Below are 576,716 nucleotides of genomic sequence, written 5' to 3' on the forward strand. Positions count from 1 at the left end.
TATAAGGATATTTATCAAGGATTGCTGTGTTAGGGAAAAATTGGAAATAATGCAAATATCAACGGCAGGGGACATTGAGATCAGTTAAGGTCCATTCCCAGAAGGAAATCCTCCATGGCTCTCAGAAACGATGTGTAGAAAACTATGAATGACAATTCACTTGGGAAACCAAGCAGATAAAAGCAAAAAGTGGACTGATAAAAGCAGTGAGTAAATGCTAAGTCCCTTGCAAACAGGAGCAACAGTAAGTGTAGTTTTCAGGAACACAATCGTTTCTCCAAGTTACCTCGGCTATTAAATACTTCAAAGGCGACGGCAAATGACAGGGCAAACCTGCTTGGTTCTGGAAAATGGACCATTCTATACAGTTATTTTCAAAATAAATTGTTTGATCTTGGATTAGGGTAGAGCTTTTATGAAAGAAAAACATACATGTGCTTCAGATGTCAGTCTCAGTAATAAAGGGACTCAAAAGTCAATTCCACCAAGGCGCAGGCTTGGGGATTCCTTTGTCGGAGAACGATTGTCTAGGTCCCCATCGCGCAGAGGAAGTTTGTCCTTGGCCGGCTGTGTGAGACTTCGTGCAGCGCACTGTCTTTCTCCAGCCTCCAGGGTGTCCGGAGGCATCCTGGTGTCAGCCGCCCATCCAAAAGTCGGCTCTCAAAGCTCTAGGGGAGGGAAAGAGAGGCAGGAGGTGCATGGCTGAAATCAGGATGAGTGACAGCAGTTCGGGCAGATCGGACAGGGGAATGGCTCAAAGTTAGTTCTGATAAAACAGAGCACGAGGAGAAAATCATGATACCACAGTTAATAATTTTTAGCAAGTTAAAACAAAATTTTTAAAAGGCTGTCATTTATTCATTTGTAAATATTGGCCACCCATTTTGGGACAAGCACAGTTTAGTGGTACGGCAGTGTGTGTGTGTGTGTGTGTGTGTGTGTGTGTGTGAGAGAGAGAGAGAGGGTTCATATAAAGATTAATATTTACCTAAATAGAAGAAGGAGGACCCTATTCCTGTTTGATAGCTCCCTGTGCTTAGAGGAAAACATAGCTAACTCAGCAGGGGTGGTGTGAGGATCCAGTGATATAATTTTCTGTGAATTACCAGACCTTACATTTGCATGACAATTAGTAGGCAATCAGTAAATGACATTATTATTGTTATTGTTATTACCCTTGTTAGTACAGGAAAAGACAACAGGTAGGGTCTCCTTGCAGTCTCTTCTGTTTTGAGCCAAATCAGCCTCTTTGTGGTTGGATAACAGAGGCTTTGCATGCAGAACCCATATCCATTCTCTATTAGTTTGCTAAGGTTGCTGTAACAAAGTACCACAGACTCAGTGGCTTAAATAATCAGAAATGTATTCGCTTACAGTTCTAGAGGCTAGGGGTCCAAGATCAAGGTCTTGGCAGCCCACGCCCCCTCTGAAGGCTCTAAGGTAGACTTCATTCCTGCCTCTTCCCAGCTTCGGGTGGTTTCTGGCTGTCCTTGGTGTTCCTTGGCTTGTAGCTGTGTCGCTCTAGCTTCTGCCTCCCTCTTCATGTGTGTGTCTGTGTGTCTGTGTCTCTCCTTGTAAGAACGTTAATCATCAGATTTAGGGCTCGCCCTAATCCAGTATGACTTCATCTTAATTTGATTACATCTACAAAGACCCTATTTACAAATAATCTCACATTCACAGGTACTAAGGGTTAGGACTTGAATGTATATTTTGTGGGTGGCTGTACCCCTAAATGCACTCACCTTCTGGTCACAGAACCCTGCCATTTTGTTGGGTCCCTGGATTTAGGAGGGCCAAACTGCCCCGGGCTGGGGGAGTGGGCATGTGACCCAGGACTGGCCACTCTCTTGGCTGCAGAGATTGGTTTTTATGTCCGAATCAGGCAAGGAGACACAAAGCTGGGATTTTTGTTGGAACTCTTGGAAAAGAAATCTCTCTTTCTGCTGGGCTAAATTGGGAGAATATGAACCCAGCCTTACCCACGGTCATCACATGGGCAGAGTCTACCAGCAAGTGAAGAAAGCCTGCCTACAGGGGCAGCCACAGGTTCCAAGTCCTGGTGATGTAATTTGGGCGCCTGGATCCTACTGAACCTGAGCTCAAATGCTTCTGACTTTTCCAATTAGATAAGCAAATAAATTCACTTTTTTTTCTTTTTTGCTTAAGACTTTTGGAGTGTTTTTTTTTCTACAAGCAGAAGAATCTTGAATGATACTGTCTTCATTCTCTCATTTATATTTTTCTTCTTTCATGAAAAACATGTGTCACCTGCCCTCAAGCAGCTCACAATTGAGTGTGGAGATGAACAGAGACTGTGGACCCTCTGAGAGCATCAACGAGGGGAGCCAGAAGCCCCTCATTCCACTCCCATTCCACCAGCTACTACCTGTGCGACCCATGGCAAGTTGCTCAGACTCTCTGAGCGTCTGTTTCCTCACCTAGAGAGTGGGAACAAAATAGTCTTTTTCTTATGGGATTGTGGTAAAGATTCAATGAATCAATATTTATAAAATGCTTGGAACAATGCTTGACACTTTGTAACAGCTACTGGCTATTAGGGGCGGAAAATATTCCTCAATTCCCATAACGGCCCTATGAAGCTAGTGCTATTATCTGCATCTTGCAAATATGGAAACTCAAGCTAACTGCAGTGATATGACTTACCCACTTGTCACAGTGAGAAAGGTTCAAAGCTGGATAGAGAATACAGTGTCCTTGACATTTGGCTGCATGGTCTCCCATAGGTCAGAAGTGGATCACAGAAGTCTCAGTAGCAGCTCTGAGGTCTTCTGGATATGAAATAATTAATGATAACAAAAGGCTTTCTAGGGAATTGGTTCCTGGAAAGGGAGCCTCTCAAGTTATCAAATTCGCCCAGTTTGGTTTTCCCAGTACCTGACTTGTAGTAAGTACCCAACTGCATTAATAAATGAACAAAAATAGCCTTTATACATCACTGTTATATGAATAGCTCAGCCTGGAATTAAGGGATATAATTTGCCAGGACAGCTCCGGGGATGCATTCAGATATTTCACCTATTTATTTTCAAAAGATATACTGAGCTCCTGCATGTGCCAGACCTTATGCGAAATTCTGAGTGTACAGAATTTTTTATACATTGGTGTATAAAACCAGCACATCGTCAGCCCTTGTGGAATTTATAATCTCATAGGAAACACAGGCACAGGCAATATACAAGTAAATAACAAATGAAGATGTAATTACAGATGGTGATCTGCGTCAGAGACCTAACAGAATTCAATGAGAGAAAGTAATGGAGCATGGATAAATTATTTCTATAACTTGGTCATGGATGGCCTCTTTGAACAGGTAACATCTTGAGCTGAGAAGGAGTTAGCCATGCCAAGGCCAAGAGAGGAGTGTTCTGCAATCTAGAAGAAAGAATCTGACATATACTAGGAATGAAGTAGAAGTGTCATGGAGGGTGGTGTTGGCTGGGCGAATACAGGCACTGATGTGGTTGGAAAGGTAAGAGGTCAGAGAGGATCTGATCCCACAGAGTTCAAAAGAGGAGGGTCCAGCACATTGCAGGTACTCAGGGATGACCTGTTTAATAATTAAATGAACGTTAAATGGTCCATGCTATGGGGTTGGATTTCACTGTTGATACTCTTGAAATAAGCTGTTCTCAATGGCTATGGCCTTTCTTAGTCATTATAATTTCTTACTATATTTGGCTTAGTCAGGAAGACATTACAGCCAGGTGTGGTGGCTCACGCCGGTAATCCCAGCACTTTGTGAGGCCAAGGTGGGTGGATCGCCTGAGGTCAGGAGTTCCAGACCAGCCTGGCCAACATGGTGAAAACCCATCTCCACTAAAAATACAAAAATTGCTGGGCATGGTGCATACCTGTAATCCCAGCTACTTGGGAGGCTGAGAATCGCTTGAACCTAGGAGGCAGAGGTTGCAGTGAGCAAAGATCACACCACTACACTCCAGCCTGGGCAACAGAGTGAGACTCCACCTCAGGAAAAAAAGAAAAAGAAAAAGAAAGAAAAGAAAAGAAAAAAGACATTAGAAAATGACAGCAAACACCTCAATAAAGGAAATCCAAGACAATTCTAAGACTGCAGGGTAGAGACAGATTTCCAAGCTCTTTGATGTACTCAGCAATGCCCTTCTCAACTCTGAATTCAATTTATAAACTTTAAACGCCTGGACAATGACTACTGGTGCTGTTTAGAAGATGGCCTTGAAGAATTCCACAAAATCATAAAAGATTTTAATTCTAGGTGGTAGCCAAGAACAATGAGAACTTTTTCAATCTCTGTTCTGGGTCTTCTGTTTCATGTGCTCTGAGAGAGTTTTCTGAACAGTTGTATGCTGGGGACTTTATTGATCAAAATCAACTTCCCAAAGCATAGTTCAGTTCTTGAGTCGCTCTGAATCTAATTTATCCTCCTTGTATTAGCAAGTCATCTTGCTTGAACAAACCACTTGTTGGCTTCCCAGTGCCCAGGCGATAAACTGCAAATTCCTTCAGATGGCACTTTCAGGTCTCCTGGAATTGAACTTCATCATCTTTTTACTCTCTGCCTTCATCAAGTTGCTTGACTTTGCTTGATGTCAAATATGTTCATTTCCATGGTGTCCCCTTTGCTTGGCATGAACTTTCTCAAACTTTCATCTTAGTCTTGTGACTGATCCCATGAGGCTAAATACAAATACCAACTCCTCTGTGAAGCCTTCCTTGATTTCACTAGTTTGAATGAATCCCTCCTTATTTCAAGGCTCTGTAAATTAGCATTTTGTTTATTATTATGGAGATGTCTATCATATTATGCCTTAGACTTTTTTTTTTTGACCGCATCTCTACTGCTCATGCGTCCTCCTTATCCCAGCCTGTCTTCTATACTTCACAGTGTCACTTTACATGTGCTTCTGATATTGGTTAATGCCTGTTGCCTCTTCTAATAATAACTAATAATTATGAGGACTTACTAAATGCCAGGCACTGTTCTAATCAACATATATGCATTAACTTATTTTATCCTCATAAGAATCATAGGGTTGCTATTAGGTCCACTTTACAGATGAGATGAGAAAACTGAGGCAGAGACAGATGAAATGCCAACGTCATACAGCTAAATGCAGGAGTCACGATTCAAGCCAAGGCAGTGAGGCTCCAAAGTTCATCATTGACAACATTATTCTAGACCACCTGTCTCCTGGAGGAGGGGATTAGTTCTGTGTTTCCTTTGGTTTGGTTGTTGGAGCAATATTACCAGCACTTGGCATGGTGCTTAGTACATAGTAGGGGCTCAGTATATACCTTGTTGAATGAAGGAAGCATAGTTTTGCATGTCTGCTAAGTTGCCTGAAGGCAGACACTAGATGGCAAGGGGCAGGAAGGCAGGTAGCCTGTGTGCCACATCACCTTGGCCTCCCAATGATCCCTAGCACCTAAGCAGATGTCAGGTACCTAATATTCATGTTATTATTTGAGCGTTTAGATGTGAGGGTTCTAATGCTGTCAGATGTATTTGCTAATCCTTAGCAACAATCTTATAGACTAGTTTTTATCATTGTCCCCATCTTGCAATGAGATGACTGAGGTGCAGAGAGACTGAGTCATTTGCTCAGGTTCACGTGACAACTAAGCGGTGGCACCAGGGTTGAAATCTGCCACGCCTTCTGTGTTTTCATTTATCTGTATTCCTCACCACATCTCAGCTCTACCTTGCCTTTACCTATTAGTGAAATGCTTATTGACCAAAAAAGCAGAAATTGTATAGGGCATAGAAATAGGTAAGGAAGGGTTGGGTGCGGTGGCTCACGCCTGTAATCCTAGCTTTTTGGGAGGCCAAGGTGGGTAGATCACCTGAGGTCAGGAGTTCGAGACCAGCCTGGCCAACGTGGTGAAACCCTGTCTCTACTAAAAATACAAAAATTAGCCAGGCATGGTCGTGGGCACCTATAATCCCAGCTACCCGGGAGGCCGAGGCAGGAGAATCGCTTGAACCCAGGAGGTAGAGGTTGCAGTGAGCCAGGATTGCACTACTGCACTCCAGCCTGGGCAACAGAGCAAAAACTCCATCAAAAAAAAGAGAAAGAAATAGGTAAGGAAGGACAGAGAAGGGGAATTGAAGAGTGGTAAGAAAGCTGGCTGTCTGAAGCAAACAGTGCTTAGTTGAAGGATTTGGAAAGGATGTAATTGATAGATTAAGAAAAAGGACAATGTTTCAAATACTTGGAAGAACCAGGCAGGTAAATGGAAATTAGGGATGTTGGAGGGGACGGCTGTAGAGTGACAGAGACCATGGTGAACGGACGAGCACAAAGAGGCCGGCCCCACTGCACACTGCCATGCAGCAGGGATGGGGCCAAGGATGGTCAGGGCTTATAATTTTTCAGAGAAGAGGAAAATCTGGATTGCATGTGAAATTCTTCACTTTTTAAACTGTGGGTAGGTATTTCCACTTAAAGGAACAATAATCATTCTGTGGGTTAAACCTAAGGTGAATGCAGCTAAATGAGGTCCCGAGTGTAAAGGACAGGCCAGCTTTTAGAGCACCCTGATCGTCCGCATGAGGACTTTGGGAACTCGTTTATACTCAACACACCAAATGATGTGTAAATGAGCAAGGCTTAATCTTTGGGGGTAATAGAACTGCTGTGTTGGGGGGTTAGACTTGTTTATTCTTTGCTAGGGTACAAATACTGCATACTTGCGATTCTCTATGGTTTTCTGAAGGAGTTGATTTACAATCTTAAAATAAGCACTTTGTTTTCTTCACTTCTTAGCTCATCCTTGACCCAGAAGAAGACCAGTCATAGCTGATCCTTCAAGAAGCAAGAAAGAAGACAAACAGATGAATGACAAAGACAACCAGGTAACCTGGCGCGGTGCAAAGGATTCAACTCCTATCTTGTTGATTTAGGAATCTATGCTGGGAGATCTGGGACAATAACAAAGATGGGAGTGGTGATTTGCAGGGCAGGGCTTCAGGGGCAGGGGTCAGAGCGAGGCAGGGGGCATTGAGTGTCTGAAACTAAGCAAGACAACGTAGAATAAAATTCAAGTCAGGGGAGCCACTTTATCCTTTGCTTCTTCTTCCATTTAGTCAGGTCCATGTGTCCTGAGCATCTACTATGGGCTCAGCACCAAGCTGGCCACCGGGGACAAAGAACAGAAATGCCCTCGACATGAGGATGGACCTGACCTCTGAGCAGCAAAATGCTTAAGTCACAAGCAGTCAGGCAAACTGGATGTGAATCTTGTCTCTGTCACTTATTCACTGCATGACTTCAAAGAACTTTCTTAGCCTCTCATAGCCTCAGTTTCCCGTTAGGTAAAATGGGAATAGTAATCAAATCAATTCCATAGATTTATTGCGAGATAAACTAAGAGTAATTGTGTAGACCACTCAGCACAGTGGCTGGCACATAGCAAGTACTGAACAAGTGACAGTATTTGTTCCTTTTACGTATTAATATAAGTCCTCTGATAGAAGAATATAGAAACTACACTGATGGCACCAAGGGGGGGGATTTTTTTTTTTTTTTTTTTTGAGACGGAGTCTCACTCTGTTGCCCAGGCTGGAGCGAGGTGGCGCGATCTCAGCTCACTGCAACCTCCACCTCCCAGGTTCATGTGATTCTTCTGCCTCAGCCTCCTGAGTAGCTGGGATTACAGGCACCTGCCACTATGCGTGGTTAATATTTTGTATTTTTAGTAGAGATGGGGTTTCACTGTATTGGCCAGGCTGGTCTCAAACTCCTGACCTCCCGATTCACCTGCCTCAGCCTCCCAAAGTGCTGGGATTACAGGTGTGAGCCACCGTACCAGGCCCAATTTTTTTTTATCTCTTCTTTTTATTTTATTTATTTCCAACAGAGCATGCACTATAGTTTAAAATTATGTCCCCAAATATTTACTAGCTCTTCTACACTGTCTTTCCCTTGCCCTTACTAGATGACAAGGGGGCAGGAAGGCAGGTAGCCTGTGTGCTACGTCACCTTGGCCTCCCAATGATCCCTAGGACCTAAGCAGATATCAGGTACCTAATAATCATGTTATTATTATTATTTTTATTATTATTTGAGACAAAGTCTTGCTCTGTTGCCTGGGATGGAGTGCAGTGGTGTGATCTCAGCTCACTGCAACCTCCACTTCCCAGGTTCAAGCGATTCTCCTGCCTCAGCCTCCTGAGTAGCTGGGATTACAGGCACCCGCCACCATGCCCAGCTATTTTTTTTCATTTTTTTTTTTTTTTTTTTTTTTTTTGAGACGGAGTCTCTGTCTGTCACTCAGGCTGGAGTGCAATTGCACGATCTTGGCTCAATGCAACCTCCGCCTCCCAGGTTCAAGCAATTCTCCTGCCTCAGCCTCCTGGGTAGCTGGGCAGGCGCACGCCACCACACCCGGCTAATTTTTGTATTTTTAGTAGAGACGGGGTTTCACCATGTTGGTCAGGCTGGTCTCCAACTCCTGACCTCGTGATCCGCCTGCCTCGGCCTCCCAAAGTGCTGGGATTACAGGCGTGAGCCACCGCGCCCGGCCTATCATGTTATTATTTGAGCGTTTAGATGACAGGGTTCTAATGCATTTGGATTTATTGGCTAATCCTTAGCAACAATCTTATAGACTAGTTTCTATCATTGTCCTCATCTTGCAATGAGATAACTGAGTTGCAGAGAGACTGTGTCATTTGCTCAGGTTCACGTGACAACTAGGTGGTGGAGCTAGGGTTGAAATGTGCTCTGGCCATGATATTGGCTCTGCCTCTATCTACTGTGAATGGAATATCTGTTGAATAAATAAACAAATGAATGTGTAATTTTAAAAGGTTTATAGAGGAGACAATTTAATTTAATAGAAGGATAAGTAGCAGTTTGTAGGTAAACTAGGAACAGAAGTACAAATGTGGCCATGCATAAGAAAGATTGCAAGTTTAGGAAGATCAAATATAGCAAGTAAATAAATGAATGAACACACAAATGAGTAAATGAATGAGTGTGTGTGAGTGTGTGTGTGTGTGTGTGTGACAGAGGGAGAAAGAGAGAGCACAGAAGTGCGGGTCTTACCAAGTCCTGTATGCCATGTTCCTAAGGAACTTGCACATTTTCCTACTGGCAGCAGGGAAACACTGAGGCGGAAAACATGGGACCTGATCGCTTTCACTTATCTGAAATCCACATTCTGATTTGAATAAGGACAGACCACAATTTAGAAGAGAACTGTGAATCTGTGGGCAGAGGGACCAGTTCGGAGACTCCTGAAATAGCGGGGATAAGAATCAGGGATATGGATCAGCATTATCAAGTTTCAGATAGTTCTGAAATGAGAGTCTTTTGCTATTAATGGCAAGAAATATTTCCAATTATAATTTGCAATGGTCTGCAGAAACAAATGAGAGCAAACCGGAACCTTATTCAGAGAGGGATTCCCTTCCTAAATGGATTTTTGAACTGTTTCATTTTTTTATTACTATTGGCCTGCACACGCCTGCCTAGGTGTTACTTTCATTCTTGCACTGAAATGGTCACATTCACACAAACTCAGCCAGACACTAAACTTTCAGAATGTCTTTAGTTTGAGAGTTTAAACATGAGGAACCATTAGGTTTTGCAGTGGCTGCCATACCAAAACGTAAATCATGCCAAAATTGTTTGAAATCCTGTCTTTAGAAGGTTGTGTGTTTTGACAAACCTTGCAGCAAATTTGGTCCAGCTTTTGGATTTGTAATGAAACCTGAAACCAAGCATTCTCGCCTGCCTTGGGGTCTCCTAGCGCAAGTTCCAAGCAGCCTTAGTGTAATACCTACCCTAATCTCATCCTGGCAAGCGACATGAGTGTGTTGGGCTGCGCTGCTGGAAGTTTGGGGTGGACTCAGCAAATATTTCATGCAATTATGAAGGACTGATCAAGACAGCAATACACTTTTCTGTGTCTGAGTATTTTTAGGAGTGTAAATTGCAGAATTAGCAATACCTTATCCCCTGTTGGCTAGTGACTTGGAGATACCCAAGCCATGATTGGGGCAGAAAGTTAATTAATCTGCTTATTAAAAAGAAGAAATGTCTCATTTGCATGCGTTTGCATTCAGGTCTTGAATTCATTATGCTTTTTGGTGGTCCTTTGCTTTATTTCCTTAATACCACTGACCTACCTAGGTGTTAGCTCAATACATTTAAATTTTCTGTGGCTGGGCTTTGTTTAAGTGTCGTATCTCTGGTTATAGTTGGTTCTAGCAGAATTTGATTATTTTATAGATCGCTTAATTCTCTATAGAGATTTTCCCCTTCCATGGGCTGTTGGGGTTTCTTATGGTTCTCATATACCACAGCTGGGAAAAGATTTGTTTACTTGACCAATCTTGGAAAATACAGACTTTGTCTCCATAGGAGTTGGACATGTTATCTGGGGATGATCCATTCAATTATTTGCAATTTCCTTCTCAACCGAATTTTCCATGGTCATTTTTGTGGCAGTTTTCTCCTTCTTTGCTTTTCCTGTCTTATTGGGAGGTCTGCTTTGGGTTGTTTTTTTTTTTTTTTTGTTTTGTTTTGTTTTTCCTTTCTAGGAAAAAAGACCATTGCTCTCCTTAAGTGTATTTTATACATTCCACATTCAGAACGATTGTTTTTACCTGAAAATGCCCAGGCACCTTAAGGGCCTAAATGAAGTCTTGGGAGAAGAGGGAGGTGGCTGGGAAGATGGGTGAGTGGGGAGAGATGGGGGTGAGATGGAGTGGAGGGCAAAGAATATAACAGCCCTTGGAACAACAGCAAGTAAAGCAAAACTACATAGGGAGATTAGTGCTGAAATAAATCTCTGCATGTGAGTGAATCACCGGTCCCAATTCGGGGCACCACAGTGCCCGTGTTTCTGTATTTTGTAGTAATCAACATTTCTGATACATTACAACAGTGTGGTTGTCAGGGGTGAGCGGCTCGTGTAGCGGTTAGACCACCTCTATGCTAACAAGCTTAGCAATCAGGTTGTGAAGGGTCCTGGCTGGAGGAAAAAAATTAAAACCAAACCTTAGACCTCTTGTCAGACTGTGAGGAGAATTATATTTGTGAACTAGTCTACAGTGTGGACAGGAAATGACCTCTCCACAAACTGCTTCTTTAAAAACAAGCAGTGGTGCCTAAAGCTATCCAGCTCCTCTCTCTCTCTCTCTCTCTCTCTCTCTCTCTCTCTCTCCCTCCCTCCCTCCCTCCTCCCTCCCTTCTTCCCTCCCTTCCTCCATACCAACCTCCCTCCCTCTCTGGAGCTCCTGCTCTCTCCCTCTCCCTCCTCTCCCGTGCTCCCTCCCTCTCTCCCTCCCTCTTTCCCTCCCTCCTCTCCTCTCCCTCTCCTCTCCTGCTATAGAGGGCTCCGACAGCAGTTCCCAGCCAGCGTGTTCAGCCTGCCTGCCTGCCTGCCTCTGTGTGTGTGTGAGCGTGTGTGCGTGCGTCTACTTTGTACTGGGAAGAACACAGCCCATGTGCTCTGCATGGACGTTACTGATACTCTGTTTAGCTTGATTTTCGAAAAGCAGGCAAGATGTCCAGCACACCACATGACCCCTTCTATTCTTCTCCTTTCGGCCCATTTTATAGGAGGCATACACCATACATGGTACAGCCAGAGTACCGAATCTATGAGATGAACAAGAGACTGCAGTCTCGCACAGAGGTAAGTACTTCAACCTTGGGGATGTGTTTGTGTATTTTTGTTAAGCCATGCGTGAGCTTTTCCTAGGGTTTCTGGCTGAATTCTATGGGAAGTGTCCCACTTGATACTACCACGTACGTGGAAATGAGCGCCAGGATGAATCCACGAGTTTGAACGCTGGGTTTCTAGGCACAGCAACTCTTGTTTCAGAAGACAGTTTCTGCCGGAATTTTGAGACAACCCAGCACTTCATTCACGTACCGGGTTTCCAGAAATGTTGCTCTTCCAGAACTCTGGTGTTTTACAGGCTCTGAGTCAGTCCTGTTGGTGTTTCTTGAGATATAATTCCAGGGAATTTTGTGGTTGTTTGCATCTGGCTATATATATATATATATATATATACATATGTATTTTTTTTTTGGTAACAAATCCTAGAGGAAGTCTGCTTTGACCTGTATTTGCTTTTCAAAGTCACCAAAATCGAGGTAAAAAGGGGCAGAAGAGTAACCCTGCCTACTTCTCAGAACTAGCCCTGGAGGGACACATGTTTGTATATTTCAGTGTTAAAATCAGAAACCAGTTGCTTGGGGCAAGGGGATTCTAGACTTCATCCTATTGCTGTCGGCCGTGCCCCCCTGATCACTCTACCTTAGGACAGGAGCTGGTTCAGCTTTCAAGTCAGCTCTAGTTTTTGCATATTCGAGATCTTGTGCCTGAGAGAGGGAGACTCAGCCTCCTAGGCAGCCAGCAACTCTGGGAGCAGAGAGAACAGGACTTTCAGAACTTTTTAAATGCAAAACTCCAGACTCGCCTCCTGCAATTTAAATATTTTATGTCAGTTGACTTTTTCTCTGTGCTAGCTCAGCTGGCAGGTTTTGCTGCTGGATTGTCCATCTGCCTGTAAGTTGGGGCTTTGTGTGGAAGTGTTCGGAAAAGGAGTTTGTTATAGGTGCACCAAAGTCACTTTAGGAAGTGGAAATTGCTAGGAATTTAGTCTTCTCTGCAGAGTACAAATACCAGAAGATTTATGCCAAAGAGCTTTTAGGGAATAGCTTTGGTGGAATTTTAGATTGAAGATTGACTTTTAACTCTAGGAAGGGACTCACATTAAGTTTGTATTATAGGATAAAACACACTTGCTTGAATTGTCAACAGAGCCACAGAGAATTCATGACGTTTCGTGTATTTAATACAGCTAACAAGATGTGACCTGCTTTCTGATTGGCTAACTGCTGGACAAGGACTTATATGCATTTTAAAAGCTGGGTTGTCTTTAATGACTGCTATTTTCTTTGTATGTTAATACACCATAGATGCTAAATATGACTGCTGGTACTCATGCTCTTTCTAGAAGCTAGTAGCTTCTATAGAAGTGCAAACTATGTTTTGCTTAGGATGGTGAACTGTTGGCAGTGACTGATATTTGTGCTTGCTGTTTTGTGTATGTTGCTTTGTGTGTGTTCGTTTGTATATTTCCTTCAGATCTTTGCAACTGCGTGTTGGAATCTTAAATCTCTGCATAAACTATTGGTTGACATAGGCTGCTTTCAGAATTAGGAGGATAGAAAATGTCTTATAGTTCAGGCACACATTAATTGCAATACAAATTTGGAAAAGATAGTCCTTTAAAAGTATGATTAGTTATAAAAAAGAGGCCAGGGACCATTATGGCTCAATTCTTGAACAGCAACAATATTTAAAAGTGACCTGTCCACCTTACATTTTAGAAAGTTTTTGAGGAATTGCAGAGATTCTTCTCCATCCTCCTGCAGTTAGGAACACAGGCAGCTTTCTCTGATATCTGCCTACCCTCCTGCCCATTACTGAGCACTTGGCCAGGTCTGAGCTAGGAGACTTATCTGCAAGATTTCCCTACTCTTGCCCTCATAAAAAAAACCTGCAGGATTCAGAGCAGGTTTTTTTCCCATTTGAGACAAGACATTTGAAAAGACCTCCTTTCACAGTATGCTTTGCAAAGATGGCACATTATTTTTTGTGAGAGCTAAACTCAGGAATTCGTAACTTTTGGATTATGGGGTATTACTTTTAAAGATTTAGCTCTGAGTAGAAAAAGACTACTTCATAGCTCAAGAACCAAGAGAAGAAAGCTTGCTATGACAAATCTTAAAGATTTGTTTAAGCCTCCCTGCCTGTAACAGTAAAGTGCTATGAACTATTTTCTGGTGTATCCTAGAGCTAACCGTTTACATTTTTCCCTCCTTAATTAGATAATTTTTCAAACAATTATTCAAATAATTGCCTCAATACTTTTTTTTCTTTGCTAAGCAGTAAATACTGTCATGAACGCAATGCCATGCATTTGTTTTTATTTCATATGAAAAGGGGAGAGAATCAAAGAATTGCTCCTAAGATATTTAAATATTTACATTAAATATTAAATTTTGATCATGATGTATGTACTTTGAAAAAAATAGCTTTCATGTAAAGTTACACTATACCTTTACCAATAATTGTTATTTATGATAAAGCTGCTCTGAGTTCTGGAGAGGGATTGGTTGGAATAAAATACAATGATACTCAGCAAAAGTTATTAGTTTATTCACATGCAAAATCAAATATGCCTTTGAGTGACTACTTTGAGAATTTAGCCAAAGCTTACAACCATTTTGGGCAAGACTGACTCACCCATCCCTCTTCCTTCTCTCTCTCCCTCTCTCTCTTCTGGTCCCACTCCTATAATATATAGTATTATTTCACTAAGTCCTAATATCTCTCTCTCTCTCTCTCACACACACACACACACACACACACACACACACACACACAAACACACCCCACCGGGTAATACTCTCAAGTCTTCACCCCTTTTGGAACATGGACCAGGCTAGAAAAAAAAATATATAGCAAATCAGTATGTGATGAAGAAATTGTAATCAAGTTTCTGGAAATTTCCTAGAAACCTCCTTTTTTATATGGAAAGAAATTGGTAAAGAACCATTATGTTTACCTACTCTCCTTCCATGGCTGATCCCAGGGCATTTTCTCATGGGGATCGATGCATTTCTTCCAATTAAATTAAATCAAAGTTCTTCAGAAGCTGGGAAGTTTTAGTTTAAAGAGGATGGCATTGGGAGGTAATATTATTTCTAACTCTTACAAACTAGTTGGCATGGGTCTTGGTCCCTCATTTGCAAATTACCAACAGTGTCCCTTTAGTTGAAAATTCAGATTTTCTTTTTTTTTTTTTTTTAGCATGAGAAAGTATTATGAAGTAAAGAGTGCAGACATTATTTCTTTCCTCATGGTATTTAGTTCAAAATCACAAATAGTTCTTCATGTTGGCACCATGCTAATTAAAAAAAAAAAATACCATAAACACCAGAAAAGTGTGAGTTCCATTATGTATTTTTCCTGTTTTGAGGTTTTTTTTTCTTTTATCAATATTACACATCCAATAATGAAATAATTGGGTAATGGTGAAGAAAACTTGAAGGTCCAGTCTGGTTTTAAAGCAAGCACTTAGAGCAAGTAGTTCCTGGACCAAGTAGGTACTCATTAAACATTTGCTGACTAGCCAATCAATCAATCAGTAGACAAAAGGAGAGAATTTGAAAAGCAATGCATTTAAATTAGCACCTTCCCTGAGAAATACAATTGTGAAGTTTTTGGGGGCCTGGTATCTTCTATTGAGCTGAAGCAGCTTTGGGCCTCTGCTTCTCGCTCTCCCTAAAGTGTTCATTTCACATCCCCCACATTTATTTTATGTGAGGTCATTTAGATCCATAATCTTTGTGGCAAAGGAAAGCAAGTGACTTAAGTACTGACCGGACCTCACCTCTCTGTAAAGGAATAGGCATGCATTGAAAAGCAAACAGCAACAACAACAACAAAAGTATATTTTAAATGCTGCTAGCTGTTCTGGGAAATAAATTTTTTTTTCAACATAAGAATCTCAGTGGAATTTAATAAAGAAATGTGTGGGTGCTCTTCCCACCCTTTAAAATGAAATTAAGAAAAATTCTGAGGTTGGCATCACTGTTGTTCACTGTAATTCCCAGGCAGCAGAAAGGAGTTTACATTTTCCGTTGTGTATGCTGTCAAAAATTGACCCAATGTCTTCCAAAATTCATATATTTGAATGGTTTGGCAGTGCCAAATGTATTTTGGAAGAATACAACTGCACAATTATATAGCTTTAACACTGCACACACAATACAGTCAGATAGGATATAAAAATATGTTCTGAAGACTTCGGAATTTGTTCTGTGAAAAGCTTCAATAAAAGGAAAAACAATGTATTTTTTCATTTTTAGGTCTCAGCCCTGAGATGAAAATATAGGTAAAATATATGAGAAACATTATAGTAGACATCATTGTAAGTGAAGGGATTTAACTAATGTTAGATTATTATAAAATTTAAGAAAGTTCATCAAGTAAAGTTCACAAATCTCTGTTAGAGTAGATAACTTTTCTATACCTTGTTTTGTCATTCAAATGACCAAAAATGTCTGCATTTAAGTGAAGATACTTTTAAGTATACGTAGTTCTTCATGTTGGCACCATGCTAATTAAAAAAAAAAATACCATAAACACCAGAAAAGTGTGAGTTCCGTTATGTATTTTTCCTGTTTTGAGGTTTTCTTCTTTTATCAATATTACACATCTTCTTCCAAAAGAGAAAACTGTGATTACAATCGGAAGCCGTACGCACAAGGATTTTATTAGAATTACAGTTTTGAGTTTTACAGGATTTAATATGAAGGTTACAAATGTTCGAAGACCTGGAAATTTAAATCTGCTGGTTTTCACCCTTTCTCAGTTCAACTCTAAAACTCCCTGGGGAGGGGGTGGGGAGGAGGGGGATTCTTAGTCCTCTTTTCTTTCAGCTACATTTTTATATACTTTAGTCACAGGGTTTCACGTTGTAACATCATGTTTATTCATGGAATAGCTTGGTATCATTGATGTTCAGATGGAATCTAGTTAAAATGAGATTAGTTATTTTGGATAGGTGGAGAAAAAGAAAAAATGCTTTGTGATAACTTGGAGGTTTCTCCCCCCTAGAAATTTAGAAAGAAAAATGTTGCTGCTCCTCTGAGATATATGAATGATTTTCAGTGTTAAAAACAGAACTTTGCAAGTTGTTTGAAGAGGGTTGGTGAGGTGGGGGAGGGGCTGGGTGGTGAAGGAAAGCTATTTTGAAAATGTTAAATGAAACCAAAAGTGCAGTTTTGAAAATGAGAACTTCCAAACTCTCTTATTTTTCAGGATCTCTACATGGCCTCAGAAAACAAATTGTAGGACTCTTATACTGATTTTATTTTCTTGAAGTCTTTTTTTCCCCCCATTTTCTTACTATGGGAACTGTTTTTAATTAAAAATTGCTGCAAACTAACTATTCATAGGAGGCCAAGAAGAAAAAAAAAAAAAGAACTTTCAACTCACATTCAACACAGATTCTTATCAGCCTAAAATCAATGCACATTTAAATTTCTCTCTTTTTGGTGTGTAAATTATGATGTAGAATTTAAACGCTATGCATTTTTTAAACATTTAGCTTTTTGTTTGGGGTTCAGAAAGAAATTAATTTAAAGTATATGGAGAACAGGGCCATAAATCTCTTTTTATTACAATCGTCCACATTAACTCATTTTTCATGAGGAACACAGAGCACCCGCTTTCTGAACAAGCAAATGAAACGTAAAACAACCCCAAACATCCAACTTTATAAATGATCAAGAACAAAATTCATAAACTTACTTATTTGGATTTGGTTGGTGGACCTCAAAATATAACTGACCTGGGAAAACAATGTCTTTTTGAAGTGTCAGAACGTAGCATTTAAAAAAATGTCCAAAGGATGTAGATTTGACCTTCGTCATTTTTTGACAAGGCGTTTTCCTTCTTTTTAAATTTTAAAAAATCAATATGAGCCTAGATTTTTTTAAAAATTTAAATTCTGGCAGCGTGCATTTGAACCTAGGCAACTATTAATGCTTAAAACAAAATTCAGGCATTCCTTCAAGAATTTCCATACTTCAGGCAATGACAGTCTCAGGGTCTGGAAATATAAACATGATTAAGATATTTTCTGTCTTTTAGAAGCTTACAATTTGATAATGAGGGGAGACATACAAACCACACTTACAATAGAGAGCCGTGATAGGTTAATACATAGTGTATCGTGGGCATATTCCTGTAGTGAAAGGTATATACACCTTTCTGAAAGGCAGTCATAGAATAGCATCTATGGAGTTTTCAGTGTTTGTTGGGCAAGTATCAATACTAGGTGCTTTTTGTATGTCGGCTCAAGTAATCCTCATGATCACATCATATGATACTAATATCTACTAACATCTGTACTTTCACTAATGAGGAAACTGGAAACTGACAGGTTACATAAATTGTCCAAGGTCAAATAGATGGTAGTTTAGCTTCGGAGGTTGTAACTACTCTGCCATAGCACCTCTTGAAATAGGAAACACGAGCTAGGAATCTAGTTTTACCTATAGAAATTTTTAATGTGAATATATTCATTTTTGTTTTCTAAGACAAATTGACTTTGGAGGTGACTTGGAAATTGATCCCATTCACTAACTTGATTCTGCTAAATGTGTCTCAACTGCCTGACTTAATTTCCAAAGGAACCAAGTGAAATTCCAAGGGATGGATCCAGGGATGGAAAATATACCCTGGTTACTGAACAAAAAAACCCAAATTACACTCCTTATTAAAGAATACTTAAGGCCGGGCGCGGTGGCTCACGGCTGTAATCCCAGCACTTTGGGAAGCTGGGGTGGGCGGATCATGAGGTCAGAAGTTTAAGACCAGCCTGATCAACATGCTGAAACCCTGCCTCTACTAAAAATACAAAAATTAACCAGGCATGGTGGCACACGCCTGTAGTCTCAGCTACTTGGGAGGCTGAGGCAGGAGAATTGTTTGAACCGGGGAGACGGAGGCTGCAGTGAGCCGAGATTGTCCCACCGCACTCCACCCTGGGCGACAGAGCGAGACTCCATCTCAAAAAAAAAAAAAAAAAAAAAAAGAATACTTAAGATTCCCACTTTATCTGAAGAGTCATTGAAACTGTTATGGAATATAATGCATAGTCATCTAAAAGGTTTTTTTTTTACTTAAAAATATTTAAATTTCCATTCAATGCTTCTTCTTAGTTGTGCCCTGGGAAAGATGGTGTTTTTATTGTTTTAAACAGTAGTGAATGAGTATGAAAGCTATCTCATTTTTTGGTGGAAACAATGACCAAAATAAATGTTAGGAAATTAAATTACAATTCAAATTGGGCATAGTATTGGCTCCCTTTGCAGGTAATCAGTTAGGAATCTTAGGGAAAATAAAGACATAAAGGGGAAAGAACTTCCAACATGTTTGGCTTCTGAGGATCTTAGTTTAATCTGCTCCTGAGAGGAAGTCAGTCTCCCCACTTCCTGTCTGTCTGCAGAAGTTCTTTGTGGGAGGTGATATTTCCTTCCTACCCTTGCAGACCACTTTAGCTACCTGCAAAGCCATTGTCGTTAGAGTAAATGCCTGCCAGTTGTTGAAGACAAGATAGATCTCCTCATTTGATCCACCCCCAAAGCCTGAGATGCACGCATTCTGGTTCTCCTTTACCAGACCAGCAACCGAGGCCTCAGTTCATGCATGGCCATCCTGACATTTGAGAGCCCAGGGGCTGGATCATCTAACCTTTCACTGTATGGGCTGTCCTGGAGCATACTGGTGAAGGGACATTGTCTCCTAGCTGCCCACCTCCTCTTGGAGGCCCTGGTAGCCACACCCTTCTCTCACGTCAGTACCACGTTGTATCAGCCTAATTTGAAGTCTTAGTCTTCCAGTTCACAATAGGAGGCTTAGCATTAAGGATTTGGCAGACCCCTCGGAAGAAGAGGAATCTACCCTGTTCTGGTGACATTACAAGCCCCCAGCCTCTCTTTTTGGAATCAAGACGGCCTCTTAACAGCTCTCTCTGCCCCCTTTCCACCTTATAATCTGATCCCCACAAACAGCCAAGGTGATATTTTTAAAGCGTAAATCAGATCATATGACTCTCCTGCTTCCCCTCAAACCTAGAACAAGCTCTAAACTCCTTGCTGTGGTTTTAAGAATCTATTGATCTTTTCCTTCCTGATGGTCCATTCTTATCTCCTACCAAGTGTTCACTGGACTGGAGCCAGGGAGGGCTTCTTTAGGATCCATTAGCTTGCCAAGCTGATTCACAATGCAGGACCTTTGCCCTCGGTCAGGGGACACCGAATATATGGCTTTCTCTGTAATAACTCAGCTAAGTATTAGGAGACCTCAGTTGAGTTAGGATTTGGCATAGTGCTGGCTTTATTTGCAGGTAATCAATTAGATATCTCGAAGAAAAGAAGGACAATAAAGGAAAAGAGTCCCAGCAATTGGGAGCTCCTGTACTGAGCAACTTAAATGTTCTCTTCCTAGAGAGCCCTTCCTCAAACAATTAAAATTAACCCCCAATCACTTTCTATCACATGCCTTCTTCATAGGAATTATCGGAAGCCTATGTTTTCTTGCCTCTTGTTTATTTCTTAAGTATTTGCTTGTCCTTGATAGAAAATAAGCCCCATGAGGGCAGGGACCTGATTGTCTTATACATCACTGCATCCCCAGTGCCCTATATAGCATATGGCTGATGTGCAAAATATATCTATTGAATAAAGAAAATTAAGTGTTCCAGCACTGGCCATCCTGACGCTAAAATTTTCCCTGAGTCTTACCAACAATTGCCTACAGTTCCAGTAGGAGAAGAATCTGTGAGCCTAATAGCCCAATGAGCATTCACTGCTAGAATGCACAGCCAGCCCAAAGGGAAAAGAAGCCCTGAGAAAACAAAATTTCTTCTATGAAGGGAGTGTTGACCTGACTATTTTGCCCTCTGGATAGTGCAAATCTGTTGGGAATCTCCTGACTTCTGATTAAAAATATTTATACTTATCCTAGTGTTTCTTTTCTCATTTGATATTTCTGCTACTTCTCTCTTTCTGTATCTACCTGGGGGCCCACAGCCATGAATTACGGTATGAATCATGATAATATGTTACATTTCCTGGAGCACTTTGCATTTTAGGTAAGTGCTTTCAGGGCCATTAATTAGCTTATTTGAAGTGATTTGCACAACAGAAAATATGGGAAGTTCTATCAGTATATGATGCTGTGGTCTGTAATAACTTTGTGTTTGCTAACTGGTGTATGTGTGTGTGTGTGTGTGAGAGAGAGAGAGAGACATTTGTCCTAATCAGATTGTGTTTGTGTATGTGTGCAGCTTTTGATTAGGGAATATGAACAATTTTTTTCACCAACAGTTTTTTCTTCTGGAATGAAAAGAGTGACCAGCCTTGAACATAAAGGCTTCAACCTTAGTATGACTTATAATAAGACAGATTTGGGTCCAAACTCTGAGTTTGTCTTCTATTTGCTGTGTAATATTCAGGAAGTTTCTTAAATTTTCTGAGCCTCAGTTTCCATAGCCTGAGTGTTACATTGTGAAGTAAAGAATGAATGCATGTATAATGCCTGGTACATGATAGGTGTCACATCAACGGGAACTATGATGATGATGATGACGACAATACCCTTATTCTGGATTCTGTCAGCAAATTAAATTGTGTAAGTAATGCCAAATATTGCTTCATTTCTTAAAAGTATCTTTAAAAATACTTTTTACATGCCTGCACTAGCATATTTCAATTTAGTAAACAAAACTTTCAATAACATGATCTAGGATTCTTGAGTTTGGTTGTTCTTGTGTGATAATGCCAAGGGGGCTTTTCACTGTTATGTGGCAGGGATGACATAATATTCATATACCTTGTTATGTGAGAGTAATGGCAGAGTAGTCACAATCTCCTGCAAATTCAAGGCTAGAATTATGTCTTAGGCATACCTATGGTTAAGTAGTAAGGGTTGACCAATGTATGAGACCATGTGTACTCTGTTTTATTGGGAAAAAGCTGTGATTGGGGTTTTCTCCATTTAAGAACTCAGTGGAGACAACAAAACATTAAAAGGTTCCCTCTCATCAGTGCCTTTGCAGGGCTGTCTGAATGGGGGCCCCAGGAGAGGGCTAGAGAGCACACACCCACTGGCCTTGACTGGCCATTTCTTCTAAGGAGGCACGCTGCTCAATATGCAGCCCAGCACAGACTTCTCCAAGGGAGCTGGGTCAGCACTGGCCAGAAGCCTGAAGCACCACCTGCGTGTCTGGACTGATAACAGCCCTTCCAATTGATTCACTGTGACACCTTGTGGCTTAATGCACACACTGGTGGAAGTAGTGATGTGCCGAACAGTAAGTACCATACGGTATCTTTCTGGCCACAGGGATCAGGTGGATGGGTAGTAACGCTACCTGTCTCTTTTTTTTTTTTTTTTTACAGATGCAACTGGGCATTACACTGTGCTGATTTGAATTCCTATTGAATTCTTCAAATTACATACATTGTCCTATACTTCATTTCTCTGACCAGGACACCTGTGATTTTTGTAGTCTTATATTAATAATAATTTTTATCAACCTTTATAAAGTAACATCTTGTGTAGCTCAAACATTAAATTATTTGTAGCCCTTTTTTTTTTCTTTTCCTTTTGGTAGGAGTTAGGGTGAGTTAAACTCTTCCCAACGTAGGTCATTTCTTAGGACTCATGAAGATTTGATCTCGATATTGAAAATCTGTGTAGAGAAGCAAAAGCTAAACCAATACATAAAACTGACCAATTGACAATACACACAAAAAACAACCTTTTTTAGACCTTACAAGTTTAACATGATTACCATGTAGCTGGCTGAAATTTATTACTTGAAATTAAACTTAAACAGTCAGTGCATATTACCTGCCTTTGAAAGGTTCTGATTTGATGGAAACTACCAGTCCCAAATTAGATGAATCCTAGAATTTCAGGGCTGGAATGCTTATGAGATCATCTAGCCCAAGCTTCTGATGATGGAAGTGCAGACGTCAAACCCAAGCCGCAGTGCTGTCAATTCATAAGCCATCTCAGGTTTCTTTCTTTCTTTTTTTTTTTTTCAAGTCTTAGCACTCTACCTGTCACTATGTAATTACCAGGAACTGGCCAAATCCAAACACACTTACCAACCATTAATCTGCACCTCAACACTACAAAAACTTTTGTATTCCAAGCCCATATCTCCTTTTTCAGTTTTCCAATTGTCTTAAAACAGTGTTGATTTTTTTTTTTTTGAGACGGAGTCTCGCTCTGTCACCCAGACTGGAGTGCAGTGGCACGATCTCGGCTCACTGCAAGCTCCACCTCCTGGATTCATGCCATTCTCCTGCCTCAGCCTCCCGAGTAGCTGGGACTACAGGTGCCTGCCACCACACCCGGCTTATTTTTTGTATTTTTAGCAGAGATGGGATTTCACCGTGTTAGCCAGGATGGTCTTGATCTCCTGACCTCGTGATCCGCCCACCTCGGCCTCCCAAAGTGCTGGGATTACAGGCGTGAGCCACCACGCCCAGCCAAAACAGTGTTGATCTTTAGTGTCATGCTATTGATGTTGAAAAACACATCACTAACCTTCATTGCTTTTGAATTTATGATTTCCTTTGCCAGTTTATTTAGAATAAACTTGCATGTGCTTTAAAATACATATCTCCTTTTTTGGTTTAAAAACATAGTACATTATTAATGTAGAGTATTTGTGAAATACAAAAATGTTCAAAGAGGTAAAGAAAATCTTCTTTAATTTTACCACGCAACAAAATTGCTGTGAACATGTTAGCGTATAAATGTAATGCACACATACATATACATAAATCTTTACTTGCTTACAAGCATATGAGCATCCTTTTGAATCCAGCTCTTTTAAGTAAAATTATGAGTATTTTACCATGTCCTTAAATCTTCTTAAAATATAATTCTGAGTTGCCTGAATTATTCATACATCTGTTTATGTTTCAAAAATTAACACCATATAGATATTTTAAAAATTATTTGGCTCCATTGTACCATGATTTGAGATCAGCTTTTGTTTGTTGGTTTGTTTGTTTTGTTTTTGAGACAGGGTCTTGCTCTGTTGCCCGGGCTGGAGTGTGGTGGCTCCATCACAACTCACTGCAGACTTGACCTCCTGAGCTCAAGTGATCCGTGAGCCTCAGCCTCCTGAGTATCTGGGACTACAGGCACATGACACTGCACTAGGCTAATTTTTAAAAAAAAATTTGTAGAGATAGAATTTCTCTTTGTTACCCAGGCTGGTCTCAAACTCCTGGCTCACAGTGATCCTCCTGCTTCGGACTCCCAAAGTGCTGGGATTACAAATTTAGGCCAGAATTAAGTATTCTTAACAATCAATTTTATCCCCCAATGAGGTGGAGGATTACTGGTATGAAGGAGTTAACTGTGATGACTATTATGATGACCATTAGCATTTAGTACTAGTCAGAAGTCTTGAATCCAGACCTCTCTGTTTCCCTTACTCTGAGACCCTTACTCTCACTCCCTATCCCCAACTTGAGGGCAGATCCTTTTTTATTTCTGCTTTTCTTTCTCTTGTATTATTTCTGAGTCAAAAGGCAGCAAGTACGTAGTCTTTCACAAGGTCCATAAATCAAAATATTTTAGCACAATTCATACTGGGAAGAGGAAGCTTGAATTAATGTTAAGAGTTAGTGTTGATCTAGAACCAGAGGGTTGGGATATAGCAAGTTAATTTATGACACCTCTGAAGGACACGTCTTTAATTGAAAAAGAAAAGGGATACCTCGAGAAGTGGGTTATGTCATGACTTGTATGTAATGTTATCCTGTTTTCCTTACTGGATCAAAGAGGTCTTTGGGTTGGGCACTATCTTACTCATATTTGCATCAGTCATAACAACTGATATTCTCTGTGGCCAATATCAATCTTCTTCTAAAGGCACATTTCAGTGAGGCAGCCATTTTGTTATCACTTTCTTTTTTTATTTTTTGAGACAGCGTCTTGCTCCCCAGGCTGGAGTGCAGTGGTGTGATCACGGGCTCACTGCAGCCTCGACCTCCAAGACTAGAATTTCTCACACCTCAGCTTCCTGTGTAGCTGGGACCACAGGCATGCACCACGACGTTTGACTAATTAAAAAAGTTTTTTGTTTTTTGTAGAAGTGGTATCTCCCTGTGTTGCCCAGGTGGGTCTCAAACTCCTGAGCTCTAGCGATCCTACCGCCTCAGATCACTGTTTTTACATGGGTAATATGCTTTTTAAAAATAAGCCTCATACACGTATGCTTCTAGTACAACATAGGTTGTGCAATAAGATTATGTCCTCTCCCATAGCATTGGCATTAAGCGCTTAACTTCTGGAGTCATGCAAATTTTTTTCTTTAATTAGTGGCTGTGCAACCTTGGATAACTTATCCATCTGTGCCTGGGATGCCTCTATGGGTAATGTGGGGAATAACAGAATCTATGTGTTTGGGTTTTCGTAAGATAGAGTGAGTTAATTCTTGTAAAGTGCTTAGCATAATACCTGCACCCTATAAGGGTTAACAATTATTATTGTGGCTTATTTGTTTAATGGATATTGGACATGTACTATACATGATATTACTAGTCTAGAGACGAAGAGGGCAGTATCCTTGTCTTAAAAGAGCTTACTGAGGACACAGTAAGGATTTACAGGGAAGGAAGGTCTTGAGGGATAAATGGGAATTTGCCGATTAGAGAAGGGTGGTGGGAAGGATGTTTAAGGTAGAAAGAACAGCAAATGCAAATAAAATGATATTATATTTTAGGAAGGGTAAAGCTGTTGACACTAGTGCTGAGGCTTAAGGTCTGGGGTGTATGTGTTAGTGTGTATATGATCGTGTGTGTAGGCCTGGAGAAGTAGGGGCCAAATTGTGGAGGTATTTAAATACCAAGCCAGGGTTCTTTACCTTTTAGAGACTATACTTTGGACAATAGCATGATTATTTAACTTCTCCGTGCCTTGGTTTTCTCATCTGCAAAATGAGACAACAGTAGTCCCCACCTCACAGAGTTTTAGGGAATTTAATGAGGTAAGGCATGAAAGCCCTCAGACCAACACCTGGTACATAGTAATGATCCAGTCAGTATTAGCTTCTACTATCTGGCCAAGAGAGCAAATAAAGTGTTTTGTTTTACTTTGTTTTGTGTTGGCTGGGGAGTGTAGCAATCTGCTATGCCTTTGAGCAAGAACACTCTGATACCTTTGTGGAGGGTGGACTGGTGGTCTGTCTTGGAGCACATCTGTCTGCTGAGAGGAAGAAATCAGTGGATAGAGAGATGCACAAAGGAAAAATTACACACACTTACTGGCTGACTGAGCTATTTTTAGCCTAGCGTGTCTGAAGCAAAGGATGGATTTTCATGGTATTTTTTTTTTTAAGATGCAAAGTTCCCGTAAGCCAAGGTGATGTAACTTGCCTTGTGACATTTTATTTGCCCATCCTTGAGGTCCACAATGTGGGCCATGAAACGTTTCGCGGCCTGGGGCCTCTAGTCTTGAGTTTTCTTCCTTCCTTGACACAATTGGGACCTGTATGGGAAACCAGAAGTGATGTGCTGGCTGTCAGCCTGGCCGGAGGACCCCATAGTGATGTGACAGGGAGGCAAGGGAGAAGGCTGCATGGGGAAGAGAAAAAGGCAAGAAGCGGTGAAACCTGACCTCACCCGGGACATGGGACATGAGTCTCTGACACTCAGTTTCCACACTGATAGAATGGGAAAAATAATCTGTCAACATCAGAGGAACATCCCAAGCCCTAAATGGGCAGGTATCTGGTGTGGCTCTTCCCTCTACTGCATGGTAGTTCATGCCCCATTGCAGGCCCCATATGCTTTGGGCATTGAATGCGTGTTTTTCTTTTTCTCATATCTTCTTCCCTCTGCAAACTTAAGCCTCGGCGAGATATTTTCTTTCCCTGAGTCTATTTCCTCTTCCGACTCCCTTGGATTAGACGAGCCGTGAACACCAAGGTTCGCTCTTCAGCCGTAGTTTATGTTCTTGATTAGATGGACTGCTGATTTCTGTTTTTAATCCGTCACATCCAACAAAAAATCAAGGTAAATAATGTATTTTGGGCCCTCTGTTGAGCCTCCTTCAGCTCTTTTTCTCTCACCTTCTTTGGTGAGGGATCTTGCTGAGTCACAGTGTCTTGCCTTTCGGCACAAACTGGCTGGAGCTGGAGGACCATGTTTTGCCTCAAAATGCTCTGGGCACCATTGTCTTAAAACCCACACATAAAGGAAGGCTCGATGATTGTTTTTTTTCCGTCCTCATAAAATAAGCTCGAAATGCAAATGCAGAATCTACTAAAATTACTGAGTTCAGCGGGCGCCCTGCATCGCCAGTTTTTTTTTAGAAAGGTTAAAATTCATCTGAACTAAGACTAGAAAATAAGCTTCAGGTGTTAGGTTATTCTGAAAAGACTGTTAATGCCTGTTGGCTAAGTGCATTAAACTGCATGGAAATGATCACTTGTGTGTACTATTTTAAAAACTGCTTGCTGGGATGGTGATTTAAACCTATTTTTTTCTGGACTCAAAACTTCACATTTGTCTGTTGAAAAAAAACACTGTATTTGAAACAAATAAACATTAAAATATAGTTTATTATATTTCCAGGTGTTTGTCTGAAAGGAAAATATGTCAAGACATTTTTCGTTAGAAGCTGAAATCTCAGCCTTAATTCACTCCATTGTATTTCCAAGGAGCTCAACCCTATATAATATTACCTGGTCTCTGGAGATCTCGTTGAAGGGATACCAGATACCCTTAGGATAACTAAAGAATGGGCAAGGTGGGGAGAGAATGGAGAGGGAATGGTTTCCAGTCCTAATTCCATATTTCCTGTGACTTTTTTTTATGAGGGCATGGGAAAAGGAGAGAAGAAAGAACTCTGCTATTAGTTTTATTACAGCTTTGATTTTAAAACCGTTTAAGAAGTAGCATTCATGGTGGCACCCTGTGGTGTCTAGGATGGAATTACATTGGCTCATTCATTCCTTAATACCTTATTGAGTTTTTTTTATTATGTGCTCAGTGAGGGAGGCCCATATATAAACCCTGCCCTCAGGATGCTCACAGCCTAGTGGGGAAGATAGCCGGCTGAACCTCCAGTTATAACTGAGGGTGCCAAGAGTGAGCTGTTGAGAGCAGCAAGGACAGAGGTTTTCCCAGCCAGGATTGCGGTACTGAGACATGCACACACGTGCATACACATGCACAGACATGCACACTCACACCCTAAGCTGCTTGTGCTATGTGGGAAGTTTTGACCCACATATTCCTATGTGTAATTGAAGGCACTGTTAACTTCTTAACAATGCTACATCTCTGATAATTTTAGGAGGAATTAGACTGCGTAAACATCTCAAAACAGGGAGGTGAAGCTAGGAAGCATAAATGCCCCAGTGATGGCTGCAACTAGGTCTCTTAACTCACCTCAATCTTATCTTATCTTATCTTATCTTATCTTATCTTATCTTATCTTATCTTAATCTAAACCTTGGGTGAGGGAGAAAGAAAAAAAAAGCAGCTTTTTAAAGTCCACTGAAGACTTAAGATGTGGCAAAAATAATCATTTTTTTTCTGGCCATGAGAAATTGTCTGAGCAGGGGGTGGAAAATTTCATACTTATCAGGAAATTAATCATAGTAATTTATGTGGAACTTCCAGGTGGTTACTTGGTCAATCTTAAAAAAAAAAAAAAAGGCCCAAATTCCCCTCCCCAAATGACAGTATCGAGAGAACTTTAGGAAGAAAGCGAATCATTCAAAGCCTTGAATGGTTAGAAATCCATAAAGCTGAAGGCAGGAGCCTGGATGAAAAAAGAAAGAAAATCTCAAAAATCCAGGAGAAGGAGCCACGCTAATCAGGGTGAATATCTACTGAGTACTTAACCAATCGCTAGTCCCACAGCCAAGTGCTTTACATCATGGCCTCAATTAAGCCACACACTACTGTGGTACATAGTGGTATCCACTCCATTTTTCAGATAAGACAAGTGAGGCCGAGAGAGGCTTAGTAATTAGCCCAGGCCTTCAGAGGTAGCAAGAGCTATCTCTGCGACTTAAACCTGGGTGCTTCCAAGTTCAGAGCTGAACTTCACTTGTCAGCTCTGCTGCCTCTCCAGACAGCGCCCACTTTACAGATGAAGACACTGAGGCCCAGGTAGGTTACAGAAGGTCTTGAGTCTCACTGTGAGACACATTCAAAGGCTTCTCATTGGCTGATGACTTCGATTTTGTTTCCTCAGTGATCCCCACATTCAACTGTGGGACCAGTATCTGTTTACTGAGAATCCACTGTGAGGGTTACACCACTGTGAGAGTCATACCACCAAGGACTTCTTGAGGTTGGGGACCTGGCCTGGCTCATCTTTGGTTTTTTTTTTGTGTGATGGAGTCTTGCTCTCTCACCCAGGCTGGAGTGCAGTGGTGTGATCTCAGCTCACTGCAAGCTCCGCCTCCCGGGTTCACCCTATTCTCCTGCCTCAGCCTCCCGAGTAGCTGGGACTACAGGCGCCCGCCACCACACCTGGCTAATTTTTTGTATTTTTAGTAGAGACAGATTTTACTGTGTTAGCCAGGATGGTCTCGATCTCCTGACCTCGTGATCCGACACCTGGCTCATCTTTGTATCAGCAGCAGAGGACACAGGGCCAAGGGCAGAAATGATAATCTAAATAGTGCTTGAATGAATGAGGGATATGAAAGAAGTAGTAGGCTCTGAAGTTTACACAGAGTAGGAGAGGCAACTAACTATAAGCACCATGCAGACAAGCACTGTTCTTCTCTTCAGGCACAGAAGGCTATGGGACATGTCTGTGCAAACTAGAAAAACATGCTCCTTCTGAGCGAGCCTATGGCCCTTTTGTGAAAATGAAAAGCTTCCTGGTCTTCCTGGCAGACATTAGCTCCACAGGGCTTAGCAAAGTGCTCTGGATTTCAGCCGTTCCTTCTCCCCTTGGTCAGCTGCCTTTTTGCAGTGTGGAAACTGCCCAACAGGAAATGGAGGCCTGTTTTGATTTAATTTAGTCACCCAGAACCTGAATTCTAATTGATCTTCACTGATTCTTGATTGGACCCATGAAGAATTTTTAAAATGGTACTAAATTCTCTTCTGTCATTAAGATACAGTGCATAAAGAAGAATGTTTAGGCCATGTGTCATTGAGGAGGCTGGGATCGGTTTGATAAGGGATTGTAGGATTTGGATTTGTTGGGAAAGAAGGGCATCTGGTTTAGATAAAGGTCTGAGATGCCATCAAGCAAACACATCTGGCGTAGGGATAGGATATGGTTGGCTGACTTCTGCACAGGAAAGTCTCTGCAGGTGTAAAGAGAGTTGGACACCAAGAGGAGACATCATTGTCTCTGTGTTCCGTGCTTGGGTACCATGTCCATAAAATGCAGTGTGAATGAGGCTTCATGGAGATACTAAATTGGCTTCCTGTTTCTAGGGTAGACACCCTTCCTTCTCTACTCCCTCTGTGTTAGTTAGAATTCTCCAGAAAAGCAGATATAGGGTATATATCCAGGAAGAGATTCATTGTAAGCTACAGACTCATGTTGTTATGGAGGCTGAGAAGTCCCATGATCTGCTGTTTGCAAGTTGGAGACCCAAGAAAGCCGGTGGTATAGTTTAAAGTCCTGAAGGCCAGAGAGCTGATGGTCTAAATTCCAGTTCAAGCCTGAAGCTCTGAAACTAGAAGTGCTGAAAGTAGGAGAAGATCAATATTCCAGCTCTTAAACAGCCAGGCAGAGTTAAGCCAACTTTCCTCTGCCATTTTGTTCTATTCAAGCCTTCTATAGATTGAATGGTGCCCACCCCCATCGGGGAGGGCTGTGTGCTTTATCCAGACAACAATTCTAACAGCGAATTCTAACCCTAATCTCAGAGAAAACACCTTCACAGACATACCCAGAGATAATGCTTAACCAGGTATCTGGGCATCCTTTGGCTCAGTGAAGTTGACACATAAAATTAACCATCACATCCTCTCCTGCCAAAATGCTGCCTTCTCAGATATGATAGAGGCTGGTGTCAGAGGTCTTTGAATGTTTATCTGAGGACTTTGGATCTGACTTTATTGCAATAGGAAATATTATATGTTCTTCAGCAGACCCATTAACATCTTATTCATTCCCTCATATGGTACATCTATATCGAGCAGGGCCAGGTGTTTAGCATACAATACCGCATAAAAACAGACATTGGCATTTCTTGCAGGAAATTTACAATCAAGTAAGCGAGCTGTACAGCAATTAAAAATTCATACTAACTAAAGTATGGTTGTACTGGATAAAATGTGCAGTATTTATCACAATGTGATCAGTGCACTAGAGGAATCAAGCATGTTTCTGTGAAAGCATAAAATAAATAAGGAAAGCTGACCTAATATTGGTGGCAGTAGTGGTCAGGGAAGGCTCCTTTGAGGAAGTGAATTTTTAGCTGAGACTTAAAGAACAAATGAGATTTAACTAGAAAAATAGGACATGCGATGCCAAGATGGCATTTTAAAAGAATAATAGTAAGCGCAAAGGCCCTGTAGCAGGAGGGAACTGATTGTCCATAGTTCAGAGAGCAAAGAAGCTGATGATACAGGTTGGGGTCAGACTGTGTTTGACTACAGATAGGTTGTTAAGGGTTTTGGCTTTTTAGGTTTTTGTTTTAGTTCTAAAAGTAATGGAAAATGTACTCCTTTTGGTGGTGGTCTGAGAGAAGGTACATCATTAGAATGACATTTTGAAAACAACACTCAGGCTGCTCAGTAGAGAATGGCTTCAAAGGATTTAAAAGCAGAAGCAGAAGGACATATTAGAGAAGGATTGTATAGTTTTCTGGTAAAAGATCACAGTGAATTGTATGGGCGATGGATTAGCCATGGAAGGTGTTGAGTATAAGTGGTCTCCAGCCAAACTCTAAGGTTACTGGAATGAGAGAGTAGGAACCCTTCTCAGGCTTTATCTTTATCTATTCTTGTCAGCAGTAAGTACATGTGTCTCCCAGCCCCATATAACTGTACAGTTTAATGATGTTCACTCTATACAGTTCCCAGAATCCACTGGAAATTGCTGTAACAGCATATCCTCAATGCCCATCAATTCTCCACGTCCAACTTCTCCATGGCCTCCTCTGCCTCTGCTGATCTGTGGACTTCCCAAGCCCCATCCCCTACCTGCTTTTGATTGGCTTTAACTTTTACAATATCTTCATTACTCCAAGTTTGTTCAACATCCTTTTTATTTTTTTAAATCATAGATTGATTTAGTTTATTCTCTTTGCCATTTTTGAGTCTCATTATTTCTCTGTTTCTCCTTGGTTATTAGTGGCTCTGTTTTCCTTCAGTTGCCTCTTGTCTTTGAGAAGCTCTTGTGATTCTTTTAGGACCATTTGCCATTTGGTTGGTCTGTCTTCCTTTTCCCTATAAGCTTTAAATATGGCAGTATAGTTTTTTTTTATCCCCTTTCCTCTTCTTCAGGTACAACTGCAGCCACTTTGCTCTTCCAAGGTTACTAAGCAGCGTCTGACACAATGTAGAAGCTCAACAAATATTGGTTAAATTTATTTCTTCTATTGATTGTTCAGGCTTTGATGACATCACTTAAAATGTTTCTTGTACACACCCTGTTTTCTACCGATACATGTATGTGTATGGCTACCTGAATCCAGGCTTCTTCTGGGAATATTCAGAAACTAATTGATTTCTCTGTGGATCTCTAACAGTGACAAGAATTTTCACCTATGCCTGCGAGAATACCTTCAAAAGTATTGGGTGCTCATCATAAACACACATCAGTTTAACAAACTCTTATGGATGCATTGACTTTCCCAGTTAGTTGCTAGATGACTTTGGATGATTTGCATAATGGGTCTCAGTTTCTATATTTGTTAAATGGCAATAATCAGAGAATTTTAAAAAAATTAAGGACACCTGGAAAGCATGAACGTTCCCTAGAAAGCATGTGTTTATTCCACATAGTGGGAACTATGCTAGATTCCAAAGACACAAAGACAACTAAGACAACCTAGAATAAGAAGGAAAAGAGAATTATTTGTTGCAATGATCCCCTTGAAGCTCCAGTTGAAAGTCAGAGGATTGCCCCGGATTGGAAGTAGTCTCCAAACTGACATCATTTTCTTTTTGGAACCATATCTGGCCTGTCTTGCCAGATTCATATTAAAGGTAACAGATTTGAAAATGTTTGGAATAAATAAAAGCTCTAGTTAGGTGTGGTGGCACACGCCTGCCATCGCAGCTACTCGAGAGTCTGATACTCGATGATCGTTTCAGCCCAGGAGTTTGAGGTTGTAGTGAGCTATGATGGCACCACTGCACTCCAGTCGGTGTGACAGAGCGAGACCTTGTCTCTAAGGGAAAAAAAAAAAAGCACTATACAAATTCCACATTGGGAAATTCTCAATGAATCAAACAAAGGCTTATACAATGGATGAAGTATTTGGTTAGTGAGGAGAGATTTTTGAGGATCGATGGCAATACTTATTTCTAGAAATAGCCTGGTTTTTGCTGATTACTGTTGGTAGGGATCAGTTTAATGCTTTTTCCCCTAATATACCTAGAGATTCGTGATAGAATTAGCTATGCAAATTGAATCCTTAAAAAAAAACCCTCCACAAACCTGTATGTTATATTTATAAACTTTACATTGTACTAAAGTCAGCAAATGTCACAGAATTAAAATCAGTAAATGCAAAAGTGAAGGTTTCCATAGCAACAGTAACTCACCCATATTGCACATAAAATGAAATGTACATTAGGATTTACATTTAATCGCCTATTAGTGGAGAAAAGTCCTATATAGAACAGGTGCAATATGAATACATTAGGGTGACCCTGGCAACTCTTTATCTTTTAAACTCCAGGCTCTAGCTGCTGTAACTCTTTTATATCTACCAAGTTTTGACTCCTTTAGGGAAAGTGAAGTAGGAAAATTAGAGGCAGCGTTAGAGCAGAGGTGTGCACCCCTAGATTTAAATGCAGTGGAATATTACCATTGCATAAATTATCAATCAACTCAGTAGGTGTTTCAGAGAAAGAAATAGACCCAGAATACTAAATGTTTATGAAATTGTTGCACATAGGGTACTTAAGAAGAACTTCTGTCTAGCGTAGTCGGTTTATCCAAACCTTCAGCGCTTCTGAAATATGCTAATGCAAGATGATTTTGTGACTTTGAGTTGGTCGCAGAGTGGCCCAATAGGAGGGTGGCAGGATTGGAGCCAGGGACATGGGTCATGGCCCCAGCCCATCACTCTGCACATATGGCCTCCCTTGTTGAATTTCAGTTTCTTCCTATAATGCATTCCTACTTCCTATAATGCCTACTATCCAGGATTCTAAGAATCAAACAGGAATGGAAGGAGAAGGATACAGGGTATTTTGTGGAAGCTAAAGCTCTGTATGTGGACAATGGTGTTGCTATTGTGAATGCGACTTTCATAAGGCAAATATCATCCCCAGCAGTTATACCGTGCCTTTGGCTGGTGGTCCCTGGAGACGGCCTATCCTTGGCCGTCTGCTTACATAAAGGAATGTCTCTTCGCTCTGCGGCAGCTCTTCTGGTGGAGGGCTCTGAGTCATTGCTGAGAATAACCGTCATGCCTCCTCCAGCTCAGTCTATGTCAGATAACTCTAGATAGAGATTCTTCTATTGGTCAAAATTTTCTTTTATAAAATTGGAAGAAATTTTTCTAGTGACTAAACAGATGATTCATTCTAAAATGAAGTTGATTTTTAAAAATAATTTTAAGTAAAATTGATCATAAGTTTTTTTTTTTCTTTTTTCCTCTCCATGAGCTTTAATGTTCTTTAGTATTCCTTGGCTTCACTCTAAACTCTTTGATTCAGTTGGTCCGGAGTAGGCCACAGGAGCTGCTTTTTATCCAGTAGCATGGTAATCTTTAAAAATTTATTTTTCAATTGATAAATTCATTTTGTATAGCTTAAGGCATTAAATGAGGTTATCTGATTACCACCCAAATCAGATTTTGCCAGCCCCAGAAACCCTACCCTGATTATAACCCCTTTCCTTGTATAGTCTTAATTGACTTTTTTTGGTATTAATTCTCTTATGTTTCCCTAGACACTTTCAGCTGCTATTGATTCTCAGACTGGCCTGCCTTACTGTCCAGCGAATACTTGTTGGCTGTTTTTGATTCCCTGATTTTCTGGTCTATCAGGTGTTCTCTAGCTTCCTTCCTGCCTAGACCCTGATAACATGCATGTCTATGGCTGTAGTGATTTGTTCCACTGGCTTGTATTTTGGGATGTCATGTCCCCTTTTCTTTTCAAATATAATCTTTGTTTTATTGAAAAAATTGAAAGAGCTTTTTAAAAACATAATTGGACCAATTTTTGTCAAGTGCCACTCTTGTGCATACATAAACGAGGCTATAAATGAAATACATTGGTTAGGTATTACTAAGACTTACACTCAGGGTCTAATGGTTTGGAATTGTTCTTTGACTCATGGTTGTCCATGATTTTCCATGTAGTATAACCTTTGTGCTGCCAAGGATGTTGGTGAGATGGCATTCTTCAAAATAACACTTTTATTTATTTATTTATTTTATTTATTTATTTTTTGAGACAGAGTCTTGCTCTGTCACCCAGGCTGGAGTGTAGTGGTGTGATCTCGGCTCACTGCAAGCTCCGCCTCCGGGGTTCATGCCAATTCTCTTGGCTCAGCCTCTCCGAGTAGCTGGGACTACAGGCGCCCGCCATCACGCCCAGCTAATTTTTTTATATTTTTAGTAGAGACGGGGTTTCACCATGTTAGCCAGGATGGTCTCGATCTCCTGACCTCGTGATCCGCCCGCCTCGGCCTCCCAGAGTGCTGGGATTACAAGCGTGAGCCACCGCGCCCGGCAAAATAACACTTTTAAAAAACAGACATGATGCAGGTCTCTGAGCAGGCTTTGCATTAGGTAGAGCTTGCCTAATTTTGAATTTGATTTTCAGGAATGTAGCGAATCTTGTTGGATGCACACTCTCCCTGACTCTAACCCTCAACTATTTGATTGAGAGGAGAAAGAGTGATCTGTCTTTGTCTCCCCTTTTCTTCCAAGCCATTCACACCCATTCTGCAAATTATGATGCTTCTGCTTTGAATATTTGCACATGTACAATGACAATGATGGCTTGACAGAGAGGGTAAATCATAGTCTAATTGTAAAACATGCATTGAGACATCAGATTGATATTGGAAAAAATGTGCATCTTAGAATTAATGAACTTATAGATAAGTATAGACACGGGATTTTTCTGTACTTCTTGTCTTGTAACCTTCTTTCTCACTTTAAAATATATTCTATTTATTTATTAAATATAATATAAAACTGAATCTTAAGATCTGCATATTTTCCAGCCTATGCATTGCCATGATGATCTTATCATCTAATTTTGTTATAAATGTTTTCCATGAGTTTTTGATTTGGGGTTTGTGTAGGGAGTTGGAGATATTTTTAAATGATGCTATCATTGTTCATAACAGTGAAAAAGCAGAAGTAACCCCAAATGTCTGTTAAGCGATGACTGGATAAACAAAATGGATATATCTGTACAGTAGGGACCATAAAAGGATGAAATTCGGATCCATTGCTACAGCGTGGACGAGCCTCAAAAACATTATGCTAAATAGAAGAAGCGTTTCACAAAACACCACATATTGTAGATTACGTGGATGGAAACAGTAATTCCTGCAACTGACATGAGAGATCATGTTGGGATCATGAAAACCTGCTGTAACTGGTTGTGGTGATGATTGTTATGACTTGGGCAATTTACTAAAAATTAAAACACATGAATTTTGGGATTTACACATTATACGTCAATAGGATCATGAAAAAAACTCTGCCACCAATGCTGTTTTCTCAAATATTAAGTTTTAAGACTAAAAATAATGCAGAATAATATAAAATGTAAAAATAATATTAAGAAATGCCAAAATACTCCTTGTTTTAGAAAACTCTTTAGGAATTGGAATAATTTGGTTTTTCTTTGTTGAATGTTTTAAGGAATAAAGTAGAAGAATAGAAAGCCTAAGGACAAAGAACATTTTTTTTTTGGTCATAAGATCAACTGGTGAATAGAGACCATTAACACCGCCAAGGTTAACCCCAGGCCGAATGCCAGGTTCTCTTTTCCAGGTTCTAGCTCAACCCTGTCCTGTGCTCCAGCACTTTCAGTGATAGGCAGCCCACTCCATTTTGAGGCAATCCATCTTATTGACTTAGGGTTCTAGTTAAAAGAAAATGTAAAGAAATTAAACTCAAGTTTGTCTCTTAGTCACTATCATTCACCAGCCCTTTTCTGAACTTGTACAAAGTAAGTTCATTCTCTCTTCTACCGGAGAGCCCTCCACTATCCAAATATGAGGAGCTTATTATCCCAAGGCTCCAGGTCTTCTCATTGCTAAATATAGCACCCTGGGCTAAATATTCCCAGGGTGCTCAGCTGTTTCTCAAATGCAGAGGAAATGCCCGATACACCATTCTCCTTCACAGCATCTTTACCACCCTGCCACTTGGCCTTTTCGAACCCCCATTAGATGGTGAGCATCTTCCTTATCTGATTGCTTTCCCCTGTCACTGGGCTGCCAATGGGACTCTTAGAATTGGCCTTAGAAGCATGTCGGCTCCCCAACAATGATCTGGACAGCCTTGCTTCGAATATAGTGGATCTTTTGCTTTTCTTGCTTTGTTTGCAGAACTCAAGGAAACATATTTTCTGATCTTGTCATCTTTTGCTAAAACATACTGAAAGTTAATTAATAGTCACGGTTGTGAAATCTTTTCTCTGGTTTGTTTCTGCCTTATTCTGATTTCTAAACTATTTGCAAATATTATTTTTAATTGTAACAGTATGAAAGGGATCGAGAGTCCTGCCTACGCTGACTTATAATAAAAGATGCCATGAATTTACCTGAGAATCTGAGAAGGTCTATTGCTCTCATTCTTTGAAAACTTTTTTTTTTTAATTGAGTATCTGCTTTATGCCAGTCATCCATTCTCAGCGCAAGGGAAAAAGAAGCAGTGATAACAACAAAGATTCTTTTAGCCAGAATAGAACTTACAATTCAGTTGAAGGAACCATACAATAAACAAGTAAACAAATATATATATATATATATGCCATAGCATTAAGTAGTATTTGAAAAGTTTATCCAATTCAGAGGAGCAGTAACTGATGTCATGGATGAATGATTGAAGTTCAGGTATCCATTTGTGGTGAAGAAAAATAAAGATAAAAAATAAAAAAATAAAGATAAAAGAATAAAAATAACATGAAGAAGAATACAGTCACAGGATAGAGACATATGATGTACACTACTTTGGATAACGTGGTCAAAGAAGACTTCCCTGAGTAGAGACCCATGCAAAGTACAGAAGTGAGAGCTCTGTGGATAAATGTTTAACAATTGGGTCTTTAAAAAAAAAAGAGTGTGTCTATATATAAGTACGCTTATTGTAAGTTTTACTACTAGAAAGATATATAGTTTACAGTTTATGGATAATAATAAAATATACAATATTCTTTATTATAAATTCTATATAGCCAATTAATTCTCCCAAAATGCTTTCGTTGATTTCTGCTGAACTCTTGTAGTCATAGCCCAAATGTAATTTTCGTTGATGAATAAGAGTAGTTCTGACATGAGCTGGGCGCGGTAGCTCACACCTGTAATCCCAGCACTTTGGGAGGCCAAGGTGGGCGGATCACCTGCGGTCAGGAGTTCAAGACCAGCCTAGCCAACATGGCAAAACCCCTTCTCTACTAAAAAATACAAAAATTATCTGGGTGTGGTGGTGGGCGCCTGTAATCCCAGCTACTTGGGAGGCTGAGGCAGGGGAAATTGGTTGAACCCGGGAGGCGGAGTTTGCAGTGAGCTGAGATCGTGCCACTGCACTCCAGCCTGGGTGACAGAGCGAGAGTCTGTCTCAAAAAAAAAAAAAAAAAAAAGAGTGGTTTTGACATGAATGTTGGCTGATATTTTCTTTTACATTAATGACTAAGAAGACAATGAAACAACAAAGATGAATATTTGAACTTCATTCATTCATCGGTGACATGAGTCACTGCTCTCCTGAATTGGATAATACTTCTCGAATACTGGAAGAATATTTCCTCAAATTTTCTGCCACTCATTATGGTACAGCTTCAGGCATGCAAACTTTTATGCTTAATTCATATTATTAACATTTTTGCATCGCTTTCTTAAATCTACACAGTCAACAAAATAAAAACTCAAGCCCTGCATTGTAGCATTTGCCAATTTCTGTAGTAAATACTCCCACTATGGCTCATTTGAAGCTACATATATTCAGAGTGTGGGGTTGAGAAAAGACACACACCATTGTACAGTATTTCCATCATGCAACAGACATAAATAACCCCAAGGGCACCAATAATAGTAACATGTAGCAAAATAATTAGGAATTTTGGACTATTTATTACTTTTGCTTTCAGTATGATTTGTTTAATTGGAAGTTAGAGGCTGTCTCACAAAATTTCTGAAAATTTAGCAATAGGAGAGCTCCTACACACTGCTGAGTGCAACATATGGGTCTCACTCATTTGCCAGAGGAAGCAGTGTGTGCAGGTCTAAATCAGAGATAGGCTTTTTGGGTTTAAAGAATGCAAGGAGGCAGGGCATGGTGGCTCATGCCTGTAATCCTAGCACTTTGGGAGGCCGAGGTGGGCGGATCACCTGAGGTCAGGAGTTCGAGACCAGCCTGGCCAACATCGTGAAACCCTGTCTCTAATAAAAACTACAAAAACTAGCCAGGCGTGGTGGCGGGTGCCTGTAATCCCAGCTACTTGGGAGGCTGAGGCAGGAGAATCGCTTGAACTGGGAGGTGGAGGTTGTAGTGAGCAGAGATTGCACCACTGCACTCCAGCCTGGATGACAAGAGCGAGACTCCATCTAAAAAAAAAATAATAATAAATAAATAAAGAGAATGCAAGGAAGTGAGTGTTGTGGGTATGGAGTGGACACGAGAAGGGAGGGAGGCTGCAGAGATGGTGAGGCCAGATCAGAGAGGCTTTTATACCTGGTAAAGAGGGATGTTAAGGGCAGCGGGGGTGACCGCAGGTCCCCATATGCTCCAGGTAACGCCACACATACACCCCTTCAGCAGGATTGCAGAGCCCCTAATTAGCTTTGTGATTTTTAAGAGCCACTTCCCCCTCTGGCCACCACTTTTCTTACCTGTAAGATATGGAAGTTGGACTAATATGACATTTAAACTTCCTTCCAATTCTAACCATCTCTGGATGTGGATAAGACTCCGCTCCTTTTCGTGTAATGAATGCAGCGAGTCCTGTTGCCTACTGAATCTATCCATGTGGCAGGCTCCTGGGCTCTCTCACTATTCCCTCATATTGATATGGTTATGGTTAGTCTTCCAAACACTGAATCCACGGCATCTTCTGCATCTCCTTCCTTCACCTCTGAATGTCGTGGATTGCCTCTGCAGCTGCCTTGTACAAAACGCAATGGCTGCTTCTTCCAATAAAGCATTTGGGGTTGCTGCTGGCTGGCATCCCAACACGGCCACCCACTCACATAGGCTCATGTCACCATCACGCTGAAAGAACAAGTCCCCAAAACTAAGATACATGGCTAAGAAAATACTGCAAGTAGGAAAACAGGCTCAAGGAACATCCTGAGTGTTGTTCTTGGATCACCACGTTGACTTTCTAGATCACTTCCAAATTTGCAACCTAAAACAGCAGGATGTTCCTCAAATACTTAAGGTGGAAGGCGACCAAAAATATCACTGGATAAAGTGGACATCTACATATCGGTATGACCAGCTCCAAACTCAAAAAATGAAGCACGTGAACTGTACTTCTGTGATGTAAGAAGCTCGTAACTCAATAATAGTCATAATTTTAGAAACACCCATGGTGCAGTGGTTTCGATTTCAGGCCCAAGTACTGAACTCTCTGTGCCTGGATTTCAGGTCGACCATGCCTCAGCCAAGTCATCTAACTGAAGATGAGTCCGTTGCCTCATTTTAAAGTGCAAGTTGATAGTAGCAGTAACTGCCTTGTATTGGTGTTATTGGAATTAGATGAATTAATACTGTTACGTAGTGTTCATAGAACGTAGTTGTTTTAGAAGCACCTTCACATCCATGATTTAATTTTCTCTTCAAAACAACCCTCATTTCTGAAGAAAGTCATCTGATATTATCACCTCCATGTCTGAGGGGTCAGCATAGCACCTTTACCAAAACTTCAAGCATTTCTGAGCTTTTTTTTTTTTTTTTATGAGTTTTGCATTTGTGTACTAGAATTCTGCCCCTAGAACTGGCCTGCCTGAGCTTGATTTCTAATTTAAAACATTTTGCTACTGTGTGTCTTTGGGCAGTTACTTAACTTTTCTAGGCCCCAGCTTCCTCACCTGATGAACGGGGATAATTAAAATAATAATAATAACACTAATGATGCCCACCTCATAGCATTGTTGAGAATTAACTGAAGGAAACTTTATGATGCACTGGGGCACTTAGCATGGTGTCTGGCAAATGGTAGCACCATTCATCATCATCAACATCATCTACCAGCGTCATCATCACCAATAATGTCATCATCTTCATCATAATCTTCATTAAAATCATTCTCATCACCGGCATCATCATCACCAGTAACGTCCTCTTCATTATCATCTTCATCAACGTCATCTTCATCACCAATATCATTGTCAACAGCATCATCATCGTTATCACCAACATCATTACCAACACCATGACCACCATTATCATCATCATCCTATGAGAAGAAACAGATCCTCAAAACAGTTAAAAGACTGGGCTAATGAAAGGCACTGAGATGAAGGTCTTTGGCAATCGGTGTCCTGTGTGAATAAGAAGTGTTTCTGTGTTATACTCTGCATGGTTACAATTACTTCAGTCTTCATCCTTTGAAAGGAGAAGTGTGGGTGAAAGAGGAGGAGAGACAAATCCATTCACACAATCTGCAACTTTTTCCATCTGCCTGAGTGAATATTCGTTTTGCTTTGCCTTTAGATTCTGCCACCAGACTTTGATTCCAGTGCTGAGTGACTGTCTGGGGTGGCAGAAGGGGTTGGATGGGGGTGATGACTCTGACCTCTCTGATATTAAGAATTTATACAGAGAATAGTATTTGCTGTGCATTTTAATCAGCAAAATACACCCCCTTCAGCAGATGTTAATTTGCATTCTGACAATGGTGCCCCTGGAACCTGAGAATGTGATGCAGGAACAATAAAAAATTTTCGAGTAATAATACCTTTGTCCTATCAGGAGTCCCCAAATTTATAGGTTTGGTCCCTGTTCTTGCCTGAGATATTAAAGCACAGAAACTAAGGGTAAGCCTCTTATCATTACTCAGGCTCAATTGACCCAAAAGTAAAATAAAATGGGTGATACCTACTCTCTTGAAGATAAAACTAGAATAGATAATCTATTAAGGTCCACTTAAATCACTAAGATAAACGAGTCTAATGTGATTAAAAGAAAGGTGTGGAAAATGCATATGTAACTACTGTAGGGCTTTATAATGACAATCTTTCTGGGCTTTGGTAATTTGAGAGGTCTGGACTTCATCGGGGATAGCAAATGGATTGCATTTTATGTGACAGCTCCAACAGATGCTAGTGGATTGTTTTTGAAGTGGTCAGGTTAGGTTAGGGATAGAATGTTGTCATGGATTGTTGATATCTTCTATGTGCAAAGGAGGATATTCATATCCACTTGGATATGAATGCCTGATATTTTTCACCCTTGGACTTCATTGTCTTGAAGTGTCTTGGAGTGCAGCTATTTGATTATAGATCACCTCTTCACCATTGCCCCCAACTACCACCTTGAAATCTTGGTGCTATTATCATCTTTTGCCAATGATTTACTGGTTCTTATTTCTACATTTTAAAGAGCCCTCTTTACCACCTCAAGTTAATGATTCTTTAAGTAGCTGTATCTCCTGGAATCCTTCTTTACCTAGAAAACGCTACAAACCTGGGCACCGCTATCCTGTACCTTAGTGGTTCTCTAGTTGTTCCTGTTTTCTATTGGCATGAAAGAACATTTATAATGTTCTATAACCAGTATGGGCTATTTCTTAAGAGTTGATTGCTGGCCGGGCGCGGTGGCTCAAGCCTGTAATCCCAGCACTTTGGGAGGCCAAGGCGGACGGATCACGAGGTCAGGAGATCGAGACCATCCTGGCTAATTCGGTGAAACCTCGTCTCTACTAAAAATACAAAAAAATTAGCCGGGCGAGGTGGTGAGCGCCTGTAGTCCCAGCTACTCGGGAGGCTGAGGCAGGAGAATGGCGTGAACCCGGGAGGCAGAGCTTGCAGTGAGCCGAGATCACGCCACTGCACTCCAGCCTGGGCGGCAGAGCGAGACTCCGTCTCAAAAAAAAAAAAAGAGTTGATTGCAGTTCCCTTTTCTTGTCTCTGTGACAGATTCCTTTGTATTTCTGGTGCCCTGAGCAGGGCCTTTAATTAATACTCTGGGGGTAATTGACCTACCCATCTTTAGTGTTTACTTTAAATTTTACCCGAGTCTTACACTTACTGTATTGTATTAGATTGTGTATTAATCTGTGATGAGTATTAATCTGTGATCTGGGCAGGGCTCCGCAGGTTAGCTCATCTCTTCTCCCCTCAGTGTTACCTGTGGGTGTTTCCAAGGCTGAGCATTGGAATGCAATGAGGGCTTGCTCATTCCCATGTCTGGCAGTTGATGTTGGCTCCTGACTGCGCCCTGGACTTCCCCACAGCGTGGAGGCTGGGTTCCAAGGGCTAAGCCTCTGAGAGACACTGTGCCAGACAGCAGTCGTATTATCTTTTAGCACCTAGTCCCAGAAGGTATCACTTCTTTCAGATTCTGTTCGGCAAGGTTGTCACAAAAGTCCAGCCAGGTTTAGGGAGAAGGAACAGAGCCTCCTATACCCATTGATGTGGGAATATCTACACCACCTTGCAAGAAAAGCGTGTGGGATATTATGTGTGTTAATGTGGCCATGTTTGGAAAATACAATTTGCCATACTCTGCAAACAACACAGGCTCATTTTTCGCTCAAGATGTTAAGATCTGATTAATACAGGGAATGAGATAATAGTCTTGGTGCTGTTACCAAGACAGGACATTTTTGTATGTTGTATCAGTTAACATGTCAGTGGAATATGTCAGATTTTTTTCCCTATGTCCAGCTCCCTTTATGACTCCTTTCTTTGACTGAATATGGAACATAATGCAGTGGGAAAAGCACCGGCCTGGAGTCCAACTTCTTTTCATCCTGTCTTTTCATTGACTAATGTAGAGTATAACGTTGGGCCACTCACTTCCCTTTGAGGCTTAATTTCTTCATCTGGCAAATGAGGGTATTATACCACACATTCTCTTTTTTTTCCAGATTGTTACGAAATTCTTTGACTTATTTATTTGATTTGGTTGGCTTATAAATTATGTATTTATTTTCTTAAATGCATTCTTAAAATTAATAAAGTAATATAAAGTAGCATTCTATATTTTGAAAAGTAAAAAACTATTACTTATTTTTCCATTATTTAAATTCAATATTCCTCTACTTCTTCCCAGTCCTTTCCAATGTAATTCATAAGTGAGGTGTGCTACTTTGTAACTCACATCTTTATTAACTTAGTATTATGTGTATTTTCCATATTGATGCCTTTTTGTGTATTGATTGTTTTTAAATGGCACTTAGCGGAAAGAAAATCTGCACAATCACCTTCCTATTCTCCAGGTCCCAGCTCTTATCACAAAGTCCTCTGTAGATATCCTGTTAGGCAGGAACAACAATTATTAGACTTCCATGTGGAGATAAGGCCTTTGAAGAAAAATAAAATGGGACAAGGGGTTAGAGAGTGCCTGAATGGGGGTAGCTGATTTAGAGAGGAAGTTTCTCCGGGGGAACACTGGAGCAGGGGTGTGCAGGAAGCTGAGGCAGGAACCCTGTGAAGGTTTGGGGAAGGACATTCTAGATGGAGAAAGTGGCAAGCACAAAGGTGGGAACGTGTTTGGAGTGTCCATGGGGCAGCAAGGCCAGTGTGGCTGGAAGGGTGAATGAGAGATTCTATTCCTGACCTCTCTCTGATGAATGCCCCTTCTCTTTGTTTCTCCAAAGTCAAATTGGATTATCCCCAGAGTGACTGTAGACAGCCACGTGCAAAGAGCTGAACCCTAGAGTCGGTTGTCAACTGCTCTCTGCTGGTGTGAAGCTGATTTAGCTTACAGAGAAAGAAGAGAGTTGGAGGTGCTTTTTTCTCCATGGAAAGGGACATGGACACATTTACCAGGTGGAAAATGGCCCTTCTCTTGGAGGCTGGGGCATCCTCATGATCACAGGAGCTGGTGTGAGGTGGTGCCCTTAATGCTGTCTCCAGCAGGGCGTGTGGAGCTGAGACTGCTGCCAGCCCAGCCCGAGCCCCTGTGCGTCAAGCTGGTCGCAGGGAACGTTCCCATGCTTATTTTTCCTTCCCGTGAAGAATGCAGAGGCTTCCTGCAATAGGGCTGAGGGCAGTGGTTTCTGAATACTGGTCACTGGAGCCCAGGGAGGTGTCAAGATGACCATGTAAACTCTAGGTATAGGCTCTTTCTTTCTTTCTTTTTTTGAGATGGAGCCTCGCTCTGTCACCCAGGGTAGAGTGCAGTGGCGCTGTCTCACTGCAACCTCCACCCCCCAGGTTCAAGTGATTTTCTTGCCTCAGCCTTCCTAGGAGCTGGGACTACAGGCTCACACCACCAAGCCCAGTTAATTTTTTGTATTTTTAGAAGAGACGGGGTTTCACCATGTTGGCCAGGTGGGTGGGTTTCTTAACTCCTGACCTCAAGTGATCTGCCCACTTCGACCTCCCAAAGTGCTAGGATTATAGGTGTCAGCCACACCGCGCCTGGCCGGTATACAGTATGGACTATTTTTTTTTTCTTTTCTTTTTAGATGGATTTTTCTCTCTTTTGCCCAGGCTGGAGTGAAGTGGCATGATCTCTGCTCACTACAGCCTCTGCCTCCTGGGTTCAAGTGATTCTCCTGCCTCAGCCTCCCAAGTAGCTGGGATTACAGGCGCCTGCCACCACACCCAGTTAATTTTTGTATTTTTAGTAGAGACGGGGTTTCACCATATTAGCCAGGCTGGTCTCAAACTCCTGACCTCAGGTGATCCATCCACCTCAGCCTCCCAAAGGGCTAAGATTACAGGGGTGAGCTACTGCGCCCAACCGTTATTGGCTATTTCTTTTTTTTTTTTTTTTCCATGTCATAAGTTTATTGACAAACATATCTGGTATGGCATATGAGTTCTAGTTTGATCCACTTCCAGAGGCTGCACCTCTTAAAATGCTCTTCATATCTGTTAAATGGAGGGACCGAAACATCCTTATGTTTTAAGCAGTTGGTGTCTTACTACAAGGAAGGGTGTAGCAAATGCAGATCCAAAGTACAGATACATCTTAGCTAGTAACGACCACTTGTTTTCCACTGAAAATGGCAAATTCTTCCCAGGGCCCTCCTCATAGTGGCTCCTACGGACCACAGAGGTTGTGAACCTCCTGATGCTCTGGCCCAACATAGCGCTGCTGGAAGCTCTGCGAAAGGCACAGAGACCGAGGACGGATAAGAGTTGGTTGCAGTTCCCTTTTCTTGTCTCTGTGACAGATTCCTTTGTATTTCTAGTGGCCTGAGAAGGGCCTTTAATTAATACTCTGGGGGTAATTGACCTACCCATCTTTAGTGTTTACTTTAAATTTTACCCGAGTCTTACACTTACTGTATTGTATTAGTTTGGCACCAAGGCATGCAGAGATCTGTGGTGTCATCTTGTCTGTGCAAAGAAAGTCCAAGAGACCTATTCCATTTTAAGGGGTTTTTATTACCATATCTGAAAGCAGGGTTGGATTTTGATGTGATGAATCACTCTTTGATTTTCCCCTGTGTTTGTTTCCTAGTTTTGCCCTTAAAACATTTACCCTGGATCTTTAGAATGAAGATCTAATAAAATTGTAGAATAGAAAAGAGTAATGTATATTCGCCAGGTTAGACTAGCAACTGAAAAAAAATCTGTTGAATCTCAGTGCCTTAATAAAATAAAGGGTTTTTGCTGTAGGTGTGGTGGTGGTGGTGGTGGTGGTTTTTCTCTCTCTCCCTCTCTGTCATGTGAATGACGGTAGAGTACAGGTAGGTAGGAGTAGGGATGAGAATCTGCATCACTGAATCATTCAGGGACTTCCTCATTAGCAGCTGGGCTTCCTTTGAAGCCTCTTCATCCAACCAGGCAACAAGCAAAAAGAGAATGTGCCAGGCGCGGTGGCTCACACCTGTAATCCCAGCACTTTGGGAGGCCGAGGTAGGCAGATCACGAGGTCAGGAGATCGAGACCATCCTGGCTAACACGGAGAAACCCCGTTTCTACTAAAAATAAAAAAAATTAACCGGGCGTGGTGGCGGGCGCCTGTAGTCCCAGCTACTCGGAAGGCTGAGGCAGGAGAACGGCATGAACCCGGCAGGCGGAGCTTGCAGTGAGCCGAGATCGCGCCACTGCACTCTGGCCTGGGTAACAGAGTGAGATTCCATCTCAAAAAAAAAAAAAAAGAAAAGAAAAAAAGAGAATGTGAGTCTGGTGGAGGAGGTCTTAGAGTCAGGCCTGGAAGTGGTGAATATCCGACCCACTTCTGTTGTATAAAACTCAGTCACCTGGCTCCAGCTCCTTGCAGAGGGGTTGGGAAATGTAGCAGGGCATAACTGTCAAGTGGGAGAAAACACAGATATCAGCTCTTACAAATAATGTTTCTCAAAATGGTTTGCTCCCCACTTGCACTACAATCCCTTGGTGTGGGAGGTGATAAGTAAAGAAATACAGATTCCTTGGCTTAAACCATCACCTAATACAATCAAATACCTGAATGTGGGGCCCAGGAATCTGCACTTAAATAAGCTGGTGTTTATGATTATTCACTAGCTAAGAGAGGAGAAGGAGGAGGTGATATTGCAGAAAACATGATAAACTCTCCTCTCTTTCTGCTTTCTCTCTTTGGCACCTTTTCAAAGAGGAATTAAATTAATAAGTTGTTGATTTGTAACTCTTGCCCTTTAAACATGTGAGCACTCAGCACGCTGGATGTTGGAATCATTAGTCAATACATCAATACTCTTAAGGACTCGTTCACTTAACTAATAAAGCAAAGCCAAGGTTGTTTTTTCCTCTGTCCTTGGCTGGCTGGAGCCCGTGCCCTCTGTGACTGGAACCATGCGGGCTGCCCAGGAAGCACTGGTGATGGATGGCCCCCTTACTCAGCTGACTGTGAGTCGCTGGACACTCTTTCCTTTCCTTGTCCTCTTCCTTTTCCTGGTCGCCAATCTCTGAGGGGCTTGGCATCTTTATAACAGTTGCACAAAGAAGTTCAAATTTGCTGGACTTCGGGGGCGGAGGACTGTGGCTTTGTTCCCATCTCTCTTATCGTTTGGTTTAATAATTCCAATTTCCTTATATTCCCGTGGGAAACTGGACACCTTCTAAAAACTACTGATGGTTGCAAACATTGTGGGTCGCAGATAGAGCTATTTAGAGAGAATTCACCAAGGGCCAGAGCCAGAGGTATCCTTTTTTTTTTGAGATGGAATTTCACTCTTGTTGCCCAGGCTGGAGTGCAATGGCGCGATCTCGGCTCACTGCAACCTCCACCTCCGCGGTTCAAGCAATTCTCCTATCTCAGCCTCCCAAGTAGCTGGGATTACAGGCATCCACTATCACGCCCAGCTAATTTTGTATTTTTAGTAGAGACAGGGTTTTTCCATGTTGGTCAGACTGGTCTTGAACTCCCGACCTCAGGTGATCCACCTGCCTTGGCTTCCCAAAGTGCTGGGATTACAGGTGTGAGCTGCCATGCCCAGCCAGGGCTCTTTGATTCACATAAGATTAGAACGGCTTCCATCCTTACACTGGTATCAAACTAGGGCTTCTCATTCCAAATATTTAGGAGAAAAATAAACAAAAAATTGAAAAAAAATGATGTATTACTCAGGATTCAAAAGAAAGAGACTTAAAGGATTTAGTTCTATTTCTGTATACTAAGCATGTGAAGATATAGCCCAGAGATTGTGCCCATTCTTGTAAAATAATCTCCATGCAACAGGAAGATAAAATAACTTTTGGATGAGAACTCACTGTGTGGCAGCCTCGATGTGCTTTATTTCTCACAACCTTGTATGGGAGGAATCATTGCACCCATCTTCCAGAGGAAGAAACTGAGGTCTGAGGGGGTTAGGTAACTTGACTGAGGTCAAGGGCTGGGGCATCTGAGCAAAGAGTCAATTTAGTTCCACTAATAGCTCTTGAGCACCTAGGGAGTATCCCCGCAGGTGTAATGGGTTCGGGAGGATGAATCTGCCCAGTTTCTATTTGAGAAGACAGGAATGGCATTGCAGGCAAGGGGAACAGCATGTGCAAGGGAGGAGTGGCAAGGCATAGTGTGTCTGCGGCTGTTTGTTGCTACCATATGGCTAGGGCAGCAGGACCAAGCTGACTCATGGCTGGAGGCCACAAAAAGCTATATTTGAGATTCTGCAGCCCATGAGGACAAGTCTTGAGAGTTTGAAAGCACGGACTGGCGTGATAATCCCTGTGATTAGAAGGAGGCCTGGGATTGGCGAGAACGTTCGATGGAATGGAGTCAGCTGTGGGGAAGGGAGAAGGTCTAAGCCAGGCTTTGGTCATCAGGGAAGCTGAAGAATTGTTATTCCTGCTGTGTTCTTTGAGCAACTACAGCACTATAGTGATGGTCCCATAGGGAACACTTGTCAAAGTCTGGAGACATTTTTGGCTGTCACAACTTGGGGTGGGGGACACTGTTGGCATCTAATGGGAGGAAGACAGAGATACTGCCAAGCAGCAGACAATTCATGGGACAGTCCCCTACAGCATGAACCATCCAGCCCCAAGGTCAATGTTGGCAAGGTGGAGAAACCCTGACCTGCAGCGATTCAGGGCTATAACTGGCTGGGTTCTGACTGAAAATCACATTCTTTTTCATCTCTTTTGATCAGTTTGGTAAGCCTGTGCTTGACTTTCCTCATCTGTACAGCGTATATAAGAAGACAAGAATCCAGTGGTAGGACATGCATTTTTATGAACATTCCAATGATCATATTTGATATATTTGTTCTTCATAGACTCAGAGTCCAGCAGAGAAGTCCTCCATACCCTAATGAAGCCCGCTGCTTTGGGGGAGGTCTTTTGAGTCACCATGCCTAGTATATTTAAGCTACAGAATCCTTGTGTCAAGACGAATCCTGCTTTTTTTGGCAAATTATTTTAGATTGATTTTTTTTTTATAGCTGTAGGAATGCCCCTGGGGTATTCAGGTTTTTCACTAAGCAGATTTGGACCCATGTGGTAAAGAATTACAGGGTAGCCAAGGTCACAGTATTGCTGGATACAAAATACATTCACCAGCCATGACTTAGTCCACAAATGTGGATCACTGCCAATATTGCTTCAGCATTATAGAGTCTCTCATTGAATAGTCTGGTCATGAGGCAAGTGTTCATTGAATGAGATCATCTTAGAATGCTTTGTCAAGAAATCCTAGAGCATTTGGCAGTGAGAAACCACCTATTTTGTTCAGTCCACCTCTACTCTGACAGGTGAACAAAGCTGGACCAGAGATATTGAGTGACTTACCTGAGGTCACAGAGATGATGGGTGGCAGCCTTAGGTGGCACTTATTTATAAAAGCATAGGCAGATGGCTGGTGTCATTTTCTTCAAAGTTTGATCAGAGGTGAATCAGTGAGATAGAGACCTGTGGGTTTAACACAGAGATAACCTGAGAAGATTGTACATCTGCTCTGATACAGGAACCACTTTGCGTGTGTGTGACAGTGGTGCTCCTTTTACCTGAAAGATCAAGGCTTCTGAATTATTAGGCTGAAAATGCTTTTATGATGCATTTCTTAAAGGTCTCATTAGTATTTAAATGGTACAGGAAAGTGCAGATAAATTGCGCATTATGAAAAGAGCCAGTGGGACTGGCAGGCACCATTACTTCCCTGGCTACCCAAATCCATCTGTCTTCTTCCATGTTTGTCTCAGCAGAAATCCATAGTTCGGAAGATACTCTTTTGGCTAGGTTAGGGCTGCACTTTGAGTGCATTTTCCCGTGTTTGAAATAAAGCCAGGGCCATGTTGCTGGGTAGCTTTGTGTCTTTGAATTCTGTCTCCATGACTGGCATGGTTTTCTGAGAGGTTTTCTCATCTGTCCAATGGGAGTAATAATAGTGCTTGTCTCTAAATTGGAGAAGATTAAAAACTTGAAAAAACTCACATTAAGCATTTTGCATAGTGCCTGACAAATTTTAAATGTTCAATATATGTCACTTTTTATAATTATCTTTATCACTCCTGTTATTTCATTACGAAATGTGTCTGGCACATAGCAGATTGTCAATGAACATTGCTTCTTTTTCTTTTCAGTAACCCCTCTGGTACTGTGATTGTGTGGCCCTTGAAAAGTCACCTTCCTCTTTGGGCATCCTATTTTCAATAAAACAAAGATGGCCCCTCCCAGCTCTATAAGTTCTCTGTAGTGAGTCTCTGAGTCGATGATTCTGGTCACACCACAGTTAAAGAATCCAAAAGCATAGCTGTAGGGAAAAGTAACGCACACCTAATGAGGATGCAAAGAGCAGGTCTCAAGATGCTGATTCGGTTGTGAATGTTTGCTCCTATAATCCAATAGAAGTAATTAGGAGGGGAAAACAGAAATGGGGTATTGTAGCAGCTTCAGTATTGCCATACTGTTGTGGCTTTCAAAATGCGGTTTAATAGCTAGTCAAATGACTCTTATTAAGGTGCACATGATTGAATCACCAGGGCATACCACCAGCCTCGATGGTGATGGGGGCCTAGCTGTGTATATTCACTACTTACAGAATTCAGCTGAACACAAATTAAAGTGGCAAAATGATTCAAGGACAAGTTTTTTTGTTTTTTTTTTTTTTGGAATGTAGTCAGAGATCTGGAGTAGGACTCCCAGGGATCAGAGTAAGCATTCATGACTTATTGGGAGTGTGATTATACCACGTTTCTTAGCTCGTTTCCTCATCCGTAAAATGGGAATATTAACAGTCATGGGGTGGTGGTAGTGCTTTAACAGAATGAAGCCTAGTATAGTGCCTGGCCCTTAGTAATCTCAAGAAATGTCATTTTGTTGTCATTTGTTTTTTAAAAATGTAGCAGTTGAGCAAAGTTCTGTCTGAAGGCTCTTTATTTTAAAAAAGTCATAAATTGAAGCATGGAGAGTTGGCTGATCACGTGTCAATTAGCAAAATATTTTAATGGATATTAATTTTTTTAAAGATATCGTAAAGAACTTGGGCAACAATATGGAAAGAATTGTGTATTGACGCAGTTTGTGTAGTTCAATAAATATTGTATCGGGTCCAGGATGGAAAAAGGATGTTGCCGAAATAATTGTGATGTGATAGTTTAAAAAAATAAATCCAACAATAGGCCAGTGTACTGGCCAGCAGGAAGCTCCAACAATACCCCCACCTTTTTCCTGTACCTTACCCGGAGTTCCTTCAGGCGACACAGATAACCGATGGGTGATAAAGTCGAGGACCGGGTCTGGTGCCAGCTGAAAATAGAAGAATTAGTGTCAAACTGTTATCTGATCAGAAAATGGACTTAGCAAACACCCTTCCCAAGCAGCGTTTAAGAAAAGTTCGCTGTGGGGGAAAAGTCTTCTTTTCACCTGAGCAGTCCCTCTTAGTCACAGTGACTCACTGAGACCCAGTTCTCTTGAAGCCCAACCACTGGTTCGTTTAGTTGCAGGGGGAATTCTTGCATCATGCACTAAGCCCTCCTTGGAGCAATAATGTAAACAGGAATTCCTTGCATTTATAAAGCGCCCTATGCTTCCACCATGTCTGCCCATTCTTTATTCTACTTAGCTCTAGGAGCAACTCCTTGCTTTGAGTATTATTGGCACAGCTGTGAACCTGGGAAGTGACTCATCCTTTCTGTGCCTCAGTTTCCTCATCTGTAAAGTGGGGAATAATGATCTTATCTATCTCACTGGGCTGTTACTAGAATTGTGTGAGATAACGCAGGCAAAGAATTTAGCAATATACCAGGCATTACTTGTGGTATTTTAATAATCAAATAAGCAGTAATAATTATTAGTATCAATCTTGTGAGGGACAGTATTATTGCCATTTTAGAAGTGAGGAAACTGAGGCTTATTCAGTCAATATATTTATTGAACAACCAAGTCCCAGGCATTATTTTAGGTTGGGCTGAGGGGAGGGAGGGATGGTAAACAAATAAACATGAACACAAGATGTACTGTGTTCTGGTATGTGACATGAAGAGCCTAACAGTGAGTAAGGGAAGAGAGAGTAAAGAAGTTGGGTTGGGAGGTTTGCTTGTTTAGACAGGGTAGTCAGAGAAAGCCTCACTGCTGAGGGTACATGTGAGCAGAGACCTTCATAAAGTGAGAGAATGAGGCTTGCCAACATTTCGAGGAAGAGCATCCAGGCAGAGGGAAGAGCCACTGCCAAGGCCATGAAGCAGGAGGGTCTCAGCCTGTCATGGGAAATGGCAAAGACCTCTTTGTACCCAGAGCAGAGTGAGCCAGGGCAGTCCGGGGACAGGAGGTCGGATTAAAGGAAGCCAGGCTTTGAAGGCTGTGGTGAACACTTGAGATTTTGTCCAGTGGGAAGCCACAGGAGGCTTCTGAGTTGAGCTTTTGATCTGAATTAACCTTTGTATAATGCTCACCCTGGATGCTATGAAGATCACGTATGGTAGGTAAGCAAGAATGGAAGCAGGGCTATCCATCTGGAGACTTTTTCAGTTCAGACTAGCAAGGATAGTGGCTTGGATGTGAGTAGTAGAAGTGGAGGTGGTAGAGATGGCCACAGACAGTGAGGAATAAAAAGGGTGCGTAAGATTCCATTCATTCCCGATCCTTGAGGAACTCTTGGTCTACCAAGGGACAGAGACATGTCAAAGAAACAAAGGGCTTCCCCCCACCTGCCCCTACTGCCACCTGACAACATATTATCATTGAGGACATAAACTCCATAGGTATTCCATAAGCTCCAGAGAGAATGTTCTATGAGAATTAGTAACGGGGTCACGATGGGCTTGCAGAGTCAACAAAAGCTCCAAGAAGAAAGTGGGACTTCAAATCTACTTCAGAAAATTTGAACGGCAAGAAATAAAGGCAGGAAACTACTTAATTTTGAGCGATCTGTATAAGGAAAGACACAAACCAGATCAAATATAATATTTAATGTCTCTGAACATTTAGGTTACTTCTATAATTTTGCTGTACAAAATAATGCTACAATGACATGCATTAGCTATATAACTTTGGACAAGCGACTTAACCACTCTGGACTCAATTTCTTCCTCTATAAAATAAAGAAACCAATAATATTTATCTCATAGGGCTGTTGTGAGGATTAAATCAGTAGTAGTGATTAGAATGGTGCCCAAAGTCTATTAAACATTATATAGGTGTGAGCATTTCTTTAGACTAAGTACTTAAGGACAGAATTACAGTTACAGAACATACACATTTTAAATATAAATAAAGTTTTATTGTAACACAGCTATGCCCATCCGTTTACATACCCTCTATGGGTGCTATTGTGCTGCAGTGGCAGAGTTCAGTAGTCAAAACTTTGACCTGCAAAATCTAAGATACTGATATTTACCACGTGGTTTTCGTTGAAAAAGTTGGCTAACCTCTGTAATGGACACAGCTTAATTGTACTTAAAAGTGACTTTACCAATTTACATTCCCTTTAGGATTCAGAGTGTGAGAATATCCACTTCTGCCTACTCTCACTAACACTTGATATTATTAATTCTGAAAATTTTAGTCAAGCTGATGAATGTAAAATGATATCTAAATTTAACTTCCATTTCCCTGACCAGGAATATCAAAGATTTTGATCTCAAGATCATCTGACACTCTTTAAAAATTTTGAGAACTCCAAAGTTTTGTTTCGGCATAGTTTCAAATGTTTGCAAATCTCTTTAATATTTGTTTAATAAAGGGTGGATGGATTTTCATATTAGTTTCTGCTTTCACTCCGCTGATTTGTTTTGTTTGAAGAAAATTGGCCTCACATAGATTTGGGATTGGAAAAGAAAGGAATACTCCAGAAATCTCTTGAGATAAATATAAATATTCTTTGTTGCTACATCCTAACTCTGTAAGTGATATTTTCTTAAGTGTTAGCTTTAGTATGGAATCTGAAACCATATCAATGAACTTTTCATGCTCTGTAATATTAAAATCCATTAGTCCATCTTGCACTTTGAATGGATATTTTACCCACTCATGAATTTATAATAACATGCCTTGGTTATTTGGAAAATATTCGTTCACTTAGTTTTGCGTATCTTCCAAATTTGACACATTTCATTATGCAACAACAACAAAAAAACTCACTCATTAATATCATCATCAATCTCATCAGAAAGGGCTTAAAGTATTAAGAAGCTGTCACACTCACATAGGCAGATATAACTTTCCTAATGTTTATTTTTTTCAAGAAAGCTCAAAGTTTGTCATTGACAATAAATACTGTGAATTGTCTTTCTTGATGTGATTGGCTCACTTTGTTCATTTTTGAGAAAATATCTGCCAAATATACATCTGAATAACTGTAATTTGTGGGTTGCTTTTCAACTAAAATGGTATTGCACAGATTAAGCCACTAGTTGAGCTTGCAACAATCATACAAGTGTTTTTCCTAGGATGGTCTTTATTCTTCTCATTCTGTCTATCCCTCAGAAAATTAAAAACTCATGTACTCCATGGTAGAGATATAATTTGTACTGCTTCATCAGGGAATTTTGTAAAACTCTGAGTGCATGGCGGTGACAAATATGATTACTTCTATATAGCTTGGTACCTTTGTTAAGGATTTGTGATTTGTGCTAAGGAATCCCAGTTTTTCTCACTATTGCTGTGCACTCTCAGTGCAGTGTCAACACAAAGTAAAAGGCAAATAGTGAGTGTAGAAATTTGATGAAAATAGTTTTAATCATGTGTATCCCTGGAAATGATCTCGGAGACCACTTGGGAACAGTTACCTTAGATAATACTGGGGTTGAGCATTATTTTTGTAGGCATTTCCTTCTGTATACTGGCTGTCCATATTTTTTGCTCATTTTTTCTATTGGGTTGTTTATCTTTTTCTTACTGATTTTTAGAAGTGAGATTATATTTATATATAAATGATCTTTGATAACTGATCTTTGATAAATCTTGCTTCCTACCCTTTTTCTGAATCTTGCAACTATATCTCCACCAATAGGGCAAAGCTTAAATAATCATGTGCATCCATACTTAGTAAAATGCCACACTGAATGAAATGTACTAACATAGAAAGGCTTAAAATGTGTTGTTCATTAATATAGCATATATCACTCTTTAATTCTCCTCCTCTACATGAAACAGTTATACATATACACACACATAACTATTACATATAACATATATATTATAATGTTATATGTAATAGTTATATATAACATATATATAGATGTAAAGTATATTACTTATAAATTCTTCTCCATAGTTCCTCCCCTAGGGAAGGGGAATTGGTAAGTAATATACTCTACATTATTGCCTTTTTTAACAATAAACAATACATTGTATATATTTCACGTGTGTGTGTGTGTGTGTGTGTGTGTGTATGTATATGTATGTTTATATTTAAATGCACAGGAAAATAAAAAATATCTGGAAGGACACACAGCGAAATAACCACTGTTATTTTCGATTGAGGGGAAGGACCCACAGTAGAATTATATAACTGTGACTTCAAATTTATTTGGTATTTTTATTTTTATATTTATGAATTAATTTTTAAAAGTAAACTTTATTGTGTATATTTAAGCTATGCAATATGATATTATTGAATACATATAGATAGTATAAAGGCTACTATAGTAAAGCAAATAACATCCATAATCTCACATACTTATCCATTTGTTTTGTTTTTAGTGGCAAGAGCAGCTAAAATCTACTCATTTAGTAAGAATCACATATACCATACAGTTATATTACCTATGCCCTCATGTACAAACATTTAATCTCTAGACTGATTCATCTTACATCTGCTATTTTACCTTCTTCAATCTACCTCTTCCCATTTCCTTCCCCCTCACCCCCTGCTATCCCTGGTAACTACTGCTTTATTACGTATCTCTGTATATTTAAATTTTTAAAAAAGATTTCACATATAGGTGAGATTATGTAGTATTTTGATTTCTGTATCTGGCTTATTTCACTTCGCATAATGTTCTCCAGGCTCATCCATGCTGTGGCAAATGGCAAGATCTCATTCTTTTCGTGGTGCCAAATAACATTCCATTGCATATATGTACCACAGTTTCTTTTCCCTGTCATCCACTGATGGACACACATTGTGCCCGTATCTTGACTATTGTGGAAAATGCTGCAATGAACATGGGAGTGCAAATATCTTTATTAGGTAGTGGTTTTATTTCCTTTGGGTATATGTCCAGAAGAGGGATTACTAAGTCATATGTTAGTTCTGTGTTTAATGTCTTTAGAAACCTCCATACTGTTTTCCGTAACGGCTGTACCAGTCTACATTTCCACCAACAGCGTACAAGAATTCATTTTTCTCCGCATCCTCGCCATTTATCTTTTGACTTTTTGGTAACAGCCATCCTAACAGATGTGAGGTGGTATCTCATAATGGTTTTGATCTGCATTTCTCTGCTACTAATAACGTTGAACACCTTTCCATACACATATTGACCATTTTTATGTCTCTTTTAGAAAAATGTCTATTCAGGTCTTTTGGCCATTTTCTAACTGGATTATTTGTTTTTTCACTATTGAGTTGTATGAGCTATTTGCAAATTTTGGATATTAGCCCTTTATGAGACACATGGTTTGCAAATATTTTTTCTCAATCCATAGGCTGCTGTTTCATTTTGTTGATTTAGTAATGAAAATAGATAATTCAAAAATTTAAAAACATGTCTTCTTAATTCTTGTAGCATAATAGCACATGAAGAGACATTTGTATTGCTTATTCAATAGGAAGAATTATAGTACACGCATATTTGAAAACGTGATGGTATTTTCTGGAACAGAGGGCTTTCTTTTGGTTGCTTTCTAATGAGAAGTGATGCCTACCTACACTGTTACAGAGATTTGGGCCAAAGATTTTTCTAAACTTAAAGTGATCTTTCTTTTTTTATCTTCAAATTCTGGCCAACTAATATAAATAAACTTACTTCAATATTTATATGAGATCCAGGGTACAGTAACCACTATTACTTAAAATATGTGGATCAGTTTGTTTAATTTACATATTAGTGACTGACTTTTACACTCCTGTAACTGCCTTTCTTATATTTACCATAGGAAAATAAAGTTTTTAGTCCCAAAAGAATAATTTAAGGGATTTAAAACAAATGTTACTCTTGTATTTAATTCATACAAAAAACAAACTAATAAAATCCTAAAAATAGGTAATGTCAAATTAGGAAAAGCTGAAGCAAGTTAATTTCCTAGATATTATCTTCTGAAGTTATTCATGCTATATCTTCTGATGATTCATACCAATGGAATATGTAATTGGTAATGATCACAGGTATTCATATAACATCTTTTTTCCAGATGATACTCCAAGTACTTTATGAATGGATTTTCCTTCATGTGGCAGCTCCTAGTTCATCCCATGTGTGTGGAAGTTCACCACTTCATTGCACTGCAGATGTGTATGAAGGGAAAAGAAAGATCCATCCTGTTTGTCTTTTCATGTGTCTGAAGCTGTGTGATTTACACAGCAGAAGGAACATTTCCTTCCTCCCTAGTCATGGGTAGAACACAGGATACCTTGGTAATTTTAGTTTTAATGCTCTAATGTTGTGGGTAAGAGATGGAGACTAAAATGTATCTAGGACCTACTATATGCTGGGTACTCTGATAGGTGCTTTGCGTGTTTTAGATAATTTCATCTTCATAAAAACCCCAAAAGATGGGGTTATTATTATCTCCATTTTACAGTTGAGGAAATGATTCTTGTCTGAGATCACAAAGCTGGAACATGAGAGGATCAGGATTTCTCCCAACTGCCTGTGATCTCAGAAATCAAGCTGGGTCACTACTGTTTCTTTTTTGGTAAAAGTAATACTAACAGATTAGGCAGAAGAACACTGGGCAGCCATTGATCTCCACCATGTTTTGGCTGCTACGCTCTTGTCCACCTTGTGGCTCATGTTTCTTAGATTGTGCTCAAACTCTACCTTACTTTGATCCTCTCTCCCACTGGAGACATTGCTTGATGTCTCTCCTGCCTTCCTAAACCATTGTTTGGAAAAGACTGTCTCTATGTGTCTTCACTTCCTTCTCATTTGTTTGCTCTTAAGACAGTTTGAATAGCTTCTTACCCTTTCTCTGAATCTGCCTCTGAGGCCTCACTCATCTACACATTGGCAAATCCTAATGACATCTTTTGTGTTTACCTGTTCATCTACTGGAACTTTCTTTTTTTTCTTTTTCTTTTTCTTTTTTTTTTGGAGACAAGAGTCTTGCTGTTTCACCCAGATTGGAATGCAGTGGTGCGATCTTGGCTCACTGCAACCTCCACCTCCTGGTTTCAAGTGATTCTCTCACCTCAGCCTCCCAAGTAGCTGGGATTACAGGTGCCCACCACCATGCCCAGCTAATTTTTATACTTTTAGTGAGACTTTCTATTGTGATTGCCACAATCCCTACTAAGAAACTCAAGTCCCTTGGTTTTCATAACACTACTGTCCTTGTTTCCTTTTTTCCATTTACTCCCCATACTATTTGGTTGGTTTTGCCTCATCCTTTACATTCTCTCCTTCCTGCCACCCTCCTGACTCATACCTGCTTGTGAGAGCATATGTTAATTTTTCACAACTTTTGTAAGCCTGTTGATATCCTGTTGGTGGCTTGAAGTTGGTTATGGTGGAGTATTTACACCATAGAAATTGGCAATGGTTTAAAATCAGCTTCTCCTCACTCCAAGAGCAGGCTGTTTACTATTCACTAGCACCCCACTGCTTCCACTGACCCTCATAATTGTGGATATTTTCTAGGATAGCCCTTCTGAACAAGTTTTCTCCTCACTTAACACATTCTCCATGGATGTCATCTCCTGCTCCCCAATACACACACACACACACACACACACTCTTATGGTTTTAACTATTACTTATATCATTTCTCCTAAGTATCTGTCTCCATCTTGAACTCATTTCAGAGTTTCAGACCTGTATGTCCAAACACTTCCTGGAAATTCCCATTTGGATGTTGAACAGGTACTGTAGATTCACCAAGTCCCAAACCAAACTCACCATCTTGTTCTTTTCCTATGTCTCATGTTTCAGTGAATGAGTCCACCATCCACCTTCTACCCAATCCAGAATTTGATTTGCCCTCTCTCTCCTTAGCCATGCTAGGATCAAGAAGATATTGTTAAAAGGGATATCATTCTAGGGGTTAGTTCTTGGGGTAATGATATGAGGGAAACAGTGACTTTGGATGATGGTGTGGTTACTTCTTAATTCTTAGACTGTTCAAATTTCTGCAGTGTGGGAAACCTGATATCCTTGTGTTCTCTGTTCTCAGGAAAGGGAGGAAATAAGCTTATGTAAATTAAATATCTCTATACTGGGTGCCAAGACTCTCAGGAGCTTATCCATACATAAATTTACTTAATCTTCTGAATATTTCTATAATGTAGATATAACCATCAAATTTTTTTTGCATGCAAGGGAAATTGAGCCTCAGCTAAGCTCAATGGCTTGTTCAAGGAGGTTCAGCTAGTAGGTGGTGGGGCTAGGATTTGTCTAGGCCCTATCCAAAGCCTGTGATCGTTCCCTTATCCCAAGCTTCCTCTGGCTAGAGGTGTCCATGTAGAGGGAAACTGGCAGTTCTTTGGCAGCTCCCATAACAGACTCACAGAAAGCGCTGCCTACTTTCTCCCTGCACAAGAGCTCCAGAGGCCCTCTTTCTAGTGCTACCTTCATAGTCTCCCAAAGCCAGCATTCGCCTCCCTTCCAAAGATGTATACAGCATATCACCTCTTTGACATACCTGAATGCATAGATGCAAAGTTTATTAATATATGTTGGAGTTTTGAAGATGAAAGTGCTTTACCTTCCTAGGGATTGTTAAAAGTATGCCTGGTTTTCACAGTTTTGTTTTTAAATCACTCACCAGTATCCAAAAGCCTACCACATGACTAGCATGTGTGCTGGAAGGGATAAAATGTAAGAGGGACCAGGTGTAAGGCTAAGAGCTGGTGTCTGCCTTCAAGGTGCTGACCCTCCAGAAGTGGGCAGAACCCTCCACCCAGGGAATGGCCAGAGAGTGATAAGAGGGAATTAAGAGCAAATGCCCGTGTGTTCTTGATAGCTATTTTTTCAATAGCTACACTTCAAAGAATGTGTTATTTTTTGAGAAACAGGAAACAGTCATGCCATGAAGTGTCACTGTATTAAATGGCTCCCAAAGAGTTAATACATCAGTTGGACCAGAGGGATTTGAAGGAGGCAGCACAACTCTCTAAGAAGGCTCCTCAGTGAGCCACCAGACCCTTTTGACATTGCCTTTGGGTTCTTGCTGCATGGAATGTGGTCATGATAAAGTGTAACTGACATTCGTTCTATTGGTATTAATTAAACAATTGCTTGATGCCAGGTATTTTGAATGAAACAATGGACAAGATGAACAAGGTCCTTCTCTCCTTGATCTTGCATTAGAAGAAATCAATTTTTAAAGGAAAAAGAAATATGATAACAAGAAGCAAAAGAAGAAGATGAAAGACAGTATGTTTGGGGCTACTTTAGTTGGGGTGGTCACAGAAGTCCTCCCAGGGGAAGTGATATTTAAACAAAGACATATTTGAGAAGAAGCCAGCCCTGTGAGCATCTTGGGAGAGAACTAACAGGCAGGAGCCAATGGCAAGTACAGCAAAAGAAAGACAGAGGGAAAAAAATGAATATGGATGAAGCAAATGGCCTGGGATTAAATTGAAGACATAGTGGGGGCCAGATTTTTTCATCTTTGTAGATCGGGGAAAGGAATTTCAATTTTCAATTTGGGATTTCATTTTAGTGCTTTGAGAAATCTTTGAAGAACTACCAGTAAGGGAGTGGTGTGATTTGATTTAGGCTTTAATCAGATATATCAGTAGATGTAGCTTTCAGGCGGCCATGCAGAGAGGAAAGAGTGTGGATGATTGAGGAGGCTCTTTCAGTGGTCAACAGGAGACATGATTCTGACTTGGGCCAGGATGGTGGCCGTGGGGATGGGGAAAAGTAGATGGATTTGAGATGTTGTTTGCCGATATATCAGATATGGCTGACAAAGGAAACAGAAGATTAAAATATTTGTCTTCAGCAAGTATGCGGATATTGCTATTACTTACTGAGATGGGGATTACCCAGATGGAGTTAAAAGAAAGTATGGGGAGAAGATTATTTCTTTTGTTTTAGTGTATGACGCTGCAGCTTCTCCTAAAATCCTGTTCAAGCTGAGGAGGGTTAATATGTCCTTAGGCTGCCCACTCCATTGTTGGATGTCTCTGAAGGCCAAATGTTCTTCCACATGCTAACTAGACTCTGCCTTCCTGCACCTTTTATTCATGTGTACATTCATGTTTCTCTGGAAACACATGGAATACATCTGCTGTCTTCTTAGAAATGTGTGCCAAATATGTGAATACTCAAGATTTCTGACATTGTTTTAAAACATTAAAATTTCAAATTAGTTTGGGTACAAATGCCATTAATTAGATTATAGTGTATGTACGTGGACTTCTCCAAATTGACTTTTCATCTGTGTACAGAACCATGCTACATAGCCTTAATTTAGAATGAACACTAAGCCTTTATTAATGACTTGTTGCCAAGACCCTTTACATAGTTCTTTTTTGCTTTTTAAAATTCACTTTATCCCTACTTTCGATATAATATATACTTATTGTAGAGTGTAAGAAAAACAGAGACAAGTAGGTGGATTTCAAAAATAAATCCCTTTCAGCATTCATCAAAGACCCTGACAGTTAAGTATTTGGCTTATTTTTTTCAGTACTTATTTTTATTTTATTTTTTTCACAAGACTCTATGTATTTTACATTTATATTTTGCTTTTTCATTTGCATTATAGCAGAGATTTAAAAATATTACTTTAAAAAATGTGTTAGGCCGGGCGCGGTGGCTCACACCTGTAATCCCAGCACTCTGGAAGGCCGAGGCGGGCGGATCACGAGGTCAGGAAATGGAGACCATCCTGGCTAACACGGTAAAACCCCGTCTCTAATAAAAATACAAAAAATTAGCTGGGCGCCATGGCGGGCGCCTGTAGTCCCAGCTACTCAGGAGGCTGAGGCAGGAGGATGGCGTGAACCCGGGAGGCGGAGCTTGCAGTGAGCCAAGATTGCGCCACTGCAGTCCAGCCTGGGCGACAGAGCGAGACTCAAAACAAAACAAAACAAAACAAAAAAAGCATTAAAGAACCTTTACCAATGATTGCCAAGTATTTCTTTCATTTAATAAGATGATAAGTTATTGCAAGAGGTTTAGGTGTTTTTAACGATTGTTATTTTCTACCACTATGGTAAACATCTTTGACGTAAGAATTTTTTCATAATTTGGGTAACATCCTTAAGGAGGAGGTGTAACAAAATAAGAGTTTGGACATTTCCTAAAATCTTCCTATAGAGTGTTAACACTGAATTTCCAGCAGTATTGTGTAATTGACCCTTCCATTAGTATGGATATAAGTGACCCTCTGACCACATTCTGGTCTCTGTTAAATGGTATCATGAAAAAAAGAATTATGCTGATTTGATAGTCAAAAATTATTTGGTGTTGTTAGTCTCATTTGTATTTTGTGGCTTACTAGTGAGGACAAATATTTTTCTACATGTTATTACGACATAGAGAAATGTTTTTATCTTGCCATAAAAACAATTACGGGAGATTTTTTATTAATTGGGGTCCAACTAACTAGAACCTCAACTATTCAAATTTTGGGGTGAGAGTCAAATTGAAAAGAGAATGAAATGACACATACTGAAAAAGTAGAGAAATTAAAATAGAGTGGAGTCTTCTCCAGCTCTGAGTATAAAACTCATCAAGGCAAAACTGTTTTATTTAGACATCTGGGAAATGTACTTTGACAAACATCCACTTGATGACTGTCAGTGTGATAAAGAGACTTTGATATCAAAAATCCACAGAAATTGTTGAAATAAATTATATATTTTTGTGGCAAAGCACTCTGCCTGCTCATTTGCATTGTCCATGTGATTTGGCTTTGGCATCTTAATACAAAGGAGAGCCCCATTTTCATGTAAATGACATGATAGAATTAATGGAGAGCTCTAGGGAGTGTACAAACGGCAAATGTGGCATCTCCCCTACCTGCTTTTAGCAGTGCTTACGCGTAGTTGCTTTTCAGTATTTTTAACATATAAATGTTTCCAAAATTTACATATTCAGTGTTTTTATAGCTCTGGAAATACTCTCTCAAACTACTACAGAAGGTAACAAAACATCCTTCAAAAGTCTGATTTCCATGCATTTAGGCCATAAAAAATATATAGATAGAATTTTTAGATTCACTTCCAATAAGTTAAAATGCAACTTGTTCTGCTAAAGAGTTTGATCTTTTGCTTACCGACAGCATAGGGGTAGACAAGATAGAATATACTTTGCTTTCTATTTTTAAAACCTGGATTCACTGGGCTATTTGGTATTTGAAATGATTAAAGCTTAGTTAGCCATCTCGATAGGTTTACATGTTACAGCTGAGGCTTTTTATCTGTTACACCAAGTATATTAGACAATGTAAAAACACGTTAAGGATGGGCGGAGGTCTTAGAGAGTGTGTTGCATAGAAAAAGTATGAGAGTTGAGATCAGACGAACCTGACCTTATAATCCAGCCTTGATACTTATTAACTCTTTTTTTTTTTTGAGACAGAGTCTCACTCTGTCGCCCAGGCTGGAGTGCAGTGGCGCGATCTCAGCTCGCTGCAAGCTCCGCCTCCCGGGTTCACGCCATCCTCCTGCCTCAGCCTCCTGAGTAGCTGGGACTACAGGCACACGCCACCACGCCTGGCTAATTTTTTGTATTTTTAGTAGAGACGGGGTTTCTCTATGTTGGCCAGGCTGGTCTTGAACTCCTGACCTCAGATGATCCACCCACCTCGGTCTCCCAAACTGTTCGGATTACAGGCGTGAGCCACCACACCCAGGCTTATTAGCTCATTTCTTTTGGGCAAACTATTTGACTTCTCTTGCACTGTTTTCTAATTAATATCCCCATAAATTAGGACTAGTAGTACTTGAAAATTAAGGGGTTGAATGAGATAGTACACATAAACCAGCTAGTAGAGGGCCTGCCCATGGTAGGTATTTCGTAAGTCCTATGCGATTAGTATTGCTCCTGGTGTTATTCCTGTCACTGCTGCTATCACAGGATGTTGCTGCAAGAAACAGTAGATGTTGGGATAATAGGTAATCATGTATTTTGTAGTAGCCCATATGATAACTAGTATTAGCAACCATAACAAATATTTATTGAACACTTAACATGTGTCAGGTCTTTGTGCCTGCCGCAGGAAGGCAAGAGAGAAAAGTAAGCTTTGCTTATTGCCATCTGGGTTTCTTTGATAGAAAAAGCTGTTACTGAGAGAGCTAAAACACCCACCAATGCTCAAAAGAAACGGGTGGCCGTGGAATAGTCACAGAAAGAGCTGAGAGGGGATCTCGATGACATGCATTGCAGTTGTGGTTGTAGTTACCAAAACTGCTCTTTAATAAGGAGGCTTAATGTATAAATTTGGGAGCAGGGGATTTGCTTACACTCTTGCATTCCACTTCTTCCCTGGAAAGCCCTGTAGATCTTCAGGGACAACAGAACAAAGGCCACTGAACTTGTGCAGCCTCCACCTGCTAGCTTTAGTACGGTGAAATTGAGACCCCACATCTCTAATCTGGGACTGGGCTGAAACATTCACTGGATGAGTCTAAGCTGTTGACTCTTAAAGAGCCAGAGTGAACTTTCCCCCAGTGGGCAGTAGATTCCGCTGCATCTGCTTATGGATGTTTACTCTTGACCTACCATTAGCAGAGACGTGACATGATGTAGTTTTCCCTCTTGTACCTTTTAACCACAGACCACAATCCATTTGCTCTGAACGTTTAATACAGTATCAAGCCTGAAATCAAATGAGTGCAGGTGGAAGAAAACATTAGGTGGTTTAGGTCAGGGAAAAGTGATGTTTTCAGGGCTTCTGCAAAATGTGCTTATGTTGTGAGGAAAATCAACAATAAGATCAGGAAACTAGCACTCGAAACTAATGCCTTAAAAAGTCATGGACAAAAAAACAAAAACAAAACAAACAAAACAAGATGAGAGAAGACATGGGGCTTGTTCTTTTAAATGCAGAGTCAATCAATTTGATTTCTTAACATTAAAACACTTTGTGCTTTAAAGATGTATCCCAGTTACCCCATCAAAAAGCAGAATTAGAAAAAAAAAGTCTTAAGAGAAAAATAACAGACAAATCCTTAATCTCTTTACCATAAAAAGGGACATGAGAGAGCCCCAAGTGTTCTTGTGAAATAAAGTTTAGAAGTTCCTTTTCCAGATGTGGAACTGCAGAAATGTAAATAAAGCTTTAGTAAAGGGAGGTCATTGGCCAAGGAATTTCAAATGAGGCACCCAGGGAAGTGGGAGGAGAAGTGAGGTATTTAGTTTTTACTTCTACAGCTGTTGCTTGGTGACTCACCATTGATTGCTCCTTTATTATTATTCTTTTTGTGGAGACAGGGTGTGTCTCTGTCTCCCAGGCTAGAGTGCAGTGGTGGGGCCTCAGGCCTTCACCTTCTAGGCTTACGCAATTCTCCCACCTTAGACTCCCAAGTAGCTGAGACTATAGGAGTGCGCCACCACGCCCGGCTAATTTTTTATTTTTTTTAGAGATGGGGTCTTGCTATGTTGCCCAGACTGGTCTCAAACTGCTGGGCTTAACCCGTCCTCCCATTTTAGGCTCCCAAAGTGTTGGGATTACCAGTGTCAGCCACCACACCTGGCTGATTGATCTTAATAGGGAAAGCAAACTCCTTAGTTTTTAAAGAAATACAAATTTGCTGGGCACGGTAGCTCACGCCTGTAATCCCAGCATTTTGGGAGGCCGAGGCAGGTGGATCACCTGAGGTCAGGAGTTCGAGGCTGGCCAACATGGTGAAACCCTGTCTCTACTAAAAATACAAAAAATTAGCCGGACGTGGTGGCACATGTCTGTAATCCCAGCTACTTGGGAGGCTGAGGCAGGAGAATAGCTTGAACCTGGGAGGCGGAGGTTGCAGTGAGCCAAGGTCATGCCATTGCACCCCAGCCTGGGGAACAAAGAGAGACTCTGTCTCAGAAAAAAAAAAAAAAAAAAAGAAATACAAATTTATAAAATAGCATATTTTTTTAAATGGCACCCTGTTTTTATGCTGTTTGATAATGCCTTTAATAATATATAGGTTTAAAATATCTCATATTTTAGCACTTGGTGATGAACTATGTATACACTTGCATTCAATATTTAACATTTAAGAATTCGTTGAAGTGGTTCATTCATTCATTCACTCATTCACTCATTTACAACTGTTTCTTGTCAGACCCGGCTCTAGTCTTTGGAGACTGAACAGTGAAGAAAACGACATGCTTCCTCCCCTTAAGAAGCATACACAGGGCCGGGCGCGGTGGCTCACGCTTGTAATCCCAGCACTTTGGGAGGCCGAGGCGGGCGGATCACGAGGTCAGGAGATCGAGACCACAGTGAAACCTCGTCTCTACTAAAAATACAAAAAAATTAGCCGGGCGTGGTGGCAGGAGCCTGTAGTCCCAGCTACTCGGAGAGGCCGAGGCAGGAGAATGGCGTGAACCCGGGAGGCGGAGCTTGCAGTGAGCCGAGACTGCGCCACTGCACTCCAGCCTGGGCGACAGAGCGAGACTCCGTCTCAAAAAAAAAAAAAAAGAAGCATACACAGAGAAAATGCCTTCTTAAGAAATAATTCAGTATGTGGAAAACGCTAACTTTCCAAAGACATGTATTATAATTTTATTTTTAACACTAAAATTGAAAATAATCTTACCGTTTAAAAACTAAAGAAATGATTACTTATAATAAATTCACTGGATATAGATATTGAACAAAGTGTTTGTAAGAAAAGTGTTTATGCTGTCTTAAGTAAACACCACGGAGTACAGATTTGTATCTACTGAATGATTGCAATTAGGCTGACAATAAGGAAAGGAAAAAGTACAAAAAAAAATGGCTGCGTGATAAGACTTTCTTTTTTCTCTTGGCAATATTGCTCTTTGCAATATTTTCTTTTTGTTTAAGTAAAATAATAACAGTGTCCTCTTTCATAAACTTACTTCGTGTTAGGCTTTATGAGCTTAATATACATTTACTCATTTAATCCTCACAATAGCGCTATATCACAACTTAGGAAAATGGGGCAATGAGGGTTGTAGAATTGGATTCAAACCCAGAAATACCAGTTCCAGAACCTGACCTCTTAACTACTACGCAAATCACTCCTTTAGAGAGATAAATTGTCCGGCTTTAAAAATGTGAATCCAAACACTGGTCTCCAGAGCTCAAGCTCTTATGCCTCGTTGGTAAGATAGAGATCTTAACAATATCCACTACTCAAAGGCTGCTATGGAACGAAGCACATGTGATGATGCTGGTGAAAGTGTTTTGTAAATTTCAAATTTCCATTCAAAGATCACTCATGGGGTGTATTCAAAATATTTGAGTGCCTTAATAAATGTGTATATTAAATAATTTAAAGCACATTTTTGTTGAAGTATACACAGGTAAAATTAGCTAGTTTATGTATTTTAAATAACTGTTTAGAACATGGATTTTTTTTTTAATTTACAGAAAATATACTGAATAAGGTTTATTTTGTAAATTAGTTTCTTCTGCTAGGTAGTCTTCCCTTTGCTCTTTCTCCCTTTCTCTCTGTGACATTCTCAGTCCCACCATTGTATGATTTTTCTTGACTTTCTCCTTTCGTTGAACAAGCCCCTTCAAGGTCAGGAAACCACTATAATTTGCACTTTGGAGGTATTTAGCAGCCAAAGGTTTAAATTCCCAACCAGCCATTGGGAGTCCGGGCTTGGGTTGCTTTATTATGCTTTATATCTGTTGACTCTGAGTAAAAAATAATGTGTGGAGTAGAATTGCAAAGGTGACTCTTAAAAGCATGTTTAAGGATGATAACTTTAAAATGTGCTCACCAAAGCCATGAAAATAGATGAGTTCTCCAAGAGGTACCCAGCAATACACCTTTATAGACTTCTAGAATGAATATATAAATTCCATGAGGGTCTTGATGGCCTCTTGAAGAAACTGGGGAGGAGCGTTGTGTTCTAAGAGTTTACGGTGTGGTAGGTTGCATCATATGCATTTGACATTTAATTTGAAAGTGGTCTGTTTAAAATGTCATCTGTTTTTCATTTGTAAGGGCCTACTTGAAAATGGTAGGTTGGACTCTATGACCTCCTGGTTTCCTCCCAACTCTAAAGTATTGTAGTTGTTCGATTCCAAGGTAAATGTAAAATTTATTTTCCAGCACGGCAACTGATATTTGTGTATGGCTTATAGTTTACAAAACATTTTGCACATACTCCATCCTATCTCAAAGAAGGAGAAAGGGGGAAGAAGCCCTTGCTAAATCTAGGTTAGAAAAAAATGCACAACGTGTCTGCTATTTTTCTGTGTGTTGGTTGCCTTCGAGATGAAAAGTAATGTTCTCATCTGAAGGCAACTGTGAGAATTAGAATCTTATTCACATGTGATGTCTTCTAAAGGATTATCAAACACCTGTTTACTAGGTGCACATATAATATATAATGCCATTCAAAAAGTGGTTTTACCGGGTGGGAAATGTTGAATAAACCATGTCATAATCTAATTTAAATATTTGGTTCATCTGTTTCAGATATGCAAGAGAAAATATTGATTGTTCTGGGATATTGTGAATCCACTCACATTTTCTATGTGCTAAAATAGACCTTAGTATACTGGCTATGTTACCTATGCTTTTCCTGGAAATTCAGGTCTATTCAGAAATGTCAAGGCTAGCTATGGTTATGCCTGCCCTGAATTTTAAAAAATGTAATAACTGAATCTTTTTCTACAGGGGCTAAGAAAAAAAAATGGTATTCTATAATTTTCCTTAGGGACTTGGGTAGATAAGGCCGGGCATATGTGGTGTACCCAATCAAAACACAATTTCACAGGTTATGAGTTTGCATGAGATGCGGTCTATCTCATGAAACTTGGGTTTGAATGTGCATGCAGAGATGGGGGAAACACTGCCGCAACCAAGCAAATCCTCTCTGATGTTCCTAATCGAGTCTATGTTACTGGCGGCAATTCTTTCCTTGCAGGGTCTCCTCTAGGTTGGACCAGGCAGCCATGAGCCAGGAATGAGTGCGGGCCTCACCCCTGTTATTGCAGGCAGAGAAAGAGATGCCTCTGATCATTCTTGGACAAAAGACTGAGCGATATATCATATTGAGAACTATAGTTTTCTGGACACTTTGTGTGTTATGCATACTGCATCAAGTGCTGTAATACATTTGACAGTCTTTGTGAGCTGAGCATCTTTGTTTGAGACTGAGAGATGCAAAATAAGTCATCCAAGGTCATAACTTGTTGACAAGGGACTGAGCCAGAATTTAAACCCAAGTCTATTGGACCTTAGAGTTCACAGCTAACCACTGAGCTGTCCTGTCACTCAAATGATCCCAAACAACCTCTGTACTGTAGATATGCTACTAAAGCCACATAGTGGATATGGCCTTCCCTCTTTCACCTTTTCCTCTTCCCATTGCTGACTTTCTGTGAGTTTTCCTCTATCATAGCTTTTTGAATAAATGGCCAGTGGCTGGAAAAGAGGACATGGAAATTATTGATGTATATTTGTGATTGGGTTCATTGATAAAAGATTGCAAGATATATGTGTGTATATATGTATCTTTTTACATAGTTGTGATAGTAGCACATGCATACATTTATATTACTATTTGTCACTCAAAGTCATTTTCATCTGAACTTCTGTAAACATGAGTGTCAAGTATATCACTGGTGCTGACTGCTGGGCTCAGTGCCTGAGTTTGCCATTTTTGTCTGATAAATCCATCAGAGTTGATAGTTGGGCAAGTTACTCAACTTCTTAGGTCCTTAGCTCTTTGTCTGTGAAGTGATTATATTTCCTTCCTGATAGGATTGTTGGGAAAGTTAAAACAGGTGATTCTGTAAGTGCTTTATAAAGTGAGGAGGGCTATAGACATAGTGTGTATTTACTACTAGCATGCAAAGGATTTAGAAGACCTTTAGGCTGTTTTCAGCCAAAAAGACTTAGGGCACTTCATGAAAATGTTGGCCACTTTAGGTAGGCCCAAAATGAGCATGTGTGTGTGTATGTGTGTGTGTATGTATTATTCATAGACCTGTTTATAAAGACTTGGATTCAGACTCAGCAGTTTCCTCATCTACAAATCAAAGGCTATAATTTCCTCATAGCTTATATAAGAAAATGGATATGAAGCTCGTGGCACAGTGCCTGACATGTTTGTATCTCTAAATAATAGTATCTTTTTTAGTTTAAGACTTCCTACGTGGAACGCAGGCTGGGGTAGCTTCATATCACTGTTCTACCATTAATGGGCTGCCCATCCCTACTTAGCTTGGGCAAATTCCTTAACTCTTGACAGATTACTTAACTTGGGAAAATTACTTAACTTTTTGAGCCTCAGTTTGCTCGTGTAGAATGAGGATCATCCCCACCAAACTGGGTGCTATAGTCTGGGTTTGTGTCCTCCAAATCTCAAGTTGAAATTTGCTCCCCAGTGTTGGAGGTGAGGCCTAATGGAAGGTGTGAGCCATGGAGGTGGATCCCTCATGAACAGATTAATGCCCTCCCTGAGGGCTGGGGAGTTAGTGAGTTGTCACTCTGTTAGTTCCCACAAGAGCTGGTTGTTGAAAAAGCCTGGCATGTCCTACTCCTTGCTCTTGCTTCCTCTCTTACCAAGTGATCTCTGCACACATCGGCTCCCCTTGCCTTCTGCCATGAATGGAAGCAGCCTGAGGTTTTCACCAGATGTCCAATCTTCTAGCCAGCAGAATTATGAACCAAGTAAACCTTTTTCTTTATGAATAACTCAGTCTCAGGTATTCTTTTATAGCAGCACTAAATGAACTACTATGCTTGCTCATGGTTTTGCTTAAATATAAGCTTGTATATTAAGTGTCTAGAATACAAAGAATAAAAAATAGTTTCATTCCCCTCTCCTTTCTTTGTCTTTCATTGTTGGTGCAGCATTTTTGCAGTCCTGCTTCTGCAGAATATGCTTGGGGAAGCTGGTCTGCTCTTTTGTGAGGTTTTTTCACTAGCACAGAGCAACATTTTAATTTCTCATTAATCCTAGGGAAGGAAGCTTAAAAAACAAAGGCAAATGAAGTCTCTTGAAGTTAAGTCACTGATATGACTATGCCTATCGTGCATTTTAGAGTAAGTTCTTCCAAAATGCATGGAACTATGCTTTTTGCTTTTTATTCTTTGCTCAGCGCATGGAAGGCTGAATCATTTATTAGTATTAATGGATAACAGATTAATGTCCTTTTCCTCACACTGGAAGTTGCCTACTCTGCCAGGCAGAGAAATGGTTGAGCCAAGTTTGTGACCTCAGTGTGTGATGGGAGCTCCAAAGCAAGATACTTCTTCCAATGTGTTCTCCAGAGAGTGACAGTGCACTCTGGGTGTCCTTCTTTAAGTACATGACAAGAAGAAGCATGCTAACATCCCAATAGCACTCCTAAATCTTGGCCCAAAACTCTTAGCTGTAGGTTTCACAGATATGTATTTGTGTCTTTAAAGGCCAAGAGGGAGCCACAAGTGAGCTTGTGAATAAAGTTTAAAAGTCGCCTTTCCAGATGTGGAGCCACAGCAATGTCAACACAACTATGGTGAAAGGCGCCCTCATAGTCACATGCCGAGGGATTTGAGGTAGCAAGCCTGGAAGAATGAAAGGCAGATTAGTTTGAGTCTCTGCATCTGTTGCTTGCTGATCTCCATTTTTAATTTCTCCTAATTAGGGAGAAGGTCAGCCTCTCCTAACGTAGGAGCTGGAATGTGCCTTTCGATGAAAAGTTTAGCTGATATATTTCCATGTCAGAAAAATTCCATGTTGTGGAAAAACTCATGGCTCAAGAAGATGCCTAAATATCTTTGCTGTTCATACAAGCAGGGCTCTGATTTTCTTTAAATGCAAATCAAGTCAAGCTTTCCTGACTGCCAAAAGCCTTATTTTGCACCTTCTCTGTATTCAAACTGTGTGAGATGCCATGAAAATATAAAGCTTAGTCCCTGCCTTCAGCAATATCACAATCTCATGTACAAGTTTTATACTTTTTACAGAATTCAGTGAATGTGCACCAAGTGCCTTCCATGTGTGAGCTAGCATGCTAAGTGCTGTAAAGTTCAAATATAAATGATGCTTTCCTGCCTAACATATCATACCAAAGTTTAGTGCTTGAAACAACCACCATTTTATTTATTTGTAGTACTGTGCGTTAGTAAATTTGACTGCACTGAGGTAAGTAGCCCTTCTGTCAGTCTCAGTCTCACCTGGGATCACTCATACAACTTGGCAACTTGGGCTGGATGACTGAAGTTGGCCTTATGCACATGTTTGGCAGTTAGTGTTGGGTGTTGGTTGGGCCATGTGTCTCTGACAGGTTAGCCCAGGCTTTTTCATGCAGAGCCAGAAAGAAATCCTAGTGTGCAAGTGACTTCCAAGTCTCTATTTTCATCCTGTTTTCTAACATTCAATAGACTCTGAACATTCAATAGAGCAAGTTACATAGCCAGGTCCAGAGTCAACGTGGGAAGAGACTATGCCAAGGCATGAATATAGGAGGTGTGATTCTTTGGTGACCATTACTGCAACAACCATTGACCCTGACCTAAATAGTAAGTTATTATTTTATTTATTTAGTCCCTAATATGTGTCTGGTATGGAAGTTGATGCTTCACATATGCTACTTCATTAAATATATATGGTAGTTCTCCAGGGTAGATGTTATTATTCCAGATATTCTGAAGTTAGTTAAGTTGCCTAAGGTCATACAGAGAGTAAACAGTCATGTCAGAATATGTCCATGTCAGAAAAATTCTGTGTTGTGAGAAAACTCATGGCTCAAGATCAAAATGTCTAAATATCTTAGCTGCTCATATGAACACTGAACTGAATAATTCCATGAACTGTTTTTCTCTGTACTTTGCATTCAGGGTCTACACAGACCTGGACTAGCAACCATTTTGGGAACAGAAGATGAAGTATGAAATTGTGTCAGGCAGATAATGCTTATGTAGCAGTTCAGTGTGTGTAATATGAATTACCATTTAAAATCTCCAGAATTAAATTCTAGAGATTTTAATCAGACCTTCCTACAAAGTGGGAAGCATCTGGGCTTTGGTTATAAAAAGTGCTAAAGTTCAAAATCTGGCAATGCCACTTTTAGTGTGTGATTATTTAAATTTTATGAGCCTCAGTGACCTCATCTTTAAAGCAGAAATACTGTTTTAAGGATTCAATAATTCCATGTGTGTAAAACTCTGAGCACAGCTTTGGTAACGAGATGAAATCAATAAATGGTAGGCATGCATGATTTGGAAGGAAAAAATAGCAGAGGTAAAAGGGAGGGTATTTTAGACAAGGGGAGCAATGCTGGAAGGAGGGAAGGCTCTCATAGTAGGGAAGATATTGGCCTCTGTCTCAGCAGTGAAAGCTGCCAGTTTGCAGCAGAGATCAATAGAAAATAGCAACAGTTAGGCAAGAAAAAGCCCAAATTTGGAGAGCTTTGACATCTGGGCATCTAGGTAGAGGAGGTAAACTTGCCCAGTTGGAAAATGGAAACCTATGGACTTCCTGAGCACCTGGGAGTAACTAAGATGTTCACATGATTTCAAATCCAGCCATCCTCAGAACCCAGTTTGTTCTCCCATTATCCAAGTTTATCTCCCAGCCAAACTTTTAATCAGTGCAAATGAAGTTCTAGATTTGAGTCCCAGAAGCTCAATAATTTGAGATTCTTCAAATGTTGAGGATGAGGCCAATAGTGGAATGGAAAGCCACCTCTCTCTTCTTTGTGAATGACCAACCTTTGGTTCACACCATGGATACACTTATACATACAGTCATTATCTTTGGAAAATGAAGGTTCTTTTCTATTGATTGAATCTTACAGTGAAGTAATGGACAGACAGTGGTGTGTTAAAGCCAACCAGTTTGTGCATTTCTATTGTGTTGCTAGCTTAAAATCATCCTTACTGGCAGTATTTACACTAAAGAAATTAGCAAATACTACAAGTCAGGACCTTCTACCCCACCATTCCTGAATGTTCTGTTAAACATTTACCAGCACATCACTAGAGCACAGATAATATAAATGTGAAGTTGAGCTCTATCTGGTAGAGCTGGAAGGAGGGTTCCCACCTTGGAAAAATGAATGTTTCTTTTGAGTTACCTCCAAACAAAACATCGCACCTATCAAATGGCTAAAATTGTAGAGACTGACAACAGCAAATATTGCTGAGGATATAGAGCAATTAGGACTCTCATTAATTGGTGATGAGAATATAAAATAGTAAAACCACTTTTAAAACTCTTTGGCTGTTCCTTGTAAAGTGAAACTTACACTCATCCCTATGACCTAGCAATTCAATTTTTAGGTATTTACCTAAGAGAAATTAAAACATATCTACAGGAACACTTATACAAAAATATTTATAACAGCCTTATACAATAGAAACCATGGCAGGGAAATGGATGAACAATTTAGATCTGTACATACAATAACACACCACTCAGCAATAAAAAGGAATGAATGACTGATGCATGCAACACCATGGAAGACTTTCAAAAATATTGTTACACAAAAGATGCTCAAAGAGTAAATAGTGATTGTTCCATTTACATGATTTCAAGAACAGGCAAGTCCATCTAATGTATGGCAATTGACCTCAACGTTGGCTACCTCTGTCTGGGGTGTGGGGATGGCATTGACTGGCAAGGAGCCTGAGAGAATATTCTAGGAAATATTCACATTTCTGTAAGATTAGTGGTTATACAGGCAAACACATATTTCAAAACTCAAATTGTAAACATGAGATTTATGCATTTTATGCCACATAAATATTACCTTGATTTATGAAATTAAGGCCTCTATTCTTGAATGTAAGATATGCCTGTAATTAGCAATTCCTTCGTTGTCTATGCGGCATAATAACCAAGCCACTGGGATCAAGCAGTCTGCACCATGTACAGTTCTGTGATGTGGAACAAGGTATCTCCTCTATGAATTTCAGTTTCCTCATCTGGAATGTAGGGATAATATATTCATCTATTGTTCAACCAATAATTCCATGTGCCAATTAATATGTAAATGGATGCTGGGAGTACAATAGTGAACAAGACAGAGCTTTCCTTTCCTTCTTAACTCCTGCCTTTTTTTTTTTTTTTTTTTTTTGAGATGGGATCTTGCTCTGTCACCCAGGCTGGAGTGCAGTGGCACAATCTCGGCTTACTGCAAACTCTACCTCCTGGGTTCAAGCCATTCTTCTTCCTCAGCCTCCCCAGTAGCTGGGATTACAGGCACACACCACCATGCCCAGCTAATTTTTGTGTTTTTAGTAGAGACGGGGTTTCAGCATGTTGGCCAGGCTGCTCTTGAACTCCTGAACTCGTGATCCACCCGCCTCGACCTCCCAAAGTGCTGGGATTACAGGCTTGAGCCACCATGCCTGGCCTTGACTCCTACCTTCTAAAGCTTGCACCTATAGGAGTCACGTGCTCATAGGGGTGAAGGCTATCACTGATGGAATTCTGTCCCAAACTGCAGAACATATGCCCTATGTAAAGGGGACAACCCCTATTCTACTCTCACTCAATCACGCCACATAGGTGTGATGGCATGGTGATGTCAGATCTGATTTTTCAAGAGAATCTGGAAATCCTGACTGTGAAAGTTTGGCAGTTCATTCATTTTTCCCAAAGCATATTGCAGACCAAATGCTTAAGCTTGTGACCTCTTGCAAAGTTTATTCATTTATACGCAATTCATTAATAAGTCCCTAAGGTGGATCAGGCATTGAGGCAAGCCCTGGACATCAGTGAACAAAACAGACAATAAGCCCTCCCTTGTAGAGGAGGAAGAATATTAGTAAATAAGCAGGCAACACATAATAGAGTATCAAGAAGAACTAAGTGCCATGGTGAGAAATATATTAAGGGGCTACTACTCTAGAAAGAATGGCCAGAAATGATTTCTCTGGAACAATGGCATTTGAGCAGAGACTTGAATGAAGTAAGAGAGTGAACCATGGACATTGGGTAAGAGACCTACAGGCTGTGAGAGAGCAAGTACAAAGATCCAGGGGCGGAGGTGTGCTCAGGGGAGCAACAAAGGGCTGCGGAGCTGGAATAGACTGAGTAATAGAAAATGAGGAGGGCCGGGTGCGGTGGCTCACGCCTGTAATCCCAGCACTTTGGGGGACTAAAGTGGGTGGATCACAAGGTCAAGAGATGGAGACCGTCCTGGACAACATGCTGAAACCCCATCTCTACTAAAAATACAAAAATTAGCTGGGTGTGGTGGCATGTGCCAGTAGTCCCAGCTACTCGGGAGGCTGAGGCAGGAGAATTGTTTGGACCCAGGAGGCAGAGGTTGCAGGGAGCAGAGATCGCGCCACTGCACTCCAGACTGGCGACAGAGAGAGACTCCGTATCAAAAAAAAAAAAAAAAAAAAAAAAGAGGAAAAGATTGGTGGAAAGTGAAGATGTTGGGACCATATCATATTGTTAGTATGAAAGGAGATATCATAAGAAAAGACAACTGACACTCAATAAGTATACAAAGAATGAAGGAATAAAAGGCAAAGGAAAATTGATTGTTTTTTCTGTTTTGTGCCATAATATCACATTTGTACATACTTCTCAAGGACACCAATATTAAGAAATGTCTATTGAAAATAAGTTATAAGAAAGGTCTCATCTTAAAGTCCTTTATTGATTAATTAGACATATATCTCATCTTAAAGTCCTTTATTGACTAATCAGACATATTCCCTTTTATGAATTTCAGTGAATTTTCTAGAATATCTTATTGGCCTGAACATTAGACAGACCCAGCTTTTCTAGTTATAATTGAGTAAGCATATTTGATTTCTTTTTTTCAGACTTTATTATGCCCCAAGATTAAGATAAAAGTGCGTTTTTTAAGTGAATAAATATTTATTTTTGTCCAGCAGCGGAGCATTGGAAGGAGCAAGGATTTCATCGCTGTTTGTTTCCTTATGAGTAAAACAGGAATATTCAAATGAACTTGTGTGATTGTATGTTAGGCGCTCAGTAAATATTAAGTTATTCTGAGTCCCTCAATTTATAGGATTTTTCAAAATTGTTCAGATGGTCTTGAAGTTTTGCTTTCTAGGAATGTGAGAGGTTCCCTAATTTCCACCCCAGCTAATTCCTGTGTCCTGTGTCCTATTTCCCCAAGTATCAGTAGTACGGGTGGTACTTAGTACTTAGAGGTCCCTTAAGTCTAATGATCCTAATCTGGGCAGTAGTCTTTCTCAGAGCCTTGTGGGTAGATTGTTAACATGCAGCTCAAAAAATTCTAAGCCAGTTACTTATCTCTCTTCTAATCAACTTCAAGATTTAGGCTGTGCAATTTTGTCTCATTATGAAATTTGAAGTTACACTGTCGAAGTCTTAGTGTCAATGTGCTTAGAATATACCAAATTCATAAACATTTTCTCTAAAAAGTATTAAGCTTAAAAGGTTAATTCAGTTTAAGGAATATAAACCAAATTATTTTATATTTGAATCTCAACATAAAAAGTCAAAATGTAATGCTGCCAGATAACAATATCAAAGGCATTTTCCTTTCTCTGTAATTTATTCAGTATGTCTTCCCCCTTTTCTCCTATTTGTCAAATTTTAGCAACCCTAACTCTGCTAATTATAAGCTAGGCAAGTGATCTTGGACAAGTTATTTGACCTGTCACTGCACCAGCTTTGTTATCTGTATAAATGATGATAATACCGATACCTCCTTCTTGGGGTCCTGAAGATGAGAGAACATATGTGTAAAGTGCCTTCCACAATACTCAGAACATAGCAAACATGTAATGAATGTAGTAATAGTAATTATTTTATTTTCTTTTGATTCAGTTGAGACTATGTTCAGCCGTGAGTAACCGAATATATAAAATAACTGTTTTAAACAAATTAAAGTTTCGTTGTGAAGTTTTGTTATGAATTCAGACAATCCAGGGCTTTTATAGATGCACCAGGATCAGCAGGTACAAAGGCATCTTTCCTGATTTCTGCCAGTCTCAATGCATGGGTTGCAATCCAGAGTCCAGGATGGCACTTCCAGCCTTGGTCATGCCCATATTAGCACACAGAAAGAAAGAGAAAGGGATGTGCCTCTTCGCTTTAATCATAGCTCCCACTAGATGCACCCACTACTTCTGCTGATACCCCATTAGCTAATGCTTGCTTACATGGCCACACTTAGTTTCCAGGGAGACATGTCTGGACAGTCATGTACTCAATTAATATCCAAGTGTCCAATTACTGAGAAAAAAAGAAACTAGCACCTTTGCTCTGTTGCATTCTTCTTAGCATAAGCCACATTCTTTTTATGAAGTTGTCCTCAGTTACTTGGATGCCTCAGTTGTCCTTTCATTTAGAAATGCTCCTTGGACATCCTGAATCTGACTTCTCTTGTCATCAGCACCATCACTACCACTGCCTTCTTCAAAGCCACCACATTCTGTCCCAGGATGGTTGCAACAACCACCATAGGGACTTTTTGCTTCTACTTCCACACAATAGCCAGAGTAAGCTTTTGAAAATGTAGGTCAGATCATGTCTCTCTCTTCTCTTCAAAACCCTCCGATGGCTTTTCATATTACTCAAAAGAAAACCTAAAACTTTGCTGTGAGATCTGTGTGACCCGGCTCACTCTTCCTCTTACTTTATCTCTGTGTTTCTCTTCCTCACTCTGCTCCAGCCATCCCACCTCCTTGCTGCTTGTCCTATACTCCTAAAAGAAGTTCAGTCTTCCCTTATGATATTTGCACTTAAAATAGAAAAAAAAAAAAAAAAAAAGCTCAGAGAGGCTGAGTTGTCCAAGGTCATGCAGGTTAGAAGTCATGGAGCTGGGATCTAAATCCAGGTCAGTCTGACTATGAGTTCTGCACCTTTCTATTCAACCCCATTGCCTAGAGGTGCTTGATTGCTCAATAGTAGATCCCATGGACACAGTCAGCTCTTTCTGAGAAAAGACAACTCAGCATTTCCATGAGATCCGCACATCCTTTTGCAGAAGAAAACAATGTCTTCTAGGTTCATCTCTGCTGGAACCATCAGGAGCCCTTATTCTCAACCCTGCAGCCTTAGAAAATTGAAAGCATCATCAGGCCTGAGGTTGGCACAGGCTAATTGGATCAGCCATCTTCCTTTCATGAACCAAATGAAATGACACTCTTTGGACCTCCTCGGGTCCAATGACCTCTGCTGTTATTCATGCAGAATCACCTCCATTTGGCAGAGGCAGAATTAGATAGAGTTCTTACCCCATTCACTGAGTTGCCTTTTTTGCTGATCATTGCAGTTGATTTAAAAGAAACAAAAAGGAATATGCTTGCTCTTAATGACTCCTTCATGTAGATCAATTATTTTACCTGGACAAGTTTCACTTGGCTTCAGAGAGTCTGACATGCCTTGGGAATTATGTGAGATCTCTCCTCCATACATATGTGGATTAGTCTGTTCTTACACTGCTATAAAGATACTACCTGAGACTGGGTAATTTATAAACAGAGGAGGTTTAATTGACTAACAGTTCCGCATGGCTGGGGAGGCCTTGGGGAACTTACAATCAAGACAGGAGGAGTAATAGGCACCTTCTTCACAAGGCAGAAGGAGAGAGTGTGAGTGAGTGAAGGGGGAAGAGCCCTTTACAAAAACCATCCAATTTCCTGAGAATGAACTCACTATCATGAGAACAGCATGGGGGAAACCACCCGCATGATCCAATCACCTCCCACCAGGTCCCTCTCTCAACACCTGGAGATTACAATTGGAGATGAGATTTGGATGGGGAGACAGAGCCAAACCATATCAATATGTGTATGTGTTTTTCTTTTCTTTCTTTTTTTTTTTTTTTTGAGATGGAGTCTTGCTCTGTCGCCAGGCTGAAGTGCAGTGGTGAGATCTCGATCTCAGGCTACTGCAACCTCCACTTCCCAGGTTCAAGGGATTCTCCTGCCTCAGCCTCCTGGTTAGCTGAGATTACAGGTGCGCAGCACCACGCCCAGCTAATTTTTGCATTTTTAGTAGAGACGGGGTTTCACCATGTTGGCCAGGATGATCTCAATCTCTTGACTTTGTGATCCGCTTGCCTCGGCCTCCCAAAGTGCTGGGATTACAGGCGTGAGCCACCGCGCCCGGCCTGTGTGTGTGTTTTTCTAGTGAGAGGATACACAGCCTTCATCTAGTTCTCCAAGGCATCTGCCACTCCAAAAAATGATGAGAAGTACTGGTCATAAAAAATTCCTAAGTCATTTATTTAGCACAGAACATACAGACTATGTGACATCACCTCCTTTTACTTATGAAAACAACCCCATGAGTTAGTATATTACTATGGTAATTTCATAGATGTGAAATCTGAGGTCAGGGAGATTCAATTACTTTTATATAACACACACAGGATTTAACCAGGGGAATCATGCTTCAAACCCAGATCTATTATACTCTTAAGAATGTGCCCTATTTTTATATTAATATATATTTTATCAAAGCAGCATATAGACACGTGGTTTTAAAAAATAAACTATGTTTCAAATAAAAGTTTTCTTCTGCTTTCTGCATTGTCTCTTTCTTTTGTTCGTTTGTTATTTTTCTCCCTGTTTATTTGTGTCAGTTTCTCTGTTTCGTATTGGGAACTTTGCCTAATTCTGGGGATTCCTGGTGGTCCCCTTAAACATATGGTGCTAACAGCTACTTACAAGCTCTGAGTGTGATGAAGCTTTTGCTTAGTGGTTCTCACCACCGACTGACTGGGTAGCCAGTGAGCATGTTCACTGGAATCACCCCTGTGACAGTTCCTAGAGTTCTTTTTTCCTGGATCATTTTCATTTCTCCAGAGAAGAACTTACTAACACCCTGCTTAGCATGAGTAAGGAAGCAATGAGGAGTTCCAGTGATGGAGGAGGGGAGTGGGTAGGGCATGTAAGTCCTCTCACCTGGGAATGTAAGTGTTCTTAACAGAACCCCAATTATCAGTTCTGTGCTTCACCCATCTTCTTCAGCCACGCATTCAAGTTCTGAGCCATTGGGGGTTCTGTAGTATAAACTGGCTCACTTTTCTTTGGTATTCTTTGCTGTAGGGTGCCATGTTGCAGGTGTCTCCACTTTTAATAAAGATAGGAGTATTTCTCGATTCAATTTCCATCTTCCAAGAATTCATTGAATGATCTCACTCATCTTACCTCTTCCATTCCCTTTGGCTCCTTAAGTCACACTTTTTCTGTTACTTCTCTGTCATTTCAGATGGGATTTTTTTAAGTGCACGTGGTCTTGCTATAATTCTAAGATGGAAGTTTCTAGGCTTGCTCTTTCCTTTATCGCTATACTATCTCCCAATATCTATCACATGGCAGGTGTCTAAACTCTGAGAGAGATACAACAAAAACTTACAGCGGGTTCTGCTGTTAAATATTTTGTAATCTAGCACTGACGAAACTGTGCTCATGGACTGTGTACCTCCAGCACAGACACACAATCAAACATCCAAGAGGAGAGGTTATAGATTATGGGCTAAAAGGAGGTAACTTTCCTAACTAGAAGTATCCAGAAAAGCACACTGGAGGAGGTAGAAGGAAATGTATTTAAGACTAGGGAAACAGTGTAAGCAAAATCTTAAAGGCAGAGAAGTGTAGGGGCCAGAGAAAAAACAGAGTCCATCAGCTTGACTTGAGTAAAGAAATGCAGGAATGTATTGATACGTGAATCTGGCTGGGCACCAGGTGGAGGCGAGCCTTGAATGTTTGATTAGAAGTTTGAGTATTATTTTATCCTAAGACGATGGTTTGCCACTTACATCCTACTAACAGATGGCATAAAGAGCGTCTGTAAGAACTGAGGTGGAGCTTCTAGAACGAGAGGATTGGAGAGCGAGGAGAGCAGATGGAAGCATCCTGGGGAAAGGGAGGAAATGCAACTTTGGGACTGGAAGGGAAGGAAATGGTTTGGTGGAAGTGGGAGGTGGAATGAGAGAAAGATTCCAGAAAGAGACAGGAAGTACAAAAGTGGCAACAACCAAGAGTCAAAGAGAAGAAAACCAGCTGCTCCTTTCTGCCTGATGGCAGTTAGGAGACAAGAGGATATGAAATCCTGAAAGGGTCGGGAGGTCTGGCCCAACCAGTGTGTCATCTGGCCAGGGCCCAGGTACTGGCCACTCTGAGGCTTTTCCATGAATCTTTGTGATCCTCCTTGTTTCTTTTCACGCCTCCAGTTGTCAAAGCATAGACATATGTGCAAAATTTTGAAATAAGAAAAGATCATATTGATTTTGCAGTTCTGGCAAAATGTGAATATTGAACTGCGTGTAGACAAGAGAATTTTCTTGATCTATTCACATTCCACATTACACACACACACAGGTATGTATATTTCCTTTTTTCCAAAATAAGGCCTTTTTGACACTAATTTGCCTAGCAAATCTTATGAACTAAATTGAAAGCCTTGCAAAGCCTATTGCCAAGCATGTCAGAATTGTAGTCTTTGCTTAACCAGTTATCCTTGTTCTCATCCTGTTTTGTTTTGGTTTGGTTTTTTAGCTTTTCCAAGTATGGTAGGAAAATTCTGAATATGTTTAAGAGCAAAAAATGAGTAGCATCTTTTTAGATGCATCTTAGCACTTATTTCTTTCATCTTGCATAGCTCTACACTCCTTTTGAAAATCTCAACCTGTATCCAGCCCTTCTGAGTTGCCTCTCATTCTGACACTGTCCTCCTGCTGTCTCTGCAATGCTGCCCCGAGTGGAGCTGCCTTCTCTGCTGATGAGAGAGATGGGTAGTGCCTTCAAGGAGATATCCATGGAGCACAACTTGTGATCTGGATTCTTGTTTCTTGGTGATGGGGTTGTTCTTTTATTTTACCAGCACTCCTTTAAGTGTGGCAGGATGTACTGATGAATAGCAAATAAGAATTTTCTGTGCAACCGGTTTGCACTTTCTTCAGACTTCAGGTTCTCACGAGGGAATCTTCCTTTATGTTCCTGTCTCTGAATCATGATTATGATTGAGCCTCTACACCAATCAAGCCTAGTTTAGTATTTAATCAATCTCAAAATACCCGCCGAGTTGTTGCAGTTCAAATGTCAGTCTTGATGCCTCACTAAGCTCCTTCCATTTGCATTTAATATACCTTTTCAATTCTTTTTCTCCTTTATTTTCCATTTTTTTTTTTGTTCTGGCCTTTCCCAAATGTTTAAGCTTGTTGAAAAGAGCAGATTTTCTCAAGCATTTGCAGTCAAATGAATAAGCTAATAAATCATAAATGGGCTTAGAAAGAGGATTTTCCCTTTTCACGGTGTACATTAGAGCTAAGGTTTAGCAGTTGTTGGAAACGCTTGTTGAAGAACTCTGTCTATCTTATAAAACCTTTGCGGGAGGAGCCTGGCTCACCAGAGTGAGGCAGAAAGAATTTCAATCCACTAGAAAGACAATGTCTTTTGCATATCAGTTTAATCCGTCCATTCATTTACTGGTGAATATTCATATTCTGGGGGTAGAAATTTCAGTATTTACACACTGGTGGAAATGGGAAATGTAGATGAGCCCCAGGTAAAGTAATATATATGTTTTTGTTTTAAATGGCCAGGATCTCTTCAATTGAATTTCATTTTTGTCCTTTTGCTTTTGTTTACACTGAAATAAATATGTCTTGGAAGGTTATAGACGCTGAACTATTGGGACTAGATGTGCTCTGAAGACATTCATTCTGTGATAATTATGTGATTTAAAATCAGCCTGTCCAATTATGATTTGAATATTGTTTTAGTCTCAGTGTTATAGCTATCTCATCTATCTAGTCTATCTCTGGATCTGTGTATCTATCTATATCTATCATCTTTACCTCCTATCTACATATTAGATAGATTAGTATTTCTCTATCAAGTCTATAATCCATTAGTAGATTAGATAGATATATATAACATTAGGGCTAAACTAAATCAATATTAGTGATGTTAATTTATACAAAAATAATAGAATATATAATGATAATATATAATGAATATATATGACGTATTATACATACATAGACATGTATATATAAAATTAGTTTCATAGGTGATTTATAAATAAACTATATTTTGGTGCTTTAATTGTATTAAGGCTTCCTAGAGAAAATGAAAATTGCTGTTTATTAACCATTATGGGAAAGAATTTGCCTATGTATTGTAGCTCATATATCATTTAATTCCTATGTTCAGTAACAACCTCATGAAGCAGAGAGTGAAGCCCATTGCCCAGAATTCCCAGGCTGTGCTCTGGATGTTTTTCTGTTTCACTAGAGAGGCCAACTGATGTCATTTCATGAAGTCCCACCTATTGACTGGTTTGGCTATTGGAAACATTGTAAACCTGGGCTCAGTTTAAAAAAAAAAAGAGTGGCCTCACTTACATGCAATGATTGTGGTTCCCTCCATCTCCCTATATGAATAGAATTAAGAGTCTAGAATTAGAAGGAGCACTTTTCTTCTTTACCCGCATTATATGGCCTTGCAAAGACCCACATGAATTACAGACTGGATGTGGCCAATAGATATTCAAGGTACCCCGCTTGCCTTGGGGATTCAATGCACTCAGAAAGGTTAGGGTCTTCAAGTATTGCTCATTCTCTGGGTCATTAACCTGGAAAACCCTAGCTTCTGTCTTAGAATTGCCATTTTGGCTATTATTTGTTATTTCTGGTTAATCTCTTCACTCAGTAAATGGCCTATAGATTTAGACACACTGAGGATTCATATCAGAAATAATTGGAGCTGTTTATTCCAAGTTTTTAACAGGTCTCATTATACTATGAAACAGGTCTCTTCCTTTTGCCTGTGGTGTCCTTCCCACATTATATCTGCTAGGTGAGCTACTCATCCTTCAGGGTCTCTCTTTCTAGCCACCCCCTCCAGGAAGGCTGCCTTCCTCAGATTTCCTAGGCAATATCTCAGCTACCACTGCATTGCAAATACTTCCCTGTTATCCCACATGTATTCACTCTGCATCTACTATATACCAGGTACCATTTAGGTACCATTAGCACGTATAACATCACAGTGTAATGCTTTCCTTGTTTTATCTCTCCCTCATGTGGCTCTAAGCAGGCTGAGATGCTCACTGTCTTATTCACTTTCCTATCCCCAGCAACCAGGCTCATGCCAGGACATGGCTGGCACTCAATAACCATGTGTTGAGTTAAGGAAATCCCCATTCAGTCTTAAAAGCATGGGTGAACACCCATGTTGTGGGTAAATTCTTCAGAAATTGGATGGATTAAAGATGCCTAAACTTTGCCAGTGTGGAGAGTGTGTAGAACCAGGGAGTTTTACAGTTATGAACATGGACTTTGGAACTGAAACAAAGTTGGGACCACATAGGTTTAGGTTCAAATTCCACTTTGCCTCTTGGACAAAGACACTCAAGTGAAAGGCAAAATGAGGATGATAAAACCTACTACATAAGATTGCTATGTGGATTAGATAAGACAATGTTTGGACAGGTCTTAGCACATAGTACTGCTGAATATGTGGCATTCATTATTTACAGCTTTACTGGGTTGTACAAGCATTCGTGCCCTGACTTTCATTTGCACTATCTCATGTACTCATCCCAACAGCTCGTCAAGCAACTTGGCCAAGGCATGTGGGTGGCATGTGGTATGATTAATTTTCTAACTCAAGACTTCTAAGTCCAAAAGCTAGTGGTATTTAACTTGTACTATTCTGCTTTGTATGAAAGCACATTTGTGTGCACGCACAGACACACACACATACACACACACACACACACACACACACACAATCTCTCCCCTAATAACTCTTATTAATTTTTCATTTGTGTCTAAAAACCAAAGGACGGTGGTCTGCCCTCCCTCAAATGGACATCCCAAAGTGGCAAATGTTAGTGTCTTAACGTTCTGCATGTTGAGGAGTACTTTTATTCCTAAATTTGCCTGCCTCTGTGGAATTTGAGTATAGTATCACTTTGCAGTGCCGCACAGTAACTTGTGTTGTGATGTGGTGTTTACAAATAGATGTAAATAGTTAACACTTCTTTGAAAATGAATCAAATCCTCACTTATAGCCTTTATCAACCAGCTGGTTCTTGTAAGCATCTTCCCGGTCTGTGTGCAAACATTACTTTTAAGTGATCAGCTGGCATAATTAGGTAAGATTGTACACTAGAAGCACAATTCAGTTTTCTCTTCATCTTGGCTGGAAGAAGCAACAAACATTGGGGTGATGATATGATGGTAAGTTAGATGTGGGAGATTTTTCCTGCAGCTGCAGTACCTTGCTAATCATCAGAGCTAGTTATTTATTTATTTCTTTTTCTGTTTCAGTTCAAAGGTATGGCTTTGTGGAAACTCAGGCAGAGAGGTAATTATGAAGCCTGGTACTATGGGTGCAGGCATCATCACTGGCACAGAAAGCAGCTTGCCTGTGGTTAAGCTTTGTGTTTTATTTTCTATCTGGATGTTTTCGCATTTAGTGCTTTCTCCTTTTTAAAAAATATGTACTTAAAACTCTCATTGAAGACTTAAATCAGGTTCAGGGAAATTGAATTTAAGACCTGGCCAGGGATGGGATTGGGTGCTGTGACTTCAGAGACAAGATGTTGTTAAATGGGTACGAAGATGTTGAGCAGGAAAACCAACACGACTGACTTGATGAAGTCAAAAGAAAGTGACTTCTTATCTCGGGATAAGAAGACCAACATTCAAACGTTGGCTTTGGCCATTGGGCAGGTCACTAAACCTCCTCACTTGACCTCATACTCTGATCTGTAAAATGAGGCTTTGTAAATCATCCCCAGGGGCCGGGCGCGGTGGCTCACGCCTGTAATCCCAGCACTTTGGGAGGCCGAGGCGGGCGGATCACGAGGTCAGGAGATCGAAACCATCCTGGCTAAAATGGTGAAATCCTGTCTCTACTAAAAATACAAAAAATTAGCCAGGCGTGGTGGCGGGCGCCTGTAGTCCCAGCTACTTGGGAGGCTGAGGCAGGAGAATGGCGTGAACCGGGGAGGCGGAGCTTACAGTGAGCCGAGATCACGCCACGGCACTCCAGCCTGGGTGACAGAGTGAGACTCCGTCTCAAAAAAAAAAAAAAAAAAAAAAAAAAATCATCCCCAGATGTACTGACTGCCTGTTGTGAATCAAATTCTATGGTGACAGTACTGATGTGATTCTTACCTCATGGAGCTCAGCTGCCCAGGAAGACAGACAAATTGTGCATATATCAAGTGTGCTGTGAATCCTGGCAGGAGGAGTGCGGGACACGATGAGTTACTAGTGCTATGTAGTTCTTCTCTTCACTGACTCTGCAGCTAGGCTATCTAGGGTCACAGCCCTCACTGATTTGATCAGCTATGTGAACTTGGGGAAAACAGCAACACCTGCTTGATTGGGCTCCTGCAAGTATTAAGAATACTAATAGACATGGAATATGTAGACTATCTCCTGGCACATAGTATGCTCAGTAAATACTGGTTGTTAATATAAGAGCACATGGCCGGGCATGGTGGCGCATGCCTGTAATCTCAGCACTTTGGGAGGCTGAGGCGGGTGGATCACTTGAGGTCAGGACTTCAAGACCAGCCTGGCCAACATGGTGAAACCCTGTGTCTACTAACAATACAAAAAATTAGCCGGGCGTGGTGGCACGTGCCTGTAATTCCAGCTACTTGGGAGGCTGAGGCACGAGAATCACACCAGGAGGCAGAGGTTGTAGTGAGCCGAAATCGTGCCACTGTAGCACTCCAGCCAGGGCAATAGAGCAAGACTTTGTCTCAAAAAGAATAATAATAATAATAATAATAGTACAACAGCACATGACAGAGAAAACAGATTATGTAGAGAGTATGGGAAGACCAGACCCCTGAGAGGAAATATTTAAACTCAGACCTAAAAAAAATTCTGTGGACACACTCTCGAAGACATCCTCCACTTGACATACTCTCTAGGTTAGCTGAATGCTTTCTTTCCTCTGTAAAACATTGTTGGTGCCCTAAGCTTATGGCCATTAGTCATGCTGTCTCTGCTTTAACCAATGTTCTATTAGCCTACCTACTACCAGGCCATTTTATATCAGATAAAAGAATATCTACTGTAAAAATAATAGTTAATATTCATGGTGGCAGACCCTAGACACAGATAGCAGCTGAGCTGTACATAGGCAAGTATACATGAATTATCTCAGTCAACTTTTTTTTTTTTTTTTTAAACAATCCTGGTAAGCCTTCTTTTGATGTCCATTTTACAAATGAGACCTTGAGGTGATAAGCTACACTAAATAGCAGAGCTAAGATTTGAGTCTAGGTCTCTCTGGGGCTAAGCCTGCTCAGCTGAAAGCTCTTGAGAAGTTTGTTAGGTGAAAAAAGTGAGTGTGAACATTCCAGAAAAAGAAAACTGTCCAAAACCTCTGAACTGCGATGGGTTCCAGGAGTCCTTCCTTCCAGCTCTCACGTTCCATTATTTAATCATAGAGGCCACTAGTTTCACTGTAGAAAATGAGGCTTAGAGAACCTGGGCGATTTGCCCAGTGGCTTTACCTTATAAATTCCTGATGATTTTTTTTTTGTTTTTTTTTTGCTTTAATGTTGGAATGGTCTCCATTTTCAGGTACCAAGGATAAAAATCAAATATTCCGGCCGGGCGCGGTGGCTCATGCCTGTAATCCTAGCACTTTGAGAGGCCGAGGTGGGCAGATCACGAGGTCAGGAAATCGAGACCATCCTGGCTAACATGGTGAAACCCCGTCTCTACTAAAAATACAAAAAAAAAAAAAAATTAGCCAGGCGTGGTGGCGGGCGCCTGTAGTCCCAGCTACTCGGCAGGCTGAGGCAGGAGAATGGTGTAAACCTGGGAGGCGGAGCTTGTAGTGAGCCGAGATGGCGCCACTGCACTCCAGCCTGGGCAAAAGAGCAAGACTCTGTCTCAAAAAAAAAAAAAAAAAAAAAAAAAAAATTCAAATATTCCATGTAGAAGGCTAGTGGCTTAAGAGGCTGTGAGCTCTTTTCTACCTTTTTGAAAAACAAAATAAAAATAGCACTCTTGATACCAAAACATTGCACTGAAACTCTCAGGATAGCTAAATCAATGCTTCCTTTATGTTAATTGCTTCCAAACCTTCCCTGTCTTTAGATTGAGTGGGAATGATGATGGAGCGAGAAAGGGAAACAATTTAACACGGAAGAAAGTGCCAAATGGGTAAAATATTTTGCAGAAAAATAGCTCCAACTTTGCACATTCTCTACTGTCAAAAAGTAATGAATATTTTTCTTTTATAGCAGTGAAGCAATTGATGAGTGGTCAATCCATTTAAAAATTATCAACTCATAATAAAAAGTTAAAAAAACTGTAAATATTTAGTATGTGATAAGACCATTGCCAACGGAAATTTGCTATTGAGAGAAATTAGGCTTTTGGGGGATGGTGGGGGAAACATCCCTTATACCATTAAACATTATCATTCTGATCTTTGTCCTAAAGTGACTTTAAAAATAAGATTGAAATATTGTCGGACTATTTTGAGTATGTACTGTGCAGAAAAATTTTACTCTATTTTCCTTCTGTTCTCTCTTTTTTTTTTCTCTCAAAATTTGGAACAAAAGGGATTAGAGTTAAAAGCATGAAGAACAAGCTCTTTAAATGCTGCATATTCACATGAAGAGAAAGCGTGGTACACATGAGCTTCTTTACAGAGAACATGCCAGGCGTGTTTCCTCTGGAGCCTCTGCCCTAACAAGTTCACTGCCAGGAAAGCTCTGCCTGCTATGGGGCTGACTCCTTCCTGCCATTCAGATCTCAGCCCAAATGTCACTTCCTTAGATGTTCCCTTGACCTGCACTGCTGAAGTCATCACTGACGGTTTTTCCCCCTCTATAACACTTATCACAATCTACAGTGATCGTGTTTCTTTGTTTTCTTGTTCCTCCCTTGTCTTCCCCCTCAGCTGAGCTGTAAACTCCAGGGAACCTGGTCTTGTTCACCAATAACAAGAGCAGTGAGCAGTGCCAAACAAAAAGTAGATACCGGATAAATATTTTTGAATAAATGAATAATAAAAAGTGCTTTTAAAATACTAAACTACCCCCCCATGAATGTATTATCATGCAAAAATTGAAATCAGAAAAAAAATTTAAAAGTCTAAGATGATATTTGGTCACATCGTTTCTAAATTTTTTGAGTAAACAATATCTTACATTTTCCCCAAAAGTCCATTTGAACTTCATTCCTCATGTACTATTTACTTGAGTGCCAATTTCTCACAATTTTAGAAATTAATATTTTGCCGCACAAAGTACTTCTGCACGTAGAGCAAAAAATACATCATGCTTGTTGGCTGACTACACAGGAAGGCGTCTGCATTATTTTAGATTTGAGAGGAGAAAAATTACTTGGTCCCACATTCTGACCAACAGAATCCAGAGGATCAGAGAAACAAGGTCATCCACAATTTATGTTGACTCTTAATACTTCCAAATAGGTGCTTGTCAACATTTGTAGAACTGCTGAATCATGGAATTTCAGTGCAAAAGGAAACTGATTCATGCACCTCCTTCAGTCCCCAATTCCAACACTTGAATCCCTAGATTGCTGCTTTAATTTTGCAGATGGCATCCTCTGAGTTAATTTAGCAATGTATGATATTGCTCACACTTGTGTTTTAAAATATTCCCTTGAGGTTTAATTTCTAGACATCATTATATTTAATAAAAATTGAATTGTGAGTGTTACATTTCAAATTGGAAGGATGGTTCTAATGCTTTCGAGAGAGTACAATTTCATTTAAAAAAAAATACTGCTTGAAGTGAATACAAAATGCATGACCTGGGTCTTGGGAATATTTGCTGTACAGAAATGTCTTTTTTTTTTTCCTGAGTGCAGGAAAGTGAGGTTCAGGGAGGGTTCTTCTTTGACCAAAATCTGACCTAAAGTACTGAATGTTTTTGGGGTTTGAATAATAAAATATGAACTGATAAATATATCAAGTATAACCTAACAAATGGCCATTTTATTCAGGGTCTTGTTCGAAATGAATTAGATATAGCCTCTGTTTTATACAAAATTATGATAGAAATTATGAATGTTCCCAGAATTCTTTCTTTTAATTTAGAAAGAATCATAAAAGGTCACCTAGCCCAGTGGCCTTCAAACTTTTCTATCTGTAACCTACAGCAAGAAATGCACTTGTATGACATAGACCTGTACACACACACACACACACACACACACACACAAGCAACCACAACCGAAACAAAAGATTCACAAGCAGTATTCATTCTTTCTGCATGAGATGTACTTTACTTTCTATTACTTTGTTTAAAAAATGTTGGCTTTGCCTTTATACAATACACTGATTTCAAGTCACATACAGAAAACAATAATCTGGCCCAAACCATTTACTCTATAGATTGGAAGACCAAAATCCAGAGAGAGCAGGAACACCCCCAGCTCATACTAGATTCAAGTAACCCCGTCTTGAAATCGAGTGTGGTAGTTAACATACTGTCTTTATCCCCATCAACAGTCCTATACAATAAGAAGAAACTACAGTTTAGTCAAAGAGAAAAAAATATACAACATCCTTGTTGGAGCTGAGTCCAGGTGCTTCAGTGGGTAGATTCCCTAACCTCTTTAAGCCTTATTGTACTCGTTTTTTATAGAGGGACTTAAACCCTCATCATAACAAGCCTCACCATAGCCCTGGTAGGTGGTCACTGAGACAACAGGAATGAAATGCCTGACATAATTTCTGGCTCATGTTCTTCTATTTTACTTGTAAAAGAAGTCAGTGAAGGAAAATAAAGAACAACAAATGATCAACAAATTCAAAATATTGTATTTTGACTCAATTGCCAGAATGTTAACTCTCTCTATAATACCTGGTGTGGCAGAGTAGGATGATCACAGATTCATTGACAGTTCTCCCATTGAGAATGTGGTCTATTTCCCCTCTCTTTGCGTTCTGCCCGGAGTGGGGCTGTGTTGGGTAAGAATGTGCTGCAGGCTGTGGAAGTGACGCACTGCCAGCTCTAGCTCTAGGCTTTAAGTAGACTGATAGCTTTCACCTTTATCCATTGGAGTACTGAGCCTTGTGAGAAGTGTAACCACCCTGCTAAGGAACCATGTGGGGAGATTGTGGTACTACACAGAGAGAGAGGTTCAGCAGAGGCCCAGCCTTCCAGTTATCCCCATTGAGGGGCCAGGCATGTGGAGAGTCTCAAGGACTGTCTAGATCAGCCCAGCCACCCTCCTCCCATCAGGCTGAATGTCACCTAGTTTAAACCCATTTGATGCTACGTGGAGCAGAGAATCACCTAGCCAACCCATTGACCCACCTAATTATAAAGTTTAGGAATATGATTGTTGTTTTAGGCTACCAAAGTTTTGGGGTAGTTTTTATTTTTTTATGCAACAGTAGATAACCAGAAACGCTCAAGTTACTACAAATACTTCAAGTAAGCAGTTTCCTAGAGGCACTATGGCATGATACACGTTCTGGAGCAAGACTCACTTGATTGACTCCTTGCGCTGGATACTTAATTGGTTTATACCTCAGTTTCCTCATCTTTAAAGTGGGGATAATGATTATACCCACCTTACATGATTACTTTGAGGATTAAAGAAAGTCAATACTGGTACACAGAAAGTACTTAGAACAGGACCTTCCACATAGATAGCACTATGCAATTATTATTATTCTAGAGCAAAGAAATACAGATTTGAACACTGACTTAGATTACAGCTCAGAGGATTGGGTTTTACTGCTGTTGGATTGTGAGCAGGGCTTTGCTCTCCATTCCAGGTCTCTTGAAATCTGACTTGCAAAATTAATTCAAATTGGCCTTAGGAATGAATATCCCCATGGGGCTTAAAAGAGATAAAGAATTGTAAACAAAGGGCAAAGAGACAGGACATTTGTCAGAATGGCATTTAGTAGCAGGGCCACTGTTCTTTAACATTGTTATTAGTGAGGTGGACAAGAGGTTGAGTAGCACATTAATCATATTGGTGACATCGAATCATGCGGAAGACTGGGGAGAACAGGAATTATATCTCTCTATCAGGAGAGAGTAGGAAGTCGAGCTGGGAAAATGAAACAGTAAGATTAAGTGTCATAAAGTTTAAGATTTAGAATTGGAGCCATTGACACATCGATCCTTTACAAAAATATGTTTTGAAGCATTTTAGTTGAACAAATATTTACTAAGAGTGCGTTACATGCTTGGTATTGTGCTCAAAAATGGCAACTTCTAGCAACTCCTTCACAGGGCCTGTGCCTCCCATGAAGAGCTCATGGTCTTGTTGGCGATGCAATACTGAAGCCAGTAAAAATAATACAGGACGGGGGGGTGCAAGAACAGATATAAGTACAGGGTACAGATGACATACAGATGAGGGACTGAATGTTTCTACTTAAGATGGTATGCACCACAAAGGATATGTAGACAAAAAGTTTGAAAAACTAGAGAGAGAAATGGGAAATTGGGACTATATATATAAAGAGAAAGGAAATAAAAGACTGCAAGAGGATGAGATTTGGCTGTGCCCTTCTTGTTGTGAAGGACAAAAAAGAAACCAGGATGAGTTAGAAGCTGTTGTCAGAGAAAATAAGAACTAAAGCCAGGTGTAGTGGCTCACACCTGTAATCCCAGCACTTTGGGAAGCCGAGGCGGGCGGATCGCTTGAGGTCAGGAGTTTGAGACCATCCTAGCAAACATGGTGAAACCCTGTCTCTACTAAAAATACAAAAAATTTAGTTGGATGTGGTGGCAGGCGCCTGTAGTCTCAGCTACTTGGGAGGCTGAGGTGGGAGAATCGCTTGAACCCTGGAGGCGGAGGTTGCAGTGAGCTGAGATCGTGTAATTGCACTCTAGCCTGGGCGACAGAGTAAAACTCCATCTCAAAAAAAAAAAAAAAGAAAGAAAGAAAGAAAAAGAAAAAGAAAATAAGAACTAAAAATGAAGATACAATTGAAGAAAAGTGATTCATGACAAAGGCATTTTTGAACTTGGGAAATGCATTGCTATGTGTTTATATATTGATAAGTAATATGTATTAATACCATGGATATCCACACATACAGCATTTGCACAGCATTTGGAAGTAATAGGATTTTTTTATTTTTTGGAGACAGAGTCTTGCTCTGTCACCCAGGCTGGAGTGTCATGGTGTGATCTCGGCTCACTGCAACCTCTGCTTCCAGGGTTCAAGTGATTCTCCTGCCTCAGCCTCTCAAGTAGCTAGGATTACAGGTGCCCACCACCACACTTGGCTAATTTTTGTATTTTTAATAGAGACAGGGTTTCACCATGTTGGCCAGGATAGTCTCGAACTTCTGACCTTAGACAATCCACTCACCTCGGCCTTCCAAAGTGCTGGGATTATAGGCGTGAGCCACTGTGCCCTGCCTGAAGTAATAGGATTTTAAGCCAAGTATATTAGAACTCTTCATTTGTTTATTTCCTTTCAGTGAAGATGATACAATGGAAGGACCACATGTCACTGTTCTTGCAGAGCTAACAGTTCTGCTGAGCAACAATCATTAATAAAATAATCATGTCAGCATACAGTCACAACTTTGTCATCTTACGAGGAGAAACCTAGGGGAGCTATGAGAGGGGTAACTGGAATCTAGTACTGAGAGCTTCTTAAAGGGATTCTTCCCTAATTCAGTGACTTTGTCTTGAGACTTGAAGAGTGGGTTCTGTAGGTAGGAAGAGGAGAGGTGGAAAAGGCTGTAAGACAGACTATAGCCTATTCAAAGGTCCTGTAGTCAGAGGATCTTACAAATCAGTGCTTATGAAAAATAGAGGATTCACTGGAAAGGGTACTAGATTTCAATAAACAGCACATAACATTAGATGGAAGTGTCTTGGATTTACTCTAGCTTCAACAGAAACTCGGGTAATTAAGACTCCAGTGAAATTTGGATTGTGTAAACCTTGGATCTAGGAGAAACAACTAAAAGAGGCTCTTCTGTGTCCTCCACACACACCTCCCCATACCCTGACGATGTCACCAGTTTCAGGGATAGTTTAGAGGTAGAATTTTAATCTGAATTATTTGGCCTGGTTAAAATTGTGATCAACATAGTATTATTATAGCTTTCAGCTGGAAAACCTGGTTCTAAACCCAGTGGGATTTTTCACTGTCTTCCCAATGGCAAACCTGATTAATGCAGTGAAAAACACAATACTTTGCCTTGGACTTGCAATTAAAAATGTTTATTAAAGTTCGTGCTCTCCTGCTTTGTGATTATTTTCAGAGTTGATGTGAACAAATAATAAATTAATGCATTTGAATGATATGAATACATAGAATTGCGTTTCCCCGAATGCTCTTCTCCATAAATCGGGCATTGTTTATTAAAAGGAAGATACTTTTGCTTTTGAATGGAGCACTAATTTTTTTTTTCTTCCAATTTCTGCAAGTTTGAAAAAGATAGGTTGCAAATCTCACTCCGTTTTCAGGACCCAGGAAGCTTTTGTTGTTTCTCCAAATAACTCTGATTTGCCTGTTTTCTGATGCCTATCACTTTGTACCCCCTGATTCTAGCACTTTATCATATCCTCTTTTTAAAAACTCTCTTAGGTGCTTATAATTTTTTCATCCTGGTCATATTCCAAACCATAATTTCTAGCATAGCAGGTAGCACTTGAAAAGCTCTCAATATCTCTGTTGATGGACACACTGTCTGTATTGTTGCATCAGCTAGGGCTCTTAAGTTGCAGAAAACAGAATGTGACTCCTGTTAACTTGAGCTGAAACATAAATTATTGGAGGATTACAGGGGTTGCTCATATAATGGGCAGGGAGGCTGAAGAATCAGGCTTGGGGGAGTTGAGAACCAGCAGATAGGATTTAGCAGCAAAAATGCCTTCATGGTTTTATCCAATTGCAATCTCTAGATGGAAACCATTCTTTTCTTCTGAACTTGTGTCCTGCTATTCAAGATTCAAAGTCACAGGGGAGAGAATCCAACTGTCTGAATCTAGGTTCTGCTATTGACACATGGCTGCCCTGGAACAGACGAGTAGCCACAGGACTCCCTCAGCTTCCACGGGTAGGTTGGTTCATTTCCCAACCTGGCCTGTGCACACTAAGCAAAGGTAATTTTCCAGAAGCAAAATCATATGGCTGTTAGAAAAACAGTATCCCTGGCCGGGCACAGTGGCTCACGCCTGTAATCCCAGCACTTTGGAAGGCTGAGGCAGGCAGATCAAGAGGTCAGGAGATCGAGACCATCCTGGCTAACACGATGAAACCCTGTCTCTAGTAAAAATACAAAAAATTAGCCTGGCGTGGTGGCGGGCGCCTGTAGTCCCAGCTACTCAGGAGGCTGAGGCAGAAGAATGGCCTGAACCCAGGAGACAGAGCTTTCAGTGAGCCGAGATTGTGCCACTGCACTCCAGCCTGGGCGACAGAGCGAGACTCCTCTCAAAAAAAAAAAGAAAAGAAAAGAAAAGCAGTATCCCTGTGGGTAGCCCCTTTACCCTGCAAAGCCCAAATGAACAAAACAACCAGATATGTCTATTGCAGATGGAAAGAACTCCATAATTAATGAAATCGATTTTGAGTTTGTTTTGGCCTCTAACTTGCTGGTGAGCTTGGGTGTGTCATCCTCTCTGGTCCCCTCACTGTCTTGCTTATTAAACTTGGTAACTTTGAGTTCTCTACCTCACCAGACGGTCGGGGGGACTGTAGAAGATAACGTATCTAAGAGTGTTTTGTAAATGAAAAATATCATATAAATGCAGAATACTCTTACAAATTTTTGTGCAGGAGGTGTTTGATGAATGGAATTGAGAGGTTGACTCCTCTCTTGAGCATTGAAGCTCCAGAAAACATATAAAGGTGACTTTCTCTCATTTGCATCAAGTATTCTAAAGATGATAATAATATTGCCTCACATTTACTGAGTATTCACTATGCATTGGGCTCTCATTGAAGACTTCTTCTATGTCCTACTCACTTAATCCCCACAAAAACCCTATTGTTAGTTAAATGCTATGAATAGTCTTATCATACAAATGAATAAACTGAGGCTGGGCACAGCGGCTCACACCTGTAATTCTAGCACTTCAGGAGGCTTAGGCATGCGGATCTCCTGATGCCAGGAGTTCTAGACCAGACTGACCAACATGGTGAAACCCCGTCTCTACTGAAATTACAAAAATTAGCCAGGCATGGTAGTGCCAGCTACTAGGGAGGTTGAGGCACGAGAATTGCTTAAACCTGGCAGGCAAAGGTTGCAGTGGGCTGAGATCATGCTACTGCACTCCAGCCTGGGTGACAGAGCAAGACCCTGTCTCAAAAAAAAAAAAAGAGTAAACTGAGGCACACCTGCTTCAAAAGTGTCTGTCATCAACATCTTTCTCTAGCTCTGTGTCCCACTGGTAATATTTAAATGTTAATTTTTGTTTCTTCGCCATCTTAGAAGATTAATGAGGAAATGTTGGCATAAAATTTAGTGTTCCTTGGAAGAAAGCTTCTGGTGAATACAATTATCATTGTGCATTTTCATAATAATGAAATATCACGCTATTTTTATATTCTTGTTCTCTTTAATTAATCTTTCCAGTCCTATCACAATCAACTTATTTTCTAAAGCCAAAGACTTTGGAGTACTTAACCTTTCGGTTTTCTCCTAAGTTAAATACACACACACACACACACACACACACACACACACACACATATATTTAATACACACACACACACACACATATATATATATAAAATTTCATTGATTCCAGCCTCAAGTATTTATCATTTTTGCTTTTGTTTTCCCTGAGGGTCAGAGCTGTAGGGCTGCAAGATATTAAACCCTGTGTCAGAGAAGAGTGGTATTTCCCCTGGTGGACAGATGACCTGATCGGATTTGAATTTGGGGGAACAAAACAAGCAACCGTATGTTAAAACTTGACCTACTACTACAGAGTTAATATCTGTGCTTCTTAGATCATAATGAGCCCTTCCTGTGTTAAGAGAAAAAGGAAAGGAGGGAGAAAGTGATCTAGAAAGAATTTCCCCTTGATATCTTGTCACTCACCCAAATGGCTGGTGATAATTGGACGTTGGAGACATTTGTAAGATCAGACGGGATGTCACTTCCTTAAGAAGCTACATCTCTGACAATGGAGTGTCAGTCATTGTCTCCAGACACCGAAGCTCCATGCTTTCCTAATGTCATTGTGTTAAACCTCAATTATCAGAAAATACAGTGAGAAATTATAAAGGACAGGATAGAAGCCTTCATCCAGGTAATAGAGTGCAAGATATCTTACTTGTGATAAATGTAAATTTCTGTGTTAGCCAAATAAAGATTTGATGGGGCAGGATTGAAGGCTTAGAAGACAAATAATGGAAAAAAATATTTGGAAAAATGTCCACAATCCTATAAATGAGCTCTGATAATTTTGTTAACCAGAACAACATACTAGTCCTTCTGTCTGTATAGTCAGTCTTCCAAGTATAAGAAGGCGCTTTCTAGTATCAAATATACATGTGCATATCCTGGCTTCACTCTTTTTACCAGCATTTACTAACTGCATTTTTATAGTAGTCTTCCCCAATGGAGAATGTAATGTTTTACAGCAGAGATAGAGATAAGTTGACATGTGTGTCTGTATTGTAATAGGAACAAAATAGTTATTCTACTAAATTCAATTAATATGTTTAAGGGGAAGCAGATATACATTTGGGGTTAGATAAACTACATTTACAATGTAACATAATTCCACAGAAATGACAGATTAAATGGTCATTGTAGAAAATCAGGTCTAGTAAATGCCCTTTCCCTAAAAGGTTTATTTCAAGTTGAATGAGTATACCACAGAGAATTGGAGTTTAGTACAAGTTTAGTCATAGCAATATGTGAATACTTGATTAAAACCAATATACTAGAATAATTCAAAGGTGGTTCTATCCAGTGTAAGAATCCTAATCAATCTGACAGAAAGCATCAACTGAGTAAATATGCTAAGTGAGGTATCTGCTTGGTATTTTGGGTGAATTAACCATGGGACGTAGCAATGAGACCACATGTGACTCCTGATTAGTGCTCAATAAGTGTTTGCAAAATGAAGGGAAATATAAACCCAGATATCGTAAAGGTACAGTGTGCGAAGCACATCCCATGAATCAGTTCACTTAATCCTTTTAACAAATCTGTGCTGTAACTCAGGGGTCCTCAACCCCCGGGCCATAGGCTGATACCAGCATTAGATTGTCAAAGGAGCGCAAACGCTGTTATGGACTGCACATACAAGGAATCTAGGTTGTGTGCTCCTTATGAGAACCTAATGTCTGATGATCTGAGGTGGAACAGTTTCACCCTGAAACCACTCACCACCCCCGACCAGTCTGTGGAAAAATTGTCTTCCACAAAACTGGTCCCTGGTGCCAAAAATGTTGGGGACTGTTGCTATAACTGATTATTCTTACACTAAGAATGAGTAGACTGAAAAGTTTAAGACTAAGAGGTTACACTCTTCATGGAAGGTAATAATATTGGAATTTGAACCCCAGCTCAATTCCTGTTTGGGGCGTTCATAGACCCCCCGGATCTTCTGTGAACCCCCCTGAAGACCTTTTTCTGATTTGATAGCTGTTCGTCTTTCTAAGGGCGGTATTAATAGCTTTCATCAACTTTTCAAATAAGATCCATAACGATGAATTTGAACCCCAGTTCAATTCCTGTTTGGGGTGTTCATAGACCCCCTGGATCTTCCGTGAACCTCTCTGAAAACCTTTTACTGATTCGATAGCTGTTCATCTTTCTAAGGACAGTATTAATAGCTTTTTCATCATCTTTTCAAATAGATCCATCACGATGACCCTTATCTTCCCTCAAATTTAAGAAGCTCATATACAATTGAAAAACTGAGATTTAGCCATAACAAAATAGAAAACATAAACAGATTAATAAAGTTCAACATAGATAGTGTGTGATTAGGTGTCTGGAATGAGGTAGAGTTTCAGATTGTAGGGACCCCCATGGGTAGGATGATTTTGGAGGGTTTATTTTAGGAAGATGCATTTGAGATGGGTCATGTTGAAGGATATTGCTGTACATGTGTCATGGAACTGGGTGCCAGACTTGTGCACTGTGGCTGGACTCTTCCTCCCTCCCCTCTCCCTTTATAGTAGCATTTGACAACAAGGAAGAATTAATTACCGCACATTTCCCTCTGCCTAGAGCTGATTACCTGCAAGGCTGCTCCATGAACATTAGGCTGAGAACAGCAAGGAAAATGCCATTTGGAAGCATTCCACTCAGAACGGATGTCCAGCTGCTCATTTAGATCATGAACTGTTTGTCAATACTGACAATTAGTGGGCTAAAGATTGCATTGACCACATGAAAAGAATCAATATGTGCAGTACTTGTTAGTTATTTACCGCCAAGTGTATTAAAGCCTGTAGATTTCTTATAAATCCTTCAAAGCCATCCTGCTATGATCCTCTCGACAACACGCATTGACACATCAATAAATCCTTTTGACAAGGATGATCTGTGAAAATCAATACCAGTTTATCAGCGAGTCCCATGTAGTTCCTTTTTTTTTTTTTTTTTGTACAGGCCAGCAGAAGTTTAAGATCATTTTCCCAAAGGAAGGGAACCAACATGGTTTAGGTACAAAACTTGTAGCCACCGTATGCCTAGAAGCACCAATATTGATTAAAATCCTTTCTCAAAGAATCTTCGTAAATCCTATAAGGGACAGAAACCCACTCCCTGATACATAGTGGTAACTGCAGCCACCTTTAAGAGTGAAGTACGGAGTCAAAGGTCTTAGTGTATAGTAACTGTGCGTGCATCTGCCCAATCTTTAACTCTTCTCTATGTCAAAAAAGCTCAAGACCATACCAGCAGATTCTTACCCTCAGTCCTGGACAGCCTTTAGCATTGGCACCTGTTTGTTGAACTGATTTGCTTTACATTTTTTTACTATATGAGCTTAATTGAACATTTATGTTAAGCAAAAATACCCATAATTGAGCTTATATACAAAAGTAATGTGTTAGGATAGTGATAGCTGCTGTAACAAACAAACCTCACAATGTCAATATCTGCTATGTAGCATCTGGTCAATGTAGCTGTTTCTGGACAGTGAGTGATTTTCCTCTACATAATGATTCAGGGGCCCAGGCTCTTTTCAACTGTAGCTCTGCCATCTCCTAAGATTTAGGGGATCTTAGACTTTCAGCCTGAGGAAGTAGAAAAAGAGAGTAGAGATACATGCCCATGTTTAAAAATTCAGATCTAGAAATGACATGTAACTCTTAGGCTTATATTCCTTTGGTAAGAACTTAAAACAGGGCCACAAAATGCAAAAGGGACTTTCAGAGTAGTCCCTTTAGAAGGGCAGCTGTCAGTGACAATCCCATTCATGAAAGGCGACCACAGATTTTCAGTGGAGAGCTAGCCATAAATGTACACCAGGACCCGCTATTTACTGCTGTACTAATGCTTGTAATACAGATATGCAAAACACACTGTTCTGATACTTCAAGTTTTCTAGCAAATGGGGAAAACGGTCCATCTATCCCAAACTAGCAGGACTTGGACAAGTGTTCTTTCTGTCACTAGTGTTTCTGGTAAGCACACTACAAAACGATAACCTTTATTTCTCTGGGCATCCATGGACCTCGGCTTTTGGTAGAAAAGTAAGCTGCTAAATCAAAACTGTCTCAAGTCTCTCCTTTGAATGTTCCGTTAGCAGCAGCAGTTAAGCAGTTTTAAGGGATACTGAAAGATAAAGGGTTCATAATCATCTCATGTTTTCTCTTTAAAAAATCCCTCAAAACACAACAAAAACCTCAAAGGAGTCAACTGCACTAAACTTTCAGGCTCCCCAGCCTCCACTGGTCATTAATAAAATCTGCCTGAAGCTCTATTTGTCTCAGGGCGTTTTTGCTATCTTCCTTCTTTCCGACTTATAAGAAAGTCTCTGCTGAACAGCCATGCCTGTGTCTTGCTGAAACTAATAAAATCATGTCTATCACTCTCTTGGGGAGCTCTGTCTAGAGTTGCATTTGAGATCCAAAGACAACGAGAAGCTCCTCCTGGCATGTTGCTGTAATTAAAGATTCCAGAGTTTTCCAGAGGGTCATATTGGAAGAGAGACGTCCACTATAAGATTATTGAGTTTTCTGCTTTCCTTTCCTTTTTTTTTCTTCTTTTTTTCCTTTTTAATGATTCAACACACTATATTGAAGGTGTAAAGGTGTATATTCTCTCATACTTTTTTTTCCTAGCATGGAAGCTCCTTTGACATATGAAATTGGGAAAAGAAAGAAATTCTTTGGGGAAAGCCTACCTTTACCTGTTGTACCTTCTCCTTATTTAAATATTTAAATTCTGACAGAAAATTCCCTGTTGGTAAGAGATACACTTCCTAAGTACTCTTTAGTTTTTTGCCCTGTTTAGAAATCTTTGACAATTTCTCATGTGCCAAGACTGGAAGAGGAATGAATATTTGGAAGGATAGATGCAAATCAAGACTGGGTTTAGGGCTAGAGAAAGTTGATCTTTTGTGTCTTAGCTTTTAGCCATCACAGTTTCTCCATATACAATGTTTAAAGGGTACACCAGGGCAGGAAGGGCTTGTGTTTCTCCACAATTGACTTGGCCATGAAAGATCTGGTGGGTTTTCTGCAGTATAGCAAATGAAATAGCTCATTAGCTATAAGCAGCCAATAATCTTTTGTGATTCACCAACAGCTACTATTCCTCAGGGAAATTTATGCCAGGCAAGGCTGGAATAGTAAGAGAGCAAGAAGAAAGGGGATGTGTAAAACAAGGAAAGAATGAGTGAAAACATGCTTCACTGCCTTACAGAAAACACAGTTCTGTTTCTCACACACACAGGTTTTTCATTGTATTCCATCCTTGTTTATAGGCTATTTTTAGCATCCAGCATTATTCCTGGTTAGAAGAATGACTTTGGTTATTATCCATGATTAATTAAGGCCATATGGCTCTTGAAATATTCTACTTATGAATATAATTACAATAAGATCATTACTGTTAACATCTTTCAAGTCATGATCACATTCAGTTCTAACCCTGTGAAGTACACAAGGCAGGAATTTACAACCCATTCTCCGGATGAGATGGTGATGAAATTATACATATATCTTAGGATTGGCTTTCAGAGGCAATAACTTGAAACAGCCACAAACACATGTAAGAGGGACTTGTCAGTGTGTCCCAGGATGGGACTGATCAGCTCCAAAAACCAGTTTTCTTGGTTCCCAAACCATGGCTTTTTCTATTAAGGAGATTTGAAATGCAAAAATACTAATAATAAGTAACGTGTATAGAGCATTTTTCTAAGTACTTTTTGTGTATTATCTCACTTGATTTTCCAAACAATGCTATGAGATAGGCTGTGTTATTAGCACTATTGTGTAGATGAGAAAATGAGAAGAAGAGGTGAAGTAGCTTGCCCTCAGTGACACAGCTGGGAAGATGAGGAGCTGGGAATACAACCCAGGCAGTCTGTCCACAGAGCTTACTCCTAAGTTCCATGCAACATTTCCTCTCAACACTAAACAGCCATACATCCCAATATTTGGGGAAGATTCTTGAAGGTGTCCCATGGCCTTGAAGATCTGGGATTCAGATTAGAAACATGCTAGCCTTCCTTTCTGAGTCCTGAATGAACTCCTGCAAAAGTAGTTTTTCAGATATGTGGAAAAAAATTGCCCACAAAGCAGCTCCTCTGCAACTGCCTGCTCACTTAATGGCGGGGCTCCTTCTACCTTCAGCTTCATTGATTGCCGGTGTCCACTTGTCCCTTTCAGTGCACTGGATTCAGACCAGCCCCATGGGCATTTATTGGTAACATTCATCTGCTGTGTGCTGAGTGCCCACCATGGGCCAGTCACTGAGCTGGATCTCTGGAGAACACAAAGAAAGATACACCCCACTCTTCATTCTTAAGAAAATCAGAGTTTCATGGGGGAAGAAAGAGGTGTAATCAGGTAATTACAAGAGCCACAGTTAAGTGCTAGAACAGAGGTATATGCAATGCTAGCTGTGCGGAGTCAAAGAAGGTGGAGTATTAATTGGCTGCTCAGGAACTGGATCAAACAGATTTGGGTTCAAGTCATGGCCATCAGCTGGTACCTGGGAGATGTTAGGAAACTTACTTTCCTTCACTGTTACTCAGTTTCCTATCCAAGCACATGAAGATGCTAATTCCATTTCCCTGGGAGGAAATATGGTGAGAATTACGTGAGAGATCTCCATATGAAACTAATCACATAGTAAGTGTTTGGTAAAGGTAATGAGAGCAGTGATAACCATCCTGACAGCTTCATGGAGGCAGTGACACTTCAGGACAGCCTATGGTTGTCAGTCAGAGAAGAGAGGGTGCCTGAGAGCAGAGAGAAGAAAATTCCCATGCCAGAAATCAGCATGTGCAAAGCCACAGGATAATTTCTCCCCATGGCACAGTCCTGAGAATACTGTCAGGCAATAGGCTCCACCTGCCTTTTCTCTCTGCAGGTTTTTCCTACTCTAGTTGATTCTACATGCAGTCAGAGGAATCATCTTTCATCGCTGTAATTGCTATCCTGGCATTTTCCCTCCTGAGAACAAGGTAGTGGTTCCCAATAGCCTCTTGAATCAGCTGGAATCAAATTGATCACAGGCTTCAAGCCTTCCCTCATACCCAGCAGCCTCACCTCATCTCTCATCTCTCGCCATACCCTGGATTTTCTCTCTACTCCAATCGAGAAAGTGGACCATGAGCCTATGCATTATTCTCCACTCCTTCCTCCCCAGGAGACACTGGACACCCTGAATAGGCATTTGACAGCACTTCTTTTTTTTTTTTTTTTTTTTTTGAGATGGAGTCTTGCTCGGTCGCCCAGGCTGGAGTGCAGTGGCGCAATCTCGGCTCACTGCAAGCTCCGCCTCCTGGGTTCACGCCATTCTCCTGCCTCAGCCTCTCCGAGTAGCTGGGACTACAGGCGCCCGCCACCATGCCCGGCTAATTTTTTGTATTTTTTAGTAGAGACGGGGTTTCACTGTGGTCTTGATCTCCTGACCTCGTGATCCTCCCGCCTCGTCCTCCCAAAGTGCTGGGATTGCAAGCGTGAGCCACCACGCCCGGCTGCATTTGACAACATTTCTAAAGTGGGTGTGTGTGCTGTGATTTTAAAGTGATAAATATGTTGAAGCCTATTAGGTAGAATTTATCTGTTCATAAACCAATGACTTTGGCCCAGATAAACACTTGCTGATATAGAAATGAGTTTGTTGACTTACCCAGCATTTAAAAATATTTGAAGTCCACATTATGGACCGAGTGCTTTCATCCCCTCCAAATTCATAGGTTGATGTCCCAATCCCTAATGTGAATGGTACTTGAAGTTGGGGACTCTGGGAGGTAATTAGGGTCAGATAACATGGGAGTGAGGCCTTCATGATAGAATTAGTGTCTTTAGAAGAAGAGATGCCAGCGCTCTACCATTCTCTCTCTCTCCATCTCCCTCTCTCTCCTTTCTCTTCCTCCCTCTCTCTTTTTCCCTCTCTCTCCATCTCTCCTCCCTCCTCTCTCTCTGCCTTATGAATACACAGACTGAAAGTGGATGTCTACAAGCAAGGAAGACAGCCCTCACTGGAATCTAACCACACTGGCACCCCAATTTTGAATTTCCAGCATCCAGAGTATGAGAAATAAATTTCTTTTGCTTAAGCCAAAATACTACCCAGTCTATTGCACTTTGTTATGGTGGCCAAAGCGGACATATATTCAACTTTATAGCTTTTAGCCAAAAACAAGAAGAAAAAAATGAGAAAACAGCAAATAATAAATAATTAAACCTAGCAAATACCTAGCTCTCCTCCCAAATGGCAACTGTTGCCTCAGGCTGAGTAGAAGCTGCCCTTTTTCCATTGAAAGCTCCAGTTTGCCACAGTCCTCACCAATTCCTGTTGCCTCTCTCCACTATACTTGGTAAGCTGTGTCTGTGCATTGCCTGAAAGACAAATGTAGTCATTTGAGCTTTATATTCTGCTTTAGAGTCACCCTTTCTTGCTTGGGAACAAAACTTCATTGAAGACCAACCATTGCTGTGTTGCACAAATCAAACGCAATAAAGTAGCATATATGTATTTATAATCAAACAAAATTATGTCAACAGTAAGATACAGGGGACAATTTTGAAAAGTTAATTTCCCCTTAATTGTCATTTTGCATCTCATTTACCCCTAGGCAGAGGCCCTTCCAAATTTTGTTTATTTCTGTCTTTTTCTCTCTGTTTTACCCCCTCTTTCTTTCTGTGTATTAATATATATGTGTATATGTAATATAAACACAAAATCTAATTGTATAAAAATATGTATCTAGTCAGGAGTCCCAGCTACTTGGGAGGCTGAGCCCATAAGTTTGAGGTTGCAGTGAGCCATGATTGTGCCACTGCACTCCAGCCTGGGACATGGAGTGAGACTCTCTCTTAAAGAAAGAAAGTATCTGTTTTTTCAATTTATACATTTACATGGATCAATTAAAAAAACTTTCTCTAAACTTTCTTCAGCATGCAATCAATAATTATATTCTAAGAGTACTCAATCAAGTGATGAAATAAAATTACAGTCTTCAGGAATCAGATTCCTGCAGTAACATCAACAATTCTTAAAGGTAAAAGCCTGTAGGCCCATTATTCTCAAAAGCTGGCTGATTTGAAAGCTATTTCGGTTCCATATTAGTTATATATTTTAAAAAAGTAAAATAACAACAATAAACATTACTTAAGCAATTCCTCTGTGCTTGACATTGTGCTAAGTTGTTCTCTTCATCTTATGAACAAAACTAAAATAAGTATGACTATTTCCATTTTACAGATGAGAAAACCAAGACACACTGAGATTAAGCAACAGTAAAAATAAACCACAGAATTGTAACTCAGATTTTTTTCCACTAGCCCAATTCTTATTCCATTTTTGTTATATTTCTCATGATATATGGTTGAAAAATTGTTGGTCATATGTGAAGCTGCAATAAATGCATTTTTTTCTCATCAATTGTTAGCAATTTGGTGAGTGCACAGGCTTAATAAAATTTGTGCTGCTTTGATTTAATTTTGAAATAAGAACAAACTCTGCCCTGTGGTCAAGTCTTCCTTTATAAATTGAACTCTGGACCATTTTTCTTAAATGATATAAATTTATACTTGTTTTTCTCCAATTCCCAAGGAAATACTCCTACAAAGTTTTTATGAGGTTGCAATTCTCGTGGGAAGTCAGCATCCTTCTAATTTCTTAACAGCAGCAATGTTTTCTATCTGATTCCCTAAAAACTGATGACTTCAGTGATTTGAGTCAATGACTTGATATAGGCTTAAAGACTTTTAAACTGAAAAAAATGGTAGGAGATCAGTTAGCGGTAAAAGAAACCAACAAACTAGGGTCAGTGAGTTCTAAATCTAAATTTAGTGATATTTGCCCAATGCACAAATAAGCTATGCCATCCTTAATGTAGTCCAGCAGGGAGGGTCCTTACAGTAGATTATTACTGCATCAAACAGTCTCCCTAGGATGCCAACTCTGTAGCCTTTCTTCTAAGCCATGAGTTAAAAAATGCTCTCAAGAGACAGTGGTCAAGGGGTCTCTGGCTCCAATGATAGCCCCCTGAATGTCCTGAGGTTCAGCTTGGATCTCAGGGAAGGACACAAGGGTGGGTCCTATTTCACACTCTTCCAGCCTAGAGGATTTTTCTCTTAAAACTTGGTCTGAAATTAATGATCCTGGTCGTCAGGAGCTAATACGAGCCCTTAGAGCCTCTCACATAAACTCCACAGTTGGCGTCCCAAGCCTGCCTCAGTCCCATTGGCCCCCATGATTCAATTATCTACCACTGGGTCCCTCCCACAACACGTGGGAATTATGGGAGCTACAATTCAAGATGAGATTTGGGTGGGGACACAGCCAAACCATATCAGTCACATAGGCCTGTGGAGGAGTAAATAAGAGAATCCACATAAAGCACTTAGCATTTAGCTCTGGTTCTCTTCTAGTGTTTCTTTTAATCCCTTTTGTGTCTCTTCAAACAGACCTAACTTGTTTCCTGAAAGGTGAACATGAGAATCAGCAATGAGATGCAGCTCTCTGGCAAGATGTTCTGATGGGCCATGCGCCCCAGCCCCATCCATAGGAGTTCTTCCCCAGGGAGGAACACACCCACATCCTCACTCCAGCCTGCTTTTTTGGCCTCTTTTTCTGGGATTGCATTTGCTGGCAGATTTTATTCATTCATATGAGGAACAGGGAAAGGAAATAATAGCTGTTGAACAACAAAGGAGCAATAGACAATCAGTAGCGACTGCTGCCCCTGAGGCAAGGTGGGTCTTGTTAGAAGAGTCTAGGAGGGATGGAGTCTGCAGACATTTGTCTCAATTCACTTTCACCACAAAGAGGATGGGCCTGCACTCACGGTGGAGATGGGGCTGTTGGCGATGGGGATGGGTAGGGCTAATGCTTACTGACACTTGGAGCCCTTCCCTACACACTATTTGGCTAATTCACCTGTGCAAGGCTATCAAGTGAATAACTTTGACAAATGGAAACCACAGCCCTCCAGAGAAAGCACACTTTGGAAAGACAGAGCTAAAACTCAGGTTGTCCTTTGGGGAATCCTCAGGAGTTCGAGGATCCTGGAATTCCATGGATGTTTTCAAATGATAACTAAAGGCAGAGATGGGACAGTCCATTCAAAAATGATTCACTAGTTTGCCTGTTTCCTGAAAGCACCTTTTCCAAACTCATTGGCTTTTCTCCAGGTGTGGGTGGGTGGGGTTCAAGTATATACTTATTCTTTCTTCCTTTTAAATAAAGATTGTCTATTATTTTTGGAAAGACTATAAAACACTGAAATTTTTGGTAGATCTGTCCAATTTTATAATTCGATTTCATAGGAAGAATGATGAACATTATTATGCTGCACTCTTGAATAATCTAATCATTAAGTCTGTGTGGTTAAATGAAAGGAAATCATTGGATGATAGTGAATCAGTACTTGGGGGAGATGGGTGACTCAGTGACTTGTTCCCCAAAGTGTTTTCCTAAGAAAATATCGATAATATGAGTCTGCTTGGCCTCTTTCCCGTATTTTGTATCCCTTCAATTTCCTTCTCCTCTGGGTATAAGTGGTCCTATTATACTTCCAGTTTCATTTAATCATTCAGCAAGTTTTTTTTGAGTCTCACTGTGTACCACACCCTCTGATGGAGGTGGAAATGCATAAGTAAATAAACTAAAGCAAATTTCGATCCCTGCCCTAACGAAGTGCAGTCTAATGCAGGCTACAGACAATTAAACAATAATTGCAACACAATGAGAAAAGTGCTGTGGTTCATGAAGCCCAGGGGCTTAAGAGCTTACAGGATGGGCTTCCATCTAAAGCAAACAAAACTGAAGAGGGGTTGGAGGGAGCCCCAGTCTGAGGAGGTGGGAAAGTTCCTGAAATGCCAAAGACCTGGGTGGTAAAACAGCACTGCCCAAGGCAAGCTTGCCAACCAAGATGGGGAGCTTTGACTTCATCCTCAGAGTCATGCATCCAAAGTATGGGGACAGTGTCCCACGGGGAGTGAGAAGATCAGATTTATGTTTTAGAAACGTCTTCCGGCCGGGCGCTGTGGCTCACGCCTGTAATCCCACCACGTTGGGAGGTCGAGGCGGGTGGATCATGAGGTCAGGAGATCGAAACCATCCTGGCTAACACAGTGAAACCCCGTCTCTGGTAAAAATACAAAAAGTTAGCCGGGCGTTGGTGGCGGGCGCCTGTAGTCCCAGCTACTCGGGAGGCTGAGGCAGGAGAATGGCATGAACCAGGGAGACGGAGCTTGCAGTGAGCTGAGATGGCGTCACTACACTCCAGCCTGGGCGACAGAGCGAGACTCCATCTCAAAAAAACAAAACAAAACAAAACAAAAACAAAGAAACGTCTTCTATTCCTCTCTATCCAGTTCATTTTATATGACTCTCTATCACCCCACAACCACTTAGGCACAGTCTTCATCTTTGACTTCCTTTCGGGGTCACTGTGCAGAGAAGAATGACAAACTGTCAACGGATGATTGTTTATAAAAGGTAAATTAACAAATCTTCTAAAATGAACACATGTCAAATATTTTTTAACCCAGTAACTAATGAAAGAACTGGTAAGATGTTACAAGCAATTAAAAGGAGAATTCAAAGGACCCCAAGTTTATATGCACTAAAAGAATGGTGAAATAGGTTTATAAACAGATACAGAGACTGGTCTGTTCACAGGGCAGTAATCCACTCGATACAAATAATGCATGTCTACACACAAGAATTATTTACATTATTATCAGTTTTATGGAGTTGCTGAATAGCTCAAAGACAATATATGGTGGAGATAACCCAGATGGACAGGACACCCTTGAATCTTTTTTGCCCATTTCAAAGCTTTTCACATTTTTTTTTCCTGACAGTAAGGTAAAGAAATACGTGTCTTGGGTTCTGATAATCTATATTTGTTTCCCAGCTCCGCCACTCTCGTTTGAGCTTTCCGGTCCCGGAGCTCAGTCCTTTCCATTTTATCTACTCATATACTGGGCCTCGGTGTATAATACCATTTGAACAAAGCAAAAAGTAACTATTGAAAAAATAACTTACACTATATGTAGGGTTGCCAGGTTTCCCAAATAAAAACTTGAGATGCCTGGGGAAATTGGAATTTCAGATAAATATCAAATACTTTTTTTAGTATAAGTATGTCAAAAATATTGCATCGGACATACTTATACTGGAAAAGTATTATAAGTTTTTTTCGGAAATTTCAATTTAACTGAGCATCCTGTATTTCATCTGATAAACCCTAACTATATGCCAAGTGTTAAGCAAAAGGTGTAGCTGTATATTACAAGAATCCAGAAAGGTCAGTTCGAGAGGACTCAGGAATCCTGAGATTGCGTTTCCCATGCTTTTGCCTTTGTTCTTGTTCAATAATAAATCCTCTATAGATGTGAGGGGAGAAATCAAGTTCAATACAAAACTGGGGCAGAGACTACAGGTTGGCAGGAACCTAAATTCCTGAAGGAAAGGAAAGGATGGGGCAAGAGCCAGTGGAGAGAATCCTTTCCTTCTTCCTATTCAGTGTTTGCAGGTGATAGGCTCTGACAAGTATTTGTCATTGGCAGAGGTAACTGGGCATGGGGCGTATATCCCATGAGTGACTCCTCTGGCCCTAGAAAATAGTTCCATCTCTAAGTGGGTTACCTACTATGTGTCTGTTTGAGGCCAGCAGGTGCCTCAGGCACCATGTTCAGTGTTTGGGGGTTCATAGCACATTGTGAGTTGGGGAGACTTCTTTCTGGATCCTCCAGACTTTTATAGGATTGCATCATTCATGTTGGAGAGCTTTGCATGTTCTTTTTTTCCTTAACTGTGTAGATGGCTGACAGATGAAAACCCCAGTCATGAGCCGGGCGCGGTGTCTCATGCCTGTAATCCCAGCACTTTGGGAGGCTGAGGAGGGCGGATCATGAGTTCAGGAGATCAAGACTATCCTGGCTAACACGGTGAAACCGGTCTCTACTAAAAATACAAAAAAAAATTAGCCGGGCATGGTGGTGGGTGCCTGTAGTCCCAGCTACTTGGGAGGCCGAGGCAGGAGAATGGCATGAACCTAGGAAGTAGAGTTTGCAGTGAGCCAAGATTGCACCACTGCACTCCAGCCTGGGCAACAAAGCAAGACTCCGTCTCAAAAAAAAGAAAAAGAAAACCCCAGTCATGCTGAATAAGCACTGCTGAATCTCTGTCACTTGACCTGAGGTGACTGAAAATTACAGAGTCCAGCTTTCCAGGCCAGAGCCAAAGGAAGAAAAGTTGTAGGAAGTCTTCCATATTGTAGGGAGGAGAACTGAACATTTCAGGGGCAAATTCTGTTCTTACAGAGAAGGCCAAGTAGAGAAAAGTCCACTGGTTACTGGCCTTCAGGAGATATGTGTGGGAAGAGGGAGGTGGGGGGCATTTTCAGCTTTAGCACAGGTGGCCTGTCTACCAAGACTTCCTGGGAGGTGGCATTTACTAACCAGGAAGGTGCTTATCAAATTACAAAGTAGATCACAATCAATTTTGTTGGTGTGTTTCCATGCATTTATTTTTTCTCTTCTTTCTTTTTTTTTTTTTTTTTTTGAGACAGAGTCTCGCTCTGTTGCCCAGGCTGGAGTGCAGTGGCGCAATCTCGGCTCACTGCAAGCTCCGCCTCCCGGGTTCAGACCATTCTCCTGCCTCAGCCTTCCGAGTAGCTGGGACTACAGGCGCCTGCCACCAGGCTGGCTAATTTTTTGTATTTTTAGTAGAGATGGGGTTTCACCGTGTTAGCCAGGATGGTCTCGATCTCCTGACCTCGTGATCCGCCCGTCTCGGCCTCCCAAAGTGCTGGGATTACAGGCATGAGCCACTGCGCCCGGCCTTTTTCTCTTATTTCTTGGAAATTCTTCTCTCTCCCGGATTCTCAGGGTCTTATTGCTTCTTTCTAAGATCCTAAGCCATGTCCTCAGATTTAGGCTTCCTCCAAGATGGACTTGATCCCATAGTTATCCAGCTGTGTGACCTGGAACAAGTTACTTGAACTGTCTTCTTTCCCTATAACATGATAGCTGGGAACTACTTCATATAATAATATTCACAATGCAGAGAAAGGACACATGGAAAGCCCTCAAAAAGTCATTATGAGGGTCATATAGATTGAGGAATATTCATTTCTATAAACTCATTGAATTCTCACAAAAACCCTCATAATAACCCTGTGAAGTAAGTAGCATCATTAATCCCATTTTTCAGCTAAGGAAACCAAAGCACAATTAAATAAAATAATTTGCCTAAGATTATACAGCTGTTTTTTTTTTTTTTTTTTTTTTTTTTTTTTGAGATGGAGTCTTGCTCTGTCGACCAGGCTGGAGTGCAGTGGCACGATCTCGGCTCACTGCAACCTCTGCCTTCCGGGTTCAAGCGATTCTCCTGCCTCAGCCTCCCGAGTAGCTGGGACTACAGGTGAATGCCACCATGCCTGGCTAATTTTTGGGTACTTTTTGTATTTTTAGTAGAGACAGGGTTTCACCATGTTGGCCAGGCTGGTCTCGAACTTCTGACCTTGTGATCCGCCCACATTGGCCTCCCAAAGTGCTGGGATTACAGGGGTGAGCCACCATGCCCAGCCTAGATTATACAGCTCTTAAGTGGTGATGTTCATAGGTGAGCAGGCAGTCTGGCTCATGGGATAATATTATTAACCACGAAGCTCAGAGCCTCTCTAATAAATGTTAGCTATCATTATTATTATTCCTAAGTGTTCTAGAGAAACCTCGGACCCGAGAATGTAACAGCTATTCATTTCTTCAGTCATATTAATTTGGGAATACTCAAAATGTCTCAGCATATTAAAGTATTTCAGAAGTCACATAGTAAAGACATCATTTATTTTTTTAAGTAGACTTTTTACTTTAGAATACTTACAGATTTACATAAGAATTGCAATGACAGTAGAGAGAATTCTCGTGTACGCTGTGTCCATTTTCCCCAGCTGTCAAGATCTTACGTTAGTGTGATCTTAGTTTGATCTTAGTATGATCCTTAGTTTGTCAAAACTAATGAACCAATATTAATACATTACAGTTGACCCTTGAACAACGGGTTTGAACTGCATGGGTTTACTTATACCTGCATTTTTTTCAGCCAAAGGCGGATCAAAAATACAGCATGTGTGAGATGAAAAGCCCTCATACAGGGCGGGCTGACCATTTCGTTTATGTGGTTCCTCAGGGTTGACTGCAGGACTTGAGGATTTTGGTCAATGCAGGGGTCCTGAAACCAATTCTCTGCATATACCAAGGAACCACTGTATTATTAGCTAAACTCCACACTTTATTCAGATTTCTTCAGTTTTTTCATAATGTTTTCAGCCTTCCCTGCAGAATACCACGTTGCATTTGGTCGTCATGTCTCTATAGGGTCTTTTTGCTTGGAACAATTTCTCAGACTTTTCTTATGTTTGTTAACCATGAATGTTTTAAGAAGTGCTGGTTAGGTATTTGGCAGAATGTCCCTCCGTTTGGGTGTGTCTGCTGTTCTTCTCATGATTAGACAGGGGTGATGGGTTTTGGGTACTAAGACTACCAAAGTACAGTGTCATTCTCATCACATCCTATGAAAGGCACATGTTACCAACATGGCTTATTAGTGATGATGTGAAGCTTGATCACCTGGCTGACTTAGTATTCGTCAGGGTTCTCCACCACATGATTACTCTTTTTTCACGTTTCCTTACCATAGTCTTTGGAAGGAAGTCGCTAAGCCCAAGCCCAAGCTTAAGGGGTAGGGAGGCTCCATCTCCTTGCAAGGCGGGTGTCTACATAAATCGCTTGTGGTTCTTCCGCATGGGAAATGTGTCTCATCTCTTCCATTTATTTATTCAACCATGTATGTATATCAACATGGATTCACGGATGTCTGTATTGTACATGGAGTTATAATCCAGTACTATGTTATTTATCTTGTTATTCAAATTTTTCCACTTTTGGTCACTCATTGCTACTGAGGTGTTGTTGCTTTCAGGCTCTCTCAGCAGTGAGAGTTTAGAAATATATGTGTTTATACTAATGCCATTTAATGTTTTGTTTTGTTTTGTTTGAGACAGAGTGCTCAGTTTGTTGCCAGGCGTGAGTGCAGTGGCACGATCTTGGCTCACTGCAACCTTCATCTCCCGGGCCCAAGCAATCCTCCCACCTTAACCTCCCCAGTAGCTAGGACCACACGACACCACCACGACGGGCTAATTTTTTATTTTTTGTAGAGATGGGATTTCACCATGTTGCCCAGACTGGTCTCAAACTCCTGGGTTCAAGAGATCTGCCCACCTCAGCCTCCCAAAGTGCTGGGATTACAGGTGTGAACCACCACACCGGCTCATTTAATGTTTATAAGCAAATGTTTCCCAAATTTCTTTGACTTTGGGGACCTCCTTCCCTCTCAATACCCCAAACATTGCTTAACACACCTCAGAAGGTTAATATTCCATGGGATCCAATTTGCTAAGTGGGACTATAGCAATAGCATTTGTCTATCTTAATTTTAACAATAGAAAGTATTAGTAACAGTAGCTACAATTATAATAGGTACCGTTTCGTGACTATCTTATTATGTACTGGTCCTGCAGGTTAGGGTGGTGGGAGAGACTCCTGAGTCCTCATGCTCAAGGGATTCATAGTCTAGCGAAAGACAAATTACAGATCAGTGTCATATGTGATTTGCTGGAGATAAAAGCCTCCATTCATGGTATTGTTCATGCCTGAATAACAGCCTGTCTTTCTGCCTTCCTCTTGCCTCTCTCTGGTACCTTATCCAAGGTGAGCTAGAGTGAACCACCTCAAATGCTGTTAAGGAAGTATCTCTCTCCTTTCGAAACCCTTCAAGGGTTTCCTGTTGACCTCAAGGTAAAGCCCAGCAGGGCTAGGACTGGAGGGAGACCAGCAAGACACCTCAGGACAAATGTTAGGAAGGGCTCACTCAGATGCAACCTTGCACTTGCACGTCCCTGGCAGTGAGCGCATCCTTAGATTGCGCCCAGATTTCTTTTGGTGACTTACAAGGCCTTTTATGATTGGGTCTCTGTAATGTGGACTCTTTAACTGCCTTCTCCACCACAGGCTCTCTCTCTGCAGCCACATCTGGCATGCTTCTCTTCCCCGGGCTCTCTCTTCACAGCAAGGTCCAGGTGTTTCTGGAAGAATCTTCTCCTCTTCATCTGACCAATTCCTACTGTTTCTGCCCGTCTTGGGTAAAGGTTATGTGCTCCAGGAAGATTTCCCTGTCCTCAACTCAGGCTCTCCATCGAGATCCTATTTTCAAGCATGTCTTCCCCCCTAGCGCCCTCTACTGGCCTAGAGAGGCACTGATTCTATTGATTGTCTACTAGGTTGTGTCTTTCCTGTCTGGATTTTCGCTCACTGTTTAATTTCCACTGCCTGGCACGTGGCCATGAGTGCTCAATACTGTCAGGTTGAGTAAATGAACACATGATTATATGTGGGAATGAACTCAGACTGAACATCAGGAAAGGCTTCCAGGAGCAGGTGATGCTTAAGTTAAATCAAAAAGGAAAGATGAAGCTTCAGTAAGGCTGAGAACTTTAATAATAGGTTGAACCCCATCCAAAATTGTCATTTATGTAAACAACAAATGGTTGAGTATTCATAAGCGTCAACCTAATAATAGGTAACATCATTGAATACTTAGTGTGTTATGCTCTTTAAATGTATCAATTCATTATTGATGCTATTAACCCCATGGGATAAATACTTCTATTATTTACATTTGAAAAATAAAGAAATTGAGGCACAGAGAAGGTGAGTAACAGACCCAAAGTCACACAGCTCAATAATAAAGCCAGGGCTCCGGCCTAGGTCACTTTGGAACTCAGAACCCTTGGCCTGCATCATGAAAGCAAGGACAGGGAAGGTATAAGAAGATGAGACGTGCGTTTTTCATAGAGATCTGTTGCACAGATTGAAGATACAGTGATAGCTTAGGAGGAGCTGCAGTCATCTTGAGGTGGTCATCCTAATATCACTACATGGTTTATTTTAGCCACCTGTTCCCTTAGCCAAGATGCCCCCTGACTTCCACCTCCTGTCAACGAAGGCATCTTCAGGATATAGAATATAGCCTGGCATTTTAGGGGGTGTAAGCCAAATCATCTCAGCTCTGCCCCAGGGTGTCAGCCCCATGCTGCCTAACCCATATATTTGAGCTGTTTGCTGTGGGCTTTAAGGTGGTTAGTAAGCTCCAAGAAGGCCCTGTTTCGATAAGAGAGAGCAGTGCTGTCCCCTTTGGGCATGGCCCTTCCCCTGGAAGGATGCAAATGGATTTTGAATATGTGATACTAACTGAAAGAGGCAGTATGGCTTAATGACCTTTAGCTGGTAAATCTAAGACATTACTGAGAGGGGTAGGAAAGGAGCTGCAGGTCCCAGATAAGTGCTTTAATTGCACCAATAACCCCATGTAGTTTTCCAAGGCCTCAGTTTCAATATCTGTAAAGTGGGGATAGAGCCTGCCTGTCTCATTACATTCTGGTCCCTGTTAACTTTCATGTTCACTTATGATTCTTACCACATCGTGGTTCAGATCGGTGTTCTATACAGCTGTGCTCCAAATACATTTTGGGTTTTATTTCTCCTACCCCAGTGGAGTGACTTAGACTGCAAGGAGAGGTTACAAAGAGGAATCATTAAAAAGCCCTTAGTAATAATTGGTGAAATATTTACATGACGGATTTAGATTTATTCAGGCGATTTTATTACTGAACAAAACACTGCTTTTTGTATGTATAAATGGCTGCTTAAAAGACAAAAAAACCCTTTAACATGAGAAAAAACACATCTTGGGTAAAGACCTGCACGATTAAAAATAAGAAACTTGAAATGGCAACCTGGGAGCTGATGGTTTGATGGTTTGGGCTTCAGATGGAATTCCACCTATGGAACCCTCCAAACCTTGAAGTATAATTAAGCACAAAATACCACCTGGAGGAACACTGGAGCTTCAACATAAACCCACAGAAGCCAGAAAATTCAGGTCACCAGCCTCATTCTGCCCTGGTTAGAGGGTGCTTTGATGCTGTTCTCTCCCTGGGGGTCAGGAGCTGCATATAATCTCCTAAACCATAAGGACCAAAAAAAGGGCACAAAAGCTTGAATTAAAGGCAATGCGTATACCAATTTTCAGCTGCTTCCTTTTTGTCAGCTGAAGGAAGCGTATAGATTCTATTTAGCACACTTAGAAATGAAGTTTCCTGATTTGGAAAATCAAACGTTTAAGCTGTACAAAGAAAACAGCCACCTTCAACCTTTACTTATATAACCTGAAATCCTGTACAATATACTCCAACCAAGGGGGGCCATTTCTTTGGGGCCCTGCTCCTTTTGGGTTTGGAGAGGGCTTGGGATTGTTGAACTTGCTCAACATCACACAGCAAGAATGGAGCAGAGCTGGGATTTGAACCCCCAAATTGATGTTTATTTCTACAACAGTATGCTGAAAACATTTTCACAAGTGCCTTTATAAAATGTATCATGATGTTCCTTCCTCCTTCCTCTTGTTAAAGCTTCCTGTAAGAATTTTCATAATTCCTGCCTGTAAGTCACTGAGCAAAAAGGACTGTTTAACTGCACAGGGGAGCCGAGGAGAGGCCAGGGACATGGATAACTGGGAGGAACGGCAGCTTTTCACATTTATCTGCCCAGATTGGCAGGGTAATGTCTATGGGCTCTGTGCTCTCCCCATAATCGTGATGCATCTTTCGAAAAGGAAGAGAAGTTGCTCAGAAGGAGCAATTAGATAATTGGTTGTGGAGAAGGAGGACTTAGCAGACAGCAACAGGTTTCAACTCCGTGACACTTTCATCTACATTAGAAGGTGAAATCGGTCTTAAAAAACTATCCTGTGTGATACAATTAAATTACATGGTGAGAGAAATAAAATCTCATGGCTGAGACTGAAGTCAGATCAAATTTAAAGCACAGGTAATTAAAGAGACAAATCAGCATCTATCTTATAGGCTTGTCATGAGGATTAAATATTTGTAAAACACTTTAAACACAGTCTGGCACACAGTAAGAATATAAGTATTCAGAAAGTAAAATTTCATGGGTCACCCTGTTGTCCAGACTAAAATGTGAATCTAAGGATAGAGAGCTCATATTCCTATCACACAGTAGGTGCTCAACAAAGTTTAGTGGATAAAAAACTTAGGTTAACACTAATGATCTCACAATATGTGAAATCCTCAAATCCACACCCATTTTGTTTCTCATCAAGTGTATACATGTTAGGGTATTGGAAGTATAAAACGCTGCAAAATCAAGATTATGAGATTGTTCAACCCCTCTCCTTCAAAATTGAGAATTTATCTACGTAAGTCACTAAAAACATTAAGGGGATCAGGAGGTATCACATAATAAAAAAATGTTTGGAGCTTCAAGCTTTCCCCATGTAAATAGGTACCATTTCACACAATCTCTGAAGTGCTCAAGTTGCTGGAATCAATGTACAGAAGTTATCTTGTTTCTGGAGATGATAGGTAAACACTTTATGATACCTGAAGGGTCAATTCGTAATCTTCAATAAAGTGCTGGTTTCTTAGTGCAAGGCTCCCAGCCTCCTTTACAAAATCAAAAACAAGAGAGGTACTACAGCAAATTACCTGATTAGCTATCTTTCAAAATTAAATTGGTTCTGATCTGGATGTTGTCAAAAAAATATCTAAAGCCTGGGGAAGATTACAGTGTTTGTAAATCAAAAGCAGCTGCTTCTATTTGTAATGGCTTTCTTTCTTTCTTTCTTTTTTTTTTTTTTTTTTCTTCCTGAGACAGAGTCTCGCTCTGTTGCCCGGACTGGAGTGCAGTGGCACAACCTCAGCTCACTGCAACCTCCGCCTCCCTGGTTCAAGCAATTCTCCCTCCCGAGTAGCTGGGATTACAGGCGCTCACCACCATGCCCAGCTAATTTTTGTATTTTTAGTAGAGTCGGGGTTTCACCATGTTGGCCAGGCTGGTCTCGAACTCCTGACCTCGTGATCCACCCACCTTGGCCTCTCAAAGTGCTGGGATTACGGGCGTGAGTCACCCCGCCCGGCCATTTTTGTTGTTGTTGTTGTTGTTTTGTTTTTGTAAGCCTGATTTGACAATAGTACACAACAAATATGAAAACTGAGCAAAGCATTAAAGCACTAAGAACAGGCTTTGTCATGGAGATCCTAAAATGCCCTTAGCTGTTGCAGGAGTGTGAGATGTTGGCTTGGGCATCAGTAGAGAAAGCTAAACCGGTAGCTTTGATAATGACAAGTAGTCATGTAAATAGATTTTCTGAGCCAGGCAGTTGGGCTTTCCTAGAAAATAGAAGTTGCTGAGCAAAAAGGGTGTGAAGAAAGGGCCTGGTGTGCCTGTATGTACAGCTCTCAATCCACACAGCCTAAGTCCTGGATTGCCTACTGAAGTCTCTACTCAGGATACCGCAATTTAACAGTTTCCCACGTTGCTTTGGGTTTTAGGCATTTTTCTTTAAAAATTTCTGGTTCATATCTGAAAATAACTTTTTGCAAGAGCATTAAACTTAACTCTGGGTTACCTGGAAGAAGAACTGGAGATCTCAGAGGACTCACATTTCCTGTGTTGTAATTCCGGGGTTTTCAAACATCTGACACTTTCATCCCGGTTATCAAGGAAATAATATGTTAGTTCCATCAGACTGCTTTGTATAGTCATGCATTGCTTAATGACAAGGAAACCTTCTGAAAAATGCATCCTTAGGTGATCTCGTTGTTATGCAAGCATCATGGAGTGTACATACACAAACCTAGGCGGTATGTACATTTTTATTTATATATTTTTTTCATACGGAAAACCAAATGTTCCAGCACTATTACTGAATATCAATCATTTCCTCTACTCATTCTGCAATGCTGATATCTAGTGCCATATATCAGGTTTCTACATTTGCTTCAATAGAACCTCATAGGACCACTGTCACATATGCAGTTTGTTGTTGACTGAAATGTCCTCATATGGTGCATGACCGTATTATGTTCTGGGGTAGAAACAAAACTTCGAGGGCATGCAGACCTGAGTTTGAATCCTGCCTTCCTGCCTTAAGAGTTTTGCCATGCTGGCTAAACTCATCAGCCTCTCTGAGTCTCGGTTTGTAAAATGCGACTAGTAAATGCTGTCCGGAAAGACTTCCTTCCTATAAGCACTCAGTGTCCGGTATTTAGTGGGTGCTTTAATCACTGGCTACTGTTATTCATTGTAGACCTTTCAAAAGGGTATACAGGGACAACATGGCATTAAAAGTCACCTACGGTGTGTCCTTGAGCAGATAACTAAAACTCTCTGAGCCTTGACTTTCTTGTCTATAGAATGGGGATAACCACACCCATCTCTTGGGTTTTTGTTTGTTCGTTTTTGTTTTTGTTTTTGTTTTGACGTGGAGTCTCGCTGTGTCGCCCAGGCTATAGTGCAGTGGCGCTATCTCTGCTAAGTGCAACCTCCGCCTCCCAGGTTCAAGTGATTCTCGTGCCTCAGCCTCTCGAGTAGCTGGGACAACAGGCGTGTGTCATCACACCCAGCTAATTTTTTGTATTTTTTAGTAGAGATAGGGTTTCACCATATTGGCCAATGGTCTCAAACTCCTGACCTTAAGTGATCTGCTCAGCTTGGCCTCCGAAAGTGCTGGGATTACAGGCATGAGCCACTGCACCTGGCCATATAGGGTTTTGAGAAAAATTAAATGAAATATTCGGTGAGTGTCTGGAACATAGTAAGCAGTGAGTAAATGGACAAATGGTAGTTGTGTTATTTCATTATTGTTGTTTGCGGCTACAACTGCCAATGAAAAACTAAATCATGAACTTCCTCTAGATGGTCCCGTTCACTTTACTCGTTACATTGGTTTCAGAGCATCCAAAGTTTGAGCTTCTTTCTTTGTTTCTTCTCTCACTCTCCTTCTAGAATGTAGGTTCATGAGGTCAGGGAACCTTGTTTGTCTGGTTCACTGCATTTTCCTCCGTCTCCTAGTTCAACATCTGACTCATCGTAGGCCTTTGATAAATATTTGTCATGGAAATGAATGAATGAGTAGACACTTTAGGCAGAACCCCATTTTCTCTCTCCCACTTAGGTCCGTGGATCACTGTGGAGTAGCTCTCCAGCATCTGCCTGGTGTCTGATTGATGGCTCTGCCATACGCATCATCCTTCCAGTAGATTCTCTCCACCTCCTGGCATCTTCTCAGGCCATCTCTTTCCGCTACCTGCTCCCCCTCCCCCAACCAGTGTGTGCTCAGGGAATGCAAACTAATTTAACCAAAGCCAAACATAATTAGGAGAGTAAATCTGCTGCTACTGCTGCTGCTAGAGCAGCAGAAAAAAAAAAAAAAAAACCCATAGCGTGCATTCCAAAATGAAATCCGGTCTGGGGGCTTTGGGGACCCCCTACTGTTAGTGTAATGGCCCTGCTGCGGTGGGCTGCTGGCTTCCCCACTAGGCTGGACAGGAAGGAGTTAATTGCACAGTAGTACCCTTTTGCTGCCAGGAGTATAAGGAGGCAGGGTAACACCCATCTTATAAACTTGCCTGTTCTTGGGGTTCACTATTAATGTCATTCGACGCAAGGCAGTTCCAAAACCCAACTCACTTCTTTCCTACCTTCCTTCTTGTCTTCATTCACTCACTGGTTAGTTTGTTTTTTCATCTACCAGTGCTCACCCTTCTGCTATCATGCTGGGTACTGTGCTGAGTATTAGAATCACTGCAGAGGGCAGAAGCCTGTCCAGGGCATCCCCATAGGGGTTGAGATGGCTTGGGGCCTGCACCTTTTAGAAGACCGGTCTAGGATCTAAAGTATCTCTCAGTTTCTCTTGGTTTCGCTCAGACACTTGAATGGATTCTACCCCATTACTCTCCCAGGAACAGGAGGGATTAGCATTTGAAGAATTAGCATAGCAAGTATTTTCTTTTCACTTCAATTTTATGTTGCCAAGGGTTGCTTGGGGTGGGGAAGCTTGATGCACATGACACAGAGCATCCCTTTCCCATCACCACCCCCAAAGTCCCTCTTGAGCCACCCCTTGGCATCCTGCACTGGCAGCGAGCAAAGCATACCTTGCCCTGTGGAGAGCGGAGTCTCCTGTTAATAGAATGGTCTGGAGCTTCTTAGCTACTCTTGCCATAGGTGAAAGGCTATTGAGAAAGCTCTCGGGATTTTCTTAAAGCCAGATATCTTGATCGCCAACTCCCAGCCCAATGCCCAGCCCTCAGCACTATACAGGGAATGCCCATCTGGCACAGAGGAGGGGGAGGATTGACTTCTGCAGCCAGGAAGAAAGAGAGTGACCAGGCACATGCACCCCAAGCTTGGTTTCATTTACTCCTATAGGAAGAAAGAGAGTGGTCAGGCACATGTACCCCAAGCTTGGTTTCATTTATTCCTATAGGAAGAAAGAGAGCGATCAGGCACATGTGTCCCAAGCTTGGTTCATTTATTCTTAAGTAGTGGGAAGCATATCTGAATTTGGGTCCTGACTTCCCTTTCTAGTAACAATATTTACAATATTTTGAGTGTCTGCAGTGTCCATGTGCTTTGTTAAGCTCACTAGCTATGAAATCCTGCCAAATCCTTAGGGCAGTCCTGCAAGATAGTAAAAAGTGTTCCCACTTTCTGAGTAACAAAATCAATAGGAAATGCACCATATGCCTTCTAAGTGGTAGAACTGGAAGGAAGTTTTGCCCCCTAATATGCTGTTGTAACACCCTATGTTTTGCTTATAGTACATCTTCTTGCACCCCCACTCTTTTTTTTCTGGGACGGAGTTTCACTCAGTCACCCAGACTGGAGTGCAGTGGCGTGATCACAGCTCACTGCAACCTTAGCCTCCTGGGTTCAAGTGATTCTCTTTCCTCAGCCTCCCGAGTAGCTGGGATTACAGGCGCATGCCACCACACCTGGAGAAGTTTTTGTATTTTTAGTAGAGATGAAGTTTCACCATGTTGACCAGGCTGGTCTCGAACTCCTGACCTCAGGTGATATGCCCACCTTGGCCTCCCAAAATGCTGGGATTATAGGAGTGAGCCACCGTGCCCAGTCAGTCGCACCCTATTTTTGTTACCTATTTATTATTGGCATTCCTCCGTAGGCTGTAGACTTTTTGAGGCAGGATGGCATCTTGATGGTTCTCTGTAGATCCTCAACTAATAGCATAATCTTTGACAGAGCATAGCTGTTCAATACGTGTTTATTGAGTGGAAAAGGGAACACCTGAATAAATACCTCTTCAGCACCTGCTACTTTTTCCCTCTTTTGCAGCCAAAAAAACAAAACAAAACAAAACAAAAACAAACAAAAAAACTCTCAAACTATTTCAGAGGGAAGCTTTTTATTTCCATTTTGTGACTGACTTTATTTAAATATCAACAATAGGTTCCCCCTTCCAGCACCCTAAAACTTCAGAGGAGATGGAAATCATCTCACAGATGGGATAGGGACCCTGAGGAGGCCCGAAGAAGTGTACTGTGTCTAACTTCACCAGTGGCAGGGTTCACAAAAGATTCGGGAATAGAGTGTGCAGGACTTAGGGTCTGGTTTGGTGGGGAAGAGAGACCGGTGCCTCTGGTTTCTGACAAGGCATATGTATTTTTCCCCAAATAATAAAGTTTAGGCATTTGAAGAGTTCTCAGTTGTTGTAAGTCTCTTATATTGACACTGAGAGGTTGGCAAAAGAGAAAACAATAAGGGGACCCTGGTAGCCCAATCCCACTCCCTTTCCTAGCCCCGAATGTCTGTGCCAACTATGTGACTCTTAGAATATATTTTTGCTAGTTTCTCTGTTTGAATATGTGTTTATGTGTGTGTATCCACTCAGATACAGGAAAACTGAAAAACTATGCAGGGTAGGACCAGTTTGCATTCCCAGGCTCCAGTTTCTCAGTACACAAGAGAGTCACAGTTAGTAAAGATGTACTGGGAGATCTCAAAGTGCCAGGCAGAGTTCTAGGTACAGGGCTGCAGCAGTGAGCACAACAGCTGAAATCTTCTGCTTCCTTGAGTTCACATTCTAGTTGAAATGAGACAGACAATAAACAAACAAACAGACAGCAGATGCTCAAAAGTTTTGTGGTTGATAACGATGCCGACTACAGCATTTGCCAGCTCTGCTAATGAGTCTCCCTGGAAACTTGAGTGGTTGATAAGAGGATTAAGAATCTAGAAAAGTCTTACTGGTAGATCGGCTGACTTATGAGTTACAGAGGCTGTGGATCATGGTGGATATGGGATTCTGTCAATTACATTCTGGCTGAGAAGAAATTCAATTAAAATATATATGTTTAAACTTTCTTCTTAAGGTATTTGTTCCAGAAATCAGAGCTCCCTTTTCGTGGTTGTTAATATCAGGAAATGAATATCTGATTACATTTTTCTAAGGCGAGTCCCTTAGCAGCAGGCAGAGTCTCATCTCATCGTATCTTCTGCATAATTCATTTTGGGGAGAGTCTCTTGAGTTTTGCTTTCAAAACTTAAGGAGGAAAATGAAGCTGGTTTGAGGGTCATAAGAGTTTTTAACCTTTGTGGATAAGCAAAAATACCTAATGTGATTCCAGGAACGGACCCTGAAATGTGAATTTCTTGAGAAGTGGTAGAGAAGCTAAGCCTTCTAAGTAGGAAGCCTGGGTGATTCTCTGATCTGGTGTGGATGTGGGTCGAGGGGAGCAGGCAGACTTACGAGTGTGAGCCTGCAAGCTAGCCAGCAAATATGTTGTCCACGCCGCCCTGTCTATCTGCCATGCATTTCTCAGGAACCACTTTTCATGCTTGACTAGAGCTTATTATCACAGAAACATTACAGAACATTGCTTTCTCTGCTTTCACCCAATGCGGCGGCTGCCCAGCCATTGCAGCCACAGTAGGCAATGCTGCCACATTACATTTTGGCCTGTTTACGGAGTTGGAATGGGCACTTGCAACTGCTCATTACAGTGACGCATCTGTCCTCGCCATGAAGCCTTATGTGTCTCAGCAGAGCATGACCACGTCTCCCAGGGAATATGGCCCTTTCCTCCTTCGTTCTAGACTGGCCTGAAGTTGAACTTGGACCCAGGAAGTGATTGAGAAAAGGCTGGCATTGGTTGGTGCCTGCTTCAGTCTCTGTTAGGGTGCAACTGTGGCCTGGGGTGTTCCGAACTGTTGGATGGAGGCACGTTTATCACGCTGACAGACATTTTCTTTGGGTCACCTTTAGTTCTTTGGGTCACCCAGAGAATTTCTCAGATAATTTATTCCAGGCTTTTAAAAAGGATTTGTTTTTACAAAACTGGGATTATTAAACATACATACATACACACATACCTAATAAATAACTTGATATTATTTTTCTTTCATTCACTATTATAAGCATGCCATTAATAACAATGAAAAAAAATAACTGTTCTTCAATTATAGAGCAACACCCACTCATTGTAGTAATCTAGGTGCTGTGGGAGAATGGAGGGTATTTAAGGGTGGCAGAGCAAAGGGGTGTTGACAGTCTACACCCAGGGAGCCAGAGCACCAATGAGCTAGGAAACGATTGTTTTCTGACATTCTGGTTATTTTTGGAGAGAATAAAACCAGATGCAGAGTGCATAGGGTATATAATAGAGAGAGGATAGAGTTGTTGGGAGACGGAAGAAGGAGAGAGTGGTGGGCTACCATGGCAGGCTAGGATTAGACCCCAGAAAGGCCTGAATGGCATGCTGAGGAATCTGAACTTTCTTCTCCGGATAAGGGATTCCACTCTAGGCTTTGATGACTTGATAAAGTGAGCAGAGGTAGACTTAAGGCAATTCACAGCATTCTTGCTTCACGCAGCTTTGGCCACCTCTGCCTCTGAAGCTATTTCTAGGTCCTGAGCCATTGCTGTTTATAGAGGGGAAGAGGAAAAATATCTGAGGTTCTTCACAGAGAATCTCATGCTTGAGACCAGCCTCTGAGCTCCTGGAAACAGATGGTGTTTCCTATTGCCTGCTAAGGACTGGGGAATGGTCTAGAAATCCGGAATGCTGGAGTTTCAGGTGTTACTTTAGAAATCACTTTATCTGGTACATAACCCCATAATTTTGCAGGTCCAGAGTCTGAGATCCAGAGAGTGGAGCAAACTAGAGGGACATAGCAATGGTTATAAGAGCTTGCCTTTGGTGTAAGCCCAGTATGAGCATGCATCCTGGTGCTGCTACTTTCTAACCTATCCTGTGGGCAGGACGCCTATCTCTCTGAGCTTCGGTGTCTTCATCTGTAAAATGGGATAATAAAAGACTTGCCTCACAATGTTGTTGATGGGGCTTAATGGGTCAAAACATGTAAAATACTTAGAGTTGGTACTTGGCAGATGTAAAAAGTATCCAGATAACTGTAACTATCTTGCAATTATTATTGTCATTGTTACTATTTGTGTAGTGCAGTGTAGCATTAGTGGTGTTGATGGACTCTGTTGTTGAATGACTAGTAAAAGGCACATCTTAAGTCATTATTGCCATGAGTACTGACCCAGTAACAAAGTCTTAAGAATATCACCCTGATGGCTGGTAGCCCACCTAATTTGACATTTTAAAGTCAAAAGACCCTTGAAGACAGAGACTTTAAATAAATATTTTGTTTTTGTAGCCGTTATAGTGATGGCCATGGGCACTCAATGATTGGGTTATGATGAAGAAGTATTTTGGTCCTGCATTGGCCTCTCTGATATTGTACTGTATTTAGCCTATTGGTTTCTTTCATCCCCAGGGAGAGAAACATAGGACCCTTCGTATGTGGCCATGTTTCAAGTAGAATTAGGACATGGGTTTGTCTAGAGGCTCAACTTCCAAGCCTTGCCTCCGAGCATATCTGTACCTTCTGTTACTCTACTTGGTCACCCTTGTGGGTAATAAAACCCTTCCCATACAGAGATTACCCATAAGCCTAGGCCCCGGTGCCCCATTTTCTCAGCACCTGGCCCTCCCAAATGAGCACTTTATGTGTCCATGATTTACACACACGTGCACATGTGCTTGCACTGCCTCTCTCTCATTTTCTGCCTGCATTAGAGGGGATGGACACTTGGCCGGGATCTTATAAGATCTCACGCTGCCGGGCACCATGCGATGCTCTTTATAGGTATTAGTTCGTTCATTGGGAGGTGGGGTGCTACACGAAGGTATGGACAATTTAAGGCACTGAAGAAGTGTTTTTAGGACCTCACCCCACTTGCTCATGAGATAACCACAAGGCAACGCAGCTCCAAGAGAGGCTGAGCTCCTGTCCTCTGTGGGTGGAGTCTGCCCACTTGACTTCTGCTATATAGAGTAAAAGGGGGCTTTTCTAGCTCACACATGCTCACTGGACAAGTAAAAAGATGTAGGGCCTCTTTATGAAACTCAGGCCCACAGAGGCAATATACAAATATGTGCCCCTGGAGACCTCATATTTTAGTGACTTTGAAATCTGAAGCTAGACTGAGAGGGTATGAACAGGTTTAGGGGCACACAGAGAGTAGAAAGACCTCTGGAGCCAGCCAGGGATGGAGCTGAGTCCTGGATGTGCCTTATTTGCCCTTGGCTTCAGTTTTCTCATCTGTAAAATGGGACTACAATAGTCCCCTCATATTTGTGGTTTTGCTTTCTGTGGTTTCAGTTACCTCTAATCAACCACAGTCTGAAAATATGTTTTTTTTTGTTTTTTTTTTTTTTTTTTTTTTGAGACGGAGTCTCGCTCTGTCACCCAGGCTGGAGTGCAGTGGCACAATCTCGGCTCACTGCAAGCTCCGCCTCCCGGGTTCATGCCTTTCTCCTGCCTCAGCCGCCCGAGTAGCTGGGACTACAGGTGCCCGCCACCACGCCCGGCTAATTTTTTGTATTTTTTAGTAGAGATGGGGTTTCACCATGTTAGCCAGGATGGCCTCGATCTCCTGACCTCGTGATCTGCCTGCCTTGGCCTCCCAAAGTGCTGGGATTACAAGCATGAGCCACCGCGCCCAGCCCACAGTCTGAAAATATTAAATGGGAAATTCTGGAAATGAATTTATACGTTTTAAATTCCGAGCTGTTTTGAGTAGTGTCTCTTTTGGGACATGAATCCTTCCTTTGACCGATGTCTTCATGCTATATACACTCCCTCCCTGTTAGCCACTGAGTCGTCTCTGTTATCAGATCGACTGTCATGGTATCACAGTGCTTATGTGCAAGGAGCCCAGATTATAGGGAGATGGGGACAGAGATGTGATGGGGAGCTACTTAATAATGGCCCCAAACAGCAAGAGTAATGATGCTGGCATATTGTCATAATTGTTCTATTTTATTATTAGTTATTGTTAACTTTTTACTGCTCCTAATGTATACGTTTACCATAGATATATGTACGTATAGGAAAAAACATAATATGTCTCAGGTTCGGTACTATCTGCATTTTCAGGCATCCACTGGGGTTAATTTAATCTGGAAACACCTTCACTACTGTATAGATACTTTCTCTTGGATTTGCTGTGTAGATGAGATGTAAGGTATGTAGAGTGTTGGTACTGTACATCAGCTAGGCAGCCACGCAGCCAGTTCTTATTTATTCCTTGCTGACTTAGGTCAAGTTCAGTGAGCTAGGTGGGACTATCATTATCTCCATTCTACAGATGAGGAAATAAAAACACAAAAGTTAAATAACTTGCCAAAATCATATACCAGGTAAGTGGCAGGGCTGGGATTCAAACCCAGGGGTCTAACTCTGGAGCCCACTCCTTTAATTATTATGATGTTCTGTCTTGTGTAGGATGGCTGGCAATTTCAAAGGCATTCAGGTAACCTGTAATTTGTATGGCCAAGTATGGGAGATATGGCTGGAATGGAGTGAGTGTGGGAGGGAGTATAGGGAGATGAGAACAGAGATGTGATAGGGAGCAGATGAAAGGTAGAAGGCCTTGCAGGCTATTCTGGAGACTTTGTCTTTCACTCTACATTGGTTGGCAAGCTATTGAAGGGTTTTCAGCAGAAAAGAGACGTGATCTATATTATGAATATCTACATTTTAGCTCTCTTTTCATCCTAATAATAACTGACATTTATTAAACATTTACTGCATGCATTATTACGATAAGTGTTTCATTGCACATTCTTATTTAACTTTTAAACTAAATTTTCAAGGTGGAATTACCAGTCCCAGTCTACAGATGAGGAAACAGAGGTGTAGAGGTTTAGTAATTGGTCAAAGGTCAAAGCTTGTAAGTAGTATCATCAAGTTTTAACTTTGTTCTGTCTGGTTCCAAAACTGGTGCTCTTTTCCTCTCTCATCTCCAAGGGGTTTCTTGTCTGCTACAGTTTTACCATCCTTGTCCATGGACTTAGTTCACAATGGTCCATATCTCATTGGAAGGGAGGGCTCTCAGAACTGAGTTAGGGCTCCTATAACAGGCTCATCAATACCAAGGAGAAGGGACTTCCATAAATGCAGTTGGCCATTATATCTCATCACACTCCCTCATACAGGTGGGGAACATGAAGTGAATGCCAACAGAGGCCATGAAAATTAAAAAATCTGTAAGCTGATTGACCTGAATTCCAGTTATAGGTGTGTCTGGTGGGTTTGCTTTAGTGGAGCACCTGGTGTGGCACCTGGCACCAAGGAGGGGCCTCCTCCCCAGCCTAGTCAATGTCTGTTGGAGGGATTGATGCATGCAAAGTAATGTCGTGTATAGATTCTTATTTGATCCTTACACCAAGCTAGTGAAATCAATAGGACTGGTGGTTTTATATGGGAGGCAGCTCGAGAGGCTCAGGAGGTTAAACAATTTGTTCAAAATTACCCAGTAAGTAAGCACCAAAGCCATAAGACACACATGAACCTTCTAACTTTCAGTGGCTAGACTTCTGTTTTGAATAAAATTTCTATTTGCCAAAATTAGGAAAAAAATTTTAGGCCCAAATATGCAACAAATAATATATGTAACAAATATACACCAAAGTGCCAGGTGCGGTGGCTCACGCCTGTAATCCCAGCACTTTGGGAGGCCAAGGCGGGCGGATCACGAGGTCAGGAGATCGAGACCATCCTGACTAACACGGTGAAACCCCGTCTCTACTAAAAATATAAAAAATTAGCTGGGCGTGGTGGCGGGCGCCCGTAGTCCCAGCTACTTGGGAGGCTGAAGCAGGAGAATGGCGTGAACCTGGGAGGGAGAGCGTGCAGTGAGCCAAGATTGCACCACTGCACTCCAGCCTGGGTGACAGAGCGAGACTTCACCTCAAAAACAACAACAACAACAAAAACACACACACACACACACACAAATATACACAAAAGCATTGTCTGTGTGTTCCTAGACTTATTGTTATCACAACATTGTGAAAATAATAATAACAAATAACAAACAATTACTGAGTCTTTTCTGTGGGCCAGAAAGTGTGCTAGACACTTGACAAAACTGTGTCACGTAATTCTTACAGCATTCTTACTAAGTAGATACTACTGTTTCCAATGTAAACATGAAGACAGTAAGACTCAGAAAGGTTTAGTAATTTGACCAAGGCCATGTAACTAGTAAATGATAGAAGCAAAATCCAAATTTGGGCCATTCTGATGGTTAATTTCTTTCTTTTTTTTTTGAGATGGAGTCTCACTCTGTCACCCAGGCTGGAGTGCAGTGCAACCTTTGCCTCCCGGATTCAAGCAATTCTCTGCCTCAGCCTCCTGAGGTAGCTGGGATTAGAGGTGCGCACCACCATGCCTGGCTAATTTTTTTTTTTGTTTGTTTGTTTATTTGTTTGTTTGTTTTTGTATTTTTAGTAGAGACAGAGTTTCACCACTTTGGCCAGGCTGGTCTCGAACTCCTGACCTCGTGATCTGCTCACCTCAGCCTCCCAAAGTGCTGAGATCACAGACGTGAGCCACTGCACCCAGCCATGATGGTTAATTTTATGTGTCAAACTTGACTGGGCTATGGGGTGCTCAGACATTTAGCCAAACATTATTCTGGGTGTGTCTGTGAGGGTGTTTCCAGAGGAGATTAACATTTAATCAGTAGACTGAGTATAGTATATTATAGTAATATAGTATAGTATAGCATATTGCCCTCCATAGTTTAGGTGGGACCCCAGTCAATTGAAGTCCTGAATTCAACAAAAAGATTGATTAAGAACAACTCTGCCTTCCTGAGTGATTGAGCTAGAATCTGTCACTCTTCTCTTGCCCTCTTCTGTCACTGGATCTCCTAGTTCTTGAGACATTAGCCCTCTTGAGTCTCCAGCTTGCCGACTCACCTGCAAATCTTGGGACTTGTCAGTCTCCATAATTGCATAAGCCAAATCCATATATATGCGTATATACAAAATAGGAAAGAACCTTGACTCATGTCGTGGTATGTGCCTAAGCTCTGGTATGTTATATCTTCTCTATATTAAGTAAAATTAGAACAACTTTTATGCTGGGTAGAGAAGAGGCATTAATTATCAATGGTGTGCAGCAGGGAATCACTGAAACATTTCACCAGATGTAATTTGTTTTGTTCCAACATCTCAGAAGTAGCTTTTTCTTTTTCTGTTTGCTTATATTTTAGAAAATCATACTACAGAAGCAGAATGAGGTGCAGAGGGTGGCTTTGGATTTCCAGGAGCCTGGTTGGCCTTGTGGCTCTGGCAAGCTCCACATGGATGTCCTTGGACAAGTCAGTTCACCTCTCTGAAGAGGAGAATTTGTTTCCTATGTGGATCACTTTTGCCTATGTGCCCCAGGGTGCCATGAGGCTTACATGAGATGGAACGCTGATTATTTTAAATCTCATTCTTTTTAAAATCACACAGAAAGTTAGCAAGCAAAGGGAACCACTGGCAGCAGGGTCAATGCACTATGCAAAATAGATACTAATTCTGTATAATCTGATTCTTGTCTAGTCATCTTAAATGAAGGCTAAAAGTGATTCTTCAGTGATAAAGGGAATTACATGATTGTAGAAGCTTGGAGAGCAATTCTAGCATGAAGCAAGGACGTATACATTGCAACAAATTAAAAAGTTTTTAAAAAAGGCAAAAAAGGGGGAAAAGGAAACCAAAAACCACTCAAATCCCTTTAGAAACACTATTTAATAATGCAAACTCTCTTTTCCATAGAATTCCAATCAAGGGGCACTTTGACCATGAGGAAGCGATTAGGAACATCTATGATTTAATGAAAATATAAAAAACCAAGAGCAAAGAAAACAACCATGTAACAAGAGTCACTTCTCATATCCCTGCCACCAAACTGCAGGACAGTACAGCTGCAAGGCTTATACCACTGATGGCTAATATCAGCCAGAGACATGATCTCCATAAGCCAGCTCTGCCTTGTCTTTTTGCTAGAATGCAAAGAAAATGATGCTTTAAACAAAGCAAGAGCCAGGCATGAATGGCACCAAGTGAAGACAACCTCCGTGGGTGGCCATTCAGGCCTTCTGTGATTTAATGAGGAGAAAATGCAAGGTCTGGCTTTGCTCTGTTGGGCCTTGGTGAGAACATGCATCCTTCCTTGTGCAGGATTTGGCCATCCATGGGGCTCCCCCTTCCTAACCATCTACTGTAATTTTAATTGCAAACAACGTTCTGTATCTACTGTAATTTTAATTGCAAACAACGTTCCTTGCAACAGAAAAGTATAAATCACTCTTCTATGACTTGGAGCTCTTCCGGACTCAGACAATGAAGCAGGGTCAATCTGTCCTTCTGACATCATCCCATACCCCTAGGCCCCTGTTTCTCGTTCACAAGCCTTCTTTCTGTTTTCTAAGCACTTTGTACTAACTTATGCTTCGGGTCTTGGCACTAGCTGTCCCGCTGCCTGTACGCCTCATCCTTCACATCTTTGAAGACATGAGTCCTATTATTTGGGTCTCCGCTCAAATGTCATCTCCTAGAGAGAGAGAGAGGTCTTTCCCAGCACCATTTAACTAAAGTAAATCCAGTTACTCTAAGTATTATTCTATTTTTTTTCAAGTACTTCGCATTGTCTAAAGTTATCTACACCAATAATACACCCACATATTTGTCTACTGGACTTATCTGCCCCCTTCCTCTACTCCCCCTCTAGATAGCAAAGTTCAAGAAAATAGAATTTTGTCTTCTTATTTATCACTGTGTTCCCAACTCCTAGCACAGTTCCTAGCATAGAGTAGGCACTTAATAACATCAGTACAATGAATAAATAAAATGCTAACTTGCTTGGGGTTTGTGAGTCTTTGGAAAGACTGTGTTGGTCAAGAAGTATTTATTTTGCTGGGCGTGGTGGCTCATGCCTGTAATCCCAACACTTTGGGAGGCTGAGGCGGGAGGATCACAAGGTCAGGAGATTGAGACGATTGTGGCTAACACGGTGAAACCCCGTCTCGACTAAAAATACAAAAACTTAGCCGGGCGTGGTGGCACACACCTGTAATACCAGCTACTTGGGAGGCTGAGGCAGGAGAATCACTTGAACCTGGGAGGTGGAGGTTGCAGTGAATCAAGATTGTGCCACTGCACTCCAGCCTGGGAGACAGAGCAAGACACCGTCTCAAAAAAAAAAAAAAAAAGTATTTATTTTATTTATTCCTTCTTTGAACATTTGTTGAGCGCCAAGTATATTCCAGGAGCTGGAGAAAGTGCAGTGAATTAGATCTGATTTCTGCCCACAAGGAATTCAGAGTGGAGATGGAGAGAAAGAGAAGGAAGCAGCATTGCGGCCTGATGTGAGATGAGAAGCGCATCACGGTACGAAGGCTTAGCCAGCGCTCGACATAGTAATGATACTTGGCCTGCGGTTTGGAATAGTATGGAATTCAGTGGTCCTCATAGTTAAGTAAGTGGGTAAATCATTTCCTAGGCTGTCCTAACAAGTCACCACACACTGGTGGCTTGAAAATAACAGAAATCCACTCTCGCAGTTCTGGAGTCTAGAAAGCTGCAAGAAAAGCATCAGCAGCCTTGGTTCCTTCTGAGAACTTTGAGGAAGAATCTGTCCCATGTGTTTCTCATGGATTTTGGTGGCAACCCTTGGCACCCCTTGGCTTGTAGATGCGACACTCCAACCTCTACCTCCATCTTTACATGGTGTGCTTGTGTGTCTGTCTCTGCTTCTTATTTTAAGGACACTAGTCATTGAATTAGGGACCACCTTTATCTTAACCTATTAATCTGCAAGGACCCTATTTTCAAATCAGGTCACATTCTGAGATTCCAGGCAGGCATGAATTATAGGGGAGGGGGCAGGTGACACCATTCAATCCAGTACAGTTGGCTACACCTTACTCTTATTCTGAAAAAGATACTTAACTTTGACGAGCATCAGTGTTCTGATGGATTTAGTATGACTCTCCACTGAGCATTTGGGTGCATCAGAATATGAGGAGTAACCCACATAGTTCTCCCCGTGATCTACTCCATCTAGTGGGGGAAGAGGAGCAAAGTAGGTCAGTGGCTGGCTGGTGGTCCTCCTCACTGTTCATGCCTTCTGTCCTCCAGACTCCCTCAGCTGAGGGCTCGTACTCATCTGCTCTGACTTTATTTTCTAACTCAAAGTCTGATCTGTGTTCCACCAAAGCATATGCCCAGTTAAGTGCTCCTCCTTGGAGTTACTCTATGAAGACTCATTCTCAGGTACAACAGAGCAGCTAAAGAAACTGCCACGCATGACAGCTGCCTTCACTTCTGTGTGGCCCTTAAGATCCTAGCCTATTCTATTTCATTCTTCTGAGGCATCCTTCCAAATCACAGTTGGGCCACAGTCTTAGCTACTCTTGGTAATAGGAACCAAAGTCCCTGAAATCCAAATAGAGGACCAGAGCCATGGAAAGGGTCAATTAATCTATTTAAGAGAGAGGTGCTTAGCCACCTCCAGGCAACCCTAAACCCCAGAGATGCCCAGAAGGATTCAAAACATGGGGTTCAGTGGAAAGATGACAAACATGAGAATCCAACAGCCCCGAGTCCAAGTCTAAGCCCTAGACTTTATTAGACATCTCACTGCGGATAAATCGCTTAACCTTCCAAGCGGCTATTACTTCGCTGATATCAATTCTTACCATTTAATGTACTTATTAAATTTTAAAAAGTAATAAAGCATTTAGCCCAATTTGAGACACATGGAATGTGTGTTCATGAAACGTTTTTTGAGTTGTACCAAAAAAAAAAAAAAAATTGAAATACCCAACACAGAGCTAATAAACTTGTGAAATTGAGAGAAAATACTGGATTGGGGTCTGGAGAGAAATGCAATCATTTCCACTGATACACAAATACAGCTTCTCCACGGCTTGCATTCTTCACGTAACCTTAATGTTACCTCCTCTGGTGGCCTTGCGGAGCCACCTTTATCTAAAAGGAATCATCTCGGCCAGGTGTGGTGGATCACACCTGTAATCCCATCACTTTGGGAGGCTGAGGCAGCTGGATCACTTGAGGTCAGGAGTTCGAGACCAGTCTGGCCAACATGGTGAAACCCCATCAGTACCAAAAATACAAAAATTAGCCGGGTGTGGTGGCAGGCACCTATAATCTCAGCTACTCGGGAGGCTAAGGCCAGAGAATTGCTTGAACCTGGGAGGCGGAGGTTGCAGTGAACTGAGATCACACCACCGCACTCCAGCCTGGGCAACAGAGTGAGACTCCGTCTCAAAAAAAATAAATAAATAAAATAAAATAAAATATATAAGAAATCATCTCTCTTCTGTGTAGTCTCAGTCCATTTTCCTCATACCACTTCTTGCTAGTAATATTTTTTTTTGGTTTTATTCACTTGTGTGTTTATTGTTTGTCACCTGCTCTAAATTTTGAGCTGCATGAGGTTTTTTTCTAAACTCTATTCTCCCAGCATGTGTGACAGGGAAGTCTACTTGACGAAAGTTGTTAAATGAGTGAACAAGTAAGTAAATAAACCCAGTTAGAGCAAATAGAGATGCTGCCATATTTTCACATTTTAACAGTTTCAAAAAAACAAATACAGAAAAGAAGATTTTGCATTTTGGAGAAGAAAATGAAAAAAGTCAAAAATAATTTCAAATTATATTTCTACTTGCAATTATAATAGCAAGTTAAGAATGGCAAGACCTTGCATGTCATCTCCAGTGGGCACCCAGCTGATGCCTGGAACACTTGGACAGCAGCACTGCGTTCAGCCAACTGAACTGACCATGGGGAGGGGGAAAACTAACTTGCCCTATTCACCCATTTCCTTTGATTACTCAGCATTAGGGCTGGTTTACCACTTGAGAGCCCTAAACATTAGTCTCTTTTAAAAAATGTCCTTCAAATATATGAGGACGCAGCCATGTCTCCTATGGCCCTTCATTTTCTCCAGGTTACTCACCCCGTGTCTTCTCACTCCTTCCCAAGAGGCAGAGTTGTATGTTTCAGGTCTTCTCCTTGGCCAAGGTGGCAGGTGGGGCTAACAGCAGAGCCACTTAACTTGCCACCCAGTCTCATTCCGAAGTGAATACCAAGTGTGAATGGAAAAGATCTGCAGACAGACCCAGGCCATGCATGCTTCGAAAGTGCATTTAGTTTCCCATAAAGCCATAAAACGTTTTAGATGACATTTTGCTTCAAAAAAAGACAGATTCTTAAATGAGGGCAATTTCAAGGAGATCAGACATCCTGTGGTGCACTTAGTGGGAGAAAGCAAATTGCATAAACATTGCTCATCTGAGCAGCGGTGAGGCATCCTGCCAGTGGTGGTGGCACAAGTTCAAATCCCAGGCTCCCAAAGCCAAGTTCTGCGGGGGTTCCTCTCAAGCTCAGTGTCCCCCACAGCTATATGGCCAGGCTAAGTCATTCATTCCCCCGTGTTTCCTAGAACAAAAGAACACAAGAGAGAAGTAAAGTGAGGTTTGCGAAAACAGTGCATTTGTCTCCAAATTGTCCTCTTCTAAGTGATAGGGAGACAATGAGATAGGAATGAAAGAACATTGGCCTGGGAATCAGATGTTCTTGGTCTAATATTAGAACTGGAAGGGCCCTTAAACCAGAGCTAGTTCAGTTCTCTAACTTTACATCCAAGGATATTGAAACTTAGGTTAACTTTGTTTTATATTTGTCTGTGTGATCTTGAGCAAGTTGCTAAGGTTTGTTTTTGGTTTTTTTTGTTGTTGTTGTTTTTGTTTTTTGTTTTTTTGCAAGTTGCTAAGCTTTTCTAGCCTCAGTTCCCAATCTGTAAAATGGAGATGATGATAACATTATCTACCCTTAAATAGTTGTGATGATTAAACCATATGGGATAATGCATGTCATGTGCCTGAGAGAGGGAAAACACTTCAAAATGGCGAGCTAATATTATTTTTCTATCAACAGATAGTAATTGGGCTTCTGCTGTGTATCAAACTCTGCTCCAAAAAATGAGGATACAACAAGAAATGAACACTGACCTTGTCTTCTTGAAGGCTGAGGGGAAGACAGACATAAAAACACAAACTCACAAACACTCTTGATGGTGGTTGTGATAAGTGGAGAGATGGTGGCAGTGGTAGTGGGGAGGTAAGGTGAGGACAAGGTAGGGCGGGCAGGTAGCCTCTGCAGGTGTTGACTAGTAGAAATGAACCAGACTGGGAATTATGCAGAAAGTTTTATATAGAGAGGAGTTTCGTAGACATGATATAGCTTATGAGGAAGCAGCATATTTGTCTTGCATGCATGCGTGCGTGCGTGTGTGTGTGTGTGTGTGTGTTGCATGAGGAGTGGTTTGATGGTCCTCAAAGGGAACAGTTGATTGTTCTTGGAGACATTCCCAAGACAAGCCTGAGAGCTAACATTCAAATGTCAGACCTTAAAGCATTCATGCATGGAGAAGGCCTCTTTGCCGTCAGTTTTCGGGTCAAATGTGTGTGCCCAATAAGGACTACTGGTGGAGAATATAAAGTTGAGGTATGCTGAGAGCTGGCAACCAGGTAGTGTCATAGAAGTAGAAACGCAGGGCTCTGGGAGCAGAGGTGTGAACTGTCCTGGGGTGGAGAGGGATGGGGGAGGAAGGCAGGGCAGGGACAAGATCGAAAAGGAAAGCTACACCAGCAATAAATCCCAGTCAGGCATTGGTAAGCTTCCAAGAGAAAGAAAAGAAAATGATAGCTAATATTTGTTTAAGAGTGCTATGAATCAAGACTAACAGAGTACTGATCATGCTCTGTGTCACAGCCCTGTTCTAAGCACTCTGCACATATGATCTCATTTGATCTTGACAATAAACCCATGCAGGTGTGATTGCTGTCCCCGTTTTACAGATGGGGAAACTGAGGCCAGAAGAGAGAAGGAATTTACTCAAAGAAACACAGCTATTAAGGAGTGGGGATTACTTGGTCTCATCATAGAAGGGACCTAGAACTCTAGATTGATCATGACAGATGCCTGCTTAAAGCCTTTCTATGATATCCCATTGCTTGTAGGAAGAGAACCCACATCTTGTTTGGCTTTGCCAGGTCCTGCATGGGGGTTCAAGCCCTGGCGCTTCCCCGGGTTCATCTTCAGCCTCCCACCGCCAGCTTCCAATGCTTGGATGAGCATCTTCCTTTCAGTCCCTTAATAATTCATCACAGTTCTTCAATCTCAGGGCTGTTGTACTTGCTGTTTCCTCATGTCGGCTGACGAAATCCTCTCATGCCTCGGCTCTCGGTTGAAATGTCGCACTAACGGGAAACCACTTCCCACCTCCCAGACCATGTGGGTGCCCATCCTCTCTCCCCTAACACCGTATGCTCCTCCCTCACGTCATTCATCCCAGGTGTAATTTGATCATCGTCGAGAGGATATTTGATGTCAGTTGCCTGTGGGAGGGGGCTAGGCTATTCCTGTTTACCCTCTACTTCCAGTGCCTGCACAGAATCCTTCTAAATCCCTGTCTGGCTCCCTCCCTCCCATTCTTCAGGATTTTATTCTAAATGAGTGTTGCTCAAACTGGGACAATTTTGTCCGCCTGATCCAAGGACATCTGGCAATGTCTGGAGACATTTTTGGTTGTCACAACTGAAGGGGGTGTTATTGGCCTCTAGTGGGCAGAGGGCAGAGATGCTGCTGAGCACCCTAGAAGGCACAGGACACCCCGCAGTGAAGACCTGGATAGCTCTAAATGTTTGTGATGCTGAGGTTGAGAAGCCCCACTCTAAAGAGACATTCCCTGCAAGGCCTTCTGTGGTTATCCCATCTAAATTTTACTTCTCCTTCCCCACTCCCGTATTTCATGTCCTCATTTTCTGCTTTACTGCTTTTCTCCTGTACACTTAATGCTATCTGATAAATGACATATTTCATTCATCTTTTTCATGATTTGTCATCCACTAGTGTACAAGGGCTACAAGGACATGGATTTGTGTCTTTTTTGTTCACCACATTTTCACTAAATCCTAGAACAGTATCTTGCACAAAGTAGGCGCTCACTACATATTTCTGAATGCACGAATGAATTCAGAGTCCTAGGTAACTACCCCCATTCCATCAAAGAGGCCCCTTGGGGTTGAGATCCATTTGCCATCCCTATGGAGACTCTCCTTGGACTGCGGAAGAGATGGAATTTAGAAATTTCTTCTTTTATATCCTTTGGTTGTGATGTTGTCTCCACTTTAGCCCTCACTAAGATCCCCCAAAAATGTTTTCACTGAAGGCAAGAGTGGGGAAAGTGGGCAGGTGCTCTCAGTAAACAACAAATTCCGAAAGAAGTGAGTGTTCTAGTGGGAGGTCTTTGGAAGGACCCTTGGAATTGTCCTTATATTTGACAGATGGGGAAACCAAAGTCGAAGCACACCCTCTAAGGACATTTTGAACACTGAGGATTTTTTGATTTGGACTTACTTAAGGTCACCCATCAAAGAAGTATCAGGATCAGAATTAGAACCCAGTTTCCTGACTCCCAGGGAGATGGAAGGGGGAAAGTGAAAAGTTCTGCTGATCTAAATATGGATGCTGGCAGGCAAGCCACAATTTTCTAAAGCTCTCTTTTCTCTTGCAAGTTGTGATCTCTAGTTGACAAGGAAGCAAATTGAATAGCTAAATGGAGAGCTTTCTGAGATGCTGAGATGCAAATTAGCCTGAACAATGTGCAACTATGGATTTGAGGTTGGTGTGCAAAATAGAGGCTTCGCTTCAGTCAGGCTACTTGCAAAACTCACTCTGATAGGTCCTTGCTCTTTCACAGTCAGACACTATGCCGGGCACGAGGGGTACAGGAAAAATCAAACACTGATCCTGCCCTTGAGGAGTTTGCAGTCTCAGTTCTCATGAGGGAGACAGACAGTGGAGGGCATGCTGTTTTTAATCCAACAAAGAGGCACTGATACTGTGAGTGTCCGTGCTGTGTCAACTGTGTGTCAGGACCCGGCTAATTGGATCATACATTTCCTGAGAATAGGGAAACCCATCTTGAATGTCACCGACAACCATAATAATAATGATAGATAACAATTATTGATGCTTACTGCATTCCAGGCACTGTTCTAAGCACTTTAATGTATCAGTTAATTTAATTCTCTTAATAGCACTATGAGGTAGCTACCCTTATTGTTACCAGTTTTTACAGTGAAGGCAAATGAGACTGAGTAACTTTTCTAAAGCAACAGAGCAAAGAATAATGTCATTGATGTCTAGACCCAGGTCCTCTGGCAGCAAGGTATATAGGCCGTATTTGTAAGATGCATTATGGGTATATGTTATTTAATATCCACAGCAACTCTGGCTTTAGGACCTTCTCTGCCACTTAATAGTGGTGTCCTTGTTGGGCATTTACTCTCTTCCAGTCACTGGTCCATGTATTATATAGCTTAATCCTCACAATTAAGAGTGAGATACAATGATGTCCATTTTATAAATAATGAAACAGAGGGACAGAGAGCTTCGGTAATTTGTCTGAGATCACACAAGTAATAAAAGCCAGGATTCTGGACATTTTGTGTAAATGAAATCATCCAATATATGGCCTTTTGTGTGTGGCTTCTCTCATTGCCATCATGTTTTGAGGCACATGTTATGCACAGCATGCATCTGAATTTTCTTTCGTTTATTACTTCTAGTGTACCGTTGTCTGAAGATACCACATTTTGTTTATCTGTTCATTAGTCGATAGACACTTGGAGTGTTTCCATTTCTTGGCTGTAGTGAACAATGAAGCTATTAGCATTTATGCACGCATGTATATAACCTTTTATTACTAGGTATTTTCCCACAGTCCCCTGTCTGTCACTCACACCCACACATGCACACACAAACACAAAGAGGAGTTCAAAGGGAAGAGTTCTGAGGCCAGATTATATGACTTTGATCACTGACTCCAAACTGTACCAGCTGTGTGACTCTGAGAAAATTAAGTAACCTTTCTGGGCTTCGGTTTTCTTCACCTGTGAAATAAGGATAATAATTCACCTCTCTGATAGTGTAATTCAAAGGCTTGACTTAGATAATGCACATTATTTGGCTCATAATTACACAATCAATAAGTGCCAGGTAAGCAACAAGAATACAGAAAACAACCCAAAGAAGATGGTGTCTCCACCCATGCAGTGCACAGTCTAATTGCTGGGACATAAAAGTATAAGAACTGGACATAATGTAAAATAAAATAAAAACATAATATTACAGGAATAGTCACCATGAGGTTCCCATTAATTTTGTTTAAAAACGCATATCTCAGTCTAGAAAATAAAGACTTTTCTGCAGGTTGGAAGGTGTGAGAGGCCTCAGGATCAAGGCAAGACAGGGTGGAAGCCTTGAGGAATGAACAAGGGATGGTTGAGAAAGTGTGGGAGAATGCGTGGAATGAGGGCATTGCATCTGACTAGTAACACTTTTTTTTTTTTTTTTTTGAGACGGAGTCTCACTCTGTTGCCAGGCTGGAGTGCAATGGCGTGATCTTGGCTCACTGCAACCTCTGCCTCCCTGGTTCAAGCAATTCTCCTGCCTCAGCCCCCTGAGTAGCTGGGATTATAGGCGTGTACCAGCACGCCCAGATGTATATATATATATATATTTTGTATTTTTAGTAGAGACAGGGTTTCACCGTGTTGGCCAGGATGGTCTTGAACTCCTGACCTCGTGATCCGCCCGCCTCGACCTCCCAAAGTGCTGGGATTACAGGCATGAGCCACCGCACCTGCACCTGGCCTGTTACTCTTGAGGCTGAGATGGGAGAATCCCTTGCGTCCAGGAGTTCGAGGCTATAGAGAGCTCTGACCACACCACTGCACTCTAGCCTGGGTGACAGAGTAAGACCCTGTCTCTCTAAAAAAAAGAACGGAATATAAAAAAAGAAATATTGCAACTGTAGAAATGCAGGGGAGTACGGGTTCCTAACAGGAACTGGGCTGTGCAGCAGGAGGCATGACAGGTCAGTGAAGGAAGCTTCATCTGTATTTACAGCCACTCCCCATCACTCACATTACTGCCTGAGCTGCACCTCCTGTCAGATGACCGGTGGCATTAGATTCCCATAGGAGCACAAACTGTATTGTGAACTGCGCATGCGAGGGATCTAGGTTGCACGCTCCTCATGAGAATCTAATGCCTGATGATCCGTCACTGTCTCCCATCATATGCCGATGGGATTGTCTAATTGCAGGAAAACAAGCTCAGGGCTCCCACTGATTCTACATTATAGTGAGTTGTATAATTATTTAATTATATATTAGAATGTAATAATAGTAGAAATAAAGTGCACAGTGAATGTAATGCACTTGAATCATCCTGAAACCGTCCCCCAGAGTGTCTGTGAAAAACCTGTCTTCCAGGAAACCAGCCCCTGGTGCCAAAAAGGTTGGGGACTGCCGGCTTATAGCATTTCTCCTCTTCAGACGTCGTGAAGACAGATATCCTCCTGCCTTTTCTTCTAGTAGGTTTTGGTTTTCTTATTTACATGTTTAATTCCTCCGGAACTTATGTTTGGTTATGTGAGCTATAACCTAATTTATTTATTATTTGCGGGTGCAAAGCCAATTGTCTCTACACTCCTCATCAAATAATTCTTCTCAACCTCACTGCCCGGCAATGCCGTATCTACCAGATACCCATTTTCCACACAGGCTTCTGTTGTGTCTCGGTTCTTCATTCTGTCGCACTGTTCTGTTTGTCTGCCTATTTTCTTCACTTTATATTATCATGTAAGAATGTGCTTGTGTTATTTTAAACCATGTGTGAACATTATATTTTAAAGATTTCTGTTTTCTTTCCGGTGGACATATCATAGTTTCTTGAATCATTTCTCTATTGTAGGGCAAACACATTTTTCCTAGTTTTTTGTGTGTGTTTTCTTCTATTATGAGTGCTCCTATGGTGAGTAATTTTTCGTATAAAGCATTTACATATTTTTGGATTATGTCCTTTGGATGGATTCCCAGAAATAGAATTACTGAGTCAAAGGGCATGAATATTTCTTAATGCTTTTAATTCACAGCATATATTTATTTAAAACATTAAAGTGAATAAAGATTCTGGAAAGTTCCTGGTACTCTATGATGTGGTTGTAATCAGCTGGGCTGTGCCAACTCCAAACCTTGGTATGGCTGCCCTGTGGGAGTTCAAGAGGGAGATTAATGTGTCTCCTTGATAGATTTATCTTTTGTCTTTGGTAGTTTGTCTAACACATTTTTTATATTCATTTATTCAGGCAGTCATTTTTAACCACCTATTATATGCCAGGCTTCGGAGGAAAGCAGGCAATAGGATCTTATATTCCCAATGAACACAATTTCTTGTATGTAAGAAGACAAACAAACAAAATTGAATGATCGAGGAAAAACATAGACTGATGTGATAGCAAGTAGGCTTCTGTAGATTGGATGACCCAAAGATGACAAGGATGCTGAGATTTGAATGAGGAGAAAGAGAAAACCACACCAAAGAGAGGAAAGGCATCCATTGGTGGTGGACACAGCTGGTTCAAAGGGCCATGTGGTGTAGGGGAGTGCAGCCCTGGGCCCGAAGGAGGGTCCCCAAGGTAGGAACCTAGATCTGCGGGCTGTGCTGAGAGTACAGTGAACCAACAGCAAAGAAGAAGAGAAAGTCCCAGCCACACAGGAGAGTGAGCTGCCTACACAGCAATGACGAGCCAGAGAAAAGTTTTAGCTGGGAGGGACACAATCTAATGGGCATTGTTAAAAGATCCTCCAGGCTTCTTTGCAGAGCACAGGTTACAGGGGAACAGGAGTGGGGGCTGAGAGATGAATTAGGAAAAAGTCACTGTTGTCCAGGCTGAAGTTACTGGAGGCACAGAGAAGGGGTGGCAATGGAAGGAAAGAAACATGGGTGGATTTCCATTCATGTGTTGAAGGTAAATTCATGGGATTTGCTGACAGGTTGGAGGTGTGGAGTTAGGGTAAGACAGGAATCAAGAATATGTTCCCAAATGCTGGCCTAAGTGACTGAGAAACTGGAATTACATTATGGAGATGGAAGAGAATGAGAAGAATTGGCTTGTGGGGGATGGAGTTGGGGGAGATATCTGGCTTTGGCCATGTTAAGCCTGAGATGCCTGTTTGGTTAAGAAGTGGAGAGGTGAGTGAGGCAGTTAGAGTCACAATTCTGAAGTCCCGTGGAGAAGTTTGGAGCTGTAATATCTACTTGGGTGTCACTGACGTATTAGAGAGAGAATTTAAGTCCCCTGGTAAACAGATTTGTAAACAGAGAATAGAAATGATTGACCGTCATCAAGAAAAACGTTATTTTTTTCTAGGTTTCAAGAATATTCTGGGTTTCTTATATTTATCTTTGTGAACAAAAATATTTTTTTCATTTTTTCCAAGTAGGAAGAGAGAAAATCTTGAGTTTTCTTATCTAGTGGTTTCCTATGGCCTTGGTCCTGTCACAGTCCTCCAAAGTTTAGTGGTGACTTGAAGAGTTATTCTTGTCATTTGATCAACTATTCAAATGCAATAGGGTGGGTCACAAAAAGAAGATTTTGAAACTTGCAAGCTTTTCCAGAAACATTCCCTTGTCTGCTGTGTTTATGTTGGAATGGAAAATTTGTGCCTGATTTTACAGTGAGCTTTTCTCAAGATATACGAGTTGCTGCCTCATCACATTATCCTGCATCTCGGGACCTCTCACACCTAGATGGTGTGATGTAATACGATGCGTGGTGCTCATTGCCACAGAGCTGTCATGAATAAAACCTGTGCTTCTAGAGTAATGCCTTTCCACGTCATTTTCAAAGTGGCTTTGCATAGGGTTCCCAGTATATTCTTTTTGATTGGGAGAGTACATGTCTCCATGTTTGAGTATAAAATAGGAAATTTAATTATTAAAAAATGACCATTCCTCTTTCACACTAGAATAGTATAGAGATTGGAATAGGCAGTGAGTAAAGCTTTGTGGATGGAAACAACAATTTATGAGTCAGAGAGGATGCAAATTCCAATGTTGCCAATTATTTGATTTGTAACCTTGGGTACATTTCTTAACCACTTGGGGCCTCAGTTTCCCCACTGACATTGGGATAATAAAATTACCAACTTGATAGAGAGCCTGTGAGGACTAGAAAATACTACACTTTGAAACTCTGTGCATTTTCACTGATTCAGTCATCAAAGAATCAAAGCCCCTGTTTCACAAACACGTAAATAGAGCAGAGAGTGGCAGTGTTCAATTATCATAAAATTAAAAGTGCTGGTTTTCTTCTGGGTTTTGAGAATATGCTGCGTTTTAGTTAAATAAATATTTATTTGTTGAATTAAGTGATTTAAATAATTAAATAATGGAGCAATTATTTGTTGTCTTCCTGCCACGTGTTAGATACTGTGCATGTAAAACACACCAGACATGCGTAAGATATTGCCCTCAAAAAGCTGACAGGAATCCCAACTTCAAAAAAACTATTATTTCATCACACTTGTAATAAGTCTGGTAGCAAAAAAGCTCAATTGTTGGCACATACACACTGAGGCATTTGAGTCATTGCTTTTAGTTATTCTAACTAACATTCCTGTTTGGACTGCTCAGAATTAATTACTGATTTTGTGGCTCAAAGCTGGAGATTCAAATACATGCATTTCTCAGGTCTTTGGGGGGAAAACCACTGATGTAACTTCTACTGAAGAGCTGTGTCTACTGGATACCAAGTCTTGTCTTTCTGCACATTTTAATATGCCACTTTCTCAAGGCAGCATCCACGTGCACCAGACAGGGAACTATAGTGAGCACCTTCTAAAAGGGAGGGCTTGATTGGTGAGGGAAACACCGAGATCCTCTCTCAAAACAGACAGTTTGCTATGCTGGTAACATGCCATTTTATAATTCAGTTAAAATAATAACTAATGCTTACTGTTAAATAAAATTCAATTTAGCTGAGAATGAACAAATCATACTTGAGAATTAGAGAAGAAAACTTCAGTCTCTAGAACATGAGTTGTTTAAAAAAAAAAAAAAATCCCATAGGGCTGGGCACAGTGGCTCACACCTATAATCCCAGCACTTTGGGAGGCCGGGGTGGGTGGATCACCTGAGGTCAGGAGTTCGAGACCAGCCGTCAACATGGTGAAACCCGTCTCTACTAAAAATACAAAAATTAGCTGGGCATGGTGGTGGGCACCTGTAATCCCAGCTACTCGGGAGGCTGAGGCAGGAGAATCGCTTGAACCCAAGAGGCGGAGGTTGCAGTGAGCCAAGACTGTGCTACTGCACTCCAGCCTGGGCAACAAGAGGGAAACTCCATCTCAAAAAAAAAAAAAAAAAAAGAATCCCATAAAGATAAGTAAAAAAGGGGAGATTTAAAATTCCCTCTCTGCATCCTTTTCATGCTTGTGTGGCTACCAGCTGGCAAGGGCAAATGGTCTTACCTGATTACTTTTATCTGTGTTTCTTCAAGCCGAATTCCATAGGTGTGATGGAAATCTTTGCTTTGGGCTGCCTGTTCCAGAGAGAGACCCAAACATTCAGTGCACTTGGGCTTGACTGGATGTTGAAACAACTAAGAAGACAGATATTTTAGAGAATATTGTTTTGACTAAAGGAACACCATAATGGAGCAGTGATGAGTCTAAACTTGCTAGCCAGAGTCCTTGGGGTTGAACTCTTTCTTGGCAACTTGATAGCTGTGTAATGTTAAGCAAATATCGAACTCCTCAGTGCCTCAGTTTTCTCATCTATAAGATGGGGTTAATAATGCTACTTATATTGTAGGGTCATGGTGAGGTTTTAAGGAGTTTATAATGTGCAATGAGTTCAGAAGGGTGGCTGGCATATGATAAGTGCCTTGTAACTGTTGACTATTATTATTAAGGGAGGCTGATTCAAAATAAACATGGTTTGAGATAGACCCTTGGTTTTGGAGAAAGGGTGGCTTGTGATTAAGGAATCAAAAACACAGTTACAGTCTTAGAAAATAAATGACCTGAGCCTCCTTCAGTGTGAGAGGGACTCTAGGTAATGGAAAGGCAGAAGGCGTGAGATTTGGGATATTTTTTTGTCTTCTTTCCTAATATCTGGATATGGCAGAAAAAGAAATGTAGGCAGAGCAAGTGTAGCAAGTGTGTTTCTGCCTCAGTCATTTCAGGCAAATTTATCCTTTCTTCAGTATCTTCTGAGAAAGGTTAGCTGATGCATGTAAAACAGGAGTGACTAAAATAGTAAGATACAAATTAATAGTGTTATTTAAGTGTGTGTGTACAAGAGAGTAGGGTTATAAGATGAGACATTCTCATTCTTTCTAGAACCACAAGATACTGAAGAAAGTCAATGCCCTCCCATCTCCCATCTTTCAGACCCCTTCAGAATGCTGTCCACTTTGACCTGTTTAAGTTTATTTTAATAATAAAAAAAAACACATTTTCAAGGAATAGATGCTTTAAGTATGGTTCATTCTTTGGAGGGGGTGTATGTGTACCACGTGACAAGTGGTTGCCATGGTAATTTCTCATTATTGTTGAATTGAAAAATAATTACTCTGGCAAAAATCCCACGTAACCTGTCAGTGCTTAAGTTAAAGATGCCGAGGGGCAGCCCTGGCACCGGGATCCTGTTTTTGGTGAAGAGGGATAGGGTTGGGAACAGGAGAGAATCCAGGATGGAAGCATAATGCTTCTGTAGATTTTTAAACATAATTAAGACTCTCTTCTGCTATTTGACATGACTGTGTGTCTCATCCTGATATATGATTAGGCTGCTGGTGAAATTTGGGCTCACCTGTGAGATGGGACCAAAGGACTAAGGATTGTAATAGCACAAATGCATATAGGGGATTGTTTAGAATAAAGAAGCTTTGATGATATTTTTTCCTAATTAAAATATAGAAGAATTGTCGATAACCACTTCCCCTGTCTGTGTTCAGGCTGAGTTAATTTCATCTTTATTTACCTGGAGGCTGCTGTGTGCTATTGTTACTCTCTACCTTTGGGGAAAAGAATTCACTTTTTACTTATTAATATTCACTAAACACTCGCCACACACAGTTCAGATACTAAACAACAGCAAGAATTGGAAGTATCTGTCTGTTGGGAAAACACGTGTCCCAGATCGGAAGCCTTGTGGCAGTGTACACAGAGCTCAATCACATGAGTTCGGGCATTTGGTACTCAGTGCTCCTGATCCATGAGTCATTGTGGAGTGGCGTGGAAAACCTACGCGTGCTTGCTTTCCTGTGCTTGTGTCAACAAATAATCCTCCTTTTGGCTAATGAAGCCCTTAACGTACACTCCTCTTTTAAGAGAATGATCGGCAAAGTTGGAGTATTATTAGTAGTGTTACTCCATTTTTGCATCTTTTTTGGACTTCTAGATATTCATCCTTCTCCCAGCAGAGCTAGTCTCTGTTTTTGTCATTAAGCTGCTCCTGCTACCAGATCCCACTTGGAAATATGTTGCTTAACAGTACTCTTTGAATCTCTACCTATGCACCAATCAGACCAGATGCTTTTAATATGAAAGTACAGGGACCTCCTAATGAAAGGACCAAAATATAGACAGGTACAAACCCTATGTCTAGGCATAGCCACTTTAGGCATATGCCTGAGAGAAATTCTTACATATAAACACAAAGGGAAACTACAGAGACATTTATGGCAGCATTGTTGTGATGACCAAAAAATTAGGAACTATCTGGAGATTATTAGTAGCAAAATGTTTAAATAAAATGTATTACCGTATATTTATTCAGTGCATTAGTAACTTATATAAGGAACGAGAGACCCCAGTATATAAATTGGGGCTGAGTGCGCTCATGCCTGTAATCCCAGCACTTTGGGAGGCCGAGGCGGGTGGATCACCTGAAGTCAGGAGTTCAGGATCAGCTTGACCAACATGGTGAAACCCCGTCTCTACTAAAAATACAAAAATTAGCTGGGCCTGGTGGTGGGCGCCTGTCATCCCAGCTGCTCGGGTGGCTGAGGCAGGAGAATCGCGTGAACACAGGAGGTGGAGGTTGCAGCGTGCCAAGATCATGCCATTGTACTTCAGCCTGGGTGACAGAGCGAGACTCTGTCTCAAAAAAAAAAAAATATGTATATATATATATACACACACACACACACACACACGTGTGTATATATATACACACACATACATATATACATATATATGTGTATATTTATATACATATATACAAATATATGTGTATATTTATATACATATATACAAATATATGTGTATATTTATATACACATACATATGTATATATATAAATTGCATAGGTCTTCAAACACAATGTTAAATTTAAACAAATCACAGTTAAGGAAGAAAACATAATGTATCCTATCATGTAAATAAAATATTAATAGCAAAATAGGACTGTATATGAGTGGAATCATGCATGTATATTAATATGAAAGATGGGCTAGGAAGATCCATATGGTTTTCATGAGACAATTGTTTATGGGGGTCTGAGAGAGGAGAGAGAAAAACAGAGTAGGATATGGTGACCCAGAACATTTATTTATATTTGTAACATTTAATTACTTTAGAAAAGGAAAATGCAATAATATTGCAATAATTGTTAATTCCGGGTAATGGGCCCATGAGTCTTCATCATATTCTCTTTTGTTCTCTATTTTTAAAATTAATAAAGTAAAATTTGGCTTGTTTAATGACAGCCAGTCAAGTGCATTCATGTACTACAGGCAACCTTAGCCAACATTTCACTGAGACGTATAATACTCCAAAGGTGGCTCAAAAGCATGGCAGTGTAGGTGTGAGATAATTTTTTTAAATTTCTGCCTCCATATGAGCTTCTGACATGCATGCCTGGGGCATTCCATTATTGTGAGATGAGATAACAGTGATGTGACAGAGAGAAGACTTCTCTCGAACACTGTCTTGGCCCCTAGCCACTGAGGTTAGATTTTAAGATTCCTACAATTTTAGAGAAAGAATCTTACTCACCGTGTGGGTAGGGACTTATCTGTTTAGTCCATTTTTCTACTCCATTATTGGATACTAATTTATAGGAGAATCCTGCTGAGGATGCATAGATACATAATGCCCATTCCCTATCCTTAAGTAACGTAGTCTGCTGGAGCAGACTTTGGGAAAATGTGTAATACAAGGTGTATTAAAGCCCACTTCAGGAAAATGTGTATTACAAGGTGATGATTCCATGATCATTTCATATACACTCTATTGGGAGTATAGTTGTCAAGATTTCCTAGTACAGGAGACAGTGAAAGAGGGGTCCACAAACTGCATCTTGGCATTTGCTGGACGTTGCAGGTCAAACCAATGACATATGCAAAGGCAGGGAGGCACAAAAAGTTGACAAGGAGCCCTTGACCGTGACAGGTGAGCTGCTGGAGGTCCCTTGGCTCCACACATTGCTGGGAGGCCAACTCCAGGGCTCCTGCGTATGCTGGCTCCTTTCTGGTGTGGTAAGAATGTTTTTTCTCTAGACAGACTCTCTTTTAGCTTAGATGCACAAAATGTTGTATCTCTTATATCTGCCAGTCCCAGATGTGCGTGTCACCGAATACACCTGGGAACAAGACGTCAGACTCATGGTTGTGTTTTAAGAGCATGTGCTACACCCTTTACTTGGAAGTCCCAAAAGGTTGATCTTTATCTTTTGGGCAAAGGTGAGACTGGTCAGTCTCAATGCACCTCCTGGTTAATCTCCAAGTTAGTTTGACTTGTGATGATTATGTGTGTGGAGTAAGAGTGATCAGCTGCACCCTGCTTTGCCTCTAAACTTTAGCGGAAACCAGATTTAGTGAGCTGCTCTGTGGGATCCTTCATCAAAACAGTCTTGATAACTTAACTCACACAGCCTCCTACTGGCTGTCTTTCTGAACTTGGCCACACTGCCAGGTCCAAAAGGAGAATGGGCCATTTTTGTGGTTCTTCCACATCATTTCTCCAATGATGTTGGCTCTAAGTTTATGGTCAGCAGGTGGAACTGCTAGCCTGTACATAAAGCTGCAGAATTTTAATTAGTATCTTTTCTTTCAAATGATCACGGTCTCTTTTTCTTCCTCACATACGGCCAAGCAGAGTGCTAGTGTCCTCTGTGATGCGGGGTCCATACCGTTCTGGATGACTGACAATTAAAACTTGGAAAATGGAGGGAATGATTTTTTTTTGTAGTGATTGCCCACAACTCATGAGGTAGCTGTGTCACCAAGAACTGAGTTTCTACCAGTAGTGTTGTTAGATCTTATTTGGCTCAGCAGAGGTCTTAGCTGTATTTCAGCCACTCCCTAAACTCCTAATCTCTTTATTATGCACATAACTTCTACAAAATTGCCTAACTGATACCGGGAACTATACCAGACAACGGAATGGAAGCAAGAAGTGTTCTAAAAGGAGATTTATTTTCAGGAAAACCATGTGAAGGTGGGAAAAAGGGTATGAACTCCGAAAGGTTGGAGGAGGAAATTTCCTCTAGTCAATGCTGACCTCTTCCTCTAACTCTTGTAAAGCATTTTTGGTCTTCAACCCAAAGTGGGAAATAACTTTTTAAGTAAAATTATTTACAAAAAAGCATGTATTGGAGTTAGGCAGACTTGTTATGTGAACTTTAGCTTCATCACTTTCTTGCTTTCTGACCTTTATTGAATAGCTTACCTTTTTTGAATTTTAGATTCTCTATGAATATCTTAAGGGTTAAATGAGATAATGATAAATAATAATAGTTGACACATATTGAACAACTACTATATGCCGGGCAGTTTCTGTTTAGTCCTCACAGCACACCGAGATAATTATTCCCACTTACCCAACGAGCAAACAGACACAAAGAAATTAGGTGAGTTAACTCACATATGTGTGAGTCAGAATAACATAGAAGTTAAGGACATAGGTTCTCTATAAGGCTGCCTGCTCTGCCCCTTGGTAGCAATTAGGGCAGCTGTGAATATAAAATGGTTCAATACATGTATAGCACTTAGAAAATTCTGGATTACGATACTAACATTAACCCAGGGCCCCTAAACATGTGCTCTTTCCATAATAAGCTTCTTTCATATACAGCCAACACTTAGTAATTTTTGTCTTAAATCTCTACTCCTTTTATTACTTTCCTAAATAAACATTTGTTCTGTCATAACTAAAGACTAATTCAAAAGCTGTGTGTGTGTGTGTGTGTGTGTGTGTACATGTGTTTACACATGGGGGGAGATTGAAAATTACAATTTAAATACACAGAATGTCATTTTTATGCCAGTTTAAAATTATTGACCAACAGACAAAGTAGGGTCCACAATCAAGATCTCTGGATAACTTTGTAGAGTGACTTCCCGAGCTGAATTTGTGATGCCACAATAAGAAATTTCTTCCATCCATCTATCTATTAACGTGTTCTATCAGCCAAACAAAAATATTATCTTATCTACCTATTATATGCCTGGCACTGTGAACTTAAATGTTACATTTTTATTTCGAGGATGTTCTTTCAAGATTTGTGACCAAAACCAATTGTGTGTGTATGTGTGTGTGTGTGTGTCTGTGTGTGTGTGTGTGGTGTTACCTAATGTGCCCATTCTCCCAGCAGACCTCTTCTGAAATTTCCTGAGATGTTGACTCATCCCATGTTCCACTGAAGCTAGTTTGAATCATATGACGCTTCTCATTCTTGGATCATTATGTCTCTTTCAACTTCTGCCAAAACTCGCGTACGTATGTAGGCCCTGTGGAACCTGTAACACTGTTCATAGACATTCCGCGAACCTTATTGTAACTTGAGTACTTTCTTTTCTCCCAGTGACCTCAGATCAGCCAGCATTTCTATTGACTTTTGCCTTTCACTGGTTCATTTTCCAGTGGAAGTGTCAGAGACCAAGAGTTAGATTATCAGAAAATAGAGGATGATATGGTTTGGCTGTGTCCCCACCCAAATCTCATTTTGAGTTATAGTTCCCATAATCCCCATATGTCATGGGGGGGACAAGGTAGAGGTAATTGAATCATGGGGGTGGTTTCCATTATCTTGTTCTCGTGATAGTGAGTTAGTTCTCACGAGATCTGATGGTTTTATAAGGGGTTTACCCCTTCACTGGGCATTCATTCCTCTCCTCCCCTTCCACCATGATTGTAAATTTCCTGAGGCCTCCCCAGCCATGCTGAACTGTGAGGCAATTAAACCTCTTTCCTTTATAAATTACCTAGTCTTGGGTATATCTTCCTAGCAGTGTGAGAATGAATTAATACAGAGGGGATCCAGTCACTGGGCCTCTGAATAATGAGCAAAGCAAATGAGAAGTAATAAATTTTCATTCAGATTTTTAACAGTGTTGTAGACAGATGATGTTGCCAGGGAAAAGGGTTGCTAATGGTTGAAGTGATAGGGAAAAGTGCTGATTTATAAACAGACTATTTTATAAAGTTCATTTTTTTTTTGAGGCCAGGTCTCACTCTGTCACCCAGGCTGGAGTGCAGTGGAGTGATCTAGGCTCACTGCTACCTCTGCCTCCCAGGTTCAAGTTATTCTCCTGCCTCAGTCTCCTGAGTAACTGGGATTACAGGTGCCCACCACCACACCCGGCCGGCCAATTTTTCTATTTTCTGTTCCACTTAGTTTTCTATTTTCTATTCCACTGAGTTTTCTATTTTTAGCAGAGTTGGGGTTTCACCATGTTGGTCAGGCTGGTCTCGAACTCCTGACCCTCAGGTGATCCATCCGCCTAGGCCTCCCAAAGTGCTGGGATTACAGGCAGGAACCACCACGTCTGGCCATAAAGTTCATTTTCAGTGCAGCTCTTTATAAAGTGGAATGCCTCCTGCCCTAGATATGATATTAAAGATGGTAGACAGAGGCAGGGAAAGGGCATTTTATTGATCTTTACTGTCTTTGGGGTGCTCTCCTGCAGATTTTATCTCCTGAAGATTTTATTGATCTTCACTCCCTTTGGGGAGCACTTTATACCTACTAATTTATTTAATCCTCAGATCTGTGCTGCCAGATAGTTATTATTGTTATTGTTATTGTTACTGTTATCCTCAGCTTCTAAATAAGTAGACAGGCTGGGGAAGGTAGAATAAGTTGCTAAGTTCACATAGCTGGGAAGAGGCAGTGTTGCCTGCAGGACTGAATTCCGCCATGATGTATTACCAACTGCTTTACTGTGAAGTGCCAGGCAGTCTCCTAAGCGTGAGTCCTGGCTACAGGTCTGCACAACAAGGCAAGGAGCTCGAAGAAGAAACCAACCTGAGACTAAACATTCCCTTTTGACTCTTTCTCCCCTCTTGCTGAACCCTAACCCCTGCCTCTCAAAGACTGTCATGGAAATGTAGCAGGTTGCTGTACAGAGCAAAGGATGGGTAGGCCGGGGTGTCCAGTGGTCTGAGTTTAAATTCCATCTCTGACATTTATTTGCTGAGTGTACTGGAGCAAGTGACATTTACTGCCTAAGCTTTGGTTTCTGCAGTTGCAAAGTAGAGATAATATGAGCAGCTTCATTCATTCATTGAGCTGCTTTTATGAGTAATATCCTGGGCTAGACACTGTTCTGGGGGTTGGGAGATAAAGTAGCAAGCAAAACAAAGCCCCTGCGTACAAGAAGCTTATATTTGTATTGAAGAGAAAAAAAACCACACACACAGAAGAAATGGATTCGTAGTGTGGATTAAGTAGGAAAATACACATAAAGTCGTTAGACTAGTGCTTGGCATGTGGTAAACACTCAATAAATGTTAACTGTGACTCTTTTTCCATCTGTGTAGTGATTTAAAGTCAAATAAACCAGTGTATCCAGTCTTCCGAATAGGGTTTCTTTCCCTGGCAGATTCCTCCACTTCCAAGCCCACTGAGTTTTCTAAAAGCTCCACAAGCTTCCAGAGCACTGAGGACGTGTGCCATGGTCTCAGATGTGGAGCGAAGCTGCCTGTGTAGTTGCTCATGTGATTGTCTTCTGCTAGCGGGCTTTAAGCCCTTTGAGGGTAGGGACCAGTCTCTTATTCAGCTGTGCATTCTGAAGGCCTACACATAGTTAAGTGCCCAATACATATTTGTTTCTGAAAGGAGAAAAAGCAGAGTAGTTTGTACGTGGATCCATGCATTGCTCTTCGGTGGTTTCCTATCTACCCTGTTTGACTGAGAGAAGGATTGGCTTTTGCTATGGTGATTGGAAGGAAGCCAAAGAGAGACGCAAAAATTCATTTGTCTGAGCTTCTTTTCTGAAGAAGACGGCATCAATCTTCTGTGGCTCCTTAATTATTCTTGCTGGGACTGAGGGTTCATTCCTAAGGCCTGCCAGTGACAACAACTTAATGTTGTCATAAGCAGAACAACTTAATGGGAAGAAGAGAGGCTTGTGGTATCTCTGCCAGGACTCAGCAGTGGGACTATTACATGGAGAGTGGCAATTCCCCTTCTGTCTCCCCTTCCATCTGACAGGCAGCTGGGATGCATCTTGTCTTCAACTTACAATTCTCTGGAAAAACATGGTGCTTAAGAATTTTGGGATAAATCAGGTCCTATACCGAGAATTAGACTGGGGTGTGACTCCTCCCGTAAATATGACACTCTGTATAACCTTCTTAATTCACTGTGAGAGGGGGCCCTCTTCTCCCCTTGGAGACTAATAATGATTCTAACCGCCTTAAACTGGGCCGCTTCCAAAGTGTTTTCTGCATGAGCAAGAGAAACATTCAACCCAAGACAAACAAACAGAATTCATATGGATGGCCTGCATTCTGCTGAACTGCTCTATTTTTAATACTCTTTTTAACAACAAGCTAGTGGTTGCCTATCCTCTTAAAACAATCAAGAACAGTCCATGTATATGTGACAATAGCTTGTGCGTGAACTTCTCTATCAATCTATCCATCCATGTATCCATACCTGTATCTTTTATAGGGGTATTTGCGTACAGTAGAGCTAGGAACATCTCTGTTGATTAAATTATGTTTGAAAATTATGTTTAACCTGGTTGTAATATTGTGGTTTCTATTTATAAAAATGAACTCTTAAAAGAGCAGAGAGAGAAAAAGAGAAAAAAAAAAGTCAAGCGTATTTTACATTAAATGTAAACCCTTTTGTCAAAAAACATCACATTGTGTTTTATAGCACATTTATTAAATCTCCCCAAATATATCCTGGAGAATTAATTTTTATTCGATTGGTTTGAGCTCACTTATTGAGTTGGAATTTGGTTCCTATTTGAGGCAATTAATTTGAAGAGTGGCCGCCCACCTACCCTTTCCTAGAACACCCACACACATACGGGAAGTAACGAGCAAGGAGCAACTGAGTTTTTCTTTCTCTTCCCTTTTCTTTTCCTCTTTGAGATATTTCCTACTTTCCCCTGTTAAATAAATGATCTGTCTCTTTGCAGGATAGTGACAACCTCTGGTGGGATGCCTTTGCCACTGAATTTTTTGAAGATGACGCCACATTAACCCTTTCATTTTGTTTGGAAGATGGACCAAAGCGATACAGTAAGAAAGAAGTTTATTTTTCTAATATTTCCTCGTTTTGTGCCTGTAAGAAAACCGCAAGGGTCTTCAGAGAATAGCACAGAGCTGACAGCCTGACAATAATACCTCCACTCCTGACAATGTTCTTGCTTCTCATCGAGTCATTGTCACTGGGTGGCAGCCCGAGTTGGCTCTGACAGATTTCCTTCGAGGCTTAAAATGTTTGGGTATTTGCCTGTTTAGAGAGTGAGGCAAATATGAACCAAGTCACCCAGTGATGAGTGGGAGCGGAATGATGGACAATTTCCATGCGTCTCTTTCTGCCACCCTCTTTTATCCTTGACGGTTCACACTTGACATCCAATGTTCTGCTTCTGAAGGTTCTTAAAAAAAATTCCTACTGTCACTGTATCAGCCACATCCTTCTAATCCCCTCTTGTCAATTATCTCAGGTATTTATTTGACAAGTGCTATCTTTTTTTGGGGTGTGGGGAGGCCACAGTTGCTTTGAACATACAGTTTGGGATTAGTGTTGACAGAATTATAGTTCCTTGTCTTTCAGGTGAGTGATAACTCTGTAAAGATCCTCAAATTACAGCCTGTGGCACCTTGGGTAACAGCTGATCTGTCCTGATTAGGTTGAGCCAACTTGTCAGAGATCAGATTTGCTAGTTGTGCTATCAGACCAGGAGGCATAGATGCATCAGCACAAAAGCAATTAATGTCCAGTTAGATCAGAGAGAGATGTGTTTTCAGAAATCAGTGTTGCACGTAGGAAAGAATCCATCAGAGGAAAAACATCCCCACTGTCACAAACACTGAAATGATGAGGGAACCAGCCATGGAATGATGAACCAGTCATGGTATGAATGAGTCAATCCAGAACATTTGAAAAATTTACAGGTAATAGCGTTCTTGATACGTATGATTGAAAGCTCTGATTGTTGCTAATCTATTTCAAAGCCACTAGGGAACAACAATTAAACAAAAAATTGGGGGAGGCTTTAGGCAACTTGGTGCTATTTGCATACTATTAGCAACTCTACTAGTAGCATCAATTGCATAATTAACTGATTAATTATGCTAATATATGCACATGGCGATCCTGCAATAGTGTTAAACACTGGAGGAGCAGCCTGGAGTGGACTTGCTGCCCAACTGAAACTGGTTGCCAGGCGCATCTCTTTATGTTTGTGTCTCATGGACTTTTAAGGATGTGGGACATTGCTAATCAATATTTTGGTCAAGAGGAGGGGAAGGGAGTATATCAGAAAACGGGCTGTTTAGAGCACCTTATTCAACAAAGTGACTGCTGGTGCAAGCACTGATAAGCCTACTTCCCAGGGGTCCTGCTGAGTTAACTTGCTCTCCGGTGTGTGGGTGCCCCCAAGCAGCCTCATGCCCTAAAGAGGTGTTTCAGAAGTCTCTGGCAGATAAATGAACTCAGCAGTCCAACAATTACTCCCTCCTCAAAAAGCTGCCTGATCAATGGCGTTTAATTTCTAAACAAGCAGTCAGCCATCCTGAGCCACCTTATTTTTTTTCTGAGGCATAAGCTCAGATAACTTCAAGTTATCATTGTTGTATGTTCTCATGCTTTGTTGGTTCAGGAATCCATCAGGGACTGCTCAGGGAACTAGAATTACAGTTTTAAAATATGTCCTAATACAACAGATTCTGGCTCTTCCCTCTGTCCATCCCACCCCAGCATCATTTGGGAGTGAATCACGATCATCGCCTGTTTAAGATCTTATCTCCATGAACAGGAGTAAATGCCTGACTACCAGCCATTGTTGCCCAGGTTTCTTTGTTTCTCCGAGCCAAAATATTTCCCGAGTGGAGAAGAGAAACAAAGATGATTGACGGTCTTGAGCAGAGTCTCATCAGCTGCCTTGCTGACAGCCTGGTGATGTGCACACACTGCTGATGTGTGGGCTGGTGACAGCTGATTGACAGCCCAAGACTGAGAGACAAGGAAGATGAAGCTTGCTTAGAACGCCTGACGTGCACTGTTTATGCAGCGCTCTGAGCTTAGGGGCTGCCACCTTAACCCGTTCGAGGTCCAGGCATGCTGTGCCAGGCTGGGCAGATGCCTGGCTGTCCTGGGGCTGGAAGCTGCAGCTCTTCCTTCATGCTTCCAGGGAAGCTGAAAGCTTTGTTTTTCTGATGAGGAAAATAAGATTTGGCTGTTGCATTAGTATTTGTTAAAAAAAAAAAAAAAATCCCCAGTCACACACATACGAAATAATAAGAGATATTTTAGCTGAGGGTTTTTTTTTAGCCTTTACTAGAAAAAACTTTTCCTTCTTCCTCCCCATCACTGGTGTCTAGGGGGGTCCTTTTGGGTCTATGATACTTTATCTCTAAGTTGCCATAAATCCTGTAATAGGTGTCTGCTTATTTATTTATCGTATGTCATCCCTTATTAGAATGTTATTTCCATGTGGATGAGGGCTCTGTTTTGTTAATCACTGAATTCTCAGATTAATACAGGAACTCATACATAATAGGTAGCTCAATAAATATTTGTTGAACGAAGGAATGAATGAGTACACAAATGCATAGACATTTGTAGAAAAGTTTATATCTTCAAGTAAAATGTTGGCAAAGCAATCCTTTACTGAGATATTTGGATTTTTTTGAACAGGAAGAAATTAACTCACAGTGGTTTGCTGGAATACTCAAACTCTGGGTTACCATCTGATCTTTTTTTCTTTTTTTGAGACAGAGTCTCACTCTGTCACCCAAGCTGGGGTGCAGTGGTGTGATCTCGGCTCACTGCAACCTCCACCTCTGGATTCAAGTGATCCTCCTGCCTCAGCCTCCCTACCGAGTAGCAGGGATTGCAGGTGTCTGCCACCACTCCCAGCTAATTTTTGCATTTTTGGTAGAGACAGGGTTTCACCATGTTGGCCAGGCTGGTCTCTAACTCCTGGCCCCAAGTGATCCACCAGCCCAGCCTCGGCCTCCCAAAGTGCTGGGATTACAGGCATGAGCCACCACATCTGGCTGTTCTGATAGATTTTAATAGGAACAAAAGTCCCGGCAGTATAATAATTCAAGAGATGATGATGATCTGGGTGATATATTGTTCCTTTCATTCAGAAAGCAGAAAGCTCCTCAGTATTGACCCTCTTCCTCCACATACTCCATCTCTTAAGCCCTTCACTCCCCTGATGGGGGTGTGTCCGCCCAGGTGAGATATGATTGGGCAGGTGGAAGCTACTGATGTTTTCTTAGAGGCCAGGTGGTAATTGGTGGGGAGAGCTTCAGGATGGGCCAGGTTATTAGACTATGTGAGAAATTGGCCTGTGCATCCCTAAGGCCACTTGCCTGCCCCAGCCCTGGACAACACCAGGAAGGTGCTACTCCGGCAGCTGGAGAAGTGGGCAGTTCCATGGAGGAAGTTCTATCCTTGGGGTAAGGTGGACTCTAGGAAAGAAGAGTATCAGAGGTAGACAATTCCCTGGCAGCAGGTCAGTAGAATAAAGAACATTAGGGCTAAAAATGGTCCTTTCTAAAAATGGAAACTTGGTCCAGAGAGGTTAGGTGGGTGCCCCACAGGTGAGGCTGAGCCTCAGGTTTGCTGATTCCAAAGTCAGCTTGCTCTCTCTCTCTCTGTCTCTCTCTCTCTGTCTGTCTGTCTGTCTCTCTCTCTCTCACACACACACACACACACACACACACCCTATTCCTACATCGTGCCATAGCTAAAGGAAAATAAATGCTTTTATCAACACACACATTTCTGGTAACAGAAGTAAGGGTCCTAAATAATTACTGTCCTTTATCTGAAACAGAAGACAAAGGAAGCCAAGGATCAGGTTCCTCAAAGCCCTCTGTGCACCTGCTCTGCAGTTCTAAGTCCAGCATAAAGTGTTGCTATTTCCTTCTCTGTCTTGGGTTAGGCTGATCACTTGCTATTAGTTTCAAGCACAATATTAATTTCCCTTTGCTCCTTTTAGGCATGTAGCAGAACCGTGCCCCACACTATTCTTCTGCCTCATGACAGTCACAACCACCATTTGGGTGATATGCTTCTCAGCTGACCTAGCCTGTGTCCAGGTCCAGGTCCACATTGGCCACATTCTTAGGAAATACGCGGTTCACATCTCATTCGGAAAATATTTCCTTGCTGGGAAAGATACATGGAGAAGGATCTCCTGAGGCCCATCTCAGCAGGCGATGCAGGGCTGAGAGGCTGGATGGTGCAGGAGAAAGGGAACAGGGGTTCAATGCAAACATTCTTGGGCTTTAATCCATGCTTTGCTTGATAAACAGAGACTTCATCTTTCTATGTGCAAATGAGTATAATACTACCATCAGTGGGCTGGGTGCTGTGGCTCACGCCTGTAATCCCAGCACTTTAGGAGGCCGAGGCAGGTGAATCACCTGAGGTCAGGAGTTCAAGACCAGCCTGACCAATATGGTGAAACCCTGTGTCTATTAAAAATACAAAAATTAGCCGGGCGTGGTGGCGTGCGTCTGTAGTCCCAGCCACTTGGGAGGCTGAGATAGGAGAATTACTTGAACCCAGGAGGTGGTTGGAGGTTGCAGTGAACCAAGATCACGCCACTGCACTCCAGCCTGGGTGACAGAGTGAGACTCTGTCTCAAAAAAAAAAAAAAAAAAAAATACTGCCATCACTGGCTTGTGAAAATTAAATGAGATATTATAATCAAAGAGCCGAGGACCATTTGAAGCATAGAATGATCAATATTTATTATCACTGATATGCATGGCCTTGGCCTCACCGTAGCTTCTATGCTTTGAAAAGGCTTCCCACTGGGCAGGACTTATCAAGTGCACAATGTGGACAGCCTGATGCCGAGGCTCCATGGCCAGATGGGAGTCCGTATGACCTTTTTAATGGGCAGTTCCTGCTGAAATGCAGGACTGAGGATTAGGCTCTGCTCCCAACATTCAAGTGCAGAAACCCACTCTCGCTTCTAGTAAGTGGTGAGCAGGAGAAGGGAGTAGAGAGGGGAACGGTGATTAAGAAGGTGTGGGGCTAAAGACTCCAGAACACATGTGTAAGTGGGCGTGGCTTTGCAGGTTAGTGGGGAAATAGTGTAACTACTAAAACGCTACCTCATTTCAGAGCACTTTCTGTTGGCCTGTTTCTTAGAGAAAAGCCTAATTCTTTTCTAAGCGGCCTCATTTGAAACGTAAGGGTTGGATGGGATGGTGCATGTAAAGTTTTTGGCAGTGTTTTCATCCCTTTGAAAATGCCGCATAACACATTGACGGACGTTCTTATAGATTGGATTCCAATAAGCACATTGTTTTCTCTAGATTGAGATCTAGGACAATGCCGATAAAATTTTCATTAACCTTTAACTACTATTTGTGGTTTGGGGCTAAGGGTCCCAGTAATTCTCTATCACACACTTGTTATTTCATCTTGACCTTAGTACCCTGTCTGGAATGAGGATTTCCAGAGGGACCACACACATTCATGGCCACACTAGCCAAAAGCTATTCCATGGCTGCTGGAGGGACATTTCGCTCTCCAAAAAGAGAAAAGTTGTTTTAAGAAATGTCATCACTCTCTGTGCTTTTCTTTTCCTCAGTCACCAAGGCTCATTAGATAGTCTGAAGAACTGCAAATGCACGCCCCTGTAAAGCCGTTTCTACACTTGCTGTTTCTCTTTTACATTGTCGTTCCTTCCCTCCTTTATTTTTCCTGAAAGCTCCAATAGCTTTGCAGTATTGACTAAGTTCTTCAATTTTGTCTTGTAATATGTGTTTTTATGTGTTGTGTATTCGGACGTGTTCCCCTAAGGTAGGGAAATTCTGCAAGGGGCCCGGGTAGGTTCACTATCTCTGATTTCTATTTTTCTACTGCTTTTTATTGGTTCGACCTCACCCAGCTGTATTTTTACTGTGCTTGCTATATAGGAATTCTGAAAGCATTTTTTTCTCCATTTTTTCTTTCTCTTTCTCTAATATCCCATTACATGATTTAAAACATGTTTCTGGGAAAATTACTCCTTGGTAATATGCACAAGGCATTTTGACACCACACTTAATAACTACTATGGCAGGAATGCGGCCACTTTAAAAAGTTACCTGCAAAGAGTGTGCTCTGCAGCACATGGGGAAAGGGATTTCAAGCGCAAGAATTTAAGACCCGTGTGTGTTTTTTCTAGGAATAATGCCTTTGTGGTGTCCACCTGAAACCTAGAAAGGCACAGGTTCCTCTGGCCACTGCTTAAAGCTCTTGAGCCTTCTCAGAAGGCGTGGCCAGCTGGCCCTGCAGACTTGGTCTTCCATAAAGTAATTTTGCTTCTCTAAACATTCCTCATTCTTTTTTTTTTTTTCATCCATTGAGACAGAGATAACATTCATGGATTTTGGATCCACACAGATTCATTTTGAGTCTTTGCTCCTCTATAACTGCCGGATGTTAGGCATGTGAGATGACATTAGACATGTTGCTTAAACTACCTTAACCCCAGTTTCTTCATCTGTAACATCTGCGTAACAATAATGCCAACATTTTTGGGTTAAATGAGATGCACCTGTAACTTTAGCTTAGTGCCACTCTTGAAAAGCACACAGTAAATAAATATTTACTGCAAGAATTAATGAATGGATGAATGACAGAATAAGTGAGTGAGTTAAACCTATGAGACGACAGCCACTTCAAATTACCATGGAGTTCCCATTATTTATTTGGCACATAGTGGGAAGAACTCTGGTTTTGGGCAGAGCCAAAACAGGCTTGTCTTCTTTCTATATAGGAACCAAGAATTTAAGACCAATGGGGAAAAAATGAATATTAATGGCAAATGGTGATTTAAACAAACAAGTTCCAAACAATTACAATTACCACATCTGTCCAACAGAGGGTGAGATTTTCATCCCGCATTTTGCTCAGAGAGCAAGGAACCGCTAAACATTTATCAAGTGCTGGTAATTTATTTGGGCAAGTTATATGTAAAGAGTGGGCTCTGTATCTTGTACACTGAGGACCAGAAGAAAGGAAATTGATTTTGATTGCATTCAAAAATTATTTTCAATAAAAGAATGCACTTCCTCAGAGTAGTCCTTGATGGTTAATTACGGGAATGGATTCTTGCCTCTGACTGTGGCATCTTGGTTGCTTAAAAACATAAATGTCACTGTCTCGGATGACTCTGGACCATGCATTTGTTTGCATGGGGTTCCATTAAATGGTTTCCAGATGGCTCTAGCCTCTGATGTTGTGATTTTATTTTATTTTTATTTTAAAGATGAGGTCTCACTCTGTCACCCAAACTGGAGTGCAGTGGGAACTGATATTGTGATTAATGAGAGTCCATTTCAGTAGCAGTCTTCATTAGGCTGGTGAGATTTGTAGCAAATTCAGTTAGAAGTAGAGCAGATTGTCATTCGAAGTTGATTTGTTCCTTCACTCATTCATGGATTCATTCATTCAGAACTCACTGAACTCTTGCTGTTTGTCAGACATTGCCTTCCTAGGCCAGACAGTTCTTGGGAGAAAGACAGTTCATCACAAATTTTTAAATTTACTTTTGATGTGATTTTATTTAAAACTCTTACCTTAAATTAGCATAATTACCTAAGTTGCTCAGAAAGAGAATATTCTTGTGACATTAATGGAAAATCTAGGACTAGTCATAAAAATACTTGCGAGAAAGCCCGCAATTGATACATGAACTGACAGATTTCTGAAAGAGAAAAAGGAGACCCATCTCTTCCCATTTGTGGTTTCAAATTGATAGTATCAGAAGTTGCAAATTGGCCATAACAATGGCTTGAACAGACATTCCATTCTCTAATGTCTGGTAAATACCACACTAATGATCACATGAGATAATGGACAGAAAAGTGCTTTGAATGAATTTAAAGTGTGGTACAAGTTGAAGGTATAATTATTATCATACTTATAATTAATGTTTCAGATATGGTATGTTTTTATTATCCCCTAATATGTTGTAAGTCAAGCTGTTATGAAATCTGAGGTGGTTGTTAGCTCTTCTCTTAGGGGGTTACAATTGTCAAACGTACAGGCTTAAATGCAAGTCAGATCTATGACTGCCCTCACGACCTTGTTTTGGAAGTCTGGATGAGGTACTAACCAGAAAATGGACATGATGTGCTCTTTGCCTGACTCTGTGTGACTATGTTATCTATGGAGTCCTGGCACATGCGTTTCCTGACTTTTGGTTTTATGGAGCATATTGCCTATGGTTTTCAAACTGAAATAACACTACCCCATAGTGGGTAAAACAAAGTGTGTCAAATCTTTTCATTGTCACAATGACAGGTGTTGCGACCAGAATTTATTGTTCGGGGACTGGAGAAGAGAACTGTGATACACAAACAATAAAAAATTGTCGAGAAACACATTATCTGACTCTTCTTACCTCCAACTTATTATCTTTTTGAAGTTAGGGTTGCCAGATAAAACGTAAGTATACAAATGCAATACTTGAGACATACTTCTACTACATACTTCTACTACAAATACAAGTATTTGATATTTATCTGAAACTCAAGTTTAACGGAGCATCCTGTGTTTTCTTTGTTAAATATGGCAGCCCTACTTCAAGGACCCCAGTTCATGTTCAAATGTGAAATCTTGACAATTCCAGAGCAGCTACAATGTGGTGTGAACATGACACATGATAGAAAAAAGACTAAGAGATCTACCTGGACTTCTTATTCATAAGTCTTGCTTCTATTTATTTCCAGACACTGTATTCATGAGCCCCAGTTAAAGAAAGAAATGCCCCAGCAGAGGTTGAGAGTGAGGATGCAGGTCAAAGTCTGTCTGAATTTAAGTCCAAAGTCTGCATTGCAGGCCTTCTGCAGTTGACTGTGCCAGGCATCTGGGCAGGTGTTGAGCACACGCATAGGAGTGTGATATATATGGCTTGCCCAAGGGAACTTGCAGTATAACAAGGGAGACAGACCCATAAACGATGAACTCTAATGCAATAGCATCCACCCTGTAAGAGTAGTGCAAGCAAAGTTCTGTGGTGCACTAGAGACCTAATGTACAGCATAATGACTGTAGTCAATGATACTGTATTATATACCAGGAATTTTCTAAGAGATGATTTCAGGTGCTCTCACAACAATGGAAAATTGTAGAAGGATATGGCTATATTAGTTTGCTTAATTGTGGTAATCATTTCACTAAGTATATGTATATCAAAACATATTGTACATCTCAAATACATAGAATTTTTATGACAAAAATAGAATTAAAAAATATAAAAAGTACAACAAGGCATGGAGAAGCAGGTGTTGATCAAGTCTGCTCCTAATGGAAGAAGATTGAGCCTGGCAAAGACTTCTTTCTAACCTTCTAAAACCCTTAGTTCTTAAACTCATGAGAGGAAACACTCTACCATGATGTCCTTCAAATACAAAGCTTTCAATAGATGTTTGTAACTTGAACAGATGATGCAATGCTGGTAAATAGTACAAATGTGACCCATGATGTCTGATTATCTAGCCCACAGGCACATTACTAAACCTACGGTTATTCCCATATTTTAATAAGTTTCCACCATCACATTCTCAAGGGACTGCAGCCTGTTTTGTATTATATAGTAATCTAGAAATTTGTCCACAAAAAGAACGAGGACTTGAGACATATAAATATATGTATATATATATATTTTTTTTTTGAGATGGGGTCTTGCTCTGTCACCCAGGCTAGAGTGCAGTGGTGTGATCTCGGCTCTACTGCAACTCTGCCTCCCAGATTCAAGCAATTCTCCTGCCTCAGCCTCCCGAGTAGCTGGAACTATAGGCTCTCACCACCACCCCGGCTAATTTTTGTATTTTTAGTAGAGACAAGGTTTCACCGTATTGGCCAGGCTGGTCTCAAACTCCTGACCTTGTGGTCCACCCACCTCGGCCTCCCAAAGTGCTGGGATTATAGGCATGAGCCACCACACCCCGCCGAGACTCATATTTTAAACTTCGAACTAAAATTATGCCTACCCAACCTACAATGCTAAGACTGATTTTTTTGTCTTTGGTGCTTTGGACCATGAGATTGCTAGAGTATTTCACCACATAGTCTCAAAACCTCCTAGTATCCAATTATAGCATCAAATTTTACAGAATAAGTAATTCTCAGCAATGGTTAACTAGGTGCTTGAATCTTATTGAATGCATCTTACTGGGTATAATTTCAGTGGAAACACCTATTTATTTATTTAACCTTCCTCAATGACTTCCCATGTGTTATCTTTCTGTGCCCTGGGGATAAGAAGATGAATGAACAAAATCTCTTGCTTTGGAGGAGCTAAAGATCCAGCGAGCTTTTGTTTCAAAGACTTGATTATTAGCAGATCTTAGCCATGTTTTTTCATATAGATACCCTCTGCCTCTGTTTATAAATCTGTTCCTAATAATGCTTCACACTCTATTTTTACACATTATTTCCAAATGCTACATTATTACTATTTTTTAAACGTAAAGCATTTGGAAAAATCAGTGTTCAGCTGAGATGTGTGCAGTATTTCTTTTAGATAATAATGGATAATGATATTTTGGTTCAGTGGAGTGAGCCAATTCCAGGTATCCTCCCCCACAAGCCGATGTATAGCTTAATCTTCACATTCATGTCGTGTTTTAGAACTGTGAACACACCCTATTTATGCAGATGAGGTAAAATAAAGCATTTGTTGAAGTCAGGTTAAATTAGCACTCTTCTACGACTGTATTAAGCAATGTTCAGATGGATTTGATTAAGAATGTAGAGGCTCCATGACAAAATTACCCATCAGTATGTTTTATTATTTATTGTTTAATCAAGGTAATCATATTGGAGTATTTGAATTCAGGAGCTTACAGAACTGGGTGCCTTCATGTATTTTGCTTTTATTATTCATTCCAGGAGAATCAGCTTCACACAACCATTATGCCATGCTTGTTTATTTTTATGAAGTTGTCTTTTCCCAATTGGTATCCTCCTTAATACTCTTTGATGGGAACTTCTCTGTCACAATATGTAGTTTTGGCTTTTCAATAAGTCAGGAGAACTTGAACTTGACAATGATGACACTAATTATCATTCTGAAGATCTGAAAAAGGAGGATGCAAGGTCACCTGGGAGCCTGGTAATAAAGCCCCTCCCATTTAATGAAGCACAGCACCATTACTCCCTTACACATCAAAATTTGTTCTCCATTTTATCAAAAGCAATATTACGTTATTTTTACAAACTTTCCTTAAAAAATACATTATGTCTGACTTATTCCTGCCTTTGAATAATCTTATTTGCAGTTTGATTGTTTGTCTTTGTTTTACTTTGAAAAATGCATCATTTGCTATGTCAGGATGAGGTTGTTACACTGAAAGCAATGAAAAAACAAGAGTTCTTTCAAAATCTAATTATGAGCTTGTCCCAGTCAGTAATGCTTGGGAGAGTATTTCCTCATAGACACACATGGTATCTCCATGTTACTCTCATATTCCGATATTCCAGATAAAAATCAACCACCTGAGATGATTCTCAGGTAAAGGATGATCATTTGTGTCTGTGTTTTCAGAATTAATTCAAGCTTTGAAAATATTCCAAAGATTAAAGTTAGCTAGTTGAGAGATGTATTTGTCCATGCAAAATTTCCTTTGGAAATGTTTATCATGTCATATATGAGAAGTACTAGCATTTGGTAAACTCAACTATACTTATTGAGTATTCGTTTGAGGCATTTAGAAAGTTCAACTTTCAAGCTTTAAAACAATTAATAATAATTCTCTTTTTCAAATTTGCCTGCATAAAATAGCTTAATTCTCATGCTTATTTGCTTTCCTTCAATAGGACCATAAGAGAAATGATAAACGGTGTTTGACTGATTATGTAAATAAACCGCTAATTATATCCTTAATAGTTCTCCACACTTCTAGACACTGTATCAGAATGTATTTCTTGTAAAATGCCTTAGTACTCAGAGCTCTATTATTTTTTTAAAAGATGGGCCCAAAATCAGGAATTATGAGAGTTATTATTCAGGTTCACAGCAGTGCAGCAGCTATTTTTCACTTGATAATTACCTTGTTAAACTAATGTCAGACCAGCGCCATGCCTTATTTAAGAAAATGGTCCACCAGCCCCGAGTAAGCAGGCCCAGCTGTGGAAATATTAAAAGATTTATTAAATCCAGGCTCGTCTTTAGCATTGCCTCATCGACATTAGTTATGGGACTTGTAAGAAGTTTTCTATTTCTCATTAGATGTTTGCAGCATTGTTCTTGAGGTCCTGCTGCAGCTTCTGACAGCTGGTGTTTCCACTGTGTTCCTTCTATTTCTAGCTCTGGGCTTTGTGGCCAACCAGGGCACCTTTTAATTGGCACAATCTTCATTCAGAACCCTGAGGAGATGACCCATTCCCCGGAAATTAGGAATGCATATGATTACATTTCACTTCCTATTTTCCCATTTTTTAAATTATTTATTTATCGAGACCGAGCCTCACTCTGTTGCCCAGGTTGGCATGCAGTGGCACAATCTGGACTCACTGCAACCTCCACCTCCCGGGTTCAAGTGATTCTCCTGCCTCAGCCTCCTGAGTAGCCAGGACTACAGGCACGTGCCACCATGCCTGGCTAATTTTTGTATGTTTAGTAGAGACAGGGTTTCACCATGTTGGCCAGGCTGGTCTCGAACTCCTGACCTCCAGTGAGTGGCCCACCTTGGCCTCCCAAAGTGCTGGGATTACAGGCATGATCCACTGCACCCAGCCACCTATTTCCCCATATTTTAAATTGCAGTTTCATTTATTACCTTTTTCCCTTTGGAAAAGAAAAAAAATCAAGACTCTCCAATATCAGCCATGGCTTTGGCTAAAAAGAGACAGATACAGATTTGAATTTTTAGTCCCATGTAAGTACTTCTTGCTATGATATTATAATTTGCCAAAAAAATGGAGTCAGACACTTAGTTGGTTCTTATCTTGGTGTTTTTCAAATATGTTGAATAATGACTTACTGGATTAGTTAATAAGTTAAAATGATAAACATTCTAATAATGCTTTACAGTTTATGAAATGCTTTCATAAATCAGGACCATCTGTAAGCTTACTGAGGGTGAGGACTGTGTGTCATTCACCTTTGTAGTCACTGTGCCTGTTTCTGTGATAGAGAAAGGCCCATGGTCAATATTTGCTGAGTAGTACTTGGTGACCATGTGTCATTCCATCATCACTACAAACCTGGGAGCAGGTGTCAAATTGACCATTAGTGTTGAAGAGACGACAGAGCGAGGCCTTCAAAGATGCAGAATTGAACTCTTCTGCCATATAGGCCCATACTGTGTACCCTTTACCATCCCACTATTCAGAACTTTTTTTTTTTTTTAACAGTAGAGAATCTTTAAACATGACCTGTTTGGATTAAAAAAAAATTCTAATCTCTTACTCTGGATCCTGGACACTTACCTCCTTCTCTCCTCATTTGCTCCTCCCAGATAGAGCACAGGTTAAGCATAATTAGTTCTTCGTGGCAAATGTGTACCTGCAGCCTGTTTTTCTTATTGTAGTTAAGTGTGGATTGCTGAAATCCCTTCGACATTGCTGCTACGAAGCTGACATTTATAAATTTTCTTTCTTAACGCAGTATGGGGTCCTCCATATGTCTTCCACAATAACTCTCTGTGTTTTCAGGGAATCTGAAGATTTATTTCCTTCCAAGTCCTTGTTGCTGGCATTTTCTCCAAGCCTCCAAAACTGCCAAGAGATGAACTTCAATTTAGAGGAACTGTTACATTTGTCATTGTGAATTTGCTAAACTTTGGATAAATTTGAAGATTTATGCTTATTCGCAAATGGGCCCTGAGTATATCTTTGGAGCTCAGAAAGTTCACGCTTGACTTCCTTTTCACTGTTCTAAGTAAACGAGTTCTTAAATCCCTGCAGTCTCCCCGCCTGGGCTCTGGGTCTCTGCCATTGCCTCAGCCTGCATTCATTTGGACCAACAGGAACTGAGATGTGACTTACCTCTGAGGTGTAGAGGAGGAGGGCCTTCTCCCTGCCTTGTTCTGTGGAAATCACATACTCAGTCTGTATTTCCAGGATGACCCAATTAGAGAATGCCTTACATAACCCCTCACTTTAAAGGCAAATAGCCCAGGCCTGTGAATCAGACAAGCTTGGCTTCAAATCACGACCCTGTCCTGCAGTTACCATATAACCTCGGGTGTTACACCTGATTTCTCTGAGCCTCACCATTTTGATCTGTATAATGAAAATAATGTCTATCTGACACTGTTATTATAGTATTTGTGAGTAATATACATACAATCCCTGATACACAGGAGTTTTTCAATAAGTAATAGCGATTATAATCAGTATTTATATGTACAGCAAACATACCAAGAAATTGACTTGGTTTTGACTTGCTCAAGGCAACCCAGCTAGCTGGTAATAAAGTTAAGATTCAAATTAATGTTTCCTAATTCTTTATAAACACGTGACTTGGCCAGGCGTGGTGGCTCAAGCCTGTAATCCCAGCACTTTGGGAGGCTGAGGCGGGCAGATCATCAGGTCAGGAGATGAAGGACTATCCTGGCTAACATGGTGAAACCCCGTCTCTACTAAAAATATAAAAAAAAATTAGCCGGGTGTGGTGGTGGGTGCCTGTAGTCCCAGCTACTTGGGAGGCTGAGGCAGGAGAATGGCATGAACCCGGGAGGCAGAGCTTGCAGTGAGCTGAGATCAAGCCACTGCACTCCAGCCTGGGCGACAGAGTGAGACTCTGTCTCAAAACAAAAAACAAAAAACAAAACCACGTGACTTGGCCAGGTGCGGTGGCTCACACCTGTAATCCCAGAACTTTGGGAGGCAGAGACGAGTGCATCACTTGAGGTCAGGAGTTCAAGACCAGCCTAGTCAACATGGTGAAACCTTGTTTCCACTAAAAATACAAAAATTAGCTGGGCATGATGGCGGGCGCCTGTAATCACTTAACCCAGGAGGCAGAGGTTGCAGTGAGCCGAGATCCAGCCACTGCACTCCAGGCTGGGTGACAGAGTGAGACTGTGTCTAAAACAAACAAAAACACACACACACACACACAAAAAAACCACGTGAGTCTATTTATTAGTAACTTGCTAAAAGTTCCCTACTCTCATTTTCATTTTAAACAGTCTAGAAACATAGTTTACAAGGACCACATATCATATTTTGTTCTTTGAATCATCTTCAAAATATTTTAGAGCCAAGTATAGGGGGAAGTGTCATTAACTGCCTTGATTTTAGTGATGTGCAAAAAATTGGAGACAATCTGTTTGATAGGTATTTTAGTTTTTGATTGCAGAATATCAAATTACCAAAAACTTAGTGAATCGAAATAACACCCATGTATTATCTCACAGTTTCCTGGGTCAGGAGTCCAAGCTAGGTTGCTGGGTGCTCTGCCTAGGGTGGTCTCACAAGGCAGAAACTGAGGTGTCATTTGGGGCTGAGGCTTGTTGGCAGAATTCGGTTTTTTTGCAGTGGTACGATGGAGGTTTCTATTTTTTTTTTCTGGCTATTAACTGGGGGCTGCTTTCATCCCTGGAGGTCTTCTACTACTGCCTGGCATGGGGATCCCCTCTACAACAAGCAGCTTGTCTTTGCAAGGCAGGAGAATCCCTCTCCCTTCAACTCTCCAACATTAAGCGCTTGCCTCATTATATCGGACGTGCCCAGGAAAATCTCTCTTTTCATGAACCCAAAGTCATCTGATTAGGGACTTCAATTGCATCTGTAAAATGAATCATGGGATAATATCCCATGATAGTCACAAGAGCCACTCATGATCAAGGAGAGGGATTATGCAGGGTGCATATACCAGGGGTGGGAATCTTGGAGGCCACTCAGAATTCTTTCTACCACCAGGGCATGAGGCATATACATAATTATATTATACTTATTATATGAGACATCCTGGCAAGCATTTTTTTTTTTGAGACGAAGTCTCACTCTATCACCCAGGCTGGAGTGCAGTGGCATGATCCCGGCTCACTGCAACCTCAGCCTCCTGGGTTCAAGCAATTCTCATGCCTCAGCCTCCTAAGTAGCTGGGATTACAGGCTTGCATCACCATGCCTGGCTAATTTTTGTATTTTAGTAGAGATGGGGGTTTCACCATGTTGGCCAGGCTGGTCTCGAACTCCTGACCTCAAGTGATCCACCCACCTTGCGCTCCCAAAGTGCTGGGATTACAGGTGTGAGCCACCGCACCTGGCCCTGACAAGCATCTTCAAACAAGGGAAAACTGCCCTGTGAAGCCAGAAAACAGAGGTTATTTCCTGCTATAGGGGTTGGGAGGCATGGCAGAGGCAATGAGTATAATTCGAGTAGGCAGAGATAGAGGTGAGGGGCAGTGAGGTAGAAATGGAGTGGAAGAAGCACATCCCAAGGGAGGCAAATAAGGTAATTTGGGAAAATGGTGAATGCTTTTGGTTGGCTAGAACTTGCTACTCTGTGGTTTTTAAGAGACTTGTGTTTTGACCCTATTGAAATCTATAGAAAACGTGATGCGGACACTCTTGGGTATACCTGATTCCATGAGCATCCTCTGCTCTTTTCATATACTGGCTAATGAAGAAGAGGAGAATTTGGCCACATGTCTGTTGTGTGTGGTGCCTTGAATCCTATCACCATAGTCAGCCTTCAGGACCTTGAAAAGTCTTTCTTCTCCACCATTTCTGACAGAGAATTCCAAATGTAGGGGCTTCTATGGCTTGTAAAATGCCTTTCTCCCTCATAGCAAAGGTAGACAAGTCTGAAAAAAGTGGGTTCAATTCTGTAAGCTACACATTAAACCAGCTGGAGTTGGTTGTAGGTAAAATAACTCAAAACCATGTTGTATAAGAAATGTGTTGGCTGGGCGTGGTGGCTAAGGCCTGTAATCCCAGCACTTTGGGAGGCTGAGGTGGGCAGATCACAAGGTCAGGAGTTCAAGACCATCCTGGCCAACATGGTGAAGCCCCATCTCTAATAAAAACACAAAAATTAACTGGGTGTGGTGGCACACGGCTGTAGTCCCAGCTACTCAGGAGGCTGAGGCAGGAGAATCGCTTGAACCCGAAAGGCGGAGATTGCAGTGAGCCAAGATTGTGCCACTGAACTCCAGCCTGGCAACAGAGTGAGACTCTGTCTCAAAAAAAAAAAAAAAAAAAAAAAGAAAGAAAGAAATGGTGCATGGGTTCATTCATGCGTTCATTCAGCTAATACATACCATGTTCCTGCTGTGTTGCTCAATCTACTTTTCCTCTGGGGATCCATTAAACAAGATAGCGAGGGCGCCTGTCCTCTTAAGGTTTATAATATAGACTCTAGATCACAGATAATTTAGACTTTAGATTCTTGCAGAATAAGGAGCTTATAAAGTAAAGCTTACACTAATTATTAATGAATTTTAGTTTTGATAAGTGCCATGAGCAAAATATATGTGATGCTTTAACCAATCTCTCCAGGGGGCAGCAGTGAAGGTTGGCATGGGGTGTGTAGAGGGGAGTCAAGCTAAACCTCTCTGAGAAGTTATAATGAAGGTTGAAAAAAATCTAAGTAAAGAAATACATCTTGGAGTGTTTGCATGTGTCTGTTGAGCTGACAGAGTGAAGAGACTGTAGATTTGGGAGAGACTGGATCTGACTGGACTCCTGTCTTGTGTTTTCTTCCTGATCTACAGGTTCTTATGCATCACAGCCCACCTCATTCCTTAGTTCCCTCTGGAGGATTAGTTGTCCCTTCTGTCTGTGCCAGTGACATGTGGCACACATATCTGTTATGTTACAGCTTTCATAGTGCGTGGTCATCTGTTTATATGTGCTCAGCTGGGACCTCTCTGGAGATGTCCTTGGACAGTAATCACAGCCTTTTCACCCCTTAATCTCCAATATCTAATATTTCACCTGGCACTATATTTGCTACTGAATGACATTTGTTGAATGAATATATCACAACTAGTTGGAAATGATAGAAGTCACATGTTGACAAACTGTAGTGCTTTAAAAGGAAGATCTTTCAAAACAACAGTTTTCCAAAATGCGACGATCTGCCCCAGAATGACAGGCAGAGCTCACCATCCCTGGAGCTGACAAACATCCCAGAATTCTGTGTATATGAATCAGAAGCAAAGCAGAATTTGAAAAACTCGATTATAACTACTCTCAATTATCAAATTATGTCTTTGATCCTATTACTTGAGAAAGTCAATGCATTTTTTTCACAGGCTAGATTTATGTCCACAAGTTGCATTACTGATTGGGAGAGTCTTTCCTAGCCATACACTTCTGAGTTGTGCTTTGCATTTTTGTCTCCTTACTGAAAGTTGTATTTATAAGGAGGATAAGATTTTTTCTATTACAAGTAAAATACACGCATTGCATTAAAGAGATATTCCAAGTAATTATTAGGGCTGAAAAGCCTGTCAAACTATGAATGCAAATATGCCTGTGCAATAGAGTAAGGCATCGAGACAGACAATAATTGTCACTTAGTATAGAAGAAAAATGTATATTCATATACATGAATTAGATATCATCCTGAACACAGTTCTCCAATGGAAGAGAGAAGCATAAGTGGTTATGTCCCAGAAGTCCATGAGTTCTATTAGACAAGTATCACATTAGCATGAGACAAAAATCAAACCGATGCAGAAAGTTCATGAGGTAGTACCTGCCATGCTGCTTTTAGCAGCGGGAAGGGCAAAGGATATGGAGGGACAATCAAAAGAACAGCTCACACGATTGGAGGCCTGGTGGGATAGATCCATGGGCAAAGAACAAAAGATGTGCGATGTAGCTAAGCAACTGTTACAGAGGATGCATCGTGATAGACACCTATAAACCTCCAGGGCTTGCATGTGGCGTGTTTAGGGCAGTATGCACCAGGAATATAACTGAATGCAAAAAGACAAAAGAAGAGTTTAAATAGCCGAGTGTCTGCCAGAAGAAAAGGTGATGGAAACTGTCTCTTAGCACTGAAAACAAAGCTGATTTCTTTCAAATGGAAGATGTCACAGTTTAGTGCTAAAAAGACAAAACCAAGGAATATTTATGGAGCTCTCACTGTCAAATATCTGGTGACTGTTTCCCATCTCCAATTCCAAGTTTAATTTTTATTTTTCTTCCATTAATCGTATTAATCGTACCTTGTGATTGTATGATTCCTTTATTTTACGTTCAAAAAACCTGCCTCATGTAACTCAACAAATGAACAGATACTTTTATGTTGTGATTATAAATTTTAAAAGTATGAACATCTGAATTCAATTGTAAAAGGCAATGTAGTTCGTTAAAAATAGTTGCCTTAATATACTTGGCACCTTTATTTTATGTTAAAAAAACCCTCATATAATCCAACAAATGAACTGATATTTTATATTGTGATTATAATTTTTAAAAATATGAACATCTCAATTCAGGTATAAAATGCAATCTATTTCATTATGAATAGTTTTATATATGTATAGTGTGTATTATATATATATATATATATACATATATATTTTATATATTATATATATTATTATTATTTTTTTTTTTTTTTTTCTCTGTCACCGAGACTGGAATGCAGTGGTGTGATCTTAGGCTCATTGCAAGCTCCGCCTCCCAAGTTCAAGTGATTGTTGTGCCTCAGCCGCCTAAGTGGCTGGGACTACAGGCATGCACCAGCACATCTGGCTAATTTTTGTATTTTTAGTAGAGATGGGATTTCACCATTTGGCCAGGCTGATTTTGAACTCCTGAACTCAAGTGATCTGCCTGCCTCGGCCTCCCAAATTGGTGGGATTACAGTCATGAGCCACCGTTCCTGGCCTACTTTAATATATTTTGAAATCATAATGACTTACCTTCTTTCTTTTTTTGCTTTTTACTTGCTGTCCACGCCTCCAAAAATTGTCTCCAAAAATTTTTAAATGCTTATATCATCAAAAGGAGTTTCAGAAACTGACAGGGTGGTCAAAATTCAAGATTTTAAAGGAAGATGATTTGGGGGGTGCCTTAGATTGGTTTAATTAAAGAGAAGCCCACTTGAAAGTTTCATCTGGAAGAATTGGAAAAAGCCTTCTCTTTCAATCTCTCTTTCTCAGTTTCTCTCTCTCTTTCGTTCCTAATTATTTTCTTCTTCTATCACAAAGATTTTGAGACATATTCCAGAATGATAGGGATTTTCCCAAGTTAGAAGAATTGGGCCCAGAGTTCTAAACTGCCCCCCTCATCAAAGGACCCCAAATTCCTAGAAATATCAGCCAGCCTAAATTCAGAAGATTTGCATAAAGTATGAGTAAACAATCCCTGATAAGAATTTATTCAATACGGGACTGCAAATGTTATTTCATCCATTCGCATATTCATTCATTCTACACTTAACACTGCTAACATTTGTTCATTAATTTGCCAGATGTTCTCTGTCTCCTTGTACTTAATACATATGAACCAGATTTTCACTTCCCTCTCTGGATGTCTCTGGTAGCCTTAAGAACCTTCATAGAAAATGTGAAAGCAAAAGTGTCTCTTCACATTTGACATACATAAATCTGGATTTTGTATAGCAAAGTAAAAGTTAATTTTATGTACCGAAGGGTTAACTTTCAAAAGTTGTAAAGGCTAAGCGGTAGCTTTTAGTCTGTGGTTGGCCTCATATGAAGGCTATAGAAAAATAATTTCTGGAGTTCAAAGCTCCTTGTATGTTTTATCATTAATTGATTTTTCTCCTCACCTTACTCCTCTCCTCTTCCTCTTTCTCTGTTTCCTTTTTCTTCTTCCTATAAAAAAAAATACTCTTCATTATTTGAGTCTCAGGATGACAAAGTTGTGCCATCCCTTTTGGTGTTGGGGAGGTGGGTGAGGAGCCGCGATGTATCCAATAACAGGGCTTGTGATGTTTCTTAACTTTGTTTTACTGAAATTGTACCTGAGACATCCCATTTTTAGGTTCCTCCCAAACTGCTGACCACATTAGGTGTTGACACCATTGGTTGGATATTCTAAATAGATCCCCTAAATCATGTGCTTTTACATAGATGCTTCTATACCTGTCACCTTATTTACTAAACAATGTGATTTGGGATTAGAGCAAACTCACATAAGTGACTATTAAATTCAATAACACCTATAGACAGGTATTATATTAACTCAATAATACCTGTAGACAACTAGTTCCAGTCATTTGGAATCAGGTAAGTCCTTATTCTAAAGTCCCTCCATTGAGAAAGAGAAATTGTTGAAGAAAGGCAAGGGACATACATATGTTCATTGAAGATAATTCTTAAAACACAGAAAAGCAAAAGAAAGAAGGATAGTAAAAATTATCCATAATTGCATAGTTCAGAGACAAATCATTCAACATTTTTGTTTATACCCTTCAGATTTTTCTTTGTTTTCCAAGTTTATATGTTTTCTTTACAGAACCAGAAACATTCTGTATGCACTGTGCAGCGTGTCTTTATCTTTGCTCAATATATAACAACCACCTTTTTGTCATAAAAGTTTCTTTTATGTCCCTTTTAATGCCTGTGAAATGTTCTGTTTTATGAATTAGCTTCATCTAATTAACTTACTTCCTGTCATTGAATATTATTTGCCTTAGTTTATTATACTATAGTTAATTTTGCCTTAATGAACATCCTGTCATTAATTTTTTGTGTACACATCAAATTTTCTTTCTTAGAATAAATTTACAAAGAAAAAATGCTAAATTAGAATAAAAATTTAAATTATTGTTTTAAGACAGGAGTGGGGGCTCATGCCTATAGCCTCAGCTACTCAGGAGGCTGAGGTGGGAGGATTGCTTGAGCCCAGGAACTTGAGGCTGCAATGAGCTATGATCACACCACGGCACTTCAGCCAGGGCAATAGAGCCAGATCCTGTCTCAAAAATAAATAAATAAAATTAAATAAGTGAAGAAAAATAAATAAAATGTAGGTTTTACATTTAAAGATTTTTAATAGACATGGTCAAATTTTGATTCTTAAAATTGGTATCAATTTAAACTCCTACAAGCAATACATAAGAAAGTCTACTTTGCTCTTAGCAGCAGTAGTTATTGTTACAAAAAAAAATACATTTTAACTTTCAGGTCTCACTCACTCTTTACTTACTTATACAAAAATACCCATATCTTTTTAACATTTATGTTTAAAACTAACTCCAAGCATAAATTTATTAACAGTTCTTTTGTTATTCTGATTTTGGGGGATTTAATCAGAACTAATACCTCAGGGAAGACACTTAACAATTTTTGTGTTTCTGGTTAGGGTTTTAAAAACATTATTAATTTAAATGTTTGGTATTAAATCTTTTTATGAAGAGGTCCCTGTTGATATGAATTTCTGTCACATTTTATGTTACCTCCTATAAACAAAAGAAGTCAAATTCTAGATTTATTTTTAAATAAATTGAAAAATAGACTGTCAGCACCCAAGAATTTGAAGGTATGATATAGATTATATTTCCAAACCTGCACAGTTTGATATCATGTGTTCAAGAAGATTCTGCGACTTGCCCACACAACCACTTCTGTGGCAAGGGCAGGGTTTGAACTCTGGATTTCCTGTACTAAATTTAGTATGTTTCTCCATTGTTTTCTACTAAAGCCATTAACATCCCCTCCTGTTCAGTGTCACATTTATGTAATTCAAAGTGCTCCCAAAATGTTACATTAGATTAGATATTAGACGAAAGAGTCTAAGTTGGAGGCGGAAACAGCCTTTTTAAAAATACAGGCAAATAGACAATGTAAAGATTGGATTCTTGCTTTCTGGAGACAGAAACTCAGGAGTGTTGTGTGTTGAGTCTAATTTCCCTATTTGGGAAGACGTTTCATTGACTTTGTTTTGGTAATCCTCTGGGAGTGATGGAGGGTTTAGAAGTGAAGGCATGTGGGTGAATGAAGCAGGTGAGTTGAAGTCTAGGCTACATGTGCCTGTGATCCAAAGGAGGCAGATAGAGAATATGGAGAGAGGACCCTTCTTTCCCAGAGCTGAGCTTCAGGAGCATGAGAGAGCTGGAGGTGGGAAGGAGTGGAGGAGGAAAACCACAAGGCTGGGCTGGCCAGTGATGGCTGGTGCTGCTGGGTACACATAGGCTGCTGCCCAGAGACTGTGGCATCTATAAGTCCAACTCCCTGGATAATTGCTCTTCTGTCTCTCTCTCTCTTTTTAATTAATTAAACTCCACACTTTCCTTGGATTTCACCAGTTTTTCCATCCAGGGTACCACATCGCATTGACTATCACATCTCCAACAGCAACTTCCGGTCTATGACAGTTTCGCAGTCTTTATTTTTCACTATCTCGTCCACCTTGAAAAGTACTGTTCAGGCGAATATCCTTTAGTGCTTACTAATCTGAATGTATAGCTTTCATAGTTTTTCTTGTGACTAGACTTGTGATTACACTGAGGTTGTAGGTTTTGAAACAATATACCAGAGGTGAAATACCCTTTTGTCACATGATATCCACATGCCATCGCTGGTGATACTAACTTTCATCTCTCGGTTAAGGTAGTGTTTGCCAGGTTTCTCTCCTGTAGAATTGCTGTTTTTTTTTTCTGTCCCTTCTCCATTTATTGAAATGAATATTCATTGACTCTATTCATTGGATGCCCGTCACTAAATCTAGCCACCTGCATGGGAGGAGGGCAGAAGTTAAGCCCCATCTCCCACAGTGGGCACTAACTACACATTAAAATGTGGATTTTTTTCTGTAAGAAAGATTTATTCTTTCTTACTCATTTATTTATATACTCATTGATTTGAAAACAGACAAGCAGAAGGGAGGAGAACCCAGCCAGCCCCAGGGAGAAAGCAGCTCTTCATTTGGAGAGGTGATTTGAGCCTCTCTTTTTACAGATTCTCTGGGACGCTTCCATCTGCCTTCCCGTCTCCCACCACATCAGGGGACTGCGGGCAGCACTGGGGAGACTGATGTGAAACGTGAGCGGCAGGAGGCCCCAGTGTGGACAGGCACTCATAATTTGATGTCGCCACTATATACATCATTCATCATTACCCTCAGCGCCAAACCCTGTCATGGAGGAATGATGACTGTTTTCTTTCTTTTGTACCCATGTGATGGCATTTCACAACCCGAGCCCTTAGAAGATGGGAAGCAGCTGGCCAGGCCTGGTTGCTCACGCCTGTAATCCCAGCACTTTGGGAGGCAGAGGCGGGTGGATCACGTGAGGTCAGGAGTTCGAGACCAGCCTGGCCAACATAGTGAAACCCCGTTTTTACTAAAGATACAAAAATTAGCCAGGCATGGTGGTGGGCACCTGTTGTCCCAGCTACTCTGGAGGCTGAGGCAGGAGAATTGCTTGAAGCCAGGAGGCGGAGGTTGCAGTGAGCTGAGATCGTGCCACTGCAGTCCAGCCTGGGCAATGAGAGCAAAACTCCATCTCAAAAAAAAGAAAAAGAAAAAAAGAAGATGGGAAGCAGCAGCAGCTCTTCCTCATCTTTGGTGAGAAATCATGGGCAAGACAGGGCCTCAGCCAGGGGGCCGGGGCAGAGGAAGGGAAGAGGGTGCTTCAGAGGGTGGGAAGGACTCTGGATGGAAGGGAAGTGTCTGCAGATGGACATCTCTGTGTAGGATTGGGGGGAAGGTGAAAGCCAGGAAATAGGGATCAGCAGTGCAACTATGTTTGTTGGAGAACCTTTTTTTGTTTTAATGAAGTCTCATTTCATTCATGACAACAAATTCTGAGTACCAGGCACTGTTCCAGGGAACAGAGATTCCACTTCTGAAATTCCTAGTGATTAGTAAAGTTGGCATGTTCCTTAAATCATTTCCATTCATTCATTCATTTATTCATTCTCTCATTTGCTCATTTACTTAATCAACAGGATTAAATACATAGTTGTTGGATGCATTATCCCAGTGAGTGGGTTTTCAAACACCTTGCTCCAAAAACTGACTTAACTAGCCATTTTTTTTTATTAGCCATCATCACTGTCAATACAGTTGCCATTTAAGGAGAACCTACTATGTGCTGCAAACTAGGTTAAGAATATTACACAAAGCATCTTATTTAATCCAGCCAACAACTTTAAAAGGTGAGTATCATTATTCTTATTTATCAGATGAGAAAATGATGGCCAAGTCAAAATTTGAACTCAGATTTTGTTGTTGAATCCAAACTCTGTTCTCTTTTCCCTATGCCAGGCTGCCTCTCTAAAAATAGGCATTGTCTCCTGCAGCTCCGTCTCTCCCAAGTATTCAGATTTTATTTATTATATCTGTTACCACTAATAACAATATTTTTAAAAATAAGCCAATATGTGATGATAGTGTGAAAAGTAAACATGGTAATTAGGCAACATCAAAATGAAGTTAATTATTGCCTTGATGACTAGGGTGGTTTGTGTACAGTCGTTGAGATGGGGAAAGGCGTCACATCAGAAAGTGGTACTCCCACATCCCTGCCGTATCACAAGGCTGTGCTCAGCCTATCAGGGGATTGCTGGAAAGGGAGCAAACCTGAATTCGCTGGTGCCACACAAAGACTTTTTACCCAGGGCTGCTATTTCCACAAGGCTTTCTCTTTATTATTTTGTGATATCCCTGTAGCTCCCCTTCGAGGCACAGACATGAACCCCCAAGTTGTAGATGTTTGGTTTTGTAACCCAGAGTCCCTTGCCTGCTATGTCAGCAGCCAGATCCTGATTCACAGGCCAATTTCTAGACTGTATTTGTGCACACTTTTTGGTCAAGAACTTCCAGACCAACTCAGGAATCAGAGGTCAAGACAACTATTCCAGCTGGATACTAGCCCTAAAGAGCCCCCCAACTTTTTTTTTTTCAAATTCTTAATCATTGGGTATCTGTTCAAATTTATTCCAGTTATCCTGCTCATAGCATCTTCTCCAGGGTTAAATTTTAAATGACTCCAATTCACCTAATAATCATGAGTGGCTAGGTTGGATCTTATTTATTCCTATCTTGCATTATAATTAGAGGTAGAAAAGTAGGCTTCATCAAGGTAGTAAGCAGCCTCACCTGATTTTGTTGCTATTTGCTCTGAACAATCAGCCTAAGTAAGAAGGTGCCTGAGTGCGGAGCTTGTTCTACCTCACAGCTTTATTCTTTTTGTTCTGGTGGTTTATAAAAACGTGTATCTGGTTCCAGTCAAGGCTAGTTCTCCCAACTGTGATTTGAGTGTGTAACCTCAGCAGCTGGCCCAGCAGGTTGTGAACATCCCCTATGCCTTTGCCCCGACCTTAAAGAGTCAGCCGATGCAGAGAAACAGTAGCTAGGTAGGAAGTGGGTGGACTTGCATAATTTGGTTTTCTAAGTGTAGAGTGTTCATTTTTAACTTACATTGGCTTCGCTTTGTTGCCAAAACTCTTTTCAGAAAAGAATGCCTCCCACAATTTTTTTCCCTCTTCTTGGTCCCTAACAGCCGATCCTTCAGATGTACATGTTTGTTTGTCCAAACAGATGAGAAATCATCTCAGCTATCTCTCATCAAAATAAAACTTTCTGTGTTAGGCAGTTTCTCTCGATTTCCAATTTGACTTCTATATAGAACTATAGCTGTGGATGGTAATGAGTTTGCCATGGCAATTTCAGGGTATCTGTACTGTAAAATCCTATTCTATCCTTGCATAATAATCAAGGTTATTAATGAGGAATTGAATTAGTAGAAAAACAGTAGACTGAGCCACTGTGATTTGTTTGATGTAAGTTAATAATCATACATTATATAGCATTTGCAGCTTCCTTGGGCTCCTAAAGTGAAGCTATGGTGGCAAAGAGCATTGTGATCAAATCCACACTAATGAAGTAACATTTGGAGCTCTGCAGGGGATGAAAAGGAATGCATTGTTATTGTGAGTGCTGGAGCATTGTCCTTTACCATTTTAGGGTGTATTGAAATGCATAACTAATAATTGTATTTGCATTTAGAAAAGAAAGCTCCAACCAAGTCCCAAGCCCCTTTGAAAAGGCAAGGCTGAGGGTGGGGTGTGAAAATCATAAAGCCGGGTGTCTTGAAACAACAGTTCATTAGGGAGGGGGACTGTCCTTTTCTCTGTGCAGCAGGTTCAAATCCGTAATAAAACAGATTAGAATCTAAGCAACTTGAGATTGATAGGTTAAATTGTTTACACAAAGCTGCTTTGAAGGAAAGGAACTACTTTTCAAGGCAAGGCCTCTGAATTCCTGTTGGGACATTCTTAGAATTTCACCCACAGCTGGCAAGGAACTGGATGGGTTTTTTTCAGAGGTGGTGGATTTGCCTCAGATATCTTTGGATTTACATTGGTTTGCTTTTTTGTAGTTACTGCTTGAAAAGGGAAGCACATAGACCTAGATGAGCGAAAAAATTCTCACCAAATGTTACCAGCTGAAGACAGCCTTGGCCAGACCAAGGGATGTGGAGACTAAAAAAGGCTGAGGAGGTCTCTGTGACCTTTTGGGAAACTACAAGTGTCTTAGACAGCTTGGGCCGCCATAATAAAATTTCGTATACTAGATGGCTTAAACAATAGACATTTATTTTCTCAGTGTTGAAGGCTGGAAAGTCAAGATCAAAATTCTGGCCAATTCAATTCCTGTTGAGGGCTCTCTTTCTGACTTCCATCTTGGTGTGCTTACTTGACTTTTTGTGTCTTTGTGCATGTGTGCGGAGAGAGAGAGAGAGAGAGAGAGAGGGAGAACGCAAGAGAGCACACACACACGTGCATGCTGTCTGGGTCCCTTATAAGGGTACTGATCCATCAGGTGAGACTCGTCTAACATTACATGGCCTAACATCCCAAAGGCCCCGTTTCCAAATACCATCACATCAAGGGTTAGAGCTTCAACATATGAATTTTGAAGGACACAATTCAGTTCATAGCAATAAGTGAACCCGTATTTTGGAATAAGTTTGTTCAAAATGGGAAGTTGGCCATGTGTTTTAATTTCAATCCAATCCAATCCATTTCATTCCAGTCCAGTCCATTCCAGCCCATTTCACTCCATTCCATTCCAGTTCTAACAACTACCTCCCTGAGTTCTACCTGTGCAGCCAGCGCACCATTGTCATCGACTCCTTCATTCTCCTATGTACATCCTTCCCCTAGGTCTGATTCTTTTTGGTGGTCAAGAGCAGTTCGTTTGTTTTCTTCCTGCTTTTTCTGTCTCCAACAGTAAGTCCCTTGAGGAAAGTGTGGGAAAGCTTTGTCCTAACTCTGTTTTTTCCTTGCCATTATGCCTGGGGGAAGTAACTTGAACTCTAAGTTGCAATGTTCTTGACAGTCAAGGGGGATAATAATAATATTTAATGGAACAGAATTGTTGTATGTGTTAGGCACTATGTCTCAGAAGTAGGGTGTAGGAGCTTGATAAATGGCACCAGGTATCATGACAATGAATAGGTCTTATTCTGATGGTCTTGGCCCAGTGTGGGAAGCAGCTATGAGAGAAGATGAAACTATTGGGTCAGCCCTTGTGTTCCTAAGTCAGCACAAGTCTGTGAGTTTATGACCTGACTCCGTCCCGTGCTTTTCTAACTGGGCAAATGACTTTAGCTCTCTAAGCCTCCATTTCTCATGTATAAAATAGAATAGAGACACTAGTTGCCACCTTATAGAGATTGGGGGAGGAATAAATGAGATGATGTATGGGAAGTGCTTGGTTTGTAGCATATACTCTGCAAATTTTAGGTAATATTATTTTTTAAAAATCTGTAATCTGGTAAGCAATATAGTTTTTGAGTCTTTATCATGCCTGATTAACTCACTGAGCTGGACATGGAAGATTCAGAGATTAAGAACAAGATCTGCCCGGTGGAATTTATAGTGTACAAGTGAGACAGGCATTAATCAAAGACCAGACAATACAAAGCCGTAACTATGATAATGACTGTGAAGCAAAATTCCTGGTGCTATGGGATTGTGTAAAAGGGACACTCATATTTGGGCTGGCAGCTGGCTGAACAGAGCTACAAAACGGACGGACTCTGACAATCTCAAGATCCCCAGAAATCACGAGAAAAGCTAAGACAAAAAGGCTAAGAAGGATATATTACTTTCTGACGTTGCAGGCCAGAATCTAGAATTTATTACAAACAACAGAAATGAAAACAGAATAGAACAGAACAGACTTGAAGTATCTGGGTATTGCAGAGCCTGTTGTTTTTAGCCTGAGAAAAATGTGTTTCCCAGGGAAAAACTGTATGGTGAGAGCAAATAATAGGAGGGGGTCTTGGTTATGCACTAATATTAGACAGTTACACGGCAACGACTCACACCCAAGGTGTTAAAAATCAGTGCTAATGATGGAACACTTCATGTGGTCATTATTTTAGAAAATCCCTATTCAAAACAAATGCAAGGGGTGAAGTGTGCTCAGTACCAGAGTTTTGTGTGCTCCTTAGAAAGATGATCTATTCCCTGGAGAGAAAGGAAAGGATCAGAAATGATAACCACTTTTAAAATACATCAGCTTGCTCGTGTGTCGGTGTATTTTCTCTTTATCAGCTTTTCAGCCAAAGCTTCATTTGATTTGTGCAGGGAGGTGTATAATAGGAGGAGGCCAGTGAGCTGATTTTTATAGAGTCTGTTTGTAGCTTAAACAAAGATGGGGGATTTGGAGGATAAAAGCGGCCTGAAATATAGCAGATTATGCAGCTTTATTTTTCAAAGATTTGTTAATTCCCCTCCTCCCTCTCCTGCTCTCTGGCTGAGCTGGTGTGTTTTGTACTTTTTTTTCTTTTCAGTTGCCATTCAAAGAGAAAAATCTAAGTTTTAAATGTGAATTTCCGACTGAATTTCACGTGGCCCAGCTGTTACCGTGGCCGATCCCCTGTAAGCAAATGTGCGTTACCCTTAAATAGTGTAGCCTTATGATAAATAATAGGATGAATAAAGGCTGAGCTTATAAAGGCTTTTTTAAAATGACAAGCTTCATTCACAGCATGAGGAGAAAGGGCTGGAGGGTTTGTGTTTTTGTTTTTAATGTGAAAAATGATGAAGTTTGTTTTGAAGTCTGAAATAATCTGCAATACAATTAAGAAAAAGGGAAGCACTCAAGTTTTCTGCGAGGCAAAGACTTGCCTTTTTATGTGTAATCCAGGAGCTTGTCATCCATATTTTCAGGATCTGGCTGGTAATGACATGAACCGTCTTTCATGCATTAGCAGACCATAGATCTATACCCAAGTCCTTCCAATAAAAAAGGGATCTCATTTGATTTTTAAATGTGGCTTTAATTTCTTGACAGGGTTTAGCACTTTATTTGCATGCAAGCTGCCTGGGCAAAAAGTCTTGTGGAGCCTCATTTTAGAACCTTTTACTTCTCTATTTTATTTTTAGTGAGATTATTACTGTCTGTTATTTAGCCTTTTAACCAACATTTATTGTGCCATCATCTCACACAAGTCCTTTGCTGTGCTCCTTGAAGGATACAAAGATACACGTGATATGATCCTGTCCGCAAAAAGAGGATGCTCTAGATCATCTATCAAGCCTGATGTACCAGAATATTTTCATGTTGCAGTTGGCTAGAAATTAACACCAATATAAAGAATAGATGCATTGTGTGAGTTACTGTGTGAGTTTCTGTGCCATGTAATAATGAAACTTAAATTGTAAATACAATCACTATTTCTGTAATTAATATGTTTATATAAGCAAAAAATCATTCTTCTTGCCTCCTTAGGTTTGAAGTACTTAAGAAATATTTGGAGTTAAAATTAATGCGTTGCCTGAAACTTGATACTATACTGTTTAATTATCCATCTAGCTAGCTAGCTAATCTAGCTATGTCATCTCCCTATTTCTATTTCTTTCACTTTACTCTGATATATTGAAATGCACAGTTTCTGGGCAAGCCAACATCTTTGAGCCTCTTGAGGGACAGCTCCTCATTTAAGAGATCTTCTTGTTGCATGAAGGATTTACTCTTCCCTCCTCAAGCTTTTCTACCGCTTTTCTTTTCAACTAAATTTTATTGTTTATCCCTTCTTTTTCTATCTGATACCATGCTTCTTATCCTTCTTTCCACACCCTGTCCTGTGCCACCTCCTTACTTTTTCTTTAAGCATCCTCATTTTTATATGCAAAATTAAGTAACAAATGCAACTTCTAGAAGTTCCTCCAGTTCTCCCATGGTAAATCTTTGTTCAGATCCCCAGCAAGTCGTAGTAAGATGAGTCGGAAAACCTTGGCTCCATTTTTAAATGGCTGCTCCTATGGGGCCTTGAGAATGGTTAGACTGTAAACCTTCCTGAGCTTCCTTCAGTTTATTTATCTGTAAAACTTGGGCTAGATAATGACCCGTTCTCCTTCCCACATGAACAATTCATTATTATATGTCAATTCATTTAACTGAATAGAACTTGCCTCCGTCTTAAAAAAGCAAAACAAAGAAATGAAAAATGAAGACTTAATCAAACTTCGGAAATTAGAGGTTTTAATGGTAGGACAGAAAGAGTGGGATGCTAGATAAAAATTAGCTTCCGGGAGATATAAGAAAATAAACACTGGCTATTGATAGGGCAAAACAAATATTTCAGAAGTAGCTATAAAATACCTCTCTTCAAAAGCAAAATGTCATCTCTTGTGGTTGAGGGATCATTCAGGAGACAGGAGGGGAAAAGCCAGGTTATAAATACCTCAAAAAGGGGTTCAGAGATGCATTTCAACTGCATTCCCCATGCCCGAGTCTTCCCAGTTCCTGGAGCAGGGTGCAGAGTGCACCTAGACCTGCATGTGGGCTTGACAGACACACAACCTCTGCTTTTTATCATCCCTGGGACACCAGCCTTTTCGTTCGGAAATTGCTGAGGTTGTTTCTTCCTTTCTGCAGAAAAGAACCTCCCCTGCTCTTCTCCTAGGAGAAAAACCTAAGAACACTACACTTTCTGATCCATCTTCTAATGTCCTGGGATTTTGCATGCTCTTTGAGTTGATGGATCAGGAATCGTGCCCCTGGCAGCCTCTACTGAACTTACTAGTTCTACTTCTAAGCCACCCTGAGAGGAAACTGATCTCTCTCACCCATCTTTTAAATGCATCTCATCAATTTCTTAATCTGTGCAGTTATTTAGGAACTAACTTACCATCAAGCCACCTTAATTATACCATTTTTCTAAAGCAACCCGACCCATGTTAATGTGAACATTGTTAAGAAATAATTATACACACACACACACACATAATGTACATATGTAATTTTTTTGCGTTCCAGATTTCTTACTGTTAGTGTCTATTTAAAGCTTTTGAAAGAGACCCAGTCTTTTCTGGAAAATGTGTGAAAATAGATTTGGGACTGTTTTGTCATCTGCTGAATATTTTTCTCTTTCTGAGCTTTAATTCTAACCAACGTTGAAAGACCCCCTATGCAGCCATTGAAAACATGTTATTGGTAATGATTCTGTTTGATGGGAAATGGCCACAGGCTGGTCCTCCCTCCCCTTTAAAGTCTTCCTTATAAATAATATATCGTGATTCGGCTAAGGTGGCTTAAACAGCTTTTCATTGTGAGCATTTTACGTAACGCACATGAACATTTTCTGGCTGTTGTATAGTTGGCCAATGGTGAACTCCACATACTCATTTGAGTTTGAACACATTCAAGGAACCTGATTCTGGTGCTACAGTTTTCTTCTCATATTCCTTGCCTCCTGTTATTTTGCATGTACTAAAATATAAATGTATTTATTGAGGATTGAGCACCTGCCTGGGTCTGGTGCATGCATACATACCATTGAATTTCATCTTCACTGTAATTCTACAAGTTTGGATTTATCATTGGTATTCAGAGGTAAGAACCCAAGACTCAGAAACGTTAGATCATTTGTCTTATGCCACACAGCAGGTGAGGGGATGAAGCTGAATTCGGGAACAGGTTTTTACTGTAAACTGAGTATTTGCCTTAACTAAGCTACATGCATTATTAGTAGCATGGGAAATGTTTTTAGGTGGCAATTGAATAAATAGATTTAATAGGTACTTACTTTAGTACTTATTAGGAAATTACTATTTTTCTGTTTAAGATAAAAGTATTATAATTAATGTTAAAATAAAAATTTTATATGAAATGTATATTTAAAGAAAATGTTACACAATTCAGTGGTTACATGCACATAAAAATTATATATAAGTATATAATGGATATTTTATGTGCTAATATAAATATATGATATATACACATAATGTATATATATACATAATGTATATATATACATTATGTGTACGTATTATATATACACACATAAATATATATACACGCACATAAATGAAGACCAACCAAATGAGAAAAAGCAATGGCTATTTATTTAGAGCTTGCTGTAGCAAGGGGGTCAGCCACTGTCACTTGCTTTTGGTAGAGTAGAGACTCAGGCAGAGGAGTAGGAAAACTTCATAGTGGGAAAAAGGGAAGGCTTCAGGTGTGTCCCTGAGAGAGGTCTTTGATCTGGGGACTCTTTACAGGGGCTAATCATGCAATGTGATTTGTTAGTGGTATGTATTTGACATCTTCTGGTCGGTTCTAAGTAGAAAGTGGGGACAAAGATTGGGGAAGCTGTCAGTTATTAATTAAAGCTTGGCCAATTTGGGCTGATTGTTACAGAAGCTATTGTTTAGCTCCCTGGATTGTTACTAGAGATAGCAGGATCTGGCTTCCTGCAAGTCTGACTTATGGCAGGTTGCCTTCCTGGGTTGTTTATTGCAGATAAGGAGTTGGTTTCCTGGACAGGTAGCTGCATGCTGTAGGTCAGAGTTCTACTTTTGTGTATGGTCTGGCCATTGTCTATTGGCATATTCAGTCTCTCTCTCTCTCTCTCTCTCTCTCTCCAGATATATATATACATATGTGTGTGTTTGTGTGTGTGTGTGTGTGTGTGAACTCGTGTATGCATACAAGAGGTAGACAGCTATTTAGATATTTTATATACTAATGGCTTAGCATGATTAATAACTCAGGTTCATGTCAGTGAATAAGTGAGGCTAGCTTTAATATATTTATCCAAGAGAACTGTTCTGCTTCTTCTATATGTGGACAAGCAGTTGCAAAAGAGAGAAGTGGATAAATCCTTATTAAAATTGGAGTTACTAGTTTCTGACACAGAGTAAATAGATCTCAGACTTTTCCTGTTTCTACCAATGACATGGTATCTCCATCTGCAAATCATTTTATGTTTCTGGACTTAACCTTCCTATGCTTCTAAAATAAAAATTCTAATACCTATCAGTTAACTCAATGACTAGAATAATGTGTGTGTGCACTGGGGAGTACCTCCTAAGCACTCATCCTCCTCTTGTGAAAACTTCTCTCTGAATTGTTTAATTATTCATTTATTTAACATTTGTTGAGTCTTGAGTACATGCCAAAGTTTGCATACGGTTTGGATTCAGATTTGGACACAACGTCTTCTCATTGTAATTTGGGCTTGCTAATCAATGAGATGGAGGGTACCTGAAAAGTATTGACATGGCTCAGAAGGTACAGGCTGTGAACATGGTTCTGGAAGGAGAATCTCACAGGGCATCTGAACTTGATACTACAGATTTACCATGGCCCAGTTAAGGGTAACTTGAACTGGGGGTAGAGAGAAGCCTGAGTTTAGTGCTGGCTTCATTCACTCAACAAGCATGTTTCTGCCTGCCAGGTCCCAGCCCTGGAGGCACAGGTGAACGAGACAGGATTCATGACTTTGAGAAGTGCAGAGAGAAGCAAATGTTTAATAACGCAACTATCTAGTTGCCAAACTAAGGTGATTTTCCCTGTAGCCAGGTGCCCACAAATCTCCCTGCATCCAACACACTCCAGTTACCCATTCTCCCTCTTAGTAATAGAACACAGATACCCAAATATTACAGCAAAGACATGAACTTCACATTCTCTTAGTAGTTTCTTGACAAATATAACAGACCTTGGGACAGAAAGCTGACCAGAGATGGACTTTGGGTTGTTAAACTAATGCGTCACATTTAAATTTATTGTTGTCATAACAAACCCCTTAAAAAGCATTTTCTATATTTGTACAACAAGAAGTTTTTTCCTTTTTTCATTCATTTGCCTACACAGTTTTTGATTGGCTGCACTGTGCTAGGCACTGCTGTAGGCATTGAGGAGATGGCAGGAGATGAATTGATGAAAGATTCTAACTTTATGGCACTGTCGTTTGAATGGATGAGAAATTGGCTCTATTCAAACATATTTGTCCTATTCCAGGTGGTAGCAAGTGTCATTGACAAGAAGAGGTGGCAGCAGGAGGAGAAATCTGGGAGTGGAGGGTGTTGATTCTTACTGTAGGTGGTCAGTGAAGGGCTCTCTCATTCACAGGCATTTTAGCAGGGATCTAAAGCAAGTGTGAAAATGAGTCATGTGGATCTGAAGGACATTTCAGGCAAGAGGGCAGAAAACTCAGGTTTCTGAAAGTGGGGTCTGCTTGACATGACAAGAAACATCCAGAAGGTCCACGTGGCTCCAGGGGACTGTGGCAGGAGATAATAAGGTTAAAATCAAGAGAAGACAGTTTGGAGGTATAAGATGGGGTGAGTTCATGTGTGGCAGGGCAAGGAAGTGATATGGTTTAAATATGTTCCCCAATGTTCATGTATTGGAAATTTAATCAATCCCCAGTGTAGCCATGTTGAGAGGGAGAGACCTTTAAGAGGTAATTAGGTCACAGGGGCTGTACCCTCACTAATGGATTAATGCTGTTATCATGAGAGGGGGTCTGTTATCCTGGGAGTGGCTTTGTTCTAAAAGCGAGCTCTCTCACACTTGCTCTCCTGTCCCTTTTGCACTTCCATCTTCCGCCATGGGATGACTCTCACCAGGTGCTGGCACCATGTCCTTGGGATTCCCAACCTCTAGAATCGTGAGCTGAATAAAAGTCTTTTCTTTATTAATTACCCAGTCTGTGGTATCCTGTTATAGCAACAAAAACCAAAGTCAGACAGGGAGCTAGGTTATCCTAATACCTTATTCTTAAACATTCTTTCTCAAAAACTTTGTCATAATCAGGAAGTGTCTTACCTTCTGTGCAGCTTACATGCTATATTAAACACAGTACAGATGCTCCTTAACTTACTGTGGAGTTACATCCAGAAAACCCATCATAAGTTGAATATATTACAAGCCAAAAATACACTTTCAATTTATAATATTTTCAACTTATGAGGGTTTATCTGTATATAACCCTATCCGAAATTGAGGAGCATGCTAAATATGTATTGCTTTCACACCATCGTAAAGTCAAAAAATCAGAAGTGGAACCATCATAAGGTGAGGACCATCTGGGCCTTCTTGCTGTTTCTTATCATGCCAAACAGACCCTACCCTTAGAAGATTGAGTTTTCTGTCCTCTTATAAACAAATACAGTATTTATTGATTACCTATCATGTTACAGCTTCTTGGGTCACACAGAGATGGACAAACCATGGTCCTGACGTAGGAAAGTTGGCAATCAACTAGATAAGAAAGACAGGATAAAGACAGTATGGTGAGTGCGGAAGGAAGAATTTAAACGATACTCACCTCACTTAGGATATGATGGCATCTTTGCCTAGGGCACAAAGGAGGTGACAGTTGATACATATCTTAAAGGATGAATGTATTCAAATGGAATTTCCTTCTGAGGCTAGCCCTTTAAAAATATCTGCTTAATAGATATTTTGCTATATTGTAGAATCACAGAAAAAAGGAGCTGAAGGGTCCTGAGAGGTGTCCTGAGAGGGCACCTAGTTCATCTCTCATGTTTTCCAGCTGAGAGGCAGTGTAGCAGGTGGTTAAGTGTGGGTTGGAATGTCATTTGATCCCACTAACCTGACTCCCGCTGGGCAAGCTACTTTCTGTGCCTCTCTTTTCTCCTCTGTAAAGTGGGTTTAGTAATGGTGCTTAGTTTATAAGGTTGTTGGAAGGACTCTCTGAACTAAAATGCAAAAGTGCTTTTAGAAAAACAGCCAAAATACATGGAAGAAAGCTTTCATGAAGTAGTAGCTGCTGCTATGATAAGGACACTGAGGCCCAGAGAAGTTCCATAATTTGCCTACCGTCTCTTAGGTAATTATTGACAGACCTGAATCTAGAACCCAGATTGTTCTACTTTCTAATCCAGCAGCCTCTCATGGACACAACATTTAATTCTGTCTTAAATTAGTTTATGGTATTTTATTTTTTTATTTAAACAAAATGAAAATGAATTTGAAAGTTTTATTTACTTTGCCGAGCCATGGATTGTGGCTTAGAAAGTGAGTGATTCATACCTTATCTCTAGTCCTCTAAAATTCTTAGAAGCATTTCACAAACATCACTATACTTTCACTCTCTTTCGGCTTTGGATTATCTAGACTAACTGGCCTGTGCCCACCCCTATCTGGTTTTAGTGTCAAGACGAGACAAGGGGCCTTCCTCTGTGGTTAGGATCAGATCAGTATGGGTTTCCTTTAAGAAGCAAAGTACTTTTCGTCTGTTGACACTTCACAATTTAGGTTTGTTGCTCCATGTCCTATGGATACATTTGTGTGCAATAAGGTTGCCATTTATCCCTCAGTTTTTTTGTTGGATGGTCTGAATTTTAGAGAGCCCAGGGGAAATTTTTGTTAAAAAAGTGGTGCTAATTTTAATGGACTCAGTTTAATCAATAATTCTAAAAAATTAACATAGATATTAAAAGTGAAAGGGAGAACTAGAATTCTATCTAGGAAGTGAATACTTTTTAAGCCAAGAGCTACCTCTTCCTGATCATAGAGAAGGTGGGGACACAGAATTTAAAGACCAGAGACAAAACATGCTGTCCCTTATATTTTGGATTATCTGTCAATTTGCTTCAGTTATCAATGTGGATAATTAAGAACTGACTCTGATTTAACTTGCATGTATTGTGTGCCTGTTTATAGATCTTTATACCCTCTTGGGAGGCTATAAAAGGAAATATAAGGTTCATTGATTTATTTCCAATTTTACAAACCGTCCAAGCATACACTTACTCAGTCATTTAAGGACAGTTTTATCAACAGTTTAAAAATACGACGGAGATTAAATATGTAAATTGCCAGAGGACATAGTTTTGGAATAAGGGAATTTATGGTTTGTCAACTTCAGCTAACATCCAATGCTGAATTTTTTTCTCTAACTTCCCTGTCAAGTGACTTGAACTTGGGCTTGCATTCCACGACAGATGGAGAGCTTTCCATCTCTTGGATCAGCCTAGTCTATCTTTAGACTGCTCTTGTGCTTAGAAAATCTTCCTTGTATTGAGAAGGATCCTACCGCTTTATAGCTTCTATCTATGAAATAAGATAATGATTTTAAAGATCTTGGTCCTTTTCTGCAACATGGTAATTCCTTAGTAAATGTTAATGACTATTAATATTACTATTATTGTCTTAGAAAGAGTAGAAGTAGTGTTACATAAATATACAAACATCCATATTGCTTATTTATGGTGCATATGGTTAAAGCTTCCTAATTAAGTTAATGGGGACCTGACAAAGCCAGTTGAACCAACTGACCTTGATGAGTTGAACATTGATGGTTGCCATGATGTCAGAAGATCAGAGCTGGCCTGTGTCTCTGGACATGGAGATTTGTGTTTGAACTCAGGTGTGTCAGTCAAGGTTCAACCAGAGAAACAAAACTGGTAGGAGACATATATTGGGAGAATTATTGCAAGGAATTGGTTTATGTGATTGTTGGGGATGCCTTAGCAATCTGAAAATTATTTGGCAGGCCAATGGGGATGAGCGAGCTGGAACTTTCAGGTATGAGCTGACGTTACAGTCCACAGGTGGAATTTCCTGTGCCTCGGGAAAGCCTCAGCTCTGCTCTTAAGGCCTTTCAACTGATTTAACACTACCCGCCCCCCACCCCCCACCTCTCATTATCTAGGATAATCTTTCTTAAAGTCAACTGATTATGGACTGAATCACATCTACAAAATACTTTTCAACATATACCCGGATTAGTGTTTGATTGAATTACTAGATATTAGAAACTAGCCAATTCGCACATAAAATCAACCATCACATCAGGCTCCACCATGGACTTTATATGACCATGAATGAGTTATTGAGTCTCTCTTGGCTTAAGAGAGATTATAATAGTTGAAGTTTAATAAATTACAAGAAGATAAATATTTAAATTAGCTTTGATTTTACTTAAAATAATCTCTAGAATCTGTATCTGGTTGGTTTTTGCTTCAAGTTGTTTAGTGTCATTAGATTTCAGTTTCCTCATCTGTAAAATGAACAGAATAATAATATCTAGCCAATAGTGTTGTTGTGAGAAGCGAAGGAGAGATTGCATTTAAAATTACTGGCAAGTCATATAATATATGATAACAAATAATGCATAATTATGGAATAAAAAAACAACACTTAGGAACACTTACTCTGGGTCAGACACTTATAAATGCATTACCTGGGTTACCTTGTTTAAGAGCTGCACCCTCTCAACACTGCTGCATTAGGGATTGGTTAAATTTCCAACACATGAACTTTGGGGGACATATTTCAACCATATTACTTCCTAAAATTTAGCTAAAATTACCATGGGCCAGGAACAAAAAAGATAGGATTCTAGGACACTTTAGCATCTTCAAAAGGATGAATGGGAAGAACAATGGACCATGACGAATATTTTCAAGTGATTTTTGATGCTACAGAAGCAGAAGGCCTTCTCAAAGAACAAGGGTCAAAGGGATGGCCATCCTCTGTGGAACGGACATAGTAAAAATAAAATTATTTTGACGGACTACATTAATCTTATGAATATATTCTGTCAAGCTAATGAGCTTATCATGGCTCTATGTACACACTTTCTTTAAAACAAAAAAAAACATCTATAGTTGATTATGTTTTCTGCTAAATTATTTTAGCCTTTACTGAAGGAGTAATCTACCAGTTGAAGCTAACGAAGTGGTCACATAAGAATTGATTCAAATGCTTGAATCACATTTATGTCAAGAAGAAAAACTATGGAAAATCAAGCAATTTATAAAAGTTGTTTAACAGCAGTTTGCCCACTGAGTAGAAAATAGGTTTTTTTTCTTCTTTTGCATCTGGTCATAACTTTTCATGTTACAGGTTGTTTCTTCTTATATGCCTATTTATTTTGAGTTTCAATTTGTACAATTTGCTACGACATGTAAACATTTGATTCTGGAAATATGTAGAACAGGGCAAGAAAGTTTAATCTCTGTAAAATGTCACTGGGGAAAATAATACAAGTGGTCTACAGATATTCTTTTAAAGAACAATAGATACATGTTTGTCATTTATTACTGCAGCATTTCCAAAAGAACATTCTGTGAGTATTATTTCCATGGGATATCAATAGATAAAAATACCATCCATGATCAAGTAAGATTGGGAAAGACTGATTTCTCTAAATTAAACTTGGTTATTTGATACAATATTTTATACAGCTCTTATGTGAGGGTTTGTCATGAATCTTTAGGGTAGGAAGTACTCTGTGATTCTCAAATTGTTGACCATGACACTCTCCTGTGATTTTTGGAGAAATATCTCAAGGAATGATGATCTTCAGGGCAAACTTTGAGAAATGACAGAGCAATCCTTAGGTCAATGACTACACATATACAGGTTGGCTGACTCAATTTGTAGATCTCATTTTTGCCCATGTGGCTTAAAGATAGCCGCAAGAGTAAAAGTCATCAGAAGTTTTTAAAGGCATTAAAAACTCAAACTCAGTCTCATCTTGAAAAATTCTTTGTTTTCATTTTTCTCTTTCATTGCATTAGACTCAACATATTCAATGGATTGAAAAATATATACACATACATACATATCTGTGAAGTTATGTAGGTTACATATATAATTATATATTATAATATTTTCCCTTTTAGGCTGGCAAGTCCTTTAGGACAGAACTCAAGTCTTATTTGTCTCTCCCCAGTAGCTTGTACAATACCCAGCACACATTAGAAGCTGAATAGACCATTCTTTGGTGGGTTGAGTGAGTAAAGATGTAACACTCTCAATACTCTATCCCCCACCAATAAAATTCACTTTTATTTGCATTTTTAGTGTACATGGATATCTTTTATTAATTTCCCCCGGGATCCGCATTTTGAAAGATTTTTGTCTACCATACTGTATTACATAACAATTAACTTGTATTTCCATTATTTGCTATTGAAAAATAGAGCTTCTGATTACGAGAGATAAGTATTGCTATCATACTGAGTTTCTAAAACTCCTGCCTCAAGCAAAGAAACTTGCTATTTCAGTTAACATTGGCAGCCATATTTTGAGGAAAACTGATGTGTTTAAGCAGATTTGAGCCTGGGAAGCCCCCATTACCACTTTCAGGAAGACTTAAAGGGCATAAATGTGTGGGAGAAATTTGGGCAAAATACCAAGTGATACAATCAGTCCAGCCAAGGGGGGTGTTTATCAGATTTGTGTATAATGAAAATAATAATTGCATCTAAAGTTATCATACGGATTCATTGTTCACTTGCTGGTCTGTGTGGCAGCTAAATGCTGATGCTTTGAGACATACAGAAAACTTTTTGATATGATTATTAAGATTCTTAAAGTATAAGTTTTAATCATAGTTTGGGATCTTTTTTTTCTCTTCTGGGAAAACTTCTCAGCTAGTGTAAGCAAGTCAATGAATAATGACTCAATAGCAGCTATTTTCATTACCCACGACTTTTCTGGAATGCATCTAATATGCAGAAGGGGGTGTGATTGGGGTTGGAGGCAGAATATGTTTTGTATTCAAAGTAACAATCCAGTTTTCTCCAGCTATTACCCAATTAACCAGGCCTGCTTTTTCTGACTTGCAAAATAACTGGAGTTATTGTTTCCCCTGCGGAGTCATCTTCTGTTCAACTATTTCTAGTTCCATTAAAAAGGAAACAGGAAAAGAAAGTGAAATAAATTTAGTCCTCATCATCATCATTATTATCATTATTATTTGCTATCAGCTTTGGCAAAAAGTGAAGAAACTAAAGCTACTGTGGATGGATTTTATCTTCAGACTTCCCTTTTTCTGTGCTAACCTAACCATGTATTACTTTGAATAACTGAGAAACATCTAATATATAAAATTCTTTTAAAAATGTTACCTGCACCATTAGTTATTAGCATTTTTTCAAATTAAATTAAATCCCCTTTTATGTTTAACTTCATTTTAAACCACCATATCCACTAAATCATGGCCTTGATAGAATAATACACATTAAAATAAATACATGAATATTAAAATTTAGTATAAATATTTATCTGTACCTATACTAAATTACTGCATGTACTATAATGGCACGAGTGCCATGCTTTGTAAAGCTCTGTTCCATGGGGCAAAGGTGAAAGGATTCAATCCATGTTCTGAGAAATTCTAGGGTACGGAATGGGATGGGATGGGGAGAAATGCCTTAAGAAGAGGCCAAGGGGGCTTTGGTTAGTCTTCAAGCCAGTTTTCATATTTTGTAATTTGGAGTTTATATGGATAAAATTTCATTTGAGGAAAAGAGTTCAAATGCTAACCCCCAAATTCTAGATTTAAAAACCACTGATCGTTGGTGACGAAAGTTTATTTTATTCCCTAAGGCCTCATATAGTAAAGCATTGCTACTTCAGACGTCACAAATCCCACATTTCGTAAATAGCTCCCACATCAGAGCCTGGCTTTCAGAGCCTTCTACAAACCTCCTTCTCCAGGCTTAAAATACACAGTTCCCTAAACAAATTCTCCACTTCATCTCAAATATTCTATGTATTATTCCATGAATGTGGGCTTTGAGCCTGACCTTTGCCCACTGTGTAATTCCCTCCAGCTCTTTGAAGCTCCCATTCTTGGGTTTGCTCAAGGCCCACTATACTGAGAAGCAAGAACCATTGTTGCAGGACAGCCTGAGCCATATTCCTCTTTGAAAGCTTAAAGCTCCAGACATTTGCTGTACATCAAAAGGGTTTGTTCCTTCTTTCCTTTAAGAAAAAGATAGAAACAGTTCTTTATGATTGTTACTCTCAAGAAAGCAACACCAAGATCTGTGTGAGCCTTACTTAGAAAGATAAACTTTGCATATTCCAGTAAATGGGACATATAAGCCTAAGAAGTTCCTGAGAGAAATCTGTGTGTAGAAATTATGTTAGCTTGCTTTTAAATGCTACTACTAAAGAACAAGAGGGACCCAGCTATAAACTCTGCCTTAAGTGAACTAAGGATATCATACTTGCCACTCAGTCTGCCTAGAAGAGATTATAAAAAAGGTCTACAGCAGCAGCACCACCACTTCCATGCACATGTATTCCTTGTGGTTGACTCCTTCTTGTGGGTTGAATACTAGTGACTTCCCCACACACCAAAAAAATTAAGTTGAGGAGATCCTCTTAGTATGAGAAAGAGAGAGCAAAAGAGAGTGTATGAAAATGAAAGAGAGAGTTCACAAGGAGATAGCTGGAATCCATGTGGCAATGTGTGAAAGTCATGTAATGTTTTCACTTATTTGTGTTTCTGATGTTGTTTTATTAATAGAGGAAAAATGGATAGGAGAACAACTCTCAGTCTTGTTTCATATATCTGACCCTTAGTGTCTTGAATTTCTCTGCCTTATTGCTAGTTTTAATCAAAGCCCAAATTAGGCCTAATATAGAGAAGAGTCATTGCTAATTTTAGCAAGAAAAGCATAGTAGAATCATGTTGACATCTATACTCCAGTGACCAGTATAGAACCTGAGACATTTCAAGCATTTATTCATTCAAAAAGCTGTGTTGAGTGCCTACTATGCTGTTTGTTAATGAATTAATGATTGAAATCTGATAGTAACTATAATCTGCATAAGGTTGGCACTTTGTATAGTTGTATTTGTATGGGAGGCAGCATGGAATCCTTGTTTGAGTGTGTACTAGAGGCCTTCTGCCTCCTGGTTTAATAGCTGGGTAATGTGGGCCAGTTAGTCAACCTCTCACTTTCCTCATTGGTAAAATGCATACAATACAAGCCTTTATCATATCGGGCTATTGTGTGGGTTAAGCATGATAATGCACATGAAGCACTTAGAAACAAGCTGGTCACATATTACATCTCACTACATATTAGCTATTTGTTAATAAGTTGACTGAGCCCCCCAAAAAAGATATGCCCAAGTTCTAACCCATAGTATTTGAAAATAGGGTCTTTGCAGGTGTAAAGTTCTTGATGAGATCATCCTGGATTTAAGGTGGCCCTAAATCCAACGACTGATGTCCCTAGAAGAGAAAGGAGAGGATGTTGTGTAGCATGAAGGGGAAGACCACGAGAAAGCCAAGTGAAGACAGAGACAGGGATTAGGGTGATGTGTCTATAAGCCCAGGAACACCAAGGGTTACCAGCAGCCACCAGAAGTTAGGAGAACGGCATGGAACAGATGCTCGCTCAGACCTTCCAGATGAAATCAATCCAGCCAAAATTTTTATTTCTGTCCTCTACAACTGTAAGAGAATATATTTCTGTGAAATCATCCATTTGTAATAATATGTGATAGCAGACAGGAAACTACCAGGCTGGGCTGTTTCATAGACTCAAGCAGAAGAGAAGGACTTTAAAGATAGAAGAGACCTTGGAAGCCACCTGTTCTAGTGTTCTCATTTTTTTCCCAGAGGGGTGATAGAGCTTGCCCAAAGCTACACAGAGAGTAGTCATGGCAGCAAAAGCACCTGAAGTGCAAAAAAGGCCTCCAGGGAATCATGCCAGGCCACTGTCCCCAAGAAAGCTGTGGCTGCCCAGGCCAGCTGAAGCCAGTGGAGTAGGATTCCTCACATCCAGCTAGCTGAGTTGAGCAGGTATGTACTGCTCACCTGTGCTTTTCTTGAACAAGTAAAATTCTTGCTGAAGAAGCACAGCAAACACATACTAGTTTCCAATGTCATCTTCCAAGCAAAACAGTACCCTCATTCGAATGAAGATTTAAAAAACCCCTGCAGTTTCTTAGGATAAACTTCTTAGCGCGGAACTGTTATTAGATGCCTTTTTGGTTCGTGCTCAGAGGAGGCCATTTTCCACCCAATGACTTTTTTGTGGCTGTTTCTGGCTACTTGTCAGAAGGAAGCTGTTAATGCTTTTTAAATATCTTCTCACTGGTGAATGAGCCCTACCTGCTCTTAATATCTCTCTGGCTAGTGTCCTTGATCTAACATTTGTCATTTCTGATGATCTCAGACAGAAATAATCTATCAATGGACATCCACACAGAATGCAATGGCAAAGCTGGGATCAACTTGTACTAGCCAGAGTCTATTGCTAGAAAAGAAGCAATGTGAACATCTTCTCTCAGGCAGATCAAGATGGGCTATGAGAATGTCAGGGAGTAGAGGATTGTCTAACATTAGAAAGAATTTCCAGGGCAGCCTATGAAATCCATCCCTCCTCTTGTCCCACTAGCTCTAGAAACGGCTTCTACTGTGTGCCCTTCAGAAAATTTCTTAACCTCTCTGTGCCCCCAATAGGGTTTTCTACTACATAAAACATAGAAAAGAATTATCCCAACCTAATAAAACTTTTAAAATGAAGACTATACAATGATTCACAGTAGGTACATAATAGCATCTGGCACATAATTGTTACTCAGTTGAGATTAGCAATCTCCATTGTCCTTACTTGTGAGCCTAGAATCCTTTTGGCCACCCACCCTCAAATCCTTTAGGTTCCCAAGTTCTGCTGATGCTGCTTCCTATTGTTAGTTCCCCTCATCACTTCCTTTCATTTCTTATCTGCTCTTTAAAAAAAAAAAAGCTTTACTATTTATTTTTTGCATATTATAAAATTCACCAATTGCCGTTAAGTGTACAATTAAATAAGTTTTTTTAGCATATTTACAGAGTTGTGTAACTAGCACCACAATTCGGTTTTAGAATACTTCCATCACTCCAGTAAGACCCAGACTGCACATCTGCACTCTTAATTTCTACTTCTAGCCCAAGGCAACTATTAGTGTACTTTCTATGTCTATAGATTTTCTTTCTTCTGGACATTTTCTATGAATGAAATCATATTGTGTTTCTGGGTTCTTTTACTTGACTAATATATTTGAGTTTCGTCCATGTTGTAGCATGTATCGTTACTTCATTCCTTTCTATTGCCAAATAGTAATCCATTGCGTGGTTATACCACAATTTATTTATTTGTTCAGAAATTATGAACATTTGGGTTATATCCACTTTTTGGCAATTATAAACAATGCTGCTATAAACATCAGTGTATAAGTCTTTATAGAAGTATGTTTTTATTGTTCTTGAAGAAATATCTAAGGGTAGAATTATTGGATCATATGATAGTTTGATGGATAACATTTTGAGGAGCTTCCAAAATGTCTTCCAAAGCAGCTGCACCATTTTACATTCCCACTAGCAATGTATGAGGGTTCCATTTTCTTCACTTTCACTCCAGTAGTTGGATTGTATGATTATAGCCATCCTAGTGTATATGAAGTAGTATCTCATTGAAGTTTTGATTTGCAGTTCCCTAGTGACTAATGATGTTGAGCATTTTTCCAGGTGCTTTTTGGCCATTTGTATAAATTTATTTTTCTTTCTTTTTTTTTTTGGTTTTTTTTTTTTTGTTTTTTTTTGAGACAGAGTCTCACCATGTCACCCAGGCTGGAGTGCAGTGGCACAGTCTTGGCTCACTACAACCTCCAACTCCTGGGCTCAAGCGATTCTCCTGCCTCAGCCTCCCAAGTAGCTGGGACTACAGGCGCCCGCCACCATGCCCAGCTAATTTTGGAATTTTTAGTAGAGACGGGGTTTCACCGTGTTGGCCAGGCAGGTCTTGAACTCCTGACCTCATGATCTGTCTGCCTCAGCCTCCCAAAGTGCTGGGATTACAGGCTTGAGCCATGTATAGCTTTCTTCATTGGAGAAATGTATAGTGAATCCTTTGCCCATTTGTAAATTGAGTTGCCTTTTTATTGTTGAGTTAGAGTTCTTTATATATTCCGGGTACAATTCCTTTACTGGATATATGATTCTAAAATATTTTCTCCAAGTGTGTGTACTGTCTTTTCATTTCCTTCAGGATCTCTTTTGAAGCACAATTTTTAAAAATTTTGATGAGGTCCAAATTGTTAATTTTTTTCTTTTATGGACTGTGTTTCTGTGATCATATCTATGAAATCTTTGCATAACCTAAGGCCTATGTTATCTTCTAAAAGTTCTATTATTTTAGGTTTCTGATCCACTTTAAATTTATTATTATGTTTGATGTAAGATAGGGATTCAAATTTGTTCTTTTGCATGTGGACAGCCAGTTATCTCAGCACCATTTGTTAAAAAGACTATTCTTTTCCTATTGACTTGTCTTGACACCTTTGTCTAAAATCAATTGGTTGTAAATGAAAGGGTTTGTTTCTGTACTTTGAATTCTATTCCATTGATCTATATGTCTATCCTTATGTTGGAACCATACTGTCTTTATTACTGTTGCTTTGTAGTAATTTTTGAAATCAGGTCCTTAACTGGTCTCCTGGATTACTAGCCCATCATCCTAACTGGTCCCCTGCCTCCACTCTTTGCCCTTTGCAGTTCATTCTATGCACAGCATCCAGGGAGACCTTGTTAAAACCCAGATCAGACTTGTCATCCCTGTGTAAAGCCTTTCATTTGCCCCAGCCTTAATAAAAAGTCTAATTTTACCTTAGCAATCTTGTCCCTGCCAACACAATCATCCTTATTTTTTCCCATCTTCACTTCTTTCTTCATTCATCCCAGCATGACTGAGCTACCTAAGTTGCCCAATGGTGCCACATGCTTTACCTTCTTCGAGCACACCAGAGAGCCCAGCACAGTGTCCTGGGGCCAAGCTCAGCGCCTGGCACAAAGTAGATCTCCACCACGTAAGGCTGAACAAACCATAATGCCGTGATTCTTCCCTAAACACCATTTTGCTCTTCTTTTTAAACTGGTTAACTCCTATCTGTTTTCTCTGACCAAATCCTCCCCTGTTATCATGCACTTTAGGTGCCCTAGAAATACTTTTGCTGTATTACATCAGAGTGATAGGTTTACATGATTATCCATCCCCCTAGATTGTAAGAGTGTGAGCATTGGCCTTTATGATGCCTGATACTCAACAGCATTGTTGAATGAATGGACAGATTAATGTATGTTTTGAAATTTCATAAAAAGCCAAAAATACCTTAGATTTGTGGGATGTGTAGATCATTGCTGATTGCAGTAAAATAGTTTCCCAGCCATAGGCAATAAGGGCAGAGCCAATTGCCTTTTGGCACTTGAGCCCATCATCTCCACCCACAGCTTTGCATCTTTCCCTGTACACTCAATGTATTATTGGGAGATGGTTTCGGGCAGTAAACAGGAGGCTAGAATTGAGAAGAGTGGAAAAGTTAAAAAAGAACAACCCTTGGCCTAAAAATAAAGCTCAGTCTAAATATTGTTTAGGGATAGGTTTCTGAGTTGGATGCCCCTGAGTAAATCAAATTCATATCCTTAGAGACACACTTTTTTTTGTATTTTCTTAAATAAAACCTTCCTGTTGACTACACAGGGGTGGCTTTCTCAGGTTGCTTTCTACTTCGGGAGTCTATTTTATTCCATCTCAATAGCTATTATTTGTCTTTTATTCCACCTTCTGGGGTCCTGCCCACAAATAAATAGCTTCAGATTCCTCGGGAAGCCTGGATCCTCCACAAACTCTCAGTAATTTTCACATCATTATGTTACTGACAAGGCCAACTCCAGGAAGAATGATTTGACTGTCAGATGCCAGAATCCGAATGAAAACACTTCACGTTTTAAAGCTGTCGGTTGATTTGACTGTCAAACAAGGCATTTTTCTAGTATTTTTCAGACTGTATGTATTCATGGCCATCCCTTCTTTTTCTCACAGGCCAGGAGAGAACATGTGGAGAACAAAATATCTAATCCCATCCTGCTGTTTTCAGCTGATATGGCGAGTGTGGGAGTGTCTTGAGTTTTATTTATAAAGGCAGAAATATTTTTAAAAATTATTCTTCTTCCCACCCCATCAGTCTCGACTTTAAACTCTCTATATGTATGAATATATCCCAAAGGATTTAAGCTACATATTACACATTATGTATGGCAAGTTTGGCAGTATATGTGCCAAAGGATTTAAGATATAAATTATTAAGAATTTAAAAGAGGCTTAGGGCTCCTAATCTCAAATGGCCTCTCTTACTTCTTCGTTAATATGCTTTTATAGATCAAGGTCACACAGCCAAATATTTCTAGGGGTGTATGGATGCGTAAAATTGGCCAGGTAGAGAACTTGGTGAACTGGAGAGTTCATGCCCCATTTAAATGAGTCAGTCCCAAAAAGCTGCAGGTGACATTCCCTCTGGGATTATTCTCACTTACAGTATTTCAAGATCCTCTGATATTTCAGAAGAAATTGAAAATTCTTCTGAATTCTTCAATTCAGTAGAAGTTGAAATCTTTTAATGTAAAATGGTATTATCTTAAAATGTTTTATGTTGGCAAATTTCAACATTTAGAAAAACAATGTGCAAATCAAACAAAACACTTTTGCAAGCCATCTATTGATAAATTCTTGTACAGAAGGTTCTTACCAGACAAATGTCTTGTGAGTTAAAAGTTTATCTTAGCTAATTCATTGAGTGTGTTCAATGAATATTAATTGAGTACATTTGTGTGCTGTGTGCCAAATCATATGGACTCAGTGCTAGACAAGACAGACCCCATGTGTTCATGTGAATGATATTCTAAGTCAGGTCTTTGGGAAGTGAGGCCCTTAGGTCATAGTCACTTGGTTTATAAATAAAAGATGGAGTTTCCCACTGGGTCTTGAGGCAGACTCACAATAGTTTTGAACCTCTCTCTGCATATTATACTATAACCTGCAGAATAATTTTTGTGTTATCACCATTTCTACTCAAATATCATCTACCATATTTGAATATATCATTATCTTAAAATTGCTCATTAATTAAACACATTTTTAAAATTTAACTTAATCAAGAAATATTTATTGAGCGACTATTCTGAGCTAGGCACTGGGCAAAGAAATGAGAATTTGGTGATAGAGAGAATAGACAGCTTCTCTAGCATAGAGAGCCTTCTACCCAAGCCTGATGCTGAGCAGATGGTTCAGGGACGAGCTGTCGTTGAATTCAAACCCCAGCTTGGGAGTAAAGAAGGGAGTGGACACCTTCTGCATCCAAAGTGTTAGAGGCCCCAGGGCAGGATGAGGTGGCTTGCAGAGTAGAGACCTGCAGAGTGAGGAGAAGATTATTGTCATTTTCCCTTTCAATAAAAGCCAATGTGTTGCCCACCCCAAACTCCTACTGAGGAGAAAAGCAGGTGTTGGGGGAAAGGTAGCTCCCACAGAGAGCACAGGAAGCTTGAAGAGGGAGAAGAGAGGCTCCCTGTTCTTATAGGTCTCTGTACTTCCCCAATATAATTAGTATATAATATAATTAGTCTATCTACTATATCATAATTGTCTTTCCTTTTGACTCTAAGTTGTGTGATGATGGAATCATGTCTACCTGGTCACAAGAATGTATCCTCAGCTAACAGTCTAGTTTGTAATAGATGCACCATGATTGTTGTTGGCTGAAGAAGAAGTTTCTCTCGGGCCATATTTGCAGAGGAGGAAGGTGGTAGATGGTAAGTAGTGGGTAAATTCCCACAAGAGTGAAGTAATGAGGAGGAGAGGGGAAGAGGACTTGTCTGGGGGCAATGTGGGTGGACAGGAGGAGTTAAGTGTCCTGGATGGTAATGAAGTAGATGGGAAGCAGGTCTTGGAATGGGCTGACCATTTGGGGTTCTCTCTGTGTGTGTTTTAATTTTCAAAATTTATTTATTAAATTTTTTTTTAAGACAGGGTCTCACTATGTTGCCCATACTGGCCTCAAACTGCTGGGCTCAAACAGTTCTCCCACTTCATCTCCCTGAGTAGCTGAGTTTATAGGTGTGTGTACCACCACGCCCCGCTGGGCTGACCATTTTGTATAAGTGACTTTTTTTTCCCCAAAGTTGGGTGTAAGTCAAGGATTCCTGTGGTGAGCTTCTCAGTGAAAGATGAATTACCACCAGTGAGCCATGGTTAAAAGAATGGAGTTTCCAAATTAGATAAAACTCACTTTGTTAAGAATAAATGTTACCGGAGCCATCCAAGGTCACTGTGTGTCAGTTTGAGCACGGGAAATGGCTCATTTGAGGCACACACGCAAATCTTTCCCATTCTGTATTATCTAAGTTTGCATGTAGAGCTCCTTGCTTCCCAGCTGTGAGTCGCATGGGCCTCTGTAAAAGGTCAGTGTATAATGATACAACATCTTTCGTGATGACATTTTTTCACGATGTATTTTTCTACCCAAGATTTCTGAAAATCAATCACCCAGATTTTAAGCATTTCTTTTTTGAGCTGAGGCTGAGCAGCTGGATGTTGGAATTTGCCATCAAACCATTCACCCATCTCTAACCTTTAAATGTTTGGGGAGGAAAAGAAAAAAAAAAAAGACAGGTGTAAAATAATTTGACTTAGTTTAATTTATGCTAATCATGGTGTATTGGTGTACTGGCAAATAAAAATGAAGCCGGTAGAGAAGATTGCATTGAATAAACTGCAACAATTAACCCTCAAAATTATCACGTGAAATGATTTTAGTTTGCTATTGACAATAACAGTCTCAACCAATTGTCTTAACTAGTGATGATTAAAAAGCTGATTAAATTCCAGGATTTATTTTACATTACTCCCACGTCCATTTGGCCATTTTCTGTAATATTTTAATTATAGGGGTTTTTCTTCCTTTAATTTTGTGCTCTAAAGGTTAGGGCACAGCATTAGAATTGTATTTCATTATTATGCTCAGTTATTTGCCAAAATGTGTATAATAGAAAATAGTAGTCTTGTCAGTTGTCACAAGTGTTCAGGTGAAGTTCTCAGTGGCATAAAATGACCCAAAACATTGTCTTTTGGGTTCTGAGATAATCACATGAATTAGCAGATTTTATTTCATCAATTTTTTTTAAGGCTTTCATGTGTAGCTTCTGTTCCCAAATTAAGTAAATGGGATTATTATTAATTTTATTGAGAAGGGCAAAGGCATTAAAATCATGAATATTTTGTTTAAAAGTTTTGCAGACTTTGCCTCACCCTGGATTGTTTGCCAAAGTGAAATTAATCATTTGCCTGGAGAGATCGGGATGTTGAGGGTACAGAATTGTGGTCAGTAAAGGTAGATGGAAGAAAGGCTATGCTCACACACTACTTAGCAATAATGAGCTACTTCCGAAATGACTGATCCCTGTCACCCTATCTGCCACGAGGTATCTGAGAGCTGCAGTACTTGCTATTTTATTTTTCTGAATGTTTTCTTCACACAGCTGGCTCCTACACATAATTTAAAATACAGCCAGCTATCACCTGCTCAAAGATTCCCCAGATTTCTTCTAGGTTTGAGTTAAATACTCCTTCTCTTATGTCCCCCTAGGAAGAACTCTCTTTCTATCAATACAAACACTTAACACACTAAACTTCTGATGTCTATGGAATTGTGTTTGCCACTATCGCATAAATGACTTCACACCCAGAATCATGATCTTGCTCTTTATGTCTTAGTCTATTTGGGCTGCTATCACAAAATACCATAGACGGGGTGGCTTATAAATAACAGACATTTATTTCTCACAGTTCAAGAATTGGGAAGTCCCAGACCGAGTCACTGGCAGGTTAAATATCCGAGGAGGGCTCTCTTCCTGGCTTGCAAATGGCCACTTTCTTGATGTGTCCTTAGGTGGCAGCAGGGGCAAGGGACCTCTCTCGGGCTTCTTTTATAATGGCACTAATCTTATTCATGGGGGCTCTACCTTCATTACCTAATCACCTACCAAGGGCCCCATCTCCTAATACCATTACCTTGAAGGTTAGGACTTCCTCATATGAATCTGGGGGTGGAAGTAGTGGAATAAACATTAAATCCATTGCACCATATCTCAAGGACTTAACATGGGGCTTAGCATAAAATGCCATCAAAAGGCTTGCTGAGTAAGCAAAGGAACACAAGAATTCAGAATTATTTTTACTAGCAATTTTGGCCCCTTCACTATACAAAGAAATAGTAAATATTGTCTCTAATAGTTTTAAAACTAGCCTCTGTGCTATTATCCACAAGATTTGCCTGTTTATTTTGTTCACTTAAAAAAAAAAGATTAGGCCGGGCGTGGTGTCTCAAGCCTGTAATGCCAGCACTTTGGGAGGCCGAGGCGGGCGGATCACGAGGTCAGGAGATCGAGACCATCCTGGCTAACACGGTGAAACCCTGTCTCTACTAAAAATACAAAAAAAAATTAGCCGGACGTGTTGGCGGGCGCCTATAGTCCCAGCTACTTGGGAGGCTGAGGCAGGAGAATGGCGTGAACCCGGGAGGCGGAGCTTGCAGTGAGCCGATATCGTGCCACTGCACTCCAGCCTGGGGGACAGAGCAAGACTCCATCTCAAAAAAAAAAAAAAGATTATATACTGACAGAAAAGTGAAAGGTAATCTCATATGTATTTTGTGGATGTCATTCTTAAGTAGGATTGTTTCTTTATCTTAAATTTATATCTGATTGGAGAGAGGGGACTAGACTAACATAAGGAACTCATGATAGACCATTAAATATTACTCACTATAAACTGTCCTAGGAAGTGGGAAAATAACAATGGACCAAATAGACCCAGACCCTAACTTTACAGAGTTTAAAATCATGCAGAGGACAATGACATTTGTAAAAAGGACTAGCACGTTGCTCAGCTGTTGTCCCAGTATTGCTGCATAACATTAAAACAGAGTGGCTTAAAACAAAAAGCATTTATATTTTTCTTCATGGGACTGTGGTAGGCTAGGGCAGCCCTGTACTAAGCTGCAGGCAGGCTGGGCTTGGCCTCAGGCCACAGATTGAGTTTCCTGCCACTCATTCTCCTTGGAATAGCAGCTTTAGGTCATGTTGTTCTCATAGCAAATTACTAGAGGGGGCAGAGAGAGTGGAACCTCGCTATGCCTCCTGAGACGTCAGCTCAGAACAAGCACCTGGTCACTTCTATCCACTTTCCATTAGCCAAAAAAAGTCACATGGTCACACCCAACTTCAATAGGTGAAAAAATAGACCCTGCCTATTTTTACAGGAGCTAAACTAAGTCAGAAGCCATAGGGCATGGATGTGAACTCTATTCCAAAGAGGGGCTGAAGAAGTGTGGTCCCTGATTGGAGTAAGCACACTTCTTCTATGAAGTGAAGTAGGAAGGGCACACGACTGTTTTTAGTCTTTACAACAACTTTGTAAATTATATGACATATTTATGTAAACTATGAAAGGATTATGTATAATTATTATTTCATAATTCATAACAGAAATCATTTTATTCAGATTACAGACGTGGGGAACTTGAGCAAGTTAAAGATTATAGTGAAAGCAGGTGAAATTTCCTCTTAAGCCAAAGATCCTCATGCATTAAAAAAATTAATAACTTCATAGACAGAATCATGTAATCACAGACCTAGAGGAAGCAGACAGGAGGACCTCACTAGGTTTTCAGGTATGTGACATTATTCATCTTTATTTTCTACCTGCCTCCCTCACTGCTCCATTAGAATCAATTGTAAGTGAGCAAGCAGTCTGTGGCTTCCGCATGCAGGGAAGTTAAGTATCATCTATGAGTTTTGAATCTATGTCCTTGTCCTCACCATCGAGAACACACATCGCACGCATCATTGTCTATTAATATTTTATCAGAGGCTTTTTTATGTGACTACGTCATTAGCCTTGAAAACAGACATTAAACCAACAGCCCAGTCTATCATTTGCAAATTTTTTCTTGCTTTGAACTGTAGCCGGGATTTAGTCTTGAACTACAAATCATACAAGCTATGGGAATAGATACGTATACAGAGCAGGTGTGGGTGTGAATGGGAAAACAAGAGAGATTTCTGTGGCTTGCTTTTGATTTTATTATCTACTCCCAATTAAGGCAGAAAATTTGAGGGCAGTTTATTCTCCCCATACCATCAAAAAATAATAATTAACAATAATGTTAGTTGTTAAACCTTCCTTCCTAATAACAATAGAAGTAACAATAATATAGCTAGCTGGATTGGTTACAATTTTTAGTTGCAAGAGAAATAAAATAACCCTGGTTAATTTAAACAAAAGGGAATCTAGTGGAAGGCTATCAGGAACTTCTAGAGTTGGTAGAAAAAGGAGACCAGGTCTTAGAAAGGGACAGGGGTTTTTGCACTTCTGGAGGCCAAAGGAAACAGAAATCACAATAATGATCTTGTACAGGAAGAGACTTTCTCAGGCATCAGTGCTAGAATGAATGAGTGCCTTTTGTTCAGTCTTGTTGCCTCTACTCAAGATGCAGACTCCAGGGAAGAAGTATCTGCTTGGCTTAGCATGGGTCACCCAGCTGGGGAAAAGAGGGGCACCCGGTAACAGTCCCATCAGGTATATACAATTGAAAGAAATCTTTCCCTAAAGGAAGTAAGTTGCTGTTAGAGAGAGAAATGGTTGCTCAGTAAATGCAAAACAAGAAACATCCACTATACTGATGTGGTGAACTTACTAAATTTGGAATACTGCACATAAATTATATCTAATTTTCAAACAGTCTGCGATTACTGGTATTATTACTTGCACACAAATGAGTAACAATAACATTGATAATGCACCCAAAATATTGGACATACACTAAATGCTAGGCTTTCTATATGTGACACGTTTTGCAGGTAGGAAAAATTAGCTTCAGAAAAGTTAAATATATTGCCACCCAATTAGCAAAAGAGAAGTTGTCTCAATAACTCTAAGGTCTGCTTTTAAGCATTATCATGTGTTGAGAAAGCTGATGATCAGAGTGGTTAAAAAATCTTGCTCAGAGCCATACAGCCAATCGGTGGTAGACACAGCTGTCTTATTCTAAAGCCTTTGTCATACGTCCAATCAGATTACCCTTGGATATAAACTGGCCATGATAATGACTTTATTGGCATATCCATAAACCACATCATTCTCCCTCAGGAAGCTCTCTGTCTACCCCACATACTACATCCATTCCTGCCTTTGCATCTTTGCATAATTTCTTCTATCTGGAACATTCTGCCCCAACTCCTTCCACTACTGGCTGCTTCTCTGCCTTTATGACTCTGCTTAAATATTAGTTCCCTTTTCAGAAAAAATATCTGGTTTCCCAATTTCATATAGCTGCCCCTCCTTACTTTTTACCAGGTCATCCTGTTTTCAGCTGTTATGGCCCATATCACTTTCTGGAATCTTGTCTATGGTGCCATTTCTCTCTCCATGTTGACTTGTTCGACATTTATTTTCTCCATTTATTAGAGCGAGGATTGGCACACAGAAGATGCTGGATAAATGAGGGTTGATTGTGTATAGACATACACAGGAAGGACAATTAACTCAGTCTGTGTGGTCAGAAACAGCTTCCTAGAGGATCCACATTTAAACTCAGACATTCAGCATAAGTACACGTGAGGAGGGTGCATGGGACATGGATGAGGGGAGGGAGAGTACATAGGCATTCAAGGGCTGTGAGCAATTCAATATGGCAGAGTGGGAAGGATAAGGCTGGAAGTCCATCATGGAAAAGTCATGAGTGGCCCGTAAGTTGTGGTGAGGAATGACACCCCAGCCGTGCGGGCAGTCTTCCTGCTTGGGCTTGTGTCTGCAAAGGCTGGTGGGACTGAGCTTCACTCATGCATCCCCATGCAGACCAACAGGATGCATGGACCTTGACAGCCATTGTGTTCACGTTCCCTGACTGAAGTAAATAAAAGGAAGATGATCCACATCACAGGACCTGCAAGGGAGAGGCACTTGGACAAGGAAAATAAAGTCCATCAAAGCCTAAAACACAGAAGCAGCTTCTTTCACCTTCATTTCTCCTTACCTACTTCTTGAAACTGGCCTTGGAAGAGTACATTGAGTGAGAGGGACAGGGAGATGCTTCAGGGCTGAGGTCTAAAATGATACATGTTCAGGTGATTCAGGCTGGTGTCTCTGTTAGGGGAGGGGGAGGGGGAGGGGAATGGGAGCGTGCAGGGCATGGAGTTCAGACTTTTCATTTCATGGGTCCTTCTTAGGAAATATATGGACAACCAATAAGAGAACTTTCCAAGTTCATGGGAAGTGTTGGAACTTGAATATTGCAAACCGAATGGAAATAAAATATCTGAAACTCAAAGCATTGGATATTTCAGATCTTTTTTCCTTCTGATCTTTTTCCAGCAGCCCTTCAAGGACTTCTTTTCTCCTCAAGGAACTTTGGTCTTTGTTTCATTTTCTTTTTTTCCCCTCCTCTCATTTATAGATTTCTAGAGTTTCAAGAATTATGCAACTTTTGGGCTACAAATTCTTTCTTTTTTAAGACAAGAACATTGTGCTGAAATAGGAAAGGCATTCATAGTAACAGAAATAGCAATGGCAATAACGATAGCAATAGTAATAGCCACAGTAATAGTAATAGCAATAACAATGGTAATAGTGACGATAACAGCTAGCTTGTGTGGGTGTTTACTCTCTGCCAGGCAATGTTCTGGCCATTATATGTCTTGTCTTCTTGAATTCTAACATAGACACTACTAGTACTATATCCCGAACTTACAGAAGAGGAAAACGTGACATGGAAATGGAAAGTTTAAGTAATGTGAACAATATTACTCAGTGTTAGAACAGGACTAGATCCCAGCCAGCCTGAACACCACAAGCTGTGCACCTAGCTCACAGGCTGCAGCTGCCCCCAGAAGTTAACTAGAACTGGTACAACCCCTTGCTTTGCTTCTTTTTACCTGTGTGACTTTCCAAAGGTTACTTAACTCCTCTGTATTTTAATTTCCTCATTTATAAAGTGCGGGTTACGATCACAGTGTTCTTGGTGCCATATATGCTAAGTGCTTAGCCTTGTGCCTAATGAAGAGTAGACGCTCACTCTAGGATGGCTACCATTATCATTTCATCATTACTTGTTCTGATAAGGAAACAACTACGATGTTGAGGCCCATGACCTATCCAAAGTTGCGCGGTGCCAGGCAGGTCTTGGACACTCAATCTACTCTACTCTTTTGTGATCCACTTTGCTTCACTTCTGGGAGCAAAATGGGTGTTGAGGTTGGTCAGTAGACTAAGAACATGATTGTCTACTCAAGGGGTATCTATTGAGCGTCGATATCTTTGTTATGAAGGCTGAGGCTGCCTTCTAAGGAATCAGGTAGAATTAGAATCACAATCGAGAAAAAAGTTATTTTGCCCTTTGCTTGCCAGATAATCTGAGGGGTAAGTGCCATCTTAAGAAGAAGGTTTGAATTCTATTTCAGTCACTTCCTTGCAGTGTAGCCTTGGATCATTATTTAACCCTTCTGTGCTTCAGGGTTCTTCAGCAGTAAAATGGAGATAATTAAAGTTCCTCTCTCACAGGACTGCTTTGAGTAACAAATGAGTTCATATATGTAAAACACACACTCAATGCAAAATGAGAGCTATTTATATTAGTATTGTTCAATAAAAGCTGTGATTTGCTCACTCATTTGTAGGTTTACTTGCCTTAGCTGATGAGAACATTTATTCTGATCTATTCAATAGGGGGCTTTAACTTTTTTTATGAAGTCATTACCTAAATTGTTTTTGTATTCAAACTGGCCCAGGAGGTGTCAGCGGTGATCACTTTCACTGACAATTCAGTGAGATTTCGTTCTCACCTCAAGTCCTCCCACTTTGTATATTTACAAGGGGACACTGGTCAGAGAATCCCATGGCTTTCTCACCACAGGGTCTGGCTTCTGCCCAGCGTATCTTGTCTTGATTCAATTCAAGCCCATCTTTGCAGATGTAATGTGATTGAATATGAAGTGCCAGGCAAAACAGAATAAATATAACATAAAATAAAATAACCACACCGGAAGTTTTTAGCCAGAAAACAAGTGATAATTGTGAATGTGTTTATGTGTAAGTGAAATGGGGGGCTGGGTTTTTTACGAAGATATTTGAAACCTCTCAGGATAAGAATATCTTCTTACACAGCAACCAAATGTATCTAACGTATAATCTTTTTAAAACATTTATATTTTTGGGTTGCTTCAAGAGTCACTTTCATGGAGTTTGGAAATTCCAAATGAAAAAATGAGAAGTTGACCATTCATCAGAATTGCCAAATAGAATACAGGGCACTTGAGTAATGTTGGAAACATATTTACACTACTAATTATTACAGGTTGAGTAGCCCTAATCTGAAAATCTGAAATGTGAAATGCTTCAAAATTTGAAATGTTTTGAGTGCTGATGTGAGGGTCGAAGGAAATGTTCATTGGAGCATTTTGGATTTTGGATTTTTTAATTAGGGATGCTGAACTATACAGTTCCATGTACAACACAAACCTTCCAAAATCCGAAAAAAATCTGACGTCCTAAACACATCTGGCCCCAAACATTTCAGATAAGGGATACTTGACCTGTATTCATTGTTTATCTGAAATTCAAATTTAGCAGAGTGTTCTGGATTTTTATTTGCTAAATCTGGCCATCCTACCGTACATGCGTTCTAAGTGGATGCAGCGTTCGCCATATTGGGACCGGAGTGCATCATGGGAATTCTCGTCCCTCTCAGGCACATGTCTTTGTTCCCTTCTCAGAGAGGAGAGAACTGAGCAATGAAAATGTGAAGTTTTTCTTCGAGCTATAAATGATCATTTAGAGCTATAAATCTATCTTTGGCGTTTTCTTCCTTCTTCCTCTTCTCTATAGTTTTTATTTTTGAAAGTTACAATTATTTCCCTACTCCTCTCATTCTCAGTGTAGTTTCTTTATATTTCTAAATACTCTATATACTTCTCCACCTCACATATTCTCCATGGGAATATATATCTATTTGCATAATGGATATGGATACAAGGCCATCATATACCTAATTACACAATAAAAGTCAGTGGAAAATGGTATTGGTATACAGAACTTGTTTTATAGACAAACTCACAGAAGTAACATCCTATCTCCATGAATCGGAAAGAAATACTTATTACTTGATAATATCATCAGGGAATGAAGTCTGTAGCAGGATTTACTACGCAGTTAGTTAGTGATGATCCTTATCACGTAGCATTGGTTGGATTTTTGCAATATGGATCAAAAGGAATGGCAGAATCTTTTATTTCCAATGTGTTTGCTTTATCAGAATGCCATGAGAAAACACTAGGAGACAATTTTGGCTCTGCATTTGGAGGAGTTCTCTTACGATTAAAGGTGAAGAATGTGCAGTCCCCTGAAGACGCCGTCATCTCCTGCTCTTGACCTCTGTTTCTTTTGCTCTCTGCTTAAACCACAATTCCTCTACCGCTTATTTGAACAAATGAGTAAAAAAGCTGTGTAACAATATAAAGAGCTGCCTCTTAAAAAAAAGATGCCCAATTCCTGACAGGCTGAAGGAAAAAAGCTAGTGGAGCTATCATCAGAGATAATATGGAAGAGATCTGGTCATTGATTCAAAACTTTTCCTTGTTTTCTTCAAAAGACCTTTGATTGCTGAGACTTTAGGAATTTTGTATTCTATATAACTTTGCTCATGAGAAGATCACTAAGATGCTTGTTACATAAACATACCTAAACAATAAACCATTGCATAGGAACCATGAAGAAAAATAATAAGTTTGCATTTATATAAATTACAAACTTCTCTGTATGGCAAATAAAATACACTAATAAATAAGTATGTCATAAATACATGAAAAGAATGACAAATCAGGAAGAAATATCTGTAATGTGAATTATAAAACAAATTTTCTTAATTTACAAAGAACCTACAGAGAGAAATAAAAAAATGAACAAATCCAGTAGAATAAAGGGCAAAGGATATGAAAAAAAATTCAGAAAGAAATGCAAATAGTCAATAAACATATGAAAAGATGCTCAACCTCATTCATAATGAAAGAAATGCAAATCAAATACTGCAAGGAGAAACCTTTCAAACTGACAAATTAAAAGGTTGATCATAATGGGGACCTGTGAGGTGTGTGGAAAGAGTATTATCATACACTACTGCTGGGTGTGCAAATGGTGACATCGTTTTTGAGGATAATTTGGCAATATCTATCATTCTTCTGATACAATAATTGCTGATATTCTTTTGATACAATAATTCTACCCCCAGGAATATTCTTTACTAATGCAGTATTGAGTGTATCAAGACACATGTTCAAGAATGCTCGGTGAAGTGTTTGTAATTAAATACAAAACAAAACTGGAAAATGATTTGTCAACAGGAAACTGGGTAAATAAAAATAAACTGTACAATGCAAAGGGACGAAAACAGTAATGGGGTAGTTCTGCAAGTGCTTATGTGGAAAACTCTCCAAGGCATATTATTAACTGAAAAAAGTAGAACATTGAACAGGGCAAAAATTATCATTTTGTTTATATAAAGAATACACACACGAAATGGAATTCATTTTTAAAAAAATATAACTTATCCAATGCCTACAATGTTCCAACATTTTTATAGTTGCTAGCACTGCCATAGTGAACAAATTTCTACCACTTCATCTTGTTCTAATTTGCTTTCACTTACTACTACCTAAATCAGTCTGACTTACATATATATATTTCTTGTTTTCCATCAGTCTTTCCCTACTGGAGTGTCAACTTGATCAGAGCAGGAACTTTGTCTGTCTCGCCCACCACTTTTCCTCCAACACTGGGGAAGGGAATTGAGGAGCCTCCCTGTAGAGCAGAGAGAATCAGTGATGGAAATGCAACACCATCTGGATTAGAAGAAGAGGGCAGAGGCAAAGAGAAGGCAAGAGCAAAGGAAGGCAGGAAGCAGTTGCAGGAAACAGGCGAATTGAAGAGCTGGGGTCCAGGAAAGGTGGAATAGAGAAGGCCAAGGGGACACAGGGAGATGGCAGACAGGTGGGAAGAAGCCGTGGTGGGGAATTTCACAGGGAGCCTTAGGAGAGTTTTTTTTTATTTTTTTATTTTTTTATTTTTGAGACAGAGTCTTGCTCTGTCACCCAGGCTGGAGTGCAGTGGTGCGATCTCAGCTCACTGCTCACTGCAAGCTCTGCAGTGGAACTGGGAAACTATAGCCCGAAGCTAAATCAGGCTTAACCTCTCTTTGTGTATGGTCTGCAGGCTAAGAATGATGTGTACATTTTAGATGCTTCAAAAAAAAAATCAAAAGAAGAATAATTTTTTATGACATGTAGAAGTTATAGGATACTCCAGTTTCAGTGTCTATAAATAAAGTTTTATTGGAAACACAACCACACCCATTCATGGATGTGTTGTGTCATCTAGGGCTGCTTTTGCTTTATAAGGGCAGATTTGAATATTCTTTACAGAGGTCTTATGGCCCACAGACTCTAAAATATTTAGTATTCAATCCTTTACAGAAAAAAATTGACAATCCCTAGTTCAATCCGTTCTGATTAGATGGTGCTCGTGCTAAAAAAACTTAGATATATTTTAAAGCACTATGTTTTTGTATAACTTCTTTTTACAATGTTTTGTAAGGCTTTCTTCTTCTTTGTTTCTTTCTTTTTTTTTTTTTTTTTTTGACAGAGTCTCGCTCTGTCTTGCCCAGGCTGGAGTGCAGTGGTGTGATCTCAGCTCACTGCAGCCTCTTACCTGGCTAATTTTGTATTTTTAGTAGAGACAGGGTTTCACCGTGTTGGCCAGGCTGGTCTCGAACTCCTGACCTCCGGTGATCCGCCCACCTCCCAAAGTGCTGGGATTACAGGCATGAGCCACTGTGCCCGGCCTAGAGCAATAATTATACTTTTTGTGGCCTGCATCTATTTGGAGCTCTGACAAAAAACTGTAGGTACAGTACCTAGAAAAACACACAAACATATTTAAAAATTTGCATGCATTTCAGGGCACTGACTAATTGCTGAAGCCCCCTCTTGAGGTTCCTTGGATCTCAAGTTACAAGTCCATGCTAGAGGAATCTGTGAAGCACAACTTGCAAAACTAACTAACTAACGAAACAGTAGGCAGGATGAGAAAGGAAAGACAGATAAGAAGGAAAGGTTAGTACACAAATTCCTCTACAAAGAGTTGTTGTTTCCCTGGCAAACTGGGGCCAAGACGCCATGAACTCCTTGCATTGATAGATAGAACATCAACATTATAATCATAACTCTAGGATTCATTAGGTGTTGATTACACTCCTGGCACTGTCCTGTGTGTTACCTGCGTCTGCACTTTAAATCCTCTCCACAACTCTGGAAGGTAGGTGCTTGCTACACATGTAGGCGATGAGTACATGGTGGTAGAGAGAATAAAGCTATGACTCTTGGCCATGTGATGCTAGATCCTTCATGATGAATAACAACGAATGAATTTCATCTCCTTGCCAGAGCCTGCAGCACACACTCCATCATAAGTTTCAAGCCGACTGTGTCCAGCTAAGATTTGGAAGGGCTGGGAGGGAAGAATGCCTTGCAGGAGGTGGGCATGAGCCACCTTGGTAGACATTCCCCAGACAGGGAGAATTCAGATGCCTAACTTAGTCTGTTGTGCTTTGTAGAAACATCCTCCATTAAAATAAACATGAACTACAATGACACTTCCATTTAATGCAGCGATTATTCCCTCAGCCTTATATTCTGGCACCAGCTGTGATCGGTCAATGTTCTTAAAACAGAGGAGAGAGAAGCGTGGAGAGAAGGGGGAGGAGGATGCAGAGAAAGTCTCTCTTCTGAGTTTCTTCTCCAAATTGGAGGAAAGTGTGAATGCGCAAGTAAATATGGCAACGTGTTTGTAAAATGCTGTTTTCACAAGCAACTATCGGGGTCAGGAATCCATTAAAATCCTTCCAGTAAGTTATCCCGAATGTGCGGACCAAATCCCAACTGAAGAAGCTTTCTCACAGTGTAGGCATTCAGCTAAGCTCTGCAGCTTTCAGGCAGAATGAAATAAAACCAGCCACAAATGACACTGGCAGCCCCAGAAGTGATCCATTGCAGCCCCACTTTTCTGCTTCTACTCGACTCAGTGCTATCATGAGATCAACCAGGAGGAGCGACAACAGGTAACCTACATTGTTGAAAGTTTGAATGATTTCTGTATATAATGAAGTGGACTTAAGGTTATTGCCATAAATTTGCATCTCACTTTCCTTCCCTGAGATGGAGAGAAAGGATGGTGTGTCAGGTCTCCCCTGGAATTCCTGGAATTCTTCCCCATTCTGGCTAGTGTCAGCATTGGAACATGTGCCTCAGCAGAAAGAAAAAGATGTGTATTTGCTGGGAAGTGCTGCATTTGCATTGCACAGTGGCATGGATGCCTCATGGCACAGTTTGTTGGCCTCTGCATCACTGTGTCCCTCTTTAACCTCTCTGCTATGCTTCAGGTTTGTCACAGAACTAGAAACACACCACGAAAGGTGATCAGATTCAGTAAGAAAAGAATAAACAAGGCCGGGATCACAAGGTCAGGAGTTCAAGACCAGCCTGGCCCAACATGGTGAAACTCCATCTCTACTAAAAACTACAAAAATTAGCCAGATGTGATGGCACACGCCTGTGGTCCCGGCTACTCGGGAGGCTGAGGCAGAAGAATCATTCGAACCCGGGAGGTGGAGGTTGCAGTGAGCCGCGATGGCGTCAGTCACTGCATTCCAGCCTGGGCAACAGGGCAAGACTTCATCTCAAAAAAAAAAAAAAAAAAGAACCATTGCTCTAGGGAACAAGTAGCCCCATAGTTCAAGGGCATAACCCTGTCAGAAGGTTCTGAGACTACAACAGTTGCCTGGCTCTTCTCCCTATGGATTCTTAGGTACCAAGATTCTTGAGGCTCAAATAAAAATCATGATTCATAAATATAAAGACCTTTGATTCACACTGTATTCTTAGAGACTCACTCCTTGTGCATCTCAGGACATGGTGTCTCCACTGCCAATATCCTGCCTGAAGCCAAGCCAAGGCCCTCGAAACTCATTTTATTTGCTTGCCTTTTATGAGAATTACAGGGGACCTGGTCCAGATAATTACCTAATTCCCACTCTAAAAATAGCTAGCTCTGGGGGGGCAGGGAAGAAAATATTAGGAGAAAACACTTTTATAATAATCTCTACCTCAAGGAAACTAGGAGTTAATGCAAACACTCACAGCAGAGGAATAAATTGCCTTGGATTTCTATAGCAGACATCAGCTTCATGCTTTGCATGTGTACATATAGGCCAGTATATGCATCTGTGAGAAACACAAAAGCGAATGAGGCATAATCACCAACATAGCACAGGTCAAATCAGCCTCGTGGACTGTGACTGGTTTCTGAAACTCACCAGGACAAATCATCATATCTGCATTTTTCTTCCTGGCTCTGTCTCTCCTGCTACGCTCCTCTGACCAGCTTGAGGGGGTGTGGGGAGTGGAAAATTCCAAACTTGAAGAGGTTCTTTTTATGTCTTCCCCCTGCAGTGCAGAGCTTTACCAAAAAAGAAGAGGAAAAAAACGTATTTTTTCTTTTCACAGAAAAGAAAAAAATTAAACTTGTATGACCGTTATAAATATTACATGTTCAGGGCAGCAGTACCTGTACATCGCTACTTTCCAAGGTGAAGTTGGAAGTAACCCTTTTGCTGCTGCTGTCAGATTTTAGACTAGATACATCCCTAAGGGCAAGGTCATAACTAACTTTTTGTTTGTGTATTTTGCCAAGGGACTTAAGAAGACGTCAGATATGCTTATTCTGAATGTCTTAGCAATTAATCAAAGATCATTTTCTGCTTTATTGCCTCTGGGCATGAGTCAGTGTCTGTATATCTAACTTGTACTTCATCCAAATTCTGATGTATAACTCATAAGTCTATGTATGCAGCTGCATTTTGATGTCCTAATACTCGCATGATTCTCCTTTCCATGTAGAATTTCTCCCTCTAAGAACACTTTTTTTTTTTTGCCTCGTGATGAATCAAAGGCTGCTACTTTCAATCTGTGTTTATGATAATTCAGTACTGTACTGTGGTTCTCAGGATGTCACCAATGCCACAGATTCAGCACAGTAAAGTCACTGGAATATCAAAGAGGAAAGGTCAGGCACTCAACTTTGTGTAACCGCAAATAGCATCAGTAATTAGCCTACAGAGAAAAGATGTAAATAAAATTCAGGACAGGAAGCAGCTTCTCAAGGGATTATTAATTTAAGCAGAGAGGGAGTCCTTAACAGAAGGAATGAAAACCTGTATGTGTCAGACACCTACACTCCTTTTGATGATGGTCATCATGAGAAGAAAATGAGTTAACTTCTCCCTTTCATTTTAGAGTGAGAAAATGGTAGAATCAGAATTTAGAAGATGTGGAACTGCCTCTATTCCCCCAAAGAAGGCCTGAAACTAAAGCTGCCAAAGCTAATAGTCCAAGTTGAGATTGATCTCAGATGTGTTGGCTAGAGTTCTCATTCTTGAAATTAGATACTGAACTGTTCCTCCACGCACGAAACAATGGTGTTTGCTCTTCCATCCCTGCTTCCATCTCCTTCTCTCTGTCCTGGGTTCTTGCCCTGTGGTTAATTAGTCTACACTGTTCTTTACCTCTACTTAATGAGTAGCATTATATAAATGCCTCTAATAGCACATAGTCCTTATTTACAGAATAGCCTATTTCTCTTCCGGCAAAGAATGTTATAGTTGCAGTGAATTTTCGTATTTGCAAAGCTGTTCCATGTCATGGTTATTCTTGTAACTTCAGTACCTCATAGAGTTCCATGAACATGGTAAGCTCTAATTAACTCTTTGTTGAATGAATAATGAAAGGGTAAGTACTACCTTTTCACGTAAAAGAGGTAGCATAGTCCAGCGGAAAGAGAAAAGACCTCAGAGCCTTAGAGGCAAGCAGCCCTGGATTAGAATGACAGCCCTGCTGTTTGACCTTGGTGACCAAGAAGCTGTTTGACCTTGGTGACCTATCTAATGTATCTCATCATGGTTTCCTCACCTCCAAGATTTGGATAATGAAGCACACCTTTTAGTTATGCAACAAGTCTTAGATATCATTAAACAACATAAATTGCCTGGACTATAATAGATGATTAATAAATGCTGCTGGTGGGGTGCTCATTTTTAAGAGATATAACAGGACATCAGAGATGGCTTCCTTGAGACAGAGGGGAAACGGTCTGACTCAAGCTTGTTTCTAGATAATTGCAGAGTCATTTTAACTGTATTAAAAATATTTCTAGAATTCAGTCAACAATGGAGTTTAAGGTTTAAGAAGTTTACCACAGTTTGACTTAAGTACTGAAGCATAACTTTGTCTCTTTCCCACCTCATACTTCAACTCTCAAGGTAGAAGTTCTAAGCAAACTTAACTGATAGGATTTACGTTTTTGTTTGCTCTGTCGAGCCTGAGGGTTGTCCTTTGGTTTAGAAAGACCAACCTCAGCTCCTAGATGATCAGAGCAGATATAAAAAACCATATATCTTTCTTCCCTTTCTTTCATTTCTTTCCTGTCTTCCCTTCCTTCCTTCCTTCCTTCCTCCTCCCTCCCTCCCTCCCTCCCTCCCTCCCTTGCTCCCTTCCTTCCTTCTTTCCTTCCTGCAGGGTCTCACTCCGGTTGCCCAGGCTGGAGTGCAGTGGTGCGATCTCAGCTTACTGAAACCTCAACCTCCTGGGCTCAGGTGATTCTCCCACCTCAACCTCCTGAGTAGCTGGATCATAAGTGTGCACCACCATTCCCAGCTAATTTTTTTGTATTTTTAGTAGAGATAGTGTTTCACCATGTTGCCCAGGCTAGTCTCAAGCTCCTGAAAAAAAACATAGACCTTTCAAGTGCCTGATGGTTCTTCATCGGAGAATCTTGGCAATAGCTGGTGTAGCATTGTTTATACCACACATCTTTGTGATAAACTTCCCCCTGAATTAGAAACTGAGGACAGTGTGTTCCTTTTCTAAGATCATGGCCAATAAAAATTAGCCCAACCATCTTTATTTATTTGATTGGCTAGCTGAAGTTGACTAAGTGCACACATAGGTATCACCCAATTTGGGCTGACCCTTTCTGAAGCCTCCTTCTGAGGCTGCTTTCTACTGGGATTTTCTCATTAGAGGTAGTGTTAAGGAAGGCAGAGCTCTGCAAATAGATTTTCACATTTACAGCTTCAAGGCCTAACTATTCTTAGAAGTTTCTAACCAGACACAGTCAATTCCATTAGGTTGTATAATATTTAGTAAGTGATTTACAGAAACGAGCAAATAGAAGCCATTAGCTCTCCAGAATGCATCATCATTCACTTGCAATCCAAGCAAGACCACAGTGCAACAAGAAGCTACTCATTTACTATGCTCAGGGGCCTAGGTCCCATATTTTTAAATCTTCAGACTGGCCCTACATGGAGGAATTTATTTCCCTCAAATTATAGATAAGGAAACTGAAGTAGATTGAAGAATTCAACAAGAGTCAGACAGCTTCTAAGTGGAAGAGTTAGGATTTGAACCCAGGCCTACCAAAATTTTATCTCTTTTGTGTAAGGCCTAGAGATACCACAAAGCCTCCACCATAGAGCTTATCTTTGAAAAGCTCACAGGCTGTTAAATATGCATAACTGTATTGGATAGCCAAATGTAACATCATGAAAAGTTTACATAAAGAGATTTGGAAGTCTAAAGGGAGGGTTCGTGGAGGAAGTAGTGTGCCAGCCAGATCTTAAGGAATCAGTAGGAATTTTTCAGCTTTGTTTCCTTCTGGCTACTAGGCAAGGGTAGGAACTGGCAGAAAATTGGGGAGCAGAGGAAGGGAAAAGCTAGCATATTCCCCTACCCTGTGTTGTGGGTTTGGGTGCTGTCTCCAACATCAGCTTTGTACCCTCAGTGATCCAGCTCTTGTAGGACAGCTCTTCCTTCCATATCCCAGCTCATTAAAGGTTCCACCTACCACTGAGTGACCTTGGGTCTCAATTCTTGTCTTTCCCTTCCACCACCAGGGCATGTAGCAGCATCCTGCTGTTAGTAATTTCCAGAGTGTTCACAGTCCCCTAGCGATGGTCTCAGCTTCTCTGTCATCTGTTTAATTCCCTGTATTATATTCCCTCTGTTTGAAATAAATAAAGTGTTTGTTGTTGTTGTTGTTGTTGTTTATTTGGCTAGACTTTGCCTGATGCAGAATCCACAACTATAAAACTAATACTCATTTTCTATTTTGAAAAACCACATTGAAAAGAACATACGTATTAGGAGAGATGAAGGACTGCTAGGAGCAAGAATAGAAGCTAGAGATTTTGAATCTAGTTTACAAGACTTTGTATGTTCTTGACATTGAGCCTGTAGATTTGGTATTTGGTATTTCGTGTGGAGAACATTACATAGTATCAGCACCTTGTTGAAATTCAGCCCATTCTCTGTTTTGAACACAGCTGAATTGAAAAAGCTCCAAACTAGGTCTCCTGGACAAGTCATTCAAGACTCTGTGAGAGAAGCAAAACTTTATTATAATTTATTATTATCAGATCCCATATTATAATCTAATGCTGTAACAGTAATTACTGCCATAAAACAAAATGCCATTTTGTGCTTTTTTTAAGAAAATGGAATAAAACAGAAAGGGAGAATCTATCATTTCTTATCTGTCCAGTGCATGGACAGTGGCTGAAGCTGGCCTCTCAATGCTGCAAGACTCAGGCAGCTGCCATCAATTCCCAGGCCCTGCCTCCTCTGACATGAGGGCCTGGGAGGCTGCTTAAGCACCTGCCTGAATTTGATGGGATGAAGGATCCCCAAAACCATATCCACTTTATTCAAAAATTTTTTATTTTTTGAGGGTTTCCTTTGTCTGATTCCAAGTTCCTGAATCCATTTGCTGTTGAACTTCTGTATTCCTACTGTGGGGAGGCCACTCATGTATGCAGAGTAGTTGCAAAAACAATGCACACTTTAAGGTCCAACAGGTTTTTCAAGTTCAAATTCCCATTCGTGCATTTCTATACCTTGTAACTTGGAATAATTCACATAAGTCTTTGTATCTTATTTTCTTTATCTGACTCATAATGTGGTTCAGAAGCTAATGTTCACTGTAAAAAATCTAGCCCAATGCCTGCCATTTATTAGGCGCTGAACAAGTGTGATATTACTTTTCAGACAGGCAATGTGTGTTGAATTGGGTAAGAGCTCCTTCTCTACCAGTTTTGCCCCCACATTTTTGCTTATGATGAGTAAGGTTAATTTCAGTTCCCAAACACGCTAACTTCTCTTCCTGAAAATTTACAAGACAGTTCCTAGAATGACATATTCTTACATGTTAGCTTTTTTCCTGGTCTCCTTTTTGGTCCAGGCCTAGCATGGTACCTTGTATGGAGAAAAGGCAGGGTGGGTGTGGGAGGGTGCAGAGTTCCTAACATTGGATGAGTATAGCACATTAGTTGATATGGGTAAGCACATCTCCCAGTTGGGTCTGATAGTGTTTCGTTTCTAAAGAAGTCCAAACTTAGTTTACTTATTCCTCTTCTTCATTATTATTTCCATCATTAAAAAGATGATCCTTATCTGAGTTTCTGCTGCTGTATAGGCTGGGTGGCTTAAACGACAGATACTTATTTTCTACCATTTTGGAGGCAGGAAGTCCAAGATCAAGGTGCCAGAAGATCTGCTGTCTAGTGAGAGCCTGTTTCCTGCTTCATAGGCAGCAATTTACCTGCTGTGTCCTCAGATGGCAGAGAGCAGAGAGCGAGAGAGAGAGTGAGAGAGAGAGAGCAAGCTCTCAAGTCTCTAAGGGCACTGATCCATTCATGAGGGCTTCACTCTCATAACCTTATTACCTTCCAAAGCCCTTACTTCCTAATACTATTAAATTGGAGGATAGGATTTCAAAATAGGAATTTGCAGAAAACATAAACATGTTGACCATAACAATTCATAACAAGAAACACATGGCATTACATTAATGAACTGAAGTTAATGGATTTTTTTTCAAGTTTATAGAGGAAAGTCAGGCAATCTAAATGTATATACAATATTTTTTCACCCCATATTTCACTGGTAAAAAGAAAAATATATATTCTCAAGCATTCTTTCTGAAACATTAGGATGAAGAAAAAGGAGAGGTGGAAAGCAGAAAGTAGGGAAGAGGAATAAGAGGCCAAAGAGAGTAGGAAGTCAGACTTTGAAAGAGTGAAAGCTGGACGAATAAGGATCCCCCCAACCCCACCAAAATTATGATTTGTAGCAAGAGCAAGGATATGCATTAAAAACAAAGAAAAAATCAGAATGACAGTTTTTTGTACCCATGGACCTATATGCTACTGGCAACCTGAATTTGAGCAATTTCTCATTGATTGATTGATTCATTGATTCATTCATTCATTCATTCATTCAGAACCAGGTGGAATTCACCTGCAGTATCCTAGGCTCTGTAACAATGTCAAGAACAAGCTAGTACTCCTGACTTGGATTCCGATGGTCTTTCTGCCTTATTCATCTTCTGACAGCTCAGTGGTTTGGAAGAAGCAGTCTCTGATTTTTAGGTTTGAAGGGAAGGTTGTTTTCAGATTCTCTGCCTCAGTTGTCAGCATTTCTGCCCAAAGATTCTTATCGTTTCTTGAGAGTCACACACAAGAGCAAGAGCACAGTCTGTGAGGTCACATAGTCTTTCCCTGCATGTTTTGTCTTTGGGCAAGTTGCTTAAGCCATTGGAACCTCAGCCTCTGCATCAGTAAGAATGAGAATAATACCACCCACTTTGGATCATGATTATACAAGATTCCAATGTGATGACTGGCACAATAAAAATAATAAAACTTCTTTCTAATTGTGCATTCTGCAGCCATCTCTTAGGATGTGGGTTATTGGCTTAGTATGGGATAAATAGTCACACGGAAGGGAGAATTTGGGCTATTGCTTTGTGAGAATCTAGTTAAGGGGGTCCAGAAATCCTCGTTTATGGTTACTCTTTGCTTGGAGTGGCTCTCTGGCCAGGGAAACTGAATTCTTAATATTGTGATTAGCTCTGATCTGCCATGTTTACATATTTTGACTTTTGCCTTTTTTTTTCTTTTTTCTTTTCTTTTTTTTTTTTTTAGACGGATTCTCTCTCTGTCGCCCATGCTGGAGTGCAGTGGCACGATCTCAGCTCACTGAAACCTCCACCTCCAGGGCTCAAGTAATTCTCTTGCCTCAGCCTCCAGAGTAGCTAGGACTAGAGGCACACACCACCATGCCCAACTAATTGTTTTTGGATTTTTGGTAGAGACGGGATTTCACTGTGTTGGCTAGGCTGGTCACGAACTCCTGACCTCAAATGATTCACCTGACTCGGCCTACCAAAGTGCTGGGATTACAGACATGAACCACTGCGCCTGGCCTCTTTTGCCTGTGTTTTGATGACCACTTGGTAGAGAATGCTTCCGGATTCTAAGGGAGGGTGGGCAGCTTTGCTTGTGATGTTAGGATAATAGTGAAGAAGATTCCTTTAAACTAGTCATGAAATCACATTATTTGGATTCCATTCACATTGGGACATCGAATCTGCTTCCTTCCCCCTGCTACTTAATTTCACATACATGACTTTATTTAATCCTTTCAGGTAGAGAATATTAGGTCCATTAAACAGGTAAGGAAATGGAGCCTTATAGAGTTTATGTAACTCATCTCACCGTGTCCTCTGAGTCAAGTCAAAGGTTTTTTCTAGAGCAGTTAGCTTTCCAGCAAAAACAAAAAACAAAACAAAACAAAAAAACTTGAGAGATGTAAAAGGTATCTGAGGTAACCTCAGCTAACTCCCTGATTTTAGGGAGGCAGAAACAAAGACCTTTTGCAGTTAAATGGGGTGAGTGAGGATCACATCTTCCATAGTGGCAGAGCCAAAATTAGAACCTGGTCTCCTGGGACTCAAGCTCTGTTCATTAGCATCTGGTAAATATCCTTTCCTTTCATCAACTATTTATGATAGAAGTGTTATTTATTTTATACAGGAAGTTCCAAACAAACCTGAAAGACATAGCTCCAAAATAGAAGAGGAAAACTGAGGCCCTTTCCAAGCTATACATGACAAAATTTTCCATTTTGGGTTTTCTGCCATTTCATCTCTAATTTAGGAATCAGTAAATTACAGATTGTGGGTCAAATGCAGCTCATTGCCTGTTTTTGTAAGTAAAGTTTTGTTGGAACACAGCCATGCCTATTTATTTACATTTCATAGCTATAAATACAAAGTAGAGTATCTGTAAAAGAGACAATATGACTCATAAAACCTAAAATATTTACTATATGGTCCCGCACGGAGAAAGTTTTCCAGCCCCTGCTTTAGTTAATACTTGTTATTGGCCTAGAGTTCTGAATTTATATTCTTTAATAAGTTGTGCTTTCCCTCATAGATGATAATGTGTGGTGGCGATGTTATCAAATCCAAAATCCAAAGGTCCAAATGTTTCTACTGGGCTAAAACCTGAATATATTAGATCTAGACTTTTCTTCATCTTAGAGAGCAAATTAAAAACAAGGTGTAGCTATCTAGATAATAACACACCACCTTTTCAAAGTGTTTTTCTCCCACAAAACAAGAAATACACTCTGTCAGCAGCTCAATAAGCCAAAATATGATGAATGAGTAATCAGGGAATATATACATATTTTGTAGAAAATTCTTGATGATTGGAATTCTACCTAAATCCAGCCATTCTTCATTTGTTAGTTCTTATTACGATTGGACAGAAATAACTGCAGTGATGTTTTCTTCTCTTAGAGTCATCTGGCTTGTATTTCTGCTTGCACACATTAAAAACAAAAGGCACACAGAGCAAAACTCGCACGAAATTTCAGCTGAGATTAGCTTGCTTCGAGTCATGACTGTTGCTGTTTATTTAGCAGACTTTTATCACGTCACTAAAAACAGATAGAGCAGAAATTAGTTGCTGATGTAAAAGTTGCTGTAGAAAAGAGAAAGTTTGTATCTGTGTGGAGCCCATCACGTTAACTGTGATAGACATGGCATTGCTCTTCAAAGATCAGATCCCATTTTCCATGGAGGAAAGTAGTTGCTGCCAACTGACTGCCCATTCAGGAACTATAATGCCAGTATCCTATTTTGTGTGCCCTTATATCTAGGCAGGTCTTATGACCCATTACTGCTAATAGAAAGTGAGATAAATGATGTGTGTTGCTTTCCAGCTGGGTGGTTAAGAAGCAGGTGAGCCTTCTTCTCTATTTTCCCATCTAGATAGATTAGAAGGATTACAGGCTGTGCAGGTGATGGGGCCACAGGAAGAAAGAGCTGGGTCTTTGAATCACTGCAAGGTAAGCTCCCTATTGAACCTCCCCATCAGAAAGTAGATGAACAAGAAACAAATTTCTGTTGTGCTAAGCTGCTGAGCCTTGGAGGTTCATCTATTATGGAATCTAACATTAATGAATATGCTAATCCATCACTCTACTTTTATCAATCATAGCACCTTCCTAAGGTGAACAATTTCTAGTGGCAATGGTCTTCACTGATAGAAGTTTACCCTCTTCTGGAAAAATACTTCTCCACATTTCTGAGCAGTTTTACTCCTGTGTTCTTTGTTAATTGATCCTGAAAAATGATACAATTTTAGAGCTGAAAAAAAGTCAGGAGATTACAGTCCAAGCAACTTCTTTTACAGATAAGTTTTATAAATGATATCAAGTGGTCAAGGTCCTATTTGTAATTAATGGCAGCACTAGCTCTAGATTGCAAGTGTTTTGATTCTCCTGAAATTCCATTTTTTAAAAATTTCACCATGGTATACATTTTTAGACTATGTGAGTTTATAATTGAAATTATGTTAGCTCTTGGGATCGAGAAAGCATAATATTAGTATTAAGGCAGGAAGTACGCCTATGTGACATCTTCCAGCTGTACAGTTATCTACAAGGAGAATTTTCCAAACATGAATCTATTTAGAGATAAATACAGTTGTTGGTTTTGTAATGGATTGTTTAAAGTGACATTTTTTGGGGGGGCGTGGTACTCCATAAACATTTAATTAAGTTTACCTCTCATTTATCTCTGAGACAGAAAGCTCCCGAGTGGGTTGAGTTTGTCAGGCTGAAAAACTGCATTAGTGAAATTTACCAGAGAGATTTGTAAATAGGAAGGGCATTCATTAAGGGACATGTCCCAGAGTCACATGTTTTTGGTGGCTAAATCCTGTATGTCAAAATGAAAGTGGGATGAATCAGTTTCTTGAGGGCTGTTACTGGGGGCTCAGAAGACAAGCCTCAATAGCTAGCACGCTGTTTCCTGTCTTGGTTCTGAACAAGTAATGACATAAAATACAGCATTAAAGATTAGTCCAAAATGTCACCTTCGGTTGGAGGACTCAACATGAAGTCTGTCCTAATTCTGAGCCTCAGAAGGGAAGTGCTTAGGGCTCTGAAATTAACTGAGCTGCCATCATAGGAAAGAAATGTCAGGCATGGGAAGGCAGCATTCCCAACTAACTAACTGGTGGATAGTTCAGAAGGGTGAGAATAAGCATTTACTGGGTATCTAACAATATTTGTCATTATTCTAAGTGCTTTATGAAATATCATTGGTCATTGTCACAGCCACCTTGTGTTGAGGCTCAATGGTCTGTGAGGAGGCAGAGCGTTCAGTTGGTAAATGAGGGAGGATGCCTGGTCTCTCCACTTCCTACAGGCATTATTCTACTTATTTTTCCATCTCTAATAATCCTTGTCCTCAGAGAAATAAAATAAACTGCTTTTTATGGCTAACAGAATCTAAATTAGAATTTTTAAATTTTGACTAGTTACTTTTTGACTTGTTTCTAAGGCTTTGCTTTTTTCCTGACAGATTAAAATTATTACAGTGTGAGAACATGTGCTTTTTACTTATTTAAGACTCAAATCCATCAACTATCTTAAACAATTATCTTCTCTCTGTCTATATAAAATAAACACGATGATGAGCAATGTTCAAAATGATATTAATTTTTAAAGGTACATAGTCACCTGGAAAATCAGTCAGTTCTGCATTTTACTGTAAATCTTCATTTATAAATAAGCACCCATCCTCTGTCTCTTGGTAGTTTAACTTAATGCCACTAAAAGTAGAAGAGATTTCTCCAGCTCTCAAGTTGCAGAACTGGAATCAATGTATGTTGTTAAAATGAAGAATAGAGGCCAGGTGCGATCGCTCATGCCTGTAATCCCAGCATTTTGGGAGGCCAAGGCGGGCAGATCATGAGGTCAGAAGATCCAGACCACCCTGGCTAACACGGTGAAACTCCGTCTCTACTAAAAATACAAAAAATGAGCCAGGTGTGGTGGTGGGAGTCTGTAGTCCCAGCTACTCGGGAGGCTGAGGCAGGAGAATGGCGTGAACCTGGGAGGCGGAGGTTGCAGTGAGCTGAGATTGCATCATTGCACTCCAGGCTGGGTGACAGAGCGAGACTGTCTGAAAAAAAAAAAAAAGAAGAATAGAATACAACCCAATAATTTGCTTTATCCTACAGCAACATTATTGAATTCATTCTTATTGCTATGTGACAAATTATAACAAGCCTAATGGTTTGATGTAACATCTATGTATTATCTTTCAGTTTTATAGGCCAGAAGTCCAAACGGGCTCAACTGTTTTCTCGGTTTAGGTTCTCACAAGGCCCAAGTCATGGTTTCAGCTGGGTTGGGCTCTTATCTGTAGGGTCTTGGGGATATTTTACTTCCAAGCTCATTCAGATTGTTTGAAGAATTCAATTTCCTATGGTTATAGAGCTAAATCCCCAATTTCTTGCTGGTTGTTGGCCAGGGACACCTCTCAGCTTTTGGGGTCACCCACATCCCCTTTATCCAGTCAGGGAAAACCTCTTTCAAATGGAATCCCTTGAACATTTAAAATCTCTCTGATTTCCTCTTCTACAACCAGCCAGAGAAAACTCTCTGTTTTTAAAGGGTTCATGTAATTTTTCCTTTTAAATTTCCCACTTCAAAAATTTCCGTATTTTGAGGACTGCTGATTTAGGATTTCATTTGCATCTGTAAAATCTCTTTATAGCAGTACGTAGATTTGTATTATATTGAATAACCAAGGGCCAGTAGTCCTGAGGTGCATCTTTGAATTTTGCCTACCACAATCCTATTTTCTTGTGACTTTTCATCTTAATGGTAAATTTCCCGATTTACTACTTAATTGACTTGTGGGTGGGTCTTTCTTTCTTTCTTTGGTTGTGTAAGTATCACAGACAATTAATTCTGAAGACTTAAGAGAATTCAGACATGTTGCATTGTAGGAGGGTTCTTGTTTGTTGTTTGGTTTTGCTCTCATTTGCATTTTTCTTTCCCCCAGTTCTATATACCGTGCAGGTTATTTAAAAAGTAGAGTAAGGCTCTGAATACAACAATGAATATGAGCGTGGCTTTGGAGTTGGACAGACCAGGACTGAAACTCATGCTTCTATACTTACTTGCTGTGTGGCACTGGGCATGCCACTTAGCTTTTCTGAGCCTCAATATTCTCATCTTTAAACTAGAGGGAATGTTTTTCCAGGGGATCTTTGTAAGGGGAGTAAATGAGATAAGTAAGTCCTCAGTGCAGTTCCCTGCATACCATAAGGACCCTGTAAATGGTGATTATTTTACTATTAATATCTCACATAGTGAGTTTTTTTTGTCTTCCCATTTGTTTATTCCAGTTCTCTTTCTGTGAACAAATATAAATATATTTAAAATAGCTTTATTTTTTCTTATTACAAAAGAAATGTGAAATTTAGAAAATGTGGATAACCAAAAGGAAAGAAGTGAATGCTGCTAAGAAGACAAGCACTTATGCTCATTGCCAGAGGTGGTCTTGAGATGCAGTTGGTAAAATAAAAGAGCAGGCTGAAGCAGATGGTGTTTCCCTGCTTCCACTTCACTGAGTCTAGAGAAAGGTGTCTTCGTATGCACTGCTATACCCAGAACACCATAAACTGGGAGATTTAAACAACTGAAAAATATTCTTCAAAGTTCTGAAAGTGGAGAAGTCCAGCATTAAGATGCTGGCTCATTTGGTTCCTGGCAAGGATTTTCAGAAGGATGCCTTCTTGCTGTATCCCAGCATGACAGAGAGAGATCATCTCTCTTGCCTGTCTTCTTATGTGGGCACTAATCCTATTCACGAGGGTTCCGCCTTCATGATCTAATCACCCCCCAAAGGTCCCATCTCCAAATACCGTTGCACTGGGGATTAGGGCTTCAACACAGGAATTTGGGGGGGCATATAAAGATTCCATCTATAACAGACAGTGAGAGCTGAAATTAGTTTCATTTAGGAAAAGGGAGAAGAGAAAGATGTTCTGAGCAGAAAGGGACAATCTTTCCTGCAGAAATGGAGAGACATAAGCGCCTGAGCTACATCCAGTCTCCCTGCAGTGACCGTCTGCTCTGGCCGGGCTGGCACCTGGCATTCCTGATGAAGGCCCCTTGCCCACCCTCACCTCTGGCCTTTAGTCACATCAGCTACTCCTTTACGAACACTCTCATCCCCTGCCCCCGCCATTTTCTCCTCACGGCCTTCCCTGACCACCCACTCTCAGTGCCCGTCACCAGCAGCTATGGAGCGTAATGTTAAGCACTGAAGGCAGTTCACAGACATTCAAATCCCACATCTGCTCCTGTTTCTTTCTTTTTTTTTTTTAATTATTATACTTTAAGTTTTAGGGTACATGTGCACAACGTGCAGGTTTGTTACGTATGCACACGTGTGCCATGTTGGTGAGCTGCACCCATTAACTCGTCATTTAGCATTAGGTATATCTCCTAATGCTATCCCTCCCCTCTCCCCCTCCTGTTTCTTATAGATCATGCCATTGTGATCAGGTCACTTAACTTTGCCTCATTTTCCTGACCTTTGAAATGAGAGTAACAACAGTAGTACCCACTTCACAGGGTTGTTGTGAGGATTCAATGAGTTAATATAGGTAAAGGATTATTGCCTGGCCCATAGTAAATGCTAGAAAAACGTTAGCACTCATCACTATCATTGTCATTTATTATTTTACTGTCAACTCAGAAAAGGTTTCCTCCCTTCCTCCCTGCCTTCTTGCTTTCCTTCCTTCCTCCCTTCCTCCTTCTTTCCTTCCTCCTTTCCTCCTTCCTTCCTTCCTCCCTCTCCTCCTCCTTTCTTCTCTCACTTTTTGTTATTCCCTTTCTTTATACACTGACATCACATCAAAAATTAAAAGAATCATTCATTCACAGTCACTGCTAAAATTGGTTTATTTTTATACACTATCCTTTAGTTCTTGCACATATGAATAAAAAGGATGAAAATTGAAGGCTAAAAAGATTACATTTGCACTGTTTATATTATTAGAAGGCATTAATAACAATTTCATATTTTACATATTCTCAGTTAATTTGTGTATATATGATTTGTCTCTATAACCTAGCGATGAGGTCAGGGACTTTGTTTTGTATTTCTTAGGTTCCCTATTGTTGAGACTTGAGAAAGCATGATAAATATCACCCTTCATGCCTATATTTGTTTGAAAATTAAAGGACTCAATCAGGTAGAAATAGAAAATTTTCTTTATAGAGGTGAAGTCTAGGTGGGAAAATAGGTTGTTAGACAAGTGGATTAAGTGAGATTTCCCTTATGGGGTTGCAGAGAAGACCATTTTCTCACCCTGTCATGAGCTGGGGTAACACACCTTGCATCTGCCTCCAGGACCTGCCCTTGTATACCACATATCAAGATGTATGGAGAAGAGAATGAATCCTTTCTGCAGACAGATCTCTCCCAAAGAAGAGAGAATAAAACCAAGCTGGATTTTCTTAGTAATTCCTCTAGAATTTATCAAATAGCTGATTCCACATTTCTTGGGGTAAAGTGTGGAGGAGGCCCAAGAGTAGCCCCGAGTGTCACTAGGAAAGCTCACTCCACTTAGAATCCCAAGGCTCTGGGCAAGGTCCCCGCTGCACCCCCGAAACCACACTAGTCCCCAACACTACATTTTGCTTGTCCATGACTGAGACACACATAAATCAGACACTTGATGAACAACTAGGAGTAAGAATACTCGAAAATCAGTATGTCCAGTCTAATGTATGTCAATTGTACTTCAATATAGCTGATAAAAAAGAAAAGAATTTATCAGTGGGCCTGGTACAAAATAATTGTTTAACAACTAACAACTCTTGAGTTGACCTTTACCTTTACTGTGTTACTGTGAAGAAGATAAGTCCTACAACTATTTGTCCTAAATGCTTTGTAATCAAGAAACAGCTTGCTATGCCTCCCACTGCCATTGCTTGGTAGGGTTGGCCAGTCTGTCCTTGGTGCTTCTGATTTGGGGTTGATCTTTGAAATCGTTGTTTGCTTTCTCTATCTATTCCTGGTCCTAAGACTACGGGAACGTCCTTTCAAATGGAAGTCACCAATACCTCTCATAATCAAGTTTCAGATGCTGCAGAGAAAGACGGTCTACACACTTAGGTGTCTCTCAGGCCCTTCAGTGTAAATTTTGCAGAAACCAATATTCTAATTCAGGCAGTTCCAACTTTGGTAAAAATCGGTCTAGCCATTTCCCAGTGTTTCTTAATAGACTAACATGCAAAAATTGAATATTATTTGTGTGGATTGTATGAAATGAAAACACATGTCCTGGCTTGGCTGAACAGTTTCAGTTTATATCCATTTTCCTGGCAGCCCATCTGGTTTAGCATTTGTCAGAACAAAACTCTCCCAGTTAAGACAATAAATTACATGAGTGCCTTAATTGCATGGAACAAGATATTTGATCTAAAAACAATACATGTTCTGGAGTTACATGGAATTGACTAGAATCTCAGATTAGTAAGCTATTGGATCCTTTCCCAAGGAGGGGTCTTGTCTAATAGGAGATCAGCAGAGCCGTGCTGCTAGGTTGAAGCTCTGAATGTGGGGGATGTGGATTGTAATCCAGTTCTTCTGCCTAATGAGTGTTACCTACCTCTGGTCACCTTTCCCGCCCAATCCAGTCATCCCTCTTGCCATTTCTCCTTTGCAATTCTTAACCACATACTTCAGCGCTTTTCTCCCTTACGTTTTGTTGATTGTGAATACATTTTTATTTGTTAACATATTTTATGCACATATGCTTATTTGTTTTGCTTTTGTTAGGTAAGCTCAGAAGACCCTTGGCAGCTTGGGAAAGAAGCTCAACTCTTCTGGCTGGCTTCAGGCCACCCTGAACTCTGTTCATCCTTCTGTTATCCATTCATCCTTTTCCTCCCCAATGCCCCATGACTATTTTCCTTCAGTGCTGATTGGCCATGTTAAGAACTTCACAGATATTCACACCGTAACTCTAACACATAGGCGCGATCCTCTCCCCACTTAACTATCCTCTCCCCACTTAAGGGAACTGAGGTTCAAAGAGGTTAAGGGACTTTCTCAAATTCACTGCTATTAAGCGAGGGGCCAAGAATCCAATCTCAACTTGTTTGACTCAATTACCAAAAAGCAGGGTCTCTGTTCTGGCCTCACCATCTGGCACGTGACTGTTCCCACCTCTGCCCTTTGCCCTACTCTCCCATGCATGCAAATCTTACTCATCTTCAATGCCTAAACTCACACTCCACCTTGTCCAAGAACTCTTCCTTGACTTGGATCTCATTTTCCTCCTTTCTTTTTGGTATTCCTACAGTATTTATAGCTTACACCATATGTTTTGGTTTGTTTTGTTTCTGAAAGCAAGTGTGCCATTCTTATATCACCCTTGAAATGTGTATCATTCCTGAGTTCTCATTTGGACTGTACTTTTCTCAAAGGTAGAGATGATTTCATAGAGCTGTTTGTATTGTCAGAAGTTAGCACATTGCCCTGTTTGTAGTCGGTGGTGAATATTGCTTACTGGTTGATAGATTTTTTTCCTCTTCTGTGTAATTCCTCACAGCACTTGACATTGTGCCTTGCACAGAGCGGGAACTCAATAATGGATGCCTTAATCCAGGCCAGATCCCCAGGGTGTGCCGTGATCTAGGCGAAGGGGCTTCCCCTTAAGAAACCTCAGAGCCTTCACAGTCACAGCTGCATTGGATTAGCTTTCCACTTTCTAGCAATAATGGAGCTGGAGTAGACACAGAGACAGAATTCTTTGCTGTCTTATTCTTTTTCCATCAACATCTTCCAGAATTTTCACATGGTTCCTGAACACTAAGTTAGAAACATACTCCAGGACAAAGTGGGGTAGATGTAGCAACAAAGAAGAAATTCATTTAGATTCAGCTGTATGTGAAGTGGTTTAACACACAAACGCATGTACACACACAACCTCTCCTCCAGGCCCTGCGGTGGGAAATTGAGTGTGTCAGGTGTTCAGACATGACATCAGTCAGTTACAAAACATTTTTTCTGGCTTCTCCCAATAGAGGCCTTCATGTGGGTGTGAAGCACTGTTACTATTATTTATAAAAGCTTAAAGGGCACCTACCAATATGCCAAATATTCCCTCTTCCTCTGACCAGTGCTTTTGTTTAATCAAGCACAAACAGATATATGTCATTTAGTGGAATTCCATGTAATCTTATAATAAAGAAATGGGGAAATCTATGCATGAATAAATCAACACTGAAGTTGATTTATTTTTATGTTTCAACACATTGAATTGAATTGTTGCAATAGGAAAAGATACACAGACAGCATATTGATAGATCATTAAAGCTAATATTTTAAACTGTTAAATATATGTTACATGAGTGCTATTAATATATTAAGACATAGTGTTAAAGGTACGAGTGACTTTGGGATCAAGGCCAACATAATAAGCACCAAAATACATAATTTTATTTATCTTGATTATTTTTGCAACTAATTAAGAGGGTGTTTTTTTCCTTTTGTATCCATTTTGGTCCTATGATTATCTATATTCCTGCCTTTCCCATGAGATTACAAGTTCTACGACAGCAGGGGCTATGTATTCTTTCTGTTTCTTTCTTTTTTTTAATAAAAGTGGCTGGCATAGAGATGACCCTCAATGAATCAATTGAACTGCTGTGTCTACATTAGAGATGCATTTTATTACTGTTTTGTATTTTGATTTATATTGAAGTCATATGAGGACATATCATGCCATAAAATAAAATAAGTGCGCATGTGATAAAATTGCATAGAATTAAACACATACTCAAACGAGTGGACAGAAAACTGGTGAAATCTGAATTAAGTCAGGTGTGATGGATGCCAATGGCAATTCCTTGGTTGTCATCTTGTACTATAGTCATGAAAGATGTTGCCGTTGGGGAAAGCTGAGTGGAAGGTGTTTAAGACCCTTCTGCATCATTTCTTGCAGGCATGTATAAACCTACCATTATCTCAAAATAAAAGTTTTTAAAAAATAAATGATTGCATCTAAGATACCGTGAAGGTGCAGTGAAAATATTTAGATTTGCATACATGAGGTAAAAATTTGAATATCCCAGTGTTCACAGAGCTTCCATGTATGTAAACATGAGCAAATAGGTAATTCGTTTTCAGGTTCCTAGATAATAAAGCAGCTATTTTGGTATAATAGTTTTGAAAAAGAACAGAAGCCAAGTATACGCCCTTAACATTGGTGGGAAATTCACCGAAGAAGAGAGGGGTGTGTGTGTGTGTGTGTGTGTGTGTGTGTGTGTGTGTGTGCTGTCAGTAGATTTTTCTTTCTTTAATTTTTTTCTCTAAAAATGACATTAACAAGTTTACTCAGTGCCTTCTTAGTGCCAGGCAGCATGTATTCATAGATTCCAACTGATGTAATAGAAAATGCATACATTGGGGAGCAGACAGACCAGTGTTTGAATCCTGGCTTACCAGTTGTCCTTAGCTGTTTTCTCTGAGGCAGTTGTATAACTTCTCAGTTTCCTTAGCCATTACACACAAGTAATTAATAATCCTCACCTTTTAAAAATATGATGCTCAGAAATGAACTTACAATAAGCATGGAAGCATCCACCCTGTAGGCCACATAGAGCCCAATACATGGACACTCAATGAATGATGGGTGCTCCTGAATTATCACTGAGAAAGCTTGGTTCCCTGCTTCTAACACCTCCTCCAGGGCAACTGCTCTTATCTCTGCATCTCAGAGACAAAGAGCCCTGTCTTTTTGCAGTTGTGCATTCAGCGGCAGATGCCAGAGGAAACTGCAACCAGCTCTGGGATTCAGAACCAGATGCCTGTGATGGATTATTACAATTTCCTATCATGTAATTGCTTTTCTGTTTGACCAAAGGTACCTCATTTAATCTATTTCTAATTTGTTTTAAGGTGTTAATTCTGGAAACGCGTAAAATGGGAAATATTCTCAGGGAAATCTTTCCAACTTCCTTCCCCAGCACAGCTTCAGTTGCGTTAACGTATAAGAGAGCACTTGGTAAACACTAAGGCGATATACAAATGCGAGTTGTTCCCATTATGATGATTATTGATCTTTGCTCAAATTTCCCCATGGGCTCTCTCAGTGCTCGGGGCACAGATATCCCACAGAATTTAATGGGTCTTTTGATAGTGGAGAAGAAACGTAACAGAGGGAGAAATGTTCTCATTTTGATATTTATATCCCCACCTTTTCAACAAGCATCTCAGAGCAGGGTAGCCCATGCTTTCCCAACCCTGGCATGTAGCATTCTGGACTGGATAGTTTTTTGTTGGGGTAGGTGCTGTCCTGTGCCTTGTAGGATGTTTCGCAGCATCTCTGGCTTCTACGTACTATAATGCCAGTAGCACCCCATCAATTGTGGCAACCAAAAATGTCTCTAGACATTGCCAGTTGTTCCCTGGGAGGCAAAAGAAATGCCAGGAGACACTTATTATAATAGCATGGAGAAGGGTGCTCTCCTAACTCTAAGCCCTGTCCCAAAATTTGACAGTTCCTCAAATCTGATGGAACAATTTTCAGAGCTAGCGAAATTGTGTTCTTAGACAGAGGGCCTAAATGAAGCACTGTGAGAAGACCTAAGCCTTTTCCCCATTGTGACCCATTTTAAAAGTGACACACAATCCCACCTCCAAGATCAAACACTGAAGCAGCAGGAATAACCTTGACTTTGGAGTTCTACTACTTCTAATAAGTATTCATTTAGTCAACAATTAGGGATTCAGTTCCACAGTGTTTTGAACATACTCTCAGTCTATTGTGTGCATATTGATAATCTGGAGACCTGGAAACCCTTGAAGGTAAGATGTCCGGCTGATGTTGCAGTCAGATCAATATAAACAACTTTCTATTCCTAGATTTTTAGCAGAGATATCTCTTGTGAAGTGGATTCATGCCCCTTTCCCTGAAAAGAAAAAGCACAATAATTACTACTCTCTTTCAGAATTAGTCCCATTGGTCACAAACCAGAATCTTCAATGAGCTGGTGAAAGAAAAGAAGGATGGAGGGAGTACGGGGGAAAGAAAGAGAGAAGGAACGAGAGAGAAAGAAGAAAGAAAGGAAGGGAAAGAAGGAAAGGATGGAGGGAGGGGGAAAGGAAAAAGAGAGAAGGAGGGAGAGAAGCGAGAAGGAAGAGAAAAAAGATAAGGAGGGAGAGGGGGAAGGAAAAAAAAGAAGGAAGGAAGGACGGAAGGAAGGATGGAAGAAATGGAGGGAGGGAGGAAAGGAAGGAAGGAAGGAAGGAAAGAAGGCAGGCAGGCAGGCAGGCACGCAAGCAGTTCTTCTCTTCCCTTGAAGAAAACATTCTCTCAGTGTTACTGCAGGGAAAGAGGATTGCTGTTGTTTGTGATTTTCCTGACCTGAGAGAGGCACTGTGTTTAATCAGAGATCCGCAGGCCCTGTTTCCATTGATGTTGGCCTGCCTGTAGTTTGGCTCTTTTTTGCCTATAATATATCTATCTGCCTTTGTGCTGTAGCTGCTGCCTAAACAGATTTTCTGTTTTTAATAAGGAGCAAGAAAGTTTTGTAGTCTTTCCCAGTAATATAGTTTAAAAAAGAAACTAGAACACAAGAAAGTAAGGGCTCAGTTCCCATTTAACTCTTGCCTCTCTGGGCAAGGGTTGAGCTAGGGCTTGGTTTTCTGAACCCATCCTTGGCTGAGATGGTGCCAATGAACTTTCAGCAGCTCCTCTCCAGCTTTTTTCCCATCTGTTCCCTTCCTGCAACCTAGCCATAAGAGAATGTGGGTATTGGAGACATCTGCATCCTGGGAATCAGTAGAGTTAGGGGTTAGACTTGCAGGCTCTGAATCCAAGCTGAATTGGCTTCTAATAGATTTCTGCCACCCACACGCTGTGTGACCTTCAGTGAGTTTGTTACTATCTCTGAGACTTGGTTTTCTCAGCAATGAAAATGGGGATGATAGTCACACCTCCCTCACAGGGTGTTGCTCCAAGTAATGAATGAGGAAACATCTTTAAGGCACCTGGTAAGTGCTCAGTAAAGGGTCATGGTCGCTGTTGTTATTCAGGTGTGTTGTGTCACTGGAGTCTAGATCTTCTCCATGCACCTCTCCAGGGAGCCAGGAGGCAGCTCTGGAAATTGCATCCCAATGGACTCCAGGCAGCATTTTTCCTGCTGAGATGAATAAATTGGTGAATCATTAAAATGAAGCCAATTCAGCTGCAGCCCACTTTCATTCTGTGTGGAAAGCAACTATTACTTCTTTTGCCTGGACAGTGTAATTTCATTACAGTCCCAGTCACCCAGCTGCTTGTGGAAGAGCTCTCGGTGGATGGTTAATGAGATGTGGTGGCATTGTTTGGCTTTGTCAGGACCCCCAAGCTATTGCAGACTTTGCAATGGCATGGACCCAGCCCAGAGTAAGGGACTCCATGATCCACCTACCTGGCCCCTTCTGACTCCGAACGGTCTGAGTTCTATGTCCAAGTTCCCATCAATGTTGGCATCACAGGCTCATTCATTTGCACATTCTAAGCCCAGGATTCTAATTGTTGGTTTGTTTCACTCTCTGGGGAATTGGCTGAGCTGCTGGACTGGACCAGGCTTGGGCTCTGACTGCTGAGACAGTAGGGACCTGGAGGGATAAAGGCAGGTAGGCTGAGGTTTCTGGGGGTGACAGTAGCCTGCACATCAGGAGCCAGAGGCTGCATGAAAAAGTTTTTTACATGCAGTATCTTATTTTACCCTCACAACAAACCTGGGAGACTAGCTTTTTACACATGAAGAAACTCATGACGGACTGAAAGGGAAATGTGATTCTAAGTATCCCAGAATAGAGATTTGCAAGGATTATTCTTCCAGGATACACTTGACGAATGATGCTCACATGGTTGAAGTATTCTCCAGGGTACACCTAGATTTTAATACCCCCGCCCACTTCCAAATTTTAAGAGGGAGTTAAACAAATTGGATTTAAGCTCTAAGCACTTTTTTTTTTGTATGTGCTATTTTAAAAAGAATTTTCTTCCAAGCACTTGAGTAATAATATCATCCAGTTAAAGATCTATTTCTGAATATGGCACAGATAAGACAGGCTGTGGGTTCTACAGTTCCCCACACACCAGCTGTAACTAATTCCTTCTTTCTCATGTAGAAGCAGATCATAAATCAGGTGACAGTGGCAGGGTTACAGGTTCAAGATAATCCATGCAAGGCTCTTAGCATGCAACTGCATATTGTAAACACTCAATAAATAACAATAGCTAATTCATATACCCCTTATTACATGTCAAGCCTTCTCTTATGAGCAACGTATATTTTAACTAATTCAACCACCACAAAACCTTTTTCAGACAAGTACTATTATTATCCCCATTTTATAGATGAGGATATTAAAGCATAGGATAGTTAAGTAATTTGCCCAAGGCCATGCAGGCAGAATAAACTGAGGCAGATTTGGTTTAACCCTGTGGTCCTTAACTGTTTCTATGCGTTGTGTCATGTTTTATTGTGAACTTGAATTGACTCTGGTTTTTTAAACTTATTTAATAACTAGTTCTAAACTTTGGAACTTAACTATTGTTATTAGTGTGTTGACTGTAAATGCTTCACAGATCACTTTGTGGCCAAAGTGTTAGGGCGTCATCCTTGAGAAGTGTTGCCTAGTGTCCAGCAATGACCCCAGTGGTGGGGACTTAATATTTGTTTGTGAATAAACGCAGCACTCAGGCTCTGAAATAGGACATTCATAGAAAGGAGGAAAGAGATGTCTTCAGAAGCAGAAGGAAGTGATAGATATTTGGTACCTATATCTACCAAAGGTAGGCACCAAATATCTAAGCGACCTACTTAGATTGGCTTGCACCAGTAGACTGTCCTTGCGTACTGGTTCTACATGAGGACTGAATACAAGGAGTGCTGATCACTGGCCGCCTGACAAAGGTTTCAAGTGTTAGGCAGCAGAGTAGATCTCTGTGTTTGGTTCAGCTCTTCATCAATGATTTAGATCAGAGGTTGGCAAACTTTTCTATGAAGGATCAGACAGAAAATATTTTAGGTTTGGAGACCCTTAGATTTCTCTCACAATTACCCAACTCTAGCATTGTAGCATGAAAGCAGCCATGGATTATTTTTCAATAAATGTGCATGGCTATGTTCCAATAAAACTTTATTTGTAAAACCAGGCAAGGGACCAGTCCAATGAGATAGACCTCCAACGAGTTTGCTGATCTCTGATTTAGATCAAAACACAGGCAGAGGGATTACACTGGCAGTGACAAAAATCTGGGAAAGAGGGCTGGATGAAATGTGAATGAGGAAAGTGAAGGTTCATTAAGCTCTCCATGGAACAGGACAAGCTTAGGTTTTAAATATTAGAAATTGTGTGACTAGCTGGATTAGAATTCTGGCTCTGTCACTAATTAGTATGTGACCTTAGACAAATTACTCAATTAACTTCACCTTTCTGAGTCACATGTGTTTTCCATAAAATAGAGACTATTCTTAACCTTCCTCTGTGGGTCCATGTAAAGATCAAAATATATTACTATATTTGTCAACATATATGAGATGCTTTTTAAGTATAAAGGGATAAAGGTAGACTCCTCCGTTCATCTTTTAGAAAATAATCAACAAGGGTATAGGCTGGAAGAACTTGATTAAAAATCAGGGTCCAGATTTTAGTGGACTGAATCAGCCATGTGGCCTGGCTTCTCCAGAGGCAGCTGTACCTGTCTGTGTGGAGGTGAGATGAAGGGAACTGATACAGCCCAAACCAATGAGCAGCCAGGAGGGTAGTGCAGGCAGAACAGCATAGCATAAGGCAAGGAACAAGAACTGGGAATTCTGGTCTGGAGTCCCACTTCTATCACCTCTTGACTATGAGGTCATGGTCAAATTACGTAATCATTCTGACCTTCATTACAATATTCTGAGGTCCCTGGTAGATTATTCTTGCTTTAGTTGCTCAATATTCATTCTCCCCTTTCTGGTAACAGCTCCCCGTTCTTAATTTTCCTCTGAGCATCACCTAAGCTTATGCTCGGTCTGTGAAGCTCAGGGGGATTGACCCCATTTCCTAGTATAGAGATGAGCATGTGACCCAAGCCAGACCAGTGGGAACCATATCCACACTGTAGCAGGAGCTATTGGAAAAGAGAAGCTCTTTTTCCGCTCCAAATGGGGAGCTAGAATGTAGGTCTTGAGCACTGGGGGAGTCAGCCTTAGCGGAGGCCAAAATGAACTAAGGCAGAGGTGAGACAGGGAACAAAGAAGACAGAGCTGTAATGACTCTCTTTGCATCTAACTGCACCTAAATCTCTTGCATTTTCAGTTGCGTGAGAAAATACATCTCTGCTGAGGCCGTTTTGATTTATGCTTCTATCATTTGCACTAAAGAATCTGGAGTCATAGAACATGCAATGTAATTAGTACAGTGCCTGGCATGTAGTAAGGGCTCAGGATAATATGGCTTTTATGCTTCTTATTTGTGAAAGTATTTCATTAAAAAAAATGCTGGAGGGATGTTAGAAAACCAAAGTGTAGTGGCCTTCATGGCATGTGAACAGAAACTTGGTGGTATAGAAATGTCCCTGCACAGAGGAGAGAAATGTAAAAGAAGGGAAGAGGCTTAGCTTGGGAGACAGCAGGATTTGAAGAGACTGAGAGCTATCACGGAGAGGGATTCACCTTGTGCTATGTTGCCACAGAGGGCAGAACGCCAGCCAAATCAGGAGTTTCTTTAGGCTAAGCTCCTCATCCAGGAGGGGAACAAGCAGTTTCAGGGCAGTGACTGTGTCCATCCGGGGTCTGGGTTCTCCTGGAACCAATACTTCACCAAAGTGTTTTTCAAGCCATTTTGACCATGACCCACAGTAATAAACATGTTTTACAAGTGACCCAGTACATGTGTGTATATATATATATATATATATATATATATATATATATATATTTATCATATATATCTGATTAAAAATTTATGAAACTATCCCTTTATCATATGAAATGCATTTTAACTTTCTATTCTACTCTATTTAAATTGTGCATTTCATTTTTTTAAAGATGTTGGTCTTGACCCAGTAATTTGGATTCATGAACTCTATTGGATCCCAGCCTGTATTTAAATAATTCTGTTATATAGGATATTCTTGTCTGGGATGAGAGTTTGTGGTGATCGTGGAAGGTGAGCAGAGGACCAGGGTGAGAGGGAAGGTGATTGGCCACACATGCCATGCCATGGCCTTCCATAACATACAAGTGTGCAGAGCATGCCAAGCCTGAGGCCAGTCTAGGGACAGCTGTGTGAGGTGCAGGCACATCTGGTGCCTCAACCTATTCAGGCAGAAGTTGCTAATTGATCCCAGCGATCCTTTTCTCCAGGCCTGAGCGTGCCTCTGAATCCTTCTCAACCTGCCTGTCTATGCAGTTGCTCCCCGTGAGTAAACCTATTGCCATCCATGAGTCAGCCTTGCAGATGAGCGAAATTGAGATTCTGTGAGTTGCATGCATTTGGAGTTTGGAGCTCTGCCTAGTTGTTTGCGTTTTTGTTTGACTGCTGCCTTCTCCTGTGTTGCAGTGGGTGGAAACAGCAGGTGTAGCGGGAGCATCAAGTGGAGAATCAGGAGCTCCCAGGTCTGCTAGAAACTAGCCAAATTGTCCCACCTCTAGACCTCAGTTTCCTCAGCCCTAAAATGAAAATGATAATGGCACATTGCCCATGGGCTTGTCAGGAGGATGGTGTAGAACATCCCAGGTAAAGAATGTCACCCAGGGCTCCGTGCACGGCAAGGACTCTGCACACGCTAACTTCCTTCCCCTTCTCACTGTCTGAAGCTCAGGAAACATTGAGACACCCCAGGGTGTGATGAAAATACCTTTCCTTGGTTCTGGAAGATACTAGTTCAAGATCTTTTGAGAACAGTCAGCAGTGCCAGGCCTAGAGATGGAAGAGGAGTCTTCTCCCTGTCTCTGTGTGTCATTTGGCAAATCACACACACTCTCTGTGCATCCCTTTATCCTCTTAAATAAATATATAAGGTTCAGGTGGCCCTTGACAGTCCCAGGCGCTCTGCAGTGATGAACTTAGTTCAGCAGATAGACATAATATTCAGGAGGTTAACTAATCACCCTCTGCATACCCTCACCTTTCCATTCCCCCACCCTGTTCAAAAGGGAATTCCTTGAGCCAACCAATGTGGAAGGAATAAGGTCTTTTTCTTTGTCTGTTTTCCTCCATTTAAAAAAAATACAATGAAGCTCTGTCAGAAAACAACTGTTGCCTGTTCTGTCCAAATCTAGTCAAGGGGGAAAAACTGCACTGTCGCTTTTGGACTGGCACACGTCCAGTTTGTCATTCAAATACCATGATTCTCTTCATTTTTTAGATTCTGCAAAATATTTTGAATTTTCTTTCCAAGGGCCTGTCTCCACAAAACTGTTACCTCGCAGTAGGTAACTGGGGTGAGGCCACAAACAGCATAAAACCCAAGCTTCTATGGACACCCATGCAGTAGAGGCCTGGTGGAACCCTGGTTCTCTTTAACATGAAGCAAGACTCGAAGAACCAGCAAAGAAGTAACTGGTTTAGATGGCAGGAAGCTCATGTGTATTCCACATGCAACAGCAGCCTGGTTGCTTCCAGAGGCAGAAAATGGAGCATGAAGGAAGAGTCACTACTGTTGTGAGGTTGCAGTTTGGAGGACAGCTGCAGGCTCACGAGGCTCCCTTTCTTCTCAGCGTAGCCTTTTTTTTGCCTTCTGATTCTGCCTTGAGCAGCACTCTGGGACAACAGCTAGCTTGGTGAAGCTTCATCTCTTGATTATTGCTCCCGTGTGAGCCAGAGAAAGGAAAATAAAAACACCTGTAACCTGCACAACAGTGCGAGCTTGTCCTATGGATTTTGATAAAACACAGCCCTATTGTGCTTTCCATCATCTCTTTAGGTTTCTATGGGGTAGTTTCTGTTTCATGTCGCAGCTATAACAAAGTACCACAATCCAGGCTGCTTAAAACCGCAGAAATGTACTCTCTCACAATTCTGAAGGCCAGAAGACTAAAATCAAGGTGTCGGCAGCGTTGGTTATTTCCTTCTGAGGGCTCTGAGGGAGATTGTTCCAGGCCCCCCTTCTGGCTTCTTGTGTTGTAGGCAATCTTCAACATTCCAGGGCTTGTAGCTGCATCACTTCAATCTCTGCCTCCTTCTTCACATGGCCTCCTTCCCTGTGTCTTTATCTGTTTTCCCTTCTCTTCACCTATAAGGACTTGTATTAGATTTAGGGCCTGCCCCAGTCCAGGATGATCTCATGTTGATTCTTAATTACATCTGCAGACACCCCTTTTTTTCCATTTAAGGTCACATTTACACGTTCCAAATGAACATATCTTTTAGGGGCTACTATTGAAACCTGTTATAACTATTTTTCTCCTCCCTGTCCTGGAGAATGCTAGCCATGTCTTTTCTGCTCATGCTCAGGTAGGATTCAGCCACTTTAAGTTACCAACAAGGTGTCAATTTAGTAACTAGAATATCTACTTCTGGACTGGGCACGGTGGCTCACATCTGTAATCCCAGCACTTTGGGAGGCCGAGGTGGGCAGATCATGAGGTCAGGAGATTGAGACCATCCTGGCTAACACGGTGAAACCCCGTCTCTACTAAAAATACAAAAACTTAGCCGAGCATGGTGGCACACAACTGTAGTCCCAATTACTCAGGAGGCTGAGGTAGGAGAATCATTTGAATCTAAGAGGCGGAGGTTGCAATGAGCCAAGATTGCACCACTGCACTCCAGCCTGGGCAACAGAGTGAGACTCTGTCTCAGAAAAAGAAAAAAAAAAGAATATCTACTTCTGGGGAACTGATGAAACGTGATCTTTTGGAGTTATATCTTCCCTCCTCTGTGGCCCAGACCTGATCCAAACTGGAGGCCGCAGTGAAGAAGGAAAGCACTATTCTTTTTACTCTTTTCTGCTCACCTTCTTTTCCTCCTCTCCCATACAGCTGCTGTTTCACTCTTTGCCAGAGTCTAAGGTAGGTGAGGTGCAAATGATGGGGTAGTTCATACTTGGCTGAGTGGCTTTGTATTATCTGGGCCTGGCAAATATTTTAAAGTGGAGACCCTAGTTAGGCCTAGCCAATGCAGAAAGTACATTTGTCCTTCCATAGGAACTTTGGAGGTTCCTGTATGTTTTCTGTTCATCCCCTCTCTCCCTCTTGCAGTTCTCTTGACCCAAGGTTGATGCATCTGGTTCCTAAGCCTTGGCATCCAGCCGACACCCCAAACATGCAGAGAGTACAAGTGTGCACCTATTCCAGATTCATTACAATGCAGGCACCTGAAAGGTGGGGAAAGAATGGAAGGTAATTCAGATTGATCCATTGTTTTATGCCTTGTGGGAAGGCTTGTCCTCCAGGAATGTAAACTTTAATAGGGAGTTTTTTTTAGTAATCACATTTAGAAAAGTAATGAAGCTATTGGATGGTCTTCTTTGATTTAAAAGCAAACAGACTCATGATAACTAATTTAAATGGAGAATCAAGAACTCTTTCACAGTTCAGATCAACACTGGGGTCTTAGTTCCCACCCACATCTTCATTTTGGTGTTCCTGACTCTGTCAAGTGTCCTACTACCCCTGCCATCCTGCCCTGAGCAAATTTTGTGTTCCATATTGTCTTAGTCCCTTCAGGCTACTATAACAAAATACTGTAAACTGGGTGACTTATGAACAACAGAACTTTATTGCTTATAGTTCTGGAGGCTGCAAAGTCCAAGATCAAGGCACCTGCAGATTAGGTGTCTAGTGAGGGCCAGCTTCCTGGTTCAGACAGTATCTTCTCTCTGTGTCTCTACATGGTGGAAGACACAAAGCAGATCTGTGAAGCGTCTTTAATAAGGGCTCTAGTCTCATTCATGAAGACTCTAGCTGCATGACCTAATCACCTCCCAAAGACCCAGCCTCCTAATACCATCATCTTGGGGGTTAGGATATGAATTTTGGGGGACACAAACTTTCAGACTATAAAACATAACTTTTCCAATTCCCTTTTTTTCTCTCTCTCTTTTATTGAAACTTAACATTGCTTTGCCCCTCCACCCTCTAGCTGTCTGCCAAGTATGCTGGGAGGAAATTGTGAATAGCTTGTATCAGTTTGTGTTAATGTGTAGTCATTACTTGGACTGTCTTTTCCAGGGTGATAGCTGTCACTAGAGGAAATTGTGCAATCCTAAAAGACAGATTCTACTCATTGGAATTGCCTGAGAATTTATTCCCTTCAACTTGACAGTCTTGGAGGGTTAGATTGTGTATCAGGTCAAAATGGGATAAATTAGAATCTACCTATGTAGTTATGATAATGAGAAACTAGCAAGGCAAGTTTCATTCTAAAAGATCTTAGATTACAAATAGATATTTTCCTTAGAAGCAGCTGTTTATTTACCAGCTACCCTGTGCTCAACACCAAGGACACAAAGGTAAACAGGCTACCATCTTGCCTTCAAGGAGCTTCACGGAAACATGCATTGTGCTTTGAAACAAAGCCATCCAAATTATATTTGCACCTGTCATAAAGGTGATGTAGAGGAGGCTGAGTCACCAACCATTTACATCTATGGAACTGATGAACTCTTGGGTTGAAAAAGTCAGGCAGTGGTGTGCTGGAGCCAACTTTCGTGATTGTTTATGGCCGCCAATTATGAGCCTCTCTTCCCAACTCTGTACTCAGTTACGTCCCAATTAATAGCTTGAAATCAGCCATGGTGGGAGAATTTACACCACGGAAATTGGTAAGTGCTATAAATCAGGGCTTTTTTTTGTTTGTTTCTAGAGAACCAAATGTTAAACATTGACCAGCACACCACAAAAGTCAGAGTAGGGCTTTCTTCTTCTGACTTTCATTTTGACTGCCAGTTCACTTTCGAGTGAACCATTTAGCACCTTAGTGCCCAGAACAATCCCATATGCTTTTAGGAAAGCTGTGAAAACCAAAGAAAGTATTCAAGAGGAAGTGCTTTGAGCTCCCTAGAAGAAAAGCTTTATTTTCTTTATTCTTTGACCCCAGGAAACAAATACTTGGAGTGGTTCTATGATTCTTTCAGGATCCTGCAAGAGTCAGTAGCAGATTTTCGGGGAAGGAGTGTTCTCATTCATTTGTTATTATAATGTTCCAAATGATTCTATTTTTCAAGGAAAATAAAACTATATAACACATATGTATTCGTCCATTTTCATATTACAATGAAGAAGCCCCCGAGACTGGGTAATTTATAAGGAAAAAGAAGTTTAATGGACTCACATTTCCACATGGCTTGGGAGGCCTCACAATCATGGTGGAAGTCAAACGAGGAACAAAGACACGTCTTACATGGCAGCAGGCAAGAGAGCATGTCCAGGGGAACTGCCCTTTATGAAACCATCAGATCACGTGAGACTTATTCACTATCATGAGAACAGCACGCACACACACACACACAGACACACACACACACACACACAAAACTTGCCTCACGATTCAATTACGTCCCACCGGGTCCCTCCCGTGATATATGAGGATTATGGGAGCTGTAATTCAAATGAGATTTGGGTGGGGATACAGCCAAACCATATCAATATATGAGTTTAACTTTAAAATCTTCCTCACTGTTTGATATGATTGGATGATATATTTTTACCAAATATTAATTTTTGCAAGGCACTGTGTGGGGGAGGGTGGACTTTACAAAAATTAGGAATGGGAGAACAGGGATTTCAGAAGCTGATGTCCAATATTTATTTTTTAGCTACTTTCTGCACTAAGCTTTGTTTGAGTTATTTTCATCTTTCAACAAACGATTACTGAGTATCTTCTGTGTTGGGTTTGGAGCAAAAGTCAATGAGATACCAATTCCCAGGGCAAGGTAGGATGTAAGGAAGGGCCAGGGTCTGATGAGTAGGGACTGAAGGAATGGGCACTGTGGGGAGGAATGGCATGAATGGGGTAGAAACCAAGCTATTCAAAGGCAAAATGTAAACAGAAAGGTATTTACAAAGGGAATTTGCATAGAATTAATGCTGAGTTTTCTGGCAATCAGTTGCCCTCTTTTCTTTCCCCTGTGCCCTATGGAAAGGGAAAAGACATACTTGGAATGCCAGAATGAGACCAAGTGATCCTTAAAGACTTCCTTTGGCTCAAGACTAGAATCTGTGCTGAGATCTTCGAAGAGCGAGTGCTACCTGCCCCAGTAATTAAAGTTCCCGGGGAACAAGATTCCATGTGCTCTCTCACTAATTCCTAGAAAGTCTGACTGCTCTTACTGGTAATGAATTCCTCAGGTTTAATTAAATGCTTCTGGCTCTCATTCCTTCTTTACTCTCTTTTTCCTCTGGATCTCTTCTGTTGCATGTGATTTTCAATTAATTCAGTCATTCAAAATACTGATGCCTGGGCCCTAAGTCTTTGAAACTGGTAGAACACATCTGAACTTGGGCCAAAGATGTCTGTAATGATATTGATGAAGAGGACAATGTTAAAAAAATGGTTATAGCCATACTAATAGCCACAGCAAACCTTAGTAGGTACCAAACACTGTTCTGTATTGCATAAATTACCTCATTTAATTCTCACAGTAGCCCTATGAAGTAGGTAATTGTATCATCCCTACTGAAGATGAGGAAACTGCAGCATGGTGGGATTAAGTAACTTCCCCAAGGTCCATATCTAGTAAGTGGCTGAGATGGGATTTAACCTTCTCAGTCCATTTCTGAACCAGTTATATGCCCTCTGTACTTCTGTAAAGTTTTCCAGAAAGTTCTGCTGTATTTCTGAAGTTGAAAGCCATGGGCCAAAGTAATAGTACTTGGCATGTCTTGGTACATAGTGCTTGACTGTCTTTTTATGCCAAAACTGTTTGCTTCTTTCTTTTCTTTCCTTGATTTTACTGTCTAGCAGTGGGGACAGATTTATTAAATACACCTACATTTGTAGACACATACACCCTGCACACAGTAATGAATCTTGTACAATGTACTATGAGGGGACAGGGTGAGTGTAGGGAGGTGGGGGAAAGTAATTATTTCTGGGGTATTGGAAAAAAGATTGGAAAGAACAGGGTATAATTTGGCTTTATAATCAAAAGTCTACTGACAAATCCTCAGGGAATTAAATTTAAATCTTTGGTAGTTTTGCTCTCATGTGAACGTATTCCCCGTTAGTCTGCATAGGACAATGCCTACATTCCTGGTATTTCTAGGAGTGGGTGGGCCAGAGGCTGAATTAGACTGGGCCACACCCCAACTGATTTATACAACCCTTTTCCTAACACTGACCAATATATGTACTCAGACACTCCTAATCTTACAGTGTCCTTCTTCACTGGGGTCACGGACTATGAAAGAGACTCTGAAACAAGGATTCCAGGGATTGTTGATGTCATTTATCCCCAAACCTGTTTCTCTTGTTCTGTACAGCAGTAATAGTAAGATGATGAAAAGTAGAAATTAATGCAGTAAGGAGATAAAGTCTTGATGTCCACTTCATCTTTATGACCCCAGAACCTAGCAAGGTGCCTGGCATGTAGTAGGCACACAGTAAATGTTTGCTGAAGAAATGAATGAATGAGAAAGGAAACCATGCCACTTCCATATGGACATTTTCAATTCTCCTGGATGGTGATGATGGGGGTGGTGGTTGTGGTTATCTATGTGTACCTTGTTAGTCATTAACTGATTTGATTTTCTCAATATCTCCTGAGGTCAGACGAGCAGGTATCACCATCCTCTTTACCCTTATTTCTAAGTATGAACATGAAGTTTCAATGAGCCTATGAACCTTGCCTAAGACCACTTGATGGCCAGTACAAAATTTGAGTTTTGTGTTCAGCCTTCCCAAATTCTGTGCCTTCTCTACAATTGTGAGAGGCATTGCCAATATCTAACTGCAAAATATGATTCTGCATCAGAGAACCAGAAGAAATACGTACCTTCTTTTCCCTCTGAGATGAAAAATGTAGGCACTATCTCTTTATCTTTAGGGCATCTCTATGTCATTCTTTCTCTGTGTGTTGTGGTATACATCTACCCCTGAGATGCCAGTAGCAGTCCCTCAAGTCATGACAACCAAAAATGTCTGCAACATTGCTAACTGTACCCTGGGGAGCAAAATAGTCTCTTGCTGACATCCACTGGTCTAAAGATTTTGTCTGAATAGTACATTTTCAATTAATTGTGTTTTGGTAGCACTCTTCTTTTTCTTTAAGGGAAATACAAAGCTCCACAGTTACAAAAGCCTTCGTAAGGATTACAAAGAGAGATATTTGTCAGAAGACAAAGCCAGTCAAATGTGATCTCCAGAGTCACATGACTCCTATTGTGGTAAAATAATTCTGTTTTCTTTGTCTTATTGAACTTTGGATATCTGTTCACTCACTTTTCTCAGAAGGCCGATTACCTTGTTACATATATACATATATGTATATATTATACATAGATCTACTCATATATGTGTGTGTGTATATATACAAACTACGTATGTGTGTGGGTGTGTGTAATTCATATGTATTAGATTTTTTTCCTTTAGGAGTGTTCAAAACTCCCTCCTGCCTACTTAAAATCACAATTAGCTGAATAAGTTAATTTAAAACAAATTAAAAGTTAGAGAACTTTGGTCTTTGAGTTATGAGCAACGTTTATTTTCTACCCAACACATGAACACTGAACTTCAGGAAAAGTATGGAATTAAAGCCTAATAAAATGTTATATAAACTCTTAAGTCATGTTGACTTCACTGGTGAGGCCATGCCAAGAAAGTTAATGGAGCGGCTCCGGGGACGGCGACCCAGGGATTTATCCACCTCTGTGTGTTTCTAAGCAAAAACACATGTCTGGAAAATGAGCCTTTGCAAACCAAATACAGAAAGATCAAGCTGCCAAGCACATCTCAGGCCTTTTCCACACATGCAATTTCATATTTAAGGACAGTCTTGGTTCTTATACGCTCCGGGAAAGTGGAGCAGAACCTTCGTCTATGTAAGAATGTGTCTGTCCTTGGAGAACATTCCCCGGGTGGTGCTCGTATTCATGTTTCAAAGAAGACCCCAACCTTAAAATCAGGCTCATTTGGTGGGTCTCTTAGTAAAGAAATTGTTTTGTTTGTTTGCTTATTTGTTTGATTGTTTATTTCTTACTTAAGACTTGGCCTAGTATCTGTAATTAAAAGACAGCACAATACGTAAAAAGATCTCCTGCTTTGACTTTCAGTCCTTAGGTTTTGAGACCTTGGGCAAACTACTTAACCCTTCTGAGCCCTAGTGTCCTCCTCTGTAAACGGAGCTAAAGATACACCCCTCAGGGAGGTTAGGCCAATGCAAGGACATGGAACATGGAAAACGCCTAGACAGTGTGGGCTATATGGGTAGATGCTTAAAAAGTGTTTCTTCCTGCTTCCTTTTTTTAACACTGAGGTCACAATCGGACCACCCTGTGGGCCAAATGTGGCCTGCATATTTGTTTGTCCTGAAATGTGTTTTTGAACATTCTGAATTAATTGCCAATGTTTAAAAATCAGGAGGTTTCAAATAAAAATCTAAAATTTCAGGCTTCAGGGAAAAAAAAATCAGATCTAGAAACATTGTGTCCCTGTAGATGGAGTGCGTTCTCCTGAGTCCTCCAAACTCCATCACTCCCTGATGTCTGCATCTGGTCTACTTCACTTACTTATGTTACTTTCCAGATAGGTTTAAGGCTTAAGGTTTTAGCCATGATGCACATAAACTATTATGGAGACACTGGTATAAGAGAGGGCTCAAGGATGCAGAGACCTACCAGTGTAGACCTGCCTTCAAGGAATTCACAGTCTTATTAAGGGCTTATTGTAAGCATGATTTCAATTTAGCAGGAATTTATTGAATTCTTACCGTGGACTTGGCACTGAGAATAGAAAACTTAATAAGATACAGCCCCTGCCCAAGAGGAATCTGCCATGCTGACCTCTTCCATCCTATTGATTGAATTGGAATTTCTATCTTTCTGTTTCCAACCCAGGTTGAAACTCCTAATATCATTAACTTTTTATATTATGCTTACAACATCATCAAGTTGAGCCCTAGTTTTCGTTTTGTTTTGTTTTCAATATACTCGTAACATAAAATTGCGACAGTGACTTAATTGTAGATAAATTGAGTCTTCTTAAAATTTTGGAGAGGAGAACACACACACAAACATGTCTTTCCTATTTTCTGTAGAGAGAAGGTTTTTAAAATATGTGGCTTCTCAACTCCCAAATAGTAGGGACTAAGTGATGTGTGTTCACTGAAATAAATGGATGAATGGATGAATGTTGGATGACACTCAAATGTCTAATCTAATTCATCCCTCCGTCTACATCCATTCATTTGTTTAATCAACAAATATATAAGGAACTGGGGAAAGGTGTTCCAGACACAGGGGACAGCAAATTCGAAGGCCCTGAGGTGGGAATAAGCTTGATATGGTCCAAGAAACAGAAGAAAAGCCAGGGCAGTTGTGGGGAGAGGGTAAAAAAAGTGATGAGACATGACAACAGTGGTCAGATAATGCAGGGCCTTGTAGGCTTTGTGGCAGACTTGTGTATTTTCCAAATTTGATGAAACTAAGATCTGATTTCCATTTCTAAAAGATCACGCTGGCTGCTGCATAGAGAAGGGATGACAAGGAGGCAGGATCAAATCCAGGAGACCAGTTAGGTGGTGACTGGTGAATTTTAAATTTTAATTCATCACGACCAATTAGGTGGTGACAGAGCAAGTGAGAGGTGATAGGTAATGACCATACGGTAATAATGATGATGATGGGACTGATTCTGGACATATTTGAAGCTTGAGTATTGATTGGCATCATGGTGCTATCCAGCAGATAGATAATGCCAACCACATGTATAATTTTAAATTTTTTAGTAACCACATTCTAGGAACCACATTTCCCAGTAACAACCTTTTTGTGTTGAGTGTTGAGAAGAAATGTCTTTTCAAATGTACTGTTTTTGCTGAAAATATCTCTTTATATTGTCTGCTTCATTACCTTTAAATGTTTCAACCCAACAAACAGCTTTGTTGTGTTCTTCTGCAGGAAATTGCAGTTGACATTCCTACTGAGTTTTGTGATATTCCTTCCTCTAATCTGTTTTACCTTAATTTTCTCAGTTCTACAATTGGCTTGTGATTCTCACCTCAATTTTTCAACAGCACTAAATTTCCAAACATGTCTATACTTACTTGTTAGAACTTAAGTTAATAATTTATAATTAAAACAATAATTTTAATTTAATTATCAATTATGATTTACATAGGTATCCTCATAAGTTATGCTGTTTTCATCATATATTAAAGGAAACACATTACAATGTTATATAGTACAAAGAAAAAAAATCACGCTGAATCAATCTGTTTACGGGGACTAAACTTACACTGACATGATGTGTTTATGTCTAATAATTCAAAGCATGTGTGTGTTCAACACTCGCTGCAAAATGACAATAACATCTTATGTGATGAAATAGTTAAATGGAAATGTCATCTTGCTGACACCATAAAGTCATGCTTGGTGGAAAAGTATTTTGAGCTGCTTCCGTTTTTAAATTTAACTTTACAAGAGTTAAAATGAACTAAAATTTTAAATTCAGTTCCTCAGTGGCACTAGTCACATTTCAAGTGCTCATGACCATGGGTGGCTGGTGGCTGGCGTATTGGACAGCACAACTCCAGTTCAACTTAGACTGAGTTGTCCTGCACTTGCCAGAGAAGGGGCTGCGCTACAGGACTCCTAAATACTGTGCTCTCCTTCTGACTCCCTGCTTTTCTACTCTGTGGTACTCAGAACCCAAATATCAGGGCTTGCTTACGGCATTCAGTTAAGAAACAAATTAAGGCAATATGAAACCCAACCTTTAGGAACAAGATTACATTTTTAAAGGACATTTTCTTGGGCCGGGCACGGTGGCTCACGCCTGTAATCCCAGCACTTTGGGAGGCTGAGGCGGGTGGATCACGAGGTCTGGAGATCGGGACCATCCTGGCTAACACGGTAAAACCCCGTCTCTACTAAAAAATACAAAAAATTAGCTGGGTATGGTGGCAGGCGCCTGTAGTCCCAGCTACTCGGAGAGGCTGAGGCAGGAGAATGGCATAAACCCGGGAGGTGGAGCTTGCAGTGAGCTGAGGTTGCGCCACTGCACTCCAGCCTGGGCGACAGAGCGAGACTCCGTCTCAAAAAAAAAAAAAAAAAAAAAAAAGTTTTCTTGCAGAACAACCAATGTTTTCTTTATGAGAAGGAAATAATCCATTTGACATAGAAAAATTGACTTGCACACACATGTGATTTTTTTCACCTGCTATGTTTTAAATACACATGTCTATCAACCTGGCAGTATTGAGCATGCCAAGACTGGCCACCGGCCATAAGCTGGTGTCCATTTTGTGGCATCAAGGAGGGGCTGCCACAAGCTGGCTCCATGTGTTCATTTTTGTTAAATGCCAAATATGGGGCTGTTTGATGACTGTTGCACTCCATCAAACAGATAATGCCAATAAATGTCATTGATATTCAGTAGTCCGTAAGACTTTCTGGAGTCTGTGGAGCAAATGACACTCATTTTAAAATTTGTGTAACGGACGACTGTGGGTTATTAATGTGTTTGTGATGGGTGGGGTCATCCCTGGCTGTCTCTCACACACACTGCTGCACTCATCTACACCCATGAGCATTTCTCTTCATCAGAAACACTCCCCTGATTAAACTCTGATCCTGCCACAGCTCCCCTGGCAGGTCTCCAGACCTGCCATCAGCGTGCCTTGTCCTTGGGTAGTGCTTTGAAGCATAAACAGACCCCTTCATGTCTGTGAGAATCTGGATTTCAAGAAAGATCAACCTTGACCTCCTGCTGCTGATGGAAGACCCTCTTGGCCTCTCTGTCCCCCATGGCTAGTGTCACAAATATTAATGCGGTGCTTCCACATGCTGGGCTCAGAATGGCCCCTTTTAATTAAAATATGGATCTATTTTTTCAAATGCATTTTCAAATTTCTGCATGGGGAGAAGTGCTTCTTCCTGCCGAGTGCAATTTCAGATCAGGCAAAATAGGTGCAGATTTCGTTCGAATCTCTTTGAAGTTTCAAAACGTCCTTAAACCCTAGGATAATTTTTTTTCTGCTTTTATATTCTCAATGGTTTCCTGGACGTTAGGGAAGAGCTTTCATGTATTCACATCTTTGGGATTCTGAAACATTATTGGATAAATATTAAAGAGAACCAAATTGAAGGGAAGTTAACGTGAATCAAATAGTGCCTAAATAAAATTTTAAAAGCAACGCTTAAAAATATATTGTTATTAACCAAGACTTTTGAGGATGTTATAGAGTTAACATGAGTCCCATACTAATAAGTCAAGGGTTTCTTATAGGGAAAAATGCCCTTTTCTTTCACACATCAATGTGTCCACATGGAAACAGAGTTCTATATTTATCTGTTAAGATAGCAAGGGATAGACATCAGGAAAGAAACTTTGGTTGGCTAAATTTTCCTGACTCTCTGAATGGACCAGGGCTTCCTTTGAGTCCCACAACACATTTTCTGAAACTCCTTTTTGGCCTGCTTTTTTGGCATTTATATCAGATTTTATCTTGCTTTTCTTCATGCACCGACCTGCTTCTCCTACTGGATTACTCAACTCCGTAAGGATGGGGCTGATGTTGGGTGTTACTACCTCATAGTTGCCTCTCCAGTGCCCTTCCACACTCTTTATCATTTTTCCCCTGCCTTACTCTAAATTTCTCATGATTTGGATGGGGTAGCACAGCTTGCAATGACCTATTCTGCAAGAATCAACAGACAAAATGGATTTGGAGGGAGGGAAAAGTCAACTCCAATCTCCTTCTTTTCACAAACATACAGAGTGTCAGGGAAGTTCTTGGGTGGCTGTTTCCTCTGTGTTCATAATTTCCTTATATTGTTCAATGTTCTCACCCTCAAATATTTGTCTGCACTAAATTTTCATGCAAGTTCTTTGCACCAATATTTGGACCTTGGTAATATAACTTGTTTATAGACATTTGAGTCTTGATATCTGTGATTAATTTGGAATCATGAATACCTTTGGAATGCCTAAAACAGAGTGGCGACCAGGTTCCACGGCTTGTCCAGAGCTCTCCAGAATTTTTAATGTGAGGTTTAGAAAGTGCCTCTGAATTTCATCTCTTCCTACCAAATTTGTTACCCCAATCAAAGAAACCTTAGATATAATCACATCTGGGCTCCCTGAGGACAGTGAGTGGATTTGGGAAGGACCAATCCTGGCATGTTTCAGATTTATTTCCTAAATCATGGCGCACCCGGCAAAGCAACAAAGCTGTCTGGCTCCCGTTCTTGTCCACTGGCATGAGCCCAGGTCTCTCGAGGCAGGCACTCTTACTTCTGCTTAATTTTATAGTTTGCTTTTATTTGTTCTCCCCACGGAATTTGCACTTGTCTGCGAAGTCTGTTTCCTCTGAAGATCTTTCTTTTCTGTTCCTGAACTACTCCGCTGTGGTGTTGTCTGCTTTAAACACTTTGGAGAAGAGTGGGGTTTGATCTTGGTGCAGATGCCAATGTTTTCAAGACAGAGGAGGCCTTCCTGAGGACCCCCCATTCTTTGGTGATATTAACACCTTACTTTTGCCATTTTTACTTTTTCAGAACTTCGTTTACAGGAAATGATCCCTAGTTGTTGCTTTGTTATTGTTGTCATTGTTGTCATCGTTGTTTTTAAATCACCAAATCCCAATTGTCAGCATGATATTGCCGCATGTAAAACTCATCCTAGTTCACCTGCTGTCCACCCTGGTGTATACCTGGTTGTGCAGGGCTGGTGGTGGGGAGAATGGCCACTCAGCAACAATTAGCAGAAGCCAAAACGTGAAAAAGAGGGTGCAAGTCAGGAAAGGTGAGACAGCAGCTGATGCGACTTAGTTCTCTCCAGTCAGGGCAGCTGGAAGACCCGGTGGCTCTAATCAGCTGCAGGGCCCCTGCAACAACTTGCTCAAGCTGTGTTTCACAGCCACTCACAACAGTTAACTTCAAGCACATTTTCACACTGTTTGGCTCAAGCTCCTGGCAGCGTTCCTAAACACTCTGAGGAAATAATTCCACAAAGTGGCATAAATTAATGTGACTAATTAACATGATGTTAATTATTTGTAAATTGTATGTTTGGATACACATTACTTGAGAGGCATATGTTATATTCAGTGTTTACTGAAACAAGTGACTGCTAATAGCTCCTCCTGAGTGTTCCCTTCACGACAGTCAGCAAATGGAAGCTTCTCTAAAAATAAAAATCCTGTCCTCGGGGGAGCTGCGTGAATGACTGAATATCATCAACTGCCGTGAAGTAGCCACATTCCCTTAAAAAGTGGAAGTCACTGAGGCTTGCGGCTTCACACCTGGTGTATTTTGGAGATGACTTTATTAAAGTGGCCTCTTCTTTTCCAAAGCCCACAGACAGACGGCTTTTGATCTGCTCCTAAAGTGGTACCCGATGTCTAGCTGGGATGATGGCAGCATCTTTGCATCTCCTTCCAGAGCTGTTTCTGTGCAGGACAGCCCCACCTTTACCCCACAAATGGGGTGGCAGAAGTCCATGAGGAGCAGGGTGGGCTAAATATCTATCAGCGTGGTGAACATAAATTCAGAATTGTCCAGGGCTTCTCACTCAGCAACTAAGCATTGTCTTTGGACTCAAACTTCATATTCCATTTCTTGGTCCCAAAATAAACCAATCTGTTTAAGTAGCCTTTCAGTTCTGAAGAGTGGATTGTATTTTGTTTCATCAAGATTTTTTAGTTTCATGTGCTTTGCATATGTATTCTTAACATGCAAAATAAATTACTCTTTTTTACTTTAAAAAGTAAAGTACAGGTTGGCATGGTGGCTCACACCTGTAAACAGAACACTTTGGGAGGGCAAGGTGGGAGGATCACTTGAGGCCAGGATTTCAAGACCAGCCGGGGCAACATGGAAGAGACCTCATCTCTACAAATAAAAAATTACCTGGGTGTGGTGGCGCATCTCTGTAGTCCCAGCTTCTTGGGAGGTTGAGGGGGAAGAATTGTGAGTCCAAGAGTTCGAGGTTACAGTGCACTATGATTATGCCACTGCACTGAGCCTGGACAGCAGAGTGAAATCCTGTCTGAAATAAAGAAATGAAAGGAAAGTCCTGGTTTTATAGAATTCTTGGGATATAGTACCTAAGAGGTCTCTATAGTAACATGTTCTGATGACACCTGTTTTGCTATGGCATGCCACCTCCCACCTGATTAAAAATATGTATTTTGCTCACATTTTTTAATCAGGATTGAGTGACCAAGTCTATTGGAAGGGAATATGTTGATCCCCTTTCCAACAAAGAAGACAGGGTCATAGTTAGATCTAGTCATGGGAGAGCCAAGGAAAGACTGCACATTTATTCTAAATAGCATCATTTGGGGTAAAACTCTATAGCTTCCAAATCTTATTATAAGCCTAGACTTTAAAAAAAAAGATGAAAATCACCCCAGGGTCCAAGAAAATCAACTGAGGGAATGAGGCAGCTCAGTCTAGCTGTTCCTGTGTTAACTCCAGAAATAGATGCAGCTCTTCTCCAGATATTTACTTGCAAGGGGAACACTGACTGGAATTTGTTTCCTGGAGGGCCATGTGAAAATATTTACGAAAATATTTATGGAAAATCAAAGTCATTTGAATTTATTCATGGGCACTAATGAATTAAGTAAAACCAAATAATAAGGCTTAAACTATGCATCTGATTAGCCTGGACTTTGGAGTTGCAACAAAGCCCTGCTGAACCTGATCTCTGTTGCTGCTTCCTCTAACACTAGCCTCCTTTTACCCCCTGCAACCACTGAAAGGCAGGTGTCTTGGACATAATGGACTCTAAGGAGTGAATGGATGAGTGATCCCAGGTGGGGAGTTAAAAAGAAAGTATGTGTTCTCCTCAAACCTAGATTACATAGTCATTCTCAAAATTGCGTAACAATACAGATAGAAAAATCCTCCCAAAGTCCCTAGGCAAAATTTTATTTTGTTTTAATTTCACTGACAAAAGGAATATGTGACATTTTGGGAAATAATAGGGTGAAAGAAGGAGGAAAGTTGCTAATACTTTTCTCCCACACATGATAACCCATAGATACTAGGGATAGAGAAATCAAGATTCTAGAAGGGTTTTCACATTTGGGTTTGGGAAGTAGACCCTTGACTTGAGAGAGAAGTGTTATCTGTCTTAGGAGAAAGGAGAGTGACTGTTGACATGACGGTCTTCAGTGACTCCCACTTTTTAAGGGAATGGAGCTACTTCGTGGCAGTTGACATATGAACTGAAATGGCAGCAGGAGCCTCATTTGAGATGGATCTGGTAGTCTTGGGGGTGTCTCTCAATGTGTTCACTTGCAGAGACATGCCGTAGTCCAGTGCTACAAGGAAGATACCAACTGTTGCTATACACTGCAGATTTGGTATTGGAAAACATAAACACAAATGTGTTTTCAGTTATTAAATGCTATAAGTAGAGTTCCAGAACACAGTCGTTTTTAAGTTGTATAAATGACTACAGAAAAGGACTGGAATGATTGTTCTCCCTTTGACTACATATCTTATAAAAATTGTCCTGAACTCAGATTCTTTGTAACCCCAACACACAACATGGAACCCAACACATAGTCAACTCTCCAAAATGTTTACTGGGTGAATGAAAAAATTACACCAAGCAAACCAACAAGGTGTCAAGAAGGTAGATAATAATAATAATCAAAAACGTGCTATTGGCAATTACTGTGCTACTGACCCAATGCTAAGTATTTGGCGTGTATTAACTCATCGAGCCTTCACACAGTCCCATCAGACAAGTTTTATCATTATCTCCATTTTACAGATGGGAAAACCCAACACAGAGAGGTTAGAAAATTTGCTCAAGGTCACCCAGCTTGGAAGTGGTGGTGCCAGGGTTGGAAATCAGGCATGTTGATTCCAGGGATTCTCCTTCTAACACTCCTTGCTTGATCAAACAGCAGAAAAGTTTTATCTCAAAAGGAGAATGTTTTCTCCTCTGCTAAAGAGCAATGTCAGAAAGATCCCGGAGCCGACCTTGGGAGCAGAATTGGGAGCAAAGGGAGGCACTCTCCACTCACCAGTTATTGACAGGTAGGAGGAAAATATAAATATTACTTGCAGATATTTTCTCAGCCAGTTTCAGCCACCAGCTCTATGAATTCCTTAAAACCCTGTTTCAAGTAGCTCTGACTTCGGAGGAACTTTAACAGCATGGCATCATCAGTTTACTTTTCAGTGTCTTGTGCTAGTCTCTAAGTTCTGTCAATAAGGATAATAAGAAGAGTTCAAATGGATTCAGTGTTTTCTATTTGCCAGGCTGTTCTAAGCCCTTTATACAGATGTATATAGTAGGCAGAGTCATTGGCATCCCCGTTTTACAGATGAGGGAACTGAGGTACAGAAGTTAAGGGCTAGTGAGTGGCAGAGCTGGAATCTAAGCAGTCTGGATCTGCGGTAGCTCCCAAGATTTCTGGTATGTCTTAATGCATACGTAATGGAGAAAGAGTAAAATAATGCACTCTATGTACTAACTTAATCTACTCAAATGCAGAAGGTATGTAATGGCTATGCTGCTTTGTGTAAGAAAAATCTGTTAAGCACTCTAATTCTCTCTCTCTCATACGCCAATATGCCTATGTGTTCAGAAACCTAAGGAAAGTGAAATGTTTACAGCATAGTAGAGCAATTAGACTTTGGTCATACATTTTACAGGCAACACTCGGGGCAAACATGCACATCATCATGAGAAATGGAAGCATTTCATTCCTAGTATAAACCTGAAAGACCTGCAATTCTTACTTCAGCTAACCCTGAAAGCCAAATATTGTAGTTACCTCTTGACAGAAAAGAATTCAGGGTAACATTCCCACTAGGGTTCTACCAAGAGCAGATATAAAGAAGTGAAGTTTTAAGCTGAGATATGGCTTCTTGCCACTGTCTAGTTAAAATAGAATTAATATTTTTCTTTACTACATAAGAAGGTAGTTTTCTAAGGGATCATAAATTTTTAAACCAGTGACTGTCTATAATTTGACTTTTTTAAAAAAAATCAAATTATTGGCTTCAGCTTCCATTTTTAAACTCTGCCCTGCTTTGTACTTACTTAGAACATTCAAATTTCAGAGCCCTTCATCTGTGAATTAATCATGTGTGGAGTATGTGCAGTTAGAATTTAGCTATAAATATAAATGAAATTGCTCTAGCCATGGCTGGGTTCAAAACAACTAGAGTGACTTGGAGTTTTCAGTTAAAAAAAAAAGTAGAGAAATTTTAAGGAAGCAAAAAAAAGTTAAGTTGAGAGGAGCAATTAAATGTAATAGAGTTTTTTTGCACTAAAATGTTGGGCTTGTGTTGTATATCTACTTAGTTCCTAAGACTCTGCAAATCAGCTTATAAGCTCTATGTCAAGGTGAAAAGAATAGAGTTTACCAAACTCCAGAGTATCTTTCTCACTTGACCTGCAGAAATTAATCAATATGAGAAATGACCACATGATGTGTTATATAGTTACTACCTGATGCCAGTTGGTGAGAAGGTTCGTCAAGCTAGAGCGCTGAGAAAATGAGACAGGTAGGGATGAAAATGAATACACAATGCCTACTTGACCAAGGGCACACACCTTAGACTATGTTCTTTCCCCAGAAAGTCTGTGGCAGAAATGGCTAGAAAACACTTTCATCTACAATGGTGTTTCTTATCAGATCTGGTTAACACAGTCTTCCTTTATGATGACGGAGTGCAAAGGAGCTGGAATTTAAGTTTGGAGCTCTGGGCTAAAGTTGTAGTTGTAACAACTACTACCTAGGGAAGCCCAGCAAGCTACCTAACCCTCTCCAAGACTCAACTTCCTTGTGTATAAAATCAGAAGAGAACACTGCCATTTAAGAGAGCTGTGGAGAGCTATTGAGATCAGCTGCTTTATTTCCAGACATGTATTGAATACCTACTATGTGGTATGATGCTATGTGATGTGTTCGGGATACAAGAAAAGTTACTTTTTTCAAGGAATTCTTCTACTAGGGGAAGACAGACTAGTGAGCAATGATTAGAGATGCATTGTGAGAAAGAATATAATAAAAATATGTTCAGAGTGTAGGTTAGCATAGGAGAAAGCTGAATAAGCCTGTAAGGTGTACTAACTTTGGTTATAAATACTCTAAAAATTGGGGGAATGCATTCTTTCTCTTTCAAGGAGGACCTGAGAGTCAGGTAAGGTCTCACAGAGAGAACCTCATAACACAAGTATTGGTATTTGAATAGGAATTCACCTACATGGTGTCGGAAAGAGGGAGTGACATGGCAAAGACATGGAGTCAATGGGAATAAAATGACTGGTGTTGCTGAGCTGAAGCACAGGGCAAGAGTGAGTGGAAACATGATCGCCTTTCTCGGGAGCTTGGATTTCATCCTGAGAACCTCAGGAGGGGAAAAGTAGGGTCAGATTGAATGTAGTTACCAGAGGCATCACAGCATGGAACTTGGGACCCACTGCCTTGCAAAAGTGATCATTCACTAGGGGCTGCATATTATTATGATATACTCTTATGCACACTATTCAGAAATAATTTTTCATTTTTCTTCTTATATGTCAGCTTTATTGAGACATAATTCATGTGCTATACAATTCCCCTATTTAAAGTATACAACTCAATAATTTTTGCTATATTCATTGAGCTGTACGACCATCTTCATATTCAATTTTAGAACATTTTCATCACTCTAAGAAGGAACTCCATACTCATTAGCAGTCACCTTCCTTACTGTCTTCCCCAGGCTTTATAGATTTTCCTATTCTAGACATTTCAAATAAACGGAATCATCCTGCATGGGGTATTTTGTGACTGGCTTCTTTCACTGAGCATAATGTCTTCAGGTTTCCTCCAGGTTGTACTATATATCAGTACTTCATTCCTTTTTCTGACGAAATAGTCCTTTATATGGATGTGACAAATTTCATTTAACTATTCCTCAATTGATGAATACATGGGTTGTTTCCATTTTTTGGCTATATGAATAATGCTGCTATGACCACTCATCTACAAGTTTTTACATGGATATATGTTTGCATTTCTCTTGTGTAGTGGTATTGCTAGTAGTAGTATTGCTGAATCATATGGTAAGTGTGTGTTCAACATTTTGAGGGACCATCAGACTGTTTTCCAAAGTGGCTGCATGCTTTTCCCCTTTTCTGTTAATATCCAATATATTGACCATTATTTGTAACTATGTGAACTTTGTGGAAGAGAACCAGAGGAAGGAGTTACAGCTCCTTTTTGCTATTTGATGGTCCCGGACAGGGGTTAGCATTTGTTGTGATAATACTGCATAACAAGCACCAAATCTCAGTACCTACAAGGACAAATATTGATTTCTTCCTCTTAAATCTGCAAGTCAGTTCTAACTCTGCCAATCCCTGCTAGGATTGGTAGGGCTTGACTCCAGGCTGCAGATCAGATTCATTCAGGGGCCAGTGGCTCCCCAGGCCATATTCTTATTATGCAGATGTGCAAGAGGCCATGTTGAACCAGGAACATTCCTTTGGCCAAAGCAAGTCACACAGCTAAGCTCAAAGTTGAACGCATGGGAAAGTTTGCTCTACCTGTTTTTCTGAAAGTGTTTGCAATGTCACATGGCAAAGTGTTTTTATATAAGCCTATTAAAAGAGTGTAGTAAAGAGTTGGGAAGAAGGATCTAATATTCCACAGTTAATACAGAATTTACAGTACTCTGAAACTGACTTGTTCTAGATCAAGATAATAAGCAGAGAAATAGACAAATAAAGAAAGAGGAAAGAGAGATTTCTAAATTACAGCATATTTTAAAAAATTGAACTGTGAAAAAGTCATGGAAACTTAGAAGCCATTCTTTGGAGATGCGCTTTAATGAAAGGGTGAAGGAATTTGTAGATAGTCTATTGATTTTACACGTTTCATTTCAATGCTTAAAGAGTCCTCAAATGCTTGGTTACTTCGTAGAATAACAAAATTTGGGGGTAGAAAGAGCGTCAAAGGATGTCTCATTCTATCTAAAGAATCAATGCAAAGTGCTAAAAGAGATTCTAGTCCCAGAGTGGATGCTCTCCACTTTCTGAGGCCACTCGGATATCTGCCAGCCACCTGGAATGGCTCTCAAACTAATTACTTACATTCTACTGATTTTCAAGACAGCTCTTGAAGTAGATGCTGTTATCATTCCATTATACAACCAAAAACACTGAGACTTAGAAAGATGAAGGTAAAGTCACAGCTACCAAGCAACAGGTCTGAAATTTAAACTCTGACCCAAAGCTCATGTGATCAGCCACAATCCTGGATGTGTCACATAGAAAAAAATCCCTGCTTCTGTTGATTCTGAATATACCTGTCTTAACCTGAATTTACCTCCTGTTGCTTACTTCTCTCGGGTTTTCTTTGAGTGTAAGTAGGTAAAACATTACTCTGTCAGTCTTGCTTATATTTGAATCTACCTAACCAATCCCTTTTTAAAATTACTACAGCTATTGTAAAAGGAAACCTCAGCCACTGTGTGAGTTAGCTTAGACTCTGAATTAGTGGGGTCAGAATCCTTGGGACTTGGTCTTTTTCCTAAAACGTGTCATAGCTATCAACGTGCTTATTTGTCTGTGCTCCTTTTTGCCAAAGCCTAAATTAAACATGGGTAATGTAGAGAGTCGGGGGGGCGGGGGGCGGTGATTTATTTTGTTTCAACAATAGTAAGAGTTTTTCTTTTTCCAACTTAAGTGTTTATGCTTATGTCTATATATCAGGTGGGCCACTAAGAGCAAATGAGGTTACCTAAAGATACCTAGAATAGTAATAGGATGAGGATGAGAGTGGAAGAGGGAAAATATAAGGGTGCCTGAAAGCTACTTGACCTGAATATCTGATATGGAAGATGATCGGAAAAGAACTAGTTTGATAGAAGAGGATAATGGAAGCTAAAATGCAAAATTATGAAAGAGAAACCTTATCAGAAAGTGTAAGACAAAAAATTGGTTCATGGCCAGGTGCAGTGACTCAAGATTATAATCCCAGCACTTTGGGAGGCCGAGGCAGGTGGACGACTTGAGGTCAGAAGCTCAAGACTAGCCTGGCGAACATGGTGAAACCCCGTCTCTACTAAAAACACAAAAAATTTAGCTGGGCGTGGTGGCGCATGCCTGTAATCCCAGCTACTCGGGAGGCTGAGGCAGGAAAATCCCTTGAACCCGGGAGGCAGAGGTTGCAGTGAGCCAAGATTGTGCCAGTGCACTCCAGCCTAGGCCATAGAATGAGACTCCATCTCAAAAAAAAAGAAAAAAAAAATTGATTCATGTGAAATACCTAATGATTAAGTTGATCATGAAAAAAAGAAATGGACACGTTACTGGATTTAGGGCCTAATGGCATTAGATCAGCCCTTTTTTAAGAAAACACAGGGAGCTTGGGATGAAATATTGAAGTGCAAGTCCCATCATTTGTGTCTCTACACTGGTTGGCATTCTGTATTCAAAAATATTCTGTCAAAACCAGAATTTACCAAAGTGGCAGCAATAAATCTCACACACATTCTCCCACTCTTCCAAGGTATAAACAGAGCTTCTTCAAACGGGAGTACCATACTTAAATGGCATTCCAAATGGATGGGTTTCTCTGTCAGACCGTAGACAGCTGTGCTGTGAGAGTGTTCATAAACTGTGTGTGAGCAATTGACAAGTTGACAAAACATTGACAAAAAACAATTACTCAAGAAGCAGCACTTGGAAGGGCTGTTTGTTGTTTAGGAGAGACCAAAGAAACAATGAAAAAGCATGGTTAGGTGCTATATTTGCCATTGCACACACACAAAAATTATTTCTCAGAATGCATCTCAAGATGCTGTAAGAAAAAAGCCAGCAAATAAAATGATGTATTATAATACACTAAGTTTATTTGTGACACTTTATTTGTGAGATGCATTTAATTACTGGGCAGGGTTTTTTTTTAAAATTAAACAACGTTAATTACTCTCTACCAAAGACCAAAATGAAGAGGTTGTTTTAAGATGTTTCTATGGCAAATAATACTTGGAATAGACAAAATATTTTAAAGTGCTTAGATATAAAATATATTAGCTTGAAATAATTACTATATTTTTAGGCGTGATCTGCATACTGTATTTATTTTGAGAATAATTTGCCTTCTTGGTTTGCAAAATGCAAAGGGATCAGAATTTTAGTGCCATTGAACAATAATAAATAATAATGACGATGATAGCAAAGAAAATTTAGGCCTTATTTTGTGCCAATTAGGCATGCTAAATGTGTTACTTGCATTGTCTTAATGACTTCTTGATACCCCTCTATGAGAAAAGAACTATTATCAATCCTTTAATATGGATAAGGAATCTGAAAATAGGAAGCTCAGAGCAGTTATACTGCTTTTTGAAGACATACAGCTAGTAACTGAGTGTGGCATTAGGATTTGAACATAGGTGTGTCATGCTCTGGGTGCTGCAGTTAGCACATATGGAGCTTCCATTGAAATTAGGAAAAAGTGCCCCCCCACCCCACCCCACTCCACAAAGATACTTTTATCTCCATCTGTTACAGAATTGTTGTAATAAACCGATTGTGTAGACCAAGACCGCTTACTGCCATCTACCGGGAAATTGTTGTAATAAATATACATACAAGTCTATGATATGAAAGGTGTTCTTTAGAGGTGGCTCTGCCAGGCACCATACATGGAGGTTAAGGTGTTTAACCAATCCTGCTATTCAGGTGGAAGAACATTCTCATTCCCTAAAAGGAAAAAATTTAAAAAGACTATCTTCTCGCCACCCCTCTATAATTTTCTTTTTTGTTCAAACTTAAGCCTGAATGAAATGCTATGTTGATCTTGATGTGAATGATCTATCTGTCCAACGTCTATTCACCACTGAGGGTGGCAGTTGCCCATGGTCATCTATCAAGTAGGCAGAGATAATGTCTGCTTTCCAGGAGCTCATAGTCTAAGAGGGGCAATAATTAAACATATCCTTAAGAGAAAGGTCCATGGGTTTCCTTTCAAGAGCCACCTCCAAGTGATTGATCATGGTCACCTGGAGGAGAGCCACTGTCATTGAGGAGGAACAGGGTCCTGAAGCTGGGTCCATGGAAAGGAAGCCCAGTGAATTATTATTAGCTCAGCGATAATGTTATCTTGTTCCTTCTTGCTTTTTTGTGAGATTTTCTTTCTTTCTATTTTCAATTTATCTCCTTCTGGTATTTGATCATCTTGTCTCTGAGCTCTAAGTTTACTAAATTCATGTTTCTATCAAGTTCTGTATCATGAAGTTTTTATGGGTATTTCCTGTTTTTTCACATTTTTTTTCATTAGGAGTGGGTTTTTGTGCGTTTATCTGCTATCTTCTTTTCTTAACATTTCCTTTTCCTGTAGTATGTTCTCATAGTTACTATACAGTTCTTTGTTATATTAATCATGCTAGAAGTTTCAGACTTACTAGTTGACTCAATAACGTAGGCATGATGTCATTCCTCTCTCCCATATTATCTAGGGCTGCTACTAATTTCCCTCAAGCACTTTGCTTTCTGAGGCAATTTGGTTTCTGGGAGACGAGACCAAGTTTTGAAGTTGTGCTGTGTTGCAACTCTCTTTTCCACTTCAGAATTGTCTTATTTCTTTTTTTGGCTACCAGTTCTTAATTTTTCCCTTTTATTTTTTAGTTGACATGCAGTAATTCTACATACTTTTGGATATTTAATTTTCTTTATACTAAGTCATGCCCCCCCACCCCCTGCCAACTTTAGTTACTTTTAGTAATTGTTTCTTGCTGCTTTTCTTTCCTTTGTTAATGTTCTTTCATATTAAGGCTGGCGCCCTGGCCCCTGGTCCCAGCTCTGTGCCTTGTTTTCAGTGTGACTCTCTGTGTGTCCTTTTTGCTTCTCAAGTACTTGCTTTCTCAACACAGTTACTGACATAGTTTGTATATGTGTCCCCCCCAAATCTCAAGTTGAAATGTGACCTCCAGTGTTGGAGGTGGGGCTTTGTGGGAGGTGATTGGATCTTGGGGACGGGTCCCTCATGAATGGCTTAGTGCCATCCCCGTGGTAATGAGCGAGTTCTTGCTCTGAGTTCACAGGATATCTGGTTGTTAAAAAGAGTCTGGGACCTCTCACCTCTCTCTCCTGCACCCCTTCTCTTGCCATGTAATGCACCTGTTTCCGCTTCACCTTCTGCCATGAGTAAAACCCCCCGAGGCCCTTACTAGAAGCAGAGAAGATACCCATGCCATGCTTCCTGTACAGCCTGCAGAGCCATGAGCCAATTAAACCTCTCAAGTCTCCCTTTATAGCAAAGCAAAACAGACTAACACAGTTACCATGCCCCCGAGCTCTTACTCTAGAAACTTCCCCTTTGCTTTCTTTCTCATTGAACATGCCTTGTTTTCCACATAGGCTCATTTCCTGTTCCTCTTGTAGATACTAAAAGGTAAGCTCCTTTATGTGAAACACCAGTTTCCTACCTGTCGTCTCCTGAAATAAAGTCAGCTTCTCCTAAAATGCCTTTTCATTTCTTTCTCTTAAAATATTGTCCACACATCACAGAGATATCCTCTCCTTCTCCACTACCACCAAACTCCCTAGTCAAATCCAAAATGCTTCCAGTTTCCATCTATGTCTATCTCCTTGGCTTTGTTCTTTTCTTCCTTATAGTTTTCAACTTCCACCATCATTTGGAACTGGTGTCCTCTTTGTCTTAAATGTGTAATCATCATGGGAACAAGGACTCCAAGCCTAGAGTGAAATTTGACTCAATTTAATGAAAACAAAATTGTCTTGAAATTGTTGTTGAATTTGAACTAAAAATGACAGTATTCCTAATAAGGACCAGTTTCAAATAGAAATCTTATATTAAATCTAAGATATCAAATACGTAGTTCATTGACAGCCTTCTAGCATAGAATCTACTCTTTCCAGAGGAAAAGGTAGAGCAAGACTATCTGAGTTTGATCCTGTATCTGTCAATTACCAGCTGTGAAACCTGGGCCGAGTCACTTCACCTCTTTATAAGTAAGTTTCCTTATATGGAGATTGAAGATAAAAATAATGCCCACTTCATAGATTTTGCTGTGAGGATTATATTACTTAACATACAACAAGTAGTTTTAATAGTGTCTGGCTGGTAGTAAATGGTCACAAAATGCTAGCTGTTACTATTCTTTCCCTTCACCCCATGGATCTGAGAAATAATGAGGAAGAAGGAAGACTGAGCATTCATCCCTCATATTGTCCTTGTGACATATTCCTCCTCCTAAAAAGTCAGGATTGTTCCTGAAGCCTCTCTAATAGCCCAGCAACTTAGCAGGTCCTTCGTATTTCAGTTAATGATCTCTAATCCACTAACCATCTAAGGAATTTCCATTATTGCACTGACTAGCCTATATTACAGTTCTCTATTACCCACCTCCTTCACCAAAAAACTATTAGTTCATCTGTTTGTTCATTCTGCAAATATTAAATGTATCTTTTTTGTACATCCACAAGATAGAATACTTGTCCTCTTATCCCTTGTAGAATAGAAGGGTTATAAGACACTAAATACATGATTGGGTAATGCATTCCAACTGACATAACTACTACAAAGGAGAAATCTAGGGTGCTTCAAATATGTAGAAAGTGGCACAGAGTAGATGTTTAGCAAATAATTAGCAAAAGGATGGACAGATGGAGGGATGAAAATTTGGGAATTAGCTAACTTCATTGGTGTGAGAATATTGTAAAGTTGTTAGAAACAGATGGACAACATATGCTATTTGTCATCTTTATCTCCTGCAGGTGTTTTGCACAAGTGTGAGCGCTGTGAAGGCAGAGCACATCTGCCCATTGCCTCTGGGTCTCCTGCCCTTAGGGCAGTGCTAGGTCCCTGTATTTATTGAAGGAATGAATTTAATGCAAAACAGGTGCTACATTTCAATAATTAAAAAATAAGGCTGGGTACGGTGGCTCACGCCTGTAATCCCACCATTTTGGGAGGCTGAGGTGGGTGGATGACCTGAGGTCAGGAGTTTGAGACCAACCTGACCAAACATAATGAAATCCTGTCTCTACTAAAAATACAAAATCAGCCAAGTGTGGTGGTGCATGCCTTTAATCCCAGCTACTTGGCAGGCTGAGGCAACAGAATTGCTTGAACCTGGTAGGTGGAAGTGGCAGTGAGCTGAGATCGTGCCATTGCACTCCAGCCTGGGCAACAAGATCAAAACTCCGTCTCAATAATAATAATAATAATTCTTTTGGTTTCAGATTCCCCTGTTTTCTTTCATCAAACTTACTATTCTTTTCTCACTAAAAGATCTGTTTTTGCCAGTTTTGTATTTAGATGTTACGCCTGTCTTTGGGTTTTGTTTCATAGTGCTCTCTGAAGCCAAGTCATGCCCATGCTAAATTTCTACAGACCCAATTGTTAGCACAATTAGCTTTTTAACCTTTAAATTATTTTACATGGCAACAAAAATTGGGCAACCATTTTTTTCTCCCAGACAACATCAGAAACATTTTACCTAGAGTGAATTCTACATATAATCATTCAGGGGGAAAAATGTGAAACCAAGTAAGGATTATAATACTTACTTAGTTTATTCTTCTCCTTTGGTAAACTTTATAAAAGCTCTGAAACTTGATTCAAAAGTTGAAAGATCCAAGCCTGAGTTCTTTTTGCAACTGCTCTTTTTGCAACATGAGGGAATGTTTCTCTGTTTTTAATAGGGAAATGTTAAATTTCCCTCTTAATATTTAATTAATTTTAACAGAGCATTAAAAAAGGATCTGACCGATTCCAAATTGGAGATTGCATCTTGTGCTCCCACAAAACCCCTGTGTTTGTTTCTATCACAGGACACATTGCTCTTGTCTTAGTGTGTCAATCTGTGCCCTTGTTTGTGCCAAGTACCAGATGATAAACTCCTCGAAAGCAGGAAGAGTGAGGTGCCTACCTTTATGTCCTAGTATCCAGCATAGTGCTTGGCAGGTAGAAGTTATTCACTGGACACATGTTTTTGCTGAATGAATACATCAATGAAAGGAGATGCAGACTTTAAATCTATGGTATAAAAAGGGTTGCAAAATACAGAAGCAATACAAATTAATTAGGAAATAAAGTGTTGACACATTGGATCCCATTAAAGGGTGCCTATCTCCATTTCATTTTTGAAGTTCTTTGGGTTTTGCTTAAGATATTAATTCCTCCTTTCCCAATGATTCCCTGCTCTCCAAGCAATCCGAGCTGGATCGGGCTGCGTTGGACAAGGTGACTTCTAAGCTCTACTCCTATGTTCATTCGGCAAATACTTCTAGAGCGTTTTCTCCAGACCCTGTTGTGCTACTGAACAGTGAACGCTCATTTGTAAGAAACATGCATCAGTTATAGCACTTGAGGAGGTCACTGTGCCCATTCAACACCACAAAGAGTAGGAAGCCAGGAAGTACCAAGTGAAAGTGTGGGGCTGTCTTTGCATGGTATCCTGCTTTTTATTTCCTGCAATGCTGAATCCCTTTCTAATACATTTTCTAGCAAAATCCATAATTCCCTTCTTTGCATTCTCATGACTCTTCAGTCATTTGCAATCACAGAGCCCTTCTCGTGTGCCAGGGACTACTCTAGTAAGCATTTTATGTTTTTCATTTGTTTAATCCTTAAGGCCCTTTAATTCTACAAGGTGAGTGCAGTTAATATCGTGCTTTAAAAATAAATAAATGAAGCACAGAGAGGTGAAGCCACTTGCTCAAGCTGTCCTGCTGGCAAGTGGTAGAGCCAGGATGTGGAGCCTGGCACCTGGCCCCAGAATGCAGTACCCTGTACCCCCTCTCTTTTGACAGAGGATGTGCTTTGTTCAACTTCTAATCTCGAGTATCTGCCATGCATCTGCTATGACCCTCTCTTGGTGGACTCTAATAGAAGAATGGAAGAGGAAATCTTCATAATTAAGATATTAAAGAATAGTTTATTCTCCTGCTGTTGTCCCTGCCACATTATTTCCATTCTTCTTTCTGTAGTCTGTCCTGACACCCCGATCTTAATTAAGTCTCCCCATTATGTTCTCCGAGCATCCAGGGCTTCTCTTGGTAGCTTTTGTTACAATTAATTACTATATATTAACTTGTGCAACATCTGCTTGTTATTGAGTCAGTTTTAAACCCCAAGAGGACAGATGGGGAGCACTGGTTGACCACGTAGCCAGCCCTGCACTTGGCTCAGAGTGGGTACTCCATAAAGACTTGTGGAATTAATGAATGAGTCATCATTGACTTTACTATGTGGTCACATCATATCACTTAAGCACCCACATAATTGCTTATGAATAACGGCTCTCTTTCAACCACTTCTTAGAGAAAAAGACACCTGCTCTATGAGGAGAGGGAATGCAAAAAAAAAAAAAAAAAAAAAAAAAAAAAAAAAAAAAAAAAAAAATTCAGCCTAGGCAAGAACTTCCATAGAGCATTCAAGCCTTTCTCACAAAGAATTGGGATTCCTTATGTTAAGTGGAGAAAAACCCAGTTTTGTAACTGAAGCCTCATTCCTTTAGACTCCACAAAAGTAGAATTTGTGAATATTTTCCCTGGGCTGGGCCAGACTAAAGAAAGTGTTTCCAAAGCCAGTGATTTACAGCAACAAGACAGTAGGAGCCTTTGTTTTTCCTAGAGCAAAATGGCTTTGAGGAATTTCCGCACCTAAATTGTTTGTGATCAGATGGGGATTTCTGATTTCAGTGAAGGCAGATCCAACTGGAGTCCTATCTGGAAAATTTTTGTTATCAGGGAGTACAAATTGCAGAGTAAACTTTAATATAACACAGATAGTGCTTCTTAAAATCTTAGGGCAATTATATTGCTTTTCCTTCTCAATGGCTTCTCAGCGCTTCTTTTTGCAAATCCTATTTGAACTGCTTTGACACCCAGCTGCTTCGGAGCTTTCTGTTCTTTTTGTTTTTGCTGGCAGATAAATTATAAATTTAAAAAACATGTCGTCTCTTGAATTGGTTTAGGTTTCTCACCAATTCAAACTGCCCCTCTTGTACCCCACCCCCACATTCCCCTGGTCCAAAATAACAGGATTTACTGTAATAAAATTATTCCTATTATGAACCTCAAAGAATAAAGATGCAGAGTTGAAAACAAAATACATAAATATAAGTTGTCATACAGCCAGAAGGCTCTTCAGGTAAATGACAGAATCTTATTGTCTAGGGATCAACTTATCTCCTAAGTAACTAGAGTGCCATCGGAACCATAAGGCATTTAATCTACTGGACAGACTGGCATTGAGGTACGATACCGTGGGCCTACTGCCTGTTAGGTGTCATCTTTGCAGCTCTCCATTTCTAGTTTCTTTGGTCTAGTAATTCGGGAGAAGAGGAGAAAGTACATCCTGGCCGTGGCTGGAGCAGCAGAGAATGATAAAGGCTTTTTTTCCCCCCACATTTGTGTGGTTTTCCTTATGCACCCAAGTGGACTGGAAGCTCAGCTCTGTCACTGACATCGTGGTGTGGTCCTAAGGAGGCCACCGCAGCTCCCTGAGCCTTAGCGATTTCTTCTGTAAAATTGGGATAACATGACGATGACTTTTAGGATTTGCCCCTCAATGTAACTCAATTGGGGCTTTAGTAATTTGTGGTGGTGTTTTATATGGCATATGCCTTCATATACAACAATCCTTAACTCTGCAAATGTTCTACATGGCCCATCACTTATATAATCAGCCTCTAGGGGCCACTTCTCAGTGAGAGCCTCCACTTGTCTAGAAGACACCTGAGAAACTAGGACATTAAAAATGAAGACCAGAGCCTCCAAAATAGAAACAACAAATCCAGCGAGGCAAAGCTCTTACATTTCACCTATACTATAGCCCGTGAGCCCTGACCTGGAATCACATTAACTGTTTCCAAAGGGCTTGATTACATGGTTTGCTAACTGATAGAAGATTAGAAACAGCACATATAGGAGGGTGGAGTAGCTACCAAGGGCAAACTTGCTCAAAAAGAGTCAGGTGATGGTGCAACAAAAAGAGAGGTACGGGATCTATTTTTATTATTTATTTTCTTTTCCTTCTCCCCCAGCATGAGAATTCAAAAGCATAAAGTCTGTAATGGTTTGCTATAGACAAAACATCCCCACACATCTTTCAATAGTCCTTAAGTGCATGACTGCATTATAGCACAAACCAAGAACAGCAAATATAGGGTGTGCATGGATAACTCCCTTCACCTGTGTCTAAAGCAAACACCCAAAGTCAACCTTTAAACTCTTTTTAACTGATGCTAATACAAGGTATCCTTGTCTTGGCTCCAGAATCCTTCTCAACAAGGGACTCAAGCTCTGACTCCCAATCATTTGAATTTAATTCATGAGCTGGAATCCATTTACTATCTTGGTGTAAGTGACAACTATTGAAAGGACAGGGATGTGGGTGACTCAATTTTTTTTTTTTTTATACTTCTGGGTTACATGTGCAGAATGTGCAGTTTCGCTACATAGGTATACATGTGCCATGGTGGTTTGCTACACCCATCAACCCGTCACCTACATTAGGTATTTCTCCTAATGTTATCCCTCCCCTTGCTCCCCACCCCCTGATAGGCTGTGGTGTGTGATGTTCCCCTGCCTGTGTCCATGTGTTCTCATTGTTCAACTCCCACTTATGAGTGAGAACATGCAGTGTTTGGTTTTCTGATCTTGTGATAGTTTGCTGAGAATGATGTTTACCAGCTTCATCCATGTCCCTGCAAAGGACAAGAACTCATCCTTTTTTACGGCTGCATAGTATTCCATGGTGTACATACGCCACATTTTCTTAATCCAGTCTATCATTGATGGACATTTGGGTTGGTTCCAAGTCTTTGCTATTGTGAATAGTGCTGCAATAAATGTACGTGTGCATGTGTCTTTATCATAGAATGATTTATAATCCTTTGGGTATATGCCCTGTAATGAGATTGCTGGGTCAAATGGTATTTCTAGTTGTAGATCCTTGAGGAATTGCCACACTGTCTTCCACAATGGTTGAACTAATTTACACTCCCGCCAACAGTGTAAAAGCGTTATTTTTCCACAACCTCTCCAGCATCTGTTGTTACCTGACTTTTTAATGATTGCCATTCTAACTGGCATGAGATGGTATCTCATGGTGGTTTTGATTTGCATTTCTCTAATAACCAGTTATGATGAGCATTTTTTCATGTGTCTGTTGGCTGCATAAATGTCTTCTTTTGAGAAGTGTCTGTTCATATCCTTTGCCCATTTTTTGATGAGGTTGTTTGCTTTTGTCTTGTAAATTTATTTAAGTTCTTTGTGGATTCTGGATATTAGCCCTTTGTCAGATGGATAGATTGCAAAAATTTTCTCCCATTCTGTAGGTTGCCTGTTCACACTGATGATAGTTTTTTTTTTTTTGGCCGTGCAGAAGACTTTAGTTTAATTAGATCCCATTTGTCAATTTTGGCTTTTGTTGCCATTGCTTTTGGTGTTTTAGACATGAAGTCTTTGCCCATGCCTATGTCCTGAATAGTATTGCCCAGGTTTTCTTGTAGGATTTTCATGGTCTTAGGTCTTACATTTAAGTCTTTAATCCGTCTTGAGTTGATTTTTATATTAGGTGTAAGAAAGGGGTCCAGTTTCACTTTTCTGCATATGGCTAGCCAGTTTTCCCAACACCATTTATTAAATAGGGAATGTTTTCCCCATTGCTTGTGTGTGTCAAGTTTGTCAAAGATCAGATGGTGGTAGATGTGTGGTGTTATTTCTGGGGCCTCCGTTCTGTTCCATTGGTCTATATATCTGTTTTGGTACCAGCACCATGCTGTTTTGGTTACTGTAGCCTTTTAGTATAGTTTGAAGTCAGGTAGCATGATGCCTCCAGCTTTGTTCTTCTTGACCAGGATTGTCTTGGCTATGTGGGCTCTTTTTTGGTTCCATGTGAAGTTTAAAATAGTTTTGTCCAATTCTGTGAAGAAAGTCAGTGGTAGTTTGATGGGGACAGCATTGAATCTATAAATTACTTTGGGCAGTAAGGCCGTTTTCATGATATTGATTCTTCCTAGCCATGAGCATGGAATGTTTTTCCATTTGTTTGTGTCCTCTCTTATTTCCTTGAGCAGTGGTTTGTAGTTCTCCTTGAAGAGGTCCTTCACATCACTTGTAAGTTGTATTCCTAGGTATTTTTTTCTCTTAGTAGCAATTATGAATTGGAGTTCACTCATGATTTGGCTCTCTGTTTGTCTGTTATTGGTGTATAGGAATGCTTGTGATTTTTTTTATTATACTTTAAGTTTTAGGGTACACGTGCACAATGTGCAGGTTTGTTACATACGTATACATGTGCCATGTTGGTGTGCTGCACCCATTAACTCGTCGTTTACATTAGGTATATCTCCTAATGCTATCCTTCCCCCCTCCCCCCACCCCATGACAGGCCCCAGTATGTGATGTTCCCCTTCCTGCGTGCAAGTGTTCTCATTGTTCAATTCCCACCTATGAGTGAGAACATGCAGTGTTTGGTTTTCTGTCCTTGTGATAGTTTGCTGAGAATGATGGTTTCCAGCTTCATCCATGTCCCTACAAAGGACACGAACTCATCATTTTTTATGGCTGCATAGCATTCCATGGTGTATATGTGCTGCATTTTCTTAATCCAGTCTATCATTGACGGACATTTGGGTTGGTTCCAAGTCTTTACTCTTGTGAGTAGTGCTGCAATAAACATACGTGTGCATGGGCCTTTATAGCAGCATGATTTATAATCCTTTGGGTATATACCCAGTAATGGGATGGCTGGGTCCAATGGATTTCTAGTTCTAGATCCCTGAGGAATCACCACACTGACTTCCACAATGGTTGAACTAATTTACAGTCTCACCAACAGTGTAAAAGTGTTCCTGTTTCTCCACATCCTCTCCAGCACCTGTTATTTCCTGACTTTTTGAATGCTTGATTTTTGCAGAGACTTTGCTGAAGTTGCCTATCAGCTTAAGGAGATTTTGGGCTGAGACAATGGGGTTTTCTAAATATACAATCATGTCATCTGCAAACAGAGACAATTATTTCCTCTCTTCCTATTTGAATACCCTTTATTGCTTTCTCTTGCCTGCTTGCCCTAGCCAGAATTTCCAATACTATGCTGAATAGGAGCGGTGAGAGACGGCATCCTTGTCTTGTGCTGGTTTTCAAAAGGAATGCTTCCAGTTTTGGCCCATTCAGTATGATATTGGCTGTGGGCTTGACATAAATAGCTCTTATTATTTTGAGATAGGTTCCATCAATACCTAATTTATTGAGAGTTTTTAGCATGAAAGGCTGTTGAATTCTGTTAAAGGCCTTTCTGCATCTATTGAGATAATCGTGTTTTTTGTCATTGGTTCTGTTTATGTGATGGATTACATTTATTGACTTGCATATGTTGAACCAGCCTTGCATCCCAGAAATGAAGCCAACTTGATCATGGTGGATAAGCTTTTTGATGTGCTGCTGGATTTAGTTTCCCAGTATTTTATTGAGGATTTTTCCATTGATGTTCATCAGGAATATTGGCCTAAAATTCTCTTTTTTTGTTGTGTCTCTGCCCAGCTTTGGTATCAGGATGATGCTGGCCTCATAAAATGAGTTAGGGAGGATTCCCTCTTTTTCTGTTGATTGGAATAGTTTCAGAAGGAATGGTACCAGCTCCTCTTTGTACCTCTGGTAGAATTTGGCTGTGAATCCGTCTGGTCCTGGACTTTGTCTGGTTAGTAGGCTATTAATTATTGCCTCAATTTCAGAACTTGTTATTGGTCTATTCAGAGATTCAACTTCTTCCTGGTTTAGTCTTGGGAAAGTGTATGTGTCTAGGAATTTATCCATTTCTTCTAGATTTTCTAGTTCATTTGCGTAGAGGTGTTTATAGTATTCTCTGATGGTAGTTTGTATTTCTGTGGGATTGGTAGTGATATCTCCTTTATCATTTTTTATTGCATCTATTTGATTCTTCTCTCTTTTCTTCTTTATCAGTCTTGCTAGCGGTCTATTTTGTTATCTTTTCAAAAAACCAGCTCCTGGATTTATTGTTTCTTTTTGAAGGGTTTTTTAAGTCTTTATTTCCTTCAGTTCTGCTCTGATCTTGGTTATTTCTTGTCTTCTGCTAGCTTTTGAATTTGTTTGCTCTTGCTTCTCTGGTTCTTTTAATTGTGATGTTAGAGTGTCGATTTTAGATCTCTTCTGCTTTCTCTTGTGGGCATTTAGTGCTATAAATTTCCCTCTACACACTGCTTTAAATGAGTCCCAGAGATTCTGGTACTTTGTGTCTTTGTTCTCATTGGTTTCAAAGAACAACTTTATTTCTGCCTTCATTTCATTATTTACCCAGTAGTCATTCAGGAGCAGGTTGTTCAGTTTCCATGTAGTTGTACAGTTTTGAGTGAGTTTCTTAATCCTGAGTTCTAATTTGATTGCACTGTGGTCTGAGAGACAGTCTGTTGTGATTTCTGTTCTTTTACATTTGCTGAGGAGTGTTTTATTTCCAATTATGTGGTCAATTTTAGAATAAGTGTGATGTGGTGCTGAGAATAATGTATATTCTGTTGATTTGGGGTGGAGAATTCTGTAGATGTCTATTATGTCCACTTGGTCCAGAGCTGAGTTCAAGTCCTGGATATCCTTGTTCATTTTGTGTCTCGTTGATCTAATATTGACAGTGGGGTGTTAAAGTATCCCATTATTATTGTGTGGGAGTCTAAGTCTCTTTGTAGGTTTCTAAGAACTTGCTTTATGAATCTGGGTGCTCCCGTATTGGGTGCATATATATTTAGGATAGTTAGCTCTTTTTGTCGAATTGATCCCTTTACCACTATGTAATGGCCTTCTTTGTCTCTTTTGATCTTTGTTGGTTTAAAGTCTGTTTTATCAGAGACCAGGATTGCAACCCCTGCTTTTTTCTGCTTTCCATTTGCTTGGTAGGTCTTCCTCCATCCCTTTACTTTGAGCCTATGTGCGTCTTTGAATGTGAGATGGATCTCCTGAATACAGCACACCGATGGGTCTCGACTCTTTATCCAACTTGCCAGTCTATGTCTTTTAATTGGGGCATTTAGAGCGTTTACATTTAAGGTTAATATTGTTATGTGTGAATTTGATCCTGTCCTTATGATGCTAGCTGGTGTTTTCACCTGTTAATTTATGCAGTTTCTTTATATAGCATCGACGAGCTTTACAATTTGGCATGTTTTGCAGTGGCTGGTACCGGTTGTTTCTTTCCATGTTTAGTGCTTTCTTCAGGAGCTCTTGTAAGGTAGGCCTGATGGTGACAAAATCTCTCAGCATTTGCTTGTCTGTAAAGGATTTTATTTCTCCTTCACTTATGAAGCTTAGTTTGGCTGGATATGAAATTCTGGGTTGAAAATTGTTTTCTTTGAGAATGTTGAATATTGGCCCCCACTCTCTTCTGCAGAGACATCACTGTTAGTCTGTTGGGTTTCCCTTTGTAGGTAACTCGACCTTTCTCTCTGGCTGCCCTTAACATTTTTTCCTTCATTTCCACCTTGGTGAATCTGACAATTATGTGTTTTGGGGTTTCTCTTCTCAGGGAGTATCTTTGTGGTGTTCTCTATATTTCCTGAATTTGAATGTTGGCTTGCCTTCCTAGGTTGGGGAAGTTCTCCTGGATAGTATCCTGAAGAGTGTTTTCTAACTTGGTTCCATTCTCCCCGTCACTTTCAGGTACACCAATCAAACGTAGATTTGGTCTTTTCACATAGTCCCATATTTCTTGGAGGTTTTGTTTGTTTCTTTTCACTCCTTTTTCTCTAATCTTGTCTTCTCACTTTATTTCATTAATTTGATCTTCAATCACTGATATCCTTTCTTCCACTTGATCGAATCGGCTATTGAAGCTTGTGTATGCTTCACGAAGTTCTTGTTCTGTGGTTTTCAGCTCCATCAGGTCATTGAAGCTCTTCTGTACACTGGTTATTCTAGTTAGCCATTCTTCTAACCTTTTTTCAAGGTTTTTAGCTTCCTTGCAATGGGTTAGAACATGCTCCTTCAGCTTGGAGAAATTTATTATTACCGACCTTCTGAAGCCTACTTCTGTTTTTGTTGATGTTGATGCTGTTCCTTTCTCTTTGCTAGTTTTCCTTCTAACAGACAGGCCTCTCAGCTGCAGGTCTGTTGGAGTTTGCTGGAGGTCCACTCCAGGCCCTGTTTGCCTGGGTATCACCAGCAGAGGATGCAGAACAGCAAATATTGCTGCCTGATCCTTCCTCTGGAAGCTTCATCCCAGAGTGGTACCCGTCTGTATTAGGTGTCTGTTGGCCCCTACTGGGAGGTGTCTCACAGTTAGGCTACACAGGGGGTCAGGGACCCACTTGAGGAGGCAGTCTGTCCATTTTTGGAGCTTGAACTCCATGCTGGGAGAAACACTGCTCTCTTCATAGCTGTCAGGCAGCGACGTTTAAGTCTGAAGAAGCTGTCTGCTGCTTTTTGTTCTGATATGCCCTGCCCCCAGAGGTGGAATCTAGAGAGGCAGTCGGCCTTGCTGAGCTGTGGTGGGTTCTGCCCAGTTTGAGCTTCCCTGCTGCTTTGTTTACACTGTGAGCATAGAACCACCTACTCAAGCCTCAGCAATGGCGGATGCCCCTCCCCCCACCAAGCTTCAGCATCCCAGGTCCATCTCAGACTGCTGCACTAGCAGAAAACAAAGCTCCATGGGCGTGGGACCCACTGAGCCAGGCATGGGAGGGAATCTCCTGGTCTACCGGTTGTGAAGACCATGGGAAAAGTGCAGTATTTGGGCAGAAGTGTACCACTCCTCCAAGAACAGTCACTCACAGCTTCCCTTGGATAGGAAAGGGAAATCCCCTGACCCCTTGCACTTCCTGGGTGAGGTGACACCCCACCCTTCTTTGGCTCACCCTCCATGGGCTGCACCCACTGTCCAACCAGTCCCAGTGAGATGAACCAGGTACCTCAGTTGGAAATGCAGAAATCACCCATCTTCTGTGTCGATCTCGCTGGGAGCTGTAGACCGGAGCTGTTTCTATTCGGCCATCTTGGAAGTGACCCTGGGTGACTCAAATTTAAGAGAGGCTTTCTCGAATGGTGCGGGACAAAAAAAAAAAAAAAAAGATTTAACTCACCAGAGGATGGGTAGTGTTTTGTCAGGCAAAAAAGTTGAGAAGAGTCTTTCCCAAAAGTTACCTTTCTCATCCCCAAATCATAGAAAGATGGATCTGACACAAATGCACTATCAATTTGGAAAATCAGTACCTTCAGTCCAGGGCCCCTCTGTAGGAGCTGAATAGATGGTGAGCTTCTGGAGAGGTTCTAAGTCAAATGGCAACATCTTGGGTTGTGGGGATCCATCCTATTGGGAGCTTTTGTGGCATGAGATGAAAGAATGCTAGTTTTCAAGGCCTTCCTGGAATTCATGTAATCCTTATAAAACAACATTCTGATGAATTGAGTCAGAGTAATGCAACCCGTATGTTTCTGATTCACACAGAGTTTACAAGGGTTTAGAAGTTAAAAGAACAGGTACTAGGCATGATGTGCCGTCCAGTTTCACTGCACCCAAACCGTTTGAAATGCAGCCTTGTTTCTCTTTCCTTATGTTGAACTTGGGGACATCCTGGCTCATTGATGAGTGGTTGGAACTGGCCACATGGAATCAGAGTGGGTTTCTTTAACAGTGCAGGCATGGTGAAAAGGGGCAGAATTTGACTCATAAACCCCATGTGCATGTTGATTTGACTCCAGCAGCTTGGCCATCTGTGTTTGCAGTGGCCAGGTGTTCTGGCCAGTCCTCACAAGTCAGTTTATCCCACCCCTCAGTGGAATATGTGCTAAGTCACCCATGATGGAAGCCACAGTCTTTTTGTAACCTAATTTTGGATATGATATCCCATCGCTTCTGTCATGTTCTATTTTATTGTTAGAAGCAGGTCACTAAATTCAGCGAACACACAAAGAGAAGGGATTTCACAAGGGTGGTGAATACCAGGAGGCAGGGGTCCCTGGGGCCATCTTGGAGGCTGCCTACCACACCAGGAACCCTGACTCTTTGTCACTTAGTCTGTGTAAACTTGGGAAAGTAATCTAATCTTCCTGAGCCTTGGGTTTTCTACCCATAAAATGGAGATAGTTGATGTAAAAGACCCAACACATAACAGATAGCAGCCAAAAAATAATGATGATGATGATGATGATGATGATGATGATGATGATGATGATAAATGTTAGTTTTCCTTTCCTTCTTTCCAGAAGGTAGAGTGAGCTCCCCACGAACACCTGGGAGAATAGTCATTTGTATAGAAGAGTGGACTGGGGGAGTCTAATGTTTTTAACATTTATAACCCCCTTTTCACTTAACTGGAAAAGAACAGAAGCACACTGCTCCCAGTAGTATAGGCCACATCAATAATTACCACACACACTTATAGTACCTTCCATGATGATTTATTTCCAGATGTTTTAAGCTTATAAAGTGGCCAATCAAATGTGGAATTGTGATGGGGGGGGGATGACACTGAAGGGAATAATTGTTTCATCACTGACCTCCCAGTGTGACTCATGGTGTGTGTCTCACTGCCAAGAAGCCTTGACTGTGAATATGCAGCCATTGGGGAAGGAGGCGTTGAGAGTGAACTTCATACAGCCCCACCAGAAGGATTTTTTTTTAACACAGCAGCAGTAACCTTTAAGATAGCTAAGGTGCAGTTCTCTGTGTTCTGTCTCCTTGCAGTTTCTGGAGAATCCTTTGTCTATAGTCCAGATCTCCTTTCATGGCTATCTAATGGATCTGTCTTCTGCAGCGTTTCCATCCAGGTGTTGGCATCCTTTCACAGTAAGCAGTAGGAGAGGCTTGCTGCCGAGGCTCATATATGTCACAAACAAGACTAGCTGACCTTCACTGAGAGTCACTCTGATGAGGACATTACATGTTACCACATCTAATCAGTAGCCACTTGAGGTAGGGACTATTATTCCTATTTATTGTTGAGAAAACCAAGATACAGCAAGGTAAAGCAACTTGTCCAAGGTCACAGAGCTAGTAAATGAAAAAAAAAAAAAATCTGCGATGATTTACAGTAAAATGAAGCTTAGCCAGAGCTGGGAACTGGAAATAAGTGCAAGTTGTATTTGCCTGATTTCCCTGCGAGAACCTGGCTAGATTTCAAGCACTGAAGTGAAGTGTCTAGCTAGTGTGATTTGGGAATAAGGTATTTTCAAAGTTGTTGACATATGCTGGTCATTCGTGACCAATTTCAAACTTTAGGCTTTATGATGATGTGTCTCCCATGGCAGTCCTTTTTTGACATGTGACATTCTGCCACTGCAAAACAGTGAGAAAAAGAATAAGATAAGTGCAAACAAGAACCAGGGGCTTGAATTGTTGATAAAGGTAAAAATCTCATGTTCTCCAAGTAGTCTAGTAACTGACATGTATTCTGATTAAAATGAGGTGGTTTGGATGTCTAATTAAAATGAGGCAGATGGAAAGAGAACATTAGATGTACTAGCCAGTGTGTGGCATTGCACAACTTATCATCTTTAATTCTCATTTCCCTCATTTATACAAAGGGGTTAATGACTGCCAACCTCATAAGGTTGTGCTATCAATAGAATAAGATAATGCACAAAACCTTGGTTCAAATATGCAGTGTGCTGCCCTCTACCCAGTGGCCTTTAAGGATTTTGGTTCCCTGTCCTGTATCACAAATGAGTGTTAGACAGGATGGTCTCCATAGACCCTTCTTACTGGACCATTCTGCAATTCTGGAACAGAATAGCAGGGACCAGTGGTTTTATGTAGAGGCTGTGAGGAGTAGGAGACATTGGAGACACTCTTTACAATGACGATGAAACAGCATGCTGGAATGAAGAAGTGCTTTTCCATGACTAAGAGAAGCCATGGAAATTAGCAGGCTTTAGGAGTGTGCTTAAACTTCCGTAAGTTTTCAGGGTGTCTTAAACTGCTTTCCATGCAAAAACCCCTCCCAGGATTCAGAAAACTGTACTGCCCAAAGACTTTATTGCATTTGTGTTTTTTTTGCAGTTGATAAGCTGATGTATTCATGGAAGAGTACTGAGTGGCCATCCTGGCTTTTAGATCTAACTCATTTATTCACCAAATAGGTATCAAGGCTACTCCATCCCTGGTACTGTGGAGATACAGCAATGAGTCAGACAGTCGAAGTCCTTATCTTCAAAGAGCTTACAGTCTCATGAAGAACAATCATGTCAGTGGTTCAATCCAGTGGGAGAAGTGCTCTGTCACTACTGAGCAGAAGGAATAGCAGAAGCTCTGCTGAGTGATCCTTTCTCCAAATTTCCTGGAAGAGGTTATTAAAGTATAAATTAATCAGAGAAAACACTTCAAGCAGATGGAACTTCATGAACTAAAACTCAAAAGCAAGGGAGAGCTATCTGATTCCAAGGGGCTATAAAAAGTTCTGTGCTGCTGTAACAAGAGTGATTGTGATGCGGGGTGGGCTGCAGGGACCTAGAGAGAGGTATGAGATGATGCAGAGAAAATAGCATAAGGATGCAGGGGACTAGCAGGTGATGGGGCACAAGAGGTAAGCAGGGATCAGGTCGTGAAAGATCCTTGCAAGTCACATTAAGGAGTCCGGACCTCATCTTGAGGACAATGGGGAGCCATTGAAAGGTTTCAAAGATGAGAGAACTTGGCCAGATACCTTTAGTAGATGGTTAGACTAGGTGATCTTTAAGCTCTGCATATTTTAACCACTCTAAACAGATACTATTGTATTTCCTTTGAAATCCTACCCAGAGAAACAAATTCTTTTAATACTTTAAATACAGTAAATTGTACTTTTTTAGCCTTTATTCATAAAATGGTGTCAATCTAGCAAAACTTTCATTGCTCATTTATAATGTGGAAGCGACCATACTGGATAGGTGTGGTGGTGGTTCAATTGTGAATAAAGTTAAATCAGATTTCAGGAGACACATAATGGTCCTACACAGTAAGAGACATGGCATTAGATATATTATTGACCGATGATTGATTTTTGAGTCAGATGTTCTACATGTGCGACCTTTATCTGTCTAAGCCTCAGTCTTTTTTATATAAAATTGGGATAATAATACTATCTTCTGTGTAAAGTCATTGAGATTATTGGAGATAGTGTAGGCAAAACACTTAATCAAATGACCAGCACATAATACAAAATATAGTTAGCAACATTTTATATATTTTTTATTTTTTTATTTTAAAAATTTTACTGTGTAACTGGGCATGGTGGCTCATGCCTGTAATCCTAGCACTTTGGGAGACTGAGGTAGGTGTATTGCTTGAGCCCAGGAGTTCGAGACTAGCCTGGGCAACATAGTGAGACCCTGCCTCTATAAAAACCAAAACAAAAGACAAATTTCAGTGTGCAGTTTTGAGGTTTAAGATGGTGTTATGGGATGCTACACTGTGTAACAATGATTACTATAGTGAAGCAGATTAATCATCTCGCATAGTTACTTTCTTCTTGTGTATGACAAGTGCAGCTAAAATCTACATATTTAACAAAAATCCCTAATGCAATACAATTTTATTAACATAATTTGTCATAACAATAATGGTACTGGTACCTTTGTGAAGCTAGAACTGGCAAAAGAGTTTGGAGGGAGATGGCAAGGAGAGGCTGTTGCGAACAGCATATTGTAGTTGTGGTAAGGTCTCTGCTTTTTGAACACCTCAAATTCAGAATTATAGGAATCCGATTTAGTATGAAATTATTTTCTCCATGGGGCCAAAAACAGCTTGCTTTACAAATGAATAATGGAAAATATGGTAGCAGTAGAGGTGAGGGGGTGTTAAACTCTTTAAATATATAAATATAATGTATGTGTGTGCATATATGTATATTTCAAGCACTTTAAGCAGCTTTCAAGCCACGCATGTTACATGAAATAAGCTGAGTATCAATGTGACCATATTGACTTATTCAAGTATCTGCAAGTATCACTTAATTGACAGCACATTGATAGTCATTTATTTTATTTTTATTTATTTATTTATGTATTTTTGAGACAGAGTCTCACTCTGTCAGCCAGGCTGGAGTACAGTGGCATGATCTTGGCTCACTGCAACCTCGCCTCCCAGGCTCAAGCAATTCTCCTGCCTCAGCCTCCCGAGTAGCTGGGATTACAGGTGTGTGGCACCATGTCTGGCTAATTTTGTATTTTCAGTAGAGGTGGGGTTTCACCATGTTGGCCAGGCTGGTCTTGAACTCCTGACCTCAGGTAATCCGCCCACCTCGGTCTCCCAAAGTGCCGGGATTACAGGTGTGAGCCACTGCGCCCAGCCGATAGTCATTTATTTTAAAGAATATGTTTAAAAGCAATTAAATGGCATTTCTTTGCAGAACATTTTGTCTTTTTTATTTACTTTATATGTTCTTTTTTCTCCTCTAGCTTTCTCTACTTACTCTCAATGTGCGTTATTTTACTAAATTCGCAGCAGTCATCATTTACTTTTTTATTCAAAGAATATTTATTGAATGCCTGCTGCATTCCAGGAAATTGGCTGGATACTGAGACAGGAATAAACAAAAAGACAAGGGCCACCGTCTTGAAGCGTACATTCTAGTCATAGGTTTGGCTTTGGAATAGAATAGTGATCAGCTTTTGGGAGTTGGTTCAAAGTGTCTAGTGGTATATATAGAAAAATAAACGTGGTAAACTTGAACACTGACAGAATGATAAGTTAATCAGAGTTGAGATCATTATACAGGATCACAAACTTTGGGACAATAGCTTTTGGAGACACTGTTTTTGTAGACAAAGTCTAAAATTACAGGCAACTATTTTTGGCACATAGAGATTGGAGTGTTTCCCCCATTAACAAATGCTTTCACTCTACACTAGAGCCATAAAATCCCATCTTAGTTTCTCAGCAATTCAACATGAATATTAACAGGGAAAATTAAGCACTACTGGACTATTAAAATAATAGACATGTAAAGCTGTGAAATATTTAAATCCAGATCCGCTCCTGCCTTGCTCAAACCCCTCAATAGTTTCCATCTGCAGAGAAAAAGCTGAACTTTAAAGCTTTTCCTTCAGAACCTCCATACAAAACCAGCCAATAGCTGTTGTTCTTCTTGATATCTTGTCTTTAATCCCCAAGGCATCCTGAAGTCTCAAGAGACCTTGGATGAAGAAGGAAAATCATGCTGTCGCTTTTTCCCATAACTCTAAACACTGCCTCATCTTTGTGATTTGTACCTATCCTGGCTTTCTTTTTGTAAGCAAGTATCTGGTTCATTTATGTCATTCAACCCATAATTATTGAAGATCTTCTGTGTGCCAGAAATTTATAGTTTTTTTTTCTCTTTATTTGTTCCCCTTGAAATATATCATCTAATCTGTAGTTTCTCTAACTAAGCACTCAGTGTTGCTTTTCCAACTGGTATCCGGCCCACTCACCTAGAATATCAGAGTAGCTTTCCCTATCAAACAGCTTTACTATTCCACTGATTATTCCCTGGCCGTGAAGGCAAAACAAAAGATTTATTGAAGGAAGTGGCAGTAGCCTCTTTGTATAGATCTGTTACCCACCTACTTAGTGGACATCTGCTTTTATTAGACTGGTGCAAAAGTAATTGCGGTTACTTTTTAATTGCAAAAACCACAATTACTTTTGCACCCACATAATATTTCAAAGCATCTTTACTTCTAGTGTCGAAATATGGTTTTTAATCTAAGAAAAATTCCCACTATATTATTTTTGACAACCTCTTTCTTGATTTACATAATTGGTCAGGGCACAGTGGCTTACACCTGTAATCCTAGCACTTTGGGAGGCTAAGGTGGAAAGATTGCTTGAGGCCCAGAGTTATTGACTAGCCTGGGCAAAATAATGAGACCTTGTCTCTATGAAAAACAAAAATAGAAAAAAATAGCTGGGGTGGTGGTGCAGGTCTGTTGTCCTAGCTACTTGGGAAGCTGAGATGGGAGGATTGTTTGAGCCCAGGAGTTCAAGGTTGCAGTGAACTATGATCGCACCTCCGCATTCTAGCCAGGGTAACAGAGCAAGACCCTGTCTCCGAAAAAAAAGTAAAATTAAATTAAAATAAATAAGTTTATAGAATTGATTTAGAAGCATAATTTTTGGGAGAACCCAAACTCTTTCTAACTTGCCTTTATGATCACCTGAGGTGGAGGCGATTTTTATCTTCTCGACACACATCTTCTATCCTGCAGAATTCAGCCATCCATCCCTCTGTGCAACCATCCATTATCACGCTGTAGGCTATGCCTTTCTCTACCCACTGGGACCAAGACAGAGTCTAAGGCAGAGTTCTTGCCCTTACAGAGCTCATGTTACAAGATGCATCTGGGGCTGCCAAAGTCCCAGGTCAACTAAAGAGTCTGGATATATAAACCTGAAACTGGGCAGTTGGCTTTTGTTTGTGAATCAGTTGTCTTGACCTCAGAGATATGCTCTCCTGTTATGAGTCTAGAATGTTATATAGGTACCCCTGGCCTGGCTTGAAATTTTTTCTTGGTTATTGCTGTAATCTCTCTGAAATACAACACAGTGCTGTACATGTAGTAGATGTGTGAAAAGAATTTGTGGAGTTGAATTGGGTTGATGTTCATTTGCTACCTGCCAACTATTAGTCAGTGAATCTACATTCCAATAAAGGACACCGTGATAAAGGGTTTAAGTTCTGAACCAATTGACAAATAAGACAAAGGTAGATGTAAAAGATGCCATCTATAATTCTGGTATAAACAGTTACTGGAGAACATGGCTTATGTCTTCATGCAAATAACTTTTCTACTATCAAGTGCAGGAATAAGCAGACTTACCCACCCGGTCACTAGCACTTGGTCAGCCTGTAGGACAGAGCCTCCCCTTGGAGAAGCTGAGTAGAACACACATTCCCTGTAGAGCTTGTATTCAAGAACAGGAAGAGGAAGGGAAGGGGCTGGCTACACAGGCCCAAGTTTCACCTTCTAAATTTCAAGCTCTCTGATAAGATTTCATCACCCTTCTCACCTCCCCACATTCCCCAGATGGAGTGAATGAGAAGGCAGAGAGAGGTGAGAAGTATCACCTTAATGGGAATTCGTCCACAGAGAAGAAAACTTAGGAGTCAAGAAAACATTCCCTGGCAACACTCATTTCTCTATTGATTTGGAAGATGATCCTTACCTATTTCCTGGCTGGGTTCTTTATATTTGTCTTAGCTTGGCTTCCCACATCTAAGCATCTAAGACTCTAAGGAGTCATTTAATTCTAACAACTCAGAACTTACTTATGTCTGGTTTTTCTTGCCTGCACCTTGCATTTAGGATCATCCTTTTTCCTGGATCCTATCTGCCTGACTTGATATGAGCCTATCCAGTGAGGCTCAGTCATCCAGCAGTTAGAGACTCACTGTGATGGATGAACACATTAATTATTTGGCAACTCTGCCAGGCACTGTTTTGGACATTCAAGATATGGAAGCGATCAAGATAGATATGGTCTATTCCTTTGTGGAACTTTTGGACAACAGGAGGCTAGAGACATGTAGCAGAAAATTTTATCCCAATTCTGATAATAACTCAGACAGAGAAAGCATGCTTCTACATATTATACAAGATCCTCCTACACTAGCTACAGATAATAAAATACGCATCCTTTCCATAATATTTAAAGTGCCGATGAAATGGTTATTCATAATGTTTTATCTGCTATCTTCATTTTATTCTTTTTAATTTTTCCCTACTATTAATATTAACTTCTCTGGTAAAAGAAGAAAAATAAACCCCTTCCAAATTTCTGTGCAGCCAGGAGAAAAAAAAAAAATCAGAGATATCCACTAGCAACTTGTAAAAACAAAAGGGAGTTCTAGGGGTAATAAAACATACACTTGACAACTGATATTATCCACTGGTGAGATACTGTTCATATCTCCACAGCCTGAAATTGCACGAATGATCACCCTGGTTATCAATTCATACATGCTTACGATGGCCTGGTGGCTCTGGGAATTACCTCCTCGGATTGCTGCAAATCCCTCATCTTCAACAAATTCATCATGCAAAGTCTCCACTATAATGAACCTTGGGTAAAGCTCAGCACTCCAACGTATTTTAACATGTTAAGTGGAGTGTGGCCCATCTCAGAAACGTAACAGTTTGGGAATGTTAGAAAAGAAACTTCATCTTTCCAATTTCTTTTCCAAAATTATCTTACCACATGGCATCAATGCAGTCCTGGTGGTTCGAAAACTGAAATATTTATCCTCTCAGCAGAAGGGCTGGGGAGGTTCTCACCTGGTGGGATGGAGTTCTCCTGATCAGGGTCTGTAGCCTGGTGCGGTCTGCAGTAGGGTAAGCCTTGAGGAGTTTCTGGCAGGACAAAGGCAGCCAGCGCGTTACTTTGTTGTCAATCACAGCAAAAAATTTTTGCCTCTGTTTTTGTTTTCTAAGGATCCCATTGGTTTTCCTGGTTATTAGTCCATTCTCACATTGCTATAAAGAACTACCTGAGACTGGGTAATTTATAAAGAAAAGAGGTTTAATTGGCTTATGGTTCAGCAGGCTGTACAGGAAGCATGACTGAGGAGCTCTCAGGAAACTTACAATCACGGCGAAAGTGGAAGGGGAAGCCAGCATGCCCTACACGGCTGGAGCAGGAGGAAGAGAGTGATGGGGGAGGTGCTACACACTCTTAACCAGATCTCTCGTGAGAACTGACTATCACGAGAACAGCAAGGGGGAAATCCACCCCTGTGATTCCTTTACCTCCTACCAGGCCCCTCTTCCAACACTGAAGATTACAATTCAACATGAGATTTGGGTGGGGACACAGAGCCAAACCATATCACCTGGAACCCCTCACAGAGAAAATCTGTGATGACAAACTGGAGGCTATGGAACACTTCACCTCCTTCCAGTATTCCATACCTAGATCAGCCGCATCGTCCTCTCTGTTGAACAGAGCAGAGCAGACTCTGTCACCTACCAAACACAACTCCATGTCACGTTCAGCCAATAACTATATATGTGTGTGTGGATATGTGTATGTATGTACACATATGTGCACATACATACACAAACATACACACTTGCATATATGTACACACATATACATTCATACATATATACATATATGCAAGGCATCACTCTTATTAGGTGCTGGGTGCTCTGACAAATCCTATGAGCATGAATGCGAACAAGGCAGATAGGGTGTCTGTCCTCATGGAACCCACACACTAATAGGCCACAAAGACAATTCAAATAAAGCAGAGTATCTCTGAATCTGATCTGGCGATCACTTGCCTCCAAAGCACCTGGGACACTTTTTAAAAGTGTCAGACCCTAGGCTTATCCCAGTCCAATGAAAATGGAAGCTGCTGGGGGTGAGGCCTGGGAATCGTTATCTTAACCTGCTCCCCAGGTGTAGTCTAAGCGTGAGGATCACTGTAATGTGAAAAATGCTGTAATAGACAAGTGTACGTAGTTAATGGAATTTGCAGGAGGTGCGCCTAACAGATTTGGCCTTTGGAAATCAGAGAACGCACCCTGGAGGAAGTAGTTCTCCAGTTGGGAGCTCAAGAAGAGAAAGAATTATCCAGAGAAATACAAGACAGAAGAGCAGTCAGTAAGAAGGCTCAGCAGAGGAAAGCCAGAGAGACTATAAGAAGACTTCTCAAAGCACCCAGCTCTAACGTCTAAAGGGCTCCATCAATACAGGCCAGGTTAGCGTTTCCTCCTTCTCTCCATTTATCATGCTTCCAATTTAGTAGTAGAAAAGATCTTCCCATGCATCTTGGCATCCCAGTAAGCTGCATATATTAGTTTCACTTCTTCTTCTTCTGCATACTTCTTTCTGATAATGACAATACCGTAGAAACCTGAATTCATGTTTGGACACAGTGCGGGATCTAAACAGATACAAAACCTTCAATGTGTAGCTCTTAGGAACACTGAATCCCTGATCTCGTGCGGTGCTATGGCTCCTTGGTGGCCATCCCCAGGGGAATGGATAATTTCACATTTCTTATACAAAACCAAGTATGTCCTGAGAGTGAAACTTCCAACACCTACACTCGAATAGTCCATCTCTCCACTGGGTGTTACTCACTTCTTAATTTTATATTTGTTCAGGATCTGGCTTACTGAGGTCAGTTAAGGTCAGGAGGAGATGTCAACTTGATTTAGTAAAATTGGATTGTCTGCCTCGAGTTTATCTCCTTGGGCTGGGCTGTCATTTGAATTTTATGTTTTTGTTCTTATTTCTTCCTACCATTTTTTTTTTCCCCAGGGAGGGTTTTCAGTATTCCACTCACCCTATCTGTTTGCAAGGAAGGTGTTTGTTTCTATAAAGTGCCTGTCCCATCTGATCTCCATCATCTTTATGGTCTTGCATTCTGTCACTGCAGCTCATGTCTGGCTGGGGTTTGTTATGTTTTGACAGGAGTTTGTTATAAAACTGGGGATCACGTCCGGCTTTGCCTTTCCAACTTCCTTCTTTACGGTTGCCATAAACCCATGCTGTTAAAATGTTCCCTCTGAGGAGAGGGTGAAATTCTAATAACAAAATCCTTGGGGGAGAGGAAAGGGGAGGAGGGGAAAGATAGAGGGATGAAGAGTAGGATAATTGAAGAGATGTTATTATGTAGCAAGGTACGTACTAACAGTCATTTGAATGCAAACTACAAAATAATACCAAGAGTTTCCAAAGATTTGAGAAAATAATAACAGACAGGAGAAGTCGATCTAGATTACCCTGACCTGCCTAGGTACATAATACATTTATATTGACGTGGGGTGGTGTCAGGGGACTTTTACTCGAGGAGGCAGCCAAGCTCTATGTTGCTGGTCTCCTAGCTCTGGGAAACAGCAAAAGAAGTAGGTTCTGATACAGAAGATGTCTCCAGACCCCAAATGCAGAGTCATACAGCACCAGGGCAGCCTCAAGTCACTCTTAGGAAACACGGTTTCTCTTGGTAGCCTTGTCTCCCCAACCTACAATTCATTCAAAATGGGTTATTGGCCAGGGACTAAGGTGGCTGGTTCCATCTCCTTACTCTCCTGACACCAACCACCCTTTTGTCTCACTGCCTACCTGGACATCAAGTTGATTTTATTCTCAGCACCTCTGCTTGGGAATGCATTGACCCTTCTTTCCTTCTTTCCATTCATCCTCCGTCTCTCCCTTTCTCTTTTGCTAGCATTTATTCCCTATGTATTGAACACACACTGGGAATCAGGTGTTTTCCATGTTATTTAATCTTTATGGCAAGCTAATAATAATAAAATTATAAAATAACTAATAATAGTCAACACATTATCTTGATATGTGCCAATGCAAAATTCAGTCATCCAACAGATGTTTATTTGTGAAGTGCCTATATGCATTCTGAGAGGATAACCAGTAACAAAAAGACATGGTTCTTCCCTTTCTGGAGCTTGTATTCTTGTGGGGGAATGGTTGATACAGTAACAAGTATGATATAATGTGAGTATCCATGAATGTTAGGAAGAAAAGTTAATTAGGGTAAGGGGGTAGAGTTCGCCTGAGGCAAGAGCATTTCATGGATGGTTTTATACCCTCTGTACAACATCCCCATGAGGTTGCTTCTGTTCTAATTCCCATTTATCCAACAAGAAACCTGAGACCAGAGTGATTAAGGAACTTGCCCAAGGTTACACAGCTACCATAAGGCAGAGCATGGAGTCAAGTCCTAGGCAGGGCTGCTCCAGGTCTCCACTCTTAACCCCATGGCCCACTCCTGGCAAAGGCTCAGGCCTAAGGAGGCTTGGGAGGACGAATCCCAGGAGGGTTCCCTAGACCTTCTTTTTTAAAAAATTTTATCTATTTACTTTTTTTAAATTTCTTCTAAAAAAAATGGGATACATGTGCAGAATGTGCGGGTTTGTTACATAGGTATACGTGTGCCATGGTGGTTTGCTGTACCTATTGACCCATCCTCTAAGTTCCCTCCTTCACCCCCCACCCCCCAATAGGCCCTGGTGTGTGTTGTTCCCTTCTCTGTGTCCATGTGTCAATGTTCAACTCTCACTTATGAGTGAGAACATGTGGTGTTTGGTTTTCTGTTGCTGTGTTAGTTTCCTGAGGATGATGGCTTCCAGCTTCATCCATGTCCCTGCAAAGGACATGATCTCATTCTTTTTTATGGCTTCATAACATTTCATGGTGTATATGTACCACATTTTCTTTATCCAGTCTATCATCGATGGGCATTTTCGTTGGTTCCATGTCTTTGCTATTGTAAGCAGTGCTGCAATAAACATATGTGTACATGTGTCTTTATAGTAGAATGATTTATATTCCATTGGGTATATATCCAGTAATGAGATTGCTGGGTCAAATGGTATTTCTAGTTCTAGATCCTTGAGGAATTGCCAAACTGTCTTCCACAATGGTTGAACTAATTTACGCTCCCACCAACAGTGTAAAAGCATTCCTATTTCTCCAAAGCCTCACCAGCATCTATTGTTTCTTGACTTTTTACTAATCACCATTCTGACTGGCATGAGATAGTATCTCATTGTGGTTTTCATTTGCATTTCTCTGATGATGAGTGATGTTGAGCTTTTTATCACGTTTGTTGTCTACGTAAATGTCTTTTTTTAAGAAGTGTCTGTTCATATCCTTTGTCCACTTTTTTTTGATGGGGTTGCTTTTCTTTTTTTTTTTTCTTGTAAATGTGTTTAAGTTCCTTGCAAATTCTGGATATTAGCCCTTTGTCAGATGGGTAGATTGCAAAAATTCTCTCCCACTTTGTATGTTGCCTGTTCACTTTGATGATAGTTTCCTTTGCTGTGCAGAAACTCTTTAGTTTAATTAGCTCCCATTTGTCAATCTTGGCTTTTGTTGCAATTGCTTTTGGCATTTTTGTCATGAAGTCTTTGCCCATGCTTATGTCCTGAATGGTATTGCCTAGGTGTTCTTCTAGAGTGTTTATGGTTTTGGGTTTTACATTTAAGTTTTTAATCAATCTTGAATTAATTTTTGTATAAGGTGTAAGGAAGGGGTCTGGTTTCAGTTTTCTATATAGGGCTAGCCAGCTTTCCCAGCACCATTTACTGAATAGGAGATCCTTTCCCCATTGCTTGTTTTTGGCAAGCTTTTCAAAGATCGGATGATTATATATGTGTGGTGTTATTTCTGAGGTCTCTGTTCTGCTCCATTGGTCTGTATGTCTGTTTTGGTAAAAGTGTCATGCTGTTTTGGTTACTGTAGCCTTGTAGTATAGTTTGAAGTCAGGTAGTGTGCTGCCTCCAGTTTGTTCTTTTCGCTTAAGATTGTCTTGGCTATACAAGGTCTTCTTTGATTCCATATGAAATTTAAAATAGTTTTTTTTTCTAATTCTGTGAAGAATGTCAATGGTAGTTTGATAGGAGTAGCATTGAATCTATAAATTACTTTGGGCAGTATGGTCATTTTCTCAATATCGATTCTTCCTATCCATGAGGATGGATGGTTTTTCCATTTGTTTGTGTCCTCTCTTATTTCCTTGAGCAGTGGTTTGTAGTTCTCCTTGAAAAGTCCTTCACCTCACTTGTTAGCTGTATTCCTAGGTATTTTATTCTTTTTGTACTGATTATGACTGGGAGTTCATTCATGATTTGGCTCTCTACATGCCTATTGTTGGTGTAAAGGAATGCTTGTGATGTTTGCACATTGATTTTGTATCCTGAGACTTTGCTGAAGTTGCTTATCAGTTCAAGAAATTTGGGGGCTGAGATGATGGGGTTTTTGAATATAAATGCATAGTAGGCATTTCATCAATAAACATCTGTTGGATGACTGAATTTTGCATTGGCACATGTCATCTGCAAACAGAGACAACTTGACTTCATCTCTTCCTATTTGAATACCCTTTATTTCTTTCTCTTGCCTGATTGCCCTGGCCACAACTTCCAATACTATGTTGAATAAGAGTGGTGAGAGATGGCATCCTTGTCTTGTACCGGTTTTCAAAGGGAATGCTTCCAGCTTTTGCCCATTCAATATGATATTGGCTGTGGGTTTGTTATAAATAGCTCCTATTATTTTGAGATGTGTTCCATCAATACCTAAGTTTATTGAGTGTTTTTAACATGAAGGGATGTTGAATTTTACCAAAGGCCTTTTCTGCATCTATTGAAATAATCATGTGGTTTTTGTCTTTGGGTCTGTTTATGTGATGGGTTACACTTATTGATTTGCATATGTTGAATCAGCCTTGCTTCTCAGGGATGAAGCCAACTTGTTCATAGTGGATAAGGTTTTCAGTGTGCTGCTGGATTCAGTTTACCAGTATTTTATTGAGGATTTTCACATCAATGTTCATCAGGGTTATTGGCCTAAAGTTTTTGTTTTTTATTCTGTCTCTTCCCGGTTTGGGTATCAGGATGATGCCGGCTTCATAAAATGAATTAGGGAGGAATCCCTCCTTTTCAGTTGTTTGGAATAGTTTCAGAAGGAATGGTAACAGCTCCTCTTTGTATTTCTGGTACAATTCAGCTGTGAATCCGTCTGGTCCTGGGCTTTTTTGTTTGGTAGGCTATTAATTACTGCCTCAATTTCAGAGCTTGCTATTGGTCTATTCGGGGATTCAGCTTCTTCCTGGTTTAGTCTTGGTAGGGTGTATGCATCCAGGAATTTATCAATTTCTTCTAGTTTATTTGTTTAGAGGTGTTTACAGTATTCTCTGATGGTAGTTTGTATTTCTGTGGTGTCAGTGCTGATATCCTCTTTATCTTTTTTACCGTGTCTATTTGATTCTTTTTTATTTTCTTCTTAGTCTAGTTAGTGGTCAATCTGTTTTGTTAATTTTTCTCAACAAAACCTGCTCCTGGATTCGTTGATTGTTTGGAGGATTTTTTGTGTCTCTGTCTCCTTCAGTTCTTCTCTGATCTTAGTTATTTCTTGTCTTCTGCTAGCTTTTGGATTAGTTTGCTCTTGCCTCTCTAGCTCTTCTAATTGTGATGTTAGGGTGTCGATTTGAGATCTTTCTGGCTTTCTGATGTGGGCATTTAGTGCTATAAATTTCCCTCTTAACACTGCTTTAGCTGTGTCCCAGAGATTCCAGTACATTGTCTGTTTGTTCTCACTGGTTTCAAAGAACTTCTTGATTTCTGCCTTAATTTCATTATTTACCCAGGAGTCATTCAGGAGCAGGTTATTCAATTTCCATGAAATTGTGTGGTTTTTAGTGAGTTTCTTAATCCTGAATTCAAATTTGATTGCACTGTGGCCTGAGAGACTGTTTGTTATTATTTCTGTTCTTTTGCATTTGCTGAGGAGTGTTTTACTTCTAATTATGTGGTCAATTTTAGGATAAGTGCCATGTGGCATTGAGAAGAATGTATATTCTATTGATTTGGGGTACAGAGTTCTGTAGACGCCTACTAGGTCTGCTTGATACAGAGCCGAGTAAAAGTCCTGGATATCCTTGTTAATTTTCTGTCTTGTTGATCTAATACTGACAGTGGGGTGTTAAAGTCACCCACTATTATTGTGTGGGAGTCTAAGTCTCATTGTAGGTCTCTAAGAACTTGTTTTATGAATCTGGCTGCTCCTATATTGGGTGCATATGTATTTAAGATAGTTAGCTCTTCTTGTTGAATTTTTCCGTTTACCACTATGTAATGCCCTTCTTTGTCTTTTTTGGCCTTTGTTGGTTTAAAGTCTGTTTTGTGAGAGACTAGGATTGCAATCCCTGCTTTTTTTTTTTTTTTTTATTTTTATTTTTTTTTTTTTGCTTTCCATTTGCTTGGTAAAGTTTCCTCCATCCCTTCATTTTAAGCCTGTGTGTTTCTTTGCATGTAAGATGGGTCTCCTGAATATAGCACACTAATTGGTCTTGACTCCATATCCCATTTGCCAGTCTGTCTTTTACTTGAGGCATTTAGCCTATTTACATTTAACATTAGTGTTGTTATGTGTGAATTTGATCCTGTCATCATGCTGCTGTTTGGTTATTTCGCACACTAGTTGATGCAGTTTCTTTGTAGTGTCATTGGTCTTTATATTTTGGTGTGTTTTTGCAGTGGCTGATACTGGTTTTTCCTTTCCATATTTAGTGCTTCTTTCAGGAGCTCTTGCAGGGCAGGCCTGGTGGTAACAAAATCCCTCAGCATTTGCTTGTCTGGAAAGGATTTTAGTTCTTCTTCACTTATGAAGTTTAGTTTGGCTGGATATGAAATTCTGGGTTGGAAATTCTTTACTTTAATAATGTTGAATATTGGCCTCCAATCTCTTCTGGCTTGTAGAGTTTCTGCTAAGACGTCCTCTGTTAGTCTGATGGGCTTCCCTTTGTAGGTGACCTGGCCTTTCTCTCTGGCTGCCCTTAACAGTTTTTTCTTCATTTCAACCTTGGAGAATCTGATGATTATGTGTCTTTGGGTTGATCTTCTTGTGGAGTATCTTAATGGCGTTCTCTGTGTTTCCTGAATTTGCATGTTGGCCTGTCTTGCTAGGTTGGGGAAATTCTCCTGGATAATATTGTGAAGGGTGTTTTCCAGCTTGTTTCCATTCCCCCCATCTCATTCTGGTACTCCAATCAATTGTAGGTTTGGTCTTTTTATGAAGTCCCATATTTCTTGGAGGTTTTGTTCATTCCTTTTCATTCTTTTTTCACTATTCTTGTCTGCATGTCTTATTTCAGTAAGGTGGTCTCCAAACTGATATTCTTGCTTCTACTTGGTCGATTTGGCTGTTGATACTTGTGTATGCTTCACAATGTTCTCATGCTGTGTGTTTCAGCTCCATCAGGTCGTTTATGTTCCTTTCTAAACTGGTTATTCAATTCCTCTAACCTTTTATCAAAGTTCTTAGCTTCTTTGCTTTGGGTTAGAACATGCTCCTTTAGTTCATCATAGTTTTTTATTACCCATCTTCTGAAGCCTACTTCTGTCAATTCATCCATCTGATCCTCTGCCCAGTTCTGCACCCTTGATGGAGAGACGTTGCGATCATTTGGAGGAGAAGAGGCACTCTGGCCTTTTGGGTTTTCAGCATTTTTTCATTGATACTTTCTTATCTTGGTGAGTTTGTCTAGTTTCAGTCTTTGAGGCTGCTGACCCTTGGATGGAGTTTCTGTGGGGGCCTTTTTGTTGTTGATGCTGTTGTTGCCACTTTCTGCTTGTTTGTTTTTCTTTCAGTAGTCAACTCCCTCTTCTGTAGGGATGCTGCAGTTTGCTGGAGGTTCACTTCAGGCCATATTCATCTGATTCGCTCCCATGCCTGGAGATGTCAGTCCAGGAGGCTGGAGAGCAGCAAAGATGGGTGTCTGCTCCTTCTTCCACGATCTCTGACCCCAAGGGACACCAACCTGATGTCATTAAGATGCCAGTAGGGTGTCTGACAACCCCTGTTGGAGGATCTCACCCAGTTGGGTGGCAGAGGTAGCAGGACCCATTTAACAAAGCACTTTGTCCCTTGGTAGGGAGATTGTGTTTAGCTGATGGGGTAAAACCCTCTCATCTGTGCTATCCAGATTCGTCAGAACTACTAGGAGGAGAGGCTAAGTCTGCTGGTCAGCAGAGACTGCAGTCACCCGCCCCCCGCCCTGCCTAGGGGCTCAGGTCCGGGGAGATCTGAATTCTGCCCCTGAGCCTCTGGCTGGAGTTATTGGAGATCCTGCAGGGAAGCACTGCCTGAGGGAGGATGGGTCAGGGTTGGTCCTGAAGAGGCACTCTGGCCACAGACTGCCACAGACGATGTGTTGGGTTGTGGGGACACGTCTTGGGACCAAGCCGTCCAGCCTCCCTGGCTCCAGCAGGGGAAAAGCACAGCCTGGAGCTATAGAAATGGGTGCCACTCTTCCCCTACCTAGGGAGCTTAGGCAGCTGTGAGTCCCAGTGCTGGCTGCTGCCCCTCTCGCAAGGAGCTCAAATGGCTTAGACAGCAGGCAGCTGGTTGCCCTTCACCCCCGGGAGTTCAGTAGGCTTAAGCAGATTCCAGCTGAGAGGCTGTGAGAATCTGCTGGTTCTGGGGTTGGGACACTAGACTCCGGTGGCGTGGGTTCCCAAGTGCGATATTCTGATCTGTGGGTTGCACAGTTTCCTTGGCTGGGTCGCACGCTCATTTACCGTCTCCCTTGGCTGGGAGGAGGGGGTTCCCCTTCCCTGTGTGGCTCTCAGGTAGGCCACCGCCCCGCGCTGTTCTTCCTTCTCTCCATGGGTCACACCAGTCTTCTAGTCAATTTTGATGAGAGAACATGGATACCTTGATTGCTAGAGAAGGATTCACTCGCTTATTATGGTTTTTTCTATGGGAGCCTCCGAATGCCGCTGTTTCTAGTCGGCCGTCTTGGCCCCGCCCCCCAGACCTTCTTATTAGTTTTTAATAATGACAGAAGAGAATGAAGCCAGAGAGAGACGCCTGAGCTGCGACCTGTAATGGAGCAGCCCTGCTCCTGACTCGTGTGGTCCAGCAGATGTCTGGTGTTCCTCTCTCCTTGTCAGAAGGCCTCCTCTCCTCCTGGAGGTGATGGAGTGCAGACCGTTCGGAGATGTCATTCATCTTTAGGAATGGAGCCCCAGTCCCCCACTGAAAGGTGATGGGACAGCTTCAAGGAATAATGATGGGATAATGGCGGAAAGTCTGGTGCGCTGGTTATGTGTGTTTTAACCTATGAGAGACATTAGTGACGTTCTGTAAGCATCGGCACCTAGGTCCAAGGATCAGGTTGACCAGGGCCATTTCAGAACCCATAGAATGCCCAGAGGTCGCTTTCTCTTGCCTAAATCCTAAGGTTTTGCCGAAAACCTGCACACAGAATGTCAGACCCCACAGCTGGTGCCCAGGCAATGTTTCAGACTTGGGTGGGTATAATTGGGATGTTCCGTCCTGCTGCCTGAGAGCCTGTGCAACATTAATTCTCTGTCGGAACGGTTGTTCCTTTTCTTGTAGACAATCCAAGGGTCAGAAGCACAGCCTCCTGTGGACTCCTGAGGAATGTGAATCTGACCCTTTTTTACTGCTTCTCATTTCCAAGGACTTTTACTTCCTGTAAAATGCCCCTGGAATGCTGACCTGGCATGCAAATAGAGTCTTTTTTTTTTTTTTTTTTTTTTTTAAGAAGTGTGATTTTCTGTATGGAGTCGGATGTTTGTGAATTGTGCACATACAGTATGATAAGGTAGAAACCCCATCAAACCCAAGTTGTCTTAGATAGGAGACTTTATTTTTTACTAGCAGAACTCAAAATTAACTTTAAAAATGAATCTTTTAAAGTGATTACTCTAAACCAGAAACCATGTTCTGGACTAGAACATTGAGATATGAAAATTCCAGATGCAGGGCCCTAAAACCTTATTTCCCCTTTTTTGTGGTCTTGATTCTCTTGAACCTGAAATGAAAGTGGGCTTACCTCTGTGTTAGAAACCCGTGAGTATGCATAACAGGTTTGAGATTGGCAGACTGTCCAAATAGGCATGCCAAGTCCACATTTACAAACTTGCCAAACATCTCATAAGTAGCTATTTACATCACAAATGTGCCATGATACTGAAATGATCAAGAAACATTCTCTGCCTTCAGGGAACTACAGTCACTGAAGGAAAGACAATAAAATTGATGATTACAATGCAGTGTGATGAGTCCCAAATCTGTGCATAAACAGGGTATTATGGGAGTGATAAGTAGAGCTAACATGTGTCAGCCATTGTGCTAAGCACTTCACGTGCATAGTGTTATTAATATTTGCAGCTGCCCACTGAAGCAGTTATTGTTGTATTGCCATTTTGCAGCTGAAGAAACTAGGGTTTAGAGAGCATAAATCATTTCTTCAAGGTGACAGTATGAGTAAGTAGCACAGCCAGTGTGTGAATCAGAAACTTTCAAGGCAGTGCTCAAGTTTATGAACACTTTAAGAATACAAAGGAGAGAATGAGAGACAAAAGGGCAAGGAGGATGGTTCTGGAGCTTGAGACTTCAGGATGCCTAAGAGTTTGGATAAAACAGAAGAGATGAAGCAAGGCCCCCCTAGGTGGTGGATGCTGAGTGAGCAAAGGTTTCAAAGAATGCAAGTGCATGGCACCACTAAGGAAGTAGATGAGATTGAAATGGCATTGAGAAAAGGGTGTGAGGGAGAACCAGTTTATTATTTTAATTAATTCTACAAACCTTTCTTTTGACTTCAAAATCCCCTTTCAAGGGTCATATTTTAGTAGCTTCTATTTTAGTAACTGCTTAACACTTTAGAACGAACGTCTTGTATAATATCCAATCCTGAGGAAAGGACCAGTTTTGCCCAAGTCTGCCTTCTCTCTACAGAAAGGAAATCACCTCTCTCACCACTCTTAGAATTGCTAACGGTTGATGATTCCTGGTTTAGGTTAAACTGGAAATTACACACATATGTCTGTTTCTCTGGCAACATTTCTCTAACCCAGATGAATTGTGTTGATATTAAAACGTAAAATTCAATGACTTAGGGTGTCCCCATTGGTTTGAGTTGGAGAAGTCCTGATAAAACATGTTGAAATAATTTTATAAGAATTCTTAGAGTTTGGCAACTTTGAAAAATAAAGGAGTAGATTTTCTTTTCTACTTCTCTAGTCTGGAGTAATTTTCCCATGTAGCCAAGTGAGTGGATTTTGAGTAGAAAACTGCAAACCATCTGAAAAGGTCAAATGTAAATTAGTCACTTGGAACAATAACCACATGAGCTGGATGGCTGTCATTAATTATTTACCTTTATCATTTACATGCAGATAAACTTTTGAGTACTTGAGGGCTGTCACTTTGTGAGGGACATGCTTTATGATCTAAACGGCAAAAAATTAAAAACTTGACAATGTTAAGTATTGGTGAAGGTTGTGGGTGAAACAGGTACTATCAGGGCTGATAAGGAAGTAAATTGGTAACAGCATTTTGAAGGACAATTTCTGGTACCTAGTAAAATAAAATATATATTTCCCTTCCTCAGGGTCTACCCTGTTGAGAAAAGAATGTAAAACAATCTCTCATGTTCCTCAACATAGGAATATCTAGATAACTTTGATAGAGCCATACTCTAGAATACAATGCTGCATTTAAAATCCACAAATGAGTCTTCTTATGTACACTAACATATTTAAAGCTGAAAATGTATTATTGACTAATAAAAGAAAAATCCTACCATACAGATACATTTAATATAACTTTGTGTAAATAAACATAAAATAAAATGAAACAAAATAATTTAAAAATCTAAAGGCTAGGGAACATTGATAAAAAGGTGACCTAGGAAGTGGTGAAGGCACTGAGATTGGTGGGTATAGGGTGGTCAGGGAACCTACACTTACTGGTAACTGTTTTACTTAATCCTAGCAGTTTAAACAAATAAAGTTTGATATTCCAATGTCTTAACACCATAGAAAGGTATTTTTTGCTCCAAAGTCCAAATGAGTTCTCCCCAAATGTGGCAGCTCCCCCTACTGGTGGTAATTTAGGAAACCAGAGGCTCCTCCGTTTCCTGACTCCTCCATCCTTAGGGCAGTGAGTGGGGCGGGGAGGTCTCTGGAATCTGCCCACTGCGCCTTCAGTGTCTGGATGTCAGAGATAGGGAGACAGTGCACCAGTTACACACAGAATGATTTTACTGGCCTGTCTGGAAGTGGGATTTCCCTTCTTGACATCTATTCTGTTGAACAAAATGAAAACAATGGAAGTGTCCATTAGGCACTGGCCACAACTCTGTCATAAGACAGCACTGAGCTAAAAGGGAGTTTGATAATTCTGTAAGGTCTAGCTCAACACCTGGAGAAAAGAATCAAATTTATTGTGACGAGCTAGTGAGTACCTGTGAGAGTAACATGTTTTTTTTTTTTGCACATGTATTACTAATGCGACTTAAAAACTACTTATAATTAAATCAAGACATAGAAATTAACCAACATTGGTTGATCAAAAACAACAAGCGTTCCATTTTATTCCACCCTAACTCCAAGTAAGCTATGTAGTTTTACTTCTCTGATCATGGAATTTCTCTCCTATTAAAAGGAAGGTGTGGAATATAATCATGGATAACCTAATTACTTTTATTAAATAATTGTCAGCATTTTATATTTTATTTTTTTCCATGTCTGTTAAGTGCCATTCATGATCACTAATCAAGAGCTAATCAGTATTACCATAGCTGAGATCATCCTACTTGAATCAGAGAAACATGTTAAGTATGTTCCTTTTTAATGATTTAAAAAAAAATAATGGAACTAGCTAAAGTTGCATTTTAAGACCTTCAGGAATCCACTGGGATTAGGAAATGCTGCTGGGAATTACTGGACTAAACCTTTTGCTGGCCCTATCTTTCTAACTTAGCATCCAGCAAGTGGCTCAAATAGAGCACTGCTTTCACTGACATTTGTTAAAGGAATGAATTAATTCATAAGTTAAATTTATCCAAAAATGTGGTATATGTGTGCATAAGAGAAAGTAAGGTTTATACCAAGAGTACAAAAGGTGTTCGATAATTGAAAATATATTAATGAATAGTTTTCTAAAGGAAAATTACTTTATTACTGAAAAGGCATACAGTCAAATTAGACATTTATCAGGATTAAAAAGAAAAAAGTCATAAAACCAAGGAATAGAATAATAGTTTGTTTTTCTTTCCATAGCAAGTAACAAGATCTCAAATCAACATTTAGTACTTCCCCTAGTCCTAGATACATTCCCTAAAACTATCAAGGGGAAAAAAGAATATGCACTACTTCCCTCATTATTTAAAATTTTTTCTGAAAGTTCAGTTATACATATATATATATGTTTTTCTCATATTATTGCAATATATATATAAGAATATATATATTCTCATGTTATTGCAATGGTTAGAACAGGACTATATATAGGAAAGGAGAATCTATATATAGGTAAGGAGAAAGGGAACAAAAATATCAATATTTGGGAATAGTGGAATATTTTGCCTAGAAAACTTTTTAAAACCTTCCCAAAAAACTATTAATATTAATGAATATTCAGTTAAATGCCTGGGTTACAAATGGAAATATAAGTTTTAAAATTCCATTAACCATTTAGCATAACTAAAATATTCAAGGATCTTAAGAAATGTTAAGTATCCAAATATAGAAAACTACAAACCTCAGAGGGTGCAACATATTTGTTGGCCAGGCACTATGGCTCATGCATGCCTGTAATCCCAGCCCTTTGGGAAGCCAAGGCAGGAGGATCTGCTGAGGCCAGGAGTTCAAGACCAGCTGGACCCTGTCTCTATAAAGAAGTAAAAAATTTAGCCTGTCATGGTGGCACCTGTGTTCTCAGCCCACCTGGGTGTTTGAGGCAGGAGGATTCTTTGAGCCCAGGAGTTTGAGGTTACAGTGAGCTATGATTGCACCACTGCACTCTAGCCCAGGTGACAGAGTGAGACCCTTTCTCTAAAAGAAAGAACAAAAAAAAAACTATGGAATTTTTTAAAGATAAAAATAAAGATTTAAACAACTGGACATACATTTCGCATTCCTTTATAGGAAGATTGGATGTTTTAAAGGTGCCAACTTTTTCTTAGTACATTTAATTTAATTTGAATCAATCTCTCTCCTTATTTCTTTTTTGAATTTAACGTAATTATTTTAAGGTTCATATGAAGAATAAAAAACAGAGTACAGTTATGAAATGCTGACATAAAAGAGTAATACAAAGGACAAAAATAAATCTGTCAGACGTAAACTACATCCTAAAGTTTTAATAACTAAAAGAATATTGTATCGTCGTAAGGAGAGAGCAAGAGCTCAATGTAATGGAGTAGCTCATCCAGACGAGATCCTCCAAGGTATAAATATATAACATCTGACCAAGGCAGCAGCCTAGATCATGGGAATATACCACCTTCTCTAACTAGTGCTGTTGCTTCTGCCGGGACCACTCTCTTGCCGCGCCCTCTGTGCCTGATTAACATCTCTGCCTCCCTTAGCTCAGGTCTTTCTCTTGACACCTCACTCTCTCCACATGGACTCTGTACTATCTTTACAAGTCATTAGTAACACAGCATGGACTTATTATGGAAGTCATTAAAAGATTTCAATTTCATACTTATAGGGTGCTTGATTCATATTAAGAAGTCCAGTTAGAAGGCGGTCTCCATTGCTGTGGATGTCTCCTGTGCAATGTTATTGTCAGTACTTTGGATCAAAGTCGAAAGAGTTTTGCCACCATGAAAGACACACATCTAGAAGAAATAGCCCATAGTATCACTGACAGAATCAAGATCCAAAATAACCTGACGATGTCGAAGTACTGGGTTCAATTAAATGAGATGAATTCTATCAGGTTTACATGTAAGCTCCTATGTCTTGAGACCTAGAAAGTCACACATTTATTGCATTGACGCATTCATTATTGTGTGTCAGACAATGGGGAAACAGGAGAGACAAGATGGAGCCATGACACACATCTTGCTTGCCCTTAATTGGTGGATTAATGATGCTAAGAATTGCTTAATCCAAAGCTCTGTAACAGCAGAAATGGAGTCTGTCTTGGTCATCCTTGTTTCTCTAGCACTTAGCACCTAGTGCAAGGTAGGGTGACTGAAGTCTTGGTCAAGTTATTAAAAATTTGGTAGCTAGAAAGTGGAAGAAAAAGTGCCTATTTATAAGAGGATCAAAAATTTTTATGGTGTTTTGAGACCATGTTGGCAGCTGGAAAATGCATTTAGGAAAAACAGAGTAAATTATATCATTGGCTAAAATCTTTCAATGTCTTGACATTGCACTAAGGATAAAATGGAAGCCATTTGCCATGGTTTAGAAAGTCCCACGTAATCTGACCCTGCCTCTTTCTGTGACCTCATCTCTATCATCTTGTTCTCTTTGACCATGCTCCTGCCACAAAGCCTTCTTTCTGATACTGTAGCACACTAAACTCATTCAATCGAAATTCATTCCTGTCTTAGGGCTTTTGCCCCTGTGGTTCCTGGACCTGGACCTCTTTAATTCCAGATCTTCACATGGCTTTGTTCAACTGGGACTCACCTCCATCATCACTTCTTCACGGCAGCCTTCCAGGCTGGCCAATCTAAACTAGTTGGCCTCCCCGAGCCATCAGGTTTATTCTCTGTCTCCTTACTTGTCTATTTCTAGCACCTAGAACAATATCTGGCCTGTAGTAGTTACTTAATAAGTATATATGAAATAAATGAATCTTTGAAATCGCAAGACAGGTCATCAGAGAGAAAATATTCAAGTAAATTAGTTTGAGAAAATAAGTAATCGGCATATTAGAATGAAAGTCATGCCAATTTATAAAAGTAGAATTAATTAATTAATTCAACTTGCATTCCCTTCACCAAGAACAATGAGATCTACCTTGAACTAGTATCACCCCCATCACAGGTCAAGCATATTTTACTTCTATTGTTTTGGCTATATATAATGGTTATTTACCGTAAATAAAATCATCAGTCTTGTTTATCTCACTCCTGGGAGCATATTCATTTGTATGTCAGCATAATGCATTTACTGATTTCTGAATACAGATAAGTTTAAAGTTTAATGACTTGGTGTTTATTAAGTATCTGAATAATAGAATTTCCATTTGGATTTTGAGATATAGCAGAACTACCGTAGCTTTAGCAGAACCGCATAGAACTACCCAGATGTAGCCGACGAATTTATCTATTTTCATGTTTAGATAAAATTAATTTTTTAAATCCTAGTATAGTAAATAATTTTAATATAATTAAGTAAGTTTGCCTAATTAAAAACACGTGCTTGGTTATATGGGTCTCTCTTTTCAGAGTTGCAAAATCATCAGCTAAATAGTGATCATATGTTAAATGGCATTAATATATTGTTAGGTACAAATTTTCCTCTTACTCCACATTTTATTAAAATCAGACTCTCAACCCCTTTTGTTTCTTGGAAGTGAATTGTCTTTGAAACGTAGAAATTGCAGGCATTTAAAATTGTAATTTATGCCCTGAAATTAAAAAATCTTACATTAGATGATGGTTTCTCAAAAGACTTGTAGAACTTCAGAGCACTTAAACATAAACTTGAGAATTGCAGTTTGGTAAGGGTATTTACCAAGAGCTTAGAGTCCCACCTAACAGACTTCCAGAGAGTTAGAAATTCTCAAAATAAGAAGTAATCACTACGTTGATTTCCCTAAAAGTATTTGTGTATATCTGTTTTACCACAACCTCACCAGGTTTATGTTTTAATCTTTTTGTTATTATTTTAACTTTGTACTTCAATAACAAGTTTGAATATTTTCATATGTGGTTATTTTCTACGTGCAATTTCTTTCACGTGAATCACTTATAAACATCCTTAAGTTTGTTTTTAATGCATTTCATAATTACTAAAAGAGATAATGTGCTCTAAAAGGCAGACCTTCTGCTTTGGGGAGGATGCACAGTAGTTTATGTCTTCTTTATGAGCTTCCAGCTTGTATTACACCATTTTGTTTCTAAACAAGGAAAAGAGTTAGTTGACATCAACAAATATCCTGCAGATATCCTAATATCTACAAGTAATACCTACAAGAAAAGATAGAAGCTAGATCCTGCCTCCACCACACAGTCACCCTGTCAATTTCCATAGCAAGAATTTCTGGGGAGTAGGGATGGATATAAACAAAACAGAACAACAATGAAAATCTCCGTAAGGAGCTTGAGAGCAGGGATCCACAGCTCAATTAGCTACGAATTAAATCTTAGCTATTTCTGGACTAATCATATTTACCTACAAAGTGTACATTCTTTATACACATTTCAACACCTGAGTAATTTAATGTGTGATTTTCTTTTATCTTTCACGAATACATAGATAAATAAAGTATGGTATATTTTACTCACCTAACATCACAGAAAGTCTTCCTGTGTTATCTGGCTCTCCACACTTCCCAACTTTTGGACCTTTGATCTAAATGTTTTAGAAAAATACCATTGCCTTTATAATCTACTATAATCTTAATCTCACTCCAACAATATTCAGAAGACATAATCCTTTTCATAGGAGCACAATGTAGATTTATGCATATCAATATTTAAATTATTTTAATTCCAGGGATTAAAGTATAAATGTAAAGTGTAACTTTGACATATGATTGTAACAGTATAAAATCTAAATAGATTTGGAACTGGTGTGGCTGTCGAGTTAGGTGACCACTGAACCTAAATCTGAAATGTTCACTGATTTAGTCATTTATATCTGACTGTGCAATGCAGTGGCATGGTTGACTGCATTAAAAGAACATGCTCATCTCAGAACTTCAGAAATAATAAAATCGTACATTGAATTCAGGATACAGGAGATACTGACAAAGAGTTCAAAATCATAAATCCATTTTTAAGCTTTATCAGCGATCACATCGTGTTATAGATACTTAGATACTTGCTACCTCTCCTGATAGAAATGAATTTGAAAGGCAGGGACAAAAATCTAATTCAAATTCAAAAATGAATTTGAAAGAGAGGGACAAAAATTTGTGTTTGCAGCATCGACTGTCGACCATGGAGCTTTATACCTACTCCAGGTTCAGTGAATGTTTACAGAAGAAATTGATTAATGATCAATAGAATGATTTCTTCAGGCACATGGAATTTTGTTCTGGCTGTCTGTTCCATTCACTGCGCATTATTTATATATTGCACATTTCGTGCGTATGTGCACGGTGTACGCATGTGTTTCTTGTATTTTTTATTGCTCCCCCTTGTAGAACAGGAGCTCTTGGCAAGTATAGTCTCTGTGGGAAGCAGAATAATGCCCCCTGCAAGATATCCGTGCTTGAATTCCTGGTATCTGTGAATGTGACCTTACGTGGCAAAAGGGGCTTTGCGGATCTGATAAGTTAAGGATCTTGAGATGGGAGATTATCCTGAATTCTTTGGGTGGATTCAGGGCAATCACAAGGATCCTGAAAGTTGAGAGGGAGGCAGAAGAGGGAGTGAGAATGATGCCTCGCCAGGCCCCAACTTCCCACTGTGAGTTTTGAAGATGGAGGAAGGGGCCACATGAAAGGTGTGTGAACATCCTCTAGATGATGAAACAAACAAGAAAATAGATTCTCCCTGAGAACCTCCAGAAAGGAATTCAGCCCTGCTGACAACCCGACTTCAGCCCAGCAAGCCCTATGTCTGATTGTCGGGACTATGAAATGGTAAGTTTGTGGTGTTGTAGACCACTATGTCGGTGGTAATTTGTTACAGCAACAACAGGAAACTAATACAATCTCTGACACCTTTTTAATCTCCTGCAGCTTCTAACACAGTGTGTTGCACAGAGAGTCAGATATCTCTTGTAGCTGATCGCTCTCATCACTTCCTCTTTATTCTCTCAGTTTACTACCCTGTCCGTGCCGGAAGAGGGCCACAGTGGGCAGGATTTCTCTATCTGCAAATGACAGAAATCTAACACGAACTAGCTAGAGCCAATTTAAAAAAGCAAAAAGAAAGAAAGAAAGAAAAGGAGGGGCACACCTCGCGTAAGTAAGTGTGACCTCTGAGGGATGGCATTGGCTTTATTCCCAGCTGAGACTAGGGCCCAAATCAGCCCAGGAAGACTCTCTGTCAATTTGCTTTGCTTTTCTTCTGTATTCAGGCTCCTATATTTCCATGACTTGCAAGTTTTTCCTGGCAAAACTTCCCTCTTTCTTTCAGGGAAGAATTCTGATTTGACTACCTTTGTGGCTAGTGTGGTTGAAAGGGGCTACAGTTATCTACTGACACATGAAAAAAACACCCCAACACATGTTGACTTAAAATATAAACATTTATTTACTTATGATTCTGAAATTTGTGCAAGGCATGTCAGGGACAGCTCATGTCTGCTCCATGGGACACCAGCTTGAGGCAGCTCAATTGGAGCTCAAGGATTCACTTACCTGGACAGCTTCTCCCATGCAAGTTAGTGCTGTTTGTTGGCTGGAAGCTCAGCTGGGGTTGCTGGCTGGAAGACTCAGTTCTCCTTCACATGACCTCTCCACACGGCTAGGTTGGGCTTCTCTTGGTATGGCAGTCTTAGAGTAGTAGGACTTTGTACGTAGCAACTGACTTCTTCCTGAGAACAAAGTGAAAGCTTCCAGTTCTTTTAAAGGTGTAGCCCAAAACTGATACAAGGATACTCATGCCACATTCAATTGATTAAAGCAGATCACAGGGCCAAGCTCAGATTTATGGAGAGGGGACTACATACACAAGGGCGTGAATACCATTGTCATGGTTTACTTGGGCCACCGGACTGTGGGTTTAGTCTACTATGGTGGATAATGAACCTTTGTGACTAATGGTCTAAACAGGACCATGGGAAAATGGGAGGGCAGGCTCACAAAGGAAACAGGGCTGAAAACAAACCTCCAGTATCCATGGCAACCATTTCCTAGAGTGCTAGAAATTATTCAAAAAAGCAAAGCCGTGTTTCTCTTTAAGTGTATTTACTATATAATTTGTACATTTTCTGGATTTGGGGAAGTAATTAAAAACTTAGGTTTAAAGTTAAAGACTCTCAAACCTTTCTCCCATTCAACTTTTCTTATACTATGAGTGAAAACGATGGTGATATATAGCAAACAGTGCTCTAAAGGAATTAACTTGTGCAGGATTCATGATAAATGAAGTATAATGTTACTAATCCAATGGTGGTTATTTGCCATAACCTTTTTAATGTGACAATTCTTTGGCCGACATCTGCATTTTTATGGTTTGCATTTATTCTCAACAGTATGAATCCCAAATTGTCAAATTACTTAGGCTGATTTATGATAATTAGCTTTAAGTTAGAATATTTGAAATGCATTCAATTAATTTTATCTGTTTAGTGAAGTACAATACGGATTTTAGCATTACAAAGTTTTCTTTATAATATTAGCTATGCATTTGTTAAAGGACATGGTGGACTCAAATTACTCTCATTTGAAAATGAGCATGCAGTATTGGGGATTAGGCAGTATTTAGAAAATGTATGTAGAAGGATTATCTAGGATGGAATCACCGAAAATCCTGGAATATTTAGCACACACTTGTTGATTGATTTTACCTGCAGCAAATATGAGGCAATAACAACTGTGTAAATTATTTAGAGGCTAGTCATCCATATGGGGATTCCTTAAAATCATTTCAGAAAACAATTTGGCGGGGTATTTTCTTTATGCTTACTTTTTCCAAGTTCACGTAGAAAAGAGATATAGATCCATACAAAATGGATTATCACTGATTCTTTTAAAATGAAATTAAATATTTTAAAACATTCAAGTGACGATTGGGTGATCTTTCCTAGCTAAAGCTTTCTTTGGTAGTTTATCTTAAATATTATTTTTGTCTTTCAAAGGGTATTATATAGTGAATGTAAGAGATTTATTAAAAACCTTGGATTGCTTGAGAGTGCTTTAGAACTTTGCCTTAAAATCTGCACATAGGCAAAATTCCTGATATTATGAGTTGGGATTTCCAGTGTAAGAGGATTTCAAATCACTGCTGAAAAAAGGGCTTGTTACAGATTTCTAAGTGTCCTATATCAGAAAGGCCCAGCTACTTACACAATCGCTGAAACTAAAATGGGGCAGGACCAGACACACGGAATGAAAGAGACCAATTTAGACCAAGTGAAAGGTACCAACTTCTCTTAAAATTAGCCTTTTATTCTAGAGAGATATCTTATACAGCTCCAAAAGCAGATAGAATAATCATCAGCGTTTACATAGTTATGGATCTCTCTGTATATGGAGATGGGAATTATTTTGTAAAGATTTCCATGGTTTAAAGCAGTTGGAGACACAGTGTTGGGAAGAGCAGTTATTTGGGTGTTTATAGACATGCAGTTAGAGACCACAAATATTTACTTACAAGTCACATGACCTTGAAACATTCAAGATAACCTTTTTTCCCCTCCATAATAACATTTTTGGATCTCAGTCCTGCACTCTATTGGGGTTGTTCTGAAGATCCAATGAAAGAATACCAAAATACTTTACACACTACAAGGCATTATGTTATTAAAATTTATATTATCACTAGTAACAAAAATAAAACATGACTGGGTAACTGGCCTATACATACACGATGCATTAAAAAAAATCCAAGTAGATTGGAAGTGTCTTATTTTTATAAACATGTTCACTCCAAAAGTATACAATGTCCAAAGTAGTTCATGCATTTCCCCCCTATTATTTTTAAAGTACTAACCCTTATTTTATTGACTTGCAGTGGACACAAAATCTGGAGAGATGACTGGACACATTTTTCCTGAATAGTTGGGGATTATATTTTATTAACTGCAACCCAGAAGGGTCATGGCTGTTTTTAAAGAGAAATTTGCCTCCTGGTATGGTTTCTTGAGATGATCAGTATCCGGTTTTAGGAGGTTTGGCAATGGTGTTGGGTGTGTGGGGCTGGCGGGATATTTTTGTTAATGGTTTGTTTCTCTGTGTTTCTCTCCCAGCTATCGGCAGGACCCTCATCCCCCGTTACTTTAGCACTGTGTTTGAAGGAGGGGTGACCGACCTGTATTACATTCTCAAACACTCGAAAGAGTCATACCACAACTCATCCATCACGGTGGACTGCGACCAGTGTACCATGGTCACCCAGCACGGGAAGCCCATGTTTACCAAGGTACAGGACAGGCTGTGTCACATGCCCGGCTTTTCCTACTCTGAGTGCATTAAAGAATAATAATTATGGTTTTCCTATGGAACTTGGGGCTGATTGCTCATCTCCCAGACACTTTCAACACCATGAGAGAATCTTTCTTGTTTGTGACATGGCTTGACTCTTGGGGTGAACACTGTTCTAAGATGTGTGCATGAGATTCTGAGCACATGAAAATTAAAGAGGAGGGAGCCCAAAACTAAGAGGAAGAGAGGTTCTACTGCCTTTTAAATTTTAGTTGCTAGATTAGAATTGTTGTTTTATACAAAAGATCTACTATAGCTGAAAGAACATATCCTATTTTTGCGTGGTCAGCACTGTATTTGAGCTTTGTTACTGAAATAACTTTTTAGAACTGGATTCAAATTTGAATAAGGGAAGAATCCTCTAACCATGACCCAACTGTAATCTGTAAGGAACATAAAAACTTTAAAATGTCAATGAAATTAGGGAATTCAACAAGCAGCTGAACAAGTATACTTATAAAAGAGTGAATGAGGGGAGGGCAAGTGTCAGGATCAGATTATCACAATGTTTGAGGCTGAATTCAAAGCCCCATGAAGGCTGTGAAATGAAAAATAGAAGAGATGGAGATTTAACCTCATCTTCTACACATTTTAGATCTATGATCCTTGCCCTACATAGAAAATTGACATATGGAATATTCCCTCTCACCAAAGACCTTTCTGGAACACTACACATAATCTCTTTATGTCCTTTTGCAGGTAGAAAAATTAGTAAGAACAAATATTTAATCACAGAATCTGAGAAACAGTTTATTTTAATGAACACCAGTTCACTGCATTTTGACTAAGACTCAACATGAAGCTAATTGGTGATATTAATGATAGCTATCTCTTTTAGTTCAAAACACAAATGACAACCCTCTCTTTATACTTAAGAGAGATTGAATCATCAGGGTTAATTGCAGAAGCCCAATGTATAAAACTGAAGATGTGTTTATTACTTATGCAATTTTGCCGCAAGAATAAAAATATAGTGTTTCTTCTGTATTCATTGATCTTGTTGGTATAGTTTCATCTCTCCAGTGCCCATGCTGGTGTACAAAACCAAAGGCAAAGGAAATGGTTATAAAATGCAAAAACAAATCATCAGATACCATTGATTCTATGGCATCTTAATTTTGACAGAAGACTTTTTTAAATGTAGGAAAGGGCAGGGTTTTTCTTTCTTGCTGTTCTAACAGACAGACAGGAGAGTTGTCATTCAGAGACAAAGAAGCTTCACACTGGATGCAGAAGTCCTGGCTGACAAGAGACTTTTGCTACATGGAAAGTAATGATCACCTGAATGATGGTTTAATCTGTCCATGTCTCACTTCATTCTGGGGATGCAGAACATTTACATAATCTTGTAGATCAGACGGACATGTAAGCCATTCATTTTGCAAGCCATTCATTTCTAGCGTTACAAAGTCTTAGCATTGCAGAGAAAGCCTTTCTCTGCTGCTTCATTATTGTTTTTTTTTTCTTTTTTCCTCTAGGCTTAATGTTATTTTTAGGTAATTCAAGAGAAACATACCAACTCCTTATGCCGCAAGGGGAAAAAAAAATCCATGATAATTAAATTAAAAACTTTGCTGTAATTAAGGAGCTGCTTCCAAAGCCAGTAGCCATTGAAAATAAAAATGCATTTTGTAGTAGTCCTTTTATATATTTACTCAATTTCTTTCTTTCTCAGGCCAAAACTGATTCATAAATGAATATAGCTGCTCTGAAAGTTTTGTGCTGAACATTTGGGACTTGTTTTAGATGATTGAAAAAAATCCCATTCTTCTGAATCGATAAAGTGTTATTTTCATTCAAATCCAGAAACTAAGGTTTTCCTGTGTTGCACTCTTTCTCATCCTGAAATTTTCCTCTCAGATGGTTGAGTGATTTGTTCAGATATCTAAGGCAGTCACCAGAAAGACCTGAGCACTCCCCTGAACACAGCTCCCTTGCCCCAAGCAGCAATTGTTTGGGCCACCCATCTGACGCGACTCCAAGGAAGTATATTTGCCGACTCTTGAAATGAATATTTCCATACCGTGATGAAAAATATCACTTTCTGGGAAATGGAGCTCAGTTTCATGGACTTAGTCCAGATGCTAATTATGCACATTTATTTTTAGGAAATTTGAAAGGATCCATTTTTTTTTCTTTTTTTCCCCTCTCAATTTTTTGTTTTTTGTATTTATGCTCCTTGGTGATTATAATACTCAAAAAACTTTCCAACGTTATTGTTCTTATATTAATTAAAAATAACTCATTTACGTGTAATAAAATATTATGGCTGTTTACTACAAAACAGTGGGCTAGTGACCTTTCAGACCTTTTTACAAAGAAAAAGGGTCCAGAAGCCAATGCTTATTTTTAAAGGGAAGCCTATTAGTACTTAGCATATTATGTGCAGGCAGCATCACAGTGTTCTAATTTAGGCTATCAATAAACTCTCATTCCCCAAATAGCATTTGACCCAGTGGTTCTGAGTTGCTTTTATGAAAATTTGGTCAACTGGTGAATCAAAAATCAGTCGTAATCCTAATCAACAGAAATATTAACTATTCCTCAGGAGTATCATGAGCATTTTGCAATTTCCTGATACCAGGAACATTATTGATTATGGATAAATGTGTAATTAGAGTTTTAAAACACATATTATGAAGCCTTTCTTTTATGTTTTCAGTTTTTTAATCAAATAGAAAACAAGGTTTAATAATCAGAAGAGCAGATATCAAGGTTTTCAGAATTAAAGACTCCGAGTAATATTTATACTTGAGGATGTGAACATTGGTGGATTCTGGGAGGAACACTCTCTAGGGTACATTCTTGGGGTTAATTTTAGATTTTACACACTGGAACAAAGTTATGACCATTATTGGACACCCTTATCATCTCTATAAAGATTGGTTTATGTTTTCTCTGTTCTCAATTGTTTATTATGAATTTTTTTACTGCTACAGAGAAGTACCATGGAAACGCACCCACCAGTTTTCCTATATGAATACTCACTTATGTCTTTGACAGTTCATCCTTCTTACCTTAGCCTGTATATTACATTATATTTCAGAATTTTTACTCTTCTCCTGACTCTAACCAAATTATAATATCAATGATCAGATCGTGTGTGTGTCTGTGTGTGTGTGTGTGTGTGTGTATGTATAATGCATATGAATGCGTTTACATATGCAGTACCACTAAGGAAAATACAATGAGCTTTGAACAACTGTTAATCTAAAAGCACTACTCCATGCATGCTGTTCCAAGCATACAAACTCAGAAAATTACATAAACACTCCCACTTAACAAGCACACTTGATTTCATCAAAGCTATATGAGAATCATTGTATTCTACAGCTATATACACAGTCAGTATTGCGTTACAATTAGCCAAAGAAAGAAAAGGGTTAAAAAGCTACTGGTTAGTTTGAGAAATGTTCTTTTTTAGTTCTCTTGTTCCTGGCCTAGTCTCAAGCTAGCACGTGATCGGCTGAATGCCTGCCAGCCTCTTTCTTGTTGATCCTCCGGAGACCATCTGTACTGGGGGCATTGATTAGAGTGTGTCTGCTGGGATTACATCTTTTCTGTTGCCATGCCAACTAATCAGCTGATTTTGGTTACCACAGAAACAAAATGTCAGAGCTCACAGTACGGTAACATGAATTCAGCACAACAGAAAATGTTTTCTTAATTGGGGACCCTTTTGATTTTGGATTCCAAGTGAAAGGCAGTTTTTTTTTAAAAAAAAAGGCCGACTTCAGATAAAAGCTACATTAATTGTATTGATTAAGAGGAATGCACAGAATTTTTCTGAAGAGAGAAGATGTTAATTCCCTTTTATAGGCTATGCCTGTTTTTTATCATTTCTGAATAGGAAATACATATATATTTTTTCTTATTTGCCTCCATTCCATTTGCTGGCTGTTGCATGTAAAACAAATCACAAAGCCTTTGGTTTCCTTTAATTTCTATGATGGGTACAGGGTGTGGAGTGGCTGTCTAAGGCCTGGAAGGTGTAGGTGTAATTACTTGGGGAAGACCAGCAGTGACCAAAATCCTCCTCTGTCCTTTCATTCAAAGAAGTCATTTATTTTTCCTTAAGGAAAACATCCAGCGTAGTCAACTCAGATTTGATTCTAAGGATTCCTGCCTTGCACATGGTATACCTCAGTTAAACCCTTGGGTTTGACTGAAAATAGGAGGAGCCCAAGGCCTGCTGCAGTTTTCCATTTGTAGGCCCATGACAGTTTGACTGCAAGAAAGGTCCCCAACTAGCTCGCTGTGTTACCGTGAACAAAGGACACAATTTAACTTGACCTTACAGATGCTCCAATTGAGTAATCTGTCAGTAGGACTACATACATGCCTTCTCATTATGAAATTCTCTCACAACAGAAGTAAACCAGACCCTTCACCTGCCCTGCGTTTGTGGTTCATAAATGCAAAACAAATATACTAGATAATTTTTTAAACACTGACATTTAACTAAGCTAATATTTGTTTAAATATCCAATAATCTCCCCCTTTAAAAAGGATTACAGCATCCAAAATCCCTGTCGTGTTTTTGTCAAGACATTTCACTGTTGATGGCTCCCCATAGCTACCTCCCTTTTGTGAAAGCTGTCACCACAGGTGGCTTCTGTCATGCCGACACCCCAGGGGGAATTGTGTGGCTTAATCTCCATGCAACTCTTTTTAATGTCTTAGTAAATTAATTCCAAAGTTGATGATGCTCAAGGGGAGAGGTTTGGGGGCACTGAAGTATTCTCCCTTTTCTATGCACTCAACTCTCATGGCTGAGACACCAGAAACAAGGCACTGAAGACTACACAGCCAAGGGGTTTCGAGGCAATGTGCCCACATGCCTGAAATTACCCACAGATCCTGCTAATTGGATCTGAGGCAAAGGTCTTCACCCAGATTATCGATAATTATCCCACAGTGTCTCTGAGATCTTTGATAAGACAAAGATGGCACACGTTAACAGCATCTTTTTCGAGTAGTGTCCCATCAACACTTGTTAGTAATTCTCCTGTACTGGCATTTGACTTGCTTAGAGAACATGTTACCTTCAATTAGAGGGCATGGAATGCACCCAACCCAGTGCTATGGACCAAGTTGCAACTCAATAAGTGGTGGTGTTTTGTGTTACATTTCCAAAGAGGAAAGTGATTATTAATATTTCGTAAAAGGCTGATATAAATTGTTCACTAACTTCATGGACTATAGTTTTACAAATACTTACATTCTCTCTTCAGTTAATTAATTTTTACTGACTCATTTATTTGTTTTTGAGTGTGTTTTTTCAAGTGTCTGGAGTGTTGTATGTTTGTTTTTAGCCTAGGAAATCTTTCTCCAAAAAGCTTGATTGGAAGCCCAATGCAGTAAAAAACAGACAAAAATCAAAGCTGCTTGGTGAAATCCAGAAAGTCAATGAGGATCTCAAAGCCGAGATGGAGGCCCAGCTCCTCCCAGCAGAGCCCCTGAGATGCCGCCGCTAGTGAGGCCCTAGGTCTCAGGTGGCACACGATGCACATTACTGGTCTAGCGCCTTGTGTTTTCTTGGGTAGCATTCTTTTCATCTGTAGCACTATCATTTACTGCTATCCTACTACATGCCAGGCACAATTCCAGGTAGCCTACATACATAACTTTATTTAATGAATTTTCCTAACATTCTTACCCAAGGATATTTCTATTTCCATTTTACCGTGAGAAAAACTGGAACTTGGGGAATTTATTAGATTTTCCCCAAATTTCCAGAATGAGTAAAAAGTAGAATTGGGATTCAAATCCAGTACCCTCTGACGCCAAAGTATCCACCCACTATTTTGTACTGCTTTCCTAAGGCAGAAATCGTCTGATTAATGAGTTGTGACTATTTAAATTGAACCAATACACTACCACCACTTCCTACCTCACAGTTGAAATAGGCTCAGTGGTTTGGGATAGCATAGCACTTTCCTTCATTTCAAAGTTGTTAATAGTGAAAGGAATGGTAAATAAAATAGGAACTACATGCTAAAAATGCTATGAACATCAAAAAAAAAAAGATTAAAATGCTACTCTGTCACTGATTACTCTATCAAGGAAGAGACCTTTCAAAATTCTATTATGTTTCATTAATAATATATATTTTTCTTAGAAAGATAAAGTGTCCCATCCCCCTAAGACTGGCCTTTTATGCAAGCAGAATTTATCATTGCTGATGATGTGCTGAGATTCAAGGAATATACTCTCGACCATGCTTCTATTTTCTACATGTCAGTAACTGATAATAACTGCCTTGGGTTAAACATTGTCCTCCGGAATTTCGTTTTGGAAATAAAAACTTCCTCCAGTCAGATCAAGTTGTAGTAACTCACACTTAACCATGAATGAGTTTATTGGGTACTTTGTCCCAGAGTAGGATAACCAAGATTCGAATAAGGGCTCAAGCCTCTATGGTTGAAGGATGATGAAAGTGGAGGAAAACTTTTTGACCCAATGTCACTATAAGATGGGTTTTATCTCCATATTTACAGATGAAGAAACTGAGGGTCATAGAGTTTCAGTAGTAACTAGTACAATTACTAGCACATCATGGCCTTATAAGCAGCCGTACAGTCTCTTGAACGCACTGATTTTAGAGCTGACATTTGTACCTTGTGCAGTGGACACATCACTTGTGTCACATCTTTACCAAGAGCTAGCACTGCCCAAGGACAGAAAGGGAGACCATGCTGAGTGGCTGATACGTGAGTTACAAAATGTGGCTTTCACAAAGTGCGTAATGAATGACTGTGTGGTTTGTCACTTCTAGGTATGTACAGAAGGCAGACTGATCTTGGAGTTCACCTTTGATGATCTCATGAGAATAAAAACATGGCACTTTACCATTAGACAATACCGAGAGTTAGTCCCGAGAAGCATCCTAGCCATGCATGTAAGTAATTTAATTTCTGTTTTGCTTTCTTTTCTTTTTTTTCCTCGTTCATTTCACTCAAGGGGAAAAACCCAGTCCTCTCTCTGTGAAAGAATTCCAGTAGTTGTCACGCTTTAGGTAATTAACTCTAAATATTGAGTTTTGTTCTCAACCGTTTCAATCCACAGGCCCTTTTCTCCCCTTTTTATTTCCAAGATTGGTACATTGTGAGACTATTTTTTATATTTTATTATTTTGAACTCCAAATTGAGGTTACTTCAATAAACAGTTTGTACTTTTCTTAAATTCCATCCAGTCATTATCAAGTACTGCTCTGCTTGGGGCTAATAAACCTGTTATGTATAACTGGGGAATGAAATAAAACAAGAAGTTAGAAAAACAGTTTCCAGTTTTGATTAGAACCATCTGATGAAACATGGGACTCCTGTATCTTCAGATTCGTGTCAGAAGTTGGTCCTCCCTGATCACAGTGCTAAATCTGAAGTGGAATATTTGGGCTTCTCTCGGTTTTGTTTGACCATAAATCACATCAAATTTATTGAGCACAAATTAGGTGCAAGGGTAGGTTCTACGCCGATCTGGAGATGTATTTTAAATAGAAGTAGGAGCTAGTCAGGTGCAATCTCTTAAGTCGTCAAAGGCATCAACTTAAATTTAAGTCTCTCCTCTATAATACATGATGCTTCCATGAAAATCTTTGGAGCAAAATCAAACTTCATAAGCCTAATTTGAAAGACCCCGAACAATCAAAAGAAAATAGCATAACAGTAACTACCATTTACTGATTTTTTGCTCTGCCAGGCCTTGAGCTAAACATTTTGTGTATCTCATGATATTGAATCCTCACAGTCAGGCAGAGAGTTGAGTTAGTATTGTTCCTATTTTAAAAGCGAGGAAACTGAGGTTCGGAGAATCAATCAGTTGCCCCATGTTTTTTAGCCCAAAAGTAGCAAAATCAAGATTTTGCCCGAGGTGGTTCTGACTTTGTCTCCCAGCTGTCCCATTCCCGGCTATTTCTCCACGCATTAGTTGTCAGCCACCTCTTTCCGACTAGTTAACACAAGCTCTGCCCTTCCCATTAGCCTTATGCTTTTTGTTGTGGCACTCCACTCTCCTGCTCTATGATTTCTGGCTGTTTATGCTCCAAGCCCTTGGTTTTTAAAGCTTAGTTTACATTCTCCACTCTCTTTGAGGAAGTCTGGAATATTCACTTCTATTATTCTCAGAATAGACTAAAAGGCAGCAAAGGATAACAGTTGGGAACCTGGGCCCTGGATTGAGACCACATAGGGTTGGACCCTTGCTTTTGTGTGACTGGGCAAATGATGTGACATCTCTGTGCTTCTAGTCCCTCATCTATAAGATGGGTACAGTAATAGAGCATGTTTCAGATCATCAAATTAAGAGTTAATGACTGTAAAGCACTTAGAACAATGCCTGGCACGTAGTGTGTCCTCCACGGGTTTTGGCGATTGGCTCTCATCATCGTCATCGGTAGCCACAGCAGCAGGAACAACATTTTTGCATTCCTTTATTATTATCTTTCCTGTCTTCTGACTGAAATGTAAGTTCCTTGAGGTTGACCCTGGCTACTTGACAGAACAAACTCTTCCTAGCAAATGAGAGTGGTTTAATAAATATAGGCTCAATGTCAGGGAAGACCTCTTTTAGGAAATTGACACGAAACTGACATGCTCTGTTTTCTCCTGCATTTTTTATTTATATACACAAATCCAATTGGTAGTATCACTATGAGAAAAGGTATGTACAGAAAAGAATAAGTCACATTAGTATAATCTAGTCTCATGAAGGCAGACTTGGAGACAAGGGGATGTTTACTTCTGTCTCCCTCTGTTTAGTGCCAATTTGCTTATATCAATTAAGGAAGAAGGAAAGGCAAACAGAAAGAAAGAATATCAACCAAGAGACTCATTTTAAAATGGATCCCAGAAAGAATTTTCATTTTCTTCTAGCCAAACAGAACATTTGGTGTGGCCCATGGTACTTTATATCCCTTCTTAAAATGTGGCTGACATTTGGGAAAATGTGATACTTACTCTTATAGTCCTGCAGGATAAAAATTGTTGGGGATATCTATTTCCAGACTCAGCTTAATGGGGAGGAGAGTTAGAATTCTCTGTCTCTCCATATATGTGTGTGTGTGTTTGTGTGTGTGTGTGTGTGTGTGTGTGTGTGTGTGTGTGTGTGTGTGTGTATTTCGAGTCAGTGGCAAAGTTTTCCAATACAGCCCTCAACCCCAAGCTGTAAAAACACCACCACTATCACAGCAGGAAACGAAGGCCAGTCCTGAAGCATGGATCTGCCCAGTCTAGGGGAACTGGCTTCTCTAATGAGGGTGTTAGACCTGGAGCTCTCCTGGCAGAGTTCTGTGACTCAGGCTGGAGACCCGAGTGCCAAGGCCTCTCCAAGAGGAAGTAACGTCATTTCTCCCAAGGACTGAAAGCACATCTGAGCAGTTTGGTTTTTCCCCAGTCTTGCACAATTGATCTGAAAATGTCCTTGAGTGTTATATGCAAGTGTCTTTGAAATGTAAATTAAATTACCTCCAGCAGCCTGCCCTCCAAATAAAATCAACAATGTCAAGATTGCATTTCTTAGCAGCTGTAGCGCAGTCTGAGATTTTCTCAGGACCATCCTGTAGTGATAAAATACATGTGGGGTTTTTTTTCCATTTAGGCACAAGATCCTCAGGTCCTGGATCAGCTGTCCAAAAACATCACCAGGATGGGGCTAACAAACTTCACCCTCAACTACCTCAGGGTAAGATCAATCGAATGATTTTATTTTTTGGTGAGTTTGAAAAGTACTCCAGAGGTTTATATGCATCCTGAACCAAGAAGTTAAAATGAGGTACTGGTGATATAGCAGTGTCTGTGTTCTGTCCCAGGTGTGTGTGTGTGTGTGTGTGTGTGTGTGTGTTTTCAATAGAGGACAGGGTTTAATTAACAAAGCATCAAACCTGGAATTTGTCGGAGTTGAGTCCTATATCTGTATGTCTCTTGGAATTAATTATTTAAAGGCTAGCAATGTCCCATTGTTGCAAAATGCTTTGTTGCTGCTTCCCTTGTGGTTGTCTCAAGTTCAAATGCGTTATTGGTGAGTTCACTACCCCATTGCCTCCATCCAGGCACCGGTTACCCCTTAGGAGAATCAATATACTGCCCCATAGAGTCTCCTGAAGAAACCCAATCCCATGCTGAAACACAGATATTTCTAAGGCTTCATAAGCACTCTCTGCACAACATGTAACAGATTTGGTGGTGGGTAAAAGAAGGAGATTCTTTCTCTCTACAGCCTAGATGCCCCAGAGCCAAATCCAGGCCTGACGAGAGCCAGAATCAGCTGTGCTCCCCACCCGCCCATCCTAACACCCCTGCCATTGTGGTGGCCCGGAACCACTAAAGAGCCCACTGGTCTCTGCTCAGAGGGAAACCAAAGTCAGCCCAGGAGTGTGGGTGGACGGCGGGTGCTCCCAGCCAGGGTAGCTGAGGCTACATCCTCCCAAACCTCTGGACTCCGCAGTCAGAATGGCTCTCCTGCGGGGCAACTGACATAATGTGGGTGGGTGGCCTGGGGCGTGATGGTCTATGAAGTTGTTCTCTCCACAATCCAGAAGGCTGCTCTGTACTGCTGGGCATATTGTCTTGTCAGGGAACAGGAGAGTTTTCGTTTAAAACAGGGAAGATGCTCTTCCTCCTGCAGATAAAGAAGTTCCACACCATGTGTCCTCAGCTGACCCCACATAGGAAGCTGGGACTTTGAAGTCTATCCTAGGCTTGGTCACTCACCCTATAGCAAGATCTTGGACAGGTTCTTAGTTACATCTTTTAGCTGCATTTGACACAGATTAATAAACACCAAATTTCCTTACTTCTTCTCCCCACTCCTCTTATTGTCATCTATAAATGGTTGACTTTCACCCTGCGGTCGAGGCCCACCAGGTCCCCACATCCTGTGGCCCACAAAGACTGAGGTCAGACCTGTAAAAGGGAAAGAAGGCACTACCCCTCTCCTGACAATGATAGCAAGGAAATCATGTATGGGTTTGGGCAATAGGGAGTAGTGTTTTGAGGCTACCACATGAACACAGTGCTTGCTGCATGTCAGGTTCTTTGCCATGTATCTTGTGACTGAAGTAGTCTCATAACGGACCCTGTGCCCCATTACCGTCCCCGTAGCAAAGTGAGGCACCGAGGGTTTCAGTAGGTGAAGTAAGTCGCCCAGCTTTACACACAAGTGGCAGAACTGGGACTTGAACTCAGGCAGCCTGACCCAAGAATCCATGTGCTTCACTGCAGAATGCTGCTCTCTTGCTAGTGAGCAGGGGAGACTGATGATATGGATAGGAATTGGGTCATGTCTTTCCTGCCTTCGCTAGAGAGTCAGCATCTATCAGTAAGCCTTCATTCACTTTGCCAAAAATAATATCAGCTCCTCGTAGGGTTTAGTTCCAGGATTGGGTCAGACAATCCATGTAAAGGGCTTAGCACAGGGCCTGGGGACAGAAAGTGCCTCGTTTGTGTTCACTCTCATCATGTATTGAGCACCTTCTGTGTACCCATCGTTGTGTGATGTGCTGGAGCCACGTAGAGAAACACAGCGCCGACTCTCTACTCTCACTCTGGGGGTGTCTAATGCTACTTTATTTCCTGACTTGTGCATCGTGATGCAGTAGCTATTTACCTTCCTTGCCTTCGTTCCATTCTTTTTCACTCACTCATTATTCCTGGCAGTTCTCCTGTTGCTGGTCTTCATGGTGGAGCTATGGCCTCTGTCCTCAGTTGGTAGTCACAGGCTGGTGGGATGTGGTCAGCTGTGGTTCCAGGGAAGCGTGCTCAACTAGAGGGAGATACAAAGCCAGAGATAGCCCAGGAAATGATCCTCAGGTCTTAAGGAGCAGCTCAGTGTAGAAGCCATGCTTCCTAGTCACAAATCCTTGGGGCTGACGTGGGCCACTTGACAGGTCATGGCTGAGGAGAATCTCAAACTCATTGCCCAAAAGCAGTGAACATGGGCTTCCATGGGGGTTATCCATATGGGGTAGGTCACTGAGAATGATAGACACAAGGTCATTTCTACCATTTAGAACTGGGATTTAAGATTCTTCTAGTAGCATTATCATCTAATTTTTTTTAAGACAGTGGAGCAGTCACAAAATACATTCTTTATAAAGTTGCCTTAAGATCTGAAGCCACCACATCCATCTGAGGAGCCTGGCCTTTGCCTCAAGCCCCAGAAGGTCATCTGAAGTATTGTGCAAATAAGGTAAAAAGAAGCTTCAATGCCACTCCCAGTATCAGAAAAAGAGGTCAGATAGATACATTGGTAAATATGAATCCAAAGCCTTCTATGCAGTTGAAGAACTTTAAAAACTGATGCGTCCTGCTTTGGAAAGGATGGATAGAGTTTTTTTTTTTGTTTTTTTTTTTTTTTTTGAGACAGAGTCTTGCTCTGTCGCCCAGGCTGGAGTGCAGTGGCGCGATCTCGGCTCACTGCAAGCTCCGCCTCCCGGGTTCACGCCATTCTCCTGCCTCAGCCTCTCCAAGTAGCTGGGACTACAGGCGCCCGCCACCACGCCCGGCTCATTTTTTGTATTTTTAGTAGAGACGGGGTTTCACCGTGGTCTCGATCTCCTGACCTCGTGATCCGCCCGCCTCGGCCTCCCAAAGTGCTGGGATTACAAGCGTGAGCCACCGCGCCCGGCCTGAATAGAGATTTTAAAGGCTCCAGACATTGAAATTTCAATATGCAGTGTCCAATGTAACAAAATTAAGCAGAGCAGAAAGTAAGCAATTATAGCCATCTAGCTTTGTCAAAACAAGTTCATTTATTCCAATGAAATTCTAATCATTCTCACGGAGACCTGCAGTCAGGAAACACACAGAGCTGACCGAAGGGAGCTCTCACCCTTGGAGGGAGGAGCAGGCGAGACCCTGAGGATGGCCGAGCTGTGGACATTGTGAATGCAGATGATGGGGCTGAACACAGACGCTTGCCAGCAGCACTTTGGAGGGGGCTCTGGTGACCTGGTGCTTTTGAAGCGACAACAAGAACAACTGTTGTCATTTGATTTGGGTTGTCAAATCACCTGCTGTTCCCTCTTGTCGTTCCCTCCTGTCGCATCCCAGCATGACAAGGTTAGAGGTGCCCTGAGCTAAGAGGTACGATGATGGCTGACTCGGTGGTCCCAGTGGAGCTGTGGCTGGAAGTCGCTGAGCCTGCAGAGATGGCGCTCTGTCACAGTGCTGTCTCACTTCCTCTACAGGCTGCCTCCGTGACCTCTAGAGGGGGCTGTGGCTCGCTGACTGAGTGTCCCTGCAGTAGTTATCCAAGCCAGAGCTGGGAAAGGACCTGCAGGATGGGGAAGTCATTATTTTATGGCTGTTGGGTATTCCAATACTGGGTGGTGGGTGTCACGAAGTATGTCCTCAGTGTACTGGGGAAAATTGTTCCATGACACGGGGAGATGGCGCCTTTCAGTAAGCAGCACTCTCTGGTGCTAGAACTTGAGCACTAGAATGGGAGAAGCAAGCCAGGCACTCGGAAATGTGTCCTTTGCCTTGTTTGTTAGGAAGCAGAAGTCCTGTTGTCCGCCTGGCATTTTACGAAGGGATCCAATTCAGCAACCATGAGAAGGCAGTGCAGTTTAGTGGGCATTGGGTCATCCAGGTCAATGAGGCCTGGCTGTGGAGCCTTGTCAGTTCCCACCAGATCCTGTTTGCCCATTTATTCATCGTTCATTTCACAAGCATTTCTAACACACTTTCTTTGTGCCAGGTTTCTGCCCTCAAGCAGATCACTGCCTAGAATGTAAGAAAGAAAAACAAATACACTCTTGGAGAGAAATTGCTCCCAGGTGCAGTGAGAAACACAGCACTCGCTAACATTTCTGGGGCACTTACTGTGTGCCAGGCATTGCTGCTATGTGCCTTGCAGGGAGTTTCTTTCTTTTCTTTTCTTTTCTTTCTTTTTTTTTTTCTTTAAATACTCACAGCATCCATATGGGGTAGGAACTAGTTTTAGTCCTATTTTGCAGGGGAGAAAACTGAGGCACAGAGAAGTAACTTCCCAAGGTCACAGAACTGGTAAGTGGCAGATCAGGGATCTGGACCCATGATCTGATTCCAGGCACAAAAGACAGAGAGGTTGTTAGAAGGTAGGAGAGGGAGGCTGCAAAGTCTTCATAGAGGAGATGGACCTTGGATTGATTCTAAAAGATGAGTAGGTGATCACCAGGCAGACAAGGCAGAGGACAGTCCAAACAGAGGGCCCACTGTGAGAGGGGTCAGAGAAGGATGGAGAGTGTTAGTGGCTTGGGGAGCTCTAGGAAGTTTCACAGAGTTAAAATATAAGTTTCAAGTTTGTTTTAGGTATCAACACAGGTAGGTGTTTTGAGCCAAAACAATACACTCTGGCTGAGTGATATAATTCAAGAGATTTTTTTTCCAGTAACAGCATGGTCAAGACAAGCACCCTCTCACTGTGACATGGGCTTGGGAGTAAGTTAAACAGTATGTATCTGAGAACATCATCTTCTTGCTAGCTGTGTGACCCTGGGAAAGTTGCTTGATCTCTCTGAGGCTTCATTTTCTCATCTGTGAAATGGGCTACACCATCGCTCTCGCTAGGTTCTAGTAGGATAAATGCACGCAGAGCTTTCATTACTCATTCACCAAAGTAGCTTTGTAAATGCTTCTGGACCTCTTTTCTGGGTAGAGTACATCAGAATCTTTCATTGAATTCCCCTGTATGCAGAGCTCATGAGAAGGACTCCATGGGTCAACACACATGGGAGTTGATCCTTCTCCCTTAATTCTTGGCTTTTATTTCATCAAAATGAAAGCTTCTTCTAACTCAGTTTGAAATTGCCATCATTTCAAATTTCTAATATGAAATTCTTGCATGTGAATGTTTACTGTATGCAATAGCCATGTTTTCTTTAAATAGCTTTAAAGAATAAGATTTTAAAATTAAAGAAGTAATTGATGTCTATTTTATCTCCAACAGTATAAAGAAAAGAGGGGTGGGCAATGCAGAAATCATATCCTTAAACATTTAAAGGAAGCCACCACAAACTTCCAGGCTGGCATTGAGTGAAATGTGCCATTTTCATGTTCATCTATCTCCTGTAACAATAGAGTAGGCATTCCTTGCATTCACTGAACAGAATGCAAGCAACAGTAGGAACAGCATTGGTTTATACAGTTGTCTACATCTCTGATGATCTGGGGTAGTCTGGTTTCATTCATAAATATCACATCAGTTAGCTAACCAAGAGTTCGGTGGCATCTACTTACTATATTTTAGTCACAAAAGGGATGGAGTGGGATGTTTACAAGAATGCCTAAGGCACATTCTCTTTTTAAAGGAATTTAAGATACTGTTACAAGTAAGTCTGCTTCCAGTACATATTGTCAATCTCATCTGGGGACTTCAGGTCATTCCAGAATTTTTATCCTCTCCTAATTTTCCTAAGGATATCATGATCCTCTCAGTCTCAGCAGGGGGCTTAAATTTGACTTGTTTATATTTTTCAGTGTATTAATCAATTGCTCTGCTTCACCACACCTTCTTCCATTTGTACACAAAGGCCTCCATGATCCTGCCTCTGCTGCCTCCCAGCCTCATTCCATGCCCCTTCCCCAGCTTGTACTCCATCCTGGACCACACGAACCACCTACAGTTGATCCAAATTGGTCATGCTCTCTTGCCTCCATGACTTTGCACAGCATGACTCACTGTCACTGCCTAGAACACTGTTGCTACCCTTCTCTCACCATCCAATTTTCCCAGGCTAAATCCTTCTCATCCTTCAGGATTCCTTCATCTATCAACTCCTGTGAGAACATCTCTCTGACTCTCAGCTGGGGTAGGAGCCTCTCCCCAGTGCTCTGGGAGTTCTGTGCACATAGTCTCAGGATTAACTCTTGGCAGGTCCCATATAAGAATTGTCTCCCCACTCTTTTGTCTCCTGAACTAGACTCTGAGCAATGTGAAGACACATAAGTACCCAGTAGATATCTCTTGAGTGTATGCTTGGCAGATGGATGGTTTGGTAAATGGAAGGCAAAATTTCAAATGACAACAATAAAAACCACACAAATAAAACTCAGTTGAATTCATTTGCCCTACAGCATCTAGAAAAATAGTGTGATTCATTTCTAAAATCACTACCTAGAACTTCACCATGAAATCTGAGGAGCAAAAGAGTTGAATGCACTGAGAAAATAAAAGGCAACGTGGTTTGAGGCCCTCACATCTCTCTAGGGTGCAGATTCCCACTTAAATACTCAGAGCTCCCAATGTTAAATTTTTATTCTAATATTATTTCTTCTACTTGCTGTAAATCAGTATTTAATCCTTACTCTAAATATCAGTATGGTATTTTCATTACATTGGAAATGCGTTCTTTTAAGTATTGAAAACAAATTTTTTGATGAATGATTATCTTTTTCTATTTCCTTTGGCCACATTTTCTTAATGCTAGGTTACAAATGCTTCTTTTGTTTTTTGTCAAATTTTTAAAATTTTCAGGGCACATAGTAGGTGTATATATTTATAAGTTACATGAGGTATTTTGATACAGGCATGTAATGCATCATAATCACATCAGGGTAAATACGGTATCCATCACCTCAAGCATTTATCCTTTGTGTTTCAAACAATCCAAATATATTCTTTTAATTATTTTAAAAAGAACAATTAAATTATTTTTTACTGTAGTCACCCTGTTATGCTAGATTTTTAAAATTCTAACTCTGTTTGTGTACCAATTAACCATCCTCCTTTTCCCCCACCCTGACCCTTCCCAATCTGTGGTGACCATCCCTACTTGCTATCTCTAGTTCATTTGTTTTAATTTTTAGCTCCCACAGATAAATGAGAACATGCAATATATGTCTTTCTGTGCCTGGCTTATTTCACTTAATATAATGACCTTCAGTTCCATCCATTTCGTTGTAAATGACAGAATCTCATCTTTTATATGGCTGAATACTACTCCATTGTGTATATGTGCCATATTTTCTTTATTCATTTGTCTGTTGACAGACATTTACGTTGCTTCAAAATCTTGGCTATTGTTAATAGTGCTGCAATAAACATAGGAGTGCAGCTATCTCTTTGACATACTGATTTCCTTTCTTTTGGGTACATAAGAATGGAGTTGGATTGCTGGATCATACTATATTTAGCTTTTTGAAGAACCTCCAAACTATTCTCCAGAGTGGTTGTACTAATTTACATTCCTACCTATAGTGTGCAAAAGTTCCCTTTCTCCACATCCTCACCAGCATTTGTTATTGCCTGTCTTTCAGCTAAGAGCCATTTTGACTGGGATGAGATGATATTTCATTATAGTTTTGATTTGCATTTCTCTGACGATCAGTGATGTTGAGCACCTTTTCAGACCTGTTTGCCATTTGTATGTCTCTTTTTGTGAAATGTCTATTAAGATCTTTTGCCTATTTTTAATCAGATTATCAGATCTGTTCCTGTAGAGTTTTTTGAGCTTCTCGTGTATTATGGTTATTAATTCCTTGTCAAATGGGTGGCTTGCAACTATTTTCTCCCATTCTGTGGATTGTCTCTTCACTTTGTTGATTGTTTCCTTTGCTGTGCAGAAGGTTTTTAACTTGATGTGATCCCATTTGTTCCTTTTTGGGGTGCCTGTGGGGTATTGCTCAAGAAGTCTTTGCTCAGTCCAAAGTCATGGAGAGTTTCCCCAATGTTTTCTTTTAGTAGTTTCATAGTTTGAGGGCTTAGATTTAATTTTGTAATCCATTTTTATTTGATTTTTGTATATGGTGAGAAATAGGGGTCTAATTTCATTCTTCTGCATATGGAGATCCAGTTTTCCCAGCACTATGTATTGAATAGGCTGTGCTTTCTTGAATGTATGTTCTTGGAACTTTTTTTGAAAATGAGTTTACTGTAGACTATGGATTTATTTATATGTTCTCTATTCTGTTCCACTGGTTTATGTGCCTGTTTTTATGACAGTACTATGCTGTTTTAGTTACTGTATCTCTGTAGTGTAAGTCAGACAATGTGATTCCTCCTGTTTTGCTTCTTTTGTTCGGGATAACTTTGGCTATTCTGGGTGTTTTGTGGTTCCATATAAATTTTAGGATTGTTTTCTGTGTTTTTGTGAAGAATGTCATTGGTATTTTGATAGGGATTGCATTAAATCTGTAGATTGCTTTGGGTAGTATGGACATTGTAACAATATTGATTCTTTCAATCAGTGAAAATCGGATATCTTCCCATTTTTGTATATCCTCTTCAATTTCTTTCATCAATACATTGTAGTTTTCATTTTAGAGATCTTTCACTTACTTGGTTAATTCCTAGGTATTTTATTTAATTTGTAGGTATTGTAATTGGGATTATTTTCTTGGTTTCCTTTTCAGTTTGTTCACTGTTGGCATAGAAAAATGTGACTGACTTTTATATTGATTTTGTATTGTGCGACTTTACTGAATTTATCAGTTCTAATAGTTTTTTGGTGGAGTCTTTAAGTTTTTCCAAATATAAGATGTTATTGACAAACAAGGATAATTTGACTTTTTTCTTTCCAGTTTGGATGCCCCTTATTTCTTTCTCTTGTTTGATTACTCTAGCTGGGACTTCCTGTACTATGTTGAATAACAGTGATAATAGTTATCCTTGTCATGTTCCATATCTTAAAGACTAAAACTTAGTCTTTTCGAAAAGACTAAAACAAGTTATCCTAAAGAAAAGACTAAAACAAGTTATCCTAAAGAAAAGACTAAAACAAGTTATCCTTGTCATGTTCCATATCTTAAAGACTAAAACTTTTCCCCATTCAGTATGATACCAGCTGTAGGTCTGTCATGTGTGGGTTTTATTATGTGGAAGCACGTTCCTTCTGTACCCAGTTTTTTAGGGTTTTTGTTATAAAGAGATGTTGAGTTTTATCAAATGCTTTTTCAGCATCAATTGAAATCGTATGGCTTTCGTCCTTCATTCTGTTGATATGATGTATCATATTGATTGATTTGCATATGTTGAACTATTCTTGCATCCCTGAGGTAACTACCACTTGGTCATGATAAATGATCTTGTTAATGTGTGGTCATGATAAATGATCTTGTTAATGTGTGGTTGAGTTTGGTTTGATAGTATTTTATTGAGGATGTTTGCATCAATATTTATCAGTGATATTGGCCTGTAGTTTTCTCTTTTTATGATGTGTCTTTGTCTGGTTTTGGGATCAGGGTAATACTGGCCTCTGAGAATGAGTTTGAAAGTAGTCCCTCCTCCTCTATTTGTTGGAATAGTTTCAGTAGGATTGGTATTAATTCTTTAAATGTTTGGTAAAATTCAGCAGTAAAGCCACCAGCTCCTGGGCTTTTCTTTGCTGAAAGCCTTTTTATTATAGCTTTGATCTTGGTACTCATTGTTGATGTGTTCAGGTTTTGGATTTCTCCATGTTTCAATCTTGGTAGGTTGTCTGTGTCTGGGAATTTGTCCATTACTTCTAGATTTTCCGACTTATTGGCATACTTGCTCATGTAGCTATTAAGGACCTTTTGAATTTCTGCAGTATTAGTTGTAATGTCTCCTTTTTCAACTATGATTTTATTTATTTGGTTCTCTTTTTTTTTTAAATCTGGCTTAAGGTTTGTCTAATTTGTTTAACTTTTCAAAAAACCAACCTTCATTTCATTGATCTTTTGCATTGTTTTCTTCATTTTAATTTCATTGATTCCTGCTCTGATCTTTGTTATTTCTTCTAGTAATTCTGGATTTGGTTTGCTTTTGTTTTTCTAGTACTTTAAGATGCATTGTTAGGTTGTTGATTTGAAGTTGTTCTTCGTTGATGTGGGCACTTTCAGGTATAAACTTCCCTCTTAGTACTGCTTTTGTTGTATCCATAGGTTTTGTATGTTATGTTTCTATTATTATTTATTTTAAAAAATGTTTCTGGCTCATGCCTGTAATCTCAGCACTTTGGGAGGCTGAAGCAGGTGGATCACGAGGTCAGGAGTTCAATACCAGCCTGGCCAAGATGGTGAAACCCTGTCTCTACTTAAAAAAATACGAAATGTAGCCAGGCATGATGGCAGGTGCCTGTAATCCCAGCTACTCGGAAGGCTGAGGCAGAGAATTGTTGAACCCAGGAGGCGGAGGTTGCAGTGAGCTGAGATTGTGCCACTGTACTCCAGCCTGGGCAACAGAGCGAGACTCTATCTCAAAAAAAAAAAAATTTTTTTTCAATTTCCTTCTTAATTCCCTCATTGATCCACTGGTCATTCAGGAGCATATTGTCTCATTTTCATGTATTTGTATAGTTTCCAAAATTCCTCTTGTGATTGATTTCCAGTTTTATTCCATTGTGGTCAGAAAAGATGCTTCATATTATGTCAAATTTTTGAATGTTTTAATACTTGTTTTGTGACCTAACGTATGGTCAATCCTTGAGAATCATCCATGTGCCAAGGAAAAGAATGTGCATTCTACAGCCTTTGGATGGAATGGTCTATAAATATCTATTAGGTTCATTTGGTCTCTAGTGCAGATTAAGTTCAATGTTTCTTTACTGACTTTCTGTCTGGAAGATTGGTCCAGTGCTGAAAGTGGGGTGTTATTTTTTTTAAGCATTATGTTTTACATGACTTTAAAACATCTTATCCTGTATCTCAGCCAAAAGATATTTTCTTTGTGTGTTCTCTTACTCTTTATCCATTCAGATGCATAATTTCTGCACAAATGCAATCAGGTTACATGCAATTTCTTAATGTTATTTAGTAAACACTTGCATGTTTCTACATAGTCATCATTAACCATCAAATAGCTACAAATATGCCTGTGTGGTGCTATGATGTGTTTAATCATTTCTCTAATGTTGAGCAAGGAAGTCATGTTCAAATTGTTGGTGTCATTAATACCACTCCCCTAAACACCTTCGTCATATCCTGCTCTTAACAATGTTTTCTGCAAGTAGAAGGCTGAATGGCAGAGGCATTAATAATAGGAATAATAAGAAGAAGAAGACAAATAAATGTGTTTTGGAGTCAGCAAAATGTAGGTTTAAACCCTAATGCTTCCCCTTACTACCGACATAACCTTGAAAAAGTGTCCTAAGCTCCCTGAATCCAATTTTTTTCATCTGAAACTTGGAAAGAATAATATGTCTCACAAGGTTGGCATGAAGATTAGATGGACCATAGTTTGAAAGAGCCTGGCAAACAGAAGAAGCATAATAAATGCCAGTCTCCTCCTATACTTTCTGAGTGCAGCAGATCAGGACTCAATTTGTACTGCTGCCATTTATTTTTTACATTATATTGATCAAGTGCCTTAATTTCTCAGCACCCCAGTTTTCTCATGTGTGAATAATTATGTCCATTCTGAATCACAGTAACTACAGGTGAGGGTGAAAATACAATGCATGTGACAAGCACTTCCTAAACTGTAAATTACTACTCCAGGAAGCCAAGTCCATACATTGGTTGCGGCTTTGAATTCCATGCTGAGATTCTGATGCTGCAGGCAAGATCAGAAAGAAGAGAAGGAGTGACTGATTGTTGATGTCTGCCAAGAAGTGTAGCCTGAGGGAGCTGGAACATGTGCCTGTATTTGGCACCTCTCCCCAGTACAAGTGTTATCACAAATGTATAATCATTATCATTGGGATATTTTTGATATTATCTATAGGCTATTTGTTGTAAGTAAGTCTAAATCTTCAAATAAGTAGTATCATCGACTGAGTGTGAAAGCATTTAGGTTTCACAGTAGTGGTTTTTGATCCTGTACCTTTAATTTCCCAAGTGAATGAAGATTTTTGTTGTTGTTATTGTTATACTTTAAAGAACATTGGTCCCTGCATGTAGCCTCCGCTGATAGCAACAGGAGCATAGTCCAGTGCCTAAAAGAATTGGGCAATTAGCTTTGGAAAATGACCTCCATCAGAATGACATAAAGTGGCCTGCAGCAGAATGAGTGTGGCTGAAGTCAGCATTTGGAATCTGGCCGAGGTTTTTTGTTTCTTATTTTTGTGAGGTTTTGACTCCCAGCCAGGATATTTCCCTTGGTTACATGACAGGAGAAGGGATTACAATTCAACCCCCTTTTCCACCTAAATGGCAAGCCGAGCCTGAGGATGAAACAGGAATCCCTGCTCAGAGATTGAGATGACCCATAGTTACTGGTGGTCACAGTAGGCTGGAATCCAGGTATACCATTAACCATTCATGCATTCTGACAGAGCTGCAAGAAACCCTCATTAAGCCCTGACGTTCTGAGGAGGCAGAAGCCACACCAGAAAATCTCCTATGCCTCACTCAATGCCCAGCATATTATAAATCCTGAAAGGACTTAAGCATAAAAGGTGCTATTCAAAGTGTGGCCCATGGGTCACTGAAGGCTTGCAAACTGTCTAGTACCAATCTGTCGTGAGTTCAGAAAATGAAAATAAGAACTTTAAGACTACTATAACTATTTGGCATTGTCAGGTAGACTGATAGTGCATGACCAGTGGACTCATCTCATTGACTGGGATATAGACCAAATCGAGGGTTATCGAGCTCATATGGCAAGTAGCCACTAGTCAAAGGCTGGAGGAGCACGTGTCACAGGCAGTTTGGAAAGGACCGGCATTGAGCTCTGTAACATCAGTCTGATTCAGAAACCAGCTCCGCTGTCCCCAAGGATCCACCAGAATAACAATTATCATAATACCATTAGTTCCCTCTATATATATATTAGGAACTATATGCACCTAATGAAATGATAAGTATCATTATCCGCATTATACACATACAAATCCATCAATGCCTAAGGCCACAAAGCTGATCCTGCAGCAATGTTTTCCTGGGCTCAGGCCTGGCTTGTTCCTAGAACCTGCTACACCACTCCACCATGGGGTTGAGAACTGGGACCCTGGCATGGGTCCATAAAGGAGAGACAGTGCTTTAGAGAAGGTGAGGGATTCGGCCTCTGAAACAAAGCTGTCAGATCTCATTCTGATTTCTCCCTTCCTCCGCCTTCACCTTCTCCTCCTCCTCCTTCTTTTCCTCTCCGCCTCCTCTTTCTTGGAGAAAGGCCCCATCTGAGAGGAGGCAGAGAAAGCCCTTTGGAGCCATGGGAATGCGGCACACAGAGAATGATTAAAACTTGGAACACCCGAAGGGCACTTTTAATTGCATTTGGAGATAGAAAAGTAGTACATATGACTACATGATAAGGGAATTAAAGCAGTTAACTCTTAAAGAAGTGAATAACCATAAGTTACAGACATGTCAGTGTCTAGAAATCAGAGATTTCTGAAGTCAGGCCAAAGAAAATGACTATCAGCACATTAAAAAAAATACACACACATACACACACATATATATACAAAACAACAAATACATACATATACAAAATAACAAAAACAGTATTTCAGCAGAGCAATTCTAACTGAAAACAATTTCACAGCCACAGATGCCGCCAAAATTCTGGCCTTAAGTGTACAAATAGGGCCTGGATTAAAGAAAGTAATTTCCCAGTCTCAGGCACTAGAGAAAGAGAAAGAAATTGTTGTTTAACAAGACACTGAAAGTCAAGAGAGACGGTAAGGTGGGAAATTGTCAGTCAGTCTAAGGGAAAGCTGAGGGATTGCACGTTAAGTGCAAATGGAGGGAGCTCAGATCCGTTGCTCCCAGGAAACAGTCTTCCCAGTTGTCTAGAATGGTTAAAAAACAAAAACAAAAACAAAAAAAAAACAGTATATCAGGAAAATGGGGAGGGCGAAGCATGGAGGGAGTTGTTTGAATTTATTTTTGATTTAAGGCATAGGCAGGGAAGTAGCCTGAAATCAGAAAGGGAGCTGGCGGGCTTCACTGCTTAGTGAACTCAGTCAGCACCCTTCTCTGTGGCTGTTCTCTGATCACTCATCCACTTTGCCCAGGCACCATCTTGCTGAATACAGAAAACTCAAGTTCTTTAAAGACAGCAACTGTTACTGTAGATTCTATGGCCTCATCGTCTGTCCCTAGCAGAGTTTGAGGCACACTATAGGTAGTAAAAACAAATATGTGAAAAAGAAGGCATATGAACCTAATGTCCCTGGTCTTGATCTAGATAATGAATTTGGGAACAGCTGTAAGTGTTTGTTTACCATAATTAAGAGAAAACAAATATAATTTTAAAAGTGTCCACAACATACATCTCAAAGGAGAAGAAAGGGCAGTGAACTAGTATCTTGGAGTCCTACCAGGGCAAGGCACAAAGCTGGCTTCATTTAATCCTAAATAGACATTTGAGAGGGAGGTGTTAATGGCCTAGTTTTACAGAAAAAGAAACTGAGGCTCAGAAAGGTCCTGGGACTCATCTAACTGCATGCAGAAGGTGAACCGCCAGGCTGGGATTACATCGCTTGTGGACCTAGTGCCCTCCTCACTATCATGCTGCAGAAATGTTACCTCCTAAGAGATCTGGATCAAAGACCTGGATTGAAGTCATTTCTACTGAGAGGACCAGGCTTTTTTTTTTTTTTTTTTTTGCCAAATTGCCCACAGATGCAATGGATCGAGAACACCAAAAACTACTCAGGGCTTAAGCATAATGGGATAAAAAACCCTCCTGGGCTCATTCCATGATACCTCCCATCCCTGTTGATTTGAGACTTCAAAACCCCAGGTTTCAAGGCCACCCTTTATCACCCAGGCTCTTATCCCTATGCTAGTGTCAGCACATATATTTAAAAAATGTAGATCAAGCTGTGTCACTCCTCGAAGGAGAACCTTAAAACTATTCATTTGCTTAAAATCATCTGGTGACAGCCCACTGCACTCCAAATAAAACCCAAAATACTTAGCTTGGCCTGCAAGACCTTACGGGATCTAGCCTCTCCAACTTCATCTCCTTGAAGCTCCAGTGCCCCCTGCCCCCAACTTCTGGCCTGATTTTTGCTTTTCCAACATACCAAGTTTCTTATCATGCCAAGGACTTTGTACTTGCCGCGTCAGGACCCTTAACTAGCTGTAGAGCCTTGGACAGTTGCCTACCATTTCTGTGCCTCAATTTCCTCACCAATAAAACAGGAATAATAATAGTCTCTTATCTCAGTGAGTAGTTGAGAGGATTAAATAGTACCAGAAAAGTGTTCATGATAAAGCTGGCACATAGTAAGCGTACAATAAATATTTGCTATTTTATAATTATCATCGTCATCATCATCCCACTGCCTGAAATACTCTAACCAAATTTTTTTGACTGGCTCCCTGTTATTCAGATTGCAAGACAAATGTGACTTCCTCCAAGAAGTCTTTCCTAATTACCTTATCTTAGGAAACCTTTCTACCTTAGTTATTTTCTCTCACACCTCATCATTTGTTTTGTTTTTCGTAGTATTTTTCATCAGTTGAATTATCTTACATAATCATCAGTTTACCCTTCTGTTGTTTCTCTGCCTCCCATGGCTATCACTGAGATGTAAACTTTTTTTGTTGTTTTTTTTTGAGGTGGAGTCTTGCTCTGTCACCCAGGCTGGAGTGCGGTGGCGCCATCTCGGCTCACTGCAAACTCCGCCTCCTGGGTTCACGCCATTCTCCTGCTTCAGCCTCCCCAGTAGCTGGGACTACAGGTGCCCACCCCCACACCCGGCGAATTTTTTGTGTTTTTAGTAGAGATTGGGTTTCACCGTGTTAGCAAGGGTGGTCTCGATCTCCTGACCTCGTGATCCACCCGCCTCAGCCTCCCAAAGTGCTGGGATTACAGGCGTGAGTCACTGCACCCAGCCGATGTCAACTTTTTGAAAGCAGGCATTGTGTTTCTTTTTCCCTAATGCCTAAAACAAGGACCTGATATGCAGTGAATAGAGGGTCAATCATTTTAATTCTACTCAACTTGAGATGTGCTCCTTGAAAAGTCGGAGTGTTAAAAAGCAAACACTTTGGGTTGCCTTGGAATACTTGAGAGCACTTCTGCGAAGGCTGTTAACTGTCCTTGACATCATGGACTGAATACCTGCAGCACTCTTCCTCCAGAGACTTGACATTCTTATTTGCAATTCATAAACAGCCCTGAATGTGAGGGTAGGTGTGGGGTGTCATTAACTTTATTTGATAAGCCTTCCTTATCTGTAAAATAAGAGAGCTAAACATGGCTTCTAAGCCCTTTTCCAACTTAAGCATTCTGAAAAGAAAGAATACAGAATAGAAATATTAACTACCACATATAAAATAATAAATACCATGCTGCAAATGAGGACACTGATGCCAAGCAGCTGGATGGATGGATGGATGGATGGATGGATGGATGGATGGATGGATGGATGGATGGAGGCTGACCCAGGTTTATCTGCCTACTGGTATAGGATGGTTTGGGGTGGTCTTTTCTTGGTATTCCATTTGAAGGACTCATTCACTTCCGTTCAGCCCACAAACATTTACTAAGCATCTGCTGTATGTCTGGGTCTACTCTGGTCTCCCTATTTGATACTACTTACGTATATGCTCATACATATTGCTCTGATCTCCTTAAAATTTTTTCTTGGCCAATCATAGCATAAGACTCAAAGTCTACTCAAGAAGGCAGCTAATTCCTCTCTCTCCTCTTCAAGCCTAATTTCTAAACTTTGTGAAAGAAGGTAGGTAGGGATGGAGCAACGCTTTTTCCATTCAATCATGCCATGGATCATTATGAAACTTTTGACTTAAGAGCAGAAGTCAACTCTGGAGAACTGACAATGTGGATTTTATTTTTCGAAAGTATTTGTAGCCTTAGGAATTAAAGAAGTTTTTTTTTATCCTTCCTCTTCCAACTTTCGCCTTGGATTCTGTCTGTGCTTTACCTAAAGAAAAAATATGTGGCCACCTACCAAATTCTTGAACAGTTTACCATGAGTAGAAACCTTCAGTAGAAAAACAGATGTCTACATGACGTTGATTAACATTGATTAGCAGAATTTACACATATGCACAAGTAACTTCATAAGTTTTGGAATTCTTGGTATCTCACTAACAGAAGGCAGGAAAGAAAGATAAGACCTTGCTTTGGAGAGACTGCGAAATTCCTCTGACTGTTGAAGAGGGGTCAGGCCTTGACAGTGGGTCGTGTCCTTTGTCAATTACTTCAATATTAATTGCACAGTTCACCCTTGAACAACATCAGTTTGAACTGCAAGGGTCCACCTATGTGTGGATTTTTTAAAACTACAGACTGTTCAAAAATACAGTAATCACAGGATGTGAAAGCCACATACATGAAGGGCCAATTTTTCTTATCTGTAGGTTCTGCAGGGCAGGCTGTGAGTATGCACGGATTTGGGTGTTCGTGGGGGTCCTGGAACCAATCTCCTGAGTATGCTGAGGGATGAGTACATTGCGTCTGCTAGCTCTGGCTTGCAATTAAGAACAGGAACAGTTACTCTTCTGTAACATGGGTTTCGCGATGCGTTAGTGGGCTAACACCTACCTGCACAGGTTAAAGAATAAATGACGCCACTTATATTGAAAAGCTGTAAGATTCTCTTGCAAAAACCGACATCCCTCACTTACCCTCAGTGTCCATTCTCTTTCTATCCTATTTCAGGAATCAATGAGTTTTCAATAATATTTCAAATAAATCCTTTGTACTCCCATTTAAGCTACTCAGTATCCGAAACTAAGGAACAAAGTTGATTTATACAGCCCGGTATACCCATTAGTTTAACTAATTCTCTGATTCCTTACTCTCTAAATCTAGAAGTAGGTTCAGATGGTGAGAAATAATTGAACAAACAGCCACCATTATTGTCATCATCACCTTGCAGTCTAATTTACACAGACAAAAATAATATTGGATTGAATTATATGAAATTGCTATTTTTTCAGGTCAAAAATTGTTAAATATTCACTATTTGATATGGTTCGCTCTAATATTTAAGGGACAGGGATCCTCTATCCAAAACAGGCCACCACTTGGTTCTATAAATTTTCCATTTCTCACCATCACTTTCCAATTCCTAATCAGTATTATAATAGTGAATATAACAGCCATTTATTGCCGGATGACTCTGTGCCAAACACTGCAAGCCATTTAACTAACCCTCACTATCTCATTTTGTTAAAAAAAAATTATTTGTACTGTAATTTATTAATATAGCACAAAATCCAAGGTGTGTAAAAACGCTTAAAATGTAAACTTTTTTTTTTTTTTTGAGACGTTGTCTCGCTCTGTCGCCCAGGATGGAGTGCAGTGGCGCGATCTTGGCTCACTGCAAGCTCCGCCTCCCGGGTTCACACCATTCTCCTGCCTCAGCCTTCTGAGTAGCTGGGACTACGGGCGCCCGCCACCACGCCCAGCTAATTTTTTGTATTTTTAGTAGAGACGGAGTTTCACCATGTTAGCCAGGATGGTCTTGATCTCCTGACCTCGTGATCCGCCCGCCTCGGCCTCCCAAACACTCAGTTCCCCTCTCTAGAGAGAGGCAGTTAACATTGCCAGTTTCTTGCATTTTCTTCCAGAGATATTCCATGAATATACAAGCATATATTGCTTTAAACACACACACACACACACGCATGACACACAAACGCACACACACACACACACTCTATGTCTGCAGTGCTAACTATGGAGCAGTGGCATTCTTTATAAAAGCAATAGAAATATATCCTAGAGAAGGTTATCACTCTAAAGATATACCATCATTCATTTTGCCTGTATTTTATTGATGGACATTTAGGTTGTTTCTAATATTTTTCTACTATTCACAATGATGTACAAATATCTTTTCATATTTGATTTTGCACAGGAGCAACTAAAAAACTTAATATGTAGGAGAAATTTCTAGAAGTAGAATTGCCAGATGAAAAGATATATACATTGTTATTTTGATAGATATTTTCAAGTTATTCAACATAGCGGTTGTAACAAGTTTCAGTTACACCAGCAGCATATGAAAATGACTATTTTCCCACTTTTCAAGAAGTTATTAAATTAAAAATTTTTCACTATTATCAGTGAAAAATAGCATCTCATTTTCATTTTAATATGTATGTCTCTTATTACAAGAGATATTTATTATCTTCTCATATACTGAAGAGCCACTTTATTTTCTTTCTTGTGAATTATTTGTTCATAATCTATTTTTTAATTGGGTTGCTTTTCCTTATAGATATGTAGGATGTTATATTTTAAAGAAGCAACTTTGCTGTGATATATTACAATTGCATTACAAGTTCATAAGGTCTTTTTTTAAGTTAAGTTTGCTTTCCATTGAATATTTTTTTGTTTGTGTGAGATGTGGTATTTTCCCTACGTCATCTGGTTTATGTTTTGTAATTAGTAACAGCCCTCTGAGCTAGTAATAATATATATTCTTCTATGTTTTCTAATGCCACCTTTAAAATGGGTTGATTTTTTTTCTTTATGTTTAAATAATTGATCCACCTGAAAGTTTAGGGGTTACAAAGTCAGAGGAAACTGTTTACTCAGTTGCCCAAACACTATTCATTGACTGATACGTCCTTTTCTCACTGATTTGAAATATTATTTTTAGCATATTTCTAAATTACCTTAAGTATTCAAGCCCATTTCTGTATTCCAATTCCTGTTCTGTATTCTTCATATTTTTTGGCTTTGTGTTCTTAATCCAATATAACACTTGCTAAATTATTATTGCTTTATAATATATGTTAGCATTTGTTAGAATTTGTATAACCTCATCGTTCTTCTTTTCAGGATTTGTAAATCTTTGTGGCTTTTTCGTTTGAACTTTGGAATTAGATTATCTAATTTGAACTTACATTAGTTGGTATTTATTGAAATCCGGTTAAATTTACAAATTTATGTTGGGAAAATTGCTATTATGATGATGTTTCGTCTTTCTGTTCAAAATCTTGGATAGCTTCTCCAATGAACTCCTTTTTGAGATCTTTTTTGTGTCTCTTGGTAACATTTTGAGAGTTTCTTGTGTGTGTGTGTATGTATGTATGTATAGATACGTGTGTGTGGTCATATGCATACATTTAGACATATATGTATATATTTTCCATTTCTTAATAACTTTCATGATCACAAATTGGCCCTTTTCTTCCATTATTGTAGTTTAATTGATTTGGTTTGTACTTATGAAAGTTATTGACTTCTATATGTTAATTTTATTCCCAGACACCTTTAAAATATTCTTAATAATTTTTTTAGTTTACCCTCTTGGATGTTCTAGCTAAATTTTTATATCATTTGCAAATAATAATGATTTCACCAAGTCTTTAAAAATTTTTATATCTTATTTCTTTCATCTAATTATATTGGCTAGTACCATCAGAAAAAATGTTAAATAATAGTGAGGATAATTAACATCCTTCTCTTTTGTCTGACTTTAATAGGAATGCTTCTGGATTTTTTCATTAAGCAAGGTGATTATGATTTGAGATAGACATATTTCTCATGTTAAGGTACTATCTATTCTTATTCTATTAAGAGCTATTTAAAGTAAAAAAAAATGGATGTCAAATTTTATCAAATGTATTTCTGATGTCCAAGGAGATGGTGTTACTCTTATTATTATGAGTAAGTATATTAATAAGAATAATTGATGCTTATTCAGTGCAACTGATGCTCAAGGCAGTATTTTAATTTCTTTACATGCATCAACTCATTTAATCTTTGCCCAGCTTAGGACTAGGTATCATTACTGTTCTCACTCCTAAGTTAAGAAAACCCACATTCACAGGCTATCTAACTTGGGCAAGACCAGATAGCCAGTAAGTGGCCGGTCTGAGCTTTGACTTCATGCTGATTTTCTTGTCTGTAAAACTAATTTCATCATGATAGATTTCTTGTTAATTACTCTATATTTCATTTCTAGAAAAAAATCCACTCCTTTTACTGGGCCACATTAATTACTGCTGATATTTATTTACAATTTCATGTAATTGTAAAAGAGAATTGGATTCAAATGAGAAATTTAGTTGATATTCCCTCTTATATGATGTCATTGTCAGTGTTGAGTGTTATTAATATCTGAGCCTCATGACCATTTGGGTAATATTCTTTTTTTTTCTTTCTCCAAAGCAATTTGGATGGCATTGAAGTTATTTCAGTTTTAAAGGTTGTGTAGAATTCTCCTGAGACTTACATGGCCCTAATTCCCCTGTGAAACCATCTGGGCCTAGGGCTTTTTTGTGGAGAGTTTCTTTCTGGTAATTTTTTTTTATGTGAAGACCCTGCCTTTAATATATTTTAACATACACAGTGAACAAATAAAACTTATAATATGATAAAGCTTACCGAAAGCAATGGAAGCTGTTGAAAGATCCTTTAGAAAAGTGAATGCATTTGAAAGATCTTAGAAAAGAAAAATTAGCACACTTTGATGATTAAATTGAATAAGGACACCTCACAGGAGATGGGGGTGACAATGATGCCTTCTGCATTTTAGCTTGTAGAGCAGGCTAGATGCTGGCCCCCTTCACTGAGTAGGGACAGGAAGAATATTTCAGTTGTCTTTTGCATGGGTGGTTAAGTGGAAGGAGGCATTGAGCTGTATTTTTTGATTGTTTGCTGTTTTTTCTTTCTTCCAAGATAGATAGAGTCTCACTCTGTCACCCTGGCTGGAGTACAGTGATGAGATATCGGCTCACTGCAGCCTCCACCTCCCAGGTTCAAGTGATTCTCCTGTCTCAGCCTCCTGGGGACTAAGGCTGGGACTGTAGGTGTGAGCCATAGTGCCCAGCCTGTCTATTTTTTTATGTGTTGGATTTCAGGGCATTTGAGACACTGAGGGTTGTCAAAAAGGCAGTTAGTTAGATATAAGCTGTGAATCTTTTGAGTATCTGATAATTAAAATCTTGAAGACCATTAAGAAGGGGGAAGCCCAAAAAGAGAGGAGAATGAGGGAGGGGAAGAGAGCCTGGGACCCACCCGTAACCCTGCAAGGGTGTTAACTAACATTCAGCCTTGGACAATCACTGTAATTGAGTATTTGTTCTATTTTACTACCCATTGAGAATCTTTGATGTCAGGGCTTCTGTGGAGTCTGATCTGGAGATCTGTGGAATAATCTGTGGATCCTCTAAAAGAACAGCCATGAATTGGGGACTGCAGGGCCTCCATGTGTGTCCATGATCAGGTCCACCATGGTGTGATCGCCTTCCAGTCTTTCTGCTGTGCTGGTTTAGAATATCTGATGAGATGGTTTTGAAAGTTTTTGATCATACTATGGTAATTTGGTCCATGAACCCGAAGAGACTCTTGAAACATGACATGGAGGTTTTCAATACAAAAAAAAAAAAAAAATCACAGATAGAAATGAGATCCTGGAATCCTGAGGGAGATCTATCTTCTTATGAAAATTCTGCAAATTCTTCATGGAAGGAAAGTATGGCCACAGTTTTAATATGACTTTCTGGAATAATCTCTGGATATGATAATATTAACACATGGAGTTACTATTTAAAAATCTACTTAAAAAAAGATTAACTTAGGTTTTTTGACCATAGAGTTTTCTGGAAAATTTTAGAATCTGCCTCCCCCAAATCTGAACCTAAGTAATGTTCTTATTTTATTTCTTCCCTTCTTAAAAATGTATGATGGACTGATTTCATTATGTACAACTACAAGCTGGTAACGAGACTGACTCATTTAAATAAAAGTAGTTAAAACCATGTTTTCTGTTGCTATATATATGTGGAGTCAGTTCAACTTTTAACTGCATAGATTCACTTAGGTTTTCTCTTATTAGAGGTCTCTCACCCCTCTTTAAACCATTACTTCCTTACTAATTTCCCAGTGGCTTCAGGCAATTTCTAGCTGCAGCAATGACTGTGAATAAACAGTCTTTATTGTTTGTTTGTGGTTTTAAGATGGAGAAAAATACCTTTGACATACTTAACATGCTGATTATTAGATGAAGTCCAAGGAATATCATTAGCTTTGATAATGCACAAAGCAGTCTCCTACCGAGTGCCCACTACATTCCAAAGCCTGGGGGTTCTAAAAAGGAAGATGTGTTGCTTGCTCTCACCAAGTTTATCAATAATAACTGAAATAATTGAGTACTTACTGTGTGCCAGGCATTCATTCATTCCCATATCAACTGTTTAAAGGATGCCTACTGGATGCCAGACTTGGTGCTAGAAATATAAACATAAGCAAAAACAAATACATTCCTGCTCTTATATGCTTATGGTTGGGTGAAGTGATGTCACAAACATATGTGTATAACTTCAAATTTAGAGAAAAGGAACACAATAAGTCTATGAGTGAATATAACAAAGGAAATTTGCCTCCAGTCTGGGAGAAATCTCAGAAGGCTTCTCTGAGAAGGTGATAGTTGGACTGTTTTAAGGATGAGTTGGTTTTAGCTAGAGGAGAAACAGGTGAAGAACATAATACTCCTCTGCCATGCTAGAGAATCAATCCTGACTCAGGAATTAATCCCGACAGAGGTTCCATGGCAGAAAGAAGAAGAAGAAGGGCCATGGCTGGAGCATGGGGTGATAGGAAGAGTGACGCGAGATTGGACAGGGGTGAGTGAGGGTGGAGTGGTTGGTGGCAGATGACACAGAGCCTGTATTCCATGCTTCAGAACAATTTGACAATAAAGGAGGAGACATAATCTAAACACCTGCTTATGCATCAGTGAGAGCAGATACGTCTGTCGTGTGTGCTCAGAGAGGAAAGCCTCCACCTTAGAGGATCAGAGAAAGCTTCCAGGCAGAGGAAAGGAACATTTAAGGAGGTTTTTGACAGTGAATAGAAGTTTCGCATTCAAGTAAGGACAGAAAGGGTATTCCAGGCCAGGGGAACAGAATGTGCAAAGGCTTAGAAAGATCAAGCAACATGGTGTATTCCGGGGGCATGACATACTTCATGTGATTAGCATGTACTTAGTATGTGCATGCAAGCACATGTTTGTTGGTGTATGTGTATGTATGTGTGTATACACACATGTGTAGGAAGGTTGAGGTAAAAATTCTTAAAAGACCCATTTAGAAAATTCAGGTTCAGGCGTTTGCAAGGCAGTACCATCTGCCATGCTAAGGAATTTCCCGTAGTAACGCAGTTTTTTAAATAGATGTGACACCTCTTATAAACTTGTATTTTTGGTTTAGAACAACGTTTCTCTTAACTCTACTGAATATCAGAATCACTTGGGGAGCTTTTAAAACTCCTGGTACTCAGACCATATCCCAGACCAATTGAATCAGAATCTCTGTGAGGGAATCCAGACATCAGTATTTTTTTTCTAGGTGCCTTGCCCATATTAACTTAAAAAAAAAAAAAACACTCCATATTTTCAGAGCAGTTTTAGGTTCACAGCAAAATTGTGCAGTTCAGAGATTTCTCATATAGCACTGGCTGCATCACATGCATGGCGTCTCTCCCTATCAGCATCCCCCACCAGTGTGGCACATTTGTCACAATCAATGAACCAACATTGACATGTCATAATCACCCAAAGTCCATAGTTTCTATTAGGGTTCACTCTTGGTGTACATTCTAGAGGTTTGGACAAATTTATAATGACATGAATCCATCATTGTGGTATCATAGAGAGCAATTTCACTGCCCTAAAAATCTTCTGTGCTCTGCCTGTTCATCCCTCTCTCCCCATTTAACCTCTGGCCACCACGGATCTTTTTACTGTCTCCATAGTTTTGCCTTTTCCAGAATGTTATATGGTTGTAGTCATGCAGTTGCCTTTTCAGGCCTTTTCTCACTTAGCAATACGCATTTACAGTTCCTCCATGTCTTTCCATGGCTTGATCACTCATTTCTTTTCAGTGCTGAATGGTATTCTATTTTTTGAATGCATCAGTGCATTTTAAAGCTTCCCAGGTGATTCCAATGTGTAGCCAAGCTTGAGAGCTAATGGTTTAAAAAACACTCTGGCTTCATGGGAAAGTTTAGGGACCAGGAAGGAGATCAGGAGTCTTCCTGACTTCCACAGTAGATTAAAAGTCTTAAAATGGCGGCACCCAGTGGCAATGGGAAACAAAAGATGAGTTTCAAAAACCATTTCAGCTGGCCGGGTGCAGTGGCTCACACCTGTAATCCTAGCACATTGGGAGGCTGAGGCGGGTGGATCATCTGAGGTCGGGAGTTCAAGACCAGCCTGACCAACATGTAGAAACCCCATCTCTACTAAAAATACAAAATTAGCTGGGCATGGTGGCACATGCCTGTAACCCCAGCTACTCGTGAGGCTGAGGCAGGAGAATTGCTTGAACCTGGGAGACAGAGGCTGTAGTGAGCTGAGATTGTGCCATTGCACTCCAGCCTGGGCCAGAAGAGCGAATCAAAAAAAAAAAAAAAAAAAAAAAAAAATTCAGGCCATTGAATTACAATAATGATAGATGTCTAGTGGGATGTCAGGGGGAGGGGAGAGAGATCTAGAGGGTGGATTCTTAGTTTCTAGTGGTGGTGTCATATCCAGACAGAGTGGTGGCTAAGAGTTTGAGGGTGTGGGCATGAATTCCTACTTGGCCAGTCACTAGCTATGTGGGTGACCTTAGGCAAATCACTTAATCCCACAGGCCTCAGTGTGCTCAAGTATAAAATAGGGATACAAGTGGTACGTATCTTGTTATGAGGAATATTTAAACTACTTCACACAAAGGGCTTAGAACAAAACTCTTTATAAAAGGTTCGTTCTTCACTGTTAGGAACTGCTGAGGCAGGGACAGGGCAGGACATTTCCTAAGAAAGAACTTAAGCCTAAGGTAACTGATAGGAAAAGAAGCTTTCTTACCTGGTCGGGTTCAAGAGTATGAATTCCATTAGTACCTACGGGCTAAGGATTCTTGGTTGAGGTACAGAAACAGAAAACAAACAAACAAACAACAACAACAAAACCTCTCCATGCCTCAGTTTTCTCACCTGTAAAATGGAGACAATAAAAGTATCCCATTTTCAGGCCAGGTGCAGTGGCTCATGCCTGTAATCCCAGTGCTTTGGAAGGCCGAGGTGGGAGGATTGCTTGAGGCCAGGAGTTCAAGACAAGCCTGGGCAAGATCCTATCTCTACAAAAAATTCAAAAAAAAAAAAATTAATTGGGCACAGTGGCATGTACCTGTAGTTCCAGCTACTAAGGAAGCTGAAGTGGGAGGATCACTTGGGCCCAGGAATTCAAGGCTGCAATGAGCCATGATTGCTACTGCACTCCAGCCTAGGCAACAGAGCAAGGTACCCTGTCTCAAAAAATAATAATAAAAAAATCCTGTTTTCAGTTTACTGAGGATATTAAATCTGCCAAAGAGAGTCCTTCTTTGCCTTCCTAGCATGGAGAAGGGCTATTTCTTTCTTTGACATGGCTCCTCAGAATGCATGGAGATTTGGAGCTGTGTTGTCTACATTGGTTGTGTAAGAGTGATTGGTAATCTGGGGGCTGATTACACTTCAGGCCTGCCCTGTGGTGGAGTCAGTGCCTTCCACCTCCTGGCCGCAACCTGCCCAAGCCCATCCTGAGTCTCAGGCTGTGTTTACTTAGATAGGTCCCTTCTCTGACTGATGATCATCACCTGCCAGTAGAGACACTGTCCTTGTGATTGTTCAGTTTTTTCACTTCAGCTTGTTTGTTTTCAGTCATCCAAGTCCGAAAGTGTCAAAAAGAAACCTTTGAAGAAACCTTTATGGATCTGTGGTACAAAGGTATTTGTTGAGAGTTGCCTACAACTTTGCCTTCCTTGAGAAAGGAACTGTTGCTTGGATTTGATATTAAAGCAGTCAGCTTCCAGGAACTTTGTGCTTCAGAAATCATCATCTTAAAAACAGAAAATTATGATGTTTGGGCAAGAGGGGATGGGATAAAAAAGAGAAGAGTAATAAGCATCATTTTAGAACTATCTCTGAGGGAGACTGTGTTCAGTCCTATGGTAGCCTTTGTTTTACAGGTATGCCAAGTTACAAACAAGAAAAAAAGTGGAATCCTAGGTAGTTGCAATGGTTGAATGTTTAGAAAGAGAAAAAACTTGGATATTTTTAGTTAGTTTTTTTAAGAGCAAACTTTTATTAACAAAATTATAATTCAGAGCATTAGTTTAAAAATGGGAACATTCTCAAAAAGATAAAATTCAAAAAAATTTGAATAATAAAGAATGGATTTTTTAATGCTTTGTACACACTCCTGGGTCACCGCCATCTGAAATATATTCATTAATTCATGGATATGTTCAACTAATATTTGTGTGTAAGCATTTATGATGTATCAGGCACAAACAACAGTAAAATGTTCTTCTTCCTTGCCTTCAGGGAACTAAAGCAGGTACACAAAATATAATACAAACAAACAAGGATAAAGACCAAATCAAATGGAAGATTTATTTTTCCACAATCTACCCCCAGGACTTGGAAGACAGCCTATAAATTGTAGAGGCTCAGCAAATATTTGTTGGATAGTTGGATGAATGAATGAATTATACACCTAAGACTTACAAAGTAGGAAGGAAAAAAAATTATGTAAAAAGAATGAAGAGAGGATATTTGCATACCACATACTTAGTAATATCTTTAAGAAACTCAAATGTACTGTGTTCCCTCAAAATATTTCCATTGCAAAAACATGAAAAAATAAATAGTTGGCTGGGCATGGTGGCTCACACCTGTAATACCAGCACTTTGGGAGGCCAAGGCAGGCATATCACCTGAGGTCAGGAGTTTGAGACCAGTCTGGCCAACATGGTGAAACTCCTCTCTACTAAAAATACAAAAATTAGTTGGGCGAGGTGGTGGGCACCTATAATCCCAGCTACTTGGGAGGCCGAGGCAGGAGAATTGCTGGAACCCAGAAGGCGGAGGTTGCAGTGGGCTGAGATCGCGCCATTGCACTAAAACCTGGGCAACAGAGTGAGACTCTGTCTCAAAAATAAATAAAAAATTAAAATAGGTAGTCGAAGTAAGGGAACAAATATTTACAGAGGACTTTTTCATGGAGTTGGTCCATTTGGTTACATACTAAAGAAATTTATGAAATCTGTCTCAAACACACAGGTGCCTTGAAAATGGGATTAGCTAACATGCAGTTTCCACAGTTAAGATAGTTTTCCTTAACTTTTAAAAAATTGTATGAAATGTTTTAAGACGAATAGAATGAACAATAATATATCCATAATATAACTTTAAAAAATCTTAGCATTTTAGAATACTTTGAGTCTTTTTATTTTGAAATAACCACATTATAACCTCAATGGACCCTCCTAAATTCCATTTTACTCTTCTCATTCCCCAGAGTAACCACCATTCAGAATCTTATAATTACCATTACTTGCATTATCTGATGCATAATTATGCATGTATACATTCAGAAATAATATATGAATTTCTATTTTCTGATTTTTAACTTAATGTAAATGGTGTACAAAAAAGTTCAAGTCCTTTTGCACTTTCGTCTTTTCTTCAGCAGTATGATTTTAAGGTTTATTTACATAAATCCCTGTTGCTTTAATTCATTTAAATACAGCAAGGAGTTGTATTATAGGAATATGCAAACATTTATGTATTTGTTTTCCCATTGGTGGACATACAGGTAGTTTCCAATTTTATTGCTATTATAAACTGCTACTATAAACACCCTTGTACAAGTCTCCTTGTTTATGTATGCCAAATTTCTCAAAGGCATACATCCAGGAGTAGAATTATTTGCCAAAATGCCATGTGCATCTGAAGCTTTGTTTTCCAAAAGGCTTGTGCCAATTTGCACTCCCACCAAAAGCACATGTGGGTCCTCATCATGCCCATTCTTGTCAACGCGTGGTATTGGAATTTTCACCAATCTTATTAATATCAAATGGTTTCTCATTATTGGTTTCCTTCTTTACTCTTTTTCGTCTAGTTTACTGATATAACTTACCAATGTAATAAGGGAAAATGTCTTGGAAATACAAAATTATGACTTTCACACAGGAAATACACTCTCCTATTTGCTTCTGAGAGCTCATTCTTTCATTTATCTAACAAATGTCACCATTTTAGGTACTGGGAATACAGAGATGAATAAGACCTACTCTTTGCTACCCAGGAACCCAGGGTCTTGAGAAGGCAGACGTGCAAAACAAATAAGATGGGCAAGAAAACACAATGATTTATTGGGCATAGAGAAGGAAACTGCAGAGATGGGGAGATTAATTCTAGTAGGACCTAAGAAGGCTTCCTACAGAAAGTGATATACCAACAGAATTCAGAATGAAGAGGGTTGAATAAATACAATCCTTCAAAGTAGATATTAATATCCCATCTTACAGATAAGAAGAATGAGGCCTAATGTGTTTATTTAACTTACTTAGGTAAGATCTTTGATTCCAAAGCCAGTACACACCCCAGGACATCACATTGTTTAAGAATTCCTGAAGACTCAATTGGTACCAAAGTCCCATGAATCCAGATTGGGCAAGCTCAGAAGGACACATCTAACACTGGTGATCATCCACGTGTCTAGGTGACTTGCACACCACTTGAATTTTTGGTTGCCTTCAGACCTCCTACTAGAGCCATTAATATTTTTATTAATTTTTGTATTCTTTATTTTTTGCTGCCCTTTAGCAAAATATTTTGTAACTCTTGAAGAACTGGTATGTTCATGGGAGTCTACTATATTCATACTTCTGATCTGAGCTTAATGGCACCAATTTCATGAGGTAGTAACTTTTCTAATCCTTTCCAGGGGCAGACAGTATACACTGAGAGTACTTGGGTTTTTAATCTGGGTAACATTGCAGGTTTTTCCACAGAGGTGCGCCTTGGTCTGTCCTAGTTTAAGCAGGAAGGCCCCCCTGCTGTGTTGAGAATAGACAGAAGCTGTATAAGAGGAGAAATAGGAAGGCCAGTCAGGAGACTATTGCAAAAATCCAGACAGAAGATGATGAGGACTTAGACCAGAGTAATTGCAGTGGAGACGGTTCTCCTGGATGTATTTTAAAGACTGAATCAATAGTATTTGCTGATAGACTGAATGGGGGGCTTGAAAGGAGAAATTGAGTCTCTTCCTATTTTCCTACTCATTCCTCAGAAAATTGCTAACCAGAGCAGTGAAGATGGTCTTGTTAAGAGTAGACCCCTAATGCAGTTACAACTTCCCATGTTAACTGTCTCCTATATGGAAGACACTTGGTTTTCTCTGTCAACCTGTCATCAACACTAAACCACTGAGTGCTCCTAAAAGCTGTGTGCTGGGCATTCAGATGAAACCAGGAAAAACTTTGAAATAACACTAAGGTTGCAAGAGTCTCTTAGAAATTGTGTACTCGTTAGCTCTATGATATCTAGAAAAAGCTCTGAACAGGAGAATGGCCTACACCAGATTCCTTCAATAATTCTAGGTCATAACTGACCTATAGGTTTCAGAATCCATAAAGTCTTTGTACTCCAATACCTCCTAATCATATAAGACGCCATGCTTCTATATTTTCATTTGCTTCCAGGCATAGGTCTTGGGGTCTTGTTCTATGCTCTTAATCTTCTAGAAATCCTGTTCCTTGTCCTTTACCTCCCTAAGATCACATCTCTGCCACTAGCACACTTTGCCGTTTTACTTGTGAAATGCATTCTGCATACAATCAGTCCGCAGACTGTAGGGTGTTGTGCTTTGTTGGAATATAAATAGTGATTGACTATTACATTACCCAAATGGAGAACTTTAGGACTATAATTTGGTAGCCAGATCCTTTTTCCGGACCACCCTGTCATTCATCACCCAGAGGGATGCGGAAACTGGTAAACAAATGGTTATTTATTTCACAAAGATTCGCTGCATCCCCACTTTATGCAGGCTGCATTCCAAGTCTTCAAGGTGCATATAGGAATACAACATAATTCCTGCTTTGGAAGAGCTGACAATCTAATAGAAGAGGCAGATAATAAACAGATTGTTACCCTTCAGCCTGTAGGGCAGTGGAGATTGTCTGGAAGAGGCTGCATCAAAGCTGAGTCCAACTTGAGGAGAAAGGTGGGAGGAGGAGAAAGAATGAGTGGAAAGAGGAAGAGCATTGCAGATGAGGGAAAGATTTGGGATCAGAAGCCTTGGGCGAATCTTATTATGGGACTACCTGGAGGAAAGCAACCTCATCAGAGTCAAAGGGTGAACTATGGAACATGGGTTCCTAAGGTACCGCACAGATGGGCACAGAGATACTCTTCAGAGCCACCTGCTCCATGCCTGTGTCTTTATCCCCAGATGAGGACGAGGACTCACTAACCTTGAGTTGGGGGTCAAGAACCAGGAAAGTTCAGGCCAGGCGCAGTGGCTCACACCTGTAATCCCAGCACTTTGGGAGGCCGAGGCAGGAGAATCCCTTGAACCTGGGAGGCAGAGGTTGCAGTGAGCCAAGATGGTGCCTCTGCACTCCAGCCTGAGTGACAGAGCAAGACTCTGTCTGGGAAAAAAAAAAAAAAAAAAAAAAAAAAAAAAAAAAAAGAACCAGGAGAGTTCCAAATGAATGTTTGTAAATTTTTAAATTTATTTAAAAATAAAGAAAATATACTTTCTATGTGCCAAGCAGTATTCTCAGCCCTTTGTAAGTATTATTATTGGCCTGTATTACAGATGAGAAAACTGAGGTAACAAGACAGAAAACTTCAAATAATAAGTTAAGCCTAAACGAGGATTCAAGTCCAAACATCTAGGCTTCAGAGTCTGGGTGCTGGGCCCCTCCCTCCCACTGCTGCCTCTATAATTAGGGTCTAGGTTGGTTGTGTAAGTAGTTCTTGAGTAGTGGTATGAATCCCCAGTCTGCAGCATTGGCAGCTGAATCGACAAGGAGCAGGCAGGAGCCCTAGGTTGGATGTGTGTCTTGAGAAGGAGCTGTCTGTAAGACATCCCAGTCAAGATACCAAGCATCTGAAACTCAGGAGCAAGATCTTGGCTGAAGCTCTAAAACTGGGAGTCTTTGGGCTTAAAGGTAGGAGTGGAGGTCTCATTTGGGTGAATATATCCATTTTCTACAGCCACTGCAACAAATTACCACACCTCATGGTTTAAATCAACAGAAACGTATCCTTTCAAAGTTCTGGAGGCCAAAAGTCCCAAGTCAAGGTGTTGCAATGGCTGTGCTCCCTCTGAAGTTCTAAGAAATCCTCTTACCTTGCTGTTTTCCAGTCATTCCTGAATGACTGAGGGCATTCCTGAACTTGTGCGAGCCTAACTCTAATTTCTGCCTCGGGTCTCTTCACATGGTTGTCTCTCCTCTGTCTCTCTTTGTCCTCTCCCCTTCTTATAAGAGCATCTGTCATTGGATTGAAGGTCCATCCTAAATCCAGTATTATATCATCTAGAGATCCCTACCTTAATTACATCTGCAAAGGCCCTATTTTCAAATAGTGTGCACTCACAGTTTCCAGAGTTAGGACTTGGGTGTATCTTTTGGGAGGACGTTATTCAACCCACCACAATGGACAAGCTTGTCCTGAGAAGGTCTTGACTGAAGAGGCAAGTCGACCCAGAGCAGAACAGTGGGGCAAGACCAACACTGGGGGAGAGACAGCTAAAGAACCCTGGGAGGAGGCCAATAAGAAGCTATCAGAAGTTGAAGGAGGTCACCAGGAGAAGAGAGAGCTAGAAACTCAAGAAGGAGTTTTATATATGAAAAGGATGGCATGGACAGCAAGGTTAAATACCACTGAGAAGGGTGGAACATACACAGTGGTGGGCAAAGAGGGGGCTTTTAGTGACTTTGGCAAGAACCATTTTTTCAGTTTGGCAGTGTGGATGGCAAGGGGGTGGCAAGGAGCTGGAGATCCTGGTGGCCAGTGCTGTCATATCATGTGCAAGCTGTAAGTGGCAGTATACACGATAACAGCCTCGAAAAACCCAAATGAAGACCCCACTGTCATACTTTTATGTCCTCAGATTCTCTAGTGCTTATGTAAAAGTGCACTTCACATTAATTTCCTACATACAATATGTTGAAGTGGCAGATAAGTGACTGACTATATCTATATATGGTAATTATTTTAGATGACAATATTTCGACTTTCCATTTCCTTTAGTTTTACATGGTAGGGGGCCAATTCACATTTTAGAATTCGTCTAGAAGTTGTTTTAATTGTGCCTTCAAATGTAGATACCTGTGCTCCTTAAATGCAAAACGGCTATCTTTTGATAGGATTAAATGGCCTATTTTTTTTTAATTTCACTAGTATGTTTGCACTAATATCAATGGTGAAATAGCAGTGCATCAAACTGATTCCAAGGAGAGTTTGGTGCTTAAAAAATGCTAGCCTGAAATAAGAATGTAACTTTTCTTACAGTTACCAGAGTTCATTTCAATTAAATCTTAATGAGGAAAAATGAGACAAATGGGTTCATGAGCATTACCTCTCAGACCTTTTAATTTTTATAAATTCACTGGCAGAGTTAGACTTACCCTGTTGCAATTATTTCATTTGGCTCTTGGAAATTTCACCTCGAATTGCATACGACGGGTGCCAGAGGCAATCATCTGCTTTGGGGCCTAACTCTTGTGGTCATGTTATCCATCTAAATCTATAATCGGAGAACGGGCATGTTAGAAAGGTGAAAAGTACCATTTGTCACAGCATTCTTGCGTAAAGATGGCTGGGGCTTTGGGAATAAGCCGGTAGGGGCAGTTTTTCTTCTCATTAGCTATTTTATTTGTAACTGCAGGGGCTGTCAGAAGCATGGACTTAATAATCTTCAAATTTTTCTGCATTAATATAAAAAAGGTTGCATGAATTTTTGGCGAATCATTGTCCCCATGAGGGTATCAAAAATACTTTGCTGGTGAATACAGAATAACCCTTCTTTGGGGAGCTCTCAGCTGAGTTAAATATATCATTGAAGCGGATTTATCCAGAATGAGTGATTTATGCTGATGGTGTACACGTTTTGAAGATTCTGAACCTTCACTCCGAGTGTCTTTTCAATTCTCCACGGGTAAAAGTTGGGAGGAAAGTACCAGCAACGCTATTAATATAATAACAGAGTGCAAGGGATGCATTTTGCGGTTAGATTATGATTATCTCTTTATCTGCTATGTCTTTGCATGCATTGTGGGGTATCAGGAAGAAACCCAAGGGCCTTCAATCTGTGAAGAGCACCAGAAATATCTATCCTGCAGGATCTCAGACTAACGGGAAACTGAAAGACAGAAGGGAAGGGAGGGAGGGGGAAAAAACAGAAGGAAGGGAGGGAAGAAAACAGGGAGGGAGGGAAGTAGGGAGGAAGGAAGCAGGGAGGGAGAGAGGGAGAAAAGGAGCAGGAGGGAGCGAGGGAGGGAGGAAGGAGAGTAGGCAGATCCAAACTTCCTTTTCTTTGCTACAGCTGGTGTTTCTCCATGAAATCCTTCTTCCCTTCGTGTATGGGCATCATGCTCTCTTGGTTCTCCTCCCTATCCTCACTAGCTGTTCTCTCTCCATCTCTTGCCCCAGGATTCGGCACACACATTTCTTCTTATCTCTATTCATACCTATTTCCTAGAACATCTCATTGAGTCCTATGCATTTTAATACAATCTCTAAGCTGACAACTCCTTCATTTATTAATATATTCCCAGCCTCCAATTCTCCTGTAAAGTCAAGCCTGATACAACCAACTGCCTCCTCAATGTTTTCATTTGGAAGTCTAACAGACATGTCAAATTCATCTTGGTCAGAACTAAACTGGTTCCTCCAAGGTTTCCCAAACTGGCTTTTCCCGCGCACCCTCAGGCCAATGTCCCTGGTGTTTTCTCTCACTTCCCTCTTATCTCCCAGCACCATCTACCCTGTTGGGAAATCCTGCTGGTTCATCTTCACACCATGCTCTGAATCCAAAACCTCTCCCCTTCCCCTAGGAACATGGCTCCTCCAGCTGTTTCCACTCAGTTGTTCTCCACCACTGGGCGGAGTAGGCAGATTGAGCCTTTTATGCTTAAATGGGATAATGTTATAGCACCTCTGCCAACAACTCCAGGGTTTTGTCATCTCAGAGTGAAATCCAAAGTCCTCCCCTAGACCCATGAAGCCCACTTGGCCTGGTCACTGTCAGCCACCTCCATGTCTTCCTCCATCACTCCCCCAAGCCAGCTGCTCTTTCTCAGACACACCAAGCATGCTCCCTGCCACTGGCTTTGGACTTGCAGTCCCCACATCCTCGGCTGCTTTTCCCCTGGTTGTTCACAGGGTTCATAGGGTTCTTTCCTCTCCCATCTTTTTTCCAATTGCTCCTCAAAGACCTTCTACCAAAAATAGCCAGCCTATGCCTACACACATGCATGACACTGCCTATGATCCTCTGTTTTTCCTTCACAAAGTGTAACATTTCCAAACACATTCTACATGTGTTTATTTACTGTTTGTCTCCACATAAAAGCAGGAATTTAATTTTTGTCTCCAAAGTCTAGCACAATACCTGCAATAGACTGGGTATGGAGTAATTATTAGGAAAGAAAAAAAGAGAGAGGGAGAAAAAAACAATTATTTGATTTTTTCTTGTAAATTTGTTTAAGTTCTTTGTAGATTCTGGATATTAGCCCTTTGTCAGGTGGGTAGATTGTAAAAATTTTCTCCCATTCTGTAGGTTGCCTGTTCACTCTGATGGTAGTTTCTTTTGCTGTGCAGAAGCTCTTTAGTTTAATTAGATCCCATTTGCCAATTTTGGCTTTTGTTGCCATTGTTTTTGGTGTTTTAGTCATGAAGTCCTTGCCTATGTCTATGTCCTGACTGGTGTTGCCTAGGTTTTCTTCTAGGGTTTTTATGGTTTTAGGTCTAACATTTAAGTCTTTAATCCATCTTGAATTAATTTTTGTATAAGGATATGAACAGACACTTCTCAAAAGAAGACATTTATGCAGCCAACAGACACATGAAAAATGCTCATCATCACTGGTCATCAGAGAAATGCAAATCAAAACCACAATGAGATACCATCTCACACCAGTTAGAATGGCCATCATTAAAAAGTCAGGAAACAACAGGTGCTGGAGAGGACGTGGAGAAATAGGAATGCTTTTACACTGTTGGTGGGACTATAAACTAGTTCAACCATTGTGGAAGACAGTGTGGCGATTCCTCAAGGATCTAGAACTAGAAATAGCATTTGACCCAGCCATCCCATTACTGGGTATATACCCAAAGGATTATAAATCATGCTGCTATAAAGACACATGCACACGTATGTTTATTGTGGCACTATTCACAATAGCAAAGACTGGGAACCAACCCAAATGTCCATCAATAATAGACTGGATTAAGGAAATGTGGCACATATACACTATGGAATACTATGCAGCCATAAAAAAGGATGAATTCATGTCCTTTTTTTTGGACATGGATGAAGCTGGAAACCATCATTCTGAGCAAACTATCACAAGGGCAGAAAACCAAACACTGCATGTTCTCACTCACAGGTGGGAATTGAACAATGAGAACACTTGGACACAGGGTGGGGAACATCACATACTGAGGCCTGTCGTGGGGTGGGGGGAGGGGGGAGGGATAGCATTAGGAGATATACCTAATGTAAATCATGAGTTAATGGGTGCAGCACACCAACATGGCACATGTATACATATGTAACAAACCTGCACATTGTGCACATGTACACTTAAAGTGTAACAACAAAACAAAAAACAAAAAGTGAAGGCACAAGTAAAAAAACCATTTGTAAATTGGTAAAAAAAAAAAAATTACTGAACATTATTTAGAGTTTAGGAAGTAAGCATAGGTCAATGAATAGACTATTGTTTTTGGACTTCAATATTGTATTGTAATGTCCACAAGGGCCCCTCTGCTGGCCTCCTTTTGCACTTGGAATGTCTTTGAATGGATTATAAGGCTCACCATCATCTAGCCTCTGCTTCTCTTCCCTTAGTTCCCTCTGCTACAGCCACTTGGCCTTTGTCACATAAACCAAGCCCATCCTTCCCCTCCAGCCTATGGGAAGGTTCTTCCCGCACATCATCACATGATTGGGTCCTGATTGGATGTCCTCTTGAAAAGACCTTCATCAAACCTGCTATTCTCATTTCTGGCCATTTTCTGTCACAAAACCCTGTTTTATTATCTTCATGGCATTTATCGCCATCCAAGATGTCTTGTTTATTTCTTTACTTTTCTCGCATCTCTGTCCCAGCTTTTGAATATGAGGCTTTGCGGGCTGGGGCCTTCGTCAGTCTTGTTCACTGCCTTTTCCCAAGTGCCTGGAACCTGGTAGGTGTTCAGTCATTATTTTCTTAGTGGATGAGTAAATGAGGCTGCCTTCTAGGGTACTGATCTTCTTATGCCCTCCTGTCCGCCACCCCCCCCCCACCCCGCCACCTGATGTAATCGTGAAGGAGGATTGTTACAGCTTTGCTGTTATGTGCATGACAGTGAGGAGCCGGGCATCTGGGAAACAGGAGACTGCCAGAAGTTCTTGCCAGAAATTTCTCCAGGAAGTAGAAAAAGAAGGAGGCATAAAATAGTTGGGAAACAAAACATGTACAGCAAACCTAACTAGGTGCATTTTCATTCCTCTACAAAAAAACCCTTTTCAATACAGACTCCCCACACATTCCCCAGAGCAGCAATTCTCATTGCTAGGGAATGATCCTATGCATCACCCCATCAGTTGTGAGTGCTGTCATGCATGGTAGCCAAATTACCAAACTTTGTCATTTATGTTTTATGTGATAGATGAGGTGAGATTTAAGGTCACCCTTGTGGCATCCTTCTCTTGCATTGGTTCTATTATGTGTTCTTGTGGGTCTGAGGGGTGAAGTGATAAGTGGTATGTTATGAGTTGCAAATGTTGCACAGATTTTCTTGATGCTGCTCAGCCCTTACCTGGGATGCCCCAGGCGGGGAGACACACACTTGACTGTCATCCACAGATTCAGGAACCCCAGTCATGGTGTATTAGGCCATTCTTGCATTGCTATGAAGAAATACCTGACACTGGGTAATTTATGAAGAAAAGAGGTCCAATCAGCTCATGGTTTGGCAGGCTGTAGAGAAAACATAGTGTTGGCATCCGCTTGGCTTCTGAGGATGCCTCGGGGAGCTCTTACTCATGGCAAAAGGTGAAGCTAGAACAGGAACATCACATGGAGAATGCAGGAGCAAGGAGGCAGGGAAGGTGCCACACTTTACACTTTACAACAACCAGATCTCATAAGAACTCACTATGGACAGCACCAAGTGGATGGCACTAAACCATTCATGAGAAACCCACCCCCATGATTCAATCACCTCCCACCACGCCCGACCTCCAATACTGGGGATTATAATTAAACATGAGATTTGGTGGTGACATATATCCAAACTATTTCACATGGTGATCACCTGGATTTCACCTGCTCCATGCCCCCACATAACTCTGAAAATACTCAGGTTCTATTATACAATAAGCACAATTTTAAAGTTTAACAGGTAATCATTTTGTAACCATCCTTATACTACTAATTTGGTAGACATCACTATTTTTCATTCTATAGCTTATCCAGCATTTCATGGAAAGCAAAGAACTCTTGTTGAACACAGATAAGATGCTTCTCTGTAAATTTTGCATTTTCTTAATCTGAGATAAAGATAAAAAAGTTGTCAAAGACTGAAAGCCCAAGTCAGAGAATCATCTGACATGAAATGATATCATTTCTAAAATTAGTAAAGCTAACTTGGGGCCCTCAAAGTATCCCAAGCAAAATGGTCATTTTTTATAGATTTTTAACAAATAAAATCCAATTCTATGCATATTTCTTTTGTGCCAGACTCTTCCTGTAAATAATTTCTTTTTCAAAATGATTGTCACAGCTCTGCCTTCAAGGAACTTGCAATCAAGTAGGAGAGGAAGAGACGTTCAATAAATGATTCTCAAAGGACACAGCCAGCGACTCTAAGTGGTCCATTGAGGCTTACAAATGAATTTGAAAGGGACAGTTGTTGGGAAATAAAATACAAAGACAGGTAGAAAAAATGCCAACCTTTTGAGAACTATAGTAGTTAGGATGCTGGAGTAAAGATAAGACCCCAAATTTCCATTGGCTTAATTCAATAAAGACATTTTTGCTTTGTAAAGTCAGGCTTAGGTTGGCCACCCTCTTTCATCTTGAAACTATACCATATGGCAAAATGATGTCCAAGGTTGCAGTATCAGGGGTAAAGCAGTTAGGCTTGACCCTAACCTGGCACTTCATGTCCACTCCCAAGCCCATTGATATGGTTTGGATTTGTGTCCCCACCCAAATCTCATGTTGATTTGGAGGAGGGGCCTGGTGGAAGGTGATTGGATCATGGAGGCATATTTCCCCCTTGCTGTTCTCCTGGCAGTGAGTGAGTTCTCACGAGATCTGATTGTTTAAAAGTGTATGGCACCATCTCCCCCACCACTCCTGCTCTGCCATCGTAAGACATGCTTGCTTCCCCTTCACCTTCTGCCATGATTGTAAGTTTCCTGAGGCCTCCTAGTCATGCTTCCTATTAAGCCTGAAGAACTGTTAATCAATTAAACCTCTTTTCTTCATAAATTGCCTAGTCTCAGGTAGTCCTTTATGGCAATGTGAGAATGGACTAATACACCCATTGTCCAGAATTAGTCACATGACCCCAACTTTATTGCAAGGTTGGCTGGGAAATGTAGGGGAACACATGGATATTTGGTGAACACCACTTCTGCCACAGTAGTGGTGGACTTTTAGTGAATTTGATTAATTTTGTCTTACTAGCTAAGAGAAATAGCAGTGGAGTTTTGGACTCTAGATGAAAAGACCATTGTTTGACCTCTTTTGGGGGAGTAATTGAATAAATTTGGCACAAATTTATGTAATCACTTGGAAGCTAAACTATTTTTGTGTGCCTTGCCTGTTTCATGGGATCAAGCAATTTGCCCTGGTGTATGTGGATGTGTTTCATAAGCTGCTAGGTGTGGTGAAAATCTATTCTAGTATCATTATCACCACTGTCATCACCATGGTCACCTAAGTGAAAGGGGCAGAAACTGCCCTTGTCTGTGTATGTGACCGGAGGGAAGTAAAGTCCCTGCTTATCCTTCTAGTTCCATGTCTCTCCTTTTTCCTTGAAGTACCATGAACTCCAAACTTGCTGAATTTTTGATGATTTCCCAAACATGCCTGATCTTTCCTACACCTTTTTACATCCTTCTCCCTCTGCTTATAATGCCTTTTCTCCTCTCTTTACCCAGATAATACCCACCTGTCTCCCAAAGCTTAATCCCAGAAAGTACCCATGTGTCTCCCAAAGTCTAACCCAAGATTACTCAATCTGTAAAGGTTTTCCTTGATCCTCAACTGTAGGACAGCTTGGGTACCTCCCTACATACATATCTCTTGTGTGAAACTCTGCCTATGTATCACTTAACCATTTACACGTCTGTCTCCCTGATTAACTTACAAGCATCTTAAAATCAGGGACTGAGTCTTACTCTTGGTTCACTAGTACAGGATTAGGACTTGAGGATGCATTAATTCTGATCCCAAATCAAACACTTACTGGTTGTGTGGCTTCAGATGACTTATTTCATCTGTTTTTTGCCACAGTTTCCTCATCCGTAACATGAGGAAAGCAAAAGGTACTTACTTGGTGTTGTCATGATGATTAAATTAAAAATGCATGCAGACTACTTAGTAATAGTGCCAAACACATAGTAGAGGCTCAATAAGTATCTGGTGAATGAAGGGATAAATGAATGAAAGAGTGAGTGGTCAACTGACTCAGTCTTATGATGGTATTACTTAACAAATAAGCTAACTAACTAAGGCTTTAAAGGAAGATCATCTGCTCAAGTTCACACAGCTAGTTTATACTGACTGACTCTAAAACTTGTCCTCTAGCTGCTGTAGGTGGCCTCTAGCAGGTGTGCTCAGCAAGCGAGTGAAATATACATCAGAACTGATGAACCAAGACAAGCATGGTGGGAAGGGGAAAAGCTGTAGAAACCTCTTAACACTTCCTAGCTTCTGCTGAATCTTGGTCATTGTGTTTTGTTTTGTTTTTGTTTTTTTGCTTGTTGGACTTTTCTGATTCCCTTCCAGCAGATATAAAAAGAAAACAGCCTGGACAGCAGAATTGGAAGCCTCTGGGCACAGAGCAGGGATTTTTCATTTCACAGGTCACACACCACACTCAGCAGCACAGCGCACAAAGTCAGTCTTGATTCTTAATGCCGGGAGAAAGCAAAACAGGGCTTGTTGTTCTGCTCTGGGCCTTTGGTCCAGGCTCACTGGAGAGTGATTATACTTTTATCTTTTGCTGCTTTAAGAGGGGAGGCAAGAAGTCCCAGGACACAAGCCTAACAGTCCATGGGTTGGGTGTGACTCAAACACTGGGCACTCTGAGAGCCACTTTGACAAGCCAGCCTCCTCAGGCACTTGAATGCCAGATCAGCCATGCCCAAGTACCTTGGCTTAAGCTCTGATGCCAAAAGGGATAAAAAGAAGCACAATATAAATGTAAAACACCCTTGACAGTTTGGCTCACTTTCTTTCCCCGGGAGGCAACTCCTGTAAGTAATAAGCAGACCTTCTTGCCAGTGCCCTGTCCTATACCTATACCTTAGATACCTTAGGCATCTGAGTGGAACCGGAGCTTCAGAAACCAGTGGCATTTAAGGACAGATGGCAGAGGAAGCAGATCTAGTGCTGCTCCAGTATTGACCAGCTGGGGAGCAGGGGTATTGCACATAAGTTCTATACCTCAGTTTCAATGCCTCTAAAAGGAAGTAGAGGATCCCTCATTGACCTTCCTCTCAGGATTGTCAGCAGGACATTAGAAGCACTAAATTGCCCTCCATGAAGTTCTCTGTAAACTGTTGTAATTTGTGCCCACAGATAACTGTAGAAGATAGGCAAGCATTGACTTCATACATCATGCTGTACCTAGTTCCCAATGCCCCTCTGGGCTTTCTTTCCAAAACGAAGGTGAGAAGAATGGAGAACTCATGAGACTGTTAAGGATTTTAAAACTGCTTTTGTTTTAAATATGTTTCACACATACTTTGTTTTTTCCTGAATTATTCTTTCCAAGAGAGCAGTAGATCTGTACTTGGGTCTTCACCCAGAAGGAGGAAACTAAGGAAATCTTCACATTTCCTTCTAGAAGAAGGGAGAATAAGGGAATCATTGGTTTCTCAGGAAAAACCTACATCGTGTTTTCCTTTTCCCTGTCAAACTCTCCCATAGTTGGCTTGCTTTGTCACAAAAAATAAAAGGGTTTTAGAAGTCTTGGTGTTTCTAAGAGCCTTAGTTCTTCAAACAGTCTCTCCACATGAGTAAGGAAAACTCTAAAAAGAAAGAAAGTCCCTCTTTCACAAAAGAAACCTAGACACTCAGCCACACACACAGGCTTATACCAATCATAAAAACGCAAACTATAAAAACCTCAAAAAGGCAATACAGAAATATGAGTTTAGGAATATGAGTAACATTATGATTGACAAAGCACCAGCGCTGGAGTGGGCCCAGCACTTCATTTACGTCATCCTGTTTCATTTTTAGAGCAGCCCTAAAAAGGGCTTTATTTTGAACACAGAGACTGAGTAACTAGCCTAAGGCCACACAGGCAAAAATAGGGAAATGGGATTAACACCCACTTGTTTGACTCCTAACCGTGCTCATCCTTCTAGGCCTTCCTCCCAGCCCTGCAGAATCTTTGGGAAGGTGTTCAGCAGCCCTGCCACCCCCTGCTTGAGCCATTCTCCATCCCCTGACCCACCTGAGTGATGTGATTCCCAACAGTGGCAGAACTGGGATTCCCTCTACCCTGGGATGACTTCCTGTTGAGTGAGAACAAATGTGCTCATTCCATAGTACAATTTAAGTTAACACAATGCCTGTTCATCACATTCCGGCTCCTTTTCTCACCCAGCTACCAGGTCCTTTGTGTTTCCCCTGAAGGAAAATCATCAACTTCCAATGGAGGCACCAACTTCTCTGGACAGTAGCAGAGGTCATCCAGGCATCTGACCAGCAGCACAGCATGCTGGAGCACTCAGCGAGGTGTAGGAAGGCGACTTGGCTGGGGTGGACCACAATCAATTTGGAAAGCCACAGCCCTCAGACATTTACCATAAAGCACGAGTGATTGAGAACCTCTTTCCTAGCTACCCATCTTCCCCAGGCAGCTCTATCACCACGGTCACACCCAGCCAGGGATATAAAAGGCTGATGCTTGCTATCTGCTCCTACACAAATGAGCTACATGGGCATCCTTCATATGGGCTGTTCTTCTCCTGGTCCAGTATAGAAAACAAAGTTAGTGACTGGGGAGAGGGCCGACCATCCTGTAGGGACAGATGCATTCCCCTTACCCTTTGTGGCCTAGTGCTCCGTCCAACTTTCTTACTAAGTAAGCATACTTGGGATTGGGTTTTTGTGCTATGCAGCTTCATCTACTTTGGCAAAGAATACTTTGAGGCTTATTCGCAAGGATCTTTCCCAAGTCACAAAGGTTAGCAGCATAGTGCAGTGGTTAGAAATGCATGTTTTGTATTATCCCTTTTACACAAGTTCACTTCCCAGCTCTGTTGCTTCTTACATGGGACCATAGAAAAAGCATTTGAGCTTTCTACACATCGGTATCTTTGTTTACATACATTGATAATAATAAAACCTTCACAGAGGAGATGCTCTGTGGAAACACCCAGCGTAGGGCTTAGCATAATGAAAGCATTCAGTAAGTGCTACTACTGTTATTTACTATTATTGTCCAGCATTTACTAGAATCAATAACTAAACCATCTGATCCCAGTTCTGATATGTTTTTCTCCCAGGAAGCCTTTGCCAACACAGCCCTCCTACCCTAGTCTCGATTGAGTATTCTTCCTTGGTGTGTTCCGCAGCCCGTGTTCTTCCCCGCTAATAGTGCAAATCACCCAGGCTTGAAGGAAGGGACTATGTCTGCTTTGTTTGTTGTATCTGACATAGAACCTGGCACACAGAATGTGGACACTCAAAACATATTTGTTGGATGAATAAATGAATGATTATAAGGAAAGCTTGAGGTACCCGCCATATTGAAGAATGCAAGAAACAATCAGGCACCAAAGGCTCTATTAAAGGAAGCTGAGGGTACAGTGGCAGCACAGTGATGAGAAGGGGTGGCAGGACCATTACGCATGTCTTCCTACCCCTAAATCCCGTCTTTGCCTTTTATATTGTATCATGTTAGATGAGGGTCTCTCCTGCCTGTGAGAGTGGTTAGCTCCCCTTCCATGGTCATCCAAATGGTTTTCTTTAGAGAACTAGCAATTACTTCTGCCCTTCTCTCACGCAATCACAGCAGCTGGTTGACCCGAAGCCCCTTGCCCCAGATGCATGGAAAAGCCCGCTAGACTGGAGAAATTCTTACTTTCTTTCAACCTGTCAAAAATGGCAGCTGTGTATCACTTTGGGGAGAGTTGAGACTGGCACAAAACTCAACCCCAGATGCGTTGTAATTACATTTCTGGCTTTATTACACTTCTTAGTATGTAGTTTGGGTCTGGACACTAGGATGGGGTGGCCATGCTGATGTGATGTCCTGAGCTGAGAGACCTCAGGGTACATGAGGGCTTTGGGAAGGTCTTTATGATGGAAAAAGTGTAGCGTCCAGATAGATGGATAGCAAGGGAGACCCTACAGAAGTTCATCTGAATCTGTCCTAATACTTCTAAGGTTGGATATTCTCTTCTTTCTTGGCATTTCAACTGAGTTTTGCTCTTCTAATTCATCTTAGAAAGTGAAAATAACAATTTCATGTCACTTTTTGTCTACCACATGGGCAAAGCTTTTTTTTTAAAATGATAATACATAGTGTTTGTAAAGATACAGAAAAAGCAGAAGCCCTTTTAAGCTGCTTGAGAAATATAAATTAACACAGCTATGTGTTCCAATACATTTTTTCATTACTCAGAACTAGCATAAGCCTTTAGCAAAATCATCAATGATAAAACACGCACTTCCCTTACCCCAGTGCTGGAGACGAGAATTCCTGCAAGGCCAGCTCAGGGTGTTTAGGAGGGGAATGGAAATTATGAGGCAAGTCCCACTGGGGTAAAACTTCGTTTCTAAAACCCCTACTAAGGCATCTTGTTCATCAACATAAAAGTATCATGATACTCCATGGGTTTAGGATGGAGGCTGAGATAAAATGAGAACGTCGAGGGTATTAATCACATTTTGCTACATACAAAATTTGGAAGTACAGCCAAATTCACTCAAGCTTGGACTTTAAAATGGGTTTCCTCCCTGCAGGCACTGTGCATTGAATATTTATTGTCATTTTGTGGTCATCAGAGGAACGTGAGTTGTGCATGGTGTATCATTCTGCTGGACTCCCCTGCCCCCCAAGTTTGTGATCATTTACCTTGAGAGCTAAAATTAGATCATGGCATTCCATACAAAGGCTATGCTGCTGTAATTAATAATGTGGAGTCCTCACATGCTGTATGGTATGAATTGTGTTGCTAATTATATTATTATGAATGTGGTTTAGAGTATTATTAATGCAGGAAATATCAATACTTAAAAGCCTCACTGGCATGAAGATTTTTACTTCGGCAGGCACGAGCTGGCCTGGAAGCATTAAATACTCTCTTGCTTAGAGGCATTAATCTGTACTCCCTTTGAATACATTTAATTAAAAATTTCACCTTTCCAGGAATTGTTGTTTTTATGCAACCCCAAAATGGAATTTTATTGGAGGGCAGGTCTTTTACATAAGCACCCATTTGTTCAGCCAGGGTGACGTCCCTCAGACAAGGTGTCTGGTAACGTTAGGGACATGGTGAAGGAGCTGCCCTTCTCTGTCACGGTCTTGCTTTCTTGAGAGAAGTCTCAGCTTTATAGACAAAAATAAAACCATGTTCAGAGGCAAATGCAGGGACACGCCATCCAGGATACAATTTCATTGTGTCATTTATCATTGCTTTTTTAGGACCCGCTTAAGTCCATCTTAATCCACTTTGGAACTCAGCAACCAGGGCTCTGAAGTTTGCAATTTCTTGTATGTGTAGATACTTGCAGATGTGATTTTGCTTTGTATCCTCAGATCCATGAGGTAGCTATTACTATTTCCATATTTGCAGACATGAATGTTAACTTTAGAAGTGGGATCCTTAACCTCAGACTAGAGGTTAATCACATGTTGATAGCACCGAGGCTTGAGGAGAGTCACACAGCTGGTAGGACCTGGCCGGGATTTGAACCTGGGTCTGTCTCTAAAGCCAAGTCCCTTCCTAGTTTCCTTCAGGCTCAAGCCAGTGACTCTTCCATCTAGGGTAACAAGCCAACCCACTGAATGGGACTGAGAGGTTTCTTGGGATATGGAACTTCTAGTTTTAAAATCTGGGACAGTCCCAAGCAAACTGAAGCAAGTTGGTCACCCTAATTCCATCCCATAACTCCTCATTTTACTCCATCTTTTCAGCTGATTGAGATCTTGAGTTTATTATAGACAGCATATTGGAGTCTGTTGGCTGGCTCCCTTTCTAGAAAGTGGTTGCCGTGCGAGGAATGTCAAACTGGCACACAGAGAACATTTGCCACAAGGAGGGATAGAAATTCCTTGAAGCAAATATGACCAAAGAAGTCCCACAACAAGGCGCATGGATCAGTTACCACAAGATGCTAATACCACAGTAGATGATTTCCTGCAGCATTGGGTTTGGGGAACCATAATGGTTATTATTCGGAGCAAGGTGTCATGGAGACAAATAAACAGACATGGTCTATTAGGGTAATGGGGGAAAAAGTAACATTTATCAAGTATTCACCTCTCCAAGTAATTTGCAGCTGATTTAAGAAGGTCTTCGTGAACACACCTAAGAGTACCAGACTCTAAGACTTTACTAATAAAGTTTAAAATATGCCAGTGTTAATACAGCTGGCACGAAAGAATAGGAAATAAATGCCCGAAGTTTGTCAGCTTATTAATCATTCCTTTGTAAGCGGTGCTTTTACTTCCGTTGTTGCAACATCTAACCACAGTTCATTGGCTAAAGGCCAAGCTAGCTTTTGCACTGGCATATTACCATGCGCGATGGCTCTGTGCTTCTTGTCTATTTATTAATGCTGCAGACTTCCTACAATTCAGTCTAAAAATAGCATCAGTTCTGTGAAAAATACTGCATTTGTGCTGTAGCCATGGTAAGGAAATATGGAAGGGTATATGTGTGTGTGTTTGTGTGGACCTGAAGAAATCATTGTGATGCCTAAAATCCTTAATTGTTACACTCCTGAAAACCTTATTTTTTTGGCATACCTAAAATTAAAAGAAAAAAATTCAAAGGCAGTAAGTGGAAAGAGAAGGGTAAACAGAGAGGCTGATTTTCCCCTCCAAATCCTAGCTATGCATAATCTCTGTTTATTTTTAGTACACAAAATGATCATGCTAAGCTAGAATGAAACCTCAGAAAAAGCCTTTTATTAGAGGGTTTTATCCTTAAATGAAACCGTGTTCCCTCATCTCAGGTCCTCTCCTACGTTCCTCCATCTGTTTGAATTGCAAAGCGTCCATGGAAAAACTATGGGTGGGCATATTTCCTTACACGATGTCTGGAAAAAAATATATTACTTTGGGTGCTTTTGGACAGAACATTCCTAGACAAAATTTATTCTAACTGTAAGGTTTTCCTAAACCATGTCCCTGGTTTGAAGGTGTCTATCTATTTAGCCATGCCAGCACTCAAGCATGAATGACACAGTGACGATTTCTCTAAATCCATGATTTATTTTGGACCCACAAGAACTTGAACAAGACAAATAAGGTTTGAGAAGCCATGTGAACCTGAGGGAGTTGCCAGGGACACAGGTGAAGAGTGATAGAGGATGTGTTTCATCATCAAAAGGAAGAACAGCAATAGTGACAAGGTCCCATGGCTGCACAAATAGAGAAAGTGAATGGTTTGCATATCAGGCATATCAGGTGTTGGGATTTGATGCAGAACTCCTGAATAACATGTTTGCATTTTGGAGGAATTAAGAGGAAGGAAATGTCATTCTTCACCTTCACACATGATTGTGAAGAGAGATGGTAGAATGAGAGATGGTCGTTTCCTGTTTCTGAAAGATACTGCTGGGAGCAAGTGTGACAGGGGAGTACCAGAGGAAATGGGACAGCTCAAAGTGGCCTGAGAAAAAGAGGACTTGGCAACATGCTTTCTAATCAGCCTTGGTGTCAGAACTGTGTGCCAGGTGGAGGGATAACAGCTTTGTAATAGTAGAGTGTAGTGGGAAGAACCTGGGCTGCAGAATCGTCCATTTGTTCAACAGGTGTTTATGGAGCACCTGCTGTTTGCTGAGCACCTTCCTGGGTATGGGTCAAAAGAAGTTACGCTGAAACCTGGTTCCACTACTTTCTAGCTATGGGTCTGGGGCAAGCACTTAACCCCTCTAGAAAACACCAATGATGGTCTCTGAAAATAAGGATTCTACGTCCTAATCTTGTTGGGAGGACAAAATGAGATCATTTATGAATGGTGAGTCACTTAAATCTCTGTAAGCCTTAGGTTGCTCATCTGTAAAATGAGGATAAAATTACCCAAGTCATAGAGCTATGATGCTGTCTAGATGGAGTAACAGAGCAACTAGTTGTGTACCAGCCCCCTAAAATAGTAGATGGCATTTTAGGAGTCCGTGTGTTGGCTCAGGTGAATCAATTTAAGAAAGAACAAACTCCAGCAGTCTCTGTGAAGATAGATGGGAAATTGTCCTTTTGGGAAGGTTCTGTACCTCAAAGAAAGCCTGTATCATGCAAAAGATTCCAGAGGAAAGGAGGTATATGTTAACCCTTATTTTATGTTTTCAGACCAAAGGAGTATGTATTTTGAATCAGAAATAAACTAGGTCCTTTTTCAGGACTTAAGGTAATAGGTTCTGCCTCAGATCATAAGGGACATAGTGACAGACTTTGCTTTCAGAGTGCCCTTGGGCAGCTTACTTTCTGCTGCTGGGCAAACTGATATTTGCCCATACATAACAGCATTGGAAAACAGAAAGTCCTGAATGTCATAGGAGAGTTATGGGTTTCAAGAATTTTCCAAGAGCTAGCAAGGAAGTTTGAGACTAGACCCAACTGAAAGCAAATGTCCTATTTGAAAAGGGGAAAGTGTTACCATGTGTCATGGCATGGTGAAAAGGACAAGACCTTGAACAAGGAGAGCAGCCACAATTTCAAGGCTGACACCAAGGCAGCAGTGCGAGGTCAGGCAGACCCTCTTAAACCCAATCAACTTAAGCTGTCACTACTGTAAAAATGTCCAGGAGTATGCTAGCTTTCAAAATTCTATAATATTAGGAGTCTTATGATATCTGCTTGCTGGTTTATAAATAATTTGGGAAACTAAGACTCCATCAAATGTAGTAGCCCAGAGTGAACTTGTGGTTGTGTTTTCTTGCCTTTCTTACTGGAAGGCACCTGGGTTATTTCTGTCAATTAGACCAGCCATTTCCAATGAATATGCTCACCCCAAGCTTCTCACTGCTCACAGAGGGCATGAACACATTCTTTCTCACATCTAGAGACTCAGTGCCAGAATGGGCAGGATCAGACAGATGTCAACCATGAAACTTTACACATACACACACAGAAACCAAAAAAAGTGGAGGCTGAAGCCACAATATATTGCATCAATTTATGGGCTAGAACAGAAACAGATTTTCAAACACCATATACAGATCTTCTGTAAAGGACCCAGGGGACAAGCATGCTCTCAAAGCATGGAAGAACGAAAGGGAAACAATGAGATAGAACACGAGGAAGAAGACAAGGAAGAGAAGCTCCCTATGTGATTAAATGCAGATAGGTGGAGGAAAAATGAAAACAAGTTTCAATCTCTGATCCCTCTCAAAGCTTTGAATACTCTCTCTGGGAAAACACACAATGAAATTAGAAGTGATGTACATTGAAATGACACTGGAGAAGTGGTGGCAGAAGGCAGGGTCCTCAGCTCTGACCCGTTTCTGCCGAGGATGAAGGGGACATGGGCCCTGCTGCACCTGCAACCTGGCCTGTCAGTGGTTTGCCTCATTCATTCATTCAACATTAATTTGTTTCTCTGCTTGCCTACTAGGATCCCAGGCTCATTAGGGAGGCAGACACATATTCAGCTCATTATACCATAGGATGATAGAGATACATTCCCAAGCATGAGCATAAAAATTAAGATGGGGGTAATGGATTCGGTCTGGGGGCCAAGTTCAAGGAGGACAAATCCTAATGAGTCCCAAAAAGCTGCATCCTTGGGTCCGTTACTCATTCCCTCTGGTTTCCCTTTCCTCATCTGTATAGTTAATGGTGCTGGGGGTAAGGCGCTGAGCCCAGTGCCTGGTACCCAATAAACACCAAGTACTGGTAATGATTAGAGGTAGTGAGTGATTTATTAAGCTTCTAAAAGAGTTTTATAGTCATCATTTTTTCTCTTCTGGCAACTGTTCCAAGAAAACCCAGGTGTGTTTGAAGATTGAAATGTGTGTGGCTTCTTGGGATCTTGGGTAGATTCTGCTGCTCTGAACTGAGTAGACAGGTGCTATGACACATGTCTCTCTTGCTGAGTTCCAGAGTGATGAAACTGGGCTTTGAACACAAGTGTCTTCAGCCTCATGAGGCCCCTATACGTCTGTTCTTCACCCCTGTCCCTTACAATTGGCTCACAGACCAGATTTCTTCTGATGAATCACTTTTTTCCTCTTAACATCTTCTGCTCTCCCACCAGGCACTTCTCTATACCTTACTGGTTCTGGTGGCAGGTGGCACCACACAAGTCTACCAATTTGAAGGCCTGCTGCCCTCCCAGCTTGTGTGCGCCTCTTCAGCAAGGCTGGCCGAAGGCCCTGCCCTCACGTTGCTTACCATCAGCCTCTCTCCATTCTCAGGAGGCCCCAAACACTGGTCTACCTCTACTCAAAATCCTCCAATGTCAGCCAGCTCGCTCAGACCAAAGGCCAACATCCTCATTATGATGTTTGTAATCCATTAGAGGTTGGTGCAAAAATGATTGCGGTTTTTGCCATTGCCTTTAATGACAAAAACCTCGATTACCTTATTTAAAATATTTTTATTTCCATAGGTTTTTGAAGAATGGGTGGTATTTGGTTACGTGAGTTAAATTTTTAGTGGTGATTTGTGAGATTTTGGTGTACTACACCCAAGCAGTATACACTGAACCCAATTTGTAGCCTTTTACCTCTCACCCCCTTCCCTCCCTTTCTCCCTGAGTCCCCAAAGTCCATTGTATCATTCTTATGCCTTTGCATCCTCATAGCTTAGCTCCCACTTATGAGTGAGAACATACAATATTTGGTTTTCCATTCCCAAGTTACTTAACTTAGAATAATATTCTCCAGTCCCATCCAGGTTGTTGCTAATGCCATTAACTCATTCCTTTTTATGGCTAAGTAGTATTCCATATGGTATGTGGTATATATATATATCTCACAGTTTTTTTTTTTCACTTTTCCCCCCAGCTTTATTAAGGTATACATGACAGATAAAAATTGGGTATGTTTAAGTACACAATTTGATGCTTTGATATATTTATAGTGAAATAATTACTGAAATAAAGATAATTAACATATTACCTCACATAGTTAATCATTTTTTGTGTGTGAAGAAGGCTTAAGATCTACCCTCCTGTAAATTTAAAGTATAAAATATAGTTTAAATATAGTCACCATTTCTGCTTTTATGAGTTTGACTATATACCACAGTTTCTTTATCCACTCTTTGATTGATGGGCACGTGGGCTGGTTCCACATTTTCGCAATTGCAAGTTGTGCTGCTCTAAACATGCGTGTGCAAGTGTCTTTTTCTTATAATGACTTATTTTCCTCAGGGTAGATGGGACTGCTGGATCAAATGGTGATTCTATTTTTAGTTCTTTAAGGAATTTCCATACTGTCTTCCATAGTGGTTGTACTAGTTTACATTCCCACCAGCAGTGTAAAAGTGTTCCCTTTTCAACCACATCCACGCCAACATCTATTGCTTTTTTATTTTTTTTATTATGGCCATTCTTCTGGGAGTAAGGTGGCATTGCATTGTAAAAACCTCAGTTACTTTTGCACTAACCTAATAGTTCTGCACAATCTCTCTGAACTCATCTTCTCCTGCCGTTTCCCTCATTCTCTTCACTCCAGCTGCACTTCCCTCCTAGAAGTTTCTCAAAGAACTCAAGTCTTCACTCTTGCTCTTCCCTCTGCTCCTGAGAATTCTGCCCCAGCAGAAATGCTGTCCCTATGCCTGGAATGTGTTCCCCAAATATCTCGCTAACTTTCTCTGAGATTTGGGATGCCAGATAAAATACAAGATGCCCAGTCACAATCGAGAACAGATAAATAATAAGTTATGAATAATGTATTACTTTAATAAATTATTATTTATTATCGGAAATTCAGATTTAACTGGACATCTTGTAGTTTTATTTGCTAAATATGGCAACTATATCAGAGTTCTTCACTTAGAAGCTGCCTTTTGGATGCTTATATTGGTTTTCTATTGCTGCTAAGACACATTAGTACAAACTTAGTGACTGGGAACAACACAATTGATCTTGCAGTAGATCAGAAGTCTGATACAGATCTCATTGCGCTAAAGTCAAGGTGTTGGCAGGATTACATTCCTCTCCGGAGGCTCTCAGGGAGAATCTGTTTCCTTGTCTTTCCCAGCTTCTAGAGGTGTACACATTCCTTGGCTCCTGGCACCCTTTTATTTTCAAAGACACAGTGTCAGGCCAAGTCCTTCTCATGCTGCCATCTTTCTGATTCTACCTTCTGAATCCTTCTTCCACTTATAAATACCCACGTTAGTCAGGGTTCACCAATAGGATGGATGGATATATAGATGATAGATGATAGACAGTTAGATGAGAGAGAATTCATTAGGTGCATTGGCTCATGTGATGACGGAGGCTGAGGAGTTCTGCAGTAGATATCTGCAATCTGCAGCCCCAGGGAAGCTGGTAATGTGACTCATGGCAAGTCTCAAAGCTACAGAGCCAGGGAAGCCAAGGGGGTAATTCTCACTCCCAGGCCAAAGGTCTGAGAACCTGAGAGGTGGGGGTCGGGGGAGCACTGCCTAGTGCTAGAATCCAAAGGCCAGAGAACCTGAAGTTCTGATGTCCAAAGGCAGGAGAAGAAGGGTGTCCCAGCTCCAGAAAAGCGAGAGAGAATTCACCTTTCTCTGCCTTTTTGTTCTATCTGGGCCCCCAGCTGATTTTGTGGTGTCTGCTCACATTGACAGCAGATCTTCCCCACTGAGTCCACTAACTCACACACCATTCTCCTCTGGAAACATCCTCACGGACATACCCAGAAATACCACTTTACCAGGTTTTTAGGTATCCCTTAATCCAGTCAAGTTGACACCAAAAATTAATGATAACAGTACCCTTGTCATTATATTGGGACCACCTGGATAATTCAGGCTCATCTCTGCATCTCAAGGGCAGTTGATTAGCAGCTGTAATTCCCTGTGCCATGGAACCTGGTGTAGTCACAATTTCGAACCATTATAATGTGGATATCTCTGCAGAGCCACTATTCTTTCTATCTCAGTGGCTTTAGCCAAGGTGCCCACATTTTCAACCCTCCCAACTCCAACATTTCATATCTCTCTTCCCTACGTTACCTTTTCTCTTTGGTACTTATCACTACCTGACATAGTATATCTTTTGTTTATTTAATTTATTTATTATCTGACTCCTTCTTTAAAATGCAGTTCCCTTAAGAGCAGTGATTTTCTTTTTTCCTGCTTACAGCACCCCCAGCACCCAGAACAAATAAAGAGCACATAGTACACATTCAGTAAATAGGTGTTGAATGAATGAATTAGTGAATGAATGAATAAACCACAACCTCTGCCAACTCCATTTTCATACAGCGCTGGCATCGTCAACATGAATCTTACTTTTCACCAAACTCCCTTCTATCCCTGGGAGGGGAGAAGGCTGCAGATATAAGCGCACAGTGATGGAATGGCTGGGGAGCAACTGAGCAGCTGAGTGCTGCATTATTGAGAAATCGTTCCTTTCCTTTGTGTCAGAGCAGAGCTGGAGAGCTGTTGCCTGGCAGAAGCTCCCAAGAAGGCAGCCAAGAAGACAGCTGTTCTAAATGCAGCCACACTTTGCGTGCCCAGAACCAAGAGAGAGAAGACCACATCCCCACACTGATCAGCAGCCCCGAAATCCTCCCAAACAGCAGCCTTAGGGACACAGCCCCAAACCCCAGCACAAAGCTGTCTTTAACAGTCTCGTGGGTACTTATCCCAGGGCAGGAGGCAGGCGTAACCACTCAGTTAATGTTCAGAAGGGATTATAACTGCATGAACAAGATAGTCATGTTCCTTGGAAACTGTCACTGACAGCTCTCAAGGAACATATCCAAATTCCCTTATTTGCAGTATTGCAATTATAAAGCCGCACTTATAAATGTTAGTGTTTAAATGTTTCCTTACTGTAAGTACCTAGTCTCTCAGGTCCCTGGGAAGAATAACCAATATGCTATAAAAGCTGCATATTTCCAGTGAGGCAAGGATGGATAATTGCAAAGGGTTCCTATGCTGGGGGTCAGTCTCCAAGCAGCCATTGTTTGCCTTTTGGGATATTTGGTGCTTTGTTCCACCAAACACATCAAAATGCTGATGCTCTTCTCATGGAAACATGGATGAAACATGGATGAAAGAGCAATATTGCGTTTGACACATTTCAGTTTAATGTAAACCCTAATGGCATTTGCAGAGGGTTTATCACACACAGAATGTTTTTGCCTACATCGTCTGTGCCTCTTAGCTCCTCTGTGGGGCAGAAAGTGAGGCTTTGATTTAACCGGATCCCTGCCTGCCTGTCCACTGCAGCACAGGCTCTCAGCCCCTCCCTCATACTCTCTTTCCATAATGTGGTGGTTTCCAATGCCCTGTCCTCTTGCATTTACACATATATTTCCTCTGCCTGAGATACCCTCCCTGCCTCTATCTTAGGAATCTTCTCTTTCACCTGGCTGACTCCTAATTCATCTTTGTATGTCTCAACTTAAATATCGATTCCTCAGGCAGCCCTTCCTGACACGCTTTGCCCTTCTTTATTATGTGCATCCAGTTTGGAATCCTTGTTTATCACCTGTCTCTCCCTCCAATAGGAAGCCTCAGGGGAGGGAGCTGCAACTGCTATGTTCACCACTGCATCCCGAGTGCCACTCTCCTTCCTGAGCATATAGAGGGTGCCTGATAAATACTATGTGATACATGCTTGAATAATGTGCCCCAGGTTACTACCGTTATGAAATGGATAAAGCAAGATCTGGTCCATTTGTTTTCCATCCTACTGTATCCCTATTTTCAAGCATTCATTCCTTCCACAAACATCAGACCTATTGCTTGGTAACTTGAAAAAGAAATAAAATAAACTCACAGGATACAGTCGAGCCCTCTAATTGTTTATAGTCTAGTGGGGGGCACGCTAATAGTTAATTTTAAGTGTCAACTTAGCTAGGGTGTAGTATTAGTTGTTGTAGGCCTTTCTTACCTACGGTTTTGTTTCCTGCAGTTTCAGTTACCTATGGTCAACCATGGTCAGAAAATATTAAAGAGAAAATTCTGGAAGTCTAGAAATAAACTATTCATGAGTTTTAAATTGCCATTCTGAGCAGTGTAATGAAACCCCACACTGTCCTGTGTCCCACCTGGAACATGAATCATCCCTTTGTCCAATGGATACGCACTATCTACACTACCCACCCATTAGTCCCTGAGTAGCCTGCTTGGTTATCAGATTGACTGTCGCAGTATGGCAGTTCATGTGTTCAAGTAACCTTTAATTAATAATGGTCCCCAAATGCAAGAGTAGTGATGCTGGCTGTTCAGATATGTCAAAAAGAAGCCATAAAGTGTTAAAGTGAAAAGTTCTCAACTTAATAAAGAAAAAGAGTCCTGAAGTGACTAAGAGCTACAGTAAGAATGAATCTTCTACCTGTGAAATTGTGAAGAAAGATAAAGAAATTCTTGCTAGTTTTGCTGTTGTACCTTAAACTTTATTATAGGTATCTACATATAGGTTTAAAAAAAGTATATATAGAATTTGGTACTATTGAGAGTTTCCAGCCTGTGGAAACTCTATGGATTTTGGGACCTTGTAACCCATAAAATCACATGAGCCAATTCCTTAAAATACATATGTACACACATGCGTATGTACATATACATACCCTATTGGTTCTGTTTCTCTAAAGAATCCTGACTAATATAGTGACAGACAATAGAGAGTCAGTGTCTGAGGCCATTCAGAGTAATTCTGAGCCAGTGGCCTTCATTTTTAGTGCCTTGGCTGAACTGAAGGACAATAATTCGTAAATAAGAATATTTAAAACTTACCAGAAATTTGCTTGTACCTCTCTAGGTGACACACAGCACTCCGTAGATGTTTGTTAATGATTGTGGTGTATTTCCAGGCAGATGATTCCTCTTTCTTTTGTAAACATCTAACTACTGTGCCCTAGAATTTAGAGATGCTGCTAGAACCCACAGATGGGATATTTGAGGCAATAGCCCAATGGTCAGAACAAATTATATATACCATAGACAGAGTGACCAATACTTTTTAGACATCCATTGTATCATCAAAATCTAATTTTCAGGTTATGTGTGTGTGTATATTTACATTTCTCTCTATATATACAGAGATACATAGAGTTGTTCCTCAGTATCCATAGGGGATTTGTTGCAGGACCCACAGACACCATAATCCCCAATATAAAATCGTATATTTGCACATAACCTTTGTACTTCTGCTCATATATTTTAAATCATCTCTGGATTACTTATAATACCTAATACAATGTAAATGCTAAATAAGTAGTTGTTATACTGCATTGTTTAGGAACTAATGACAAGAAAAAAAGTCTGTACGTATTCAGTATTGACACAACCATCCATTATTTTTTAAATATTTCTGACCTGTGGTTGGTTGAATCCACAGATGTGGAACCCCCAGATAAGAAGGGCCAACTGTACATACATACACACACACATACACACACTCGTGCGCACACACACACACGGCAGGGAATATCTATACAATTTTAACAAGTAGGTCGTGCCAAGTTTTAAAGTGTCTTCTGTGAAACCCCTGCCCTCCTCTTGGTAATAGTCCAATCATATTAAACATGTATAGAGCACTTTCCATAAGCCAGAACCTAGGTAAAAACCTCAAATAAATTTGCTTGTTTCTGCTAATTACCCCACTAGTTAGTTACTATCGTTATACCAACCTTGCTGATGAGGAGACTGAAACACCGAGAGATTAAGTCACTTGCCCAATGTCACCGCCTTATTAAGTAGCTGGAGTTTGAACTGAAGCTGAATCTGCATGCCTAGCCACAACACACGAGGCTCCCAGACACCCCAAATCCTTCATCTTGCACATATTCTCTGATTTCTTATAAACCATGTATGTCAATCAGAGTCCACCCAGGAAAACAAAACGCACACCTGATAATTTAATAGAGGAAATTTAGTATATGCTTATAAAGATGTTGGAGCTGGACAAGCAATCACAGGAAGATGAGGAAGCACTAAGATTAGCAATTGCCACTCCTGGGGCTAGAAGAACAAAGGCAGAAGGTGTAGGGTCACCTGGTGTCAGCTGGAACTGTAGTGGATATGTCTGTTGACAGCTGCTGAAAAGGCTACCTGAACTACAGAGAAGACAAGAAATACCCCTCCTTATTTCCTTAACCATAGAGTAGGTTGAATAGGCTCCCTCAAAATTCATATTCCCCTGGAAACTTAGAATGTGACCTTATTTGGGAGTAGAGTCTTTGCAGATGTTATCAGTTAAGGATCTCAGCATGAAATCATTCTGGATTTAGGGTACACCCTAAATCTAATTACTGGTGTCCTTATAAGAAGAGGAGAGGACAGAGACACATAGGGGAAAGGCCATGTGCAGATGGAGGCAGAGATTGGAGTGATGCAGCTATGAGCCAATGAGCCCCAAGGATTGCAGGTGCCACCAGCAGCTAGGACGAGACATGGCAGGATTCTTCACGGGAGCCTTCAGAGGGAGCTCGGCCCTGCCTACTCCTTGATTTCAGATTTCCAACCTCCAGAACAGACAGAATACATTCCTGTTGTTTTAAGCCACCCGGTCCGTGGTACCAGGATATGGCAGTCCTAAGAAACGAACACAACCTGCTTCTCTCTAATCTCCCTGGGTACCTCCAACTGGCCAAACCTCGCCTGAAGCCAGTTGGCAAAGACAGCTGGGAAATAATGTGCAGAGGCTTGTCTCCTGCCATGCAGAGCTGGAAGGAAGAGACAAGGCTAAGAGCAAAGAGGCAAATAACCGAGCATTGTGGAAGGGGGTGCCCATGCAGGAATATATGGCAGAGAAATTATGGCTGTAGAATCAGAGGTAAAGAACAGAACAGAAGGGGCCTTGAATGGTCTCTTCACAGGCCTAATGGATGCAGCAGAAATCGTGAGCTTGGCTAGTCTGACAGGGCTACCCCAGGGTAGGAAAACAGTCCAAGCACTTCTCCCCTGGGTGGGTCAGAAAAGCAGTCAATGGCCTCCTTCCCAACAGCCTCAAAAGTGAAATCGGGCAAGATCACTCTGGAAGAAGGATGGTCCCTTCAACACTGGAGTGACAGCTGTCGCCACTCTCCTCTGCCTGAGAACAGAGGGATTCCCTGTCTCCAGGGTTGGATGCGGTAACTTTCATGAGTAATCAATTTGCACACAAACTGAGAAAAGGCAACACATCCCCCAGTTGAATCTTCAGATAAAAAGGAGGATGTTTTGGATTTGACAACCAATCTACCTTTAATCCTGTCAGGAAATAAACCTGAATCATAATCTGATGTTTTGGAATTGCATCGCTTCTAAGGGAAAGTGTTTCCTCTATCCCTTGTTCTTCCTCTTCAGAGCAGAGTGAGTTCAGTCATGTGGATGCCTGTTATTCATTCTTATCTGCTTCTTAGTGGGGATTATTTGCTTTTTTTTTTCTTTTAGATTCCATATATTATCTTTTCATTATGTGTTTCTTAATTAGGAGAGACTCCTTCACTCTTAGATAAGAGTTTGTTTTTTAATCTCCCCGCACCCCCATCATCTGATGTCTTTCTCGTACAGATTTAGCCAAAGGAGTAAATTACTGGCAGTGGGGCGGCAGGGAGGGGAGGGTAAAAAAACCTGGCTGTGGAATTGAACATTTGGTATTTATCACTGAATTCTAAATATGGGTTATTATCGGAGACATTAGCTGCTAAAATGCCATGTACCATTGGTCTGATTACTACTCTTTGGGGCATTCATTGTATCTAGTGGCCCTAAGACTTCCAGAGACAATGTGACTTACTTCCCAAAGAAGCTTCTCAGTCCCATAATACATTGAGCTCCTGGATCAGTGGGGCTGGCCTTTAAGGCCATAGCATTTCTCATCACAACAGTGTTCATCTTTTGAGTGCTGACCTAGTTCCAGGCTTTTGTATTAAGGGCTTACTTGCTTTGTTTCAAACTGTCAGAGATAAGTAGTATTATCCCCATTTTCTAGATGAGGAAACTGAGATTCAGAGAGGCTAAAATTCTTGGCCAAGAACACGTAGCTAGACAATGGCTGACTTGGAGGGCTTGAACCCAGATGAATCTGATTCCAAAACCTATACGCTTCCGCATCACCTACCTCTCTGTGTAGGTTTTGGAAACAGATTCATCTGGGTTCAAACCCCCAAGTTTGCCATATATTAGCTCTGTGGATCATTTGCAAAGAGAAACACAAAAACAGTGAAAGGCTTTGAACTTGGTATCTTAGAAGTCATTTAAGCCACTGATATTCAGAGAGGTAAATAACAGAGCAGTTAGGAGTTAAAGGTACGGGGTTGAAGTCAGAGAAACTTGACGGAAACTCTTCTCTGCCCTTCAAATAGCTGTATTGTCTTGGATACACTGTAGGAACCACATTCTTTATCACTAGTTCTGGATGATTTAATGGGTTTGGGTATGAGTTTTCTCACCTGTAAAAGTGGGCCAAAAGGTGGGGGTGAGGGTTAATGATATAATAATTTAAGGTGCATACTCCAGGGATAGACATAGGCTAGGCATTATGTAGATATTATTAAGTTATGATTCAACAAATATTTGAGTATACCTAATACCGTGTTAAATAAAAGTAAAATATAACTTGCTATAGATAAAAGGTGAACAAGGCCACAAGAAAGGAAAATTTCTAATGCAAATATAAACACTGGGATGTGCAAAGATTCATGATAAGTTCTATAGAAGCAAAAGAGTCCCTTGCAGGATAGGATGGTCAGAGACAGAGGTGGGATTTGAGCTGGACCTTGGAGGACCTTAAATGGTTCAGATAGTGTGACTTAGTGTGGGCGACTGGTTCGTAATAAGTAAAGGAGCTCTCTCCAGGATATAACTCAACTATGTCACTGGGCATATTGTTTAGTTGATCTGATACCTTTTTAATGCAAAACTTTCTCAATAAAGGAAGCAGTGAATTGAACATGCTCTGCCTCAAGCTCTTTATCCTATTATGGAGACGTAACAAGTCATTTGCAGCCACCTTCTTGGAATAGTACCGATTTAGTTCAAGGGTCAACAAACTTTCTGTGAAGGACAAGATAGTGAGTATTTTTTAATTTGTGGGCTGTCCAACTACTGAGCTTTGCTGTAACACAAAAGCAGCTATAGATAGTAAGTAAGCCTGGATATTTAGACCACAGGTCATAGTTTGCCAAATCCTAGTTAAGATGACTGGGAAAGAGGAGAGAAGACCTTTTAAGCAAAAAAAACAAAAACAAAAACAAAAAAAACCACAAGCAAAGGTCTGAGCAACGCGTTGACCTAGCAACTCTGAAGAGACCTACATACAAAGAGCAGAAGGTTCAAGGCCATAGGATGTCACACAAAAAAGATGGAATTAAAATGTTGGTGGTAGATGGAGACTAGATTGGGAGATGATCAAATACTGCTTTGTAGTTCACAGCCAGCTCTGACAAGCACCACCTGTTCCTGAGATTTGGGCAATGAGATGCCCCAGAAGAATGGATATGAGTGTGTAGTGAAAAGAATCAAATTTCTCCAGGAGAGCTGTCAGATGAAAAGCAAAACAAGAGCAAAACACTGCACTGTCTACATTTGTTAGGCCCTCTGTTAATATGAAAAGGCAGGAATCCTGGGACTGAGCTAAGAGCTTCCTGCCTGGCCAGGACATACATATGCACTGTGCAAAGCATTTTGCATGCAAGAGACAATCATTTATTTATCAAATGAACAAATTCATCACTTCAGAGCACACAGGACCATGCCTGATTTGTCTGCCATTAACAAATGACCCCTTGCTATAAATCTGGCCAAGCTATCTATTATCCATCCATCCATCCATCCATCCATCCACTCATTCATCAAGTTCCTGTTGTGATTACAAAATTTCATACCAAAGGGTCAGTGTTGGGGCCAGAATCTCAGAAAAAAAAGAGGTCAGAAGCATAGGGGAGCAAGCTCAGCCTAAACCATTCACTAAATCTGGAAAAAGGTGTCCTTGGAACTTCGCCAGGATGAACAATGGCTTTCTTAGGGATCCTATCTGGACTTGACAGGGACTCCATGTTTATGGATTTTATATTCAGAGAGTGATCTCAGGCCTTGCTGATCCCTTCCCTTTCCACAGTGTCCTGGGATTCCTCATGATATTCTTCACTCCGGTACTACCCCAGGAAGAGACCAAACGAAAGTGCAAGCCTGCATGTAGGCTGCTGCAGATGTTGCAAACATGTTGTCTGTGGCCTTCCTTTTTAGGCAAAGGGAACAAGTCCAGTGGGCGCTTTGTAGCTGTCCTGACTGTGCAGATTAATTTTTTCCACATCAAAGGACCATGTGTTATTATGCTCAGTTCTATAATGTACATTTGACTGGTGTTTTTTTTATGTGTATGTGGAGTGGGGTAATGAGGAAAAGGCATATACCTTGTAACCTGGCTCATACTTATTACAAACAGGGGACTCTTCCTAGAGTCGATGGATGGGGCTATAGAGGAGTCAACAACCACCAGAAATTTTGGACAAAATTTGAAAGACAGGCTGCATAGCCTTCACCAGATTCTCATGAGGGTCTCAGACCTCAGGGAGGGTAGTAGGAACGGCAGCTCCCAACAGATTTGACTAGCGACTAACGGAACCCACTCCCCAAACCTGCTTCCTGATTTCATTTCATAATGCCCCAGGCCTTTGCTGTTCCCAAGATGCACTGGCTTACTGCCAAAGACGACAGGATCTTATCTGAGTTAGTTCTGCCACCTACAGCACAGAGCCCAGCAAAGCCAGTGCATCTTTGCAGCAGAGAAGCAGCCTCATTTGCATACATGCATAAGGGGAGGGCTGCCTCTCCAGCCCCGGACTCTCCACTGGAAGAAAAATGATTTTGGGGATTCTTGATTAGCATTCAGAGATGCAAGCTCCTTTGGGGTGGGTTACAGCGATGGGAAGATATTTTTACATTAAAGGGAAAGGGATAAATTTTGAGGATTAGCACCTGAAAATAAATGTTGCTGGAAACCCAGAGAGGAAAGTCACTGCAAAGAAGGAAAAGACGATGAGCTCATGGGTCCTCACAACAAGTGTAACTCTCCCATTTCATAGCATGCCCAATGCTGATAGTCCTTTCTAGGTCCAAACAGGTCACCCCCACCATCTACCTTGTCACACAATGAAAAATACTTGCTTCGGAAGAATGTGATTTCCTAAGACAGGATAGTTTTATTAATATACTTAAAGCATTTTTAAGGATTCCCTCTAAGGGCAGAGATTGTGTTATTCTCATTTTTGTGTCCCCAGCACCAAGCAGAATGCTTGATACTTAGGAGGAGGCTCAATAAATGTTTGTTGATGTAAAGTAATAGAAATGTAGTTTGTATTGCAACCTGTGCATGCTTGCTAATATATAATAATATCTACAGATTATTAAACAGTCATGCATTAGACATATTAACTCAAATTCTCACAACAGTATATAAGATGGGTATTGTTTTGCAGGTGAAACTGAAACCCAGTGTTTTTAAATAACTTACCCAAGGATGCATATCTAGTGACAGTCAAAATCCATACCTAGGCTGGGCGTGGTGGCTCACGCCTGTAATCCCAGAACTTTGGGTGGCCGAGGCGGGCAGATCATGCGGTCAGGAGATTGAGACCATCCTGGACAACACGGTGAAACCCCGTCTCTACCAAAAAAAAAAATACAAAAAATTAGCTGGGCTTGGTGGCGGGCACCTGTAGTCTCAGCTACTCAGGAGGCTGAGGCAGGAGAATGGTGTGAACCCAGGAGGCAGAGCCTGCAGTGAGCCAAGATCACACCACTGCACTCCAGCCTGGGCGACAGAGTGAGACTCTGTCTCAAAAAATAAATTAAATAAATAAATAAATAAATAATCCATACGTAGACAGCTTGTAAATTCATGTTTGTTCCACTCCACCCATGTATTTTATCTCCAGCATAAGCTCATTTACAATGAGTGGTAAATGAACCAAATGAAAATAATTTGAAAATGTTGAAAAGATTTTTAACTGTTTTAAATACTAAAAAAAAATACTCTAAAATGTTTCCTAGTCTTTAGGATTTCTCTGAAGCTTTTCTTACCATTCTTGCTTAATAATAGATGCAGTGGTACTTCTTTGAGGGATAACCCACTCTTAAATCTACTTGCATAGATGATTGTGGAATCTTTCACTCCTTTTGGTCTGGTGAGCAGTGATGGCTTGGAAAGGCAATGAAGTAGTCTGTAACCTACACTTTGATATGCAGCAAAGCATCTTTTTTACAATTTTTATTTTAGATTCACGAGGTACATGTGCAGGTTTGTTACACGTGCATGTTATGTGATGCTGAGGTTTGGGCTTCTATTGACACTGTCACTCAAATAGTGAACATAGCACCTGATAGGTAGTTTTTCAACCCTCCCTTCTGCTTTTGGAGTGCCCAGTGTCATTGTTCCCATCTTTGTGCCATATGTACCCAGTGTTTAGCTCTCTTTTATGAGAGAATATGCAGTATTTGGTTTTCTGCTTTTGTGTTAAGTCACTTAGAATAATGGACTCCAGCTGCATCCATGTTACTACAAAGAACTTGATTTTATTCTCTTTTATGGCTGTGTAGTATTCTATGGTGAATGTGTACCACATTTTCTTTCTCCAATCCACCATTGATGGGCACTTGGGTTGATTCGATGTCTTCGCTATTGTGAGTGGTACTGCAATGCACATATGAGTGAAGGTGTCCTTTTGGTAGAAGGATTTATCTTCATTTGGGGATATACCCTGTAGTGGGATCAGCGAGGAATTCTTAACCGAGTAATGCACACAGTCTTCATAATGTTGGAATATGGAGTTAACTGTATAGTAATCTTGCCTTTTTCACAGGTTTTTCCATATTAACACTTTAGATTTCAAAAAGGACATCAAAGTAAGCAAGACTGAAGATCCAGCATTACTAACCCAGGTCTCATTACTTTACAGCCTGATTTACTAAGGTTGATGTTTTGGCCCCTGTGATGCGCATATTCCTTGCGTTGTTCAGACTTTGAATCTTATTGTCTTCCAGAGAAATTACAAATGAAAGAAAAGTGCAGCTGGCCCTTAAATGGGATGAATGGTTTAAGCATGCTTAGGTCAGTAATAGGTACAAACAACTGAAGAACCTTTCTAGGTAAACATAATTATCATGCTTAGACTTAAGAAGGAAGGAAGAGAACATGAGACAGTTGGAGGAAGTGAGAAGAGGATGGATTTAGAATTGGACACCACTGGGGGTTTGTGCAAGTCTTGCTGTCTCTATTATCTATTCGAAAGCTCTGGATATATAGGTTAGTAGACCTCAAATTCTAGTCGTGTTTGTCAGAATTATGTGAGGGCATAGGGATACAAAAGTGTGATTCCTTTTCTTACCTATTATAAGGGTCACTCCTATAACAAAAGTTAACAAGAGAAAAGTATAACATATTTATTGAATCAAAGTTCTACATGACACAGGAGCCTTCAGAATGAAGACCCAAAGATACAGGAAAAATGATTCATTTTTATGTTTAGGCTCAATGAGGAATACACAACTGTGTTGGACTGTGATTGGACAAAGAGTATGACCTAATGGGAATAACTGAGTAGGGAAACGCAGCAAGGCCTGTCTGTTCAGATTCTTCTTTGTCTCTCCGCTCAGCACTCCTTCCTCCTGGGTATGGGACAGGATCCTTGCTGGAATGTGGGTCTTATGACCTACCTCCAAAGCAGATCACAGAATTTCTTTATGGTCAGCTCTTACACAGAAAGTCAGGGAAAAGTTAGAATAATAAGTTTAGATTTTACGTCTACCTTTGGCAGGGATAGGTTCTGGTTTCTATGACCTTCCTTGGGGAAGAGGCATTCTAGTTTCTGTGGCTTGCTGTGGGGGAGAATGAGGGATGGCAGAGAGTAGGGCAGGAGAAAGTAAAAGACAAACTTTGCTTTATACAGAGGCCTTCACTTGGGGGTATCATTTTCTGAGCCCCAACAGGGGTATGCAGATTTGGAACCCCACCTCAAGACCCAATGAAACAGAAGTGGCATAGCCCTGAAATCTGAATTTTTAACAGTCAGCCCATTTGATTCTGATGGAAGTGTTTCTTAGATCACACTTCGAGAAACGTCAGCATAGGAAGATCCTCCAGACTTTCTAAGAATCACTCTTTAAATGCATCTATTCATTTGAGTTAAACTAAGAACACAGAGGTAAAAGGCGTAGCCTCAGCCTTGGAAGAATTCATGGCCTAGTGGTAAAGGCAGACTTAGAAGCAGATGGTTTCATAGCATGAATGAGTGAGTCCATACAGCAGAAGGAGCTGGGTGCTATGGAGAACTGAAGAGAGGCACGCAGCTCGGCCTGTGTTGGGAGAGGTACACATCTGGGAGGAAGGCTTAACAGAAGAAGTAACTATGTCTTCAAGGATGAGTGAGCATTCTCCAGGAGGAGGGGAGAGAAGAATTCCAGGTAGAGAGAGCTCAGAGGACCAAAAGCAGAGTGGCCTCTAGGGACATGTTCAAGATGAGGGATGGCATAAGAAGAGGGGCTAGTAAGGAAGGTAGGCTGATGACGCTGAAGACTGCACATCTGTCTTTCATAAAAGGTGATGCTTTTTCACAGAAGGTGAATGGCCAATATTTATATCATTGTAATTGCAATAGTGATTAATGTACAATTCCAAATTGTGGTCTCTGTCCTCGTAAGTACAGTACTCTCAATGCAGTGGTATTCTGATAAGCTTCCAATTGAGAAGGAATTTGGAAAAGTCCAAGGCAATCCTAAATGGTTTTATCTTCTTGTTTCCCTCATTAATCTTTGTCATCAGATGTCTTAGACCAAAGTAAGGCTGAAAAAAATCTAACCAAAGGAAGGAACAAGATGGCTGTATGCAGAACCACAAAAAACCTCCCACATTGAATGAATGTTGACATGTTATTTACAGTATCATCATGTATAAAATACAGATGAGTACATGAATAAAAATAAAATAGCATTCACCATCAACCTTTCTAAGAGTTAAGATCAAAAAGTGCCTGTAGTTGCCACTCTGTTCTCCAGTTTAAAAGATGGATTTCACTACCAATCTGCATAAACTAGCATTGTAACTCACAGCATGTGGTTATACAAACAAGAACAGAAACCAGAGTAGAAATCCAAGCATGCCGAAAGAAGAGGAGTTTTTTGTTTGTTTGTTCGTTTTTGTTTTGGTTTGGTTTTAACCAGAAAGAGTTATTTGAATTCAGAATAGAGCTACATATATCCACCCCATTGTCTGTACAGGTGTGTGTGTGCGCATGTATGTGTGTGTATCTGTGTGAATCACATTCAGCTGTAATATCATATTATAAATGATAATTAAGTAGATATAATCAAGTTTTTGTAATATTTCTTTTTCCTCACATTTATATAAAGAAAATCAAAACCAGGAAAATAAAAGTATCCTCAAAGCTGTCTACTTGATTCCAGCTGTTAACATTATTTATTGTAATTAATATTATAAAGTAGTGAAATGCCAATGTCTTTGAACTTCTTGCAGTTGTGTGTAATATTGGAGCCAATGCAGGAACTGATGTCGAGACATAAAACTTACAACCTCAGTCCCCGAGACTGCCTGAAGACCTGCTTATTTCAGAAGTGGCAACGGATGGTGGCTCCGCCAGGTACACCCTCATTCTTCACTCTCTCTCTAAACACGTTTTCAGAGGTGTCTTCCAGGGATGAAGTGATGTGAAAAAGAAGAAAGTGATCATTCATGTATCAGGATAAGTAGCTTATTAGGGATATTCTGACCATGGTTGTGGACATAAAGACAATGAATCTGTGACAGGCAAACATCCTTAAGAATTATCTACAGTCTTCTCACTTACCAGATTACGACCTGCAACTCAGAGAGGTAAAATGACGTGTTCAATGTCATCAAGAAGGTCATTGGCAAAGCTGAGATCAGAGCCAGGGGTTCCTGTCTTCCAATCTAGTGGTTCTTCCACTGAGCCAGACTGCTGGCTTCTCATGGCCTAATGTTTTAGGTTTTTGTTTTTTAAGAATGACAGAAATTATGAAAAGGAAGGAAGAAAGGGAAGATGAGGAAGGAAAGGAGAAAAAAAGAAGGGATGGAAAGAAGGAAGGAAGAAAGGAACAAATGAAGGAAGAAAGGAGGAAAGGATGAAGGAAAAATGAAGTTTCCTCTATTTTTAAAGATATATTGTATCAAAAGTTCTGATCATGAAGAGAATATATAAGCGATTCCATTTCCCTCACTTCCCTAGAATGCAGTTTAGATACTATAGTCTCCTGCTGGGGTTCTGAAATTACTGCTTCAAGTCATCATTAATTGTCTTCCTATCTAATACACTTTCACTCCCAGGCGTGTGTTGAGCCTCATTCATCATAAAAGCAAAACGTATCCACTCGCTAAAAATTATTTTTATAAAGAGTAATTATTAACACGAGGCACATAGCTTTCTGAATCGCAAAATATAATGGTCACCTTCGGCTGGTAATTGGCCAGGGGTTTTATGTAAAATGAATATAGCAAATTTAATCAAGTACATATTTAGAAAGCTGAGAAAATAAGTGTTATTTTATGTAGAATAGTTACATCCCCATCTTATGGGAATTTTAGACTTTTGGAATATTATTTTTCAAATATATTAAATGTGCTTAAATTGGCTTTATTTTTTCTTTTAATGCTAATAAGACTTTATGGAGAAAAAGTAATCCACTCAGCAAATGCTATATTTTCTAACATAGGCATATATAATTGATATATTATTCATTAATTCCTTCATTCATTCAATAATTATTTATTGAGTTTTACTAGGCTTCAGACGTGGTTCTAGCCACTGGGAGTTACAAAAGTGAATAAAACATGCAAAAATATTGAATCCTTACCATAACTTTAAATGTATTATCTCCATTTTATATAGTGCGCTCTGAGACTTAGGGAGTAATTTGACACAGCCAGTCTCATGGCTAACAAATGAAGGAGGACTGTGTCACCAGAAGGTTTTTATGTCTCCAAAGTCCATTATTTTACTACCACAGCCACCCACTGGTAATGGGAATAGTCCAGAGTATGCATTTTAGGTACACCTGCCCCAATTTCATGGTCAAAGTACAAATAAAAAAAGCACCAAATTTATACTCTTAAGGTCAAAGACAGAAGATATTTTTCAGGAGTGGGCCTGAGTATCTGCTGGACTTTAGAATGTCCTCCTCAACCCTTTATTCAACTCCATGGCCTGGAACAGTTCTATATCCTGTTCCTCTCATCCTTCAGAACAAGCACCCTGAACTCGATGGAAGGAAATGATAGACCATTTGATGAAAATCTTTAAGCATAAGAGACAAAATATTTATGGAGGATACAAAATAGTAGATAAGTAGAAAAGTCAAAAGTCAGAAGTCAGGGATACTCGTTGGACTAAGTGAGTATCCCTGAGCCTTAGAGGAAGATCCTTCCCATTGTCCATCAGAAGTGGCATAGGTGGTTTTTGGTTTTGTCTTGCTTTGCTTTGTTTTTGAGACATGGTCTTGCTCTGTCACCCAGGCTGGACTGCAGTGGCACAATCATAGCTTACTGCAGCCTCGACTTCCAGGCTCAGGTGATTCTTACACCTCAGCCTCAAGAGCATCTGGGACCCCTGGTGTGTATCACCACACCTGGCTAATTTGTGGCTATTTTGTACAGATGTGGTTCACCATGTTGCCCAAGTTGGTCTCGAATTCCTGGGCTCAAACAATCCATTCGCCTCGTCCGCCCAAAATGCTAGGATTATTGGCATGAGCCATGGCACCCAGCCAGCATAGGTGTTTTAAGAAAATGTTACAAAAGGCCCTCTTCTTTGGTTCCAGTGTAGCCCTGAGTTACCTTGTCTCCATCAAAGTCAGGTCTAAAATAGAGCTAGCAAAAACAATGCTCTTACTTGCCATTTCCAACTTATTCAGTAACTGGCAGGAGAAGGCTTCTGAAACTTTCTCATTTATGAGACAAAGATTAAAATAATGGTTCCTAACTAATAGGATTTTTTGAATATAAAATAGTGCATTGGAAACATTAAGAATAGTGACAGGCATTGCATAATGTTTTATACCTTATAAGTAAACAAACAAATAAAGAAAGAATATTTCTCTTACCACACTTTACCTTGGGTCTCTATATTTCCATTAAAGGGTTGCCCCATCCTTCAAGTCCAAAATATTTTTCTCTATTTCTGAATAGGCCTTTCTTTAAGAGGTCTAGTTTCCCTTCAATAATATGCTGGCTATACCATATACTCAGACATATTTTTTTCTAGCAATTTTGGAATTAGTTGCATTCATTAAACAGCAGGGCCCAAACCATGGGTATTCCTTCTGAACTTGGGAATCCCTAAGCTCCACATCCACAGCTGATGGAACTGACTTTACTTGAGAATTCTATAAAGCTATAGTAAAGGTGGGTTGCAACATGACATTTCACCAGTAGATGCTGCTGTTGCACACTGGCTCGTGAATTTGGCTATCTAAAGTTCATATTTCACTTGTACCTTGGAGGTTCCCCAGGGATCCCAGGAGTCCTCTCTTTGTTTTAAAGAGAAGATACACCAGAGGAAAAAAGGTTCCCAAATTTTCTAATGGTAAAATATTTTAAATCCAATTATGAAAGTGGTACTTGTAGTTTCACACCTACAAAATATTTTTACAAAATTAAATACATATCAGAGAGAACGATTAAATAAAAATTATTTGATCTACATACAAAGAAAAGAGTGTCACATATTTTGTGCTAAAAATGCATCTACAGTTTTCTCCTTTTACTCTTTCTAAAGCTATAAGAAATGGAAAATGTTTAAATAGTCTACTCTTCAGTTTACCAAGACAGCTTCCTTAGAGGAACCATACTGATGATTGCCTTGTTGCTTTTGCCCTAGAACTGATCCCTCTTCCCTTTTCCATATTGCAGCAGAACCCACAAGGCAACCGACAACCAAACGGAGAAAAAGGAAAAATTCCACCAGCAGCACTTCCAACAGCAGCGCTGGGAACAACGCAAACAGCACTGGCAGCAAGAAGAAGACCACAGCCGCAAACCTGAGTCTGTCCAGTCAGGTACCTGTAAGTCTCACTTTCCTCTTAGGCCCGAAATCCTAACTGTCTACTTCCTACTCAAAGGGCCCAAATTAAAGTCTCTTTTCATTGGGAAAAAAAAAAAAAAAAAAATCCTGGGCAGGTTGGAGGTGGGGGAGGGAGAAAAGACCGGGACAGAGGTTGGGATGGGAGGGAGGAACTCTGCCATGGAAACCTTCCCCTGCAAACTGGGAATTAGAAAGGAATATTAAGAGTCGTGCTGCAATGGGACCTGAATTAAAAAGCCATCAGAGTCACAGACAGGAGATATGTCACTTAAGGTTTAATTAAAATATCACTTAGCAGCATGCCTGGTGGCGTATTAAGGCCTCTCAGCACCATCATTGGAGACCCTGTGCTCCACTGGAAACTAGCTCCCAGCGGCTCAGTCCCATATTGTAATTTGACTGGGCCTTCCCAACATGGGCTTCCCCTCTTATTTTAAGACTCAGGTAATTAACCGGCAGCCACTAAAAATGCAGCTCAGTGAAGCTCTTGCTTAGCCCATTTCATTAGCTAAGGGGGAGGATCAGCCTTTCGTTTGGTCTCAACTCTCTCGAACCCTTGGCCCCGTTCTTTCATTTCTTGATCTTGACAAAGACCATTAGGAAGGGGACTTCTTTGAATTCCAAAGCTGACAGCTGAGGGTAGTCCCATATAATGAAAACTGCACAGGAACTTTCTTCATCTCTTATTCATTCTTCTTGAATTCTGTCCCTTCTGCCTAATTCCCTCCCATCTCCTAACTCCCCAGCCCCTTATTAGACTATCTCCTTTAAGTCCATTGCTCCTTTAAAGTGCCTCTGTTCCTTCTGTGCTGTCCCTGTCATACCACCCTGTCACCAGGTGTTTGGCCATCATTCAAGTCCTGAGATTTTCTTAGTGCTTCGTGGATACCTTTTAGATACTGTTTTCCAAAGTTGCCCTATTTCTTGTTACCTCCCTCAACCAGTACAATTTTACCTTTTCCGTCTTTCCCACGTTTTCCCCCTCACCCTTCTTGCTCTCATCCTTACCCTTATTGTTCTGATCCTGCTCTATCGCTCCCATGTGCGAGTGGACGTTCGCACAGGGATTCCCCACTTACTTCCAAGTGTGTCTTTCAAATCTGCCCCCACCTACTTATACCTACTTTCCACTGGTCAGTTCTCTTTGGCCAAAACCAACCCCATCAGTACCCTGAGGATTCCTTGGGCCGTTGTTTCTCTTCTCCTGTCTCCCACAGACAGGGGATATACTTTTCATTCCCGTTGCATTAGAAAGAAGAGGTCATGAGGAGAATGACCAGCCTAAAACGGAAGGTGCCATGTTACATTTTACAAGGTTACAAATTGCAGTCTTCAAATAATGAAAATAGTCTCCAGGTAGTCCTCCACTTTCTGAGCTAGGCTTTATACCTATTACCTCTGAAGATGAGGGGGGAAAAACCAAAAGAGGAAAGTAAAGAGTCTCTTTATTAAAAAAGTATCAAGTTACGCCCAATCCTGGTGAAATTTTCAATAGACAAAATGGCCTGATTTAGATAAATCAACTGAAAAAGTGTACATAGGAGCCCATTTCTTTATCCAATCCTGGAGTTAAAGGCAGTAACATTCATTAGTTACCTCTAGCAAATAAGAAAAAGTGCATCTCAGAGGTTTCTGAAACGGTGACATAGCTACTTAAAGGCACTGTAGCTGCAAGAATCCCCATCAGTTCAACAGATGTTTTCTGAGCTCCTACTATGTGCCCACACTGTGCCAGGTACCAGCAACACCAAGGTGAAAAACAACAACAACAACAAAGCCCTGTCATCGAAGAGCTGTCTAATCTAGGGATGGCAAGGACATTTTCTCCCTCCTGCCAACCCTCAGAGTATGGTATTGAGGAGGATTCTAAGGTCTAGTCTGGGTTTGGTGGGCCGTCCATTAGTGATGTCTGACATGGTTGTAGAAGTTGAGAGTAGCAGCTTACGTGTCATATATTTTGACACATATGGTCTAGTCAGAATCATTTCAATTTCATTTGAAAGAGGATATAGGTTCTGTACTCTGTTATGCTCCTATCTTCCAAATCAACAACTGTATTTTACTGGAGGTTACCTGTATCCAGAGGGTTTATAACAAGTAGAGACCCTTTGGATTTTGTGTGATTAAGAGCAAGGCACCATTAGGAAATGAGAGTTGGATTTCATCACTATCTCCACACTATGCAGTTAAAGATGTTTTAATAAAGTAAAATTGTCAGATGTCACAGAGAGGCAGAAAGGACAACCAGATTAGGAAAATGTACAAATTCGTGTGTGTCCTGGAGTTGAATGGACATTAAATGATAAGCGTTGGATGACTTGTGGTGACCACATCTTTTAACCCTGTCTACTGAGTTATCAACACTATTCTACTGGTTAACTAGAGATGCTACCTGCAGGCATCCACTGTCTGGTCCAAAGGCATGTGCCACTATGACCACAGCTGTGGTCTGTGTAGCTGCTTCGGCAGCGATGTGTGTGTCTGGCGAGGGCTAGGGTTTAATCCTTGGATTCTGCTTCTCACTCCATGAGCAGGGGCTAGGAGCGATCCCGAACTGCAGCCTCAACCCTGGGAGGGATGGAGACCTGTGTCATTCAACAGCAGTGACCCCTTCTGGCCAATTTAAGGAGAAGCATTGAGGGGCCCTGAAAGGAGTCACTTCCAGTCCTCCTCAGAGGTTGGTGGTCTTTGCACGGGGGATTAGTGAGAAGATGTGAAATGGGTGAGAGCTGGTGGCACCTCCGGGCTTCCAGCGAGGAGCAGAAGTTGGCCTTGTGGGGAGCTGAGGGCATATGGACCTCTCTCAGATGGCTCGCTGTTGCCTCTCGTGGACACACAGGATAGAGATGGGAAGGAAATGTACTCTCACTGCCAATGTTGGGGGGATTTTTAACAAAATGGGGGGGAAATGTTGCTAACAACCCCTGATCAGAGGCAGCCTAGAATGTGCATCATGCTTTATTTTGTGTGAGAATAACAAATCAAGACTGCCAGAGCAGATAATCACTATCCTAGTCTAGAGGCTTAGAAGAACCAGTAGAAATATGCACATAAATTTTTAAGTGGCCTTAACTGTGTATGTGCTTATGAAGCCCTTAACTTGCCATTTGTCAATTATGCACGCGCGCGCGCACACACACACACACACACACACACACACAACTACGTATCTAGCTAGGGATTTTTATATAATTAGTGAAACATATGTGGCATCCTTTTGAAATTTAGTACATTTAAAAACACCTATGCCTAGACATCTTTTCCAGCTGCTCCTAGAACAAAGATTCACCGAACAGATTACAAGCCTGTTGGCTCCATTGGAAATGATTCAAACCACTATGTTTATAGTACTTTTCTTGAATGACTGTTGTTTTCTAATTCAATGAATGCATTTGGAGTGTTGAGAGCTTTTCTTTTAATATCATGCTTAAGTTGGCTGCTTTTTATTTTCCTCCTCCTCTTTCAAATTATGCTTCCTCATACTCTCCCATCCTCTCTCGATGACTTTGGAGTCACGATACTAATGCAGACCCACGTGGTTGGTTCTAACATCCTTCTCCTGCCCTGTGATGCCTTATGCATGTGTTTTCCAAGCCCTTCAAATGTGCTGGACACAAGTCATGAAATGAGATTAACCCTCATGTCATGCTCTGTACAACCTAGCCCTATTCCTTCCATCTCCCTTTGTTCTTGATCATAAGTGTCATTTCTCCTAATTGCCTATAACTCGGTGGCACTCTTTTATCCTGAACACCCCCAACAGGTAACATTGCAGCTGCCCAGCTAACTGAATACCATTCATGTCTCTGCGGTGGCCACATTCCATCTAAAATCCTGTCATCCTTTCTGCCAGTCAGAAGGACGGTATCTACTTTGCATCTCACCTTAACAGTCTTCATGAGTCTCCTTCCATGTCACTGTCATTTCTGGTTCTTCACTGCATAATAAATAAATCTTGGAAGCACAGAGCTGAATATCCCCTGGCATTTTTATTGCTGGGTTTACCAAGCTCACATTTTAGGCACTTACTCCATTTGGGACATTTCTTTTTAAAATCATTTTTATCTATTCACAAGAATGATTAGTCAGAAAACATAGTGTGGAAACCTATTAATTATCTCCCCTAACTCAAGAATGGTGGGGAGCAGAAATAAATAAAACAAGGTTTTCCATTGTAAAAGACTAGCGGGTAACTAAGGGATTTGTTCAATGGACACTTTCAAAATCCCACTGGTCCTTCTCCTGACAGTAGGCAGTATTCCATTCTACTGTCCCAGGAAAGCCTTCTCTGGGCAAAGCTCTAGTAAAATGAATTTCTGCCCAGTTGTCAAAATATTTTATTGAATTAGCCTTTCTACTGGAAACCCCACCCTCTCATCTCCAAAAGCATCTGGCTAGCCCTACTTTCTCTGGCCTCAGTGGAGGCTGATCACAGTTGGTCACTTTCCTGAAGTTACTGCACTTTTAAGTGGAGTATTGCTCAGAGCCTGCCCAGAAGAATCCACCTGACAGATGTCCTGTCCCATGCCAAGGTCACTCATCAACCCCATATGGTCCCCTTTGAACAAAGAAGCTGGAGCTCTGCCCTGTGTGTGCGTTCTTCTTCCCCATCCCTGGGCCTCTCCAGCTGTGGCCTCCCCATGCTCCCAGCTACAGTAGGTGGCTTACTTATTTGCATGGAAGGACAATTTGTACTTAAAAGAGTGATTAGATGGATTCTTCTTGCACGCTTCCATCTCTGATGACTACCAGCTTCATCAGTGTAATTATAATTAGCGTTCTTCATCTTCCTTATATGGCACCAGCTGGACAGACTGGTTCTCTTTACTGCCCAGATGGGTGGCAGGGTTGCCTGTGTGGTGATAGGTGACAGGCACCATGAAATAACAGATGGTAAATTCAAGGCTTGTTGGCAATCAGCAGGTTTTTGCTAATGACTTAATTAGCTATGCAAATTGTCAAATCAGTGTGAACATTGTTTTTATCGAAAACTTTACCTAAATTAATTACCATAATTAAGTAGCAGAATGTCAAGGATATTGGCTGCATAAAAGGGCCTGGCTGAATAGAGAAAAGAGAGATTCTGTCTTCAATTAAAATGTATATCATCCCTGGGACAGAGAAAATACCGTTTGGAATGAGTTGTGTGAATATTGCAGAATTGCACCTTACGTGTGTCTCCGGTCACTGCTAGTTTCCAAAGCCACTCACAGGCCCTAAATAAAAGTGGCAGATTTTTGGAGGTATTGAGAAGCACCCAGCAGAAGGTTCCACAGCCCTCTCAAAAGTCCCCAATGTCGGCAAGTTGAAAGCATGGATTTTTTTAATTTTGAAAAATACATTTTTTTATTTCTGCAGATTGCTAGCATTGCTCGTTCTCCAGTGTCAGGCTGCGCACTAAGGACATAAACTCGCGTGGTTGTTACACATCAGGAGGCGATGTTTATTTCCTGTAGAAATCAAATATGCGTCTCGGCCCCCGACATTGAGACTTGACCCCGTTGTACAGTACACGAGTGTGTCTGTCCTAGATTCCCCGACTCCTCCCACTGTTATTTTAAGCTGAGCTTCTCTCTCCCAAGGTTTCCCTGTAATAATGTCAGCTGCTGTTCACAGGATGTGATGGTGGTAGGAGAGCCAACTCTGATGGGAGGTGAGTTTGGGGACGAGGACGAAAGGCTAATCACTAGATTAGAAAACACGCAATATGATGCGGCCAACGGCATGGACGACGAGGAGGACTTCAACAATTCACCCGCGCTGGGGAACAACAGCCCGTGGAACAGTAAACCTCCCGCCACTCAAGAGACCAAATCAGAAAACCCCCCACCCCAGGCTTCCCAATAAGATGATCGGCACCAGAATCCACTGTCAATAGGCCCGTGGGTGATCATTACAATTGCAGATCTTTACTTACAGGAGAGGAAACAGAAGAGATAAAAAAACTTTTCCATGCAAATATCTATTTCTAAACCACAATGATCTGATTTTCTTTCTTTCTTTTTTTCTAATTGAGAGGATTATTCCAAATAAGCTTCCATGACCCTTTCTTGGAGGCCTTCACAGGTAATACAGATACTGGCACTGATTGTAATTAAAACGAGAGAAAACTCTAGCACATCTTTTGGCACGGTTTTAACAATGTGTTTGTGTTGAATTTCCTTTTTATGCATCAAACAAAGGCCATATTGTCCATAAATGCTCAGTGCTCAGGATCTCATTAATATGCCGAACCTAACTACAGATGACTTTTTAATATTGTAAAATATTTTCTGCTTTTTGACTTGCATCTGAGAGTTTCTTGTTTCAGTAAAAAAATAAAAGACAAAAAAATCAGCTTTGGAAAGTAATTTAAACGTACCTTTATTTTTTTTTTCTTTATGTTTTCTTTCATTGGGCAACAGCTAAGAGGGCCTAGCAAGGTAATTTATGGTTGAGCTGATGTCAGTTGGTTCTTGTCTTGAGTCGACTCAATTTAGCCCAAGTGCTGAAACAAGAAATGTCATTTTTTTCATCAAAGACACCAGGGCAGATTTTTAAGTAAAGGAAGACAATTGGACCCTTAAGAATTTATGCATTTGTAAAGTTGCTGTTGATCCAAATATTTTCAAGTCATGTAATCCATTGGTTTTGTGGGCAGTTTAATAAACCTGAACCTTTGTGTGTTTTTTAATTGTACCTGAGTTGACCATCCTTTCTTTTTATAGTATATTTCTTGTATGATATTTTGTAAAGCTCTCACCTGGTTCTTTTATGGGGACTTTTCATTTTTGGGCAACTCCAGTGTATTTATGTGAAACTTTATAAGAGAACTAATTTTTCCATTTGCAAATTAATATGTTCCTCCACACATGTAAAGACACAGTGGCTCCGTGTGTTAAAAAACAGCTGTATTTTATGTATGCTTTACTGATAAGTGTGCCAATAATAAACTGTGTTAATGACCAAAGCAGGTGAATCTGGCTATTTGTGTGAGTACGTGTGTAGCAATCTGCTCACAATTATGAGAAGTATTGAGCTTAGATTCATGGTCCAGACTCCAAATGAAGTGGAACCATAAAACCTGTGTGAAGTAAGTTCACTGTGCACTGGTTACCAACTCATCTGAATCCAGTGAGCCAGAAGACACTTATGTGCAACAAATTACATGGAGCAGGTTTATTACTTACAGACAGGCAGCAAGAAACAACAGACGCCTAGGATTCATGGGACCTAGTCCCCAAGACTCAGAAAAGCTGCCCAGGGCAGATGGAGTCTCAGCTGTGGTGCAAAGCCCCATTTGCACCACAACTGAGGGACCCTGGAAAGCAGCCGGACCTGGGTTTTATACCCTGGGGTCATGTGACACGATGGACTAAAGCACTGAAGGGCATCCTGTTTCTATGAGGGGATGGGTTGGGACCAGAGCTCAGGCTGTTTCAGCCAGGCACCCCTTATCTCAGGATGTTTTATTCCCAGCTCATGCTACAGTTATTCTTGAGAACTAAGAGCAAGAAAGAGGAGAGAATTGGGTCAGTTCGAGGCCACAGAAGCACTGTCCTACAACCTGTGCCATCTTTTATGAAGTGTTGTTTCTTTCCTTGTTCACTGCAGCTTCTTGAGCAAACACAGAAATGCCTTCTCTGTGCTGAGCCCTGTGCTAGCCGAGGATACAACATGAAAAGATAGACTGCATGGTGTTCTTGGAGGTTGTAGTCAAGTAGAAAGGCAGTAGCTTCCAGTCACTGAGTGCTTGCTCTGCACTAAAGAACTCTACTTAAGGCTCATTATTTCAATTAATCCTCATAATAACTCCATAGCATAAGCATGATTATTACCATTTTAAAAATCAATGTCTCACTTGCCTATTTTTCTATACAGAGTAAGGAAAATTCACTGGAGGATCTTTTATGTTTAAAGAACATTACTCATATTTTTCACTTTGCGCTAATGATAAAGATGAGAGAGGAAACCTGTTATTATTTGAGTGTTTATTAAGTGCCAGGCAATTTAAACTTATCATCTCAGTGAATTCTGGGAAGGGAATTTGAAAAGGGGAAGCTAAAGAAAGGTTAAGTGTCTTAGGTTGAGATCTCTAGAAGCAGAGCCTAAAGCTGGGATTCAGGGACATGAGGTTTATTAAGGGTATGTTCTACAGAAAAAAAAATTATATATATATTTATATTATATATAAAATCATATATATATATGAGAGTGGGAGAAGCAGGATAGGGAAGGAGAAAGAACTAAGGAAAGCTATAGGCCTCCACAGTAAGCTTCCTGGGCCTGATCCACGAGGTGAGGGTTTTGTAGACCTCCCTGAAGAGTCATCCCCACTTGTGCTATAGCCCAGCCTTTCAGCACCTGTATCAATATCAACCCTTCATTGGTTGGGAACTATCCCCAGAATGTATGAGGGATTTGTGACCTTCAGAGCAAGATGGTTTCATCAACCAAGGGGCATTCCACAGAGAAGAAACCAACTAGATGCAAGAGGAACAGTATCTTGGGACTGGTGTTCTGGCTTAATAAAGGACATCTTTGGGGGCACAAATTTGCTTACTCCATTAAGTAAGTTGTCCCTGGTCTCCTACATCAGGAATGCAACAGTTGGGATTTTAATCTCGATCTTCCTTGACTACAAAGCCTGGTTTTGTTTTGCTTTTTCCTAGAATATTACATTGCCTTCCTAGAACATTCTCACTTTTTATTTTTATTTTTCTGTTTTAATGTTTTATTTTATTTTTATTATACTTTAAGTTCTAGTGTACATGTGCACAACGTGAGGGTTTGTTACATATGTATACTGTAATAGCAACAGAACTAATGAAAATATAAGGAAACAGATACTTTATTGCTTTCCCACTTGTGTACTTTTAAGATAACTTCCAGTGCATCCCTCACCCTTACCTCACCATTTTAGGCTTTCTTTTATCAATTCTTTAAAGTCATTTATATATACAATCTTAGTCTGTTTTCTATCAGAATACCACACACTGAGTAATTTATAAATAAAATAAGTTTATTTAGCTCACAGTTCTGGAGGCTGGGAAGGCCAATTGAATGGTACCAGCATTTGGTGAGGGGCTTCTTGCTGCATTGTGACATGGCGGAGGGCATCACATGGCAAGAGGGCAAAAGCTTGCCAGCTCAGATCACTTTTTCTCTTCTTATAAAGCCATCAGTTTCAACATAGGGACCCCATCCTGATGACCTTATTTAACACTAATTACCTCCCAATGTCCCCACCTCAAGATGCCATCAACGCATAAACTTGGGAGTTCAGTTTTCAATACATGAAATTTGGGGGACATATTCAAACTATTGCACAATCATTACAGATGATGCATAGAACAATTTATCTAACACCTATTCCAGTTATTTGTTGTTGCATAGCATAACAATCCACAACTTATTAACTCAAGAGAACACTTGATTATTATTAGTTACCCTTCTGAGAGTTCACTGCTCTTTGCCAGGTGATTTATACCTTAGAGTGTCAGATGGCAGCTGGGGGAGAAGTCATCCAAGCCTTGACTGGGCTGGACATTGTAGATGGTGCCCTCACTATGCTAGCTATTGGGTAGGAGCTTAACCAGTGCTGTTGACTGAAGTGCATTTTGATAGCCTCTCTGTGAGGTTATCATAACATAATGGTTGGGTTCTAAGAGGGGGTGTTGCAAGAGACAGCATCCCAAAATGTAGGGAATAGAAATTGCCAGTGCCTAGAACTGGCACTGAAGCACCTCTTCTGTATGCTTTCCACCAAAGCAGCCACAGCCAGCTCAGGTTCAAGGCACTAAAGGACAGACTACACTTATGATGGGTAAATGGCATGTGCATACCAGAAGGGAAGAAATTGATAGCTGTCACCTTTGGGAAAAAAACATCTACAACTAAGGCAATTTACAACCCAGCCTCAGCTTACCTTACAGTTTTATTTTCACTCCCTCCCCACTTAGACCTGATTAACTCTCTACCCTAGATTACTATTTTCTGAATACACCAAATGTTTATGCCTCATGTCTCTTTAAATATTTATCCTCTTAGAATGCCATTCACCACCTTCTTATGCAACCAAAGCTACTCATCTGTAAAAACTCTGCTTGATTCTCTTGTCCTCTGAGACATCTCCCCACCTCTGGTTAGGCTTGATTGCCCCCTCTGGGGTCCAAAAGCACCTGATTCTTGCTTCATTCCAGCATTTCCTTTCAAACTCTGTTGTTGTTGAGTACCCCTCACTGTCCCATTAGACTTCTTTGGCTCTGAGAAGTTTAATCATTGTAATCTATATTCTTAATATCTAACCTCTATCATACATATTGGTTGGATTGAATTAGTGAAGAAGTTCCAAGCAAGAAATCATGAAACCACTTTTTGCCATTGTATTAGTCCATTGTCACACTGCTGTAAAGACATACTCAAGACTGAGGAATTTATGAAGAGTCTAATTGATTCACAGTTCCTCATGGCTGTGGAGGCCTCAGGAAATTTACAGTCATGGCAGAAGGTGAGAGAGAAACAAAGGCATGTCTTATATGGTGGCAGACAAGAGATAGTGAGTGAGCAAAGGGGAAAGAGCTCCTTATAAAACCATTAGATCTTGTGAGAGTTCACTCACTATCACAAGAAGAGCATGGAGGAAGCCACCGCCATGATGCAATCACTTCCCACCAGGTCCTGCCATCAACACGTGGGAATTATGGGAGCTACAATTCAAGATGAGATTTGTGTGGGGACACAGAGCTAAAACATATCACTCTGCCCCTCCCACCCCCACACAAATTGCATGTCTTTTCACAGTTCAAAACCAATCATGACCAATCATGCCTTCTCAACACTTCCCAAAGTGTTAACTCATTTCAGCATTAACTCAAAAGTCCATAGTCCAAAGTCTCGTCTGAGACAAGTCTTTCCCACCTAGGAGCCTGTAAAATCAAAAGCAAGTTAGTTAATTCCAAGATTAGCGGTAACATTTATCCCTGTAAGTATATAAGGTGGCAAGAGATAGAGATGAGTGTGTTTAAGTTTCTCAGAACTCAAATCAGCACAAAACAAACATTTTGCAAGGGATTGGACCAAGCCTGCCTTTTAGTATAGAAACCCCATGAGATTTGTCCGGGCCAGAATAAGTGTAATGATAACCATTCGTCAAGAACATTTTATCTACCAGTCAACTTGCCAGATGTTTTACCTCGGTGGTCTTAAACTGGGAACTTAAGTGTAATGCATGACTTGGATTTTGCTTTGTAAAAATTTCAGTGGCTGATGACAAGCAACATTTTCTTTTTTTTTCCACTCATGGAACTAACTGTTCGTCAGCTGGGGCAGCTCTGCTTTGGGTCTGTCCCTCATGTTTCTTTCGGAAACAGTGGCCCTCCATGGAATGCTCTTCTCTTGGCACAGGGCAGAAGTGATAGAAACCATGTCAAATCACACACACACACACATGCACACACCTGCTCACACTGCCATTGGCCAAAGCAAGTCAAAAGGACAAGCCCAGAATCTGTAGGGTGGGGAAATACACTCTGCCTCTTGCAAAGTCAAATGGCAAAGGCTATAAGTAAACAATTAGGAATCCAATCTACCACTGGTGGCCTACGTAATGTTGCCTGAACAGTTTATTATTTGCCAGCACTTGAAAACTGATGAATTTCCTATAAAAATTGAAGTATCTTATTTTTCTTAAAAAATCAGATCAGACAACAACAGCCTCACACTTCTGAATTGCTGGATGGTAACAGTTGCCTGGTGTTGAGTCACAGTTGCCCTGGTTGGCTGCTCTCCAGCTTGTAACATTCAGCCTGTTTCACTCACTCTTGCTACCTGCCTGGCTGCTGTTGGATATTGCATTCACTCTATGCATGGTCATTACTCCTTATAGCCACATTTGGAAGTAAGTATCATAAGCCCAATTTGCAGATATGAAGACTGATGCTTAGGCAGGTTAAGTGACACCCTTTGTCACACAGCTAGTAAGTGGTGAAGTGAGCTTTGAACATGGGTCCTCAAGGTCAAAGCCTGTGCTCCTTTCATGAAACCATGCTGATCTAATAAGAGTCACAGTAATGGTTATCCTCCATGGGTTAAGTTAGGAGCTTGACAAGCATGATGACACTGAATCTGCAATGTCCTGGCGGGCATCTTGGTCAGTTTGGGTTACTATAACAAAATACCATAGACTGGGTGGCTTATAAACAACATAAATTTGTTCTCACAGTTCTGGAGGTTGAGATCTGAGATCAGGGTGCCAGTACAGTCGTGTTCTGGTGAGGGTCTTTTCCCTGCAAACTGTCAACTTCTCAGTGTATCTTCACATGGCCAAAAGGAGACAGCAGCAGGGGTCCCTTTTATAAGGGCAGTGATCCCATTCATAAGGGCGCCACCCTCATGACCTAGTCACCTCCCAAAGGCCCCACTTTTTAATATCATCACTTTGGGGATCAGGATTTTACCATATGAATTTGGGGAGGACATAAACATTCAGTCTTTAACAGTGAGGTGAAGTTATTATGCCCCATTTTGCAAATAAGACAGGACAATTAAACAGTTTTCTCAAAGTTGCAGAACTCACAAATGACAACATGCCATCTTGACTCTGAGCCACTTTATTAGACTTGCTGTCATGTCAGGTACACAGTCTGCAGGTCAGCATCCTCTGGCCTGGGAGAGGGGTCCTGACATCCACCCTGCTGCCATTCACTATGTATTTTCAGGGGTTGTCAAAGAGTACATCAGAGGTCAAGACTCTGCTTACCTGGTAATGGCACAAGCAGGGAGGCCCCTTTTTAGGACCTTGAAATCTCAAGGGCATCTGACAAGGGACTTACAAATAAGTGGCCCAGTCCTGCAGGAAATCCTTTCTTTCTCTATTTCTCTTTAACCTTGGGGTGAACATTTAATGCAATAGGATAACACAACTCACATTGGTGCTATGTAGGGAGGGGGGTGGTGCTGTGAGAACAAGGCCATCAAGATCAATTTCCCTACAGCAGGATATGTAGCATCCTTAGGAAATTCATTTTATAATGGAATATCCCCTCCATCCTCCATAAGAAAAAATTGCTGGGCTTTTTCCCCCTGATTGTACAGTAATACATGCTCATTGTACATCATTTGAACAAAGAGGAACAATAAGAAAGTAATCTCATTGCTCTAATGTGATCAATACTAATATTTTGATACATATCCTGCAAGTCTTCTCTTCTTGTCTCACATACAACACTGATCATATTCAGAGTAGACAATTACAAATTCTACCCCTTTCATTAAATAATATATCATGAGCTACCTCATTAAGTATTCTTTAAAAACATAATCTTAGTTTCTATATAATGGTTCACTAATGGAAGATCCTGTAATGTATTAGCCCACTTATTTATGACTGGTCCATTCCCTTTTTTCATCCTATTAGAATTTATTTATCATTAATAGGCTTGTTGAAGGTTCATAAGCGTTTATTAAATCAAACTTCATTTATTGGGTATCTGACATATGCCTAACGCCATGTGAAGCATTCCTAGAGATTCCCGTACCTGGCCTCCACCTTCAAGGTGCTCTCAACTGACTGGGGATAAGGGACAGTGCATAAAATGTTAACCACGTACATAAGGCTGAATAAACTCAAGGTGTCAACAAAGCACAGAAGATAAAAGCTCTAGGAGTTTAGAGGTATGGAGCTCAAATGTATTGTGCACTTACCATGTAGCACTTTGCATGTAATTTATCCTTCACTGCAACCTGGGGATGCAAGTGTTTTGTATATGAAACTCAGAGAGGGTGAATAATTTGCCAAGGTAGCACAGATAGTAAATAGCAAGGTCAAATTTGAATCAGTGCAGGACTCCAAAATCTGTTTTTTCTCTGTTAAGCCTCAGGAGATTTCTGGGGAAAAGGCAAATGCTGTGATTGTGTATTGTCAGGAAAGACTCACTAAGAGAGAGGGTGGATGGTAACACATTAATACGCATACACAGATCTGGGTGTCTAGTTGTTTCCACAAAGTTCCTCTCTGGCCACCTCCTTTTATTCATCAGAAGAGTTAAGATGGTGTCTCTGATCATTGGGAGTATTGGGAAGTTTTGGTTTTAAACAAAACCTAATGCATTTGAACTGTTAGTGTTTATATAAAGATGTTTTCTAGCTTGAAGCCACTGAGCTGAAAAAGACATTGAAAGGTTACTAAAACTATACATTGGCCAGGCAGTGGCTCACGCCTGTAATCCCAGCACTTTGGGAGGCCATGGCAGGCAGATCATGAGGTCAGGAGGTCGAGACCAGCCTAACCAATATGGTGAAACGCCATCTCTACTAAAAGTACACAAATTAGCCAGGTGTGGTGGCGCACGTCTGTAGTCCCAGCTACTCGGGAGGCTGAGGGAGAAGAATTGCTTAAATCCAGGAGGCAAAGGTTGCAGTGAAACCAGATAGTGCCACTGCACTCCAGCCTGGGCGATAGAGTGGGACTCCATACGGGAGGAAAAAAAAACCACAGAACTATTCATTAAGGAAATTGGTGAAGCAACATCAAAAGCCCCACCGAACCCTACTTTTTTTCTCAGTTTCTATTCACTTTAAAATTTTACCATTCTAGACAAATGAAACATTTTTCACTTTCCAGTATCCTTCAAATAATCTCCTGAAAATACCCATTCCTGGCCAGGAGCAGTGGCTCACGCCTGTAATCCCAACACTTTGGGAGGCTAAGGCAGGCAGATCACTGGAAATCAGGAATTTGAGAGCAGCCTGGCCAACATGGCGACACTCTGTTTCTACTAAAAATACAAAAATTAGCCGGGTGTGGTGGTGTGTATGGTAATCCCAGCTACTCAGGAGGCTGAGACAGCAGAATCGCTTGAACCCGGGAGGCGGAGGTTGCAGTGAGCCGAGATTGTGACACTGCACTCCAGCATGGGTGACAGAGACCGTCTAAAAAAAAAAAAAAAAAAAAAAATTCCTCAGATAAGCAAACTGGTTCTCCTTTTGATGCCTTCCAGAGCCGGCATACTGTATCTTGAGCCCTGTTCTCTGATTCCAAATTTTGGTCAATCCAGTAATAAGTCATTCTCTCTCTTTCAATTATTTGTTACAAGTAGTTTACTCTTTTGGGATTAACAAACTCTTCTGTCATGTTCTAGTGAAAGCATTAATGCCATAAGAGAGATCTGCAAAAATTCACAAATGAGTGTGAAATTGTTTTAATAGCATGGGCTTCTGAGACATAGCTGAAATCCATTGTCACAAAAATGAAAACTTTCATTTTGCAGAAGAAGGAAATTTGGGAAAACGTAGGCCCTATAAGGGATCAAACAGTTTTGTTTTCCTCGACATCTAAGATGGTGAGTAGTCTCTGGGGAACTTGCAAATGGGAAGCAGGGAAAACATGAGCTGATGTCTGTGATCCAGAAATTTTATGATGGAAATTTCATCTGTTTTATGAGGCTGTTGAAAGTGGCTATCCTTTCATACAAAGGGACCGATTGGAAAGTAGGGCAGGAGACCTGGCAGGGACGAAGGAAGGAGTCAGGCGTACCCACCTCCTGCACAGGGGGTGGAGACGGGGGCACATTCAGACCCTCCCCTGCACTCAGAGGGTCTGGCGCATCTGGAACCCTCTCTGAGGGCAGGGGCTTCTCACAGCTGAGCCACTGCCTCCTTCCTTGGGGCACCAACCTCTGCCTCAGAGGGCTGCCCATAACGTCTTTTTTTTCTGATGCTTTAACATTGGACACCTTGCTGACCCTGGAGGGACAGCCCCTCCCAGGGCTGGCCTGTTCCTGGAGGTAGTAACCCCTAGCCTGGAGCACACCTTATAGAACAAAACAGGCAGTCTAGAGCCACACCCGCCCACCTCACCATCGAGGGCTTGGGGCTCTCACACTCCAGCCCACTACACCCCGGCCCTAATCACCCCAGGGCCAGGCAGCAGACCACAAGACACAGCCAATGTCAGGAGCCCACAGAAGTGATTCAGGCCACCCAGCCCCAAGCCCTCTTCCCTGGCCTCAGCTGTTCCTTCCCACAGAAACCACAGCAAAGGTTCCTGGCTTTGCGCGTACTTTCCCCTTGCTCCCCCGGCCTCTCAGCTGGCTTGCACTTCCCTGTGTGGCCTGGCATGGCCTAGTGTGGTGTGGCGTGGCGTGGCGTGACCAGTCCTACTGAGAACCTTAACAAACTAGCTTGTCAGCGACGGTAGGGCCTCGCCATACCTGAAGGTTAATTGAAGGTATGTTTCCAAACGCCCCGGTCCTGTGGAAAGGACACGGACCTCGGCACCAGCCCGTCTCAGGCCTACATCCTGCCTGCGCTCCCATAGGACAGATAATGACAACTCGCAGGCTGTTCTGAGAATTCAGGGAGCCGCATGAAATACCCAACACGAGCCTGGCCCCGACGGTCATATGCGAGTCACCCCACGCAGGATGCGGTCTGGCTCCTCGGCGCAGTCCCCGAAGGCACTGGGATGACAGCCCTGCCGCCACCCTGCTCTCAGGCACAGCGCTCAGGGCCTTCCTGATTGTGCACAGACCAAGCCAACCTTCTGGCCCTCGGGTCAGGTCCTAAGTCGCAGCAGGAGGGCAGCACGCAGCCCACTGCCCCCAGGGGAAGTGACTGCCTCAGAGCAAGACCAAGAGCCAGCACAACTGCCTCTTCCCGCTGCCCCACTCCTCCCGGGGCAGCTTCGTGCAGGACCTACTGCCCGGGACAGCTGCGACAGACAAGTTTGACAGCAAAGCACAGGCAGAAAGCTGCTAGGGCCTGCTGTGGAAAACAGCGGAGCCACTGATGCCGTGGGTGCCGTTGCCCCTGGGGTCACCGGGCTCCCTCCCTCCACAGGTCTTGACCCGCCAACCCCAGAAGGAGGAGCTGGGGAAGCAGGCGCTGCATTTTGCTGTTACAGTTTTAGGCCCTGACATTATTCTGAAAATCACTACACAAATGATTGCCAAGCCCCTTCTAGCTGTCAGGCCCCAGAACACAAAAATGAATTCCACCTGCTCTGCCCTTGAGTTCACAGCCAGGCAATGACCATTTAGAGCAAGAGAGCACATTTATTCACTCAGCAAACATTTACGGAGCACCTTCTCTGTGCTGAGAACGTTCTAGTGTGACCTTCACACATGTAAAACAGTGCTCTGGCGGCTCCCCAGAGGAGGTGCGGGGGTGCGGGGAAGTCAGCGGGGCCCAGGCACCCACCCCAGGCAGAGCCCCCGCTCTCCCAGCCGCTACCCTCTGACACCCCGAGCGTGGTGTCCCCGATCCCCCCCCACTCCTGGCCTCCCACTGCCAGGACGGTCTCATCCATTCCCAGGGCTTCACTGGGTGGCTCCTGCTGAGCCATGCAGAGGACAGAGCCCATCCGGAGCCATGCACCAATTGCCCCTTCCCAGGAAGGTGACTGCAGGGCACAGCTCCTTCTTTAAGCCCTGATGCTGAGCTGGGAAGCGGCCCTGGGCGGTGCAAGCCTGTGCTTCCATCAGGGCGCTGCCCAGCAGGAGGGAAGGCATTTGGGAACTGGGGTGGCTGTTGAAGGCAGGAAGCCAAGGCTGTGGGCAAAGGGCAGAGAGAGCAGAGCCGGGGAAGCAGGGGTGAGGCCTGCAGGGCGGGCATAAGCCGGCCTGGGATGGGAGCTGCTGTGGGGCCTGGGCTGTTGGCTTTGGTGGGTTTCCCCAACTCCCAGGTGTAACCTCACAGTAAAACCCTATTCCTAGGCACAACCCAAGAAGTCCAATGAGGCCAGGCTCCTGCCCACGTCCACCCAGACCTCTCTCTTCCTTCACCCCAAGCCGGGCATCTGCAGGTACCCTCCGCAGAGCTCATCAAGAGTCCCCTCCCCTCTGCCCAACACAGAACTCCCCAACTACCTGCCTCTGCAGCCCCCACCCTGCTGCCCCTGCTGGCCTCGCTGCCACCCCCAGCCAGGCCCTGGCCACCTGAGAGTCAGCCTTCAACCTCCTCTCCCTCACCGCGGTCAGCCGAGTCCCGCCCAGCCCGCCTCCTCCTCATCTCCAGCCTCTGTCCACTCTCCCATCCCCACCGCTATTCCCAGGTTCAGGCTCCTGGTCCCCTACCCACCTCACTGCCCCAGTCTCTCCAGGGTGACCCAACCTCGCAGAGAAGCCCTTGGCAGTTTCTAAAACGCAAATCTGACCATGTTCCTGGCATGCTCCCCATTCCCTGGGGATGAGGGCCACATCTGCAGCCACGTTCGCCAGCCCGGCTTTACCTCTCTCCTTCCACCCTCCGCACCTGCCCCTCCTCCTGCCTTATGTCTGTCAGCAGATTTAGACGCCTTGGGGACGGTTCTGACCCTACCAGCCCTGTGCCTCCCTGGAGAGGCGTCTGGGCCTTTACGGTGGGTGGGACTCACTGCGCTGCGCGGACAACTGCTCCCAGGGCGCCCGTTGGCCTTTGCATCCCACCTGTAATGAGGCACCTTGGGGAAGACCAGACCAGGTGATCCTCCATGTTAAAGAAACAGTAGAAAGAGTGACACTTTCCCTCCCAACCTCCTCACCTTGCTCTTGGGCCCGACAGTTTTCCTACCCACGGCCCTGCGCACAGCAGCTCCCCTCCTGCACTGTCTCGGAGCCCTCCAGACACTGCCCATGGCAGGGGGTAATGCTCCTGGTTGGTATTACCCTCGTGGGATGCATTGCCAGGATTCACTGTGTGTCCCCTTCCTTTTTTGCTTTTACCAAGAATCAGCCGGGACAGCCCTGCTTCCCAAGTGTGCTGCACAGCTGCTTGGCCCGATTCCTCCTGTATTAGTTTGTTTTCACGCTGCTGATAAAGACATACCCCAGACTGGGAAGAAAATAAAGGCTTAACTGGACTTACAGTTGCACATGGCTGGGGAGGCCTCAGAATCATGGCGGGAGGCGAAAGACACTTCCTACGCAGCGGCAGCAAGAGAAAATGAGGAAGCAGCAAAAGTGGGAACCCTTGATAAACCCTCCAGGTATCGTGAGACTTGATCACTATCACGAGAATAACGGGAAAGACCAGCCCCCATGATTCAATTACCTCCCCCTGGGTCCCTCCCACAATGCATGGGAATTCTGGGAGATATAATTCAAGTTGAGATTTGGATGGGGACACAGCCAAACCATATCACCTCCTTCCCTGCACAGGTGTGTGTCCCAATGCCTCGCTCTCCCTGCACAGGTGTGTGTTCTGATGCTTCTCTCCCTGCACAGGTGTGTGTCCCAACGCCTCTCTCCTTGCACAAGTATGTGTTCTGATGATTCTCTCCCTGCACACGTGTGTGTTCTGATGCTTCTCTCCCTGCACAGGTCTGCTTCTTCTGCAATCAATATGCACAATGCTTTCAGGTCCCATCGCTCTGGATGAATCCATCAGGAGAACCCTTCCCTTGCACTTTTCCTATGATATTACCCCAGGTTTTAAGCCTGTTTCACATTCCCAGAGACTGGGAGCTCTTTGGGGCAGGCGCTGGCTGCCTGTTTCTGCATTGTTGCTGTCTAGCACTGGCTTGGCCCAGGAAGCTTTTCAGAAACACTAATTTAACCACAGCAGCAGCGGCGGATCCTCTCACGGCGTCCACTCCGTGCCAGGCTTTGTACCAGGTGCTTTCCATGAGTCAGCTCACCAGCTGAGCATTCAAGGTGTTTTTTTTCTTTTAGACAGACTTTCGCTCTTGTTTCCCAGGCTGGAGTGCAATGGTGTGATCTCAGCTCACAGCAACCTCCGCCTCCCGGGTTCAAGCCATTCTCCTGCCTCAGCCTCTGGAGTAGCTGGATTATAGGCACCTGCCACCACGCCCGGCTAATTTTGTATTTTTAGTAGAGACAGGTTTCTCCATGTTGGTCACGCTGGTCTCGAACTCCGGACCTCAGGTGATCCACCTGCCTCGGCCTCCCAAAGTGCTGGGATTACAGGCGTGAGCCGCTGCGCCCGGCCCAAGGTCTGTTTTACACTCGTCAAGTATTGGGCACGTACTGATCTGTGATACATCCCACGACATCCATAAGACTTTAATCGAGCTGAAATTCTTTCTCTGTGGGTTATCTTTTCAGCTTTAGAGATTGTCCCATTTTCTTTGACTAATCATTCATTCACTTATTAATCCAGGAAATATTCATTGAACACCTACCAAGACTGAGGTGCTGGAGACACCATGGGAAACAGAACAATCAGCCCTGCCTGGCTGGGGTAGCTGGGGAAGGCCAGCTGGGGATGGAGGTGGATGTGAAGCCAGTGGCCTTCCTATTAAACACGTAATTATAAGTCATGGAGAGGATATAGAGAAGGACTTGGGCTTCTGGCTATGGTGGATTACAAAGTGAAGCAGGCCTCCTATGGGTACATGGGGAGGAAACTGTCAGGCACGGGGGGATGGTCGTGTCACGTGGGTCTGGTGGGCACGTGCTGCAGCCTCACCCTCTCTGTCATCATGCACTTGGAGGGCCCAGAGGACACTCCCTTGGCTAAGGTGTTGGGAGATGTCCACTGGTTCCAGGATCTTTCTTAAAAAGCCCTATGGTGACTGCTTTTTCAAGTCAGAGCTGAGAACAGGAGCCATCACCACTGAAACTGGGTTCTTGCATTCCACAGGGATAATGGAAGCTCTTAATTTCCAGAGACAAAGTGGGCTTGTGTATTAGGATGGGAGACAAGAGCTCAGCCATAATCATCATGGTTGAACCCACAGAGATGTCAGTGGTGATGAAGGGATCGGGGTGTTTCTGGGATTGAGGTCCCCACACAGGCCACTAAGGTCTTCCCTTGATCTGCACAAAGCAAACAGAGAAACAAACATGCCCTGTCTGGATCTGGGAATTAGAGACCCTGCTGGAGTTACCATGAAACTTAGGGCCCTTATCAATCCATCCCCAGACCTGAGCCAGGTTGCAGACCCAAAGGTGCTTGAATACAGGGGATGTTATAGCCCCTTAGGCATGGTCCTGGCGTGAATTTATAACAAAGATTTCCTCCTAACCTTCCCCCAAAGACACTTACTGGAGTGATGTGCACCAAGGAAAACTCCTCATAGTTTTGGGGGAATGAATGGATGCTGTCTCTGACCTCGAGCAAATTCCTTGGGACCAACCAGACCATGTGGCTCACCAGTCAGAGCAAGGGTTTGTGGTGGTCAGAATATTGATGGGGTTTTGGCCCCTGTCCGAGTTACAGTGGGCCTGGCATGTTACTGAACCACCTTGTGATCATTCCCTCCTGCCTTAATGTATAGGTGGGACACACACATGGCAACAGGCAGAATCCCTCCATGATTTCCAGACCCAACAGCTCATCATGGTAGAAAGGGCCAAGTGGAAGGCCCCTGCAAAGTCTTCTACCTACTAAAACAGTAAACAAAAGCAATATGGCATGATCAGGAGAACTGCAGAGATTAGTGCCGTGATCCAAGCAAGGCCTGAAGGATGCAGGGGTGGTGATCTGGTTTGGTTTGGATCTGTGGCCCCACCCAAATCTCATGTTCAGTTGTAATCTCCCATGTTGGAAGTAGGGCCTGGTGGGAGGTGACTGGATCACTTGGTATGTCCTTGTGATAATGAGTGAGTTCTTGTGAAATCTGGTTGTTTAAAAGTGTGCAGCACCTCCCCACCCCCTCTCTCTTGCTCCTTTTTTTCTCCATGTGACGTGCTTGCTCCCCCTTTAGCTTTTGCCATGATTAGAAGCTTCCTGAAGCCTCCCCAGAAGCAGATGCCACCATGCTTTCTGTATAGCCTGCAGAACCGTGAGCCCATTAAACCTCTTTCTTATAAATTACACAGTCTCAGGTATTTCTTTATAGTAATGTGAGAACGGCCTAATACTGGTGGTGATTTCTACTGCATCTCCATAAACACTTCTGTTTTCCCTAGGTAAAAGATTGAGCTTGTGAATTTTGAAGGTGGTGATTACAGTGGCAGCTTCAGTTTCAGATGTGGTCAATTTCACTGAAATAAACATAGTTCCTAGTGCCTGGTGTGCAGATCATCTGGTGAACACCTTTTAAGGTGTTTGGTGGTAATGAAGTATGATTCTCTACCTATTAGTAAGGACACCATAAGTAACATGCTTTCACCTGGCAGGAATAGCAGTACACCTTTACAGCTCCTCCTGAGGTCAACGTCAATGCTCCAGCTCTTTCAGTCTCCAGGGACGCTTGTCTCACTGTTACACAGAACATGATGCTGACCCACTACCTCCAAGATATGACATCAATTGGGCCTGGTGAGGAGAAAATTGCAGATTCTCTAGAAGTCTTGGTAAGAGACAAATGTGCTAAATCCCAAATACTAGGTGAGTCAGCTTTGATCAGGAATCTAGAAGCTGCTGTGGTTATTCCAACTAGGAAAGACTTAATAAAGGGAATTCAAGGCTTACGCACCATTGCAAGGACTGGTGAAGTGAAGGGCTGGAGAGCTGCCATGAAAATCCTGTTCACTCACGAGGGTAGCTCCCAACAACTTTACCAGAAGGGGCTGCAAATCTCAAGAACTGCTTGGAAATTTCCAGGAGCCAGTTCAGTTTGTAACTGCAAAGTAAATGGCTCACAAGGGCTCTCCCGGGAGCTGCGTCCGCCCTTGCTCCTGCCCACATGCCTACCTGTAACTGCCTCTGTGAACAGCGGCCTCCACTTCCTGTCTGCTGTCGGCATCCACATCGGTACCTCTTATTTGGCTGATTTTACTCCTGAAACACGGGGAAGTGGATTCTGGGAAATAAAATTCTCAGGGTCTCCTTTCCATTAAGAGAACTTCGGAGGAGACATAAGTAATGCTGAGTTGACAACAGACACAGCAGCGTGTGCGGTGAGAAATAAATAAATGACTAGCAACCCTGCAGTCATCATTTGGGGATTTCTGGTCAGAAGCCATGTGGAATTGATGTAATTACCCAAATCTCATCTTGCAGTTGTCTCAAAACAAATACCAAACCTCTCTTTGGTTTTCAGAGCCGTGCACAGGGATTTTTAACTTTTACTCTATTTTACTTCCACATTTATTTAGGTGAACACTGTTTAGCAGTGTTGATGCTACTGCAGTCCTTTCATACCCTCCAAATGCCCCATTACTGAAGTGCTTACGTTTGAATCACACCTTGATGGATAAAAGGATATCTTTGAGGATTTTTTTTTCTTTCTTGAAAGGTGCATGAATCATACATTTTCAAACACATACAAATCCTTCTGTTTGCTTTACAAACGAGTAACAGAGACTGAAACTGAGCCACAGACTTTTCCTCTCCATATCCCTCTACAGTTGTCTTCTGGCAATTCAGAACCGTGGAGGACCCTCAGCCCTACCTTCTATTCCCTCGTAAGTGCTCTGTTTATTCTGCTGAGAAGCCTGTAGATTTTTTAATCTTTATCTTTCAAATTCCAGAATGTTTATAGGATGGACTTTCGCCTATTACTGTGTAAGCCTCTTTGATCTGCAAGCAGGTATTTTTCAGCTCAGTTTGCGTTGACTTATTCCCCAGGAATGCCTGGTGTTCACTGCTGAGCTCGTGCAGTCTTTTACGTATCTTTTACTTTCTCTGTTCCTCACTCCTCTGCTCTTCTTAGAGATATTTCGTCGGTCTTATTTGATGGTGACACAGTTTTGCCTCATCCTCTGTGCCATCTCTTTCATGCACATTTTTTTTTTTTTTTTTTTTTTTTTTTTTTTTTTTTTTTTTTGAGACGGAGTCTTGCTGTGTCACCCAGGCTGGAGTGCAGTGGCGCAATCTTGGCTCACCGCAAGCTCCGCCTCCCAGGTTCACGCCATTCTCCTGCCTCAGCCTCCCGAGTAGCTGGGACTACAGGTGCCCGCCACCACGCCTGGCTAATTTCTTTTTGTATTTTTAGTAGAGATGGGGTTTCACCTTGTTAGCCAGGATGGTCTTGATCTCCTGACCTCGTGATCCACCCACCTCAGCCTCGCAAAGTGCTGGGATTACAGGCGTGAGCCACCGCGCCCGGCCTTTTCATGCACATGTCAATTCTGCTCATACATTAGTACTTTCCTTGCTCCTCTTACTTCAGTGACTTTCCTTTCTACTCAGCCTGCAGATTAGTACTATCTTGTTTCAAAGAGGGCATATTTTCTTACGTTTTACATCAAGGCAAAATGCATATCATTTCCAAAATTATCTCCAGCTGCCTTTAATAAACTCTTTTCCACACAGCATGCCTTTTCTCCAAATCCACGGGGCAGACTTCCAGCTGCCTTAGACTGTGGGGTTGTTTTTCTGGCCCCTCGGTACTGTGGTTGTTTTTCGTTTGAGTCACTTATCCCCGAATGAGGAGGGCTCCCTTCAGACCAGGTGTTTTCCAGTTCATGAGCTGTGTCCTGTCTCCTGCCTGCTGCATTCTTAGAGCTGATAAAGCCCTTCTTTTCTGCATTCATCTTGAAGGTGGCCTGGTGTGCAAGGCCCCCAGACAAACCTCTGTATCCAGCAGGCCATCGCCCTGCATCTACCTCTGGGATTGAGAAGGAGTCGTCCCAGATCCCACCATCTGATTTTAAACTCATGCCACCCGAGACCCCTGGGATTGAGATGGAGTCGTCCCAGATCCCACCATCTGATTTTAAACTCATGCCACCCGAGACCCCTGGGATTGAGATGGAGTCGTCCCAGATCCCACCATCTGATTTTAAACTCATGCCACCCGAGACCCCTGGGATTGAGATGGAGTCGTCCCAGATCCCACCATCTGATTTTAAACCCATGCCACCTGAGCATTTATTTCTGGCTGCATTTTTTAGTTGTTCCTTGTCCCAAGTGCAGAGCCGCATGGTAGCTGTCTCTTGGTGCCCTGGCTGTCTTGCCTTCCTAGTCTACATGTGGAAGCAGTCTTCCTGTTTCTCAGCTGCCAGGGTGAGACCCTACCTGTGGCTTAGAGGGTTGGGGGAGCATGTGATTTTAGAGTAAGACAGTGAGCCACAGGGATTCTTTTTGGGATGGCCATGTGACCTGATCAGTGTCTCTAGACTTTACGAGAGGAAGGTGTTGAGTCTGGAGCTGCTGCAGCGGTTTTGGGACCTGAGGACACCTACCTGCCCCCATACCCGAGTGGTGGACTGTGGCCGGGAGAAACAGAGCCATGCCTTGAAGGCTTTGAATTAAACCCTGTGACCCAAATCTCCAGTGGGGGCTTCACCTTGCTGGCAATTTTATTGCCTCCCTTGGTCTATCCATTTTCTCACTTTTCCTAATGACAATTTCACACCTCCTCCTGCTTCCTTGGCCCCTCCCGCCTCACTTCCAGCAATGCTGCTGCTTCTCACTTTCCTGAGAAAACAGAGCCATCTGAAGAGAAGCCACTGACCAGTGCTTCCTGGGCCCCTGTTCTGAGGGATGCAGCCCCTGCTTCCACCTTCCTGGGCAGGTTCCCAGGGATGCAGCCTCTGCTTCCGCCTTCCTGGGCCTGTTCCGAGGGATGCAGCCTCTGCCTCCACCTTCCTGGGTGGGTTCCCAGGGATGCAGCCTCTGCTTCCGCCTTCCTGGGTCTGTTCCGAGGGATGCAGCCCCTGCTTCCACCTTCCTGGGCGGGTTCCCAGGGATGCAGCCTCTGCTTCTGCCTTCCTGGGCCTGTTCCGAGGGATGCAGCCCCTGCTTCTGTCTTGGCCAGCCCCTCTGCTTGTTTGCGGGCTCTGTCCCACTCGCCCCTCCAGGACCTGCTCTGGGATAGGACCGCACCCTCCTGCACCGCCTGTCTCTCCATGTCTGCTGGGTCAGTCCCCTCCACACACCACTCTCTTCCCAAAACCAGCCGCAGCCACACACTCACAGCTGTTGCCCTGATTCTCTGCTCCTGAGTTATAAGAAACTTCTAGATAGTGTTATCATGCATGCTGGCTGTCTTCTTCCTCGCCTTCCGCAATTCCCTCCACCCACCCTGAGCCGTCTCTGTCCTCACGCCCCCTGAAGGCCTCCTCTGGCCGGATCATCCACTCAGCTTCTCTGCAGCTGTGAGCACCCCTCACTCGGCAGTGTGGCTTCACTGCCCCCTGGATGCCACATTCTCCCCTGGGCGCCCTCTCTGCAGGGTGGCCGCTCCTTCTCAGCTCAGACCTCTCCCTACTGAGGGCCACACTCACACAGCCAATGGCTCCGGAGGCTTCTCCACGACAGGCAGGCACCCCCATCATAACAGCTCCAAAAGAGAAGTTTCAATTTCTCACCCAGGCCTGCTCCTTCCCTGTTCCTGCCCGTGTCAGTTCATGGGGCCTCTGACCGCCTGGTTTCTCAGGCCCTGGTCCAGGCAGTGTCCTCAACTTCCCTCTTTCCAGCTGCCCATGGGTTCTGGCGGCTCCACGTCTCACCCACTCACCCTGACCACAGTGCTCGGGACACCAGCTCAGACCGGCCTCCTCCCGGTCGCCCAGCTTCCTCTCTTGATGCACAAGTGACACTTTGTAAAGATCAGTGAGGTCCTGCCCCTCTATTTCCTGACCTTGTCTGTGACGGGCTGCCCACTTTGCCCCCTCCATGGGTCCCTGCCCCCTTCCGTGGGTCCTCATCAATCCTCCTGCCGAGACTCACGTTGAGCTCCCCTGCAGAGGCACGGTGGCGACGGGAGGGCCCGGGTAATCTGCGGTGCTCACTTTGGTCCTGGCTCTTGGTTTCTGTGAGCCCTGCTTCCCTGGACTATGAGACGGGGATGGAGGCATCTATTCCACGGAGTTGCCACCAGCGTGTTGCAGGAGGGGCATGGAAAGTGCCTGACGTTAGGCTGGGTGAGCCACAGAGACTAATTGAGGGGGTCACGAGGACTGCCATCCCACTGGGCTCCATGCTCTGCTGCCTGGCACAGCCTCTCCGTGCCTCCAAAGCCTGAATGATCGTTGGATCACGCACAGAGCTGAACATTTGGGCCAATGCAAGCTGCAGAAGACGCGACTGGCACTGTTCTTCCAGCGCTGAGCCAGGAAGAATTCTAGAACCCTAGAAGGAGCACAGCAAGCCATCTGCTGGGCCTGGCGCTGCCTGTGATTAACAATTGAATTGTAACGATATGGAATTGGCCGTGGGTTCTGGGCACACATTATTAAATGCCTGGGCTGGTGCCACTGAGAGCCTGGAACCGGCAAGTCTGAACTCACTCAACTGCAAAAAGACCCCAGGCTGTGCAGGCTGCAGGAGACATCCCGGTGGATTGGAACATGCCAGGCCCAGCAGAGGCTGGGGACCGCTGTGAAATGCCATTGCCACCGAGCCTCGTTGGAAATGGCAGTGCTTGGCAATCATTCCAGCAGCCCCAGGCTCATGCCACGTTTTCCTGCCTAAGGACTCTGGGTATGGGTGAGACAGGTGGGGAAGTCAGAGACCCCCCACCCGACCCATGTGTGCAGGGGTGGCTGTGTCTCCCCGGCTTTTGTTAGAACTGAGCTTGGGCTGGCGTGGGTTTCCATCTGGCTGCTCCTGCTGAGAGGGTCTGTGCTGCCCACGTGCAGACACTGGTTCCTCCCCAGTGCCACCCCACCCCACTAAAAGAGGACTCTGTTAGTGCCCCCCAGCCTGGGACCCCCGGAGCTCACCTGTAGCTGAGTAAGCTGGGTTACCACTCAGTGCAGCAAGGAGAACCTGGGCGTCTCAGTGGGGTTAGAAGGGCCTGATGATTGTCAGGTGTGGGCAGTGGGAGGTGATTTGACAGGGGACTCAAGGAAGCTGGGCTTGGCTCTGGATTGGGGGCTGTGAGGAGGCAGGGTCATGCTAGGATCTGGCATCTCAATCTTCTCTAGAGGGAGGGGTGACTCAGCAGAGGCAGGATCCCGGCCAGTGACACCGCGACCCTTGCCCATCTCAGCAGGGAGAGGTGTCTACACATTTCTGGGAGGTTGGTCAATGTTCCTGTGTGGCCTGATTGCACAGTGGTCTCACTTTTGTCTTGACTCATCTTGATCCTGGAGCAGCCTTGTCTTATGTTGGTGCTCGGTGACATTGTGTGTGTTGGACGGGGGAAAAGCCCAGGCACCGCTGGGAGTGCCCAGTGGCTCTGGATGCCAAGGGCCACTTCCCCTTGGCCACCAACCCTGATTTTGCACAAATGCCCGTGGAAATGGGTGCTGGTCTTGACAGCAGCCTCAGAAGCAGCGTCCCCACAGTGCCTTCTGGGGGCACATCCCTGCATGCTGGGGCTGGCACTGCTGGGGAGTCCTCTGGAGAGGTCACGGGTATGCCACAGAAAGAGGCCTCTGGGGCCATGTGACTGAGAAATGAGGTGGCTGCCCTTCTCTGGGCCTGCTGGGCACACAGAATGTTCCTTCCCCAGCCCCTTCTCCGAGAGCCACCCCACGGCCCTGGTGGCCAACTCCCTTGCTGCAAGGAGGCCTCGGGAGCAGCCACTGTGATTGACTACTGGAACCTTCCATCATCGGCCATTTCTGTTTCCCCCATTGAACCAAAGGAACGATCATGTTGGATCTTTGAGGTGAGGGGTTTTGTCCTCGTAATACAACATGTCCATGACATTGCATGTTTCTCTCTGTTCCTTTGAGATTTGTTGTTTCCCAAATGACTCTGGACACTAAATTCAAGGCTATCTTGAATTTGGGGTTTAGCTGGAGCTTTCAAGCAATGCCCCATATTTCATTTAAAAGTTGTTGCCCCCTTCCCAGCCACCTGGGATGTCTTTGTCTCCTCATCTGTGACCTGGCTGCTTGTACCTGCCATGTCTACATGAAGCTCAGGTTGGAGAAGAGGCCAAACAGCATCTTGTGGCAGGTTACAAATGCAGAGCCAATGGGCATGCTTTCCTGCTGTCATCTGAACAGTTGACGCCTCTGTTAGCTCCATCATCCAAACAGGTAACGCCTCTGTTAGCTCCGTCATCCAAACAGGTGACGCCTCTGTTAGCTCCATCGTGGGCCTTCCCGTTGTCTAGACATGGCCTCCTGCTGCCAGCTGGGGAGATCATTCCAGCAAAAGGTTCCAGATGAATGCTGTGGGAATGTGAAGCCTTCACCACACTCACTAGCTTTCCCCAGGGAGAAGACACTCACAGAGCCTGGCACACTGAAGTGAGAATGGAAACTGTCAAACAAGGTGGCTGAAGGATTCTTACTTCCTCCCTGAGTCATGGCAGTCAGTACAAGGGAATAAAATGGTCACATGCAAAGGGCTCTGAAGTACACTGCTGTGTTCACACTATCTCGTCCCTGGTCACACACAAGCACACACACACACACCCCTTTATGGCCTCTGCACTGCACCAACCCTGGACATCTGGCTTATTTGCATCTTTTCATCTGCACCAAGCTCAACCATGGCTTCGGACTGGGGATTTTTAGCTGGGCCAGGTGCCCCCTGGTTGAGCTGTGCAGTCATTGTCCACCTCACCCAGCCTGAGTCTCCTTCAAGGTCCAGGGGCCAGGGCCTGGTCACATTCATTCGCTGCCCCAGGTCCAGAGCCCAGCCCAGGGCCTGGCACAATTTCAAAGAGGCATCAGATCTGGCAGGAAGTTGATGTTGAAAACCACAGTTTTTACTCCACAAGAACATGTCATGGCCCAGAGAAGGAGGTGTGTGTGTGTGTGTGTGTGTGTGTGTGTGTGTGCATGAGGGGTGCCACTCTACCCAACCTTAGTGGGTCTATTTTATCCCTGCCAACTGGACATGGTTCAGCGGTCACACCTGGGGGCGATTCCCTGCTCCCCACCCTGCACTGACTTGTGTGCAAGTCAAAAACAGAATCGCCATCACTCCACGCCGTGAAAAGCATGCCTTGTTTTATTACAGCTCTTAAAATACTTTTACGCGCAAGTTGACCATATTTGGGGACAACGGTTCCAAGGGAAAGGGCTTCTCCTAGCAGACGCTCACTGGGATGCCAGGGTGTCTGCTGTCAGCCCCTTGCCAGCTCTCTCCCCGAGCAGCCACTAGGCAATTGCAACCTCATTCTTTCCAGAAATGGCTTGGGGACCACTTAGCAAATGTGAACACATCTGGCTTGGGGACCACTTAGCAAATGTGAACACATCTGTAAAGTATGTTCATCCATCTCTCTCTCTCTCTCTCTCTAACCGTGTAAGATGAGAGTGAGAAGAAAGAGTGTTCTTTTCCAGCTATTACAGTTGAAGTTTCAGAGAAGGTGTGGACACTCAGTGGCTAGCTATAGCGAATGCACAGTTTTTGAGGCTGGATCATCAATTGGGATAGACAAGTCGTCCATGCCTCTGTCAACTCAAAGACTAAAGCAAATGGCCTTTCAGAAATAAAGGAGTCCCATCCGATGTAGGACTGTGCTGCACCACCTCCCGGCCCTCAGCCTCTGGGGGTTTCTGCTTCTCTTCTGGAAAATTGGCCGACACTTCTGGTTCCCCTTCTGCTGGCCTTGAGTGACAGAATGAGCCCACATGTGTGAAAGTGCTTGAGAGCCAACCCGGGAGATCATTACTTTGAAGACCACTGCCATGTGCAGCCTTTCCCAATGTCCCAACGTGTAGGGCCTGGTCCTTGTCCCTCGCACGAGATCCTCAGCCACCTCACCTCTCGGACCACGATCCTAGGAGCCTGTGTGTGCGCCCACGTGCATTTCAGGAAATGAGGAACGTATCTTCACAATAAGCCAAAAGCTGATCAAATTCACTTAATCTTTGTTAAAAGCATCATAAATGATTCATCGATTTTTAAAAAGGAAAAATAAGAAGGAATGCATTGTCTCTTTGTTATGTGCATGGCAGCTGATGGCCTCGTTCCCAGGCGCCCAGGTCTACCTGAACATCAGATATGCAGACCCTTGAATTTACAACCAGGGACAGCCACAGGCCCATGCCTCGATCTCCATGGGTGCACAGACGGGAATGTATCAGGCTGTCTCAGATGCCACCTCCTTCCCAGGTGCTTGGGTCCACATGCCCAAAATGTTCTTAATAGAAATATTAACATAAAATACAGGAAACCCACAAATAACTAAGGGGAAAAACCCTACCCAAACAGCTGAGAGAATGAAATGGAGTGGTCAAGGAAGGCCAACGACCTAGAGTGGCTACCGCAGGCACTGTGAGCCAAGGGGGAGGGCAGTTCCCAGGGTTCCATGTTGCCCGTGCGCCCTGGGGCTGCACTGTGCTCGCCATGTCTGTCCCTGTGTGCCTGACGCTTGCAGGCGGCCTGCTGGCCAGGGACAGGTGTGGGTGGGGTGGCCAGCAGGACAAAAGTCCCTGCAAAGGCATCCTTACAGACTGCAAGCAGGGGAGTGGGGGCTGTGGCAAGGTCCCAGAGAGTCATGGCCCCATGTCCTGGATCCCATCTCCAGGAGGACCTTGAGGACAACTTGCAGGGTGGCCTCTGGAGTGGGGAGGGGGCACACAGGAGCCCCAGGTGGGCAGGCAGGGTGGGGAGAGAGCTTTGGGTCTGGGGGGCAGGTGGCAGGGGTGGGGAAACCTCCATGCCTGTGTGGCCCAGGGTGCTCCCCTTGTCCTGTGGCCTTGGACGCCCCCTGACCCAGGGATATGAGGCTCCAGTCTCCAAGGGTGGTTTACTCAACAAGGAGCAGGCGCCTCCTCCCCACCGGGCACTGTTTGGGGTGTGAAGATTCACCCCTGGGCTTTCCCCTCTAATGGACCATGTTTCTTTTCTAGGGAAAATGGGGAAATGCCCCCAAGCTCAGACATGGTGCATGGGAGAACGTCTGCACCCTCACTCGGATTCACCCCCAGCCAGCGTGTCACCAGCCTGGGCTCTGGCGTTCTCCCCCTCTGAGAGGGAGGCCACGGTCATCTGAGATCCTTGCCACAGAGGAGGGGGAGGAGGGAGGAGGAGGAAGGGGCTACTGACTTCCCATTTCAAGGCAAAAGTGACCCCCCACCCCCCTATATTCCTACAGACTTACAGTAACATCCCTGATTCTAGGAACCTGTGGGGGTGTGGAGACCGCACAGCACTGGGGCACAGAGGGCTGGGTTCAGGGCCACCTCTGCTGTGACCTTGCTGTGACCTTCAGCCACTCTCCTCCCTGGGCCTCAGTTTCCCCTTCTTGAAAATGAGGGGCACCCTGATGGCCCTTCCAGACCTGCCATCCTCAGCCTCTCCCAGCTTGGTTTCCACCCGAGTCCCTTCGCCTATAAGGAACTGCAGAAAACTGGTACCTCCGGAGCCGTCTCCACCACCCACCTTTCTGGGGGCTTCTGGCTCCTTCCAGAGCCCAGACTCGGTGGGAGAAGAGCCATCAGGTGGGAGAAGCCTGCAGGATGGTGCTGCTTGCTGGCAGGAGTGAGGAACCATGGGCACTGGGTCCTGAGCCCGCCCCACCCCGTCTGCCCTGGGGAGAACCAGGGAGAGCTGCTGCCCCTCTGGGCAGAGGAGGCACCCTGGGCACTCAGGGAAAGGGGCTCCTGAGTATGGGGCTCCGACAGAGCCACCCCACTGGCTACCGCTGGCTATAAAGACAGAGTGAGACACCCCCCTACCCCACCGCGAACAGCTGCCTAGAGAGGCATTTACAGAGCTGCAGTTTCCAGCCGGAGGGCAGGGGGGCCTAGAGGGTGGTGTGGTGTTGGGAGGGCCTGGCTCCCAGGCTCCCACAGAGGGACTGGGTGGCCGCACAGGTGGGAGTGAAGAAGCAAAGTCAGGGAGGCCCTGGCCTCTGCGGGGAAGGAGCCCGAAACGCAGTGTCTGAACGGGTCCGCAGTTCTTGCAGCCCGAGGTACTGGGCGGGCTCCAGGACGACCAGCCTCAGCCTGGAGAAGTCAGGCCTGGGGCTGAGAGACAGCACGTGGGGCAGCCTTGTGTAGGGTCTGGGGGCAGAACCTGTCCGAGTCAGGCCTGGTGTCCCACAGGGGCAGGGCCATGTCTGGGGGGTACTGTGGGTCCCAGTGGGACTGGGCAGGCTTGGATTTATCAGAGGGAGTGGTGCCTGTCGCCTGGTGTGGGGACAACTTGGGGAGGGGGCTTTCCGCAGGTATCTGAGGGGCGCTAGTCCAGCCGCCGGCTTCGCTGGTGGTTCTGTGCCCTCCGTGGGTGAAACAACAGATGCTGGGGCGGCATCAGCTCACCAGGTAGCTGTGCATCTCTCGGAAGTTGATGCTCAGGACCACGCCAGAGTGGTTGCCTAGGAAACAGAAGAGACGCAGGTCCCGTGAGCACAAGCCGTTGGCTGGGGCTGGAGACAGGGCCATGGGGGACACGGTGGTGGCCTCAGGCAGTGCCTCGAGCCAACGTGCAGTGGGCCTCCCTGGCTTCCTTCAGCCCGTGCAGGTGCAGGGGGTCTCCGCGGTTCCTAGGTGGGTGCCTGAGGAGTGGGCTCTCCCAGTGCCATCACAAGCAGTGGGCCCCAGAGGGCCTGAGAGGTGAGGCCCAGGCCAGCCCCAACCCGCCACAGCCACTGACCTGCGTGGGGATCGCCCCCGGCATCAGCAGCAAGGGGGTGCTAGAGGGCCTGAGGCTCCGCCCCCTCCTGGCAGTGGGTGCTGCAGGGTGTAGAGTGGCAAGGCCCCGGGAGGCGAGAGTGGGATAGAGGGGGGCATAGGGATGTCAGTGCCAAGGGGCGAGACGGGCGTCCTGGCTGGGGGCTGGTTAGGAGACAAGTAGACAGGTCGAGGACCCAGGACCCAGAGCTGCCCCACCTCAAGGGCACCGGGAGACGTGGCTGGGAGCACTCGTGGTGCAGCCCAGCCACACCTGAGTCCTTGCCTGAGTCCTCACCCATCCTTCACCTGGCTGGGCCTTGGCTTCGTCATCTCTAACGTGAGGGGCAACCGCACCCCTAAAAGGACTGTCGTGGGTCAGACGGGGAAGTGCAGCTGCTGCATTGGCAAGGTCGGCGTGGACCAAGGGCTTGGCTGCACGAATCTTACTACCCCACTAGGATTACTCTTTAGGGGCTTGGAAGCAAAGAGCCATCGGGGGCTGGGGAGCCGAGCCCTGTCTTCCTGAGACCCTGTGACCTCTGTCCACTCGAGAAGGCCTGGGTTCTTTCAGGGCCTCACAGCCGCCTCCATCACGGGGGTCAGCGTGGGGGTGACGCTGCCTGCAGGAGGGGGAGCCCCAAGACCACCTCCTTCCCTGGCAGAAGCAAGACCAGTGAAAGGGTCTTTAGGGTTGTAGGACGCTCACCCGCGGCCCGGGGCCTTCGGGGGGCACACAGCTGCACAGCCACTGAGTCAGGCTTGAGCCCGGCTCCACCTCTTGTCACTAAGTTATCTGGGGAGGTTGAGTAACAGCTCTGCCCCTCAGCTTTCTCATCTGTGCAGTGGACGCAATGTCGATGTCTGCCTCAGGGAAGTCAGACGGTGTCTGGGAGGCGCTGACTGGGGCCTGACACAGAGCGAGTGCTCAGTGAAGTACGTGGCTCCTGTGAGGTTTCCAAGGCTACAGATGCATCACACCATGAGGAACACACTTGGGCTGGCGATGCTGGAGACAAGGGACCCCCACCGTGGTTGGGGCAGACAGGCCTGGTGAGGGGCTGGAGAGAGCGCAGGGGAGGCAGAGAGGGACCGTGGCTGGTCCATTCGCCTGCCCTGACCCCTCTCAAGAGAGTGTGAAGGTCACAGGCTTTGGGGTCTGGCTGGCCGGGGTCTGGCTCCAAGGTCAGCCAGTGGTTGACCAGGGCCGGGGTAAGCGACTTCTCCTTTTTGAGCCTCACTTTCAGTAATCTGCAGAGTGGGGACAGTGGTTTCCGCCACTCGCGTTCTGAGGATGTCCTGGATGCAGAGTGTGAGTGACACTCCACGCCGGATCATCAGAACGGCAATGGCAGCAGCTGGTGGTGCCGAGACCTCTGTGGCTTCATGTATGCCGTTCTCTGCTCCAGAAGCTACCGCAGAACCCCCCCGCAACGGTGAGAGGTGTGTGCCGACATCGCCATAAAATCAGGCCCAGATGGGGAGTGTTAAGAGAGAACAGGAACTATAGGGGAGACGCAGGGTCCCTGGGGTCTGCCAAGATGTGAGTTCCAGCTCCATTCCCCACTAGCTGTGACCTTGGGCAAGGACAGTCCATGTCCCTGCATTTCCATGTCCTCAGCCCTAGGGAAGAGCCTGCCTCCTCGGCTGCTGAGCTGAGACAGGCATAGAAAGTGCCCACACCGCCCGGCTGCCGGCTGCACTTGCCCGACAGGGCATGCAGGGCTGGTGCCACGGCTCTGGCAGCACAGACTCCCAGCCCTCTGGCAAGTCTCAGAGCCTCCTGGGCCTCAGTTTCCCCCCTCATCCAGAGGAAGAGCTATAGTGCCTGTTGTGCTGGATGGCATCACACTCTGACTGCAGCTGAAGGATGCAGTCCGTGTTCCCTCCCCTCAAACATGGACAGGGCAAGACACAAGTGACAGGGTATGACTTCGAGGCCAGGCCCTGAAAGGGGTGTGGCTCCTGCCTGGCCACCTCCCTCCACATGCTCTTGGAAGTCAGCCGCCATGCTGGGAGGAAGCCCAAGCCACACAGTGAGACCATGTGCAGGTGTCCCGGTCGATGGTCCAGGTGAGGGGTTAGCTGACTGCCTGCATTAATTGCTGGCCATCTGAGTGATGCAGGCTTTGAGATGACTGCTGCACCAGCCATTGACTGCAGCCTCATGAGAGACTCTGACAGCGAGCAGCCCGGCTGAGCCCAGTCAGCTCCCAGACACCAGAAGAGAAAATGGCCATAAACGATGCTACGCCCCTGAGGTGGGTGGTTTGTCATGCAGCTGTAGATGACTGGTCTCCTTGCTGGGCAGGACCAGGAGCGAAGGAGATCCCATCAATGGAAATGCTTCGTAAACTGTAAAGTGCGGTGCCGCAGGTCCATGTGTGGGGTGCTCCCTAGATCACCACTGCAGTGAAGGGGAGGACTGAGAGTGTTGAGGGAGCGGCTGTGGGGGAAAGGCCTCCCACGTCCTGAGGCCCGAGTCAGGCTTACTTTCAAAGCCAGCTGTGTTTCCTGTCCTTTCCCTGCCTCGGTGGGGCTGTCAGGGGCTGTTTGGTCATTGCCAGGGATGGGGCCCTCAGCGTCCACAGGTCTCAGATTTCATCTCTGCGGGCAGCCCTGGCAGGTTCCGTCATCCCCTTATCAGATGGAGGGGACACAGTGGGCCCAACTGACCCGCTGGCAAGGTCTGCTGGGCCAGGGTCCTGTGCGTTTTGCTGGCCCCAGTGGCCCAGTGGGGTGGCCCGTGGGAGGGTGGGGTGGGTTTGGGGCAGACGTTACCTAGAGTCTGCGAGTCGAGATCATCATCTATAAACTCCCCACCCTGGACAGCGCCCTGGACGTCCTCACTGTGACTCACAGGGCTGGTCATCTCCTGCTCCTTCTCGTTGTGCATTTGGGCGTACACGGTCCTGCCCGGCCGTTTCCTGCTGGACAGAGGCGAGGACGGCTCAGCTTGGAGCGGCTTCCCAGGCTGCCTGTCCCTGGAGCCTTCTGCTGGCCTCCTGGCCTCACCAAGTGTGGTGCATGGTGCCCACAGCACGCCAGAGGTGCCTACCCCAGCCCCAAGTCTTGCCTCCTGCCCCATCTCTGCTCAGAGCCACTTCCCCCAGGAAGCCCTCCCTCCTGCATGATCCCTCGGCCCTGGGATTCCCTCTGCCCTGACACATAGGGTGATCACTGTGTATCTGTCATCTCCCCTGAGAAGCAAAGAGCGGGCATGTGGCAGGGAGAAGGCATGATATCCTCTCCCCCTCCCCACCCCCACGCCTGGCCACCCTGCCACTGGGCTGGGCACACATTCCCACAGGAGGCACGAGCCGGCCCGGCTCTGAGAGGCACTTGCTGAGCCCCGTCCAGGCGTCCTGGGGGAGTGCTGTCCTTGATTTCCCAGTGAAGAAAGGGAGAGGGTGGGCACAGCCCCGCTGCCTTCACTGGGACCCGGCTCAGGACCCATCCTGGGTCAGGCTCCTTCATGCACGACACCCCACTTAGTCCAATCAAAACCCAGGGTCAGGGTCCCATTTCACAGATGAGGGGACTGAGACTCAGTGGGAGAGGGGGGCTTTCTCAGATGCAGTTGATGAACACCGCCAGCCCTCTGGAAACATTTTGAGGGCAGGATGGGGTGGGGCGGGACCTGTGACTAGGTCTGAGGGTGACAGAAAGTGGCCAGTATCACCTATAAGCTGCAACACTTTACCACTGGATTTAAATGCTCAAAGCAGCCCTGCTCCCTCAGTCTAGAGCCTTGAGAGATGAGGGCCAAGCCCCTGCCGGGCCCCAGGGACATGTGGCTGAGGGCTTTGACTGGGTTGTCAGTGCTGCCCAGCCCAGCCCATGAGCAAGCCAGGAGTTCCCGAGGGCGCAGGCCGCACCAGAGGCTAAAGCCTCAGGCCTCTGGGGATAAACAGGGGGTTGCTCTGCTGTGAGATGGAGCCTCGAAGTATATTGGGCACTTCTGCCTATGCCCAATACATTCAAGCTCCCAGAGATTGGAGTCACAGCCCTGGGGTTTGTCAGCACCAACTTTAAGCTGCTTTTGTTTCCAGGGCAGTCGGGTGCCTGGTTTCAGGACCTGAAAGCCTGGGCTCGAAGGCCGCCCCCGCCACCTCCTTGCTGTGACAAACCCCTCTTGCAGTGGCCATGGGATATAGGCTGGAGGGGGGAGCACAGGGGAAGAAGGTGGGATTCCTAACCTGGGCACCTGGTAGAGGACAGTGTCATTTGTGCAGCACCAGCTTTGGGGGAAGAGGATGCTGAGTTTGATTTGAATTTGCAGTGCCTATGAAACCCCTGGATAGACCTGTCGGGAAGTCAGTGCCTCTCTGAGACCCTATTCTACTTCTTTGCCCCACAAACTCCTATTCATCCTTCAGGATCCCCATCAGAAGTCACTTCCTCAGGGAAGTCCTCCCAGACTCTCCAGTTCAGCTCTGAGTGCCTCAGGCCAACCTTTTGGGTGGAACTGAGTAACAGAGCAGGTAAGGAGCTCCTGGACGTGCTCCCAGACAGTTAATGCTGTGTCCCAGAGCCTGGGCCAGCCTGTGGATGGAGGCACACATGCAACTACTACTCGAAAGACCTGCAGTGCATAAAACAGTGGGACTGGGAGCAGGAGGAGGGGCTGGGGGAGTCTAGGGCCCATGAAAGGCTGGGGCTTGGTGTCGGGGAAGGGCACGAGACTCCAAATAAGCCAAAAGGAAGGGATGAGCTGTAGCCTTTGATGGTCAAGGGTGACCCCGATGGAGAGACTGAGGCCCCCGGAGCTGAACCAGCAGGCAGGTTAGAAACAACAGGGCCAAATCTGGGAGCTGCGTTTGCAGGGAAGGAGTCTAGTGATGCCGCCGGGTCACTTTGCTCATTCCAGGTCTAGCGTCCAGGGAACTTCAGGTTGTCCAGCCCCTGCAGGGTGGCCATGACGCGTCCCAGCGTCGGGAGATCACACCCATTTCACAGCCAGGGAACAGGCTCAGAAGGAAAGAGAGGTATGAAAGCCCCTCCCAATAAACAAACACTGTTCTTGCCACCTCACCCCAGCCTCGGCACAAGCAGCTCCCTCATGGGGACACCCAGAGCCCTCCCCGACGGGAGCGCCTGGCAGGAAGCTCGGCAGCTCTCAAGTGCTCTAGAGGGGAGGAAGGGGATGGGTGGGAGGCTGAGGAAGCCTAGGATGTGGGTGGGCCTGGATCAGGACCCAGCTCTGAGGCTGGCCGTCTGTGTGACCTTGGGCACCCCGCTTAACCTCTCTGAGCCCGGTTTCCTCATCTGTGAGATGGGCAGTGTCCTCCCTGTGAGGTGGGTGGGGCTGAATGGGATGATGGCTGGGATGTCCTGGGGAGGGTGGAGGAGTGGGTTTCGAGTGGCAGCCGTCTCTTCCAGGGACCCCGCAGGTGGTACAGAGCCAGGCAAGCACCTCCCGCTGCAGCCCATCATAGGCACAAACTCTCACCACTCCCTTCTGAGGCCCTGCCGGGGCCCTTTCTAGATCTGCCTGAGTGAGTTGGGCCTGGTTGCCTACGGCCCCATGGTCAGAGCCCCGCAGATGAGGGCAGCCAAGGGCCTTGCCTTTTGAACTTGTAGAGGATGAACGCTCCCGCCGCGAAGAGCCCGATGACAAACAGCACCACTACCGCCCAGTAGCCACCGCCGCCGCCCAGCTGCTCGGGAAAGCTTCTGAGGTAGCAACTCACTCAGAGGGAAGAAAGGTGTGAACTCAGCAGCGCCTGCCATGGCAAAGCAGCAGAGCTTGTGAGCGGGGGTTTCTTCCATTTGCCATCTCCACACTAAATCACAAGGATTCCAAAAGCAGGGGCCTATGAGATTCATTACAATTGTTTCCTCATAATAAGGTGACCAACCATTGGGTTTTCCCGTGACTCCCAGTTTTAGCACCAAAGTCCCAGGTCCCTGGAAACTCCTTAGTCCCAGGCAAACCTGCCCATCCATGCAGCAAAACAGGTTGTGTATAGTCCTAACAGCTCATTAGGCAGCATCTCTTGCATCCCAAGTACTTTGCACACATTGATTTTAATCCTCACACTTGTGCCTGAGGGAGTAATTAATATAATCACAGGACAGGTAAGAAAACCGAGGTGAAGAGACATTCGGGAAGATGCCCAATAAGTAATAGAGCTGACATCGGAACCTAGATGGGACTGGCTGGGTAGCCTGTACTTCCTCTGCTACAATGATGGCTTCGAGCTTGTATTCTAAGGAAGATCAAGGTGAGTGGAATAGGCTAACAAGTTGGCAAATGAGGAATAATCAAGCATCAGAAGCCGTGAGACCCAAAACATCTCCTGAGGAACCAGAGTCCTGGTGGTGCATATAAAGTGCACACCTGCCTCTGACATCATGGCTTTTCCATTATTGTGACTCAACTTGCTTAGCACAGCTAAGGATTATCCCATTTGGCTGAATGGAAACCTCCCTTCCCTTTGTAATAGAGGCTAATTCAGCCTGTCTTAATGACTCACCTGCAGTTTTGCACAAGGCAAGAGAACAACTGAAAACATCTGTGGCTATTTTCACTTCACTCCAGTTACGTCTGCAACTGGATTTTGGGAGTTTGCATTTGCCATGTGGACTTCGTGAGATTCTTTACAAATAATCAAAGAGGACTGTTGTCTCTGAGCCAGCCAGGGGAAGCAACTTCGGGTGGGTGTTTCTATAACTCAACCAGTAGGTCCCCGCTTTTACCACCACCCAAGATTGTCAGAACGTTGCTTATCTCTCACTGCAGAACTCAGATAACAAGGTAACATAATCCCCAGGCTGCTTTTCTTAAAGGAAGAACACAGTATTTCTTCAAAGAGGGCAAATTGTCTCCACTAGCATATTTAATCTAGCTAGTTACAGAGACCGTGAACATTCTTAATTCCCCCTTTCAAATATATGCATAAAGTTGACGCACATTTTAAAGAGCCAGACGGATTATTGTTTAATATTCCTAAGAAAGAGGTTCATGGACATCTTCTGGTTTAAAATGACTTCCGGTTTAAAATGACTTCTAGCTACTGTCCATAAAACAGCCTTCCCAATAAATTTTAAAAATAAATAAATAAAACAAATACTGGAAGGCACACTCCAGAACATTTTGAAAATAAAAATAATGCAGAGGACCTGACCCCAAGAGATACAAAAGCAGCCCATAAAATCGTGTGGCTTTGGCACAAAAGTAGACAAATCAAGGAATAGTTCAGAAATATAATTACCTATATATCTCAATTTGGGGTGTTTTACATATATGAGGAAGGGATGGAATTAAATAATGTTTAAATAATTGGTTGTAGATTTCAAAACAGTTATCTTACATCCTTAATTTAGCCCTCATGTAAATTTTTAAATGAATTAGAGACTTAAAAAATGAAGGCACTAGAAGAAAACAAAAACATTATTAAAATTAGGAACTGAAAAATAACCGATTTCCTCTAAACAGAAAGACTATTTTTTTAAGAAAATATAAGTCTTAAGAAAGACTATTTCCTTTAAACAGAAACCATTTTTTCTAATAGACATATTTGGAAGGCAATATGGAGTTGTGGTTAAGCACCTGAGCTTTGGAGGGGGTAAGACTTGGCTCCATACCTTGATATTGGTACATACCTGCTGCGACCTTGAGCAAATTATTTCACCTCTCCAGTCCCTTGCTGCCTTCCTTATCTGTAAAATAAACCTGTTAATATTTCCTGCTCAATGGGTTGTGTTGCAAATTAAATACAATATTATACATAAAACATTTGGCACATGGCAAGAAATCAGTTAATATTATGAATTATTAGTATTACTATTTTTATAATAAAAGACAAAGTAAGTCTCAAAAATGTATAAAATGTATAAAACACTAGACAAGTGAAACTAGGTCAAAAAGTAAGAACTGTGTTAAACTTTACTGGTTTAAATTCCTCTTTTTTAAAGGCAAAACACAAAAGAGAGACCTAGGCAGAGAGGATCAATATTCAGCAATTAAAAAAGCCTGCAAAAAACATAATTCAGAATGATTAAAATGAAAAGAATGGAAATTATTTATTAGTTATATATAAACCAAAATAAATAAAAAAATATTTATTCAGATAATATTAGAGAATAAAAATATTAAATTTTATATTGACTAACAGTGTCATTATGTTCCAAGCAACACAGTATCAAAACACAAAGCAAAAGACTATTAGGACTCAAGAATTTGACCAAAGCACAATTGTTAATGGTAACTCATTCTTTCAATCTTGCACATGTTAAGCAAGAAAAAAAATGAGGACATGGAAAATTAAATAGGTAACTAATTAAATGGAAATAAATGTATATTTCTTCAGATACATGAATTACACCACATTTTAATGTAATGTGTACAAAAACTTTCCAAATAATAGCGCCAAAGAAAGGCCTAAAACATTTCACCATTGCAGTAACTGTATAGATTGCATAGTTTGATAACAATGGAATAAAAAAAAATTAACAGAAATGTGAACAAAATATTCTTAACCACTTAAAATTTTGTTTTTTTTTTAATTTTATTATTATTATTCTTTAAGTTTTAGGGTACATGTGCACACTGTGCAGGTTGGTTACATATGTATACATGTGCCATGCTGGTATGCTGCAGCCATTAACTCATCATTTAGCATTAGGTATATCCCCTAATGTTATCCCTCCCCTCTCCCCCCACCCTACAACAGTCCCCGGTGTATGATGTTCCCCTTCCTGTGTCCATGTGTTCTCATTGTTGAATTCCCACCTATGAGTGAGAACATGTGGTCTTTGGTTTTTTGTCCTTGTGATGGTTTGCTGAGAATGATGGTTTCCAGCTTCATCCATGTCCCTACAAAGGACATGAACTCATCATTTTTTATGGCTGCATAGTATTCCATGGTGTATATGTGCTACATTTTCTTAATCCAGTCTATCGTTGTTGGACATTCAGGTTGGTTCCAAGTCTTTGCTATTGTGAATAGTGCCGCTATAAACATACGTATGCATGTGTCTTTAGAGCAGCATGATTTATAATCCTTTGGGTATATAGCCAGTAATGGGATGGCTGGGTCAAATGGTATTTCTAGGTCTAGATCCCTGAGGAATCGCCACACTGACTTCCACAATGGTTGAACTAGTTTACAGTCCCACCAACAGTGTAAAAGTGTTCCTATTTCTCCACATCCTCTCCAGCACCTGTTGTTTCCTGACTTTTTAATGATGGCCATTCTAACTGGTGTGAGATGGTATCTCACTGTGGTTTTGATTTGCATTTCTCTGATGGCCAGTGATGATGAGCATTTTCTCATGTGTTTTTTTTGGCTGCATAGATGTCTTCTTTTGAGAAGTGTCTGTTCATATCCTTTGCCCACTTTTTGGTGGGTTTTTTTTTTCTTGTAAATTTGTTTGAGTTCATTGTAGATTCTGGATATTAGCCCTTTGTCAGATGAGTAGGTTGCAAAAATTTTCTCCCATTCTGTAGGTTGCCTGTTCACTCTGATGGTATTTTCTTTTGCTGTGCAGAAGCTCTTTAGTTTAATTAGATCCCATTTGTCAATTTTGGCTTTTGTTGCCATTGCTTTTGGTGTTTTAGACATGAAGTCCTTGCCCATGCCTATGTCCTGAATGGTATTGCCTAGGTTTTCTTCTAGGGTTTTTATGGTTTTAGGTCTAACATTTAAGTCTTTAATCCATCTTCAATTAATTTTTGCATAAGGTGTAAGGAAGGGATCCAGTTTCAGCTTTCTACATATGGCTAGCCAGTTTTCCCAGCACCATTTATTAAATAGGGAATCCTTTCCCCATTTCTTGTTTTTGTCAAGTTTGTCAAAGATCAGATAGTTGTAGATATGCAGCATCATTTCTGAGGACTCTATTCTGTTCCATTGGTCTATATCTCTGTTTTGGTACCAGTACCATGCTGTTTTGCTTACTGTAGCCTCGTAGTATAGTTTGAAGTCAGGTAGCGTGATGCCTCCAGCTTTGTTCTTTTGGCTTAGGAGCGACTTGGTGATGTGGGCTCTTTTTTGGTTCCATATGAACTTTAAAGTAGTTTTTTCCAATTCTGTGAAGAAAGTCATTGGTAGCTTGATGGGGATGGCATTGAATCTATAAACTACCTTGGGCAGTATGGCCATTTTCACGATATTGATTCTTCCTACCCACGAGCATGGAGTGTTTTTCCATTTGTTTGTATCCTCTTTTATTTCACTGAGCAGTGGTTTGTAGTTCTCCTTGAAGAGGTGCTTCACATCCCTTGTAAGTTGGCTTCTTAGGTATTTTATTCTCTTTGAAGCAATTGTGAACGGGAGTTCACTTGTGATTTGGCTCTCTGTCTGTTACTGGTGTGTAAGAACGCTTGTGATTTTTGTACATAGATTTTGTATCCTGAGACTTTGCTGAAGTTGCTTATCAGCTTGAGGAGATTTTGGGCTGAGATGATGGGGTTTTCTAGATATACAATCATGTCATCTGCAAACAGGGACTTCCTCTTTTCCTAATTGAATGCCCTTTATTTCCTTCTCCTACCTGATTGCCCTGGCCAGAACTTCCAGCACCACGTTGAATAGGAGTGGTGAGAGAGGGCATCCCTATCTTATGCCTGTTTTCAAACGGAATGCTTCCAGTTTTTGCCCATTCAGTATGATATTGGCTGTGGGTTTGTCATAGATAGCCCTTATTATTTTGAGATACGTCCCATCAATACCTAATTTATTGAGAGTTTTTAGCATGAAGTGTTGTTGAATTTTGTCAAAGGCCTTTTCTGCATCTATTGAGATAATCATGTGGTTTTTGTCTTTGGTTCTGTTTATATGCTGGATTACGTTTATTGATTTGCATACGTTGAACCAGCCTTGCATCCCAGGGATGAAGCCCACTTGATCATGGTGGATAAGCTTTTTGATGTGCTGCTGGATTCGGTTTGCCAGTATTTTATTGAGGATTTTTGCATCGATGTTCATCAAGGATATTGGTCTAAAATTCTCTTTTTTGGTTGTGTCTCTGCCAGGCTTTGGTAGTAGGAAGATGCTGGCCTCATAAAATGAGTTAGGGAGGATTCCCTCTTTTTCTATTGATTGGCATAGTTTCAGAAGGAATGGTACTAGCTCCTCTTTGTACCTCTGGTAGAATTCGGCTGTGAATCCATCTGGTCCTGGACTTTTTTTGGTTGGTAAGCTATTGATTATTGCCTCAATTTCAGAGCCTGTTATTGGTCTATTCAGAGATTCAACTTCTTCCTGGTTTAGTCTTGGGAAGATGTATGTATCGAGGAATTTATCCATTTCTTCTAGATTTTCTAGTTTATTTGCATAGAGGTGTTTATAGTATTCTCTGATGGTAGTTTGTATTTCTGTGGGATCGGTGGTGATATCCCCTTTATCATTTTTTATTGCATCTATTTGATTCTTCTCTGTTTTCTTCTTTATTAGTCTTGCTAGCGGTCTATCAATTTTGTTGATCTTTTCAAAAAACCAGCTCCTGGATTCATTAATCTTTTGAAGGGTATTTTGTGTCTCTATTTCCTTCAGTTCTGCTCTGATCTTAGTTATTTCTTGCCTTCTGCTAGTTTTTGAATGTGTTTGCTCTTGCTTTTCTAGCTCTTTTAATTGTGATGTTAGGGTGTCAATTTTAGATCTTTCATGCTTTCTCTTGTGGGCATTTAGTGCTATAAATTTCCCTCTACACACTGCTTTGAATGTGTCCCAGAGATTCTGGTATGTTGTGTCTTTGTTCTCGTTGGTTCCAAAGAACATCTTTATTTCTGACTTCATTTCATTATTTACCCAGTAGTCATTCAGGAGCAGGTTGTTCAGTTTCCATGTAGTTGACCAGTTTTGAGTGAGTTTCTTAATTCTGAGTTCTAGTTTGATTGCACTGTGGTCTGAGAGACAGTTTGTTATAATTTCTGTTCTCTTGCATTTGCTGAGGAGTGCTTTACTTCCAACTATGAACCACTTAAAATTTTGAAAGTTCTCCTAAATTTTGAAAGTTCTCCCAAATCCTTAACATTTTGAAAGTTCTCCTAGAGAAAAACATAATTAATATATACATACTATTTGTAAAATAAGGAAAATAAAATCATTGCTTCTAAAACCAATGGAATTTTTTTCCATTCTATGCTCTAGTAATTGCTACATTTCTGTACACTGATGTCTTCATTGAACAATTTTACTGAATTTTCTTATTAATTCTAATAATTAATTTTCTCAGTAATTCTCATTCCATTCTATAGAAGTTTTTTAAAAATATAATTAATTCATTTGTAAATATTGAGGATTTTCTCACTCCCTTTTCAATAGAGTTATCTTTTGTTTTTATTTCTCTATTTAATCCACTGGCTAAAAGTTAAACTATGCTAAATAGTGACAGTGGTAACAGGCATTTTTGTATTATTCTTGGTTTTAATAAAATTGATTCTAGTGTGTTTATTCATTTAGTATGATGTTGTCAATCTTATCATATGTAAAGAAAACTATCTTCTAAAAGTTCTGGCTGGGCACGGTGGCTCATGCCTGTAATCCTGACACTTTGGGAGGCCAGGGCTGGGTCCAGCCTGGGGGATCACTTGAGTGCAAGAATTTGAGACCACCCTGGGCAACATAAGGAAGGAAGACCTCCATCTCTAATTAAATAAGTAAATAAAAATAAATTAATTAAATGTTCTAATTAATGTTTTTTATTTAATCACTGACAGAAGTAAAATTTTAGCAAATGCCATTTTCCAACTAAGGAGATAATCAAGTATACTTTTCCCTTTTGTACTAGTCACAATAATTATTTTGTTGATTTATTTCCTAACTTTACAAGGTTAAACTCTACTTGATCATGGTAAATTATTTCCATGATATACTGTTACATTTTATTTTCTATTATTTCATTTCCTTCATGCATCTGTGTTCAGAGTAGAATTTTGATGAGGATTATATTGAATCTGTAGATCAATTTGGGGAGACTTGCCACCTTAGCAATATTAACACATCATTGTTTTGCTGGTGAACATCCAAGACAGTCAACTGAGAGCATTATCAACAGGTCCCCAAGTTGGCCTGGTACACTATCGATATATAAATTAGCACCTTTCGTGTTTGTCAAAAATAACTGTAGAGAAGTAAAACGAATGAAAGCAAGAGCATATATAAAATATGTAGGAATAATTTTAATTTTAAAAGTATAAAATCTATATAAGCAAAACGATAAAAATCTACTATGATAGAGAAAAAGAACACAACTGGAAGGAGCTCTCATACATAAGCAGTAGAGTCAGACCTGAGTTTATGCCTCTAATCAGCAATGTGGATTTTGGAAATTTTCCTCTTGGCCTCATTTTTTAAGTTAATATCATAAAAGAACCTATTCCATAAGGTTATTTTGGAAATTAAATGATATTTATGTTGCACTTTTGAGACATCAAAAGTATTCAATAAACACCAAGTACTATTATGATTATGTTGCTAAAAAGATGTATATTTATCTTGAATTAACAGAAATATTCAATCAAAATCCCAAAATTATTTTGTCCCAAATATCATTTGACATTTCTTTAAGAAACACAATCAAGCAGAATTGCTAAGGAGTCTTTTAAAAAATAAGAGCAATTGGTGAAGAGCAGTTTTTCTTTATTTAAATGCATTATAAAGCATCAGTAATTCAAAAAATATTGTACTTATGACAACTGATAGATTGTTGAATCAGAATAGATAACTTAAAAACAAACTCTAGTATGTGTAAAGATTTTGTTTATGATATAATGGCATCACAAATCTAAAGGAGAGAAAGAATTATTTGATTAATGATAGCTACACAATTAGGTAACTATAGGAGGAGGACATAATTGTAAATTCTCAGCACTCAGAAGACAAAATAAATAAATTTCAGCTAGAACACAGAGCTAAATGTGTAAAACAGCAGTAAAAAATAAGAAGAAAATATAGGTGTATTATCTTTCTTGTCTGAGATTGTAGACTGACTTGTCAAGTATAAAAGCAATAGATTAAAATTTCATGAAAAAGATTATTTAATTTTTGATATGGTTTGGCTGTGTCCCCACCCAAATCTGATTTTGAATTTTAGTTCCCATAATCCCCACACGTCATGGGAAGGACCTGGTGAGAAGTAATTGAATCATGAAGGTGGTTACCCTCATGCTGTTCTTTCCCTCACTTCAATCAGCACTTCTCTATCCTGCTGCCATGTGAAGAAAGACATGTTTGCTTCCCCTTCTGCCATGATTGTAACTTTCCTGAGGCCTCCCTAGCCATGCTAAACTGTGAGTCAATTAAACCTCTTTCCTTTATAAATTACCCAGTCTCGGGTATGTCTTTATTAGCAGTGTGAGAATGGACTAATGCAATTTTATTTTGTAAAAATATAAAGCTTGTTTGTAACATCAAAACTAAAAGAAAATTATTAACTCGGAGAATTATCACAAATCTACCAAGCAAATAGTTATCATTGTTATTAAAATAAAAAACATTGCTTTATTGGAAAAAATTATAACTATAAGAGAAAGTAGACAAGGAACATTAAAAAATTATAGAACTATAAATCATGAATAAATAGATGACAAATGTTCAGTCCCACTGGTAGTCAAAACAATACAATGTCTAACAACAGCCATCTACCAATTCTTAAATGTCAGGTGCAGTCATCTACCTAGGCTCCAACTCCCAGTTTTACAGCCTGAGGAATTCTAATGCAGTCCCCACTACTTCTGCCAACCATATACCTCCCTGTCTCATGGCTCTGTGCTGTCTTTCCACATCTGCACATGCTATCTCATGTGAACCTGGTCACTGACATGGATTGTCTTCCAACCTTGCAGTATCCATTCCCTATTCTTCTACTAGACAACAGTCTATTTCCTTTGGGGAGATCAGCTGTTCTGCTCTCCTATAGCCAAAAATATAGCTTGTGATCCAGATAGACCATTCGGAATATTGCTCCCAGGGAATGTAGTTGGGGGAAAAAGAAGATAAATAAGTGAGATGATATTAGATGATGAGGTGGTTCACAAAGAATGCAAACAAGATAGCAGGCTAGAACCTACCTACAACTGCTGTAGGTACAGGGCCCAGGTCACAGTAGGGCAGCTTTGGCAAGCTGGGTCACCACTAGCACAAAAATACAGTCGGCACCTCAGTTCCATTGAAGTCAAACAGGACCTAATTTTAAAAGGTTTCATTAAGTGACCAGATCCAGTGTTCATGAAAGCTGATGCTTCTACCTATGATAAACATACTATTTCTGGCCTTCTGTGATTTTTACATTCAGATATTTTTTAAAAAAATGTTTAGGGGGATAGCCTCTTCCTTTCTACCTATATTGTGCAACTGAACCTCATAATTGGTTGCAAGAATTCAAATTGTGGCTAAAACAATCTTTATTTTTGCTGTATGGTTCAGAGAGAAATGAATGATTGTCTATTTTGAGTATTAATCTTCAGTTGTTTCCATGGATACCTGATTCACTTAGAAAGGAAGCAATGAAAAATAAAGGACTCAGAGGCCAGAGAATCTATATTTGGTCCCTCATGGAAGAAAAACCTGAGGCTTGGGGAGGTGAAACTGTAAACTCTCTAACAATGGGCATGAATTTGTTAAACAATAAAACTCTAGCTGCTGTGTTTGGGAGAGGGAAAAGCATGTTTAATCATTTTTACAGCTGTTGTAATCACTTCTGAGTTTCTGTTCAAAGGAGGAATCCATTTGCAGATCACACCCCAATGGAAGGGTTGCTTTCCCACTCCTCAGCTCTTATTGTGGAGGAGTGGAAAATAAACACAGTGTTAACTAGACTCAAAAGGAAGAATGGCAGAGGTAGAACCTTCACAGAGACAGAGACGAACAGTACTATCACAAAACAGAGGGAACCCTTGCCTAGAGCAATGCCTTTTCAGAAATGCTTTTCATTGAGTGTCTGTATTTAAAATTGGATTTTTAAACAATAGTATGCAGAAATCAAGATTTTTGTCTGTAATTTCACATTATGTCAATCATCAAAGAAAAGCACATATGCTGGTGGCTAACCCGGGATAAAAGTAATAAGAGACAGACCTGTGAGACTCAGCAGAACCTGAGCGAAAAATGAAGAGAAATTGAGACAAGAACAAATAAAGACCGTTCTTTTATTCATGCCTGGCCAAAGGACTTCACTGGCTCTATCTAAAAAAAAAACAAGAAAAAAAGAAAACAAAAATTATACCAAAGACCCTTTGTATTTTGTTTATATTTTGCTGTGTAGCATTACACTTGTTAACCACCTTATGTTTTGGGTTGAAATTTCCTGATGATCAAGGCAAAGAGTGAATCATGAATCGTGATTTTTATATGTTAGAGTGAGAAGGATTCTAATCAATAAAAGGAGCCACTTTGCTGAGAAAATTTTGTATCAATTTAAGTTGAATATGAGTTGGGTTACGTAAATATTCAAATATCATAGTGCTACTGACAATGCTGATATGGAAAATATGGCTGATATATGCAGGAAGGAAGCCCTCCTAAACTGAATTGGAGAGACTTAGCCAGCCAGTCAGAGGTGGCCCTGCAGCCCTGAAGACTTGTCAGAGAGGCCTACTTTGCCATATGACAGCAAACCAAACGGAACCCGTGCTGCCTTCATAAGAGCAATGAGTTGGGAAGAGGCTGCACTCACTTTCCCTTCTCAAGTTCATTGATCCAGTAAGTCACTCCTTTGCCCAGACAGGAAGTGATATGGTTTGGCTGTGTCCCCACCCAAATTTCGAATTGTAGCTCCCATAATTCCCACTTGTCACAGGAGGGATCTGGTGGAAGGTGATTGACTCATAAGGGTTTTTCCCATGCTGTTCCCATGATAATGAATAACTCTCAGGAAATCTGATGCTTTTATAAATGAGAGTGCCCCTGCGCTAGCTCTCTCTTGCCTGTTGCCTTGTAAGACATGACTTTGCTTCTCCTTTGCCTTCCACCATGATTGTGAGGCCTCCCCAGCCATGTGGAACTGTGAGTCCATTAAACCTCTTTCCTTTGTAAATTACCCAGTCTTGGGTATGTCTTTATTAGCAGCATGAGAACAGACTAATCCAGGAGGGTAGAGTGCGGTCAGGAGCACTATCTTGGTGGATTCTATTACCCACCCCCCACGAACAGTAGGGCCCAAAAATAAAAACAAATCAGCTTCCCAGGAAAACCAACTTTCTTTGTACTGAGACTTGAATTTCCAATACCATGATGTATTTCAAGTCAACATACTCCTTCTGTGTCCTCTAAGGCCAAAGCCCTCATATTGACAACAACAAGAAAAAATGGTTGTTGAGATTCATTCATCGGAGCTGAGTCGTTGCTCCCTGCAGGAGAGGGAACCTGTCTCTTAATACAGGGCTCTGTTAATTACAAAGGAATCAGTAATTAATGGTGAAGTTTCAGAGCCTGTGGTATTGGGGATGAATGGAGAATAGGAGCAGCCAGAGAGCCTGGAAAGCATGTGTATTTTGTAAAGGGAGTTCACCTATAAGTCTAATTCTCCAGACTTGGGATATGAGAATAAGGACTTAACTAACATTGAGTATTGAGTGCATGCTCTTTTCCAGGCTCCACTGTAATAGCTCTTGTCCTCTTCTTATAAGAGTCACCTAAGATGCTGACCCAGGAAAGTAGCCCTTTGACAGCATCACAGCATGAGACACAGGTAACAGCATAGAGTTTAACTCTCTCGAACCCTAATATTTTTTGCAATAGATGTCATGCAGGTTTCCAGAAAAGTTTTGAGAAAAAATATATGTTGAACCCTTTAAAAGTTTGCATTCTTTCCAGTATTCCCTTCACCTGCAGATACATCCCCAACCAAAAACAAGTAAGCATGAAAAGTGCTCCTAAGCCAAGTTATCTGTCCAGAAGATGGTGACTATACTTCAAGTCTCTCAGCAATTCATTTCAAAAATTATTTTTAGAACTCCTACTACGTGCAAGACCTTAAGAAAAAAAATAGGTCTTGCCTTCCAGAAGCACTCAATCTACTGAGAGTTTCAAAGCCATCCATAAGTCACCTCCTCACCTCCCAAGCACAACACAGATTAAAGGCTATGATATTAAAGAACACAGAATGTGTGCTATGGAAACACAGAGAGAAAGAGATAGTTCTTCTGGCTGGAAAAGAGATGAGTTTTACACTAACTCTTGATATAAGATGAGGAATTGAATAGAATTAAGTTTGTGGTTTATCTCATCCCTTAGAGCAAAATTCTTGGCTAGTTAAGGGGAGGGTTAGTACAGAAATAGAGCTGTTACATTTCAGAGAGCATGCCACATTATTTTCTATACTGGGCTATCTAATTCTGCTCAGAACTTCCATTTACAGGGGTCAGTGAGGGGCCCGAGCTATCCATTGTTTTTTTCTGACTTCTGTATGGTGACTGCCCCTGGATGCTTCATTACATGTTTCAGTCACGTCTAACATGTGGGCTGGAGATATGGTGAGAAGCCTGGATTAGTTTCCTTAGACCAAGGACTTATCTCCTAAGGCCACTAACCTACAAACTCTGAGCTGGTCAATTAGAGTAAAACTGCTCAGGGATCCAAAGTCATGTACAGATGACCTTTGGAATTGGAGGCTTCTTGCAAAGATGTCTGGGTAGCATAGAAAGCCCCCCCTTTCTGTGGCTAACTTCTATACATCGCTCAATTCTTGGTTTATACCACACTTCCTCTGGAAGCTTCCCTAACACCCTTACACCAGGCTAGTGACCCCTTCTCTGTGCTTCCATATTACCATGTACTTATCTCCATCACAGAACTTACATACTACCTTGTAGTTGTGTTTTTACTATCTTCCTTTCCCAATGGTATTGAGTATGTTCCATGATAGCAAAGACTGTTTTGTGGATAGCTGTATCCCCAGACTCCAGTAAAGTGATTGCCCCATATTAGGCATCTTCATAAACACTTGAATGAAAGAACAAACCAACTATACCATTGAGTTGCAGCTCTTTTGACACTGGAGTACACAGCAGGTCAACAGAAAAATCAAAGAAATAACTCATCATTGCTACAGAAAGACATCTGGAATGAGGTACCTTCTCTTTATTCATCATAAATTTATATTTCTGCTAAGATAGGAAATGGATGGTTGACATTGCCACCACTCAGCATGGAGCACCTCTGTTAGCTAGAGTTCACTCCAGGTCACCCAGCAGGTGGCTGGCCATCCCACAGCCACTCTTCAGGGTCAGTCACCTTTGGCTCCTATGCTGATGCATTGTCCACAGCCAAAGCACAGGCAATAGGCCTGACTGCATCTCCATATCACCAGTCTTAGCACCTGATTCCAAAGCAAACTGTCTAACAGTGCAAGGTCTAGTGAACGTCAAGCCTGTACAGACTCCATTGTGAGCTCTTCCTAGAAGTAGCCTCCAACCAACTATGTAGCCACAGGACACAAAGTAAAACACAAACAGAAGTTTGAAAGTCCCAGGACATTAGGGGCTGCAGTGATTTTGTAAACTGTAAGTTCTGAAGTTGGAAAAGTTCCTTAAGTGGGCTCCAGTGGAGATGGCTGGCTGGAGTGAACAGCCAAGAGAAGGGCTCCTGCAAGATTCAAGAACTAAAGTCAGATGGGAATTCATCAGTGTATCTGCACCAACTTTCTCTTGTAAACAGTTGCATACTCATTGTTTTTTCCCTAGAGAAGGGCTTGGCCTGGAATACATTGCAATCCAGGCTGAAATTTTTTAAAGAGTTTTAAAATGCCAGTAATAATTCCATATTGGATTTTCACAAGCATACTTAAAGGTTCTTCCTTATCAAACTTTAAAGACTGGCATTAGCATTTTAATTTCTGAAAGATGTATTACATGATCTTATTCTTTCCTTATCACTAAACAAACATCAACATTTAGAAATGGAAACAGTATACTTTTGAGATTCGCCTCCTTTTCATATCAACAACAACAAAAAACTCAACAAAGAGTAATTTTTCCTGAGCAGTTTCAAGATCCCACTCCCCACCCCCGCAACCACCCGCATCTGAAAGTCCTGACTTGCCTCCAAGGTACTCTGGAGAGGCTGTCAATGGGATGCCTTATTTGGGTCTAAACAAACTCGGCTTTTGACCCAGGCAAACCCCACCTTTGATTATAAACAGTGCTGGCACTCTCAGACCAGTATTTGCAGACACATGGGGGCAAGCAAAGGAAAAAGCTGCCAGTGATGGACTGAGGGCATTGTATAAGGGCATGCTTACTGGAAAGAATATCCAAGAACTCACTCCAGGCCTCTCCTCCTCCAGGAAGTCTTCCTAGACTACAGCCCACAGTGGTCTCTCCCCAGGGAACTTCAATTTTTTTATTACCCACATATCAAATGCTCATAGAAACATAGAAGTCAGAGCTGGATGAGATCTTGAGACATCTAGACCATGGTCCCCAGATCATTACCAACAAGAAACGGAACCTACAGATTACTTTCTTTAGACTGTATAATTTTTAAGAAAATATTTAGTTATCAGTTAGAACTAGGAAAATTTCACGTTAAAAAGCAATCTAGAATTCCGGCTTTCTTGAGAAATAAGTAGTTTTTGCAATGCCAGTCATGCTGGTTATTAAACCACTGACTCTTAATGCCAAGCCCACCCTTTCTTACACTGGTCGTGAGGCAGATGCTGGAACTCTGCAAACATTTCTCTTTTGCCATCTGATTCCCTGTTGGGTTCTGTTAATAAGAAGCATTGCAGAGACAGTCTGAAATGTAGAGGAGAAAGAAAGGACACATACCTTCCTGTGTCTTTCCTCTTCATCACTGTCACCCAGGCAAGTTCTTTACCCTGATAGAGTAGTGATTCCCATTTGTGGTTTTTCCACACGCCCCCAAATTAGCATAGTTACTCCCCCTCACTGAGATTCAAGCACCAGCCATCCCACACACCTCCTTGGAGGTCTGGGTTTCTGCAACATGGGCCTCTGCTCCAAGCATTTAAGTTAGAGCTATCCAACAGAAGTATAATGAGAGCTACAAATGGAAGTCACCTATGTAATTTTAAGTTTTCTAGTAGCCATTTTTCAAAAGGCACAAAGAAACAGAGGAAATTAATTTTAACCATAAATGTTACTTAATTCAACTCATCCAAAATATTATTCCAACATGTAATTAATATTTAAAACTTTTAATGAAATATTTTACATTGCTTTTTTACAGAGTAGGACTTTGAAATCCAGTGTGCATTTCACACTTACAGCAGCACTTCCCTATTCAGCCTGGCTGCTTTTCAGGTTCTCAATGGCCACGTGGAGCTGGTGGCCTCTGTATTGGAATTGACAGCACTAGGTTCTGAGAACCACATTCTCTCTTTCTTGTTGCTCCAGCCACTAGCAGTGTAGCAGCATACTGCAGTGACCAGCTGAGTGTTATCTTAGTGTGCTCCTTAAGCCTTTCAGTCCATCAACCTGTTTAACTATTCCTTGTAATAATTCTCCACTTTGAAATGACTGATGTTTCAGTTTTCCCAATAGATCCTGATCAATACAGTTTGTACTAATAATTGCTGAATAGTAATTGGCTCCTCTGATGTGTCCAGAGCTCACCCTTTAACACCAGATTCCATGACTCCCCAGTTCTGAGGCTAGAGAGCTAATGGGTTGTTATCTGCCACTCGGCTTCTGGTAGAATTATGAAGAAAGTGATTATCCCAATATCCTTGCTTTGAAACATTGAAAAAGTTAAAAAAGAACTGATTGTGTATCAAAAATAATGTAAGTGGCCATATTGTTTTTGTAAGAAGTCAAGACTATTCCAATAGTTTAATCTTCACCCAATCACATTGTCTCCCTGGCTCTCTCTGGACACTTGGGCCACAGAGATTGCCCTCGTTCCAAACTGTTTTGGTTATGAGCTCTCAGAGGATGGGATTCTCATCCCAGGGACAAACACTAAGTCCTCAACACTAAGTCCTCCTGACTCAGACCTCACTGGTAAAACAGAGCTGTTGTTGGCCATGTCCTAGGCAAGGCTAAGAATAGGTAATGGTAACCATGATTGTGATTTAGACTTCACAAAATACCTTTGTGTACATAATTTCATTAGCTGGATATATGCACGGTGCATTCCTGTGTGCAACCCGAAATGCAGACAACCTTGCTGCCCACTTCATACCCCAGTCTGCCACACTCCCTGCCTTTGCAAAACAAACTGCCCTGAGCAGTGGTTTGGAGTAAGGACACTGAGAACACAACACCTGGGCTGTAATTCAGATCTACCATCTCTAGCTGTGGGGCAAGATCCTTAACTTCCTTTCTTTGCCTCCATATCCATATTCAAAAAATGGGACAATAAAGGCGTTGACCTTATTGGGTTGGTGTGATGATTAAGTGTGTTAATGCATGATCATACGTGTTAATTTACTGTGTGCTTAGTATACAGTAAATTCTCAATAAACATTCAGTGATATCATTGTCGTCATCATCATCATCACCATCACTTTCTGGCCTGACTATGCCAGCAGAAGAGGATAGAGATTAAGAGCTTAAATTTGAATTTTTAAATTCAAAGTAATATCCAAATCTTGGCTCCTCCACTTCCCAGCTGTATTACCTTAGGCAAATTACTTAACCTCTCTAAATCTCAGTTTCCTCATCTATAAAATCACAATATATGCCTCAAAGAGGATTTTTGGAGGATTAAATGAGGTACTATATGAGTGTAGTATTGGGCACGGGAGAAAGGCTAAAAAGAATGCCTGTTGTTGTCATCAACATAATCACCACCATCATCATAATCACCATCATCTTTCCTCATGGTAAAATACAAGTATGGGAAAATGTTTCATCTGTTTAGTTTCACTGCATTTGAGGTCTGGGAAACCTACACAAATTAGTATGACATTCCCACTAAATCATGAACCATTGCCCAGATTACTCCACTGTCTTCATAAGTAAATTAAGATATTGGAACTAAAATTCTAAAGCTCTTTCTAGCTTTAAAATGTTTTATTCTCTAAGCCTTTAAACATTCCCATGAATTAGTTTATTAGGTAAGTTTCAGATATACAAAGAGCCTCTAATGGGACAGAATACAGGAAGAATAAGTTTGGGTGATAGGAAAAAGGAAGAAGGAATGATCAAAATATGAATGGATGCATGGAAGGACAGAGATAGATAGATAGATAGATAGATAGATAGATAGATAGATAGATACAAGATAGATACATACATACATACATACATGGATAGATACATAGCTAAATGGCTAAATTAGCCGGTTCAAGTTTCATCTGGAAGAGCAGAATCCTGGGAGGAAGGTTCCATAATGGGAAAAACAGGAACTACAAATTTATTGGGCACCTTACCCCACAGGTCAATTAGAACTTGCTATTTTATGTAATTATTTTTCCTATCTTACAGTTGAATCCAGAGATTAAGTACCCAAAGCCACAGCACTTGTAAGCAGCAGAACCTGGACATGAACCAAGAAATATTGAACTTCAAAGCTCAAGTTCTATTTCTGAACAGCTGAGTCTGCCAGTTCTACATGAACCTGGCTGGAAAGGCAGCCACAAACCTGAATCCTTAATTAGAAAAGCAAAGATGAAATAAGAAATGGTGCTCAGTTAATTTCATAGGAAGCTCTCTCCCCTTCCAAGTGTGGGTGAAATGAACTGAAATGAAACTGTCATCTTGAAAATAAAATCTCCGCCTTGCAGCCAGCTGAGTCTACATGCAATATACTTGTGATTGGCCCTTTGGAAATTTAAGCTGGGTCAGGCAGTGCTGACCTCCTTAACCAATTTTAAATCTAGGCAATATTTAAAACATTTCACTCTCAAGAAACAATCTTCCTCATAAAGCAATTAAAGAAACTGAACAAGAACTAGGACCCCTTCTCTAGGAATAAAAGATAAAATTGCTTGTCCTACATTTTCACTGCTTGTTTACTCAAGGTTTTTCCCACAACAAACAGAGTTCACACTACAGAGAGTTCTCTAGCATCCAAGTTAATCAACTGCTTTGCTCCACAGAAACCTTTTCTGCTCAAGCTAATCCTCTCATCAGCTAGACAAATAATATCTCAGACCTTTCTAAAAGTGGTCCAATTGGCTTTATTGTTATAAGCTTGTTACTTTGATTACCACCATTGTACATTTTGATACTCAGACCTCAGCAACAGCCCACTCGGCTAAGGTCAGGCCTAAAGTCAGAAAACCTGGGGGAAGGAAAGTTTCTGTGAAATTCCAAATGGCTGGCCCAGAACATCCAACAGTATCAGAAACTAGGCAGAGAGAGGCCAGTTGAGGTTATTATAGTTTCATGGTGATTGAGACAAAAGCAAGAAAGTGGCTGCCCAGTCACCAGCTGGTGACAATGTCCATGACAGAATCAGGATCCAGTGCCCCTCTTTCACATTCTACTTCTTCAGGCTGTTGTGTTCTGTTCCATCAATGCACCAACACACATGATGTGCAATTCTCCACCCTCCCACAGTGCCTTGTTTTCCAACCCATGCCGATGCATGCCATGTGATATTCACAACTCTGAGAGATGGGCATTGCTGTGGGTTCAATGGTGTCCTCCAAAAAGCTGTTCCATTTCTAATCCCCAGTACCTGTGAATGTGACCTTATTTTGAAATAGAACACTCACAACACTTCTGACACAAAATCTGTGTGATTTTCACACTAAGACATTTGCTAATTCTATGAAGACACCTGGGTGCCCTCTAATTTAATTCCACTCTGACACCAACTACCCAGAGTCAGCCCAGACCTCACAGATTAAGGGCTCTGTCCCACAAGACTGCTCCTCACTTTAGACACTAATTGCAAATAGTGGACTCCCAGTTTACCCACACTTCTATATGACTTGGCTGCAAATCAGGGGCTCCCAGGATCCCTCCACCTCAGGTATAATAATTCGCCATAACAACTCATGAAATTCAGAGAAATACTTTGCTTACTTTTGAGAGGTGACGGCGTGCTGGCAGTCCTCACAGCCCTCGCTCGCTCTCAGCGCCTCCTCTGCCTGGGCTCCCACTTTGGCGGCACTTGAGGAGCCCTTCAGCCCACTGCTGCACTGTGGGAGCCCCTTTCTTGGCTGGCCAAGGCCAGAGCCGGCTCCCTCAGCTTGCAGGGCGGTGTGGAGGGAGAGGCGCGAGCGGGAACCAGGGCTGCGCGCCATGCTTGCGGGCCAGCTGGAGTTCCGGGTGGGCGTGGGCTTGGCGGTCCCCGCACTCGGAGCAGCCGGCCGGCCCTCCTGGCCCCGGGCAATGAGGGGCTTAGCACCCGGGCCAGCGGCTGTGGAGGGTGTACTGGGTCTCCCAGCAGTGCCGGCCCACCTGCACTGTGCTCGATTTCTCGCCGGGCCTTAGCTGCCTTCCCACGGGGCAGGGCTCGGGACCTGCAGCCTGCCATGCCTGAGCCTCCCACCCACTCCATGGGCTCCTGGGCGGCCCCAGCCTCCCCGACGAGCGCCACCCCCTGCTCCACGGCGCCCAGTCCCATCTACCACCCAAGGGCTGAGGAGTGCGGGCGCATGGCGCGGGACTGGCAGGCAGCTCCACCTGCAGCCCCCCGTGCAGGATCCACTGGGTGAAGCCAGCTGGGCTCCTGAGTCTGGTGGGGAGGTGGAGAACCTTTATGTCTAGCTCAGGGATTGTAAATACACCAATCAGCACTCTGTATCTAGCTCAAGGTTTGTAAACACACCAATCAGCACCCTGTGTCTAGCTCAGGTTTTATGAATGCACCAATCAACACTCTGTATCTAGCTACTCTAGTGGGGCCTTGGAGAACCTTTGTGTCCACACTCTGTATCTAGTTAATCTAGTGGGGACGTGGAGAACCTTTGTGTCTAGCTCAGGGATTGTAAACCCACCAATCAGCACCCTGTCAAAACAGACCACTGGGCTCTACCAATCAGCAGAATATGGGTGGAGCCAGATAAGAGAATAAAAGCAGGCTACCGGAGCCAGCAGTGGTAACCCGCTCGGGTCCCCTTCCACACTGTGGAAGCTTTGTTCTTTCGCTCTTTGCAATAAATTTTGCTGCTGCTCACTCTTTGGGTCCACACTGCTTTTATGAGCTGTAACAGTCACCGCACAAGTCTGCAGCTTCACTCCTGAAGCCAGCGAGACCACGAGCCCACGGGGAGGTACGAACAACTCCAGACGCGCCGCCTTAAGAGCTGTAACACTCACCTCGAACGTCTGCAGCTTCACTCCTGAGCCAGCGAGACCACGAACCCACCAGAAGGAAGAAACTCCGAACATCAGAAGGAACAAACTCCAGACGCGCCACCTTAAGAGCTGTAACACTCACTGCGAGGGTCCGCGGCTTCATTCTTGAAGTCAGCGAGACCAAGAACCCACCAATTCCGGACACACTATTACTGGTTTATTATGAAGGAAATCATAAAGAATACAAATTAGTGGTCAGATGAAAAAGTACATAGGGCAGGGTTCTGAGGGGTTCCAAACACAGGGGCCCTTCTGTCCCTGTGGAGTTTTGGGTGAGCCACCCGCTGGCACAGAGATGTGTTTACCAACCCAGAAGCTCGTTGAACCCCATCCTCTAGGGCCGTTAACTTTAAAAATAACAACATTTATATATTTGGAAAAGGAAACCTTATTTATTGTAAATAGTTATAGCCTGTAAGGTGGCCATCCCGCAGGCTGGGAAGCGTGCTTCCGGCAAAAGTCAGAGACAGGCATTGAAGGAGAAGGTTGAGGTTGGAGCTTTAGCTGAAAAGGTGCTAAACACACACACATACTCACTGGGTTACAGGAGGAGCTGTGACTATTCATGAAGGTGGTCCTGAGGTATGAGTATTGAACAAACATGCATGTTACATACAACCCGTGTTCACTTTGAAGTGGAGACTTAACATGTAAATGTACTGCAATTAGGCCCTATAAGTTAAGAGGTGTTTTCAGGAAGTGACGGCACTTCAGTTCTCAGCCTCTATATATTGGCCACAGCCAGGTCTTGGCCAGTGGTCTTCTTACCAGGAGAAAGTGATTGAAATCAGTCTCTTGTCTAATCAAAGCTGTAGTTATGGCTTGTGGAACAGGGGAGTCAGTCAGCTTCTCGTGGTGAGCTACAAATTGTTTTAATATTGCTTATCTTGAAGCCAGTGTTTGTTTCACTACTAGAGAAAAAGAAAACCTTGTGCCAGTTAGAATATAGTTTATTCCTTAAGTATAGAGGTGCATGACTTTTTTTTCTTTGAGACAAGGTCTCCCTCTGACACCCACCCTGCAGTGTGGTGGCACGATCATGACTCTGCAGCCTCAGCCTCCTGGGCTCAAGTGATCCTCCTGCCTCAGCCTCCTGAGTGGGTGGGACCCCAAGCACACACCACCACATCTGGCTCGTATTTTTTTTGTATTTTTTGTAGAGGTGAGGTTTTGCCATATTGCCCAGGCTGGTCTAGAACTCCTGGGCTTAGGTGATCCACCCACTTGGACTCCCAAAGTGCTGGGATTACAGGCATGAGCCACTGCTCTGGGTCATGACTTAACCCTTGCCTGGCGTGACCATAGGTCCTATTTATGATTTGGTATCTTAGTGTCACAGAGTTTGTTCTACTGGTCTTATGATCTCTATTTTAACATTAACGCTGGTCAGTTGTGCCTAACCTGCAAAAAAAAAGGAACTGTAACAAGGCGTGTCTGACCTCCTAATCCTGTCATGGCCAGGAACTCAGTTTTTAAGGTTTCTCTGGGGTCCCATTGGCCAAGAGGGGGTCTGTTCAGTTGGTGGAGGGGCTTAGGATTTGATTTTCAGTTTACAGCTCCAAGACCAAATATAACAAAGATGCTCCTATCACTGCTATCACTCAGGAAATTACAAGAATTTTAGGAGCTCTGTGTCAAAAAACAAGGGCAGGGATCAAATCTATATTTTTTGTTATGTCACAGGTCCTTTGCGGATGATTGCATTACAGTGAGGTCATTAGGGTGGGTCCTAATTCAACAAGGCTGCATGCTTATGAAACGGAGTTTGGGCACAGAGCCAGGCACATACAGAGGAAAGATGATGTGAAGACAGAGCCAAGGAATGCATGCAGCTACCAGAAGCTCGGAGAGGCCTGGAACAGATCCCGCCTCAGAGCCCTCAGAAGGATCTAATCCTGCTTTGGAACCAATATCTTGATTTTGGACTTCTGGCCTCTGGAACTGTGGGACAATACACTTCTTCTATTTAAGCCACCCAGATGGTGGTACTTTGTTATGAAAGCCCTAGGAAACTAATATAGGGATCTATGGCGTTTTTCAGTTGAACAAACTGAAGTCTAGACCTTCTGTGATTTTCCCAGCTTGTAGTTAATGTAATTAGGTCCAGAAATAATAAGATCTTCTGGCTCCCATATGAGTTTCATGATAATGGGAAAAGAACTAAAAATAGTCCAGGTGATTGGACGGGGCCCTAAATCTAAGACACCCTGGTTTCCAAATTGTTTCACTCCATTGTCTGCCAAAAGACAAACAAACAAAGATAAAACTTGTCTGCTCTTCAAGCATCTTTGGGTTGTGGCCCTTGCCAGCCTTCCCAGAATTACCTCCTGGCCTCCCAGACTTGAATGCTATACTCTAGCCCAGGGTTTGCCAGAATATTTGTATCAGGTAAGATTGTATTACGCTGCATGTAACGAACACTCGTCTATAATTGCTCAACTGCAAGCAGGGATACAGTACCTGCAAAATGAAGGCAACAGGGACCAGGCTTCGTCTAGCTTTCTGCTCTTCCACTCAGCATATTCCTTTCATTCTGACAGAGGTGGCTGCCACGCTTCCAGGGACTGAATCCGTCCTCCAGAAAAGAAGAAAAGGGAGAAAGGGATAGGATGATGAAAATGCAAAAGGCACCTGCCAACTAAATCTTATTTCATAAGAAAAATAACAGCCTTCCCCAAAGTACCATCCAGTAAACTTAGATTTTATTGGCCAGAATTTGGTCAAACAGAAAACTCAAGGGATGTCTGCGAAGGAGTTTGGAGAGGTGAGCATTTTTAAATTGGGCACAGTGCTTCCTCAAACAAAATGTATTTCTATTAGTATAAGGCAGGGAAGAAGAAATATTTCATAGTCTACTAGCAGAGTCAGAGACAACACAGGGGACATAAAATTGGTGGCACACAGAAAACTATTTTTTACACTTATAATAGTTAAGCATGTATTTTAATATGTATTCAAAAAATGATTAAGATATCAGGCTTGAGATTTTACAAATATTTTTGTCTAGAATGATATTAAGGTTGGGAGCAGAGCAAGAAGGTAAATTGATTTCAATAAGATGATAAGTAAAATTCTACTGCTGGTTTGAAAAGATGACACAAGATACTTAAATCACTACAATTTGGGATATGCTGGGATTAACCCATTGTATTTCTGAAAACATGTTTGACCACTTTAATTCTCTGTGCCTTTGCATATGCATATGTCAACCTGAAATTACCTTCCCTGGGCTTTTCTTCCTGGACAAATCCTAAATGCCTGCAAAACTCTTCCTAAAGGTCACTTCGTTTGTGATGCATTCCTAAAGTTCTCCAGTTAATTATCACCTCCTCTAAGTTTCCTCCAGCATTTGGTATGTATACCTGTATCTGCCTTTATCTCCTTGTATAAGTCAGCATTGTCTATAATAATGCTTTATCACAAACAATCTCCAGAGCTTAAAGGCGTACAAATACAAATAACTATTTCTCACTCATGTTGTACCTGTGGATTTGATGCTATAGCCCTGCCAGACTGTAGTTGAGTTTGGGGTCTCACCCACAACTTTTCTCAATTTAAGTGTCAAGGCTGAAGGAGAGCCTTTACTTTCCACCTGCAATCATAAATGTGAAGTTCTCATGGTAGAGGGCAGAAATCTGAGAGAAAATTTGAAATACCTCTTAAAACCTTTGCTTGGAGCTACCAAACCATCTTTTTCACCCACAATGGCATAGACTAAAGCAGGTTACATCACCAAGTCTAAAGTCAAGCAGCCTCCCTCTTTGTGGGGTGTGAGAGTAGATATGTGCTGGATAATAATACAAACCTCCCTACTCCCAATGTTATAATTATTTATACCCCTGTCTCATCACTAGACCGTGCTCTTCCATGGCAGAGACTAGGTCTAGTGGACATTTGTCATGGCTTTCAAAGAGTCTTACCCCAAGTTAAAATCCTAAAACTCACTTTACCAAGTTCCCTTGCAGCTAGAATAGCTAGGCACGTGGCCTGGTCTCCCCCAGTCAGATGAACTTGTGGGAGCCTTATGTTCAGATACTGTGTCCCAAAGCAGGGAACCATGCTGAATCCATTTCCAACAAGATGGATGTCTGACTTTCAGCAATGGCTGCAGGCCAGGGAGCTTCTTTCCAGTGGTTGCTGCAGAAGGTTCATTAGAACAATCCTGCAGTAGAAACTGGCACTATGGCTACCGCTATTGGCCAGTAGCTGTCCCACCAGAGATTCTATCAGCTAGCAAATATCTCTTGAAAAATTCATTTTCTGCCTAAATTAGCTACAATAGATTCTGCTGTTTGCAACTATGAGCCTGACTGATACACTAGGTCTTACCACAATGCCCAGTACAGAGTAGGTGCTATAGGTTTGCTGGAAGAAAGTAATTAATATGATTGAAAATCACTAACTTATTCAAGCACTTACTGTACACCAGATGCCATTCTAAAAGATATCTTAATTTTTTATTCAGTCTTCACCACAACCCTTTGAGGTAGATGCTATTTTTGTTCCCATTGTACAGATCAAGACACTGCAACATAGAGAGGTTAAGAATGAATAATGATCAAATCATGAAATGCTGATCAACAGTTCTTCTAAGAGACATTATTTCTTTAGCACTGCTTGAATAAAAAATGTGGTCCCCACAACTTCTCAGATACCTGACCTAGCCAAGACCACCAGTCCTGAAGGGCTACATGGAATCTCATGGCATTTTTTTTGTCAACCCATTTAGGAAACATTTAGCAAACACTCAATTTGATTCAATCACTTAACACTTATTATATTCTCCTCCAGTTCTCATTTCATCACATAAAATTATATTCTCCTTGAATGATCTCTGGGGGATTGAAAGACTAAAAAAGCTTTTAAGAACATTGTTTCAGTAGTTCCACCAGCCTCTTTAGGAAAATGGCTCTGAGATAACTCAGGTGTTATTTTTAAATTGTTGCTTAGTGAATTAACTCTTCAGCACCTTTCAAAGATAGGAAGTATTATCAATTCCACTTTGCTAATCTTCTGTTCCAAGATCAAATACCCAGAATACAGGTGGAGTGAATTCTGAAATACGCTGGAAGATTATAATTTAGAGAAAGTTTTCTGTTGCATCTTTTAAAATTATTTCAGCTGATTTTATTGATGTAGGGTAGATGTCAGCAGAAAACGGAAAGTGAGATACAAAGAAGTTTACAATCTGGATGATTTGTATTGACAGACTTTTTTGTGCAAGGCTGTTTCTCCCCAAAAGGCATTTACATGAAGAAAACTGACTCCCATGGACTGCCAGCCCCTTCTTCTCTTCTGTGTGCCCTAGTTTTGAGTCTGCTCCTTGCTATTTTTTATTCATTAGGAAGGAAGAAAGCTAACAATGGTAAGGGCCAAGTGAGTGTCCACACTGAGTGGTATTGAGTAGGAAACATAATCTCAATTTTCACAATGACCATTATGGACCCAATTGAAAGGGGATGAAGCTGAGGATCATAGTCATTAAATGACTAGGGCTAGTGAAAAGCAGATTTGAGATTTGAACTTCTTATTAGACCATGTGGTTCTGAGCCCAGACATATCAATGCAACCGAAAGACATCTGCACTTAGAAACTGAAGGATGAAAATTCTTGTAAGCACAAAGAGATAAAGTAAAAGGTGGGATCAGATGCAAAGGGGTCTCCTCTGAGCATATCGGCCTACAGGTAGGGCATAGGCAACTTCCTACTTAGGCTGCATGTAAGACCAGCTCTACATGCTTTGTGAACTACTGTGAGGTGCTCTTTTGAGGTTAGAGTGTTTCATTCAAGAAAATAATTCATCCAGAGACTGACAAAATCTGAAACCAAATCAACTTCAGTGCCTGTTGCAGGATCCCTTCAAGCTCCCACATAAATGGCATCTCCTTCAAGTCTTCTACCTAATAAAGATAAAATGTAACAATGGTGTACGGAATGGGTCCAGTTTCAATTTTCTGCATATGGCTAGCCAGTTCTCCCAGCACCATTTATTAAATACAGAATCCTTTCCTCATTGCTTGTTTTTTGTCAGGTTTGTAGAAGATCAGATGGTTGTAGGTGTGTGGTCTTATTTATTAGCTCTCAATTCTGTTCCATTGGTCTATGTATCTGTTCTTGTATCAGCATCATGCTGTTTTGGTTATTCTAGACCTGTAGTACAGTTTGAAGTTGAGTAGCATGATGCTTCCAGCTTTGTTCTTTTTGCTGAGGATTGTCTTGGCTATATGAGCTCTTTTTTGGTTTCATATGAACTTTAAAATACTCTTTTTCTAATACTGTGAAGAATGTCAATGGGAATAGCATTGAATCTATAAATTATTTTGGGCATTATGGCCGTTTTCACAGTATTGATTCTTCCTATTTATGAGCAAGGAATGTTGCTCCATTTGTTTACATCCTGATTCTTTGAGCAGTGGTTTGTAGTTCTCCTTGAAGAGGTCCTTTACTTAACTTCTTAGCTGTATTTCTAGGTATTTTATTCTTTTTGTAGCAATTGTGAATGAGAATTCAATTGTGATTTGGCTCTCTGCTTACCTGTTGTTGGTGCGTAGTAATGCTAGCGATTTTTGCACATTGATTTTGTATACTGAGAATTTCCTGAAGTTGCTCATCAGCTTAAGAAACTTTTGGGCTGATGATGGGGTTTTCTAGGTATAAGATCATGTCATCTGCAAATGAAGATAATTTGACTGCCTCTCTTCAAATTTGAATTCGCTTTATTTCTTTGTCTTGCCTGATTGCCCCAGCCAGAACTTCCCATATCATATTGAATAGGAGTGGAGAGAGAGAACATCCTTGTCTTGTGCCAGTTTTCAAGGGGAATGCTTTCAGCTTTTGCCCATTCAGTATGATATTGGCTGTGTGTCTGTCATATATAGCTCTCATTATTTTGAAGTATATTCCTTCAATATCTAGTTTATTGAGAGTTTTTAACATGAAAGGATGTTGAATAATTTTATCAAAGGCCTTTCCTGTGTCGATTGAGATAATCATGTGGTTTTTGTCTTTAGTTCTGTTTATGTGATGAGTTACACTTATTGATCTGCGTATGTTAAACTAACCTTGCATCCCAGGGATGACGCCAACTTGATCGTGGTGAATAAGCTTTTTGATGTGCTTCTGGATTCGGTTTTCCAGTATTTTGTTAAGAATTTTTGCATCAGTGTTCATCAGAAATATTGACCTGAAGCTTTTTTGTTGCTGTTGTATCTCTGCCAGGTTTTGGTATCAGGATGATGCCAGCCTCACAAAATGAGTTAGGAGAGGAGTCCTTCCTTTTCAATTTTTTGGAATAGTTTCAATAGAAATCATATCAGCTCTTCTTTGTACCACTGGTAGAATTCAGCTGTAAATTTGTCTGGTCCTGGGCTTTTTTGGGTTGGTAGGCTATTTATTATCACCTCAATTTCAGAACTCATCATTGTTCTATTCAGGAATTCAATTTCTTCCTGGTTCAGTCATGGGAAAGTGTATGTGTCCAGGAATTTGTTCATTTTTTTCCTAGATTTTCTAGTTTTTGTGCATAAAGGTGTTTACAGTATTTTCTGAGGGTTGTTTGTATTTCTGTGGGGTCAGTGGTGATATCTCCCTTATCATTTCTGATTGTGTTTATTTGAATCTTCTCTCTTTTCTTCTTCATTACTCTAGCTGGAGATCTATGTATTTTATTCTTTTTTTTTTTAAATCCAGCTCCTGGATTTGTTGATTTTTTTGAAGGGTTTTTGTGTCTCTACCTTCTTTAGTTCAGCTCTGATTTGGTGATTTCTTGTCTTCTGCTAGCTTTGTGGTTTGTTTGCTCTTGGTTCTCTAGTTCTTTTAGTTGTGATGTTCGGTTTTTAACTTGAGATCTTTCTAGCTTTTGGATGTGGGCATTTAGTGCTATAAATTTCTCTCTTAACGTTGCTTTACCTGTGTCCCAGAGATTCTGGTATGCTGTATCATTAGTTTCAAAGAACCTCTTGATTTCTACCTTAATTTCATTATTTACACAAAGTCATTCAGGAACAGTTTGCTCAATTTCCATGTAGTTGTATGGTTTTGAGTTTATTTCTTAATCTTGAGTTCTAATTTAATTGTGCTGTGGTCTGAGAGACTGTTATTATTTCAGTTCTTTTGCATTTGCTGAGGAGTGTCTTACTTCTGATTATGTGATGAATTCTAGAGTAAGTGCTGTGTGGTGATGAGAAGAATGTATATTCTGTTGTTTTTGTGTGGAGAGTTCTGTAGATATCTATCAGTTCTGCTTGATCCAAAGATAAGTTTAGGTCCTGAATATCTTTGTTAATTTTCTGTCTCAATGACCTATCTAATATTGTCAGTGGAGTGTTAAAGTCTTCCATTATTATTGCATGGGAGTCTGTCTCTTTGAAGGTCTCTAAGAACTTGCTTTATGAATCTGAGTGCTCCGGTACTGGGTGCATATATATTTAGGATAGTTAGCTCTTCTTGTTGAATTGAACCCTTTACCGCTATGTAATGCCCTTCTTTGTCTTTTTGATCTTTGTTGGTTTAAAGTGTGTTTTGTCAGAAACTAGAAATGCAAACCATGCTTTTATTTGTTTTCAATTTTGTTGGTAGATTTTCCTTCATTCCTTTACTTTGAGCTTATGTATGTCTTTGCATGCAAGATGGGCCTTTTGAAGATAGCATACCTATGGGTTTCACTTCTTTATCCAGATTGCCATTCCGTGTCTTTTAATTGGGGCATTTAGCCCATTTACATTAAAGTTAGTATTGTTATTTGTGGATTTGATCCTGTCAACATGATGCTAGCTGGTTATTTTACAGACTTGTTTATGTGGTTGCTTCATAGTGTCACTGGTCTGTGTACTTCAGTGTGTTTTTGTGGTGGCTGATAATGGTTTTTTCTTTTAATGTTTTTTTTTTCTTTTAGTGGGTTTTCTTTTAATGGGTTTTTTTGTTTTAACAGTTTTTTCTGATAATGGTTTTTTCTTTCAGTGCTTCCTTCAGAAGCTCTTGTAAGGCAGGGGAATTCCTAGTGGTAAGGAATTCTCTCAGCATTTGCTCATCTGAAAAGAAACTTATTTCTCCTTCACTTATGCTTAGTTTGGCCAGTCATGAAATTCTGGGTTGGAGGTCATTTCTTTAAGAATGCTGAATATTGGTTCTCTATCTCTTCTGACTCGTTGGGTTTCCTCTGAGAGACCTGCTGTTAGTCTGATGGGCTTCCCTTTGTAGGTGACCCGGCCTTTCTCTCTGGCTGCCTTTAACATTTTTTATTTTATTTTGACCTTGGAAAATCTGATGATTAGCTGTCTAAGGGGATGATCGTCTCAAGAAGTATCTTACTGGGGTTCTCTGCATTTCCTAAATTTTAATGTTGACCTGTCTTGCTAGGCTGGGAAAGTTTTCCTGGATGACATCCTAAAGTATATTTTCCAAATTGGTTCTATTCTCCTTATCACTTTCAGGCACCCCAATCAGTCACAGATTTGGCCTTTTTACATAATTCCATATTTCTCAGAGGTTTTTTTTTCATTCCTTTTCTTTTTTTTTCTCTATTCTTGTCAGCCTGTCTTATTGCAGAAACATGGTCTTCAAGCTCTGAGATTCTTTACTCCACTTGGTCTATTCTGCTATTAATACTGCTGACTGCATTGTGAAGTTCTTGCAGTGTGTTTTTCAGCTCTATCAGGTCGATTATGTTACTCTCTATACTGGCTATTTTGGCTGTCAGCTCCTGCATTGTTTTATCATGATTCTTAGCTTCTTTGCATTGTGTTACAACATGCCCCTTTAGCTCAGTGAAGTTCACTTTCATCCACATTCTGAAGGCTACTTCTGTAATTTCAGCCACCTCAGCCTCATCCCACTTCTGAGCTCTTGCTCTGGAAGTGTTGTAGTCATTTGGAGGAAAGAAGGCACTCTGCAGTGGCTCATACCTATAATCCCAACACTTTGGGAAGCTGAGGTGGGGGGGAATCACATGAGGTCAGGAGTTTGAGACCAGCTTGGCTGACATGGTGAAACCCCATCACCACTAAAAAAATACAAAAGTTAGGCAGGTGTGGTGGCACACACTGGTAGTCCTAGATACTTAGGAGGCTAAGCATGAGAATCACTTGAACCTGGAGGCGGAGGCTGCAGTGAGCCCAGATGGTGCCACTGCACTCCAGCCTGGATGACAGAGCAAGACAAAGAAAGGAAGGGGAGGGAAGGGGAGGAGAGGAGAGGGGAGAGGACAGAAGGGGAGGGGAGAGAGGAAGGAAGGAAAGAGGGAGGGAGGGAAGGAGGGAGGAAGGAAGGAGGGAGGGAGGAAGGAAGGAGAGAGGGAGGAAGGAAAGAAGGAGGGAGGGAGGAAGGGAAGAGAGGTGCAAAGAAGGTGACACAAACATATGTAATAATAACATCATAGATTGTGATTCCTTTGCTGGACCTTGGCAAGGTCAATTGAAGACCTTCTGGAAAGGATTCACCATTTTAAACATCATTAAGAACATTTTTGATTCATGGGAAGAGTCAAAATAACAACATTAACAGGAATTTGGAAGAAGTTTATTCCAATCCTCATGGATGACTTTGAGGAGTTCAAGACTTCTTGGAGGAAATCACTACAGATGTGGTGAAAATAGCATGAGAACTAGAATGAGAAGTGGAGTCTGAAGGTGTGCTGAATTGCTGTGATCTCATGATAAAACTTTCACAGATGAGGAGTTGCTTCTTATGGATGAGAAAAGACAGTGGTTCCCTACAGTGGAATGTACTACTGGTGAAGGCGCTGTGAACATTGTTAAAATGCCAACAAATGATATAGAATATGACATGAACTTACTTGAGAAAGCAGCAGCAGGATTTGAAAGGATTGTCTCCAATTGTGAAAGAAGTTATATTGTGGGTAAAATGCTATCAAAGTCTCATATGCTACAGAGAAATCTTTTGTAAAAGGAAGAGTCAATCGATGCGGCAAACATCATTGTTGTCTTAAGAAATTGTCACAGCTACCCCAGCCTTTAACAGTCATCACTACGATCAGTCAGCAGTCATCAACATTGAGGCAAGATCCTCTATCAGCAAAAAGATTACGACTCACTGAAGACTCAGACGATAGCATTTTGTTTAGCAATTAAGTATTTTAAAATTAAGATATGTACATTGTTTCTGTGGACATACTGCTATCTCACACTCAGTAGACTACAGTGGAAACATGACTTTTATATGCACTGGGAAATAAAACATTTGTATGACTTACTTTATTATGATATTCATGTTATTGTAGTTTGAGACAAACTGAACTTGCAATATCTATAAAGTATGCCTGCAAATTCCAGATGTTGTCATTAATAGTATCAAAATCTCAGATTGACTTGACCAGCATGGTTGCCTGAGATTTTGCTTTTATTTCCGGATCTTTGGGAGCTGAGGCAAATTGCAGTGTGGCTAAGTGTACCCATAAGAGGGAAGCAGATGCTACCAGCAGGGCTCTGCATCACGTGGTCCTAGGCAAGGCAAAACCTCAGAATGGTGTCCTCAGCCTTGGAAACCCCTATAAATGTCTTCCAACTCTTGTAACAACCCTAAGAAGGAGTCACTAAGAAGTAAACCCCTATAAATATCTTCCAACTCTTGTAACAACCCTAAGAAGGAGTCACTAAGAAGTAAACCCCTATAAATATCTTCCAACTCTTGTAACAACCCTAAGAAGGAGTCACTAAGAAGTAAACCCCTATAAATATCTTCCAACTCTTGTAACAACCCTAAGAAGGAGTCACTAAGAAGTTAGAATTTTTTTTTTTTTTTTTTTTTTTTTTAGCCAACTCTAGTATCTGCCAGTTGAGCCACATTTGACTTGGTTGAGAAAAAAAAAAATTTAAACAACATTCCTTACCTCTTGACTATGATGGGTCAAATGCATATTCATTTTATATGTATTATTTAATTTAATTCTCACAGCCAAACTATAGTGTTGGTATTAAATCTCCCCATTCTGTGGTGGAGCAAACTGAGATTCTGAGAGGTTAAGGAACCTTCTTGAGGCCATACAGCTAGTAAGCCAGGGTGCATCCCTAGGTCTGCCTGATTCTAAAGTGTGGGTGTGTGTGTGTGTGTGTGTATGTATTCTCATCTCCAAAGGCTGAATTTTACATTAAGTGGCAAAGAGCTATTTAAATATATTCAGGCCACAAAGTGTTAATGAAGTACAGAAAAGAGTCAGAAAAAAAATTTCCATTTTTATTGCCATTTCTGTCCATTTAAAATTCCTTTCCCGTTAGGTTCTAGCCTTTTGACCCTTATCTTCGTTAATGTAATGATTGGAGAGCCTTGATTGTCTAATTAGAAAATACGGCACTGTTATTCAAAGAGTTGTCATTACCTAAGCTGTAATGGTCAGAGGACAGTCTTAAAACAAGAAAAAAAAATACTTGACATATCTCTCTAATTTAATTGTATTTATTTTCATATTTCTGAAAATATCCTCTCTGAAAACAGCTTCTGGGCACAAATTCAAAACTATAAATTGGTCAAGCTGACAGCACTCTCCTCAGCTTCCTCATTTAGGAAATGTCCAAAACGTCATTCGTACCTTGTATTTTGTTTCATCACACCATACCCTGGATGATGTCTCCCTCCTCTCCCATCTACAACGTCTAGCTGTCAGCTGGTACAGTAAGCACTGGACGCGCACAGGCTCTGAACCCCACGTGGGAGAGGTCCAGGATTCATGGATGTCTCAGACATAGTCCCTGCTTTCAAGAGGTTGTTGTCTTAAGAAATTGCTGCATCCACCCCAGGGCTGGGCTTCTTAGACCTGAGGCCATCTCAGATTCATCCCACCATTGAGAATTTTCATGCTGGTGGTCACTTGATCACACTTTAATAATCCTGGTGTAGGGACTGGGCACAGTGGCTCACACCTGTAATCCCAGCACTTTGGGAGGCCAAGTCGGGTAGATCACCTGAGGTCAGGAGTTCGAGACTAGTCTGGCCAACATGGCGAAACCCCGTCTCTACTAAAACTACAAAAATTAGCTGGGCATGGGGGCGGGTGCCTGTAATCCCAGCTACTCGGGAGGCTGAGATGGGAGAATCGCTTGAACCTGGGAGGCAAAGGTGGTACTGCACTCCAGCCTGGGTAACAGAGTAAGACTCTGTCTCAAAAAAAAAAAAAAAAAAAAAAAAAGACAGAAAAAAGAAAACAATCCTGGTGTAGGGAGACAAAAAGGAAATTTCAAGAGCACTTGTCAGAAAGTTGAAGTGATTGCCACCATAATAGCTAACACCTACTGAACGTTTACTCTGTGTCAGGTACTGCTCCGTGAGCTCAACTCATGTATTCCTTAAAATATTTCTATTCATGCCATTTCACAGATGAAGACACTGAGGCACAGAGTTACTAGGAAACAGAGAAAAGGATTCCTGGGGATGGGGATGGAGACCAGATGCTTCGGGCTGAATTGTGTTCCTCCAAAGTTCGTATGTTGGAAATCCTAACCCTGTTGCCTCAGAATGTGACTGTATTTGGAGACAGGATCTTCAAAAAGATAATTACAGTACAATGAGGTCATTAGGATGGACCCAAATTCAATATCACTGGTGTCCTTATAAGAAGCGAAATTTGTACACAGACCTGTGGACACACAAAGGAAGAACCAGATGAAGACACAGCAGGAAAGGGGCCATCATTAAGCCAAGGAGAAAGGCCTTAGAAGAAACCAAGCCTGGCCGGGTGCAGTGTCTCACACCTGTAACCCCAGCACTTTGAGAGTCAGAGGCGGGAGGATCACTTGAGGTCAGGAATTTGAGACCAGCCTGGCCAACATGGCGAAACCCTATTAAAAATGCAAAAATTAGCCAGGTGTAGTGGCGCACATCTGTAATCCCATCTAGTTGGGAGGTTGAGGTAGGAGAATCGCTTGAACCCAGGAGGTGGAGGTTTCAGTAGGCTGAGATCGTGCCACTGCACTCAGCCTGGGTGACAGAGGGAGACTCCATCTCAAAAAAAAAAAAAAAAAGAAGAAGAAGAAAAGAAACCAAGCCTGTTGACACCTAAAATTTTGGATTTCTAGCCTCCAGAACTGTGAGCAAATACATTTCTGTTGTTTAAGCCACCCTGTGTGGCACTTTGTCATGGAAGCCAAAGCAAAACAACACAGTAGGTGTTCAACAATGGCTCATTAAAATGGGATGAAGTAGTGTTGCCAACCTGGTGTTTTTAATGACTAGGGGGTCCCATACCTCACTTTCCTGGCATCCCTTGATTAAGACATAGCAGGAATTTTTAGGTGGACCCTCCACACAGAGCCACCTTTCCCTCCCTTCTCCAACCCCACTTGCTCCCCATAAAAGAGCGTTGGCCATGACACAGAAATGCAAGTAGCCAATAGCAGAGCTGTAGGCAGCTATAGCAGAGAAATGGGAAAGAAAGTCTGATGGAGCCATTCTGCAGATGGTGTGTTTCCTTCCTAGGAGCCAAGTCCTAGGCATCGACAACCCTGGGCCTTTTGTTTTCTGTTCAAAGCGACTGGCTTATTTATTCAGGACCAATGTCTTTTTGCAGTGACTGTGAGATCTTGGCGATTTATCTGTATGTCCCAACCAGATGGCAAGTGATCAGTGTTACGGAGTAATACAAGAGGAACCAACCAAATCACACACGTCACATTCACAACTAAATGCTAAATAATCCCTGCCCGACTAATATTCCTAAAACTCAGCAACTGTGGTTATATGGTTCCCCCATGCGGCATGTGGCAGTACCCCCCCAACCCCCCAAAACGAAAGCACTATAATTTAGCCAAATGGAACTTCTCATATATAAAATGTTCAAACAAACCCCATTAGAATATAAATCAAATAGCACTTTAAAACAATTTGCTCAGGAAAATCAGGTATAGCTTGCTTTCAGTAGCCCAGGCAGGACAATTTTTCAGTAGTTTTAAGACACCTTGGTATTTTTTTCTTTCCCAACATGTCTGGCACTTAGCAGGCCTTCTTTCTCAAAATGCACATCATTAAACCTTTAAAATAACCCTTGAAGCCCAACAACTTTTGCACCAACCTAAATATGTCCAGTTTGTACAGATAAAAGACTTTAGGCACAGAAGGGTTTAGGCATCTAGATCCTCATCCTGCATATTAAAAAAACAAATGGAGAGGTAAGGATCTTATCTCGGGGTTCCCTGACTCCAAAGCCTGCAAGCTTCCTATTGTTCTAACCACCTTCTTTAGATCAAGCTTTTCCCTCTGAGGTTACCTGCAATGTTTATTTGTATACAGATCTGCCCGAACAACATGCAGTCCCCAAAGAGGGATTCATCCCAAACCTGGGAGCCAAACCACAGAGTACCTAGCCAGTGACCTCTTGATGCACCTGTCTAGAGACTAAAGTCACCTTTTTTCACCCATCAATCCCCTTTGCTATGCTAATCAATAGGCCTCTAAATCCAGTTCAAAGAAGACCATTGTCTTGGATCTGAATTGCTCATTCCACAATCGGTTCAAGTGATCCCTCTGTTTACCTGCAAATTTCAGAAAGAGACCAGGCACTTTTATGAACTGTTGTCTCTGTGATCAAAGCGAATCATTCAGCCTTGTGATCAAAGAGATGGTAACTCCCAGCTGGACTCCTTTCCCAAACTGCACAGCTCCCTGTCGAAGCTGTAATTAAAAAATGGTTCAGCTCAAGAATTCTGATTACAGTGTCTAAACAGCCTTCTCCCCACCAGGCTTTGAACAAAGCCATGGAGAGGGCCAGTATAAGCTTCAATATTATGAGAAATTACGGTGACAGTAAATACTGTGATCTCACAGGTCAATATGCCTCGACAGTCTCTAACCTGCTAATTGGCCTTAAAAATCTTAGGGGCACACAGCATGACCCATACAGAAAGGCAAAGATGGAGGAGGCAAAGTAAAGCGGAACCAAGGGGCAGGAAAAGAAGGCCCATGGCCTTTGAAAACCTCCCAGCTTTCATCCAACACTGTTTGCCAACAGGAGCTCTGGGAGACTGTAAAATTGAAGCATCACTTGGTGACATCCTGTGTCTGGGATGGTTTCATGAATTACGTCTGCAGCTGACACAATGAGCAAAACAAACTTCTTGTCTCCCAGGCTGACACAATTCAGCAGCCCAAAAGGTTCAAAGAGGCTTCCTTTGCAGAAACCCCATTACCCATGGGAAGGAGGGGCAGTGTTCTGAAATGTGACTTATTGTAAAGAGTCCGGGGCAGAGGGCAAAGAGACAAGACAACTTAGCTAAGTTTCTTCAAAGGAGGGGAGGCCAAGAAAATAAATCATTTTTGCAAAATAAAATAAATCATCGCAATCACCAGGAAAGTAACAGGCGGCCAACCTTGATGATACAGATGAAGCATGTTCAATCCAGAGGCCACTTGTTAAAAGGCGATCAAGGCCAAGACCTCTGAAACTTAGCTTGTGTCAGGAGAGATCAGGACAGTGCTGGGGTAGGGAAGACATCTGCATGTTCTGAATCTTTTCTGCAGCTGAGGCTACTGATTCATGCTGACAAAGCAAAGAGAGACCACCCTTGGAAGTGCGAGTTCTCAAGGTTATGGTCTGATGCTAGCTTTAACAGAAACTTGCTGTAAGTATATTCAATTCATCTTACCCCACCAAGAATTCATCGGTTATTATGGCACAGGTGACTTGGTTATGTGGCTTATGTTTCTCCTGTAATTGTTGAACTGTTCTAGTTCTTATCCCTTATATAGGGGTAGAAATGAAGATTGGGTGATGAGGAGTGTATGTGTGGATTTCAGGATGATGAAGGGAAATGGGCTCAAATCCCAGGGACCCTGAATAATATACAAGTTGGGAAAACCCTCAAACCTTTTGTGGAGGCTTGAGAAGGACCAGATGATATGCAGTTACTACATAACTGCTGTCCAGCACAGGGCACAGACCTATCCATCTTTATATCCCAGGACGTAGTAATAACATCATAATAACATGGATTGAGTATCGGCGTGCAGACGCCGTTAAGAGCTTGATAGACACTATTTGTATATGCACCATCAAGCAGGCGCTACTTACTATGCCTATTTTGCCAGTGAGGAAACTTAAGACTTTTCAGAGTTAGAAAACTTGCCCAAGTTCATATAGCCAGTAAATAAATAACAAGAGTCAGGATATAAACAAGTCTTCTTGACCGTAGGGACTGACCTTGGAAATTCTACCTCTGCCCAGCACAGGGGCTGCTCAGAAAATGTTTGAGAATTTACAGTGGAAAGACAGACAATGCCCAAATGGATGAATAGGTAAGTGAACAATATCTTTATCTTGGAGTCGCCCCAGGTTCTGGTATTAGACCAAGTCTCTAGGTTGTAAAATTCTTTTCTTTTTACGAGGTACGGTCTATGTGACAAAAACGAATTATCGTTGCTGTTTTATTAGCAATTAATGATTTTAAAACCCATTGTTAATAATTAATAAAGTGAAATATTAAGTGTAATTCAACTATATATTTTTTAAGTCTGCCAGGACCAGGGTCATACAGGATATAATGTAGGATTTTAATAATGGTTTGCAAATAAAAAGCTATTATTATCACATATCACGGCAATAGATCAAAGCCAACAAAAATTATATCAAAATGGTGCAAAGGCACTTTATAAAATTTATGACCAGTCTATTTTTAAAATTCAAACAGGAATATAAGAGGAGCTACTTACCAGAAAAAGAAAATGTATTTCACACTGATAGTTGGCAATCACTTCATATCAAAATCAGGAGCCAAAAAAGCAAATTCTTTTTATCATCATATTTTACATTGTTTGAGAAATTCTGACCAAAAAATATTTAAAATAGAAAATATTATTCCTTATAGATCATGTACTTATCAGTCTAAAAGCTCCAAAGGCATGTGGTATAAACTATCAAAATTTAATGTAATTTAGCAGTTTGAATGCAAGATAAACAAATAAAGAGCACCAAAAATAATGTATACAATAATTTAAAAATTCATATTTCCAGCAACAACAAAAATGATAATATATCATGAGATAATTCTAATGAAAACTGTGTGACCTACATAGAAAGCTGAAAGACTTTACGAAGAGATATAAATGAAGTCTTGCATAGAAGGAGAGAGAGATACCATATGGTGAGGCTGGATATTGCTAAAGTATAAATTCTTCTTAAATTAATGTGTGGCTTGCTACAATTTTAACAAAAATCCCAACCTGACTTTGACAAAATGATTCTAAGATTCACCTATAAAAAGAAACAGAATATTGAAGAAAATTTTAAAGGGGAAGTACGCTGCATTTTATAAAGCTATAAAGATTTAAATAATGTGACATGTGCAAAAATAGCACCAGGGACAATAGCCCAGAAAATGATCCTGTTATCTATCATATTCTAATATATGATAAAGAATTCATCACAAGTCAATTCCCAGAAAAGCTCGATTTATTTAATAAATGAGGTTGGATCAATCAGCTAACAATTTGGAACACAATATATTTAAATAATTACCTTATTTCACATACTAAAAGATATCCCGATTAATTAAAAATATAATGTACATAAATAAAAATTAAAAGAATATTCAATTTAATTCCCTTTGTTGAAGGGAGACTTTTTGTTTTCAAGAATAATAAAATAATTCATAAAAGGAAAGATGGGCAGACAGATCCTAGTACAGTGCACAGACAGCACCAATTTTGATGGATTTGTGTTTGCACTATACTTGTTTACATTTTCAAAATCACTCTTGCAGGCAAGAACATACCAATTAGAATTTTTGCAGGACAAAAACAAAAAAAAGATGAGAACCAGCAGACTACAAAAAATCATGCAACACATTTGAAAAACAGATAAGAAAAGCATGAAGACGGTTTCCAGCTTCATCCACGGATTGTAACACAATATGTACAAGTTGTAAAAACATCCTGGTCCATTAGGATTGCTGTAACAGAATACTATAGACTGGGTGGCTTATAAACAACAGGAATTTATTTCTCATACTTCTGGAGACTGGGAAGTCCAAGATCAAGGCTCCAGCAGATTCAGTGTCTGGTGAGGGCTCTCTTCCTCACAGCCAGCTGTCTTCTCATTATAACCTCACATGGTAGAAGGAGCCTCTTTTCTATGAGCACTAATTCCATTTATGAGGGCTCTCCCTTCAGGAACTACTCTCCTCCCAAAGTCCCCACTTCCTAATACCATCACTTTAGAGGTTAGGATTTCAACGAATGAATTTTGGGGTAACACAAACATTCAGTCCACTGCATATCAGGTCCTTGTCTACTTCAAGTTTTGATAGAAGCTGTGAAGAGGAGGACAATAAAAATATTATAGCTAATGGGGAGAAGGAAGAGTGTCCTTCCTGAAGAGCAGGTGTTACTACTGAGTGACCATTAGTTCACTGTAAAGCTCAACTTAATGTGACACATGTTGATTACCTAAGAGCCAATCTTAGGATAATAGACAAACTAACTTTCAGTGTTTTTGTGAAACCAAACACTAGCAAATTCCCTACAGCTCTTTCTTTCATAGCGGTGCATGTTTTACTCAATCAACGACGAAAGTTAGATTCACAAAATTCACTGTATATATTCACAATTCAGTTGTGCATACCCTGACATATCAGTTTATTTAAACAGGCATTCATTCATATTTCTTGAAAACCTACCAAAAACCCAACACTGGATTAATAATTCATAATACAACACTGAACAAAAACATCACGATTCCAACCCTAAAGTATCTTCTAGCCACACTGGAGAAACAGACATTAAACAAAGTATGGCATATAATGGAAAACTATATTGTGACTAAGTGACACAAACAGAAGGCAACAGGTGCCATCATGAGAGTAGATAATAAGGAAAACTATTCTAGCTTGGAAAGACAGGGAAGGTATAGGTAAGATGAGGTTAAACTGATTTCTGAAGAGAAAGGAATTTGCCAAGCAAATTGGAGGAGAGTGATGTTAGTGCTCTGAATAGAAGGAACAGCTTGTGCAAAGTTTCCAAGTCTAGAAATATTCCAGTTGATTTCAGGGGCTAAATGAAGGCAGCATAATTGGCATCGAATAAACCAGGCCGGAAGTAGTGAGAGATGAGGCTGGGAGTGCACACAGAGCCCTGTAGACAATGTTACAGATTTGGGGCTTAATCCGGAGTGTAATGCAAAGCCACTAATGGAGTTTACTTCCTGACCAGCAGGTGTCACTACTGAGACGACCATTAATTCACTGATAAAACTCAACATTAGTGTGACACATATCACTTAAGACTCATGAATGAAAAATAAATTTGTATGCTATATGCCACTGATATTTTTAAGGTTTGTTACACAGCAATAGCTGACTGACCCACAGCCTTCCTTTCTTTAGGAATTGTTTGCAGCTTATTGTCCAGGAAATGTTTTCTTTTCTTTTTTTTTTTTTTGAGACGGAGTTTCACTCTGTCACCCAGGCTGGAGTGCAATAGCACAATCTTGGCTCACTGCAACCTCTGCCTCCTAGGTTCAAGCGATTCTCCTGCCTCAGCCTCCCAAGTAGTTGGGATTACAGGCGCTTGCCACCATGCCTGGCTAATTTTTGTATTTTTAGTAGAGACGGGGTTTCGCCATGTTGGCCAGGCTGGTCTTGAACTCCTGACCTCAGGTGATCCACCCACCCCAGCCTCCCAAAGTGCTGAGATTACAGGCATGAGCCACTGTGCCCGGCCCATTTTCTCTAATTTTTAAAAGCTACTGTTCTTATTTATTTATTATTTCGAAAATATATATTTTGTTATTTTTTTAAAAAAATTCTATCATTCTCAGGTGTTTGATGTGGAAGGAAGATATTTCAAATAGTTCTCAGGCTATCATTTTGAAATTTGAAATGTGAGTACGACTTTGAATCAGTTATGAGATTTCAACTGGTTTAATCACAAAAGCTCTAGGAATTTAAGGAAAGACTGAAGTAAGACTGAAGGCTACAAATTCAAGAATAACTTTCAAATTATAACAAAGGACTGCTTCAGGAGTGGCACAACCACTGCCACTTCTGAGCAGAGATAAAATGGACTGTTCCTCTGATGCTGGGGGGCACCTCTAGAACCTCTGCCAACACTGCTACCTCTGCACAGCAATGGGCCACGTGCCTGTCACTGCCCAGCACCTGGATATCCATTACACTAGTTTCCACATGGACTTCTCACACCATTGTGTCTGACCCAGAGCAAGGAAAGTTGGAAGGTGAGTTTCTGGCTTTCACCTTGGAAAGAAGCAAACTCATAACACAGGAATGTCCTTAAACATAGAAAAGCAGCTAAAAAGGTTTACAGGGATGCCTTATAATCACTAGTTGGTTATGTTGGAGGTGAAAAAAATTAAAAATAAATAAATAAGACACATCTATACACTTAAGGAATCAAGACTACAGTTCTCAATTACAGTTCATCAAGATAACACACACAGATGCCCTTGGTGGGGTGTCTATCAGATAGCAGGCACTCAACAAATGACAAATCAGTCAATCAATCAATAAAACCACAAACCACTGCCATAAAATGAAGCACAATTACCCCTTTATTCCAGACTTTTAGTCTTGCCTTTAATTCTCCAATGAATTGCTTTGTTTTTTTGTTCAAATTTCCATATTTTACTTTCTTTATCACCTCTAATCTTCTGGTGTGATGATTTCATTTTACAGTACACGCTTGTCAGACCACGCCAGCTGTACCTACTTATGCCTTACCATCTCCTTGTCCACTGGGTAACAGTCTCTCCTGGAAAAGGTTCATTCTAGGTAGTTAGTCTGAATCAAGAATTTAAAGAGATAGAAGCATCAGTGGGCCAGTGATCCTCAAAATTGTAACTTGAAAGGCACAAATATATCTCAATTTTGGCATGCCAAAAGCTTTTTCCTACAATTTCAATAGTTCAAGGAGACAAGAAAGGGTGGAGAAACAACATACATACACACACACGTGCGTGTATATATGTACATATATGTATGTATATATGTATATGTATATATATGTATATGTGTGTGTGTATATATATATATATACACATACACATTAGTGTGACACATATTACTTAAGACTCATGAATGAAAAATAAATTTGTATGCTATATGCCACTGATATTTTTAAGGTTTGTTACACAGCAATAGCTGACTGACCCACCCATTTGTATATATGTATATTGTGTATACACACACATACATGTGTGTGCATGTGTGTGTATTTTCTTTCCTGTTTCATTTCCCCTTCCCTCACTTCTGTGTCCTGAACTCACACTTCCAAATAAACTTCCCATCCTTGAACCATTGTCACAGTCTCCTTTCAGAAGAACCCAGGCTGAGATTCTCTCTCTTTTCTTCCTACCCTTCCTTCCTTCCTGAGCCTTTTCCTTTTTTCAGTGCTATTACCCATCTACTTTCACACTCTCACATATATATATGAGCGTGTATATATATATGTGTGTGCATGTCTGTAAGTATATATATAGTGTTTCTCCACCTCTTCCTGTCTTCTTGAACTATTGAAATTCCACATGTGAAGTGAAATACAGAAAACAGCAGACCTAAATTAATGATTTTTCTGGGAAAGACAAGAAAAAAGAAAATATAACTTTCCAACTTTGCTAATGTAAAAATACATTTTACACTTGTGTCTTTGGTAGATTGGGTAATAATGGTTAACCCACACTTTCCAAAATCTTTGGATAGACATTTACTGAACACTAGTCATGTTCCAGAACTGGGTTGGACACTGGGATAGAGTGGTAAGCAGTGCTGACATTTTACCTGCCCAAATCTGCTGTATTTGAACTAGGTCTTCCAGTCAGATGACTCTAATAAGATCAAAATATCCACTAATCTAAGAAAACAAGTTAATATCACTTCAAAAAAAAAAAAAAAAGGAAAGGCTAAGGGAAAAAAGAAAGGAAGGGCAGGAGGAACAGAGAGAGAATCTCAGCTTGGGTCCTTCTGAAAGCAGATGGTGACAGTGGTTCATGGATGGGAAGTTATTTGGAAGTGTGAGTTCAGGACACAGAAGTGAGGGAATGGGAAGTGAAACAGGAAAGAAAAGAGCCATTTCCTTCCCTCCCTCACTTCCTTAATTTCTTCCTTCTTTGTTCCTTCCTTCTTCCCTTCCACATTTCAAAATTCTTCTCAGTTAGATCAAGTATCCAGTCACCTGTGGCAGCCAATGGAAAATGGAAATGGAAGGAAGGAAAGGAAGGAAGGAAGGAAGGAAGGAAGGAAGGAAGGAAGGAAGGAAGGGTGGGTCCTGGCAATTGTGATTTTTCCATCAGAAGCATCTAACAGAAACACAGCTCAAATATTTCTGCTTCTCCCACATTGGATAATTACGGCTTTTCCTTATTGATAATCTCATTTGATCTTCAGAACAACCCCATGAAGTAGGTATTATTTTTATTATAGTATTGTGCTTTAAAGTATGAGCTGTGCTGTGAGACAGCTCGGAATGAAATACGGCCTCCCTCACTTTCGAGCTTTGTGACCTTGGGCAAACTAACCTGTTTATGCCTAAGTCTTCTTTAAATGGGCGATAATAAGTGCAACAACTGTTTGTTGTGAGTATTAAACGAGTTAATATTTGTAAAGTACTTAGAATTGGTCTGGCATATAGTAAGTTAGCTTTTATAAACACCTGTTTTGTTTTGTTTTTCTGATGCTCTCAACTATGGACAGATTTTGAATGCCTTCTGATGCATAAAATAGGAGAAGCACTCACATTAGCAGAATGACTTTGAAACTCTGCGCAGTGTGATCTTCAACAGAAACAGTCCTAAACAAGGTTATGGGGGAGCCAAATGTGCAGGACCAAGCCAGGAAGACTTGGAACGAAGGGGTGGGGCTCAGCTGGGAAAGCGTGTTTTGAGCAAATACACATTTCACTGATCAACAGCTTCTTGCGGGATGTCCTCCCTAAGTCATTTCTGTAAAACATAAAATCTCCATTCTAGGCAGGGTGCCATATTTTTCCTTCTCTGCACCCAATGAGAGAGTGCTTCCTTCTCCCTGGCCATTTGCAGGGAAAATGAAGCCAAGATCCCATTTTAGTACAAATGCTCAACTTTTATGGAAATGTGTTTGGATAATTTACAAAGGACACCCCTCCTCTTCCACTCCAGTTGAGAGGTTTTAGAAACTCAGGGGGTTCTTTTCACTGCTTCCTACCCCAATTCTATGTAGACTGGCAAAGAAGCTTCCTCTCCCTCACTCCTCAGCACCCCACTGATTCTACAATGTCTGGGAGGCCATCAGCATTTAAACAACAACAACAAAAAATGGTCCTCATCTGAAACCACAGAAACCCTATTTAGCACAATCAGGACTAGAGAGTCATTTAGAGAGCAAGTACCTTCATTATAATGTGGGAAGCAGAGTCTCAACTGACTATGGATGCCTTCAGCCTTGAAGGAAGAGAGGGGCTGGGGAGACAGAAAGCAGGAGGGACAGTAGAACATATAAGCCATTTTCCCAACTTGGGAGGTATATTTAATATTGGCGGAAAGCAATCATTGCAAAATGTGTATGTGTTTATTTATTTATTGAATTGAATGTACCCAGTCATCACTTTTTCTCTCTAGGGGCAACTGGAAGAATCACAGAAAATGAGACTCACTCATATCTTGCTTTTACAGCTTAAACTACTCATATCAGACCTCATAAACACAAGTAATCTATTATATTCTCACCAGTTCTCACACCCACCCTTGGATGGCAATACAAATTCCATTTATATTCCTGAGTCCTAAAACCAGAATGGACTCATGCTTCTGCATAGTTATAGCAAGGGTACCAGAAGCTGGCTGTCTGACTCATTCCTGCTTGCAAATTTTATCCATCTACTTTCACTCTCTCACAAACACAGGCACACAGACCCAGTGGTCTCCTGTCCACACTTTCTAGCCAAAGAATTTCACTCCTATTTCTTCAAAAACTATTTAAGCTTTCGAGAATTGTGAAGAATTTTCTAAATAAAGTCCCCAGGAACCACAGATCTCTCCCATTTCCTCTATACACCCTTGTCTTCCTCTTCTTCCCCACCTACATAACGACATGTTCCCTCATCTATCAAGCTCTGACTGTTTTCCTTTGCCTGTCCCTTTTTATTGATCCAAACAGGTTTTTTTTTTCTTTTCCAATGGACCATGCCTGCCTTTTGCGTTCCCACGCATATGAGAGCTGGGAGATCATCTCTCAAACTCCAGCCCTCTTGCTTCTCAGGCAAGACACTGAAGGCATGAGGAAAGAAGGGATTTGTCTGTTCCTGGATGACCATGAAAGTAATTATTAGATTGAGACCCAGTATGCCAAGCTGCCAAAGAGGACAGAGATGCATCTTATACAAGTATTCAGTTTTCAAGTCTCTGAGTCATCTTGGAAGAAAAGGAGAGTTGACAACTTCAAGTGAATCCATCCAGCATGTTTATGCTGGTTGTGGAATATAAATTACTAATAGCTATAAGTTACCAGTGTGGGTTAGTGGGATCAGTCACTAGCCTGGAGACATGGATTTGTAACCATCCCTATAAACTTTATAAAATTAAAGCAGAAGAAAACTGAATTTAAGTCAAGAACGAAGGAGGGGAAGAAACGAAAATAAATCCAGCTTGTAGCATATTCAGCATTAACTATGAGGGGAGCTGGCTCTCTGACCTGCTTCCTCATAGTTGTTGGTGCCTATTGCCCCAGAATCTTGCAGACCCTGTCACAAGATTAAAATACCCCTTAACTGCTCTATAGATAACAACTTAGGCATTGTGAAACTTAAATTTTCTATTTGGAGATGTTCTTTCAGATGCTGCATACCAGTGAAATTACTGAGAAGAGGCTGACTCACTGAAGAATGTTGTTCCTACATTCTAATGATTTCATCCCCCTTAATCCAAGTAGCCAATGACCTCAATTTCCCAGCCCCTCACTCTCCACAATCCCCTTAAAAACTCCAGCCCAGAAATTCTCAAGGAGCTGAACTTAGGTATCCCTCTTATCTCACTCAGCCATCCTGTGATAATTAAACTCTTTCTCTGATGCAAACCTTTCTGTCTCGATGTATTGGTATGTTACTGCACAGTGAGCATACAAACCTGTTGGTCTCGTAACACATTCAAAATTCATCTCCACTTCTAATGCCATGGGCAATTTTCTTATGCTCTCTGTGATGGTTAATACTGAGTGTCAGTTTGATTGGATTGAAGGATACAAAGTATTGTTCCTAGGTGTGTTTGTGAGGGTGTTACCAAACGAGATTAACATTTGAGTCAGTGGACTGGGAAACACAGACCCACCCTCAATCTGGGTGGGCACCATCTAATCAGTAGCCATCAAGGCCAGAATAAAAGCAGGCAGAAGAACATGAAAAGACTAGACTGGTTTACTCTTCTGGCCTACATCTTTCTCCCATGCTGGATGCTTCCTGCCCTCGAACATTGAACTCCAAGTTCTTCAGCTTTGGGACTCTTGGACCTTCGACTGCAGACTGAAGGCTGCACTGTAGGCTTCCCTACTTTTGAGGTTTTGGGACTTGGACTGGCTTTCTTGCCCCTCAGCTTGCAGATGGCCTGTTGTCGGACCTTACCTTGTAATTGTGTGAGTCAATACTCCTTAATAAACTCCCTTTATATATATGTCTATCCTATTAGTTCTGTCCCTCTACAGAACCCTGACTAATACATTCGCCGAGCCTCCATTGCCTTGGTTTCCTCATCTATAAAACGGGGATATTGATAGAGCACTCGTGAAGTTATTGTAAGGATTAAATAAGGTCCTACATTAAAATAAAAAAGTTACTATTTATTGAGCACTGAGCCAAGTGTTTTAAAATCTGTTTTCCAAAGGAAAAACACTGAACCTCAGAGAAATTACATAACCTTGTCCAAGGTGACACAGGCACTAAGCAGCAGAGGTAGAACTCAAACTCCTACCTGTTGATGAAACGACAATGCTTCCCCAGCCTGTTACTCTGCTTATCACGGCATCAGATATCACTCTGCCCCTTCCCAGGTTCAAAGACTACAACATTCAAGGGTCTTATCTGCCTGTCTAAGCCACCAAACAACACGTATCTTAGCACCTGCTGCTTTACCTGTTTTCTTTAGCCATTTATAACCATACAAACAAACCCTTTAAATTTTACAAAAGCCAAAGATGTGAAATTTATTGTCACCAATGATCCTGTTTCAGAGGCAAAGACTTGTCAACACCTGGAACTTAGGGTGCAATTGGGCATATCTTTAGAGCTAATTTAATTTACCCAGAGTAACCAGCATGTTCAATTGTGACCGTCAAGCAGCCAGGCAAACCTTAAATCTAGAATAGCTGAATATATTTTGGGATTTTTCCCTTCCTCACTCAGCTAGCAGCAAGCAGTGCCAAGTGTCCAGCAAATGTCATCTAGGTGCTGGCCAGGCACAAAGTCTCCTGGGTAGTTCTGTAACCACATGGCCCTGTCTTGCTGAGCGTGGCTACATCTCCCCACTTATAACCCCTCCTTCAGTTCCATTTCTATTGTTCTGAGTTATTATTCTATTGTTCTGAGTTATTATTCTATTGTTCTGAGTTATTATTCTCCACAAAGCACTGAGCTGGACTCCGAGCAGAGTGCAGAGATAATCATGAAGAGATCTCTACACTCTGGGCATTTAACATGTTACCAAAGTGGATTAAACAAAAACATAATTAGCAGTGTGCTTACCCTAACAGTTGTCCAGATAAAGTGATACAGAAGATGGAAGAACAAGGAAGGGTAAGGTACAATTATTATAGGAAAGAACTTATGGAGGAGGTAATATTGAGATGGGTCTAAGGGTTTACTTATCCATCTCTTCTTCCCAAGGTCATGACCCTGGGGGAGGGGAGGTTCTAATATCAGCCATGTTCTGTGCCAGAATCTGCCTAAACAATCCATTCTTCACATCTATCTGTTTTTTATTTAGTACTAAAGGCTGACTTCATAGACATCCTCAAATGAGCACAACAGTCCTCTGTACATTTTCCAAAGTCTAAATAACTCAGTCTTAATTAGCACAATGTTGAGGATACCAAGTGTGATGGTTAATTTTATGTGTCAATTTGACTGGGCCACAGGATGGCCAGATATCTGATTACACATTAGTTCTGGATATGTCTGTGAGGTTATTTCTAGAAGAGGTTAGGATTTGAATTGGTAGACCCCGTAAAGCAGATGGCCCTCCACAATGTGAAGGGGCATCATCCAATCTGTTGAAGGCTTAAATAGAACTAAAAGGTGGAAGAAGGTTGAATTTGTTCTTTGTCTGACTGCATGAGCTACTAAGTAAATCTTTTTCTATCCTTGGGGCTCCTGGTTCTCAGGCCTTTAGGCTTGGACTTGAATCTACAGCACTGGCTCTCAGTCCATTAAACTACACCACCAGCTTTTCTGGGTCTCCAGCTTGCAGACAAGCAGATTGTGACACTTCTCAGTCTTCATAATTGAGTGAGCCAATACCTTATAATCTCCTACGTATAGATAAATATATAGATATATCTTGTTGGTTCTGTTTATCTTGAGAACCCTCACTAACATACCAAGTGATATGGTTTGGCTCTGTGTCCCCACCCAAATGTCATGTTGAATTGTAATTCCCAATTTTGGGGAAGGGACCTGGTGGGAGGTGACTAGATCATGGGGGTGGATTTCTTCCACATTGTTCTCGTGAGAGTGAGTGAATTCTCATGAGATCTGATAGTTTAAAAGTGAGTGGCACTTCCCCAACCCCGTCCTATTCTGCCATGGTAAGACACGCTTGCTTCCCCTTCGCCTTCCACCATGATTTTAAGTTTCCTGAGGCCTCCCCAGCCATGCTTCCTGTTAAGCCTGCAGAGCTGTGAGTCAATTAAACCTCTTTTCTTCATAAATTCCCCAAGCTCAGGTAGTTCTTTATAGCACTGTGAGAACGAATACACCAAATATTCAGTGTAAACCCATTCCTTAGGAGAAATACTTCCTGTTTTCCCCAAAAGCAGAGTTGTGATGAAGATATACCCAATTTACAGTCATAAACAGGACACTGAATACCACAGAAGACGGCCAATTTATGGCTGGTTCAACAGCTTTTCTTGTTCCTTTACCTTCTTGTTACCACATACACGGAGCACTGGCCTGCCTGAGCTCAGCCCCATGGACTTTTCCCCCGACCCAGGCACACCCAGTGCAGAAAGGCCTGGCACAGGCCTGCAGCCAGCTGGTTCTCAGACTTTTGCATGTGCTTCCATTTCTCCAAGGTGCAGGTGGCTCTTCCTCAAATTGGAATGGTAAGATCTCAGATTTGTGCTTTGCATGGGCAAGTAGAGGAAGCAGTCTCTTGAGTTCACATTGAGAACAGGCTGCCAGGCTGAACAATCTTAAAAAGAGATATTTGCTCTTCTAATGCCCAGTCTGTCTCAACTTGTGTTTGGGTCTGCTCAATCCTCATGCAGACTATGCTACTCCAGTTACCTCTGCTCCTCATGAGCAGAAGCTAGCTGCCCAGCTGCTGAGAACATAGTCCACGTGTGAAAATGCCACTTCAGACCTCGGTAGGATTGTCTCCCAACTGGTTTATGCTCTGCTAGAGTCACACACCACCTATGCCACTACTTTCTTAATATATTTTAATTGATCTAAATAGATTCACTTCTGAAACTTAGCATGGTCCTAGGCCATAATATCTATAAAATCATAGTTTGATGTTCCAATTCTATATTTGCTATACATTGAAATAGATATATGACTGTCAAATTTTTTAAAAGTAATTGCCGCTCTACCACTTACGATCACTTGGCTTACCACCAGGGATGTGGGCAGACCACACTTAGGGAATTGCCTTCTGATGCTACAGTTCTATGATTATCACAGAAGAGGTTTGAATCTGCAAGAAGGAAGGGAGAGGTGGTACTAGTTCACTGAGGAAAACAGCATAGTGAGATAGATGCAATTAAAAAATGTAAGGTAACAGCAGGAAGCACAGATTCAAAGGTTTTTAAATAGAGATAAGAGCTAGGCTGATCTCTAGAGAGGAAAATGTGTCCATTCTTGGCCTGTTTTTTCCAAGCCAGTGAGTAAATTTCTATTTGTGTTTAGAGAAGGGAATGTTGTTTTGTGCCCTTACTTGAAAAGAAAAGAAAGGATTTTACACATCTCCCTGTTTCAATTGGATAGAGAGGGCATTTCCTTTAATTTCCACCAACATGTTTTTGTCTGTAGCTTGGGGTTGCCAGTTGAAAGAAAATGACAGCATTTCGCTGTACATATCAGAATGTGTACAGATGGCATAGTTTTTTATGAGACCTGAATCTATCTGTAAAGAAAAAGCCATGGAATACTATTAATTGGCTAAATTTCAAAGTCTATTTTTTTGTGTGTGGGGGAACCAAAATTTTTTTTTTTTTTTTTTTTTTTTTTTTTTGAGACGGAGTTTTGCTCTTGTTGCCCAGGCTGGAGTGCAATGGCGCCATCTTGGCTCACTGCAACCTCCACCTCCCAGGTTCAAGTGATTCTCCTGCTTCAGCCTCCCGAGTAGCTGGGATTACAGGCGCCCACGACCATGCCTGGATAATTTTTTGTATTTTTATTAGAGACAGGATTTCACCATGTTGGCCAGGCTGGTCTCAAACTCCTGACCTCAGGTGATCCACCCGCCTCAGCCTCCCAAAGTACTGGGATTACAGGTGTGAGCCACTGCACCAGCCTGAACCAAAATCTTAACAGAAGTTTTCAAAATATGCTTAGCATAACCATAAAATATGTTGGTATTTTCTCCATGTATATCTACCTTCTCCCCAGAAGACCATCTAGGTCACAGGTCTTGAAACTTTCCATACGATAAAGGGAGGAGTAACTCTGGGGAAAATTATTCATGTTGACAGTATTTGTTTTTAATTATCCAACTTTGAATTTGAACACCTTTTCCTCTTTTGTAGTCTCCAATCCTCATGATACACGACACACATTCTAAAGGTTGCTGGAAACTTTTTCCATCACCTTGACAAAGATATTCACAGGAAAGCCTCTGACCTCATTCACCCCCGATAATATCTGCCACTATTCCTCCTCCAGACACATTTGCAGGCTCTGACCTCACAGAAAGGATAGAGTGAGCAGACAAGAGTGTGGTATATTGGAAAGAGTATTATATTTGCAGTAAAACGAGCTGCGTTCAAACCCCAAGTCAGACCATGTGACTAACTGCTTGTCTTAGGGAAAACAAACTTTTCTCCCAAACAGAGCCAATTTACCTGGTTTGCTCTGGTGGCAGTTGAAATATTTTTGTGATTATGAATAGTTGTTGCCCCAAGATTCCTTGGTGTACCTTCCCATGGCCCCAGCCATTCTAACTCGCTCCTGGGGAACGCCAGGACCCATGGCCAGAGTACTTCCAAATCATCTCTGCCTGTGTTTTTCCAATTGCTAAATATGTCAAATATCTTTCTTGGTCTCTGTGCCCTGATCTGTATAATGGGGTAATAATAATACAAACCTCAAGGATTATCATGGTGATTAAAAGAAAAAGAATGAAAGCATCTGACATTTAACAAATGATCAACAAATGCTAATTGTCTTTGCTCTTCATGTCAAAAAGATTCAGCCTTCAGTCACAGAGAACTTTCTTTCCCATTATTACAAATAAGTATTTTCAAACTCAGGACTCAAAAGATACCCCTCAACACACACACACACACACACACACACACACACACACACACACAGGGCCCTTGTCACAACAATTTTGTAGTCCAAAGATCAGAGGGCCTTGCTAATGTCACAGCCCTAAATGCTAGGCAAACATGGCGATAGCCTTGAAAATACAGAGTTCCATCTCACCAAAATCTTAGGTCTCTCATGTGCTTCCCTCCCTGCCTCTAAACTCCCTTTCATGGGCTGTCAGATCAATTTTACAGCATGTTTGAGTAAGCTGATGAGGACCTGAGGGAGCAGCCCCAGCTCTGCACTGGACAAATGAGGAGGGGAGCTGGGTTGCTGAATGCAGGGGAAAGCAAACTCCTGTTTCCTGTTCAAAATATGTGCTGAAAAAAGACCATTTTTGCTCAGTTGTGCAGTTTTTTTAATGTCCCCCAGTCATTTGAGCCCGAAAGTATAAATCCGAGCTTATGCCTGACACGGATTTTTTTCAATCAGCCTATTTTAATTGCATAAATGTTCATCTTTGTCTTGAAGGGAAAATATAATACATAGTTCAGTGGAAAAGGATGTCACCTTGACTGGTATAATTAAGACTTTCTGTTCCAATGCACCATATAAAGACCAGAAGCCATACTGGTTTTCTCCTTTCATATCACCTCTAAAAACTAAAGAGATTTTACCCCAATCTGTTTTTCCATTTTTATTTGTTTAATTAAAAAAGAGTATATGCAGAGGCAAAAAAAAATTACTTATATTGCTGCCATTAAATATCCTTATCCTTCCCAAACTCCAAGGTGACTTTTTGTGTGTTTTGCATGTATTGCAATAATGTCAGTATCAAGGAGGAGTCTCCACGGGGTGACATAGTGGAGGCCTCCTCTCTTGCCAGGAAACTGAGAGTTTGCTTTGAGCTCTCTTGCACACCCAAAGTTGCCACTGGGTTAGAAGTTTCTAGTTGTTTTAAGAAAACATGGTTTAGCTTTTATATCAATTATAAAACATTGCTTAGACCCATCATGGGTTGAATTGTGTCCCTCCAAGGGCTATGTTTAAGTCCTAACCCCCAGCACCAGTGAATGTGACTTCATTTGCAAATAGTTTTTGCAGATGTAACCAAGTTAAGAGGAAGTCATGCTGGATTACAATCAGCAAAAATCCAATGACCGCTGTCCTTACGAGAAGGCCATGTAGAGATACAGAGATTCAGAGATACAGATGCACAGGGAAGAAAGCCAGTGAAGACAAAGGCAGAGACGGGAGTGATGCAGCCACAAGCCAAGGGATGCCAAGAATTGCCAGCAATCGTCAATTGCCGGAAGAGGCAAAGAAGAATTCTTCTCTAGAGCGGCTAGAGGGAGCATGGCCCCACTGACACTTTGATTTCAGAATTTTGGCATCCAGAACTGTAACAGAGTAAATTTCTATTGCATTAGTTCACTCAGTTTGTGGTAATTTCTTATAACATCCTTAGGATACTAATATAAACCCAATTCCTAGGATTCAACAAGGAAAAAAGAAGATAACACTGCCTACCATTTTGTGGGAACAAGATAATGTGGCCAAGGCTCCTAAACACATTGAAGTACATGCTGCTTTTACAAACCCAACCTGAGGAAAAAGTGTGACTGCATCCTTGTTCCCTGCAACAGTCTCTCCTGACTTCCCCCAGAGCATTCTGGTGCTTCAGATTCTCTTTACCATTTTATTTTGTTTTATTTTATTATTTTTTGAGACTGAGCTTCGCTCTTGTCGCCCAGGCTGGAGTGCAATGGCGTGACCTCAGCTCACTGCAACCTCCACCACCAGGGTTCAAGCGATTCTCCTGACTCAGCCTCCTGAGTAGCTGAGATTACAGGCACCCACCACCCACCTAGCTAATTTTTGTATTTTTAGTAGAGAGGGGGGTTTCACCACGTTGGCCAGGCTGGTCTCGAACTCCTGACCTCAGGTGATCCAGCGACCTCAGGTGATCCACCTGCCTCAGCCTCCCAAAGTGCTGGGATTATAGGCATGAGCCACCACACCCGGCTCTCTTTACCCTTTTAGAATTTCCACATTACAGGACTGGGAAAAGCCAATTTGCAACCAAAACACACATATTGGGGTCAAACATATATGACGTCGAATCCCTGCTCAGCCACTGATTAACTCTGTTTTCACGGGGTGTTGGGAGATCTCCCTGAGCCTCACTGGCCCATTTCCAAGCTGGGGAGAGTAACGCCAACTTCACATGGTTTGGAGATATTTACATAAAGTAATTTATGTTAAAATTCTGGTATCCACCAGTTCCACAGTAAAATGTAATTTCCCTCATTTCCCCTTCCCAAGAGACATACATACTATGAATTAAAGATTGCAAGAAGACGGTATACACTGCTGGTTAAAATGCAAATTAGTTCAGCCACCATGGAAAGCAGTTTGGACATTTTTCAAATAACTAAAAATAGAACTACCATTTGACCCAGCAACTCCATGACTGGGTATTTACTCAAAGGAAAATAAATCGTTCTTCCAAAAAGACACATGCACTCACATGTTCATCCCAGCACTATCACAATAGCAAAGACATGGAATAATCTAGGTGCTCATAAGTGGCAACTGGATAAACAAAATGTGGTACATACACACCATGGAATACTATGCAGCCATAAAAGGAATGAAATCCTGTCCTTTGCAGCAACATGGATGCAGCTGGAGGCCATTTGTACTAAGCCAAGTAATGCAGAAACAAAACCAAATACCACGTGTTCTCACTTATAAGTGGGAGCTAAACTCTGGATACACACAGACACAAAGATAGGAAAATAAGCACTAGACAGTCCAAAGAGAGGGAGGCAGGGAGTGGAAAAGGACTGAAAAACTGCCAATTGGGAGTACTGTGTTCACTACCTGGGTGACGAGATCATCAGAAGCCCAAACATCAGCATTATGCAATATACCCAGGTGGCAAACTTGCACATGTACCCTCTGAATCTAAAATTAAAAATAATAATAATAAAGATTGCAAGAAGATGAGTGCAGAAAAGTCAGACAAAACAAGGAGAAGATTAAGAGTCCCTGAGGACAAAGGTTGTCTGGAATCCACCATGGGCCAGGCACTCGGCTAAATCCTTTACAAGTGCTGGTTCAGAGCCTCCTCACGTTTAACCTATGAAGCAGATGCTATTTTGTCCCAGTTTTCTGGAAAGAAACTAAAGCTTAGAGCAGAACTTATCTGCCACAACACTGTTAATATTTTCAGACCAGATAATGTTTTATAAGTTGGTGCTGTTCTGTGCATTGTAGGATATTTAGCCACATTCCTGGCCTCTACCCATTAAAACAGCCCTCTCCCTCAATTGGGACAATCAAAAATGCCTATAGACATTGCCAAATGTGCCCTGGGGAACAAAATTGCTCCAGTTGAAAACCACTGGTTTAGAGAGATTTATTAGCTATTATTCCAACATCACAAAGGCAGCATAACCTAGGTTTTCAAAACCTATATGAGAATTGTCAGCCAAGAATGATAGAGAGGGTGAGCTTTTGCCCTAAAACAGAGACAATTGACTTTTCTCTCTGTTGCCCTGGTAATGCTGGCTTTTGATGAGAGCAGAAGGAGGTACTGTTTATACGCAAGGCAAATAAGAAGACAGAGTGAGAATACAGGGCTTGAATCAGGAAGATTTTTCACGGGTTTTAAGGTAGGCAGTAGAAGATACACTAATCCACCCTGCAGTGTGGGGCAAACTTTCCTTCCATATTAACTGCATTTTTAGATAGTCTCATAGTGAACTGCATTGAAGAAATCCATGCCCAGCCTAACTTGCAGCTACATGTGGCCAGACGACGTATATCTGGCCAATGGGATGTGAGTGGCAGTGATGCTCACATGGCTTTTCTGGAGACATGTGCTTAAAAGGAATGCGGATCCTTTCCCGCTTAGTCTCTGCTCCATCCTGATGCTTGGTGGATGGATACAGGATGAGCCATCTAGCACCATGTAGACAAGGACAACGTGTTAGAGATGGCAGAGCAATGAGACAGAAGCTGCCTGGGCCCTGGCAATTTTGCAGACCAGAACTTCCAGACCACCTGAACTTTTAGATGAGAGCAAACCAAGCTTCCATCTTTCTTTAAGCCACTGTCATTTTGGGCCTCTGTCATCGACAGTTGAGGCAATAGCTAGATCTCTCTAATACAAGGTATAGATGCCTTCAGAATAATACATTAGGCCTTGTGACATTTGCATTTAATAGGTCCCATACCTTCACCTAAGTAATTACTCAGCGGTTGAAACGTAGCTACTGAGGAAAAATAGGCAGGAAAGTAGGTGGAAAGCAGTCTTCCTAATCTCTCTAAATCACACTATATGAGTAATTACGGTAAGTAATATTCATTGAATGGTTATATGTGCCAATAATTGTTATAAGTGTTTCATATACACTCACTTATTTAATGCATACCTCAATCCCCTGAAATATGTATGATTATAATATTCATTTTAAAATAATAGAAACTGAGGAAAAATAAGATCAAATAAGTTGCCTAAAGTCACCCAGCTTATAAACACAGGGTAGAAATTTGAGCTCAGCCAACTCCATGCCAAAATGTCAAAACCTGCACCTTCAACTCCTGCTCTACCAACTCAGATATCCACCCCTCGGTGCAGAAGGATTTAATGATTTTCACCTTCTCTCTAGTTCTACAGACCTGTGGTTCCATAGATCCCTTGGCTGGAGGACTTCCGTTCATATGTTGTATATGTAATTATTTGGTGCACTCACTGTGGTTATTAGAAATAGGTGACTCAGCCTTAAATATCTGATAGTTATAACTGAATACCAAGCAAAGTAAATGTTACTCTCTGGGGGAAATCTCCAGTTTAATAACATACGTGGTGAAACAAAATTTTACAGTTGTCCTTGATGACTTTGGTCATCCTTTACAGTTGTCCTTGATGACTTACAGTTGTCTTTGATGACTTACAGATGTCCTTGATGACTTTGGATAGGAAATTTTTCTAGATAACTAAAAATTTAGTCATTTTAGCTATAGAAAATTTAAAAAACTTATGAAGGACTTCAACTTTGGAGAAGATTAAGTGAATGTACTTTTTCTTATTCCTTCTGTTAAGTACACTTAAAACCTTGGATGTTATAGGTAAAATAAATATGAGAAGGCTATGAAAAGTAGAGAGAAGAACATAGGCCAGCTAGGGAACTCAGGGCCCAAGCTCCTTCCCTCATATATCCCAAACTGTTCCTAAGGAAGCCAGCAGCCCGTAGATGTGAGCAAGCACAGGCAAAATAAAGCCCAACAGAAGCCTGCATCCTCCGCCAAAGGACCAGGAACAGAGCAACCCAACAAGCAAACCAAGCTTCCATCTTTCAAGCCAGAAAACTTCCAGAAAATAGCAGCTCATCTTCAGCCAAACCCAGCAGAAAATTCTGTGCTCCACTCATGTTTGCAAATGTCCAGTAGAAAGCCTAGATTTCTATCCTAACTGAAATGTAATGAGGCTCCCCAGTTCCCCACTGGGAGACAGGGGATATCAAAGGAGGCTGAATATAAAAATAGGAACTTCATATTTGCTGGGCAGTAGTAGCACCCCACATGGAAGTAACTGGGTGCACCTCCCACTCCACACTAAGTTGGTGTCCGAGGAGGCTTAGTGGAAAGTTAGGATTTTCAACACAACCCAGTGGTAGTGGGGCTGGCCCTCCACCTCTCCACCACGATGTTAGTGGGGGTTATGTGGGGAGAAGTAAGAAGGTATTCCTACCTCTTCCAGCTAAGGAGGTATCAATGGAAGCTCAGTGAATCGGAGCTCTCACCTTACTCACCAGTAATGAAGACCCTCCCAGCATTGGGTGTCAATGGAGGCCGAGTGGGGAAGTGGAACTTCTTCCCACACCTGACAGTAATAAGGTGGCACTCACCCCTTCAATTCAACAATACAGTGGTGTCCTCTCTTGTCACTCTTATTCACCATAGGGATGGAAGTTCTAGCCAGTGCTGTAAGGTGAAAACAAACAACAACAACAATGGAAATAAAAGACATACAAATGAGAATGGAAATAAAGAAATTAAAACTGTCCCAATGGACACTGAAAATTAAAAGGCAATAAATACCGCTTGCAATTGAAAAATAAAAATGCTTAATTTTAAATCTAACCAAACACACACAGGGCTTGTATGCTAAAAATTACAAAACACTGATGAAATAAATTACAGATCAAAATAAATGGAAAGACATGCCGAGTTCATAATTTGAAAAAAGCAACACAATAATCAATTCTCTTCAAATTGATATACACATTTAATGCAATTCCCACAAAAACTCCAGCAAGATTTTTTTGTAGGTATAGATAGGTTCATTCTAAAATGTAAATGGAAAAGCAAAGGAACTAGAATAGCTAAAACCATTTTACAAAATAATAAAGTGGAAGGAACCCGTCCTCCTGATTTTAAGACATATAGCTACAGTAGTTAAGACTGTGTGGTCTTGGTGGAGGGATACACATGTAGATCAATAGAAGAGAATAAAAATCCAGAAACAGGTCCACGAATATATCCCCATCTGATCTTCGACAAAGTTATACAAAAGCAATTCAACGAAAGAAATGGAGACTTTCCACAAATGGTGTTGAAGCAATTGAATCCATAGGAAAAACAATGAAACTTGACCTAAGCTTCATACCTAATACAAATATTAATTCAAAATTACAAAACTTATAAGAAAAAACACAGGATAAGAATCTTCAGGATTTAGGGTTAGGCAAGGAGATCTTACACTTGACAGCAAAAGCATGAACCATAAAAGGAAAAATTGGTAAAATGAATTCCATCAAAAGTAAAAGCTTTTGTTCTGCAAAAGATCCTGCTAAAAGGATGAAAAAACAAGCTACAGACTGTGAGAGAATATTTGTAAACCACATAGCTAGTAAAGGACTGATATATATATATATATATGTAGATATTTCTCCAGACTCTGAAGTTAAAAAAAAAAAAACCTAAACAATCCAGTTAGAAAATGGGCAAAGGACATGAAGAAACATTTCACTATAGAGGATATACAGGTGGCAAATAAGCACATGAAAAGATGTGGAAGATCATTAGCCATTAGTCAAGTACAGATGAAAACCACAATGAGATATCATTACACACTTATCAGAATGATTGAGATTAAAAATAGTTATAATACCAAATGCTGGCGAGGAAGCAGGGAAACTGAATCACTCACACATTGCTGATGGGAATTTTAAATGGCACAGTTACTCTGGAAGAGTCTGACAGTTTACAAAACTAAACATCTAACTACCATAGGATCCTGGAACTGCACCCGCTAGGCATTCATTATGAAGTAATAAAAATATATGTTCACATAAAAATGTGTACATGGACAATTATAGCAAATTGATTCATAATAGTCCCAAACAGGAAACAACTCAGATGCCCTTCAATGGGTGAATGGTGAGACAAACTGTGGTATATCAATACCATGAATACTACTCAGCAATAAAAAGGAATGAATTATTGATATATACAATGACATGAATGAATTGTCAAGGATCTATGCCAAATGAAAAAAGCCAATTCTGAAAGCTTACACGCCATAAGGCCCTTTTATATAACATCCTCAAAATGACGAGATTATAGTAATGGTTAAGAAAGAAATGAAGGGGTGTGTGGTTGTAAAAAGGCAGGAGGAGAAATACCTGTAGTGATGCACCTGTTGTGTATCTTGACTGCATTTGTGTTAATAGCCAGTTGTGATCTTTAGCATAGATTTGGAAGATGTTACCACAGTGGGGAACTGGATAAAGGGTACATAGGATCTTTTTATATTATTTCTTACAACTGCACATTTATCTATAATTACCTCAAAATTAAAAGCTTAATTTAAAGCAATTTGCACATTTGTGAGTCTTTCATAGTTATCTACTTTCCCAATATATTCATTATATTTTAACCTTCTCCAATGACCCAATGTCTCCTCACACTGCCTTCCTTTTACTTTTTTTTCTATAGCACTGATCACTTCTAGCATGTTAGAACGTAATTTAATGCTCAATGTTTACTTTTTACCATTTATCTTCCCCCACTAAAATAAAAGCACGCCAGGGTCCGTCTTAATCTGTAAGATTCTGTATTGTTTAATAATCCATTCCAAGTTCCTAGAATGGTACTTGGCACATAATAAGTGCTCAATAAATAGGTGTTGAACAAAGAGGTAAATTATTATAAATATCAGTGTATTAGCGTTCTCCAGGGAATCAGAATCAACAGAATGCGTATGTATATATAGAGAAAGATGCTTATTTTGAAGAATTTGCTCACACAGTTACAGAGGCTAGCAAGTCCAAAACCTGCAGAGAGGGCCAGCAGGCTGAAGACCCAGAAAAAAAGCCAATATAGCTCAAGACCAAAGGCCATGTGCTGCAGAATTCTCTCTTGCTCAGAGGAGACCAGTTTTGTTTTTTTTTTCTACTCAGGCCTTCAATTGATTGGATGAGGCCCACTCACATCATAGAGGGAAATCTGCTTTACTTGAAATCTACTGACTTAAATGTAATTCAAAAACACATCAGAGAAACATCTAGAATAATGTTTGACCAAGTATCTGGGCACCATGACCCGGACAGGTTGACACATAAAATTAACCACCACCATCAGTTATTGTACTAGGCTAAAATAGAAAAAAACCCTTGGAGTCTGTATGTATGTAGGATTACACATCCCTTCACTTAATGGTCATAAACTACTGTGCTTTTTACTGTGAGCAATTTATGTCTTCTTGTTTACCAGCAGGCTAGTAACAACCATATTTGCAGCAGTACTAATAGCAACCTCTGAATTTTCTATAATTTGCTGCTTTTAACATTTATAAATTTGGGAATTATTTAGACAAGTTTGTCACATCAATGCAAAGAAAAAAATAAGCAGGTCCTAAGAGAGGCCTAAAGATGCTCACCTGTGAACAAAGTGCAGGAGATTCAGAATAGCCGTAACTTGGAGCTCAGAGGCTATTTTTCTTATATCTTCGGCCTCAGCTGTGATCCTAATAATTAAGCTCCCCTTGCAAAAAAGAAGCTAAAGCTAGAAATGCACAGGCAAGTTTTAAGCAGCCTGTTTAAAGCCAGACCATGGTCTCTGTTATGTCCCGGGTCCAAACTGGTCTTAGTTTTGATTTTCACAGGGGCGTACCTTCGCACAAATACTTAGGAACTGGTAGTTCATCTGGGAGATGATCCCACATGTCCTGAGTGAGCAAGTGAGAAATCTGAGACAGGGAAGAAAGAAAAGCCAGTAAAGAGTACGTTAAAGAGTAGATAAACACATTGGGCAACTGAGATTCAATCCCTCTGGTGACCCTCTGAGGCATCAAGTAGAACACCCCACAGCATTGTCCCACTGCAGACAGGTGACTTGGGGTTATTATCCACTACCCCATACTGCCAGGTTGTGTTTGACTCCTGGAGAGAAAGCTCCTAAGGGGCTGAGAAAGATCTCAGATGAAGCAGATGAACGATCTGCTGCTTGAAGTGGGAAGATGTTAGCATGCTGAGAAATCTACTGCCAGTTAACTCAGAGGGGGCAGGAGAACAAGTGAGCAAAACGTCGACAGTGTCCATTACTCACAGATGGCTTACTCTCAATCAGTCAGGATGGCAAGGGAAAGAGACTAAGACAGAAAATCAACAAAGAAACATAGGAGTTAAACTATACACTAAACCAAATAGGCCCAACTGACATTTACAGAACAAATCACCCAACTGCTAAACAGTACACATGGAACATTCTCCAGAACAGACCATATCTTCAGCCACAAAACGAGCCTCAACGAATCCCAAAATCATATCAATTTCTTTTCTGACCACAGTGGAATAAAACTAGAAATGAATAACAAGAATAACATTGGAAAACATAAAAACATGTGGAAATTAAACAACAAGCTCCTGAATGATCGATGGGTCAGTAAAGAAATTAAGAAAGAAATGTCTTGAATTTCTGAAACAAAAATGAAAATGCAACATCCTAAAATCTATGGGATATAGCAAAAGCAGCACTAAGAGGGAAGTTTATAGCAATAAACACTCATACCAAAGAAATAGAAAGACTTCAACTAAATAATCTAATGTTGCACCTCAAGGAACTAGAAAAGCAAGAACAACCAACTCAAAATTAGTAAAGGAAAATAAATAATAAGGATCAGAGTGGAAATAAATGAAATTGAGACAAAAATACAGAAGACCAGCAAAATTAAAAGTTGGTTTTTTGAAAAGATAAATAAAATTGACAAACCATTAGGTAGATTAAGAAAAACAGAGCACAGACCTAAATGAAATTAGAAACAAATAAGGAGACTAATAACTGAGACTACTGAAACACAAAGAATCCTTAGAAACTATTAGGATCAACTATATACCAACAAGTTGGAAAACCTAGAAGAAATGGATAAATTCCTGGACACATACAAACTCCAAGATCGAACATGAAGAAACAGAAAACCAACAAACTAATAATGAGCAATGAGCTTGAAGCGTAATAAACAGTCTCTCATCAAAGAAAAGCCCAGAACTTGATGGATTCACTGCTCAATTCTACCAAACATTGAAAGAAAAACTAATACCAAGTCTTTCCATTTCTAAAGAAAGAGATTCTAACTAAACTTCATCTCAATTTGTCCAATGGATTTTCTTCTGAATGTATAAAGTCTATCATCTTATATCAAGGTTTTTAAGAAAATCACTAAAGTTATTTAAAAACTTGGCCTTAATTATGTTTTGCAGAATTAATCAAGACCATTGGCAGTCATATGGCTAACAACCCAGTTAGGGTCATTCAGCTCTCTGGGTGCTTCCCAGAGAAACAAATTTGTAAAAAAAAAAAAAAAATTTAACACCTCTAGCTTTAATATACATGGAGAAGGACTCGTGGATTGGGGAATAGTTTGACAAGAGCAAAATTAACATAAACATTAGTGGAAACGTAATACACAAGACAAAATGAATAAAATCAAACTGGTGTGCTTTCCAAGGCACAGGATTCTCCAGTGGAGGAAAGAAGGGACCATTAACCAAGTGTCTACTCTGTGCAAACACAATGCTGGGCATTTTATAACTATTGTCTTCTTTGGTCCTCAGAACAGCCCTATCAAGGAAAAACTTATTTCCAGTTTACAGATGAGGTAACTAAGGCTCAGTGAAGCAATTCACCCAAGTTAACACAGCAAGACTGAATCAGAATTCACTTCCTGCTTGTTTCATTTCCAGCCTCCATGTGATTTCCTCAAGTTTCTAGCTCCTGGCTGTGCACCAGAATCCTTTGTATCAAAGTAAGTTTCCCAGGCCCTACTCCAGACCTACTGAATCGTGATCTCTGGGAATGGGTCCAGAAATTTCTATTGTAAATGTTGCCCAGGTAATTCTGCTCAGTCATACTTGAAAACTTCTGTTCATAATGGCTTTCTTTTCCGCTTGATGTTTCTGTAGTCAGAGAGGTAACATTGAAAAGAGACTGTAGCCAATTTAAAATCAGTCCACATTAAAGGGGCACCCAGGCTTTCTAACAAGAAAGCATGCTCTAATACAGAGTTTGGCAAACACCTTCTGTAAAGGCCAGGTAATAAATATTTTAGTCCCTGCCATAACTACTCAACTCTGTCATTTGCGAAAGGAGCTATATGTAAAAGAATGGGTAGGAAATAATGGAAATAAAACTTTATTTACAAAACCAGGCAGTGGGATGAATTTGGTCCATGGGCCACAGTTTGCTAACCCCTACTTTAACTGCCGGTGCTTTTGGAGGTGTTCCAGGCAAATGGACATCCTCTGATGCTAGGATACCACTCCAAAAGGAAAATTGTTCTTATTCATATTCATGGTCGCAAGATTGAGTTTTATGTTAATGCATGTGACTAGACCACAACATAAATGATCTGGGTTTTTTGGTTGATTTAATATTTTATGTAAATTATGACAATCAAATAGGCTACAGTATTAACCAAGGCAACCATTGACTGAATGAATTGGCTATGTTGGAGAATGTTCTCAGACTATAGCTTCAGAGGCACTAGAGCTTCATGGTAAAAGATCTGTTTATCTCAAACTATAAGAAACTTCATAATTTGAAGATTGAACAGGCAGGAAAAAGACTTTGTTCCTGTCAGCTCTGGGTGACCATGAAAAACACTTAATCCTTCCATGCCTTACTTTTCTTACTGGCAATGTTAGAGGTTTCATCAGAGTCATTCAGTAGTTTTCTTGACGACCCTAGCACAGCTGATACTAAACAGAAACCTTTAAGGAGACATCACCACAGCTCAGGATATGGCAAAGGGATATGCACACAAAAAGTAATATGGATCTAGATAATCCATTTTACAGGACATAGTTTACTCATCTTCAGCTTTGTTTTCATTACTGAAGCTTTTGCCTTCAACACATCTATTCTCCGGAGGGGCATTTCAAAACACCTAGACTCCCCGTGTCTGGGCTAGGAGAGAGAGCAGGGTATGTCAGAGTGAGGTTACCAAAGACCCATTTGTACAGTTCATGCTTCTGCTTGACAAACTGAAACTAATAAACCAGACGATAAGAACATTCCTGCCCAACAGGGGTTGCAATAGGAGAGACTTCTAGTGTAACATGTAATGCCATATTTTAGTGTAACACAGGTAGTGGAATATCATGTATTATACATACATACACAATGATATGGTTTGGCTGTGCCCCACCCAAATAGCATCTTGAATTGTAGTTCCCATAATACCCACGTATGATGGGATGAACCTCGTGGGAGATGATTAGGTTATGGGGGCAGTTCTCCCATGCTGTTCTCATGATAGTGAGTGAGTTCTTCTGAGATCTGATTGTTTTATAAGGGGTTTTCCCCACCTCGCTCTGCATTTCTCCGTCCTGTGACCATGTAAGGAAGGAAGTGTTTGCTTCCCATTTCACCCTGATTGTAAGTTTCCTGAGGCCTCCCCAGCCCTGTGGAACTGTGAGTCAATTAAACCTCTTTCCTTTATAAATTACCCAGTCTCATTTATTTTTTCATAGCAGCATGAGAATAAGCTAATACACACACACATATAATAATATGATTAGATTAGTCCAAAGTGAAGCTACCAACTCATTGGAGACTGGCCAGTCTGGAAGGAACACCTAAGGCCTCTTTTAACCCTAAGTCTGCAATTCTGGGGCACACAGTGGGTGACGTTCTGTATTTTCAACTCATAGTAGCAACAAGGGCTAATTTGTTGGAAGGTTGGAAGCACTGGTTTCCATTTGACTGCCTAACTTAAAATACAGGAGCAGATACCTAGAAAGTTAACTTTTGTGAACCTATCCCAACAAAGGGTGTTCTAAACATCTTCAATATCCTCTCAAAATGCTCATCTCTAGCATGACCACCCATTCATTTATCTGAACTTCTCTTGAGGCTATTTTCACCCCATTACTTCATGGCATAACAATGGCATTCCCTGGAATTTGAAGATTGGCATTTTCCAAGCTGGGGCTCAAAGTATTGTGTATAAATCACTGGACTCCAAGGATGGGCTGGGCTCTTTCTCTTTGCCTCTGCAGTGCTCCTTGTTTTATTCTATTACAGCTCTCAGTCTGAGTGCTGTGATTACTTTTTTTAGTGAGTCTGATTTCCATCATAATACTGAAATTCATGAAAGATCACATTATCTCATTTTGCCATATCAAATAAAAATATATCTCGGAATTCCCTGTACATAGTGTTGATTTCTCAACACTGTAGTCATCAATGGGACACCTTCTCCCTCAATCCACAAGAGATCTTCAGCTGTGTAGACATTCACAAAATTTCTTTTAATCTTTTGTGATATGTTCATAATCTGAGGCCACAATAGGTAAGGCCCTGCAGCTTCTGCACCAGTTTGGAGCTCCAGGCCTTTGCAGATGTGCATTTGATAAATCTTCAGAGGGAAACTGATATTGGAGGACAAATAGCAGCCTCTCATAATGCTTATCTGCTATTTCTTAATTACGCAAGTTTAGACATTAACTTCCTTCTAGAAATTTAGCTCTCATTCTCTTTACACACACAAACACACACACACACACACTCTCCCCTCCCTCCATCTCTCCAATGTAGATATATGGAGATATTTGTTCTACTACGTATTAGTGTTTATCTGACTGATTCTGTATAAATGTTATTTATAACTCCTTAGTTCTCTTTTCTGAAACTTTTTATTCTCCTTCAAGTTAATAGTTACCTCGTATTTAATTTGCTTAATTTCCTATGCACCCATCACAAATGCTCTTTCAAACCCTCTGAATACCACACAGCTGTCAGTTGTATTTATGTTGGTGACCCTCCTCTGCAGCTCTCTGACCTTTTGTCTCAGTCTAGACCGGGAGCTGTCTAAGGTGGCTGCAAAACTGTCCTCCCTGAATGTCTCTTCTCCATCACCCTGTGAATCCTCTTCCTGCTTGTATTAGGCCATTCTTGCATTGCTATAAAGAGATATCTGAGACTGGATAATATGTAAATAAAAGAGATTTAATTGGCTTATGGTTCTACAGGCTTTACAGGAAGCACGGTGCTGGCATCTACTTGGCTTCTAGGGAGGATTCAGAAAGCTTACAATCATGGCAGAAGGTGAAAGGGGAGCAGGCATGTCACACGGCCAGAGCAGGAGCAAGAGAGAGGGGGACAGGTGCCACGTACTTTTAAATGGCCAGATCTCACAAGAACTCACTATCCAGAGGACAGCACTGAGGGGATGGTGCTAAACCATTCATGAGAAATCCACTACCATAAGCCAATCACCTCCCACCAGGCCCCACCTCCAATATCAGGGATGACATTCAACATGAAATTTGGGCAGGGACAAATATCCAAACTATATCATTGCTCTGCTGTGTAACTGACCCTTTCCAGAATTTCACATCCCCCGACTTCTTGTCTTATTCCTTTTTTGTTGTGAATCACTTTCTTCTCAGAAAGGGAGCAGGAGAAGTAAGATTATTGAGAACTTGCACACCTGAAAATGTCTTTATTCCAGCACCACATTCTAATAAGTATTTTCTAGATACGGAATTCTGGAATGAAATTCATTTCCACTCTGAATTTAAAGTTACTCTTTTGTCACCTAGCTTCAAGTGTTGCTACTGAGAAGTCTGATGTCATTCTGATTCCTAATCCTCTGCCTGACACTGCTTTCGTCTTTGGGAGATTTCAGTATCCTTTCTTTATCTCCAGTGTTTAGAAATTTCATTCAAATGTGACTTGATAAAGGTCACTTAAAAAAACCTTCATAGTGTGCCCTTTAAAATCTGGGAAACTTTCTTACCCTATTTCCACAGATTCTTCCTCTTTTTTCTCTGTCCCCTCTTTTTGGAGCTTGCCCGTGTTTTTTTTACATCTTTCTCTCTTCTACTTTCTGGAAGATTACTTCAATTTTACCTTCCAACTGTTTTGTTGAATTTATAATATTTCTACTCTCATATTTTTGACTTTCAGAAGTTCTTTTTAAAATTTTATAAATATTCCTTTAAATTCTTTCATAAGTGTAATATCTTGTTTTACCTTCCTGAGTAACTATTATTAATTTGGGGGCTTTTTTTATTTCTTCATTCGCCACACTGTTTGTTTTCTATTTCTTTTTGTTGACAGCTCGTTTTGGCACCTACCTTTCATATTATATGCTTTCTGCAAATATCAGGTGATCCTCACCCATCTGTTCTTATTTGAGGATGGGCCATTAAAAAGCCATTTGGGCCTTCTGCGTATGGGCTGGGCTTACCAAGTAGTGAACTTCACCATACAGTGACAGGACTTGGACCTGGTCATTATGTACGATTCCCTCAACTATCAAAATCTGCAGATTTGGGGGAAGAGAGGGACTTCCTAGTTGCTACCTAGAGAATTCTTCAGTGTACTGTCAGGTGCTATGAGCTGGCCTGCTAGCATTCTTTGCACGGTTGGGAAGAAGAGGCTGAGATTTTCACAGTACAGTATGTTAGTTAACTCCCACTCAGTCTCTGTTTTTTTCTTTCTGATGAAGCTCCTCGCTGTTCCTATTTTATGTCTCAGGTCCCCAAATCTGGAATTCGTCTGGTTTAATTTTTGCTGAGAGTAAACCTCCAATCTTCTGCAGAGGTGATTTGGGAGAATTGCCTGTTTGGGGAAAAGATCCAGGCTTACTGCTTCCATGAAAACTCACCCGCACTCCTTGCTTTCAGCTCCACACATTCTTTCCCCTCGATGCTGCCTGATGCCTTGAGTCCCTGAGGCCTTCCAGGGCTCTCTGAATTGGATCTGTTTCCTTCTTATCTTCATCCCAGTGGGCACTTAGGACTCAGCTTTCTCAGCCACGTAACTAATTACCAACAGTCAACTTGCTGTCCAGCTTTTTAAGCTGTGCTGCCATCTCTCATCTGCTTTAGTCTCTTCTCTCATTCTCTTGGACTATATGACCTTAAGCTTGTTTAAATCCCTTTATTATCATTTTAGTGAGATTTGGAGAAGAAATTATGTAAATACATATATTCAGTTTTTCACACGAAAGTTGAAACTTCCATAAAAATCATTTTTAATAGTTCCATAATATTCATTAGTAGATACATTACATCTAGTTTTTAGACAGTTAAATTTTTCCCCTTTTTTCACCTCCACCAAAAACAACACAGTAGTGAGTCTCTTTACTCATGAAATTCTTTCTACCTTTGAAACTATTATTTTTAAGAAAGATTTCTGAAAGTATAATTAATGACAAAGTTTAAAGTGGTTTCATAATTCCTCTGCAAAATAGTTGTATCAGGGAACAGAACCACAAGTAGAGCATGAGAGCATTCATCTCTTTCCAACAGGAGCTTTGCAGATTATTCCTCTAATTTTAAATCAAGGCCATATCAGAATAGGTTTTTTTTTTTCTGTGACTTTTAAAAGCAAGATTTTTCTCCATGGGAGAATTCAAAGTGGAATCTTAAAGAGGAATGACAGAAAGAATGCTGTGAGCAGCCAGGAAGTGCTAGAAAACCAATGACATATAGAAAACAAATGCTGCTCTGCAAAAATGACCTAGCAGAAAGCCAGTTTTGCTTTGTTTCTTAAGACCAGGATTTTGACAAGTCCTGATGAGGATAAAGGACTAAATTATGAGACACTTTTAGGAATGTGTGTGCATTGCTTGGGGGTTTCCTGAGTTTGCAAGGGGTGTCCACAGGAGTCTACAAAGACTAAACCGTAAGTACCAGGCAGGCGCGGGGGAGTGGCTACACAGCAGGAGGATGGGCTTGGGATCCAGGGATTTAGGTGGATTGCAGTATACTCCACCTGTGCCTCCTAAGTCCCAGTGTCCTCATCTGTAAAATGGAAATCTTGATGCCTTCGGCACAGACTTGTTATGAAACACAGGAAAGAATTTGTGAAGGTTTCTTGCTCGGGGTTTTGCTTGTGAGGCTGAAGATTGTCTAGCCCCTTTCCTTTCCCTCCATGAGGATGCTACGATTTGCCAAGACAATAAATATTATTGATCCAGTGATTTCTTTGTTTTTGTTTTTTGTTTTTTGAGACAGAGTCTCACGGTGTCGCCAGGCTGGAGTGCCATTGTGCAATCTCGGCTCGCTGCCACCTCCGCCTCCCAGGTTCAAGCAATTCTCCTGCCTCGGTCTCCCAAGTAGCTGGGACTACAGGTGCCCGCCACCACGTCCAGCTAATTTTTTGTATCTTTAGTAGAGACGGGGTTTCACCATGTTGGCCAGCATGGTCTCGATCTCTTGACCTTGTGACCTGCCCACCTCGGCCTCCCAAAGTACTGGGATTACAGGCATGAGCCACCGCACCAGCCTATGTCTTTGATTTTTAAAAGTCACTGACTATAGGCGGGGCATGGTTGCTTACATCTGTAAGATTGCACCATTGCACACAAGCCTAGGCAACGGTGCAAGACTCCGTCTCAAAAAAAAAAAAAAAAATCACTGGCTATAATAAGTTTATATCTTAAAGGATTTGCATTTTCTTCCCCTTCTTTACTGAGAGCACCACTTAAACATCTCATCTATAAACTGGAAGATTTCATCCCTAGTTTTAGGCATTTTCTGGTTGTTTATCCAATGTCACCAAGTTTATTAACAGGCCAGCCCAGGTTTGCTTTTTTAGTTTTGTTTTTATATCCACAGTGAACACAGCCACAATGCACAATACAATGGCAAGCCTATGTTTCCACTCAACAGCTCAGAAAACCCCAGGTTGGCATGTCAAGTGTGTTCTTAAAAGCTAGAACTTATGGGGCTTAAATCAGATGTAGCTTTAAAACCGCCTATTAAATTTCAAGTGAGTTATTTTAAAAGTAAACTATAAGTCTGCTATAGCAGAGAAAGCAGTATTTTATCAGGAAGCTTCTGGTAGACACACCAATCACTCAAGCATAGCCAGGAAAGCCTGAAATATATATGGCCAGATTAGATGCTAACACAGGCATAAAGATAACGGTGCATTTCTAAGGCTGAGACACAGTAAAATGCGATGGGAACCCAGGGGTTAACAGGGCTGAATGCAAAGGAACATATTGGTAAAGACAATTTATATGAGTAGTAAAAGACATTGAACAACCCCTGGCATGAGATGTAATAGATGGAATTGTTGAAAGATTTACATGACTAATCCTGAGCTGAATTCTAGTATCAACTACTTTGCTGTTCATGGTCTACTTAAGATGGAATACAATGTTTTTTGTGAATTTGAGATAAAGTATGTATATACATTGTGCATACATACTAACTTATTTGTTGCTACATCTCCTGTAGGGGCTACCAGAAATTGAGTATGTAATAGAAAACTCACTCTTTGTCTTGTTTGTTCTTTTTTTATTTGTTTTTAGTTTTTTTGAGATGGAGTCTTGCTCTGTCGCCCAGACTGGAATGCAGTGGTGCGATCTTGGCTCACTGCAACCTGTCCCTCCTGGGTTCAAGTGATTCTCCTGCCTCAGCCTCTGGAGTAGTTGGGACTACAGACATGCGCCTCTGCGCCCGACTAATTTTTGTAGAGACAAGGTTTCGCCATGTTGGCCAGACTGGTCTCGAACTCCTGACCTCAGGCGATCTGCCCACCTTGGCCTCCCAAAGTGCTGGGATTACAGGCGTGAGCCACCGTGTCCAGCCTTGCCCTTTGTCTTCCTAAAGGAACAGAGAGTGTGTTCCCTACCTACTCCTGTCTTACACCACCCATTCCCTGGCCTCTTGGTGGGCAAAATTCCCTGGAGGGAGTTTTTATAAAATCTTTCTCAACCTACCTGTAGGTTTACATGTGGATTCCTGTATACAAGCTGAAGATGAGAGAAAGGGGGGGAAGGGAGAGAGAAAGAGAAAGAGAGAAAAAGAAAGCCTAAATGAATAACATGTAGACAGAAATGTCTGCTGGAATCTTCCAGACTCTTGAAATCTTGATAAGATTGGAACCTATATTTCACGATCTATAAAGATCCAGAGCTTTCTACCAATATTATTTTCAAAACTGGGGGACAATTACATCATTGCAGCCAAATCTACTTCTAAGGTGCTGCTTCTGCTGAAACAGGGTTCTGCCTCACCTAGATCCAGAAGTGGAATTCAAACCCTTCTTCAATTCCCACATGATGATAATGACAGCAAAACAGCTCACAAAAAGCATTTGCAAGTGCATGAGGATCGGACACTTGATTGAATATTTGGAGGGGGGCCTGAGGGAGATGAAGAATGGGTTTGCATCATGGAAAAACAAACCATTTGAAATTGAACATTAGAACATTTTTGTCTTTAAAGCATCCTTTGGCCATTTTGGCACCACGGGATTTTCACTGCGGACTTCACCCCCTGCCAAGGCTCTTGTTGACTTCTCTATTTTTTTCTCCCTTCTCACCCTCTTCCTTCCCACATTTAGATTTTTGAATTATTCTTTCACTCTTGTGAGTGGCAGTCCTGCCCTCTCTATCCCTGACTTTCACCCCTGACTTCCAAAATCAACACCTGGCAAATTTCAAACACACAAACCCATTATATAAGACGCAGACCTGGCTTCCCTGGAGGGCAGCTCTTCCACAAAACATGATGCTCATTCCTGTCAAGTGAGGAGTGTACCCTGGCTAGCTGACATCTGGTCTCAGCAGAGCGAGGCAAGCCACACGTGAAAGACACACTCCAACAAAGAAAGCTGCCATGCAAGACAATGGCTTAGCTCAATTCCTGGCACAAAGTAGATGCTCAAAAAAATGGCCATGATGAGCATGACTCTGTAGCCTTTTAAAAGATGAGATAACTAAGTTTTCATTAGATCATTTATCTGCCTTTCGTGAACATCCATTCAACCCAAATACAGCAAAAACCAGCTCTCTCTAATCAAACATCATGGACTGTTCTATAATGGGGTTCTCTCCTCCAGTGAACACGAGAGGTGTCTGGGGTCTATGGCCTCCTGCATGTCCTGTGCTGTGGTGGTAGTGAGGAAGGGAGGAAGCAAGCGGGAGCTCCCATGGATCTCCATTACAGTCTTAAAAGATATCCTTGGCTGTTTGCAAAAATATCTATTGTTGGATGCAGATAAGAACGAGGGTAAAGGTAGACCCAAGTCTTCGTCAAATTCCACCAAGAAATACAATCCTCTTCTCCTAGAGTTTCTGATGCAGTAAAGCAATGTTATCCCCCAAGGAGGAAGAAAGTGGGGGAAGAAACTTCAGTGGTAATGGGAGCTTGCAGGGATTTGAACTTGATCCTGTGTCTTTCCACATCTCTGCAGGCCCACCAAGGGCTCTCACCACCTTGCCCCCTGAGGCTGGTCTGTATTTTATTAAAAGACAGGTATCCAACCTCCTGGGGAAGAACCATTCCCCGGCTGTGTGCTGCTGTGTGCTGTGTGAGAGACTGCACTCCTTCCTCAGCCTTCTTTCTGGGGCACCTCATGAGACAACACCAAAGGGGACAGCACAGAAATTATTGAAATTTGTGTGCACTGGTTTGGTTTTACTCTGCCTTGTTTCACAAGGGATTTGAAGCAGTTTTCAACTATATATATATAGTTAAAATGACAGCAAAACAGCTCACAAGAAGCATTTACAAGTGCATGAGGATCAGACACTTGATATATATATGTATACACATATCATATATACACACACATATATACGCACACACATATATATACATATATATGCACGCACATATACATATATATATAAAATAAATTAAATAAACAAACAAAAACCTACGCTACCATCACCAAAATATCTTTTATAGAAATAAGACTTAAATATTGAGGGTCTGAAAAATGTAAGTGAAGGACGAAGAATTCAAGATTAGGATGGAGTTGGGGTGTTAAACTCACATCACGGGCCACAGATACCTCCAGTCATCCCGGTAGCATTCTCAAAAGTCAGGGTTGTGTGGTCACCCCTCGTCGTCGGAACTTCCTTCCTGTCTGACTCTGCCTGCCGCTTTCTCTTGCCGTTGGGACTGCAGTGGATACTGTGGTGTGATGGCAAGAGCCGTGGATGTGCCACCCTCTTGGAACTCAATCTGTGTGTCTTGAAGTAAGTTGCTTGTCCTCTCTGGGCTTTGGCCCCCTCATCTGTAAAACCAGAGAGAACATGAAGAATAAATAAGACCAAGACATTGGCTCACAATGTAGTAACCCCGTTTCCCTCCTTGACATGCTCACAACAGACCAGGGCAGCAAGGCGCTCAGATGCAGAGATCTAGGCTTTCCAGGGACAGGCCTACTTGCACTTCAGGCCTGATAGATGGGAGGGGGCTTCCCTGCACATGCTCCCTCCTATTCCCCTAGCTTTTCATTCTCAGGTCGGGAGAAAGGCACTGGGCAGAGAGTGCTGCTGTCTAAAATAAATATAATGCGAACCACGTGTGAACTTTAAATTTTCTAGTAAGCACTTGAAAGTAAAATGAAACATGTGAAATTAATTTTCATAATATATTTATTCAACTCAATAGTTTAAAAATATTATTTCAACATGTTCATGATATAAAAACTATTATTGAAATATTTTACGTTTCCTTTGTACCAAATCCCCAGAACATGGTGTAGATCTCACACTTGCAGCATGTTGCAATTTGAACTAGATGCATGTCAGCTGCTCTAAGAACAGTCACATGGCACTCATGGCCACCCTATTGGACAGTGCGTTTAGTGGGAAAGAGAATGGAGGCTTTTGTCCTCTGAGGGCAAAGGAGAAAGACTGACCTGTTACCAGGGGGCTGGATCCCATGCTGCAAGGCGAGGGCAAAGGTTTTAGGCTGCAGCAGGGATGGAGGCTGCAGTCTACTCTCAGACATCACTCCAGGACCACAGGACCTTGGAGAGGTTGTGTGGGGGTGACTATGGAGAGCCTGGACACTAAATTCAGTGACTTCAGGGGGCCAAGGGACACAGTGCTGATCCAAGTGAGGGAAAGATGTGTTGTGAGGCATGTCTCTGGTGTCACTGGAAGCAGAGATGCCAGAAAGGACATTGAAGGAACAGGACCTGATCCCTGCATTTGTAGCAGAGTGGTGTGATCAGTGGGGACAGACGCCTCGCAGCCTCCTCTCTGCCTATATTATTATAGTGTGTAGAAGCCCCGGGATTGCAGAGCAGGCCTGTCATATGGCTGTCACTGGGCTTCTCAGGGACCTTGGTGAGCAGAGACCCAGAGCCAGGGTTTATGTGATTTACACACATCTAGAAATGTGACACCTTCTCCCCCTCAAAACTTATAGAGTAATTTATACCTGTTGTATCGGTCCTAAAGTCCTTTGTCACATATATTTTTTTAATCCACAAAACAAGAAACAGATCCAGGAATAAGATGCACAGAGGCTCACTGCTCTCTGATACCCACTTCTGTTCATGCCCTGCCTTCTCTCAGGAAACCTTTGCCTCAGACTTGTCTAGGTACTAAAAATATCAGGCCGGGCGTGGTGGCTCACGCCTATAATTCCAACACTTCGGGAGGCCGAGGCGGGTGGATTGTCTGAGGTCAGGAGTTTGAGACCAGCCTGACCAATACGGTGAAACCCCCGTCTCTACTAAAAATACAAAAATTAGCCAGGTGTGGTGGTGGGTGCCTGTAATCCCAGCTACTCGGGAGGCTGAGGCAGGAGAATTGATTGAACCTGGGAGGTGAAGGTTGCAGTGAGCTGAGATTGTGCCATTGCACTCCAACCTGTGCAACACAGCAAGGATCCATCTCAAATAAATAAGGACACCTATGGCTCAGAGGTCTTTCCTTTAAAGGCTCCACATTCTTTACACGGCTTTCATCTCACACAAGATGAGGAGAGTTGGACTAGCCACAGAGCAAGCGATCCTCAAAGAGTTACAGAGGAACAGCCCTGGTCTTGAATTCCCTACACCTCCACAGCCACCTATCGATCATGGTTATCACATCTACCTAGAGAGAAGACTTCAGACAAAACTGTTCTTCCATTTTACCAGAGATCCGGTCCTATGGTCTTGTAGGAAATTCTCCATCGAAATTCCTTCCCCTTTACCCCTGCAGCCAAAGGCCTAGATTAGTGGTTTTCACATCTGGCCACACAGTACAATCACATGGGAAACGTTTAACATCTACCAGTCCTCATTCCCACTATCAGAGTTTCTGCTTGAATTGGTCTTCAGGTGATTTTAATGAGTGACCAAGGCTGAGAAATGCTGACCTAAACCAAAAAGTGGAAGTTCCTTATCTTCTAGTTCCTGCTCCCCTTGCTAATAAAAGGAAGCCATCTCTTCTATATGGGTGGAGTTCCGGGTCCATTTTACAGCAGTGGCCAAGTGGCCTAGGAACTAGAGCAGTGCATCTCAAATTTTAATGTACACGAAGACCACATGTCCTGTAAAAATGCAGCCGGCCTGGGGTTGACACAAGATTGTGCATTTCTAACAATGTCCTAGCGAAGGTTGGGGTTGCTGGGCCGCATTTGCAGTAGAAAGGCACTCAAGTGCCTCCCACGGAATAAGGAACTTTTTCTTTTTTCTTTCTTTTTTTTTTTTTTTTTTTTGAGACAGAGTTTTGTTCTTGTTGCCCAGGCTGGAGTGCAATGGCGCGATCTCAGCTCACTGGAACCTCCGCCTCCTGGGTTCAAGCTATTCTCCTGCATCAGCTTCCCAAGTTGCTGGGATTACAAGTGCCCGTTACCATTCCTAGCTAATTTTTTGTATGTTTACTAGAGACAGCATTTCGCCATGTTGGCCAGGATGGTCTCAAACTCCTGACCTCAGGTGATCCACCCTCCTCGGCCTCCCAAAGTGTTGGAATTACAGGCGTGAGCCACCGCGCCCAGCCAGAATAAGGAATTTCTAATCTCCTTTCTCTTCGAGGTCAAAGCTCCTCTTCTTCAGCCATGATGCAGTTGTGCCTCTGGCCTTGAACCTCTCAGAGCAGTTCTCCTCAGACTAAGTTTGGAGAAGGTCTGTAGGCTGGGTTACTTTGCTGAAGACTTGGGTGGGTCACATCTGGAGGTCACATGCATAGAACACCGTCATCCCACAGGCCCAGCTCGCAGCTTTCTTTACCACCTGCTTGGCTGCCTCCCGATCCCAGACATAAACCCCAGAGTCATGGATGAGTTTTCCCTGATCTTAGCCAAAAAGCTGCACCCATGTCCGGCCCCATTGTGAGGTCTGCCTCTCTAACCCATGGACTTCACTTAAGTCCTTCCTAAGAGAAAGTCTGGTCAGCGGTGTATTCTCTATCTGGTACAGCAGAGGAGCTCTTGTGGAAAAAGGAAAAGAGGGCGGAATGTGTGGATGCACTGAGCCTCCGTAAACCCGGCGGCTCTGAGCTAACTCTGCAGCGCCCCCTACAGAGAGAGAATGCCTAATACTCACCCTGTGCAGTGCCAGCCTGTGCACTAAATACCTCTCACCAAAGCCACATTATGACTGACGGGAACTCTAGATACTTTGCCTTCATGGTCCCCTTCCTCCATTAAAAAAATATATTAAATAACAAATTCTATTTTATGTTTGCACTGGTATAAAGATGACTATATTAATAGTATGTAATAAAATATTACATTGAAAAGTTCATTTTTTTCCCTTCTGATTTTTAACAGAAATTAAAACACAGGGCTTGGTGGCTCACGCCTGTAATCCCAACACTTTGGGAGGCCAAGGCGGGCGAATCATGAGGTCAGGAAATCGAGACCATCCTGGCTAAAATGGTGAAACCCCGTCTCTACTAAAAATACAAAAAATTAGCCAGGCATTGTGGTGGGCGCCTGTAGTCCCAGCTACTTGGGAGGGGGAGAGAGGAGAATCGCTTGAACCAGGAGGCAGAGGTTGCAGTGTGCCGAGATTGTACCACTGCACTCCAGCCTGGGTGACAGAGCAAGACACCGTCTCAAAAAAAAAAAAATTTCCTGGGATCCTAAAAGTTTTGTGACACCTAGGCATGTGCCTACAATGTCTAATGGATAAATCAGTCCTGCCTCAGACACATCTGTTTAATCTTCACAACACTATATGGAAAGTTCCAGCAATGTCTCATTTTGTAGGTGAGGAAGCAGAGCACACAGAGGTTGTGACCTGCCCCAAGTCACACAGTAAGGGGTAGAGCTGAATTCAAATACAGGTCACCTGGCCACTGAGGCCCTTGTCATTCATAACTACCATGCCACAGCACCCCTTTCTTTCAAATGTCTGGGGACAGCTCTTCTGACTTCACTCCCTCCTCTCCATAAACTTTCGCAATGTTTTCACACACAGGGAAGCATGGTACAGCAGACACAGAACAGAATACAGACTAACTCTGGGTTTTTGTTCTGCTTTTGTGCCAAATCAGCTGCTATAATTCTCCTGAGTAATTAACTCATCATGAGCCTCAGTTGTGTTATCTATATTTTTGGCACACAATCCCTGCCCTGCCCAACACTCACAGTAGTTACATGGATCAGAGTCAGTGAGGGCATGCTGGCAAATATTCCCAGCTATTATTGCTATTAATAACTGTTAGTTGCACTGAATCTGATGTTAGTTGCTTTGCAAGGCATATTAATAAGAGTAATCGATTAATAGGAGCTGCCATTGATGAAGTGCCTACTGTGAGCCAGGCATGATGCCGCTCCTATGACCATCATTCTCTCTTCAAATCCTCACAACCACCAAATCAGGTGTACGTAGCATGTTTATATCCCCAGTTTCACAGATGAGGAAATGGAGATTCAGAGAAGTTAGGAAAAGCTTTCTAAAGGTCATGGAGTCAATAGCAAAGCCAAAATTTAAATCCAAGTGTGTCACCTCAGTTCATTTCACTAAACCACACTGTACTGTATTGCATTAGCAAAGTGTACATACAATCCTATGATACATAATACAATACAGTATTACATATTGTGATATTGCACTACAATACAGTATTACATACAATAGAATAATATGTATTAGGACATTAATGTCCAATAATGAATTAGGACATTATTGTTATTTCATAAAGCTGTAATCATACTACTAATAATATCTAACTTCTAAGTAGGGCCCACCACACACAGCTTCATGTGCTTTTCATGAATTAACCCACACCAATCCCATGACTAAAGTCCTATCATTATTCCCAAATGACAGAAAAGAAAAATGAAGTGCAGACTTTTAAGAAACTTGTATTTGGTCAGACTCCTCAACAAAAGACCCTGAGATGAAGATTCGTGTGCAAGACCGGGGGCGATGGCTCACATCTGTAATCCCAGCATTTGGGGAGGCCGAGGCAGATTGATCATGTGAGGTCAGGAGTTCGAACCAGCCTGACCAACATGATGAAACTCCGTCTCTACTAAAAATAGAAAAAATTAGCTGGGAGTGATAGCATACACCTGTAGTCCCAGCTACTCAGGAGGCTGAGACAGGAGAATTGCTTGAATCCAGGAAGCGGAGGTTGCAGTGAGCTGAGATCATGCCACTGCACTCCAGTCTGGGCAACAGAGTGAGCCTCCATCTCCAAAAAAAAAAAAGATTGTGTGCAAATGGTTTCTCAAGGAAATGCCTCTGGGAGAGCCAACACAGGCAGCACAGGTGTTGGGGTGAGTTGGACAGGAAAAGGGAGAAAGATAAACAAAAGGTAAGAAGTCAGCCAAAGTTTTGCATGGGGTAGCATCCACCTGATCCTTCGGGGAGCTCTGGAGTGTAAATGCTGTCAGAGTTCTGCCAACTCAAGACAGGAGAATCCTGAGGGAAAATCACAAATTGTTTTTCCTATTTTCACACAGTCAACACAACACAGAACAATTCACCTTTGGTTACCTAAATGTGTGTGTAGATTTTTCCCCACATACCAACCAAGCAATTCTCCAGCAGACACCAGCCAGGAATCATTAAGTTTGATTTAAATCTGACAGTCTACCTGGAGTTAGCAACAGATCCCATGGGTTAAGGGCCCAGCCCCACAGACGTCCCCTGACTTCAGATGCTAATTCCAAGCCCCAGGATGTAAGCTGTGCTTCTGATCAGCCAGCCAAATCAGCAATTTCCTAGAGGGACTCACAGAACTCAGAGAAATAGCTTACATGTTTACCTATTTACTGTAAAGTATATTACAAATGATACAGATGATGCCAGGTGTGGTGGCCCACACCTGTAACCCCAACATTTTGGGAGGCTGAGGCAGGAGGATCAGGAGGAGGATTTCTTGAGGCCAGAAGTTCAAGACCAGCCTAGGCAACATAGCAAGAACCTCGTCTCTACAAAAAAGAGAAAAAAAAAAATTTCCAGGCATGGTGGTGCATGGTTGTAGTTCTAGCTACTCAGGAGGCTGAGGTGGGAGGATCACTTGACCCCAGGAGTTCAAGACTACAGTGAGTTATGATTGTACCACTTCACTCTAGACGGGCAACACAGGAAGACCGTCTCCCTCCATATCTCTCTCTCTCTCACACACACACACAATACAGATGAACAACCAGATTAAGAGATGGGGCAAAGCACGTGGGAAGGAGCACGGAACCTCTACATGTTCCACAACCAGGAAGCTCTCTGAACCTGGGCCTTTGGGGTTTTCATAGAGGCCTCACTACATTGGCATGATCGATTAAAGGTGATCAACTGAACCTCCAAACCCCCTCCCTTCCCTGGAGGTTTGGGAAAGGGATGGGGCTGAAAGTCCCATCACTCTAATCATGCCCGGGTCTTTCCTGTGACCAGCTCGCATCCTGAAGCTATCTAGAGACCCCCAGCCATCAGTCGTCTCATCAGCATACAAAAGACCCTCATCATTCTGGAGATTCCAAGAGTTTTACGAGCTTTGTGCCAGGAATCAGGGACAGAAACCAAACATACTTTTTATGACATCACAATATGACAGAACTGAGCCCTTTTGTATTCCTGTGCTCCTCAGTCATTGGGTAAGGGTCATCCCAGCGAATCCACTAAGAGCGACTCAGAGGGATCAGGCCAGAGCACCAACATCCTCCCTACAGTTGGCTGAGAAGCACAGTTCTGAGCAGTGGAGCTGGGACTTGACCCCAGCCAGCATAGCTCCAGGAGTCATTATCTTAACCACTATTATCTCTAAATAATCAAGGGGGATTTTAAAAAGTAACCCCATGTGACAAATCTGTACCAGGGGCTGTCCTGCTTCAGTGGCCAGCACACTAACACCTGCTTACATCGTTACCCTGAGCCCATTAAAAAAAAAAATTGAATTAATTGAATCTCATAGAACTAAAGAGCTATGAGGGGGAAAAATAGTCTCCTGATTTATTTGTGCAGATTATAAGTTTCTGCATCTGCTTGCGTAGAGCCAGCAAACATAAGCATTTATTCAAATAGGCCCACGTTTTAGAGTTGTTACAATACCTGCAACTTACAAGATGAGCATAATTATCCTATTTTTTACAAAGTCTAATGTGATTTCAATTGATGTCAGTAAGTTTTGATTGAATTTGCTGCTGATTAGAGTTTATAATCTCTTTGAACAACAAGAAATTATGTCTTATTCAGTTTGTTAGCAAGACTGGCATTCAGTTTATAGCCATAGCACCAATGGTAATTATCAAGGATAATTGATTTCTAAAGTGGACATATTAATTACATAGATATAGGAAAAATAAAATAGCTTACCCTGTCAATTAGTATTATGAAAAATAAACAAACCATAGACCTTGAACAAGAAAGTTTAGTTTACTCTGCCAACATACCTTCCTTTTTCCAGGGAAACCGTACATCCCATTAACGTGGTTATGACACAGACATGGCACAGAGAGAGGCTCTAATGGGCTAGTTTGGCAGAGCAGATCACAAGGGAATTTTAAGTGTGACCTATAGCAGAGTAAGGGGAGGAAGAAAATATATGTGGAAAGAGAAAATTAAGGTTTCTGTCTCCTCTGAAAACCAAAAAGAATGTGTCATGTGGGGGTGGCACAAAGGAGAACCCATACAATCATGCGTTCATTCAACAAATATTGATTGAGCACCTGCTGTACGTTGGACAGTGAGGTTAAAGTACTGACATATGACTGTCCTCATGAGCTTACAACTTAGAAGGGAAGTCAGGCATTCCCCACAAAAATACCTAAATAACTACAAATCTTAAGTAGCTTGAAAGAAAAGGACAGGCTGCTATGAGAAAGACTAATTGGGGGACCGAATTAAGAAGATAACCTTCTGATAAGGTACCTTCTGATAATTTAGAAGGTACCTCTCTGAAAGGTAACATTTAACCTGAAAGAGTTAGAGAGGCAAAGAGGGAAGAAGGGAGAAATGTGTAATGGCGGGAAAAAGTTTTGTGCACTAGAGAAAATGAAAGATGGTGAAATTTCTGGAATTATGGCGATGTTCTGTATCTGTGCTGTCTAATATGGATGCATCTATTCAGCATCTAAAATGAGGCCAATGAAAATGACAAACTAAACTTTTAATTGTAATTGTATTTAATTTAAATAGTGACATGTGTTCAGAGGCCACCATATTAAAGAATGCAGATCAGGGGTCTTATAACCCTTGATGAGGACTGCAAATTGTATTCTAAGAGCAGTGGGAACCACTGGAGATTTTGTAAGCTCAGGGGTGCCAGGGGTGCCACAGTTCCATATATGTTTTTAAAGACACACAGTCTTCTGATCCAAAAGACCCTCTCATAAGACTGCTGACTCTTTTGGAAAATAGAAATAGGATTTGTTAGATTTTTCTATCAACCAAAGACATCATGTTTTAATGTGTGCTTGCTGACCAAACTTGTTCTTCTAATTCTGTTGGTAGTGTTTATAAGGCGTGAATAAGTCTTCTGGATAATGCCAGGTGATCCTAATTGTAGTGATTCCCAAGTCAAACACAAACCAAACATAACAAGATATTTTTCATGGTGTCCTTAATCTTGACCCTTCAGGCCAGGGACAGGTGGCAACAAGGCCTTTCAGAGAACACACTGATGCATCATTCTGGAGAATGAGGAACTGCATTTAAGCCCAGGCTTGCATTTTTGAGCCCAGGAATGCAATGACATGAAGAATCAAGAGGGCATTTGGCCCCCCATGCAGACACAGGCCCCACATGCCAAGCCTGACCTTGGTCAGAAGGATTGGCAATGCCCTATCAGAGTGGTTTAGATGACCCATAATTGGGTCTTTCTGCATTTAAATCTGGCCAGCATCAGGGGAACCCAGTAGCAAGTAGCTGAGCCTAATAGACAGGGCCACTCATCTGGGCCACAATTTCAACATTATAATTAGAAGAAATAGGAAAGGTCAAGCAGCAACCTAAGGCCCATGCTTCTTTTGGTGAAACACTCTTTCCAGCTCTGACCCAGTTAATAGCTAATTGGTAAGCTACGACTTATATAGCACTTACTATGTCTCAGGCACTGTTCTAAACAATGGGAATAATAATGCTATAGACATTGTGACATTGTGAGAGCTAATGAACATTATCCATTCATATATATATATATACAAAATGTCCATATAATATTATTATTTTCACTTGCAGATAAGCGATCTTAGGCACAAAGAGTTAAATAACTTGTCCAAGATCACGCAGCTAAGAGACTCCAAGGTCTGTGCACACTTGCTGCAAATGAGAGGTGCGTGAACTTAGCACATTAAATACTGGTGTGTCACTGGTCTGAGAGAAGATCTCTAACCCAAGCTGGCCCAATAATTGGACCTAGGCTCATGGCCACTAATTGGTCCAAATTGTGTGGATGTCACCCATGTTTGTGCCAATCACAATATTTCCTGTGAGTGTTTGCCTCTGGACACCAAGTTCAGAAGAAGCAAAGCAAAGAGCTGTAACATCATCTGTGAAACTGGGAGAGATCAGCGCTCCAAAACAAAAAGAGAAAAGCCAAGAGTGACAGCGAGTAAATCTTGGTGGAGTTCAGGTCTCTCAGTCTAGTTTCTGAGGTGCTGGATTTGCCTTTCCTTCCCAAAGCCTGGATTTTGGCTTTTAGTGGACGCTGAGAGCAACTCCAGAATCTTCAGCTGGTTCCAGTTGGGTTCATGCATCTTGTCACCAAAAGTTGCACATACAGGAAGGTGACTGACTAGAAAAGGTCAGTGCAGATTCCCACCATGATCCTGCAGACCTGCGTAACGCGGCAGAGTGCCGGAAGTCATATTAATTAAGTCTAAATGTTGTTGTCCCCTGAAGGACTTTCAATACGGTGATTAACATTTCCAGGGATCATTCACCCAATGGTTTCAGAACACTTGGATAGTATCTGAACTCAGCGAATCTCTGCCTTCAGCATTTAGTTTGATCTATGGCTATCAACAGCACCCACCAGGAGGTGGAGGCCACAGCTTCATATGCTGTCCACTATTTGTCGATCAGTCTACATTTTTCAATGACTTATTGTCCTTCAAACCTTTGTCCGCTAGATACTTACTGAATTTTAATGATTGACAAGGACATTTCTACAGTTAAAGGACCTGCATCATCTGGAATAACAAAAGACAGGGTTAGCCATAAAGTAGGGAATAAAGTGTTGTAAAATGTACATGGATTTCCTACATTTGGCCAAAATGTGGCTTTTCTCTGAAGGTTGTCTTCCCTCTAACTAACTTACATTTTAATGTCCTTATAACTTAGTCATTCAACAAGCTTTTCTTGAATGCCTGCTATATGTTAGACATTGTGCCAAGTATTGGGAGTACAGACATGAAAAAGGCAGTATCATTGTCCTCAATGAGATTCATCTAATGGTGGACTCAAACATAGCAAAGACAGTTGACAGCTTACTCAGCATCTGTAGCCCCTTCCTCCTTTTTTTTATGATAAACTACTTTATTAAAATCACCCTAAATGTTCTACAATGCTCCGAATTTTGGTTGCATTTTGTTCAAAATAATTTGGAAGTTCTTAACCCTTTCCCTGTTAGCCCCGAGAATACTTGCCGGCAGCGCTTGCAGCTGCAGCGTTTACCCTGAGAAAACTTTGCCACGAAATATCTTGCTTTTATTATTACTTTCGCATTGCTCGAGTATATCGACTTTGGAAACAAAAGATATCATTTTATTTACAGCATCCTGTTTTAGTAGTGGTATTTCCATTTACAAAATGTAGTAATTCTCGATCACTGAAAATGTCAAATCTTAGAAAATTTAAGACTCCTATGCCTGATGTTAACATCGTTCTTGAACAGTTATTGGCCAAAGAGTCATTTGATGAATCTGATTTTTCCAAGATAGGCAATTCTGATGTTAGTTCTGTTTAGAAGTAACTCCAAGAACCAGTTTTTATATTTTATTTTCACATTGAAAATCAGTCAGATTTGCTTTAGCCTCAAAGAGTGTGTTTATGTAAAATTAAATGAGCACTGGCAGCAAGCTGCACTTTTTTTTTTCTAAACGGGAATTAATGTATTGAGCAAATGGGTTCTTTTTAAACCTTCAGCTTTTGAGCTTGAAAATTTTAGAGAATTACAATTACTGAAGACCAAACTGACAAATAGGCAGAATCAGCTACATAGTTGGCAGGACCTAGAGTAAAACTGAAACTGTAGGATCCCTTGGTCAAAAATTAAGAATTGGCTGGTGTGGTGGCTCACATCTGTAATCCCAGCCCTTTGGGAGGCCGAGGAGGGTGGATCACTTGAGGTGAGGAGTTCGAGACCAGCCTGGCCAACACGGTGAAACCCCGTCTCTACTAAAAATATAAAAATTAGCCAGGTGTTATGGTAGGCATCTGTAGTCCCAGCCACCCGGGAGGCTGAGGCAGGAGAACCACCTGCATCCGGGAGGCAGAGGTTGCAGTGAGCTGAGATCACGCCACTGCACTCCAGCCTGGGCGACAGAGAGATACTCTGTCTCCTAAATAAATAAAATTAAGAATTTCAAGATGTTGGCAGCAGAACATGAAACCTATTGCAGGGTCCTTCTAAGCACTGGGTTCTGTGTGACTGCGTGGTTCATAAGCCCATCAAGCCAGCTCTGCAAAGGAAGACACTGGAATGTATCCCTCAAAGCTAGCAGGGGAGAGGGGTTAATGAGAGCTCTAATAAAGTACAAATTTGGAAATGCTGTAATTGTGCACTGGACTATCTCAACTTGTGAGAAGAATATTTTGATGGAGCCTCTATTTTTATTTGGATTTAGATTCTATCCCAGAATAGAATGTAATTGAGAAGGTTTACAATTTTGAACCACCTAAATTTGGTGAACTATTCAAAAGAATCATAAAGACAACCTATTTGACAAGTTGTGCCAATGAAAGGCTCTCTGAATAAAGGTCAAAAGTACCTAAGAGAATATTTGAGCTAGATTAGTCACACATTTAATTTTTTTTGAGACTGAGTCTTGCTCTGTCGCCCAGGCTGCAGTGCAGTGGCACCATCTTGGCTCACTGCAAGCTCCGCCTCCTGGGTTCATGCCATTCTCCTGCCTCAGCCTCCCGAGTAGCTGGGACCACAGGCGCCAACCACCATGCCCAGCCAATTTTTTTTAATTTTTATTTTTATTTTATTATTTCTTTTTTTACTTTTTTTAAAATTTTATTATTATTATACTTTAAGTTTTACGGTACACATGCACAACGTGCAGGTTTGTTACATATGTATACATGTGCCATGTTGGTGTGCTGCACCCATTAACTCGTCATTTAGCATTAGGTATATCTCCTAATGCTATCACTCCCCCCTCCCCCCACCCCACAACAGTCCCCGGAGTGTGATGTTCCTCTTCCTGTGTCCACGTGTTCTCATTGTTCAATTCCCACCTATGAGTGAGAACATGCGGTGTTTGGTTTTTTGTCCTTGCAATAGTTTGCTGAGAATGATGGTTTCCAGCTTCATCCATGTCCCTACAAAGGACATGAACTCATCATTTTTTATGGTTGCCATAGTATCCCATGGTGTATATGTGCCACATTTTCTTAATCCAGTCTATCATTGTTGGACATTTGGGTTGGTTCCAACTCTTTGCTATTGTGAATAGTGCCGCAATAAACATACGTGTGCATGTGTCTTTATAGCAGCATGATTTATAGTCCTTTGGGTATATACCCAGTAATGGGATGGCTGGGTCAAATGGTATTTCTAGTTCTAGATCCCTGAGGAATCGCCACACTGACTTCCACAATGGTTGAACTAGTTTACAGTCCCACCAACAGTGTAAAAGTGTTTCTATTTCTCCACATCCTCTTCAGCATCTGTTGTTTCCTGACTTTTTAATGATTGTCATTCTAACTGGTGTGAGATGGTATCTCATTGTGGTTTTGATTTGCATTTCTCTGATGGCCAGTGATGATGAGCATTTTTTCATGTGTTTTTTGGCTGCATAAATGTCTTCTTTTGAGAAGGTCTGTTCATATCCTTCACCCACTTTTTGATGGGTTTGTTTTTTTCTTGTAAATTTGTTTGAGTTCATTGTAGATTCTGGATATTAGCCCTTTGTCAGATGTGTAGGTTGCAAAAATTTTCTCCCATTCTGTAGGTTGCCTGTTCACTCTGATGGTAGTTTCTTTTGCTGTGCAGAAGCTCTGTAGTTTAATTAGATCCCATTTGTCAATTTTGGCTTTTGTTGCCATTGCTTTTGGTGTTTTAGACATGAAGTCCTTGCCCATGCCTATGTCCTGAATGGTATTGCCTAGGTTTTCTTCTGGGGTTTTTATGGTTTTAGGTCTAACATGTAAGTCTTTAATCCATCTTGAATTAATTTTTGTATAAGGTGTAAGGAGCCCCTTCCTGCTTCTTAACAGACCCCTGCTCTTGTTCAGTTATCTGCTGTCTGCCACTTATGGGTCCGAGGACAAGGTGACCCCATTCCTGGCTTGAAGACTGTGCATGATGGTTCTAAGGGGAACCCCTTAGCCTTGCCAGGGATTAGTGCAGGAACCCAGGCCTGAGAGGGTCAGCACCCAGCCTTCCCAATTAAAAGACTGACTCAGAAGCAGCCACATGACCTCTAAGAGTTCAATGAGATAAAGAGGGAAAGCCTGCTGTCTCTTTCTCTGGCCACTGGATGTAGTAAAATCATTGCAGCCATCTCATTTCCACCTTGGAGATGAAGCCAGCACCTACAGGATGGCAGGGCAAGAAAATCACAGAGAAACTGAGCAGAAGCACCCAGATTAGGTCAGCCGTGCAGCCCAATCAACCTGTGCCTTCCCAGCAGAAAGAGTCTAGATTTTTTGCCCATTATTTAAACCCCTTTGAGCTGGTCTGTTCCAATTGATAGAGACAACTGAATAGAAACTGAGAATGCAATGAAAAGTAGTGCAGAAGGCATTAACGGATTCCCGAGGTTAAAGGATAACCACTGGCAGTCCCAGTGAGGGACAGGGTGTAATGGGCAGCTCAGGGCATGCTTTAAGCAGAAGAGACACCCAAGTGGAGTCTACAGTGATGATTAGGAGCTAACTAGATGAGGGAAGTAACCAGGGAAGGAAGACAGTTCAGATAGAAGGAACAGCCAGACAGAAGAAGCATAGGAAGGAAAAACAGATCGAGGCTCAGCTTTTCTGAGTCATGAACTATAAGGTAGATAGTGGAAGGTGAGGCTAGAGCCAGACCATGAAAAATCTGGATACCACGAAGTGGAATTTCACACTGCCTGATGACACCTTCTGTGACCACTCAGAGAAGCTCCCACTCCTCCCACAGCAAACTCTATCCCCTAACCCTGATATTTTTTTTTCTTCACAGCATTTATTACTGTCTGACATTATATTACTTATTTGTTTGTTTCCTGATTTCTTATCTGTTTCTCTCACTGGAACGTAGCTCCATTAGAGAAAAGAATTTTGTCTTGCTTTCTGTTACATTGCTACCCGGAAGAATACTACCTGGCACATCATAGACAAAGAATAAATTCTTATTAAGTGGCTGAGTGAATAAATTCCTGCCCCTATCACCAGAACAACCTAATTTATGAGGGTCTTATCAGGAAAAACCTAAAACCTGAGTCTGAAATTGTGACCATCATTTCCTATTCTATGTTCAGTTTTCCCATTTTGCAATCTCTGCTCTTCTCATATCATCCTATGATAGCTCCCATACAATCATCCTGGAAAAACCTGGGATGCCTCTATATCATATATGTCATCTGTAATATCCAGTAATGCCAAGCATCCAAAATGACCCAAAGAGGCTATAATTACTTTAAGGTCACATGGAATTCAGGATGTTAGTGTGATAGAGGTGTGACATGGAGGGACAGAGACAAGAGGAATGCAGGTCTAGGTGGGTGAAGAACAGACTTTAAGATGCATGTCCAATGTAGGTTAGTCTTACGAAGTTTAAGAATTCCAATATCATCGCCAGCTGTTAGAGGTGAAGGAAACCTACTCCAGAGATCATCTAGCTGCCTTGCTACTCTAAGTAGCAGCATTGCATCACCTGGGAGCTCATTCACAATCCCGCCTGTCAACAAGGGAGAATTCATGTGCACATCCTAAAGCCCTGCTTTACCCCATTCACCCTGCAGTAACATCCTAGGTCTTCTGTTTGGACTATCCAGCTTCATCTTGCTCAGAGTCTTCATAAAATGTAACTCTGTTTCCCATATTTAAAAAACAAAGAATGCCACAAAGAAATCTGATCCCTAACTTTGTTTTGAAAAATCTGAAATCTGGCAACCCCAAGTGTGTGCATTCCACAGGTCACCAACTGACAGGAGGTGAGCAGTGGCTCCCCTTGGGGCAGGTAAGCTCCAGTTTCTTCAGTCACCCTTGATACCTATCTAGATAGGCATTTTCCTTCCAACCTGTCATCTGGTATAACAGAATTCATTTTACAGAAAAAGAAAACAGGCTTAGAAGGGTTAAACATCTCAGCTAAAGAATCACAGCTAGTACAATGCTCATTCACTTCTATTATCCTGCCTAATAGGTAAGTGACTTCATTGTTACCTTGAAGATGAGAGAACTGAACTGTTTTTAAAGAACTCACTGGCTCCTTTAAAATCAATAAAGAAATAAACAACAAAAATACCCTGATTTCCCAACACTGGAAAGGAAGGGAGAATCCCCCCATGGGGTAGGAAGGCTGAAGATTCCCTGCAGGGCTGCACCACATGCAAAGCCTCATCTTGAGAGATGGTCCTTCCCTTGATGATTCACTCAAGATCATTTCACCATTCCTTATGGGAAAGGAAGTCTCGGGAAGCAGAGAAAACGCCTCTGCAAATGGAGTTTATGCCTTCACTGACAACAAGGGAAGATTCTAGTGGGATACCATGAATTGACCATAATGCAATCAGTGACTGACTCAGTGTATCAGGCTGATCAGACTTCCATTACCAAATACTATGGAGTGGAGCTTAAACAACATAAATCCATTTTCCCACAGTTCAGGAAGCTAGAAGTACCACATCAAAGTGTCAGCAGGGTCACTACCTGGTGAGGGCTCTCTCCTCGGGTTTTAGATGGCCACCTGCTCTCTGTGTCCTCACATGGCCTGGCCCTCTGTGTGTGCGCATGAAGATCACTCTCTTCTTATAAAGTCACCAGTCCAATAGGATTAGGACTTTACCTTACGGCTTCATTTATCCTTTACTACCTCCTAAAAGCCCTATCTCCAGAAACAATCACACTCACTGCTAGGGCTTCAACATAAGAATTTTTGAAAGACACAGTTCAGTCCATAACACCCAGACTCATATAAGTACCAGAGATAAAGGTCAAGGGTAGAATTCCAAATTCCGAATCCAGACTAGGCTGCCACACCATATAATTATTGGCTATTTTTATATTTCTGGATTTATCAAGTTCCCCACTCCCCTATTTCTCATTCTCAAAATTAGTGATAAAAATAAATAATTAATAGTAACAAAAATAAATAATTCCGACAAAAAAAATCCGTTCTAATGGTATAGTGCTTCACAGTTATCTCATTCGAAATCGTAATGTACATGATTTCCCTCCCATTTCACAGATTAGAAAATAACCTGTCCAAGGTCACAGAGAAAATAGGTGCTCAAACTGATACTCAAACCCATATTCTTTAACTGTTTGAAGGCACTTATTTCTGTAACCAAAGGGATATCCAAAAAGGAGAACATGCTGTCATTTAGGTAACCTGGTGAGAATCATTGAGAAGACAACATACTATATTTCAAGAAAGTATAGAATAATAGTTAAGAACTTACACTGAGAATGGAAAGACAGATGCTCAAGCCCCAATTCTGCCAATAATCAGCTGTATGAATTTATTGTGCTGTGTGGATGTGACTCAACCTTCCCAGGCTTCCATTTCTTCATCTATTAAATAGGGTTAATAACAACACTTGTCTCATTCTGAGAGTCAAACAACATAATGTGTGTAAAAATGCTTAGCTCAGTGCCTAACACATAGGGTAAATATTCAATAAATGAGAAGCAATTCTTATACATCAGCCTGGAAAGAAAGATATCTAACTGCAGCACCTAGAAAGATCTGAGAGGTCTGTAAGCCAAAAAAAATTAGGTATAGAGGAAAAATGAAAAGAGAAATCTTATTCCTCTAATCTAGCAATAAGAGACTCCAGGGAAAGCAGAAATTGTGATGTATAAACAGCTTTGAGATTACAATATAAATTAATCAAGGGAATTACTCTTCCTTCCAGAGGATTTAGACTAAGGAGCAATGGCCTGAAGCTATAGAAGGGGGAATTTGGGTTAGATACAGCAAGACAAGAAAGTTCTCAGCAGGGAAAGTAATTAGGAAATGAAATAGGCTCCCTGGGGTTGGAATGGAGGAATTTTCCCTGGCAGTAATCAAGGAGAAATGAGGGGAAGAGGACGAGGCAGGCAAGGATTGCAAAATACCCATCAATTAGAAGAAATGGTTAGCTGGTTATCTTTTTTAAAGGATCCATCAAGCATGTAATTGACAGTCATCTATAACCAAGAACTAGCAATTTTTGGTGGTCAGTGAGGGCTTAGGAGGGATGCAGGATATGGATGCTGACCTCAGGAAGCTTACAATCCAGTAGAAAAGGCAGATTTTCCCAGACAAAAAGGCTTAAAACATATAGAGGGTGGATTAGTACCATTTAACCTTGCCAGCTACTTTCCCCCTTAATACCACTCAATTATTTCATTGGTTTTTGTTTTGACAGATTCCACTGTGACAGAACAAAATGTCCGAGTTAGGTTTCCAAATTGATATGATTAATTTTATGTAGACAGTTCAAAATTTATTTTTTCCTGTGGACTAAATGAGACATTAAAGTGGAACATTATCTTGGTGGGGGCAGAGTGGTGAGATAATACAGTGACTCTTTGGCACACAAGAGAAAAACAGAAAACATTATAAGAGAAAAACTAAGATTGACACCTGATTGTTTGGTGAAGACATTTGTCTGAGAGGAAAATCATGGTAGCCTGGAGGAGTCAAAGATATCCACTTGGAAAGAGGCGAGATTCAAGTTAGACATTAGCCTGAATCATGATGGATTTAAGAGAGTAGATAGATAGCATTGGCTATCTATCACCACAATATTGCTCTGTAGCAACCACCCACCCCAAACTCAGCAGCTTAAAACAATAGCCATGTATTAATTCTCACAGTTCTGCAGGAAGCCTGGGTGGCTCTGCTGTTCTGGACCAGGCTTGGCTAAGTTTTCCTGGGCTTGCTCCTGTGTTGGTAGCCAGCTAGCATGGAGGCTGGTCTGGCTGGTCAAGGATGGCCCTGGTGGGATGGCTCCTTTCTGCTTCCCACCATCTTCATCTCCTGCAGGCTTGTTTGGGCCAGTTCTTGTGTCCATGTCAGGATTTTCAGAGAGCATGCGAGACGCAAGGCTTCATGAGGCCAGTACTCAGAACTCAGCATTCCCCTGACCATCCCCATATCCTCTTGTTGAAGGAGGAGGAATTCCAGTCAAATTTATCCCTGCCTATTTTTTGGCTCAATACAGGTAATGAGGGAAGGGGGATAATTTTGATTAATACAATGAAGAACTAAACTCAAAGAGAAATGGGGAAAGAGGGAAAAAGAGTGAGAGTCTGTTGTGCTCCCATTAGAGAGAGTTTTATGGGGAATTTAGAGGAAAGCACAGGTTGGGGGTGGCACGTGGCAGTAAAATTTATGTACAAAAGATGAAAAAAACAGATTCAAAACTTTTGCTGTGACTGAGACTGAGATTAAACTGCTTTACACTTTTTATTAGTTTGGGACTGCCATTGCTCTGAGTGCAACTCTGTGCAGCCTGGCCTTGGTTCGGTGGGTGCACAGGACCATGGCGCCCACTGGGAGCAGAACACCATCAGGCTCATGCTCCAGCCTAATCAACATCTCACATCTACCTTTGCTCAGGGCTGACTGTTTGGCACCTAACCAAAGGGATAAATCAATCCTGACTCTGAATGAAGGCTGGAAATGAAATTGTCTCTAGAAAGAGATGGCCTATTCAGCTGACCACTCATAAATTTTGCCTTCATTTGAAATTGGAAAAAATCTTATAGATCCTTCTTCCTGATTAAAAATGTCATAAATTCCAGGGATCAGAGGGATACACAAACTTTCTCTGGCTTCTGAAGTCTAATACCTTCTGAAGCAGAATAGTATCTATCCCACTCAGAGAAGTTCCCTAATATTTTGTTCTGTGACCTCAGAAACTGATCGCAGAAAATCACAATTTGCTAACTCAGAAATATTTTCCAATTATTTCTGAAAACACATCTTTAACTTGAGACTCTACTTTCCATATGTTCATTATCAGTGTGAAGGGATATTCATAGAGACTCAAAGCACTATACATTGGCTGTCTAGCATTAAAGAAAAAAATTTTCAATGATACTTGTGAAACATGGTGAGGAAGGCTTTATTCAAGACCATCACAAATAGGCACAGCAACCACGGCAATGGGATTTTGCAGTACAGAGAGGTTGCACTCAACTCCAAATACAGCATGGGCAAGTGGGAATCTATAGCCAAGGAGCCCTGGGGAGAAGTGGGAGGGGAGCCAGTGGATGAAAAATTACTAAGAGGAGACATCGGGGAAAGAAGGATTCCGGCTCAATTTTGACCTAAGAGGATTCTTGCTGAAGATGGTACAGGGTGATCAGACATCACAGAGGACACAGTAGAGGGTGAGGAATCTGATCAGATATCAAGGCTGATCAGGTATCGAGGATGGGGAATTCTTGCCAAAGTGACTCAGCAGTTATTTGCTAAAAGTGGGTTTTATTAGAAAGTGCATAGATGAGCCTAGGAGAAGGTTCAGGAGCCTGACTAAAGTTTGGTCAAGAAACATATCTTTGTCACTAGTTTCATCAGGAAAATGCTATTTCAGGAGTCTGTTACCCATATCAATGACTGAAGAACAAGTTAATGATTTAATGAATTAGCAGTTCTTATCTTAGCACTTACCCCCTGAAGATTTCTAAGCATAGTGGAAAAAGGATGGACCGAGGACATGCTGTTGCCTGAAGATAATGCCCTTTTTGCGTGGCAGTCAGCAGCAAACAGAAAGCAGAGCCATGTGGGATCAAAGTCCAAGACTTGGAAAGCTGCTCTGGTTCCTTGAAATCTCAAAAGCTGAGGGCTACCCTTATAAGACCACATCAAATTTCTTAAAATACTTCAATGGTTTCCTGAGTCTTTAGGGAAAAGTTCCACTCTTAGGGGACAACAAGGATGCTTATGCTCAGGGCCCTGTCCACCCCTACCCCCAGCATCATCTCCATCCTGCTGCCCCATCCACCACCCCTCACATACATGGGAAATCTCAGACTAGTCAGTAAGGTCTAGTGAAAAACAGTCCAGAAGCCACTCCTAGTACCATGTACGCTGCAAAGCTTCCCCAGCTGATATGTCTTTGTACATTTCATTCTACTGCTTGGAAGGCTCCCTCTGCAGCTCCAGATGTTGAAGAAAATCCTCTCAACTCAGAACTCCTCTCCGTGGAAGACTTCCTTGACCACTCTAGGCAGCCCTAAGCTCCCTCCACTACAAACCTCTGGAGCCATGCACACTCTTTTGTCCATAGCACTTACTTCATTGCCCTAAAACTGTGTGTTTGCTGTCTTTTTTGTTAAGCAGAAAGGAATTTTCCAAACATCCACCAGGGATCACTAATATAAAGACAATCAGCACAGTGCAAATTGGTTCAAGTATTTACATTAGCTCCTCTCGGTCATATGAGAGGTTACCAAGTACATGTAATAGACCTGGGATCCTCGCAGATAATCTGTAGCTCTTCAGAGCTGAGGCCAGGTTGATTCATTCATTTATTCATCTATACATATTTGTTGAGTGGTAGCTACCTGCCACCATATCAATTATCTGTTGCTCTATGCCAAATGACTTCAAAACTTAGAGCCTTGAAGCATCCATAACCTTTGTTTGGTCACCATTCTGCAATTTTGGCAAATCTTAGTGGGAACAGTTTGTGTCTGCTCCATGTGGTGTTGGTGGGACAGTCCAACCCAAATTAGGGGACACAAGATCACATCACATCTACATGTGCCTAGTGCCCCAGCTCCAGTGACCAGAAAGGCCTCTGCATGGCTGTGGATCTCTTCCCTCATGCTCTCTCGCCCTCCAGGCTCTCTCTCCCTATGTGGTCTCTACAACAGGATAGCCTGGGCAGGGTATCTCCCTTTTTCAAGAGGAAAAAGGCAGAAACTGCAAGGCCTCTTGAGACTTAAGCTCTAAAATATACACCCTGTCACTTCTGCCACATTCTATTGGTCAAAACAAGTCACAAAGCCAGCCCATATTCAAGGAGTGAAGAAATAAGATGTTGTACCATCTCCTGAAGGGAGGTGCTAGGGAGTGGGGTGTAGGGACCATCCTGAAAGGCCTAAGACATCCAGGCAGTGTTTAGGGTACTGGAAATATCCAGCATCTATTGCTATGATCGCTCTTTATTGATGAATGAGACACAGTTTCTGTCCTCCAGACAGGAAATGGATTAGTAGATAATTACTAAACATTAAATTAGGTGCCACCGGCATCCACAGGTTGGGTAACATTTTCAGCCTTGGGAGTCAAGACAATGATTGCAAAGAATACTATAAATCTCTCTGCTAAAGAAGGTGTGATGATGATGGGGAAAAAAGAATACTTACATTGTCTTCCCAAAATACTTGCAGACTCCTCAGGAGCCTTAAGGCATATCCTCTCCATTCAGACTTCTCTCTCCATAGGTTGGTCCTCTTCTTGTCTCCCAGAAGATTTGCATTCACCTTTCCATTCTCAGGTATCAGGTAAACATTTTTTTCTAAATGCCATCATAAACACCCCAGAGAAATTGTTGCTGCTGCTTGTGTCCAGCTGCTGTGAGGTTTGGTCATCTTTGGCCCCCTTTGGAATTTCAGATGTTCACCGGTGCATCCCATTAACCCCCCACTGTACTCTGATTGAATTAATAGATTGTATATTTTACCACAAGAGCCTTTATTTCCCAAGAACTAGCGGCTTCTCAACTTCTGGGAATCTGACCAGAGCGATACATCTTTTCTCTGGAAAAGCACACACTGCGATTTGACTTACCCTATCAGAGGATCCACAGACCACTAAATCCCAAGTAAGAATCCACTGTCCTGATTTTGCTATTTTGTCTCTGCACCTCGGCTGCTTGGAACAATGCCTGACACATGAATGAATGAATCAGTGACTCAATGAACGAATCGATTAACTAATTGATATTTGAGAACACCAGTATCACTTTCAGTTTTCTCTGGTTTAAGCAAAATCAGAGACACCTCTCCCTCAAATCTACACTGTCATCTCAATGGTTAATCAAGAATAAGGAGGGGAGGATTCCAGAAGTATTCAAAGCCAAATCTTTCCAGTCTGCAGCAAGTTGAGCATTTAGAAGAGGCTTCTCTAAGGTAACTCACCAATCCTTGTCTCAGACCGGATCACCACCTAAGCCTGTGTCAAGGATGGGAGCTTAGCTGTTGTTCACATTATCCCACCTCCTCTGCCTCCACTTTTTCCTTCTGACAGAGGATTTCTTTTGAGTTTAGTGTAAAGAGAAAATATAAGGGCTGCCAGAAGGAAGACACAGCTGTCAGCCACTCCAAACTCTTTCCTGACGCAGAGAAAGAAGGGGGAGGTTCTGGGCCCTTTTGTAAATAAGCGAACCGAAGCCTCAAATGCAACAGGCTGGATTCATGTTGCCCCAGTGTGGCCAGGCCTGATAATTCAATTTAATGATACCTTTTCTCTTCTCTTCTCCTCATCCCCCTGTTCCCCAAGGAGCAGAGAAGGCTTTGTAGACTTGATTTCATTAGTCTTCAGGAAATCCTGGGGCAAGATGCTGCATCCTCGTGTGCCTGCAGAAACTGTCTGTAGGGAGAAGAGGCTTGCCGAGGTCACAGAATGCTCGTGTTCCAAATGCAGAGAGCTGCGCTCTACCTCTGATTCTGCAGAGGGACTCGGGGACAAAAGTGGCAAATAAGCGAGTGCCTTGGTAGAAGGAGCCCTAATCCACTTATGTTCTACATCAGTTACCCCAGACACAAGGAACCCCAAATAACCTATCATTTAACAAAAACCTATATCTGACCTATATCGAATAAAACTACATAATACCCTATATCTAATGAAAGCCTATAGTAACAATAATCTATAATCTATAGTATAATATGAATTATATGTAACATAATATAACCTATAATAAGATAAGCTGTATCTAATAAAAGCCTAAATAACTTATATCTAATAAAACTTTGGCATTTAATTAGAGTTTAAGACCAGGCCCCGGCCCCTTTACAAACAGATAAATGGCCTTAATCTTCTTTCAGGAAGACACCCTGGAGTTACCACTGCCAAAGGCAAGGAGAGGCTGAAGAAAAGGGTAGCCAAGGACCCTCCTAGAGCTGCTTCTCTCTTAGACATCTGTGCATTGCTTCATTTGAAGACAAGGTTCAAGTCCTATTTTTTTAAAAGATAGAAAACCTCTGCTCTCGACTTGACTGCCCAAAGAAGACCAAATTAGGCTATGAAGAGAATTTGGCCAGAATAACAAAATTATTAAATCACAGCACCACTGAGACAGAAAACTGTCGATGATTCATAAATTGGCTGGCAGGGAGGTTTGGTAGCTCTTGCTTAAAGTCACCATTTGGGCATTGCCATTATTTTTTAAGTTGGCAGATCGAAGAAGTATAACATTTCCTTGCTTAAGTGTGCAGCCTGTGTCAAGTATCTTGTATTTTTCTCTCAAATTTAATTTCACAGCATGAATGACCCTGGAAAAGTTTAATGTCTCTAAGTCTCAGATTCTGCATTTGCAAAATGGAGATAATAATACCTACTGAATAAATGCCCAAGGAATGGAAGAAGGCCAAGTGTACTACTTTGCATGCAGGAGACACACACTTGTTAAAATTTCTGTTAGGGAAGTGAAATTGGTTTTGTTCCATTCTCTGTTTCTCTCAATTAACACGGTATGCTCCTAATGTTTGTAGAAAGAATGAATATGCTGTAAGATATAAAAATGACTTCAACATGGTACAGTGTTTTGGAATGCCTACCTTATGATTCAATGATAGAGCATCAACAATCAAAACTAGTTATATGTTCAGTAGGCAAAATGTCACCAGAATGACAGAAGGTGCCAATTAAGTAATTTATTATGGAAACATGTTGAAAGCTTCTAAAACTATGTGCAAAGGGATCATTCTATTACTTAGATCTACATTTTGCTGGTAAATTTATGTCAATAAAATGACATAAATTCATTCTCATTAGGCATAATGAGTTCATTCAACTCAACTAATAATGTGGAACATCTGGCAGGGTGGCCTTCCAACATGCTCTTTTCAGTGATGTCACAGAGCTTGTTGATTTGTGTCCCCTTAAGGGCACCAAGAGGTGAAGGTCAGCTGGCTGGTCAGTGCACAACGGCTGTGAGACCCACCTCTCATTTTCTATTGTGGGCTGAGTCATATCACTAAAGTCACATTACGCAAAGTATATTCTAAACAAGTCTAGTCCTTTGAGATCTTAAGAGGTAGGGAGGGAGGGAGGGAGGGAGGAAGAAGGAAGGAAGGAAGGAAGGAAGGAAGGAAGGAAGGAAGGAAGGAAGGAAGGGAGGGAGGGAGGGAGGGAGGGAGGGAGGGAGGGAGGTGGGGCAGAGAGGGACAAGTCGGGAGGGAGAGAAAAGAGAAATTCCACCATCTTTTATGTTAGGCAAACATAGAATTAAACAATATTTATTAAAGGACTTCTCAGAACTTTTACAAATAACTCTGCATTATGACTTTCTAAGTGGAGGATTAGAAAGCCTGTGTTTAGTGCTCTACTTGCATGGCGTATTAAAAGGACTTAGGCTCCATGAAAGTCACTCAGAAAGGTACTGGAAAAAATATTGCAGCCCTGGTTCTTCTTTTTTGAGTATGACTCAAGTCAATGTTCTTTGCTGAAGCTCCTGCAAAGCCCTCAATTGTTGTCCTAGTCTGTTTGGGCTGCTATAAAAAAGTCCCATAAACTGAATGGCTTATAAACAACATAAATTTATTTCTGTCAGTTCTGGAGACTGCTAAGTCCAAGATCAAGGTACCAGCAGATTCAGTGTCTCATGAGTGCCCGTTTCCTTGTTCTTAGATGCCATCTCTTCGCTGTGTCTTCACATGGCAAACGGGGCAAGGCAGCTCCCTGGGGCCTCTGTTATAAGGATGCTCTGCACTTGTGGCTTAATCACCTTCCAAAGGCCTCATCTCCAAATGCCATCACACTGGGGATTAGGTTTCAACACATAAACTTTAGGTGGGCACAAACATTCAGTCCATAGCAACTATCCTCACAGCAGTTACTTCAGGCATTGTAAGAAGAACGTTACACTGTGTGGGTGTGTCACCAATCTTTGACTTCCTCAGTGACCTTCAAAGCCAGCATGAAGTGACCCTTTAGGCACTACAGTAGGTTGATGCTAGCCTTTCCCAGGTGGAGCTCCCAGGCGGAAGAAGAACCGGAGTGAGACATTACCTAAATCTCATCTTTAGGCAGGGCCAAGCTTAAACTAGGGTGTCTTACTCAGACATCAGATATGGAGTTCAAGGAGCAGAAACAGTAGAAAATGCAAAGATTCTAAGCCCATATATCCATTAAAGATGAGCAAGGGGCAAGAACAAAAGGAATTCTGGAAACAAAAAAAAAGATGGATTCATGGCATGGATAAGACTGGGGAGATGCAGTGACTGAGGGGGTCGGTCTGATTCAAAAGCCCAGGGTCCATGCTGACAGTCAAGGTCCTAAACAAGTTCTAAACAAGAAAGACTGTCTGTTGGGAAGCCCAGGCTCACAAGCTGGTGGGCATCTGGAATTGCTTTTATTATTGACAAAGATGTTTTGCTTGCCTAAACTTTATGCTCCTGAAAACTTCCTAGGCCCATCTGTGTACCTCCCTGTAAAATCCAATTTTGACAAGTAACTTTCCAGAGTCAATTTGTCAGGAAGTTCCTGACATCAATGACTGATCGACAGCTGGCTAGGCTCTTCATCCTCCACCATCCCCAGGTGATATCAGTTCACCCTGGCCTGTCTTCAGCAAGAATCCTATTAGGTCAGTTTAGACAGAATCCCACTTGCCCCTGCTGTTCCCTTTTAGACATTTTCCATTCACTGACCCCCAAACTGCTCCCTGGCTATACATTCCCATCTACCCATGCTGTCTATATTCAGCGTTGAGCCCAATCTCTCTCCTTTAATGCAAAAATCCCATTACCGCAGTCTCTATACCTCTCATGATGGTCTTGAGTAAACTCTTATCACCACGCTTTAACAAGAATCACTGACTCACTTTTTCTTCAACACTATCATAGTCATGCAATGCAACAAGTCTGGGGTGAGCCTTTTGTCCCTACAAGAACTCTAGACACCTAATCACCATTGCATCTGCCTCAATTTCCAGTTTGGCTCCTGATAAGCACATTAGTTTTTCACTGAGATTGTAGGCTGACAACCTGCCTTCTCCCTGCCAGACTCTTTCCTTAACCATGATTTGCTTCTGAGCCCCAGCTGCCATAAAGAATCTGGTATCAAAACAGAAAGACCACGCAGAGCAAGAATATTGCTACCATCATGGCTTCTGCTTCCACACGATTTGGAGACTCTTGAGGAGAGGAAGAGAACACCCATCAAGAAAGCACAGAACCACAATGGGCAAGGTCCTTGTGTTGAGCTTTCAGCTGCCTTTCACTTATCTCACTTTTTATTTTATCCTTTGACACTAGTATTTCATCCTGGATTGAGACACTCTGGGTTTCCATCCCCTTTTCTTCTGAAAATTGTCATAAAATAATCATATTAAAGAATAGCATATATCTATATACACATATGTATTGATATTGTTACAGTAGGTAACTAGTCAGACATGAGCAAGGCAGGCGAGGGCTCCCCACTACCAGGAATGTCAGGCAACCATTAGGAGATGGTCAGACAGCTGTCAACTGTCTCTCTAAAATAATAATTGGTCACAGCCAGCGCCACGGAAAGGCAACCTCCCTATAGATAGAAAAAGCCTGAAACTGGTGATCAGCAGCTTCCCAATATGATCTCAGGAGTTGAGTGGGTGGGCTCGAGCATGCAAGCTAAGAGGCAAAATGGTGGAGTTTAACTGATATATGACCTTCCAGGAACATTCCACCAGTAAGGGAAGAACACCTCAAGTGAGCATGCGTACAACTACAGTGAACACACTGCGCATGCTCCCCTCCCAAGTACTAGCAGGTCACCATGCATAAAGTGCTCTAAAGCTTTTTAATAAGCTTTCACTTCTCTAAAACTTGTCTCAGTGTCTCCTTCTGCCTTATGCCCCTCAGTCTAATTCTTCCTTCTGAGGCGGCAAGAAGTGAGGTTGCCACAGATCCATATGGATCCACCACCAATAACATACTTTGGTGCTATGTGACTCTGATACATCCCCTAGTGTTAAGACACCTCTATGCCTCGCCTTCTTTGGCTGGAGGCGTTCAATCCCTGTATGCAGTTTTCTTCTCTCCTTTCTCTCTCCTGCTTACCAACCACCTGCCAGAGCAATTTCTCTTGGCCATAAGTGACTCTGCTCCCCTCAGTTGATTTCTCAGCTCACCCTGATGGGTGGCTTATCGGGGTGGGAAGGACCGTAGGATCTGCACTGAGTATAAATGAGGCACTAATGGCCCTCCTGGACAGGAGGCTTGCAAGAGTAGTAGGGCTAAAGCCTAAAACCATGCAATGTCTCGGGTTTCCTCTGCTTTTTCAACTACAGTTGACTCTTTCACAAAAACCTGCACTGCCCATTCTCCTGTTTTCTCTGTGTGTTGTGAAATGGCCTTAAGCACCCCGCCTCTTCATTGCTTTCACTTCGCATGCCACATAACTTCTTAAACACACACTCCCTGTTATTCGTGCACCTGCGGCTTTTGCTGCATTTGTGTGGGAGCAAAGACACAGGCTCCCTTGTAACAAGTATAAATCTCTGGGGAGATTTGTACTTCTTTTTACCCTAAGTCTCAGATGACCTTCAACCCTTCCCCTGTCTGCTGGCACATTGCCGGGACAGACACTAATTGGAATTCCAGCTCTGCCAGATCTTTATGACTTACCATATGTTTTTCATTCCTGTTATGCCCCAGGGCCGAGTTTTCCAGTGGCATTTGAAGCAGTTTGTTCGCCTGCATAGGGTCTCACTCACTCTGGCCCTTTAAGGATTCCACCTACTTGCTTTTTTTGAGTTAGCACCCCTTTGGGCGGAGAGAAATTCTTCATTTGCCATTTGTGAGTTCTCACCCCAAGTCCCAAGTCCTCCAGAGGTTCCTCCTTTATGTCGAGAGGGCACATAAAGCCCTCTTGAATCCAAGGGCTGCTATTTTTGCGAGCATGAGTATTCCTCTCACTTCCTTCCACTTCCTCCTACAGCCTCTACTTCTCCAATTACTTTCACACCCTTCTCAATATGCATCAAGACCTTCAAGGTTATATTTGAAGGTAGTGGCGAGGGAAGTTCAGCACCATGTGGCAGTTATCTAAAAAACAGGCTTCTTGTCACTTAAAAGACCATGGGAAATAGGAATCTGTAAAAAGAGATAATTTTTTTTTTTTTTTTTAACTGGAATGCTCTGAACGACACTATTAGGTCATGAAGACAAGGATATAGGCTGGCCCAAGGCCTCGGGTGCAAGGAATCCATAGGACAGAGTTGAAGGGTGGTCCCAGGCTAACAGATTACCATTAGAACAGAAATGAAAGGTTAGGGGGTACATGACATGACTGGTTATTTCGGAACTCCAAGGATGAAGAGGGGGCCCACTGTTCACTGCCTATCTTCTCTACTCTCAAGTGGGCAATCGTGACGAGATGGGACCAAGGGTACACCATAAGACTGGTTCATTCCAGGACCCAGAGGACGATGGGGGATGCCTCATTCAGGACAATAGGAAAGTAGAGGGAACACCTTCTTTTTTCTTTTTTTCTCCTTTATTCTCTCTTCACAGATGGGTAATCGCATTTCCATACCACAGGACATGCCCCTTGGATGCATCCCCCAAAATTGAGAAAAGTTTGATTCCCCTAAACCTTAAAACGAAAAGCTAGTTTTCCTTTGTAATATTGTTTGGCTTTAAAATGAACTGGGAGGAAATTACAAAAATCAGCCTTGGAACCCAGTGCCCCTGTGCAGGAGGTCCTCAGGTTAGCCTGTTCAGTCTTGTATAACTGAGAGCAGAATAAGGAGGACGGGGCTAAGCCTGTTAAGTAATCAGGGCAAATGGCATCCCCTCTCTCCAAAACAAAAGATTCACACTCCGCCTGACATTCCTGGTGGTGGGGAGCCCTCTCCTGCCCTGCTCATGTCTGACTAGCTACCTACTGTAACAATAGAATGCATACTTATAATTTAAAAATAAAAACAATATAAAAAGCCCAGTATTCACCTTGCAGTTTAACAAACAGAACATTTTCAGCACAGGTGAAGCCTTCTGTGTATGTCTAATGGATTATATCATCGTCTTAACCTCTCTCATTAAAAAAAAAAACTACTATCATAAATTTTATGTTAATCGTTCTCTATCTGTTCTGAGGATTTTGCCATGGTTATTCCCAAACAATATAATGTTTAGTTTTGCCAGTTTTCGAACTTTGGATAAATCATATTGGATATATTCTTTTATAACTTGCTCTTTAAACTCAACTTTGAGAACCATAAGGATAAATATAACTCTAATTTCTTTAATTCCATTGCTGTATGGTTATTTCATTGTTTGAATGCAGTAAACTTGTTTTCTCAACTCTATTGTAAAGTGACATTCAAATGTTTTCAGCATTTTTATTCTTGTATATGGGCCCTATTGCATATGCACAAAAACTTCTAGGGTGAAGCTTCTCAATTTTTTTTTTGTTTTGCCTGAGCATCTGCTACAAACTTTTTGAAAATTCCCTCAAATATTTTTAAATATTTCTAAGTGGACATCTAAAATTAATCAACAGAAGTTTACATTGTTGCATAGACCATAATATTTGTCATGCCGCAAATATGGTAAAACTTGCTAATAAGGCAAATTCCAACATAAAACGTTTAGTAATTGTCAATTTCTTCTACCACTTTCTGTTCTCAAATGAGCTTTAATCTATGGGCACGGGGGCTGACAGCGGAGGTAAAGGAGAGGATAGAGCCGGGTGAGAAAACAGCAGGCAACACAGCAGGTGGAAAGTGGGTTCCTGTATCTTCGGAAATCACTGGGCTGTAAACCAAAAATAAAATTCTAAATCCCTCAACCCGCTAAAAAGATCCTCCTCTCAGTCAAGAAGATTTCAAAGAAACCTGAAAAATTAATTCAGGCCATGATGGAAAGGAGGGTCAGACATGACTCATTGTACCTTTCTCCCTTTGGAACTCAGGCAAAACTGACCAGCATTAACGTTAAAACAGAGACCTTAAGACTGACAAAACAGACTCTTTGTAGCAATAAGATGCCAAATTCCAACCTGACTCTAATATAGCATCACATGACAGATAGCAGGCCTTGAAAGTATTTTACCCAAAAATATATTTCTTTGTCATATTCTGAAATGGTCCTGCAAAGCTGTCTATTGTGAGGGAAATTTACATTCTGTAGATAATTTTCTTCTCTTTCCAGGTCATTTTCTGATCCTGAAAGAGACTAGCTAAGAGTGTAGCACCTTTTAATGGTCTGAGTAGGAAACATCTGCCATCTATTGCCTCTAAGGGAGGCTACCTATGAGACTTCATCTACATAACAACAACCTTGGTCTCCATAATCCCTTATCTTAACCTAGACATTCCTGAATATTAATTCCAGGTCTTTTAATAATAATGTAACTCTTTCAACAAATTGCCTATCAGAAAATCTTTGAAGCCACCTATGACTTATAAGCCCCCACTTTGAGTTTGTTCTGCCTTTCTGGACCAAACTGATGTAAATTTCACATGTATTGATTAATATCTTATGTGCCCTAAAACAGATAAAACCAAACTTCAACCCAATCACGTTGGGCACATGTTCTCAGGACCTCTTGAGGCTGTGTCACAGGTTACCATCCTCACATTTGGCACAGAATACATCTCTTCAAGTATTTTACAGAGTTTGGCTTTTTTGGCCAACAGAGCCCAGGCTCCCTAGATCAGGCTGAGAAGATGGACCTCACCTAACAGAGATGCCTGGAAGAATGCTACCATTGTTCTGGGCATTCCAGAAAGTTGCAGGACTCAGAAACATTTCCTTTGCTATTAAACCTGGAAGTGAAAAAAATTTTTTGAAAAATAAAAATTGCTCAGTTCTTTGAATTCTGTTTTACGCAAAAATTTACTTAGTAATCTAGCATCTGAAAAATTATTTTCAAGGGCCCATCAACTAACAATTTAATAAGGTCTTTTGTCAATTCGTTTGAAAGTAAAGAATTGGAAATTGTTTGACTTGCAATAACTTTTTCAGTCATTTGAATTATTCATTTTTTTCAGTTTCTGGGAAAGATAGCAAAAACACTTTATTATATATCAATTTCAGGAAGATTTAACAAATAACTATTCATTGTACCTATAACTTTTTCCTTAGAGGCATCTTGCTTAACCTGATGCACTTGGAAGGAGTTGTGACAAGAAAATATTATTTATTTTCATCAAATTTTGCTGACGTATTTTTTGATAAAGTGCTTTTATCTTATCGCACTTATCATGTATTAAAATATTTCATCCAAACCTAAGAAATAAAGATAATGCTAATTCAATCTGTGTATAGTATCTGCCAACCTGAAATAATCAAAAGAATTGGAATCCAGTTGGTTTTTTGTTTTTTTGTTTGTTTTTTTAAGACTGAGTCTATTTCTGTCGCCCAGGCTGGAGTGCAGTGGCATAATCTTGGCTCGCTGCAACTTCCACCTCCTGAGTTTAATCAGAAATCCAGTTTTAAATAGTTTATTGAGGCTAAAAGCTGGGAATGGCCATCCTGGGAAGCTGGATTCCAGAGAACTGGGGTCAGTACTTCAAAGGTAAATGTTAAGGTCTTGTTTTTATAGGCAGAAAGCAAAAATAAAAATTAGTAAGATTATAAAATTTTCTATACAAGGGTGATTTGTTACAACAATTTAATTGGTTAAGTTTGTTTTCTTTTTTGTGTAGCTTGTTTTCTTTTCCTTTACACTTTAAAAGAGTGTATTTAATATTCCATCCTAGACAATGTGATAATCATGAAGACTTTCATGTGGGAGAGATAAAAGAGGGAAGTTAATCTAAATTCCTATTTGTGTCTTTAGTCCATTTATCCATTGGGAATCATTTGGCTTTTTTCTTGCTGATTATCAAGAGTTAAAAAAAGATATACATAATAGTATTTTGTCAATTATATGTATTAAAAATACCTTCTTTTAAATAAAATAAACTTTTCGTGGTTTGTGGATTACCTTTTCACCATGTTTATAATGGGTCTTGATAATCAAAAGTTGTCAATTTTAATGTAGTCAAATTTGTCAATATTTTTCTTTATGATTTGTGCTTTTTGTATTTTAAGAAATTCTATCTCAAAATCTTAAGGCCATCTCTTATATTCTCTACTAAAAGTTTGAAAGTTGTATCATTCACAATAGCTATTTAATCCATCTGGAATTGATTTTTATGCCTGAGATACAGGACTCATTTTCATTTCTTACCATCTGGATTGATAATGGTCCAAGTATCACTTATAGAATTTCCCATCCTTTTTCATTGATTTTCAGGCCCAGCTCAATTATGTAGCAAGTTTCCATATATGTGTAGATCTGATGCTGGCTCCCTGTTTTGTCCCATTGCCCTGCCTAACTATGTATGTATCAAAATTACAATATCTTGATTACTTTAGCTTCATTATAATAAGCCTTGATATTCAGAAGGGCAAGTCTCCACTGCACCTGGGTAGGGACTTCATCATCAAAAGTGTCTTGGCTGATTTTGGCACTTTGCCCTTTGTAGCAGCCATAAAGTATACTACTTAGGTCTTCCCTCAAAGTGAGAACCATCCAATGGGGAATGCAGTAAGCTGGAGATGTCTTCAGAATTGGCCTCAGCTTTAAACCTGAGGCTGTGCACTCACAGACAAGTCCCAGCACTGAGCACAATGGTGGCTGAGGATGGGCTTGCTGTGTTGGGCCAGATTGAGACTCCTATATAGGCGATTATTTTAACAACACTCACCAGTGTGGATGACCGGAAATTTCTCATATTTGCATTGCAGACTGAGGCTCTTCGTGCCTCCTGTCCTCCCTCTTTCCTTTTACAGGGATCAGATCAACATGGCAGTCTAAAGGCCTTCCCTGTCTACTTCTACTCCCTCTTCCTTTTTTCTTTCTGAGGCATTTCACCCAATAAACCACTTGTACCTCTAACTCCATCATGGCATCTGGTTTCTACAGAACACAACCAATGCACAAGCCAAGGACAACTTTTGAACTTCTCAATCACGTTCCACAAGAAAATATGTTGAGATATAGGTTGAAAAAGCATTGAATCTATTGTTCAATTTCAAGAGAATTAACTTCTTTACAATGTTAATTATTTCTGTACATATACCTGCTATGTCTATGTATTAAGTCTTCTTGATATCTTTCAACAAAGTTTTTATTACAAAAAAAATGTAATGTCATTGTCAAAAAATGTATTCCTTTGTACTCTGTGTTTTGGTTAAGATTATAACTGCATAATTAAATTTTTATTTTCTGGCTTTTAAGCTGATTTTTTTGTTTAATTTTTGTTTGTCTTGTGTTGTGTTGCTGATGTAAAGAAATACTTTAACTTTTGTATCCTAGATGCATGAGCCTTACTAAACAGTTTTATTAAGGCTTTTGCTTTGCTTTTACCTTCATTTAGGTATCCTTTGTAAACAGAATTATCTGTGAATTATGGCAACTTTGCTTCCTACTTTCCAATCCTTGAAACTAACTTATAATTCTCATCTAATTACATGTGCTATGACTTCCAATAGAAAGTTACATAGAAGTTGCAACTGGGGGAGTGGAAAAGGGACATCCTGGTCTTGTTCTTGAACTTAAGAAAATTCCTTACATTTTTTTCCTTTGAGTACATTGTTTGCTGTAGGGTTTTTATAGATTATTTTATTAGTTTAGGAATGTTCCAATCTACTGCTAGTTTTTGTGGGGTTTTTTTAATAGTGAAGGATATATTAGACTCCATTGTGCCCTGACTCCTATTATTCAATTCTATCTTTTACTCCAGACATTGCTGCAGAAACCAGCTTGTGCAGTATAACTAGGCAACACTTGCGTTAGTTGCACAGTGGTGTTTGATTACCAAGATTTTAAAATTCCTTCTGCTATTATGTTTTATATATACTACTTATCATTTTTTCTGTTTTTTATTGCCTACCCACTTACTGAATTGATTCAATTTCTCTCTCTCTACACCCCCCTCCCCCACCACCCCTACCCATATGCTTTCCATTCTTCCTTCTTTATTAGCTTGGAAATCATGTACGCTGCCGCTATTCTGCAGACTTAAACGTCCCTGTCTGACATCTCTGAAAAGAGCAGTGGTTCTCCCAACACAGCATTTGAGCTCTGAGAACGGACAGACTGCCTCCTCAAGTGGGTCCATGACACCCATGTAGCCTAACAGTGAGACATCTCCCAGTAGGGGCCGACAGACACCTCATATAGGCAGATGCCCCTCTGGGACGAAGCTTCTGGAGGAAGGATCAGGAAGCAATATTTGCTGTTCTGCAGCCTCTGCTGGTGATACCCAGGCAAACAGGGTCTGGAGTGGACCTCCAGCAAACTCCAACAGACCTGCAGCTGACAGACCTGACTGTTAGAAGGAAAACTAACAAAGAGAAAGGAATAGCATCAACATCAACAAAAAGGACATCTACACCAAAACCCCATCTGTAGGTCACCAACGTCAAAGACCAAAGGTAGATAAAACCACAAAGATGGGGAGAAACCAGAGCAGAAAAGCTGAAAATTCTAAAAATCAGAGTGCCTCTTTTCCTTCAAAGGATCGCAGCTCTTCGCTAGCAACGGAACAAAACTGGATGCAGAATGACTTTGATGAGTTGACAGAAGTAGGCTTCAGAAGGTTGGTAAAAACAAACTTCTCCAAGCTAAAGGAGCATGTTCGAACCCATCGCAAGGAAGCTAAAAACCTTGAAAAAAGATTAGACGAATGGCTAATTAGAATAAACAGTGTAGACAAGACCTTAAATGACCTGATGGAGCTGAAAACCATGGCACAAGAACTTCATGACACATGCATAAGCTTCAATAGCCGATCCGATCAAGTGGAAGAAAGGGTATCAGTGACTGAAGATCAAATTAGTGAAATAAAGCGAGAAGACAAGGTTAGAGAAAAAAGAGTAAAAAGAAATGAACAAAGCCTTCAAGAAATAAGAGACTATGTGAAAAGACCAAATCTACGTTTGATTGGTGTACCTGAAAGTGATGGGGAGAATGGAACTAAGTTGGAAAACACTCTTCGGGATATTATCCAGGAGAACTTCCCCAACCCAAGGCAGGCCAACATTCAAATTCAGGAAATACAGAGACCACCACAAAGATAATCCTCGAGAAGAGCAACCCCAAGACACATAATTGTCAGATTCACCAAGGTGGAAATGAAGGAAAAAATGTTAAGGGTGGCCAGAGAGAAAGGTCGAGTTACCCACTATGGGAAGCCCATCAGACTATAGTGGATCTCTCAGCAGAAACTCTACAAGCCAGAAGAGAGTTGGGGCCAATATTCAACATTCTTAAAGGAAAGAATTTTCAACCCAGAATTTCACATCCAGCCAAACTAAGGTTCATAAGTGAAGGAGAAATAAAATCCTTTACAGATAAGCAAATGCTGAGAGATTTTGTCACCACCAGGCCTGCCTTACAAGAGTTCCTGAAGGAAGCCCTAAACATGGAAAGAAACAACCGGTACCAGGTACTGCAAAAACATGCCAAATTGTAAAGACCATCAATGCTATGAAGAAACTGCATCAATTAACGGGCAAAATAACCAGCCAACATCATAATGTCAGGATCAAATTCACACGTAACAATATTAATCTTAAATGTAAATGGGCTAAATGCCCCAATTAAAAGACACAGACTGGCAAATTGAATAAAGATTCAAGACCCATCAGTGTGCTTTATTCAGGTGACACATCTCACGTGCAAAGACACACATTAGGCTCAAAATAAAGAGATAAAGGAAGATCTACCAAGCAAATGGAAAGAAAAAAAAAAGCAGGGTTTGCAATCCTAGTATCTGATAAAACAGACGTTAAACCAACAAAGATCAAAAGAGACAAAGAAGGCCATTACATAATGGTAAAGGGATCAATTCAACAAGAAGAGCTAACTATCCTAAATATATATGCACCCAACACAGGAGCACCCAGATTCATAAAGCAAGTCCTTAGACAACTACAAAGAGACTTAGACTCCCACACAATAATAATGTGAGGCTTTGAAACCCCACTGTCAATATTAGACAGATCAAGAAGACAGAAGGTTAACAAGGATATCCAGGACTTGAACTCAGCTCTGCACCAAGCAGACCTAATAGACATCTATAGTACTTTCCACCCCAAATCAACAGAATATACATTCTTCTCAGCACCATATCACACTTATTCTAAAATTGACCACATAATTGGAAGTAAAGCACTCCTCAGCAAATGTAAAAGAACAGAAATCACAACAGACTGTCTTTCAGATCACAGTGCAATCAAATTAGAACTCAGGATTAAGAAACTCACTCAAAACTGCACAACTACAGGGAAACCGAACAGCCCTCTCCTGAATGACTACTGGGTACATAACAAAATGAAGGCAGAAATAAAGACGTTCTTTGAAACCAATGAGAAAAAAGACATAACATACCAGAATCTCTGGGACACATTTAAAGCAGTGTGTAAGGGAAATTTATAGCACTAAATACCCACAAGAGAAAGCAGGAAAAATCTAAAATCAACACCCTAACATCACAATTAAAAGAACTAGAGAAGCAAGAGCAAACAAATTCAAAAGCTAGCAAAAGGCAAGAAATAACTAAGATCAGAGCAGAACTGTAGAAGATAGAGACACAAAAAACCCTTCAAAAAATCAATGAATCCAGGAGGTGGTTTTTTGAAAAGATAAAATTGATAGACTGCTAGCAAGACAATAAAGAAGAAAAGAGAGAAGAATCAAATAGATGCAATAAAAAATGATAAAGGGGATATCACCACCAATCCCACAGAAATACAAACTACCATCAGAGAATACTATAAACACCTCTACGCAAATAAACTAGAAAATCTAGAAGAAATGGATAAATTCCTCAACACCTACACCCTCCCAAGACTAAACCAGGAAGAAGTTGAATCTCTGAATAGACCAATAACAGGCTCGGAAATTGGGGCAATAATTAGTAGCCTACCAACCAAAAAAAGTCCAAGACCAGACTGATTCACAGCCAAATTCTAACAGAGGTACAAAAAGGAGCTGGTACCATTCCTACTGAAACTATTCCAATCAACGGAAAAAGAGGGAATCCTCCCTAACTCATTTTATGAAGCCAACTTCATCCTGATTCCAAAGCCTGGCAGAGACACAACAAAAAAAGAGAATTTTAGACCAATATCCCTGACAAACACCGATGCAAAAATCCTCAATAAAATACTGGCAAACCAAATCCAGCAGCACATCAAAAAGCTTATCCACCACAAGCAGGTCGGCTTCATCCCTGGGATGCAAGGCTGGTTCAACATATGCAAAACAATAAACATAATCCATCACATTAAGAGAACCAAAGACAAAAACCATGATTATCTCAATAGATGCAGAAAAGGCCTTCGACAAAATTCAACAGGACTTCATGCTGAAAACTCTCAAAAAACTAGGTATTGATGGAACGTATCTCAAAATAATAAGAGCTATTTATGACAAACCCACAGCCAGTATCATACTGAATGGGCAAAAACTGGAAGCATTCCCTTTGAAAACTGGCACAAGACAGGGATGCCCTCTCTCACCGCTCCTATTCAACATAGTGTTGGAAGTTCTGGCCAGGGCAATCAGGCAAGAGAAAGAAATAAAGGGTATTCAATTAGGAAAAGAAGAAGTCAAATTATCCCTGTTTGCAGATGACATGATTGTATACTTAGAAAACCCCATCGTCTCAGCCCAAAATCTCCTTAAGCTGATAAGCAACTTCAGCAAAGTCTCAGGGTACACAAAATCACAAGCATTTCTATACACCAATAACAGACAAACAGAGAGCCAAATCATGAGTGAACTCCCATTCACAATTGCTACAAAGAGAATAAAATATCTAGGAATCCAACTTACAAGGGATGTGAAGGACCTCTTCAAGGAGAACTACAAACCACTGCTCAATGAAATAAAAGAGGACACAAACAAATGGAAGAACATTCCATGCTCAAGGATAGGAAGAATCAATATTGTGAAAATGGCCATACTGCCCAAGGTAATTTATAGATTCAATGCCATCCCCATCAAGCTACCAATGACTTTCTTCACAGAATTGGAAAAAACTACTTTAAAGTTCATATGGAACCAAAAAAGAGGCTGCATTGCCAAGACAATCCTAAGCAAATAGAACAAAGCTAGAGGCATCATGCTATCTGACTTCAAACTATACTACAAGGCTACAGTAACCAAAACAGCATGGTACTGATACCAAAACAGATATATAGACCAATGGAACAGAACAGAGGCCTCAGAAGTAACACCACACATCTACAACCATCTGATTTTTGACAAACCTGACAAAAACAAGAAATGAGGAAAGGATTCCCTATTTAATAAATGGTGCTGGGAAAACTGGCTGGCCATATGTAAAAAGCTGAAACTGGATCCCTTCCTTACACCTTATACAAAAATTAATTCAAGAGGGATTAAAGACTTACACGTTAGACCTAAAACCATAAAAACCCTAGAAGAAAACCTAGGCAATACCATTCAGGACATAGGCATGGGCAAGGACTTCATGACTAAAACACCAAAAGCAATGGCAACAAAAGCCAAATTTGGCAAATGGGATCTAATTAAACTAAAGAACTTCTGCATGGCAAAAGAAACTACCCTCAGAGTGAACAGGCAACCTACAGAATGGGAGAAAATTTTTGCAATCTACCCATCTGACAAAGGGCTAATATCCAGAATCTACAATGAACTCAAACAAATTTACAAGAGAAAAACAACCCCATCAAAAAGTGGGCAAAGGATATGAACAGACATTTCTCAAAAGAAGACATCTATGCAACCAAAAGACACATGAAAAAATGCTCATCATCACTGGTCATCAGAGAAATGCAAATCAAAACCACAATATGATACCATCTCACTCCAGTTAGAATGGCAATCATTAAAAAGTCAGGAAACGACAGGTGCTGGACAGGATGTGAAGAAACAGGAACACTTTTACACTGTTGGTGGGAGTGTAAATTAGTTCAACCATTGTGGAAGATAGTGCGGAAATCCCTCAAGGATCTAGAACTAGAAATACCATTTGACCCAGCCATACCATTACTGGGTATATACCCAAAGGATTATAAATCATGCTACTATAAAGACGCAGGCATACATATGTTTATTGCGGCACTATTCACAATAGCAAAGACTTGGAACCAACCCAAATGTCCACCAATGATAGACTAGACTAAGAAAATGTGGCACATATACACCATGGAATACTATGCAGCCATAAAAAAGGATGAGTTCATGTCCTTTGCAGGGACATGGATGAAGCTAGAAACCATCATTCTCAGCAAACACAAGGAGAGAAAACCAAACACCACATGTTCTCACTCACAGGTGGGAGCCGAACAATGAGATCACTTGGACTCAGGGTGGGAAACATCACACACTGGGGCCTGTCAGGGGGTGGGGGCTGGGGAAGGTATAGCATTAGTAGAAATACCTAATGTAAGTGACGAGTTGATGGGTGCAGCAAACCAACATGGCACATGTATACCTATGTATCAAACCGGCACGTTGTGCACATGTACCCTAGAACTTAAAGTATAATAATAACACACACACACACACACACACACACACACAATAAATAAATAAATAATTAATTAAAAAAAGAAAGATACTAATGATCAGGGAAATGTAAATAAAAATCACAATGTGGTGCCACCTTACTCCTGCAAGAATGGTCATAATTAAAAAACCAAAACATAACAGATGTTGGGGTGGATGTGGTGAAAAGGGAATAATTCTACACTGCTGGTAGGAATGCAAACTAGTACAACCACTGTGAAAACCAGTGTGGAGATTCCTTTAAAAACTAAAAGTAAAACTACCATTTGATCCAGGAATTCCACTACTGAGTATCTACCCAGAGAAAAAGAAATCATTATATGAAAAAGATGCTTGCACATACATGTGTATAGCAGCACAATTTGCAATTGAAAAAATGTGGAACCAGCCCAAATGCCTACTTGCCCAATGCCCAAATGCCCACTTTGCCCACAAAAATGTGGAGCCAGCCCAAATACCCAATCCAATGACTGGATAAAGAAACTGTGATATACATATATATATATGATGAAATACTACTCAGCCATAAAAAGGAATGAATTAATGACATCCACAGCAACTTGGATGGGATTGGAGACTATTATTCTAAATGAAGTAACTCAGGAATGGAAAACCAAACATTGTATATTCTCACTCATAAATGGGAGCTAAGCTATGAGGATGCAAAGGCGTAAGAAGGATACAATGGACTTTGGGGACTCACGGAGAAAATGTGGGAAGGGAGTGAGTGATAAAAGGCTACAACTTGGGTTCAGTGTATACTGCTCAGGTGATGGGTGCACCAAAATCTCACAAATCACCTCAAAGAACTTACTCATGTAACCAAATACCACCCTTTCCCCCAAAAAACCTATGGAAATAAAAAAAAAAGAAAATTCTAAATTGTCTATGAAGATACTCTGCCTTCAAAGAGGCAAAACATAACTCCTCATTTCTTAAATGTGAGCTACACAAAGTGACTTCCTTCCAAAAAATACGGTACAGAAGAAAGGAGTAACTTTAGTGAAGAAACGTGACAAACACTACCCCCACCAAGTAATGAAGTCAATATGAGCAGTGATAAGTCATGTTGATAGTGTTTACCCTTGATACCAGTGCATGACTTTACCTTTGTGGTCTTTCTTCCAAAGCCCTGACCCCAATCTAAGCACGAGAAAAACAACAGACAAATGCTAATTAAGGAACATTCTACAAAACACCTGACTGGCAATTCTCAAAAGCATCAAAGTCATCAAAAATAACGAAAGTCTGAGAAATTATGATAGCCAAGAGAACCTCAGAAAACATAACATCCAAGTGGAATGTGGGATCCTGAAAGGAATTCTGGAGCATAAGAAGGAGATTAGGCAAAAACTAATGAATGATGAATAAATTACATTCTTTAGTTAATAACAGTGTATCAATACTGGCTGTAACATTTCAATCATAACAAATATGCTATACTAATGTAAAATGTTAATAATAGGGAAAACCAAGTGTGGCATAAACGGGAACTCTCTGTGCTGTCTCTGCAATTTTTCTGTAAATTTTAAACTGTTCTAAACAATAAAGTTTATTAGTAAAATTCTTTATCCTCTTCTACAAAATGAAGTTTACTGATACACCAGAAACACCCTCATGGACATACCCAGAAATAATGTTAGACTGAATGTCTGGGCACTCCATGACCCAGTCAAGTTGAAGCATAAATTAGACATCATAGTTGGAGTCAACAATAATCCAGACAGCAGACCTCCACCCTCTTTGCCTCCACCCCAGGCAACTGGGAGCCCATCTCCTTTTCTACGTTTCGCACTGGCAACTCAGCTGCAGGGTCTACTCTGCTCCATTGGTGGCCTTCCTTCCAGAGGGCAATGCTGTCAGGAACACAGCCCTACTGTGTAATGAAAACACTTCAACATTCACTGCCTGAGCCTGTGTAAGCACCGAATGAGAGAGTGTGTGGGAACATACTGTGTATGCTGTTGAGTTCTACAGAGGTGAAAGGCTGTCATTATTCTATTTTCCTGTGGATTAGCAGCATTCACATTATCTTTATGTTTTCTAGGCAGAAATAAAAAAAACAGCATATCTGAAAAGCTAAGCTCCTGTGAATTCAAAAGAAAGGATGGCTGGGATTGCCTGCATCAAAGACAAGAATAGCAGCTCGCATTTCTGTGCTGCTCTTGGACACGAGCCACTTTCTAATGTATCATCTCATGTGATCTTTACAAAATCTTGTACAATGGAGTGTGCTTTATTATTCTTTTGTAGATATGGAGAAAGACTGACAGAGGTTAAGTGACTGGCCCAAGATAACACAGCTAGGAGGTAACTGAATTATATTTTAACACCAGTCCTCACATTCAAAATCCATCTTCTTTTCACTGAAGCACAATCCTTCTTGTAACAGCAAACAGTAAACTCAGCCCTTGGCAGCATAATGATCTGCAAAGAAAGACAAAGAAACTTGCATAACTGAATAATAGATGTTTAGTTTTTTCACATTTAAAAGAGCGTATCCAGGTGAGGGTAAGAGTAGCTGAGGAATCTAGTTTTATGTTACCCATTAACTCATATATTCACCCTTCATCCATCCACCCAATCAACAAATTAAAAGTCTATTCTCTGCAGAGCATTGTTATAGGTGCTGAGAATTCACATGATGACTCCCTCAATCATCACCATCACCAATCCTCATCAAAAGCAACAACACTTTTATCCCAATCGCTTTCGTTACATACATGTAATGTGTGGCTAGGTGGTGTGTCATAAGACTAAGACTACGAAACATGGCCCAGATAGTGTATTCATCACCAATATGGCACACACTCACCAAGGCAGGCAGACACTAGAAGGCAGAGTAAAGGAGATACAGTCATCTGAACAAAAGTGAAGAAACACACAATTAATACATGAAGTCTACAAGGACAAATGTACTTTGCGAGGGTATGCTGAGAAGAAGGAACTGTGATATTTAAATTAGTAAAATTGTAAGGAAGTGCCAGGAAGTGGATCCTGAGGATTTTGTTCCCAAGTAGGCAGCTTGATGAAGGCTTTTCAAGCCATAAAGGCAGGGTGATAGCTTGTATCTCTTGCTTTTCTCTTTTTTTTTTTTTTTTTTGTCTTTATTTCCAATAGGGATGAGCTCTGCATTCTGCATATAGTAGATCTTGAGTAAATGCTGTTTCCCTCAATTCAGAAAGATATTTGTGAAATATTTTTTAGAGAAGCTGCTTCAATTTGGAAAATAATATAAATTCCTCAGAAGGGAAAAACCACAAATGTATAAACTCTTCCCTTCCCCCTTTTCCACCTAAACAATGCTTCCTATTCTTCTCTAAGATGCAGATCCAACTTGATGTCTGTCAGGAAGACTTCTTCCCATTCTAGCAAGCACCGCCCATAGTTGATACTTTTGCTTCGTAACCTCATGTGACACCTGCCTGGGACCTGAAAACACTTCACTGTAGCCTCTGCCTTTGCTCCTCCTTCTCTGCTGTTATTGCATATGAAACTCCATGCTTCTATCTTAGGTGAACCCATACATTGTCTAAATATCCACTTATCCATTTAGCTGCAGCAATTCTCTGTCTCTCATTTTTATTTTCCCCTTAGTTTTAGTTTTCAACTTTAATGTAGTCTTTCTACTAGGTCATTCCCAACAGCAAACATTCTTTCTTTTAAATACAGCTTAAAAAAGTAAAAATAACTTAACTACACTTCTCTTAGGAGGCAGACCACAGCCAATGACAAACAAAAGCTAGCCCACTGTCTTGAGGTCAGGTTAACTCTGTGGTACAAATTGTTTTCCAAAACTCACTTTGAGAACAGACTGAAACTAGTTTTCCTCTGAAGCTACATCCCTGCTTAGCTTTTCTCCTGCTTTATCATTCTTTCCTCACTTCACCTGCTCTGAAAAGCATTTTCCCAATAAACCATTTGATTACCAATACCCATCTCTGGATGGGTACTTTGTTTTTAGGGACACTGGCCTAAGACAACTGGTACCAAAAGTGGAGTAGTCCTAGGAGGCTCTAAGGATGGGATTTTCAAGTTGTGTCACTTGTTGGCTGAATGGCAATAAGAATCCTACTACTAGTCTTAGCTGGATTATAGATTGTCCCTGGCATATTCAAGCATTGTAATTGCTAAGACTTCTACTTTTGATGGACTAAGATGAGACACAATTGGAAGGATGTATACTAGCTGGTGCAGTATCTTTGACACTTGAGAGATGTAGAATAAATAACAAGAACTGCAACTGGTAGCTGTTTCTAAGCAGCACTGTTTCATTAAAAAGAAAAAAAAATGACAGGTTTGGATCTATTATTCAACATCTTAAAGCAGAGAGCCATAGGGTATTCTTGGAAGCATTTAAAGACTTTTATCTCCTACAGCCAGCAGGCAGACATTGCTTAAGATTAGGCACCAGACCTAATTTTAAGAATTGTAGAATTTTTAAAGAATTGTGGAATTTAAGAGAATCTTGAATTATCAGCCTATGCAAGTATACAGTGAAAAAGTCAGGGCCCTGATACAAAGTAGTAGAACCCTAAGATTTGGGATAGGGATATCCAGGAAGACGCATTTGAAGAGTCACATCCAGATTCCTTTGAACACTCTGAACCTACAGAAGTGTCCCACTCTCTTTTTGGAAGATAGAGAACCTCTTGCCTGAAAACTATGTAGAGACCTAAAATGAAGCAGGTGTGCATGTTCTCACTCATAGGTGGGAATTGAACAATGAGAACACTTGGACACAGGGAGGGGAACGTCACACACCCGGTCCTGTCGTGGGGTTGGGGGAGGGAGGAGGGATAGCATTAGGAGATATACCTAATGTAAATGACGAGTTAATGGGTGCAGCACGCCAACATGGCACATGTATACATATGTAACAAACCTGCACGTTGTGCACCTGTACCCTAGAACTTAAAGTATAATAAAAAAAATAAATAAATAAATAAAATAAAATGAAGCAGATGCTTTACAATGTAATAGTTGCCTTCATCAGAATCTCTTTCCTCCTTTCCTACTGGCCATCGGACCCGTAAGTAGAGACAAATCTCAGCCAGAAATGACAAGAGAAGTGGCAATCCTGCTAAGCAAAGAAAGGAATGATTTACCAAGGGAGCTGTAGGACCATGTGCTAACATGTATTATCAGGAACTCAGATTGGTGGATCCTGAGCACCCTGGACCATGTTTTCAACATGAGGCATTCCTCTGTAACACAGTGTTTAACATCTGGCAAGGACCCCACATGATTGTTCTAATGCATTGCTGGAGTAACTCTTGAGAACTTGGGAAATGTTGTGGCCCATCTTGTAGAAAGGAGAAATGCCAGAGCAGCCATGGAAAACTCTGGAGGAAGGAATCCTGAGCCTCACAGAAGTAGGGATGCTAGAATATGTCTATCATAGGAGACCAGAAAATGTACCAACTACACATGTTATTAAGATGGCTCATCAGTTTAGACCATAACAGTGTTTCTTCCTCATCTGAAAACTCAGATGAACCTCTGAACTTAACTTTTATCAAGAAGGAATTTTCAAATTCAAATAATCTGGACAACAAAAGCATTAACCCAGTGTTCGGCATGAACCCTTTTAGTGCCAAACCTTTATACACAGCTCTTCCACCTCAAAGGGCATTTCCCCCTGCCACTTTCATGCCACCAGTTTAGACCAGTATTCCTGGGCTACGGACCATACCCAGCACTGGATCAGATAAGCTTCCTACCACATATAGCCTACACCTACCCAAATGGAGCAACTACCTTTGCTGATATGCAGCGAAGAAGAAAGTACCAGCAGAAACAAGGATTTCAGGGAATTGCTTTATGGAGCACAAGACTACATGTCAGGCCTAGATGTTATGACAAACTCCAACTGCTGTCTGTCTCGCAAGAAGATCAGGAAGACAGAGAGTGGCATGAATGCATGTGACTTATGTGACAAGAAATTCCAGAAAAGCAGTTCCCTTCTGCGACATAAATACGAACACACAGACCACATCAGTGTCAGATTTGTAAGAAAGCGTTTAAACACAAGCATCACCTTAACAAGCACTCAAGGCTTCACTCGGGCGAGAAGCCCTATCAGTGTGATAAATGTGGCAAGAGCTTCTCACACTCCGGCTCATACTCGCAGCACATGAATCACAGGTATTCCTACTGCAAGCGGAAGGCGGAGGAGCGGGAAGCCGCAGAGAGCAAGGCGCGCGAGAAAGGGCACTTGGAACCCACCCAGGTGCTGATGAACCGGGCTTACCTGCAGAGCATTACCCCTCCAGGGCACTACCCCTCCAGGGCACTCTGACTCGGAGGAGAGGAAGAGTATGCCGAGGGATGGCGAGAGCGAGAAACAGCGCGAGAAGGAAGGCGAGGATGGCTACGGGACGCTGGGCAGACAAGATGGCGACGAGGAGTTCGAGGCGGAAGAGGAAGAAAGTGAAAGTATGGATACGGATCCCGAAACGATACGAGATGAAGAAGAAACTGAAGAACACTCCACGGACGATAGTTCGGAGGATGGGAAAATGGAAACCAAATCAGACCATGAGGAAGACAATATGGAAGATGTCATGGACTAAACTACTGCATTTGAAGCTTCCTTTTTTTTTTTTTTTTTTTCCAGTAGTATTGTTACCTGCTTGAAAACACTGCTGTGTTAAGCTGTTCATGCGCGTGCCTGACGCTTCCAGAAAGCTGTGGAGAGGGACAGAAGGGGCAGTTCAGCCAAGACAGATGTAGACAGAGCTGGAGCTGGGTATTGTTAAAAACTGCATTATGCAAAAATTTTGTACAGTGTTAAGGCCTAAAAACTGTGTGGTTCAGAAACTAATTCCTGTGTTTAATAGTATTTATACTTTAAGCACAACTAGAAAATTGTAAAAATTGCACTCTACTTACGTATCACTACAAACTTTACAAAACTATGTCTAATTTACATCAATACATTTTAAAAAGGTGCCAGCACTACCATACGTCATTATTATTATTGTTATCCCTTTTTAATTTAATCTGCTTGCACTACAATGCATCAGTATTACGATTCCTCTGTACTTTCCTTTTGCTATTCATCAATTTCCCTTTTTTTTTTTCCAGCTTAAGTAACCACACAATTTTAGGACTCAATTTTTTTTCTATGAAGGAACTTGAAGTGTTGCATGTGTGAATTTAAGATACCAAAGTCTTAAAGTGACCTGGATGTAAAGGAAAAAGTAAGATGAGAAATAAAGCCTTTGTAAGGTGGTTTTAAAAGCCTTATATGCAAACCTTTTACTCTGTGTTTCTGCAAGTGCCATCTTAGCACAGTATTAAGTGAATAACATGGGTTACCTTTGCACCAGCTTCAGTGTTAAGCTCACCCTGTTCTTTGAAGCACCCATGTCAGTATTAGAAGAATAGGCAGCAGTTCCTTAGTTTACATATGTTCGTGCAATTATTTTATGTACTTTTTTGTTCATTAATTTTGTCAGTATTACACCAAACTGTTTTTGCAACAACAAATTTTTTTTTGCATTCATTTAATTTTAGATCAAATAACATTTATGTGGCTCATTTTATATTTCCTAATTTTATTTATTTCATACTATAGTGTACGGTATTATAGTTCTTCAATATATAGATATATTTTAGTAAAAAAGGAACATGACATTGATCATTTGGGCACATTTTATGTAAAGAGAAGAGCATTTATTGTGTTTTGGAACATTAATTGTGAGATGGGATTTTTCAATTTTATTATTGTTTTTTTCCAATTACTGGAAATTCCAAATTTGGGAACTTTTGATATGATCTTGTGAAAACACTGTATTTTTGACTGAAAATTCCACTTTCTTCATCTTGTTTTTTAGATAAAAGAGGGACTGTTAAATACAATGTATGATACCATGCAAAAATCTTTCTGAATTGTCTTTGTAAATTATTGAATTTTTAATTTATAATTTCTTTTGAAAATGACCATGCTCAAATAAAAATGTAGCCAAATTAAAAACAAAAAAAAAAGATGGCTGAGAGGACATTTTATTAACAAAAATGATAGAGGGCTCTGGTGAGAGAGTCACAGGCAGTGCAAAACTGAGCAGTAATTATCCTCTGTAGGTCAGAAGTGATGATAGGAGAAGTTGTTGTTACAGAAGTGGGCTCCCTAACAGCAATGAGGATAAGACTCTGGAATAGAAGAGGCCAGGAAAAGAATAAAGAAAAAGAATAAAGTAAAGCCAGTTACTGTAATGGAGAGCAAGACTGGAATGGCAGCCAGAGGCATCTGTCCCATAGGGATCATGGCAATGGCTCACAGAACATAGTATTCTTAGGTGCAAAATAGATGGGCAACCAGAAAGTGTACTGCTTAAAATACATGATCCAAAAAGTTCAGAGAATGACAGTCAGGTGTGGTGGCTCATGCCTGTAATCCTAGCGCTTTGGGAGGCTGAGACGGGCAGATCACATGAGTCCAGGAGTCCCAGACCAGCCTGGGCAACATGGTGAAACCTTATCTCTGTAAAAAATACAAAAATTAGTCAGGTGCAGTGGTATGTGCCTGTAGTCCCAGCTACCTAGGAGGCTGAAGCAGGCGGATCTCTCGAGGCTGAAGTGAGCCATGATCACCCCATTGTACTCCAGCCTGGGTGACAGAATAAGACCCTGTCTCAAAAAAAAAAGAAAAAAGGTTTGCAGAGAATGGATGATCAAGAGACTAAGGTCTGCTGCCTCTGTAAAAAGACTTTTTTTTTTTGAGACAAGATTTTGCTCTGTTTCCCACCTGGAGTGCAGTGGCCTAATCACAGCTCACTGCAGCCTCAAACTCCTAGGCTCAAGGGATCCTCTTGTCTTAGCCTCCCGAGTAGCTGGGACTGCAGTCTCGCAACAGAACAACTGTCTAATTTCTTTTTTTAATTTTTAGTAGAGACAAGGTCTTGCTATGTTGCCAGGTTGGTCTCAAATGGTAGAAAGTCTTGATTGCCCAGGTTACAGCCCTGAGGAGTTCTCAGATCCAGAGCACATTGACTAAAGAAAGATCATATTCTTACAGAAAACAAAAAAATCCTACAACACAACAGCCAGTGAGCACAGTAGTGCTTTCCCAGTTCTTCCCAACAAGCAAACAACAGCAACAATGAAAAGAAAAGAACTGTGGCTATGTACTCAAATAATTGTACACTGCAGAAATGGGACTACCCAAATCCTTCAAAGGCTATAGGACACAGAACTGAGTAGGCACTAGTACTCAGGAACCCAAAGTACCAATATTGCCCCTGAGAGTGCCTATGGGGGGGTCAAATAATAAATGAAGTCCTGGCCCTGGTCCATTTCACAGTGGATTCATTCTCATCCATTGCTATTTCCCTGATTCCTAAAGGCATAAACAACAATTTCATACTCAGGAGTTGACAGAACTCCCACACTGGCATGCAGAATAAGAGCTATGGTAGTAGGAAAGGCCAAGGGGAAGCCCCTGAAACTGCTCCCTGCTCCAAGATAGTAAATCAAAACCAAGATCCCATCCTGGAGTGTATGACAGATATTAATGCCACCTTCAAATACCCAAGTAATGCAGGAGTAATAGACTCTGTCATACCCCATTTATTCAGCAGGGCAAAAACTGGATGCATTATGATAGATGTTAATGGACTATCACAAACTTAGCCAAGTGTAGTCTCATTTGTAGCTGCTGTGCCAGATATGGTGTCTTTACTAAAGGAGATAAACACAGCTTGAGATATATCATATGTGGCTATCGATCTAATGAATGTGTTCTTTTCGATATCTACATGAGAGGAAGATCAGAAACAGTTTGCATTCTCGAGGCACAAATAATGGTACAAATTCAGAGTTGCTGTGGAACTTTGTTAATTTTTCCATTCTCTGTCATGCTAAAATCCAAAAGGACTGTGAATGTCTGGACATCCTGAAAATGGTAGTGAGCACGTAACTGTGGAATCCATCAGTCCTGCCATACACAAACCATCCAGAAGCTATTGGCCTGATAGAGTGATGAAACAACCTTGTGAATGTACAGCTGACGGGTCAGATTGAAGATGACATCTTCTGAAGATGGAGTGCTATAATTTATGATGGGGTATATACTGTAAACCAATGGTCATTATATGGTGGTGTGTACCCAATAGATAGAACATATGGGTGAGAGAAATAGGATGGGGGTAGCATGAGCTGCTTAGGAAATTTGTGTGTCCTTTGTCTGTACCTTTATACACTATAGGTACAGAAGTCCTAGTCTCCAGAGAAGGAGGTGTTTCCACCAAGAGATGGAGTTGAGAGTGCTACGTGGTCATTGGGCATCCTAATGCAAACAGATGAGCAGTCACAGAAAGCAGACACTATATAACAGTGGGGACAATAGACCACTGTCCTCATGAGGATATAGAACTGCTCCTTCATAATGGGGCCAAAAAATGGCTGGCATGAAGGTGATCTTTCAGAATATCTTGATAGTTCTACGTCCTATAAATGGGCAAGTACAACAACCATCGTTCTGTGGAACTATATCCTATATCCTCTGGAGGAAAGACCTCAGCTAATGACTGACTGACATGGGTGTACAAAAGACTAAGCACCCCTTGACTCAAGGTAAGACTAACTCTGCTATGTAATTTTGCTTCAGAGCTTCCCCATGGGAACAAACTAAGGCTAGCCTCCAGTTGAGGCCCCATTCTTACTTAGCTTTTATTCCCTCCCTATTCTGCTTCCTTCATTCCCCTCTTCTATGACCATTTCCTGGGAAAAATTACTTGAACAAAGATACCTGTTTCAGCAGCTCCTAAGGAATTTTACCTAAATGACAGAGAGTTTTAACGGTTTTGTTCCCTGATATTTCAAAGGCTCTAGAAAGCATGGGACACAATGGGCCCCAGATAATATTGTTGAATAAAAGTTTAAACCATATCATACTGAATTGTCATGCTGGGTTTACTTGCCATCATTTATTCATTTAGTAATTTCTTTTACTCACATAATGGGCTTTTATCTAGTGCCTCCTATGTTTTAGGCTTCATGCCAAGTGTTGGAGATACAAAAAACAACGTAAGTCTGTACTCCAGTTCTGACAGCACTGTCAGCCTTGTCATGTAGACATATCGATAAACCGACTCATTTGAATACAATATAATGAATGCTAATGTTATGGATTTAACTGTATGCCCTCAAAATTCATAGATTCTATATTTTGAGATAGGACCTTTAGGGAGGTAATTAAGGTTAAATTAGGTTATTTGAGAAAGGCCTTAAATCAATAGAGTTCGTATCCTTTTCAGAAGAGGAGGAGGCCCCAGAGCTCGCTTGTGCTCTCTCTTTCTCGTTCTCTTTCTGCATGTGCACAGGGGTAAGACCATATGAGAACACAGTGAGATGGCTGCCATCTGCAACCCAAGGAGAGAGGCCAACCTTTGTTGGCACCTTGATCTAAAAATTAACCTTGTTGGTACCTTGATCTTGGGCTTCCAGCCTCCAAAACTGTAAGAAAATTAACTTCTGTTGTTTAAGCCGTCCAGCCAGACAACCAGAAACACCCAAGACCAGAGACTTGGGGCAGCCCAAGAAGACTGATACAGCTACTATACAGTGAGGGCCCGTATCTTCCATGTCTTTGCCCTGAAAGAGAAACACAGATGCTGGCACACAGTGGGCACTCAATAAACAAATCACTGAAAAAATTTCTCACAGCCTTATACAATGTGAGACCTGATTAGATCTTGTCAAGCACAACATCTCTTGCCTTCCATACCTCCCTCTCCCTAGCACTGTTTCAATTCTCCAACTCATGCTGGGAAAGCCATTCCATTCCTCTTTGGCTGATAAACTCCTGTTCACCCCTGGAGCATTCTCTGATCCTATTCCACCCTGAGATCCAATAGGTGCCTTCTCCAACCCGCTGGGTCTGCCTCTTCCATTGCATTCAGAATTTTGTATCATGATTTTGTGTCCATCTATCTTTTCTATGACTTAATAATCATATCAGGAACTGTGTACCCAGAGCTTATCAACTGGTTTTTTAACATCCAAAGGAGGATTGGGGTATAGAAAAAGAAAATTACCATGACTTGGGTTTTTATTGATAGTAATTTACTTACTTTTTTTAAATTTTAAAATCTGTCATTCCTTTAGCCTTTAAATTCAACTTTCAAGTCCAGTATATTTGCTTACAAATTTAACAATTGGGAGAGAATATTAAAAACCTTCTAATTCTTTAATTTCTGCTAATTTATAGTATAAATTTCACAGATTAATTTTTCCTAAGCATTATTTTCAAACTTCAACAACTTTTTTCAGACATATCAAATTAAAGTCATAAAAGCTTATAAACAACAAATTAAAATCTCTCATACTATCTAAAACTTACTTAAGTTTCTTTAATGTCAAACTATGATCATAAATTGAATATATTTTATTTTCTCAAGCTAACTCTTCCAACTTTAATAAATATGAACTTATCAAATTAGTAGATCAGACACAGGTAAGCATTTCAATATCTTCAAAAGCAATATATAAATTTAGTAACTTCAATTCTCTTAAGCTTTAAGCAAATGTAATTAAATAAAACCATCTTACAATTTAAATTAAAATCTTAAGCCAGATTCTCTAGAATGTCATTATATCTTAAATGTTTCAAACATCCTACCAAGTTTATCCAAACAACACAATGAATACAAAAGTTTTAATTACACTTGTATAATCACAATTTACATGAAGGTTTAAACACCAAATTTATTTTTTATCATCTCTATGCTTATATTTTATACTTTCCTGTAGTTACAAAGTCACTTATCCAACCAAACAGAATAGAATTACCATCTCAGGCCTACTTTAGCAAATGAAATTACAGATTCGATGTTGTCAGGGATTTGAGACACAGGTTGCAAATTCAAGGGATTTTTGAAAGACTTGGGAACACATAACCTAAATCAAACCAAGAGGAAACAGCCAGAAAAACCCAAATTAACAGACATTCTACAAAACAACAGACTGTACCCTTCAAAAATGTCAATGTCATTAAAAAAAAAGAGAGAGAGAGAAAGAAGGCCAAATAGACATAATGACTGCATGCAATGCATGATCCTGAATTGGATTCTGGATTAGGGAGAAAAATCATAGCCAAAAAGGCAGCACTGGGACAATTAACAACATTTGAATGCAGACTATGTATTGGATATCAGTTCTAATAAATGTAAACTTCCTGAGTTTGATAATTGCATTGTGATTATATTGAAAAATGTCAGTTTCTTTAGAGTAGTGACACTGAAATATTTGGAGTGAAATGTAAGATCTCCACAAATGGTTCAGCAAAAGATAAAAATAAGAATAGTGAAAGGAATAAGAATGTGAGCACATTTGTGTGTAGAGAGGAAGATAAAGCAAAAATGTGGCACAAATGTTAACAGTAGGTAAATCTAGATGAAGGGTAGGTTCTTGCAACTTTGCTACAGTTCTTTTTACAAAATAAAAAGTTAATTAAAAACAAAATTAAAGATTAAAAGTAAGATTTTGAATGGGATTATGCAAACTTTGATGTGACTTCAAGAGAATAAACTTGGGCGATAGATTATTTTATGCAACAGAAAACCACTGGCAAATTTAAACCATAAACTGCTCTACCATTAGGATACTGGATTCTTTAGAGCTGAAGGAATATTGGGAAACCAGCTTCAGAGGCTGTGCTTGTAGGGAAAATGGCAAAATTCAACATCCTTGCAGGAGACAACACTGTGTCATTGCTGAGATGAGGCATGGCAGGGTGCACCACCGGTACTGCCTGATAGAGCAGACAGTGAAACCATCACCATGGCCACTGCTTCTCTAGAAGCTGGATGCTGCTGTTGTAGCTGTTGCCACTTGCTACCAGAATGAATTCTCTGCTTTTCTTCGCATCAGTAGCTCACCATTCACAGCCTAAGGCACTTGTATCTGATTACCTGCGTCCAAGGCACATACCAAAGCATTGGCTGCATGGAAGCTAAGAAAGTCAGAATCTGAATTCCAGGGTCTGCAATGTCATCAAGTCTCTGTCCACTGTCATCAAGTCTCCTAAGGGATGGGCTTTCTAAGGGAAATGGATTCCTGTGATGGGGAGAAATCAAGAAAAAGGATACGCATCTAAGATACACAGAGGACCTCTCTAAAATGGGCCCACTGTATCTAAGGGGCCACCATAGCCAAGCCTTTCATCTGGGATTTGACTTTGCCATCCCAGTTTCACCTCACCCCTTTCCTAAGACAACATCTTTGAATTCTCATCACTGTTGGAGTACACAGAAGTCTGTTCATCCCATCCTCACTGCTTTCAACAAAATATTTTATTGGCTAATTATTGAATTATTTGACCCCTTACACCCCCTTACCATTTCACCACCCTAGTCAGGATCATGACTGATGTTTCCTGGTTATGAATTGTTGTGGGGACATCCCCCAGCCTTGTTTCCACTTTCTTATTCATCTCTTGCTCATCATTTAGTAAGCATCTACTGTCAGGACCCAGTGCAGGTGGGTGAGCGCTCCGGCATGAGGACTGGTAAATGAACACAGGAAGGAATGGCTAAGCAGTAAGTGGATAAATAAATTGATGGATACTGTAAAAAATTACTTCCCTGGCTACACAAATGACATATAAAGCACGCAAATCCTGACTCATAACCACAGACGCAATTGCAATCTATTCCTTGGAAAATCTTGGCTGTGTTGAAACATGAGAGTGGATTTCCTAAGGCTGCTGTGTCCACTGGGTAGTGGGGGGCTGCAGAAGGGGTGGACTCTGTTCCTTCCTGTGTGTGGGAGGAGAGAAATCTCTTTTGTGTCATAGGAGATGGCAGGGCCAGCTAAAGATCCCATTTCTACAGCAGCATAGAGTAGCTTCTTTCCATCCTGGGACGACCACATCCACTCCTTAGAAGGGATAACAAACGACTAACTTTGCTCATGGCTCTGAAACCCCAGCCAGATACTAAACTAAGGAAACAAACTGGTTCATTCACAGATTCTAATTTTTTAAGAGAGATGAGTAGGACACAGTGAGTTAATCATCAGTCTTCAGAATCTACAAACAGAAGCCAGTCCCAGGGCAAGTTCCCCAGCCATCCCATGTTTTTCTCTCTTTTTCTTAGCCTTCCTTCTGCAGCCAGGGACCTTGAAGCCTAAAGGCTGAAAAGCCTATTATCGCCAGATAGAAATGTAAGTAAACAAGGCATCGCAATAATGAATTCTAAAGCATAAGGCAAGAATGGGGGAAGGACTCTTTGCTGCAAAGGATTGGGCTGGAACTGGGCCATTTTCCAACTACCATAATAATAGATGGCTTTTGTTGGTTTCTAGACATGTAAGTCAAAAAGGATACTTCAAGACAAAAACGGAAAGAGGAAACAGTTTCTTCACCATTGACCTTCAATCTGCATTCCAAAATTGGCTTCAAGGCTAAGAAGCTCTAATCCCTCAACCAAACAGAGGGAGCTAAAAGAATGGATTTGAAAAGACCACAGGAAATGAGAGTGGCTATAGCACTCCGGACATAGCCCTAGTCAAAGGATTTGGGGACGTTAAAAGGAGATGAAAAGGAAGAGTCAAAAAATTATCTGCAGAATATGTATGAAACACAAGGCTGAGACCAACTGAATTACTGCCCTTATTTCTCTCCCTCTCTGTGGATGTTTTAGACACCAAATGTGGGATTCCAGAGGCTGCAGCTGATATGATTGGAAATGCTGTGCATCTGTTTGTGAACTTCGAGTCTAAATTGTATTAGCGTTAAGTGATAGGGACCCCGTTTGCAATTTGATACGCAGGAGCCGACTGTTTCTGATGTTTTACTAACAATTTGGGTAAATATGCTGAAACCAATATGTTCAGCCAGGTGTCGAACGCATTTAGCCCAGCGTGGAACGGGTCTGCACAAATCTGTATCCCCAGATGGAAGAAGCCGAGTTACAAATTAGTGCAATTCAAACAGAAGAGGTTTGACCAAGGGAGAGCTTAAAGAGATCAAAGGAAAAGCAGAGGGAAATTGGATACAGTTGCATGCCAGTTCATTAGGAGGCAAAGGGGACTTAATTATTTTATTCCCGTTTTTTCTTTTTTTCTCAAAGAATTGGGTTAATGCTCTTACTATTTCAGTTTGGCCTTAAACTTCCCAAAATTATAAGGAAGCGCTGTGTCATGGTAATGTGTTAAATACTAAAGAATGTTATTCTATCATTATTAATCTGGAACCAGGCATGAAATTCCAAGTATATTCAAAATCAGAACCCAATTTTTAAAAGAAGTATTTACATTTAAGTGTCATCAAAGAGATCTATTTACATAGTGTGCCATAATTTTTAGGATTTCCATTTATTTCTTTTTATTTCCTCTAAAGAATAAATTATTTTAAAGTTATAATTAACTAACACAATAGCTTTTTAATATCTCTCTCTGTAGACATGTAAAATCATAATGATTTAGTTGTTTACCTCCCTGGTTGGGGGTCTTGCCCAGAAATAGAATAATAATTAGTTTTTAAAAAGAAGAATTGGAATCATGGACTGTGTCAATGGTGAGTTGTCAACCATAATCCGTGTATAAAGGACAAAGAGACAAGAATATCCAAGCAGTATGTTAACATTATTTACAATGTCCCTAAAATTCAATTTGTAACCAAACAGCATGGTGCTGTTCAACTCCCTTGAAGTGTATTCTAGAATGGAGGAAAGAGGCTAGCAGACAGGAACTATGTAACATGGGAACCAAATAAAAGTGCAGACATGGACTCAAAGAGGAAGCGGTAACATCCAGAAGAGTGGAATCCATAGCAAAAGACCTAAGATGGGTGCTGGCAGCAAATTCAGAAAAATTAGGAGTAATATTAGGTCTTTTGAGGAAACTCTGAGAACTTTATTTGCAAGGTGCTCAAAAGAATCCTGTGGGAAGAAACTCACACTAAGGAAGAAGCCTCATGAGGAAAGAGAAGGGAGGTTAGAGATGGGGTCAGAAAGACAGAGAGGAGACAATATCCGCCTTGTAGGATGGAGCTGGGAGTCTGGATTTTATTCCAAGGTCAATGGCACACCTGTGTGTGTGTTACCAGCTGAAATGCTACCAGGTGCTAGACCTGTTCCAGATGCTGAAGATACAGCAGGAACACACCTTCTGGTCTCTCAAGCTCAATTGTAGGAGGAGGAAGCAACACATAAATGAACAAACAAGATAATGCTATAGGTTTTACAAAGAATTAAAAACAGACTGATGTGATAGAGAGACTTGGGGCTACTTTTTTACACTGAGTGATCGAGGAAGTCTCTCTGAAGAGTTATATTTAAGTTAAGAAAATTATAATGAGCCACATTTGCATATGATTTACCACAGACAAACCCCCTCCTAAGTACTTACAAACTTTAAAGTTGTTGAGGGAAACTGAGGCAAAGGTAATTTAAGAAACTTATCTAATGTCCCTTGCTGGAAATCGTTGAATTTTAATCCAAGAAATCTGACTCCAAATCCCTCATTGCTTACCAGTATATTCTAAGTGACATTGTCTGAATGAGAAGAGATGAGGATTATCAGGAGAAGCAAGTCATGGGAGTCACTGGGGGAAGAGTAGTCCAGGCAGGCAGAGGAGTAAGAAACAGCAAGAAGGCAAAGAGGTCTGGAGCAGTGAATCAGGGGAGGGAGGAACAGGAGCAAAGTCTGAGAGACAAACAGAGGGCAGAACACATAGGGCCTTGGAAACCAAGAGAAGGGTTTCTTCTAAGGGAGATGGGGTTTTTTTTGTTTTGTTTTGTTTTGCTTTGGTTTTTTGAGAAGGAGTCTCACTCTGTTGCCCAGGCTGGAGTGCAGTAGCATGATCTCGGCTCACTGCAACCTCTACCTCCCAGGTTCAAGTGATTCTTCTGCCTCAGCCTCCCGAGTAGCTGGGAGGCACACACCACCACGTCCGGCTAATTTTTGTATTTTTAGTAGAGACAGGGTGTCACCATATTGGCCAGGCTGGTCTCGAACTCCTGACCTCGTGATCTGCCCACTTTGGCCTCCCAAAGTGCTGGGATTACACGCCTGAGCCACTGCACCTGGCCATAGATGGGGGATTTTAAGCAGGGGAAAGGTGTGATCTCTTTGGAGTTCTCAAAATATTACCTTGGTAGCTGGGTGAACAATGGAATGCAAAGAGTGCCAAAGTGTTAGCAGAAGAAAGAATTTTAAGGAAGTGCAAGAGAGAAATGCTGCTGGCTTGTAGGATCATGGCCAAGACTGACTTGAAAAGAGGTAGTGACAGGATAACTTGGAGATGGAGCTGGCAAGGCATACTGCTGGAATGAATAAAAGGCATGTTGGAAAGAAAGGAAGTAAGAATGACCATTATGTTTTTAGCTTGAGCAACTGGGTGAATGAATGATGAATGGTAGTATGCCCTTTGCTCAGATTGGCTAGGTGGGGAAGCGATGGATGGAAGAGGGGATCAATGTTGTGATAAGGAAAGTGGAAATAGAGCAGGGTAATGTAAGCCAGCATGGGGATCAGAGAAGGAAATGACTTTTAAGGTAACACCTTAGGTCATTCACACATTCCTAAAGGTCATTTAGGAAACATAAACCATTCTCTCTTGCTTGAATGACCTTCTTCATGGCCTCTCTAGCCAACCCTACTCATCTTTCAAGCTCCAGATAATACATCCCTTCCACTGTCACAGCCAAAAATGTTCAAAGAAAAGCTTCATGGCAGCCACAATACACTTTGAGAATACAAAGACAGTAAAACATTGGTCCTCTCTCAAGGAGGTTATTGTTTAGTGAGGGAAAACAAACATACAACAAACAAATACAATACCTACTGGAACGGAAGTGTGTGCAGATTAGAGTGGAAGCTCAGGCAGACTCAGGAAAGTCTTCACAGAGGGACAGATAATCTAGTTTTCTTGCAGGATAAGGATATATTTTCCCGGAAGATGAGAACATGTTTGCTAGGAAGACACAGCACAGAGGGTTGCCAGACAGATGCAACAACATAGAGAAAGGCACAAATGCATAAGGCAACAATAGTATCTTGGAAAATTACATATAACAGAGACCCAGATTGGATGGATTAGGGTTGAGGGTGGTGTGTGGATTGACAGTGACAATAGTGAGAAATGAGCTTGAAGAGGTAAGCAAAAGCCAGATCAGGCATGGATGCTGTGGCAAACCCTGCCAGTGGCTTACCCAATGTCATTCACCATGTCTTCCCTGCTATCAGAATCTTGATTCAGGTCACATATAGAGATCCCTTGATCTCTGAGAAGGCAATCCTCTTCTCAGTCAAGGGATTAAACTATGACTGGTCTAAACCAATTAGGTAATATCATTCTCCTTCCTCAATGACTGGCCAACAAGCAGACATGTGATCCAGTTCTGGCCAATAAGATGTAAAGAGAAGTCTTTTGCCTCTTCCCCTTCTTCCTGCCTTCAACATGAATATGGTGCCTGGAGCAGTAGCAAGCATCATGTGACCATGAGGTAGCATGCATGAGAGTTGCCAACATGTTAACAGTGGCAAAGTAGAAAGGTAGAAAGACCCTGCATACTTTACTGAGGCTCTGAACAAATACCAGTCATCACCTGTTTGCAGACATTTTATCATGTGAGAAAACTATGTATTTACTAGGGACTCATGTCACAAGTTAGGTAGATTTAATTTACAGTGGACAAAAGCATACTAACTGATGCATATATCATGTGAAAGGGTTTGGATTAAAAACCTTAAAAACATTTTCATCCTTTCATATATCATGTGAAAGGGTGAAAATGTTTTTAACAGAAAGCAATCAACCTTGTTTTCTAGAAAAATCACCTTGGAAGCTTTGTAAAGGATAGAAGAAAGGGGTGAGATAAAAGAGGTAGGTAGCCCAATTAGTAAACTACTAAATATTCAAAGTTAATGATGATAAAAGAATGGAAAAGGGAAATGAAAAGAAGGGAAGAGAAAAGTTATATTTTAGTGAGATCGAATTAACAGGACTTGTCTAAGTAGATGTGAAGGATGGGGAAGGGAAGGGCAGGAGAGCACCTAGACTCACACCGATAAGTTGAGCAGAGTGCTAACATTTCATGAGGGAACACAGGAGAAAGGGAGATGATAGTCAGGGAGAAGAAAATATCTTATTTATTCTCAGATAAACTGATTTTATAGTCTAACCAAAATGCACTAAGTTTCATTATGTCTAAAATTTACCTTAGTCATGGAAACAATCACACTTTATTTACTTGTCTGAATCCACAACTAAACCATGAGCTCCTTGAGGGCTGAAAATGAAAATGATGTTAATGGCAAACACTTAATGTGATGTTTGATATGTCAGGCACTAGTTTAAGCCTCTTGCTAAGATAAGGAAACTGAGGCATGAAAGGATAAGTAACTATCCCAAGATGAGAAACCTTTTAAGTAGTGTTGCTGCTGAGGCAATGAATTCAACCCCAGGCAGTTAAATTCTAGAATCTGTGAGCTTAGCCACATGCTCCACTGCCTCTCAGAGATGGTTCCATTTTGACAACTCCCATTAGAGTACCCAAAACAAAGATTAGTGTTCAAAACATTTTCATAATAAATGAAAAAATTAGTGAATGAATATGTAATTGTGTCTCATGAAATTTAAAAGATACATCCTTAATTTGTTTTAAAAATATTAATTTAAAACTATTTATTAAAAGATATTCATGGCTGGGAGAGTGGCTCATGCCTCTAATCCCAACACTTTGGGAGGCCAAGGCGGGTGGATTTCCTGAGCTCAGGAGTTCAAGACTAGCCTGGGCAACACGGTGAAACTCCATCTCTACTAAAATACAAAAAATTAGTTGGGTGTGGTGACATGGGCCTGTAACCCCAGCTACCTGGGAAGCTGAGACAGGAGAATCACTTGAACATGGGAGGTGGAGGTTGCAGTGAGCCGAGATTGCATCACTGCACTCCAGCCTGGGTGACAGAGTGAGACTCCATCTCAAAAAAAAAAAAAAAAAAAAAAAAAAGATATTCACAGAAATCTATAATAAGCATGTCATGAGGCAGATAGATGTCCCCATAAAGATTATGCATCCTATGACTCAGTGTCAATAAAAAAAAAAGATATGCATCCCTGGAATATGTTCTATTACATGGCAAGGGGAAATTAAGGTTGCTCATTAGTTGACCTTAAAATAATAGAGTTATCCTAGATTATCTGGGCTCAGTGTAATTACATGGGCCCTTAACTTTGGAGGAAGGAGGCAAAATGAGCAGGACTTGACTGGCCATTACTGTCTTTGAAGATGGAAGAAGGGGACAAGAGCCAAGAAATGTGAGCGACTTTTAAAAGCTGGAAAAGTCAAGAAAATGAATTCTCCTCTAGAAGATCCAGAAGGAACACAGCCCTGCCAATGTCTTTATTTCAGCCCAGTAAGACTTGTTTTAGACTTCTAACCTTCATAATTGTAAGATAATCAATTTTTGTTGTTTTAAATCGTAAAGTTTATGGTAATTTGTTATAATAGCAATAGGGAGCTAATTTAAATTTTGGTACCTGTAAATGTGGTGTTATTTAGATAAATACCTACAAATATAGAATTAACTTTAGAATTATGCAATGGGAAGAGGCTGGAAGAATTTTGAAGTGCATGAAAGAAGAAAATCTAGATTGCCTCACAAACACTCTTAGCAGAGATATTTCTGTTAATGACTGTGTTAGTGAGGACACAGAAGAAAGTGAGGATCATGATAGGGAAAACTTACAACATCTTAGAGAATGCTTAAATCATTTTAAGCAGATTGTTGGTGGAAATATGGACATTAAAGGCACTGCCAGTGAGGGCACAGATGGAAATAAGGAATATATTATTGAAAACCAGAGGAAAAGAGATCCTTTTTACATAGTGACAGAAAGTTTAGCTGAATTGTGTACAGGTGTGTGGAAAGTGAATTTGTAAACAATGTGCTTGGATATTTAGCTGAAAAGATTTTAACCAAAGTATTAAAGGTGAAGTCTAGTTTCTTCTCTCTGCTATAGTAAAATGCAAGAGGAAATAGACAGACTGTAGAACTATTAACCAAAAAGAAACTAGAATTTGATAATTCAGAAAATTATTGGCTTATCCATATTACAAAAGATATTAAAATTAGGATATTCACTTTCAGGGAAGCATGCTCTGGAGAAAAAGTCAAGGGTGTGGTGGACAGCCTTATGCTAGTGCTTCGGAAGAATCAGAAGATCAGAGTATTCAGTTGCACAGATGGGTTTTTGAAGAAACTAGAAGTGTTACTCATGGATCATTTCAGCTATCTAAGCAGAAGCCAAGAACAGAGTTGGGATTATCCAGGAAATATCTGTGGAGGAGCCTCTTGTCTAATGGCATGAATCCCCATGACATACATGAGTGATCAACAAAGTACTTGAAATCTCCTATCAGCAGAAATACTGCCATCTTGGACTGAAAGGTGCAGGGAGAGGATGAAATGAAAGTCTGTCAACCCCTCCCCCAGATTCTACAGGCAAAAAACAGGCTGGTAAAACTAGTCAGCTGTAAATGCATGCTATCTTTTAAGAAAAAGGAGTTATGATTGTGAGAATAAATCCATGAGCCTAAAGGTTGAATCCTCCAGCCCAGAGGGAGGTGCCTCAAGTCATAGAGGATTATTCCCAGGCCTTGGAATCAAATGGAGTTTTCCTGGCTGGATTTCAAAATTGCTTGGAACCACTGACTTTTGGGTTTTGTTTGTTTGTTTGCTTGTTTCCTTCAATTTTCTCCCTTTTTGAATGGGAATTTCTGTAACTGATATATTATGTCTGTCCTACCACTATATATTTTGATAGCAGATAACTTCTTGAGTTTTGCAGGTTTCAGATGTAGAATTATGCCTTAGAATGGATTATACACAGAGCCACATCCATACCTGATTTAAATGATTTAGATGGAGAGACTTAAGACTTTTAAGCTGATGAAATTTAGATGATTTTTTTTTTTTTTTACTGTGTATGCTGTAATTAGTTGACACATTTGTGGCTGTTAGGAGGAATTAGACAATTGTGAATGTTTTCATATCCAACTTATGTTTTGCATGTAAGTTGGATATGAAACTTTGAGGCCAAACAGCACACTGTAGGAGGCAGAATAATTTCTTCCACTCCAAAGATGTCTATGTTCTCATTTGCAGAAGCTGTGAAATATCATGTTATATGGCAAGGGGGAATTAAGATTACAAGTGGAATTAAGATTCCTAATTAAATTTGAGGCCCTGCCTCACACCATACATAAATCCATC

General features: G+C 41.1%; 1 protein-coding gene and 2 pseudogenes across 7 annotated transcripts; 2 read left to right on the forward strand and 1 right to left on the reverse strand.

Annotated features, from left to right (window-relative positions):
- Nucleotides 1-11,193: 11,193 nt before the first annotated feature.
- Nucleotides 11,194-407,585, forward strand: LDB2 (LIM domain binding 2). 6 transcript variants are annotated; one of them, XM_012499815.2, is made up of 8 exons: nucleotides 11,194-11,652; nucleotides 158,365-158,467; nucleotides 319,981-320,153; nucleotides 326,994-327,116; nucleotides 329,814-329,897; nucleotides 397,057-397,180; nucleotides 400,465-400,616; nucleotides 405,995-407,585. In XM_012499815.2, the coding sequence occupies exons 1-8, from the start codon at nucleotides 11,521-11,523 to the stop codon at nucleotides 406,043-406,045; spliced, it is 942 nt and encodes a 313-aa protein (XP_012355269.1). In that variant the 5' UTR covers nucleotides 11,194-11,520; the 3' UTR covers nucleotides 406,046-407,585. The 6 variants fall into 6 exon arrangements, with proteins under 6 accessions (XP_012355269.1, XP_003258560.1, XP_012355268.1 ...); XM_003258512.4 differs by having other exon boundaries at nucleotides 406,253-407,585; XM_012499814.2 differs by having other exon boundaries at nucleotides 400,468-400,610; nucleotides 406,253-407,585.
- On the reverse strand, nucleotides 45,885-46,917 carry LOC115831914 (annotated as a pseudogene). Its single transcript, XR_004027407.1, has one exon. The product of XR_004027407.1 is annotated as a cytochrome c oxidase subunit 7C, mitochondrial pseudogene (transcript).
- Nucleotides 407,586-559,237: 151,652 nt separating the features above from the next.
- Nucleotides 559,238-560,065, forward strand: LOC101176395 (annotated as a pseudogene).
- The last annotated feature ends 16,651 nt before the right edge of the window (nucleotides 560,066-576,716 follow it).

Source organism: Nomascus leucogenys, chromosome 20, assembly GCF_006542625.1.
Source record: "Nomascus leucogenys isolate Asia chromosome 20, Asia_NLE_v1, whole genome shotgun sequence".
NCBI lineage: Eukaryota > Metazoa > Chordata > Mammalia > Primates > Hylobatidae > Nomascus > Nomascus leucogenys.

Bases quoted from the DNA above. Each gene is read 5' to 3' on its own strand.
- LDB2 (XM_003258512.4), top strand. From the start codon at position 11,521: ATGTCCAGCACACCACATGACCCCTTCTATTCTTCTCCTTTCGGCCCA. The intron at 11,653-158,364 runs GTAAGTACTTCA...GTCTCTTTGCAG, and splicing joins GACTGCAGTCTCGCACAGAG to GATAGTGACAACCTCTGGTG. The intron at 400,617-406,252 runs GTAAGTCTCACT...TGCTGTTCACAG, and splicing joins GTCTGTCCAGTCAGGTACCT to GATGTGATGGTGGTAGGAGA.